The following is a 533,130-nucleotide window of genomic DNA, read 5'->3' as shown; positions in this document are numbered from 1 at the left end:
TTTTTTTCTTTCAGTGATTAAAGTTTCTGCCTGGAAAAAAAAGATCCAAATCTAAAGCTAATGAAATAAAAAAAAAGAAAAACAAACAAAAACAGCATTTGCAACATAGGAGTCTTCCAACGAATACAATAGAAGCTCATTTAAAGACTTTTCAAAGCTTTTTTTGATGTGGATATCGGAGCAGGATCTGAACACAGATTTAGTTGCATAACTTTTTTGCATTTAAACCAGATCTGCCAACTTTTTGAAAAGCGGTGTAAAAAAATAAATGTGGTGTAAATGACAAATGTCGGTGGTCCATTAAGAAGCGGACGCCTCTTTATGACGGTCACATCTTGTTACAGCACAGTCAGTGGATTGCTAATAAAAACAAATGGTTAAAATAGGAGAAAATGTATATTAGCCTAAATGTATACGTTAGAGAAGGCAAAACATAGCAAGTTCCCAATTGGAACCATTAAAAAAAATGCTATGGTGTTTAGGTTCTTTGGTTGCTTCGATACCACACAAAATGCTTTACAAGCGATCAAAATGTAATATCTATCCCAAATGATATCAATAAAAACGTTGTCTCGCCCCGCCAAAATATAAGAGATCACACAGCTCCATCGACCAAGAAATTAAAAAGATACAGGTCTCAGAAAATGGCAACACATCCCTCCAAAAATTTTGTTTTCAAAAGTCTAAAAAAACAAAAAACAAAACTGGATTTGTTTGGTATCGCTGTAATCGTACTGATAAGGAGAATTATATCACGAGGTCATTTTTATCACAAAATGTACGACATAAAAACAATTCCCAAAAATCATTGTAAGAATTGCAGTTTTGGTGGGGTGGGGGGTATCCACAATTCCACCACACTTAAAACTTTTTACCCATTTTCCAGTAAACTATGTGATAAAATTAATGGTGCCATTCAAAAGTACAACATGTCTCGCGAAACAAGAAGCCCTCAAACATCTATTTGGACGGAAAAAAAAAAGTTATGGCTCTGGGAAAAAGGAAAGGAAAAAAATAAACCGCAAAAACGAAAACTGTCTGCATCGGGAAGGGGTTAATATAATTAATAAAGTATTGGACTTCTAAAAGATGGCGACACCTACTACGTTATACAAATTTAATACCTTCCTGGATAATATTGTACATTTGTGTCGGCCCCTTTTTAGGGTTTTTTTTTTAGAGAATGGGAGGTTTTTTTAGTCTAGCCCCTATGAAAACGGACACTTTGTTGGAGGATGTAAATGAGGTTTTCTCTGCCCATGAATTTTCCCCATCGCATACTACTATACGTACACTTAAAAGATAGATTTAAAGATCGGTATATGTGCTATAGAGATTATCTAAAATCTTGGTGGGAAATACAGACATTAAAAAATTATATTAAAACAAAATATTTCCCCAAAGGGATTACGAATCGATATTCACATCGCTACTCAAGCACTTGCACTTTGAATGATCTATGCCAGATACTTATTTTAGGATTCCATTTGTAGGTACAGCTTGTGTTGCTTTGTATCTTTGCACATTGGATAGTTTACACATTTATCCACCACACACAATAGGACCCTTTCCCTCCTTGTACTATGCACGACCTTTAAAGTTTTTAAATGTTTTATAGTCTTGTTACAAAATAAATAAATAAAATGTGCGATTTGATTATACTTTGGATTAGTCTCTTCTTCTTATGGGATTATATACATGGGTATTTTGGAGTTACTATCATTACAGGAATTCTCTCTTTAATTGTGGGTTGAATAAACATTACAAAAGGTCTATTCCAACAATAGTGGCCATTACATGGTGCCGGTGCCGCTTACATACCACAGCACATAGGAAGGCCGGATAGATCTGGATAGACAGGGGGTGAAAAGTGACCTGGTGTAACCCAATTAGTGATTGCGTAAATCTCCAGGAGTGATGTATTGTCTTGTATTTGTTTATTTTTGCACCTTCCCTTCCATATGAAGGCCAGAAGATCCCTATAACTACTTTATTTGGACTCTAAACACTAAGCTCATGACCAATTACAAAGGAAAAGAGAAGCTTATGGGGGCTTACATATGAACACCATGCACTTAGCAGTAAGGGCAATACAGGTAGAAGGCTTATCTACATTTTCAATGAAGACCCTCATACATTTAAGTGGCCATTGAAATGTCAGCATTTTTAGAAGAGATGAGCCACATACAGATATGTGGCAGCAGCTGTTGCCCAATGGACCAAGCGCTCCTGCGTATGGAGGAGTCTGGAGAGACGGCGCTCAGTCAAACCAATGTCCGTCCGACAGTTATCGAACATATACAGGCAACACACGTGGCCCTGTTTAAGCCCAGTATTCAGGAGCAAAGCCAATCGATTTCAGCCCCATAAGCATAGATTGTTCTTGTTCCAGATCATCTTTAAATGTAAAATGTATCTCCCGTGGCAAAATGAAGAAAAAAAAACAAGTTTTATTTAAATCCCATGTCCCATCCTACACAATGTATAAAGCCAGCAGCACAGACACGCCAGGCGTTGGGGGCACAACACAGCCAGCACTCGGCTTTTATCAGCAACGATCACGGCTGTTTATTCCCTTCTGAACTCAAACGTGTTCTTCACATACACTTGTCATCCGTGCTGCCGGAAAAGAAAAAAATAAATGTATGTTTTGCACTGATACTAGGTTTCTGAAAAACAGACACGTGAACAGCACCATAGATTATAATGGTTGTGTGTTGTATTTGTGAAAAACAACACCAAAAAATATCGGACACGTAGGTGGAACATGCGTGTCTGAATGAGGCCTAAATCTATGACAGCCTTGTTCTGGCTCCTGGTCCCACCCTACCAGCACATTTATGGTCATATATTAGCATTACCTCCTTTTTTAGGAATTATTCAAGTCCAGTTCCTATGATTATACATATTTTTCATACGTTCTTCTTTTTTCATAGTCACAACCTGCAGAAGACAACTGGAGCGGCGTCAATAAGAAGTATAAGACTAGAGGAAAGGAGCTTACATTTGTGGCACTGTTCTTGCCGTAAAATAAAAACCACACAGGAGAGGTGCTTTAGATTATTCCATGACATGTGTGCTGACTGGTTACCGGTCCAGCTGAGGGGCCTAAACAAGTCACCGCTTACCGAAATCTTTGTACTCCCATGAAGCACAACTTGTGGTTAGAAGAGTTATTTTCCTTATTATGCTATATTTTTCAATATTTTATATAAGTGATTAAACAAAAACAAGTCCAAGTGCCCCAAGGACACATATGTCAAACTCTGGCCCCCAGGGAGAGTATGTTCGGCCCGAGATGCCGGACGAGTCCTCTGCATGAATCACACTTTTAACTATATCAGCATCCAAGATGCCGGTACAGTCGAAAACAATGATGGAGGAGGGAGCGTCCCATCATTCCCCCTCTGAGTCTGAGGTCTCAGCACAGCGGGCGCGATGATGTAATTATAACGCACCCGCCGTACCAAGATGCGCAGAGAATCTGAAGAGACCGGAGCAGCAGGGGAACGGGCAGAGGAGTGTATTTATTTATTTTTTTTAAATGCAAGGCCATTATACTGTATGGAGCACTATGTGGGGCCATTATTCTGTATGGAGCACTATGTGGGGCCATTATTCTGTATGGAGCACTATGTGGGACCATTATTCTTTATTCTGTATGGAGGACTATGTGGGGCCATTATACTGTATGGAGGACCATGTGGGGCCCATTATACCTTATGGAGGACCATGTGGGGCCCATTATACCTTATGGAGGACCATGTGGGGCCCATTATACCTTATGGAGGACCATGTGGGGCCCATTATACCTTATGGAGGACCATGTGGGGCCCATTATACCTTATGGAGGACCATGTGGGGCCCATTATACCTTATGGAGGACCATGTGGGGCCCATTATACCTTATGGAGGACCATGTGGGGCCCATTATACCTTATGGAGGACCATGTGGGGCCCATTATACCTTATGGAGGACCATGTGGGGCCCATTATACCTTATGGAGGACCATGTGGGGCCCATTATACCTTATGGAGGACCATGTGGGGCCCATTATACCTTATGGAGGACCATGTGGGGCCCATTATACCTTATGGAGGACCATGTGGGGCCCATTATACCTTATGGAGGACCATGTGGGGCCCATTATACCTTATGGAGGACCATGTGGGGCCCATTATTCCGTATGGAGGACCATGTGGGGCCTATTATTCCGTATGGAGGACCATGTGGGGCCCATTATTCCGTATGGAGGACCATGTCGGGCCATTATTCTGTATGGAGGACTATGTGGGGCCACTATATCTTGTATCGAGCACCTTGGGGTGCACTTTGTTAGCGTCATACTTTATTGTCTGTATTATTCAAGGTTTTTTAGCCTTTGTTATTACATATATAAATTAGTCCATTTGGGTCATATGATTTTTACTGCTCCTACATAAAATAAAATATTGGATTATAGGTTAAGATCTATTAATTAAAATATATTTTGTTTGTGGGACAACCCCTTTAAGTTTGTTTCCATATGAAAAAGTTAGTTCTATTTGGTGATAAGGAAAAACTTCCTCAATCGAAAATGGATATATTTTTTTTAAATAAATATCAAGCTTTGCCTGAGACGTTGTCCAAGCTTTCAATTTTGTCCCTGTGTATATTAGAGTTTGACATCCCTGCCCTAGGGGGAAGAAAAAAAAAAAAAAATATATATATATATATATATATATATATATATATATATATATATATATATATATATATATATATATATATATATATATATATATATATATATAATTTTTTTTTTTTACAGCGTTCCTGAGGATTTAAAAAAGGTGGACTTTTTATTAGCCCATATACAAGTCCGTAGGGTGTATTAGCTTGATTGACAATACATTGCCACATGGGCTAACAACCAGTCTTCAGTTTGTATATTATCAGGAGTGCTGCTTATTTTTCTATTTATATTGTATTGGACTTAAAGAGTAAATGTCCAGAAGAACATTGCACCCGGACTATAGTATTTCTGCAGCTATAGATCAGAAGAAGCGAATGGCAGCAGAGCTTCCAAGGAACAGCCCAACCTGAGCAATTAGGACTTTAACAGCCCATTTTCTGTCTTATAATTTGCACCATTTCTCTATATATGTTAATCATCCCCCTCTGCTCATCTCACATTTAAAAAAGTGAAAAAAATTTTTTTAATATATTTAAGAACGAAGTAAAAAAAAAAAAAAATTTTTTAAAAAAGCTACAGGTCTCAAAACAGCATTTTTTTTTTTTTTGGGGGGGGGGGGGGTGGTTAAACTTTTCTTTGGTTAAAGTTTTCATTTTTAACTACTAGTATACAACATGAGACGTTTGGTGCAGCTGCGATCGGAGCGACATGGAAAATAATCAACACAATGAACATCAGGAGGACAAAACCCCAAAATTACGGCAGGACGGGGTTTTTTTCCCCCTATTTGTTAGTACATTGTACAGTAAACTCCAACTCATCCCACAAAAAAATAAATAAAAAAAAACCCTCATATGGGAAAGTATCCAGAAAAAAAAAAAGTTCTGACTCTGGGGAAAGAAGGAGGAAAAAACGCGACCCATGTAGGACCCTGTGAGCAGAGATCACTCCGCCGCCGTTGTTGTTGTCATAGCACCGGGACCTCCGGGAGGTGCCGCCGTCCCTGAACAGGGGCATCCGAGGACACACAGTCGCCCCGTCACCTGTGACACACCGACATCCGCCCCCTCAGCAGTGACACAGTGGCCGCACGCCCGCCCGGCCGGCGCCGTCTACTTCCACCAATTACCTCATCACACCCCCGAAACAATGGCGGCTGCGGCCGGAAATCTTTTCTTATGTAAATGCTGAGGTGTAACTCCTCCCCCGATGGGCGTGTCCACCCCCTGTTGCTAGAGAGCGTTGCTATGTATCCTGCCAGTCAGGCCGAGCCGCACTCGCACTCACACTCAGGCGCAGACAGCAGAGCAGAGCAGACGTCCGGGTCACGTGAGGAGAAGCGGTTCCGGCTCAGGCGGACGTCAGTTCCGGTGATTGTGACGCACTGGGGTTCGGCGGCAGACGGTGATGGCGGACTGCCGAGAGCCGAATCCTTGCTGGTTCTTCACCCGGGAGCAGCTGGAGAGCAGCCCGTCCAGGCGCAGCGGGGTGGAGGCCGATAAGGAGCTGTCGTACCGGCAACAAGCTGCCAATCTCATCCAGGACATGGGGCAGCGGCTCAACGTGTATCCTTCCTGTCAGTCACCTGCGGCCTAGTGCCGGCCGGGAAGCCTGCCATGCTGAGTGCTGAGGCGGCGGGGGCAGGGCCGCGGTGTGCCGGCTCCGGGCGGCGGCTGCTTGTGTTCCCGGCCTGCTGAGGCTTCCGCGGGCGGCGCTGCTCCCCTGCCGCTGGGAGCCGGGCTGAGCGCGCCGGCAGATGCGGCCTCCGACCGGTCCTCGCAGCCTGCGCCACGTCCTGCCGTAAAGCGCGCAGATCGTCACTTCACGGCATTGCTGCTCTTATTTCTTTGTCAATTGTAATTAATTTGTTTTATTTAGTTTTGTTTTTTAGCTTAGTATTTTCCTCTGTGATTGTACGATCCTGTATATAGGGGGGACTGCACTGATTAGAGGGGGCACAGTAGCTTCCTCCCCCCATGATTTTGTGTGGACCCCTCACTTTTTATTGTAGTGCAAAGTGTTTGGGGGTCTTGGAGTCTCCCCAGTGACTAATTTCAGCCCTGGCTGCTGATGGGGTTGTGGCCCTTCATGGTCTCACGTTGCAGATTAGTTTTCTCTTTCTGTGTTCGGACGTCGTACGTGACGATCGTCTCGCAGATCTGGTATTTCTATTTTTTTTTGCCCCTTTTGCTGCTGTCTCGTCTTCCTGTTTGGCCTACGGATAACATTTAAAGGGGTCTCCCGCTGTCCCTCACTTGCACACCAGATGTGTTGCTGATGTTTTGTCATGTGGCGCTGTGTAGCCCTAGACTAAATGATGTTATGTTCTATGTATCCATCCGTCCCACATGGAGAATAGAGGTAAAGAAAAAATAGCAGAAAAACTTGGCACTCTTATTTGAGTAAAAGTGATTTAGATTCATTGGCAATCCATATAGTATAATGTTTGAGTCATCACAGACACAGAGCACATCCTGACAACTAAAAGTTCAAGATTCTCCCCAGACGGCAATCAGTTCTGATGAAGGTCTAAGATGACCAAAATGTTACACTATATGGATTGCCAATAAACTTATTTCACTTTTACTCAAATCTGAATGGCAAGTTTTTCTTCTACTATTTAATTACGGGTTGGAACCCTACTTGGGCACCTTATTCACTTTGTGCACACAGAGGGTTTTTTGGGTGGCCAAAACTTTGAAGAAATTACTTCACTGGGGAGTTTTTTATTGGCATTTTTTATTTCCTGAAGCAGCATAGAAGAGTTAGTTTTTCATGCTTTTTTTGCGTGTGTTTTTTTTTTTTTTAAGCGCTCAAAAATCCCGACTATCAAACCGAAAAGTAGTTTTATGATAGAAATGATTAGCAAAAGTCTTTCAAGTGTGTGTGTGGTTTTTTTTTTTTAATCTATTTTGTTTGGAGCAAACCTGCTCCAAAAACTCTAAATCTGTGGGCATGTGCCCTAATAATCTTCTGCTGCTGTATTTTATGTATGAGGGTAGATGAAAGCTTCTTTCCATAAATGCTGCCTGTCTTGTTCAGTCTGTGAATAATATTTAGATTTGAGAGTCCTCCGTGGTTGATACCTTTTAATGGCTAACTGAAAAGATGGTAACAAGTTGCAAGCTTTCGAGACCACTCACGTCTCTTCATCAGACCTGAGTAGTCTCGAAAGCTTGCAATTTGTTACCATCTTTTCAGTTAGCCATTAAAAGGTATCAACCACTGAGGACTCTCAAATATAATTTTTTTTCTATCTAGTGGCTGTACAAAAATATATATTTTCCCTGTAGTCTGTGAACAGTATTGCAAGTCAGTATGGCCCATGGACAGGAGTACTGCTGTTTTTGTAAAAGTTTTTTTTTCTCTTGGTAAATCCTTAAGGGTTATTTCTTGTGTCTCAAAATTAATCCTATAAAAATATTTAGTACAGTCTGTTGGTAGAAATAAGAGGCTGGTTCTTGGATTTTTGCTGCTGGTATGTAATGTAAAGGGCAACAGGTTCCTGCTAGAAATAATCTATAAGTTGGTGGTTGCTATCTTATGGCTCCTTAGATGTTGCACAAGTGAATTGCCAGGGCATGCTGGTATTAGCATGGGGTCCAATAATAGTTGGAGATACCCAAAGTGCTGTGCTTTTCTGTACATTTTAATGACCTGTATGCTGACTTATATAGGCCAGACTGAGGACCATGGGGCTGGTTTCCTGTGAGAACACTATAAAATTTCCCAGTACATTCTTTTCACTCACTGACTTAACATAGTGTGTCCTGTATAATTAATATATATATATTATATGAGTGCGTGCTTGTGTGTGTGATATATATGCATACATACATATCTGTATATGTATGTATATTTGGGGGCGGTGTCTATGTGTATATATATATATATATATATATATATATATATATATATATATATATATATATATATATATATATATATATATATATATATATATATATATGTGTGTGTATATATATATATATATATATATATATATATATATATATATATATATATATATATATATATATATGTATATGTGTGTAAATAGTGATGTCTGGTTGCATTGAATTCCCCCTGATTGTCTCATGCACCCTGCAGAGCGTTGTTTGTGCCCTTCTTTTATTATTCACTTATTCTTTCCAAGTTGCTGTTGATTTCCTTAATCAGATTTCACAGATCCCAGCTCACCATCAACACTGCCATTGTTTACATGCACCGCTTCTATATGCATCATTCTTTTACCAAATACCACAGAAATGTAAGTACTCCTGGACCGTCTGCCCGCCTTTGTGTTGATGTAAATGTTAGTTTGTTTTGATTTTACAGTGCTAACAGGGTTATCTGGGGGAAGCATCAAGTGTCAGATGTGTGATCAGTAGGGGGCTGCTGCTTGTACTGACATCATACCTGGGTTATCTTGTCCTACAAATGTTCCACTAGATTTACATTAATAAATTGCCCTCCCTTGAAAAACTGAAAACTCACAGGAACCCTGATGGAGCCATTCAGTATAATGAAGCCAACAAAGTCACTTTTGTCATTGTCTGGACTCAGTCCTGGCAGGATCTGTCTTTTTCACATATGTACAAAAAAGTGCCCGGCGAAGAGCACTGTATTAAGGCAAACTTTTCATAACATATGTTTTCATAAAATAGTGGAGGGTGAGATGACGTGATGTCCTCTAAGTTTACAATGGCCCTAGACCAAGTGCCCTTAATTTACCAGTGTTTACCTGGACAAATAGGATCAGCCTCCCCACCTGCATTTCTCTAGGCTTTGTTAGGCGTTTATATAGACAATGTATGTAAATGTCCAGCACTTTTCTTTCAGCTGCAGTGGGGCTCTACAATAGGGGTTTTCTGCCAAAAGGTGGAGGGCTGACTGTTTACCCACCAAAATAGACAGCTGCAATAAGAAGAGCACCTTGGGTGTGATCGAATAATGCAACTCTTGCACAAACTTTTTATTTATATACATATATATATCGCGTGCGTATATATTTTTATATTACATATACAGGCAATAAATATATATTAATTGTGTGTGTATATGTAATATATTTGCCTTTAACAATTAATCAGTTGTTTCTTTTCATTTGCCATCCTGGAAAAATAAAAGCTCATTGCATCTTAAAACAAAAAAAAAACATCACCCATTTTAGATTTGGTGTGCAAGGCCATTTTTACATGGCCACATTTCATAGTCTGTGTCTCTCCTGACCTAAACGAAAAGCCTCATAAAGTTAGTTTGGGTTAGGAGAACCGCAGCCAGTCTGGAAATCCACACGTCCATGAGACAAATGGACCGATGGTTTCTCAGGTGTCCTAGTTGCTTCCTTTTTTTGCCCCTGAAACAGATAAAATGTCTGGATGGAACACGGAACTGCAGTCTGTCTTCTGCGTTCTGTCTCTTTTACACGCAACTCCATGGTCTTTACAGGGATTATCAAGTTTAAAAGTCGTCCCCTATTCCCAGGCTAAGGGATAACTTTCCGATCGCTGGGTGTCTAACCGCGATGGTCCTCACTGATCCTGAGAACATAGGCTCTTTGCCATTTCCCAGACACACGGTGGGACACAGTGCACAATATTCATTGTTATGATTTCCTCTTAGTTTTGTGTCCTTTGTATGTATGAATGACATAAGTGATCACTTTGTATATCTTCTGATTTGCTTATTTGTATATCATTTGATTTCTTTTTTTTTTCTTTTTAGATAATATCTCCTACTGCATTGTTCCTGGCTGCTAAAGTGGAGGAACAGCCACGAAAACTTGAACATGTCATTAAAGTATGTCATGCTTGTCTTAATCCAAACGATCCACAGCTGGATACAAAAAGTGATGTAAGTGCAGACCCTCTATACGATTATTTGTGGTGTTAATCTCTGCGATGGAAAGCCCACCTCAAGGGGTGTGCCTTCATGAAACTGAAGTCATGGGTAAATTGGCAGCTTCTTATTTTTTTAAATTGCGGAAGCGCAATCTTCTATTTGCCTAGATGCAATAATAGTCGCTCAATTCCCTCTCAATGGGTCATCCTTTGAGGGACCTCCCTCCCCCTATGCAAATGGTGTAGTAAGATCGGTTGTGTACTGTAGGTGAGATGCCTTCATGAGCTGGGCTGTCAGCTGAGCTGCTGGTTTTTATCCACTGCTTGGGTGACGTCCCGGACTCTAGACACCCGGTTATGTCCCCCTTCTAGTTTCCTTATACTTAATGCAGTTACACACTAAGCTACTTTTTCTATATATCTTAAAAAAAATTAAGACATTTTGAAATTAGTAGAAAACGACTCAAGGTTAGATGGCAGCACATACTCCTGGGACTTGTTCTGGCTGGTGGGTTGTAGTTAGTGGATACTGAGGGTAAGCAGCTTTTTTTCTGCAGACCTGATTAGCACAGGGCTGGTAATGCTCACTGACCTCTCAGGAATGCCCAGGAGCGCTTGCCAAAAGTCAGCCGAGGGACCCTTTACCGCTCGTAGGAGACGGCCACTGTCTGAGGGATTTCCCAACCTCACACTCTGCTGCAACACACAATTAGTGGGAAAAAGTCACCTGTGAGGGGGAAGTTGCTAACGGCTTGTGTAGCAAAGTCACCGTTGCAAGACCCTTAAAGGGGGGGACTAGAAAGTAAACCTCCCCTGCAGCCATTTAGTCCATTCTTGACGATCCTCCTGAAGGCAAGTCCTTATTCTCCATCAGGCTTATATGGAAAGCATCCAAGGAGTCGGGAGTCTCATGTCCTGACTCATGAGGTTATTTAGGAGTGAGGATACAGCAAAAAAAAAAGTTAAGTAGAAAAATAAATGAGTTCATGGTCCACGGAGGTATCCCTTAAGGAGTAGTTAGAAATTTTAGGCTCCAGCTTTGACTTTTAACTTGATTTTATAGGGAATACATCCCATATCCATGGTCCCTTCCCAGCCTATTAATATCGGCCCGCAGCTGTCTGTTTAGCTTTTTGCTGGTTATTAACCCCTTCACCCCCTGGCCATTTTCCCATTTTTGTGCTTTAGTTTTTTGCCCCCCTTCTTCCCAGAGCCATACATTTTTTATATTTCGATCAATATGGCCATGTTAGGGCTTATTTTTTTAGCAGGACAAGTTGTACTTTTGAACAACACCATTGGTTTAACCACATAGTGTACTGGAAAACAGGAAAAAAATTCCAAGTGCGGTGAAATTGCAAAAAAAATTCTACATTTGTATTTTTTACCATATTCACTAAATGCTAAAACTAACCTGCCATTATGATTCTCCAGTTCAGTACGAGTTCGCAGATACCAAACATGTATAGGTTCTTTTTTATTTAAACGGTGAAAAAAAAATCCAAAGTCTGTTAAAAAAAAAAAAAAAAAGCCCTCACCCGGACCCACATCCTGAATAATGGAGACACTATGGGTCTCGGAAAACGGCGACTTTTTTTTTTTTTTTTTTTTAACAAAGTCGCCGTTTTCCGAGACCCATAGTGTCTCCATTATTCAGGATGTGGGTCCGGGTGAGGGCTTTTTTTTTTTTTTTTTGGTCTGCTAAGCTGACTTTTTTTATTGATACCATTTTGGTGTAGTTCGATGTTTTGATCGCCCAATTTTTGATTTTATTGCAATGTTGCGGCGACCAGAAAACCGCAATTCTGGCGTTTTTTGATTTTCTCATTACACCGTTTACCGATCGGATTAATTCTTTTCCTATATTGATAGCTCAGGCATTTCTGAACACATCCATACCAAATTTCTTTATTTTTAAAAACTTTTTTCTTTTACTTGCTTCAATAGTCTCCATGGGAGATTAGAAGCTGCGATGTTCTGATCGCCAGTGTTACCCACATGCGATGATCAGGTCGCCTGCGTGTAGCAGAATTGCTCACTTGCTATGAGTGCCGACCGCTAGGCGGCGCTCATAACATCCTGGCAATGACAACCTCAGGGGTCTCATGCAGACGCTGGATCCATCGGCAACCCACGGTCATGTGACATGGGCACCGATGTGCTGGACTTATGACATCCTTCCGCCATGGCCATGTTAAATGCATTTAACATGTTAACAGCCGCGGGTGGATCGCGATTCCACCCGCGGCTGTTAGGGGCACATGACTGCTGTTGTGTCCCTGGAAAAGTGCAGGCTCATCGCCGGAGTCCGCGCTGAAGGGAGAGACACGACATGTGCCGTACATGTACGTGACATGTCGGAAAGAGGTTAGGAATGAGGAGGACCATACATCATTTTTTTTGGGGTCCACCCTTTTTAATAACCAGAAAAGGCTAAGCAAACAGCTGTGAGCTTGTATTAATAGGCCGAGAACCTTCTGGCTATTGGTCCCTTGCCAGAATAATAACACCAGCCCCCAGCTATCTGCTTTCCCTCAGCTGGTTAATAAAATTAAGGGGGATCCTACATCTGTTCCTTTTTTATATATATATATATAATATATATATATATAATATGCACTATTCACAGATGGCGGGTGCTGACTCCAACTCTCATCGGCGTCCAACTTTGGTCAGGATCGCCTGGTTTCGCTGATCGCAGGAAGGCCAGACGACAATGATGAGAGTTGGATTCAGCACCCAGCGACTGTGAACAGTGCTTACTGTACTGCTTTTTCCAGACACCGGAACGTCTCACACTGATGACACACCGATGTCATGCATATGTCATCTGTGTGCTGGACGTATTGCAGACTGCTACTGGGAAAAAACGGACATGTCTACTTGTTTTGCACACTGACACTTGGTTCCTGTGAACACGCTGACCTCTGCTCAGACCCATAGATTTGAATGGGTCTTAGTGTCTCCAGTACGTGTGAAAGGGACTTAAGATGGAGAAAAGCACAATCAGTAATTCAGTGAAGCAGTGTGACCTATTATTGATTAGTTTCCCCATTTCTGCTTTTTGAGTCCTTTTTCCTGCAGTTAATGCTGAATGACGATTGGTAACGTCTGCCTTTTTTTTTCCTAGGCTTATCTACAGCAAGCTCAAGAGCTGGTTATACTTGAAACTGTTCTGCTTCAGACCTTAGGTATTTATCGCCCGGTCCTGATTTATGCGAGACCCATATCTTGTTAATCTGACCATGCACCACCTGAAGCTGCAGGTTTTAGTGAATGATGATTGTGGAGGTGCATTGTGTGTGTATGTAACATGGGCGACATCTCTACATTACAACGTCCTTGTAATTCCCGAGTAATCAACCTCTGGTTATGTTATGGCTTGTCTGTGTCGGTGTTCCTCCTGCTCTTTCCTAAAGTCCACCTTGTGTTGTCTCCTCAGGCTTCGAGATCACTATCGAACATCCGCATACAGATGTTGTTAAATGCACCCAATTAGTGAGAGGTTTGTAATCCTGATTAATTTTGGATCGGGCTGCGCTGGGTTATTTAACCTATCAGATATGTAACTTTTTTTTTTTTTTCTTTTGTTTTTCAGCAAGCAAGGATTTGGCACAGACTTCCTATTTCATGGCTACCAACAGGTGGTTATCCGAACCTTTGTTGCACTGTCATAGCACACTATACCTTTCTTTACTGCAGGGTCCCCTTCCTGTGTCTTACTAGCCTGTGTGCACAGGGGGGTCTAGGCTGCCTCCACGGCCTGGTCTCTTTCCCTGTGTCTTAACGCTCTGTACTGTGTTCGGGCCTTTGACACACAGGGGAGGATTGCACAAGAAGAAAATGTAGTGTTGCTTTCTGATCAGTTTCTTGATTCTGAGTGCATTTACTAAACTGGTAGCCCCGAATAGCATCTAAAGAACTAAACTTACCTTAGATCACCTTGGTAAGTATACACTAAAATTTCTTACCTAAAACCTAGAAAAAAAACAGAAAAACATCACTATAAATTCTCTAAATTTATCCGATAATAGTTTCTCAAGATGCCATATTTCATATAATAATAATCCTCTTTTCAAACCAACTATACAGCAAAGATGAAACTTTTAGAATAGACCTGTTCATCTTTCACATATTTCACATTGTGCTTGAAAAACAAGAGACTCAGAATCCAGATTCGGGAAAAGAAAAATTTGATCCATAAAAAAAAAAAAAATGACAGAATGTTCTCCTCGAGTTTGATTGATAACTCTTCTTTGTGTTTCCAGGAGATTGGCTTTATGTTAAACATCAGCTATTTATTTTTTTTTTATTTGATTTTTAGCGGTGATTTAGTTTTGCCATTGGATGCTATCGCCATTAGCTCACAGAAGAAAATAGTCTCCATCAGTGCTCCTGCACAATGGGCACTTGATCTCATTCACACACCCCAGTGCCCATCCTGCAGTAGTTCGGGCGTGTTTTTTTTTTTAATTATTTGTTTTATAAGTGTAGAGTTAATATTCATTGTCTACTCTTTGTTTACTAAAGCGCCTCATCTGCGTTCTGTTCTCTTGGGGTTTTCTTTTTTCTTTTTTTTTTTTGGAATTGTTTTTATGTGTTTGTGTCCTGAAATATGTTGGCTAATATTTTTGGTTTAGTTGGTTTGAAAGGGTTTAATGTATTATATATACTTTGTACTTTTGTTTCCAGGTGATTTAGCAGGACACTTCAGTCCTAGATTAGTACAGGACCAACCATTATGACTCCCAATGAGTGGTGGGACCCTTGGTCTCCTGTGCACCCACACAGCCCACCACCTCTAGTGCTGAGAGAGTATAGCCAGTATGCTGTTCATTCAAAGTCTATGGGGCTGAGATCTGCTCGCCAGTGCTGTTTCAGCTTTCGGGCCTGGTGGACCCTGATTCTGGCACTCAGTGACAATCCAGCATTTTTCAGCTATCCTCTGAATTAGTGATAAATGCTCCTGGCTGAAAAAAAACCCTTGTCTACTCACAGACCATCCATTAGATAGTTAGGTCCAGAAATATTTGGACAGCGACCCAAACTTTGTGATTTCAGCTCTGCAGGCCAATATTTTTTATTTAAAATGAAACAACTGAGAAGTAATTGAAGGTGGAGACTTTTAGGTTTAATTATAGGGGCTGAACAAAAATATCCTGTGAAACGTTTAGAAATTGCCACCATTTTTCTATAAAGCCTCATTGCTGGGGCTCAAAAGTGATTTGATAAATTAACTTTTATCATAGTTAAAATGTTAATTTTTAATACTTTGTAGAGAATCCTTTGCAGCAATGACTGCCTGAAGTCTGGAGGCCATGGACATCACCAGATACTGAGTTTCCTCCTCTGTGATGCTTTTATCGGTCTTTACTGCAGCTGACTTGAGTTGTTGCTTGTTTGTGGGTCTTTCTGCCTTAAAGGGGCTGTCTGGTCTAAAATTAAAAGTCTGCAGTTACTGTGTGTGACTGCAGACTTATGAATCCCCCACCACATGCACCGTGTGCTGTGAGCATTTGCCAGTTTCTGAGCCAGGAACGGCGGTGATGTACAAAATATTCATACTCCTGGGCAGAAGCCGTCTAATGGGCACGACCTCACTCCACTGGATGATCGCGCCCACTAGATGGCTGTGCCCTCACTCCATACACTTATATGGATGTTGGGGAGGGGCTTTTCTTCACCTTGGAAAGGATTCTGCGATCGTCCACCACTGTTTTCTTCCATTGTTGTCCACGCCGTTTTGAGTTCCCAAGCTCACCAGTGCGCATTGGCCACTCCTAACATTTCTGCTCTCTGATGGATTTTTTTCAGCCTAATGATGGTCTATTTCTCTTCCATTGAGAACTAATTTTATCGCATGTTCACAGCAACAGCTTCCAAATGCAAATGGCACACCTAGAATCAGCTCCAGACCTTTTACCTGCTTAAAGCCTATGCAGCTTTTAAGATCATTGTCTAATTACCTTTGGTCCCTTGAAAAAGAGGCAGCTCCATATTAAAGAGCTGTAATTCCTTTTCCCTTACTCCAATTAGGTTTTGAATCCCCTCAGATTAAAGCTGAGACTCTTAAACCCATATGGATTATATAACTGTATCTTGAATATGTTTTGGTAAACAGCGAAAATGCCAAAACGTGTGTCACCGTCCAAATGTTTCTGGACCTAACTGTATGAGAGCATTGACATTTTTACACAGGCAGCCTGAGCCATTGCTTATCAGCTGCTCGGGCCCGATGGGCCACATGGAAACGGCTCTTTACCCATAACGCATAGTCACACGTGGCAGAGTTTTTGCATTAATTTTTGTGACATTCCCATGTATCTGAATGGTGCCTGCCGAAATTTGTGAGCTTGAAGCAAAAACGAGGGTCTGCGCATGCAAATATATCCCAGTTGTGACGGCACTCGTTATTGCAGGTTTAAGTTGAGGAATATTATTAAGAACGCCATACTTGTCCCTCAAGTGACTTTCTTTTCCATTTAATCCCGATATTAGGGGATGAGCAGTATGAGGATGACTGTTTTCTGGCAGACAACCCGACTTCTGTATTTGCTGTAGTATTTCTCATCACTGTTTTTATGATTTATAGGACCTGGAGACCTCTCCCATCTCTTTATACAAGCTGTTATTTCTCACTGTATGACTGGTCTTTTTTTTATATATATTGCAATGCACTTTTACTTTACTTTGTATTGTTTTATATTTTAAGGGGACACTATCATCAGGTTTAGGTATCGCAGTTGATTTTGACCTTTTTTTTTTTTAAACCAACTTAATCCAGTTTAGTATAATAAGGGTTATAATTGATATCTTCCAAATTACTTTTACCCCTTTTCACCCTGTTCAGTTACCACAAACTGATGTGATAGGACATTACGGTGATGCCTCGGGCACACAAAACTTTATGCATTGTGTAAAAATAACAGTTTATTCTTTCCTACCGTCACCCACGTGCCGGTGAGTTTGTCCTGATGAGGAGTTTATATCTTTTATTCAAGTCTTCTCAACTTTTTATCACGTCTGTGGTCGTAAATCACCTGAGAGTCCTCCGAAAAAGCGCTACAACAAATTCCCCAGCTGATTGAGCTCACTGACAGGTTATCAATTGGCTCATTGCACAGCCAGCAATAGACATCGCAACACAGAGAGTAAAGAAGACGTACGGTGGAAAATTTGTAATGAAACCCAATTGCAAAAAAAAAAAAAGTTTTCTTTTAGCGCAAAATAAATGCACTTGAAAAATGTTCATAGCTTTAAAAAAAAAAGGGACCCTTGACACATGGCCACGAGTCACTAAAGATTTCTCCTGCACCAATGCAGTGGCTCTCCACTTATTTTTATGTGCATGTATAGACATTTTAGGTTCACATTTGGCCTTAAATCCCAGTCTTAAGCCTTTCACCCAGCCACAACAGAACTTGTACTCTGCATTGATGAGGGGCAAATGCCTCAAAACACAGTGTCAGTGTGTGCAAATGGAGATTCTGGTTTGGCTTTTATCCTAAGTCGTATGGCGAGGCTCCTGAAGGGGTCGATATTGACGCTTAGGATCGCTACTTCCAATAGGTGGCGATAGAGTTCTAGTCCTCTTCCTTTGTGAAGAGACAATTTTCCTATTTAATTTCCCAGAGGAGCATTGCATGGCTTATAAGTCTCCTCACTCTGACATGCCAGGCCTGGCTTGTCACTGTCCACAAGAAGAAATGTTACCCCTAAGATCCCAGTCCAAAGCCTCTCAGAAGAGGCTATTTGCATATACAATAATTTCTTGAATGTAATTTTGAGATTTTGCAGCTCGGCCTGATCTCTGATCATTCAGCGGGTTACAGCTGTCTATAATTCACTCCTTGATAACCAATAATTAGCGAATACTTGGAAAAAGAACAGTTATGATGATGTCCCTTTTTAAATATTTAATTTTTTTTTTTTTTTTAATGTATTTGCATTGAAGGATCATGTTAACTAATGTTACCTCTTTTTTTTTTTTCTCTTTTTCTTTCCACCTTTTTTCTGTATTTTTGTTATTTGCAGCCTTCACCTCACAACGTTCTGCCTTCAGCACAAGCCAACAGTAATCGCCTGTGTGTGCATCCATCTGGCCTGCAAGTGGTCAAACTGGGAGATACCCGTATCCACAGACGGGAAGCACTGGTGGGAATATGTGGACCAGACAGTGACCCTGGAATTGTTGGACGGTAAGAATGCAGATAATTAGAAAGATGCTCAATTGACTTGAGAGGGTTTTTTATATAGTGTAGGCGCCCTGTGAATATTAACTTCACGTAAACCTTAAAAGTACAAAGTGTCTTAGCAGCTTTCTCAGATCAGTATACCCAATTTGCTATGGTGCTTTTAAAGAGAATGTGTCCTCGGAAATTGGCCATCATTTAGGTCTGTTTTTATGTTATGCATTTTATTTTATTTTTTTTGTAATTTGCCATATCACTCTCAAAAACCAGTTTCTGGTTACTAAGTTTAATACTAGACTCCTATTTCCTCATGCTATTCCTCCCTATATCCATATGGCGGCTGAAAGATCAGGAAGTTAGAGCCAAATATTAGACCTAGTGGCCAGTGTGAAAACTGCAGGGTTTCTTTTTTTTTTTTTTTTTGATATATATATATATAATCTTGTGATGTGGAAAAAGATCCCTTTTATAGCGTTGAACATAAAAACGGATGTAAATGACAAGTTATTTTCTGATGACCCATTCCCCTTAAAGGGACATCTCCGCTCTCCTGACCTGTCTGTTTTACACTGGCGATAACAAATATTAGATAACTTGCGTTCATCTTTTATTCTTTCTGGAAGTGTATGGGAACATAGACATAAGTTTCCATACCTACTTGTCAAGTCTCTACAGTCCAATACATTTCCAGGAGGGATTGCAAAATGCAGAGTTGCAAGATTCGATGTTCCAGAATTGACATTTTGTAAGGAATACATTAATTTAGTAAACTAGGCAAAAACAGACAAGTCGGGAGGGATGAGAGGTTTTCTGTGACATTACTCGAGCAGCCTGGCAGCACCTTTCATACAAGTGTTTGCTCTTTCCAGAACTGACACATGAATTTCTGCAAATTCTTGAGAAGACACCCAGTCGATTGAAGAGGATTCGAAACTGGAGGGTAAAGATGTTAAATAACGCTGATGAGTGCATCCTCTACAGCAGATATTCCTTCATCTCGGTTATCCCGAGGCTGAAAGATTTCATATATACATTTTGCATGTTTACTTGTCAAACCCTCTTATATCTTACCGCACTGATCTATCAGCCTGATGTCACTAGTTTGACCACGCTAATCTGCCTGGTGTCACTAGTCTGACCGCGCTGATCTGCCTGGTGTCGCTAGTCTGACCGTGCTAATCTGCCTGGTGTCGCTAGTCTGACCGTGCTAATCTGCCTGGTGTCGCTAGTCTGACCGCGCTGATCTGCCTGGTGTCGCTAGTCTGACCGCGCTGATCTGCCTGGTGTCACTAGTTTGACCGCGCTGATCTGCCTGGTGTCACTAGTTTGACCGCGCTGATCTGCCTGGTGTCACTAGTTTGACCGCGCTGATCTGCCTGGTGTCACTAGTTTGACCGCGCTGATCTGCCTGGTGTCACTAGTTTGACCGCGCTGATCTGCCTGGTGTCATACTGTGTATTGGTACTACATTGAAAGTTGATTGTAGCAATGAATTGGCAGGAGCACAGCTCGCCTGGCCCATATGGGCTTTATGCACGGATTTGTGCTGGATATAGCAGCTTGTAAATAGGAGAAGTAGAATCCAGTAAGATAAATCCCATGAAATGCCAATATTCCTTGGCAAATAGTTAAAATCTCAAATAAATGCTGATAAATCATCAGCTAACACGTTTCAGGCCCATATGGTTATGAATGAGGGTCCAGAAATGTGCAAGATCGGGCAGAAAAATATGGACAACCCCTTTCTAAGGGAGTCGGGAGGGTTGTACTCATGTTTGACCATACCATACTGAAATGACATGTGAGCACCAGTTCTGTATAAGTAACGGGGGTATTTTGTCTTTTTAATTAGGCCTCTCAGGCGGCTAGTAGAAAATCCAAGTCTGACGGTCAGCTTGATGGCGCTCTACTGAATTCTTCGCTCGGCCCGAACTCTATTTTGGTGGACCCCGTAGCTGGTATCCCTGGAAGTGCCAGTTTTCCAAAGGCATCGACATCTGCATTTCCTGCACCAGTAGCTCTGAACTCGGGAAGCATGCCAATCCAGGCATCCCACAGCGCAGAGGAGCTGGCCATATTGGCAATGCCTGGTACATCCTACACAATCTCATCTCATCATGAATGGCCTCAACATCCGGAGCAGCCTAGGACAGATCAAGTGTATGGCCAGAAACAGGAGAGCTCCCTCCCATCTGCTCAGTATAACATGACGGCTCTCCAGCTTCACCCCGGCTTACACCATCGGCCCGAAAAGGGTTCAGAGCATTCGCTTAAGCCAGAGCATGCTCATAAGTCATCTAGCGGCAAACACCACGGACAGATCTACGCCCCACCTATGAACATGTCTCACAAAATGTCTTTGGACAAATATCGGGAAAAACGCAAACTTGAAATTGTCGACGTGGATGTTCGAGATCCAATTTCCACAGTCCACGTAGACCATCAGCCGCAGCATAAAAAGCATAGCCAAGCGTCTGGCGGCAGCGTTACGTCTCCTATCAAAATGAAAATTCCGGTTTCCGGCGGCGAAAAGACCGAAAAACATTACTCCGAGAAAAAAGATAAAAGCGGTTCCCTGAAGCTGCGGATACCCATCCCTCCCACGGAGAGACCCTCCAGCAAAGATGACTTGAAAATGAAAATTAAGGTTTCTTCGGCGGACAGACACAGCTCATCCGACGAGGGCAGTGGAAAGAGTAAGCACTCGAGTCCGCACTTGAGCAAAGAACACAAGGACAAGCACAATTCTTCCAATCGACACCACGGTAGCAGCCACAAGCATTCACATTCACACTACAGCAGTGCGAGCAGCAACAACAGCAATAAGCTCTGTATGGACGGACTGCCTATAACTGTTTTACGGAGTCCCATTGGGGTCCCCAACGATGGTGGTCCCCCGAGCGCCAGCTCCTCAAGAAAGAGGCCGCATTCCAATGACTCTTCTTACAACCACCACTCCAAAATGAGCAAAAGTTCCAAAACTTCAGGTACTAGTTCTTCCTCTGTTAAGCAGTATATATCCTCTCACAACACTGTTCTTAACCATCCCTTACTCCCTCCTCCCCCTGTCACATACCAGGTGGGCTACGGGCACCTCAGCACCCTCGTGAAACTGGACAAGAAGCCAGTGGAGAGCAACGGCCCTGATACCAGTCACGAGTACGGTGCAAACAGCCAGCATATGGACTACAAAGATACTTTTGACATGCTCGATTCGCTGTTAAGTGCCCAAGGAATGAACATGTGATTAGCGCTCTTAATTTTATGCCTCCCCCAACCCACACCCTCACACCTTACCCCTCATCTCCCAACCTTTTAACTTGTGTATATATATTATATATATATATTTTTTAATTTAAAACAAGAGAAAAAAAAAGTTAGTATGGAAAAAAGACAAAAAAAAACAACAAACTTCCTTATCTAACCATGGTAACGCCCGTTGCCACAGTTTCAATACATTTATAAGTGCTGCTTTTATCCCTCGCTCTGAAAAAGAAGAGGTTTTTTTTTGTCGTGAAATGTCTCCACATAACGATAGTGTTACGAGAAAAAAAAATACTGTAATCGCATGGAAGGTGCAAAATCTCAGTATTTCGACCATTCTGTGAACATAAAGAAAGGATGTTTTGCTTCGAAACTTCTAGATTTGCTTCGAGCCTCGGAAAGAGAGGTCGTTTGATGATTAGGTTTCCTGACGAGTGTACATTTTTATTTTTTTTTTTATTTCTAAATTTTTTTTTTTGTATATTTAAGCTGTATGTATGATATGCATGTCTCATAGATAAAGGGATGAAAACGGATTCTACAGACAACTGTTTACATGACGGTGGAGAAGAAAATGTACATACATTTTTGTATGTTTAGATATAACCATACAATACTCAGGTTTGGAGCTGCTTGTAAGAATAACAATATACAGATTAACTTTATTTTATCTTCGGCAAAGCCAGTCGATGTACTAAGCGAAAGCAAAGGATGGCTTTGTCCACATCTCCTTTCTGTGCCGCAGCGGCCTGCATGTCGTTTGCTGGGCTTATGTCGCACTAGAATGGTGAAACTGTAGGCCTTAATGGGGGATCAGCTGAAAAACCACTAAAAAAAAAAATTGCAAAGAGGACGTTTTATTGCTGGCAGCGAGGCAGGTAAATTCCCGTACTGGTCGTCCTTAATGGCAATAGAGGGAAGTCTGTGCCTCCGAGTTTTAATTTGGCAACCCGCCTGCCCTCGCAAGTTTTGGTCCTCAGGGTTGCGAAAGGAAATGCGAAAAAGTAGTAGTAAAAAAAAATAAAAAAAAAAATTATAGAAAAAAAACATGAAAAAAAAAATACAAAGTTTACATAATCTTTTTGCTGTGAAGTGCATTTAAGTGTTCATTGGCTTGATGCAGTAATATAGACAGAAAGTTGCTACTTAATAATGGTAAATGTAGATTCATGTAATTTAAAAAATAAAATAAATCAGATTTGTAAAAGGTAAAGTATGAAAAAAACATAAAAAAAAACAAAAAACCTTTTGAGTAGTGAACTTTTTAAGTTTAGTCTAATTTGTATTTTTTTTGTTTTGTTTGAGAACACCAGAAGTTATTTTACTATCTGACGGGGATCACTGTTTCTATTAGTGTCAGAATGTACATGTCTATATGCCAATTTTATTTTTTCCCTTTTTTGCAAATAAATGCAGTCTTCACACGAAGAGAATGAAATGGGCACCCTCTTTATTCCAACAGGGAAAATTAAAAAAATGTCGATATTTTACTAAATGGAGAAAGCGCCCTCCGCTCATGATGTCGCCTGTACCTTGTACGTCGCCTGACACGACTGTAGCATTTTATTTTTTTTGTTTTCTATGAAAATCCTATTGCATCCTGAGCGTTCTCTCATATTCACGGTAACCAGTCCTGTACCTGTACTCCAGAAAATAAAGGGTATATTTTTTATTCATGACTGTATACTGTATGCACTATTGTAAGTCACTTTTTACGGAGCGGGGGAGAAGCTGGAATATTTGGGCTCTGTTTTATGTCCTGGATATGGTCCTGGCCGCTGACCTAGAGTTGAGCAATATCAAAATATTGACTAAGTAAGGTTCTGTTCACATCACATTGATAGCCGGTAGCATCTCCTCCCCCCAATAAATCACTGTACGGTCCCATTCGAGAAGTGGCATACTTCTACTACTCTGCTTTCCTATAATTCTCAGGTTGGTCAAGTCCACAAAAATCTTTGCAGAGAAGGAAAAAAAAAAAATGGTAGTCAGCTCACCTTCCAGGTAGGATCCGTGGTAGACCTTGTTCGGTCAGGGTGTGGTGCAGGGAGTGTGGGATCACACCAGGCTGGTATCCAGGTCAGAAATGGAGGACGGGTCCATGAGGACTGGGCTCCAGCACATAACTTTTACTATACAATAGACTGTACAAGATAAAGATTAAGGATCCATAAACGTGAGCATTTTGGCTCACGGCTATGAATAAGGGTTGCTAACCCGAAACGCGTAAGCTCATGGATCCTTAATCTTTTTTTTTTTTTCTTACCATAATTTTAATTGTACAGTCGGTGATATTTTAACATTTTCTCATTGGTGCTGGAGTCCAGTCCCCATGGACCCTTCTTCTATCAGTAACTTTGCGCCATATGTGGGCTCCAAATGTGACGTGAACAGAGCTCTTCGCTTGGTTTTATACCGGGGGGCGTGGACCATGTGAGTGGCGGGTGACTCGCCCCAATCACAAAAATTTTAACTGCGACCGAATCCTTATGCTTAATGGGGGTTAATACTGCGACCGAGACTCGCAGTGACCTGATTATAGGGCTCAGTATGCTACACTGCCTAACCCTACACCTGCCCAAAATTGGGAATGCCACTTCATGCCAGTTCTCGAGGGCCTGTTTCCCGTGAAGGTATACCAGGCCGTGTCCCTTGTCACCATCTGCTCTGGGAGACTGGGCACGGCGGCCTCCATATTGCTTTCCTGAAAACGCTGCATATTTCAACGTTTTTATATTTAACAGGTTTAATGTTCTCAAAAAGTTCCTGGACTGTAAAAAAAAAATTTTTACTCGGACCTTCTCATGCTCCACTTTAATGCTGTATTCATGGACATTAAATTTTATTATTTGTGACTGTTGAAAAGTTGGAAAAATATATCTATACATAGAAAGGTTTGGCTGCGATTTTTGTTTTTCTATTTAATTCCTGACTTTTTTTTTAGCCGGTGTACAATCACTCTCATCATTTCCCTCTTTTTGGCATTGTAGCTATGAACCAATGACTACTCTCGCCTTACAGTGTATACGTATATTATTCCTATTGTAAGCCACATTGACAAATAAATGCAACATTGCGCGATAACCATGGACCTGCGTTGTGTATGTTGATGGATTAGATAGCGTGTATGAAAATTGTGTTAAAAAAAAAGGGTTGTAAAAAACAAAAAGCTGGGATTTCTGCTGACCTACATATCTTTAATTTTCTCCCTTTTTTTTCCCTTTTAAGCTAATGGAGCAACTTTGCAAGCTGATTAAAAATCTCCTAGCATTTTTTTGTTTGCAGCTCCTCGGCAGATCTGCGTACCTCAATAGTGCCAGCTCCTCTTGTAGTCTGATCCTGCCAGGGTCAGACTCTGTTTTGCATTGAATAGTTTAGAAAGGAAAAGCAGGATCAGACTACACCGGGCTTATTTGTAGTCTGTTACCTTGGAGACGCATAGAAACTGTAGAGACAATTTATATATATATTGTTTTTTTAACTATTTGTTAAGTTGTTACACTTTGTAGTCTGATCCTGCCAGGGTCATGCTCTTTTTTTTTTTTTTTTCTGCATTGAATAGTTTTTAGAAAGAAAAGTGTGCAAATGATAAAGGAAAAGGCGGATCAGACTACACCGGGCTTATTTGTAGTCTGTTACCTTGGAGACTCCTAGAGCTGCATAGAAGCTATAGAGACACTTTTGTATTTATTTATTTTTGTAACCATTTGCAAAGATGCTTAGCTCTTTATTTTCAGATTAATTTCCAGAGAGTCGCCATATTTAGGATACAGTGCCTACTATTAAATTTATACCCAAAAACTTCCATTTTGGCTGCATTTTCGGAGCCAAAAGTCACTTAACACCCCAAAACACCACCTGTAATACAGTTCCCATAGAATTCTATATAAATTAATAATAATAATACAGGACTTGGAGACACAGAGCCTCCTTTCCTATTAGATTCATTATGAATCTGAAAAAAAGTGGCATGTCTTTTATTATCTGCCGTCTTCAGAATAATTCTATATATGGCCTTATAGAGCCACCGAATGCCGCCACACTGATCGTGTACAGTGTGAATTAGGTCCAGATCTGTAAAGAGGTAAAAAAAAAAAAAAAAACATTCAAGTCCTAGAATTAAAAACAAAAATCATATCAAATTCTATGTATTTACTTATTGCTTTGCACTTTTTAGTTTAGTTTTTGCTTAACAGATCATGATGGATACTGGATGGCCGTATTATCTGTTTGAAATACTGTGTAATTATTTGCTCCGTGTAAGTAGGGGTTTTTTTGTGCTTTTCCTTATGTTCAGTCTATAGAAAGTGCTGGTTGTATGTGTGTGTATATGAAGCGACAAATGGTTAATGTGCTTCAGGAAAAAATTCATACAATGCAAAAAAGACCCCTACCCCATACCGGCCCCCTCTACATGCCGTAACCGCGGCCATTCTGGTGCCAAAGTTTGAGACTAGATTACCCCAGTGATGGGTATGGCTGACACAATGGCAGCGGCCCCGTGTAAGCATAGGATGTCAACGTATGTAATTTATTAATTGCAATTGATATATTCATGGCGCCATTGTGTCTTTGGAGTATATTATACCTTAATTTATATCTGATATATGATCCTGATTTTTCTACCCAGTAGTTCTAACAAAAAAAACTAAAGAGTTGTCCTCCTATGTGTTGATAATTGGGACCTCCACCCGTCACAAGAATTAGGGTCCCTAAATGAAGAGCGGGATGCTTTATTCACACTTGCACGCTTGTCCAGTTCAGCTTCATTCACACATGGGACTAGGACCTGATTCACTAGAAATTTGCCCTATGGGATAGGTGAAAAATGTTTATTTTGCAATCCATTTAAAGGGGTTTTCTGTGACTTTAATATTGATGTATTTTTAGATTGTGGGTGTCAAACTGGCAAAGATGCAGTACCCCTCAGTGCCACCATACGATGTATGGCGCTGTGCCATTGCTCCTTGCTACTACGATCAGCTAATCGGTGGAGGCGATGGGAGTTGGACCCCCACTGATCTGAAATTGATCATCGTCAGTTTTAAAGTCCTGGAATATCCCTTTTAGAGATCAGCTGCCTGAATTTAATTGGTAACTTTCACTGTGAAATTTAGCATAGATTCGGGGACTTTCTACCCTTTTGTCAGCAGAAAAAATTCTTGGTAGAATATGTGCAAAAAGATTTTGTTTGTCAAGAATTGGGCTACGTGCAGAAACCAAAAAAGAAAAGATTTAAAAAATAAAGTAAATTTTCCCTATTGATTTAAATTTTATTCTTTTTATTATTATGGTTTACATGTAAAAGAATTTTTTTTTTTTTTTTATTTATTTATTTTTTTTTTATAATAAAGCATTTGCTTATTTTTCCACTTCAGGTTTTGAAAACTCCTAAAAGATGAAGTAAAATTTCCTTATTAATTTCAATGTTCTTTTTTTCTATGTAAAAGGATTTTTTATTTTAATTTTTTTTTTTTAAGCGCTTTTTGCTTATTTTTCCACTTCAAGTTTTGAAAAATGCCTGGGGGGGGGAGATCTCGTCACATTTGTAAAACGGATCTTATCCAAACTAGGCACTGTCCAAGAAGAACTTCTAGAAAAAAAATCTTATAAAATTCTTCAAAACTGCTTCAAGAAAACAAAAACTCCCCCCAAAAAGTAGTTTCCTGAAGCGGTTCAAAGTCACAAAAAAAAGTCTGTCTGCTCAGAGCCATAAAATGTCGATACAAAGGGGGGTGAAATGAGGGACCTCCTTACATGCCATGTGTCTGATGGGTATTTGGGAGGTTGGTTTTGTTTAATACCACACCGTTGTCTGTTTGGGGATTTTTTATTTTGCAATTCAATTTTCAGCTGGTTTTTTTTTGTTTGTTTTTTTGTTTTTTGCAATAAAAAGTTCTATTTTTAAAAAATTACTTGTGAAATTACATTTTTTTTTTTTTTTTATTTACTCATTTTTAAAGTGGTTCTTCGTCTTAATAGATTTTTCTTTATTTTTTTTAAAAGGCACCGTTCTGAGAAATCAAATTCCCACATACATGACAGAGACAACACGCCCGTATAAATATTTAAAGTGAATGTCCACTTTTAAGCAACTTTTATCCAAATAAAGCTAAATTTTTGTTCTTATTTTGGGAATATATATTTATAGTAATTGACGCGTCTCTGCTTATTTTTAATAAAAAAAAGCCCTAAACAGAGATGAAGTTCTAATTACCAGCAATGTAGCCACTAGGGGGCGCTTACACATTGCTCCTTATACATTAAGCTCTATAGGTAAAGGGGTTTGCAACATCCTAATGTTTTTGGTGTATTAGAAATATAACGTAGCAATATGCTGTAGTCAGGCTTTGCCAGATATCGGCGCTGGTCATGACAGATCCACATTCGTCTTGTGTGTCAGGATGTCGTTAGTGCCGTGCGGGACGTGGGCTAGCTTACTGCTAATGCTACAGTCTGCCCTCTTCGCACACAACACGGATGAGGTATGAGAAATAACTACTTCTGGCCATTATGACTTGTAACTTCCAATTTCACCAGTTTTCCCCTGACTCCTCTACTTTTCAGTTGTCTCTGAGCTAGTGTGTGCATACCAGCTGCTATTTCCCATACACAGCCCACAGACATGAGGGATTCCTGCTCCCCTGTCTCTATGTAGCACATGTTCAGAAGCAGCAGCATGGAGGACATTACACAGCAGTACTGAGCAGTGTAGCTGTGAATCCAGCTCTACTGGGAGTTAGGCGATGTTTCAACATTGTTTTTTTTCTGCAGGCAAAACCTGCTCTCTTGGCAATAAAGTAGCTGCTTACAAAAAAGGTTTTGGTTTAGTTTTGCTACAGATTGTGTCATTTGTCTATAGTATATTTTTAATAAAGTTAGTTTTATTCACTAAAAAACGTAGGGTTGCTTTTATTCACCGTTTTTGCACACTCATTGCTTTCTATGGTGAAAAAAATGCTGAAAGAATTGATGTGCTGCAGATTTTAAAAAAGCCAATTTTTCCAATTCAGTCAGGCAAAAAATAAAAACAAGTGCGTGCCTGAGATTTCTGAAATCTCATAGCTTTTGCTAGTACTGTAAAAAGCCGCTTTCAATTTGCATTAAAAAAAAAGCAATGTGTGAACATACTACAAAGCAGCAGCATGGTGGACATTATAAAACAGCAGTGTAGCTGTGAATCCAGCTCAGGGATAAGATAAACCATAAAAGCTGCAGCAGATCTGCCTCGATCACTCCTCTCCGTAGGCCTGAATAGGCAGCTGTAATCTAATATTTTAGTTGTTTCACAGTGAATTGATTACTTCAGAGAGAAGTGACTCCTAAGTGGAGAAAGAAGCAAATTTCTCAGATAACATAGTACAAAATTTCTTATATTTGCTTCTACTACTGATTGATGCAGTTGGTTGAAACATCGCTGTTTAACTGCTTATATATGTTGAGGTGAGTGCACAGATAATGTTGGCTGCGTAACGCTTTTAGCAATTTTTAATAGTATTTTTAGAATTCACTCAAACTCATGGTGGATGATCTGTTACTTTGGGGGGCGTTTTTTCTTTCTTTTTTTAACTGTCCTCTTCAGACTAGTATCTGATGAAAAGCTCATGCAGGGCGCTGTAGCTTTGCTTGAAGGGGATGTTTGATTTTTCGGAGCTTCCTGCTTGCAGGGGGCCTGTGTGCTAATGAATGAGTGACCGTTCGGACCAGCAGCATTGGCTCACATTGGCCCGAACTGTGCACGCTCCGGGGCTACAAAGCACAAGGCAGCTTGGTCTCTTCAGCGATAGAGGAGCCACGGGACTAGATCCACGCTCCTTGCCTAGGAGACCGGCCACCGCTGACTGGCTGCAGCAGTGTCCGGAAAACCTAAGCAATGAGCAATAAACTAAAATGCAAAATTTCTCCATTCTGCAGTCCAGAGAGGATTTTTAATTAATTGCAAAGTTGCTTAATTTTTACAAGCACTTGTCAATTTTACCAATTAAAAAAAAAAAGCTTAAGCTCAAAGAACATAAGTGCATTTTTTTTTCCTTACAAAGTTGTATCAGGTTGTTTGTTCTAGACGGCTTCTTAAGGTGCTCTGCTACATAACGATTATAATGTTCTATGCAATATTCTTGGGCTCTAAGAAAATCACTTCGTTGTGGTTTTTATTGTTTTGTTGTTTTTTTTGTTACATTTGTGTCTCGCTTACAGAAGAGTCCGGCAGCAGCGGCTTCCTCCTCTCTCCATGTTGAAAGCACATGACCAATTGACCAAGCTAAGTGCTAATGTGTATGGCGGGGTCAGGGTAAATGGCCGTCTGCCGAATGAACTTTTGGCTGACTGCAATTTTGTGTAGGATCAGCTTTACTCGCCCTCAGACATGATGTTGAGCAATACCATGAGTAGAACTCTTCCCTGCAGCTTCATGCCCCCACCCTCCCAGCAATCTCCTCTTTCAATCTCCCTGCTTGAGTGGCGCATCTCCGACCCACAACCTGTGGAATAGTCTGTTAATCCAATATTTGATGGTCCGTTGTGCTAATTAGCTGATACTAATGAATGACTTGTGGTCGTCGTTTCCATCCCGTTGCGCTGTCCAAGTAACACTGGTGATAGTGGTTGTTTTAATCTGTGATTCGGGCATATAGGGACAAAGTACAAGCAGGAAACACATTTTGTCAATGTCAGTAAGAATTTTATTATTTTTAATTGAAGTTTTGGTTGTGTTGATTCTCATGGCACAAAAATTATGATGTCCAGCTAACAAACAAATGCTGAAGGAGCTGCTCCGCTGATGGTCGCTTCTCCTGATCCCTGCCAAAAACACAAAAAAACAAATCCTTAGCTTTGGTCTCATCAGAGTATAGTTCCAGTCTACAAGGCGATTTCCCAGGATGACTGCGATGGTCGTGGTCACATCGCTGCACTTCCCCCCACTTTTCATGTGACCCTAAGACCCCAAGTTGCTTTGTAAACTTATAATGAGCATTTACCATCTAGGAGTATGTGTGTGTGCATATATATATATATATATATATATATATATATATATATATATATATATATATATATATATATATATATATATCTCTATATCTCTATATCTATCTATCTATCTAGGAGTATGTGTGTGTGTGTGTGTGTGTGTGTATATATATAATATATTAGTTCATGTCACCTACACCTCAAAAACATCTCAAGAATCAGGACTTTTCTCACCTTTGACTCGGCAAAAACTCTTACTGTCACTCTTATTCATTCTCGTCTGGACTACTGCAACGCTCTACTAATCGGTCTCCCTCTTACTAAACTCTCCCCTCTCCAATCCGTCCTTAACGCAGCAAGCAGGATCATATTCCTCGCCAACCGCTACACCGATGCCTCTTCCCTGTGCCAGTCATTGCATTGGTTACCCATCCAATATAGAGTTCAATATAAACTTATCACGCTTACCCACAAAGCGCTCCATGCTTCAGTACCCCCCTACATCTCCTCCCTTGTCTCAGTCTACCACCCTACACGTGCCCTCCGTTCTGCAAATGACTTAAAACTAAAATCCTCCATAATCCAAACTTCCCTTCCCACTCCCTTCTCAAAAAGGAGTTCTCACGTGCTGCGCCAGTTCTTTGGAATGCACTACCCAGGACAGTTCGATTAATTCCCAATACCCACAGCGAACCCTAAAAACCCATTTCTTTAGACTGGCGTATCGCCTCAACACACTATCTGTCCCAGTTTTCCCCCATATTAAAATCTTCTTCAATTTCAGGTTCATACCAACCATGCACTTAATAGCCTCGGTCAGGACTGCACACATAATATATATACGCGCACACACATATATGTATATAATATATGTGTATATATATTATATACATACATATGTGTATGTATATATTATATATGTGTATAAATATATTTTATTTTTTTTTTAGCTCATACACCATGTAGCCTCATTGTACTATATATTGCACTGATATTGATCGGCGGAGCTGAATGCTTTTTGCCCAAAGCAGCCAAGATGGTCAGGTAAGTGGCTTCTACCAACAAATATAGACAGTGTATTTATTCTGCCAGCTCCTGTATTCATTCACAGGTTTTATTGTTTTAAAGGGAACATCCAGGACTTTTATACTAGCTGTCTATCCTTAGTATCTTACTATCATATCGGTAGGGGTGCGATACCCGGTGGCCCATCCTGAAGTGATGGATTGTGGAGCGGACCTGCAAAGCTCCGTCAACTGCATAGTGGCCGCAGCGAGGTACTGCAGACCCAACCATAGTCTTTCGAATAGAATAGAGCCAGATGTGCAGTACCTGGCTGTGGCCACTAAACAGTTGATGGAGCTTTGCAGTTCCGCTCTGAAACCTATCACTTCCGGATAGAACGAGAACAGCTGATCCGTGGGGATGTCCTGGGTGCTGCGCCCCACCGATCTGATATTGATGACCTATCTTAAGAGTAGACCATCAATACAAAGTCCCTTACGGTCTTGAGTATGCCATAACTTTGGTGGTAGTCCTACTGCCAGGACCTCCACCAATACGTGCTGATCTACCCTGCAGAGCATCGCGCCTGGCCGCCTAGCTGGAGGGTATCTAAGCTAAACCCACATCGGGAGCCCTACATGTTCAGGACCAGTTAAGCTCCTTGAGGGCGGACCCCCATCTATGTTAGGGCAAATCCTAGCGATTAATGATGCAACGACCGCTTAGATCTCTACAGTTTGGGGGGGATATTCGTGTGTCATGCTCCCTAACTTGGTGCATTCTCAGTAATGGCACAAATAAAATTTGCCTGTAGCAAATTTTTCACGTGGGTAATATTAGGTGCTAAAATGAATACGGACTGACCTGGGGCGCAGGCCACGGAAGAGCAAAAAGAACAAAATTACCTTTTTCATTTTCTTTCTAATTGGATATGTTCTGAGCGGCTCATAAATTTTGTAAAACACCAATACATTTTATACCCGTGCATAATGTTAGAAATTCATTAAATTAGCTCATTATTGCGTAAATCTGGCCTTAGATCTGTGGGCAGAACGGCCACCGCAAACGTGTCTGAGGGTGGAGGCGCGTTCTCAGCCTTGGACACAACTTATCCTTATTAAACCAGGACACAATGTAGATTAGAAAGTCACATCCCCCTCCACTTGCAGCGCAATCTATGGGATAGATTTATTGAGATATCTCTCAATAAAAAAAAATAGCAATCTTGCAATTCTCACATCGGCCACTGGGGATTTTTTGGACCTTAACTTCCTATTGTTTCAGGAAGTAGTACATGCACATTAGCCACAATGAACAGACTCTGACCCTAAACTGTGCCACCCATGTCCAAGGAGAGCCTATCCTTAATTATGTGAATGGGGCTAAGTGGCAATAACAGAAAAAGCCCATGGAAAAAAAACTGCTGATTATATGGACCTACATTTTCTGATTCGCCGTGTGTCTTATTGGTAATTACTTTTATCAGTGATTATTCCAAAATCTCAACATTTTTAATAATTTTTTTTAAATGGTGCCGATTTAATAATTGGAAAACAAATTGTAGTTTTCACAGGTATCATTTTTGGGTACATATAACTTCATACAATCTTTTTTTTACCAAGGATGTATTAAAAAAACATTAAATCTGGAATTGTTCTTTATATATTTTTAGTGTTGTCCCTGCAGCATAATGAACATCTTTAGCTTTATTCTGCAGTTCAATACAATTACAGTGATACCCAAATACATAATAAATAAATGAGTTTTAACTTTTTAATTTTTTTTTTTTTTTTTTTGCAGGTTTTGTGTAACGGGCCTTATTTCAATGTTTGATCACTTTTTTTTACTATTTTTTTTTTGTGCAGCAGGATAAACCTAAAAAGCAATTCTTCCATTGCTCTATTTATTCATTTTTGCAGCATTAATTGTCCTAGTAAAATTAGGAACCAGTTTTATAATATGAGTCGTTACGGATGAGGAATAACAATTTTTTTTTTTATTATTATTATTTGGGGCATTTGTTTTTGTTCTCCAAGGAAACAGTTTTCAATTGTTTTTTTAATTTTGATTTTATTTTTTTACTTTACGCTTGATATTTATTTATCTCTTTACCATACTCCGTGAACAAGTGACCCTTAATTTTTTATTGAACAACTTATGTTCAGTAAATTATCCAACCTGTCAGTGCTTCGACTGACCGCTGTCCTACCTGACCCCAGGTCTGATAGGCTGAAGAATACAAAGAGAGAGAGAGCGCAAAGACCAATAGAGTTTCACCTGTAGACATAGGAATGAATAATAAAAAGGTGGTGCTCACCTGGTTTGGTTGTGTAAGGACACAACCACCATAACGAATAAAAAGCAGCTGCAGCGGATCTCCAATGGGTGTCCCACAGGACCAGAATAAATCCAAAGGCGGTGAAAGTAGAGATATACGTCCGCGCCGCTGAAAGATCCTCAAGTCAGGAGCATGTAATAATATCCTTGTTTATTGGTAAATGCCTACACGTTTCTGGGTGTTCCACACCCCTTCATCAGGGCACCAACAGATATATCTGTTGGTGCCCTGATGAAGGGGTGTGGAACACCCAGAAACGTGTAGGCATTTACCAATAAACAAGGATATTATTACATGTTCCTGACTTGAGGATCTTTCAGCGGCGCGGACGTATATCTCTACTTTCACCGCCTTTGGATTTAGGCTGAAGAATACAGCAGACTCGGAGGCGACTGATGGGTCTCCGGCCTTCATGGCATCCAATGTTCTTACGGATGAAATGATCGGACGTGTGCATGGCCCCATAGACTAGCATTGGTCCGAGTGCGATCTGATGTGGATCGTATTTGGACAGATAATATGGTCGTCTGCACCTGCCCTTATCCTCTATTTTTCACTAGTTTTCCCCTCTGCGGGCACTGGTATCTATGATTTTCAGTTGTCTCTGAGCTAGTGGGATGAAACGAGCTGCTATGATTATGATGTCTCCCATACACAGCGCGCACAGACATGAGGGATCTTGCTCACCTGTCTCTCTAGCACATGTTTAGAATAAGTTATCCTGTGTGTATGAGGAATATCCCTATTTCTGGACATTATATGACTTGCATCCTGCATTTTTCACCAGTTTTTGGAGCACAAGTCACTAGAAGCTCCAGCAGCTCCTCCGTGTCTCTCTGCTTCTGTCTCCCTTCAGCTCCTCCCGTCTGTCCTTTGCATAGACCTTAATAGGCATCTACAGTAATCTAATCCCCCTCCCATAAAGGTTTATATGATGAGGTTTTGAGTGAAGGAAAGAAGTGACTGATGAGGGGACAGAAGCGGAGTTCTACTGTGATATTCCAAAGTTTCTGTTAATCACTCAAACTATTGATTTATGGAAAAAAAAAAAAGTTTTTCAAGTTTGTAGTGAATGTTAGTATGAAATACCCCCATCATTTTTGTTATTTTAAGCTCATAATGGTGTGCAGCTCACTCCCTTGCATAATGTGCACAGCCCCAACGCGTTTCCATCACTTTCTCTGGTGGCATAGGAATATGGAAGCTGCGACCTTACGTTGGTGTATACCCTGCCGAGCTAAAAAATAAATGATATATAAGAAGTGACTGTCTAATGCTGCACTTATGTAAGGATAATAACGTCTGGGCTGATTGTATATGTGCTGGCCGTCAAGTCGGCGTCTTGGTGTAAAGTCTCTGCTCTGATCTTTGCTGAAATCACTGTTGTAAACTCTTTGGGGAAGTCGTCCACTGATCGTCTGATCAGCTTTAATAATTCCTGCTCTTTTTTTTCCCCCTTAGATTATCTTGAAGTGTTTGATCCTCTGCCCTCCATGATGCTTCCTCCGCCATTACTCCCGGTAAGTTTGCCCCTCCTATAGGACAAGTAATCATTGCACAAAAGTCGAAGCTTAATGTGAACGCTCATTCTTTTTTTTTTTTTTTTTTTGCTTACATAAATAAATCCAAATCACCCTTACAGAAATCGTGAGACCAAATATAAATAAATTTAGATGTTTTATACTGAAATTAAATGAATTTACTAATATACTGCTGCTTTTGAAAGCCGCACTGATTTCCAGATTTAAATGCTGGTTTTGGTGCCAGTAAGCCTCACTTCTCCTGCTATGCCCTCTCTCTGGTGATGTGGGGGCTTTCTGTGCAGCCCCCTTCTGCTTCTGCTACATGACAAACGCCAAATGGGGCTGATCTAGCTAATGAATGGAGCCAGACAGCCCCCTTCATACACATGAGCGGGGGACGCTTTCTCCTGTATCACGTCTTCAAGCAGAATTGGAGCTGGATAAAATGTGGGAGTTATGCTGGAACTTGGACGTAAAGGCAGATTTAATAAGTAAAGTGTATTAACAAGTTCAAGTAATTTCAGTTTCACACCCAAACCACTTTTCGTTTCGCTGGAAAAACGCCCTTTAGAACAAACACACAAAAGGTTTAGGCTGTGTTCATATCGCGTTTTACCCATGTCGTCGGGGCTTACGACAAAAGCCCCAGAAAAACGGGATTGGAACCTTTTTTCGCTTTTGGGGCCGTTGACTTTAACGATGCAGACGGAGTCATTGTGTGCTCTGTCGGACATCGTTTTCAGCTGTATCCGCCTATTAGAGGCAGGCTCAAAGATGTGGCAGATGCAGCCAAAAATGATGTCCGACAGAGCACACAACGACTCCGTCTACATCATTACAATCAACGGCCCCAAAAGAGCAACCTTCGGATTCCCATTTACCAGGACTTCATACGTAGGCTCCGACGGAACCGCTGATATGAGGGTTAAACACAATATGAACACAGCCTAATTCAACACCACGCAGTGCTGGCATGTCGTCAACTGGCCACTTGCCCGGTATCGTACATGTCCAGTCCACAATGCGGGTGAAGGCGATGAGGCTAACCAGTGCTAGGCTGCCCCTCTCTAATGATATCCATAAGCCGCATTCTCTGCCTCCAAGTCTAATCCTCTTACGTACCTGGTTAAGCACAGATTGACAAACTCTCTTGCTCTCCTAGAGAAGTGATCTGGGAGGGTTGGCATAAGTCCCTTCTCTACACCAATGTAGAACATGGCCGCCATCCTCTCCATGTGAGCCAGGGGTGGTTTTCCAGTCGCCATTTCAAACACTGTGCATCCAATACTCCAAATATCCGACTTCTTCCCGTGTCCAGACTCGCTAATTACTTCTGGTGCCATCCAGTACGGCGTACCATGCATGGACTGGAGCAACTCCCCATGGGTCCCATTTATGCTGAGGCCATTGAGCCGTTTGGCACAACCAAAATCGATGAGTTTTATGACCCCGTTTGGCATCAGCATGACGTTGTTCCCTTTGACGTCTCGGTGCACAACTCTGTTCTTGTGCAAGTAGGCGATGCCTTGCAAGATGTGGTTTGTGTATCTGCTGATCACCGCTTCTTGCAGTGGACCAAAATGACGTAAAATGCTGGAGATAGACCCTCCAGGGACATATTCCATGAAGATCGTCACCACCGTGTCCTCAAAGGATGTTCCCAAGTATCCGACTATATTGATGTGCTTCAGTGTTTTTAGCAAGTCCACCTCCTCCTGCAACTTCTTATATTCCTTTTCGGCCACCGCGGGGTCTGAGCCATGTAACGTCACCTGCTTTGCAGCAATGAGCTCTCCTAGACTTGTAAGACCACGGTAGACCTAGAGTCAAACCATAAAACACTAGTTACACCCACTACCTGGTATTTGGGCCTCTGTCCATGCACCCGTCATCGGCGTAACGACTAGGATAGCAGACAAAGCGGCTGCTGTACGGTCCGCCATTTAAGCGGGACCCATTACCAATGAGAAAATGGTGCAGATATTGATGGATGATGTGAATGGGCTCCATCGTTACCCTGAGGGTGCAATACATTTTGCATTATTCCTGTGCTATGACATTATTTATTGGGAAATTATAACCTTCAGATAAGCCCATGGGGGGACTTCTAAGATTTCTTCCCATACGATATGTCTGGAGCTGAATGTGGCTCTCGGGGTAAGAAAGGTTGGGGGCCCTTGGATTAAAGCAACACTATAATTTCTAATACGATTTTTCTAGTGATGGGAAACTCTCCACGGTCGCATGTCGGACATTACCGTGCCGTACGCCCCTCTCCCCAGCACTTCTCCTTTGATCCAGTGGATCGATCGCTCGTGGTTGAGTCCTGAGTGATTGGCAGCCGGGCAGGAATTGTTGATGTTTGATTTTTGCTCCTTCAAACTTGGATTTGTAATGACCTAAAAGGAGAATTATTATTTTGTCAATCAAAATCCCACATGAAAGCGGAAGAAAAAAAAAAATAGTTTCTCGCCGTTTAATGTACGCTGCTCTTTTCCAGATCTATGTATCTGCATGGCAACAGGCGTAACACATGACTGCAGGATCAGACTTCTGTAGGGTTTGTAGTTTTACTATAGGTCTTCGGACCCTGCAATACTGATATGGGGGTCCTTCAATGATCTTACTCTTCTGGCAGGGAACATCACGTGACTGCGCAGACTTCACACAGCTGCAGCCGATCAGTGTCCTCTGATTGGCTGCATCGGTCACAAGATGTCCCCTGCCGGAAGAGGATGCCAAGAGACCCCCAAGGGACACAGGCAGCAGTGTGGTGGTCTTGTTGATGAGTACATGTTCTTTTTTTGTTAATTCAGAATATAAAAACTAGAAAACTAGTTCGTTGAAGATTTTCAAAAATGTCTTTCATTGATTTTACATTTTTTTTCTTACATATTTGTTTTTTCCTCCCTTTTTAGCTGATTTGCACTGAAAGTTTCGATGGTAGCGAGTTGCTTGCCATCCCAATGGAAGGACACAAACCAAACCTGGAGCACTACCTCACCATGGAAAGCCATAATTACTCCCACCAGCACGGACTACACTGATCAGAGTTTTTGGATTTTTTTTTTAAATATTTTGCTTTTTTTTTTATCCATTTATTAAGTCCAAAGAAAGACATTTGTTCGGCTAATTTATTTTTTATATGCTTTTGACAGTCCTTGAAAGAATTGGAAGAAAAAAAAAAAAATTACCCTTAAGTTACATTGCAGGTCGAACTGGGGGGAAAAAAACAACAAAAAAATGCAAGAAACTGTACGTTGTTTGTCTCAGTTTTTTTGGGAACTGACAACTTAAGGTACATGTATCTCTGTACTGGCGCAACGGCCGGGATACGTGATCTAATATGTAAAATATTGCTGAGAAAATAATAACTAAAAAAGAAAAAAAGAATAAGATTCAGGTTCGGTCATCTTGATTGTATTGGTCTGCTAGTGCACTCCTTGAAATAGCCTTTTTTTTGTGATTATTTTTGTTTGTTAGTTTTTCTATTAACCCTTTAATTCGACCATATCCAATGAATTCCGCTTGGTGACAACTGGATCATTCTTATAATAAAAGATGACAAATTGCAGACCTATTCATTTTTCCCCTCATTTCTTTAAATCATCACTGGCATCCTAATGAGACCTAATGCCGATGGTGTCAGTTCTGTGTGCGCTATCGTAGTCCTCAACGTTGGCTAATAACACGGGGGAAGTAAAATAAAAATAAAAATCACAGCATGCACTGCACCATCGCAATCTGCTGAATTCTGCCAGACTGTGCAAACTCATCTGCTTCCTCTTGACCCTGGACACGTTGGTACAAGCTTAGTGGTGGGTGTAGACCCCAGACTTTGACATTCAGAAATCCTATATTAGAAAAGGTCTCAAATGACCACGCTTTTGCATCCATAGTCGCTCCCCCCACTTCTCCATAGTGGTCCCCCCTTGCCCCACTTCTCCATAGTCGTCCTCCCCCCTCGTGCCACTTCTCCATAGTCGTCCTCCCCCCTCGTGCCACTTCTCCATAGTCGTCCTCCCCCTCGTGCCACTTCTCCATAGGCGTCCCCCCCTCGCGCCACTTCTCCATAGTCGCCCCCCCTCGCGCCTCTTCTCCACAGTCCTCCCCTCCCCTCGCGCCTCTTCTCCACAGTCCTCCCCTCCCCTCGCGCCTCTTCTCCACAGTCCTCCCCTCCCCTCGCGCCTCTTCTCCACAGTCCTCCCCTCCCCTCGCGCCTCTTCTCCACAGTCCTCCCCTCCCCTCGCGCCTCTTCTCCACAGTCCTCCCCTCCCCTCGCGCCTCTTCTCCACAGTCCTCCCCTCCCCTCGCGCCTCTTCTCCACAGTCCTCCCCTCCCCTCGCGCTTCTTCTCCACAGTCCTCCCCTCCCCTCGCGCCTCTTCTCCACAGTCCTCCCCTCCCCTCGCGCCTCTTCTCCACAGTCCTCCCCTCCCCTCGCGCCTCTTCTCCACAGTCCTCCCCTCCCCTCGCGCCTCTTCTCCACAGTCCTCCCCTCCCCTCGCGCCTCTTCTCCACAGTCCTCCCCTCCCCTCGCGCCTCTTCTCCACAGTCCTCCCCTCCCCTCGCGCCTCTTCTCCACAGTCCTCCCCTCCCCTCGCGCCTCTTCTCCACAGTCCTCCCCTCCCCTCGCGCCTCTTCTCCACAGTCCTCCCCTCCCTTCGCGCCTCTTCTCCACAGTCCTCCCCTCCCCTCGCGCCTCTTCTAAACTAGGGTTCGATTAAATTCTACGTTTGGTTAGTCTCACTCTTGCAATGAGCCTATGTGGGGTGCCCATGTAATCCCTGGAGCCACAGGCACTTGGTGTGCCACCATATGGTGCCTTCCTACAATATTGTTTTATGCAGTCTTCCTCTAAAAGAAATCCGGCATCTAATGAAGCTTGCTACAAATAGTTTCTCTGTAGGTTTTTTAAAAAATTTGACAGGGGGTAAAAAAAAATCAGTCATACCGCAGTAGAGTTTGGCCTCGTACATTTTTATGGCTGCTGTATGGTGATATGCACGAGCGACTACTCTGAGGGCCAATGCATTTGAATGTCTTCTGGACCCTTGAGGGCTTTGATGGAAACCTCCCTATACCTTTTAATTGCATACAGAAGTGCCATGGACACGTACTGAGGTATAAGATAATACTGCTTCCATAGGAGAAAAAAAATCCACCAAAATGCCGGTCAGCTCAGTGCACAGGTGCCGCCGCCTGCATTAGCCCTAGTTGTAGAGTAGAAACGCACAATGGGTCACAATTTTCACCCAGTTTTAAGATTGAAGAGTCGCAATTTTTTAGCATAAAACATAGTTGTGCAAAAATGTTGGAATTTAGGTGTTTTTATCTCTGCTATGCCACATTCATCTCTTGAGCAGAACCCATCCAGAAGTATCCAGCAGCCATGCTGACCTGTCAGAGTATCCTGCAGCTAGTCCTGGGCAAATGTGAGATTCTATACCCAAATTTTAAGTCTTTATTCTAAGCCTTTGCTGACTCTATAAACTTTGACACTAACCTGCGATTGATCGGTGTGGTCATCAACAGCTTGGTGCTCACGGAAGGTTGTACTATAGTCACTATCTTTTCTGTCATCCACGACTGAACCAGTGAATTCTTCACCAATCATTAAGTTTTCCAGACAAGAAATAAGTTCAGCAGTTAGATGTTCATTGCCTACAAAACTATGACACTCCTGGGCAGAATATGTAAAATCTGCATTGTTTTTGATCTCCGTTGATGATCCTTTTTGACAACTGTCATCATGGACCCAATCCTCCAAAGCTTCGTCTTTTGAGGTTTTGGATATCTGTACAGCTGGTGGTGAACTTCCAGTTTTCGTATCCTCTCCATGGCAGCTGTTGTCAATGAGACCAATCTCCCTCTGAAGACCTTGATCAACATTTTCAGGGTTATTGGATTCCATATTGCTAGACCTTTTCTCCAGCTCTCTCAACATTTTAAGGTTTTCTTTGATGGTTTCATGAATGGTGATTGAGTTTTCTAAAGTAGCTTCCTTGATTGTGGGTAACTCAAAGCTTGGATGCTTGGACTCCATCATCTCATCTGAAGGAAGCACAACATGGTCTTCCTCTTGTTTTTTGGTCTTAATTTGCCAGTCCACACCAGAAATGATGATGATGTTCTCTGTTTTGCTTTCCACCTTCTCCAGCTTTGATGCTGAATTTCGGCGGCGATGGCTCGCAGCGGATGGACTCTTCTTGCCCTTTGTTTTAGTTCTTTTGGATCTTGCACTGCTGTCTCTTGAGGAACTTGCACGACAACTTATTGAGGAACAACTCCTAGTGGAAGAAGCGGAGTTGGTTTCTCTACTGGAGTTGGAAGCATTGACAAAGACAGTAGGTGGGAACATTTGGTACATGACCGGACCAGCACCTTGTTGTGATGTTGTTATCTCTACAAACATATCGCTATATTTTATATCTTGGAAATCATGGGAAGACTTTGTTCTTGGCAGAATGGAAGTATTACTTGGAGAGTTTATTTTCTTCTGTGAGTAAATCGAAAGTTGGGTTTGAGATCGTTGAATATTTCTGTTTGCACCTCCCTGTGAAGAACAGGCAACTCTTTTGGACACTTTGGAAGATGATGGCGCAGACGAATATACCAGGGTTGGTAAAGGAACGCTCTTCCCATTGCTGCGGTTGCTGTTGGACAGAGGTCTTTTTTGCTTTGTGTTATCGGGAGCGGACATGATTCTGCTTTTTCTACTTTTTTGAGTCTTTTCGTTCTCTTTTTGGGCAAGAATATTAAAACTGTGGTTCACGTTATGAAGTAGAGAGCCAGGCTTTGTTTTTCTTTTTGTAAAAAGAGGTTTGATTGGGGAAGAGTTAATCTCTGTCTCGGGCTCCTGCTCGGAAAATGTGATGTGAACAAAAGGTATGTGACTCGTTCTGGGTGTCCTTGAGAGTTTGATGGTTTTGAGCGCTGATTTCTTCTTGGCGTCATCAGTGGTTGGTGTAGCTGTTACCAAATTCTCTTCAATTGTCTTGTTTGTGCCATGTTTCTCCAGCTCTGTGTCTTCTCTTGTGCATGGCGGATCGTCCATCGCACTCGCTTGGTTTTTCCTGAAGCTTTCATGTAATTGTACTTGCTCGATGTGTAAAGAAGATCCGGCCGCCTCTACGTAGTTACTTGATTGTGCTTTGTCATTAGTATGCAGCAGCGGTTTCGAGCCACGACAGCTTACGTGTCTTCTTGCCGTTTCCCCATTCTCAGTAGTCTCTCCTCTTCCAGATCCAGTCCTGCTTCTATCCTCCTCTGCATTTTTTGATGTGTGATCATCCCTGTAACTGTGCTGATTTTCAGAACTAATGCAACTCTCCAAAGTTATCTGCACCATCTCTCTAGACAAAACTATGTCTTCTGTGTCTTGCATTGATTTCTGAAGCTTATCCTCACAGGGAATCTTTCCACTTCTCCAATCTGCAAGGTTGTCAGAAGATAGAGCTGTGCTTGATCGAGTGGCTTCTTTGTGTCTTGAAATGATCTTTGACAAAGGTCTGAGTTTGGCAGGGATTGGAGATCGAGGGGAATGAGTCAGTGGTGGAAAAGTCTAAAGTAGAAAAAAAATGAACATTTCAAACAGTCCCAGAAAATAATGGAGTCTTAAATTTTAAATGCATCAGAACCTCCTTTCTTCTTGCAGCTCACTGTTTGGCTTTACTGTGTAGAATGAGACAAGGTCAGCAGAGTTCTCTCATTAAAAGCTAGAAACTTAATGACTGCTTAATTCTGCAGCTCTATACGGTAGGATATTAACACAATAACCATAGGCAGGACTTTTACATACAGCTCCTACGTCACTTATTAGTCTCTGTGGAAGGGACTGTGCTCAATGTTCCTTGAGGGTATACAACCCCTGGCAAAAATTATGGAATCACCGGGCTCGGAGGATGTTCATTCAGTTGTTTAATGTTGAAAAAAAGCAGATCACAGACATGGCACAAAACTAAAGTCATTTCAAATGGCAACTTTAGGACTTTAAGAAACACTAAAAGAAATCAATATAAAAAATGTGGTACTCAGTAAGGGTAATTTTTTTCAGACCAAGCAGCGGGAAAAAATTATGGAATCACTCAATTCTGAGGAAAAAATTATGGAATCATGAAAAACAAACAAAAGAACACTCCAATACATCACTAGTATTTTGTTGCACCACCTCTGGCTTTAATAACAGCTTGCAGTCTGAGGCATGGACTTAATGAGTGACAAACAGTACTCTTCATCAATCTGGCTCCAACTTTCTCTGATTGCTGTTGCCAGATCAGCTTTGCAGGTTGAAGCCTTGTCATGGACCATTTTCTTCAACTTCCACCAAAGATTTTCAATTGGATTGAGATCTGGACTATTTGCAGGCCATGACATTGACCTTATGTGTCTTCTTTCAAGGAATGTTTTCACAGTTTATGCTCTGTGGCAGGATGCATTATCATCTGGAAAAATGATGTCATCATCCCCAAACATCCTTTCAATTGATGGGATAAGAAAACTGTCCAAAATATCAATGTAAACTTGGGCATTTATTGAAGATGTAATGACAGCCATCTCCCCAGTGCCTTTACCTGACATGCAGCCCCATATCATCAATGACTGTGGAAATTTGCATGTTCTCTTCATGCAGTCATCTTTATAAATCTCATTGGAACGGCACCAAACAAAAGTTCCAGCATCATCACCTTGCCCAATGCAGATTCGCGATTCATCACTGAATATGACTTTCATCCAGTCATCCACAATCCACGATTGCTTTTCCTTAGCCCATTGTAACCTTGTTTTTTTCTGTTTAGGTGTTAATGATGGCTTATGTTCAGCTTTTCTGTATGTAAATGCCATTTCCTTTAGGCGGTTTCTTGCAGTTCGGTCACAGACATTGACTCCAGTTTGCTTCCATTCGTTCCTCATTTGTTTTGTTGTGCATTTCCTGTTTTGGAGACATATGGCTTTAAGTTTCCGGTCTTGACGCTTTGATGTCTTCCTTGGTCTACCAGTATGTTTGCCTTTAACAACCTTCCCATGTTGTTTGGATTTGGAACAGATTTTAGACACAGCTGACTGTGAACAACCAACATCTTTTGCAACATTGCGTGATGATTTACCTTCTTTTAAGAGTTTGATAATCCTCTCCTTTGTTTCAATTGACATCTCTCCTGTTGGAGCCATGATTCAAGTCAGTCCACTTGGTGCAACAGCTCTCCAAGGTGTGATCACTCCTTTTTAGATGCAGACTAACGAGCAGATCTAATTTGATGCAGGTGTTAGTTTTGGAAATTAAAATTTACAGGGTGATTCCATAATTTTTTCCTCAGCATTGAGTGATTCCATATTTTTTTCCCTCTGCTTGGTCTGAAAAAAAAATACCCTTACTGAGTACCACATTTTTAATCTTGATTTCTTTTAGTGTTTCTTAAAGCCCTAAAGTTGCCTTTTGAAATGACTTTAGTCTTGTTCCATGTCTGTGATCAGCTTTTTTTCAACAACATTAAACAACTGAATGAACATCCTCCGAGCCCGGTGATTCCATAATTTTTGCCAGGGGTTGTATTAATCTGACATTTTCAGCTGCCTTAAACGAGTTGTCCACTACATTTTCATTGATGATCTATCCCGGCACCCCCGCCGATCAGCCATTCTTGGTGTTGGTGGTGGCCACCGGCAGGAACTGCTCGATTGTGGCTCTGCTCCATCTTCTGATAGTGGTGGCAGCAGGGTACTAACCATCCGCCTCCTATTAAAATTAATAGGAGTCGGATGTGAAGTGCCCTACCACCACCACGATCGGGAGACAGAGCAGCTCCAAAATTGAGCAGTACTCTGAGTCGGCCACCAGCTAGAACAGCTGATCGACGGAGGTGCTGAGTGTCGAACCCTGACCGATCAGACACTAATGACCTATCCCAAGGATAAGTCATCAATTAAAAAGTAGTTGACAAACGCTTTAAAACATACATACCATTGTCACTATCTGTGCAGATAAACCAGAAAGGAAGCTTGTTGCCTCCAATATAGTCGCCCTATAAACAAAATCTATAAAGGCAAAAATTGATTCCTCTTGTACAGATTCCAATATAAAGAGTCCTGTTTTCTTTCAGGAAGAAAGAATTGTGTACACTCATCGCCAACGTATCTGACCTGTTTATTACCCAACATCTACTGTTCGGGACGTTGAAGGGGCCCCCCCATACATACAAGGTCCTAGGGAAACTCTCTATGTAATGTGTTTAGTAACTTTACAATGTAAACCTGTACAAACGTGGTACGTGACTAAGATGTGGCGTCCACGGTCAACACACCCCTGTATGTAAGGAAAACTTACCTTGGAATCCCTTGAAGTTTCAGCTGAACCCAACCCTTAAAAACAAAAGAAAAGCATTAAGACTGCAAGTATAACATATAATGTGTGCCAACTACATATAAAGTGAAGGCAGCAATGTGGCTTTCTGTATCACGGGGCAATGGTGTTCTTATTTTATCCTTTTCTGCTTTGAAACTTCTTGGATTTCAAGATGGATGACTCCAACCAATGCCTCTGTATACCGCACATACTGTCGTTTTTTTTCTTTTTCTTTTTTCAACTACATTTCTTTAGACTGCACTATTCTGCATAAGGCAGATATTGTAAGGAAGCTTGTGTGCATTGGGGAAGTAAAGCGCTTTACGGTCTGGAGCTCCTGTCCTGGTTAAGCAGGTTACGTAAGACGTAGAATGTGCACACGTTTGGTTTTTTTGCAGCAGAAAAAACTTATGTTATCCGGAAAAACGCTGCGTAAAATATGTGTGTTGGCTTTCAGACTTTGTGAACAATTCAGCTAAGCTGCATTCACCAGTCCGAGCTGCGCTCTAAAGGAGGAGAGCTGAGGAGCAGTCACCAACGCGCAATTAGTTTGGTGTTAGATGTAGTTTAAATGCAATGTAACAAGGCTTCCCCAGACTAAATATCATCAGAGCCACCAACCAGATGAGGCTTTGCATGTGCACGTTACTAGTGCCGTACTAACATCTATCAAAAGCACTAGAATTTAATACACCCTGTCATCTGCTTACAATTTTCCCAGCTAAATTTTTTTCACTTAATGATTTATATATTCAGATTAGAAATGGTAAAAAAAAAAAAAATCAATAAATAATAATAACCTTGCTGAATGATAAAAATAAAAGCACAGGCACACTCACTGATGCGATCTCACTGCCTACATACACTTATAGGTATTTACTAACATGCAGGCACACATTTGCTAATTAAAATAAATAAAATATGCTCTCATCATGACGCCGCCCACTAAATTTTGCTGCCTTAGGCATGAGCCTAGTGGTAAATGCAGCCCTGACCACACGTCCTCATCAATAAGGATTTTGCTGCCAAGACATCAAAGTGCACAATTTCCCTGCTGCTCCTCCGCAGAAGAATCTCTTCATTGCACAACTGTCATGGAATGTCACGGGTGTGTCAGATGTGACAGACAGTCGCTCTGCATCTGGCTGCAGAAGGTCACTGCATTCGCCATTGCAGACGCCTTCTTAATCCTTCCCAGCGGCAACCTTCCTCCTGCTCTGATTGACACACCTGGTCTGGGTGTTTATAAACTCTCAGTCTGCTTCAGGGAGTCGCCGGTGATATTCACATTTTCCCTTCTGAAGGCTTGGAGCTAGAACAGTCTGCTAGCTTCCTCTCTGGTGCCCTTGGAGGACGTTTGGTGTTATCTCTCTGGTGTCTGCTCAAGCTAAGTTTTCCCCCTTTGTTTGTTTCCCTTGTTGTCTTTAGTTTATAGTGGGGACTAACCAGTGCTCACCCCCCTCCCTATCAAGGGCCTAGCTCTAGGGAAAAACAGGGCTTAGGTTCCTGCTCGGCGGTTGGTGTGGAACCAATATAGGGATGGTAGGGTAGGCAAGGTGTTATTAGATCTGCCTAGGGGTCTCCACCCCCCCTTTCCCTAGTGTCTGTGCTTCCTTCCCCTCATCCCTTCGTGTTGCAATTAGTCTTTCCCACACTGTGCGTGACATTGAATGAGTGGTCTATCTTCTAGAGCTGCCCTCCTCTCCAGCCAAAAGATAGTGACCCTTATCTGCAGATTTCTATCTATTAAACAGGTATTCAGAGAATCAAGAGTTGTCCCTTATCTATAGGATAAGGGATAATTTACTGATTGCTGGTGGTCTGACTGCTGGGACATTCGACAAGTCAGAGAATGGGGCTGTGCCTGTCTTGAAGGGAGAAGACATGCAACCTCCACTCCATTTTTTGGGGAAATAGAGGAGCGCTGTACTCTGTCAATGAAACTGTAGGAGAAAGCAATGAATGGAGCGGAGGTCGAGCATGCTATCTCTGCTCCATTCAAGAAGAGGCAGTGCCGAGCCTGTTTCCCGGATCCTTTTAAAGGTCACAACAATTGGACCCCCAGTGATCAGTGAGCTTCCCCTATCCTATATATACATTTTGATACTGGGAACAGCCGTATACACACGTGGTCAAAATTGTTGGTATCCCTCTTTAATGAAAGAAAAACCCACAATGGTCACAGAAATTACTTAAATCTGACAAAAATAATAATAAATTAAAAATCTATGAAAATGAACAAATGAAAGTCAGACATTGCTTTTCTGCTTCCACAGAATTAAAAAAAAGATTAACCTCATGAAATTGGCCTGGACAGAAATGATGGTTCTTCTTAACTTAATATTTTGTTGAACAACCCTTTCAGGCAATCACTGCAATCAAACGATTCCTGTAACTGTCAATGAGACTTCTGCACCTCTCGTCAGGTATTTTGGCCGACTCCTCATGAGCAAACTGCTCCTGTTGTCTTGTGTTTGAAGGCTGCCTTTTCCAGACGGCATGTGTGACACGTAGAAGTAGTGCTGTTGCTTTAAAAGCATTCAGCAACAATTAGAAGTAACACAAGCACAGGAGACAGGAAGTGTTGTGCTCCAGAAGCATCCAGCGACTAGAGGGGTTAACACAGTCACAGGAGAAGGGGAGTGTTCTAGCAGAGGCCCAGAGGGATTGTGGGGAAGTTGTTTACTGTCTGGCTGGAGCCAAAGAGAAAGGTGGCTTATGATCTGTATCTCACAAGGCAAGGGAACAGAATTCAGGTCAGGAGGGAAGCTAAACAAAGGTCAGTTAGACTCCCTGAGCTATCAGTGTGGAGTATTATAGGCCAGGAAGATAAGGACTAGAAGGAAGCCTGTCATAGGGATCATCTCCCTCATCAAACCCCCCCCCCCCCTCCATCTCCATGCAGGATAAAGAATGCTGTGTACTATTGAGTCCTTGTGAAGGAAAAGCCTGTGGTTGTGTATGCATTAAAACTGTGCTGTGCTGTACTGTGCTACCGGATAATAGACTGTGTACTGCTGTGCTGCAAAGGAGACTGTACTGTTATTACTGGAGTCTGTTGCTCAAAGAGACATTTGCAGTGCTCTGGCCATGCCTCATTAAATGTTATCGTTCTACTGTTTATGAAGACTCTTGTCTGATGTGTCTGGTCAGCAACTGAATCTATCGTGTCCCTGACAGAAGCTGCAGCCTATGGTCGCCCTGAGTAACGGTTCCACCAGGATTCCAACAAATTCATGTAACCGGTCTCGCCCCTATCTGAACTTAGGCGGCGTGCATGTAACACATGTTTCAGCTCTTTCCAAAGATGCTCAATAGGATTTAGGTCAGGGCTTTTAGAAGGCCACTTCAGAATAGTCCAATATTTTCCTCTTAGCCATCCTTGGGTGTTTTTAGCTGTGTGTTTTGGGTTATTATCCTGTTGCAAGACCAATGACCTGCGACTGAGACCAAGCTTTCTGACACTGGGCAGCACATTTCTCTCTAGAATCCCTTGATAGTCTTGAGATTTCATTGTACTCTGCACAGATTCAAGACACACTGTGCCAGATGCAGCAAAGCAGCCCCAGAACATAACAGAGCCTCCACCATGTTTCACAGTAGGGACAGTGTTCCTTTCTTGATATGCTTCATTTTTCCATCTGTGAACATAGAGTTGATGTGCCTTGCCAAAAACTTCCATTTTTGTCTCATTTGTCCATAGGACATTCTCCCAGAAGCTTTGTGGATTGTCAACATGCAGTTTGGAAAATTCCAGTCTGGCTTTTTTTATGATTTTTTTTCAACATTGGTGTTCTCCTTGGTCGTCACCCATGAAGTCCACTTTGGATCAAACAAAGACAGATGGTGCGATCTGACACTGATGTTCCTTGAGCTTGAAGTTCACCTTTAATCTCTTTAGAAGTTATCCTGGGCTCGTTTGTTACCATTCGTATTATCCGTCTCTTTGATTTGTCATCAATTTTCCTCCGGCGGCCACGTCCAGGGAGGCTGGCTGCAGTCCCATGGATCTTACATTTCTGAATAATATGTGCAACTGTAGTCACAGGAACATCAAGCTGCTTGGAGATGGTCTTATAACCTTTACCTTTAACATGCTTGTCTATAATTTTCTTTCTAATCTCCTGAGACAACTTTCCTTTGCTTCCTCTGGTCCATGTTGAGTGTGGTACACACCATGTCACCAAACAGCACAGTGAGTATCTGTAGCCCTATATACAGGCCCACTGACTGATTACAAGATTGTAGACACCTGTGATGCTAGTTAGTGGACATAACTTGATTTAACATGTCCCTTTTGTCACATTATTTTAAGGGGTACCATCATTTCTGTCCAGGCCTATTTCATGAGTTTAATTTTTTTTTTAATTCTGTGGAAGCAGAAAAGCAATGACTGACTTTCATTTGAAAATTTTCATAGATTTTTAATTTATTATTACTTTTGTCATATTCAAGTTATTTCTGTGACCATTGTGGGTTTTTCTTTCATTAAAAGAGGGGTACCAACAATTTTGACCACATGTGTAACTCATAAGTCACTTATGGGGAATTAGAAATTTAAAGAGCTTATCCAGTTTAGAAAACCTATATTCCTAACTCAGCCAAACATTTTATTTGTTTTTTTCTGTCTAGACTATGGAAGGAGAACAGCTCTTGGATGTGATATACGATGAGAAACACTTACTATGCCAAATTTGACCCTTTATGTATTTGATGTCACGGAGAGGGTTTGGATTTTGGTGACACTGTAAGATGTTGGGTTCGGAAGAAGACTCCTGCACCAAGTATCCGAGCCCCAGTCTTTCCAGCTTGCTGACCTCTTCCCCCGTCTTTATGTGCAGCGGTGGAAGGGACGGATGCCTTTTGGTGGTTAATTGCTGGGTCGAGAGATTGGCAGCCGGATCAGTGAGCCATTTTTTGGAGAAGGAAGGTCTTTTCCTGCAACACAAATTAACACTTAAGTTTTATGTTGGCCTCATATTCTTTACTCAGCGGGGTGCGTGGTAATAGTATTGCCCATTCCCTATAGATTTAGGGCAGAGTCTAATTGGATACTTTACACGCCAATCTTCATATTCTTGAGAGTAGATTACAGCGCTCAGCATTACATACTCGACCTCCACAATATCCAGACTAATATCAGGATCGGTGGGGGTCCCAGCATTAAGTCTGTAGGGGATAACTCTCAGTCCCCTTTAACTCAAGGAGCCTTACAGTATTTAGACTGGATACAATTGTATCCACTTCTGAAAGTACATAAGTGTTTTCATTCACTGACAGCACACAGTGATCTTCAAAGGGGTAAGTGATTGAAACAAAGTATAATTATTAAGTTTGTAGTAAAATTTTAATTTCCATAAACCCATAGGCTGAATTTTATTCTCACCGTTCCAGAGTTTCATAAAAGTTTTCCATTTCTTGGAAAGTAACTTCTTCTGCGAGATCTGGAACAAGAAGAAAATAATGGGTGACATTGGTGGTGATGCCCACACAGCCTGCAGTAGATGCCAGCGAGGGCGGGCACAGTCTGGTATAAAAAAAACAAACATGCAAGTAAGGAAAACGGGTTAAGAAAGAAAGGTGCAGATTAACTACTAAAGATACGGGAAGATGTCATGTGAACTGACCAGGAGCCATTATCCTCCACTACTGCCATATTCCAGAACTACAACCTCTCTGGAGGCCAGAAGTACAAGGTGTTCAGTGCTCAGAGACACAGCCGAGGTGAGGAGGCCGAGCCCGACCACCACTGAGCAAGACACAGAAGAGAAACATCAGGACTGGGACAAGAGATATCTGATACAGATTGTTCACAGGTTTTCTGGACTGAAGATATAACAGTGACTCTGGACGGAGCAGATGGACGGGCCGGGGCAGATTAGTAACGGGCACAGACCTCCACTTCTCAGATGCCAGTGAGGTGGAGGTGGGCACTGCCATAGACTGGGATTATTAAAGAGGAGCAAGTTGGACATTTTCAGGTTGAAGATGGATCAAAATCACCTCCCAAACCTCCTGCTGGTGTTTAGAAGATATTTTCTTCAAACAGTGGAGCAGGAAACTACGATATTTCTGCAGGACAATGATCGCAGCAGCATCGAACTCTCCACTGCTCGGGGCCAGGAAAGACCTTAAAGATGGAGAATAATGACCGGCCCCGTCCTTACTGGACCTAAATACTGGTGAGAACTTGTGGCCCTTCTCACACGGGAGATTTATAGTGAAGGAGAACAGTCGCCTCTCTGATCAGTGTCTGGGGCTGTGGTTGGTGCTACCCAAAAAGAAGAAGAACCTGACAGACTCCATGGATGGAGATTATGACTGTGACTGAGAAGAAGGGCGGCCATATTACTATATATAATACTATATCACTACTGAGGAGAAGGGCAGCCATATTACTATATGTATTACTATATCACCACTGAGGAGAAGGGTGGCCATATTACTATATATATTACTATATCACCACTGAGGAGAAGGGTGGCCATATTACTATATGTATTACTATATCACCACTGAGGAGAAGGGCGGCCATATTACTATATGTATTACTATATCACCACTGAGGAGAAGGGCGGCCATATTACTATATGTATTACTATATCACCACTGAGGAGAAGGGCGGCCATATTACTATATATATTACTATATCACCACTGAGGAGAAGGGCGGCCATATTACTATATATATTACTATATCACCACTGAGGAGAAGGGTGGCCATATTACTATAACACCACTGAGAAGAAGGGCGGCCATATTACTATATATATTACTATATCACCACTGAGGAGAAGGGCGGCCATATTACTATATATATTACTATATCACCACTGAGGAGAAGGGTGGCCATATTACTATAACACCACTGAGAAGAAGGGCGGCCATATTACTATATATATTACTATATCACACTGAGGAGATGGGCGGCCATATTACTATATATATTACTATATCACCACTAAGGAGAAGGGCGGCCATATTACTATATATATTACTATATCACCACTGAGGAGAAGGGCGGCCATATTACTATATGTATTACTATATCACCACTGAGGAGAAGGGTGGCCATATTACTATAACACCACTGAGAAGAAGGGCGGCCATATTACTATATATATTACTATATCACCACTGAGGAGAAGGGCGGCCATATTACTATATATATTACTATATCACCACTGAGGAGAAGGGTGGCCATATTACTATAACACCACTGAGAAGAAGGGCGGCCATATTACTATATATATTACTATATCACACTGAGGAGATGGGCGGCCATATTACTATATATATTACTATATCACCACTAAGGAGAAGGGCGGCCATATTACTATATATATTACTATATCACCACTGAGGAGAAGGGCGGCCATATTACTACACTGCTCAAAAAAATAAAGGGAACACTTAAACAGAATATAACTCCAAGTAAATTAAACTTCTGTGAAGTCAAACTATCCACTTAGGAAGCAACACTGATTGACAATCAATTTCACATGCTGTTGTGCAAATGGAATAGACAATAGATGGAAATTATTGGCAATTATCAAGACACCCTCAATAAAGGAGTGGTTCTGCAGGTGGGGACCACAGACCACATCTCAGTACCAATGCTTTCTGGCTGATGTTTTGGTCACTTTTGAATGTTGGTTGTGCTTTCACACTCGTGGTAGCATGAGACGGACTCTACCACCCACAGAAGTTGCTCAGGTAGTGCAGCTCATCAAGGATGGCACATCAATGCGAGCTGTGGTAAGAAGGTTTGCTGTGTCAGTCAGCGTAGTGTCCAGAGGCTGGAGGCGCTACCAGGAGACAGGCCAATACACCAGGAGACATGGAGGGGGCTGTAGGAGAGCAACAACGCAGCAGCTGGACCGCTACCTCCGCCTGTGTGCAAGGAAGAACAGGAGGAGCACTGCCAGAGCCCTGCAAAATGACCTCCAGCAGGCCACAAATGTGCATGTGTCTGCACAAACGGTTAGAAACCGACTCCATGAGGGTGGGATGAGGGCCCGACGTCCACAGATGGGGGTTGTGCTCACAGCCCAACACCGTGCAGGACGCTTGGCATTTGCCACAGAAACCAGGATTGGCAAAGTCGCCACTGGTGCCCTGTGCTCTTCACAGATGAAAGCAGGTTCATACTGAGCACATGTGACAGACATGACAGAGTCTGGAGACGCCGTGGAGAGCGATCTGCTTCCTGCAACATCCTTCAGCATGACTGGTTTGGCAGTGGGTCAGTAATGGCGTGGGGTGGCATTTCTCTGGAGGGCCGCAGAGCCCTCCATGTGCTCGTCAGAGGTAGCCTGACTGCCATTAGGTACCGAGATGAGATCCTCAGACCCCTTGTGAGACCATATGCTGGTGCGGTTGGCCCTGGGTTCCTCCTAATGCAGGACAATGCCAGACCTCATGTGGCTGGAGTGTGTCAGCAGCTCCTGCAAGATGAAGGCATTGAAGCTATGGACTGGCCAGCCCGTTCCCCAGACCTGAATCCGATTGAGCATATCTGGGACATCATGTCTCGCTCCATCCACCAACGTCACGTTGCACCACAGACTGTCCAGGAGTTGGCGGATGCTTTAGTCCAAAGTATTCAATGAGAATATTTAATTCATTCAGATCTAGGATGTGTTATTTGAGTGTTCCCTTTATTTTTTTGAGCAGTGTATAAACAGCCCAGACCCATAGACGTGAATTCTGAGTAACTCCAACAATAATAAGGCAATAGAAAATAAATATGTTCAAAAAAATCCAGTTAATTAGCACCAAATTAGCAAAAAAAAAAATCAGCAAATATACAGTATATAATGTAAAAAATTAAATAGAAAGGTAGCGCATACACGACCATATTGGAAAGATCAGCATGAATGTCACAGCTTCTATAGGGCTACTATTCATTACCTGCTGCAGGATTCAGGGTCTCCTCTAAAATCTCTTGGAAAATGCCGTCACTGCTCAACTGTAATACAAACCAGAATATTAGTAAGGTATAGAAATAAAAATAAATGTCTTATCAATAAAGGTGAGCAAAAAGGTTCATGCTGCCCGGTCCGGTGTCCAGTATCCAGTGCAGTCCTCCATTGCAGCCAGTCTTCAAGTCTGCGGCATCCTCAGCCCAGGCATCCTGGGTTAGTAGACCCCAAAACCGCTCAAGATGCCAGACGCAGAAGTGAAGACTGTCCTAAACCCACCACTTTGGTCATGCAAGCATGGTTTTTCATTGGAGATGAGCACCTGCGGGAAATATTTGGTGCTGCTTATCTTCACGCAAAGGCAGGGATCTAAATCTAGCTTTAGATGTTGGAGAACTGTCGCCACAGTACAGGAGACTTTGTCCTAAACTCATCATTTTTGTAGCATCGGTGTCTCTGCCTCCTGCTGGGCAGAGACGCCGTTCCCCTCACCGCCGCGGTCCCGGTCCAGCGTCTTCCCGCTCCCGTGCTGCTGCTGGTGCGTGCAGCTTTCCGGGCACTATGCTTAGGGCGCGCGCGCTCCTTCCCTCTTAAAGGGGCCGTACGCGCCATCCTAAAGAGTCCCCGGCCAATGGCCTGAGGACCACTCCTATATAAAACACCTCCTCCAAAATGGAGGTGCCTGTGCAAGGTTGTTGTTTGTGTGCTAACACTCTCCTCAGCCCTCAGGTTCCAGTACCTGCCAGCCTGTCTGTTAGCTGTGCCCGCCAGCCTGTCTTTCAGCCGTGCCCGCCAGCCTGTCTATCTGCTTTGCCCACCAGCCTGTCTATCTGCTTTGCACGCCAGCCTGTCTGTCAGCCGTGCCCGCGAGCCTGTCTGTCTGCCGTGTCTGCCTGCCTGTCTACCCGGATCACCTGTCAGGCCACCTGCCGTGTCCGCCGGCTTGCCTACCTGGATTACCTGTCTGGCTACCTGCCGAGCCCACCTGCCTGCCTACCCGTATCACCCGCCAGTCTTCCTGCCGTGCTCATTCGCTGTACCGGTCAGCTTCAGCCATCTGATCCGTGGGAGTCGCCTGCTCTCACACAAGGTCGGTCCCAGACTGGCACCTGGTCCACCTGCCCGGTCCCTCCCTGGTTTACGGAGTCGATTAAGCCGCCATGTGGCCAGGGTCGGTCCGAGTTGGAACTTAGTTACTCCCCTCTGGTCCCTCCTTGCATTTCAGCACAGAGGTTCCACCACCCGGATCCGTAACAATTTTAAGTATTTTTTTTTGTCTTTTTTATGTTGCCGGATTCTGTGCCAAATTCTTCAAACTGGGTTTATGATAGTTGATAAATTGGCTCAAATTCAAAAATGCTTCTTTTTTGTCCATTTTGCACCTTTTAGAGTAAAAGGTCACATGATCCTTTCAATAAGCTTTAAGATGTCATACTAGTCTTGAACTGTGAAAAAAAAAAAAAATTTTGGACTCTACTAGGGTACTGAATTACAATTGCACAAACTTTTGCGATATTACGAAAAGTTGCAAAAGCATCTGGTTAACCAAAACCACAGCCATAGTGGTTTAAAAAAAAATAAGAGGAAACAAAGTAAAGTTACGCTATTAAAAGGCACAAATTCAATAATGAATAAGGCGCAGATAAAAAAAAAAAAAAAGAACACTATGTAAAAAATATTACTCCAGAGAAAGGCACAAAAGCAATGATGATCAGCTCAGTTGACAATAAAGGGATTTGTGGACGATCCCGTGAGATCTGCCATCTCTGCCGTCTCTAGCCGTCGTTACTTTCCAGCATTTCCCAATTCCCCGCCTGCTGCTCTCGTCTTATCGTCTCGTCGTTACACAATTTGCCAGTTTGTCTTTGTAGTGAGAGAAATGTTAGGGACTTGTGCCAACCATCTGGTCACACATGATATGGCTGAATGATTATTACCCAAGAGGCAGGTGGTTCACCGTGACGGTGCTGACCGTGAAATACAAGCCAATGGTGGACAAAGCTGGCGCAATCCTACACCTCATTGCTGCAGGCACAAATAGGGTTCATGTACTAAAACCAATGCAAGAGCCCATGATGCTGGAGCTTATGGTGTCATTAAATATTCTCTATGAATGTCTGGATTCTCTCCGCACGCTTTAGGCTGTAAACTAATGTTTTGCTGACGGACTGAAAGAAAACTAAAGGGATTTTGAAGATCTCTTGAGCAGAATTGTGGTTTTGTCTTAAGCAATACCTGCTAACTGCTGCTTTAAACTTCCATGCTTTACACTACAGCTCTTTTTTTTCTTTCTTTTTTTTTTTTTTTTTTTAAAGACTTTGAACCCGATTCATCATTTGCCTTTTTTTTAAAGTTACTTTTCTCTTTTTTTCCTTGTGGTATTTGTTGATGTTTTTTGCACCAAATTTATTAAAATGGTACATGCAGTTAATGAATTTAGCTCAAAGTCAAAAAAATATATTTTTTTGCTTTTCAACCATTTTTACAATTTTTTTTTTTTTACAATCGAAATGTCAAATGTTTTGCAAAATGTTGTAAAGATTGCTTAATAAAAATCTGGAAAATCTTCCGGAGTGCATTTGCAACAAATTTTGAGATCTCTGAAAATTTCTGTTTTCGAATGCAACGCCCATGGTGGAGAACAAAAAGAAAAAAAAGGTGAACACACAGAATAGACTTCAAGAAAGGCACAAATGGAAAGATAAATTTGACACAAATGACAAAAAAAGGCGTAAAACACCAAAATCTTGACAAAAATAAGACGCAAATACAATAATGAATTGGGCCATTAATGCTTTGTATAGTGGAGCTGCCATCACAGGCAATTTTCAGGTTTGCTATCCATTTTTGCATAAGGGAAAAAAAGGACATTTCCCAAACTTCTCCTACCCATTAAATAACAGACAATTGTCAGGTGACAGATGGGTGGCAAACGCCTGCTGTCGGTTTTTGAACGTCTTGTTCGAAAATTGAATCAAAATAGAAAAATGTCTTCTTTTTTTTTTGAGGACTATCATCAAGTCACATCATGAACACGTAAACATGCCCATAGACTATAATGGGAGCTTGTTCTATCTGTAAAAAACACAAACCGAACATGTATGTGAAAAACAAAGGTCTGAATGAGGCCTTACAGAGATATTGACGTTACTAGTTGTCACTAGGGAGAGTGGACCCATGGAAGTGCAGGTTCGTTGGGTTAGTTCGGTACCAGAACTGTACCCGAACTTGAACGTGAACCCGATACCCATAGAAATCAATGGGGACCCGAAATTGGGAGCTGGAAAATGTATCTCTCTGTATGTCTCTCTCTCTCTTTCGATCTCTCTCACTCTCTCTCGCTCTCTCTCTCGCTCACTCACTCAATCTCTCTCGATCTCTCTCTCGCTTTCTCTAGCTCCCTCGCTCTCTTTTGTTCTCTCTCGATCTCTCTCACTCTTGCTGTCTCTCATTCTCTCGCTCTCTCAAGATCTTTCTCTCTCTTTCAATCTCTCTCGCTCACTCTCTCTATCTTTCTCTCTCACTCGATCTCTCTCTCTCACTCTCTCGGTTTCTCTAGATCTCTCTCTCGTTCTCTCTCGCTCTCTTTCGCTCTCTCTCAATCTCTCTCTCAATCTCTCTCACTCTTGCTCTTTTTCGATCTCTCGCTTTCCTCTCGCTCTCTTGAGATCTCTCGCTCTCTTGAGATCTCTCTCTCTTTCTCTAGCTCTCTCGTTCTCTCTCGCTCTCTTTTGTTCTCTCTCGAGATCTCTCTCTTTCGATCTATCTCGCTCACTCTCTCTCTATCTTTCTCTCTCACTCTCACTCGATCTCTCTCTCACTCTCTCTCGGTTTCTCTAGATCTCTCTCTCGTTCTCTCTCAATCTCTCTCACTCTTGCTCTCTCTCGATCTCTCGTTCCCTCTCGCTCTCTCTCGCTTTCTCTAGATCTCTCTCTTGATCTCTCACTCTCTCTTTCTCTCGCTCTCTCTCTCTCCTCCCCGAACTGTAAACCGGACTTCGCAGAGTAGCCTGTGTTCGGAGTTCAGCACAGGACACTAGGTGTCCGGTATGAACCCTGAGCTTTACAGTTCGGGTTCGCTCCTTTTCATTAGCTTTACAGAAATTAATGGTAAAGCTTTCACTTTGAGAGAAATGACGGTTTTACTATCATCTGGAGAGGAGATAACTTAAGGTGACAACCAATATGGCTGCAGTTCTTGCTGTCACTTTTGAAAAATAAAAAAATGGCTGCTTCACCGAAACAGAAAAATAGGCATATTTTACTAGACATTAGGTATTGCACAAAGTTCACATTTTGGATGCAAATTTTCCTGTAAACTCTTCCAAGCTTCTGGCTGACCATACATTTCAAAACAATGGCCGCCCATGGATACATTGATTGTGTGTCAGAGCAAGGGGTGACATTTCTTGGCTGTTTTCCACTCATAAGGGCAAATTCATCAAGCCTGATGTTTCATACCACAATCTTGATCAAAAGCCTGCTGAAATAAGATTTAATGAATATGGCACATCTTTAAGCCCAGAAACCGAAATCCATGCCAGCTAAGAGATGGGGTAGATTTCTTTTATAATTTTTTTGCCATTTTCTGACATAAAGTATAGTGAATCTGGCGGGATGTAATAGACCAGGCCCACTTTGTAGAAAAACGGAGGCCCCTCCCCAGCGTAAAAACACTGAAGGCGGTAAGCGCCTTGATGGATTGCAGCAATGTAGGGTGGTGTCATGGCGGAGTTTTCTCTAATGAACATATGTCTTTTTTTTTTTTTATTAAAGAAAGCACTTAAAGTAAAAATCTAGTAGGCCTCATTTGTAAAAACTGTCGTTGTCCATAGCAACCAATCAGAGCTCAGCTTTCATTTCTTAAACAGCTTTGATAAAATGAAAGCTGCGATGTGATTGGCTGCTATGGACAACAAAGACAGCTTTCTTTTATCTAGTTTTCATATATTTGCCGCAGTATGGGCTCGATTCATGAGGCAGATTTCACCCGAATTCTAGCGTAAAACTGCTTGAAATGTCGTAATTTTTTTTTTTTGCAACTCGAAGTTATGCAAAAAAGTTGTGACTTTTGCTATTTTTTACGCCAGTGCTGGCCGACTCTGCCCACTTATTTTTATAAAAGTCGGTGGATCCATGGTAGCCCCCAGCTTAGCGTATATTCCTGGAGGTGTCGCACAGCAGTTGAATAATGCACCAAATTCATTAAGAGTCCTCTGTATTTTACTCCATCGCTCCGTTCATTAACACTGGCATTCAAAATGACGCAACCATTTCCTATTCAAAGACACTATGGCCGCTAGCCATCACTTTTTTTTTTTAAAGTCACTTTTCTGTCTTGTATTTCTTTTTACCCTGGTGGATTTTCTACCAAAATCTGTGCATATTCTAACCCTTTTTTTTGTTGTTTTTTTGCACTTTTTTTAGGCTTATAAGTCACGCAGTACCTCTGAATGTTTCACGTTAGTCTTCAAAGACGTGAAAAATAAAAAAAAAATACACCAGGAGTGGTGGAATAGATTTGCTAAAAACAAAAAAAAAATTGCAATTCACCAATTTCACCAATTAGTAGAAAATAACATGAACTGGCTAACCATGCCCATATTGCCGAGCAAAAAAAAAAAAGCGTAAAAAAGCTTAAAAAAAGCTGCAAAACGGATAATAAATTAGGTAACAAAAGTGAAAATCAATCTCAGAAAAAGGTGCAAATTCAATGATGAATTGAGCCATAAATGTACAAGTGGTCATGTTTTAAGGGATTGTCCATGATTAAAAACCAAAAAAAGTGGCTGCTTTTTTTTGTAAACTGCACCACCACTGTCATCGGGTTGTACTTAATATTGCAGTTAAGCTTCACTGCCATTAATTGCTTGAGCTGCAATACCACATACAACCTGGGAATAAATGTGGCGCTGTTTAAGAAACAAAGTAACCATGTTTTCAAACTCCTAAGCGAGTGGTCGGAGTACTACAACTCCCAACCTGATCTAATAGGTTATCAGGATGTTCTGGGGATTGTAGTTTTGAAAAAGCTGGACGGACAGAGCTTAGAAAACTCTGATGTAACCTAAATGAGGCTGAACAGGAGTAATTGTGAAGATAAGAGGTAAAAAGAGGAGACGGCCTGGGGCATCTTACCTCCTCAGTGCTCTGGTCCTGAGTGGCAGCGCTCGGGAGTCGAGTGTCACATAAGGAAGGCTTTGTCCCAGGACACAAGTCACATGAGGCTTCATCATATGTGCCTGCGAAAGGAAAGACAGACTGAATGGTTCAGTCACTCAGGGGTCTTGTCCCTCCTGTCCACACATCACAACACAGGTTTTTACCTGCCTGGGGCCCACACCTCTCCAGGGCGTCTATCAGCTGCTGTCTCAGGGGACTCCTCACTTCTGACACATAGCTGAATGCTGACCGTCCTCCGCTATCCAAGAGCTCAGTGTCACTGCAGAAGAAGACCTATTTAAATTAAAGAGTTCTCTCATAGCACTCACTATTCTGCAGGTGTCACTGTGTACATACATAACTGATCCTCAGTTACATCCTGTATTATACCCCAGAGCTGCACTCACTGTTCTGCTGGTGCAGTCACTGTGTACATACATAACTGATCCTCAGTTACATCCTGTATTATACTCCAGAGCTGCACTCACTATTCTGCTGGTGCAGTCACTGTGTACATACATTACATTACTGATCCTGTACTGATCCTGAGTTACATCCTGTATTATACCCCAGAGCTGCACTCACTATTCTGCTGGTGCAGTCACTGTGTACATACATAACTGATCCTCAGTTACATCCTGTATTATACCCCAGAGCTGCACTCACTATTCTGCTGGTGCAGTCACTGTGTACATACATAACTGATCCTGAGTTACATCCTGTATTATACCCCAGATCTGCACACACTATTATGCTGGTGCAGTCACTGTGTACATACATAACTGATCCTCAGTTACATCCTGTATTATACCCCAGAGCTGCACTCACTATTCTGCTGGTGCAGTCACTGTGTACATACATTACTGATCCTCAGTTACATCCTGTATTATACCCCAGAGCTGCACTCACTATTCTGCTGGTGTCACTGTGTATAAACATTACATTACTGATCCTCAGTTACATCCTGTATTATACCCCAGAGCTGCACTCACTATTCTGCTGGTAGAGTCACTATGTACAGACATTACATTACTGATCCTGAGTTACATCCTGTATTATACTCCAGAGCTGCACTCACTATTCTGCTGGTGCAGTCACTGTGTACATACATTACATTACTGATCCTGAGTTACATCCTGTATTATACTCCAGAGCTGCACTCACTATTCTGCTGGTGCAGTCACTGTGTACATACATTACATTACTGATCCTGTACTGATCCTGAGTTACATCCTGTATTATACTCCAGAGCTGCACTCACTATTCTGCTGGTGCAGTGTGTATTGAACCTGTACCTGGGTGTTCAGTTACCCCATTATGACCCCGCCAGGTTCTGACGTAATCCAGTTCCTATAAACCCTTGCAGAGAACCCTTCTCCCCGCTCTATGCCTGTAGGTCTATGGGGAGTCCTGTGCACTCCGCAGACATGATCACATTTTCCTTTGCTGCGTATTTATAGCTTGGTGAACTCACACGTGGTGTTTGAGCAGTTCTTGCAGCATGGCGTCAGGTCTATAGTCAGATCCCATAGTCAGGCTGTCAAACAGGTCTACGTCCCGCAGCACCAACATGACAGGGGTCAGGCCTTGACCATTCCTGGAGTGCATATAATGAGCATGGCCTGCGGACTGGAAGAGAAAACAGCGATGTAAGAGGAGGAAACAATGCAAATCTCCTGAGCAATGTGCACAGGGCTGTATGGTTAAGATAATGGGAAAAAATCCCAATTCTGGAGCATACGTTGTTTAGTTATACATTTCCAAGAGGAATAACAGAGGAATAGTAATGTGGAGAATAACAGGAAATGATGCTTCAGAATTGTTATTTTATAGAATATACAATTATTAACTAAACTAGACAAAGAAGAGGGGTCCTATCTAAGACAGTGGGTCCCAGCCAGTTGGGAATCCACAACTTCCAGCAAGCCCTAACAGTTAGGACATGTTGGGAGTCATAGCCTGGACACCATGTATGTACAGTAGATCACTGACCAGTAGGTGCTGAATTCTCTCCAGATCGCCTTGCCATGCGGCCTGCATCATTGATAGCTGCGGAAATGCGGTCCGTGTGACTGCGGCCAGCAGCTGCGCCCGGGTGCCAGCCTCAGCCACATGCACTGCCGTCTGGTTTGCAAAGTTGCAGAGGGTGACGTCAGCCCCACGTTCCAGAAGAAGCAAGATCACCTGCAGAAAAGAGCTGATAAATGACAACGTCCCTCAATTCCATGAATGTCACTGTGAAGATACGGGGTCTTCCGTGGGCGTAACGCTACTCAGGCAATGCAAGGTGATGGTAAAACAGTGTGGCAATACTTTATTGAACCACAAAGCAGACAATAAACACACTGAACAGTCCCAGCAAATACCCAAGATGGTACAACATAACACAGTCCTCACCCTTCCTTCTCCGTCCGCCTGGGATAGAATAGCTGCGACTTTAAACACTTCCAGGGCCGACTACCTCAACCAATGGAACCCTGCTTCTGGCAGACCCCCACAGAGAGAAGGTAGCGGCAAGCTTAGGAAGCTGACAGTCCATCGAGGTACAAGACCAGAAGACCCAAGAGTCCCACCCTGGCCTCTCCGAGAGTTTACATGGGGCCAGGCGACCGGTGGGTCCCTCCTGGCAACTCCGAAATAACATATCCATGGGCCCAGGTGACTTCTTCGCCCTCTCCTGGACACCCCAAAATGTATCCATGTCTCTCTGATGGTTAATGGAGCAGATCCGAATCTTTCCAGTCAGGGCCATACCCTTAGACTAGAATCATGTAGAATACAAATCTGTGTCTCTTTGGATGCCATGAAATTCATCTGCTGTCCTGAAGGATGTCTCTCATACTCCTTCTATGGTCTTTCTGATGTTCCTCGATTCTCTGTCCCAAGTCTCATTCTGTCTCCAGCACTACAGACATCCCTGTTTATATTTACATCTGTGTGAGGTCATCAGGCAAAGGTAAGAGGTAAAGGTGCATGGCTCGGCTATTATTGTTTGACCTAATCTATTGACATAGTTTGTATAACAGGGGCTCTTGTAAATACACATCATTGTTTCAGAATCAAAGAGCAGATAACATTCAGAGTTATACAAATAATAGTCTGTGTTAATCAACTAAAGAGGAACACAGATTAAAGAGTCAAGTAAAATATGGTGTATGGCACTCAGGTTAATGGTGCTTGAGCAAGGGTTCCAACCCGTTATTACTATATTCCAAATACTCAGCACTCAATTTCAAGTTGAAAAAAATAGATTCTTTAATTGTAATTTTTATATGCAATCTACAAAAATATGTAACGTTTCGACCAGTATATCAGTCATCATCAAACATGGATTGCTGGAGAAATACTGCCTGTATATCACACTTCAGAAATCATGTATTTCACATTAGCACCATACTAATGTGAAATCCATGACTTCTGAAGTGCGATATACAGGCAGTATTTCTCCAGCAATCCGTGTTTGCTGAAGACCGATATACGGGTCGAAACGTTACATATTTTTGTGAATTGCATATAAAAAGTACATTTAAAGAATCTATTTTTTTAACTTGAAATTGAGTGCTGAGTATTTGGAATACAGATTAAGGAGTCAGCATAAAAATAAAGGTATGCTGCTCTTGCCATCAGAAAGAATGTCAGGCATAATTAACATTTTACTCTGTATCGTCACAGTCACAAATGTATTGATGATGTTACCTGACTGCAGCAGATGATCACTGCCCGCCATGGTGGACAATACCTGCCAACAATGGTCATCAGATGTAGCAGAGCTGAACAGGTCATTTAGCTTTTATGGGATGACCCCTTGAGTCAAGAACTATGCAAAACCACAGATACAGTAATACATGGTAATATATCCATTCTGCTATATATACACTATATGGAGAAAGTATGTGCGCCCCCCCTTCATCCCTTCTCCAGGGGCTCCCACCCTACATCCATAGGCATTTATATGGAGTCGCCCCTCTGCAGATATAACGGCTCTTCTGGGAAGGATTTTGGAGACGTCTGATGGAATTTTTTCCCCTTCTATTTGTGAGGTCAGATGTTGGGAAGAGGTCGGGCTCACAACCTCCATTATAGGTGTTGGATGGGGCTGAGGTCATGTTCTCCCCCCATGTCTGTATGGAGCTTGTGCACTGGACACAATCATGGGGAACAGATAAGGGTCTTCCCCAAACTGTTCCCACAAAGCTGAAGCTACAATGGTCCTCAATGTCTTGTGCTGGAGATTAAGATTTCCCATCACTGGAGCTGAGGGTCCGCAGCCGCCTTCTGATAACAGCCCATAGCATTATTATCCTCCACCATCTGTACAGGGGGCACAATGCAGTCAGGGGGCAAAGTTCTCCTGGAATCACCAAACCCAGATTCCTCCATCAGATGCAGATAGAGAAGTGTGATCCATCACTGCACAGAACACGTCTCCTCCAGAGTCCAGTGGAGGCGGCTTTACACCACTCCATCCGACGCTCAGCATTGTGCTTGGTGATGTACAGCTGCATGCTGCTGCTCGGCCATGAAGCTCCCGGCGGGGGCGCAGTGTTTGTGCTAATACCAGAGGAGGTCTGGACTCTGCAGTTATGGGGTCAGCAGAGCAGTGGTGACCTTTATGCCCTCTGCTCCTCAGCACTCGGCCCCCCGCTATGTAACGTTATGGGGTCTCCACTTCGTGGCTGAGTTGCTTTGGTTCCTTCCACTTCTCAATAATATCACAGGTGATGGGGGAAGATTTAGTAGGAAGAAATGTCATGACCAGAGTTGTTACCCCGGTGGCTCCTATTTCAGGACCGAGCTGGTATTGGTGAGCTCTGCACCACCGGCCGTTCTGGCACATGGTAGTAAAGGCTGATGACATGGCGGGGGGCCGGAGGTTATATACTAGGGTTGTGGGGGCGGATGTTATATACTGGGGGGTGCAGATATTATACACCGGGGGCAATAGGTCTGGATGAGGAGCAGGACTTCACTGATTAAGACGTGTGGCCCAGTACTTTCCTCCATACACTAGTGGTGTATACAGTATATAGACTCACCTCTGCGCGGTTTTCCCCTGCAGCCGCTATTAGCGCCGTGTTCCCAGTCTCTGGATGGTGAGCATTTATAAGTCCGGGTTCAATACTGAGACTTGTGATGATTTCTTGCATGTCGCCCTTTGCCGCAGCCTCCAGAAATAGCAAAATCGATTCTCCATCGTGCGCGTCCTCCTCCTCCATCATCAGTTTCTAGGGAATAATAATACGTGAACCGTTCATTTAGTTTTGGCGCCTTTGGCCGTGAACAGGAAACATAAACTGAGCTTATTGCAGCCGGTGTCTGACACCGAGTTTTCCTTATTTAACACTTTCTGTGCCATGTCGTAAGATTTTGATAATCCGATTTCTAATTATTTTTTTTTAGCTCATCAGGTTTCATTATGACGGATCCTAATCCTCAGCTGGGACGCCCTCAGTGGGTCACCTATGAAACATCTCCAGCCTCTTCATACATATGCCCATTGCCTCCGACATGCCATGCAGACCCACCCATCACCCCTTGCCAAATCATGGGTTTTTGGGTAAAGAACCTTTAATCAAAGTTTTTCACACCTTGCCAGACGACTCTTCAAGAAAATGATAGGGAGGAATTTTGACAACAGCACCAACTGCAGGACTTCTAAGTTAGTGCCAGTCACAGTGCCACCGAACAGCATCAACCTGTTTACCCATGACAGTGCCAATCTCAGTGTTCCTGGTGCCAGTATCTGGCGTTTGCACAGGTCCCAGGACGACCACTTATACACCCCCTCCTGTTAGCTATGCCGCTGAGCCAGTCTAAACTCCAGATTGCTGCCATGATGGCAGCCGTCATTGGCAGCATCCCATTCTGGAAGACCAGGACGGCGTCAGTCCTTCATTCTTATTCTTATGGCTTACAATGCCGTTCCAAAAACTTGCAAATTTATTAAGAGTTTAGATTGTGCGTCCCCCCCGTGTAAGTGCCGGCAATCTGAGTACAGCGCTACAGAATATGTAAGCACCATTTAAATAGAATGAATGACTTGTGACCAACGGACGAGACCTGGAAGCCGTCCTGACCACTTCACACGCCTGATGTAACGTGACCTGACTGTGAAACCCAAGATCAGTGCGAGAGAAGTGAGAGCAATCACCTGCGTGTGATCACAGCGGAGCGGACGTGACCAACCATGTCAGGTGCGAGGGTCTTCTCCAGGTGGCATCTACTCTCGTAACCGGGCGTTAGACGTGGTCCGTGTCCGGTGAAAACCGACAGCAGGAGCCTGCGGCCAGTGAATGGAATCCTTCAGTTTACAGATCGCTGCTAAGACAACCAGCAGTCAGCAGAGTGTTTGGGATTGTCCCCTCTGAGAGGAGGAGGAGGAAGGCCTGTGGCGGTGGAGGAAGGACTGTGACTTCATTGTACACACCATCAGGCACCACGCACTATGTAAACAATCCATGCAAATTTCAGGCATGTTGGGAGTTGGAGTTTCACAGCTGACACTAAAACTTACTAAAAAAAAAAAAGTTATTCTACAACTTTCTACTAGACTTTATTTTTTAGTTGCTCGTCATTTATAAGGTCTCTGTCTCTGCTGGCTCTCAGTGAATGGGTCATACTTCTTGACATCAGGCCCGATCTTGTGCTACTGACACCAGTACACAATGCGTTACTGTGTATCAGAGCACTTTCTTGTAAAAAGAAAAACACCAAAGAACTGAAGCACAGAGAATTTAGGAAGTTGGAGAACTTTATTGAAGGGGGCGCTGCCCGATCTATGAGAAGAGTCGCCAGATGATGAACTGACTACAGGGCGTCCTGGGACCACAGTGATCAGATGTGATCTGATGGGGAACCTGGAAGTGTTCACGTCTCCTACAGCGTCTCCACAGGAGAAATGACGCATTACATGATGTTTATTGGTACCAGTGGGCTATTTGTCTAATATACCAGCATGCCGGGTCCTCCAGAGCCAATGAAGCACTCAGTTTGGCCAGACTGTAATTCAGCTGCCTGATTTCCCCACCCGCCAACATCTGTCTCAGGAGATTCATGAGGTCATCAGACAGTCGGTTAGTTCCCCTAAAATAGGTCAATTATCAGAAATATTCCTGAGAAAGAAACCTACTTACAGAGCAGACATCAGAGGGTTAATGTATAGATTTAATATTTTTACTGCTGGGAGTAAACCAGGAAACATTTGGGTCAGAAATCACAACTCAATTGTCTCAGCTGTCAGTGATAATGTATTAGACACATCGCAATCACTGCCGACATCTCTGGGTTTATTATTGTTTTGTTTCCTGGAAAAGACTCTGAACGTTACTATGAAAAAGGGCAACTCTCCCTACTCAGTGCTGACTGCAGAAAGGATCTTATCATGTATCTCTGTATACAGGGAGCTCCCTCTAGTGATGACTGCAGACAGGATCTTATCATGTATCTCTGTATACAGGGAGCTCCCCCTAGTGGTGGCTGCAGACAGGATCTTATCATGTATCTCTGTATACAGGGAGCTCCCTCTAGTGATGACTGCAGACAGGATCTTATCATGTATCTCTGTATACAGGGAGCTCCCCCTAGTGGTGACTGCAGAAAGGATCTTATCATGTATCTCTGTATACAGTGATCTCCCCCTAGTGGTGACTGCAGAGAGAATCTTATGTATATCTGTATACAGGGAGCTCCCCCTAGTGGTGACTGCAGACAGAATCTTATCATGTATCTCTGTATACAGGGAGACCCCCTAGTGGTGACTGCAGACAGAATCTTATCATGTATCTCTGTATACAGGGAGCTCCCCCTAGTGGTGGCTGCACACAGGATCTTATCATGTATCTCTGTATACAGGGAGCTCCCCCTACTGGTGACTGCAGACAGAATCTTATCATGTATCTCTATATACAGGGAGTTCCCCCTAGTGCTGGCTGCAGACAGAATCTTATCATGTATCTCTGTATACAGGGAGCTCCTCCTAGTGGTGACTTCAGACAGAATCTTATCATGTATCTCTGTATACAGGGAGCTCCCCCTACTGGTGACTGCAGACAGAATCTTATCATGTATCTCTATATACAGGGAGTTCCCCCTAGTGCTGGCTGCAGACAGGAACTTATCATGTATCTTTGCAGACAGGGAGCTCCCCCTAGTGATGACTGCAGAAAGGATCTTATCATGTATCTCTGTATACAGGGATCTCCCCCTAGTGGTGACTGCAGAGAGAATCTTATGTATATCTGTATACAGGGAGCTCCCCCTAGTGGTGACTGCAGACAGAATCTTATCATGTATCTCTGTATACAGGGAGCTCCCCCTAGTGGTGACTGCAGACAGGATCTTATCATGTATCTCTGTATACAGGGAGCTCCCCCTAGTGGTGAATGCAGAGAGAATCTTATCATGTATCTCTGTATACAGGGAGACCCCCTAGTGGTGACTGCAGACAGAATCTTATCATGTATCTCTGTATACAGGGAGATCCCCCTAGTGGTGACTGCAGACAGAATCTTATCATGTATCTCTGTATACAGGGAGTTCCCCCTAGTGCTGGCTGCAGACAGGAACTTATCATGTATCTTTGCAGACAGGGAGCTCCCCCTAGTGATGACTGCAGAAAGGATCCTATCATGTATCTCTGTATACAGAGAGCTCCCCCTTCTGATGATTCCAGAAACAATCTTATCATGTATCTCTGTATACAGGGATCTCCCCCTAGTGATGACTGCAGAAAGGATCTTATCATGTATCTCTGTATACAGGGAGCTCCCCCTAGTGGTGAATGCAGAGAGAATCTTATCATGTATCTCTGTATACAGGGAGCTCCCCCTAGTGGTAAATGCAGAGAGAATCTTATCATGTATCTCTGTATACAGGGAGCTCCCCCTAGTGGTGACTGCAGACAGAATCTTATCATGTATCTCTGTATACAGGGAGCTCCCCCTAGTGGTGACTGCAGACAGAATCTTATTATGTATCTCTGTATACAGGGAGCTCCCCTAGTTGTGACTGCAGACAGGATCTTATCATGTATCTCTGTATATGGAGAGCTCCCCCTAGTGATGACTGCAGACAGGATCTTATCATGTATCTTTGTATACAGGGAGCTCCCCCTAGTTGTGACTGCAGACAGAATCTTATCATGTATCTCTGTATACAGGGAGCTCCCCCTAGTGATGACTGCAGACAGGATCTTATCATGTATCTCTGTATACAAGGAGCTCCCCTAGTGATGACTGCAGACAGGATCTTATCATGTATCTCTGTATACCGGGAGCTCCCCCTAGTGCTGGCTGCAGACAGGAACTTATCATGTATCTCTGTATACAGGGAGCTCCCCCTAGTGGTGGCTGCAGATAGAATCTTATCATGTATCTCTATATACAGGGAGCTCCCCTAGTGATGACTGCAGACAGAATCTTATCATGTACAGTACAGACCAAAAGTCTGGACACACCTTCTCATTTAAAGATTTTTCTGTATTTTCATGACTATGAAAATTGTACATTCACACTGAAGGCATCAAAACTATGAATTAACACATGTGGAATTATATACTTAACAAAAAAGTGTGAAACAACTGAAAATATGTCTTATATTCTAGGTTCTTCAAAGTAGCCACCTTTTGCTTTGATGACTGCTTTGCACACTCTTAGCATTCTCTTGATGAGCTTCAAGAGGTAGTTACCGGAAATGGTTTTCACTTCACAGGTGTGCCCTGTCAGGTTTAATAAGTGGGATTTCTTGCCTTATAAATGGGGTTGGGACCATCAGTTGTGTTGGGGAGAAGTCTGGTGGATACACAGCTGATAGTCCTACTGAATAGACTGTTATAATTTGTATTATGGCAAGAAAAAAGCAGCTAAGTAAAGAAAAACGAGTGGCCATCATTACTTTAAGAAATGAAGGTCAGTCAGTGCGAAAAATTGGAAAAACTTTGAAAGTGTCCCCAAGTGCAGTTGCAAAAACCATCAAGCGCTACAAAGAAACTGGCTCACATGAGGAACGCCCCAGGAAAGGAAGACCAAGAGTCACCTCTGCTTCTGAGGATAAGTTTATCCGAGTCACCAGCCTCAGAAATCGCAGGTTAACAGCAGCTCAGATTAGAGACCAGGTCAATGCCACACAGAGTTCTAGCAGCAGACACATCTCTACAACAACTGTTAAGAGGAGACTTTGTGCAGCAGGCCTTCATGGTAAAATAGCTGCTAGGAAACCACTGCTAAGGACAGGCAGCAAGCAGAAGAGACTTGTTTGGGCTAAAGAACACAAGGAATGGACATTAGACCAGTGGAAATCTGTGCTTTGGTCTGATGAGTCCAAATTTGAGATCTTTGGTTCCAACCACCGTGTCTTTGTGCGACGCAGAAAAGGTGAACGGATGGACTCTACATGCCTGGTTCCCACCGTGAAGCATGGAGGAGGAGGTGTGATGGTGTGGGGGTGCTTTGCTGGTGACACTGTTGGGGATTTATTCAAAATTGAAGGCATACTGAACCAGCATGGCTACCACAGCATCTTGCAGCGGCATGCTATTCCATCCGATTTGCGTTTAGTTGGACGATCATTTATTTTTCAACAGGACAATGACCCCAAACACACCTCCAGGCTGTGTAAGGGCTGTTTGACCAAGAAGGAGAGTGATGGGGGGCTACGCCAGATGACCTGGCCTCCACAGTCACCAGACCTGAACCCAATCAAGATGGTTTGGGGTGAGCTGGAACGCAGAGTGAAGGCAAAAGGGCCAACAAGTGCTAAGCATCTCTGGGAACTCCTTCAAGATTGTTGGAAGACCATTTCCGGTGACTACCTCTTGAAGCTCATCAAGAGAATGCCAAGAGTGTGCAAAGCAGTCATCAAAGCAAAAGGTGGCTACTGTGAAGACCCTAGAATATAAGACATATTTTCAGTTGTTTCACACTTTTTTCTTAAGTATATAATTCCACATGTGTTAATTCATAGTTTTGATGCCTTCAGTGTGAATGTACAATTTTCATAGTCATGAAAATACAGCAAAATCTTTAAATGAGAAGGTGTGTCCAAACTTTTGGTCAGTACTGTATCTCTGTATACAGGGAGCTCCCCCTAGTGGTGGCTGCTGACAGAATCTTATCATGTATCTCTCTATACAGGGAGCTCCCCCTAGTGGTGACTGCAGACAGAATCTTATCATGTATCTCTGTATACAGGGAGCTCCTCCTAGTGGTGGCTGCAGACAGAATCATATCATGTATCTCTGTATACAGGGAGCTCCCCCTAGTGGTGACTGCAGACAGAATCTTATCATGTATCTCTGTATACAGGGAGCTCCCCTAATGGTGACTGCAGAAAAGATCCAATCATGTATATCTGTATACAGGGATCTCCCCCTTGTGATGACTGCAGAAACGATCTTATCATGTATCTCTGTATACAGGGAGCTCCCCCTAGTGATGACTGCAGACAGAAACTTATCATGCATCTCTGTATACAGGGAGCTCCCCTAGTGGTGGCTGCAGATAGAATCTTATCATGTATCTCTGTATACAGGGAGATCACCCTAGTGGTGACTGCAGACAGGATCTTATCATGTATCTATGTATACAGGGAGCTCCTCCTAGTGGTGACTGCAGACAGGATCTTATCATGCGTCTCTGTATACAGGGAGCTCCCCTAGTGGTGGCTGCAGACAGAATCTTATCATGTATCTCTATATACAGGGAGCTACCCCTAATGGTGGCTGCAGACATAATCTCATCATGTATCTCTATATACAGGCAGCTCCCCTTAGTGGTGCCTGCAGACAGAATCTTATCATGTATCTCTGTATACAGGGAGCTCCTCCTAGTGGTCGTTAAAGACAGAATCTTATCATGCATTTCTGTATACAGGGAGCTCCCCCCAGTGGTGGCTGCAGACAGAATCTTATTATGTATCTCTGTATACAGGGAGCTCCCCCTAGAGGTGACAGTAGACAGAATCTTATCATGTATCTCTATATACAAGGAGCTCCCCCTAGTGGTGACAGTAGACAGAATCTTATCATGTATCTCTGTATACAGGGAGCTTCCCCTAGTGGTGGTTGCAGACAGAATCTTATCATGTATCTCTGTATACAGGGAGCCCTCTCTAGTGGTGGCTGCAGACAGAATCTTTTCATGTATCTCTGTATACAGGGAGCTCCCCCTAGTGGAGGCTGCAGACAGAATCTTATCATGTATCTCTGTATACAGGGAGCTCCCCTTAGTGGTGGCTGCTGACAGAATCTTATCATGTATCTCTGTATACACGGAGCTCCTCCTAGTGGTGACTGCAGACAGGATCTTATCATGTATCTTTGTATACAGGGAGCTTCCCCTAGTGGTGGCTGCAGACAGAATCTTATCATGTATCTCTGTATACAGGGAGCTCTCCCTAGTGATGGCTACAGACAGGATCTTATGTATCTCTGTATACAGGGAGCTCCCCCTAGTGGTGGCTGCTGACAGAATCTTATCACGTATCTCTGTATACAGGGAGCCCTCTCTAGTGGTGACTGCAGAAAGGATCTTATCATGTATCTCTGTATACAAGGAGCGCCACCTAGTGGTGACTGCAGACAGAATCTTATCATGTATCTCTGTATACAGGGAGCTCCCCCTAGCGGTGGCTGCAGACAATCTTATCATGTATCTCTGTATCCAGGGAGCTTCCCCTAGTGGTGGCTGTAGAAAGGATCTTATCATGTATCTCTGTATACAGGGAGCTCCCCCTAGTGGTGGCTGCAGAAAAAAATCTTATCATGTATCTCTGCATACAGGGAGATCCCCCTAGTGGTGCCTGCAGACAGGATCTTATCATGTGTCTTTGTATACAAGGAGCTCCCCTAGTGTTGGCTGCAGACAGGATCTTATCATGCATCTGTATATACAGGGAGCTCCCCCTAATGGTGGATGCAGACAGAATCTTATCATGCATTTCTGTATGCAGGGAGCTCCTCCTAGTGGTGGCTGCAGACAGAATCTTATCATGTATCTCTGTATACAGGGAGCTCCCACTAGTGGTGACAATAGACGGAATCTTATCATTTATCTCTGTAAACAGGGAGCTCCCCCTAGTGGTGGCTGCTGACAGAATCTTATCATGTATCTCTGTATACAGGGAGCTCCCCCTATTGGTGACTGTAGACAGAATCTTATCATGTATCTCTGTATGCAGGGAGCTCCCCCTAGTGGTGACTGTAGACAGAATCTTATCTTGTATCTCTGTATACAGGGAGCTTCCCCTAGTGATCCCTGCAGACAGAATCTTATCATGTATCTCTGTATACAGGGAGCTCCCTCTAGTGGTGGCTGCAGACAGGATCTTATCATGTATCTCTGTATACAGGGAGCTCCCCCTAGAGGTGGCTGTAGAGAGAATCTTATCATGAATCTCTGTATACAGGGTGCTCCCCCTAGTGGTGACTGCAGACAGAATGTTATCATGTATCTCTGTATACAGGGAGCTCCCCTATTGGAGACTGGAGACAGGATCTTATCATGTATATTTGAATACAGGGAGCTCACCCTAGTGATGACTGCAGAAAGGATCCTATCATGTATCTCTGTATACAGAGAGCTCCCCCTTGTGATGACTGCAGAAACAATCTTAACATGTATCTCTGTATACAGGGAACTCCCTTAGTGGTGATTGCAGACAGGATCTTATCATGTATATCTGTATGCAGGGAGCTCCCCCTAGTGGTGCCTGCAGACAGAATCTTATCATGTATCTCTGTATACAGAGAGCTCCCCCTTGTGATGACTGCAGAAACAATCTTAACATGTATCTCTGTATACAGGGAGCTCCCTCTAGTGATGACTGCAGACAGAATCTTATCATGTATATCTGTATGCAGGGAGCTCCCCCTAGTGGTGCCTGCAGACAGAATCTTATCATGTATCTCTGTATACAGGGAGCTCCCCCTAGTAGTGGCTGCTGACAAAATCTTATCATGTATCTCTCTGTGATGGGAGCTAGTTACCCCATCCGCAGATGTCCAATCTTCTTCTGCAGACCCCTGACATGGAAAGGCTTTTCTTACACTGGGATATATAAAATATGACTATCGCACAGTGTCTCCAAGATGAACTTAACTTTTATTCTCACAAGCAGGTTTTATAGAGAATCACAAAGGCTATTTTTAGCACCCATTGTTCTCACCAGATAATCCCCACAGTAGGCTCCCAGACAGCAGTTATGCAACAACCCATTAATCAGCACATTGTCTGTTTGCCACTGCTAAGTGAGCACAGGAAGGTGGGGGCCAAGAGTGCTTCGGTCACATCACAGAATGTCCAACAATATGCAATCCACAATATTCACCCCACTTTATAACATTATGTCCCATTAGTTGCATAGGCGCTACGACAACCCCCATGTGGCAAAATCTTGGAGTACGAGTTTGATCCATCACACTCTCTATACAGGGAGCTCCCCCTAGTGGTGACTGCAGACAAGATCTTATCATGTATCTCTGTATAAAGGGAGCTCACCCTAATGGTGGCTGCAGACAGAATCTCATAATGTATCTCTATATATAGGCAGCTCCCCCTAGTGGTGGCTGCAGACAGAATCTTATCATGTATCTCTGTATACACGGAGCTCCCCCTAGTGGTGACAGTAGACAGAATCTTATCATGTATCTCTTCATACAGGGATCTCCCCCTAGTGGTGACTGCAGACAGGATCTTATTATGTATCTCTGTATACAGGGAGCTCCCCTAGTGGTGGGTGCAGACAGGATCTTATCATGTATCTCTCTATACAGGGAGCTCCCCCTAGTGGTGGCTGCTGACAGATTCTTATCATGTATCTCTGTATACAGGGAGCTCCACCTAGTGGTGATAGTAGACAGAATCTTATCATGCATCTCTGTATACAGGGAGCTCCCCCTAGTGGTGACAGTAGACAGAATCTTATCATGTATCTCTGTATACAGGGAGCTCCCCCTAGTGGTGACAGTAGACAGAATCTTATCATGTATCTCTTTATACAGGGAGCTCCCCCTAGTGGTGACTGCAGACAGGATCTTATCATGTATCTCTGTATGCAGGGAGCTACCCCTAGTGGTGGCTGCTGACAGATTCTTATCATGTATCTCTGTATGCAGGGAGCTCCATCTAGTGGTGGCTGCTGACAGAATCTTATCATGTATCTCTGTATAGAGGGAGCTCCTCCTAGTGGTGGCTGCAGACAGAATCTTATCATGTATCTCTGTATAGAGGGAGCTCCTCCTAGTGGTGGCTGCAGACAGAATCTTATCACGTATCTCTGTTTGCAGGGAGCTCCCCCTAGAGGAGACAGTAGACAGAATCTTATAATGTATCTCTTTATACAGGGATCCCCCCCTAGTGGTGACTGCAGACAGGATCTTATTATGTATCTCTGTATACAGGGAGCTCCCCTAGTGGTGGCTGCAGACAGGATCTTATCGTGTATCTCTTTATACAGGGAGGTCCCCCCAGTGGTGACTGCAGACATAATCTTATCATGTATCTCTATATACAGGGAGCTCCCCCTAGTCGTGGCTGCAGACAGAATCTTATCATGTATCTCTGTATAGAGGGAGCTCCCCCTAGTGGTGACTGCAGACGGAATCTTATCATGTATCTCTGTATACAGGGAGCTCCCCCTAGTGGTGACTGCAGACGGAATCTTATCATGTATCTCTGTATACAGGGAGCTCCCCTAGTGGTGACTGCAGACAGGATCTTATCATGTATCTCTGTATACAAGGAGCTCCCACTAGTGATAACTGCAGAAACGATCCTATAATGTATCTCTGTATACAGGGAGCTCCCCCTTGTGATGACTGCAGAAACGATCTTATCATGTATCTCTGTATACAGGGAGCTCCCCCTAGTGATGACTGCAGGAACAATCTTATCATGTATCTCAGTATACAGGGATCTCCCCCTAGTGATGACTGCAGACAGAATCTTATCATGCATCTCTGTATACAGGGAGCTCCCCCTAGTGGTGGCTGCAGACGGAATCTTATCATGTATCTCAGTATGCACGGAGATCCCCCTAGTGGTGCCTGAAGACAGAATCTTATCATGTATCTCTGTATACAGGGAGCTCCCCCTAGTGGTGACTGCAGACAGGATCTTATCATGTGTCTCTGTATACAGGGAGCTCCCCTAGTGGTGGCTGCAGACAGGATCTTATCATGTATCTCTATATACAGGGAGCTCCCCCTAGTGGTGGCTGCAGACAGAATCTCATCATGTATCTCTATATACAGGCAGCTCCCCCTAGTGGTGGCTGCAGACAGAATCTTATCATGTATCTCTGTATACAGGGAGCTCCCCTAGTGGTCGTTGCAGACAGAATCTTATCATGCATTTCTGTATACAGGGAGCTCCCACCAGTGGTGGCTGCAGGCAGTATCTTATCATGTATCTCTGTATACAGGGAGCTCCCCCTAGTGGTGACAGTAGACAGAATCTTATCATTTATCTCTGTATAAAGGGAGCTGCCCCTAGTGGTGACAGTAGACAGAATCTTATCATGTATCTCTTTATACAGGGAGCTCCCTCTAGTGGTGGCTGCAGACTGAATCTTATCATGTATCTCTGTATACAGGGAGCTCCCCCTAGTGATGGCTGCTGACAGAATCTTATCATGTATCTCTGTATACAGGGCGCTCTCACTAGTGTTGGCTACAGACAGGATCTTATCATGTATCTCTGTATAAAGGGAGCTCCCCCTAGTGGTGACTGCAGACAGGATCTTATCATGTATCTCTGTATACAGGGAGCTCTCCCTAGTGATGGCTACAGACAGGATCTTATCATATATCTCTGTATACAGAGAGCTCCCCCTAGTGGTGACTGCAGACAGGATCTTATCATGTATCTCTGTATGCAGGGAGCTCCCCTAGTGGTGGCTGCAGACAGGATCTTATCATGTATCTCTATATACAGGGAGCTCCCCCTCGTGATGGCTGCAGACAGAATCTCATCATGTATCTCTATATACAGGCAGCTCCCCCTAGTGGTGGCTGCAGACGAAATCTTACCATGTATCTCTCTATACAGGGAGCTCCCCCTAGTGGTCGTTGCAGACAGAATCTTATCATGCATTTCTGTATACAGGGAGCTCCCACCAGTGGTGGCTGCAGACAGAATCTTATCATGTATCTCTGTATACAGGGAGCTCCCCCTAGTGGTGACAGTAGACAGAATCTTATCATTTATCTCTGTATACAGTAAGCTGCCCCTAGTGGTGACAGTAGACAGAATCTTATCATGTATCTCTTTATACAGGGAGCTCCCTCTAGTGGTGGCTGCAGACAGAATCTTATCATGTATCTCTGTATACAGGGAGCTTCCCCTAGTGGTGGCTGCTGACAGAATCTTATCATGTATCTCTGTATTCAGGGAGCTGTCCCTAGTGATGACTGCTGAAAGGATCTTATCATGTATGTCTGTATAAAGGGAGCTCCCCTAGTGGTGGCTACAGACAGGATCTTATTATACATCTCTGTATATAGAGAGCTCCCCCTAGTGGTGACTGTAGAAAGGATCTTATCATGTATCTCTGTATGCAGGGAGGTCCCCTAGTGGTGGCTGCAGACAGAATCTTATCATGTATCTCTATATACAGGGAGCTCCCCCTAGTGGTGGCTGCTGACAGAATCTCATCATGTATATCTGTATACAGGGAGCTCCCCCTAGTGGTGGCTGCAGACAGAATCTTATCATATATCTCTGTATACAGGGAGCTCACCCTACTGGTGACTGCAGACAGAATCTTATCATGTATCTCTATATACAGGGAGCTCCCCCTAGTGGTGGCTGGTGACAGAATCTTATCATGTATCTCTTTATACAGTGAGCTCCCTCGAGTGGTGGCTGCAGACAGCATCTTATCATGTATCTCTGCAAACAGGGAGCTCCCCCTAGTAGTAACTGCAGACAGAATCTTATCATATATCTCTGTATACAAGGAGCTTCACCTAGTGGTGGCTGCAGACAATTTTATCATGTATCTCTGTATATAGGGAGCTCCCCCTAGTGGTGGCTGTAGACAAAATCTTATGTATCTCAGTATACAGGGAGATCCCCCTAGTGGTGCCTCCTGACAGGATCTGATCATGTGTCTCTGTATACAAGGAGCTCCCCTAGTGTTGGCTACAGAGAGGATCTTATCATGTATCTCTGTATACAGGGAGCTCCCCCTAATGGTGGATGCAGACAGAATCTCGTCATGTATCTCTATATACAGGCAGCTCCCACTAGAGGTGGCTGCAGACAGAATCTTATCATGTATCTCTGTATACAGGGAGCTCCCCCTAGTGGTGGTTGGAGGCTAAATCTTATCATGCATTTCTGTATACAGGGAGCTACCCCTAGTGGTGGCTGCTGACAGAATCTTATCATGTATCTCTGTATACAGGGAGCTCTCCCTAGTGGTGACAGTAGACAGAATCTTATCATGTATCTCTGTATACAGGGAGCTCCCCCTAGTGGTGGCTGCTGACAAAATCTTATCATATATCTCTGTATACAGGGAGCTCCCCCTAGTGGTAACTGCAGACAGGATCTTATCATTGTTATGCACACGCCCGGACTGACTGGCGTGTGCGGGAGAAGTGGTTCCACTGGACCATGAACCGGAGAGTGCCTGGAGGGGCGTGACTAAGTATCTGGCCGATCCGACCAAGGTGGCACGACGGCATACGACGCCAGTGCACCAGGGAGAAACCGGGCAGAGGGACCAGGTGCTACTCCAGGTCAAACTCCGGACACGGGGGTTGACCCACACAGGGATTACTGGAACAGGCAGGTTAGGCTGGCTCAGACTGGTGGATATAAGCGAACACGGCAGGTATGCAGACGGGTGGATACAGGCGAGTATGCAGGCAGGGAGGTACTGGCAGAAAGGACGGGCTGGAGCACAGAGAGGACAAGACCCAGTACAGACTGGGTCACAGAAACAGAACCGCAGATGCGGTAGCCAAACACAGCAGAGAGGGAACGCCCGAAGCAGTGGGCAAGAGCAGAGCAGGACAGGACTGCCGGAGCAGCGAGCAGATGCAGAACAGGACGGGACTGCCGGAGCAGCGAGCAGAAGCAGAGCAGGACAGGACTGCCGGAGCAGCGAGCAGATGCAGAGCAGAAACCGCAGGAGCGGCAAGCAAGGCAAGAGCAGAGTGGAAACCGCACGAGCGGTAAACAAGGCAGGAGCAGAGCGGAAACCGCAGAGCGGCTAAGAAGGCCGCAGCAGAGCGGAAACCGCAGAGCGGCAAACAAGGCAGGAGCAGAGCGGAAACCACAGAGCGGTAAACAAGGCAGGAGCAGAGCGGAAACCGCAGAGCGGTAAACAAGGCAGGAGCAGAGCGGAAACCGCAGAGCGGTAAACAAGGCAGGAGCAGAGCGGAAACCGCAGGAGCGGCAAGCAAGGCAAGAGCAGAGCAGAAACCGCAAGAGCGGCAAGCTAAGCAGGAGCAGAGCGGAAACCGCAGAGCGGCTAAGAATGCAGAAGCAGAACGGAAACCGCAGAGCGGCAAACAAGGCATGAGCAGAGCGGAAACCGCAGAGCGGCAAACAAGGCAGGAGCAGAGCGGCAGACAAGGCAGGAGCAGAGCGGAAACCGCAGAGCGGCAAACAAGGCAGGAGCAGAGCGGAAACCGCAGAGCGGCAAACAAGGCAGGAGCAGAGCGGAAACCGCAGAGCGGCAAACAAGGCAGGAGCAGAGCCGAAACCGCAGAGCGGCAAACAAGGCAGGAGCAGAGCGGAAACCGCAGAGCGGCAGACAAGGCAGGGGGATAGGACTCTGTTCACAAAGAACAGACGGAGAAGGAAAGGCAGAACCAGAAGCACACACAGTACTTACAAAGAAGTAGCGAGCGTACACTAAATTCACAACAGAGGTACAGAGACGACGAGAAGGAATTTAGGAGCAAGTTCAGACTCTGCAGAAAGACGCAGAAAACAGACAAAGAGGGAAAAGGGAGAAAAGGCAAAAGTAGAAACGAGGCACAGACAACTAGGAACCGAGGAACGGGAACAAATAAAGCAAGGCTGGGACACAAACAGGACTCTGTTCAGACGGGAACAGATACCGCAAGGCACAGACAACTGGAAACAGAGAAACGGGAACAAATACAGCAAGGCTGGGACACAAACAGGACTCTGTTCAGACGGGAACAGATACCGCAAGGCACAGACAGGCAGATCTAGGAATACAGCCCCTAGAAGGCGAAAGAACAGGCTAGAAGCGTGTTCACAAGAACAGACCACAGTTCAGACACAGAACTGGAGAACAGGCAGGAAAACAGGATAGGACCTGGCACGTCAGAGACATACAGCCGACTGACAGTACACAATGCTCAGGCGCCATCTTGAGGAAGAAGGTGGTATAAATACCCAAAGATGGACAGCAATAGGCTGAAGGTGCAACAGGGGCGTGTCCGCAGCAGGTACAAGAAACAGGAAGTTCAGCGGGCGTCGCCCTATGCAGCCAAAACAGACAAACAGACAGCAAGGAGGGAAGCCAGAGAGACATTCTGGACTGGAGATCAAGTGCGCGCTCTTGCACAGTGGGAGATGGACCACCATGCAAGGACGCCGCCAGGTATGTTACAGTACCCCCCCCCCTTACGCCCCCTCTTCTTCAGGCCTGCCAGGATCTTCCGCAGGGAATTCGAGGACCAGTCGTTCACTTCAAGGAGATCACTTTCACTGTCCACAGGAAAAATTGATCTCATCTGGTTAGCTAGGATGCTACCTCCTATCCAGCCATCCTTAGCAACAGACGAAACGGGTGGAGTACCAGGAACAGCACACAAGGAAGTCTCACTCCACATATTTTCAGGTGGCACCCCAGAGGGTACAGGAGACAACTGGAAGTCCTTCACCGGGTTGGAGGGGGACAGAGACTTGGGGGTAATCTCTGCTTCGAGGTACATCTTGTCAAGCTCACAGGAAGAAATAGACGGGTTATCAGGTACATAATGAGGAAAAGTCACTGTCTCTTTGTTATCTGGTGGTACCCCGGAGAATTCAGGAAACAACTGGAGGTCCTCCGCCGGGTCAGAAGAGTGCAGAGGCTCAGAGAAAACATCTGCTTCAGAGTACACTAGGTCGGACTCACTGGAGGAAGCAGGCGAGGTATCGGGTACCGAGTATAGGAAAGTCTCTGTCCATTCACCACCAGGTGGCACCCCGAAGGGTTCTGGAGACAACTGGAGGTCCTCCGCCTGGTCAGAGGGGTGTAGAGACTCAGGAGTAACCTCTGCTTCGGAGTACACTAGGTTGGACTCACTGGACGAAGCGAGCGAGGTATCAGGTACAGAGTATAGGAGAGTCTCTGTCCTTTCGCTACCAGGTAGCACCCCGTAGGGTTCTGGAGACAACTGCAGGTCCTCCGCCTGGTCGGAGGGGTGTAGAGACTCGGGAGTAACCTCTGCTTCGGAGTACACTAGGTTGGACTCACTGGACGAAGCGAGCGAGGTATCAGGTACAGAGTATAGGAGAGTCTCTGTCCTTTCGCTACCAGGTAGCACCCCGAAGGGTTCTGGAGACAACTGGAGGTCCTCCGCCTGGTCGGAGGGGTGTAGAGACTCGGGGGTAACTACCACTTTGGGGTACCCATTGTCAGGCTCACAGGACGAAGCGGACAAAGTATCGAGTACCGAGTGTAGAGAAGTCTCTCTCCATTTGTCATCGAGTGGTATCCCGGAGGATTCAGGAGGCAACAGGGGGTCCTCCGCCAGGTAGTAGAGGTGCACAGACTCAGAGGTAACCACAGCTTTGGAGCATCCTTGGACATGCACACCGGTTAAAGTGGGTGAAGCATCTGATGCCGGGTGCAGGAAGTTCTCCTGTGTGGAGTCTGGATGGGCAGAAGTCTCTTCGGGCAGGAGAACCGGAGCACTACCCACGCACATTACCCGTTGGGGCTTCTCCGGGATACAGGGAGATGAAGCTTCAGTAGGGACTTCAAGGTTGGGGTCAGGAGGTCTCAGGGAGGACAGACCCTGGCGTGACGGCTTGCCTCTACGTCTAGCACGTCTGGACTGCCTCTTGAGGTTGGGAGAAGTATTCCGGAAAGCGTAGTCACCCTGTGAGGATTCTGGGTGGGCAGTAGTCTCATTGGGCTGGAGGACTATTGCGCTACCCACACACATTACCCATCGGGGCTGCTCCCGGATATTGGGAGGTGAAGCTTCAGCAGGAGCCTCCGGGTTAGGATCATCGAAGACCATTAGAAAGGCCACCAGGAAGGCCATTAGGTCCAGGAGGATCGGATCCTGTGTTTCATATAGGGGGTTGATCCATTCCAAGCCATCACCCGCCAGGTAAGACATAATGAATGCCACCTTAACCCGATCGGTGGGAAAACATAGAGGGTAGAACTTGAAGTGTAGCATGCATTGCTCCACAAATGCACGACTTTGTCTTGGATCCCCATAGTAACGTGGCGGATCCGCAGGAACGAGAGCAGATAGATCCATCTGGACGGGTGCGTAATTCGCCTGGAACTCAGCTGAGAAAAAAACCAATTATTTATTTATTTTTAATGCATGTATTCGCTGGAAAACTTCTCAGAGAGCGAAGGCCGTGGGGCTCAACGGGAACCATGGCCTGAGCATGCTGTTATGCACACGCCCGGACTGACTGGCGTGTGCGGGAGAAGTGGTTCCACTGGACCATGAACCGGAGAGTGCCTGGAGGGGCGTGACTAAGTATCTGGCCGATCCGACCAAGGTGGCACGACGGCATACGACGCCAGTGCAAAGATGGACAGCAATAGGCTGAAGGTGCAACAGGGGCGTGTCCGCAGCAGGTACAAGAAACAGGAAGTTCAGCGGGCGTCGCCCTATGCAGCCAAAACAGACAAACAGACAGCAAGGAGGGAAGCCAGAGAGACATTCTGGACTGGAGATCAAGTGCGCGCTCTTGCACAGTGGGAGATGGACCACCATGCAAGGACGCCGCCAGGTATGTTACAGTACCCCCCCCCTTACGCCCCCTCTTCTTCAGGCCTGCCAGAATCTTCCGCAGGGAATTCGAGGACCAGTCGTTCACTTCAAGGAGATCACTTTCACTGTCCACAGGAAAAATTGATCTCATCTGGTTAGCTAGGATGCTACCTCCTATCCAGCCATCCTTAGCAACAGACGAAACGGGTGGAGTACCAGGAACAGCACACAAGGAAGTCTCACTCCACATATTTTCAGGTGGCACCCCAGAGGGTACAGGAGACAACTGGAAGTCCTTCACCGGGTTGGAGGGGGACAGAGACTTGGGGGTAATCTCTGCTTCGAGGTACATCTTGTCAAGCTCACAGGAAGAAATAGACGGGTTATCAGGTACATAATGAGGAAAAGTCACTGTCTCTTTGTTACCCCGGAGAATTCAGGAAACAACTGGAGGTCCTCCGCCGGGTCAGAAGAGTGCAGAGGCTCAGAGAAAACATCTGCTTCAGAGTACACTAGGTCGGACTCACTGGAGGAAGCAGGCGAGGTATCGGGTACCGAGTATAGGAAAGTCTCTGTCCATTCACCACCAGGTGGCACCCCGAAGGGTTCTGAAGACAACTGGAGGTCCTCCGCCTGGTCAGAGGGGTGTAGAGACTCAGGAGTAACCTCTGCTTCGGAGTACACTAGGTTGGACTCACTGGACGAAGCGAGCGAGGTATCAGGTACAGAGTATAGGAGAGTCTCTGTCCTTTCGCTACCAGGTAGCACCCCGTAGGGTTCTGGAGACAACTGGAGGTCCTCCGCCTGGTCGGAGGGGTGTAGAGACTCGGGAGTAACCTCTGCTTCGGAGTACACTAGGTTGGACTCACTGGACGAAGCGAGCGAGGTATCAGGTACAGAGTATAGGAGAGTCTCTGTCCTTTCGCTACCAGGTAGCACCCCGAAGGGTTCTGGAGACAACTGGAGGTCCTCCGCCTGGTCGGAGGGGTGTAGAGACTCGGGGGTAACTACCACTTTGGGGTACCCATTGTCAGGCTCACAGGACGAAGCGGACAAAGTATCGAGTACCGAGTGTAGAGAAGTCTCTCTCCATTTGTCATCGAGTGGTATCCCGGAGGATTCAGGAGGCAACAGGGGGTCCTCCGCCAGGTAGTAGAGGTGCACAGACTCAGAGGTAACCACAGCTTTGGAGCATCCTTGGACATGCACACCGGTTAAAGTGGGTGAAGCATCTGATGCCGGGTGCAGGAAGTTCTCCTGTGTGGAGTCTGGATGGGCAGAAGTCTCTTCGGGCAGGAGAACCGGAGCACTACCCACGCACATTACCCGTTGGGGCTTCTCTGGGATACAGGTAGATGAAGCTTCAGTAGGGACTTCAAGGTTGGGGTCAGGAGGTCTCAGAGAGGACAGACCCTGGCGTGACGGGTTGCCTCTACGTCTAGCACGTCTGGACTGCCTCTTGAGGTTGGGAGAAGTATTCCGGAAAGCGTAGTCACCCTGTGAGGATTCTGGGTGGGCAGTAGTCTCATTGGGCTGGAGGACTATTGCGCTACCCACACACATTACCCATCGGGGCTGCTCCCGGATATTGGGAGGTGAAGCTTCAGCAGGAGCCTCCGGGTTAGGATCATCGAAGACCATTAGAAAGGCCACCAGGAAGGCCATTAGGTCCAGGAGGATCGGATCCTGTGTTTCATATAGGGGGTTGATCCATTCCAAGCCATCACCCGCCAGGTAAGACATAATGAATGCCACCTTAACCCGATCGGTGGGAAAACATAGAGGGTAGAACTTGAAGTGTAGCATGCATTGCTCCACAAATGCACGACTTTGTCTCGGATCCCCATAGTAACGTGGCGGATCCGCAGGAACGAGAGCAGATAGATCCATCTGGACGGGTGCGTAATTCGCCTGGAACTCAGCTGAGAAAAAAAAAAATTATTTATTTATTTTTAATGCATGTATTCGCTGGAAAACTTCTCAGAGAGCGAAGGCCGTGGGGCTCAACGGGAACCATGGCCTGAGCATGCTGTTATGCACACGCCCGGACTGACTGGCGTGTGCGGGAGAAGTGGTTCCACTGGACCATGAACCGGAGAGTGCCTGGAGGGGCGTGACTAAGTATCTGGCCGATCCGACCAAGGTGGCACGACGGCATACGACGCCAGTGCACCAGGGAGAAACCGGGCAGAGGGACCAGGTGCTACTCCAGGTCAAACTCCGGACACGGGGGTTGACCCACACATGGATTACTGGAACAGGCAGGTTAGGCTGGCTCAGACTGGTGGATATAAGCGAACACGGCAGGCATGCAGACGGGTGGATACAGGCGAGTATGCAGGCAGGGTGGTACTGGCAGAAAGGACGGGCTGGATCACAGAGAGGACAAGACCCAGTACAGACTGGGTCACAGAAACAGAACCGTAGATGCGGTAGCCAAACACAGCAGAGAGGGAACGCCCGAAGCGGTGGGCAAGAGCAGAGCAGGACAGGACTGCCGGAGCAGCGAGCAGATGCAGAACAGGACGGGACTGCCGGAGCAGCGAGCAGAAGCAGAGCAGGACAGGACTGCCGGAGCAGCGAGCAGATGCAGAGCAGAAACCGCAGGAGCGGCAAGCAAGGCAAGAGCAGAGTGGAAACCGCACGAGCGGTAAACAAGGCAGGAGCAGAGCGGAAACCGCAGAGCGGCTAAGAAGGCCGCAGCAGAGTGGAAACCGCAGAGCGGCAAACAAGGCCGCAGCAGAGCGGAAACCGCAGAGCGGCAAACAAGGCCGCAGCAGAGCGGAAACCGCAGAGCGGCAAACAAGGCCGCAGCAGAGCGGAAACCGCAGAGCGGCAAACAAGGCCGCAGCAGAGCGGAAACCGCAGAGCGGTAAACAAGGCAGGAGCAGAGCGGAAACCGCAGAGTGGTAAACAAGGCAGCAGCAGAGCGGAAACCGCAGAGCGGTAAACAAGGCAGGAGCAGAGCGGAAACCGCAGAGCGGTAAACAAGGCAGGAGCAGAGCGGAAACCGCAGGAGCGGCAAGCAAGGCAAGAGCAGAGCAGAAACCGCAAGAGCGGCAAGCTAAGCAGGAGCAGAGCGGAAACCGCAGAGCGGCTAAGAAGGCAGGAGCAGAGCGGAAACCGCAGAGCGGCAAACAAGGCAGGAGCAGAGCGGAAACCGCAGAGCGGCAAACAAGGCAGGAGCAGAGCGGAAACCGCAGAGCGGCAAACAAGGCAGGAGCAGAGCGGAAACCGCAGAGCGGCAAACAAGGCAGGAGCAGAGCGGAAACCGCAGAGCAGCAGACAAGGCAGGAGCAGAGCGGAAACCGCAGAGCGGCAGACAAGGCAGGGGGATAGGACTCTGTTCACAAAGAACAGACAGAGAAGGAAAGGCAGAACCAGAAGCACACACAGTACTTACAAAAAAGTAGCGAGCGTACACTAAATTCACAACAGAGGTACAGAGACGACGAGAAGGAATTTAGGAGCAAGTTCAGACTCTGCAGAAAGACGCAGAAAACAGACAAAGAGGGAAAAGGGAGAAAAGGCAAAAGTAGAAACGAGGCACAGACAACTAGGAACCGAGGAACGGGAACAAATACAGCAAGGCTGGGACACAAACAGGACTCTGTTCAGACGGGAACAGATACCGCAAGGCACAGACAACTGGAAACAGAGAAACGGGAACAAATAGAGCAAGGCTGGGACACAAACAGGACTCTGTTCAGACGGGAACAGATACCGCAAGGCACAGACAACTGGAAACAGAGAAACGGGAACAAATACAGCAAGGCTGGGACACAAACAGGACTCTGTTCAGACGGGAACAGATACCGCAAGGCACAGACAGGCAGATCTAGGAATACAGCCCCTAGAAGGCGAAAGAACAGGCTAGAAGCGTGTTCACAAGAACAGACCACAGTTCAGACACAGAACTGGAGAATAGGCAGGAAAACAGGATAGGACCTGGCACGTCAGAGACAAACAGCCGACTGACAGGACACAATGCTCAGGCGCCATCTTGAGGAAGAAGGTGGTATAAATACCCAAAGATGGACAGCAATAGGCTGAAGGTGCAACAGGGGCGTGTCCGCAGCAGGTACAAGAAACAGGAAGTTCAGCGGGCGTTGCCCTATGCAGCCAAAACAGACAAACAGACAGCAAGGAGGGAAGCCAGAGAGACATTCTGGACTGGAGATCAAGTGCGCGCTCTTGCACAGTGGGAGATGGACCACCATGCAAGGACGCCGCCAGGTATGTTACAATCATGTATCTCTGTATACAGGGAGTTCCCCCTAGTGATGACTGCTGAAAGGATCTTATCATGTATCTCTGTATACAAGGAGCTCCACCTAGAGGTGACTGCAGACAGAATCTTATCATGTATCTCTGTATACAGGGAGCTCCCCTAGTGGTGGCTGCAGACAATCTTATCATATACAGTACAGACCAAAAGTTTGGACACACCTTCTCATTTAAAGATTTTTCTGTATTTTCATGACAATGAAAATTGTACATTCACACTGAAGGCATCAAAACTATGAATTAACACATGTGGAATTATATACTTAACAAAAAAGTGTGAAACAACTGAAAATTTGTCTTATATTCTAGGTTCTTGAAAGTAGTCACCTTTTGCTTTGATGACTGCTTTGCACACTCTTGGCATTCTGTTGATGAGCTTCAAGAGGTAGTCACCGGAAATGGTCTTCCAACAATCTTGAAGGACTTCCCAGAGATGCTTAGCACTTGTTGGACCTTTTGCCTTCACTCTGTGGTCCAGCTCACCCCAAACCATCTCGATTGGGTTCAGGTCTGGTGACTGTGGAGGCTAGGTCATCTGGCGTAGCACCCCATCACTCTCATACTTAGTCAAATAGCCCTTACACAGCCTGGAGGTGTGTTTGGGGTCAGCGTCCTGTTGAAAAATAAATGATGGTCCAACTAAACGCAAACGGATGGAATAGCATGCCGCTGCAAGATGCTGTGGTAGCCATGCTGGTTCAGTATGCCTTCAGTTTGAATAAATCCCCAACAGTGTCACCAGCAAAGCACCCCCACACCATCACACCTCCTCCTCCATGCTTCACGGTGGGAACCAGGCATGTAGAGTCCATCTGTTCACCTTTTCTGCATCGCACAAAGACTCGGTGGTTGGAACCAAAGATCTCAGATTTGGACTCATCAGACCAAAGCTCAGATTTCCACTGGTCTAATGTTCATTCCTTCTGTTCTTTAGCCCAAACCAGTCTCTTCTGCTTGTTGCCTGTCCTTAGCAGTGGTTTCCTAGCAGCTATTTTACCATGAAGGCCTGCTGCACAAAGTCTCCTCTTAACAGTTGTTGTAGAGATATGTCTGCTGCTAGAATTCTGTGTGGCATTGACCTGGTCTATAATCTGAGCTGCTGTTAACCTGCGATTTCTGAGGCTGGTGACTCGGATTAACTTATCCTCAGAAGCAGAGGTGACTCTTGGTCTTCCTTTCCTGGGGCGGTCCTCATGTGAGCCAGTTTCTTTGTAGCGTTTGATGGTTTTTGCAACTGCACTTGGGGACACTTTCAAAATTTGCCCATTTTTTCGGACTGACTGACCTTCATTTCTTAAAGTAATTATGGGCACTCGTTTTTCTTTACTTAGCTGCTTTTTTCTTGCCATAATACAAATTCTAACAGTCTATTCAGTAGGACTATCAGCTGTGTATCCACCTGACTCCTGCACAACACAACTGATGGTCCCAACCCCATTTATAAGGCAAGAAATCCCACTTATTAAACCTGACAGGGCACACCTGTGAAGTGAAGACCATTTCCGGTGACTACCTCTTGAAGCTCATCAAGAGAATGCCAAGAGTGTGCAAATCAGTCATCAAAGCAAAAGGTGGCTACTTTGAAGAACCTAGAATATAAGACATATTTTCAGTTGTTTCACACTTTTTTTGTTAAGTATATAACTCCACATGTGTTAATTCATAGTTTTGATGCCTTCAGTGTGAATGTACAATTTTCATAGTCATGAAAATACAGCAAAATCTTTAAATGAGAAGGTGTGTCCAAACTTTTGGTCTGTACTGTATGTCTGTATACAGGGAGCTCCCCCTAGTGGTCGCTGTAGAAAGGATCTTATCATGTATCTCTGTATACAGGGAGCTCCCCCTAGTGGTGGCTGCAGACAAAATCTTATCATGTATCTCTGTATACAGGGAAATCCCCCTAGTGGTGCCTGCAGACAGGATCTTATCATGTGTATCTGCATACAAGGAGCTCCCCTAGTGTTGGCTGCAGACAGGATCTTATCATGTATCTGTATATACAAGGATCTCCCTCTAATGGTGGATGCAGACAGAATCTCATCTTGTATCTCTGTATACAGGGAGATCCCCTAGTGCTGGCTGCAGACAGAATCTTGTCATGTATCTCTGTATACAGGGAGCTCCCACTAGTGGTGGCTGCAGACAGAATCTTATCATGCATTTCTGTATACAGGGAGCTTCCCCTAGTGGTGGCTGCTTTCAGAATCTTATCATGTATCTCTGTATACAGGGAGCTCCCCCTAGTGGTGACAGTAGACAGAATCTTATCATGTATCTCTGTATACAGGGAGCTCCCCGTAGTAGTGGCTGTTGACAGAATCTTATCATGTATCTCTGTATACAAGTAGCTCCCCCTAGTGGTGGCTGCAGACAGGATATTATGATGTATCTCATATACAGGGAGCTCCCCCTAGTGGTGACTGCATACAGGATCTTATTATGTATCTCTGTATACAGGGAGCTCCCCTAGTGGTTGCTGCAGACAGGATCTCATTATGTATCTCTATATACAGGGAGCTCCCCTAGTGGTGGCTGCAGACAGAATCTTATCATGTATCTCTTTATACAGGGAGCTCCCCCCAGTGGTGACTGCAGACATAATCTTATCATGTATCTCGTATACATGGAGCTCCCCCTAGTGGTGACTGCAGACAGGATCTTATTATGTATCTCTGTATACAGGGAGCTCCCCTAGTGGTGTCTCCAGACAGGATCTTATCATGTATCTCTATATACAGGGAGCTCCCCCTAGTGTTGACTGCAGACAGAATCTTATCATGTATCTCTGTATACTGGGCCCTCTAGTAGTGACTGCAGACATAATCTTATCATGTATCTCTGTATACAGGGAGCTCCCCCTAGTGGTGGCTGCAGACAGGATGTTATCATGTATCTCTGTATACAGGGAGCTCCTTCTTGTGGTGGCTGCAGATAGAATCTTTTCTTGTATCTCTGTATACAGGGAGCTCCTTCTTGTGGTGGCTGCAGACAGAATCTTATCATGTATCTCTGTATACAGGGAGCTCCCCCTAGTGGTGGCTGCAGACAGGATGTTATCATGTATCTCTGTATACAGGGAGCTCCTTCTTGTGGCTGCAGACAGAATCTTATCATGTATCTCTGTATACAGGGAGCTCCCCCTAGTGGTGGCTGCAGACAGAATCTTATCATGTATCTCTGTATACAGGGAGCTCCCCCTAGTGGTGGCTGCAGACAGGATGTTATCATGTATCTCTGTATACAGGGAGCTCCTTCTTGTGGTGGCTGCAGATAGAATCTTTTCATGTATCTCTGTATACAGGGAGCTCCTTCTTGTGGTGGCTGCAAACAGAATCTTATCATGTATCTCTGTATACAGGGAGCTCCCCCTAGTGGTGGCTGCAGACAGGATGTTATCATGTATCTCTGTATACAGGGAGCTCCTTCTTGTGGTGGCTGCAGACAGAATCTTATCATGTATCTCTGTATACAGGGAGCTCCCCCTAATGGTGGCTGCAGACAGGATCTTATCATGTATCTCTGTATACAGTGAGCTGGCCCTAGTGGTGGCTACAGACCGAATCTTATCATGTATCCCTGTGTACAGGGAGCTCCCCCTAGTGGTGGCTGCTGACAGAATCTTATCATGTATCTCTGTATACAGGGAGCTCCTCGTAGTGGTGGCTGCTGACAGAATCTTATCAAATATCTCTGTATACAGGGAGCTCCCCCTTGTGGTAACTGCAGACAGAATCTTATCATGTATCTCTGTATACAGAGATCTCCCTCTAGTGGTGGCTACAGACAGGATCTTATCATGTATCTCTGTATACAGGGAGCTCCCCCTAGTGGTGGCTGCAGATAGAATCATATCATGTATCTCTATACACAGAGAGCTCCCCTTAGTGGTGGCTGCAGACAGAATCATATCATGTATCTCTGTATACGGGGAGCTCCCCCTAGTGGTGGCTGCAGACAGAATCTTATCAAGAATCTTTGTATACAGTGAGCTTCCCCTAGTGGTGGCTGCAGACCGAATCTTATCATGTATGTCTGTGTACAGGGAGCTCCCCCTAGTGTTGGCTGCAGATATAATCTTATCTTGTATCTCTGTATACAGGGGTCTCCCCCTACTGGTGGCTGCAGACAGAATCTTATCATGTTTCTCTATATACAGGGAGCTCCCCCTAGTGTTGGCTGCAGACAGAATCTTATCATGTATCTCTGTATACAGGGAGCTCACCCTAGTGATGACTGCAGAAAGGATCTTATCATGTATCTCTGTATACAGGGAGCTCCCCCTAGTGGTAACTGCAGAAAGAATCTTATCATGTATCTCTGTATACAAGGAGCTCCCTCTAGTGGTGGATGCAGGTAGAATCTTATCATGTATCTCTGTATACAGGGAGCTCCCCCTAGTGATGACTGCTGATAGAATCTTATCATGTATCTCTGTATACAGGGAGCTCCCCCTAGTGGTGGCTGCTGACAGAATCTTGCCATGTATCTCTGTATATAGAGAGCTCCCTCTAGTGGTGGCTGCAGACAAGATCGTTTCATGTATCTCTGTATACAGGGAGTTCCCCCTAGTGGTGGCTGCAGATAGAATCATATCATGCATATCTGTATACGGGGAGCTCCCCCTAGTGGTGGCTGCAGACAGGATCTTATCATGTATCTCTCTATATAGTGAGCTGTCCCTAGTGGTGGCTGTATACAGAATCTTATCATGTAGCTCTATGTACAGGGAGCTCCCCTTAGTGTTGGCAGCAGACAGAATCTTATCATGTATCTCTGTGTGCAGGGAGCTCCCCCTAGTGTTGGCTGCAGAAAGAATCTTATCATGTATCTCTGTATACAGGGAGCTCCCCCTACTGGTGGCTGCAGACAGAATCTTATCATGTATCTCTGTATACAGGGAGCTCTCCATAGTGTTGGCTGCAGACAGAATGTTATCTTGTATCTCTGTATAAAGGGAGCTCCCTCTAGTGGTGACTGCATACAGGATGTTAGCATGTATCTCTGTATACAGGGAGCTCCCCCTAGTGGCGCCTGTAGACAGGAACTTATCATGTATCTCTATATACAGGAAGCTCCCCCTAGTGGTGCCTGCAGACAGAATCTTATCATGTATCTCTGTATACATGGAGCTCCCCCTAGTGGTGCCTGCAGACAGAATCTTATCATGTATCTCTGTATACATGGAGCTCCCCCTAGTGGTGACTGCGGACAGAATCTTATCATGTATCTCTGTATACATGGAGCTCCCCCTAGTGGTGGCTGCAGACAGAATCTCATCATGTATTTCTATATACAGGGAGCTCACCCTAGTGGTGGCTGCAGACAGAATCTTATCATGTATCTCTGTATACAGGGAGCTCCTTCTTGTGGTGGCTGCAGACAGGATCTTATCATGTATCTCTGTATACATGGAGCTCCCCCTAGTTGTGGCTGCAGACAGAATCTTATCATTTATCTCTGTATACAGGGAGCTCCCCCTAGTGGTGGCTGCAGACAGAATCTTATCATGTATCTCTGTATACAGGGAGCTCCTTCTTGTGGTGGCTGCAGACAGGATCTTATCATGTATCTCTGTATACAGGGAGCTCCTTCTTGTGGTGGCTGCAGACAGAATCTTTTCATGTATCTCTGTATACAGGGAGCTCCCCCTAGTGGTGCCTGCAGACAGAATCTTATCATGTATCTCTGTATACATGGAGCTCCCCCTAGTGGTGGCTGCAGACAGAATCTTATCATGTATCTCTGTATACAGGGAGCTCCTTCTTGTGGTGGCTGCAGACAGGATCTTATCATGTATCTCTGTATACAGGGAGCTCCTTCTTGTGGTGGCTGCAGACAGAATCTTTTCATGTATCTCTGTATACAGGGAGCTCCTTCTTTTGGTGGCTGCAGACAGAATCTTATCATGTATCTCTGTATACAGGGAGCTCCTTCTTTTGGTGGCTGCAGACAGAATCTTATCTTGTGTCTCTGTATAAAGGGAGCTCCCTCTAGTGGTGACTGCATACAGGATGTTAGCATGTATCTCTGTATACAGGGAGCTCCCCCTTGTGGTGCCTGTAGACAGGAACTTATCATGTATCTCTCTATACAGGGAGCTCCCCCTAGTGGTGCCTGCAGACAGAATCTTATCATGTATCTCTGTATACAGGGAGCTCCCCCTAGTGGTGGCTGCAGACAGAATCTTATCATGTATCTCTGTATACAGGGAGCTCCTTCTTGTGGTGGCTGCAGATAGAATCTTTTCATGTATCTCTGTATACAGGGAGCTCCCCCTAGTGGTGCCTGTAGACAGGAACTTCTCATGTATCTCTGTATACAGGGAGCTCCCCCTAGTGGTGCCTGCAGACAGAATCTTATCATGTATCTCTGTATACAGGGAGCTCCCCCTAGTGGTGGCTGCAGACAGAATCTTATCATGTATCTCTGTATACAGGGAGCTCCTTCTTGTGGTGGCTGCAGATAGAATCTTTTCATGTATCTCTGTATACAGGGAGCTCCTTCTTGTGGTGGCTGCAGACAGAATCTTATCATGTATCTCTGTATACAGGGACCTCCCCCTAGTGGTGTCTGCAGACAGAATCTTATCATGTATGTCTGTATACAGGGAGCTCCCCCTAGTGGTGGCTGCAGACAGGATGTTATCATGTATCTCTGTATACAGGGACCTCCCCCTAGTGGTGGCTGTAGACAAAATCTTATAATGTATCTCTGTATGCAGGCAGGGCCGGCGTCAGCACCCGGGCAAGTGTCGGTGCCCTGAGCAGGCGTGGGAGGCCGACTCACCGTCGGGCACCCCGGCATGCTATGTGACCCCGTGAGCGGTGCTGGTGTCAGTGCCCGCTCCCCCCCGCTTGCTCAGGGCTCCGGCTCAGGGCTACCTCTTCTCGTGCCTCCGCAGCAGCTCCGGTGTCTTCCGCAACTGATGCACTGTGACGTCTCAGGTCAGAGGGCGCGGTGATGTCTTTCCACCGCACTCTCTCCAGAGCCGTCACAGGCAGCACAGGGCGGGAAGACGTCGGTGCGGGTGAGGGGTCTGAAGCAGCGGCAGCAGGTGACAAGTGAGGTATTTGATTTTTTTTAATATGTATGGAGGCATGGAGCATTATATGGTGGGGGGGGACAAGTGATATCCTGCATGGGGCATTATATGGGGTGGAGAGGTGACATCCTACATGGGGCATTATATGGGGTGGAGAGGTTACATCCTACATGGGGCATTATATGGGGTGGAGAGGCGACATCCTACATGGGGCATTATATGGGGGGAGAGGTGACATCCTGCATGGGGCATTATAAGGGGGGAGAGGTGACATTTTGTATGGGGCATTATATGGGGGGAGAGGTGACATCCTGCATGGGGCATTATATGGGGGGGTGGAGAGGTGACATCCTGCATGGTGCATTATATGGGGGGGGTGACATCCTGCATGGGGCATTATATGGGGGGGGAGAGGTGACATCCTGCTTGGGAAATGATATGGGGGGGAGGTGACATCCTGCATGGGGCATTATATGGGGGGGGGGGGAGTGACATCCTACATGGGGCATTATAAGGGGGGGGGTGACATCCTACATGGGGTATTATATGGGGGCCAGTATTCTGTATGGAGCGTTATAAGGGGGCCAATATCCTGTATGGAGCGTTATATGGGGACCAGTATCCTGTATGGAGCGTTATATGGGGACCAGTATCCTGTATGGAGCGTTATATGGGGACCAGTATCCTGTATGGAGCGTTATATGGGGACCAGTATCCTGTATGGAGCGTTATATGGGGACCAGTATCCTGTATGGAGCGTTATATGGGGACCAGTATCCTGTATGGAGCGTTATATGGGGGCCAGTATTCTGCATGGAGCAATATATGGGCCCATAATACTGTATGCAGGACTATACTGTCCGGTCTGCGCTGTGCGTTGAGAGAATTTGCCGGTTTCTGAGCTATTGTAGAACTTACGATATAGCTCATGTAATGTAAGAAGTGAAATCTTCAGCATTGTACCATATATATATTTCTCTGCGGTATCTGTGCATCATGTATCGTGGTATGTGTTAAAGGGGCCCACTGAGACTCTTTCGCCCAGGGCCCACAAAAACCTGGAGCTGGCCCTGTATACAGGGCGCTCCCCCTAGTGGTAACTTCAGACAGGATCTTATCATGTATCTCTGTATACATGGAGCTCCCCATAGTGGTGGCTGCAGACAGTATCTTATCATGTATCTCTGTATACAGGGAGCTCCCCCTAGTGGTGGCTGCAGACAATCTTATCATGTATCTCTGTATACAGGGAGCTCCCCCTAGTGGTGGCTGTAGACAATCTTATCATGTATCTCTGTATACAGGGAGCTCCCCCTAGTGGTGGCTGCAGACAGAATCTTATGTATCTCTGTATACAGGGAGCTCCCCCTAGTGGTGGCTGCAGACAATCTTATCATGTATTGCTTATTAACAAACAACGCAGCACACTGTAACGCTAAGTATGCGAACATGAAATATATGAAATTTGAATAGCATTACTGCTGTAGAAAAATAGAAATAAATGAGAAATCTTAGCGCATAAATTGGCCAATTCATGTGTACCTGGTAGCCACGGTAAGGCGTTTCTCAAAAATACCAGGAACCTATCAATGTGAACTCTCTAAGTGACTATGTCTGCTTGTGTGTGGGATAATAGAATCCTGCTGTAATTAAAATCGCCTGTGGCATAGAGGCGGAGTGCTCAGTCAAAGCTTATACATAGAAACAGAAAAAACTGGCTGGCACTTCCAAAACAAGAAATAGGTGTGAACAGGTGCTTACTAGGAGCAGCTCCCTCCATATACAACTAACAAACAAAGTAGCACACTGTAACGCTAAGTATGCGAACATGAAATATATGAATAGCATTACTGCTGTAGAAAATAGAAATAAATGAGAAATCTTAGCGCATAAATTGGCCAATTCATGTATACCTGGTAGCCACGGTAAGGCCTCTATGCCACAGGCGATTTTAATGACAGCAGAATTCTATTATCCCACACACAAGCAGTCACTTAGAAAGGAGTTCACATTGATAGGGTCCTGGTATTTTTGAAAAACGCCTTACCGTGGCTACCAGGTACACATGAATCGACCAATTTATTTGCTAAGATTTCTCATTTATTTCTATTTTTCTACAGCAGTAATGCTATTCAGATTTCATATATTTCATGTTCGCATACTTAGCGTTACAGTGTGCTGCTTTGTTTGTTAATTGTATATGGAGGGAGCTGCTCCCAGTAAGCACCTGTTCACACCTATTTCTTGTTTTGGAAGTGCCGGTCAGTTTTTTCTGTTATCATGTATTGCACTACATTTGTGGGGGGCACTGTGGGAATGTGTGAGTGTGAGGGGTGTCTGTGGCACTGTGACCTCTAGCTGCGCCCCTGAACCTCCTCCCTGCGTCATCCTTATTGTTTACACAAGGCAGTAGTGACCGCTCCCCCGCAGTGTGAAGGGTTAATACTTTTCATGTCATCGATCACTGTCGTGTGCTGTGTAAGAGTTAGCCGGTTATAACCGATCATTACAGAGACCTAATGACGGGGTGTTAGCTGCTCTGCACCCACAGCCCGGGCCGTAGTCTACCCGGTGGCCGCTCCCGGAGCTGCAGATGTTTTACTCCACTTCCGGCTTCCCGGCATGCACCGCTGACGTCACCAGTTTCCACGATGGCGGCGGACAGTGATGTGAGTACAGCGGCTCCTGTCAGCTGTCACTGCCGGGACATGTATGTGTGTATATATATATATATACTGCGCGAGTGCGGCCCTGGATCCACTACGTGTGTATAGTGTACACCTTGTTTGTATGTGCTGTACACCCTGTGTATATATATATATATATATATATATATATATATATATATATATATATATATATACACCGTACACCCTGTATATACTGTACACCCTATATATATATATATATATATATACCTTATACCCTGTATATACCGTACACCCTGTGTATACTTTACACCCTGTGTATGTATGTATATATATATATATATATACACACCGTACACCCTGTATATACTGTACACCCTATATATATATACCTTATACCCTGTATATATATATATATATATTATACCTTATACTCTGTATATACCGTACACCCTGTGTATACTTTACACCCTGTGTATGTATATATATATATACACACCGTACACCCTGTATATACTGTACACCCTATATATATATATACCTTATACCCTGTATATATATATATATATATATATATATACCTTATACTCTGTATATACCGTACACCCTGTGTATACTTTACACCCTGTGTATATATATACAGTCATATGAAAAAGTTTGGGCACCCCTATTAATCTTAAGCTTAATGTTTTATAAAAATTGGTGTTTTTGCAACAGCTATTTCAGTTTGATATATGTAATAACTGTTGGACACAGTAATGTTTCTGCCTTGAAATGAGGTTTATTGTACTAACAGAAAATGTGCAATCTGCATTCAAACAAAATTTGACAGGTGCATAAGTATGGGCACCTCACCAGAAAAGTGACATTAATATTTAGTAGATCCTCCTTTTGCAAAAATAACAGCCTCTAGTCGCTTCCTGTAGCTTTTAATGAGTTCCTGGATCCTGGATGAAGGTATTTTTGACCATTCCTCTTTACAAAACAATTCCAGTTCAGTAAAGTTTGATGGTCGCCGAGCATGGACAGCCCTCTTCAAATGATCCCACAGATGTTCAATGATATTCAGGTCTGGGGACTGGGATGGCCATTCCAGAACATTGTAATTGTTCCTCTGCATGAATGCCTGAGTAGATTTGGAGCGGTGTTTTGGATCATTGTCTTGCTGAAAGATCCATCCCCTGCGTAACTTCAACTTTATCACTGATTCTTGAACATTATTGTCAAGAATCTGCTGATACTGAGTGGAATCCATGCGTCCCTCAACTTTAACAAGATTCCCAGTGCCGGCATTGGCCACACAGCCCCAAAGCATGATGGAACCTCCACCAAATTTTACTGTGGGTAGCAAGTGTTTTTCTTGGAATGCTGTGTTTTTTTGCCACCATGCATAACGCCTTTTTGTATGACCAAACAACTCAATCTTGGTTTCATCAGTCCACAGGACCTTCTTCCAAAGAGAAATTGGCTTCTCCAAATGTGCTTTTGCATATCTCAGCCAACTCTGTTTGTGGCGTGCTTGCAGAAACGGCTTCTTTCGCATCACTCTCCCATACAGCTTCTCCTTGTGCAAAGTGCGTTGTATAGTTGACCGATGCACAGTGACATCATCTGCAGCAAGTTGATGCTGCAGCTGTCTGGAGGTGGTCTGAGGATTGTCCTTGACTGATCTCACCATTCTTCTTCTCTGCCTTTCTGATGTTTTTCTTGGCCTGCCACTTCTGGCCTTAACAAGAACTGTCCATGTGTTCTTCCATTTCCTTACTATGTTCCTCACAGTGGAAACTGACAGGTTAAATCTCTGAGACAGCTTTTTGTATCCTTCCCCTGAACAACTATGTTGAATAATCTTTGTTTTCAGATCATTTGACAGTTGTTTTGAGGAGCCCATGATGCCACTCTTCAGAGGAGATTCAAACAGGAGAACAACTTGCAAGTGGCCACTTTAAGTAGCTTTTCTCATGATTGCATACACCTGGCTATGAAGTTCAAAGCTCAATGAGGTTACAAAACCAAAAAAAGTGCTTTAGTAAGTCAGTAAAAAGTAGGTAGGAGTATTTAAAACAGGAAAATGATAAGGGTGCCCATACTTATGCACCTGTCAAATTTTGTTTGAATGCAGATTGCACATTTTCTATTAATACAATAAACCTCATTTCAAGGCAGAAACATTACTGTGTCCAACAGTTATTACATATATCAAACTGAAATATCTGTTGCAAAAGCACAAATTTTTATAAAACATTAAGCTTAAGATTAATAGGGGTGCCCAAACTTTTTCATATGACTGTATATGTATATATATATATATATATTTATATATATATATATATATATATATATATATATATATATATATATACCGTACACCCTGTGTGTGTGTGTGTGTGTGTGTGTGTGTGTGTATATATATATATACAGTACAGACCAAAAGTTTGGACACACCTTCTCATTTAAAGATTTTTCTGTATTTTCTTGACTATGAAAATTGTACATTCACACTGAAGGCATCAAAACTATGAATTAACACATGTGGAATTATATGCTTAACAAAAAAGTGTGAAACAACTGAAAATATGTCTTATATTCTAGGTTCTTCAAAGTAGCCACCTTTTGCTTTGATGACTGCTTTGCACACTCTTGGCATTCTCTTGATGAGCTTCAAGAGGTAGTCACCGGAAATGGTCTTCACTTCACAGGTGTGCCCTGTCAGGTTTAATAAGTGGGATTTCTTGCCTTATAAATGGGGTTGGGACCATCAGTTTTGTTGTGCAGAAGTCCGGTGGATACACAGCTGATAGTCCTACTGAATAGACTGTTAGAATTTGTATTATGGCAAGAAAAAAGCAGCTAAGTTAAGAAAAACGAGTGGCCATCATTACTTTAAGAAATGAAGGTCAGTCAGTCCAAAAACTTGGGAAAACTTTGAAAGTGTCCACAAGTGCAGTTGCAAAAACCATCAAGCGCTACAAAGAAACTGGCTCACATGAGGACCGCTCCAGGAAAGGAAGACCAAGAATCACCTCTGCTTCTGAGGATAAGTTTATCCGAGTCACCAGCCTCAGAAATCGCAGGTTAACAGCAGCTCAGATTAGAGACCAGGTCAATGCCACACAGAGTTCTAGCAGCAGACACATCTCTACAACTGTTAAGAGAAGACTTTGTGCAGCAGGCCTTCATGGTAAAATAGCTGCTAGGAAACCACTGCTAAGGACAGGCAACAAGCAGAAGAGACTTGTGTGGGCTAAAGAACACAAGGAATGGACATTAGACCAGTGGAAATCTGTGCTTTGGTCTGATGAGTCCAAATTTGAGATCTTTGGTTCCAACCACCGTGTCTTTGTGCGACGCAGAAAAGGTGAACGGATGGACTCTACATGTCTGGTTCCCACCGTGAAGCATGGAGGAGGAGGTGTGATGGTGTGGGGGGGCTTTGCTGGTGACACTGTTGGGGATTTATTCAAAATTGAAGGCATACTGAACCAGCATGGCTACCACAGCATCTTGCAGCGGCATGCTATTCCATCCGGTTTGCGTTTAGTTGGACCATCATTTATTTTTCAACAGGACAATGACCCCAAACACCTCCAGGCTGTGTAAGGGCTATTTGACCAAGAAGGAGAGTAATGGGATGGGATGACCTGGCCTCCACAGTCACCAGACCTGAACCCAATCGAGATGGTTTGGGGCGAGCTGGACCGCAGAGTGAAGGCAAAAGGGCCAACAAGTGCTAAGCATCTCTGGGAACTCCTTCAAGATTGTTGGAAGACCATTTCCGGTGACTACCTCTTGAAGCTCATCAAGAGAATGCCAAGAGTGTGCAAAGCAGTCATCAAAGCAAAAGGTGGCTACTTTGAAGAACCTAGAATATAAGATATATTTTCAGTTGTTTCACACTTTTTTGTTAAGTATATAATTCCACATGTGGTAATTCATAGTTTTGATGCCTTCAGTGTGAATGTACAATTATCATAGTCATGAAAATACAGAAAAATCTTTAAATGAGAAGGTGTGTCCAAACTTTTGGTCTGTACTGTATATATATATATATATATATATATATATATATATATATCATGCATCCTTTATATATACACTGTACACCGTACACCCATTATGTATACACACCTTGAAAATACTGTACACCCTGTGCGTATATACCAGACTTGGGCAAAGTGCGGCCCGCGGGCCACATTCGGCCCTCTGGCTGTTCCAGTCCGGCCCGTGGACCAAGACTGCCAAGGGGCTGATAACAGTGGCCCACGGGCCGCACTATGCCCTTCCCAGCTCACACACATGCCGTCACTGCCCGCCGTCACTGCCCGCCCACACGCCGTCACCGCTGTCTCAATCCGCGGTCTCAATCCGCTGTGAATGCATTGGTGGAGGAGGGGCCGCTACCTCGCTCTTCCATCAATCAGCATTAGAAACAGCTGACGCGATGGCGTCAGCCTGTGCACTGCGGAGAGTCAGTGCTTCTCAGACAGGAGCGCCAGGGGAACAGGGAGTGAGGTAAGTATATGCTGGACATAGGGGGGGCTTTAATGATGGACACAGGGGGGGCACTCTCATGCTGGACGAAGGGGGGGCTTTAATGCTGGACACAGGGGGGGTACTCTCAGGCTGAACACAGGGGGGCTCTCATGCTGGACACAGGGGGGGCTCTCATGCTGGACACAGAGGGGCTCTCTCATGCTGGACACAGAGGGGCTCTCTCATGCTGGACACAGGAGGGGCTCTCATGCTGGACACAGGAGGGGCTGTCATGCTGGACACAGGGGGGGCTTTCATGCTGGACACTGGGGAGGGCTGTCAGGCTGGACACTGGGGAGGGCTGTCATGCTGGAGACACTGGGGGGCTCTCATGCTGGACAATAAGGAGGGCTGTCATGCTGGACACAGGGGTGCTCTCATACTGGAAACTGGGGGGCTTTAATGCTGGGCACTGGGAGGCTTTAATGCTGGACACTAAGGAGGGCTGTCATACTGGAAACTAGGGAGGGCTGTCATGCTGGACACTGGGGAGGCTCTTGGGCTCTCATACTGGACATGAGGGGGCTGTGTGAGGCTCATGCTGGACATGAGGGGGCTGTGTGGGGCTCATGCTGGACACGGGAGGGATGTGTGGGGCTCATGATGGCCACGGGGGGGCTGTGTGGGGCTCATGCTGGACACGGGAGGGATGTGTGGGGCTCATGATGGCCACGGGGGGGCTGTGTGGGGCTCATGCTGGACACGGGAGGGATGTGTGGGGCTCATGATGGCCACGGGGGGGCTGTGTGGGGCTCATGCTGAACATGGGGGGGCTGTGTGGGGCTCATGCTGGCCTTGTGGGGCTGTGTGGGACTCATAATGGACATGGGGGGCTGTATATAGAGAGGCTGTGTGGGGGCTCAAGCTGTATATAGGGGGATGTCAGCACACTTAATTCTGCTCAATATTAAGTTACACAATTCATATTTATGTAATCATTAATAATAATAATTAGAATTAATATGTCAATATTAATATTGAGCAGAATTAATTTCAGCCTATTGGTTCGGCCCTCCCCAACAGTCACAGTCTCTCATGTGGCCCCTCGGGAAAATTAATTGCCCACCCCTGGTATATACCATGCACCCTGTGAGTGTGTGTGTGTGTGTGTGTGTGTGTGTATGTATATATATATATATATATATATATTATTATTTACACCCTGTACATACTGTATCTCTGTATATTTCGTACACACCGAACACTCTGTATATACTGTAACCCCGTATATACAGTGGTGTGAAAAAGTGTTTACCCCCTTCCTGATTTCTTATTCTTTTGCAGGTTTGTCACTTAAATGTTTCAGATCACAAAACAAATGTAAATATTAGACAAAGATAACACAAGTAACCACAAAATGTAGTTTTTAAATGAAGGTCTTTATTATTAAGGGAAAAAGAAATCCAAACCTACAGGGCCCTGTGTGAAAAAGTGATTGCCCCCTAAACCAAATAACTGGTTGAGCAATTAGCAGCAATAACTGCAATCCAGCGTTTTCGATAACTGGCAATGAGTCTTTTACAACGCTCTGAAGGAATTTTAGCCGCTTATCTTTGCAGAATTGTTTTAATTCAGCCACATTGGAGGGTTAATTTTGTTTTTCTTAAGCCATTCAGAGGTGGACTTGCTTGTGTGTTTTGGATCATTGTCTTGCTGCATAACCCCAGTGCACTTCAGCTTGAGGTCACGAACTGATGGCCAGCCATTCTCCTTCAGGATTTTTTGGTAGACAGCAGAATTCATGACTTCATTAACCACAGCAAGTCTTCCAGGTCCTGAAGCAGCAAAACAGCCCCAGACCATCACACTACCACCACTATATTTTACTGTTGGTATGATGTTTCTCTTTTGAAATGCTGTGTTACGTCTACGCCAGATGTAATGGGACTTACACCTTCCAAAAAGTTAAACTCTTGTCTCGTCAGTCCACAGAGTTTTCTCCCAACAGTCTTGGCGATCATCAAGATGTTTTCTGGCAAAACTGAGACGAGCCTTTGTTCTTTTTGCTCAGCAGTGATTTTCGTCTTGGAACTCTGCCAATCATGCTATTTTTGCCCAGCCTATTTCTTAGGTCACGGCCCCACTATCAGTATTTTTTCTCAGGAGTGGGAGCCAAAACCAGGAGTGGGTGATAAATGCAGAATTGGTGACTTGTTTCTATTATACCTTTTTCTCTGATTGTTCCTCACCTGGTTTTGGCTCCCACTCCTGAGAAAAAATACTGACCGAATACTGATAGTGGGGCTATGGCCTTATGGTGGAGTCATGAACACTGATCTTAACTGAAGCAAGTGAGGCCTGCAGTTCTTTGGATGTTGTTGTGGGGTGTTTTGAGACCTCTTGGATTAGTTGGCTCTGCGCTCTTGGGGTAATTTTGGTCGTTCGGCCACTCCTGGGAAGGTTCACCACTGTTCCATGTTTTCACCCTTTGTGGATAATGGCTCTCACTGTGGTTCCCTGGAGTCCCAAAGCTTTAGAAATGGCTTTATAACCTTTTCCAGACTGATAGATCTCAGTTACTTTGTTTCTCATTTGTTCCTGAATTTCTTTGAATCGCAGCATGATGTCTAGCTTTTGAGGATCTTTTGGTCTCCTTCACTTTGTCAGGCAGGTCCTATTTAAGTGAGTTCTTGATTGAGAACAGGTGTGGCAGTAATCAGGCTTGTGTGTGGCTAGGGAAATTGAACTCAGCTTCTCAAAGATGAGATAATCCACAATTTATGTTTTAACCCCTTTCCAATGTGGTACGTAATAGTATGCACCATGTCGGAACACCCGATTCAGCTTCGCCGCTGAGCCCACACTGAACCGGGCACATGTCAGCTGATTTATACAGCTGACATGTGCCCGCAACAGCCGCGGGTGGAATCGCGATCCACCCGTGGCTATTAACTAGTTAAATGCCGCTGTCAATCTCTGCGCGCCAGAAGTGCGTCACTAACTCAGCCCATCGGTGACCCCGTCACGTGATCGTGGGTTACCGATGGGTTGGCATGATAACCCGGGGTCTCCAGCAGACCCTTGTGGTTGTCATGTCCTCATAGTAAGTGAGCACATCTGCTGCATACAGGCGATCTGCTCATCCCCTGTAAGCAGCAGAGCCGATGAGACTATAGAAGCAAGCAAAAAGGAAAAAAAAAAAAAGTTTAAAAAAATAAATAAATATATATATATATATATATATATATATATATATATATATATATATATATATATATATATATATAAAAAAAAGTTCAAATCACCCCTTTTTCGCACCATTCAAAATAAAACAATAAAAAAAACCTCCCACATAGACATATTTGGTATCTCTGCATTCAGAGTCGCCCGATCTATCAATATAAAAAAGAATTAATCCGATCGGTAAACGGCATAACGAGAAAAAAAATTCTAAAGCCAGAATTACTTTTCTTTGGTCGCCGCAACATAGCAATAAAATGCAATAACGGGCGATGAAAACATCAGATCTACCCCAAAATGGTATCCATAAAAATGTCAACTCGGCGCGCAAAAAATAAGCTCTCACCCGGCCCCAGAGCCCCAAAAATGGAGACGCTACAGGTCTCGGAAAATGGAAAGAAAACCTATACATGTTTGGTATCTACAAACTCGTAATGACCTGGAGAATAATAATGGCAGGTCAGTTTTATCATTCAGTGAACGTGGTAAAAAAAAAACAACCCAAAAAACAACTGTGGAATTGCACTTTTTTTTTCCAGTTTTCCAGAACACGATATGGTAAAACCAGTGATGCTGTTCAAAAGTACAACTTGTCTCGCAAAAAAATAAGCCCTAACATGGCCATATTGATCGAAATATAAAAAATGTATGGCTCTGGGAAGAAGGGGGGCAAAAAAACGGAAAATGCTCCGGTCATGAAGGGGTTAAGGTGGGGGGCAATCACTTTTTCACACAGGACCCTGTAGGTTTGGATTTCTTTTTCCCTTAATAATAAAGACCCTCATTTAAAAACTGCATTTTGTGGTTACTTGTGTTATCTTTGTCTAAAATTTAAATTGGTTTTGTGATCTGAAACATTTAAGTGTGACAAACATACAAAAGAATAAGAAATCAGGAAGGGGCAAACACTTTTTCACACCGCTGTATATGATGCAGCCCTTATCTGTGCAGTATATACCATACATCCTGTATATACTGTATCCCTGTATGTATGTGGTGCAGCCATTATCTGTGCAGTATATACCCTGTATACTTATGCTGTACACTTTTCTATTCTCCCGTCTCTGTTTCCTGCCTCTGTTCCCCATATAACACTATAGTCTCTTTCTTTTACAGCCCGAGTCCGAGGTCTTTGAGATCACCGACTTCACGACGGCCTCTGAGTGGGAGAGGTGAGTCCTCGCTGCAGACATCTGCCCTTGTACGTCGTAGAAGTTTATCTGCGTACAAAGATATGGGGACACTACAACTCCCAGCATGGCCTGATGTAATGAAATTGACATCTCCAGTATTCCAGTATATTTTGTGGTTCCGATTCTCTCTAATTCCAGGATCTCTGCTTGTTGTATTTCTTACAGCTAATGATTTGTTACAATTTCATCAGCAGCACAAGCTTCACTCTGGTTTTCATAGTTTGTTACAATGTATCAGTGCAGTTAGAATCTTTCTGCCTGGAGTCCAGACTATAGGACGTGGTCGAGACTGGATACAACTGAAGCAAACCCTCAGCTGTAGACAATGTCAGCCACTCAGTCTCCTATTGTGCACTGATGAGGGGCAGGAACCCCCAAAACAGCTGTCTGCAAGTGGAGAATAAGATTTGGCTGTATATCCTTAGTGACTTGATATGACCCTTTAACACTTTAAGAGCTGGGCCAGTTTTCACTTTTGTGACTCCATTTTTCTCTCATCGTCTTCTGAGACCCATGACTTTATTTTTCCGTCGCTGGTTCTGTTAGGGCTTCTTCTCTGCGTTGTAAGCTAACCTTTTTAATTACAAAACTTACAACCCCTATGGCGCACATACAGCATTTTGATTGCTTTTTATTGAGATTTTTTTTTTATTGTTGGGGGAAGTGTTGCAATAAAATAAAACAGCAATTTTGGCCGTTCAATTTTTTTTTTTTTTTTGCTTAATTGCATTTACCTGTATGTGTTAGATAATTTTTAGATTTTTAAAATATATTTATTTATTTTTTTTTTAATGGGGGGTAATTTTAATTTTTATTTATTTTTTTTTTAAATATATTTTTTAAAACTTATGAAATTAAAAATACATTTTTTTTTTTTTTTAAGAGACTTGACTCTTCAATCGTTTGATCACAGTATTGCAGTATATAGTCTCCTATGAAGCTCATCCTGTGACTGTAAATTACTAAAATACGAATAATAGCCAAGGGCGCCTTCAGCAGGCTCCTTGCTGCAATAGCAACGCGCGACACAGCTAGGGCCGGTGCTCGTCCCAACAGACGCCCCATCCTTCTCGCCCCACTTCAATGCCGCATCCGGCCAGTGACATTTGAGGGGTTAACAGCAGCGATTGGGGCTCGCTTCAGTTTCTGCTTTTAGAGGTAGGTGCTGGCTGTATAACACAGCCGGTACCTGCCCAGTGTGAGGCTGCTTCAGTTCCTGAGCCCGCTCTATACACTCACACCTATCCCATGATCGTGGATCGGCTTTTAGGATTGTGATTTTTTAATAGGTGGCACCATTCTCTTCCTCTTTGAAGAGGGAGTCTGTATTGTTACACTACTGGTGTGGTCAGCGCAGCATGGTTTTGCTGACGGCTTCCTTTTAACCCCTAAGCGACATCCATCGTACATCTATGGCGAATGTTCACACTCGCAGCGCAGCTTTTGGGTTGTGTTATTCAGTCAACACCCAAAAGTAACGGCGGTGATTGGAGCACAACAAGAACAAAAAAACATGTCGGAATTGCTGTATTTTCATCAGTTTCACCCCACCTGGACTTTTTCATCCGTTTTTTTTTTGCATAATACATGTGAAGTTAATGGTGCTCATCCCGCACAAAAAAAAAAAAGTCCTAACTCCTATGACAATGTTAATGGAATAATAATAAGTAAAATAGTAATGGCTCTTGGTAGACAAGGAGGAAGGGACAAAAGCGTAGAAAGGAAGATTGATCGTGTCTCCAAGAGAGGTAAATAGTAATTCTTTATTATAAGGTGTGTGTTCTCAGTATCTGCGTCAATAATCCAAATAAATAAAAGTTTAGGTTCTCCTAAATTAAGCTGAATAAACCTCGCACAACATTTCATATTTGTGAAGACTTGGGGTCTTCCGTGGGCATAATACCACTCAGACAACACAGGGTGAGGGTAAAACAGTGTGGCAATACTTTATTGAACCACCAAACAGACAATAAACACATAGAACAGGTCCAGCAAATACACGAGATGGTACAACATTACATAGTCTCACCCTTCTGATGGCCCACCGAGAATAGAGCAACTGCGACTTTGGGACTTCCAGGGCCAACTACCTCAACCAGTGGCCCCCCGCTTTTGGCGGCCCCCACAGAGAGGAGGTAGCGGCAAGCTTAGGAAGCTGACAGCCCATAGAGGTACAAGGCCAGGAGACCCGAGGGCCCACCCTGCCCTCTCCGAGAGTTTCCATGGAGCCAGATGACCGGATGTCTCAATCTGGTTTTTCCGAATGTCTCCATGGGTTCTCTGATGGTCAGTGGAGCAGATCTGTATATTTCCAGTCAGGGCCGTGTACCCTTAGGCCGGAATCATGTAGAATCCAAATCTGTGTCTCTCTGGATCGAGCCATGCTACCAAGCTGATGGTAGGAAGAGTGTCTGATCTTTGATTGTCCTTGTAAAGTCTGCTTGCTAAAGAGGCATTGTTCCTTAAATAGTTACTACTGTCCTTTCAAGTACTCATCCACAGGTCAAGGGTTAGGGAGGGTATTTTTCCACAGGGCTCAGGTCTCATTGTTTGAGCATTTAATCAATTTACATAGTTGGTATAGCAGGGGGCTCTTGTAAATCAACATCTAGCTGTCTTTAGTATAATATGCAATTAGCATATTAACAAACATCATTGTCCCAAAACACTGAGTCACTGTCCTTCTTGACCAGCCAAAGAAAAACACATACATTCACAAGTCAACGCAAACACAATAGTGTGTTCCTCTTGGCTTGACAAATCTAGACGTCTGGCTGATTAAGATAAGAAGCTGTTTCATCATAATGTTCATCTGAGTGCTTTTCCCCCCTTATTTCAGCCATTATTGGGGGTCTCGGCTCTCAGACCCTAAACTTGGATCTAAACTTCCGAAAGTTTAAAAGTTTTCTGAACCTATAGGTGCGCTTTATTTTGTCTTAACTTTCTTTGTAATCTCAGGTTTATTTCCAAAGTCGAAGAAGTTCTGAATGACTGGAAGCTGATAGGAGTGTCAACCAAAAAGACTCCGGAGAAGGTGAGTCTGAGCTCCATGGCACGAAATATGACGGAAGCATACAGGAGAAAACTGGTGCATGTGGTCAGAGGGCAAGTGTGGAGAGTGCGCAGGAGCCAAGCTCCCTTCACATACGATACACACGCAGTGCATGTTACATAGCCAGCATCTATGTCTAACAGCAGCGGCGGGAGCTGAGCTCTGAACGCTGCGGTTAACTATTTAGATGCTATGATCGATCGCTAAGCTGCAACAGCTCCCATCACCTTCCTCCCACCATGCGATCCCAGGGATGGGATGCATATCCACATGTGAGAACAACTGTGAATGAGCAGGGGCACGCAGTACCGGAGCAATAATAATATACATGCATAAATCAGTTAAATCAATCATGTATGCTAATGAAGCAAGTATACAGCAAGTATGCGGGTCATATCATATACATAATCCTGCTGCTGTACCAGTAAATGAATATATCAAGGTATATACAATGAATTATCATATTGCAACTGTCAATATGCCCAGCTTAGAACATAGAGAAATACCTTTGATACCAAATGCAGGAGCTCCTATGTATCCCATGTCTGCCCTGATACTCGTTTCAGACCAGCCTTTGTCAGGGGCCACAGCCTTCGTCACCCCCCCCCTTCCCGGCCCTGTATATGTCATTTATTCCTCAATAAAATTTTCCAATTTTGTACATCCACATTATTATTTTTTATGAGCATTCCGGACTATCTCTCGTCGGTTTGTTTGGTTGAGTCCTTTTAGCCCGACATGTTTTACTGGGTTACTATATAGCTCTTGACTTATTTGTATTATTTCAATATGTTGAAGTTTTCCATGAGTTATAATTATTATTATTAAAGGGGTTGTCCCATATCGGAAAAGTTTTTTTCCCACAAGCTCTATTAGTAAAAAAAAAAAAAGCAATTTGTTCTTTTCTCTCTCCCTAGGTCCAGCACATAATCTCCTCTGCTCTCCCGGTGTATGCTGTTGTCTGCAGCGCTGACGTTACGTCGACAGCGCAGCAGTCAATCAGTCGCTCAGTGGCTCAAGCTGTAATCTCTGGTGGATCTGCTGAGCTCAGTTATTGGCGGCAGCGCTGTTAACACGTCATTAACACTGCAGACAATAACAGACACCAGGAGCAGCGGTGGCGACTCATAAACAATTTCAGAATTGCTTTTTTGAAACAGAAACAAGTGTTTAGGAGGCTTAAAGCTGGGTAAGGAGCAACCAAACTCTGCCACAAAGGTGAGGTTGTGGAAAACGGTTTCATGTCACAGGTCATACACTATGGCGACTCTGAGCATAGCAACAAGACACAAGGTAGTTATACTGCATCAGCAAGGTCTGTCCCGGGGAAATGATTCACCACAGACTGGGGTTTCATGATGTGATGATCAAGCTCTTTTGAAGAGGCACCAAGAAATGGGCAATGTTATGGACGGTGGAGGTAGTGGTCGGCCGTAGAAACTTAGTGCAGCAGATGAAAGACATGTCATGATTACTTCCCTTTTAATTCAGAAGATGTCCAGCAGTGCCATCAGCTCAGAACTGGCGTCAATCAGTGGGACCCAGATACATTCATCTAGTGTACCGAGAAGTCTGGCCAGAACTAATTTTTGTGGACTAGGTGCAACCAAAAGCCAGATCTTCCCCATGGAATCAAGCTCAAGTGACCCAACTCTGCAGAATAATGTCAGCAGGTCTCTGGAGTGAGGAGTCACAATGTGATGTTCCTGGAGATCTGGAGAGAGGCACAATGATGAGGGTCTGCAGGAGCAGTTACGCTCGGTGGAGGGTCCGGCAAGATTGTGGCTGCATTTTCAGCAAATGGAGTTGTGGATTTGAGCAGGATTAATGGAGTCCTCAATGCTGAGAAATCCAAGAGATACTTTTCCATCATGCAAACTATTAACACTTCTATTTATGAAAGCATTCTTACATTGCAGCTTTTTTTCACTCCTGCCTAACACTTTAGCACAGTACTGTATACTAAGATATAAACAGCCCAAAAATAAATCCCAGTGTATCATAAAAAAAATATATATATATATATATATATATATATATATATATATATATATATTGTGCTCTGTCTTCCAGGGAGAGTACACAAGCGGCGTATGGGAAGAGAAGGGCGATGAAGTTTTATTTGCCGACTTCAAGTTCTGCATAAAACATCATTATTTTGTGCAAGACTCCAGCGAAAGAGAAGAGAAGGACGATGAAGTGGAAGGTATGGTATACAATTTATCTATGTACATATACTGACCTATGAAAGAAGTCATGAATCTGAGAGCTATATATATATATATATATATATGTGTATATAAATATGTACATATATATATATAATTATATTTATATACAGTACAGACCAAAAGTTTGGACACACCTTCTCATTTAAAGATTTTTCTGTATTTTCATGACTGAAAATTGTACATTCACACTGAAGGCATCAAAACTATGAATTAACACATGTGGAATTATATACTTAACAAAAAAGTGTGAAACAACTGAAAATATGTCTTATATTCTAGGTTCTTCAAAGTATCCACCTTTTGCTTTGATGACTGCTTTGCACACTCTTGGCATTCTCTTGATGAGCTTCAAGAGGTAGTCACCGGAAATGGTTTTCACTTCACAGGTTTGCCCTGTCAGGTTTAATAAGTGGGATTTCTTGCCTTATAAATGGGGTTGGGACCATCAGTTGTGTTGTGCAGAAGTCAGGTGGATACACAGCTGATAGTCCTACTGAATAGACTGTTAGAATTTGTATTATGGCAAGAAAAAAGCAGCTAAATAAAGAAAAACGAGTGGTCATCATTACTTTAAGAAATGAAGGTCAGTCAGTGCGAAAAAATTGGGAAAACTTTGAAAGTGTCCCAAGTGCAGTTGCAAAAACCATCAAGCGCTACAAAGAAACTGGCTCACATGAGGACCGCCCCAGGAAAGGAAGACCAAGAGTCACCTCTGCTTCTGAGGATAAGTTTATCCGAGTCACCAGCCTCAGAAATCGCAGGTTAACAGCAGCTCAGATTAGAGACCAGGTCAATGCCACACAGAGTTCTAGCAGCAGACACATCTCTACAACAACTGTTAAGAGGAGACTTTGTGCAGCAGGCCTTCATGGTAAAATAGCTGCTAGGAAACCACTGCTAAGGACAGGCAACAAGCAGAGGAGACTTGTTTGGGCTAAAGAACACAAGGAATGGACATTAGACCAGTGGAAATCTGTGCTTTGGTCTGATGAGTCCAAATTTGAGATCTTTGGTTCCAACCAGCGTGTCTTTGTGCGACGCAGAAAAGGTGAACGGATGGACTCTACATGCCTGGTTCCCACCATGAAGCATGGAGGAGGAGGTGTGATGGTGTGGGGGTGCTTTGCTGGTGACACTGTTCGGGATTTATTCAAAATTGAAGGCATACTGAACCAGCATGGCTACCACAGCATCTTGCAGCGGCATGCAGTTGTTTCACACTTTTTTGTTAAGTATATAATTCCACATGTGTTAATTCATAGTTTTGATGCCTTCAGTGTGAATGTACAATTTTCATAGTCATGAAAATACAGAAAAATCTTTAAATGAGGTGTGTCCAAACTTTTGGTCTGTACTGTATAAAAAGAAAGCGCAGCCGCACTCCATTATGGCCAAAATACATAAAGACAATAAAAACGTTTGATTTAAACTGTGTTATTACTCAATGAACTTTACTTACAAAAACGGAGGTTCTTAGAGCATAAATTGGCCAATTCATGTATGCCCATCAACCGCTGCATCTGATGGGTACTACTTTGCCTACATGCCTCTCTTGGGCTACAAGCCTATAACTCTGGACAGAACATGTCACTTCTGGGCTGAAACACCTACAATTTAAATGGGCTGGTAGAGTAGAATATACATCACCTGCTGGTTAAATGGGGGGAGTGCAAGGTCAAACAGGAATATTAGTGACAGAGTCACTGGTAGGATCTATTAGGGGAGGTATGTGTCACACACGTTGTTAGCCTGTGTGAACTGAAACCAATAAACTTTCTGCCAGCATGTTATATGCTGGAGGGTTAACTCATTTAAAGGGTGTGGTTTTATGGGAATGACATAGAGATGGGAGGGAAGTCATTCCCCATACCTCACCTGAGGGTGTGGCTGAGCAAGGTTTAAATGGTAAATCAGCTTTATTTCTGTGGAGTGTGTGTGGTCTGGAGAGTGAAGTCTCCAGGCTGTGTTTGGGTGAAACCAGAGAGCAACATCGAAGGACTAGTGTTGCTGAAGACTTCACTGTGCTACCTGGAGTAGCAGAGCCTCACTCAGTATTGGACCCTTATCTTTTGTTTTCCCATCAACCCCAAGAGGGACTGTTTATTTTTTTTATGGGGTGCTGCTGGAGTTTATGCTGCACAATAAACCCGCAGACAGTTTACTCAAACCGTGTGTCCTGTGTCTGCCTCCGGAGAGCCGAGTAAGTCGTCTTGCCACAGTTGGTGTGAGAGTGCATGCAAGGTTCCAGGAACACGTGTACCTGCCACAGAGACCGGTGGATGTCCTGGGTGAAGACCGTCAGCCAGCCAAAGATGTCCACCAACATGGAAGAGCTTATTAAGCATTTAGTCCAGAGCCAGCAGCAACACCTGCAACAATTACAGCTGCAGCAGATCCTGCAGCAGCAGCAAGCTCAACAGGAGACGACCAATCTGTTGCTTCAGAAGATCCAGTTGCAGCAATAGGCTAAGCAGCAACACCAGCAGGAGGCACAACAGCAGATACAGCTTCTGGCGGACGCCATCCAAGGCAGGACGACCGCCCCACCTCCAGGGCCGACTGATGATCCCCACGTAAGGAAGACGGTAGGACAGGCCATGCCGAAAATGACCCCCGGGGATGATGTAGAAGCATTTTTAACTGTCCTTAACCGTTGGCTGATCGGTAGAGACTTCCACCAGGACAGTGGGCAGAGGTTCTGGCGCCATATTTGAACCCCAAAAGACATATTATGACTTGACACTGCAGGATGCCAAGGAATACGCCAAGCTAAAGACAGAGATCTTAGCTCGCCTAGGAGTGAATATGGCGGTGAGAGCCCAATGAGTCCATCACTGGGCGTATGCCAGCGACAAACCCCCTCGCTCGTAGATGTTTGACCTACTGCATCTCATTCAGAAGTGATTGCAGAGTACTCCTCCAGCCCAGATGGTTGAGAGGGTGGTGATTGACCGATTCATGCATTCCCTTCCCAAGCCAGTACAGACCTGGGTTGCCCAGGGTGATCCCCAGAACGCTGATGTCTTCATCGGCTTGGTAGAGAGGTATCAGGTGGTTGAGAAATCCCTCGGGAAGCCGGATATAGTCACTTCTCCGCACTGGGATACGCAAAAGGGGGCGGGTTCACCACGGAAGGGGTCTAGAGCCACCACTGGGGGGCGTCCCACTCTCACTGAAGGTGCCACAAGGACTAGGATTAAGGATATAGTCTGTTGGCGGTGTGACAACCCTGGGCACGTAGCCGCCACGTGTCATATGTCCCCTGGGCCCATGGATTGCAGCCTGGGTAGACGGGTCTCCTATTATACTTACCCAGCCTGCATTGTGGACTGTCAACCCGGCGAGGGGCCGCAGGCATGTGCCGTATCCAGTAATGGAGTTAAAGTGCTTGGACTGTTAGACTCTGGGAGTCTGGTGACCTTAATCAGAGCTACCCTTCCCCACCAATTGATCCCTTCCAAAACTGTGGGCGTTCGGTGCATCCATGGTGACGCCAAGGACTATCCCGTGGCCACAGTGACAGTGGGAACAGACTGTGGTGCCCAATCCCACGAGGTCGGGGTGGTTAAGGATCTGATACAGCCCGTCATACTGGGCCGTGATTTTTCTTTATTTTGGGACTTGTGGGGGGGAAGGGAACTGGACTAAGTAGAGTGGGCAAAAGCCAGGTCCCTGGAGAAGAACCCCCGACGAATTCTTAGGTGGATGAGCTCCCACTGTGCGTCCTTGCCGGCGACAAGGGCGAGACTGTGACCAAGGAGGCCGACCTCCCTGAGTTAGATGTGTCCGGAGAGAACTTTGGGACTGCTCAAGTTCGAGACCTGACCTTAAAAGGGGCGTTTGACCAGGTTACTGTATGTAATGGGGTTGCCCAAGGGCAGGAGGCCGACACCAGGTTCCCCCACTTTGCAGTGCAGGGAGAGTTGCTATAGCGGGTGGCCAAAGTAAGGGGCGGTGAGATAGTGGAACTGCTGTTAGTGTCTCGGCCATACAGACAGAGGGTACTAGATATGGCCCATTCACATGTTCTGGGGGGACACCTAGGGGTTGAGAAAACTCAGGAGAGGATACTGAGGAGGTTTTACTGGCCAGGGTGTTACCGAGAAATTCAGAACTATTGTAGATCCTACCCCACCTGCCAAATAACCGCTCCCTCCTCCCACTTCCGTAGCCCCTTAGTTCCACTACCAGTGATAGAGGTTCCCTTTGAGAGGATTTCCATGGACCTCGTGAGTACCTTAGTTAAATCATCTTGGGGCCACCAATATATCCTTGTGGTCATGGACTATGCGACTCGGTACCCCTAAGGAACTCGTCCAGTAAAAGTATAGCCCGAGAGCTAGTCCATATTTTTGCTCGGACAGGTCTGCCAAAAGAGATTCTGACAGACCAAGGAACCCCCTTCATGAGCAAGGTGATGAAGGAGTTTTGCAGAGTCCTTCAGATAGCTCAGATTCGGACCTCAGTTTATCATCCGCAGACGGACGGCCTAGTGGAACGCTTCAACAAGACCTTAAAGGCGATGCACAGGAAGGTCGTTGAAAAGGATGGGCAAGACTAGGACTACCTGCTCCCATTTCTGCTTTTCTCGGTCAGAGAAGTTCCTCAAGCCTCCACTGGTTTTTCTTCGTTTGAACTCTTAATATGGGCGGCATCCAAGAGGTCTCCTAGACATCGCCAAGGAAACCTGGGAAGCCGAGGTCACGCCACACCGGAGTATCATCGAACATGTCGCCCAGTTACAGGAGAGAATGTCGAAGGTGATGCCCATCGTGAAGGAACATCTCCTCCAGGCGCAGGAAGCCCAGGCGAGGGTCTATAACCGGTCGGTGAGACTAAGACAGTTCCAGCCCGGGGACCGTGTTTTGGTGCTAATCCCTACCGTCGAGAGCAAGTTCCTGGCCAAATGGCAAGGTCCATACGAGGTTGTGGAGAAAGTCAGCGAGGTTAATTATAAAGTCCACCAGCCTGGCCGAAGAAAGCCACACCAAATATACCCTGTGAACTTGCTCAAGCCGTGGCGGGACTGAGAACCTGTGGAAACTCCTTGCCTGGAAGCCGCACCTGTAGGCAAGGTGGAGGAGGTCACTATTGCTGAAACTATCGCCGGCCCAAAAGCAACAGTGTCAATAACTAGTACAGCGAAATCAGGAGCTGTTCTCAGAGTTACCGGGGCATACTCAGGTGGTAGAGCATGACGTGCTAACAGAACCACACGTAAGAGTGAATTTGAAGCCGTACCTGTTAGAACCTTGCTGTTAGTTTTTTTTTCCTTTGCTGGTCACATGACCTTGTTGGCCTATTTAATCCTGCTCCGCCCTTCTGGCTTTGCTGGACTTCATTGTATATCTACTTTCTAGCTAGCCTGTGGTCTGTGTCTTGCTCTGTTAGTTTGCTTGGTTTACTGACCTCTATGTTCTTTATATTTTGTTTGTTCGTCTGTCTGCTACTATTTCAGTTAGGAGGTGTCCCATTTTCCTCCCAGTCCTTAGTACTTGTAGGGATTCCTCCCCCACATCTATAGGTCTTCGTACAGACTAGCTTAGGACTTTAGCAGGTCTGATCGCAGGATCAGGTTCCCTGTTACATCGTAGGGATTCAGCTGAGTTCTATCGTAGGGACAGATCTCCTCTCTTTCCTTAGCTCTGGTAGCAGAACATAACAGTAAGTCCAGCCAGCAAATTCTCTAAGGAAAGATTTTTCTGTTCCATCATGGTGTCGGTTCAGGATTTGGCTCATCGCCTGCAGGGATTCTCTCTGGAAGTGACCGAGCTCCGTCAGCACGTGAGTAACTGTCCTGGAGCACATTTCTTGGAGCCTAAGGTATGTTTGCCGGATTTATTTTTTGGTGAACATCGAGAATTTTTTTCATTTAAAAATGCTTGCTTATTGTATTTTCGTTTGAGACCCAAGTCCTCTGGGGATGAATCCCAGCGCGTAGGGTTCATAATGTCACTTTTGCGCAAAGAGCCTCAGGAGTGGGCCTTTTCTTTGCAACCTAGTGATACATGCTTCAGATCAGTGGATAGTTTTTTTTCTGCTTTAGGACTATTATATGATGATCCTGACCGTGTCGCATCAGCTGAGACTGAGTTGAGACGTTTAAAACAAGGATCAGGTAATGTCGAAAAATATTGTACACATTTTCGTCGTTGGTCCACTCAAACAGGGTGGAACGATTCTGCTCTGAAAAGTCTATTTCTTGCTGGGCTCAGTGAAAGGGTTAAAGACCTGCTAATTGCTTATCCTACACCTGAAGATTTGCAACAGGCTATGCAATTAGCTATACGGGTGGATAGAAGACTGCGTGCTAGGGTTAATGAGAGCAAATCCTCTGCTATGTCAGTTTCTGGTTATGATAATGTGTGTACTAACAGTGGTGAACCGATGGAGATTGGATCGGTGGCACCTCGCTCTCAAGAAAAAGACCGTCGTTTTTCGAAAGGCTTGTGTTTCTATTGCGGAAAATCTGGTCATTTGATTAAAGGCTGTGAGCTTCCTATGAAGAAAGAAAAAAAAATGGTCAGTCACGCCCGTATTGCCTGTTTAAATTCCAAGGGTATATTTTTAGCTGCTTCCACGATTGCTCAGGAAAAATTAATGGAATTTCGGGTGTTTGTTGATTGCGGGTCTACACTGAATGTAATTGATGGGGGATTCGTGGAAAAACTCAATTTAAAACCTGAACCTTTGTCATCCCCCATTGCTGTGGTTTCTGTGGATGGCTCCCCTTTGAAGAATATTACTCTCAAGGTCTGTGAATTTCCTCTCACTATTAATGGTGTTCACCATGACAAATTGGATTTGGTAGTGTTGAATAACTTGCCTTCTCCAGTAATATTGGGTTTGCCCTGGTTAAAATGTCACAATCCTGTACTGGATTGGTCTACCAGTGAAATTAAATCCTGGAGCCATAAATGTTATGACAAGTGTTGTAACGGGCGTATTGCAGCTTTGGATAGGGGAGAATTGCCTGTTCCTATTCAGGATTTTTGGAGAGTTTTTTCTGAGAAGGAATCGCAGGTTTTGCCTCCCCATAGAGACTATGATTGTTCTATTGAATTTGTCCCTGGAGCGACTCTTCCTAAAAGTCGTTTATTTAACCTTACTATTCCTGAGAGGAAGGCTTTGGAGGAATACATACAGACAAGCTTGGCCGCCGGTCACATTAGGCCCTCTAAGTCTCCTGTGGCGGTTGGATTTTTTTTTGTAAAAAAAAAGGACGGCGGTTTACGTCCTTGTCTGGATTTTCGTGAGATTAACAAAATTACGGTACGCAATCCTTACCCACTGCCATTGATTCCTGATCTGTTTAACCAGTTATTGGGGGCCAAGTGGTTCTCTAAAATTGACCTTAAGGGGGCATACAATCTGTTGCGCATGAAGGAGGGTGATGAATGGAAGACTGCTTTTAACACTCCTGTGGGTCATTTTGAGAATCTGGTTATGCCTTTTGGTCTTACTAATGCTCCTGCATTTTTTCAGAATCTTATTAATGACATCCTTAGACCTTTGATCGGTAAAAATGTGGTTGTGTATTTGGATGACATTTTGATTTATTCGCCAGATCTGGAGTCTCATTGGCGGAGCGTGCGTGAGGTATTACAGTTATTAATGGACAATTCGCTTTTTGCTAAGCTGGAGAAATGTGAGTTCGCTGTACAGAGAATTAGTTTTTTGGGCTACATTATCTCCAGCAAAGGTTTTGAGATGGATCCGGTTAAGGTTCAGGCTGTGCAGGAATGGCCTAGGCCTATTGGTTTGAAATCGATACAGAGGTTTTTGGGTTTCGCCAATTACTATAGAAAATTCATAAAAAATTTTTCTAGTATTGTCAAACCTCTGACTGATCTCACCAGGAAAGGTGCTGATGCGGTTCAGTGGTCTTCTGAGGCCATTGAAGCTTTTGTGTATCTCAAGGAGAGGTTCACCTCTGCTCCCATCCTTATGCAGCCTGATGTTACTAGGCCGTTTTTGGTTGAGGTTGATGCTTCCTCTGTGGGGGTTGGCGCAGTATTGTCTCAGGATAACGGGGATGGATTACATCCCTGTGCCTTTTTTTCAAAAAAATTTTCGGAGACTGAATTGAATTACGATATTGGTAATCGGGAATTATTGGCTATTAAACTCGCATTTGAACACTGGCGCCACTTCTTGGAAGGTGCGGAATTTCCCGTTCAGGTTCTTACGGATCATAAAAATCTGATATATCTTGATGCTGCCAAGCGCCTGAATGCCCGTCAGGCTAGGTGGGCACTGTTTTTCTCGCGGTTTAATTTCTCCGTTACTTACATCCCTGGTACTAAGAATGTTAAGGCGGATGCCTTGTCTCGCAGTTTTTCTCCCATAGTCGGTGCTGAGAAAGAGGAAAACATTTTACAAGAAGGTGTTGTGATAGCTGCTTTAGACTCCGTTTTGGAAGATGAGATTCTTAAAGCTCAGGAGAATGCCCCATCTAACACTCCTCATGGGAGGTTGTTTGTGCCTGGGACCTTTAGGAGAGATTTGTTTGTTGAGTGTCACGAATCTCGGTTGGCAGGTCATCCCGGAATCTCTGAGACCAAGAGACTGGTGGGTCGCAGTTTTTGGTGGCCTGGATGGCAGAAGGAAGTCATTAAGTGGGTACGCCAATGTACTGTATGTGCTAGATCTAAGTCCTCACATACTCCTGCTGCGGGGTTGCTTTGTCCTTTGGAGGTCCCCAGTGCTCCTTGGACACATTTGGCTATGGATTTTATAACTGACCTTACCCCCTCTGAGGGTTTTACTGTCATCTGGGTGGTCGTGGACCGTTTTAGTAAGATGTGTCACTTGGTTCCCTTCATCAAACTGCCCTGCGCTAAAACTCTCGCTAAGGCCTTTGTCAAGGAAATTGTCAGACTTCATGGCGTTCCTACTGACATTGTTTCTGATAGGGGTCCTCAGTTCGTGGCTCGTTTTTGGCGTGCCTTTTGTGACAGGTTGGGAATTCATTTGTCGTTTTCGTCCGGATATCATCCTGAATCTAATGGCCAGACAGAAAGGAAAAACCAGGATGTTGAGCAGTTCTTGCGTTGTTTTGTGGCAGACAATCAAGAGGGGTGGTCTGAGTTTCTGCCACTTGCCGAATTTGCTCTGAACAATCATACATCTTCTTCTGCTGGTTGTTCGCCTTTTTTTTGTTGTTCTGGGAGACATCCGTCGTTTGGGTCGTTCTCCAAGTTGGGATCTGCCGTGCCTGAGGAGGAGAATTTTTCCGGTGATTTGGAAAGAGTTTGGACGGATGTGCGTGGTAATCTTCAGGAGGCCAACAGAAAATCTAAAGACTACTTTGATAGGAAACGACAGGAGGTTTTGTTCGCTGTTGGTGACATGGTTTGGTTGTCCTCTAGGAATCTGCGGTTGAGGATTCCTTCTAAGAAATTGGGTCCCAAGTTTGTAGGGCCCTTTAAGGTGCTTCAGGTTGTCAACCAATCTGCTGTTAGGTTGGAGGTTCCTACCTCCTGGAGAATTAATCCGGTCTTTCATGTCTCTCTGTTAAAAAAAGCTGTTGTGTCGGATGGTGACGCCTCTGCCTCTGTTCCTCCGGTGGTGGAGGACGGGGAATATGAAATTTCTCGCATCCTTGACTCTAGACGGTATAGAGGTAGTTTGCAGTATCTTGTGGCCTGGAAAGGTTTCGGACCCGAGGATAACTCTTGGGTGAGGTCAGATGATGTTTCCGCGTCCAGACTTATCAGAGCGTTTCACAGGAGATTTCCTGATAAGCCTGGTCCTAGGGGATCCGGAGGATCCTCTTAGAAGGGGGGGTACTGTTAGAACCTTGCTGTTAGGTTTTTTTTCCTTTGCTGGTCACATGACCTTGTTGGCCTATTTAATCCTGCTCCGCCCTTCTGGCTTTGCTGGACTTCATTGTATATCTACTTTCTAGCTAGCCTGTGCTCTGTGTCTTGCTCTGTTAGTTTGCTTGGTTTACTGACCTCTATGTTCTTTATATTTTGTTTGTTCGTCTGTCTGCTAGTATTTCAGTTAGGAGGTGTCCCATTTTCCTCCCAGTCCTTAGTACTTGTAGGGATTCCTCCCCCACATCTATAGGTCTTCGTACAGACTAGCTTAGGACTTTAGCAGGTCTGATCGCAGGATCAGGTTCCCTGTTACATCGTAGGGATTCAGCTGAGTTCTATCGTAGGGACAGATCTCCTCTCTTTCCTTAGCTCTGGTAGCAGAACATAACAGTACCGGATTCCGGAAGCACGCCCGGAGGTGATCTTGGCTGAGGTGAAGAGGATGTTAGACTTCGGGGTGATAGAGGAGTCAAAGAGTGGGTGGTTGAGCCCAATCGTCCTTGTGTCAAAACCCAATGGAGAATGGGGGTTTTGTAATGACTACCGCCGGCTGAATGAGGTGTCCAAGTGTGAAGCGTACCCGATGCCCTGCGTCAACGAACTCATCGAGAGGCTTGGACCGGCGAGGTGCATCACCACTCTTAATCTGACGAAAGGCTACTGGCAGATCCCCATGTCCCAGAGAGCCAAGGAGAAGACTGCTTTTTCAACACGTGATGGGTGTTTTCAATACTCTCGGTTGCCATTCGGACTACAGGGGGCCCCATCCACCTTCCAGAGAGCTATGGATCGGATCCTAGCCCCACATAAGAAGTATGCCGCAGCCTACCTTGACGACAATTCAGTCTTTCGTCCAGACTGGGCTAGTCATCTACCTAAACTACAGGCAAATTCTGGATTCTCTGAGAAAGGCGGGATTTACTATAAATCCTAAAAAATGTGCCGTTGGAATAGAAGAGGCCAAGTACTTGGGCTATGTCGTCGGGAGAGGCGAAATAAAGCCGCAAGTCAAGAAAGTGGAGGCAATCCAGACCTGGCCGCAACCACTCTCCAAGAAGCAAGTAAGAGCGTTCTTGGGAATGGTGGGATATTACCGGCGGTTTATCCCGAATTTCGCCATGATGGCCGCACCACTGACGGATCTTCTAAAAGGCACCAAATCAACCATGGTGAAATGGACGGAAGAAACAGAGACCACCTTTCAACAGTTGAAGCTAGCACTGTGTAAGCAGCCAGTCCTGGTCGCACCTGTCTTTAAGGTAGAATTTGTGGTCCAGACGGATGCTTCAGAGGTTGCTCTAGGGACTGTACTTTCTCAAGAGATAAATGAGGAAGAGCATCCCATTCTGTATCTGAGCCGGAAACTTTCATCTTGCGAGAAGAACTACTCCATAGTAGAGAGAGTGTTTAGCCATAAAGTGGTCCGGGGATACCTAAAATATTACCTACTAGGCCGGAAGTTTAAATTAGTATCTGACCATGCCCCATTGAGATGGTTGAGGGAGAAGAGGGGGAAAAAACGCCAGGGTAACTAGATGGTTCCTAGGGCTTCAAGATTTTAACTTTCACATGGAGCATAGTCCCGGGAAGTTACATGGGAACGTGGATGCCCTCTCTAGGATTCCCTGCCTGGTGTCAGAAGGTGCCCAAACCCCCGGCTTTGGGCAGAGGGGGGGGATATGTGACAGAGTCACTGCTAGGATCTATGAGGGGGTGTATGTGTCACACAGGTTGCTAGCCTGTGTGAACTGAAACCAATAAACTTTCTGCCAGCATGTTATATACTGGAGGGTTAACTCATTTAAAGGGTGTGGTTTTAGGGGAATGACATAGAGATGGGAGGGAAGTCATTCGCCCTACCTCCACTGAGGGTGTGGCTAAGCAACGTTTAAATGCTCAGTCAGCTTTGTTTCTGTGGACTGTGTGTGGTCTGGAGAGTGAAGTCTCCAGGCTGTGTTTGGGTGAAACCAGAGAGCAACATCGGAGGACTAGTGTTGCTGAAGATTTCACTGTGCTACCTGGAGCGGCAGAGCCTCACTCAGTATTGGACCCTTATCTTTTGTTTTCCCGTCAACCCCAAGAGGGACTGTTTATTTTTTATGGGTCGCTGCTGGAGTTTATGCCGCGCAATAAACCCGCAGACAGTTTACCCAAACATATATATACATATAGTGTGTGTATATATGTGCCGGCTCATTTACCCTGAATGTAGGCCCTCTGGTACCGTACGTCTCATCAGTGCTGGGTGCCATCTGCTGGTTTTTGCAGGGATAGCACGCAGTCGATGTAACCTTTGGGTTGAGCTGCACTAAATTAATTAATCCGGTAGGGAGCACCCTGTAATGATAGAGATTTCACCCGGACGTCATTATCTTCTGCCGCTCCTGGCACCAGAAATGAACAGATTGTGCACCATATGAAATTCCAATATAGGTAGTGATATACAATACCGGAGAGCCTGTGGCTGTGCTCCTGCTATTACACCTGCTGTAGATATTAAGATGGTCTTCCTTTTTGCACCTATTCCCTATCCTTCAACTACCCACTTTGCATTATGCCCATATCAAGACTCCACTTTGGTTTGTCCCACTCCACTTTGGTTTAGTCCCACTTTCATTCCCTCTGTAGTGCTGTGTGTAATGTTCCCTCTTTCAGTCGATCTACTTAGATGTTGATCGATCCTATTCTTGTGTATTTTCTCTTCTTGATCTTCTGTTTTTTTTTTTCTCCCAGATTCACTCCCTGTCTGCATGCAAGATTTACTGTGTACCAACAATGACTTCCCTCCAATCGCCCACTGCCTCGTCCGATGGTAAGTGCCACATAGATATATTTATGTATATATACATACACACCTGCTATAAGGACTGGACTTTTAATAGAAAGCATTCTGTAATAACAGATTAGAGAAGCCTCTGATCTCTACATTTAAGCCCCTTAAATGCCACGAATAGGCTATGTGTGCATGTTCAGTATTTGATTTCTGAAATTTCTGCAAGGTTTTTGCATCTCTTGGCAGCTAATATGTTTGTTTTGCCGTGATTTTGGTGCGTTTTTGATGTGTTTTTGTACAGCAATGAATGCTTTTTGGAGCTAAATAAAGATATTTGAAAAAAGAAACATGGAACCTCGCTTTAACCCTTGGTTTACTGTCAGACCTGGGGTGAGTGTATTGGTTAATTTAAATGATTAAAGAATGTGTCGGTTTTATTTCAAATAAAGTGTTTTATTCTCAATGTGTGTGTATATTTAACTCTTTACATAGTAATGAGGGTATCTGACTGACACGGAAGAAAAGAGACGGAGTCCAGCTTCTGGTGAAATCCATAAAAATCCTCTTTAATTCAAGATATTAAAATGGCTAACATCTTTTCATTACTAAAGTGAGGGTTAGGTGTCAGCGACACCTAATCCCATTACTCCTAATGCTACACTTGTGTTGTCAGTACATGCAGATCCACCGCATGTAATGACATTTCAATCTGTTAAAATGTTCAGCTCCGCTACAAAAATTGACATATTGCGGGTGCGTTTGGGTACGTGCCCATGATCCGTAAATGCTGCGGGTTTGACGCTGCATATTTATGCAGCGTCAAGCCCGCAGCAGCCAGATGTTACAGCTTAGTGGAAGGGATTTCTAGAAATTCCATGTCCACTATGCATGCATCTGAAGCTGCAGATCACCCGCGGACACTGACATGCGTCTTTCAGGACCGCAGCACGTCAATTTCTCTTGCGGAGTCGCTAGTCTCCGCAACAGAAATTTGACCACTAGAATGTATTGAATGCGGTAAATCTGCATGGTTCAGTGAACACATGCTGATTTACCTGCGTTCAATAGAATGCAGCGTTTTGGACACAGCAAAAATATGCTGCGTCCAAAGCGCTGCTACGTCCGGATCGTGGGCACATACCCTTAAATTAAAAAAATGGTGTGGGCTCCCACGTCATTTTCATAACCAGCAGAGGGAAAGCCAACCACGGGGGGCTGATATTACTAGCTGGGGAAGAGGCCAGAATGTTCCCTGGCTATTAATAACAGCCCACAGCTGTTTGCTTAGCCTTTACTGGTTTGATTACAGGGTGGACCCCAGAAAAAAATTGACGTAAGGTCCCCCTATAAAATCTAACCAGCAAAGGCTAGGCAGACAGCTGAGGGCTGATATTTATAGCCAGGAAAGGGGCCATCGATTGTGGTCCCCTCTAAGGCTAATAATATCAGCTTTCAGCCGCCCTAGAAATTGTGCATCCATTAGATGCGCCAAATCTGGCGCTTAGCCTTGACTCTTCCCACTTGCCCTGGTGCGGTGGCAAATGGGCTAATAGGGTTGGGGTTCATGTCAGCTTTGTATTGGTAGCTGACATGAAGCCCAGGTTAGTAATGGATGGCGTTTGTAAGATGCCCCCATTGCTAACCCGTTAGTAAAGTTTTTGAAATAAAGACAAAGCCAGAATATAGACTTTTTATTTTAAATAAAATTCCATACGGTTTTAATAATTTATTTAAAAAAACAAACAAAACACTTTTATACTCACCAAATGCCTAATCTGCTGAAACCATTGTCACCTGTAAAAAAAACAACCATATCCTTCACCTGTCCGCCGTGATGACATAATCTAGTGTCCCACGACGATCTGGGTCAATTCTAGAGCAGTCACATCAGCAATCATTGGTGTGACTGTTGTAGAGGACATCATTCCATACTCCTGTCAGTGTATAGCGCTGAGCTGCCGGGAGTGAGCTCACTGAAGGTCAATCAGCTGATGATCATCTGAGAGCTCCGGTGACCTCACTTACTGCATCCAGTGACTTCACTCCCGACAGCTCAGCGCTATACACTGCTCCCGTCCGTGTGTAGAGTGCTGCCAGGTGATCGGATCGCCGTGGGACATCGTAATGATGGCGGTGATTATAAAGTGTTTTTTATTTTAATATCGATTTATTTTAACTTTCCTTTTTTTTTTACACTGAGCACAGGGCTGGCTGAGACTACTTCTCTCCTCATCCGCGGCAGCTCCCGCTATTATCAGCGGGAGCGGCCTTAGGATGATGGTAGGTGTAGTCTCCTGCGGGCAACTCTTTGTGTGTTTTTGCCGCATTTTTGACTCATTGACTTGAATTGAGTCAGTCAAATATGCAGCAAAAATCCACAAACATTTTTATACCTGCGTTTTTGCTGCAGATTTGACTGACTCCGTTGAAGTCAATTCGTGAAAAATGCTGCAAAAAACGCACAAAGAATTGAGATGCTGCAGATTTAAACACAACGACAATCCTGAGAGGAAAATTACTGATCAGCTGGCACGCGGATTACCATTTCCGCTCGGAAAAAACACACAGTGCGCACATAGCCTTACAACTAATTGAGGGATATAAGGGGGAAAGCACAGTTGGATATTTTATTTTTAAATAACATTTTTGAAAAATAAAAATAACTGTTAAATAGTTGAAGGAGTTGGTCACTTTTTTGGTAAAATTGTGTTGCATGCTATGATACTGTGTGCCACGTCAGTGCCGCCCATGTATGCTTAGGATGCAGAATGCAGATAGCGGCAGCCGCGTGATATCACCGCTTTCCAGGCCATTTCCTCAATCTCACCCCCATTTAGCTCATGAACAGACATAGGCAGCAACATCTCTCGTATCTGCGCCTGTTAAGACGTGAACCTAGTCGGGGTAAAGCTTGTTAAGTGGATATATGACGTGACTGCCGCCATCTTTGGTGAGTTTCCCACTTTAGAGCTGTCTTTGGAGACGACCTGAACTTTTTTGTAGTCGGGAGTTTTGTGTTTCTGATACAGAACGCCAAATTTAAAGACACAGCTTTTAACTTAAAGGGAAACTGTCACCAGGATTTTGACACCTAATCTGAGAGCCTCATAATTTAGACACAGAGACCCTGATTCCAGCGATGTGTCACTTATTAGGCCGCTTGCTGTATCAGCCGGAGATTATCTCTAGAGGACTAGTAACCCTGCTCTGTATTACCCCCTCCCCCACTGATTGGCTGATTTCTCTGTACACTGTGCATAGGCAGAAAGCAGCCAATCAGTGGTGTGGGCGGGGTTATACACAGATAGCAACCAATAAGTGGTGTGGGCAGGGTTGTACACAGAAAGCAGCTAATCAGTGGTGTGGGTGGGGTTATACACAGAAAGCAGCCAATCAGTGGTGTGGGCAGGATTATATACAGAAAGCAGCTAATCAGTGGTGTGGGCGGGGTTATACGCAGAAAGCAGCTAATTAGTGGGGTGGGCGGGGTTATACACAGAAAGCAGCTAATTAGTGGGGTGGGCGGGGTTATACACAGAAAGCAGCTAATCAGTGGTGTGGGCGGGGTTATACACAGAAAGCAGCTAATCAGTGGTGTGGGCGGGGTTATACACAGAAAGCAGCTAATCAGTGGTGTGGGCGGGGTTATACACAGAAAGCAGCTAATCAGTGGTGTGGGCGGGGTTATACACAGAAAGCAGCTAATCAGTGGTGTGGGCGGGGTTATACACAGAAAGCAGCTAATCAGTGGTATGGGCGGGGTTATACACAGAAAGCAGCTAATCAGTGGTGTGGGCGGGGTTATACAGGGCTCAGACAACTGGTAAATCTGCAGCTGATAAAACGGATTTTATCAGAAGTGCAGCAAGCAGCCCAGTAAGTGACACATCCCTGGAATCAAGGTCTCTGTCCCTACATCAGGCTGCTCTCAGATGGGGAAACAAAAACCCGGTGACAGATTCCTTTGAAAAAAAAAATTCTGACTGATAGGGGGAAAGCTTAGGAGCTGCATATTGTTTATATACTGAATTTAAAGGAGATGGACACTTACATTTATATTTAACTAAAAAAATTAATCTTTGGAGATTATTTATATATATATATATATATATATATTACACATATACAGTACAGACCAAAAGTTTGGACACACCTTCTCATTTAAAGATTTTTCTGTATTTTCATGACTTTGAAAATTGTACATTCGCACTGAAGGCATCAAAACTATGAATTAACACAAGTGGAATTATATACTTAACAAAAAAGTGTGAAACAACTGAAAATATGTCTCATATTCTAGGTTCTTCAAAGTAGCCACCTTTTGCTTTGATGACTGCTTTGCACACTCTTGGCATTCTCTTGATGAGCTTCAAGAGGTAGTCACCGGAAATGGTCTTCCAACAATCTTGAAGGAGTTCCCAGAGATGCTTAGCACTTGTTGGCCCTTTTGCCTTCTCTCTGCGGTCCAGCTCACCACAAACCATCTCGATTGGGTTCAGGTCTGGTGACTGTGGAGGCCAGGTCATCTGGCGTAGCACCCCATCACTCTCCCTCTTGGTCAAATAGCCCTTACACAGCCTGGAGGTGTTTGGGGTCATTGTCCTGTTGAAAAATAAATGATGGTCCAACTAAACGCAAACCGGATGGAATAGCATGCCGCTGCAAGATGCTGTGGTAGCCATGCTGGTTCAGTATGCCTTCAATTTTGAATAAATCCCCAACAGTGTCACCAGCAAAGCACCCCCACACCATCACACCTCCTCCTCCATGCTTCACGGTGGGAACCAGGCATGTAGAGTCCATCCGTTCACCTTTTCTGCGTCGCACAAAGACACGGTGGTTGGAACCAAAGATCTCAAATTTGGACTCATCAGACCAAAGCACAGATTTCCACTGGTCTAATGTCCATTCCTTGTGTTCTTTAGCCCAAACAAGTCTCTTCTGCTTGTTGCCTGTCCTTAGAAGTGGTTTCCTAGCAGATATTTTACCATGAAGGCCTGCTGCACAAAGTCTCCTCTTAACAGTTGTTGAAGAGATGTGTCTGCTGCTAGAACTCTGTGTGGCATTGACCCGGTCTCTAATCTGATCTGCTGTTAACCTGCGATTTCTGAGGCTGGTGACTCGGATAAACTTATCCTCAGAAGCAGAGGTGACTCTTGGTCTTCCTTTCCTGGGGCGGTCCTCATGTGAGCCAGTTTCTTTGTAGCGATTGATGGTTTTTGGAACTGCACTTGGGGACACTTTCAAAGTTTTCCCAATTTTTCGCACTGACTGACCTTCATTTCTTAAAGTAATGATGGCCACTCGTTTTTCTTTACTTAGCTGCTTTTTTCTTGCCATAATACAAATTCTAACAGTCTATTCAGTAGGACTATCAGCTGTGTATCCACGAGACTTCTGCACAACACAACTGATGGTCCCAACCCCATTTATAAGGCAAGAAATCCCACTCATTAAACCTGACAGGGCACACCTGTGAAGTGAAAACCATTTCCGGTGACTACCTCTTGAAGCTCATCAAGAGAATGCCAAGAGTGTGCAAAGCAGTCATCAAAGCAAAAGGTGGCTACTTTGAAGAACCTAGAATATAAGTCATATTTTCAGTTGTTTCACACTTTTTTGTTAAGTATATAATTCCACATGTGTTAATTCATAGTTTTGATGCCTTCAGTGTGAATGTACAGTTTTCATAGTCATGAAAATACAGAAAAATCTTTAAATGAGAAGGTGTGTCCAAACTTTTGGTCTGTACTGTATATATAATATTTTTTTTTAATCAAAAACGGTTTTATTGAGGTTTAAACATAACAATATAGTAATGTAGTGGAGGGGAAACTCCAATATCTCCCACACACCCTGAAACACAAGATTTGGCATTCAGAGGCAGCTGAATATTTTATACCTCTCTGACCGGCCGACCCACGTTGTCCCATAGTTCTCCAAGTCTGGGACACGACCAGAACATATGGACAGAATCTGCCCCCTCTTCCCTACATCTTGGACATTGATCATTAAATCGGAGGTTCATTTTCAGCATTTTTTTTTGAGCTGTATGAATAAGAATTAATTGGGGTCTTCTCTGCTCCACATTGATAGATACCTTTCCCAGAGATTCCAAAATACCTTCCAATTCCTCCGGGGAAATGTGCCCTATATCCCTTTCCCATCTAGACATGATCAGAACCATAGGATCCCCTAAAATATAGGATAGGAAAGATGTGTACAGTGACTTGCGAAAGTATTTGCCGCCCTGATCCTTGGGCAACTGTAACTTTTCCAGCTTTATTTTACGGACGCTATTTTTACAGACCAGATTTCGGATGATATTCTGCATTTTTTTTTTAAACCAGCGCTTTGGCATCCAAAAGGGAGAATTGTGAAGAGAACAGACGGCATGAGGCACATTTTAATGAGGTTTGTTCTGCCAAGGGCGGAGACTCGGAGAGGGGTAATTTCCCTCCACCTCCAACTTTATTTCTTGACTTAACTACCAGAGGATTCAGGTTTAGATGGATGTACTCAGTAACCTCTCTGGTAACATACATGTCCAAGTATTTGAACTTTTGCATCGGGATTGCCGACTTCAACCAATTAATATTTAGTCCAGAATAGGCCCCAAATTTAGAAATGGCATCCAATGGGAGAGAGATATTCAAGTTATCAATAAATAACTACAAATCATCCGCGTACAGGGCGATCCATTCCTCTTTGCCACCATATTTAAAGCCCCTAATACCGGGATGTTTTCTAATGATACATACTAATGGCTCTATTGTAAAGATCAAAACACTCTGACGTATCCCCTTTAGCTCCTATTCTAGCTGTCGGGGTCTTGTACAGTAGCATTACACATTTGATAATTTTAGGCTCAGATCCCATTCCCCTTAGCACTGCCCACATCTTGGCATCAGACATTAGTAGCGAAATGGACCTGTACTATTCTGGTAATTCCTTATCTTTTCCTTCCTTGGGCAAGGTGTCTATTATAGCCTCATATAGTGATCTTGGCATTCGTCCCCTCGGACATTGCGTCATTAACCATTTCCAAATAGTGCGGTAAAAGCTCCTCCTTAAATATGTTATAAATCTCTACTGGGGGGCCGTCAGACAAGGGTCTTTACCATTTGGCATTTCTCCAACCGCTCGTTGAATCTCCTCCAGGGAAATCAGCAATTCTAAAAAAAAAATTATCACCTTCGCCCAAAGTTGAATGTTTAATCCTAGTTAGGTAATCTGCTAGTTCGTCTCCTGAGAACTTCGCCCCAGACGAATGTAACTTGGAAAGCTTTCTATCCGCTGGGTTATTATTCTGGGTAAACAATGTTTCGGATTCTTGAACCTTACTTTCCAATTCAACTCCTCTTTTTCCAGGAATTATCTTTTACCAGTTTAACCCCCTTAGTGACAGGACCAATTTTTTAAAATCTGACCAGTGTCACTTTATGTAGTAATAACTCTGGAATACTTCGACATATCCCATTGATTTTGAAATTGTTTTTTTTTTGTGATACATGATACTTTATAATAATGGTACATTTAGGTTGATTTGTTTTGTGTTTATTTATGAAAATATCTGCAATTTGACAAAAATGTTTTAAAAATTGCAAGTTTCAAGCTTTCAGTGACTATCTCTTTAATTCCGATTGTCATACCACACAAAAACATTAATAAATAACATTCCCCTCATGTCTGCTTTACATCAGTTCCATTTGTAAAGTGTTGTTTTATTTTGTTAGCATTTTAGAAGGTTTAAAGATGTAGCAGTCATTTTTCATTTTTTTAAGGAAACTTACAAAATTTATTTTTATAGGGACCTGTTCGGTTTTGAAGTGACTTTGGGGGTCCTATATGTTGGAAACCACACAAAAGTCATACCATTTTAAAAACCGCACCCCTCATCGTATTTAAAATTGCTTTCAGGTAGTTCATTAACCCTTCAGGTCCTTTTCAGGAAGTAATGGAAAGTGGCGTGCCAAGAGTGAAAAAGTTTATTTTTACCACCTAAATTTTGATAACTTCTGAACAGGCCGCTATAGCCGGCAGACTCTAAGGCCGTTATTTGGCCATGAACTGCCATGGCAAACATCAGGACCACGCGATCAAGATATCAGGGTGCCGATGAGGTTAAAGAGGGAGCCCCCACACTCTGTTAACTATTTAGATTCTGTAGTCACTTTTGAATGCATAATCTAAGGGGTTAAATGTCCATAGTCGGTGCCAACACTGATTGTGGCTGATACATCAAGTTGTCAGCTGTAGTGTACTGGTGACAGCTACAGGATTGTCACCGGTCAGTGAACGCTAGTCTCTTATATCGCAAGTCAGTAAAGAGACGTCTATTGGCCACTAAGGGGTTGACCTCTCTGATCGCTACCAGCCTTAACCCCTTTCCGACCTCGTCAGCAATAGTACGCAACTGCGCGCTGGGCCTATTGGACCAGCTATGTACTATTACGCGCGCTGCGATCGCGCCCGCACACAAACGGCGCGGGCCGATCGCCGCCGGGTGTCAGCTGATTGTCACAGCTAACACCCGGTGCTATGTGCCGGTGCTATGTGCCAGGAATAAAACGCGATCAAAAAGACTAATGGAAATAAAAAATGGTACCGCTGAAAACATCATCTTGTCCCGCAGAAAACAAGCTGCCATACAGCTCAAACGACCGAAAAATAAAAAAGTTATAGCTCTCAGAATAAAGTGATGCAAAAACAATTCTTTTTTCTATAAAATAGTTTTTATTGTGTAAAAGCGGCAAAATATAAAACCACTATATAAATGTGGTACCGCTGTAAACGTACTGACCCGAAGAATAAAGCTGCCTTATCAATTTTACCACAAGTGGAACAACATTAAAAAAAACAACCCGGAATTGTTGGTTTTTGTTTATTCTGCCTCCCACAAATCGGAATAGAAAGCGATCAAAAAATGTCACGTGGCCGAAAATGGTACCAATAGAAGCGTCAACTTGTCCCGCAAAAAACAAGCCAGCACATGACTCTGTCGGCTGATATGTGGAAAAATTATAGCTCTCAAAATATGGCAATGCAAAAACTAGTCTTTGCAAAAAAAAAGCGTCTTTTAGTGTGTGACAGCTGTCAGTCATAAAAAACCAATATGAATCCGGTATCGCTGTAATCGCACCGACATGAAGAATAAAGTCATCTAATCACTTATACCGCATGAGGAACGGAGTAAATAATAAACACTAGGGTTAGGGTTGTGCTAGGGTTAGGCTTGGGCTAGGGTTAGGGTTGTGTTAGGGTTAGGGTTGTGTTAGGGTTAGGGTTGTGCTAGGGTTAGGGTTGTGCTAGGGTTAGGGTTGGGCTAGGGTTAGGGTTGGGCTAGGGTTAGGGTTGGGCTAGGGTTAGGGTTAGGGTTGGGCTAGGGTTAGGGTTGGGCTAGGGTTAGGGTTGGGCTAGGGTTAGGGTTGGGCTAGGGTTAGGGTTGGGCTAGGGTTAGGGTTGGGCTAGGGTTAGGGTTGGGCTAGGGTTAGGGTTGGGCTAGGGTTGTGATTGGGCTAGGGTTAGGGTTGGGGTTGTATTAGGATTGGGGTTAGGGTTGTGTTGGGATTGGGATTTTTACAAAAGTAAAGAAAAAAAATGATGACAATATGGCGAATAGTGTTGAGCGCAAGTGCTCGCTACTTTAGTTTGCATCAGGTGCTCGAGTATGCACCGAGTATCGCGGGTGCTTGACATGCTTGAGTCTCCTCCCCATATGTTTTGCACCTGTTAAACAGCCAAAAAAACCTTGCAGGGATTGCCTGCCATGCACGAGCGATCCCTGCATGTTTTTTTTTTTTGGGTGTCTAATAACCGTGAAACATGCAGGGCAGAGACTCGAGCATGTCACTCGAGCACCCGCGATACATGGTGCATACCCGAGGACCCGATGCAAACTCAAGTAGTGAGCACTTGCACTCAAGACTAATGACTTATTCAATATGATGACCTAATGTTATCAAATTCTGTGTCGTACCTCAGAGTTCAAAATGTTCACTATACCCCTTGATAAAATCCTCGAGGGGTCTAGTTTCCAAAATGGTGTCACTTGTGGGGGGTTTCCACTATTTAGGCACATCAGGGGCTCTCCAAACGCGACTTGGAGTCCTCTCTCGATTCTTGACAATTTTGTGTTCAAAAAGTCACACGGTGCTCCTTCCCTTCTGAACCCTGCCGTGCAAACAGTGTATTTTCCTCACATATGGGGTATCGTCGTACTCAGGAGAAATTGCACAAAACTTTTTGGGGTCCATTTTCTCCTTTATGAAAATAAAAAAATTGGGGCTAAAACATTAATTTTCGTGGAAAAAGTTAGATTTTTTTATTTTTACGGCGCCATGTTAGAAACTTTTGTGAAGCACCTGGGAGTTCAGGGTGCTCACCATTCATCTAGATAAGCTTCCTGAGAAGTCTAGTTTCCAAAATGGTGTCACTTGTGGGGGTTTCCACTGTTTAGGCACATCAGGGGCTCTCCAAACGCAACATGGCGTCCGCTAATTATTTAAGCAAATTTTACATTCAAAAAGTCAAATGGCGCTCCTTCCCTTCCGAACCCTGCCATTCGCCCAAACAGTGGTTTTCCCCCACATATGGGGTATCGGCGTGCTCAGGAGGAATTGCGCACAACAAATTTTGGGGTCCATTTTTTAATGATACCCTTGCGAAAATAAAAAAATTGGGGTCTAAAATAAAAAATTTTATGAAAAAAAAAAAAGTTAATTTTTTTCTTCCACATTCCAAAAATTTCCGTGAAGCACCTGAAGGGTTAATAAACTTCTTGAATGTGGTTTATAGCACCTTGAGGGGTGCAGTTTTTAGAATGGTGTCACTTTTGGGTATTTTCTGTCATAACGACCCCTCAAAGTCACTTCAAATGTGATGTGGTCCCTAAAAAAATTGATTTGTAAATTTTGTTGTAAAAATGAGAAATCGCTGGTCAACTTTTAACCCTTATAACTTCCTAACAAAAAAAATTTGGGTTCCAAAATTGTGCTGATGTAAAGTAGACATGTGGGAAATGTTATTTATTAACTATTTTGTGTGACATATCTCTCCGATTTAAGGGCATGAAAATTCAAAGTTTGAAAATTGCGAAATTTTCAACATTTTCGCCAAATTTCCCTTTTTTTTTTTTTCAAATAAACGCAAGTCATATTGAATAAATTTTACCACTATCATGAAGTACAATGTGTCACGAAAAAACATTCTCAATCAGCGGGATCCGTTGAAGCGTTCCAGAGTAATTACCCCATAAAGTGACCGTGGTCAGAATTGTAAAAATTGGCCTGGTCATTAACGTGCAAACCACCTTGGGTTGTAAAGGGGTTAAAAAGAGCTTTATAGCGTCCAAACCACATTATTAGGGGATGAACCACAATTGATATAAAAGAATTCCCTAAGTTTTTCCCTAGTAGTGGTGCAATTAATAATTTTTAAGCCAGAATGCACCTGTAACCAGATGGGAGAGGGGTCCGATAGAGATCTAGGGAGATATTCAACTTTAGAAATTAATGGAGTCATTTGAGAATTACACTACCGTTCAAAAGTTTGGGTTCACCCAGACAATTTTGTGTTTTCCATGAAAACTCATACTTTTATTTATCAAATGAGTTGCAAAATGATTAGAAAATAAAATATTGTCCAGACATTGAGAAGGTTAGAAATAATGATTTTTATTAGAAAGAATAATTTTCTCCTTCACACTTTGCTTTCGTCACAGAATGCTCCTTTGCAGCAATTCCAGCATTGCAGACCTTTGGCATTCTAGCTGTTAATTTGCTGAGGTAATCTTGAGAAATTTCCCCCCATGCTTCCTGAAGCCCCTCCACAAGTTGGATTGGCTTGATGGGCACTTTTTGCACCATACGGTCAAGCTGCTCCCACAGCAGCTCAATGGGGTTGAGATCTGGTGACTGCGCTGGCCACTCCACTACAGATAGAATATCAGCTGCCTGCTTCTTCCCTAAATAGTTCATGCATAATTTGGAGGTGTGCTTTGGGTCATTGTCCTGTTGTAGGATGAAATTGGCTCCAATCAAGCGCTGTCCACAGGGAATGGCATGGCGTTGCAAAATGGAGTGATAGCCTTCCTTATTCAAAATCCCATTTACCTTGTACAAATCTCCCACTTTACCAGCACCAAAGCAACCCCAGACCATCACATTACCTCCACCATGCTTGACAGATGGCATCAGGCACTCTTCCAGCATCTTTTCAGTTGTTCTGCGTCTCACAAATGTTCTTCTGTGTGATCCAAACACCTCAAACTTTGATTCGTCTGTCTATAAAACTTTTTTCCCATCTTCCTCTGTCCAATGTCTGTGTTCTTTTGCCCAAATTAATCTTTTCCTTTTATTAGCCAGTCTCAGATATGGCTTTTTCTTTGCCACTTTGCCCTGAAGGCCAGCATCCCGGAGTCGCCTCTTCATTGTAGACGTTGACACTGGCGTTTTGCGTGTACTATTTAATGAAGCTGCCAGTTGAGGAGCTGTGAGGCGTCGATTTCTCAAACTAGAGACTCTAATGTCCTTGTCTTGTTGCTCAGTTGTGCAGCGCGGCCTCCCACTTCTCTTTCTACTCTGGTTAGAGCCTGTTTGTGCTCTCCTCTGAAGGGTGTAGTACACACCAGTGTAGGAAATCTTCAGTTTCTTGTCAACTTCTCGCATGGAATAGCCTTAATTTCTAAGAACAAGAATAGACTGTCGAGTTTCACATGAAAGTTCTCTTTTTCTGGCCATTTTGAGAGTTTCATAAAACAAACAAATGTAATGCTCCAGATTCTCAACTAGCTCAAAGGAAGGTCAATTTTATAGCTTCTCAAATCAGCCAAACCGTTTTCAGTTGGGCTAACATACTTGTGCAAGGGTTTTCTAGGGTTTTCTAACCATCCATTAGCCTTCTTACACAGTTAGCAAACACAATGTACCATTAAAACACTGGAGTGGTGGTTGTTGGAAATGGGCCTCTATACACCTATGTAGATATTGCAATAAAAACAAGACGTTTGCAGCTAGAATAGTCATTTACCACATTAACAATGTATAGAGTGTATTTCTGATTCATTTAATGTTAGCTTCATTGAAAAAAAATGTGATTTTCTTTCAAAAATAATGAAATTTCTAAATGACCCCAAACTTTTGAACGGTAGTGTATATAAGGCTGGATCAATCGTTAATGGAGATTGTGGAGTCGTGGAGTCGGAAGTCAGGGAAATTAAGGAGTCGGAGTTGGTAGTTCGGCTTACCGACTCCACAGCCCTGATTGCAGCTTCAAGTCTCCTATTAACTAAAGTTAAAAAAAAAAACAATAAAAAAAAAATACACATATTTTGCATCGACGCGTTCAGACATGTTCAATCTGATCGGTAAAGAGAAAAAAAATGAAAACGTCAGAATTATGGTTTTTTGGTCGCCGCAACATTGCAATAAAAGGCGATCAAAGCATCATAACAATGAAAATGTTACGGGTCTTGGAAAATGTCGACAAAAGCAAGATTTTTTTTGGGACACATTTCTGAATTTGTTTTCGCCAGCTAAATAAAAAACAAAACAAAATGATACATGTTTGGTATCTGCGTACTCGCATTGACCTGTGCGATCATATTGCCTGGTCAGTTTTACCATATGTTGAACATGGTAAATAAGAAACCCCAAAAATGTGTAAATGGGATACCTTTAAATACAGTTAGACTAACCCCCCCCCCCACGCCCTCCTTGAGTAATTATAATGAAGTGAATCTAAGGAAAACCCCATCCAGGGCCTGTGTATCTGATTGACGGGATCCTGGCGGAGGAAGTTAAAGTAAGTAGCGGAGAGGTTCGGACCATAAATACCAGCAACAATAGTACTGGTGTCACATCGTAACATTAAGTGAGGCTTCGTCCTGCAACGGAGAGAATAACAGGTAGTGAGCAGAAGGGTCTTTCAGAGTCAGCGATCGTTACGGCTGTCTCATGCCCTTCCGGCCCCTCCATCCTCCAGCCGATTTGTTGCTCGGGGCTGTCCAACCACCTGAGTGCGTCTTTTGAGGACTCAATGTGGTAGTGGCTGGAGCGACCACCCTGAGCTTGGCAGGGTAGATCATCATGTATTGCAGCCCCTAACCCTCATCCTCCTCTTTTTCTCCCATGAGGAGTTACCCCCCCCGCTCAGGTGTCTATCTCCTCCTCCTCCAATGCAATAAATCGGGACCCTTCACCAGGTGTTCCCCTCATCCCGTGTGTGGCAATGGGGTACTGCAGGATGAAGGCCTGTGGGCAAACTGCTTCAGCCGCCACAACTCTTGTCACTTCCCTCTTCCTCCGCCCGCCAGCAGTGAGTGCGCCATCTTGGATTTTGGCCGGTGCCGCGTCTTCATCTGTCCCCTGCTTCTTGGAGCACGTCACAGCACGAAGATCCCCAGAAAAAAAAAAACTGCCCCCCGAGGTGTGTATATATGTTAGTAATTAAAGTGTATTCAGTGCACTCCCCCCCCCCCCCCCCCCCCGATGGTATTGTCCATCTCTTAAATTAAGTGATGACACATCTCTAAGAGGGGCCATTTATTTATGGTCTGTAGGGGTCGGGCATCTGAAACCCTCAACGACCTGATAAGGAGCATATGCATTTTGGGCCGGGAAGACGGCTGAAGAAAACACAGCAGTGAGCCCCCATCTATCTGCGGAGCATTGGGGGATGCAGTGGGTGGACCCCAAAGCTTGTCACTTTCTAGCGCCCTAGTTACTGGTTCCAGCGGTGAGTAGTTAAACTGCGCTGCCACATTCGGATTTTACTCCACAAACCTGGCGTCCTCACCGAATCCTACAGAGATGAGTCAGTGAAAGTGTTCCATATGCCTGGTGTCTATCCCTAAAAGGAACATCTTGACATCTCACCCCTAAGTACAGAAGTACCTGAGGCGATCGGTTACCAGCGCCTGCAGCGGTGCGGAATAATGAGTCTGGATGGAAGCGCAGTTCTGCACCGGGTCATTTGGTAAATTACGTCTCATCAATGCTGCAGTTGACAGTCGTTGGCTCGTCTCCTCGTTACTCTGCGGCCGGAATAGGAAAAGCATCCTCATCTTTTTTTTCTTCTTTGCATTCTGAGACAGACCTGCTTTTTGCTCCCCATCAATGCCACAATTAATGTACCGGGCATTCTGGCAGGGGCCGGCTGAGCCCCTCGTGCCATGTGCCGCCACCTCTTGCCCTACACCGTGCAGATTGTGGTGCAAGGCACAAGGGATTCGGCACTAATATATGCAGCATACACCACTCCGGGCAATATGAGGTGGCAGAGGGCACAAATGGAGCCGTTCCCGGCCTAGTGGGACAGTGAATTTAACCCCTTAATGTCCTGAACGTGTTGGTTCTAAGACTCTTTTTTTCACACATGAGCCCAAATTCATCCAGACCTGTGTGTTGCACGCCCACCTTGACCAAGATTGCGTCAGAGCAAGATGCACCAAATCCATTAAGAAGCATTTGTCCTCTTTAGAATTTGGTGCATTCTCCTGTCGCCGTTCACCACCGCAATAAATCCAGTCGAGACAGGGGCTGGCGTACTCTGATGGACTAAATTATAATGATTTTGTCACAACAAGATCTGCCCACTTTTCCCATAAAGTTGGCGGAATTGGCCAGGACTGGCGTAAAAATGCCGCTGAAGTTTTGCTCAACTTTTGAGTTGCATAAAAATTTGGAAAGATTTCAATAATTTTTGCTCCAGAATTCTGTCTCAGACTGTTTGATGAACGGAAGCTATGGAATTTATATGGCCTTAACTTTTTAGATCTTGGGCCACCAAGACAATTTTTCCTCTTTTCTTTCCTGTCAGGTTTTTTAAATATTTTTATATATATATATATATATATATATATATGTATATATATATATATGTATATATATATATATATATATATATATATATATATATATATACATACATACAGTCATATGAAAAAGTTTGGGCACCCCTATTAATCTTAAGCTTAATGTTTTATAAAAATTGGTGTTTTTGCAACAGCTATTTCAGTTTGATATATGTAATAACTGTTGGATACAGTAATGTTTCTGCCTTGAAATGAGGTTTATTGTACTAACAGAAAATGTGCAATCTGCATTCAAACAAAATTTGACAGGTGCATAAGTATGGGCACCTCACCAGAAAAGTGACATTAATATTTAGTAGATCCTCCTTTTGCAAAAATAACAGCCTCTAGTCGCTTCCTGTAGCTTTTAATGAGTTCCTGGATCCTGGATGAAGGTATTTTTGACCATTCCTCTTTACAAAACAATTCCAGTTCAGTTAAGTTTGATGGTCGCCGAGCATGGACAGCCCTCTTCAAATGATCCCACAGATGTTCAATGATATTCAGGTCTGGGGACTGGGATGGCCATTCCAGAACATTGTAATTGTTCCTCTGCATGAATGCCTGAGTAGATTTGGAGCGGTGTTTTGGATCATTGTCTTGCTGAAAGATCCATCCACTGTGTAACTTCAACTTTATCACTGATTCTTGAACACTATTGCCAAGAATCTGCTGATACTGAGTGGAATCCATGCGTCCCTCAACTTTAACAAGATTCCCAGTGCCGGCATTGACCACACAGCCCCAAAGCATGATGCAACCTCCACCAAATTTTACTGTGGGTAGCAAGTGTTTTTCTTGGAATGCTGTGTTTTTTTTGCCACCATGCATAACGCCTTTTTGTATGACCAAACAACTCAATCTTGGTTTCATCAGTCCACAGGACCTTCTTCCAAAAAGAAATAGGCTTCTTCAAATGTGCTTTTGCATACCTCAGCCGACTCTATTTGTGCGTACTTGCAGAAACGGCTTCTTTCGAATCACTCTCCCATACAGCTTCTCCTTGTGCAAAGTGCGTTGTATAGTTGACCGATGCACAGTGACACCATCTGCAGCAAGTTGATGCTGCAGCTCTCTGGAGGTGGTCTGAGGATTGTCCTTGACTGATCTCACCATTCTTCTTCTCTGCCTTTCTGATGTTTTTCTTGTCCTGACACTTCTGGCCTTAACAAGAACTGTCCCTATGTTCTTCCATTTCCTTACTATGTTCCTCACAGTGGAAACTGACAGGTTAAATCTCTGAGACAGCTTTTTGTATCCTTCCCCTGAACAACTATGTTGAATAATCTTTGTTTTCAGATCATTTGACAGTTGTTTTGAGGAGCCCATGATGCCACTCTTCAGAGGAGATTCAAACAGGAGAACAACTTGCAAGTGGCCACTTTAAGTAGCTTTTCTCATGATTGCATACACCTGGCTATGAAGTTCAAAGCTCAATGAGGTTACAAAACCAAAAAAAGTGCTTTAGTAAGTCAGTAAAAAGTAGGTAGGAGTATTTAAAACAAGAAAATGATAAGGGTGCCCATACTTATGCACCGGTCAAATTTTGTTTGAATGCAGATTGCACATTTTCTGTTAGCACAATAAACCTCATTTCAAGGCAGAAACATTACTGTGTCCAACAGTTATTACATATATCAAACTGAAATAGCTGTTGCAAAAACACCAATTTTTATAAAACATTAAGCTTAAGATTAATAGGGGTGCCCAAACTTTTTCATATGACTGTATGTATATATATATATATATATATATATATATATATATATATATATATATATATATATATATATATATATTTTTTAAAAGTGCACAAAAAGTAAAATAGAGAAGAAAAAAAAGTCATTATAGTTCTCATAGAAATGTATTTACAAATTCACACAAAAATATAGTGTTAGAATAGTAGTATATGTATAGTCTTGGGTAAATGTAGCATGTGTGTGTGTGTATGTATGTGTGTGTATATATATATATATATATATATATATATATATATATATATATATATATTACTTATACATGAGTTATTTGTTTATTTTACATACGGTAATTTTCTTCCATGAGGTCATAAAACATCTCTAGGGACATTCACTCTTCAAAAGGACTATAATCTGACCACTGGCACCCGTCCACTCTTGCTGGATTGGAGGAGCCTTAAAGGGAATGTGTCATCAGAAAAATTACCTATTTAAATTAGGTTTTTGTGTTTACTTGCATTTTTTAAAAAAATTGGGACTTTTTTTTTCATACCAAATATTTTTATTAAAATACAAAATCCGTAATCTTTCCATTTTTACTCTGACCACCGGGGTTACTTTAGACTCAGACTTCCTGTCCTTTCAGGAAGGGTTTTCAACAGTTTCCTTATCATCAGAGACAAGATTATAATACATAGTAACATAGTTTTTAAGGTTGAAGGAAGACTAAGTCCATCTAGTCCACCCCATAGCCTAACATGTTGATCCAGAGGAAGGCAAAAAAATCCCATGTGGCAAACACTAAGGTTCACATTGGGGAAAAAAATTCCTTCCCGACTCCATACGACAATCAGACTAGTTCCCTGGATCAACGCCCTATCAAGGAATCTAGTATATATAACCTGTAATATTATACTTTTCAAGAAAGGCATCCATGCCCTTCTTAAATGTTAGTAGTGAATCACTCATTACAACATCATGCGGCAGAGAGTTCCATAGTCTCACTGCTCTTACAGTAAAGAATCCGCGTCTGTGATTATGATTAAACCTTCTTTCCTCCAGACGTAGAAGATGCCCCCTTGTCCTCGTCTCAGGCCTCAGAGTAAAAAGATCAGTAGAAAGGTCTTTGTACTATCCTCTCATATACTTGTACATAGTAATAAGATCACCCCTAAGCCTTCGTTTTTCCACAGTAAATAACCCCAAGTGTAATAACCTGTCTTGGTATTGCAGACCCCCAGTCCTCTAATAACCTTAGTCGCTCTTCTCTGCACCCGCTGTAGTTCAGCTATGTCTTTCTTATACACCGGAGACCAGAACTGTACACAGTATTCTAAGTGTGGTCGCACTAATGACTTGTATAGAGGTAAAATTATCTTCTCCTCATGAGCATCTATGCCTCTTTTAATGCATCCCATTATTTTATTTGCCTTTGCAGCAGCTGCCTGACACTGGCCACTAAACGTGAGCTTGTCGTCCACCAATACACCCAGGTCTTTTTCAGTGACAGTTTTGCCCAGTGTTTAACAATTAAGCATATAATTATGCAATGCCCGGTAACACCTGTATACACAGCTAACCCAGGATCCACCATTCACAATAGGTGATGTCACAGCTCACCTCCTCCCCCTCCTGTACAATAACGGATAACACCTCTATTTGCAGTAGATAACACAGGATACACCATTCACAATAGGTGATGTCACAGCTCACCTCCTCCTCCTATACAATGACTGATAACACCTCTATATACAGTAGATGACACAGAATCCACCATTCACAATAGGTGATGTCACAGCTCACCTCCTCCTCCTATACAATGACTGATAACACCTCTATATACAGTAGATGACACAGAATCCACCATTCACAATAGATGATATCACAGCTCACCTCCTCCTCCTTTCACAATGAGTTTTGCACACGCTCATTAGAATCTTCAACACAAATAATGGGGTCAACAAAAAAGTTTTTGAGTTAGCAAAAAATATATCTTTTTCATATTGCAAGTTTTTGTTATATTTTTGCCTACCCCGTCGTCCCCTTTCCTTGCATTGACCTCGCTGTGAAATATATTGGTGTTGGGCGCGGTCTCTACATTGAAATTCAGTCATCCACAAGTCGCCAAAATAGCTATTGTGACTCTGTCGCCTGCATCTTTGTCTCTTCAAAGGAACATTTTGAGGTTGCGACGATACCACAATTTTGATGCAAATTATGGACGACCCAATATTACCGTGGAGCCCTAATCTGCGGAGCCAGGTGCTGTACACTCCACTGGCCTGCAGGGGGCAGTGTTTAATATATAATTTTTATTTCTTCTGTCCATTTTAATGGCCAGGATTATCCGCAACCGCTGGGACACTTTATGACAACTCATTGATCTTTTTTTTTACATAATGCTTCCGCCATTATTACCGCGGTTGTAAGTGGTTACAGGTGAAGCGTATAACATGTATGTGATTGTCAAAAGCCTATAATTTCCGCATGAGATCACAAGCCAGAGCAGGGAAACGGGGAGAGGAAAAAAAAATCACTATTCATGAAATCCAATGCCGTAATGATCTAATCACTCGACATTTTACTGGAGAGAAAAAAAACAAAAAAAAAACTGGGCCAGTATGATTAATGAGCCCGATGCCGCGGAGCAGCCTCTGAGGCATAAGAATGACACGGATCCTGCCGTTAATTAGTATTATGCATCTTTTCCAGGTACGGGCTGCGCGAGTTTGTAGTCATTTCTCCAGCTGCTAATGATGCCGTTATCAGTGAATCCAAGTGCAATCTGCTCCTCAGCTCCTTGTCTATCGCTCTCGGAAATACCGGCTGGTAAGTACTAATACAAGCCACATTAATAAGCCGCCATTCACACATTGACTTTTCTTAGTCGTACGTGACTGGTCGGCGGCTTTGAGTTATATAGGTCTGCATAAGATCCATTCTCATACTATAAGGATGCAAGCTTAGGAGTTACGTGCAAAACATGATCCTCAACTGAAAAAAAACAAGGGGGAAAGCTAAAGCGGAGCTCCAGACTCCCACATTGCGACTTTTTAAGAAGCACCCCAAACTGCTAAAACGTGTGGGGGCTCCTCATATAGCTCCACAGAGATGTTTTTTAATGCGTCTGTATGTGCAGAAGAGGGGAGCTTCCTATGGAGAAGGCAGAGATGATTTCAGACCGCTCCTGCTGTTCCCTTATGGGACCTACCAGGAAAACATGTCGCCTTCACTGGCTCCATTTCTCCGCTATGAAAGTTAAGGGTCCCAGACTTTGTGGAGACACGCCGCCTTCTTGGAATTTCTTCCCAGCCACTTTTTAACCGGCTTTCGCTCCTCCACCTTGAAAGTTACGGGTCTTCCATCTTTCCTGATCACTGTATACATGCCCCTAAGTCAAGTGGCTGCGCCACTTTTCTTGTTCATGTGATTGCTGGGATGTCGCAGACACAGATCAGGGAACATCAGTAATACAAAAATTATTGCAATATTAAAAATGTTTTTTTTTTATGTTGTTATGACTAACTAAACGGGTACTATGTATGTATATAAAAAATACCACCAGCACAAACTCGACCTATAGTCTCTCCATGATGACCAAAAGTGATACATAGCTCCAAATCCCCTTCATAGACTATGAGTTAAATTCTAAAATTCACTCTACCTGCAGCCACCAGTAGAGGGAGCATTGAGCTCCATATGAAAACAGTATGCAGTGAGCTCCCTCTAGTGGTGGCTGCAGGCAGCCAGAATATTATCACTTAACGCATTGTTCACATGTCCTTTTGTAACGGATCCAGTAGAAAAAAAAAATAGTAATAAACTGTTATGGGAAATCTAAGGTAAAACCCATGTCAGGAAGAGCACTGGGGGCATGTCAGACTGCTGCTTCCACACCCACAGTACACTCCTAGCCTTATTTGCATACAGATTTCTTATGACTGACACATTACACCTTTTTTGTCGAGATTCAATTTTAATTGGGGGGACAAGCGCCTGTACATCCATCACCTCTCCATATGCAAAAACCTGCTAATATGATATAATGATAAAAGTAGAGATCCCCTTTAAAATACAACCGAAGAAAGGCTGTAGTTTGTGATAACTACAACCCCCAGTATTGCTTCCCAGGACTACAGTCCAAGCGTACATCACCGCTATAGGGCTCCCCGTTCCTCGTTGTCGGGGGGCGAGTGCCTGATCTTTATGTATAGCATTTAGCTTCCCGCAGGTTCCACCTGCCCGGATGGGCGTCCGCTTGCTGGTACGACATAAGCGCAGCGGAGCCTGATAGTGATTTGTGGATGAACTAAATACCGTACCGCAGGTCCCGGGGACTATAAATAACCCGGATACATTATTCTTTGAAAACCCCCGGGAGCTGTGCGGATGGCTGTCGCCCGGGGGCTGCTCCGTGTCCCAGTTAAATATGCACATATATTATGGTGTGAAAAGTTCCAGTATAGCGATGTCACTGGCAATTGTCACACAATGCATCACTTTACTTCCCTTAGTTTCTGCAGCTCCCAAATTTACCGCAGCCTCACACCACATTTATTAACCCTCCGAACGATTTGTGAATTTTAATTCTGAAGGGAACATAAGTGGTTAACATGTTTTATTTTCTTTTTTAATAGTTTCTAATTCAGAGCTTTAACCCCTTCCCAAATTTTTTTGTACATGTTCGCAATATGTGGGGTGAGGGTGTGAAAAACAGGGGCTCAGGAGATGAGCACACTCCATTCATGGCTGGTGTTGGCTGCAGCATACAGCAGAAGGAACATAAGTGGTTAACCTGTTTTCTTTTTAATAGTTTCCAATTTAAAGCTTTAACCCCTTCCCAAAATTTACAGTAAATGTTCCAAGATGTGGGGTGAGGGTATAAAAAACAGGGTCTCAGGAGATGAGCACACTCCATTCATGGCTGGTGTTGGCTGCGGCATACAGCCTGCAGAAGGAACATAAGTGGTTAACCTGTTTTCTTTTTAATAGTTTCCAATTCAAAGCTTTAACCCCTTCCCAAAATGTGCTGTACATATTTGCAAAATGTGGGGTGAGGGTGTAAAGAATGGGGTGCTCAGGAGGCAGTTGTTGGCGGCAGTATACAGCAGCTCCTATCGCTGCCGCTTAATTCTCTGACAGCTAGATTTGAGGAAATGTTTATCAGAAAGGGTTCTTATTGTTTAATTTGGGGTTTTAATGTTTAAATAGGATTTTTTAACAGTTTTTTTTTCTTTTACTGGATCACAATCTTAATTAAAAATAAGAAATCTTGCAATTTTTCACACCGGCCAAAAAAATATTTTAGACTTCTAACTTCCTGCAATTTCAGGAAATGCACATGTATATTAGCAGCAATGTCAGCTCCCGACCCTATATTTTGCACCGAAACATCTGAGCATGTGCAAAAGTCGTTGCGAAGGGAGGGAGAGCTGGTGAGCTGTGACATCATCTATTGTGATTGGTGGATCCGGTGTATGGAGGTGCTACCTGTCATTGTAGTCCTGCCTCTAATGATAAGGAAACTGCTTAAAACTCTACCTGAAAGTAAGAGTCTAAAATTGCCCCAGTGGCCACTGTGAAAACTGCAAGATTATTAATTTTATTTTTTTTAAGTAAAGGTAAAAAAAAAAAAAAGGAAACTACATTTAAACAGTAGGTCATTCTCTTATGACACATTCCCTTCAAGGCTCCCGTTGCTGACATGCACTCAGTATGGAAGAAAACATTACAACTGTTCATCCTGAGCCTGCTGGTTCATGATTAGACTCCCAGAAACGTAGGTAGAGAAATAGGACAAAAGTAACTGTGGGAGGTGAGAAAACCTACAAACTTTGTGACAAACCCCTGCGGGAACTAATGGTTGTCAGCCGGAGGTTTCTCCTTGCACTGAAGAGACTTTCATAGCTTAAACACAAATGATCGGGATAAGGAGAGATTCGGGTTATTTTGAAGACTTTTATTTCCAGATAATTTGTATATTTTTAGGGTAAATTGCTCTTTAATCTCTAAAATATTATCCTTTCACAAAGCGGAATGATTATCTCCTGTGGAAAGTGATGTAAAGTGTTCGGGCTGCGGTGAAGTCTCGCCGCCGCTGTCATGCTCTATTCTTTAAAGACCGGGGGTTTTAGGAGCCAGCAGAGCATGGGAATCTGCCTGACAATGAAATTACAGCGTGCCGATCGCTCCTGCTCAGCTTCAAATGAGGCAACATTTCCACTTAAACTTTACATTACAATGTTCAAAACTCTGGAGATTTACATTTTACCCCCTAAAAAGTGACGACGAATCTGCTAAAACGTCTCATAATTAATAATTAAAGGGATTTTCATTCAATAGGATGTGATGATTTAATTTTCGGTTTGCTGTCACTTCGTAATTGGTGGGATTCCTATTACCGAAACTGTTGCTGATGTTCAGACTGAAGGGGACCCAGTGCTATATACAGGGGTTTGACAACCCCTTTAACTATGCCATATTAGGGTAAGGGTAAAAGAAGATCTTAAAGGGGAGCACCTTTTCCCCACCATCTCGTTTTTTAACTGAGCATGAGACCCACATAGAAACTGAGAGACAGATTCTGCTTCAGCTTCCCTCCCTCCTTTACTCACAGCATAAGTCTCATAGAAACTGAGGAAGAGATTCTGCTGCATCTTCCCTCATTTCCTTCTCACAGCATAAGCCTCATAGAACTTTAGGAAGAGTTTCGGCTGCATCTTCCCTCCTTTCCTTCTCACAGCATAAGTCTCATAGAACTTTAGGAAGAGATTCGGCTGCATCTTCCCTCCTTTCCTTCTCACAGCATAAGTCTCATAGAACTTGAGGAAGACATTCTGCTGCAGCTTCTCTCCCTCTTTTACTCACAGGATGAGTCTCACAGAAATTGAGGCAGAGATCCTGCTTCCAGGGCTGTGGATTCGGTGTCCATTTTGGTGTAGTCAAGAGTCGGTATAAAATGGACCGACTCCAACTCTTAAAATATATAATAAATTGGGTACAGTAGTTCAGTGCACTTTGTGGGGAATATTTTTTTATAAGAATTTGGGAAAGTTATGAAATGTCCTATAAATGTCTGTCCTATTCCTGATCTAAGGGTCTAGACTTTTAGCTGAGATGAATCTGTGCTACAGTAAATTTATCACTTAAACATGAGCCGTGTATGAGGGAGTCGGTGTCATGGAAATCGAGGAGTCGGAGGTTTGGCTTACTGACTCCACAGCCCTGGTGCTGCAACTTCCCTACTTCTCTTGCAGCACGAGTCTCACAGAAATTGAGGGAGAGATTTTCCTGCAGCTTCCCTCCACTGGCAACATGAGTCTCACAGAAACTGAGGAAAAGATTCTGCTGCAGCTTCCCTCCCTCTTGTCACAGCATGAGTCTCATAGAAACTGATAAAGAGATTCTGCTGCAGCTTCCCTCCCTCTTGTCACAGCATGAGTCTCATAGAAACTAAGGAAGAGATTCTGCTGCAGCTTCCCGCCCTCTTGTCACAGCATGAGTCTCATAGAAACTGAGGAAGAGATTTTGCTGCAGCTTCCCTCCCTCTTCTCACAGCATGAGTCTCATAGAAACTAAGGAAGAGATTCTGCTGCAGCTTTCCTTTCCTCTCCTTCTCACAGCATAAGTCTCATAGAACCTAAGGAAGACATTCTTCTGCAGCTTCCCTCCTTCTTCCTCTCGATTTAGGAGTCTCACAGAAACTGAGGGAGAGATCCTGCTGCAGTTTCCCCTCTTCCCTTGTGTCTCACAACACGACCCTCACACAGAAGGAAGAGATTCTGCTACAGCTTCCCTCCCTCCTCTTCTCACAGCTTGAGTCTCATAGAAACTGAGGAACCTTCAGCTTTTCCTTCTCTCTCTCTCACAGTATAAGTCTCATAAAAACTGAGGAAGAGATTCTGCTGCAGCTTCCCTCCCTCTTGTCACAGCATGAGTCTCATAGAAACTGAGGAAGAGATTCTGCTGCAGCTTCCCTCCCTCTTGTCACAGCATGAGTCTCATAGAAACTGAGGAAGAGATTCTGCTGCAGCTTCCCTCCCTCTTGTCACAGCATGAGTCTCATGGAAACTGAGGAAGAGATTCTGCTTCAGTTTTTCCTTCTTTCCCTCTCACAGTATAAGTCTCATAGAAACTGAGGAAGACATTCTGCTGCAGCTTCCCTCCCTCTTCCTATCGAGGCATGAGTCTCATGGAAACTGAAGGAAAGATCCTGCTGCAGGTTCTCCCCCTTTCTGTCTCACAACACGAATCTTACACAGAAGGAAGAGATTCTGCTGTAGCCTCTCCCTGCTTTCCCTCTCACAGCATGAGTCTCATAGAAACAGAGGAAGAGATTTTACTGATGCTTCCTCTCCTCACCTTCCCACTTCATGAGTCTCATAGAAACAGAGGAAAAGATTATGGTGCAGCTTCCCTCCCACTTCTTCTCACAGCAAGAGTCTCAAAGAAACAGAGGGAGAGATCCTGCTGCAGCTTTCCTCCTCTCCCTCTCACAGCATAAGTCTCATAGAACTGAGGAAGATATTCTGCTGCAGCTTCTCTTTTCTCCCTCTCACAGCATGAGTTTCACACAGAAGGAAGAGATTCTGCTGCAAATGTAACTACTCAAAAATTAGTATTTTCTTGCGGCATTTTGCTTTTTCATGTGAATTGCTCTTTCCTTTGCTAACCGCTCTTTCCTTATGCTGCGGTTGTTTGGCAGTGAGATTTCTAGACACCTGAATATTACCTCTTTCTTGCAAGCTAAGGAGCTGCCCTTTCTCCCAGGTACCACATTGCCCTACTATAATATTTGCAGAATAAGCTTCTAGTTATTTTTTCCTTGCCCGCTGGGCTCTTCTGCTGCTATATTCTGCTTCATTCCCAACACATGTGAGATCGTAGTACCTGGTGCTTCCACCTCGTATTGAGAAATCAAGAAAACTGCCGAGGGGACCTGGGGGACATGGCTGATAGAAGTGACAGTAGTGGGCTGTCATTGCAATACTGTGATGAGAGGTAGCTGCAAGCGACCCACCTACTGAAAATAGCAGCACGGCCCCGGGGGGGAGTTACCCGTATTTATTATATCCTGCAAAACTTCCTGGTGGAGAATGCAGAATAATTAGAGCGATGTTGTTTTTTTTACAGCCAGGTCCCACTCTTTGTGCAAATTCATCAGAAATGGAGGAAACTTTACGTGGGTGAGTGCCAAGGACCGAGCGTACGCACCGACTTTGAGATGGTGCATCTGCGGAAAGTGCCGAATCAGTACACCCATCTATCAGGACTTCTGGACATCTTCAAATCCAAAATTGTATGTATGTAAGGGGGTGATCCCTCTCATATGAAATAAAAGGAATAAAGCGTCACCTTGTACTCTGAACCTTTGCACATTATTTCACTTACTAGAGCAGCAGTTTGTGCTCCAGAGCTGCTCTTCACACAGCAAATAAGGACCAGAAGGTGCAGCTATTATCGGCCATTTGGTCACCCGGTCACAGGCTTCATTGCAGTTTACACACACCTGTGCATGACCACTTGGATTAATACATAAGGGAAAGACACCCCCCTACTCTGAAAGAGGCATTTGTCCAGGGTCCTCTGCAGAACAGTTATAAAGAGCGTCCCTCGCTCCGGAGGACTCAACCTGTCCTGTATTTCACAGAATAGCCCATTAATTTGAATGGGTCATGTGTAATTCTTAATTTTCCCTGTGGTGGCGCTGCATGGAGATTGAACACTTTTTGTTAAGCTTCCCCCACAGATTGCAGCTGATTGCTGGGGGTCCCAGTAGGGAGACACTTTGGGATCTGCATTTTGTCAAGGGATTTTTCTAATAATTATGGAGTAGACAACTACTTTATAGATGTTTTCTGAGTAGACTACACATTGCTAGTTATGTGTTGGGGGATGACTTCTGGCACCATCACTGCTATCTTACAAAAGGGGATACTGCTGAGCCTTTTGAGACAATAGGTGACCCTCCGAGTAACAACCACGACTACAGAAAATAACACAGGATTGATATGTTAACTCATCGCCATTTTATTAAATTGTTATCACATGTTCTTCCTTCAAAGGGGACCCATGATCAGTTAAAAAGTGGCCAGATTTTGCTCTTATTTTATTCCCACTGTTCCTCTTAGTGATCCATTCTTTGTTTTTTTTGTAAATCCGCCATATGGTTCCCGAGATATGGGCAGTTTGATTTGGTGCTCATTTTACTGGTCTCTGCTGACAGAGTCCTCTGGGGCGTTGCACACAGACTCCTCTGGGGCGTGTCTTTAGGCTAATTTACATAATTACTCAGTGAGACACGCCCTCTTGGTAGAAACCAGGAAAATTTAGCGCTAAATAAAAAGGCCCATATATCTGGAACCGTATGGAGGATTTACAAAAAACAAAGAACGGAATACTCAGGGGAACAATGGGAATAAAATAAGAGTAAAACCCAGCCACTTTTGACCTGGGAACAGGTCCTTTTTTTAAGTTATGATTGACTTATATGTGATCAGTATATTAACTTCTTCAAAGGGAATTCCACGTCTGTCTCTTCTATTTGTAGGGATGTCCACTCACGGCATTGCCGCCCGTAAACATCGCCATCCGCTTCACATACGTGCTGCAGGACTGGCAGCAGTATTTCTGGCCCCAGCAGCCCCCAGGTAAGAACCTCCATCTAAGATGTATATGCCCTTGGCTTCTCCGCCTGTGAGAAGAGCAGAGGTCCCACTGCCACCGACCTATCTGCTATAAGATACTTAAATTCCAAAGTTTTTAGAAATCTACTTGTTTGAGCTCGTTAGTGAAGTAAGAATAGACTGGACCTTTACTCCCTCATTTTCTCTTACTACTCAATGTTCTTTTCTTCTTCTCTTTTTTCTTTGTCTGATCTGAGTAGACATTTTCCATATGCAAAGATGGAAAAAAAAAACAACAAAGAAACTGATTAGCAACATTAATAAACTCGATGGCTGTCAGGTTGTGTGAATTTTGTTAAGTGGGTTGTCAGGTTTCCGGCTGCCTATCTTAATTGTTAGTGGGTTTTTTTTGCGATAATTAGTTGTGTGTTTATAAACTGAATCTTTGTTATATTACTTTTAGAGGTAAGTGTCATTTTCCTCATTTACCAGCAGCCTGCAGCGCTTTCCCTGTCTGCACACACCTCTATAGTCAAGAAAAAAAGTTAATACTACATGTTTTGGATGAGGTATGCAGCTGCAGCAGTATCTCTTCTTCCTCAGTGTCTGTTGTAAGAAAGCTGGGGGAGGAGGGATATGCAACTGCAGCAGTATCTCTTCTTCAGTATCTCTTGTAAGAAAACTGAGCAGGAATGGGATGCAACTGCAACAGTATCTCTTGCTCTGTGTTTCTCTGGTGTAAGAAAGCTGGCGGTGGACGGGGATGCAGCTGCTCAGTATCTCTTCCTCAGTGTGTGTGTGTTGTAAGAAAGCTGGCGGTGGACGGGGATGCAGCTGCTCAGTATCTCTTCCTCAGTGTGTGTGTGTTGTAAGAAAGCTGGCGGTAGACGGGGATGCAGCTGCTCAGTATCTCTTCCTCAGTGTGTGTGTGTTGTAAGAAAGCTGGCGGTGGACGGGGATGCAGCTGCTCAGTATCTCTTCCTCAGTGTGTGTGTGTTGTAAGAAAGCTGGCGGTAGACGGGGATGCAGCTGCTCAGTATCTCTTCCTCAGTGTGTGTGTGTTGTAAGAAAGCTGGCGGTAGACGGGGATGCAGCTGCTCAGTATCTCTTCCTCAGTGTGTGTGTGTTGTAAGAAAGCTGGCAGTGGACGGGGATGCAGCTGCTCAGTATCTCTTCCTCAGTGTGTGTGTGTTGTAAGAAAGCTGGCCGTGGACGGGGATGCAGCTGCTCAGTATCTCTTCCTCAGTGTGTGTGTGTTGTAAGAAAGCTGGCCGTGGACGGGGATGCAGCTGCTCAGTATCTCTTCCTCAGTGTGTGTGTGTGTGTGTCGTAAGAAAGCTGGCGGTGGACGGGGATGCAGCTGCTCAGTATCTCTTCCTCAGTGTGTGTGTGTTGTAAGAAAGCTGGGGGAGGAAGGGGATGCAGCTGCGGCAGTATCTCTCCCTCGGTGTCTTTGTGGTGTAAGAAAGCTGGCGGTGGACGGGGATGCAGCTGCGGCAGTATCTCTCCCTCGGTGTCTTTGTGGTGTAAGAATGCAGAGGGAGGAGGGGGATGTAGCTGCAGCAGTATCTCTTTTTCAGTGTCTGCTGTAAGAAAGCTGGGAGAAAAGGGAGCTGCAGCCGTATCTCCCCTTAGTGTCAGAACAGTTTAAGAAAGCTGGGTAAGGAGGGGGAGGCAGCTGCATCTTTCCCTCAGTGTCTATATGCTGTAAGGAAGATTGACTTGGTGAAAGACCCTCTTCATTGCTTTGCGTCCCTGCAGTTTAACCTCCATGATAAATGTGCCTCCTTTGTGCTGCTGCTAATCTTGGTGCTGGGGGCAGAGTCTGGACAGAATCATTCTCCTTCTCCCTCTGGCATCCAACAGTATAGTCCCTCACATTGGCCTCTCTTGGAAGTTAGTAGGTGCTACCTGTGATAAAGCCACCCAGCGGGACATAGCATTGACTGTCTTGTCGCCGAGCTTCCTTCAGTATGAATCCAGATGCTTTTTGCTGCTGGATCAGTATTGTAAATGGAAATACAATAGCGCTGTAGTGGATTTCTGCGTAGTTATTTTGCAGCTTTTACCTTTTAACTTTTTTTTCTGGACTTGTAGCTGATTCAACACATTACAGAATTTTTCATGCATTTCACAAAAAATACATTAACGAGACGCGAGTTTGCCAAGGTCTCACTTTTCTGCAGTGTAGGTGACAGCTTGGAGCAGAGGTGATGTCTGGTTTTATCAGCTTGCTGGAATTGTATTTTTATGGTAACTGCACAAAAAAAAAAAAAATATATATATATATATATATATATATATATATATATAGTACAGACCAAAAGTTTGGACACACCTTCTCATTTAAAGATTTTTCTGTATTTTCATGACTTTGAAAATTGTACATTCACACTGAAGGCATCAAAACTATGAATTAACACATGTGGAATTATATACTTAACAAAAAAGTGTGAAACAACTGAAAATACGTCTTATATTCTAGGTTCTTCAAAGTAGCCACCTTTTGCTTTGATGACTGCTTTGCACACTCTTGGCATTCTCTTGATGAGCTTCAAGAGGTAGTCACCGGAAATGGTTTTCACTTCACAGGTGTGCCCTGTCAGGTTTAATAAGTGGGATTTCTTGCCTTATAAATGGGGTTGGGACCATCAGTTGTGTTGTGCAGAAGTCTGGTGGATACACAGCTGATAGTCCTACTGAATAGACTGTTAGCTGCTTTTTTCTTGCCATAATACAAATTCTAAGTAAAGAAAAACGAGTGGCCATCATTACTTTAAGAAATGAAGGTCAGTCAGTCCGAAAAATTGGGAAAACTTTGAAAGTGTCCCCAAGTGCAGTTGCAAAAACCATCAAGCGCTACAAAGAAACTGGCTCACATGAGGACCGCCCCAGGAAAGGAAGACCAAGAGTCACCTCTGCTTCTGAGGATAAGTTTATCCGAGTCACCAGCCTCAGAAATCGCAGGTTAACAGCAGCTCAGATTAGAGACCAGGTCAATGCCACACAGAGTTCTAGCAGCAGACACATCTCTACAACAACTGTTAAGAGGAGACTTTGTGCAGCAGGCCTTCATGGTAAAATAGCTGCTAGGAAACCACTGCTAAGGACAGGCAACAAGCAGAAGAGACTTGTTTGGGCTAAAGAACACAAGGAATGGACATTAGACCAGTGGAAATCTATGCTTTGGTCTGATGAGTCCAAATTTGAGATCTTTGGTTCCAACCACCGTGTCTTTGTGCGACGCAGAAAAGGTGAACGGATGGACTCTACATGCCTGGTTCCCACCGTGAAGCATGGAGGAGGAGGTGTGATGGTGTGGGGGTGCTTTGCTGGTGACACTGTTGGGGATTTATTCAAAATTGAAGGCATACTGAACCAGCATGGCTACCACAGCATGTTGCAGCGGCATGCTATTCCATCTGGTTTGCGTTTAGTTGGACCATCATTTATTTTTCAATAGGACAGTGACCCCAAACACACCTCCAGGCTGTGTAAGGGCTATTTGACCAAGAAGGAGAGTGATGGGGTGCTACGCCAGATGACCTGGCCTCCACAGTCACCAGACCTGAACCCAATCGAGATGGTTTGGGGTGAGCTGGACCGCAGAGTGAAGGCAAAAGGGCCAACAAGTGCTAAGCATCTCTGGGAACTCCTTCAAGATTGTTGGAAGACCATTTCCGGTGACTACCTCTTGAAGCTCATCAAGAGAGTGCCAAGAGTGTGCAAAGCAGTCATCAAAGCAAAAGGTGGCTACTGTGAAGACCCTAGAATATAAGACATATTTTCAGTTGTTTCACACTTTTTTGTTAAGTATATAATTCCACATGTGTTAATTCATAGTTTTGATGCCTTCAGTGTGAATGTACAATTTTCAAAGTCATGAAAATACAGAAAAATATTTAAATGAGAAGGTGTGTCCAAACTTTTGGTCTGTACTGTGTGTGTGTGTACAGTGGGCACGGAAAGTATTCAGACTGCTTTAAATCTTTCACTCTTTGTTTCTTTGCAGCCATTTGGTAAATTCTAAAAAGTTCATTTTTTTCTCATTAAAGTACACTCTGCACCCCATCGTGACTGATAAAACACAGAAATGTAGACATTTTTGCAAATTTATTAAAAAAGAAAAACTGAAATATCACATGTTCATAAGTATTCAGACCCTTTGCTCGGACACTTATATTTAAGTCACATGCTGTCCATTTCCATGTGATCCTCCTTGAGATGGTTCTACTCCTTCATATGTATTGTAAAAAAAAATAATAATAATTTTTACATACAACATAAAACAATGTATAAATATAAAGTTATAAAATTACAATCAATTTCTATCATTATAATTAGGGAAAAGTAGACGAAGAAAGGAAAGAGGGAAAAAAAAATTTTTTTTTTTTCTTCTTTCCCTCTTTCCTTTCTTCGTCTACTTTTCCCTAATTATAATGATAGAAACTGATTGTAATTTGATAACTTTATATTTATACATTGTTTTATGTTGTATGTAAAAATTATTATTATTTTTTTTTTACAATATAAAATATAGGGTGGTAGATAACAATATATCCTATTAAGTATTATGATTATAGGATTCACAAGTTTTTATACAGCGAATCCTTTTTATAAGAACCCTATATGCTTCATTAGGTATTAATTTATAACAATCCTTTTTACTCTATTGAGCATATATGAACTCAAGGGGTTAATATAGAGGTATTACTCTGTATCTGGCCCCGCCCCTTTTAAGTAATTGTATACCTAGTCAAATGTATCTAAGGATCAATTGTTTGCTGCTTGTCACACCTGATGAAGGTGGCTGTGTCCACCGAAACGCGTTGTGTGTATTAATAAATCAGTCCTTTTAATATTTTTCCCCTGTTATTGGCACTCTGGTACCGCTATTCATATTCACCGATTGTCCCTTTGCACACTCTTGGCATTCTCTTGATGACCTTCATGAGGTAGTCACCGGAAATGGTCTTCCAACAATCTTGAAGGAGTTCCCAGAGATGCTTAGCACTTGTTGGCCCTTTTGCCTTCACTCTGCGGTCCAGCTCACCCCAAACCATCTGGATTGGGTTCAGGTCTGGTGACTGTCGAGGCCAGGTCATCTGGCGTAGCACCCCATCACTCTCCCGCTTGGTCAAATAGCCCTTACACAGCCTGGAGGTGTGTTTGGGGTCATTGTCCTGTTGAAAAATAAATGATGGTCCAACTAAACGCAAACCAGATGGAATAGCATGCCGCTGCAAGATGCTGTGGTAGCCATGCTGGTTCAGTATGCTTTCAATTTTGAATAAATCCCCAACAGTGTCACCAGCAAAGCACCCCCACACCATCACACCTCCTCTTCCATTCTTCACGGTGGGAACCAGGCATGTAGAGTCCATCCGTTCACCTTTTCTGCGTCGCACAAAGACACGGTGGTTGGAACCAAAGATCTCAAATTTGGACTCATCAGACCAAAGCACAGATTTCCACTGGTCTAATGTCCATTCCTTGTGTTCTTTAGTCCAAATGTGGCACCCCAGGGGTCTGGTTTCCACAGTAACGGCAATGTTATGTCTGAGAGCAGGTGGGAGGTCTCTTGGTCAGGGATCCTGTGCATGCCACACCTCCTGCCCAGTCCTGGGAGGGGAAGAACTTCCCCTATATAAACCTAGGGCTGAGGCAGGGTTAGTGAGTAGAGAAGAAGTAGAGACAGAGAAGAGAAGCAGATATAGGAAAGAACATCAGGAGCTCTGTGGGAGCAGTGCTATAAGGAGTCAGGGGCTGGCAGCTGCAGAGCTCGCCCTGACTGAGAAGTTATCACCGGACCCGGAGTCCGAGGCTGTGGGGACTAACTCCTATCCAGGAGCAGAAACCGACCGGCAGGGGATTGCAGGTCCTCTGGCCCAGAAACCCGAAGGCACGGTCACATGCGTGGGACCAGCACCGCCGTCGTGGAGCGGAAGCTACTAGAAGGCCCCGAGTCACCGGCCATACGGGTGAGCACCACACGGTACACTCAGGGACGTGGGCTACTTATACCCGCTTCTAGCAAGGTAGCCAGAAGAGTATCGTTAGTTTGGGAGGCCTACAACTCCGCCTGGCCAGGGGAGATCCCATCTGCTCAAGGACTGACCAGGCCCCAATCGCTAGCCAGTACTCCGGGAGGGTCTATCGTTGTCACCAGTAAAGACCCTGAACTACACCGTACCGTCTCTGAGTGGTTCCTGCTACCCCCATCATCCACGTCGGCTGCCCTGAGGTCATACCCCTCCCGTTGGGGGTTATACTATCACGCTGCACAATCCTACCACCGGCCTCAGCGGTCTGCCCTGCAGCAGCAGCTCCTTAGCTGTACTCAACGGGTGGCGTAGTCGTCCAACATCTACCGCTAATACAGCGCCACTTAGTCTGACTCCCTGGGCACGGACCGGATCACCGCCACGAGACTACAACCCTCAAGAGATCCGGCTCCGGGTAAGCTCCCGCATGCGCAACGCAGCGCGACACAGGCCCAGGGGCGCGTCAACTTTTGGCGTAGTCGGCAGGATTTCGTGCCCGCAACCACCGGGTACTGCGTGCCCGAAAAAGACTGTTCAAACTTACCTGTGGTGAAGATTCCCGCCATCCGGCGCCATCTTCCGCTTCCTTCCCGCCTTCGGTGGAGTTTTCCCGCCATCCGGCGCCATCTTCGGCCTTCTTCCCGCCATACGTGGAGTTTTCCCGCCATTGGACGCCATCTTGAGGACGCCGCGCGGGAAGAAGAGGGGCGTGGACTCCGAAAGCGCGCGAGAACTGAAGCCCCGCCTCACGTCCGGACGTTGCGTAAGGTCCTGGAAGGAGCCCAGCAGACGCCGACGTCACAGGAGCGCGACGGAAGGTCCTCAACCCTGACGATCCACTGCGGAGCCGCGGCCTACGGAAGAGGATCATCGCAAGGTAGGCCACGGTCCACTAGGGGGGAGAAGGATGTCGGATACGGAGGAGAGCTTCACCGCTTCAACCCCCGCCAGCGCCACCGCTGTTGCGGTCATGCCTTTCACCATGCCCTATATCCCGGGGGCAGCCTGGCTACCCCAGTACTCAGGGGAGTCACATACCCTGCATGACTTTAGAGAAAAGCTGGATAGCCTCTTCCAGGTGTACCCCCTCACAGAGGAGCAAAAAGTGAGCATCCTGGTGGCCCAATTAACCGGAGCAGCCCAAAGGGAGGTAAAGTCCTGGCCACCTGGGGGGAGGACTGTCGCAGGGATACTAACCCGGCTGAGGGACACCTTTGATACCCGCACCTCAGCCGAGATCAAGCTTAGATTCTACGGGTGCAAACAGCGGGCACATGAGAGTATAAGGGACTATGCCCTGAACCTACAAGAGGCCCTGAGAGCCATTAAGCAGACCGACCCTGACGGCGTGGGAGACGAGGACAGGCTGTTGACTGAACAATTTATAGAGGGTTTATATTGCAATGCCCACCGAACCCAGTTGCGGGCAATGGCCTTACAGGACCCTCATCTGGGATTTGCACAGTTCAAGGACAGAGCCATCCGGGTGCTTCGAGAACCGGCACCAGGTGACGTTGTGACCCCCAGACGCCCCACTACCACTTACCACCAGGAGGCGGCGCCCTTGTCGGCAGGGCCTGTGGGAGCTGATGCGCAGGCTTTGAACAATGACCCGGCTCCAGACCTGCACCATCAGGTCCAAGAGCTAGCTAAAAGCGTTGCTGCGCTAACCCGAACTGTGCAGTCTTTACAGGTTTCCACTCCAGGGAAGATCCAGCTGGCATCCGGACCGGAGGACATCCCGTGGCGTCGACCAAGGAGGACCCCACCGGCCAGAGGAAGACCCAGCGACCGATACAACGAGGGCGGACGACCCATCTGCCGCCGCTGCAATCAACCCGGACATATGGCAAGGTACTGTCCTTTAAACTGGCACAACCTGGGGTAGAGGGCCAACCCCCAGGAAAAAGATCACCAAGCCCATCGAACTGGCGCGACAAATATGTGGGAGGACGTCCAGTCTTACCCGTGGTACTGGATGGCATTCCTATGAGTGCCCTACTGGACACCGGGTCACAGGTCACCACCATCCCGTACGTGCTCTTCAAGCAGTACTGGAATGACTCGGATATCACCCGCTACCCTGACGACGACTTGAGTATCATCGCCAGCAATGGTCAGCCCGTGCCACAGATTGGATTTAAAGAGGTGACCATTAAAATCGGTAGAGTCGAACTGGCAGCACAGGGACTGATCATTGTAGACATTGACAAACACGAGAGTCACCCAAAGATAACTCTAGGAACTAATGTAATTGAAAATTGTCTTGCAGAGGTGATTTTCCTTTTACAGCAGGTTGCCAAGAACGCCAGCTCCGGCGAGCAGCGAGTGCTCCAGAAAGAGATCCGGGCACTGATGCGACGGCAACAGCTAGAACTCTCCGGTGGTGAGATTGGTAGCGTGCGAATGTGTGACCCTTTCCCTATTGCCATGCCCCCGAAAAGAGAAATGATGATTTGGTGCCGGGCAGCTATTGGTCTGAGAGGTAGAGATTACCAGGCAATGGTAGAACCAGTTTACTCAGACAGTAGGCCCACCATTTTGACAGCACGGGGGGTGGTCAATGTACGCCATGGGAGGGTGCCCGTTCGCATAATAATTATCGGGAAGAGGGAAGTGTACCTGCCCCGGTATGCCACGCTAGCCAAATTGTATACCATCAATCAAGATTCCATACAGTCCGTAGAACCCTTGCCTCCATCTTCCCCGGAGGAAGGTAACGGCTCTCAGAAAACAATGGAGGACTGGTGTCAGCAACTACATTTGGGTACTGACTCCACTCCCTCACACCAGAAACAGGGAGTCTATCGGGTGGTGCAAGAGTACGAGAGAGTGTTTAGTAAATACCCGTTAGACTTCGGGCGAGTCAAGGGGGTAGAACACCACATCCCCACGGGAGACCATCCTCCCATAAAAGAGAGGTATCGACCCGTACCCCCTGCACACTACCAACACGCCAAGGGGATGCTTAGAGACATGAAGGAGGCTGGGGTGATCAGGGATAGCTGTAGCCCCTGGGCAGCTCCACTAGTCTTAGTCAAAAAGAAAGACAACACCATGAGGATGTGTGTAGATTACCGGAAAATCAACCGTATCACACACAAGGATGCGTACCCCTTACCAAGGATAGAGGAGTCTTTGGCTGCTTTAAGATCTGCTAACTTCTTCTCTACCTTGGATCTCACTAGTGGGTACTGGCAGGTTCCTGTAGCAGAGGCGGACCGGGAGAAGACCGCATTCACCACCCCGATGGGACTTAGCGAGTTTACCTGCATGCCGTTCGGACTCTGCAATGCACCAGGAACCTTCCAACGATTAATGGAGTGTTGTCTGGGCCACAGAAACTTTTAGACGGTCCTGTTGTACCTGGACGATGTCATCGTATATTCCAAGACGTATGAGGACCACCTGAAACACCTGGCGGAAGTGTTCGAAGCTCTGGCAAGCTACGGCCTAAAGGTGAAACCCTCCAAGTGTCACCTCCTGAAACCAAAGGTGCAGTACCTGGGACACGTGGTGAGCGCTGATGGAGTGGCTCCCGACCCTGATAAGATCACCGCAATTAAGGAATGGCCAAGTCCCTCCAGTGTAAAGGAAGTGCGGCAGTTCCTCGGGTTGGTAGGCTATTACCGCAGATTCATCCCCGGTTTCACCAAAAAGGCAGCTCCTATGCAGGACCTCCTGATAGGCCAGTCCCGGAAGGCCAAGAACCAGAAGCCACCCTTCAGATGGGAGAAGTTAGAAGAAGAGTCCTTCCGCCAGCTGAAGATGGCCCTCACGGGGGATGAAATCCTGGCGTACCCTGATTACAGCCAGCCCTTTATCCTCTACACCGACGCAAGTAACATCGGGCTAGGAGCCGTGCTGTCCCAGATCCAGCAGGGGAAAGAACGAGTAATCGCTTACGCCAGCCGAAAACTGCGACCCACCGAAAGAAACCCTGAGAATTATAGCTCATTTAAGCTAGAGTTCCTGGCAGTGGTGTGGGCAGTCACCGAACGCTTTAAGCACTACCTCGCTTCTTCCCGGTTCACCGTGTACACGGATAACAACCCGTTGACACACCTGGACACTGCAAGACTCGGTGCCCTAGAGCAGAGATGGATGGCCCGTCTGTCCAACTACGAGTTCACAATCAAATACCGGGCAGGACGCTCCAATACCAACGCGGACGCCCTGTCCAGGATGCCAAACCTACCGGACGTAGGAGAAGATCCAGAGGGACTGGAAGAAGTCGAACTCCCCGCGTTCCACCGTCATGGGACTATCCAGTATTCCCATCGGGTAAGGAGTAAGCAAGCCGCTACGTTTAACCCCTTGCCTCACTACAACTGGGAGGAAACGCAAGACAGTGACCCTGCCGTCCGGCTGGTGAAGGAGATGCTGACTCGGCCAGAGGCTCGCCTTGACTCAGACGCTCCGGAGGAAGCCAAGCAACTGTGGGCTGAGAAGAGTCGACTGTTCCTTTACAAGGGGAAGTTGTGCCGCAGAATGGTTAACTCCCGGACGCATGAACTAATCTGGCAAGTAGTGGTGCCACGGAGAGACGCAGCCATGGTGATGGAAGCATACCACGACGGGGCTGGACACTTCGGATGGAAGAAGCTGGAGTTCCTGCTGCGTGGGCGGTTCCACTGGGTAGGCATGAGGGGAACCATCGAGAGGTGGTGCAGAGACTGTGGCCCGTGCAACCTAAGAAGGAAGGACCGTGCCAGCCAGAAGACTCCCCTGCAGTCCATCGTCACCCGGCAGCCGTTGGAACTGGTAGCCTTGGATCATGTAAAACTGACCCCAAGCAGAAGTGGCTACGTCTACGCGTTAACCATTGTGGATCATTACTCCCGGTTCTTGGTTGTCGTCCCCGTTAAGGACTTAATGGCTCAAACAGCAGCTAGAGCCTTCCAGCAGCACTTCTGCCGTCCACACGGGTACCCGGACCAAGTGCTGACGGACCAGGGACCTGCCTTTGAAGCGGAGGTCTTCCGGGAATTCTGCAATCTGTATGGCTGCCGGAAGATAAGGACGACACCCTATCATCCGCAAACTAATGGACTTTGTGAGAAAATGAACCAGGTGGTAATGGATCTCCTGAAAACGTTGCCCCTGGAAGAACGCAGTCTGTGGCCTGAGAAGCTGCCCGATCTAGTGGACCTATACAACCACATCCCGGTAGGTTCCACCAACTGTACCCCGGCTTACCTAATGAGGGCGAGACCTGGTAAGTTACCTGTTGACCTGGAAATGGGAGTCCTGACACCCGAGGACACTTCACCAGAAGCAGACTGGGACACAGAGAGGCAGCAGCAGTACCGGAAAGTACAGGAGAGCGTGGAGCGAAGTCTCTGTCAGGCTAGGGAAAGACAAGAGAAAACTTACAACCAGTATGCTCCCGCTGTTCCCCTGGTACCCGGAGAGCAGGTCTTGAAGAGGAAAAGACGGCTCCACAAGTTGGACGACCAGTGGGAGAAGGACCCGTACACCGTACTGCCCTCAAGCCACGAGAACCCGAAGGTCTGTACCATCAGTAAAGACGGAGGGGAGACCATAGCCATTGTATCCCGGGATCACCTGAAGAAGTGTCCTGAACAGCTACGGAACCCTGAAGAGGAACAAGAAGACCATCGACCCGTAGAGGAAAGGGAAGATATGGTTAGTACTGTGCTCGGAGACTTCCCTCGGTCCTGGACTCAAGTCAATGGTGCAGTTGTGGTACCCGTCCTCACGTTCCTCCAACCAGCATCCCAAGTGCCTACGGAGCAACAGGAAGAGCTGGAAGAGCAGCCGGTCCAGGAGGCAGAAGACTCCACACAAGCAGAACAGGAGGATCAACCCTCTGCTTATAGTGAGCCTGCCGTACCCCTAGTGAGTCAAAGAGCCGGTAGACAGCTGCCCAGTTTACCCTTGACAGCTCCTACACCCTGTAGTTCAGGGCTAGACAGTCAGCTCCGTAGGTCCACTAGGGCCACTAGAGGCCAGTTACCCGCACGTTGGAGGATTTGAAGTGTATAAATTGTTTTATTTGTGGTTACCTGTTTTTCTTGTTGCTTGTGTATAATTATGTGTTTCTAGTTATTTATAGGAGTCCTTGGTGGATTTACCGGGAATCCTTTGTGTATAGTTGGAGCGTAACCCAGGACGGACTAAAGACTGTTAAGGACTCGGGGCAGGACAGACCCCTACCTGGTTACGTCTCCCTGTTTTGGTGAAATGGACACCTTGCTTTTCTTCAAAGACTGCACCCGGTTGCGGACACGCCGTAACCATCTTTATGTGTTTTTCTTATTGTATTATTATTGTTTATACCTTATGTTTTTCTAAAAATATGTTTAGTCCCGGAGTACTAAATTTCACTAGGGGGGAATGTGGCACCCCAGGGGTCTGGTTTCCACAGTAACGGCAATGTTATGTCTGAGAGCAGGTGGGAGGTCTCTTGGTCAGGGATCCTGTGCATGCCACACCTCCTGCCCAGTCCTGGGAGGGGAAGAACTTCCCCTATATAAACCTAGGGCTGAGGCAGGGTTAGTGAGTAGAGAAGAAGTAGAGACAGAGAAGAGAAGCAGATATAGGAAAGAACATCAGGAGCTCTGTGGGAGCAGTGCTACAAGGAGTCAGGGGCTGGCAGCTGCAGAGCTCGCCCTGACTGAGAAGTTATCACCGGACCCGGAGTCCGAGGCTGTGGGGACTAACTCCTATCCAGCAGCAGAAACCGACCGGCAGGGGATTGCAGGTCCTCTGGCCCAGAAACCCGAAGGCACGGTCACATGCGTGGGACCAGCACCGCCGTCGTGGAGCGGAAGCTACTAGAAGGCCCCGAGTCACCGGCCATACGGGTGAGCACCACACGGTACACTCAGGGACGTGGGCTACTTATACCCGCTTCTAGCAAGGTAGCCAGAAGAGTATCGTTAGTTTGGGAGGCCTACAACTCCGCCTGGCCAGGGGAGATCCCATCTGCTCAAGGACTGACCAGGCCCCAATCGCTAGCCAGTACTCCGGGAGGGTCTATCGTTGTCACCAGTAAAGACCCTGAACTACACCGTACCGTCTCTGAGTGGTTCCTGCTACCCCCATCATCCACGTCGGCTGCCCTGAGGCCATACCCCTCCCGTTGGGGGTTATACTATCACGCTGCACAATCCTACCACCGGCCTCAGCGGTCTGCCCTGCAGCAGCAGCTCCTTAGCTGTACTCAACGGGTGGCGTAGTCGTCCAACATCTACCGCTAATACAGCGCCACTTAGTCTGACTCCCTGGGCACGGACCGGATCACCGCCACGAGACTACAACCCTCAAGAGATCCGGCTCCGGGTAAGCTCCCGCATGCGCAACGCAGCGCGACACAGGCCCAGGGGCGCGTCACAAACAAGTCTCTTCTGCTTGTTGCCTGTCCTTAGAAGTGGTTTCCTAGCAGCTATTTTACCATGAAGGCCTGCTGCACAAAGTCTCCTCTTAACAGTTGTTGAAGAGATGTGTCTGCTGCTAGAACTCTGTGTGGCATTGACCTGGTCTCTAGTCTGAGCTGCTGTTAACCTGCGATTTCTGAGGCTGGTGACTCGGATAAACTTATCCTCAGAAGCAAAGGTGACTCTTGGTCTTCCTTTCCTGGGGCGGTCCTCATGTGAGCCAGTTTCTTTGTAGCGCTTGATGGTTTTTGCAACTGCACTTGGGGACACTTTCAAAGTTTTCCCAATTTTTCGCACTGACTGACCTTCATTTCTTAAAGTAATGATGGCCGCTCGTTTTTCTTTACTTAGCTGCTTTTTTCTTGCCATAATACAAATTCTAACAGTCTATTCAGTAGGACTATCAGCTGTGTATCCACCAGACTTCTGCACAACACAACTGATGGTCCCAACCCCATTTATAAGACAAGAAATCCCACTTATTAAACCTGACAGGGCACACCTGTGAAGTGAAAACCATTTCCGGTGACTACCTCTTGAAGCTCAACAAGAGAATGCCAAGAGTGTGCAAAGCAGTCATCAAAGCAAAAGGTGGCTACTTTGAAGAACCTAGAATATAAGACATATTTTCAGTTGTTTCACACTTTTTTGTTAAGTATATAATTCCACATGTGGTAATTCATAGTTTTGATGCCTTCAGTGTGAATGTACAATTTTCAGGCTGCGTGCCCACGTTGCGTATTACAAGCGTATATGCTGCGGAATTTCTGCAGCGTAAACGCTTGTAAAACGCATGTATATCCGCACCCCATGGTCCCCAATGGCATTCCGCAATGTCAATGCCCATGCTGCGGATCTTTCCGCAGCGTATATGCTGCGGTCAAAAATCCGTAGCATGTTCATTAATTTTGCGGAAGCGCAGTGGAATCAATAAAGTTTATACTTATCTTCTGATGTCTTCCCGCTTTCGCGCTGTTGTCTGAAGGACCTGCCACGTCATTGAGTCATGTGACCCATCACATGACTCAATGATGTCACCGCAGGTCCTGCACACAACAGCGTGAGCCGCTCAAGACTCCGGACGGGGCAGAGAATGCATCGGTAGGTGAGTATAAACTTTATTTTTTTATTTTTTACCATTCTGATTCTTTTTTTTTAACTATTACTTGGTCACACTATATAAATCCATGCCGGTTGCATGGATTTATATAGTGTGAACAAGTTGTCAAGCACTTTTCCAAGTGATGCTTAAATCACTTGGAGAAGTGCTTGATAACCCGCATGCGGAAATGCATGCAAAGACGCTGCAAAGACGCCTCACAAACGCTCCTACCTGGCGGGAAAACCGCATGTAAAATCCGCATGCAATTTTCCCGCCAGGGAGAAGCGTAAAAATATGCTTCAGTTCCGCAACGTGGGCACTTAGCTTCATAGTCATGAAAATACAGAAAAATCTTTAAATGAGAAGGTGTGTCCAAACTTTTGGTCTGTCCTGTGTGTGTGTGTGTGTGTGTGTGTGTGTGTGTGTGTGTATATATATATATATATATATTATAGTACAGACCAACTCTGGAGAAGGAGGGGCAATCTCCACTCTGTGGGAGGGGCAATCTCCACTCTGTGGGAGGGGCAATCTCCACTCTGTGGGAGGGGCGATCTCCACTCTGGGGGAGTGCACCTGCCCAGAGTGGTAAGCGCCCTACCCTATACATTGGATATTTTTCCCCTCCGCTCCCCTCTCACCCCATAGGTTGGAGATCACAGCTCCTAGTTTAGAACCCGCAGCCCCTAGATTGCAGATCACCGCCCCTCCAGCAGCTGTGACAGTGTATGGCTTTTCAGCTATGGCAAAACTACAATCCCCAACATGCTGCAAGTTGTAGTTTAGCTACAGCTGAAGGGCCACGGGTTTGGAGACCACTGGGATAGTGCACAGATTTATTTGACATAAAGAGCCACTAATATTGGGGATCATTGGAGTCTTTTATGCTGTTAAGCGAGAAAAGTAAATTCTAAAAAAAAAAAAGATACAATTGGAAATTAAAATAAAATAATGCAATATTAATTGGATGAGAAGAATGTGAGAACTAGATTTTCATTTTTATTACCGCAGCAGTGAACTTGTGCGTCCTGTTAATCAGCCAATATCAGACTGTAATTATATTCTACATAGATTTAATAAAATCCTATTGCAAAGTGCAAATATACTTATTGGAATTGGGCACTACCTTTACTGTATATAGGCATGGTGGGAGTTGTAGTTTCTCAACAGCTGGGGATCTGCAGTGTTCAGAGCACCGCGGTAATGTAGCCAAGGGGGGGGGACACTCCTGCACCTTAAATAATAAAAATACCAATGTTTTTCCTAACCTGTAAACAAAACCGTGCTAAATCTGTAAAAAATAATACGCAGAGCAGGCTGTGGCTTTGAGATTTGCTGGTCAAGGAAGCACCAAGAAATGGGCAACGTTGAAGACAATAGACGCAGAGGTCGTCCAAGGAAACTTAGTGCAGCAGATGAAAGACACATCATAGTTACTCATTATTGAAATTGGCAGATGTCCAGCAGTGCCATCAGCACAGAACTGGCAGCAACCAGTGGGACCCAGCTGCACCCATCTACCGATCGGAGAAAACTGGCCAAAACTCGTCTTCATGGAAGAATTATGGCCAGAAAACAATACTTTCCACAAGGAAACAAGGCCAAGTGACTCGACTGTGCACAAAAACACAGCAACTGGCAGGTGCTCTGGACTGAGGAGTCACAATGTGAAATATTTGGATGTAACAGAAGCAGATTGTTCCTGAAATTCTGCAGAGGGGCACATGAGGGTCTGCAAGAGCGGTGGAACGTGATGGAGGGTCCAGCAAGTCTGGGGCTGCATTTCATTAATAGAAGATTGGGATTTGGTCAGGATTAATGGTGTCCTTAATGCTGAGAAATCCAGGCAGATCCTTACCCATCATGTAATATCATCAGGAAGCATCTAATGTCATTAATAACAAGGAGTCCTGGAGGTGATGATCCGGCCCCACAGATTCAGTCACCAGATACTGATGATAGAGGCGACGGGCGGTCACCAGATACTGATGATGGAGGTGACGGGCGGTCACCAGATACTGATGATGGAGGTGACGGGCGGTCACCAGATACTGATGATGGAGGTGAAGGGCGGTCACCAGATACTGATGATGGAGGTGACGGGCGGTCACCAGATACTGATGATGGAGGTGACGGGCGGTCACCAGATACTGATGATGGAGGTGACGGGCGGTCACCAGATACTGATGATGGAGGTGACGGGCGGTCACCAGATACTGATGATGGAGGTGACGGGCGGTCGCCAGATACTGATGATTGAGGCGACGGGCGGACGCCAGATACTGACGATGGAGGCGACGGACGATCACCAGATACTGACGATGGAGGCGACGGGCGATCACCAGATACTGACGATGGAGGCGACGGGCGATCACCAGATACTGATGATGCATCAGGAGGAAATGAACACTTGTGTTACCTGCAAGATTTCAGTTTTCTTTTCTTCTGGCTGCTTCTATCATTCATTTCTAGGTCAACGTTTACTTTTAAGACGAGTCGGCTCCATTTTCCTGTATAGTTGAGACGTGTGATGATCTTTCATGCATCAAATGTTGTTGTTATTGTCTTTTTATTTTTCTTATAGACATCGATGCTGTGGTGGGAGGAGAAGTTGGGGGTCTGGAGTTTGGAAAACTCCCATTTGGCGCCTGTGAAGATCCAATAAGGTCAGAACCTGAATCACGTATTGTTCCAATAGAGAATCTTATTTGTGTTATATGGGATGGGATAAAATAATCTTTCTTCTACTCTTCTCACCCCAAGTGAGTGCAGCTCTGGAGTATAATACAGGATATAACTCAGGAACAGTAATGTAATGTATGTACAGAGTGACTGCACCAGCAGAATAGTGAGTGCGGCTCTGGAGTATAATACAGGATGTAACTCAGGATCAGTAATGTAATGTATGTACACAGTGACTGCACCAGCAGAATAGTGAGTGCAGCTCTGGAGGATAATACAGGAGGTAACTCAGGATCAGTACAGGATCAGTAATGTAATCTATATACACAGTGACTGCACCAGCAGAATAGTGAGTGCAGCTCTGGAGTATAATACAGGATGTAACTCAGGATCAGTAATGTAATGCATGTACACAGTGACTGCACCAGCAGAATAGTGAGTGCAGCTCTGGAGGATAATACAGGAGGTAACTCAGGATCAGTACAGGATCAGTAATGTAATCTATATACACAGTGACTGCACCAGCAGAATAGTGAGTGCAGCTCTGGAGTATAATACAGGATGTAACTCAGGATCAGTAATGTAATGCATGTACACAGTGACTGCACCAGCAGAATAGTGAGTGCAGCTCTGGAGGATAATACAGGAGGTAACTCAGGATCAGTACAGGATCAGTAATGTAATCTATATACACAGTGACTGCACCAGCAGAATAGTGAGTGCAGCTCTGGAGTATAATACAGGATGTAACTCAGGATCAGTAATGTTATGTATGTACACAGTGACTGCACCAGCAGAATAGTGAGTGCAGCTTTGGAGTATAATACAGGATGTAACTCAGGATCAGTACAGGATTAGTATTGTAATGTATGTACACAGTGACTGCACCAGCAGAATAGTGAGTGCAGCTCTGGAGTATAATACAGGATGTAACTCAGGATCAGTAATGTATGTACACAGTGACTGCACCAGCAGAATAGTGAGTGCAGCTTTGGAGTATAATACAGGATGTAACTCAGGATCAGTACAGGATTAGTATTGTAATGTATGTACACAGTGACTGCACCAGCAGAATAGTGAGTGCAGCTCTGGAGTATAATAGAGGATGTAACTCAGGATCAGTACAGGATTAGTATTGTAATGTATGTACACAGTGACTGCACCAGCAGAATAGTGAGTGCAGCTCTGGAGTATAATAGAGGATGTAACTCAGGATCAGTAATATAATGTATGTACACAGTGACTCCACCAGCAGAATAGTGAGTGCAGCTCTGGAGTAACACAGGATGTAGCTCAGGATCAGTAATGTAATGTATGTACACAGTGACTGCACCAGCAGAATAGTGAGTGCAGCTCTGGAGTATAATACAGGAGGTAACTCAGGATCAGTACAGGATCAGTAATGTAATGTATGTACACAGTGACTGCACCAGCAGAATAGTGAGTGCAGCTCTGGAGTATAATACAGGATCTTGCTCCAGATTGTATGTAAAAATTCATCATCTGACATGTAGAAAGTCGGAAACTTTTAATATGTATAAAGCGTTGTGTTGGTGATCTCCATGCTGTCACTTCTATCTCGCTTGTTATTTATCTTACAAGGAATCTCTCAGTAACATTTGCTCTAGGCAAACTGAATTACTGCAGTAAAGGGCAGTATAAATCATTTCCATAAATGCCTGTTTCGCTGTTCTCCCTTTCTCTGAAATCCGTCTTTCCTTCTTATGGAGATAAGCTTCCCGGGTAGTGGGCGTATCGGTGCACTTGCGGTCCTCCGCTCCCCTTCACTTCTCCCCGCCAGCGCCACCTTCCACTTGTTGATTGACAGCGGAGACAGAGGCTCTTCTGCATAGCGTCTCCTCTGCTGTCCGCTGTCAATCAAGAAGTGAGGAAATGAGGAAGAGCCGAGGAACCTGGAAGATATGAAGATGTGTTGTGTGTCTTGGCGCGGTGCTGCTCTCTGCTGGCAGGTGCAGGTATACTGGATAGATATCTGATAGATGCAATGCACATGACAGAGGGGTTAATATCAGAATGAGGCATAGGTGTGGAGGAGGGGTGTAGATATGAGATAGACCCCTCTATGTATATCACATCAGATATTGCAATTTAATGGCTTTTATTCTGAAACTGTTAAACGTTCGTTGAGGAAATGGCTCGGTTGCGCTCGCCGGGGGTAATCATGCAGTATAAGTGCACAATTTGTCCATTTTCATAGAACACTGACCTTTTTTACTGCTTAAATTGCTCATTTCTGCTCACGAGATGAAATGACACGGTGTACGCAGTAAATTGTGCAATCTACAGGTGAGCCTCCAGCGCTGGATGACAGGGCAGGCTCCCGAATGAGAAGATTGAGGCTCCGGAAAAAGCAGAAATGACTGCGCTGTACAAGAATCTCCGGCCGCCGCGGCTTTATCCGAACCTTTATGGATCCACGGAGTAATAGTCAAAGCGGATCGAGATTCGGGTATTGTCTCTATGACAATACTTGTTGTCTCCTAGGACGTGACCGGAAGTGTTGTCATGGGGGCAAAGCAATAAGATCATGGGGTAAAAAAAAGTGTTTCTTTTCTTTTAAGGGTTTTTACAAGTACGGTACGAGTTTTTTTCCCTTTTTTTTCAAAATGAATTGTGGTTTTGAATGACGTCTTTCATTTTACCATAGAATGTACTGAAAGACGGGGGGAAAAAAGGATGGTGAAAAAAAAAACGCAATTTCGCTATTATTTTTTGTATTTCGCTCCTACAGCGTTCATTGTTCTGCAAAAATGACCTGGTTAAATAAAAAATAAAAAAAATAAAATAAAGAAATGACCTGGTAAAAGGATTATCCAGGTCAGTACGATTCCAACGCTACCAAACTTATACAGTTTTGTTTTGTTTTTTTACTTTGTGGTGAAAAAAAATTAAATTTGTAAAAATAAATTTGATTTGTTTCATTATTTTCTGAGACCTGTAACGTTTTATATTTCCATCGATGGAGCTGTGCGTGCGCTTGTACTTTGTGCTCGGTGAGTCGTAGTTATTATTATTATTATTTATTATTATAGCGCCATTTATTCCATGGCGCTTTACATGTGAAAAAGGGGGTATAATACAAGAACAATTACAATATTCTCGAGCACAATGTGACAGCGACTGGTACAGGAGGAGCGAGGACCCTGCCCGCGAGGGCTCACAGTCTACACGGGATGGGTGAGGATACAGTAGTTCTTTCTGATACAATGTTGGGGAAAGTATGGAATTTTTATTAGTTTTATTGAATTTTTTTTAGGGAGGTACAGTGACGAAAAAAGAGCAAATTCGACATTTTGATTTATTTTTTTCTCTTTATGGCAGTCACTTAGCGAGTTAATTCATTTTATTTTTCGATACATAGGCCCTTTACGGATGAGCTTTATTTTTAAGAAGGAGTAGGGGTGATTCAAATTTTTTTTTTTTTTTTAAATATTAATATTTTTTAATTTTGTTATTTTTTTTTTTAGCCTATTTGCTGCCTTGCTCTTCCGGATAGTTTCAACTTTTGTTGTATAAACTGCGATACCACTAAGCCACAGGCTTTTATAGAAAGACTGAAATGGCTGCCACGGAGGCCATGACAACCCATCCGTTGCCCACTATCGCATCTTTGGAGGGGGAGGCTATAAGACTCGGTGCACTGTCATACCAGCGATTGGTCTGTTTAACCCCTTCACGACCGATGACGTATATTTACGTCTTCGGCCATATCCCCGCCTTTGATGCGGGCTCTGGCCCTGAGCTAGCATCTTTCCCCGCACTTGATGGCTGATTTAATCAGCCATTGAGTGCCTCCAACAGCCGCGGGTGGATTCGAGGTCCATCCGCGGCTGCTAATCAGTTAAATGCCGCTGTCAATCACTGACAGCAGCATGCAGGAAGTGCGTCATTGATTCCGCCCATTGGCGCTCCCGTTACATGATTGCGGGGTGCCGATGGGTTGTGAGGACAGGGGGAGGTCTGCTGAAGACCTCCATGCCTGTCATTATGATGTCTTATAGTCGCTGCAACATTGTAATAAAATGCAACAAAAGGCGATCAAAACATTGTATCTTCCACAAAATTATATCAGTAAAAACATCAGCTCAGGGCACAAAAAATAAACCCTCACCCAGCCCCAGTTCCCGAAAAATGAGACTGTCACGGGTCTCGGACAATGGCGACAAAAACGAAAAATTTTTGGGGACAAATTTCTGAATTATTTTCACCACTTAAAATAAAAACCTATACATGCTTGTTACCTGCGTACTCGTACTGACCTGGGGAATCATATTGCCTGGTAATGGTAATTAAAAAAACAATAAAAAAAAACATTGTGGAATTGCACTTTTTTTTCACCTCATTTGGATTTTATTTCCTGTTTTCCAGCACACTATGTGGCAGAATGAATGGTGTCATTCAAAAGTACAACTCATCCCGCAAAAAAACAAGCCCTCATAAAGCTATATGGCTGGGAAAAAAAAAAAAAAAAGTTATGGCTCGGGGAGGAAAAAACAAAAACAGAAAATGATTGACAGCGGCATCTTGATGGTTAAACAGCAGCGATCTGAGCGATGCTGGCAATGTATCACAACCCTTGAGGATGTACTATTATGTCCTATGCTGGGAAAGGGTTAATATCAATTTTGGGAATTCTCTTCATGCGTTCTGACGCTTTCCCCACTTTTATATTCTTTTGCTCGCTCTCCCGGTAATTCTCATGTTTCCACATTGTCATTCTCTGCTCCGCTAACTGCATCCTGAATTGCCTCCTAGTGAGTTGCACTTGGCCACCACTTGGCCCTGCCTGACCGAAGGCATCATCGTGGACAATGACGTGTACTCGTAAGTAACATCCACAGGGTGGGTTATAACTGATCCAGATTATCACTGAAACTAAATAATGCAAGTTTCTATTCAGCGCCTGCAAGCAGAGATCTTGAAAATGTGCAGAATTAATGCAAAAAGTCTAATTCTCACTTTGCAATCTCCCCTTCCTGACATCCTAATTTGACCCTTACTTATCTGGTCAATGGCTCTCACCCACAGGCTTGGCAGATTTGACTCCCATTATTCCAAAATTGTCGTTCCTAATGGATATGAACACCTTCGTTGGCATTTGTTTTTCCTTAAATGCTTGTATTTCAGGCTATAAGTAATTTTTGCAATTTGGCTTCTTTCAAAATGTTGCACCGTTTGCTTTCTGTAGCCTCCGTGTTGCTGGCTGTAGGATAAGTTAACTGAGAATTGGTCAGTGAGCTCATTCTTATGGAGAGTTTGTAACTGTTTTATTTGTCTCTTCTTATCTGATTTATGACCACAGATCAGTTGAGATGATCTTTCACGTGGTCATACATTAGTGAGAGGAGTTCAGAAAGAGGCAAATAAAAAGAGCTGCAAACTCACAGACAGACCGAACTCACTGACTGATTCTCATTCTGCAGCCACCAAGTCATACACAGGGGGGAAAAAAAAACAAGCAGGTAGAAGCCAAATAGTGCAAATTGTTTAATGAAACCCAGTTCAAAAATACAAGAATTTATGTAAAAAAATAAAAAGTTCCCTAAAGTTTCCTTATTTTTTATGGGGTCTTCTAATACCCGCTTTTTACCATCGTACATGTAGTTGGGTACTTTTTCCATTTATGGTGAGAAAGTTGAGTTTTTGCTTTGATTTTCAGGGATTTGGATCCACTACAAGCTCCGCAGTGGTCGGTCCGGGTGAGAAAAGCAGATAACCCTCAGTGTATGTTAGGTAAGCCCTCGTACGCTGCGTGAAAACTTTCCGTAAAGTTTCTTTCCTAAGTGACACAGGGACTAGTTCATTTCTTAAGTTTCTCCAAATGCATCTAAAGTAGTAAAATAAGAAAACTTTTTATAAACTCTTGACCGTTTTGTGTATACATCTCCAATGCAAACCTATATGTCTCCATGGCAACAGACTACAATAAAACCTGTGTGTAGTCTGATCCTATAGTCATACTTGTCCTCTCACGTCGGTTGTTTCTTAGGAGGCAGCTGGGAGTTTGACTGCAGGTTTGTTTGTACGCTGTAACCATGGAGACGCATAGTTCCGTATAGGAGCTGTGAACACTAAACCATTGAAGGTGTTTTAAAATCAGCTCTGTTTCTAAAGCTTCAGTCTTGTAGGAGAGCACTGCCTTCCGATCCTTTGCTTTCTGGGGGTGTCTCAGCACCTGGACCCCTATCATTCACTTTCTGTATCAGCGAGGGGGCCCAATGTTCTCTGACCGCCGCTGATCATGAAGTGATGGCGTATCCCAGCAGTCCCTCATACGTCTATAAAGTGTTTTTCTGGACATGCTTTCATGCTTCACTCAATATTTTGTAAAGGCCATTTCCTACGTAAACTATAGGGGGCGCCAAACGTAATAGTTTGTTTTTACTATTTGCAGCTTGTTTTCTGCAGACATTATCCTGGGAAACCAGGGCGTCCTGATACTTTACACCTAATGCATTATTATCTCTTTTTTTTTTATTTAGGGGATTTTATTTCAGAGTTTTTTAGACTTTGTCGCCGTAAAGAATCCACCGACGAACTTCTCGGCAAATCTGCCTTCGATGAGAATGGAAAAGGTAATTGTGGGCAAATTAATGGGCGCTCAGCGAGTCCGGTGCCACATGGGCAGTTTTCCTTCAGATGAGTTTCAGCGTGATAAATGGGTAAAATTGCAACTTTGCAATTGACCTTTTATTACATTTTTTATTCTATAATTTCCTGCTTGTTGCTTAGGTTACCGGTCCCCCTCTGCAGTCTATCAGTGGTGGCTGGTCTCCTAGGTAATAAGAACATCACTGGCAGGATCGCTGGATCCTCCGAGGCGGCAGAGGTGAAGCTGTAACCATCGCCTCGTCGGAGAGCGCACAGTTTCATTCCGGGTGCTCAAAGCTGTTTATCTTCAGGAGCACATCGCCCCCCGGAAAGCAGGAAGCTGGGAGGAAGAGGAGCAGTGCGCTCCTGAAGAAAGATCCTGAGATAACCCCTTTAAAAAAGTTCCCTATAATAGGCCGAGTGACCATTAGCCATAAGTTGGCAAAAAAAAATTATTTTCTAGTTAAATGCATGTATTTGGGGCAAAAAATAATTTTTGCAATTGGGTTTCAGCAAAAGCATTGCACCGTTTGGCTTTTACAGGCTACACGTTTAGCTTTGATGTGGTCATAAATCAACTGAGAGGAGCTCCGAAAAGACAGATAAAAGCGCGACAAACTTTCCTATTGGACCCCCAGAATGAGCTCACTTACAGATTCTCCGTTAATTCATTCTGCAGCCATTAATATACAGTGTAACACACAACGAGGCTGTAAAAGGCAAACGGTGCAACATTTTTAATGACCCACAATTACAAAAATTATTTTTTTTTTCCCAAACAAATGCATTTAAGTAAGAAAAGAAAAATTGTTCCTAAAGGTGGACAACCCCTTTAAGGCTTGTATACTATTGAAAGGCAATAATGAGGACATTGCGAGTACCCCCTGACATACGTGTACTGCAGGTTAAGAACTTAGGCTTTAAATGATGTCCCGTAACCTCTAGCTGGGCTTCCTGATGAACATGGACTCAACGACCAGCCGAGTGGGCATGGTTTTTCAGTAGGCAAGAGACAAGCGGATGCCGGTCACTTCTGGCAGCATTTTATATACTGGGGGGTAAAGTACTGCTTGGGAGGCGCCAATCACTGATTAGCTGCAATCTGTGGGATAAACCTGGCACAAAGTGTTCAGATTGCCTGCAGTGCCTCCGCAGGGGGGAAGTGCTATTACAATTCTTATTGATATCAATGGACTGACCATTGGGGCATTCCTCCTTGCTCTTGTTAATAGATGAGGAGGTGGGTTTTCTAGGCTGCCCACTTTTCCGACCAGCCTATATATGTATATTTTTTTACCCCTGGTCACTAGAGGAATTTAATTAAATGTGATAAAAAAAAAAATGTCATTTTTTTTTTATTAGTGAGATGTCAGGATTTGCAGTCAGGTAGAATAATCGGGTGCTAAACACTTCTCCGCACTCAGCGTCTTCTGTGTCTCTCCTCTCAGACGCCGCTGACATTGGCCAGGCTCTCTCCAAGCTCACCGAGCCGGCACCGGTCCCCATACACAAGCTGTCTGTCACCGGCATGGTCAGCAGTGCCAGGAAGAAGATCCGCAAGCACCGAGGGGCAGACGAGACCCCTCTAAGCAACGATGTCCTGAACGCTATATTATTTGTAGGTTCCGCACTGAACGTTCATAGATTTAATTTTTATTTTTAGATTTATTTATTTATTTTTTTATATTTCTCCACTTTACTCAACGTGACCCTAATTTACCAGATCCATCTTCACAGCTAATACACGTGTTAATTAGGAGGTGCTGTAGTGTTGCTTGAGCGAGAATTAATCATATCTGTTGTTTACCTTGTTAACGGCTCTGCCTCCCGAATATATCGGGACTGTGATGGCGCGAGAAACGTTTCTCTCTGCTCCCGAAATCTGACAAATGCGTAAGAGAGTTATTTATACCCCGCGTGTATCTGTCCCCGCAATATCAGCGAGAAGGCGGAGAGCTACAGGGCTATCTATTATCTATCATCTAACTATAGTATCTATCTATGTATTATCTATCTATAGTATCTATCTATCTATCATCTATCTATAGTATCTATCTATTATCTATCATCTATCTATAGTATCTATCTATCTATTATCTATCTATAGTATCTATCTATATATTATCTATCATCTAACTATAGTATCTATCTATCTATCATCTATCTATAGTATCTATCTATTATCTATCATCTATCTATAGTATCTATCTATCTATTATCTATCTATATATTATCTATCATCTATCTATAGTATCTATCTATCTATTATCTATCATCTAACTATAGTATCTATCTATATATTATCTATCATCTATCTATAGTATCTATCATCTATCTATAGTATCTATCTATTATCTATCATCTAACTATAGTATCTATATATTATCTATCATCTATCTATAGTATCTATCTATATATTATCTATCATCTATCTATAGTATCTATCTATCTATTATCTATCATCTAACTATAGTATCTATCTATATATTATCTATCATCTATCTATAGTATCTATCTATCTATCATCTATCTATAGTATCTATCTATCTATTATCTATCATCTAACTATAGTATCTATATATTATCTATCATCTATCTATAGTATCTATCTATCTATATATTATCTATCATCTATCTATAGTATCTATCTATATATTATCTATCATCTATCTATAGTATCTATCTATATATTATCTATCATCTAACTATAGTATCTATCTATATATTATCTATCATCTATCTATAGTATCTATCTATCTATCATCTATCTATAGTATCTATCTATCTATTATCTATCATCTATCTATAGTATCTATATATTATCTATCATCTATCTATAGTATCTATCTATCTATATATTATCTATCATCTATCTATAGTATCCATCTATATATCTATCTATTATCTATCATCTATCTATAGTATCTATCTATTATCTATCATCTATCTATAGTATCTATCTATATATTATCTATCATCTATCTATAGTATCTATCTATATATTATCTATCTATAGTATCTATCTATATATTATCTATAGTATCCATCTATATATTTATATATTATCTATCCTCTATCTATAGTATCTATCTATCTATCATCTATCTATAGTATCTATCTATTATCTATCATCTATCTATAGTATCTATCTATCTATCTATCATCTATCTATAGTATCCATCTATATATCTATATATTATCTATCATCTATCTATAGTATCTATCTATCTATCTATATATTATCTATCATCTATCTATAGTATCTATCTATCTATTATCTATCATCTATCTATAGTATCTATCTATTTATATATTATCTATCATCTATCTATCTATTATCTATCATCTATCTATAGTATCTATCTATCTTTATATTATCTATCATCTATCTATAGTATCTATCTATTATCTATCATCTATCTATAGTATCCATCTATATATCTATATATTTATCATCTATCTATAGTATCTATCTATTATCTATCATCTATCTATAGTATCTATCTATCTATCTATTATCTATCATCTATCTATAGTATCTATCTATCTATCATCTATCTATAGTATCCATCTATATATCTATATATTATCTATCATCTATCTATAGTATCTATCTATCTATATATTATCTATCATCTATCTATAGTATCTATCTATTATCTATCATCTATCTATAGTATCTATCTATTTATATATTATCTATCATCTATCTATCTATTATCTATCATCTATCTATAGTATCTATCTATCTTTATATTATCTATCATCTATCTATAGTATCTATCTATTATCTATCATCTATCTATAGTATCCATCTATATATCTATATATTTATCATCTATCTATAGTATCTATCTATTATCTATCATCTATCTATAGTATCCATCTATATATCTATCTATTATCTATCATCTATCTATAGTATCTATCTATTATCTATCATCAATCTATAGTATCTATCTACCTATATATTATCTATCATCTATCTATAGTATCTATTATCTATCATCTATCTATAGTATCTATCTATCTATTATCTATCATCTAACTATAGTATCTATCTATCTATTATCTATCATCTATCTATAGTATCTATCTATTATCTATCGTCCATCTATAGTATCTATCTATCTATATATTATCTATCATCTATCTATAGTATCTATCTATCTATTATCTATCATCTATCTATAGTACCTATCTATTTATATATTATCTATCCTCTATCTATCTATTATCTATCATCTATCTATAGTATCTATCTATCTTTATATTATCTATCATCTATCTATAGTATCTATCTATTATCTATCATCTATCTATAGTATCTATCTATCTATCTATTATCTATCATCTATCTATAGTATCCATCTATATATCTATCTATTATCTATCATCTATCTATAGTATCTATCTATTATCTATCATCAATCTATAGTATCTATTATCTATCATCAATCTATAGTATCTATCTATCTATATATTATCTATCATCTATCTATAGTATCTATCTATTATCTATCGTCTATCTATAGTATCTATCTATCTATTATCTATCATCTATCTATAGTATCTATTATCTATCATCTATCTATAGTATCCATCTATATATCTATATATTATCTATCATCTATATATAGTATCTATCTATTATCTATCATCTATCTATAGTATCCATCTATATATCTATATATTTATCATCTATCTATAGTATCTATCTATTATCTATCATCTATCTATAGTATCTATCTATCTATTATCTATCATCTATCTATAGTATCCATCTATATATCTATCTATTATCTATCATCTATCTATAGTATCTATCTATTATCTATCATCAATCTATAGTATATATCTACCTATATATTATCTATCATCTATCTATAGTATCTATTATCTATCATCAATCTATAGTATCTATCTATCTATATATTATCTATCATCTATCTATAGTATCTATCTATTATCTATCATCTAACTATAGTATCTATATATCTATTATCTATCATCTATCTATAGTATCTATCTATTATCTATCGTCTATCTATAGTATCTATCTATTATCTATCATCTATCTATAGTATCTATCTATCTATTATCTATCATCTATCTATAGTATCTATTATCTATCATCTATCTATAGTATCCATCTATATATCTATCTATTATCTATCATCTATCTATAGTATCTATCTATTATCTATCATCAATCTATAGTATCCATATATTATCTATCATCTATCTATAGTATCTATCTATATATTATCTATCATCAATCTATAGTATCTATCTATATATATTATCTATCATCTATCTATAGTATCTATCTATTATCTATCATCTATCTATAGTATCTATCTATCTATCATCTATCTATCATCTATCTATAGTATCTATATATTATCTATCATCTATCTATAGTATCTATCTATTATCTATCATCTATCTATAGTATCTATCTATCTATTATCTATCATCTATCTATAGTATCTATTATCTATCATCTATCTATAGTATCCATCTATATATTATCTATCATCTATATATAGTATCTATCTATTATCTATCATCTATCTATAGTATCTATCTATCTATTATCTATCATCTATCTATAGTATCCATCTATATATCTATTATCTATCATCTATCTATAGTATCTATCTATTATCTATCATCAATCTATAGTATCTATATATTATCTATCATCTATCTATAGTATCTATCTATATATTATCTATCATCTATCTATAGTATCTATTATCTATCATCAATCTGTAGTATCTATCTATATATATTATCTATCATCTATCTATAGTATCTATCTATCTATTATCTATCATCTATCTATAGTATCTATCTATATATTATCTATCATCTAACTATAGTATCTATCTATCTATCATCTATCTATAGTATCTATCTATCTATTATCTATCATCTATCTATTATCTATCATCTATCTATAGTATCTATCTATATAGTATCTATCTATTATCTATCATCTATCTATTATCTATCATCTATCTATTGTATCTATATATTATCTATCTATCATCTATCTATTATCTATCATCTATCTATAGTATCTATCTATCTATTATCTATCTATAGTATCTATCTATCTATTATCTATCTATAGTATCTATCTATTATCTATCTATCTATTATCTATCATCTATCTATAGTATCTATCTATTATCTATCATCTATCTATAGTATCTATCTATCTATCATCTATCTATCTATCATCTATCTATAGTATCTATATATTATCTATCATCTATCTATAGTATCTATCTATCTATCATCTATCTATCTATCATCTATCTATAGTATCTATATATTATCTATCATCTATCTATAGTATCTATCTATCATCTATCTATAGTATCTATATATTATCTATCATCTATCTATAGTATCTATCTATCTATCATCTATCATCTATCTATTATCTATCATCTATCTATAGTATCTATCTATCTATCATCTATCTATTATCTATCATCTATCTATAGTATCTATATATTATCTATCATCTATCTATAGTATCTATCTTTATATTATCTATCATCTATCTATAGTATCTATCTATATATTATCTATCATCTATCTATAGTATCTATCTATCTATCTATCATCTATTATCTATCATCTATCTATAGTATCTATATATTATCTATCATCTATCTATAGTATCTATCTTTATATTATCTATCATCTATCTATAGTATCTATCTATATATTATCTATCATCTATCTATAGTATCTATCTTTATATTATCTATCATCTATCTATAGTATCTATCTATCATCTATCTATAGTATCTATCTTTATATTATCTATCATCTATCTATAGTATCTATCTATATATTATCTATCATCTATCTATAGTATCTATCTTTATATTATCTATCATCTATCTATAGTATCTATCTATCTATCTATTATCTATCTATAGTATCTATCTATCTATCTATTATCTATCTATCTATCTATCTATTATCTATCATCTATCTATTATCTATCATCTATCTATAGTATCTATCTATCTATCTATTATCTATCTATCTATCTATCTATTATCTATCATCTATCTATTATCTATCATCTATCTATAGTATCTATCTGTCATCTATCTATTATCTATCATCTATCTATAGTATCTATCTATCTATTATCTATAGTATCTATCTATTATCTATCATCTATCTATAGTATCTATCTATCATCTATCTATAGTATCTATATATCATCTATCTATATTATCTATATATTATCTATCATCTATCTATAGTATCTATCTATCTATTATCTATCTATAGTATCTATCATCTATCATCTATCTATATATTATCTATCATCTATCTATAGTATCTATCTATTATCTATCATCTATCTATAGTATCTATCTATCTATTATCTATCATCTATCTATAGTATCTATCTATTATCTATCATCTATCTATAGTATCTATGTATCTATTATCTATCATCTATCTATAGTATCTATCTATCTATCTTCTATCTATAGTATCTATCTATATATTATCTATCATCTATCTATAGTATCTATCTATCTATCATCTATCTATAGTATCTATATATTATCTATCATCTATCTATAGTATCTATCTATCTATCTATCATCTATCATCTATCTATTATCTATCATCTATCTATCATCTATCTATCATCTATCTATAGTATCTATCTATTATCTATCATCTATCTATAGTATCCATCTATCTATTATCTATCATCTATCTATAGTATCTATCTACAGTACAGACCAAAAGTTTGGACACACCTTCTCATTTATAGATTTTTCTGTATTTTCATGACTTTGAAAATTGTACATTCACACTGAAGGCATCAAAACTATGAATTAACACATGTGGAATTATATACTTATCAAAAAAGTGTGAAACAACTGAAAATATGTCTTATATTCTAGGTTCTTCAAAGTAGCCACCTTTTGCTTTGATGACTGCTTTGCACACTCTTGGCATTCTCTTGATGAGCTTCAAGAGGTAGTCACCGGAAATGGTCTTCCAACAATCTTGAAGGAGTTCCCAGAGATGCTTAGCACTTGTTTGCCCTTTTGCCTTCACTCTGCGGTCCAGCTCACCCCAAACCATCTCGATTGGGTTCAGGTCTGGTGACTGTGGAGGCCAGGTCATCTGGCGTAGCACCCCATCACTCTCCTTCTTAGTCAAATAGCCCTTACACAGCCTGGAGGTGTGTTTGGGGTCATTGTCCTGTTGAAAAATAAATGATGGTCCAACTAAACGCAAACCGGATGGAATAGCATGCCGCTGCAAGATGCTGTGGTAGCCATGCTGGTTCAGTATGCCTTCAATTTTGAATAAATCCCCAACAGTGTCACCAGCAAAGCCCCCCCACACCATCACACCTCCTCCTCCATGCTTCACGGTGGGAACCAGGCATGTAGAGTCCATCCGTTCACCTTTTCTGCGTCGCACAAAGACACGGTGGTTGGAACCAAAGATCTCAAATTTGGACTCATCAGACCAAAGCACAGATTTCCACTGGTCTAATGTCCATTCCTTGTGTTCTTTAGCCCAAACAAGTCTCTTCTGCTTGTTGCCTGTCCTTAGCAGTGGTTTCCTAGCAGCTATTTTACCATGAAGGCCTGCTGCACAAAGTCTCCTCTTAACAGTTGTTGTAGAGATGTGTCTGCTGCTAGAACTCTGTGTCGCATTGACCTGGTCTCTAATCTGAGCTGCTGTTAACCTGCGATTTCTGAGGCTGGTGACTCGGATAAACTTATCCTCAGAAGCAGAGGTGACTCTTGGTCTTCCTTTCCTGGGGCGGTCCTCATGAGAGCCAGTTTCTTTGTAGCTCTTCATAGTTTTTGCAACTGCACTTGGGGACGCTTTCAAAGTTTGCCCAATTTTTCGGACTGACTGACCTTCATTTCTTAAAGTAATGATGGCCACTCGTTTTTCTTTACTTAGCTACTTTTTTCTTGCCATAATACAAATTCTAACAGTCTATTCAGTAGGACTATCAGCTGTGTATCCACCAGACTTCTGCACAACACAACTGATGGTCCCAACCCCATTTATAAGGCAAGAAATCCCACTTATTAAACCTGACAGGGCACACCTGTGGAGTGAAAACCATTTCCGGTGACTACCTCTTGAAGCTCATCAAGAGAATGCCAAGAGTGTGCAAAGCAGTCATCAAAGCAAAAGGTGGCTACTTTGAAGAACCTAGAATATAAGACATATTTTCAGTTGTTTCACACTTTTTTGTTAAGTATATAATTCCACATGTGTTAATTCATAGTTTTGATGCCTTCAGTGTGAATGTACAATTTTCAAAGTCATGAAAATACAGAAAAATCTTTAAATGAGAAGCTGTGTCCAAACTTTTGGTCTGTACTGTATATATTATCTATCATCTATCTATAGCATCTATCTATCATCTATCTATAGCATCTATCTATCTATTTATCTATCTATCATCTATCTATAGTATCTATCAATATATTATCTATTTATCTATATATTATCTATAGTATCTATCTATATATTATCTATCTATAGTATCTGTCTCTCATATCTATCTATATATTATCTATTTATCTATCTTCTATCTATAGGATCTATCTATCTATTATCTATCTATTATCTATCCATCCATTATGCATCTCTATTTTATCTATCTATGTCATATCTCTCTCTCTCTCTCTCTCTCTACTGTGTGCACAATTTTTACTTTTTTTTTTCATGATTTATTTTATTATTGAACAACTCCAGTGCTGTCAGTTAACCCAAAAGGTTTAAGGGATTGTCCACTACTCGGACAACCTCTTGTTAATCCCGGTGTTTCCCCATTGTAGAATAATAACACCCATACTCACCTCCGGTGCAGGAGCCGTTCCAGTGGTGTCGGCACTGACTCTCCCCGGTGATTGTGTGACATTATTATGTCACGCAATCCCTGTGGCCAATCTGTGCTGGCTTCACTCTCCTCTCCTTCAGACAATCAGATATCTGGAGGAAGTGGGAGCAGCTGCAGCTCAGATTTCCTCCAGATATATGTGATTTGCCCGAAGGAGAGGAGAGTGAAGCCAGCTCTGATTGGCCACAGGGATCGCGTGACATAATAATGTCACGCAATCACCGGGGAGAGTCAGTGCCGACACCACTGGAACGGCGTCGGCACCGGAGGCGGGTATAGGTTTTATTATTCTACAAGAGGAAAATATAGGGATTGAAAAGGGGTTATTAGAATATAGGACTACCCCTTTAATAACACCTGAATATGTAAGAAAGTAAAAGTGCATTTTTATCTTTCTTAAGAGAATATCTCTGCGTGCAGAATTATTATGTACCTAAATGAAAAACGTAAATTTTCCATCTCAATTGTTAAATTTTCATCTGTTAAAGTGAGAATAAGAACCAAATGGACATCAGGGGGCCATGAAACGTAGCATTGGGGGATTCATGGTTGCTTATGTCTGTGCACAACAGTAATCTGGAATATAGAAACACTGGAAGCTGAAGACATAAAAGCTTCTGTAAGACAATGGCAAAACTTAAAGGGAAACTATCATCGGAAAATGACCTATTGTTTAAATAAGAATCTTATGTTGCATGTGTTTTGAAAAAAAATTGGCAATGTGTTTTTTTTTGTTTTGTTTTTTTTTTTTTTTTTAAATATCATGATCTTTATTAAAAAAAAATCTAATTAATAATTGTGCAAATTTTCACTCTGGCCACTGGGGCTTTTTTCTTTACTTTAACTGCCAGACTTTGCAGGAACTTTTTATCAGTAGAGGCAGAATTACAATGACTGATAACACCTATATACACAGCTGAAAACACAGGATCCACCATTCATAATAGGTGAAGTCACAGCTCACCTCCTCCTCCTCCTGTACAATGACTGATAACACCTCTATATACAGTAGCAGTAGATAACACAGGATCCACCATTCACAATAGGTGATGTCACAGCTCACCTCCTCCTCCTCCTGTACAATGACTGATAACACCTCTATATACAGTAGATAACACAGGATCCACCAATCACAATAGGTGATGTCACAGCTCACCTCCTCCTCCTCATGTACAATGTCTGATAACACCTCTATGTACAGTAGTTAACACAGGATCCACCAATCACAATAGGTGATATCACAGCTCACCTCCCCCCTCCTGTACACTGACTGATGACTCCTCTATATACAGTAGATAACACAGGATACGCCATTCACAATAGGTGATGTCACAGCTTACCTCCTCCTCCTCCTGTACAATGACTGATAACACCTCTATATACAGCTGATAACACAGGATCCACCATTCATAATAGGTGAAGTCACAGCTCACCTCCTCCTCCTCCTGTACAATGACTGATAACACCTCTATATACAGTAGCAGTAGATAACACAGGATCCACCACTCACAATAGGTGATGTCACAGCTCACCTCCTCTTCCTCCTGTACAATGACTGATAACACCTCTATATACAGTAGATAACACAGGATCCACCAATCACAATAGGTGATGTCACAGCTCACCTCCTCCTCCTCATGTACAATGTCTGATAACACCTCTATGTACAGTAGTTAACACAGGATCCACCAATCACAATAGGTGATATCACAGCTCACCTCCCCCCTCCTGTACACTGACTGATAACACCTCTATATACAGTAGATAACACAGGATACACCATTCTCAATAGGTGATGTCACAGCTCACCTCCTCCTCCTCCTGTACAATGACTGATAACACCTCTATATGCAGCAGATAACACAGAATCCACCATTCACAATAGCATTTGACATAAAAATCAGATTTAATCAGTAGGTGATTTTCTGATGATCGGTTCCTCTTCAGTGCATGTTTCTAGTTCTTCTCCAGTTTTCATACTGTTGCATATCACAAATCTCAAAATAAAGAAATTGTAACTGTGAGAAAACAGACAGAACTGCACGTTCTCGTAGATACTGAAATATTTGCTTTTTCCTGCAGTTTCTGTTTCCCGATGCAAAATCCCTTGATGGAGCAGAGTCCAGGACCAATGGCTCCAATAGTGATACTGCAGCACAGGCAGAGAGCGAGGACTATGTAAGTCATTTCCTAGGGAAGTGTCACCATTACATGTGTCATATGGAAAGGAAGTAGATAACGTACTGTATGCTTTCGGGACAAAAATATATACATTCTTTAATTCTCCGTTAAGGCTAGATAGGTAGCAATTTTCCAAATTATGAACATTAGGTATTCTGTCCTAATCCTGAGTTACATCCTGTATTATACTCCAGAGCTGCACTCTGTACACAGTGACTGCACCAGCAGAATAGTGAGTGCAGCTCTAGAGTATAATACAGGATGTAACTCAGGATCAGTAATGTAATGTATGTACACAGTGACTGCACCAGCAGAATAGTGAGTGCAGCTCTGGAGTATAATACAGGAGGTAACTCAGGATCAGTAATGTAATGTATGTGCACAGTGACTCCACCAGCAGAATAGTGAGTGCAGCTCTGGGGTATAATACAGGATGTAACTCAGGATCAGTGCAGGATAAGTAATGTAATGTATGTACACAGTGACTCCACCAGCAGAATAGTGAGTGCAGCTCTGGAGTATATTACAGGATGTAACTCAGGATCAGTAATGTAATGTATGTACACAGTGACTGCACCAGCAGAATAGTGAGTACAGCTCTGGAGTATAATACAGGATGTAACTCAGGATCAGTAATGTAATGTATATACACAGTGACTGCACCAGCAGAATAGTGAGTGCAGCTCTGGAGTATAATACAGGATGTAACTCAGGATCAGTACAGGATCAGTAATGTAATGTATGTACACAGTGACTGCACCAGCAGAATAGTGAGTGCAGCTCTGGAGTATAATACAGGATGTAACTCAGGATCAGTACAGGATCAGTAATGTAATGTATGTACACAGTGACTGCACCAGCAGAATAGTGAGTGCAGCTCTGGAGTATAATACAGGATGTAACTCAGGATCAGTAAAGGATAAGTAATGTAATCTATATACACAGTGAATCCACCAGCAGAATAGTGAGTGCAGCTCTGGAGTATAATACAGGATGTAACTCAGGATCAGTAATGTAATGTATGTACACAGTGACTGTACCAGCAGAATAGTGAGTGCAGCTCTGGAGTATAATACAGGATGTGACTCCGGATCAGTACAGGATAAGTAATGTAATCTATATGCACAGTGAATCCACCAGCAGAATAGTGAGTGCAGCTCTGGAGTATAATACAGGATGTAACTCAGGATCAGTACAGGATAAGTAATGTAATCTATATGCACAGTGAATCCACCAGCAGAATAGTGAGTGCAGCTCTGGAGTATAATACAGGATGTAACTCAGGATCAGTAATGTAATGTATGTACACAGTGACTGCACCAGCAGAATAGTGAGTGCAGCTCTGGAGTATAATACAGGATGTAACTCAGGATTAGTAATGTAATGTATGTACAGAGTGACTGCACCAGCAGAATAGTGAGTGCAGCTCTGGAGTTTTCGATATTGCTGAGGAAGTTGCAAAAAGTGTGTAAAACCCAGAATAAGTTTGTCGCTCCCCACATTCACAGTTGTTCGTCCCCATGATGTCCTCACTTATCTGGTATTTAGATGAGATGTTTATCTCCCTACTGTCGCTATAAATGAGATGCGGATCTTATTTTGCCGGCGCTTGGTTCTGATGTTCGGCATATTCCCGGCCATCTGTCCTCGGCTATCAGACGGACTCATTTGTAATGCAACAATGCTGGAATGATTGTGAAGTGGCTGAATTATGTATGTCTGGTGTAATCGCTCCTCTGTGCGCAGACCCTGTACAGCCAGCTGAAGTCCGCGCCATCCGACAGCCTAACGTACAAGCTGGCGCTGTGTCTCTGTATGGTCAACTTCTACCATGGAGGGGTCCGGGGGGTGGCGCACCTGTGGCAAGAGTTTGTGCTGGAGATGCGCTATCGGTGGGAGAACAATCACCTGGTCCCAGGGTGCGTATATTAATCACCGCCTCGGCGTCTGCTTTGTGCAGAGGAGTTGTGTCGCTGTGAATAGTCCCGGCACGTCACGGTTCTGTAGGTTATACATATGCAACGCCAGTCTGAGAAAAGTGCAGCAGCGTTAGAAGAGCAGCTGCTAAAATCGCCCACACAAGTGTATGCTGATGGTCCTGGAGATATGTGAGCGAGCAGCCATCCTTTCTTAAAGGGGTATTACTGCCTCGAAAAGGGATGTCTAGAGCCGTCACCTAATGATCGGTGGGGATCCCCTTCCTTAGACCTCCGCTCATCATGTAATGAGAGACCTTGCACAAAAAACTTGGAAGAGCATCCTTTGCTAAATCAGAGCAGTGTCCCCTTGGGCTCCCGGACCTTACGGGCTCCTGAAGATCAGACCTTCGCCGATCATAAAGTGATGGCTCATCCTCGCCACCTGGCCATTTTTTTTAAATTTGCACTTTCGTTAATTTTTCACCCTTAGCTATAACTTTTTTATTTTTCCGTACGAGGCTCAAAATTTTCCTATAGTTTTGTTTATACAGCTCCTATTCAAACCTATATGTCTCCATGGTAACAGACCACAAACAAAGCCTGCGTAGTCTGATTCCAGAGTTATAGTTTCCTTCATCTGTCCTCTACTTCTTGGTAACTTGTTGAGCGCCTGACAGCATAAAGTTGGGAGCAGATGAAAGAAAATACGTCGGCAGGATTAGACTACACATGGTTGGTTCCAGTTGAAACGCATAGGTATGCAATGGAGCTGCATACACAAAACGACGTGATGTTTTTAATTGAGTTACTTTATTATTGATTTTTAGATACGCTGCAGAATATATCAGTAATGTCAGAGATTCCACATGAGGCTTAACGGGACTGTTCATGTTCTGTAGGTTAACTAGCGGACCCCCAGATCTGAAGTGCTGCCTGCTCCACCAGAAGCTCCAGGTAAGCACTTTCCGTTTCCCACCTAGTAACAGATGTTTTTGGGCCTTGTACGTGAAAATCTGTCTCCCTGCTCTTCAGATGCTGAACTGCTGTATCGAGAGGAAGAAGGCGAGAGACGACGTCAAAAAGGGGAGCGCTCCCCCCGACTCCTCGAATTCGGCCACGCATCGGCCGGCAAGCGATTCCATAAACTCCGCAGCAGAGGCGGAGAAAAATAAGTACGAGGTGGGCAAATCCTGGGACTCCTGGAGCGACAGCGAGGACGAGTTTTTTGAGTGTCACAGTGACACGGAGGAAATGAAGGAAAGCGGCCAAGAGGAGGCAAAGAAGAAGTCCAGAGAGGAGGCGAAGGAGGTGCTGAAACCAGACGGCCGCCTTCACCAGTCCGGAAACCTGACCCTACTGCTCTCCGGAGAGCCGCTCTACGTCCCCATCACACAGGTAACACCCTACTCCTTGCTTCTTTGTGCTTTTACCCTTCCTGTGGGACCGAATGGTCATTCAGGGGTTGTAAGCCCACCCTAGTTACATCCTACCTGTCTCATTACAAGAGGTCGTGCTGTTACATTGCACCAAGCCCTGCAGCTGCGGGTACAGGACACGATCAGGACAGATTTTCAGCCTAAGGATTTAATCAATGTTTTCATTCACTGGCAGCCAGCAGAGATGTGGAAATGGTGAGAAAATGGAGCACAAAGTATATTAGAAAGTTGTGCGCATCATTGCAGATGCAGAATCAGCCAGTACATAACTGCATAAGTGATATCCGAAGTTCTGTCACTTTTAACTCTTCAACAGCCTCCATGGGGGAAATCAACTGATCACGGGGGTGGCAATCGCAGCCTGAGTTAGGGAAACTACCTTAAAGATTTTTCCCCCGCTAAATACATTGATTACTTATTCACTGAATCAGGTGTGATTCCTGGGGGTCTCCACTGCTTCTGGGGACCCAAAGTCCCCAGTGGGAATAAAGAGCTCCTCTATATGTGCAATCAGCTCTGCATTCTCTTCTATGGGTGGTCAGCTCTGCATTCACTTCTATGGGTGGTCAGTTCTGCATTTGCTTCTATGGGTGGTCAGCTCTGCATTCGCTTGTATGGGTGGTCAGCTCTGCATTCGCTTGTATGGGTGGTCAGCTCTGCATTCGCTTGTATGGGTGGTCAGCTCTGCATTCGCTTGTATGGGTGGTCAGCTCTGCATTCGCTTGTATGGGTGGTCAGCTCTGCATTCGCTTGTATGGGTGGTCAGCTCTGCATTCGCTTGTATGGGTGGTCAGCTCTGCATTCACTTCTATGGGTGGTCAGTTCTGCATTTGCTTCTATGGGTGGTCAGCTCTGCATTCGCTTGTATGGGTGGTCAGCTCTGCATTCGCTTGTATGGGTGGTCAGCTCTGCATTCGCTTGTATGGGTGGTCAGCTCTGCATTCGCTTGTATGGGTGGTCAGCTCTGCATTCGCTTGTATGGGTGGTCAGCTCTGCATTCGCTTGTATGGGTGGTCAGCTCTGCATTCGCTTGTATGGGTGGTCAGCTCTGCATTCGCTTGTATGGGTGGTCAGCTTTGCATTCGCTTGTATGGGTGGTCAGCTCTGCATTCGCTTGTATGGGTGGTCAGCTCTGCATTCGCTTGTATGGGTGGTCAGCTCTGCATTCGCTTGTATGGGTGGTCAGCTCTGCATTCGCTTCTGTGGGTGGTCAGCTCTGCATTCGCTTCTATGGGTGGTCAGTTCTGCATTCGCTTCTATGGGTGGTCAGCTCTGCATTCGCTTGTATGGGTGGTCAGCTCTGCATTCGCTTCTATGGGTGGTCAGCTCTGCATTCGCTTCTATGGGTGGTCAGCTCTGCATTCGCTTCTATGGGTGGTCAGCTCTGCATTCGCTTCTATGGGTGGTCAGCTCTGCATTCGCTTTTATGGGTGGTGAGCTCTGCATTCGCTTGTATGGGTGGTGAGCTCTGCATTCGCTTGTATGGGTGGTCAGCTCTGCATTCGCTTGTATGGGTGGTCAGCTCTGCATTCGCTTGTATGGGTGGTCAGCTCTGCATTCGCTTGTATGGGTGGTCAGCTCTGCATTCGCTTGTATGGGTGGTCAGCTCTGTATTCGCTTGTATGGGTGGTCAGCTCTGCATTCGCTTGTATGGGTGGTCAGCTCTGCATTCGCTTGTATGGGTGGTCAGCTCTGCATTCGCTTGTATGGGTGGTCAGCTCTGCATTCGCTTCTATGGGTGGTCAGCTCTGCATTCGCTTGTATGGGTGGTCAGCTCTGCATTCGCTTGTATGGGTGGTCAGCTCTGCATTCGCTTGTATGGGTGGTCAGCTCTGCATTCGCTTGTATGGGTGGTCAGCTCTGCATTCGCTTGTATGGGTGGTCAGCTCTGCATTCGCTTGTATGGGTGGTCAGCTCTGCATTCGCTTGTATGGGTGGTCAGCTCTGCATTCGCTTGTATGGGTGGTCAGCTCTGCATTCGCTTGTATGGGTGGTCAGCTCTGCATTCGCTTCTGTGGGTGGTCAGCTCTGCATTCGCTTCTGTGGGTGGTCAGCTCTGCATTCGCTTCTGTGGGTGGTCAGCTCTGCATTCGCTTCTGTGGGTGGTCAGCTCTGCATTCGCTTCTGTGGGTGGTCAGCTCTGCATTCGCTTCTGTGGGTGGTCAGCTCTGCATTCGCTTCTGTGGGTGGTCAGCTCTGCATTCGCTTCTGTGGGTGGTCAGCTCTGCATTCGCTTCTGTGGGTGGTCAGCTCTGCATTCGCTTCTATGGGAGATAGCAGGTTCACAGAAGGAAATAAAGTGGTGATCAAGCCTGGGAAACGTTACTGCGTTCAGACAGGGAACTTTGACACCCCCTTCTCAAGATTTTTGGGGCTCCCATATGTCGGAGCCCGAGTATTAACTATCCAGTGGCTAGAGAATAAATGTATTTAGTGGGTAAATCCCTTTAAGAGAAGGTGTCATTCCAATGGGACAAATACTATAGCGACCCCAGCGCCAAATGTTGGATCCTTAAAGGGTATTCTCAGATCTAAACTCTATCCCCTCTCCATAGGCCGCGGCCTGACTTCTATCATAGTGAGGATGGGGCTTTACCGAACCAGATGCTCCGCTGCGGTAATGATGGAGATATCAGTATTCGGCTTCCTCCGTCAGTCCCGTAGACAATGAATGGAGCAGACGTACCCCTGCTTCATTCCCTATTCTTGGGATCGCTGAGCGTCCCAGTGGTCGGACCTCTGAGATTTCTCCGATCCTGTGGACAGGGGATGACTTTCGATTCTGCGAATTCCCCTTTAAGGGTAGAGATCTGCCCTTTTTGGTCCACAGTGGAGCCCCGCACACAGCGGATCAGTCATTGGGTCATCTGAAGTTCCCCTTTAAGACTTTGCATCTTGCCTTGTAGAACATTTTCTACCTTGAGGCGATAAATAATATATTTCCGTAGACTCGCAGTCTCTCCTAATGAACCTCTGATAATCTCGTCTCGTATTTTTTTTTTTGTGTGCAGACAGAATAGTTTTTTACTGAAATTTCTGATCTATAAATCCATTATTCTCTCTGAACGGCAGAAGACCAATGTTGGTAATTATTAATAAAGCAGATTTATTTTCTGTACTTTATTGAAGCCGAGCGTCAGTGCGCAGTATATTATCCTCCCTTCTTTCAGAGTTTTCATTATGTGGCTGGAAACCCGGAGAAGACGCGGCGGCTCCTGCACTGATGTGACGCCGCAGACGTCTTCTGTATTGTGCTGCCGTACACTCACCAGACAATGGGAACGTTTCTCAAAGAGCCGTCACCCACATACTGACGCCTCAACAAACAATCACCGAGGAATCTGCTATTTGTGTCATGGACGGCAGAATCCTAAACGTAAGAAGTGATTGTAATCCTTGTGACAGAGGAAGAGGCCGGTGCCAACTATTACCATCGTGTCCTTACCAAACATTATGTCAGTATACCCCAGTGTACGCCGCTCATACACACCTGGTCAAAATTGTTGGTACCCCTCGTTTAATGAAAGAAAAACCCACAATGGTCACAGAAATAACTTGAATCTGACAAAAGTAATAATAAAATACAAAATCTATGAAAATGAACAAATGGAAGTCAGACATTGCTTTTCTGCTTCCACAGGATTTTTAAAAAATGAAACTCATGAAATAGGCCTGGACAGAAATGACGGTACCCCTGAAAATAATGTGACAAAAGGGACATGTGAAATCAAGTTGTGTCCACTAATTAGCATCACAGGTGTCTACAATCTTGTAATCAGTCAGTGGGCCTGTATATAGGGCTACAGATACTCACTGTGCTGTTTGGTGACATGGTGTGTACCCCACTCAACATGGACCAGAGGAAGCAAAGGAAAGAGTTGTCTCAGGAGATTAGAAAGAAAATTATAGACAAGCATGTTAAAGGTAAAGGTTATAAGACCATCTCCAAGCAGCTTGATGTTCCTGTAACTACAGTTGCACATATTATTCAGAAATGTAAGATCCATGGGACTGTAGCCAGCCTCCCTGGACGTGGCCGCCGGAGGAAAATTGATGACAAATCAAAGAGACGGATAATACGAATGGTAACAAAAGAGCCCAGGATAACTTCTAAAGAGATTAAAGGTGAACTTCAAGCTCAAGGAACATCAGTGTCAGATCACACGATCCGTTGTTGTTTGATCCAAAGTGGACTTCATTGGAGACGACCAAGGAGAACACCATTGGTGAAAAAAAATCATAAAAAAGCCAGACTGGAATTTGCCAAACTACATTTTGACAAGACACAAAGCTTCTGGGAGAATGTCCTATGGACAGATGAGACAAAAATGGAAGTTTTGGGCAAGGCACATCAGCTCTATGTTCACAGATGGAAAAGTGAAGCATATCAAGAAAAGAACACTGTCCCTACTGTGAAACATGGAGGAGGCTTTGTTATGTTCTGGGGCTGCTTTGCTGCATCTGGCACAGGGTGTCTTGAAACTATGCAGAGTACAATGAAATCTCAAGACTAATCAAGGGATTCTAGAGAGAAATGTGCTGCCCAGTGTCAGAAAGCTTGGTCTCAGTCGCAGGTCATGAGTCTTGCAACAGGATAATGACCATAAACACAAGTAATGTAATGTATGTACACAGTGACTGCACCAGCAGAATAGTGAGTGCAGCTCTGGGGTATAATACAGGATGTAACTCAGGATCAGTAATGTAATGTATGTACACAGTGACTGCACCAGCAGAATAGTGAGTGCAGCTCTGGGGTATAATACAGGTAACACTTATTAGGGGCAGTAGTGATCATGGCTCCCAGTACAGTACTTGATAGATCACTGATGTGATCAGTCGCCCTGTAGACTGTGCTGTGCTCGGACGATAGTTATGACACTTTTCACCTTCTGCCTCCAGATTTATTAACAGCGGGGGGACAAAGTGCAGATTTTCGGAGAAGTTGTTGTCAACACTGTTGACTCGTGTTTGTACGACGGCGTTGGATAATCTCGTCCATTTTCAGCTTCGTCGCTCCTAATTGGTTTCAGCCTTTATGTAAAATCATTTCTTTGATCGCTTCGTTTTAATGTGACAGCGACATCTCGTTTAAGTGCTGGAATTAAAGGGCGATGATTTCATGTTACTGCGGCGCCGCATGGGAACTGTTTAATGTAAAGATTTCCAAACAAGAGGAATAAAACTGCAGATTTTCCGAGGTGGCTTGAAATGCATTAGTGAATTTAAAGAAAATTATCAGCTGTGTGACGCTAATAACTCCTCTATGAAACAAAAGATCCTCGGCGTAGACCGGCGTCAACCGAGCGCAGCCAAGTGTGCTAGAGTGTCGTACAAAGTGAAATCTGCGATCTCTGGTCATGCTTCATCACAAACCTGTTAACGGGGCCATCCACATTATAGGAAAAGTTTTTTGTTTTTTTTTACTTGATCATGAAGAACAAAAAAAGTTTTGAAAAACTTTGAGAAAACTTGACTTTTTTTTTTTTTTTTTTTTTTAATTTTGCACCAGCGGAGGTAATGCAGGGGGGCATTTAAACCCCCTACTTGACATATTTAGTAAAATTTGTGCCAGAATTTGGTGTAAATAATAGCAGAAATCTGGTTTTAGTTTGTGGCTCACGGAACAGCCTGTTTTATTTTCCGTATCCATTTCAGCTTGCTGATTTCCAGCGGTTTCTCGGAGAACCACTTTAAGTCATCGGTGCATCCAAGTGGAGGCCAAATATTTATCTTATCGACATCATCCGTTTGGCCGGTACAGAAAAACTCTTTTGGCCTGTGGGTAACAGATGACGCTAGGTGGCATGCGTCAGGAGCCTTTGCAATGTTGAGATGTGAACAGGAGCCATGATCAGGCCCTATCCTCCGATTACCGCCGTCTCTATTGTCCAGTTTCAAGTGATCTCATTCAGTTCTTTGCCCACTTACTATTTGGTAGGGCGATTTTTGTTGCTAAACTGGATAAACCATCATTTGCTTCTCCCCTGGTAAATGTAGTAATGGCACCGCTGGATGTAATCAGCCCTTATTTAAAACTCACTCCGAAACTACAAACTTTTCCTCCTGCATTACCGGAGCCCCGTGGAGCGTAATCCTTGATTTGCGGCATCCGCAGATCCGTTCTTTGGGAGCGATTCTCCACCTCTCGTTCAGCGGCGGTGGCACACAATCCTCTGATTCTTAACCTAATCTCTCCTGGTCTATGAACACACTCACCCTACGTTACGTCCCCGGGGGTCTCGCCGTCACTTCGCGGGGCGTGCCCGTAGTCTATATCTTGATTATTTTCTCCTAAATTGAACAGTTTTTTTTTATTTTGAAGTCTCCGGAGTCGAATAATTCCCACCTCAAGTCACAGAAACATTAAAAAATAAGTGTGGGGTGGGGGAAGTTTCATAAAACTAAATCAGTCCATGTTAACCCCTTAGCAAACAGGCTTATTTGGCACTTAAAGGGGGTACTTCTCAGATTTTGATGACTTGTCCTGATGATAGATTATCAATATCCGATCCGTTCCTTTGGAAGTTGCGATCGCTGGGACACTTTGGGCTCGCATTGCATTTCCCTGGTGCCGGGCCGCTCTCTTTTATGGTCTATGTCTGATATACACCTGATGGATGCAATACCCGGCCCGGCCTGTAGATAAGAGTGGTGCTGTGCCTCGAAATATAAAAAAAATACTACTTTTTTTTTTCATTTTTTGTTTTTAATCATTCATGATTTTTAGTGATATTCATAAAGCCATAGTTTTCGTCACATTTTAATAACCTTCATCCCGGCAGAGAAAGACGAGCCGAGATGCCTGGATCTTTGTGCCATATTCAGAGCTTATAAAACCAAATATATGCTTATTACAAGCCGGTGTTTCTATTCCTGCATCATTGACTTCCACTTGGAATAAAAATGTATTTTCTGGATCGTCGTCGTACTCCGGCGCTGAATATTAATCTGTCGTGATGTCTGCAGCGGGCCCAGTGGTGGCCACTACACAAGCCGCCTTCCCCAGCGCCGTGGTGTAATACCATGCTGTTTGCAGCCTGTGTAGCCCCCTCCGTGCCCCATCCATGGGTCATTTCTCACTCCGGGTACAGCAATTATAACTCCATACATGTCACAGCCCTGCGGACCACCGGAGAGGAGGATGCATGTGTGTTTTGTTATAGGTGACATTGCTCGGGCTGTCACACGTGGGCACAGTAGTCATTTTGCCATCTCCAACCCTATAATTAAATTGACCGTGTAGGAATGACATTAAAGGTGCATTCAGACGATCGTATAAATCGGACTGCAATGCACGGAGTGGCCGTTGGGTCTCCCGACACGAGCGAAATATAAAATATAGAATCATATGAAGCTGTCAGCTCAGTTCGGGAGACCTGCGGCCAGTCCATGCATTGCGGTCCGATTTATAAGGTCGTCTTATTGCACCGTTAAAGGGTCATACAGAACCAGGGTATATAACCAGACATTATTCCGAGCCGCTCGGCGCAAGAAGAGGGAAATATGAGGTTGTACGATCAATGATCTATCTGTATCGGCACAGAAAAAAAGCGACGCAACGTGTCAGGGATAAATCTCCTACTCTTGAAGAACTGCAAGTTCCAGCACGGCCGAAATGCTAAGAAATATCATGACCGGAAAAAAAGTCTAGTACTTTCATATAGGTCATGAAACATCACTACAGTGCCTCCATAACAGTGCCAGCCAGTTCCCCTATAACAGTGCTAGCCAGTGCCCCCATAGCAATGTAAAGGACATATTAATATTCATGCTATCCAAGTGTAAAGGACATATTGATACTCATGCTATAGCAACTCCATTTTGTCTGCTTGCTTCAAAATCATGTTATTATACTTCTTGCATAACATGCATTCTTTCCTTCTCTTCTCATGCTTCACATGCATCTTTCCCACACTAACCTTTTCTCACAAGAACATTCTGTGAGACACCCTGCTCCCGTTATCTAACTAGTCTGAGCCGGGATGGGTAACCTTGTAACTTTCCATCATGCGCCGAACTAACGATGATATATGACCATATGTGTGTTTCCGTAATAATTGTACTAACATTGGTTCAAGCCTGTAGTATGGCTGTAGGTGATTGGCCATTGATAAACTCAAAACAATATAAAATGCTAAGTAGAAATAAGCTTGGTTAGAGATTCTCTGAATCCTCCCATACAGAGCACTGTCTCCGTTTTGGTTTTCTGTGGATTGCTATCAACCTTATAACATAATAATTTGATACTCACTTGGTCAACCGTGAAGGGCCATTGCCCTCCCTCAACAGCAATACCCCCATAACAGTGCCAGCCAGTACCCCTATAGCAGTGCCCCTATAGCAGTGCCAGCCAGTTTCCTTATAGCAGTGCCCCTATAGCAGTGCCAGCCAGTACCCCTATAGCAGTGCCCCTATAGCAGTGCCAGCCAGTTTCCTTATAGCAGTGCCCCTATAGCAGTGCCAGCCAGTACCCCTATAGCAGTGCCAGCCAATTTCCTTATAGCAGTGCCAGCCAGTGCCCCTATAGCAGTGCCAGCCAGTGCCCCTGTAGCAGTGCCAGCCAGTGCCCCTATAGCAGTGCCAGCCAGTGCCCCTATAGCAGTGCCAGCCAGTTCCCCTGTAGCAGTGCCAGCCAGTGCCCCTATAGGAGTGCCAGCCAGTTCCCCTGTCTGGCATAAATGATAGTGTCCTACTATGCCTGTGTGTGCCCCGGCAAGCGTCCCATCCTTTTGAAAATTGATGAGAGGGGTAAAAAGTTGCAATTAAAAACAATATATACTAAAATTTGTGCCTTTTTTTTGCCATAAAAGTGGCGTAAAGTTCAGACGTCCAGCGGAGATCAGTAATATTTTCTACTGTTCTTCCCATGTAATATAATCTATAAATTTGTAATTATCTCAGATCCTTACACCTCAAGTCTTCAGACTCCTTCCTAAAACGTCTTCCACAGTAAAATCATTATCTTCACAGCCCGTCAGGATTTTACCTTGGGGAGAGCAATAAGCTGCAGGTAATAGAGAGAGTCAATACCGCTTCCCCCGCTCCGTCCCAGAGTGGGACCCACTATAAATGCTTATTGCGCCCCGTCTTCAGCTCCGTCCCTCCGGCTCCTCATGCGCTGTAAATGTCAGCGTGTTTCCAGGCTCTAATGATTCCTGCTGGAGAGAAGCCTTGAAATCCATGCACATTGTGTTTGTCTTTTATCCTATTAATCTGCAGTAATAGTTGACCCACGTCTGTCCTCCCTCCAAGGGCCAATCAATACCTCTATTTAGAATCCTGACCCCTTCCTGCACATAACAGTCCTGCAGCCAGAGGGCCCTATATACAGTCTCCTGCATCTCATGGGGCGAATATCACCTTCATCAGCTACCCAAACCTTTCTCTTCCCCTTTGTTATGCCTGGGACACCTACACCGAACACACATCTGTCTTACGTTACAATCTCATCTGCTCCTTGTAGAATTCAGATTCTTTTGTATATCAGCAGTAGCTACTATAATACTGCCCCTACGTACAAGAATATAGCTACTATAATACTGCCCCTATGTACAAGAATATAACTACTATAATACTGCCCCTATGTACAAGAATATAACTACTATAATACTGCTCCCTATGTACAAGAATATAACTACTATAATACTGCTCCTATGTACAAGAATATAACTACTATAATACTGCCCCTATGTACAAGAATATAGCTACTATAATACTGCCCCTATGTACAAGAATATAACTACTATAATACTGCTCCTATGTACAAGAATATAACTACTATAATACTGCTCCTATGTACAAGAATATAACTACTATAATACTGCCCCTATGTACAAGAATATAACTACTAGAATACTGCCCCCTATGTACAAGAATATAACTACTATAATACTGCCCCTATGTACAAGAATATAGCTACTATAATACTGCCCCTATGTACAAGAATATAACTACTATAATACTGCTCCTATGTACAAGAATATAACTACTATAATACTGCTCCTATGTACAAGAATATAACTACTATAATACTGCTCCTATGTACAAGAATATAACTACTATAATACTGCTCCTACGTACAAGAATATAACTACTATAATACTGCCCCTATGTACAAGAATATAACTACTATAATACTGCCCTCTAAATACAAGAATATAACTACTATAATACTGCCCCTATGTACAAGAATATAACTACTATAATACTGCTCCTATGTACAATAATATAACTACTATAATACTGCCCCATATGTACAGGAATATAACTACTATAATACTGCCCCTATGTATAAGAATATAACTACTATAATACTGCTCCTATGTACTAGAATATAACTACTATAATACTGCCCCTATGTACAAGAATATAACTACTATAATACTGCTCCTATGTACAAGAATATAACTAATATAATACTGCTCCTATGTACAAGAATATAACTACTATAATACTGCTCCTATGTACAAGAATATAACTGCTATAATACTGCCCCCTATGTACAAGAATATAACTACTATAATACTGCCCCCTATGTACAAGAATATAACTACTATAATACTGCTCCTATGTACAAGAATATAACTACTATAATACTGCCCCTATATACAAGAATATAACTACTATAATACTGCCCCCTATGTACAAGAATATGACTACTATAATACTGCCCCTATGTACAAGAATATAACTACTATAATACTGCCCCTATGTACAAGAATATAACTACTATAATACTGCCCCCTATGTACAAGAATATGACTACTATAATACTGCCCCTATGTACAAGAATATAACTACTATAATACTGCTCCTATGTACAAGAATATAACTACTATAATACTGCTCCTATGTACTAGAATATAACTACTATAATACTGCTCCTATGTACTAGAATATAACTGCTATAATACTGCTCCTATGTACAAGAATATAACTACTATAATACTGCTCCTATGTACAAGAATATAATATAATACTGCTCCTATGTATAAGAATATAACTACTATAATACTGCTCCTATGTATAAGAATATAACTGCTATAATACTGCCCCTATGTACAAGAATATAACTACTATAATACTGCGTCCTATGTACAAGAATACAACTACTTTAATACTGCTCCTATATACAAGAATATAACTATAATACTGCCCCCTATGTACAAGAATATAACTACTATAATACTGCCCCTATGTACAAGAATATAACTGCTATAATACTGCTCATATGTACAAGAATATAACTGCTATAGTACTGCTCGTATGTACAAGAATATAACTACTATAATACTGCTCCTATATACAAGAATATAACTACTATAATACTGCCCCTATGTACAAGAATATAACTACTATAATACTGCTTCTATGTACAAGAATATAACTACTATAATACTGCTCCTATGTACAAGAATATAACTACTATAATACTGCTCCTATGTACAAGAATATAACTACTATAATACTGCCCCCATGTACAAGAATATAACTACTATAATACTGCCCCCATGTACAAGAATATAACTACTATAATACTGCCCATGTACAAGAATATAACTACTATAATACTGCCCCTATGTACAAGAATATAACTACTATAATACTGCCCCTATGTACAAGAATATAACTACTATAATACTGCCCCCTATGTACAAGAATATAACTACTATAATACTGCCCCCTATGTACAAGAATATGACTACTATAATACTGCCCCTATGTACAGGAATATAACTACTATAATACTGCCCCTATGTACAAGAATATAACTACTATAATACTGCCCCTATGTACAAGAATATAACTACTATAATACTGCTCGTATGTACAAGAATATAACTACTATAATACTGCTCGTATGTACAAGAATATAACTACTATAATACTGCTCGTATGTACAAGAATATAACTACTATAATACTGCCCGTATGTACAAGAATATAACTACTATAATACTGCTCCTATGTACAAGAATATAACTACTATAATACTGCTCCTATGTACAAGAATATAACTACTATAATACTGCTCCTATGTACAAGAATATAACTACTATAATACTGCTCCTATGTACAAGAATATAACTACTATAATACTGCCCGTATGTACAAGAATATAACTACTATAATACTGCTCCTATGTACAACAATATAACTACTATAATACTGCCCCTATGTACAACAATATAACTACTATAATACTGCCCCTATGTACAAGAATATAACTACTATAATACTGCCCCTATGTACAAGAATATAACTACTATAATACTGCCCCTATGTACAAGAATATAACTACTATAATACTGCCCCTATGTACAAGAATATAACTACTATAATACTGCCCCCTATGTACAAGAATATAACTACTATAATACTGCCCCCTATGTACAAGAATATGACTACTATAATACTGCCCCTATGTACAAGAATATAACTACTATAATACTGCCCCTATGTACAAGAATATAACTACTATAATACTGCTCGTATGTACAAGAATGTAACTGCTATAATACTGCTCGTATGTACAAGAATATAACTACTATAATACTGCCCGTATGTACAAGAATATAACTACTATAATACTGCTCCTATATACAAGAATATAACTACTATAATACTGCTCCTATATACAAGAATATAACTACTATAATACTGCCCCCTATGTACAAGAATATAACTACTATAATACTGCTCCTATGTACAAGAATATAACTACTATAATACTGCTCCTATGTACAAGAATATAACTACTATAATACTGCTCCTATGTACAAGAATATAACTACTATAATACTGCTCCTATGTACAAGAATATAACTACTATAATACTGCTCCTATGTACAAGAATATAACTACTATAATACTGCTCCTATGTACAAGAATATAACTACTATAATACTGCTCCTATATACAAGAATATAACTACTATAATACTGCTCCTATATACAAGAATATAACTACTATAATACTGCCCCCTATGTACAAGAATATAACTACTATAATACTGCTCCTATGTACAAGAATATAACTACTATAATACTGCTCCTATGTACAAGAATATAACTACTATAATACTGCTCCTATGTACAAGAATATAACTACTATAATACTGCTCCTATGTACAAGAATATAACTACTATAATACTGCCTCCTATGTACAAGAATATAACTACTATAATACTGCTCCTATGTACAAGATGGTTCTTTTCCCAACCAATTGATCAGTATGGTGTGGAAGGAAGAATCGATGTGTTTCCTATTCCAGCTGTAATAAATGAAGATCCGTCTCTTAAGGGCATTTAGACCTCAGACCTTGAGTTCAGCAAAACGATTTGCAGGACCCTGAACCAGTGGCCACAATGGTGGTCCGTTATCACTGGACTGGATATAACTACTATAATACTGTCCCTACGGATAAGAATATAACTACTATAATACTGTCCCTACGGATAAGAATATAACTACTATTTTAGTATATGGGTGGGAGCTACAGCACGCGGACCCCCTCCGGCGAGCAGTTACCTGATACCTATGAAGCCGCAGTGAATGTTACAATGTAACAAGATTCTACATCTGTCCTGGAGCTGGCCCTCTCTCCGCGCGGACGGAGCTGGCCCTCTCTCCGCGCGGACGGTCTATGTGTAGGTTTGGGAGGTCACACAGCTTATCCCGGAGTCTTTTACTTTCTAACCCTCAGCAGATAAGTTCCCTGAATGGGGCGCGCTGTCATTACGCTGTCGAGTGAGGTGGAAGTAATGCAGCAGCTCGGACCCTCTGTTTACAACCTATAGATTTTTTTTCCTCCTTTTTAGCTGTATCGAGCACTTAATCAGAGAAGCTTCCTGCGCCCCCCGGCCCCTGTCAACGCCTCAGCTCTACTCCCCTCCACCGGAGTGTGTCATTGTGACCCATGTTCCAGGAGGTTAGGCGTGCAATTACGGATCAATAACTGGATTTTTCCTGTTGCGCTGTATTATATTATCATCGCCTCTTTCCTCGCCAGCGGGAAGTCCTCCCTCTAAGCTGTGATCTGTCGCCGGCTCACTAAACCCAAGACGTCCTAAAAAGACTTTGCTTAATTTGTCACTTCCATCTCATGTTAAGGAATTTATCGTATGTCGGATCCCGTCTTTTTATTCTGTGCTGTAGAACATAAGCTGATTTTCTCTGTTATCAGCCATTTCAGGGTAAGGAGAGAAGATGCAATAAAATCCCTTCCCTCCGTGATCACTACTGTATCTCCGCTACGAAGGACCCCCAATGAAGGAGAATATTACCATTTTATCCTATGCCCGCTCCATCTCAAAAAGTGGTGGCTCATCACTAGGAGACGTCATAATTTTATGATCAATGGTGATCGGCACCGTTTCGGAGAAAAAGAGTCCTCAGGGGATTCCTCTGCTCATCGCGCTCCACCCACCTGCTGTCCCGGGGAATCACAGCCACAGTGAAGCGAATGGCTGCAGCTCCATCCACAACCAGGTAGCTGGAAGCAACGCTATGCTACTGGAAAAAACTGCTTAAGGCGACCTTTCTCCAAAATTAATAAGTTTACCTGGCCACATCATGGAATAGTGACTTCAGAGCTCAGTAATACGTCTTTTTTATTTTTTTAATTTCTCCTCTTCATTACAGAGATATTTGCTTGTAAGGTTGTAATTTGTGCTAAACCCAACTGGGCGTTACCAGATTTTCTTCTTTTTGTGGGCGTATATTTCACCCAATGCATGACACTGACCAATCATAAGCAGGAGGCATCATGCAGGTGAAAAAAAGAACACGCCCCTAGATAAGCTTAGAGTCAGCTTTCTCTGTGTGAGACATGTAATGACACACAGCCCTGCTCTCCTCACTGATCTCTGCACCTACTATGTAGAATAAAGCAGAGCTGAGTTTCATCACAAACGCCTCCATCTTTCATCTCACGGAAGTCAGTGGTGGTAGGGACTGGGGGAGTACTGACTGCTATGAGCGGAAAGCTGGAAGTGTTGATAATCACTCAACTCTGGTGTATCGCTCACATGCTTCAGCCACACTGACTGTCATGAGAGGAGATCTGGAGGTGTTTGTACTCGCACTTGGCTCTGCTCTTTACTACAAAGTTGGTGCAGAGGCCAGGATTGTCTGTCATTACATATCTCACAGAAAGAGCAATCTTCTTCTGACCTTCTGGGGGCGTGTTCTTTTAGCCCCTGCATGACGGATCCTGCTTATGATTGGTCAATGTCATGCAGGGGAAGAAGTACACGCCCCCCAGAGACAAATCTTTGGAAATTCCCCCGTTGGACTTATCATAAATTATAACCTAAACTTTACAAGCTGATATCTCCCCAAGAAGAGGAAAAAATTAAAAATAAAAACTGCATTTAACTCAGCTCTGCAGCTATTTTTCCTGTGACGTGGCCAGTATAACATGCTCTGTCTGGTGAATGGCTTCCACGTTTGGATCAGCATTCAAACAACTTTCATTCATAGCGTTCCTAGGAGTCGGACCCCTACTGATCATAAAGTGATGGCATACCGTAGGGATAGCAATATCCCTTTAAGAAGGAGGAGCTTAGTATAGACCCAATATACTTACTAATATAGCCAAAAATGTGGAAACAATTACATAAATTTGATCTTCATCCAAAATAATTACCCTCTTTATCAGTGTGTATATATGTGTGTGTGTGTGTGTGTGTGTGTGTGTGTGTGTGTGTGTAAGTTCTTGGCTTGTTTTTGGAAACACTGGGATATTATGGATATCCCCTTTAATCTACTGATGATTATAGCCCGTCAGACGGGGAGACAGTTGAGCTAAGGCATCATAGTGTAGGCTATTGGGATTTATAGGGATTGGACAGGCGTAGACATTCATGGCTGCTTTCTTTCAAAAACAGCGCCACCTCTGTCCATGGGTTGTGTCTGGTATTGCAGCTCATTTCCTTTCTTTTTAAAGGGCACCTACACTTTATTTTCTAAATATTTGACTGGACATCGGTGGGGGTTCGGGCCCTGAGACCCCTCACCGATTGCTGGTCCCCACACGGTCCTGTCCAGAGTCCAGGTATATATTATATCTCCGACTTTTTTGCGTTTCCTGACGTGGCTGGCTGTATGCTTATTTGGCAGTAAATAGTTAATGCATTGCTAGCCATAGTGGATAATCATATTTCCTGGACATATATAATATAACCTTGATGAGACTTTACTTGTGACAATGTGAGGTATTTAAGATGTATCTATGGGCCATAGTGCCATACTATCTCTCACAGTATGAACCCCGTTGGTCCTTCATTATGATGGATTTTTTACAATGTATGTGTTTTGCACCGCCTTTGTCAGATATTTTCCTGATCTTTTATCCTATTATATTTAATAAAAGTTAATTTTTATACTAATTAACTATTTCTTGGGTCTTCCTGATCGCGTGTTTTTCCTCTATTTATTTTGTTGTCAGTGAGTAGAAATATTTTTATTTACACCCAGAGGCTGAAAATCTATGCAGCTCACACAGGGGCCCGGGCTATCTGAGAGGTCTGACCATACGACACATCTATACGCAGACTTTATGTCCTCCCCCAATGTATGGGTCATCTGGAATAAGAAAAACACGGCTGCTTTCACCTGAGAACAGCGCCCCCCTGTCCATGGACGGGGTCTGGTATTGGAGCTCAGTTCTATTGAAGTGAATGGGGCAAAACTGCAGTACCACAAACAACCTGTAGACCGAGGGGGGGGGGGGGGGCACTTGCTATGGTTTTCTAATTGTGGAAAACCCCTTTAAATGTCCTTTCTGCATGACTGACATATACACGTGTGTGTGTGTGTATGTATGTATATATATATATATATACATACAGTACAGACCAAAAGTTTGGACACACCTTCTCATTTAAAGATTTTTCTGTATTTTCATGACTATGAAAATTGTACATTCACACTGAAGGCATCAAAACTATGAATTAACACATGTGGAATTATATACTTAACAAAAAAGTGTGAAACAACTGAAAATATCTCTTATATTCTAGGTTCTTCAAAGTAGCCACCTTTTGCTTTGATGACTGCTTTGCACACTCTTGGCATTCTCTTGATGAGCTTCAAGAGGTAGTCACCGGAAATGGTTTTCACTTCACAGGTGTGCCCTGTCAGGTTTAATAAGTGGGATTTCTTGCCTTATAAATGGGGTTGGGACTATCAGTTGTGTCGTGCAGAAGTCTGGTGGATACACAGCTGATAGTCCTACTGAATAGACTGTTAGAATTTGTATTATGGCAAGAAAATAGCAGCTAAGTAAAGAAAAATGAGTGGCCATCATTACTTTAAGAAATGAAGGTTAGTCAGTCCGAAAAATTGGGCAAACTTTGAAAGTGTCCCCAAGTGCAGTTGCAAAAACCATCAAGCGCTACAAAGAAACTGTCTCACATGAGGACTGCCCCAGGAAAGGAAGACCAAGAGTCACCTCTGCTTCTGAGGATAAGTTTATCCGAGTCACCAGCCTCAGAATCGCAGGTTAACAGCAGCTCAGATTAGAGACCAGGTCAATGCCACACAGAGTTCTAGCAGCAGACACATCTCTACAACAACTGTTAAGAGGAGGCTTTGTGCAGCAGGCCTTCATGGTAAAATAGCTGCTAGGAAACCACTGCTAAGGACAGGCAACAAGCAGAAGAGACTTGTTTGGGCTAAAGAACACAAGGAATGGACATTAGACCAGTGGAAATCTGTGCTTTGGTCTGATGAGTCCAAATTTGAGATCTTTGGTTCCAACCACTGTGTCTTTGTGCGACGCAGAAAAGGTGAACGGATGGACTCTACATGCCTGGTTCCCACCGTGAAGCATGGAGGAGGAGGTGTGATGGTGTGGGGGTGCTTTGCTGGTGACACTGTTGGGGATTTCTTCAAAATTGAAGGCATACTGAACCAGCATGGCTACCACAGCATCTTGCAGCGGCATGCTATTCCATCCGGTTTGCGTTTAGTTGGACCATCATTTATTTTTCAACAGGACAATGACCCCAAACACCTCCAGGCTGTGTAAGGGCTATTTGACCAAGAAGGAGAGTGATGGGGTGCTACGCCAGATGACCTGGCCTCCACAGTCACCAGACCTGAACCCAATCGAGATGGTTTGGGGTGAGCTGGACCGCAGAGTGAAGGCAAAAGGGCCAACAAGTGCTAAGCATCTCTGGGAACTCCTTCAAGATTGTTGGAAGACCATTTCTGGTGACTACCTCTTGAAGCTCATCAAGAGAATGCCAAGAGTGTGCAAAGCAGTCATCAAAGCAAAAGGTGGCTACTTTGAAGAACCTAGAATATAAGACATATTTTCAGTTGTTTCACACTTTTTTGTTAACTATATAATTCCACATGTGTTAATTCATAGTTTTGATGCCTTCAGTGTGAATGTACAATTTTCATAGTCATGAAAATATAGAAAAATCTTTAAATGAGGTGTGTCCAAACTTTTGGTCTGTACTGTATACATTGCTCAAAAAAAATAAAGGGAACACTGAAATAACACATCCTAGATCTGAATGAATGAAATATTCTCATTGAATATTTTGTTCTGTACAAAGTTGAATGTGCTGACAACAAAATCACACAAAATCATCAATGGAAATCAAATTTATTAACCAATGGAGGCCTGGATTTGCAGTCACCCCCAAAATTAAAGTGGAAAAACACACTACAGGCTGATCCAACTTTGATGTAATGTCCTTAAAACAAGTAAAAATGAGTCTCAGTGTTGTGTGTGGCCTCCACATGCCTGTATGACCTCCCTACAACGCCTGGGCATGCTCCTGATGAGGCTGAGTATTGTGTGTGGCCTCCACGTGCCTGTATGACCTCCCTACAACGCCTGGGCATGCTCCTGATGAGGCTCAGTATTGTGTGTGGCCTCCACGTGCCTGTATGACCTCCCTACAACGCCTGGGCATGCTCCTGATGAGGTTGGGGATGGTCTCCTGTGGGATCTCCTCCCAGACCTGGACTAAAGCATCCGCCAACTCCTGAACAGTCTGTGGTGCAACGTGACGTTGGTGGATGGAGCGAGACATGATGTCCCAGATGTACTCAATCGGATTCAGGTCTGGGGAACGGGCGGGCCAGTCCATAGCTTCAATGCCTTCATCTTGCAGGAACTGCTGACACACTCCAGCCACATGAGGTCTGGCATTGTCCTGCATTAGGAGGAACCCAAGGCCAACCGCACCAGCATATGGTCTCACAAGGGGTCTGAGGATCTCATCTCGGTACCTAATGGCAGTCAGGCTACCTCTGGTGAGCACATGGAGGGCTGTGCGGCCCTCCAAAGAAATGCCACCCCACACCATTACTGACCCACTGCCAAACCGGTCATGCTGAAGGATGTTGCAGGCAGCAGATCGCTCTCCACGGCGTCTCCAGACTCTGTCACGTCTGTCACATGTGCTCAGTGTGAACCTGCTTTCATCTGTGAAGAGCACAGGGCGCCAGTGGCGACTTTGCCAATCCTGGTGTTCTGTGGCAAATGCCAAGCGTCCTGCACGGTGTTGGGCTGTGAGCACAACCCCCATCTGTGCACGTCGTGCCCTCATACCACCGTCATGGAGTCGGTTTCTAACCGTTTATGCAGACACATGCACATTTGTGGCCTGCTGGAGGTCATTTTGCAGGGCTCTGGCAGTGCTCCTCCTGTTCCTCCTTGCACAAAGGTGGAGGTAGCGGTCCTGCTGCTGGGTTGTTGCCCTCCTACGGCCCCCTCCATGTCTCCAGGTGTACTGGCCTGTCTCCTGATAGCGCCTCCATCCTCTGGACACTACGCTGACAGACACAGCAAACCTTCTTGCCACAGCTCGCATTGATGTGCCATCCTGGATGAGCTGCACTACCTGAGCAACTTCTGTGGGTTGTAGAGTCCGTCTCATGCTACCACGAGTGTGAAAGCATAACCAACATTCAAAAGTGACCAAAACATCAGCCAGAAAGCATTGGTACAGAGATGTGGTCTGTGGTCCCCACCTGCAGAACCACTCCTTTATTGAGGGTGTCATGATAATTGCTAATAATTTCCATCTTTTGTCCATTCCATTTGCACAACAGCATGTGAAATTGATTGTCAATCAGTGTTACTTCCTAAGTGGACAGTTTGATTTCACAGAAGTTTGATCTACTTGGAGTTATATTCTGTTGTTTAAGTGTTCCCTTTATTTTTTGAGCAGTGTGTGTATGTGTATGTGTGTCTGTGTGTGTGTATATGTGTATATATATATATATATATATATATATATACACACAGTACAGACCAAAAGTTTGGACACACCTTCTCATTTAAAGATTTTTCTGTATTTTCATGACTATGAAAATTGTACATTCACACTGAAGGCATCAAAACTATGAATTAACACATGTGGAATTATATACTTAACAAAAAAGTGTGAAACAACTGAAAATATGTCTTATATTCTAGGTTCTTCAAAGTAGCCACCTTTTGCTTTGATGACTGCTTTGCACACTCTTGGCAGTCTCTTGATGAGCTTCAAGAGGTAGTCACCGGAAATGGTCTTCCAACAATCTTGAAGGAGTTCCCAGAGATGCTTAGCACTTGTTGGCCCTTTTGCCTTCACTCTGCGGTCCAGCTCACCCCAAACCATCTCGATTGGGTTCAGGTCTGGTGACTGTGGAGGCCAGGTCATCTGGCGTAGCACCCCATCACTCTCCTTCTTGGTCAAATAGCCCTTACACAGCCTGGAGGTGTGTTTGGGGTCATTGTCCTGTTGAAAAATAAATGATGGTCCAACTAAACGCAAACCGGATGGAATAGCATGCCGCTGCAAGATGCTGTGGTAGCCATGCTGGTTCAGTATGCCTTCAATTTTGAATAAATCCCCAACAGTGTCACCAGCAAAGCACCCCCACACCATCACACCTCCTCCTCCATGCTTCATGGTGGGAACCAGGCATGTAGAGTCCATTCGTTCACCTTTTCTGCGTCACACAAAGACACGGTGGTTGGAACCAAAGATCTCAAATTTGGACTCATCTGACCAAAGCACAGATTTCCACTGGTCTAATGTCCATTCCTTGTGTTCTTTAGCCCAAACAAGTCTCTTCTGCTTGTTGCCTGTCCTTAGCAGTGGTTTCCTAGCAGCTATTTTACCATGAAGGCCTGCTGCACAAAATCTCCTCTTAACAGTTGTTGTAGAGATGTGTCTGCTGCTAGAACTCTGTGTGGCATTGACCTGGTCTCTAATCTGAGTTGCTGTTAACCTGCAATTTCTGAGGCTGGTGACTCAGATAAACTTATCCTCAGAAGCAGAGGTGACTCTTGGTCTTCCTTTCCTGGGGCGGTCCTCATGTGAGACAGTTTCTTTGTAGCGTTTGACGGTTTTTGCAATTGCACTTGGGGACACTTTCAAAGTTTGCCCAATTTTTCGGACTGACTGACCTTCATTTCTTAAAGTAATGATGGCCACTCGTTTTTCTTTACTCAGCTGCTTTTTTCTTGCCATAATACAAATTCTAACAGTCTGTTCAGGAGGACTATCAGCTGTGTATCCACCTGACTTCTGCACAACACAACTGATGGTCCCAACCCCATTTATAAGGCAAGAAATCCCACTTATTAAACCTGACAGGGCACACCTGTGAAGTGAAAACCATTTCCGGTGACTACTACCTCTTGAAGCTCATCAAGAGAATGCCAAGAGTGTGCAAAGCAGTCATCAAAGCAAAAGGTGGCTACTTTGAAGAACCTAGAATATAAGACATATTTTCAGTTGTTTCACACTTTTTTGTTAAGTATATAATTCCACATGTGTTAATTCATAGTTTTGATGCCTTCAGTGTGAATGTACAATTTTCATAGTCATGAAAATACAGAAAAATCTTTAAATGAGAAGGTGTGTCCAAACTTTTGGTCTATACTATATATATATATATGTATGTATGTATGTATATGTATATGTTCGCTCTCTGTAAACCAGATCTGATTTGCATTTCTTCCTCCAGAATTTTCCGCTGCTGTGGAAACACGAGACATTGTCAGTTTCTATGGTAAAATTAGACGTCTTGGAGACATGTGCTTTTCTTCCCTTTACTCCTGCTTAATATAGTGTCTAGGTCTCGCCCCCCACCATCCAGTGCGTAGACCTCCCACCCACCGGGTACTGCCAGTAGTGGTAGATGCTTTTAAAGGGGGATTTCATGTCCACTATATATCACATATATAGTCCTGAGCGAAGGACCCATCATTGTGCCCCAAAAGTGTGTTTAGTTATTACCCCGGAGGTCCCATGTGGCCCCATTATGACCATAGTCTGCACCGTGCTATACTGGATATGCTATAGACTAAAGCTTTCCAGTCTGTGACTCTGTGGCTGTCAGGACATTCTGGGAGTTGTAGTTTTGCACCAGATGGGGATTACCACTTTTAGAAGATTTTATAATCTGGGGTCGCACAGGATTTATCTGTATTATCCTGGATGTCTTTGACCACCCTACTTATATTACAGCATGGTGGAGTCACAGACTGCGGCACTTTTTGGAAAGACTCGGTGCCCTCGCACTCCTCCATTACTCACAATAGCGAGCCTTTTGTTAGCGCTTCCCGAGCCGCCTAATTTGAGATTTTCCAATGCCTCAGGTTACCAGGCGTAAAAAATCCTCCGGGAGCGCAGGTCGCAGAAAATGCTGCCGCAGCAAGTGCTCAGTTCTGCTTATTTCGGCTGTTTCAGGAGCCAGCGCCTATGACAGAAGACCTGCTCGAGGAACAGTCTGAGGTCTTGGCTAAACTGGGGACCTCGGCGGAAGGGGCGCACCTCCGCGCTCGGATGCAGAGCGCCTGCTTGCTGTCAGACATGGAATCGTTTAAGGTATTTTGGATGTGGCCGGTGTAGAATATAATGTAATGTGTCAGTATATGGGACCCTATGTGTCAGCACAGCATAAAGACCTGCACATCTTTCCTCAGATGCCCTGTGGTGGAGATTTATGGGGTTCTCATTCTTGGTCACTGGGCGCGCTGTTTAATTGGAGTTCATGGATGTGGTTTTGCCTTTAACGCCTGATGATTGTCAGTGTGACCCTAAACACAGATAACACCCTGCCCCGGAGCCCACTGCGGATAACACCCTGCCCCCGATCCCCCTGCGAATGTCACCCTGCCCAGGAGCCCCCTGCGAATGTCACCCTTCCCATGGAGCCCCCTGCAGGTGTCACCCTTCCCACGGAGCCCCCTGCGGATGTCACCCTGCCCCCGAGCCCCCTGCGGATGTCACCCTGCCCCCGAGCCCCCTGCGGATGTCACCCTGCCCCCGAGCCCCCTGCGGATGTCACCCTGCCCCCGAGCCCCCTGCGGATGTCACCCTGCCCCCGAGCCCCCTGCAGACGTGCTGACATTTTCCTCCCCAGTGACTTGTGTGACTGCTCTCCGTAGGCTGCCAACCCTGGCTGCTGCTTGGAGGACTTCGTCAGGTGGTACTCCCCGCGGGACTACGTCGAGGAGGAAGCGGAGGACGAAAGTGGCAACAAAGTCATCAAAGGAGAACTGAGCGCCAGGATGAAAATCCCCAATAACATGTGGGTGGAAGCCTGGGAGACTGCCCGACCAACGCCCGCACGCCGGCAGCGCAGGTTATTCGATGACACTAAGGAGGCAGAAAAGGTGAGAAATCGAAGGTCTGATTCTTGTTAAAGGGACGTTACTTAAAGCCAGATTTAAAGGGGTTGTCCACGATTTAACTATAGACGAACTGTGCTTAGGATAGGTAATCGGCATCAGATCAGTGGGGTCCAACACCCGGCCCCCCAACAATGAGCTGTTTACAGATCCGGCAGCCACAGGAACAACAAACAGCTGGTCAGTGTGTCAGACCCCCACCAATCTGAGATTGATGACCTATCCTACAGGTATAATGTTATGGATCACCCCTTTAAGAATAGTGAACGGCCTTTAATTTGTAACTCCGTGCCTTGCTATTACGTGGACAGACCTCGCTGCACGTAGAGTTGGTGATTCGGGGTCCGCGGTGTCGGGGGGCGACGTCTGTGTATAAGGAGATGGCGGAAGTTTCCCAGTAAGGACTGATGTGGCCGCTGGTTCCATCACATTGATTTCTGCCGCCGGAGTCTTCTGTGAGGCTGTCAGTAACACGGTGACGACTCCTCTCCTGCGATAACCATGGCTGACCTTTATCTGCTTATTTGGTTTTCACAGACCTCCTCTCCCCCAAGTCGGATCGGTAATTAATTATCAGGATGTCGCCTGATTTCTCCATTTTTCATCTCAGAGATTTATAGCACTGGAAGGAAGTGAACATCACAAGTAATGTCGGCCACAGCCATTACCCCGTCCATGTGTTCTCATAGAGGAAGAGCAATAAGCTGCAGCAGAATAGTGAGTGCAGCTCTGGAGTATAATACAAGATGTAACTCAGGATCAGTAATGTAATGTATGTACACAGTGACTGCACCAGCAGAATAGTGAGCGCAGCTCTGGAGTATAATACAGGATGTAACTCAGGATCAGTAATGTAATGTATGTACACAGTGACTGCACCAGCAGAATAGTGAGTGCAGCTCTGGAGTATAATACAGGATGTAACTCAGGATCAGTAATGTAATGTATGTACACAGTGACTGCACCAGTAGAATAGTGAGTGCAGCTCTGGAGTATAACACAGGATGTAACTCAGGATCAGTAATGTAATGTCTGTACGCAGTGACTGCACCAGCAGAATAGTGAGTGCAGCTCTGGAGTATAACACAGGATGTAACTCAGGATCAGTAATGTAATGTATGTACACAGTGACTGCACCAGCAGAATAGTGAGTGCAGCTCTGGAGTATAATACAGGATGTAACTCAGGATCAGTAATGTAATGTATGTACGCAGTGACTGCACCAGCAGAATAGTGAGTGCAGCTCTGGAGTATAATACAGGATGTAACGTGGTCGGCTTCTTCTCTAGTACACTCCTGGTCAGTGCCCTGTCGCTGCCGGTTCTGGTTTCTTCTTCTGATCTAGTTCAGTGAATTTCCCATTCTAGCTCTCCCCGGTTTATCGCTGGGTGTAGACTCGGGTATTTCTGCCGCTTCGTCTCTATTTCCTTTACTTATAGTTTGTTTTTATAAAGCAATAAATAAAAATGTACTTAAGAAAATGCGGCCGTCCGCTCTGGTTTCCATGACAGCGACTTGAGGAGAATTGAGCCTCATTGTTCAGGCGCTTATTCTGCAGCGTCGCGTCGACATAAGCCGCATCTCGTCAGCTGCAGATTGTACAGGCGGCCACTTAGTCCTGTCTGTGCAGAGCGGTAACACAAAGAGCGGAGGCTGCGCACCGAGGCCTCCGACCTCTCACCGCCGGGCACCGAGGCCTCCGACCTCTCACCGCCGGGCACCGAGGCCTCCGACCTCTCACCGCCGGGCACCGAGGCCTCCGACCTCTCACCGCCGGGCACCGAGGCCTCCGACCTCTCACCGCCGGGCACCGAGGCCTCCGACCTCTCACCGCCGGGCACCGAGGCCTCCGACCTCTCACCGCCGGGCACCGAGGCCTCCGACCTCTCACCGCCGGGCACCGAGGCCTCCGACCTCTCACCGCCGGGCACCGAGGCCTTCGACCTCTCACCGCCGGGCACCGAGGCCTTCGACCTCTCACCGCCGGGCACCGAGGCCTCTGACCTCTCACCGCCGGGCACCGAGGCCTCTGACCTCTCACCGTCGCGCACTGAGGGGGCTTTCCAGCCTCAACCTGAATAGACCAGAGGTGTACGTGCTCGATCTCCACTCCATTCATTGTCTATGGGACATAACGCAGGAGTCCCATCACGCAGCAGTCCCATCAGGCGGCATTTCCATAGACAGTGAATGGAGCGGAGGCCGAGCATGGGTCTCTGCTCCATCGTGCAGGTTGGGGCAGCTTTGCCCTTCTCATGGGTTTCCAGAGCTGCAATCTCGGGTTCAAATCGAACCCCCGGTGATCAGCAACATCCTAAGAGTTGAGGATGTCTTTATTTTTTAGGAATAACCCTTTAATATCCTGCCCCGTATGTTGGAGATGACTTGTGGGTCTATGGCCGTCTTTAGGGACATGAGATGACTTGTGGGTCTATGGCCATTTTTAAGGACATGAGATGACTTGTGTGTCTATGGCCGTTTTTAGGGACATGAGATGACTTGTGGGTCTATGGCCGTCTTTAGGGACATGAGATGACTTGTGGGTCTATGGCTGTCTTTAGGGACATGAGATGATTTGAGGGTCTATGGCCGTTTTTAGGGACATGAGATGACTTGTGGGTCTATGGCCGTTTTTAGGGACATGAGATGACTTGTGGGTCTATGGCCGTCTTTAGGGACATGAGATGTCTTGAGGGTCTATGGCTGTTTTTAAGGACATGAGATGACTTGTGGGTCTATGGCCGTCTTTAGGGACATGAGATGTCTTGAGGGTCTATGGCTGTTTTTAAGGACATGAGATGACTTGTGGGTCTATGGCCGTCTTTAGGGACATGAGATGTCTTGAGGGTCTATGGCTGTTTTTAAGGACATGAGATGACTTGTGGGTCTATGGCCGTCTTTAGGGACATGAGATGTCTTGAGGGTCTATGGCTGTTTTTAAGGACATGAGATGACTTGTGGGTCTATGGCCATCTTTAGGGACATGAGATGACCCTCTCACCCTCTACACTTTAGGTTCTCCATTACTTGGCCGTCCAGAAACCCGCAGACCTGACCCGCCATCTCCTCCCGTGCGTCATCCATGCTGCTCTTCTCAAGATCAAAGAAGAAGGTGACTGCCATCCTCACCCCATATTACACAATAACGTACCTTCCCTATAGATGATGGCGGTTGTATTCATGTCTTCTGATCTTTCTACAGAAATAGTGGAAGATATTCCTTCTGTGAAGTCATCAATAAAGCGCATCATCTCTCATTCCAGTAAAGTTCTGCGCTTCCCCGGCCCCGAAGACAAGAAGTTGGAGGTGAGTGACCAGGTGTCCATGAAGGGGTGGCCGAGTCTCAGCAGATTTTGTCAGGTTCATGTGTTCCCTCTCTTTTTCTTTCCCAGGATATAATCAACCAGATCATTAATGTGGAGGCCACCATCGCCAGAGCTCGGTCGCTGAAGGCCAAGTTCGGGACGGACCGATGTGACAACGCAGAGGAAAAGGAAGATCTAGAGAAGTATTTATGATGCAGAGCGCCATCTGCAGTCATGGACGAGGCAGTACAGACCCTTGATGCTGGTCACAGACATAGCATAAAATGGTCCATCCTAAATGAAGAACTGCCAGAACGATTTGCAGGATCCTGGTCCGGTGGTCACGTTGGTAGCCCAGAGCCCTGCAAAGCTCCTTCTACCCGCCGGCATCCTGGGCGCCTCTAGTGATTCTAGACCCTGCGACGAAGCGTGACCTACGTCATAACATCGTGGGGGCCTACAAATCAGGATGCCGGCCGGTAGGAGTGTAATAGGGCTCCAGTCCAGTGATAACGGACCACCATTGTGGCCACTGGTTCAGGGTCCTGCAAATCGTTTTGCTGAACTCAAGGTCTGAGGTCTAAATGCCCTTAAGAGACGGATCTTCATTTATTACAGCTGGAATAGGAAACACATCGATTCTTCCTTCCACACCATACTGATCAATTGGTTGGGAAAAGAACCAACTTGCAATACCACATGCAAACTGTGCACACGGATGGCGCTGTTTTAAAGGGAAATAATAAAGCAGCCATGTTTTTCTAATCCTGGATCACACCTTTTTAAAATTGACTTTGGCCTGGCTGTAGGTTCTCTCTGTTTCTGGGAAAGCTGGGTCGCTACCAGTACAGCCACCGTTACACAGGGATGTAAACACACAGGTTTTTTACATGAAAAAGCTGCATCAAAAGCCCAAGATTTTTTTGGTGCTGATTTTTACACATTTCTTTGTGTGTGTAGCATTTTTTTTTCCAAGCAGAAACCAAGCTTCAACTATAGACATGTTGCTTTGCTACAGGCATTAAAAACAGCACGGTGTGCACTGTGGCGAGTTTTCCTAATGAAATTGATAGTTTACAGAGGATTTAAGGCAATTTTTCTTGTGTATTTTGCAGGAGATTCTGCTTCAAAATCCACGTCAAAAACTCATGTGTGAACATTCCCCAACTCCCACATTATGCCGGAGATCTGAATACATAACTGTTTGTCATTCAGGAGTGTAGGAAAGCTGTGGAGGACACCTGGCAGCTATATTAGGGCTCATCCAGCTTTCCCAGGAACAGATTGGGGGGGTGGTGGGGTCTGTGTTGCCCATCTCTGGGCCGTATGTACACTTGCAGGATGATGATGATGATGATGATCTCCCGTCCTGTCAGCCTCCTCTCTGCTGTCATGGCTGATGTGCTGATCTCTTCTCGCTGACAGGTTTGTGAGTTGTCTCCTGGAGCAGCCTGAGGTGCCAATCATCGGAGCGTGCAGGGGTCCGGCCGGAAGCATCATCCACAAGATGTTTGTCAGCGCTCAGCGGGTGAGTCCGGGCTGTAATAACGGAGAACATGGGAGGAATGAAACGCGCGTGTAATGAACGCGGCTCGCCGCCGTGCCGTACATGCTCCTCCGAGGTGACGGCAGACCAGGACACCTTGTTTTCTGTGCTTGATTAATGTCCTCTCATTATCTCGCCCTGCGGGGCCGGCGCAGACATCCCCCCTCTTATCGGAGACACAATAAACAGGCAGCGGCTTTTGTCTCCATCCCGCATTCAGGACAAACAAGCGGCCGCCATCGGTGTAAGTCAGAGTGCGATCACCTGCTGTACAGATAGTCGGGTCTCATAGACGAGCCTCTGAGTGACCCCCCCCAATGTGTGCTCAGGGGGGTCTGACCTGTAGGATCGTCACCGATCAGTGCCGTGGTCCCAAAGCCCCTCACTGAGCTGAGCATCTATAAATGCACCTGTGACCAGCACTGCAGCTCGGCCGCATGTAAGACCCCCGGCAGGGGTGCGAGTGTGAGACCCCCAATGATCGCACACTGAGGGTCTATTCTAAGAATCAGTAATCAATTTATATTCCTGGAAATTGAGCGCAGTAGAAGTGATGACATCACAGGATGACATCACATCAGCTTTGCAAATATCCGATGGTTGGGCGGACAGGTGGCGTCACCGGGGAAGGGGCTTCTTGCAATGAACCCCCTCGATAGGTCTTGTAGTTCCTGCCACGACACGGGTATCATGAGACGGTTGACGCAGAGCCCCTCTATGAATGTCCATCCCCCTCCCCCATCATCATGGCGTCCATACCTGTGCGTAATGTCGTGCTGCATGTACTAATCTGTCTGTCTAACCTCTCATAGCCGTCCTCGGCTTGACTGTGTCTCTATCTCTCACCCCGGTTTCCTTTCTCCAGCTGACTGAATCTTCTGATGAGGTAACATCCACAATTTCTACCTCATTTCCTCACCCCATGTCTTTAATGAGCGGAGGACCCCCCGGCCCCCCGGAGCGTCACCTAACACTTACTAACCCGCTCCATCCTGACACATAGATACAATGTTACCGCCAGCGTACGAGGCGAAAGCTGCGCTACCGCACAAAGCGCCACATCCCGCGACCTCGAGCCGGCAGACCCCGCCTAGCGGACCACTGTCCGCCCCCATTTTATCACTCTGGTAGCCAGGACTAAATTTCCAGGTTTCTATGACGAGATTCAGCTAAAAATACCCTACACATCTCTCGGGATGAGGCAGAAACGTTTGATCAGAGGGGTCCTGATTCTTGGGACCCTCCATAATTAGCAGAATGAAAGGGTCACAGTTCAGTGAGAGACGCGTCCACTTCACTGTTTACACAGGACATGAATATTCCCGTCCCAGAAAATCCCTTTAAAATAAGAAGCTGCAATACCAGATCCGGCCTGAAGATTAAGGGTGGCGTTCTGGGTATAAATGATGCAGCTTTTCATCCCAGTACATTGAGCCCAATGTGTGACCCCAAAAAATCCATAGAAAATCTAAAGGCACACAGAAAAGGGTGGAGGAAATGCCCCAGACCCCCGATGTCACACCTGTACCCCTCTTGTGTCCCTCGTTGTGAGCATAGACCGGCCATGATGCCCAAGTCCCCGCCGTTGCAATGCTTGTGATGAATATTGTCTTGACATTTCAGGTGGCAATGATGGCCCCGATGGACGAAGAGCCCAAGAGGTCAAGTGCGTCCGATGACAAGAAGCTGCTGTCTGGAACAGACTTCCCCTCCCCCGCTGGCCGAGAAGTCATCCTGCGGACCACCGTGCCCAGACCGGCCCCCTATTCCAAGGCCCTGCCCCAGCGCATGTACAGCGTCCTCACCAAGGACGACTTCAGACTCGCCGGAGCCTTCTCCTCGGACACGTCCTTCTTCTAATGTCCTCCCGTGAGTCCGGGCGTAGTCAGGTGACGGCTGACGTAGCCCCTCGTCACAGGGCGACTCCTCCGCTTGTTAGTGTGATCGCTGTAGTCCATTTCATCCGAGTATCTTCAGGGCACTGAGCAGTCGGTGCTGGGGACTCTATTTAAGATGATCCTGTCCCGGTTCACTGTGAAGGAATCGTGGATTGTCCTTCACCCAAATGTAGAGATGTCTCCATCATGCTGGGAATAGGGGCGCAATGCTCTGCAGAGGTCACTGATGTCCCTGCGCCCGTCCACCTTCGGTTATTGTGTTCACTCTCCCTAGAGATCAGCGATCGTTATGTGAGTATTCGCTCCCCTCCGTGTCCTCTGCTAAAGTAATGGATCCCCCGCGATGATGGTGTTTGGTTTTTCCAGTATTTGGTTCCTTTAAATTTTATTAAAAGTATTTGATCGGTATCTCATGCCCCTTTAATATCCCCCAGAGTTGTCCGCTCAGGTTTATGTATTGTCCCTCATGTCCCTGTGTTTTTATAATGGAGGACTGAAATTATGGTATAAGCCCCCGGCCCCCCAGGAAACTGATAGATTCTTAGTGCATGCGGTCAGGTCAGGTCCTGCAGTGAGGGCAGGTCCTGGGGTTACGTCTCTGTAGAGACCAAGCGTGATGGTTGACATAGGGTACCGAGCTCAGGTCCCGGTAGGGGGTGCAGCGTCCCGGTACCGAGCTCAGGTCCCGGTAGGGGGTGCAGCGTCCCGGTACCGAGCTCAGGTCCCGGTACGGGGTGCAGCGTCCCGGTACCGAGCTCAGGTCCCGGTACGGGGTGCAGCGTCCCGGTACCGAGCTCAGGTCCCGGTACGGGGTGCAGCGTCCCGGTACAGAGCTCAGGTCTGGGTACGGGGTGCAGCGTCCCGGTACCGAGCTCAGGTCCCGGTATGGGGCGCAGATCTTGGGCCCCGGTGTCTGTACGAAGCTCTGGTCTTTTCCCGCGGTGTCTGTACGGAGCTCTGGTCTTTTTCTGCAGTGTCTGTACGGAGCTCTGGTCTTTTTCTGCGGTGTCTGTACGGAGCTCTGGTCCTTTCCCGCGGTGTCTGTACGGAGCTCTGGTCTTTTCCCGCGGTGTCTGGACGGAGCTCTGGTCTTTTTCCGTGGTGTCTGGACGGAGCTCTGGTCTTTTCCCGCGGTGTCTGGACGGAGCTCTGGTCTTTTCCCGCGGTGTCTGGACGGAGCTCTGGTCTTTTTCCGCGGTGTCTGGACGGAGCTCTGGTCTTTTTTCGCGGTGTCTGGACGGAGCTCTGGTCTTTTTTCGCGGTGTCTGGACGGAGCTCTGGTCTTTTTCCGCGGTGTCTGGACGGAGCTCTGGTCCTTTCCCGCGGTGTCTGTACGGAGCTCTGGTCTTTTCCCGCGGTGTCTGGACGGAGCTCTGGTCTTTTTCCGCGGTGTCTGGACGGAGCTCTGGTCTTTTTCCGCGGTGTCTGGACGGAGCTCTGGTCTTTTCCCGCGGTGTCTGGACGGAGCTCTGGTCTTTTCCCGCGGTGTCTGGACGGAGCTCTGGTCTTTTTCCGCGGTGTCTGGACGGAGCTCTGGTCTTTTTCTGCGGTGTCTGTACGGAGCTCTGGTCTTTTTCTGCGGTGTCTGTACGGAGCTCTGGTCTTTTTCTGCGGTGTCTGGACGGAGCTCTGGTCTTTTTCCGCGGTGTCTGGACGGAGCTCTGGTCTTTTTCCGCGGTGTCTGGACGGAGCTCTGGTCTTTTTCTGCGGTGTCTGTACGGAGCTCTGGTCCTTTCCCGCGGTGTCTATACGGAGCTCTGGTCTTTTCCCGCGGTGTCTGGACGGAGCTCTGGTCTTCTCCCGCGGTGACTGGACGGAGCTCTGGTCTTTTTCTGTGGTGTCTGGACGGAGCTCTGGTCTTTTTCTGCGGTGTCTGTACGGAGCTCTGGTCTTTTTCCGCGGTGTCTGTACGGAGCTCGGGTCTTTTTTCGCGGTGTCTGTACGGAGCTCTGGTCCTTTCCCGCGGTGTCTGGACGGAGCTCTGGTCTTTTTCTGCGGTGTCTGGACGGAGCTCTGGTCTTTTTCCGCGGTGTCTGGACGGAGCTCTGGTCTTTTTCCGCGGTGTCTGGACGGAGCTCTGGTCTTTTTCCGCGGTGTCTGGACGGAGCTCTGGTCTTTTTCTGCGGTGTCTGGACGGAGCTCTGGTCTTTTTCCGCGGTGTCTGGACGGAGCTCTGGTCTTTTTCTGCGGTGTCTGGACGGAGCTCTGGTCTTCTCCCGCGGTGACTGGACGGAGCTCTGGTCTTTTTCTGCGGTGTCTGGACGGAGCTCTGGTCTTTTTCTGCGGTGTCTGTACGGAGCTCTGGTCTTTTTCCGCGGTGTCTGTACGGAGCTCGGGTCTTTTTTCGCGGTGTCTGTACGGAGCTCTGGTCCTTTCCCGCGGTGTCTGGACGGAGCTCTGGTCTTTTTCTGCGGTGTCTGTACGGAGCTCTGGTCTTTTTCCGCGGTGTCTGTACGGAGCTCGGGTCTTTTTTCGCGGTGTCTGTACGGAGCTCTGGTCTTTTTCCGCGGTGTCTGTACGGAGCTCGGGTCTTTTTTCGCGGTGTCTGTACGGAGCTCTGGTCCTTTCCCGCGGTGTCTGGACGGAGCTCTGGTCTTTTTCTGCGGTGTCTGTACGGAGCTCTGGTCTTTTTTCGCGGTGTCTGTAAGGAGCTCTGGTCCTTTCCCGCGGTGTCTGGACGGAGCTCTGGTCCTTTCCCGCGGTGTCTGGACGGAGCTCTGGTCCTTTCCCGCGGTGTCTGGACGGAGCTCTGGTCCTTTCCCGCGGTGTCTGGACGGAGCTCTGGTCCTTTCCCGCGGTGTCTGGACGGAGCTCAGGTCCCGGGGCGCAGTGTTATTGTGTTGTTGCGCTCAGGTCTTGGGCCACAGTGTCTTGTCATGATCAGTTCCTGTGTCCCGTATATTCATCACTTTCCTTCTTTATTATGTTGAACATTTATTACTTTCAGATTTTCTGCAAAATAAACCCTTCTGTGCGACGTCTGCTCCAGTGTCCATTATCCAGGCGGCACGAGGCCTCCATCTTTGTGATATTTTGTACAGTGCAGAGCGTTGCGTCTCCGGCCGGAGCCTCCTGGGAGCAGAATATAACAATGCAGTGTAACCTGCCCTTCTGGATCTGTAGAAAGCCGGGGAAAAACTGCAGCTGGTGACCGCGTGTCCCATGTAGAATATGAATCAGAGAGCGCTGCAGGATAATGAGAGGATGGATATTAGGGGCTTAGATCTCTGGGTCATTTTCTGCTGGTGTTGATGCTCTGCAGCGGGTGAGATACGCTGCAGGGATGATTGCTGCAGCTTTTATCTGTGTTTTCTTCGTTATCTCTGTCTCATTGCAGCTTCCGTCGATAGTTTATATTACAGGAGCCGCTCCGTGCAGGATATCGATCGCAGCCTGATCCCCAGGTCTATAGCGGCTGTCAAGATTGTGTCTCTGGGCTACAGAACGAATGTGAAGATGGAAAGGCCGACGAGAGCCGCCGTCACCTGTACACCGGCATGCAGAATTATACGAGCACGGAGCTGGTCACACTAGTCACTGCTTTGGTTTATAGCGGAGCTGTGACACCCCAGAGGCCATGACGGGCCACCATGACACTGATACGGCCCCTCGTAGGTTCTGGCGTTTTCTGGATGTCAAAAGAATCAGGAACCTGCACTGTGAATGTGAACAGTGCCCGACTGATCCCTAAGGTCTGTGTGTGACCTGGTTGCTAAAGACAGGGGCGCACAAAGGCTGAAGTCTTTCCTTAAAAGTAATATTCTGTGGGGTGCAGCTTGCAGTAATAGTGCCCCTAATTGAAGCCGTAATCCCACCCACTACAGTACCCTGGGATTTCACGCAATTTACTGCTTATTAAACGTTTTCAGTCCTTCTTGAGATAAACACTTGTTTACAGCTCGTTGCCTTGGAGACCGACCACCGCTGCTAGACAGCAGAACACGAGCAGTGCTTACAAGCTGTTCTCTGTTGAGCTTGTAAGCATTGCTATGAAGCGATACCGCAGATACCTTCTAATCCGAGCCGACGTCAGCATAGTGCCTGTAATCTGGACAGCAGCGGTGGTCGGTCTCCTAGGCAACAAGCTGTAAACTAAAGAAAAGTGTTAATATCTCAAGAACAGCTGCAAATTTTAATGAGCAGTAAATTGCAAAAGTGATTGTAGATGCAAACAGTGTCCGACGATATCATCTATGAAGGTGGGAATTTCAGCGATTTTCTTGAGAGATGGCCTGCCATACGTCCGACATGTGACCACTGCAGCCAATCACGGGCTTCAGCAGTCTTGTGCTGTATATTCTGTGGGACAATATTTAAATGGGTCCATTATATACTCCATTTCTTCTTTTCTGTATATTTGAGCCTCATTTCATCTTGTGCAGTTGTACTCCCGTTACCCAAATGGAGTACGTGTCCTTTTTTTTTTTTTTTGCAAAGTTGAAGAAATTTTAAGTGATCATGCGACGCATGAAAGGCACAAAAAGGTGAAACGAAAAAAAAGAGCATCTTTGATTTTGTGCAGAATTCATCAACTCGAGTTTTAGACGAAAAAAAGGCGATGAACACCACGAGAAAAAACAAAGAAAAGTCACTTAAAATAAAACTCAAAATGATGAATCAGTTATAAAAATAAATTTTTATCATCTGTTTGCTTAGGCACGAACCCAATTATTTGAGGCGTAAATGGCAGAACCGTTCATTTTCTCAGGGGTAGAAAGATTCACCTGCGTGTCAGAGATGCACCAAAAGGTAAAACTTGGTGCAAAACTATTGAGTAGCAAAAATTTTGCCAAGAATTTTAAAGAAGGCTTCCTCCCCGAGATATGAACTCTTTATTATGTTGGCATTTTTACGGGTCTCCTGCGTATCACGGTCGCGGCAATAAAGGTTGCATCATTTTTTATATTTTTTTTTTGCATCTCACGGATGTCGCTGGATTCCATCTTCTGTCTATGGAGCAGCAACAATGTAACAATTCTGTATATGTTGTAACTTCTGATAATAGAGAGGTGAACGGCTGAGGTCGGAGGGTCCTATACAATTATCAGCTCCGGGGCCAATATCTTACAAATCCCTCAATTAAAAGGACCGATCCCATCCCCCCGGCCGGCGAGATCTTCCCATCCCCGCTTATGGCTATTGATAGATTTAACTGTACGGCGTACGCTGCCATGGAAACAAGTGGAAATATCTATTTTAAGGCTAGAATTGGCGCTGGGCGTCACACAGCTGAAATAATTTACTCTTTAACCCCTTCTTCCACACGGACCGGCAGCGTTGCCATCTGCTTAAGCCTTTTTTTTTTTTTTGTACGTGTAAGAATATAAGTCATGATGCTGTCAGCGGGGCGTTAATGAACTTATAACGGCAGATGAAGGTGTCGTTAACATAAAATAAAAGTGGAAAATATATCAAGAGAAGTGATGAAAGGAACGACGCCAGGTTCCAGTTCAGGAACCTTAACTCCCTGCGCAAGGAATCGGAAAGCTGAAGAACAAGAGGGAAAGACAGAAATAGAGGAGCGCGGTCCGGGGCGTGAAGCGCGGCGCACAATTTATACAGTGTCAGATTTAATTGGCCGCTCTGCACAAACGCCATTCACTTCATTATCCTGCGCGCGCCATCTCTGGGGGGGCACTTTCTTTACATGCCCGCATTTGTGATCTGCGCTCACATCCGGATTTTCTTTTTTTTTTCTAGAGTTTTTCCAAGCTTCATTTTTTAGGGGGAACGAAGAATGACAGACAGGATGTCAAGTACAAGAGTCAAAAATAAAAACATTTTTTTCCAGCCTCAAATTGCATCCAAATAACCACAAAGATCGGCCATCATAGGGGTGAAATATTAAAGGGGTTCTCCACCTTTGCCTGGACACATTTACCACCTGAATCTGCAGATCTTTGAGGCTGATTAGTAGTTGGAGCTCCATCGCAGAGATTGTCAGCAGATTCCGGTCGTATGGCTTAAGTTTTTTTTTGATTTTGCGCGCTGCTTCCCCGTCAAGTTTAATATAGCAGAGACCCGCTTTAGAAGAGATGTAGCAGAACAGTGGAATTTGTGAGACTGGCGCTCTCATAAGGAGAACCAGTACTTGCTTCACGTTACCTTTTCCATTGCAAAGGGTGAAAATGCATGACGACAGCGGCAGGATGGACGTGCGCCGAATTTACACTGCGGATATTTCTTTTTTTGCAGCGTGTGCAGGAATCTTCCTAAACTCTCATGCACAAAGTTGGTCCAAAGTTTAGCCGCTGCAATTACGATATGAGGGAACATTTCAGAGTACGGAGCTTTTGCCAGAGTCTCTGGCTTTTCACCTATTTGGTCAAGGTCAGGGAAAAAAAAAACCATTGCGGCTGCAGGAGATGATTTTTGCAGGAAGGGGAAGGATAGAATGGAGGCTTCATCCGGGGGCCAAAATGCTGGTGTGTATTTACAGGGACCATGCGATGGTGCAAATGCATATAAACACCGCACACGCAGTATATTCTAATCACACACACGTCAGCTGCTTTGCTATGAATCCCCCTGCTTTTTGGATGTGATAATTGGCGCTGTTCTCGCCCTCCCCGTGAGCCGAGCGTCACCTCGGATATTCGGAGCATAGTAACAATAATTCTCTGCCGGTGATGAGGAATCTTCTCGTCGGGGCGTTTCTATTATTATCTCGTCTTTTCATCATTAGGGTTTTTTCTTCATTAATTATTTAGAGCATTTTATTAACTGAACATTTTTTATTGCCGACGATTTTCTTTTCCGTCGTAAAGAGCGAGTGACGACGATTGTGGGTTATAGGTAATGGGGATCATATATTACAGGTTTTTAATATGATCCTTAAAGGAACAGATCCTCTTGTCTCAGAATGCATCAGCTCCTCTGATATCAGTCACATATGTTTATGCGTCTATGGAGAGGAGGAAACCTAATGGCTGCCGATCTCTCCCTTTGTGGGTCCAGGACGTCATTGGTACAAACATTCCTCTACCGACTATCTCTCGACTCCACGGTCATTAATTAGGGGATTGTGCTGGGATTCCTGCTGGGAGAGGGGAAGGGAGAGCTGCTAGCATCAGGGCATGGACACAGAACATTGCCCAGGTTGTGTTAGTTTTTCTTATGAAAATCACTTTAATAAAACAAATCTCCTTTATTTTATCTATAATTCAGAGGGTGAGAAATCAAGAATAAGACTGATACATCACAACAAGGGGACAGGTTAGGCTTTGGTAAAGAATTTGGTGATATCCGATCCATACTTGGAGGCCATGGAAAGTTTCTTGGATCGACTCCTCTCTTTTGCTTGTTGAGCTGTTCTCTGCAAAGACAGAAAAGATCTGATTGTTATAGACTGGAGCTGAGGATTATTAATTACTTCAGCGAAGATTGATAGAACACAAATATTGTTTGTTTGTTTTTTCCTCGGATGAACAGTGCCACTCTTATCTATGGCTGTGTCTGGTATTGCACCTTCACTAGAATCAGGCTCGGCTGCAAAACCTATTCCTAGAAAACTAAAGAAAATTTTCCCTGATCCTGCACAATCCCATCAGATTATCCATGTTGGTGCCTATAAATTACACCCGGTGCCAGGTGACCGTGTATTGAAGCCCCTTGATCCCAACATTTGCACCTCTCCTCGCACCCTGGGGCGCCTCGTCGCCTCGCCCGCCAGCTCACACACACTTTTTACAGTTTGTCTTTAAGGAAACGAGAAGAAGCTTCAAAGCGAAACGATTCTAATGAGATAAACTAAAGATAAATGTGTCGGACCCAAACCTGCCCCAAATATCACATCCCCTCCAGTCCGGATATCGGCACGGGAGTTTTTGTGGCCATAAAATGTGAACGACCAGACACCATGACCTAGGGGACAATCTGTGCACTGCGCCATGGACTACGTCAGTGCTATAGACATAAGGCAATATGAAGAGACGGAGGAGAAGCCACAAGCGAGAGGTTTAATGGAGGACGCTGCACTGTTGAGCATTGCCGGTGAGACTCAAGGAGAACCCGTTATACCGGCAGCGGAGGATCCATACAATGCACTGACTACGAGAGTCCGCGGGATCCTGTAATGACTGTGAAGTAGGATGAGCCGGCAGCTTTTGGCAGCGGCGCCCATCGAGTGCCTCATCAGCGGCTCCTCGGGAGCTTCTGAGGTTGTCATCAGGCAGTTATCTCGGCGGACAGTCTGCTGCCGCTCACCCAAATTGCCTCATTAGTGATTGAGAATATCCAGAAATTAGAAAAAGGCAGATAATGAGGCAGCAGAAGAGCGGCCAGAAAAATATTAATAAAACACCCCAATTAGAGAGCGGACATATCACTCCAGCAGGGAATCCGAGGAGAGAAGGACAGCCTCCACTTCTGGGGTGTAAATTGGTGGATAGCACATAAAAGACCCTAGGGACAATGATGGTGGTAGTAGTGATAGTGGTTGCTGAGTGAGCGCTGTGCACACGTCATCACCGGATCGCAGCGCTGTCACTGGAATGGACACGGGTGCAGAGCCATCTGCAATTCTGCTGCCGTTTTAACCACGATATTGGCCATGACGCGCGTCGCTTGTATATGGAGCAAGGTAGAAGTGACTAGTGATCCCCGCCCGGCCGACATGGACGGGGAATCCATATCACAGTAAATGAGAAAACCCCTTTAATTCAGTTTTAAAGGAACTCTCCGATTTTTAGATATGGACACGGCTGCAGGACTCGTTCCAGGCGGCTGCATTAGTGCGTTATGTAGCAAGACAAACGTCGATGGACCAGATTCATCATTTGCAAGGTCTTTTTATAAGACACTTTTCTTTTTGGTCTTGTATTAGTTGCCTTTTTTAGTGTCAAATCCTTAAAAGTGGCGCAGGCAGTTCAAAAATTTTGTGCAAAATAATAAAAAAAAAAAACCTCTTTATGGCTCTTACCATTTTTGCATCTTCATAGAGCAAAAAACCCCACACAGCTGACATTCGTGCGCAAATTACTGGTGTACGAAAAAATCACTCCAGGGGTCGACTGGAAAACATTTGCAGAAAAATGTTGCGTCTTTTTCAAAGTTCACAAATAATGAATCGTCTGCCCGAACAGAGGACGACAGCAAGCAGAGGTCTTAAACAGCGAGCAGTGGGTACACCAAGTCCGCCGACAACTGCCCTTTATGTGCGGACTCTATAACACTCCCTGGAAATGATCAGACGGAGCCGAGCAGCCGGCTGACAGCAGACCATCATTTCCCATTACAGGAGCTGCTCCGTCTCTTCTACATCTTCCCGGCTGGGGGCTGTGTATGGAAAGCGATATGGGGGTCACAGGACAACACTGACCCCGGGAAGCTCAGATTTCTTGACGGATAAATCAGAAATTCAATTTCAGTAGTTAATTAATTTCTATCATCCTGCAGATTACCCCCCGACGGCGGGTCGCGGGGGTCAGTGACTAATGACATTTCTAAAATGTCGGAGAAGTGGTCCTATGTTTTATACATCAGGAGAGAAAATACCGACAATTTAAGGTAGAAAACCGTCTATCCAGTTATACATATTGTTCTTCCATTTGGTGACAGTGATTTAGCAGAGCTGAGTTTGTCATTGGGAGCTGCATTGTTCTTACCGCTCAGAATTATAGGGGTACTCCTATCTGGAGAAATTTGGACCTCATAACTCTTGACAGCGAGGTCCCGTCTTGCGCCCTTGTGAATGGAGACCTGGCTGGACAAGCGCTGCCATCTTTTATGTACCTTTACCTGCAGTCCTATGTAAAGCCTCCGATTATGTGTTGCGATGATATAATGACTTATGTTGGCTCTGCTACATCTCTCCATACGTTACACGCAGCGCAGGGCCTTACCTCTCGGTGACACACGGTGCACAGGGTCTGCAGGTTATCCAGCGCACACTGTCCTCCCCCGCCGTACACGGGTCTGATGTGGTCCACTTGCCAGAACTGCCCCTCTGTGGGGGTCCGGATCAGCTCATTTAACTGCGAGGAAAGATCAAGCGGTTACAGGGCGAAATCTGGACGACTCGCGGTCATGTATCTATCTATCTATCTATATATATATACACAGTACACACCAAAAGTTTGGACACACCTTCTCATTTAAAGATTTTTCTGTATTTTCATGACTATGAAAATTGTACATTCACACTGAATGCATCAAAACTATGAATTAACACATGTGGAATTATATACTTAACAAAAAAGTGTGAAACAACTAAAAATATGTCTTATATTCTAGGTTCTTCAAAGTAGCCACCTTTTGCTTTGATGACTGCTTTGCACACTCTTGGCATTCTCTTGATGAGCTTCAAGAGGTAGTCACCGGAAATGGTCTTCCATCAATCTTGAAGGAGTTCCCAGAGATGCTTAGCACTTGTTGGCCCTTTTGCCTTCACTCTGCGGTCCAGCTCACCCCAAACCATCTCGATTGGGTTCAGGTCTGGTGACTGTGGAGGCCAGGTCATCTGGTGTAGCCCCCCATCACTCTCCTTCTTGGTCAAATAGCCCTTACACAGCCTGGAGGTGTGTTTGGGGTCATTGTCCTGTTGAAAAATAAATGATGGTCCAACTAAACGCAAACCGGATGGAATAGCATGCCGCTGCAAGATGCTGTGGTAGCCATGCTGGTTCAGTATGCCTTCAATTTTGAATAAATCCCCAACAGTGTCACCAGCAAAGCACCCCCACACCATCACACCTCCTCCTCCATGCTTCACGGTGGGAACCAGGCATGTAGAGTCCATCCGTTCACCTTTTCTGCGTCGCACAAAGACACGGTGGTTGGAACCAAAGATCTCAAATTTGGACTCATCAGACCAAAGCACAGATTTCCACTGGTCTAATGTCCATTCCTTGTGTTCTTTAGCCCAAACAAGTCTCTTCTGCATGTTGTCTGTCCTTAGCAGTGGTTTCCTAGCAGCTATTTTACCATGAAGGCCTGCTGCACAAAGTCTCCTCTTAACAGTTGTTGTAGAGATGTGTCTGCTGCTAGAACTCTGTGTGGCATTGACCTGGTCTCTAATCTGAGCTGCTGTTAACCTGCGATTTCTGAGGCTGGTGACTCGGATAAACTTATCCTCAGAAGCAGAGGTGACTCTTGGTCTTCCTTTTATGGGGCGGTCCTCATGTGAGCCAGTTTCTTTGTAGCGCTTGATGGTTTTAGCAACTGCACTTGGGGGCACTATCAAAGTTTTCCCAATTTTTTGGACTGACTGACCTTCATTTCTTAAAGTAATGATGGCCACTCGTTTTTCTTTACTTAGAATTTGTATTATGGCAAGAAAAAAGCAGCTAACAGTCTATTCAGTAGGACTATCAGCTGTGTATCCACCTGAATTCTGCACAACACAACTGATGGTCCCAACCCCATTTATAAGGCAAGAAATCCCACTTATTAAACCTGACAGGGCACACCTGTGAAGTGAAAACCATTTCCGGTAACTACCTCTTGAAGCTCATCAAGAGAATGCCAAGAGTGTGCAAAGCAGTCATCAAAGCAAAAGGTGGCTACTTTGAAGAACCTAGAATATAAGACATATTTTTAGTTGTTTCACACTTTTTTGTTAAGTATATAATTCCACATGTGTTAATTCATAGTTTTGATGCCTTCAGTGTGAATGTACAATTTTCATAGTCATGAAAATATAGAAAAATCTTTAAATGAGAAGGTGTGTCTAAACTTTTGGTCTGTACTGTATATATATATATATATATATATATATAGATATATATAGATATAGATATATATCTATATATATAGATATATATATAGATAGATGTACAGTGGACACCATTAACACCACCGTCTGACGGCCGTTGCAATGCAAACATAAACATCGCTGAACAAGGCGGAGGTAGCGCAGCCATCAGAGAAGAAGCCGAAACAAAGAATCAGGCAACGTCTAATGATGATTATCTGTCACTTTCCCACAGAGGCTGAAGTTTTCAGTTTATTCTTTTGCATTGAGTTACAGTGTGGCCACTAGAGTTATAACAACGCCCCCCCCACCTCCCCCACCTACAAACCCCCAACCTACCTCCCCAGAATAAAAAAGGGAAACCATGTAATAATGGGCTAATTATTGGAATGACATCATTGGTGCTAATTTTGTGTGTCAAAACAGGGGGCTCTCCGAGTAGTAGCAAATCTACGACTCCCACCATTCCTGGACAGTGGCCGCCTGGGAGTGGTAGTTTTGCTGTAGATTTGTTGGCTTCTTGCCATTTACCATTCTGTCGGTTGCTCTTTAGCACTAGTCTCTGAGCGGTCACCTTGCCGTCATTCATGTGCCTAATCTGCTGCTGAGGAGCAACCGGCAGAATTCAGAGTGACCCTGCAGCGGGGATCCGATGAGCCGCTTGTGACCACTGATCGCCCCGGCGAGTTCTCGACGGCTTTACCTGATCTATTGGAAGTTGTGCCATCCACGTGCTCTCCAGCAGTCCCTTCCTCTGACTCGGGGGGGCGTCCCGTACGCTCAGGAACAGCTCGTGCGCGCTCAGGCAGCACTGCTGGCACACCCCGTGCTCCGTCTCGAACACTTTGGCCCTCATGTAGCTCTGGCTGGAGCGGGTCAGGAACTCGTCCTGACACTTGCGGCTGCAGAATCGATTGTCCCAGGCCACTGACGCATTTCCGGCCGGTGACTGGGGACAGGGCTCCTGGCAATAAACGCACAGAGGGACTCCAGCGCTGTCCACCGCTTGCAGGTAGCCTTTACCTTCGGCGTCCGCCGGGGGCCCAGCGTCCTTTATATCTCCACTCCTAATATTGGAAACATGATGGTAAGAGGACGAGGCGGCGGCAGAATAATCACCGTCTTATTACCACTTCACGCTGAGAAACTAATAAGAGGCAGAGAGTCGCTCAGGAAGTCGGAGCAGAAAGAAACTGTTCATTTTCCGATATTGTGCATGTCGCCCATTGAGCGCCCTCCATTAAAGTCGCCATCCATTTGGCTCTAACCGCAGTCTGACTGCGAGGCCCCCTCCCCCGCAGATATCCCACCGCTCGTCAGCTATATTTACCCTCGTAAAACCAGAATGCGGATGAATTATTTATTCACACCTTGTAAACAGTGAAAGAAGAGATGGACGGGGGGCGAAGATTTCATTTACGCGGCTCCTGGGTATATGGTGATATATATCGGGGCGGGTGGGATATTCTGTAGAGACACCACACCCTGTAAACCAGAGGGCACCGTCCCCATACCTCCAGCTCAGGACCCCCTGAACCATAAAATAGACCGCACTAAGTGGGGCGTCCCGATCTGGTGGTCCCACCCGGCCCCATTTATTACATATCAATCATACATCTCATATTGGCCTTTTAATCCAGATCAAAGATCCTCCGATCACCTGAAAAAATGCCATGAAGATAAATCTGCGCTGACACACTGTAACGAGCTCTGCACCAGTGTCGTCCAGGCTGAATATGGACCAATGCTTGTATTCACTGGCAGCAAGTGGAGATCTTGTAGAGAGACACAGATACAGCAAAGGCCGGATTCATCATTTGCGATTCCGCTGACGTTTGCTGCAATTCATTTTTTTTTTATTATTATTATTCTAATTTTTTTATCTACTTAGTTTTTGATTATTTTTACTTGTGTTTCTCTTTTATCTTATTTTTAATAAACATAATAAAAAAAAGTGGAAAGAAGAAAAAAAAAAAAAAAGATAAAATAATACATTTTTTTTTGCCTTTTTGTTATTTTAATTTATTTAATCCTTTTATGTTTTGCTCATCTTTTCTTTTTTCGGTTACTATGTCGCTGCAGAATACGCCGCCATAAAAGCACGTACGGGCAGTGATTAAGGGATTAAATTCCCATCAGCCGGAAGCAGCAGGGGACTCGGCTCTACGACATCCATCATCCTCGTGGGACATCCCCTTTAAGGGGTCACATGTGAGGACGACTCGGGGTCACTTTAGGGGGCCGCGCTCGATGATCGCATCCTCTCCCTGCTGGGAATCATTTCTCTGGCAGCCATTGATTTTGTCTCAGTTTCTCGCCTTCATTACTTGGTCCAGAACAGGAAATTAAGCCGAACTTTCCGCGCGGTTTCAGGTCGCCCGTCTGCCCGGCCGCTTGTTAATAATATGAAAAGCAAACTTCATTACACGGAGGACTGAGCAATTAAAACGATACCTGCGCGCCCGCAGCCGGCGCTCGCCACACTCATAGCAACACTAAATAGATCTGCTGTCTCCAGAGACACGAACATAACAAGTTCATCCGCAGTAATGTATGCAAGTGGCGGAGCGCTGATCCCGCTGCTTCCCTCCGCCGGCGTCTCCGCACTCCCCCCCCTAACTCACTGCTTCAACCCAGGAACAGCCAAAAAGTTTTATTAGCTGCCCCCCCCCCCCCACTACAAAAAAAGCAGGTCAAATAAATGGTTAATATTGAAAAAACTTTTTGAAGCTTTTCTATCAACTTTGGGTTTACAAATCTTTAATTATTTTTTTTTGTATCTACTAGGGGTCAGTGAATAAGAATTTATTTTTTAGATCCAGAGACTGTAAACCTGTACAGATGTGATGGTTCTCACCAGAGAAGGCTTGTAGACCATCTCCACCTCCTAACAGTGTCATGCTTAAGATGCGTAATGTGTCTTTATAGTGGTTGGAGCACAATTCCTTATAGAGCGCTCCAAATCCCTTGCACAGAGATAAAACATATTATGTCTGCAGTCACCACTAGGGGGAGCTCCCTGTATATAGAGATACATGATAAGATTATGTATGCAGCCACCACTAGGGGGAGATCCCTGTATACAGAGATACATGATAAGATTCTGTCAGCAGCCACCACTAGGGGGAGCTCCCTGTATACAGAGATGCATGATAAGATTCTGTCTGCAGTCACCACTAGGGGGAGCTCCCTGTATACAGAGATACATGATAAGATTCTGTCTGCAGCTTTCAGTGATATACATGTATACGTTTGTTGTATGCCGTATGTTCAGCCAAAATGTTATTTAATGAGAAGCCCTCACGTCTGTTTTAGTAAATACTTGAAAAAATCATTGTGCTCTACCTCTGTTATCCCTCCTGGAAATATATGAATAAACCCCGGGATGTTCTCATTTCCTTATTTAAAAGGGGTTGCCCAAAGAAAGGCATGTGTAATAAAAAATAAATAAAATAAAATAGAAAACCAGCCTGCCGGCACCCACTGGCATCCAGTGCAGGCTGTTCAGTGTTCTGCGCAGAGACAGGAAGACGTGATGTCACCGCTCCTTCAGTCATCGGACCGCTGCGACCTGCGATTGGCTGCAGCACTCAGATGACCTTGAGCAATGCATTATAATAAAACATCAGATGGTGTGCTGTTCAAGTCATATGACTGCTGCAGTCAATCACAGGTTGCAGCGGTCCAGTGGCTGGTGGAGTAGTGACATCACCATTTTCTGTCTCTATGCTGACCACGGAACAGCCTGCACCAGATCCCGGCAGCTGCCAGCAGGCGAGTTTGTTATTCTTGAACATACCCGTCCCTTGGGCAATGTTTTATTTAGCCTGGATGACCTCTTTAATAGAATGTGTTCCTGCACGGTCCAACACTAGTAGCACTGACTGGACGTGTGCGCTTAAATGCGAGCACCCGGCGGCCACTTTTTGCAGACATTTCCAGGAGGAGCAATAGAGGGATCATACAATCCAGTGCTCCATGAATTGCTATATTATGGGGAAGACAACTATTTACTAGAGCAGCCGCGTCAGGGGGGCCCCGAGAGGTCGCGTCAAGGGAGCCCCGAGAGGCCGCGTCAGGGGGGCCCCCCCAGAGGTCGCGTCAGGGGGGCCCCCCCGTGAGGTCGCGTCAGGGGGGCCCAGAGAGGTCGCGTCAAGGGGGGCTCAGAGAGGTCGCGTCAAGGGGGGCTCAGAGAGGTCATCTTCATATCGTATCAGGGGATGTGTAATGAAAAGATATATTAACATATAATCATCTGCCGCTAAATGGCTCCGGCCGTCCCTCTTGGCCGGTTAGTGAGTGTGACACGCTGCTTCGTTTTCTAGGGTTATCCCCCCTTTCATTGGGACAGGGGTCTTTTTATTGCCCCGTCTATAAATCCCTCACATGTAGATTCCGTGCTTCCTATTTTGCTTTATTTGCACGCGGGCAGCAGCGGATGCAATCAGCGCAGGCGGCACAAGTTCAGTGCGGCAGAAAACAAGCATCTTGGTTTTTATTTAAAAAAAAAATAAAAATTTATATATTTTTTTCTTCTGCTTTCCAAAAAAAAACGACAAAACGTGAAGCTTTATAAAGTCGATGTCGTAAAAAGGAAAAAAAAGGGAAAAGTCAGAGGAATGATGAGAGCGGCGCAGAGGTTGGGGTTGATGGCTGCATCTGTCAGCGCGCGCTGCACTTACCGCGTGGGGGGTCCCGCAGCTGCACCCGGAGACACCTTTTCTTTGACGGACGACGTGCGCTCCCTGCTGACAAGCCTCACACTTCCCCCGCTGCTCTGAACTTTGCTTAATGAGGCGGCAGCGACATCTTCTTTGGTCAGGTACCTGCGGATCAAACAACAGCCGCATGTGTCACCCCATTACACTGAGCGATGTGGTGTGTGTGATGCCGCGCCGGCACTCTATCATCGCTGCTGTACTGCGGCCGCTCGCTCGCCTCTGCCGCATATTCCTCTATTTAAATATTGATTTTTTTTTTTCTGGTTTGCAAAATGTCACCTTCAATTTTTAACTAAGGGGAGAAAATAGCGAGGAGCGGACTCTGCTAATTGGGACGAGAAGACGCGGACATTAGCGCCGGGAGGACGGTGCGCTATCTGCAGAGCGGCGCGGCGGGCGGTGAGAGCGCGACCACCACATGCTGGGAGCGGCGGGTCTGCAGAGCGGAAACGCACGAAACATACATCAGCTCCGAGTGTCTGACATGACGTGTGCGCGCCGAGGCTCAGACGTAGCTGAGCCCACATTGTCATCCATTTCATTAGTGATTTTTACATAGGACTGCAAGATCTAGGTAAGGCGAGGTAGTCCTGGTTCAAACGTGATGGCACCGGTCATCGCCAGATATCACGCAGGATCGGGTCTACTCGGCACTACTGGGTCCGGTACAGAGTTGTGACTTCTGCTGGGAAATGACGCATAGGTCTGGCTGATAACAGGGAGTAGTAGCTTGTATGTTAGATATGATCCCTTTAGGACTTGCCTGTATGATTCGTGGCCGTATCAGGTGATGTTCCTGTATGTACATTTATGCTTATGGGTTTGGGGTTATGTGTTTTTCATGATTTTTCATAGATTTTTTTTTTTTTTACATTTTATTTCTTATTTTTAGCCCTTTTCTTCTTCACCGCCACAAGTCTTGTGTTGCTTGGCAACCAGAAGATTTAATCAAAGCGTAAAAAAAAGAAAAAAAAGTGCGACACCCCGGACAGGAAAGCGACACCTGCAGCAGCGATGAGACACGTACCGGAGAAGTAATAAAGTCTAAATAAAGATATTATTCAGTGAGACGGCTGATCTGTCTGCGTGACGTAATATTCCTAATAAAATCACAATTTAAGAGCCCTAAGCATCACTGTCCCTCTGTTCCTCCTCCGGGAAAAGCATGAATAGTGGGTGTTACCAGTCAGAGGGGCGTGTCCTTCTAAACTATGACTCCATCCAATCAGGGCTGACAGTGTCAGACTGGGCGGGGACAAGCATTTGACAGGATGATTGGTGACGCCCAATTGTCAGTTTATAGTTTTACAGGAGGAATTACAGAGGGGCAGCAAAATGTACAGTTCTAAGAAAAAGACTTTATGGGGAATGCAGCGTTTATATAAAACAGGTCAGGAAAGAGTTTTGTGTCAGTCTCATGCGGGTGTCCGCGGACGGCCGAGCTCCTGCTCTAACGCTGGGATCGTTTGTCCTTCAGTTCCAGGGTCAAGGGAGACGGCAACATGTTCAAAGGGGGCCACCCCTCTCTAACGGGTCCTGGGGACATAATTGGTGACCCCCGTAGCTTCAGGCCTGGGGAACCTAGCAAGGATCTCATTGCTGTCGGTTACACATTGTACAGGAAGTGTTGTCATAGGGACACATCATAATGAAATGCAGGCATTAAAAAAAAAAAGATAGTAAATGTAAAAAAAAAAATAAAATCCTAGTCCTTTAAGATTAAAATAAAAAAAGTATAAGATAATAACCTGAAAAATTAATTTAAAGGGATTGTCTAAGCAGTCATGTGACACATCAATCTGGTCAACTGACTGCTGCAGCCAATCACGAGCCTTGGTGTCAGGTGACTGAAGAAAGGGGCGGCATCACTGGGGCGGTTTAGTATCCATTTTTCTTAGCCACCCTTTGCTTATATAAATTTTAAAGTTGGGCTACCGCCCCTTTAATGGTAGTCGCCAAGTGATATATGAGCGGTAAAATAAATAATATGGCTGACATAACCCCGCGTGCGCTGCAGCTTTCTCCTGTGATCTCAGTACGCCCTGCGAGGCTCTGGCCTCCATGACCCCGGTGAAGCCTCTTACCTCTTGGTGCTGCTGCTCGCTGACTGTTGCCTAGACAGCTCTCCTGCGGCCAGCACGGGGCTGCTGAAGATCAGGCCGCTCTTACGGATCATCCGCTGCTTCATGGCGGTCAGGCTGCTCCATTCTCTGACGAACCTGAGGATCTGCAGCAGAAAAGCCGCAGAGTCAGTGCAGGAAATCCGCGTCCGGCATCTGGACTCGCTCGGCTCGTAGCCCCCCCCCCTAGCCATAGACAGACGATGACGCGGCTGCAGCTTTTTCTATGGAGATAAGCGTTTGCCTGATGCCGCTCATCTCTGCACAGGTAAGGTAGGATAATCGGTCAAACTCCGCTCCCTTTACAAAAGAAAAATTCAGCTCTGCTACACAAACACAAATGTGGAAAAATTAGGGGCGACCTGTCATTTACTATAAATATATATTTTATTACCCGGTGTAAACGCTGCTGTTCTCCTGAATCAGACGACGTTTTTCTCTTCTTCCTGCGCCTCTCCGTTCCGGAGATATCTCCCCTTTATATAAAATCTAGTCATTAGCCAAGTGGGCGTGGTCCTCAACTCTTCTCTATGGGTGTCTTCATGTGGATCACGCCCAGTTGGCTGAAATGACTGGATTTGTATATAGGGAAGAAAGGGCCGTATCTCCGGAACAGAGAGGAGCAGGGACAAAAGAAAAACATCGCCGGATTCAGGAGAACAGCGGCGTTTACACCGGGTAATAAAATGACAGATTTATGACAAGTGATGGATTCGGCTACACTGGACAATCTCAACCATGGTAATTAAAAAAAAATGCATCTAAGGACATATTAAGCGCAAGACTCGCGCTGAGCTCTGCTACGCTGCACAATCCTGGCTCTGCATCTGTGCAACTCGCAGACAAACTCATCTCTCCTACATATCAAATTCAGCGAGGCAACATCTCCGGTTTCTGATAGAGAAACTGGCAATCTCAGCTCTGCTAGACCTGTGCCAACAATTGTAATCTGCACTGTAAATGGAGCTGCAGTCCTATGTAAATCCACATTTTACCTCCCCCCATGATCTTACAAGGACACTAAATTGCAAAATCTGCTCCAATGCGAGACGTTCTCGGCTCTGCTACATCTGAAGGACGGGGTGAATCGGGTAACAGAACTTTCTAAACTGTGTATTTATCGCCGGGAGAGAAGGTGTTAACCAGGAGGCCATGAATATTGATGAATTATCACAGTTGGTAATTCTGCAAATGAGAAGGAGAAAAGAGAAAAAAAAATACTTCTTGGCGTTTGCATCCGCAGAAACGTGTAGGTGTGAGATTTTGCAAAAGGAGCAGAACCCGGGATTATTTTCGGCCTCAGCAGACGTTACCAGCGCTTGTCTGAATCTGCTGCACAACCAGAAAAACACTTCTCTATATATAGGAGCCTTAAAGGGACCCCCGCAATGTGCGGGGGGAGGGGGCTCCGCATCTATTGTGCTGCTCTCGTTAGGCAATTAATTGTTCCCGGCACAGACGCCGGATCACTGGCGGCCATTGCTCACGGCCGGGTCTGCTGGGACTGGCGACATTTATAATGGGATTGGTTTGGACGTGGCCTTTTGCTGGTGGGAAATATGAAATGTTATACACGATTAATAATGCATCTGGGTGAAATCAATGCTTCGCACACCCCCGACCAGGATACGTGATACCACACCGAGGGGTCCGTGCTATCGGCTGGACGATCATGTGTAATACCACATTTCACCACTAGTGGCTGCTGCAGACAAAATGAGCAACCAATGTCAACTTCCGATTCCTCCCCCAATTAGTATGAGACCCCCTGGAGAAAAGAAACAAAACAAAACTGATTTGTAATGAAACTCATCTGAACTACAATGTAAACACAGAATCGCTTAAAGAGAATCCAGCTGCAATACCGGACACAACCTGTGCACAGAAGTGGCGCTGTTTTGTTTTTGTTTTTTGTCGAATTCTTAGACCCCTTTAAAGTGAACAAACACAATATGTCGTGTGACACGATTGCAGGTAACGTCATGTGTGAGGACCTCTTTTGTTCCTCTTGTCAATCAAGTGACATTTTTCCAGTCGCAGTGACCCCCGAAGTCTTGACTTCTGTCAGACTGGACGGTCGTGGTCACAGACGATAATCCTCGGGGATGTGGGAGAGAACAGCGGAGAAGGCGACAGTCATGGAGAAGATATGGAAGTTGGACCTCGATCCTGACCCGGGGTGGGATGTGAAGATCTAGATGGAGGCTTAATAAAACTTTAGGGATGAGTGACGCCTTCCTCCCCTCCCGGACACCTTTAGTACAACAGTAACTGCTGGATGGGGGAGGAGGGGGGTGGAGCCGCAGTTTCGCCCTCTTTCAGTGGCACAGGCGGAGGCTTCCATACATTTTCTAATAATAGTTTGTTTTTCCCCCGGGGGGAATCGCAGGAGGCGTGGCTTCTGAAGTGTGAAAGGGGAGTGGCTTATTAATCGCAACTTATTTACAAAAGTATCTGGTAAGATACAGGACAAGGGTCACACGTTAGATCAAGTATTTAGGGACATTTATCAGGAACTCCGAGACTTTTTTGCGAGAGACTTTGTTCAAATTAGTGCCATCTTTTGGCACCTTGTCCGGGTGACACCACCAACACAAGTACAGTATATACTGGAGCTCGATCCATTGTAATAAACGGATGAGAAACAAATGTGTTGGATCAGATGACACAAAATATCCCAAAAAGTGGAAACCCCCTTTAATTCTTGCTGCTCCACGTGCTGAGGCTTCCTGTAGAAAGCAGCTGCACCGTCTGCGGCCCGGGGGATAATGGAAATAAAGTGGTAGCAAAAATGCACGGGATTTTCTATAAAAAGGAAAAAGTCAAATCACCTGTTGGAGAGTTACCTTATACAGTAAAGTCTTCCTTCTTTCCTATAAAGTAAAACGTCCGGCCCTTTAAGAGCCACATGACTTACGGTATTTGGCCAAACCAGAGTCTTCTCCAAAAGACAGACTGGGTGTCTTTCTTTTTTTGGAGCAGTTTCCGATTTATGAGTTGTCCCAACTTGCCGGTCATCATCTATTTATATAGGATAGGAGATAAGTTGCTCATTACTGTGGGGTCCAATAGCTGGGATCCCTAGAGATCCTAAGAACGAAGCTCTGAAATGCCTCGTTAGAATGTAGCAATTACTACGCCTGAGCGATACGGCTCTATTCATTCTGTACGGGGCCCCCAGGATGGTCGGGGGTCCCAGCAGTCGGGCCCCTAATGCTGCAAGACTCAATAAAGAGCCGATCGCTGACCTGTAGGGCGGACACCTCCAATAGTTTCCACAAGAGAAAGGCGTTTCTTCCTTCTAGGGGAGAACTAATCCGAAGTCCTTTTTATCTTCCCCAGGGGGCATTGCCTTGTCTGTAAGATGTCCTACACCAGGCGGGGGTCTCCAAAATGAGAAGAATCGCCCCTTAAATCTAGGTAAACCTTGATGAGTATCCCGGTGTTTGGCGCAAGCTCTTGGTGACGTCTATAAGACAATCTGATCAGGGTGCAGGCTTGGGGGCTCTCAGACATCCATATTGGCAGAGAACCCCTTTAAGGCGACGCTGATTGAGCACCTTCGTGGTAGACCTCCCCCATGTGGCACCTAATATTGAGTTATTATCATACTTGTGCGTATTGATGGCGCAGGATGGGGGCGGTGCACCGGGAGGACGGGAGCGCAACCACGACGGCGGATCTATAGATTATAGATGGTGAATGGGCTCCAGCCGTCTCTTAGATACATAGATGGAGAGAATATACTCTCCATAGACAGCCGCAATATATAGTTACCATGGAAACTGAATACGGGCTGCACGGGAGATCAGTGGGCTCATTCACTCTGCAGATCTCCATCATCGCCCTAATCTGCATCCATCTCTAGTGGTCGGAGGTGCGCGGCCGGTCCTGGGAAACAGCCCGGACTCCGATACGTATAAAACACCTGACTGCACAAGCAGGGTGCTCCAGTGAGAGAGTAACTTCCTGGGTAATAGGTCTGTAAAGACTTACCTATGTTACTTGTGATATCACCGCTGCTGTCAAAACACCTGAGCAGTGGAGGAGCCGGCACTGGACCGGGGGAGGGTGAATATTTCTGCTTTATTTTCAGCATCATGCAGTCAGTGCAACCATGAGATCAGCTTCTGAGATTAGAGGAAACTCCCATCCCGACAATTCATCCCCATAAATAAGACCCCAGCATCCAGAGTGTCCGACAGAGGGACAGGCTTATTGTTACCCCATATCCTGCCCATGTGATTGCAGGGTCCCAGATGGGCTGTTATAGCAATCGGGAGAGGGGGGGGTAAAGGAAATGTATTATCAAAAAAATACCTGTTGTTTAAATCAGGGTCTTATGTTAAATGCTTTTTTTTTATTTGAACAATGAAATATAATATTATACATATACATATATATATATATATATATATATATATATATATACACATACACACACACATACATACATATATATATCTCAGATTCATATACTTCCTGTCCTTTCGGGAAGAGTTTTCAGAAACCTCATCATCATTGGAGACAGCATTACAATGACTGATAACACCTCTATATACATCTGATAACACAGGATCCACCATTCACAATGGATGATATCACAGCTCACCTCCTCTTCCTCCTGTACAATGACTGATAACACCTCTATATACATCTGATAACACAGGATCCACCTTTCACAATAGGTGATGTCACAGCTCACCTCCTCCCCCTCCAGTACAATGACTGATAACACCTCTATACACAGCAGATAACACAGGATCCACCATTCAAAATAGGTGATGTCACAGCTCACCTCCTCCCCCTCCAGTATAATGACTGATAACACCTCTATACACAGCAGATAACACAGGATCCACCATTCACAATAGGTGATGTCACAGCTCACCTCCTCCTCCTGTACAATATCTGATAACACCTCTATATACAGTAGATAACACAGGGTTCACCATTCACAATAGGGGATGTCACAGCTCACCTCCTCCTGCACAATGACCTTTTGCACACACTCATTAGATGCTTCAATGGAAAATATAGGGCCAGAGTTTGTTCATTGCTGTTGATGTTCATGTGAATATATACATATACATCTGATAACACAGGATCCACCTTTCACAATAGGTGATGTCACAGCTCACCTCCTCCCCCTCCAGTACAATGACTGATAACACCTCTATACACAGCAGATAACACAGGATCCACCATTCAAAATAGGTGATGTCACAGCTCACCTCCTCCCCCTCCAGTATAATGACTGATAACACCTCTATACACAGCAGATAACACAGGATCCACCATTCACAATAGGTGATGTCACAGCTCACCTCCTCCTCCTGTACAATATCTGATAACACCTCTATATACAGTAGATAACACAGGGTTCACCATTCACAATAGGGGATGTCACAGCTCACCTCCTCCTGCACAATGACCTTTTGCACACACTCATTAGATGCTTCAATGGAAAATATAGGGCCAGAGTTTGTTCATTGCTGTTGATGTTCATGTGAATTTAGTTACAAAACAGAAAGTTATTGTCTAAAAAAAATGTAAAAAAACAACCTAGTGGCTGGTGTGAGTATTACGTTTCTACTTTTCATTTTTAAAAGCCAAAAAATAGTATCGAACATAAAAAAAAAAAAAATCAGTAGGTCATTCGAGTTCCTGTTAAAGGTGTAGTCCAGGATTAGTTCTCTGACAATTGCTGGGGGATCTCGGCAGTCAGATCCTCTCCAATCTATTAAGTGACTGGGTGATCGTGTCTGGTTACCGGGGTCCCCCTTTGGATAGAGCCATCAGCTATGCAAGCTCAAATATTAAGGATTGGCGCTCCTGTGCCTTAATATTCCTGCTCTCACTAATGAGCACCCGTAGAGTAAGGACGTAGCACATCGCACCGCTCAGCACCCACAGACCGCTCAGCACCCACAGATCGCTCAGCACCCACAGACCGCTCAGCACCCACAGACCGCTCAGCACCCACAGACCGCTCAGCACCCACAGACCGTGTGCGCTATGCAGAGATACTTATATAGCTCAGAGATCAGTCGCAGCAGTGAAAAGTTTAATAAAGCTTAACTTAGTTGCAGGGAACTTCCTACAGAGCCGAGGACTCGTCCGTCTCCCGAGTGCGACTTAATTACCCCACTTTACCCAGGATTTCTCTTACCAGGGATCGGTTCGGCTTCTGCTGCAGGGCTCCAGGTAAATCATCCCAGTTTTCCAATTTAATATCCAAAGGAATGAAATTGCAGACGAGCGGCTCTGCGTCCTGATGAGACAAACACGGGTTCAGGGCTGTAATGAGGCCGTTCTCAGATTTGCCGCCACTTCTCCAGAGCGCAGTCCCTTCTGCACGGTGTCTAATGCTAATAACCAGAACGCCGGCCGGCAGACATGACATTTGTGGTATCAGAACAAGGAAATAACGGGAAAAAAACATCCAGAACACGGAGTGAAGCCTCATTCATACGTCCGTCATACACGGCGCGATGCACGGACCGGCCGCGGGAACGTCACAGACTCCGCCTATGAATCCATCATACACGGCGCGATGCACGGACCGGCCGCGGGAACGTCACAGACTCCGCCTATGAATCCATCATACACGGCGCGATGCACGGACCGGCCGCGGGAACGTCACAGACTCCGCCTATGAATCCGTCATACATGGCGCGATGCACGGACCGGCCGCGGGAACGTCACAGACTCTGCCTATGAATAAGTCATACACGGTGCGATGCACGGACCGGCCGCGGGAACGTCACAGACTCCGCCTATGAATCCATCATACATGGCGCGATGCACGGACCGGCCGCGGGAACGTCACAGACTCCGCCTATGAATCCGTCATACATGGCGCGATGCACGGACCGGCCGCGGGAACGTCACAGACTCCGCCTATGAATCCATCATACACGGCGCGATGCACGGACCGGCCGCGGGAACGTCAGAGACTCCGCCTATGAATCCATCATACACGGCGCGATGCACGGACCGGCCGCGGGAACGTCACAGACTCCGCCTATGAATCCGTCATACATGGCGCGATGCACGGACCGGCCGCGGGAACGTCACAGACTCCGCCTATGAATCCGTCATTCACGGTGCGATGCACGGACCGGCCGCAGGAACGTCACAGACTCCGCCTATGAATCCATCATACACGGCGCGATGCACGGACCGGCCGCGGGAACGTCACAGACTCCGCCTATGAATCCGTCATACACGGCGCGATGCACTGACCGGCCGCGGGAACGTCACAGACTCCGCCTATGAATCCGTCATACACGGCGCGATGCACGGACCGGCCGCGGGAACGTCACAGACTCCGCCTATGAATCCGTCATTCAAGGTGCGATGCACGGACCGGCCGCGGGAACGTCACAGACTCCGCCTATGAATCCGTCATTCACGGCGCGATGCACGGACCGGCCGCGGGAACGTCACAGACTCCGCCTATGAATCCGTCATACATGGCGCGATGCACGGACCGGCCGCGGGAACGTCACAGACTCCGCCTATGAATCCGTCATTCACGGTGCGATGCACGGACCGGCCGCGGGAACGTCACAGACTCCGCCTATGAATCCGTCATACACGGCGCGATGTACGGACCGGCCGCGGGAACGTCACAGACTCCGCCTATGAATCCGTCATACACGGCGCGATGCACGGACCGGCCGCGGGAACGTCACAGACTCCGCCTATGAATCCATCATACACGGCGCGATGCACGGACCGGCCGCGGGAACGTCACAGACTCCGCCTATGAATCCATCATACACGGCGCGATGCACGGACCGGCCGCGGGAACGTCACAGACTCCACCTATGAATCCATCATACATGGCGCGATGCACGGACCGGCCGCGGGAACGTCACAGACTCCGCCTATGAATAAGTCATAGACGGCGCGATGCACGGACCGACCGCGGGAACGTCACAGACTCCGCCTATGAATCCATCATACACGGCGCGATGCACGGACCGGCCGCGGGAACGTCACAGACTCCGCCTATGAATCCATCATACACGGCGCGATGCACGGACCGGCCGCGGGAACGTCACAGACTCCGCCTATGAATCCGTCATACATGGCGCGATGCACGGACCGGCCGCGGGAACGTCACAGACTCCGCCTATGAATCCATCATACACGGCGCGATGCACGGACCGGCCGCGGGAACGTCACAGACTCCGCCTATGAATCCGTCATTCACGGTGCGATGCACGGACCGGCCGCGGGAACGTCACAGACTCCGCCTATGAATCCATCATACACGGCGCGATGCACGGACCGGCCGCGGGAACGTCACAGACTCCGCCTATGAATCCATCATACACGGCGCGATGCACGGACCGGCCGCGGGAACGTCACAGACTCCACCTATGAATCCGTCATACATGGCGCGATGCACGGACCGGCCGCGGGAACGTCACAGACTCCGCCTATGAATAAGTCATAGACGGCGCGATGCACGGACCGGCCGCGGGAACGTCACAGACTCCGCCTATGAATCCATCATACACGGCGCGATGCACGGACCGGCCGCGGGAACGTCACAGACTCCGCCTATGAATCCATCATACACGGCGCGATGCACGGACCGGCCGCGGGAACGTCACAGACTCCGCCTATGAATCCGTCATACACGGCGCGATGCACGGACCGGCCGCGGGAACGTCACAGACTCCGCCTATGAATCCATCATACACGGCGCGATGCACGGACCGGCCGCGGGAACGTCACAGACTCGGCCTATGAATCCGTCATACATGGCGCGATGCACGGACCGGCCGCGGGAACGTCACAGACTCCGCCTATGAATCCGTCATTCACGGTGCGATGCACGGACCGGCCGCGGGAACGTCACAGACTCCGCCTATGAATCCGTCATACACGGCGCGATGCATGGACCGGCCGCGGGAACGTCACAGACTCCGCCTATGAATCCATCATACACGGCGCGATGCATGGACCGGCCGCGGGAACGTCACAGACTCCGCCTATGAATCCATCATACACGGCGCGATGCACGGACCGGCCGCGGGAACGTCACAGACTCCGCCTATGAATCCGTCATTCACGGTGCGATGCACGGACCGGCCGCGGGAACGTCACAGACTCCGCCTATGAATCCGTCATACACGGCGCGATGCACGGACCGGCCGCAGGAAAATCACAGACTCCGCCTATGAAGCGGTCACGTTCAGGTTAGGAGAGCGGCGGCCCGTCCGTGCATCGCCCCATATCTGCGCCGCGTATAATGGACATCTGAATGAGGCTTTAGAGAGTATTACAGACTGTTCCAAGTCACCACATAGATGTCAAGGTCTTTTCCTCCAGCAATTACCGCTGATTGTGCAGGAGGGAGCAGAAGCAACGTCATGAGCGATGCTCCGGATGTGATACTAAGCAGCTCCAGAGAATCATATTAAGGCCACATACACCATATTGGATTAAAGTCGGCTGAACCCACCAATATCAGACTGAAAAATCTCCTCCGGCATCGGCTTATCTCCTCGGCCAAATAAAAGGTCGGTTGTTCAAATTCCAAAGAGCCGATCCTTTTCTTCATGGACATCATGTGTCAGGGGAGAATCTGGAGACTCCCATACACATCTGTGTGGGGGTTCAGCCGACTTTTAACTAAGGTACATGGAGGCTTTATGATCTGGGAATGTCCTACCTGACGAGAGCCATTAGGGCGGAGTTCTACATTTCTGATATTCCTTTTACTTGTTGGTTCGCTGGATGATTAATCTATATCTCTCGTCAGAGTAAACCATGTGGAATATACAGTTTATACATTGCGTTACTCTAGACCAGGGGGTCACCCCTGTGCGGCACACAAGCTGTCCTGAAACTACAAATCCCAGCATGCTCTGACAGTTGCCGACTTCAGGGCGAATGCAGGGAGCTGTACCTTCACAGTACCTAGTGTGCTGGAGGGTGCTGACTCCTGCTCTAAGCCGAGCTTTCTCTTGTGCTCTTTATCGCCCCCTGCAGAGTTGTGTAACATGAATGGGGGAGGGAAGGTGACAACTGCTCCGACAACCATTTTAATGCCCTTGGGTTTGATAAAGAGTCTAATGAAATGATAGGACACGAGGTACAATCACTGCGTCCCAATGCAAAATCTGTAATAGGACCCCCCACCTACCCTGAGCCACATAACTTTATATGTGGCAGATGGACCTTTGGGCCCCTTAGACATGAGGCGTGGATGCCATTTGTGAATCCCCAATAGCTGCGCCTCTTGGTAAAACAATTTCTGGCAAAAGGCCGACCAAGAAGAAGCTAGAAATATTTCCAAAGCCCCAAAGTAAGACGAGCCAGTGTGTTATTAAAGGGGTTGTCTACTTCTTAGGTCATCAATATCTTGGGGTTCCTCACCAATAGGCTATGTACAGTGCGTAATTGCCGCTTTTGGGTAATTCAGCTCCGCTGCTACTCAGTTCAATAGGAGCTGCAGTACCTGATAACAGCCACTAGGCAGAGTACGGAGCCAGATTTGAACATCCGGCCACAATGTCTGAGGTTCGGCTGATCGGTGCGGTCCCACAATCAGCCGAATGTACAGTATCGAGGCAGTTTTCTGGTTCGGCAGCTCCTAGTGAAGTGAATAGTGTCTGAGCTGCAGCACCGGAGATCGACCTCAATGCACAGGATTCTGGCCGCCCATTTTGTGATCCTCGCACTTCAGCCCCTCGCTCGCACGGTGCAGGGATTCCTTCGGACGGCCTTGCAGTTTTTGGGCAGAATCGTTTACTCGGTGTTGTGAAGAGATGGCGGATAGATTCCCGCAGATCACCATTAATCTCTTCTCTGGCGGAGGAGACAATACGGCTTTTTAATTCAATAAAGCGCAATCCCAGCTGGCACCGGAGGAGGGGAAATATCAGGCAGACAATAAGCAGCTCTCCGCTGCACGTCTTATTTTATTTCCTTGCAATCTGACGGCCTCGTGCACCCGGGCCGAGTACATACCTTACTATATAAATAGATGCGGTCCGTGTGCCTGCTGGCACAGAACATTAATCCATCATACACCGGGAAACAAGTGGAGCTGTGACAATGATCTGCAATGAAGCACAATATGTAGGGCAGTGAGGAGATGCAGGAGCCGTATACAGAGCCCGATGTCACCAGGGAAAACACTTTACTGGGAGAGGCCAGAGTGGCAAGCGGGGGAGGTGAAGGAGCTCATGAAGATGTAAGAGCAGGGAGAAAAGGAGACAAAATTAAAGTGTGAGCACAAATGGGGGGAGCAGAGTAAGAGAGCAGAGACCACAATAAGAGAAAGGGAGGACAAGTAAGGAGCAATGCAAGGAGAAGTGCGGGCAACGACGCCATCAGAGGAAAAGGAAGAAAGCAGACCGCAATAAGAGAAAGTGAGGACAAGTAAGGAGCAATGCAAGGAGAAGTGGGGGCAACAACCGAGGAGAGGGACAACGAGATCAGAGGAAAAGGAAGAGAGCAGAGACAACAATAAGAGAAAGGGAGGACAAGTAAGGAGCAATGCAAGGAGAAGTGCGGGAAACAACCGAGGAGAGGAAAAAACGCGATCAGAGGAAAAGGAAGAGAGCAGAGATAACAATAAGAGAAAGGGAGGACAAGTAAGGAGCAATGCAAGGAGAAGTGCGGGCAACAACTGAAAGAGGGACAACGCGATCAGAGGAAAAGGAAGAGAGCAGAGACAACAATAAGAGAAAGGGAGGACAAGTAAGGAACAATGCAAGAAGTGCGGGCAACAACGCCATCAGAGGAAAAGGAAGAAAGCAGACAGCAATAAGAGAAAGTGAGGACAAGTAAGGAACAATGCAAGGAAAAGTGCGGGCAACAACCGAGGAAAGGAAAAAACGCGATCAGAGGAAAAGGAAGAAAGCAGAGACAACAATAAGAGAAAGGGAGGACAAGTAAGGAACAATGCAAGGAAAAGTGCGGGCAACAAGATCAGAGGAAAAGGAAGAGAGCAGAGACAACAATAAGAGAAAGGGAGGACAAGTAAGGAGCAATGCAAGGAGAAGTGCGGGCAACGACGCCATCAGAGGAAAAGGAAGAAAGCAGACCGCAATAAGAGAAAGTGAGGACAAGTAAGGAGCAATGCAAGGAGAAGTGGGGGCAACAACCGAGGAGAGGGACAACGAGATCAGAGGAAAAGGAAGAGAGCAGAGACAACAATAAGAGAAAGGGAGCACAAGTAAGGAGCAATGCAAGGAGAAGTGCAGGAAACAACCGAGGAGAGGGACAACGAGATCAGAGGAAAAGGAAGAGAGCAGAGATAACAATAAGAGAAAGGGAGGACAAGTAAGGAGCAATGCAAGGAGAAGTGCGGGAAACAACCGAGGAGAGGAAAAAACGCGATCAGAGGAAAAGGAAGAGAGCAGAGATAACAATAAGAGAAAGGGAGGACAAGTAAGGAGCAATGCAAGGAGAAGTGCGGGAAACAACCGAGGAGAGGAAAAAACGCGATCAGAGGAAAAGGAAGAGAGCAGAGATAACAATAAGAGAAAGGGAGGACAAGTAAGGAGCAATGCAAGGAGAAGTGCGGGAAACAACCGAGGAGAGGAAAAAACGCGATTAGAGGAAAAGGAAGAGAGCAGAGATAACAATAAGAGAAAGGGAGGACAAGTAAGGAGCAATGCAAGGAGAAGTGCGGGAAACAACCGAGGAGAGGAAAAAACGCGATCAGAGGAAAAGGAAGAGAGCAGAGATAACAATAAGAGAAAGGGAGGACAAGTAAGGAGCAATGCAAGGAGAAGTGCAGGAAACAACCGAGGAGAGGAAAAAACGCGATCAGAGGAAAAGGAAGAGAGCAGAGATAACAATAAGAGAAAGGGAGGACAAGTAAGGAACAATGTAAGAAGAAGTGCGGGCAACAACCGAGGAGAGGAAAAAACGCGATCAGAGGAAAAGGAAGAGAGCAGAGACAACAATAAGACAAAGTGAGGACAAGTAAGGAACAATGCAAGGAGAAGTGCGGGCAACAACTGAAAGAGGGACAACGCGATCAGAGGAAAAGGAAGAGAGCAGAGACAACAATAAGAGAAAGGGAGGACAAGTAAGGAACAATGCAAGAAGTGCGGGCAACAACGCCATCAGAGGAAAAGGAAGAAAGCAGACAGCAATAAGAGAAAGTGAGGACAAGTAAGGAACAATGCAAGGAAAAGTGCGGGCAACAACCGAGGAAAGGAAAAAACGCGATCAGAGGAAAAGGAAGAAAACAGAGACAACAATAAGAGAAAGGGAGGACAAGTAAGGAACAATGCAAGGAAAAGTGCGGGCAACAAGATCAGAGGAAAAGGAAGAGAGCAGAGACAACAATAAGAGAAAGGGAGGACAAGTAAGGAGCAATGCAAGGAGAAGTGCGGGCAACAACTGAGGAGAGGGACGAGATCAGAGGAAAAGGAAGAGAGCAGAGACAGCAATAAGAGAAAGGGAGGACAAGTAAGGAACAATGTAAGAAGAAGTGCGGGCAACAACCGAGGAGAGGGACAACACGATCAGAGGAAAAGGAAGAGAGCAGAGACAACAATAAGAGAAAGGGAGGACAAGTAAGGAGCAATGCAAGGAGAAGTGCGGGCAACAACTGAGTGTTATGCACACGTCCGGGCTGAGCGGCGTGTGCGTGTGATTGTAGTGATTCCACTGGACCATGAACCGGAGAGTGCCTGGAGGGGCGTGACTAAGTATCTGGCCGATCCGACCAAGATGGCACGACGGCATACGACGCCAGTGCACCAGGGAGAAACCGGGCAGAGGGACCAGGTGCTACTCCAGGTCAAACTCCGGACACGGGGGTTGACCCACACAGGGATTACTGGATCAGGCTGGTTAGGCTGGCGCACAGACTGGAGGGTATAGGCAGGCACGACTGGTATGCAGGCAGGCGGGTAAAGGCAAGCGCAGCTAGAGTGCAGACAGGGAGGCACAAGCAGGTAGGAACACAGGCGGGATAGGACCCAGTACACACTGGGACTCAGGAACAATACAGGTAGAGGGGTACAGGCAAGCACAGCTAGAGTGCAGACAGGGAGGCACTAGCAGGTAGGAACACAGGCGGGATAGGACCCAGTACACACTGGGACTCAGGAACAGGCAGGTTAGGCTGGCACAGACTGGTGGATATAAGCAAACACGGCAGGTATGCAGATGGGTGGATACAGGCGAGTATGCAGGCAGGGAGGTACTGGCCGAAAGGACGGGCTGGAGCACAGAAAGGTTAAGACCCAGTACAGACTGGGTCACAGAACCGCAGATGCGGTAGACAACCACAGCAGAGAGGGAACGCCCGAAGCGGTGGGCAAGAACAGAGCAGGACGGGGCTGCAGGAGCAGCGAGCACAAGCAGGGCAGGACAGGACTGCCGGAGCAGCGGGCAGAAGCAGGGCAGGACAGGACTGCCGGAGCAGCGGGCAGAAGCAGGGCAGGACAGGACTGCCGGAGCAGCGGGCAGAAGCAGGGCAGGACAGGACTGCCGGAGCAGCGGGCAGAAGCAGGGCAGGACAGGACAGGACTGCCGGAGCAGCGGGCAGAAGCAGGGCAGGACAGGACTGCCGGAGCAGCGGGCAGAAGCAGGGCAGGACAGGACTGCCGGAGCAGCGGGCAGAAGCAGGGCAGGACAGGACTGCCGGAGCAGTGGGCAGAAGCAGGGCAGGACAGGACTGCCGGAGCAGTGAGCAAAAGGGACAGAGCGGAGCAAGGCTGCGGAGCAGTGAGCAAGGAGTCAGAGCAGGCTAGAACCGCCGGAGCGGTAAGCAAAGGAGTCAGAGCAGACTAGAACCGCCGGAGCGGTGAGCAAAGGAGTCAGAGCAGGCTAGAACCACCGGAGCGGTGAGCAAAGGAGTCAGAGCAGGCTAGGCTGAGTAGGGGGGACAGGGCTCTGTTCACACGGAACAGACAGGAAGGGAAAGGCAGAGCCAGACACCCACAGGGTACTAGCAGAGAAGTAGCGAGTGGACCACAAACTCACAAACGGGAGTACAGAGACAACAAGCAGGAGTTAGGTACGAGTACAGACTCTGCAGAAAAAGGAAGGGAACGGACATAGAGGCAAAACAGGTAAAGGATAGGAGAGAGTTCAGACTGGAACTGAGTGTACGGAGGAGACCGACACTGCAGCGGAATACAGGAGCGGGTCTGGGAATACGGCCCCCAGAGAGGCAGGACGAACAGGCAAGGTGCGTGTTCAGACAGGACAGACAAGATACAGGAGCAGGTCTAGGTAATCGGCCCCTAGAAGGCAGGAGGAACAGGCTAGGAGCGTGTTCAGACAGGTCAGACAAGATACAGGAACGGGTCTAGGTAATCGGCCCCTAGAAGGCAGGAGGAACAGGCTAGGAGCGTGTTCAGACAGGCCTGGAAATACAGCCTCCAGGATAGGCAGACAAGAGAACACAGAACGGGACCTGGCACCTTCAGAGTGCAAGCACACACTGAATGAAACACTATGCTCAGGCAGGGATAGATGGGAGCAGCTGAGCTATATACCAGGTGACAGACAGCAATAGGCTGAGGACGCACAAGGGGTGTGACCCACAGCAGGTACAAAAAGCAGGAAGTGATCGGGCGCCGCCCTTAAGCAGCAGAAACAGACACAAACAGACAGCATGGAGGGAAGCCAGAGAGACATTCTGGACAGGAGATCAAGTGCGCGCTCTTGCACAGTGGGATATGGACCACTATGCAAGGACGCCGCCAGGTATGTTACACTGAGGAGAGGGACGAGATCAGAGGAAAAGGAAGAGAGCAGAGACAGCAATAAGAGAAAGGGAGGACAAGTAAGGAACAATGTAAGAAGAAGTGCGGGCAACAACCGAGGAGAGGGACAGCACGATCAGAGGAAAAGGAAGAGAGCAGAGACAACAATAAGAGAAAGGGAGGACAAGTAAGGAGCAATGCAAGGAGAAGTGCGGGCAACAACTGAGGAGAGGGACGAGATCAGAGGAAAAGGAAGAGAGCAGAGACAGCAATAAGAGAAAGGGAGGACAAGTAAGGAACAATGTAAGAAGAAGTGCGGGCAACAACCGAGGAGAGGGACAGCACGATCAGAGGAAAAGGAAGAGAGCAGAGACAACAATAAGAGAAAGGGAGGACAAGTAAGGAGCAATGCAAGGAGAAGTGCAGTCAACAACTGAGGAGAGGGACGAGATCAGAGGAAAAGGAAGAGAGCAGAGACAGCAATAAGAGAAAGAGAGGACAAGTAAGGAGCAATGCAAGCAGAAGTGCAGTCAACAACTGAGGAGAGGGACGAGATCAGAGGAAAAGGAAGAGAGCAGAGACAGCAATAAGAGAAAGGGAGGAAAAGTAAGGAACAATGCAAGCAGAAGTGCAGGCAACAACCGAGGAGAGGGACAACAAGATCAGAGCAAAAGTAAGAGAGCAGAGACAGCAATAAGAGAAAGGGAGGACAAGTAAGGAGCAATGCAAGGAGAAGTGCGGGCAACAACTGAAAGAGGGACAACGCGATCAGAGGAAAAGGAAGAGAGCAGAGACAGCAATAAGAGAAAGGGAGCACAAGTAAGGAACAATGCAAGCAGAAGTGCAGGCAACAACCAAGGAGAGGGACAACAAGATCAGAGCAAAAGTAAGAGAGCAGAGACAGCAATAAGAGAAAGGGAGGACAAGTAAGGAGCAATGCAAGGAGAAGTGCGGGCAACAACTGAAAGAGGGACAACGAGATCAGAGGAAAAGGAAGAGAGCAGAGACAGCAATAAGAGAAAGTGAGGACAAGTAAGGAACAATGCAAGGAAAAGTGCGGGCAACAACCGAGGAAAGGAAAAAACGCGATCAGAGGAAAAGGAAGAAAGCAGAGACAACAATAAGAGAAAGGGAGGACAAGTAAGGAACAATGCAAGGAGTAGTGGGGGCAACAACCGAGGAGATGGACAACGAGATCAGAGGAAAAGGAAGAGAGCAGAGACAACAATAAGAGAAAGGGAGGACAAGTAAGGAGCAATGCAAGGAGTAGTGGGGGCAACAACCGAGGAGAGGGACAACGAGATCAGAGGAAAAGGAAGAGAGCAGAGACAGCAATAAGAGAAAGCGAGGACAAGTAAGGAACAATGCAAGGAGTAGTGGGGGCAACAACCGAGGAGAGGGACAACGAGATCAGAGGAAAAGGAAGAGAGCAGAGACAACAATAAGAGAAAGGGAGGACAAGTAAGGAACAATGCAAGGAGAAGTGGGGGCAACAACCGAGGAGAGGGACAACACGATCAGAGGAAAAGGAAGAGAGCAGAGACAGCAATAAGAGAAAGGGAGGACAAGTAAGGAGCAATGCAAGGAGTAGTGGGGGCAACAACCGAGGAGAGGGACAACGAGATCAGAGGAAAAGGAAGAGAGCAGAGACAGCAATAAGAGAAAGAGAGGACAAGTAAGGAGCAATGCAAGCAGAAGTGGGGGCAACAACCGAGGAGAGGGACAACGAGATCAGAGGAAAAGGAAGAGAGCAGAGACAACAATAAGAGAAAGGGAGGACAAGTAAGGAACAATGCAAGGAGAAGTGGGGGCAACAACCGAGGAGAGGGACAACGAGATCAGAGGAAAAGGAAGAGAGCAGAGACAGCAATAAGAGAAAGAGAGGACAAGTAAGGAGCAATGCAAGGAGAAGTGGGGGCAACAACCGAGGAGAGGGACAACGAGATCAGAGGAAAAGGAAGAGAGCAGAGACAACAATAAGAGAAAGGGAGGACAAGTATGGAACAATGCAAGGAGAAGTGGGGGCAACAACCGAGGAGAGGGACAACACGATCAGAGGAAAAGGAAGAGAGCAGAGACAGCAATAAGAGAAAGGGAGGACAAGTAAGGAGCAATGCAAGGAGTAGTGGGGGCAACAACCGAGGAGAGGGACAACGAGATCAGAGGAAAAGGAAGAGAGCAGAGACAACAATAAGATAAAGGGAGGACAAGTAAGGAGCAATGTAAGAAGAAGTGCGAGCAACAACTGAGGAGAGGGACAACGAGATCAGAGGAAAAGGAAGAGAGCAGAGACAACAATAAGAGAAAGGGAGGACAAGTAAGGAACAATGCAAGGAGAAGTGGGGGCAACAACCGAGGAGAGGGACAACACGATCAGAGGAAAAGGAAGAGAGCAGAGACAGCAATAAGAGAAAGGGAGGACAAGTAAGGAGCAATGCAAGGAGTAGTGGGGGCAACAACCGAGGAGAGGGACAACGAGATCAGAGGAAAAGGAAGAGAGCAGAGACAACAATAAGAGAAAGGGAGGACAAGTAAGGAGCAATGTAAGAAGAAGTGCGGGCAACAACCGAGGAGAGGGACAACGAGATCAGAGGAAAAGGAAGAGAGCAGAGACAACAATAAGAGAAAGGGAGGACAAGTAAGGAACAATGCAAGGAGAAGTGGGGGCAACAACCGAGGAGAGGGACAACACGATCAGAGGAAAAGGAAGAGAGCAGAGACAGCAATAAGAGAAAGGGAGGACAAGTAAGGAGCAATGCAAGGAGTAGTGGGGGCAACAACCGAGGAGAGGGACAACGAGATCAGAGGAAAAGAAAGAGAGCAGAGACAACAATAATAGAAAGGGAGGACAAGTAAGGAACAATGTAAGAAGAAGTGCGGGCAACAACCGAGGAGAGGAAAAAACGCGATCAGAGGAAAAGGAAGAGAGCAGAGACAACAATAAGACAAAGTGAGGACAAGTAAGGAACAATGCAAGGAGAAGTGCGGGCAACAACTGAAAGAGGGACAACGCGATCAGAGGAAAAGGAAGAGAGCAGAGACAACAATAAGAGAAAGGGAGGACAAGTAAGGAACAATGCAAGAAGTGCGGGCAACAACGCCATCAGAGGAAAAGGAAGAAAGCAGACAGCAATAAGAGAAAGTGAGGACAAGTAAGGAACAATGCAAGGAAAAGTGCGGGCAACAACCGAGGAAAGGAAAAAACGCGATCAGAGGAAAAGGAAGAAAGCAGAGACAACAATAAGAGAAAGGGAGGACAAGTAAGGAACAATGCAAGGAAAAGTGCGGGCAACAAGATCAGAGGAAAAGGAAGAGAGCAGAGACAACAATAAGAGAAAGGGAGGACAAGTAAGGAGCAATGCAAGGAGAAGTGCGGGCAACAACTGAGGAGAGGGACGAGATCAGAGGAAAAGGAAGAGAGCAGAGACAGCAATAAGAGAAAGGGAGGACAAGTAAGGAACAATGTAAGAAGAAGTGCGGGCAACAACCGAGGAGAGGGACAGCACGATCAGAGGAAAAGGAAGAGAGCAGAGACAACAATAAGAGAAAGGGAGGACAAGTAAGGAGCAATGCAAGGAGAAGTGCGGGCAACAACTGAGGAGAGGGACGAGATCAGAGGAAAAGGAAGAGAGCAGAGACAGCAATAAGAGAAAGGGAGGACAAGTAAGGAACAATGTAAGAAGAAGTGCGGGCAACAACCGAGGAGAGGGACAGCACGATCAGAGGAAAAGGAAGAGAGCAGAGACAACAATAAGAGAAAGGGAGGACAAGTAAGGAGCAATGCAAGGAGAAGTGCAGTCAACAACTGAGGAGAGGGACGAGATCAGAGGAAAAGGAAGAGAGCAGAGACAGCAATAAGAGAAAGGGAGGAAAAGTAAGGAACAATGCAAGCAGAAGTGCAGGCAACAACCGAGGAGAGGGACAACAAGATCAGAGCAAAAGTAAGAGAGCAGAGACAGCAATAAGAGAAAGGGAGGACAAGTAAGGAACAATGCAAGAAGTGCGGGCAACAACGCCATCAGAGGAAAAGGAAGAAAGCAGACAGCAATAAGAGAAAGTGAGGACAAGTAAGGAACAATGCAAGGAAAAGTGCGGGCAACAACCGAGGAAAGGAAAAAACGCGATCAGAGGAAAAGGAAGAAAGCAGAGACAACAATAAGAGAAAGGGAGGACAAGTAAGGAACAATGCAAGGAGTAGTGGGGGCAACAACCGAGGAGATGGACAACGAGATCAGAGGAAAAGGAAGAGAGCAGAGACAACAATAAGAGAAAGGGAGGACAAGTAAGGAGCAATGCAAGGAGTAGTGGGGGCAACAACCGAGGAGAGGGACAACGAGATCAGAGGAAAAGGAAGAGAGCAGAGACAACAATAAGAGAAAGGGAGCACAAGTAAGGAGCAATGCAAGGAGTAGTGGGGGCAACAACCGAGGAGAGGGACAACGAGATCAGAGGAAAAGGAAGAGAGCAGAGACAGCAATAAGAGAAAGAGAGGACAAGTAAGGAGCAATGCAAGGAGAAGTGGGGGCAACAACCGAGGAGAGGGACAACGAGATCAGAGGAAAAGGAAGAGAGCAGAGACAACAATAAGAGAAAGGGAGGACAAGTAAGGAACAATGCAAGGAGAAGTGGGGGCAACAACCGAGGAGAGGGACAACGAGATCAGAGGAAAAGGAAGAGAGCAGAGACAGCAATAAGAGAAAGAGAGGACAAGTAAGGAGCAATGCAAGGAGAAGTGGGGGCAACAACCGAGGAGAGGGACAACGAGATCAGAGGAAAAGGAAGAGAGCAGAGACAACAATAAGAGAAAGGGAGGACAAGTATGGAACAATGCAAGGAGAAGTGGGGGCAACAACCGAGGAGAGGGACAACACGATCAGAGGAAAAGGAAGAGAGCAGAGACAGCAATAAGAGAAAGGGAGGACAAGTAAGGAGCAATGCAAGGAGTAGTGGGGGCAACAACCGAGGAGAGGGACAACGAGATCAGAGGAAAAGGAAGAGAGCAGAGACAACAATAAGATAAAGGGAGGACAAGTAAGGAGCAATGTAAGAAGAAGTGCGAGCAACAACTGAGGAGAGGGACAACGAGATCAGAGGAAAAGGAAGAGAGCAGAGACAACAATAAGAGAAAGGGAGGACAAGTAAGGAACAATGCAAGGAGAAGTGGGGGCAACAACCGAGGAGAGGGACAACACGATCAGAGGAAAAGGAAGAGAGCAGAGACAGCAATAAGAGAAAGGGAGGACAAGTAAGGAGCAATGCAAGGAGTAGTGGGGGCAACAACCGAGGAGAGGGACAACGAGATCAGAGGAAAAGGAAGAGAGCAGAGACAACAATAAGAGAAAGGGAGGACAAGTAAGGAGCAATGTAAGAAGAAGTGCGGGCAACAACCGAGGAGAGGGACAACGAGATCAGAGGAAAAGGAAGAGAGCAGAGACAACAATAAGAGAAAGGGAGGACAAGTAAGGAACAATGCAAGGAGAAGTGGGGGCAACAACCGAGGAGAGGGACAACACGATCAGAGGAAAAGGAAGAGAGCAGAGACAGCAATAAGAGAAAGGGAGGACAAGTAAGGAGCAATGCAAGGAGTAGTGGGGGCAACAACCGAGGAGAGGGACAACGAGATCAGAGGAAAAGAAAGAGAGCAGAGACAACAATAATAGAAAGGGAGGACAAGTAAGGAACAATGTAAGAAGAAGTGCGGGCAACAACCGAGGAGAGGAAAAAACGCGATCAGAGGAAAAGGAAGAGAGCAGAGACAACAATAAGACAAAGTGAGGACAAGTAAGGAACAATGCAAGGAGAAGTGCGGGCAACAACTGAAAGAGGGACAACGCGATCAGAGGAAAAGGAAGAGAGCAGAGACAACAATAAGAGAAAGGGAGGACAAGTAAGGAACAATGCAAGAAGTGCGGGCAACAACGCCATCAGAGGAAAAGGAAGAAAGCAGACAGCAATAAGAGAAAGTGAGGACAAGTAAGGAACAATGCAAGGAAAAGTGCGGGCAACAACCGAGGAAAGGAAAAAACGCGATCAGAGGAAAAGGAAGAAAGCAGAGACAACAATAAGAGAAAGGGAGGACAAGTAAGGAACAATGCAAGGAAAAGTGCGGGCAACAAGATCAGAGGAAAAGGAAGAGAGCAGAGACAACAATAAGAGAAAGGGAGGACAAGTAAGGAGCAATGCAAGGAGAAGTGCGGGCAACAACTGAGGAGAGGGACGAGATCAGAGGAAAAGGAAGAGAGCAGAGACAGCAATAAGAGAAAGGGAGGACAAGTAAGGAACAATGTAAGAAGAAGTGCGGGCAACAACCGAGGAGAGGGACAGCACGATCAGAGGAAAAGGAAGAGAGCAGAGACAACAATAAGAGAAAGGGAGGACAAGTAAGGAGCAATGCAAGGAGAAGTGCGGGCAACAACTGAGGAGAGGGACGAGATCAGAGGAAAAGGAAGAGAGCAGAGACAGCAATAAGAGAAAGGGAGGACAAGTAAGGAACAATGTAAGAAGAAGTGCGGGCAACAACCGAGGAGAGGGACAGCACGATCAGAGGAAAAGGAAGAGAGCAGAGACAACAATAAGAGAAAGGGAGGACAAGTAAGGAGCAATGCAAGGAGAAGTGCAGTCAACAACTGAGGAGAGGGACGAGATCAGAGGAAAAGGAAGAGAGCAGAGACAGCAATAAGAGAAAGGGAGGAAAAGTAAGGAACAATGCAAGCAGAAGTGCAGGCAACAACCGAGGAGAGGGACAACAAGATCAGAGCAAAAGTAAGAGAGCAGAGACAGCAATAAGAGAAAGGGAGGACAAGTAAGGAGCAATGCAAGGAGAAGTGCGGGCAACAACTGAAAGAGGGACAACGCGATCAGAGGAAAAGGAAGAGAGCAGAGACAGCAATAAGAGAAAGGGAGCACAAGTAAGGAACAATGCAAGCAGAAGTGCAGGCAACAACCGAGGAGAGGGACAACAAGATCAGAGCAAAAGTAAGAGAGCAGAGACAGCAATAAGAGAAAGGGAGGACAAGTAAGGAGCAATGCAAGGAGAAGTGCGGGCAACAACTGAAAGAGGGACAACGAGATCAGAGGAAAAGGAAGAGAGCAGAGACAGCAATAAGAGAAAGTGAGGACAAGTAAGGAACAATGCAAGAAGTGCGGGCAACAACGCCATCAGAGGAAAAGGAAGAAAGCAGACAGCAATAAGAGAAAGTGAGGACAAGTAAGGAACAATGCAAGGAAAAGTGCGGGCAACAACCGAGGAGAGGGACAACAAGATCAGAGCAAAAGTAAGAGAGCAGAGACAGCAATAAGAGAAAGGGAGGACAAGTAAGGAACAATGCAAGAAGTGCGGGCAACAACGCCATCAGAGGAAAAGGAAGAAAGCAGACAGCAATAAGAGAAAGTGAGGACAAGTAAGGAACAATGCAAGGAAAAGTGCGGGCAACAACCGAGGAAAGGAAAAAACGCGATCAGAGGAAAAGGAAGAAAGCAGAGACAACAATAAGAGAAAGGGAGGACAAGTAAGGAACAATGCAAGGAGTAGTGGGGGCAACAACCGAGGAGAGGGACAACGAGATCAGAGGAAAAGGAAGAGAGCAGAGACAACAATAAGAGAAAGGGAGGACAAGTAAGGAGCAATGCAAGGAGTAGTGGGGGCAACAACCGAGGAGAGGGACAACGAGATCAGAGGAAAAGGAAGAGAGCAGAGACAGCAATAAGAGAAAGGGAGGACAAGTAAGGAACAATGCAAGGAGTAGTGGGGGCAACAACCGAGGAGAGGGACAACGAGATCAGAGGAAAAGGAAGAGAGCAGAGACAACAATAAGAGAAAGGGAGGACAAGTAAGGAACAATGCAAGGAGAAGTGGGGGCAACAACCGAGGAGAGGGACAACACGATCAGAGGAAAAGGAAGAGAGCAGAGACAGCAATAAGAGAAAGGGAGGACAAGTAAGGAGCAATGCAAGGAGTAGTGGGGGCAACAACCGAGGAGAGGGACAACGAGATCAGAGGAAAAGGAAGAGAGCAGAGACAGCAATAAGAGAAAGAGAGGACAAGTAAGGAGCAATGCAAGCAGAAGTGGGGGCAACAACCGAGGAGAGGGACAACGAGATCAGAGGAAAAGGAAGAGAGCAGAGACAACAATAAGAGAAAGGGAGGACAAGTAAGGAACAATGCAAGGAGAAGTGGGGGCAACAACCGAGGAGAGGGACAACGAGATCAGAGGAAAAGGAAGAGAGCAGAGACAGCAATAAGAGAAAGAGAGGACAAGTAAGGAGCAATGCAAGGAGAAGTGGGGGCAACAACCGAGGAGAGGGACAACGAGATCAGAGGAAAAGGAAGAGAGCAGAGACAACAATAAGAGAAAGGGAGGACAAGTAAGGAACAATGCAAGGAGAAGTGGGGGCAACAACCGAGGAGAGGGACAACACGATCAGAGGAAAAGGAAGAGAGCAGAGACAGCAATAAGAGAAAGGGAGGACAAGTAAGGAGCAATGCAAGGAGTAGTGGGGGCAACAACCGAGGAGAGGGACAACGAGATCAGAGGAAAAGGAAGAGAGCAGAGACAACAATAAGAGAAAGGGAGGACAAGTAAGGAACAATGTAAGAAGAAGTGCGGGCAACAACCGAGGAGAGGAAAAAACGCGATCAGAGGAAAAGGAAGAGAGCAGAGACAACAATAAGACAAAGTGAGGACAAGTAAGGAACAATGCAAGGAGAAGTGCGGGCAACAACTGAAAGAGGGACAACGCGATCAGAGGAAAAGGAAGAGAGCAGAGACAGCAATAAGAGAAAGGGAGGACAAGTAAGGAACAATGCAAGAAGTGCGGGCAACAACGCCATCAGAGGAAAAGGAAGAAAGCAGACAGCAATAAGAGAAAGTGAGGACAAGTAAGGAACAATGCAAGGAGAAGTGCGGGCAACAACTGCGGAGAGGGACAACGAGATCAGAGGAAAAGGAAGAGAGCAGAGACAGCAATAAGAGAAAGGGAGGACAAGTAAGGAGCAATGCAAGGAGAAGTGCGGGAAACAACAGAGGAGAGGGACAACGAGATCAGAGGAAAAGGAAGAGAGCAGAGACAGCAATAAGAGAAAGGGAGGACAAGTAAGGAGCAATGCAAGGAGAAGTGCGGGCAACAACCGAGGAGAGGGACAACACGATCAGAGGAAAAGGAAGAGAGCAGAGACAACAATAAGAGAAAGGGAGGACAAGTAAGGAGCAATGCAAGGAGTAGTGGGGGCAGCAACCGAGGAGGGGGACAACGAGATCAGAGGAAAAGGAAGAGAGCAGAGACAGCAATAAGAGAAAGGGAGGACAAGTAAGGAACAATGCAAGGAGTAGTGGGGGCAACAACCGAGGAGAGGGACAACGAGATCAGAGGAAAAGGAAGAGAGCAGAGACAACAATAAGAGAAAGGGAGGACAAGTAAGGAACAATGCAAGGAGAAGTGGGGGCAACAACCGAGGAGAGGGACAACACGATCAGAGGAAAAGGAAGAGAGCAGAGACAACAATAAGAGAAAGGGAGGACAAGTAAGGAGCAATGCAAGGAGTAGTGGGGGCAACAACCGAGGAGAGGGACAACGAGATCAGAGGAAAAGGAAGAGAGCAGGGACAGCAATAAGAGAAAGTGAGGACAAGTAAGGAACAATGTAAGAAGAAGTGCGGGCAACAACCGAGGAGAGGAAAAAATGCGATCAGAGGAAAAGGAAGAGAGCAGAGACAATAATAAGACAAAGTGAGGACAAGTAAGGAACAATGCAAGGAGAAGTGCGGGCAACAACTGAAAGAGGGACAACGCGATCAGAGGAAAAGGAAGAGAGCAGAGACAGCAATAAGAGAAAGGGAGGACAAGTAAGGAACAATGCAAGAAGTGCGGGCAACAACGCCATCAGAGGAAAAGGAAGAAAGCAGACAGCAATAAGAGAAAGTGAGGACAAGTAAGGAACAATGCAAGGAAAAGTGCGGGCAACAACCGAGGAAAGGAAAAAACGCGATCAGAGGAAAAGGAAGAAAGCAGAGACAACAATAAGAGAAAGGGAGGACAAGTAAGGAACAATGCAAGGAAATGTGCGGGCAACAAGATCAGAGGAAAAGGAAGAGAGCAGAGACAACAATAAGAGAAAGGGAGGACAAGTAAGGAGCAATGCAAGGAGAAGTGCGAGCAACAACTGAGGAGAGGGACGAGATCAGAGGAAAAGGAAGAGAGCAGAGACAGCAATAAGAGAAAGGGAGGACAAGTAAGGAACAATGTAAGAAGAAGTGCGGGCAACAACCGAGGAGAGTGACAGCACGATCAGAGGAAAAGGAAGAGAGCAGAGACAACAATAAGAGAAAGGGAGGACAAGTAAGGAGCAATGCAAGGAGAAGTGCAGGCAACAACTGAGGAGAGGGACGAGATCAGAGGAAAAGGAAGAGAGCAGAGACAGCAATAAGAGAAAGGGAGGACAAGTAAGGAACAATGCAAGCAGAAGTGCAGGCAACAACCGAGGAGAGGGACAACAAGATCAGAGCAAAAGTAAGAGAGCAGAGACAGCAATAAGAGAAAGGGAGGACAAGTAAGGAGCAATGCAAGGAGAAGTGCGGGCAACAACTGAAAGAGGGACAACGCGATCAGAGGAAAAGGAAGAGAGCAGAGACAGCAATAAGAGAAAGGGAGGACAAGTAAGGAACAATGCAAGAAGTGCGGGCAACAATTGAAAGAGGGACAACGCGATCAGAGGAAAAGGAAGAGAGCAGAGACAGCAATAAGAGAAAGGGAGCACAAGTAAGGAACAATGCAAGGAGAAGTGCGGGCAACAACTGAAAGAGGGACAACGAGATCAGAGGAAAAGGAAGAGAGCAGAGACAGCAATAAGAGAAAGGGAGGACAAGTAAGGAACAATGCAAGAAGTGCGGGCAACAACCGAGGAGAGGGACAACAAGATCAGAGCAAAAGTAAGAGAGCAGAGACAGCAATAAGAGAAAGGGAGGACAAGTAAGGAACAATGCAAGGAGAAGTGCGGGCAACAACTGAAAGAGGGACAACGCGATCAGAGGAAAAGGAAGAGAGCAGAGACAGCAATAAGAGAAAGGGAGGACAAGTAAGGAACAATGCAAGAAGTGCGGGCAACAACGCCATCAGAGGAAAAGGAAGAAAGCAGACAGCAATAAGAGAAAGTGAGGACAAGTAAGGAACAATGCAAGGAAAAGTGCGGGCAACAACTGAGGAGAGGGACAACGAGATCAGAGGAAAAGGAAGAAAGCAGAGACAGCAATAAGAGAAAGGGTGGACAAGTAAGGAGCAATGCAAGGAGAAGTGCGGGCAACAAACGAGGAGAGGGACAACGAGATCAGAGGAAAAGGAAGAGAGCAGAGACAGCAATAAGAGAAAGAGAGGACAAGTAAGGAGCAATGCAAGGAGTAGTGGGGGCAACAACCGGGGTGAGAACAAAAGGAAGAGCAGCAAAAGTGAGCAGCCGAAGGAGAAAGTCTAATAAGAGAGCAGGTGAAAAAGACCACATAATGAGAGAGCAGCCGAATGAGAAAGTCCGAAAAGAGAGGCCAAAAGAGAGAGCACAATGAGAGCAGCTGAAGGGGAGAGCCCAAAAAGACATCAGAAAGAGCACCTAAAGGAGAGAGTCTGATAAAAGAGCAGGTGAAGAGAAGAGCATAATGAGAGAGCGGCCGAAGAAGAGAGACAAAAATAGAGCAGCCGAAGAGGACAGCATAATGAGAGAACAGCCAAATGAGAGAATCCAAAAAGAGAGGTCAAAGGAGAGAGACGAAAAGGAGAGCAGCGAAGGAGAGCCCAGTAATAGAGCAGCCAAAGGAGAGAGCCCAGTAATAGAGCAGCCAAAGGAGAGAGCCCAGTAATAGAGCAGCCAAAAAAGAGAGCAGCAGTAGGAGAGAGCCCAGTAAGAGAGCAGAAGGAGAGATCCCAGTAAGAGAGCAGAAGGAGAGAGCCCAGTAAGAGAGCAGCAGAAGGAGAGAGCCCAGTAAGAGAGCAGCAGAAGGAGAGAGCCCAGTAAGAGAGCAGCAGAAGGAGAGAGCCCAGTAAGAGAGCAGCAGAAGGAGAGAGCCCAGTAAGAGAGCAGCAGAAGGAGAGAGCCCAGTAAGAGAGCAGCAGAAGGAGAGAGCCCAGTAAGAGAGCAGCAGGAGAGAGCCCAGTAAGAGAGCAGCAGCATGAGAGCCCAATAAGAAAGCAGCAGAAAGAGAGCCCAGTAAGAGAGCAGCAGAGCGAGCCCAGTAAGAAAGCAGCAGAAAGAGAGAGACCAATATGAAAGCAGCAGAGCGAGCCCAGTAAGAAAACAGCAGAAAGAGAGAGCCCAATATGAAAGCAGCAGAAGGAGAGAGCCCAGCAATACAGCTGCAGAAGGAGAGAGCCCAGCAATACAGCTGCAGAAGGAGAGAGCCCAGCAATACAGCTGCAGAAGGAGAGAGCCCAGTAATACAGCTGCAGGAGGAGAGAGCCCAGTAATACAGCTGCAGGAGGAGAGAGCCCAGTAATACAGCTGCAGAAGGAGAGCGCCCAGTAATACAGCTGCAGAAGGAGAGAGCCCAGTAATACAGCTGCAGAAGGAGAGAGCCCAGTAATACAGCTGCAGAAGGAGAGAGCCCAGTAATACAGCTGCAGAAGGAGAGAGCCCAGTAATACAGCTGCAGAAGGAGAGAGCCCAGTAATACAGCTGCAGAAGGAGAGAGCCCAGTAATACAGCTGCAGAAGGAGAGAGCCCAGTAATACAGCTGCAGAAGGAGAGAGCCCAGTAATACAGCTGCAGAAGGAGAGAGCCCAGTAATACAGCTGCAGAAGGAGAGAGCCCAGTAATACAGCTGCAGAAGGAGAGAGCCCAGTAATACAGCTGCAGAAGGAGAGAGCCCAGTAATACAGCTGCAGAAGGAGAGAGCCCAGTAATACAGCTGCAGAAGGAGAGAGCCCAGTAATACAGCTGCAGAAGGAGAGAGCCCAGTAATACCGCTGCAGAAGGAGAGAGCCCAGTAATACCGCTGCAGAAGGAGAGAGCCCAGTAATACAGCTGCAGAAGGAGAGAGCCCAGTAATACAGCTGCAGAAGGAGAGAGCCCAGTAATACAGCTGCAGAAGGAGAGAGCCCAGTAATACAGCTGCAGAAGGAGAGAGCCCAGTAATACAGCTGCAGAAGGAGAGAGCCCAGTAATACAGCTGCAGAAGGAGAGAGCCCAGTAATACAGCTGCAGAAGGAGAGAGCCCAGTAATACAGCTGCAGAAGGAGAGAGCCCAGTAATACAGCTGCAGAAGGAGAGAGCCCAGTAATACAGCTGCAGAAAGAGAGAGCCCAGTAATACAGCTGCAGAAGGAGAGAGCCCAGTAATACAGCTGCAGAAGGAGAGAGCCCAGTAATACAGCTGCAGAAGGAGAGAGCCCAGTAATACAGCTGCAGAAGGAGAGAGCCCAGTAATACAGCTGCAGAAGGAGAGAGCCCAGTAATACAGCTGCAGAAGGAGAGAGCCCAGTAATACAGCTGCAGAAGGAGAGAGCCCAGTAATACAGCTGCAGAAGGAGAGAGCCCAGTAATACAGCTGCAGAAGGAGAGAGCCCAGTAATACAGCTGCAGAAGGAGAGAGCCCAGTTATACAGCTGCAGAAGGAGAGAGCCCAGTTATACAGCTGCAGAAGGAGAGAGCCCAGTAATACCGCTGCAGAAGGAGAGAGCCCAGTAATACCGCTGCAGAAGGAGAGAGCCCAGTAATACAGCTGCAGGAGAGAGCCCAGTAATACAGCTGCAGAAGAAGAGAGCCCAGTAACACAGCAACCGAAAGAGAGAGCCCGGTAATACAGCAGCTGAAGTAGAAAGCCCTGAAAGAGGGCAACTGAAGGACCGAGCCAATTAAAGAATAGATGAAGGAGACAGCCTAGTAGGTGAGCAGGCGAAAGAAAGAGAGAGAGCTCAACAAGAATGCAAGCAAAGGAGAAAGTGAAAAACATGGTAATAGAGAAAACTCATATTATATACACTGTGTGCAGAATTATTAGGCAAGTTGTATTTTAGAGGATTATTTTTATTATTGATCAACAACTATGTTCTCAATCAACCCAAATATCCAAACTTAATATTTTTGGAAGTTGGAGTGTTTTTTTTTTAGATTTGGCTATCTTATGAGGATATCTGTTTGTGCAGGTAACTATTACTGTGCAGAATTATTAGGCAACTTAATAAAAACCAAATATAATCCCATCTCACTTGTTTATTTTCACCAGGTAAACCAATATCAGTGAACAAAATTTAGAAATAAACATTTCTGACATGCAAAGTCAAAAAACAAAAAATTAGTGATCAGTATAGCCACCTTTCTTTAAGATGACACTCAGCAGCCTCCATCCATAGATTCTGTCAGTTGCTTGATCTGTTTTCGATCAACATTGCGTGCAGCAGCCACCACAGCCTCCCAGACACTGTTCCCAGAGGTGTACTGTTTTCCCTCCCTGTAGATCTCACATTTTATGATGGACCACAGGTTCTCTATGGGGTTCAGATCAGGTGAACAAGGGGACCATGTCATTATTTTTTCTTCTTTTAGACCTTTACTGGCCAGCCACACTGTGGAGTAGTTGATGCATGTGATGGAGCATTGTCCTGCATGAAAATCATGTTTTTCTTGAACGATACCGACTTCTTACTGTACCACTGCTTGAAGAAGTTGTCTTCCAGAAACTGGCAGTGGGTCTGGGAGTTGAGCTTCACTCCATCCTCAACCAGAAAAGGTCCCACAAGTTCATCTTTCATGATACCAGCCCATACCAGTACCCCACCTCCACCTTGCTGGCGTCTGAGTCGGAGTGGAGCTCTCTGCCCTTTACAGATCCAGCCTCTGGCCCATCCATCTGGCCCATCAAGAGTCACTCTCATTTCATCAGTCCATAAAACCTTTGAAAAATCAGTCTTAAGATATTTCTTGGCCCATTCTTGACGTTTTATCTTATGCTTCTTGTTCATAGGTGGTGGTTTTTCAGCCTTCCTTACCTTGGCCATGTCCCTGAGTATTGCACACCTTGTGCTTTTTGATACTCCAGTAACGTTGCAGCTCTGAAATATGGCAAAACTGGTGGTGAATGGCATCTTGGCCGTTTCACGCTTGATTTTCCTCAATTCATGGGCAGTTATTTTGCGCCTTTTTTGGCCAACACGCTTCTTGCGACCCTGTTGGGTATTTGCCATGAAACGCTTGATTGTTCGGTGATCACGCTTCAAAAGTTTGGAAATTTCAAGACTGCTGCATCCCTCTGCAAGACATCTCACAATTTTGTACTTTTCAGAGCCCATCAAATCTCTCTTCTGACCCATTTTGCCAAAGGAAAAGAAGTTGCCTAATAATTAAGCGCACCTTATATAGGGTGTTGATGTCATTAGTCAACACCCCTCCTCATTACAGAGATGCACATCACCAGATTTACTTAATTGGTAGTTGGCTCTCAAGCCTATGCAGCTTGGAGTAGGACGACCTGTATAAAAAGTATCATGTGAGCAAAATACTCATTTGCCTAATAATTCTGCACAAAGTGGAGAGTCATTACAAACAGAGTGATCTATTTCAAGTGTTTATTTCTGTTAATGCTGATGATTATGGCTTACAGCCAATGAAAACACAAAAGTCATTATCACAGTAAATTATAATAATTAAAAAATACACCTGCAAAGGCTTCCTAAGTGTTTAAAAAGGTCCCTTAGTCTGTTTCAGTAGGCTTCATAATCATGGGGAAGACTGCTGACTTGACAGATGTCCAGAAGGCAGTCATTGACACACTCCACAAGGTCCCAGAGTCTGGAGGAAGAGTGGAGAGGCCACAATCCAAGCTGCTGGAGGTCTAGTGTGAAGTCTCCACAATCAGTGATGGTTTGGGGGGCCATGTCATCTGCTGGTGTAGGTCCACTGTGTTTTATCAAAGTCAGTGCAGCCGTCTACCAGGACATTTTAGAGCCCTTCATGCTTCCCTCTGCCGACAAGCTTTTCGGAGATGGAAATGTCATTCTCCAGCAGGACTTGGCCCCTGTCCACACTGCCAAAAGTACCAATACCTGGTTTACACACAACAGTATCACTGTGCTTGATTGGCAGCAAACTCGCCTGACCTTAACCCCATAGAGAATCTATTATAGAGAATCTATGGGGTATTGTCAAGAGGAAGATGAGAGACCCCAGAGCCAACAATGCAGACGAGCTGAAGGCGGTTATCAAAGCCACCTGGGCTTCCATAACACCTCAGCAGCCACAGGCTGATCGCCTCCATGCCACATTGCCGCATTGATGCAGTAATTGATGCAAAAGGAGCCAGACCAAGTATTGAGGGCATTTACTGAACAGACATTTCAGTAGGACATTTCGGATTTTAAAAACATTTTTCAAGCTGTTGTTATAAAGTATTCTAATTTACTGAGATAATGACTTTTGTGTTTTCATTGGCTGTAAGCCATAATCATCAACATTAACAGAAATAAACACTTAAAATAGATCCCTCTGTGTGTAATGACTCTATATAATAGATCCCTCTGTGTGTAATGACTCTATATAATAGATCCCTCTGCGTGTAATGACTCTATATAATAGATCACTCTGTGTGTAATGACTCTATATAATAGATCCCTCTGTGTGTAATGACTCTATATAATAGATCCCTCTGCGTGTAATGACTCTATATAATAGATCCCTCTGCGTGTAATGACTCTATATAATAGATCACTCTGCGTGTAATGACTCTATATAATAGATCCCTCTGCGTGTAATGACTCTATATAATAGATCCCTCTGCGTGTAATGACTCTATATAATAGATCCCTGTGTGTAATGACTCTATATAATAGATCCCTCTGTGTGTAATGACTCTATATAATAGATCCCTCTGTGTGTAATGACTCTATATAATAGATCCCTCTGTGTGTAATGACTCTATATAATAGATCCCTCTGGGTGTAATGACTCTATATAATAGATCCCTCTGCGTGTAATGACTCTATATAATAGATCCCTCTGTGTGTAATGACTCTATATAATAGATCCCTCTGTGTGTAATGACTCTATATAATAGATCCCTCTGCGTGTAATGACTCTATATAATAGATCCCTCTGCGTGTAATGACTCTATATAATAGATCCCTCTGCGTGTAATGACTCTATATAATAGATCACTCTGCGTGTAATGACTCTATATAATAGATCCCTCTGCGTGTAATGACTCTATATAATAGATCCCTGTGTGTAATGACTCTATATAATAGATCCCTCTGAGTAAAATGACTCTATATAATAGATCCCTCTGAGTAAAATGACTCTATATAATAGATCCCTGTGTGTAATGACTCTATATAATAGATCCCTCTGTGTGTAATGACTCTATATAATAGATCCCTCTGTGTGTAATGACTCTATATAATAGATCCCTCTGTGTGTAATGACTCTATATAATAGATCCCTCTGCGTGTAATGACTCTATATAATAGATCCCTCTGTGTGTAATGACTCTATATAATAGATCCCTCTGAGTAAAATGACTCTATATAATAGATCCCTGTGTGTAATGACTCTATATAATAGATCCCTCTGTGTGTAATGACTCTATATAATAGATCCCTCTGTGTGTAATGACTCTATATAATAGATCCCTCTGTGTGTAATGACTCTATATAATAGATCCCTCTGTGTGTGATGACTCTATATAATAGATCCCTCTGTGTGTAATGACTCTATATAATAGATCCCTCTGTGTGTAATGACTCTATATAATAGATCACTCTGTGTGTAATGACTCTATATAATAGATCCCTCTGTGTGTAATGACTCTATATAATAGATCCCTCTGTGTGTAATGACTCTATATAATAGATCCCTCTGTGTGTAATGACTCTATATAATAGATCACTCTGTGTGTAATGACTCTATATAATATATCCCTGTGTGTAATGACTCTATATAATAGATCCCTCTGTGTGTAATGACTCTATATAATAGATCCCTCTGTGTGTAATGACTCTATATAATAGATCCCTCTGTGTGTAATGACTCTATATAATAGAGCCCTCTGTGTGTAATGACTCTATATAATAGATCCCTCTGCGTGTAATGACTCTATATAATAGATCCCTCTGTGTGTAATGACTCTATAATAGATCCCTCTGTGTGTAATGACTCTATATAATAGATCCCTCTGTGTGTAATGACTCTATATAATAGATCCCTCTGTGTGTAATGACTCTATATAATAGATCCCTCTGTGTGTAATGACTCTATATAATAGATCCCTCTGTGTGTAATGACTCTATATAATATATGAGTTTCACTTTTTGTATTGAAGAAATGAAATAAATTAACTTTTTGATGATATTCTAATTTTGTGAGATGCACTTGTACATAGTACAATAGACTGTTAAACACCTAGGAGTCCCACTAGAGGCCACTGACTATATAAGCGGACTTTTTGATGGCCTCTCTGTATTGTTGTTAGGGGTCTTCTGTGTTGTCTTGTGTAGATCGTTCATGTGCTATTGATTACCCTAGGGGTTATAGTGTAATATTACGTATTGATGAATTGTTAATAACTATTTTTTAAAATCCTTCGTGCAATTAAATTCTCTTAGCTGACTTTTAGGTTTATAAATCTGATTTTGTACGCTAGTTTTATTAGAGACAGCTTTTATGGTGGATTTTAGGCTATTCAAGCCAAAGAAAAGAGCCTGATAATTCAGGTCCGTCGTGATGATTGTGGAGTAACATCTCCCAGATAAAAGGCCCCTCAGAATGGCGGCCAGGACGACCGTAAGAATGAAGAGATCGCTTCAAAAGAAACAATAAAGAATGAAAATAAAAACGGAAGAAAATAAGCAGCAAGATGATAGACAGCCAAAAAAGCCAATTTAATGAGGCAGCGAAGAAAGGGAGAACAAAGCAAATAAAATAAGGAGAAGAAAAAGAGTTTACACAGGAAAAATATGGAGAGAAAGACAAAAGAGCAAAGAGGAGAACCAGAGAGAAGAAGTATCGAGACAATGCATGAGGCAAAAGAGCAACAAAAAAAGCAAGATTCCTGCACCAAAGCTACAAGTGTCTACAAACGTCACAGTAATCATTGCACGGACATCAAAGGGTTCATAGGTACACAGTGACTGCACCAGCAGAATAGTGAGTGCAGCTCTGGAGTATAATACAGAATGTAACTCAGGATCAGTAATGTAATGTATGTACACAGTGACTGCACCAGCAGAATAGTGAGTGCAGCTCTGGAGTATAATACAGAATGTAACTCAGGATCAGTAATGTAATGTATGTACACAGTGACTGCACCAGCAGAATAGTGAGTGCAGCTCTGGGGTATAATACAGGATGTAACTCAGGATCAGTACAGGATCAGTAATGTAATGTATGTACACAGTGACTGCACCAGCAGAATAGTGAGTGCAGCTCTGGAGTATAATACAGGATGTAACTCAGGATCAGTAATGTATGTACACAGTGACTGCACCAGCAGAATAGTGAGTGCAGCTCTGGAGTATAATACAGGATGTAACTCAGGATCAGTAATGTAATGTATGTGCACAGTGACTGCACCAGCAGAATAGTGAGTGCAGCTCTGGAGTATAATACAGGAGGTAACTCAGGATCAGTAATGTAATGTATGTATACAGTGACTGCACCAGCAGAATAGTGAGTGCAGCTCTGGAGTATAATACAGGATGCAACTCAGGATCAGTAATGTAATGTATGTACACAGTGACTGCACCGGCAGAATAGTGAGTGCAGCTCTGGAGTATAATACAGGATGTAACTCAGGATCAGTAATGTAATGTATGTACAGAGTGACTGCACCAGCAGAATAGCGAGTGCAGCTCTAGAGTATAATACAGGATGTAACTAAGGATCAGTAATGTACACAGTGACTGCACCGGCAGAATAGTGAGTGCAGCTCTGGAGTATAATACAGGATGTAACTTAGGATCAGTAAAGTACACAGTGACTGCACCGGCAGAATAGTGAGTGCAGCTCTGGAGTATAATACAGGATGTATCTCAGGATCAGTAATGTAATGTATGTACACAGTGACTGCACCGGCAGAATAGTGAGTGCAGATCTGGAGTATAATACAGGATGCAACTCAGGATCAGTAATGTACACAGTGACTGCACCGGCAGAATAGTGAGTGCAGCTCTGGAGTATAATACAGGATGTAACTCAGGATCAGTAATGTAATGTATGTACACAGTGACTGCACCAGCAGAATAGTGAGTGCAGCTCTGGAGTATAATACAGGATGTAACTCAGGATCAGTAATGTAATGTATGTACACAGTGACTGCACCGGCAGAATAGTGAGTGCAGCTCTGGAGTATAATACAGGATGTAACTCAGGATCAGTACAGGATCAGTAATGTAATGTATGTACACAGTGACTTCACCAGCAAAATAGTGAGTGCAGCTCTGGGGTATAATACAGGATGTTACTCAGGATCAGTACAGGATCAGTAATGTAATGTATGTACACAGTGACTGCACCAGCAGAATAGTGAGTGCAGCTCTGGAGTATAATACAGGATGTTACTCAGGATCAGTACAGGATCAGTAATGTAATGTATGTACACAGTGACTGCACCAGCAGAATAGTGAGTGCAGCTCTGGAGTATAATACAGGATGTTACTCAGGATCAGAACAGGACCAGTAATGTATGTACACAGTGACTGCACCGCCAGAATAGTGAGTGCAGCTCTGGAGTATAATACAGGATGTAACTCAGGATCAGTAATGTATGTACGCAGTGACTGCACCAGCAGAATAGTGAGTGCAGCTCTGGATTATAATACAGGATGTAACTGAGGATCAGTACAGGATCAGTAATGTAATGCATGTACACAGTGACTGTACCAGCAGAATAGTGAGTGCAGCTCTGGAGTATAATACAGGATGTAACTCAGGATCAGTAATGTAATGTATGTACACAATGACTGCACCAGCAGAATAGTGAGTGCAGCTCTGGAGTATAATACAGGATGTAGCTCAGGATCAGTACAGGATCAGTAATGTTATGTATGTACACAGTGACTGCACCAGCAGAATAGTGAGTGCAGCTCTGGAGTATAATACAGGATGCAACTCAGGATCAGTAATGTAATGTATGTACACAGTGACTGCACCGGCAGAATAGTGAGTGCAGCTCTGGAGTATAATACAGGATGTAACTCAGGATCAGTAATGTAATGTATGTACACAGTGACTGTACCAGCAGAATAGTGAGTGCAGCTCTGGAGTATAATACAGGATGTAACTCAGGATCAGTAATGTAATGTATGTACACAATGACTGCACCAGCAGAATAGTGAGTGCAGCTCTGGAGTATAATACAGGATGTAGCTCAGGATCAGTACAGGATCAGAAATGTAATGTATGTACACAGTGACTGCACCAGCAGAATAGTGAGTGCAGCTCTGGAGTATAATACAGGATGTAACTCAGGATCAGTAATGTAATGTATGTACACAGTGACTGCACCGGCAGAATAGTGAGTGCAGCTCTGGAGTATAATACAGGATGTAACTCAGGATCAGTACAGGACCAGTAATGTAATGTATGTACACAGTGACTGCACAGGCAGAATAGTGAGTGCAGCTCTGGAGTATAATACAGGATGTAACTCAGGATCAGTAATGTAATGTACACAGTGACTGCACCTGCAGAATAGTGAGTGCAGCTCTGGAGTATAATACAGGATGTAACTCAGGATCAGTAATGTAATGTATGTACACAGTGACTGCACCAGCAGAATAGTGAGTGCAGCTCTGGAGTAGAATACAGGATTTAACTCAGGATCAGTACAGGATCAGTAATGTAATGTATGTACACAGTGACTGCACCAGCAGAATAGTGAGCACAGCTCTGGAGTATAATACAGGATGTAACTCAGGATCAGTACAGGATCAGTAATGTAATGTATGTATACAGTGACAGCACAAGCAAAATAGTGAGTGCAGCTCTGGAGTATAATACAGGATGTAACTCAGGATCAGTAATGTAATGTATGTACACAATGACTGCACCAGCAGAATAGTGAGTGCAGCTCTGGAGTATAATACAGGATGTAGCTCAGGATCAGTACAGGATCAGAAATGTAATGTATGTACACAGTGACTGCACCAGCAGAATAGTGAGTGCAGCTCTGGAGTATAATACAGGATGTAACTCAGGATCAGTAATGTAATGTATGTACACAGTGACTGCACCGGCAGAATAGTGAGTGCAGCTCTGGAGTATAATACAGGATGTAACTCAGGATCAGTACAGGACCAGTAATGTAATGTATGTACACAGTGACTGCACAGGCAGAATAGTGAGTGCAGCTCTGGAGTATAATACAGGATGTAACTCAGGATCAGTAATGTAATGTACACAGTGACTGCACCTGCAGAATAGTGAGTGCAGCTCTGGAGTATAATACAGGATGTAACTCAGGATCAGTAATGTAATGTATGTACACAGTGACTGCACCAGCAGAATAGTGAGTGCAGCTCTGGAGTAGAATACAGGATTTAACTCAGGATCAGTACAGGATCAGTAATGTAATGTATGTACACAGTGACTGCACCAGCAGAATAGTGAGCACAGCTCTGGAGTATAATACAGGATGTAACTCAGGATCAGTACAGGATCAGTAATGTAATGTATGTATACAGTGACAGCACAAGCAAAATAGTGAGTGCAGCTCTGGAGTATAATACAGGATGTAACTCAGGATCAGTAATGTAATGTATGTACACAGTGACTGTACCAGCAGAATAGTGAGTGCAGCTCTGGAGTATAATACAGGATGTAACTCAGGATCAGTAATGTAATGTATGTACACAATGACTGCACCAGCAGAAGAGTGAGTGCAGCTCTGGAGTATAATACAGGATGTAGCTCAGGATCAGTAATGTAATGTATGTACACAGTGACTGCACCAGCAGAATATTGAGTGCAGCTCTGGAGTATAATACAGGATGTAACTCGGGATCAGTAATGTAATGTATGTACACAGTGACTGCACCGGCAGAATAGTGAGTGCAGCTCTGGAGTATAATGCAGGATGTAACTCAGGATCAGTACAGGATCAGTAATGTAATGTATGTACACAGTGACTGCACCAGCAGAATAGTGAGTGCAGCTCTGGAGTATAATACAGGATGTAACTCAGGATCAGTACAGGATCAGTAATGTAATGTATGTACACAGTGACTGCACCAGCAGAATAGTGAGTGCAGCTCTGGAGTATAATACAGGATGTAACTCAGGATCAGTAATGTAATGTACACAGTGACTGCACCTGCAGAATAGTGAGTGCAGCTCTGGAGTATAATACAGGATGTAACTCAGGATCAGTAATGTAATGTATGTACACACTGACTCCACCAGCAGAATAGTGAGTGCAGCTCTGGAGTATAATACAGGATGTAACTCAGGATCAGTACAGGATCAGTACTGTAATGTATGTATACAGTGACTGCACCAGCAGAATAGTGAGTGCAGCTCTGGAGTATAATACAGGATGTAACTCAGGATCAGTAATGTAATGTATGTACACAGTGACTGCACCAGCAGAATAGTGAGTGCAGCTCTGGAGTATAATACAGGATGTAACTCAGGATCAGTAATGTAATGTATGTACACAGTGACTGCACCAGCAGAATAGTGAGATATGTGCAAACAAGTTAAAGTGAGTGTTAAAATAAAGACAGAACAAAAAAAAAAAAAGGGGAAATACATATGGGATGGTGTTAGGTTTATGGTTTACCGTTGCAGCGCCATACAGTGCTTTAGTAAAATAGCCACATCATGACAGCGCCCAAAGAACAAAGCCAGACAGTTGCCTAAAAATCATTGCCCAAACAAACTAGGGAAAGTCTGCAGCTGGTTTGGGCACTTAAGTGTGGTAACAGGTACACGACAAGAGCCACAAGCGCCATCTACAGCAATGACAAGTGATGTGCGGCTTGTGACTACACACCTAGAATAAAAGTAGACAAAAACAGAATGTAGGGGGGAGAGGACGTGAAAAACAAGGAGGAGCACTGCACAGGAAAGGAAGCTCGGGACTTTGGGCAACAAGAGGAAAAATCCCAGTGCAGAGAAAAAAAATTCTGTGCAGAAGTTGCAGGTGAAGGACCCCACAATGGGGACTAACAGGGTCAATGAGAAATGTCCCTGGTAGGACAGAGCCGAGGTGGTGAGCGACAGCTTAGACCTCCGGATACCACAATAGCGCCAATGTCAGGGTACTGCTATCAGTTACCTGTAGGGAAGCCAAGCCTGGATGACAAAAACACATTACAAAAAGGTTAATTAAACAGACAGAAGAACATTGCGAGCAATTCCCCAGCCCTAAAAAGAAGGCAGCGCGCCATCCAATCGTGCAGCTCTGCCGATTAAACAGTTTGTGGCAGTGGCCATGGAGGAAGTGTTCATTGCACATTACCTGGTTCAGTGGCTGCTGATTCCTCCCCCGGGGGGTCTTCCAAGTTGTTGTTTTGGATGCTTAGTAAATGATCCCCCTGTAAGTCTCTTTGTGGAGTGGGGGGCGCCTCCTGCGGAGAGCAGGCGACAGGCTCATTATCCCCATCATACTGACTTTGATTTTCTTTCTCCTCTTGAATGCAGGATCGGCTCGCTGCCTGACTGTTCTTCTCACTACCTGTCCTCACAAAAGAGAGAAAGATAAGACTACAGCCTCAAGTGAAGAAATAATACCAAAAACCAACTTATTATTAATGGTGACAACTTATAATAGTTTATACAGGATAGAAGAGTTTATACAAATAACTTCCATAAAATTGGGGCAGATAACATTATATTAGAAGTAACATTCCTGTACATAAGAGCAGTATTATAGTAGTTATATTCTTGTACATAGGGGCAGTATTATAGTAGTTATATTCTTGTACATAGGGGCAGTATTATAGTAGTTATATTCTTGTACATAGGGGCAGTATTATAGTAGTTATATTCTTGTACATAGGGGGCAGTATTATAGTAGTTATATTCTTGTACATAGGGACAGTATTATAGTAGTTATATTCTTGTACATAGGGAGCAGTATTATAGTAGTTATATTCTTGTACATAGGGGCAGTATTAGAGTAGTTATATTCTTGTACATAAGAGCAGTATTATAGTAGTTATATTCTTGTACATAGGGGGCAGTATTATAGTAGTTATATTCTTGCACATAGGGGGCAGTATTATAGTACTTATATTCTTGTACATAGGGGCAGTATTATAGTAGTTACATTCTTGTACATAGGAGCAGTATTATAGTAGTAATATTCCTGTACATAGGGGCAGTATTACAGTAGTTATATTCTTGTACATAGTGGCAGTATTATAGTAGTAATATTCTTGTACATAGGGGCAGTATTATAGTAGTTATATTCTTGTACATAGGGGCAGTATTATAGTAGTTATATTCTTGTACATAGGAGCAGTATTATAGTAGTTATATCCTTGTATATAGGGGGCAGTATTATAGTAGTTACATTCCTGTACATAAGAGCAGTATTATAGTAGTTATATTCTTGTACATAGGGGGCAGTATTATAGTAGTTACATTCTTGTACACAGGGGGCAGTATTATAGTAGTTATATTCTTGCACATGGGGGCGGTATTATAGTAGCTATATTCTTGTACATAGGGAGCAGTATTATAGTAGTTATATTCCTGTACATAGGAACAGTATTATAGTAGTTATATTCTTGTACATAGGAGCAGTATTATAGTAGTTATATTCTTGTACATAGGGAGCAGTATTATAGTAGTTATATTTCTGTACATAGCGGCAGTATTACAGTAGTTATATTCTTGTACATAGTGGCAGTATTATAGTAGTTATATTCTTGTACATAGTGGCAGTATTATAGTAGTTATATTTTTGTATATAGGAGCAGTATTATAGTAGTTATATTCTTGTATATAGGAGCAGTATTATAGTAGTTATATTCTTGTATATAGGGGGCAGTATTATAGTAGTTACATTCCTGTACATAAGAGCAGTATTATAGTAGTTATATTCCTGTACATAAGAGCAGTATCATAGTAGTTATATTCTTGTACATAGGGGGCAGTATTATAGTAGTTACATTCTTGTACACAGGGGGCAGTATTATAGTAGTTATATTCTTGTACATAGGGGGCGGTATTATAGTAGCTATATTCTTGTACATAGGGAGCGGTATTATAGTAGTTATATTCCTGTACATAGGAGCAGTATTACAGTAGTTATATTCTTGTACATAGGGGCAGTATTATAGTACTTATATTCTTGTACATAGGGGGTAGTATTATAGTAGTTATATTCTTGTACATAGGGGCAGTATTATAGTAGTTATATTCTTGTACATAGGGGCAGTATTATAGTAGTTATATTCTTGTACATAGGGGGCAGCATTATAGTACTTATATTCTTGCACATAGGGGGCAGTATTATAGTAGTTATATTCTTGTACATAGGGGCAGTATTATAGTAGTTATATTCTTGTACATAGCAGCAGTATTGTAGTAGTAATATTCCTGTACATAGGGGCAGTATTACAGTAGTTATATTCTTGTACATAGGGGGCAATATTATAGTAGTTATATTCTTGTACATAGGAGCAGTATTATAGTAGTTATATTCTTGTACATAGGGAGCAGTATTATAGTAGTTATATTCTTGTACATAAGGGCAGTATTATAGTAGTAATATTCTTGTACATAGGGGGCAATATTATAGTAGTTATATTCTTGTACATAGGAGCAGTATTATAGTAGTTATATTCTTGTACATAGGGAGCAGTATTATAGTAGTTATATTCCTGTACATAGGGGCAGTATTACAGTAGTTATATTCTTGTACATAGTGGCAGTATTATAGTAGTTATATTCTTGTACATAGTGGCAGTATTATAGTAGTTATATTCTTGTATATAGGAGCAGTATTATAGTAGTTATATTCTTGTATATAGGAGCAGTATTATAGTAGTTATATTCTTGTATATAGGGGGCAGTATTATAGTAGTTACATTCCTGTACATAAGAGCAGTATTATAGTAGTTATATTCCTGTACATAAGAGCAGTATTATAGTAGTTATATTCTTGTACATAGGGGGCAGTATTATAGTAGTTACATTCTTGTACACAGGGGGCAGTATTATAGTAGTTATATTCTTGTACATAGGGGGCGGTATTATAGTAGCTATATTCTTGTACATAGGGAGCAGTATTATAGTAGTTATATTCCTGTACATAGGAGCAGTATTACAGTAGTTATATTCTTGTACATAGGGGCAGTATTATAGTACTTATATTCTTGTACATAGGGGGTAGTATTATAGTAGTTATATTCTTGTACATAGGGGCAGTATTATAGTAGTTATATTCTTGTACATAGGGGCAGTATTATAGTAGTTATATTCTTGTACATAGGGGCAGTATTATAGTAGTTATATTCTTGTACATAGGGGCAGTATTATAGTAGTTATATTCTTGTACATAGGGGGCAGTATTATAGTACTTATATTCTTGCACATAGGGGGCAGTATTATAGTAGTTATATTCTTGTACATAGGGGTAGTATTATAGTAGTTATATTCTTGTACATAGTGGGCAGTATTATAGTACTTATATTCTTGCACATAGGGGGCAGTATTATAGTAGTTATATTCTTGTACATAGGGGCAGTATTATAGTAGTTATATTCTTGTACATAGGAGCAGTATTGTAGTAGTAATATTCCTGTACATAGGGGCAGTATTACAGTAGTTATATTCTTGTACATAGTGGCAGTATTATAGTAGTTATATTCTGGTACATAGGGGCAGTATTATAGTAGTTATATTCTTGTACATAGGAGCAGTATTATAGTAGTTATATTCTTGTACATAGGGGGCAATATTATAGTAGTTATATTCTTGTACATAGGAGCAGTATTATAGTAGTTATATTCTTGTACATAGGGAGCAGTATTATAGTAGTTATATTCTTGTACATAGGGGCAGTATTATAGTAGTAATATTCTTGTACATAGGGGCAATATTATAGTAGTTATATTCTTGTACATAGGAGCAGTATTATAGTAGTTATATTCTTGTACATAGGGAGCAGTATTATAGTAGTTATATTCCTGTACATAGGGGCAGTATTACAGTAGTTATATTCTTGTACACAGTGGCAGTATTATAGTAGTTATATTCTTGTACATAGTGGCAGTATTATAGTAGTTATATTCTTGTATATAGGAGCAGTATTATAGTAGTTATATTCTTGTACATAGGGGGCAGTATTATAGTAGTTATATTCCTGTACATAAGAGCAGTATTATAGTAGTTATATTCTTTTACATAGGAGCAGTATTATAGTAGTTATATTCTTTTACATAGGAGCAGTATTATAGTAGTTATATTCTTGTACATAGGCGGCAGTATTATAGTAGTTATATTCTTGTACATAGAGGGCAGTATTATAGTAGTTATATTCTTGTACATAGGGGGCAGTATTATAGTAGTTATATTCTTGTATATAAGAGCAGTATTATAGTAGTTATATCCTTGTACATAGGGGGCAGTATTATAGTAGTTATATTCTTGTATATTGGAGCAGTATTATAGTAGTTATATCCTTGTACATAGGGGGCAGTATTATAGTAGTTATATTCTTGTATATTGGAGCAGTATTATAGTAGTTATATTCTTGTACAGAGGGGCAGTATTATAGTTGCTATATTCTTGTATATAGGAGCAGTATTATAGTAGTTATATTCTTGTACATAGGAGCAGTATTATAGTAGTTATATTCTTGTACAGAGGGGCAGTATTATAGTAGTTATATTCTTGTACATAGAGGGCAGTATTATAGTAGTTATATTCTTGTAAATAGAGGGCAGTATTATAGTAGTTATATTCTTGTATATAAGAGCAGTATTATAGTAGTTATATTCTTGTACATAGGAGCAGTATTATAGTAGTTATATTCTTGTATATAGGAGCAGTATTATAGTAGTAATATTCCTGTACATAGGGGCAGTATTACAGTAGTTATATTCTTGTACATAGTGGCAGTATTATAGTAGTTATATTCTTGTACATAGGGGGCAGTATTATAGTAGTTATATTCTTGTACATAGTAGCAGTATTATAGTAGTTATATTCTTGTATATAGGAGCAGTATTATAGTAGTCATATTCTTGTATATAGGAGCAGTATTATAGTAGTCATATTCTTGTACATAGCAGTATTATAGTAGTTATATTCCTGTACATAAGAGCAGTATTATAGTAGTTATATTCTTTTACATAGGAGCAGTATTATAGTAGTTATATTCTTGTACATAGGAGCAGTATTATTGTAGTTATATTCTTGTACATAAGAGCAGTATTATAGTAGTTATATTCTTGTACATAGGAGCAGTATTATAGTAGTTATATTCTTGTACATAGGAGCAGTATTATAGTAGTTATATTCTTGTATATAAGAGCAGTATTATAGTAGTTATATTCTTGTACATAGGAGCAGTATTATAGTAGTTATATTCTTGTATATAAGAGCATTATTATAGTAGTTATATTCTTGTACATAGGAGCAGTATTATAGTACTTATATTCTTGTACATAGGCGGCAGTATTATAGTAGTTATATTCTTGTACATAGAGGGCAGTATTATAGTAGTTATATTCTTGTACATAGGGGGCAGTATTATAGTAGTTATATTCTTGTATATAAGAGCAGTATTATAGTAGTTATATCCTTGTACATAGGGGGCAGTATTATAGTAGTTATATTCTTGTATATTGGAGCAGTATTATAGTAGTTATATTCTTGTACAGAGGGGCAGTATTATAGTTGCTATATTCTTGTATATAGGAGCAGTATTATAGTAGTTATATCCTTGTACATAGGGGGCAGTATTATAGTAGTTATATTCTTGTATATAGGAGCAGTATTATAGTAGTTATATTCTTGTATATAGGAGCAGTGTTATAGTAGTTATATTCTTGTACATAGGAGCAGTATTATAGTAGTTATATTCTTGTACATAGGAGCAGTATTATAGTAGTTATATTCTTGTACAGAGGGGCAGTATTATAGTAGTTATATTCTTGTAAATAGAGGGCAGTATTATAGTAGTTATATTCTTGTATATAAGAGCAGTATTATAGTAGTTATATCCTTGTACATAGGGGGCAGTATTATAGTAGTTATATTCTTGTATATAGGAGCAGTATTATAGTAGTTATATTCTTGTACAGAGGGGCAGTATTATAGTTGTTATATTCTTGTACAGAGGGACAGTATTATAGTTGTTATATTCTTGTACATAGGGGGCAGTATTATAGTAGTTATATTCTTGTACATAGGGGGCAGTATTATAGTAGTTATATTCTTGTACATAGGAGCACTATTATAGTAGTTATATTCTTGTATATAGGGGCAGTATTATAGTAGTTATATTCTTGTATATAGGGGCAGTATTATAGTAGTTATATTCTTGTACATAGGAGCAGTATTATAGTAGCTATATTCTTGTACATAGGTGGCAGTATTATAGTAGTTATATTCTTGTACATAGGAGTAGTATTATAGTAGCTATATTCTTGTACATAGGAGCAGTATTATAGTAGTTATATTCTTGTACATAGGAGCAGTATTATAGTAGCTATAGTCTTGTACATAGGGGGCAGTATTATAGTAGTTATAGTCTTGTACATAGGGGCAGTATTATAGTAGTTATATTCTTGTATATAGGGGCAGCATTATAATAGATATATTCTTGCACATAGGGGCAGTATTATAGTAGTTATATTCTTGTACAGAGGGGCAGTATTATAGTTGTTATATTCTTGTACAGAGGGGCAGTATTATAGTAGTTATATTCTTGTACATAGGAGCAGTATTATAGTAGTTATATTCTTGTACATAGGGGGCAGTATTATAGTAGTTATATTCATGTACATAGGAGCAGTATTATAGTAGTTATATTATTATACATATGAGCAGTATTATAGTAGTTATATTCTTGTACATAGGGGGCAGTATTATAGTAGTTATATTCTTGTACATAGGAGCAGTCTTATAGTAGTTATATTCATGTACATAGGAGCAGTATTATAGTGGTTATATTCTTGTACATAGGAGCAGTATTATAGTAGTTATATTCTTGTACATAGGGGCAGTATTATAGTAGTTATATTCTTGTACATAGGGGGCAGTATTATAGTAGTTATATTCTTGTACATAGGGGGCAGTATTATAGTAGTTATATTCTTGTACATAGGGGGCAGTATTATAGTAGTTATATTCTTGTACATAGGAGCAGTATTATAGTAGTTATATTCTTGTACATAGGGGGCAGTATTATAGTAGTTATATTCTTGTACATAGGAGCAGTATTATAGTAGTTATATTCTTGTACATAGGAGCAGTATTTTAGTAGTTATATTCTTGTACATAGGGGCAGTATTATAGTAGTTATATTCTTGTACATAGGGGGCAGTATTATAGTAGTTATATTCTTGTACATAGGAGCAGTATTATAGTACTTATATTCTTGTACATAGGGGCAGTATTATAGTAGTTATATTCTTGTACATAGGAGCAGTATTTTAGTAGTTATATTCTTGTACATAGGGGGCAGTATTATAGTAGTTATATTCTTGTACATAGGAGCAGTATTATAGTAGTTATATTCTTGTACATAGGGGGCAGTATTATAGTAGTTATATTCTTGTACATAGGGGGCAGTATTATAGTAGTTATATTCTTGTACATAGGGGCAGTATTATAGTAGTTATATTCTTGTACATAGGAGCAGTATTATAGTAGTTATATTCTTGTACATACGGGGAAGGACTTTGAGCAGTTGTCATGTTGTTTCCGTCCTTTCAGCTCATATAAAATACATAACTCGGCAGGGGGTGAGAAGTACAGAAGAAAGATACTAAAATATATATAAATTTGTGCTTTCCAACCTTCTTTGGTTCCTGAGAATTTCAGTTTGGTTTCTCACATTAATTTTCATGTCTGTCCTCAGCTATGAATGTATCAATCTTCCAAATACCAACTTGTCGTTACTAAATGTAAAGCACCAGATGGGGAGCAGTGCTTCAAAGCTCACGTGAAAGGTAACACTTGTAGCATTGAATCTTGGATTCCTAAACCAATCTGCTGGAATGATTAAACTATGTTCTCGCAGTGAAATATATGCACTGATGTAGACAGACTGGCAGAACGCGATTATTATTGCACTTTTGTAAACCAAGAGAAAAGAATCATTTTGCATAAGTCTTAAAGGCAAAAAAAAAAAATGCCATCTATGATTAAAAAATGAATCAGTTTTCCTAACAGACTTGTTTAAAAATCCATTGTTTTGAATATATAGTTCCTATGCAGATTTATGTGTTGCCATGGTTACAGACTACAAACAAATTTTGTGTAGTCTGATCCTGCAGTCATGTGTTACTCCATTCTCTCAGGTTCACTGAGTGGAAGTGATGTGCTGCAGGGGCTGACAGGAGGAGGCAATGTATAGAAAAGACTGAAAGGAGTGATGAACTGCAGGAGGCTGTATAGAGGGAGGCCAAGACAAGTTGTGTTCTGCAGGAGAAGGCTGTATATAGTATCTAGGTGGGCTGAGAGGAGTGATGTATTGCAGGATGGGGCTGTATATTGAGAGGACTGAGAGGAGCAATGAACTACAGGATGGGGATTTATATTGGGAGGGCTGAGAGGAGTGATGTACTGCAGAAAGGGGCATTATATTGAGAAGGCTGTTGGGTGTAATGTATTGCAGAATGGGGCAGTATATTGAGATGGATGAGAGGAGTGATGTGCTTTAGGATGGGGTTGCATATACAGGGGACGAGAAAAATTATGTACTGCAGGAGGAGGGTGGTAATAGAGGGGCTAAGAGAAACCATGTTCTGCAGGGGAGGGCTGTATATAGATGGACTGAGAGCAGTGATCTACTGCAGTTATCAGACTTTTTATCGATCTGGATAAGAGGAATGATGTGCTGCAGGATGGGGCTGTATACCGGGGTTGACAGGAATTATGTACAGCATAATGGGGCTTTATAATGTGGGAGCTGAGATGAGCAATGCACTGCAGGATGGGGCTGTATAATGAGGGGCTAAAAGAAATCATGTTTGGCAGGGGAGGGCTGTATATAGATGGGTTGAGAGCAGTGATCTACTGCAGTTATCAGGCTGTTTATCGATCTGGATAAGAGGAATGATGTGCTGCAGGATGGGACTGCATACCGGGGTTGACAGGAATTATGTACAACATAATGGGGCTTTATAATAAGGGAGCTGAGATGAGCAATGCACTGCAGGATGGGGCTGTATAATGAGGGGCTAATAGGAGCAATGTACTGCATGATGGGGCTTTAAATTGAGAGGGCTGAGAGGAGTGATGTACTACAGGATGGGGTTTTATATCGATATGGCTGAAAAGAGCGTTGTACTGCAAGCTGGGGCTGTATATTGAGATGGCTGAGAGGAGTGATATGGTGAAGATGGGGTTGTATATATAGGGGCCGAGAAGAATGATGTAGTGCAGGAGGAGGCTGTATATGGAGGGGCTAAGAGAAACTATGTTCTGCAGGAGAAGGCTTTATATAATATATAGATGGGCTTCGAGGAGTGATGCACTGCAGAATGGTGCTTTATATCGAGAAGGCTAAGAAGAGCAATGCAATCCAGGATGGAGCTGTATACTGTATATCGAGGGGGCTGAGAGCAGTGATGTGCTGCAGGATGGGGTTATATAATGAAGGAGCTGAGAGCAGCGATGAACTGCGGGATGAGTCTAACTTCCAAAGGCGGAGAGAAGAGGCAAGCTACAGGTAACTGAGCAGGTGCAATTACGGATGTATTGGAACCACAATATCACATATCAGCAGAAAGTTGCAGATCGTTACAGACTATGCTTAAGCGAGGAGAATATAGAGGGGCAAAAAGAAGTTATTTTCTCCAGGAGAAAGCCATGTATAGTGTATAGATGGGCTGAGAGGAGTGATGTAAAGTAGGATGGAGCTGTATATTGAAAATACAAAAGGAGCAATGTACTGCAGGTTGGGGCTTTATTGACTTGATGAGAGGAGCGATGTACTACAGGATGGAGTTGTATATACAGGGGCTGAGAAGAGTGATGTACTGCAGGAGGCTGTGTATAGAGGGGTTAAGAGAAGTTATGCTCTGCAGCAGAAGGTTGCATGTAGTATATAGATGGGCAAAGAGAAGTGATGTACTGCAATACTGGGTTGTATATTGACAAGACTGAGGCACTGCAGGTAAAAATTTATAATTGCTGCTCACATCTTACACCAATCACAATTGATGGCTGATATTGCACATGCCCCAATAAGAATATTTGAACAAGAAGCCATAGTCACCTCCTGACGCACAACTTGGTGGTGCTGAACGACCCCCTTAAAAAATAAATTCTTAAGGGCTGTAGAAACGGTGCTTAAAGTTATAATTTTCACACAAGGAAGGCTTTTTAATACCAGAAAAATGATGCGGCATCTTTTAGAAATGTTTTCCACATGTTTTTTTTTTACATTTTTTAATTTTCGTCTTCTCAGGGGATTAAGAGTAATGATGGAGTTGCAGGTAAACTACTATAATCGAAGAGAACAGACTGTATAACAATATAAAGTGCAGGAGATTATCACAGTGTTATCCTCTATTCTGCATTGCACCCCTATTACTTACAGCACGGGGGGGGGATGATCCCTTGTAATGTACAGGCCGATCATCAGAAGTGTCTAATTATCATCATATGATCACCAATCCGTGTCATTGTCCTGATATCGGCACTCACAGCTGCTAACGAGTGTGATTATTACTACCGCCTGCTAATTGTACTGCACACCGCCGCAGGTAGAAAGATATCGCCATGACCATTTCTATGTATGAGAACGGGATACCTGCGATCTATATACATAACTCATGAAGAAAAGGTCACACTCGTCATCTGCAGCTTTCAGCATCAGAATTTACCTGGTGGGCTGACTACTTGTTAAAGGGGTTGTTCAGAATTAGGAAAAAATGGCTGCCCCTCCTTCCAAAATAGCACCAAATATGCCTATAGACTATCTACTACTGCAAATTATTACTATTTAAAGGGGTAGCCCTCTGCAAAACCCATGTGCACACGAGGAATAACTATTTCTGACCAGCATATGACTTGCATCCTATATTTTTCACCAGTTTTCCCCTCTACAGAATCTATCAATTTTCAGTTGTCTCTGAGTTGGTGGGTGTAGACTAGCAGCTATGATGTTTCCCATATACAGCACACACAGACAAGAGGGATCCTGCTCTCTTTTCTCTATGTGTCCTTTGTTTACTTTTTTTCCCCTCTGCAGGATCTATCTATAATTTTCAGTTGATTCTGAGCTGGTGGAGGGAGACTAGCTGCTATGTTGTCGCCCATACACAGCGCACACAGACATGAGGGATTCCTGTCCTCTTTTCTCTATGTAGCACATGTTCACCAGCTTTCCCCTCTGCAGGATTTATCTATAATTTTCAGTTGTCTCTGAGCTACTGGGTGGAGACTAGCTGCTATGATGTCTCCCATGCACCGCACACACAGAAATGAGGGATTCCAGCTCTCTTTTCTCTATGTAGCACTTGTTCACCAGTTTTCCCCTCTGCAGGCTCTAATTTTCAGTTGTCTCTGAGCTTGTGACTGTAGACTAGGTGCTGTAATAGCTCCTATACAATGCACACAAAGACATGAGAGTTCTGCTTTCCTTTTTCCATGTAGCCTATGATCAGAAGCAGCATTGAGGAAATTACACAGCTGTACTGAGCAGTGTGACTGTGAATCCAGCTCTGAGGTCTTACTAGAAAGCACCAGCACATTTCCAACTGCGTCTGTGTTGGCGCCCCTTCTCTCACTTTGTTTCTCCCTCCTCTTCCTTTCTCCACAGACCTTAGCTGTAATCTGATCTCTCAGTACATCTGGAGTCAGACAGATTTTAGCAGCATTTCAGTTTGAATGGTGACTTCACAAGGCAGAGGGATGAGAAAAAGTGGCTCATAAGTGGAAAAAGATGCATATTTATCTGATCAGATATATTTCAAAGTTTCTTATGTTTACTTGTACGTTTGATTTATGCAAAGCTTGCCGAAACTCGCACTGGACCATTCAGCCCTTTCTTGAGACGTCTATGAATATGGCAGCTCTACATTGAAGTGCTCGTTTTAAATAATATAGCTAGGCACATTTTTAATATTATGGGGCTTTTTTCCTTGGAATATGCAGATTTTGTATGAAATCTAAGTGCTGGAATATAATTATCCCCTCGGTATCTCTGATTCTTAATTAACCCGAGTTCTCCGGAGACTAATGCGCTGTCCAGAATGCCGAAGTCCGCGAGTTCCGCGCCAATATCGCGTCGGGGATCCAAAAATAAGCAAATTACAACCTGTTCCTTTTTTTTTGCAAATTAAGGAAGGTATCTCCAGACTCCGGAGTTCTAGAACAATGCAAACTTTAGCAGAATGCAGGAAAGTTTGCGGCACGGTCCCGGGCACGCGGCGGATAGTTAGAATGAAATGCAAACGCAGCATCATTAGTCTGTGAAAGAACTAAAAATCTATAATTTCATTGCCCTTTTGATCATAAATCTCCAGACGGGGAAAGAAAACAGCAGGGCGATGAATGTTAGGCTTATTTGCTGCCATGGAAACGGGACCTCCGCTCCTGCCCATTGAATTCGTGTCCCGCTGACATTAATCAGAAATGTCCATTTGTGCCAAGCTTAATGCCATGCCATAGCAGATCTCAACATACGTTCTTGACAGAAATTGGCACCTTTCACTTTCCGAGGAGACACATTCACAGATTGATGCTCAGGTAGGATTTTTGTCCTCTGTGCAGACGTCTGAAATATGCATAACCTCGTTTGCCTCCTCAAGATTCAGCTTCTTAAAGGTGAATTTGCCATTGAGCTTATTATTGCATTTATAATGCTGCTATTATATAAGGGAACGGATGATTATTCTCCTATAACAGCTGCTTAAAGGGATATTCCCACAATCGTCTTTCAGCATCTTTCCTATTTCCTCTCACTGTGCAGCCGCAGAGAAAAGGAGTTTGGATCAGTGCTCAAAGAAGCGAGGTGCTGACGAAGATCTCCAAGCGCTCAACAACCCCCGTCACAGAGGAAACTAAATGTACAAAATAATAGAAGAGATGATTATGGAAGAAGAAAGGAGGAGCACAACGGAGGCGGTAGAGGAGGAGCACAACGGAGGCGGTAGAGGAGGAGCACAACGGAGGCGGTAGAGGAGGAGCACAACGGAGGCGGTAGAGGAGGAGCACAAAGGAGGCGGTAGAGGAGGAGCACAACGGAGGCGGTAGAGGAGGAGCACAACGGAGGCGGTAGAGGAGGAGCACAACGGAGGCGGAAGAAAGAGGAGGAGGAGCACAACGGAGGCGGAAGAAAGAGGAGGAGGAGCACAACGGAGGCGGAAGAAAGAGGAGGAGGAGGAGCACAACGGAGGCGGAAGAAAGAGGAGGAGGAGGAGCACAACGGAGGCGGAAGAAAGAGGAGGAGGAGGAGCACAACGGAGGCGGAAGAAAGAGGAGGAGGAGGAGGAGCACAAAGGAGGCGGAAGAAAGAGGAGGAGGAGGAGGAGCACAAGGGAGGCGGGAGAAGGAGGAGCACAAGGGAGGCGGGAGAAGGAGGACCACAACGGAGGCAGAAGAAAGAGGAGGAGGAGCACAAGGGAGGCGGGAGAAGGAGGAGCACAAGGGAGGCGGGAGAAGGAGGAGCACAAGGGAGGCGGGAGAAGGAGGAGCACAAGGGAGGCGGGAGGAGGAGGAGCACAAGGGAGGCGGGAGGAGGAGGAGCACAAGGGAGGCGGGAGGAGGAGGAGCACAAGGGAGGCGGGAGGAGGAGGAGCACAAGGGAGGCGGGAGGAGGAGGAGCACAAGGGAGGCGGGAGAAGGAGGAGCACAAGGGAGGCGGGAGAAGGAGGAGCACAAGGGAGGCGGGAGGAGGAGGAGCACAAGGGAGGCGGGAGAAGGAGGAGCACAAGGGAGGCGGGAGAAGGAGGAGCACAAGGGAGGCGGGAGGAGGAGGAGCACAAGGGAGGCGGGAGGAGGAGCACAAGGGAGGCGGGAGGAGGAGGAGCACAAGGGAGGCGGGAGGAGGAGGAGCACAAGGGAGGCGGGAGAAGGAGGAGCACAAGGGAGGCGGGAGAAGGAGGAGCACAAGGGAGGCGGGAGAAGGAGGAGCACAAGGGAGGGGGGAGAAGGAGGAGCACAAGGGAGGCGGGAGAAGGAGGAGCACAAGGGAGGCGGGAGAAGGAGGAGCACAAGGGAGGCGGGAGAAGGAGGAGCACAAGGGAGGCGGGAGAAGGAGGAGCACAAGGGAGGCGGGAGAAGGAGGAGCACAAGGGAGGCGGGAGAAGGAGGAGCACAAGGGAGGCGGGAGAAGGAGGAGCACAAGGGAGGCGGGAGAAGGAGGAGCACAAGGGAGGCGGGAGAAGGAGGAGCACAAGGGAGGCGGGAGAAGGAGGAGCACAAGGGAGGCGGGAGAAGGAGGAGCACAAGGGAGGCGGGAGAAGGAGGAGCACAAGGGAGGCGGGAGAAGGAGGAGCACAAGGGAGGCGGAAGAAGGAGGAGCACAAGGGAGGCGGAAGGAGCAGGAGCACAATGGAGGCGGAAGAAGGAGGAGGAGCACAAAGAAGGCAGAAGAAGTAGGAGGAGGAAAAAAAATATAGAAAAAGGAGGAAGGAAGAAAGAAAAAGAAAAATGAAAAAAATGAAAAAGGTATAAGTTAGGAAAAAGGAGAAAGAAGGAAGAAGGAAAAAATGAAGAGGATGAAGGAAAAATTAAAAAGTAAAAAGGAAGTAAGAAACTAGGAAGAAAGAAAACAGGAAGAGAAAGCAGGAAGAGGAAGAAGGAAGAAAAAAGCAAAAGAAGGAAAGAGAAAAGATAAAAGGAAAAAGAATGAAGAAAAAGGACAAGGAAAGAGGATGAAAAAATAAGAAAGAAGAAGGAAGAAAAGGGGAAAAGGAAGAAAGAAGCAGAAAGAGGAAGAAGAAAGAATCAAAAAGAGGAAGAAGGAAAAAAAGGAGGAAGAGAGAAAGAAAGAGAAAGAAAGCAAGAGGAAGAAGAAAAAAGGAAAAAGAATGAAGAAGTGAAAAAGAGGAAGGAAAAGGATGAAGGAAAGGAGGAAGAAAGGAAGGAAGAAAAACGGAAAATGGAAGGAAGATACAATGAAGAAAGAAGAAGGAAGCAGGTAGAGAAAGAAGGACAAAGAAGAAAGGAAGAATCAAGAAAGAAAGAGGAAGAAGAGGATGGGAGAAGGTAATGAAAAAATAAGATATAGAAATAAATATTAATAGTATTAATAAAATTAAAAGTTATCTAAAATATAATAAAACATAAAATATAAAAGGGCCTCAATGATCTTTTTAAATCATTACATCAAAAAAATTACTCTAACAAATAATAATAATAAAAAAATATTGCAGACCCAACAAACGCGAATGCTAAGCGACAAACACTGATAAGAAAATGTATTTTTGAGTAACACTATATAATGACATAAAAAAAATCAGAAACTCTACAGTGGATTGAACTCTACTTTTAGGATACACAGCACCAAATCTCCAGCAAATGAATAGAGTGTAATTACAAATTCTGTCTGCCTTCTGCCACCATTGGGGGGCGCTTATGAGCTTACTGTATACTGATTTTGTAAAAATGGTGACAGAAGGTGGACAACCGCGCTATCACTATAAGGACTTTTCGTTTCTTAATCTTACACCTACCTTTTCTGTTCCTAGGACTTTCACATATCTCACAATACGGCAGTAAGGAGTTATTGGTGTATGTACAGGCCGGGCAGTTCCACTGCTTCTGCGAGAGGGCAGGTCTTGGAGGGGTATGTAAAGCCCCTTCAGAAAGTCCCCGCGTCTTAGGTGAAGAAAACAAGGAATTAGGTTTGCCACTCCAAGACTTTCTCTTTCCACAGTTGACACTTTTAGGGGTGGATTTGGGGGTCTGGCTGCCCGATGGTCGGAAACGCTTAGCTTGATGTTCAAACTCTTCGTCGGGAAAGAGGGCGTCAACATCAACCACTTCACTGTCATCTGATGGAGCTTTGGTGGCAAACACTTCTTCTACAGCTTTGTCATCCATCTCCCCAGCGACTTCTTCACCTTCTTCTTCTCCAGAAATTTTCTTGCGTTTTTTCTCGACTTCCGGCCTGGGTGAGAAGAAAGAGCGGATGTCGTGCTGCTTCTCTTTTTCGAACTGAGAAGAGATAGAATGAACATGTAAAAGAATTTCATTCACTTTAATAGAGCTGAACTGCAATACCTCACACAACCAGGTGTGGCGCTATGTCTAGACATGTTTGTTTTTTTTAAATGAGCAGTACTTCCTAGGGGTCAAAAATAACATGTTCAGGTTTAGCTGTGACTTGGTGACCACAAGCCTTCATAATGGCCGACTATGGCAGCTGGACTGGAAACTGAATTTCTGATGCATACGACCAAAGTTAGGAATAAAATTGACCAAAAAATGAATATTGGGGCATCTGACCATTTAGGACGCAGCTTTGAAGAGTGCTTCTGATAAAAGGTAAAATAGTGTCATGACAAACGCTTTGATCAGTGTAAGTGCGGTCACTAAAAACCCCACACAGCGGACCGTCGAGAGGAAGCGGCATGGTGTACGGGCCTGGAAGAAGTACCAGTCTGAACACCACTCTGCTCAAATCTACGCTACGGTCCTCAGCCGAGACCTCCTGCAGCGATTGGTGGAGATCTCAGGACTATACTTATAATCCGCATTACTGTCATATAGACTGTACTTATATACCGCTTACTGCTATATACAGTGCCATGAAAAAGTATTCACATCACGTGAACTTTTCTAAATATTTTCATGTTACACCCACACTCGCTCAGTGAGATTGGATGGAGACATCTGTGATCAGCAATTTTCACGTCTTGTCACAGATTGTCACTGGGATTTGGGTCTGGGCTGTGACTGGGCCGTTCACACACATGAATATGCCTTGATCTAAACCCTCCATTGTAACTCTGGCAGGATGTTTAGAGTCGGGGTCCTTCTGGAAGATGAACCTACACCCCAGTCCCAAGTCTTTTGTAGTCTCGAACAGGTTTTCCTCGAGGATTGCCCTGTATTTAGCTCCATCCATCCTCCAATCACCTCAGACCAGCTTCCTTGCCCCTGCTGATGAAAATCCTCCCCACAGCATGATGAAGCCACCACTATGTGGGATGGTGGGGATGGTGTTTTCAGAGTGGTGTGCAGTGTTCGTTTTTTGCCACACATGGCGCTTTGCATTTAGCCCAAAAAGTTCTCCTTTGGTCTCACCTGACTAGAGCAGCTTCTTCCACATACTCGCTGTTTGCCCCTACATGAATTTTTGCAAAGGGGACTCACCTGGTTTTGTCTCCCACTCCTGTGAAAAAATACTGACCAAATACTGATAGTGGGGCCGTGGCCTAATAGCTGTCCTGTGGGCAGATTCTCCCACCCGAGCTGTGGATCTCTGCAGCTCCTCCAGAGTGACCCTGGGCCTCTTGGCTGCTTCTCTAATTAGGGTTCTCCTTGCTTGGGATGTCAGGTTAGATGGGCGGCCATGTCTTGGTAGGTTTGCTGTTGGTGCCATACTCATTCCATTTTTGGATCATGGATTGATCACTGCTCCGTGAGATGTTCAGAGCTTGGGCTATCTTTTGTGACCTATCTGGTATGTTCCTTAGTTTTCATCATACTGTTTGATCCCTAATGTTCTCAAACCTCTGAGGTCTTCACAGAACAGCTGTAGTTATACGGAGAAGAAATTACATCCAGGTGGACCCAATGTACTAATTATGTGACTCCTGGAGATGATTGGTCACAAAAGATTTTACTTAGGGGTATCAGACTACAGGGGGCTGAATACAAATGCACCTCACAATTTTCAGATTTATATTTTTAAAATAATTAGAAACAGTGTATAGCACATAAAATCCCCCCCAAAAAACATTTAAGCTTGAGGGTGTAACGTGAAAAACTATGGAAAAGTTCACGCAGTATAAATAATTTTTCAAGGCATTGTATATACTGCATTACTGCCATATAGGCTATACCTGTAAAACTGATTTACTTTGCGCACAAATTGACCAATTTGTGTGTGCCCCTTGCACCTGTTCACACTTGCTTCATTCTATTAGAAGCTGTGGGTTAGATTTCTTTTTTGTTGCATACATTTGGCGGCGGTGACTGCCTCCTTCTCCGTAGACGGCGGTGGTCGCACAGGCAGCTGTCATTCCCCAGCAGAGAGCCGCCGTCTCGAGCAATGCAAAGTTAATAACAGTTTGTGATGACCTTTGCAGAGTTAATTTCTCAGGATGGTGCACAATAGTTTTGCAATTAACATATACACAATAAACTGAAAATAGAATGTATTTATTACAGATCCAGGGCCCCCAGATGTGCGGGGGAGGGGGCCGCAGTAATTTATAAAAGTTGCTAGGATGCCTTCGCTCCTCGCAGTAACCACTTGTTATTAATAAGGGAGAAGGAGCGCTTTCTCCAGAGTTCTCATTCGGAGCAGTCACCGATCAGTGTCATCGTGCCTCAGATCAGACGGAGATTCACTTGCACATAGTAATTAAACCTCCGCGGCTCCTGATCGAACTGTCTAAAATCCAAAAATCCCTGGTAAATACAACAAAAGCTCAATGGCACCTCCACAACTCTGCAAAGTCATGTAAGTAAGTAAGGGGCGCAGAGCTGATCTGGAAGTATCTCACTATACTATCCACAGAAGTAGATCACGTAGTGATCCGATAGTGAGCTGTGTGATCCAACCAAAGATCAGTCCTGTCACCCGCCCCAACATGGCCGCCATCCTATATCTGCCTGCAAACATATAATTTATGGGAGCGCTGCCTTTTAGGGGGTATGTGCTTGGTGATGTTTTGGCCGAGGATCCTGAGGCTTGTACCCAGGATGGTGTTTTGTGTTATTGCCATTTATTTTTAAATGATATTTATTATTGCTACTTTATGTTTGACTTTTTATCTATCTAATATCTATCCATCTTCTATGCATTCACCACATTATCTATTTTATATCTATTTCTCTCCTTGCATGCATCTCATCCATTTGTCATATATCTAGTTCATATCTAAAGACTATATGAATGGAGGCAGCACACATATAGAGTGAAAAAATTAATGTTATTTAATAGCCTACGTACTGTAGCAACGTTTAGGTCCAGTATTGTGGACCTTTCTCAAGGTCTAAAACTTTTACAATGAATTATGCTTATCTCAAACATATAGTAAAAAAAAAAAAAAAGTTACGGCTTTCGAATTGCAGATAAAAAAAAAAAAAAAGTTACAAAAATAAACAAAAAGCGTTCCCGAACGTTACACGCCGCGTCATTACAGGGTTAATACGGTCCCATCACCAGCCGATCCGCTGTTCTGAGCTGAACTCTGTCCTTTTCCCGTCGCCTGCTTTATTTGCCGCTAGATAAGCAGTTTTCCATCTTTATGTTCCCGCAGCGGTAGATTTACACGCCGGCACATACGGACGGCTTCATAGCATGTATCTGCAGCGGCGGATGATCTGCCATAACACTTGGCACCAGCAGCTGCTGCGTTTGTTCTTTTAGCCCGTTAACATCACCCGGGATATAATATGTCGCTTGCTTTTTCTTAATTACCAGTGAGCCGGCTATTAAAGAGCACGGCAGGGGGGCGCCAGGGGCGTTTGCTGGCTTAGCTCTTTTTCTCGCTTCCTCTCTTTACTGTGCTTTCTGCTATGGGTCTTGGCTACAGGACCATGGACAGCAAATCACACTCAACAGTGCCAGGCAGCGCCTGCAGAGGACGGCAGGGCCGAGGGGACGCCGCCACCGCCAGAGGTTTCCAGACTTGTCATGCGCCCCCACTGGAGAGATACTGTCAGTGCTGCACGGTGCTGAGTCTTCTCTCTTGGCCGGGGATGTGCTCTTTAAATATTGCGCTCGCCGGTACAGAAATAGCCAGCTGATATAATTGGGTCTTGTAGAGAGCCTTTCACACCCGGCGTAGCCCGGGGCACGTCAGCTGAGCCACTAATGAGCGCCAGCTATCATACAATGCCCTGCTAACACTGGGGGGTCAGCCACCGATGCAAGGACTGAGCGGAGAGGTAGGGACGGGAAAGAGCTGCAAGTGCGGCGGCAGCAGCGTGCTCTTTATCCCCACAGATAAGCAGATGCTCATCTTACGTTGCAATATCCAGAATAAAAAATGATGCAGTGAGATAGGGAAGGGGGGCAGGTATAAAATGCTCCCTTGCATCTGTTCCCAGTATTTAAGAAAGTGTTGGGATTTCCACAGTTTACAGCAGTTTGCATCCGTGTCTCCTCTATGGCCGCTGCTAACACGGGGAGGGATGGACTATGTAAAGGAGATATTTGGTAACCTGTGCAATCTGATGGGACATGAAAATCTGATATTTCAAGGAAACAAGCAGCAGCGCGTATGAGGGCAGCAGCGCGTATGAGGGCAGCAGCGCGTATGAGGGCAGCGGCGCGTATGAGGGCAGCGGCGCGTATGAGGGCAGCGGCGCGTATGAGGGCAGCGGAGCGTGAGAGGGCAGCGGAGCGTGAGAGGGCAGCGGAGCGTGAGAGGGCAGCGGAGCGTGAGAGGGCAGCGGAGAGTGAGAGGGCAGCGGAGAGTGAGGGCAGCGGCGCGCGAGAGGGCAGCGGCGCGCGAGAGGGCAGCGGCGCGCGAGAGGGCAGCGGCGCGTAAATGGGCAGCGGCGCGCGTGAGGGCAGAGGCGCGTAAATGGGCAGCGGCGCGCGAGAGGGCAGCGGCGCGCGAGAGGGCAGCGGAGCGCATATGGGCAGCGGCGCGCGAGAGGGCAGCGGCGCGCATATGGGCAGCGGAGCGTGAGAGGGCACGTAAATGGGCAGCCTCAGATAACTCAGTTGCACATCCCACATTTAGGAGGCCCCTAGAAGGACCGGCTGCAGTTCCCAGGACTTGATTAGTTAAAAAAAACGTGCAGAATAAAGACACTGCGACTCTGCACTTGACTAGAGCGGTGGCTCCTTCCTTCTAGATACAGTAAGTCCTGGTGCAATCCCATTATTTGCAGCGCTGGAACATCCCCTTTAGGATCCTGGAGTGATACTACATTCACATAGATAAAATGCAAAAAGCGAAACCCAGAAATCACGAGCGATGGCAGTACCCGCTCTCTGCAGTCTTACGTAAGCTCTTTCTGCCATCTCAGCACACCGGTCACATAGGAGCGCTAGATTTAGTAAGAACTTGTTCCTCTCCGTGACTCAGGAGCCCCTGCAGCGAGCGCAGCGCCGGGTCTGAGTACACATGACATAGAAGAGAAGGACGGAGGAATTTTAATTGACAGGAAAAATGAACTGCAGCAACTAGTGTCAGTCAGCTGCTGCCAAGGCGAATAAGATCATGGGGTGCGTCAGAAGTGGCATCGCTGCAGATAACGAGAACAGATCACTAGTCAGAGCGCAATGTACATATGGTGCGCAGTTCTGCTCATAGGAAACTACAGGGGTGGTGTTATTCCATGTGGAGACCACCAAGCTGACACATTGAGACTTAGAGGTCAAGTTTTGCTCCCCAGAAAAAAAAAGACATGCAAATTAGCACTTCTCCAAGAGGAAGAAAGCTAGCTATCCAGTGCTACCTATTATATAAGTCAATGTCAGCTCCTTAAAGGAAACCTGCAAGCAGAATAAGTGCAGAATAAGGCAGCGTGCAGCCGCTGCAACAACACAATTTAGGTGTGATCCGAGGTGATCGTCTTTTTATCAATATGCAACTGAGACTGCAAGTGCACGTATCGGCGCACTTACAGTCCATGATGCCTCTTCACTTTTCACCGGCGTCTGCAGCCTGATTGGCAGAGGAGACAGAGTTTCTGCTGTGTGACGTTATCTCTGCTCCCTGCTGAAGTCTCGCACGTGCGCCGCTCTTCCTTTGGCGAGCGCATGCGCAGTACAAGACTGAGGGTTTGGGTAATGAACAGTTACACTCTGCACATGCGCCCGACGGCCAGGAAAACAGCGACACGTGCAAGAATTTGGCTACGAAGAGAGGTGACGTCACGCAACAGAGACTGTCTCTGTTATCAATCAAGCAGCAGGGAACAGGAGCCATGGACTCAAGAGTGCTCTGGTACACCCCGCAGAGCACTTGCAGTCTAATTTGCATATGGATAAAAAAAAAGGCTTATTTCATCACAACAGATTGCAATGAAATAGGTTTTGTTGCAATTATTGCACACTGCCCTATAGTGCACCAACCCTGGTTCCCTGGTGAAAATATTACAGGTTCTCTTTAAAGGGCTGTTCTCATGATTGGTCTTCAGGAACACACCCGGGAGCAGAGCGTTCCTGCTGATTAACAGTGCTGACCGGCAGCGTGACAAGGCCCAAGGAGAGGCGTGGGGGAGAGGCGTGGGGGAGAGGCGTGGGGGAGAGGCGTGGGGGAGAGGGGTGGGGGAGAGGGGTGGGGGAGAGGGGGGACGGGGAACGGAGGGATGGGTGGAGGTTGGCAAGGAATGGATGGGGGTAGGATGGGAGGGATAAGTCATATACTCCCAGACCTGAATTAGCCAGTTTTCTATATGTCACAATCAGCAGACATTTGTTATTTATTCTCACATCGTGAAAGCGACACATCAAATTATTTTTCAGGAAACGGAAATGCCAAATTGGAAAGTTCCTCTTAAACCAGTTGATTTCCCGATATTCTCTGTTCAGCGATTCTGACGCTATCAGTAACTGGCGCGGCAGGACACACCGCTGGCTGCGGGATTTGCAGGTGTACTATGAAAATCTGCCATCAAATTGTCAAATCCAGATAAGTAATGGATGTCAAATTAGGATTAAGTAAATACAAAGCAAAGATGGGGGTGATGGGATAAACTATGAAGGGTCCTGACTGCGGCCTCATCTTCCAGGTGTCAAAACTGATGGGCTCTGCTACGGACTGGATAACAAGCGAACCGTCAACTATAAATAATTCTAATCAGATGCAAAACATTAAAAAAAAAAAAATTGTGCTGCATAGGAAAGCGGATCATCAGAAGTGTCTTCATCCAGCACTTACATGAGAGGAAAGAATGAATGAATCAGCGCCGAGTGCCGGGGAAGAAAAATGACCTTCAAAAACAAAGGCACTTTCCTGCGGTTGACAGAGTGAGGTCTGGCTTCAAAAAGCCCAGAACAGATGATTACGAGGGATTTCATCCTCACAATGCTGTATTTTCCACAGGCCAGAAAGCGAGTGTTGCCTCAGAAAGGCAGAGGCGCATTACACCAGAGTTCACCAAATGGCTTTGTTCAGAATTGGAAGCAGAAACAAAGCAAAAATGAGAGTTCAGCCCTTGATGTGTGCGTACAATTGTGGGCTCCTCTCTAGCGCTGGCAGACTCTAAGCCGGAAGAGGTTTGGCACGGGCCGGACAGAGGTGAGGAGCTGGAGTCTTCTGGTTAAATTCTAGATGTCCTTTCACACAAAACCTATAAGAAACATGGTCTTGCTGCGCTTAGTTTCATGCAATAAAATAAAACTGTTTTTTGCGGCAGACTAGATTCTACGGAATTCTGCCAGCACTGCAGGTGCTGGAAACTTCCTTCCTCACTTTCCAGTATGCATTGCTCCTGCCTTTGTCCAATAGTTGCATGCACTGAAATGAAGCCAGCCTCTCCATTATGTCTGTATGAAGTCTGACAGACAGAAAAGTTAAGCAAAAAAATACACCTACACCTTACTGACGAGACAAAGAACCGCCCCACTTCCTGTAGAAAAAGCGTATCATTATCTGTAAATATACCCTAACTTCCTGTAGAAAGACATCACAACTTTCTGTAGTTAAAATACTCCTTACTTCCTGTAGAGAAAGACAAAAAACAGCTCCCACTTCCTGTAGAAGTAAAGGACCACTGCCTGCTGTAGCAGGACAACGACCCATCACATGTGTGGAGACAAAGACCCGCCCCCACTTCCTATTAAGACAAAGACCCGCCCCCACTTCCTATAAAGACAAAGACCCGCCCCCACTTCCTATAAAGACAAAGACCCGCCCCCACTTCCTATAAAGACAAAGACCCGCCCCCACTTCCTATAAAGACAAAGACCCACCCCCATTTCCTGTAGAGTGACAAAGAACCACCCTACTTTCTGTAGAGAGACAAAGATCCGCCTCCACTTCCTATAAAAACATATACTCACCCCCAATTCCTGTAGAGTGACAAAGAACCACTTTACTTCCTGTAGAAATACAAAGAACTGTTAAAACACCCTCACTTCTTGTAGAAAGACCAGCCCCCTACTTCCTGTAGAAAGAAGACTACCAGTGACAACTTTCTGTAGACAAAAAGACCTGCATCCTACTTCCTTCATCCTACTTCCTTCATCCTACTTCCTGTAGACAAAAAACAACCATTTTCTGTAGAGAGACAAAGAGAAAGACATGGCCCATTTCATGTAGAGATAAGGACCCTCCCCTACTTCCTGTAAGGAGACAAAGACCTGCGCCCACTTCCTGTAGAAAGACAAAGATCCGCCCCCACTTATTGTAAAGAGACAAAGCCCAGCTCCCACTTCCTATAAAGACAAAGATCAGCCCCCACATCCTGTAGAGCTGCAAGGACCTGCCCCCAATTCCTGTAGAGCGACAAAGAACCACCCTACTCCCTGTAGAAGACAAAGACCTGTTAAAACACTCTCACTTCCTGTTGAAAGAAGACAACCAGTGACAACTTTCTGTAGAGAAAAAGACCTGCATCCTACTTCCTGTAGACAAAAACCAACCATTTCCTGTACCAGTCATATTCCCAGGTCACGATGCCCATAATGGTCACTGTTTAGTGGCAGCAGTGTAGTCAGGATCAGGGCTACCACCAGCAGAGCACTCTGTACGCTGAAGACGCGTCCTCCAGTCTGTTAAATACAGAGACAAAAGTTCAAAAAGGAGATCAGGAGAACAATCCTGATGCAAAATTGTTATACAGGAACAAGGTGGAGGTCAGGGCCCATCAGGAATTAGGATGCAAGGTGCAAGGTACGAGAACCAGAAGTGAACCACAGTCAGCAGGCCAAAAACACTTTGAGGCTATGTGCACGCATAGGGGTTTTTTTTAAGAAGGTTTTGGAGCAGAAACCAAAAATCAACTTTGCAAATCCTCCTCAAAAATTCATAACTCCTTAGAAACATAGAGGTTCAGCTCAGTTTCTTCTCCGAAAACTCTTTAAAAAGACTCTACGTGTGCACATAGCCTAATGCAGGTCGCCAGGCCTGAAGTCAACCGGTCAGTTATCCAAGTGGCGAAGAGGACAAAAGCAGCAGGATCCAACCCACTGCCATCCAACTTCTCCTTTATCCCTGTCCCAACAAGTAAAACATAGCCACAGATTGGAAACATCTCCCTCCTGGTGCCGGCCTCATAGAAGTGAAGAAGCGAGTCTACAGGGAGCGATATCAGGGAAGACATCTGCTCGTCAGACCACCACAACCGTATGAGGTCTATGGCCATCTTTTCTTTTCTAGCTGACCTCGCCTGCAAGTTATCACGTATGTACGACACCCCCCAGATGTCACTACAGCAATATCCACCTAAAAGTTGTGACAACCATTTCTTTACTAACGAGGTTGTCCCAACACTGCCTCTTTTAGTGACATCCCTGGGAAGCAAAATCCTTCTCAAGGAATCATTTGTAATAAAATAGAGTTCAATCAACTCAACCTGTACCCCAACACACCACGCTAGATCAACCCAACATGTACCCCAACACACCACGCTAGATCAACCCAACCCGTACCCCAACACACCACGCTAGATCAACCCAACCCGTACCCCAACACACCACGCTAGATCAACCCAACCCGTACCCCAACACACCACGCTAGATCAACCCAACCCGTACCCCAACACACCACGCTAGATCAACCCAACCCATACCCCAACACACCACGCTAGATCAACCCAACCCATACCCCAACACACCACGCTAGATCAACCCAACCCGTACCCCAACACACCACGCTAGATCAACCCAACCCATACCCCAACACACCACGCTAGATCAACCCAACCCGTACCCCAACACACCACGCTAGATCAACCCAACCCGTACCCCAACACACCACGCTAGATCAACCCAACCCGTACCCCAACACACCACGCTAGATCAACCCAACCCGTACCCCAACACACCACGCTAGATCAACCCAACCCATACCCCAACACACCACGCTAGATCAACCCAACCCATACCCCAACACACCACGCTAGATCAACCCAACCCGTACCCCAACACACCAAGCTAGCACCTTCCACTGTTCATTTACCTCTAAAAAAACAGAAGGGGTACGAGTTGAACGAAAGAAGGGGAAGGCTTTCTAAAAATTTATAAACTTTCTTTGCAACTGAAAATCCATCTACTGTAGTGGGAAGTTAAAGAGGGATGCGGCCGCAGGTTCACTGTGTCTGCGAGACTGCATGACTTAAAGGGGAAGCAGCATGTGGGTCATATCCAAAAGGAAATTAAAAATAAAACATACATAAGGGCATACGTTTCATTAATCTCAACACAATATAACTAAGGACAAAAAACACAGCCCGACATCCGTTTTTTCATTTCCCCAGTCTTCACACTCTTGTTAATTAGAAAAACAAGAAAAATTGTTGCCTCGAGGGGCACGATAGCATCCCCCAAAAAATTGTGCCTGCTTTACGTATCGTTGCCTTCTTAGAAAGCAAAAGTGTGAACTAAAACAGAATTTGCGTTTCTTACATGAGTGAAGAGCTGGTCTTTCATGTCATCCAGTTCTTCGCTAGGAGTCCATGATTTGGCAAAGCTCAAGAAGTCCCATTTTTCCTTGTCGTCCACTTCGGCCTGAATCTTTTCCTTCTTGCCGTTTAGCGTGCTGCCGGTGACTTTTGCCTGGAGAAAAAGAAAAAAAAAAATAAGGAATACAAGTCGTATGTCTTCCGACCAGTAGCATCCAACTCTACTTAGGGAACGGACGCCATAATGGTTGATGAGCTGCAGGTATGCTCCGATCACAAGGATACGCGGACACTCCTCACTTGCAGCAGAGCTTCTGTTTTTTGCAATAATGGGTGGGCAAAGGCAACTGCTGGACCCTTTATTCATTCTCTATGGGAAGCCGCCGCAAATAAAAGCCCGCGCTATATGACATGAGCTAACATACGAGGCCGCTGCCGAGCGATGTAAATCTGTTTGTGCATATTGACCCGTGGAAACACAACGCGCGTCGGGCAGACGGCAACGGAGTCTGGGGCATCTTGTATGACGACCAACATCCAATTAAACCCTGCGACGAAAGAAATTTACTGCAGCATTTTACTCATAGGGTGAAATTACAATGAAAATAAATGCCGCTTCGCGCACGCCAACGTGGGGCTCAGGGTTTTGGATGTTGGAGGCACTTCAGTTGCCAATGCAGATAATGAAAACTAATCTATTAAATAAAAAAGGGATGTCTTTTTGGGTTGACCATCCTTTGAGAAGGGTGAACAACAATGACAGTAATTTGTCAGCTAAAATGCCAATCAAGGTTTGACGATACATAGGCCCCGCCCCTTGGACTCCTAAGAACCAGGATTGCAGGTCTGCGTCATGTGACCTCTCTTCTATCTTCTTGAATCATATTTTTTTCCCCTTTACAGTGGGATCATCACTGTAGTGGCAGATGGACCATAATATGCAGGGCTCTGTCCTGATGTGTGGATCCCTTTAAATAATGCTTTAATAAATATAGAGTTGTTGTATGTGGTATGTACAGATTCTATTAAAGGACTATGCCCAGGATTGAAAATTAACTATAAGATAGGGGATAATTTATTGTTAGTTGGGGGTCTGACAACTGGGATACCCATCAATACTGAAAAGGGGCTACACAGAGCCCTTTCTTGAATGAAGCAGAGGTGTGCATGCTCACCCTCCCCTACCGTTCATTCTCTATGTCACTGCGGTATACAGGAGAGAGCTGTACTCTGCTTTCTCCGGCAGTCCCATAGGGGTGGAGGTTGGGAAGGCGCAATTATGCTTTACTCGAGATCTGCAAAGTACCATTCTTAGTATCCATAGCCCCATTTTCAGGATCTCTGGGGGGCCCTTTGGTCGTATTCCCAGTGATCCGATCCTATTAGAAGACCTACTGATCACTGGGGGTACGACTGATGGGTCTTGCAGTGATCCCAAGAACGGGAGCTAGATCCTGGGAACCAGGCTCTGCAAAATGGAATGGAGGGGCACGTGCACAACCTCCACTCCTATGATGCAGAGTACAAGCCAAGTGCATGGTTCTACTATAGCCAGCAGTCCCATAGACAATGAATGGAGGGGCATGTGTGACCTCCGTTCCTATGGGACCACCGAGTACAAGCCAAGTGCATCGCTCTTCTATATCCGGCAGTCCCATAGACAATTAATGGAGGGGCATGTGTGACCTCCATTCCTATGAGATCACCAAGTACAAGCCAAGGGTATCGCTCTACTATATCCAGTAGTTCCATAGACAATGAATGGAGGGGCACGTGCGTGACCTCAGCTCCTATGGGACCGTCAAGTGCAACCAAGTGCATGGCTCTACTATATCCAGCAGTCCCATACACAATGAATGGAGGGGTATGTGTGACCTCCGTTCCTATGGGACCACAGAGTACAAGCCAAGTGCATCGCTCTACTATATCCGGCAGTCCGATAGACAATGAATGGAGGAGTACGTGCGCGACCTCGGCTCCTATGGGAGTGCATCGATCTACTATATCCGGCAGTCCGATAGACAATGAATGGAGGAGCACGTGCGTAACGTCCGTTTCTATGGGAGTGCATCGATCTACTATATCCAGCAGTCCCATAGACTATGAATGGAGGGGCATGTGCACAACCTCCTTCCTAAGGGAGTGCATCGCTGTACTATATCTGTCAGTCCCATAGACTATGAATGGAGGGGCACGTGCGCGACCTCTGCTCCTATGGGAGTGCATCGATCTACTATATCCGGCAGTCCCAATGACAATGAATGGAGGAGCACGTGCGCGACCTCTGCTCCTACAGTGGTGGCCAAAAGTATTGGCACCCCTGCAATTCTGTCAGATAATACTCAGGTTCTTCCTGAAAATTATTGGCACAATTTGAAAAATCATGTGATGCTTCTCTAATTCGTGTAATTAACAGCACCTGTAACTTACCTGTGGCACCTAACAGGTGTTGGCAATAACTAAATCACACTTGCAGCCAGTTAACATGGATTAAAGTTGACTCAACCTCTGTCCTGTGTCCTTGTGTGTACCACATTGAGCATGGAGAAAAGATAGAAGACCAAAGAACTGTCTGAGGACTTGAGAAACCAAATTGTGAGGAAGCATGAGAAATCTCAAGGCTACAAGTCCATCTCCAAAGACCTGAATGTTCCTGTGTCTTCCGTGCGCAGTGTCATCAAGAAGTGTAAAGCCCATGGCACTGTGGCTAACCTCCCTAGATGTGGACGGAAAAGAAAAATTGACGAGAGATTTCAACGCAAGATTGTGCGGATGGTGGATAAAGAACCTCGACTAACATCCAAACAAGTTCAAGCTGCCCTGCAGTCCGAGGGTACAACAGTGTCAACCTGTACTATCTGTCGGCGTCTAAATGAAAAGGGACTGTATGGTAGGATACCCAGGAAGACCCCACTTCTTACCCCGAGACATAAAAAAGCCAGGCTGGAGTTTGCCAAAACTTACCTGAGAAAGCCAAAACGTTTTGGAAGAATGTTCTCTGGTCAGATGAGACAAAAGTAGAGCTTTTTGGGAAAAGCATCAACATAGAGTGTACAGGAAAAAAAAAGAGGCATTCAAAGAAAAGAACACGGTCCCTACAGTCAAACATGACGGAAGTTCCCCGATGTTTTGGGGTTGCTTTGCTGCCTCTGGCACTGGACTGCTTGACCGTGTGCATGGCATTATGAAGTCTGAAGACTACCAACAAATTTTGCAGCATAATGTAGGGCCCAGTGTGAGAAAGCTGGGTCTCCCTCAGAGGTCATTGGTCTTCCAGCAGGACAATGACCCAAAACACACTTCCAAAAGCACTATAAAATGGTTTGAGAGAAAGTACTGGAGACTTCTAAGGTGGCCAGCAATGAGTCCAGACCTGAATCCCATAGAACACCTGTGGAGAGATCTCAAAATGGCAGTTTGGAGAAGGCACCCTTCAAATATCAGGGACCTGGAGCAGTTTGCCAAAGAAGAATGGTCTACAATTCCAGCAGAGCATTGTAAGAAACTCATTGATGGTTACCGGAAGCGGTTGTTCGCAGTTATTTTGGCTAAAGGTTGTGCAACCAAGTATTAGGCTGAGGGTGCCAATACTTTTGTCCGGCCCATTTTTGGAGTTTTGTGTGAAATGATCAATGATTTGATTTTTGCTTCATTCTCTTTTGTGTTTTTTCCTTGCAAGCAAATTAAATGAATATAATAATACCAAAGAATTTGTGATTGCAATCATTTTCAGGAAGAAACTGAGTTTTATCTGACAGAATTGCAGGGGTGCCAATACTTTGGGCCACCACTGTATGGGAGTGCATCGATCTACTATATCCCGCAGTCCCATAGACAATGAATGGAGGGGCACATCCACGACCTCTGCTCCTATGGGAGTGCATTGCTATACTATATCCGGCAGTCCCATAGACAGTGAATGGAGGGGCATGTGTGACCTCTGCTCTTATGGGATCACCAAGTACAAGCCAAGTGCATCGCAATAATATATCCGGCAGTCCCATAGACAATGAATGGAGCGCCACATGTGCGACCTCCGCTCCTATGGGAGTGCATCGCTCTACTATATCCGGCAGTCCCATAGACACTGAATGGAGGGGACCTTGTGCACGCTCCTCTGCTCCAAGCATTTGCAATCCCAGAATACCTCTTTAATGAATACTTCTATTATCTAGATCTATAATATAAAAGTAAATGATAAATATATATCATATAACCACAGATATTAATAAATAAGGATAACACCTAGTGAGGTCAGAATATAATGAGCAGGAGGTTTCTTCGTTTCACCATCCTTTATTCTCGCCCTTCTTTCCGGAATAACGCAGGGCTGAGACACGCATCATACGCCGGCATTGTATGGATGTGAGCGGAGCACAGAGAACATGACGACGTGCCGCCTGTATGAGGCGCGGACCCAGTTAGCGCTGCATTCATGTCACTTCATGCGGGAATTCGAGCTGCCAAGATCAGTAATACTGAAAAAGCATATATATAATAAAATACAAAAAACACCTGACATCTGCTACAGCACTTTTTTATTTTTTTAACATGTGCAAGAATGCGACTCTCATTCTCGGGGTCCTTCCTTTTCTTCCTTCCTCTCTTGCTTGCGCCCGCTCCCCCCGCCTCACTGTCTTCTCTTTGCTGAATGACAGTGCTATCGAATTAATTGAAGCGGGCGATAGGAGCTGGAGTGGGCGTGAAACTATGAAAAGATGACATGTTGTGTGTGACTCACTCTTCATTAAATCTGAGGGCTTCTCAGCCGAGATATTATATTTTTTTATTTTTAAGATTAGTCAATCTGAGGGGAGTGAAGACGTTGCATGCCGATACATAAATAGTACTTTTCGCGGCGCTGCGGCGGTTTTCTGCGGCGGTTTTCTGCGGTGCTGCGGCACATCCCCTTACCTTCCTGTTCAGCATCCCCCACATCAGCGTGTCCAGGGTCCCTTTGGCGATCAGATAATGGATGTGCACGGAGCTGCTCTGGCCGATGCGGTGGGCTCTGTCCTCGGCTTGTTTGATGTGACCTGGATCCCAGTAAAGCTCAGCGAACACCACGTGGGTGGCCGCCGTGAACGTCAGCCCCTGGTCCGAGAAAAGAAACACAAGTGTAAAAAAAGAACGTGAAAGCAAAGGAAGATATTCGTCATCTATATCAATATGACCGACGCGATGAAGCGGAGACGAGGATGAGCAGCTGAGGTGCTGCCTACGTCTACAGGACTGCCTACGTCCAACTACAGGACTGTGGGCGACAACTGCAAACACTGCATGCAGGACCAGCTCTCCAACTATGGGACTGTGGGCAATAACTGCATACACTGCATGCAGGACCACCACCCCAACTATGGGACTGTGGGCAATAACTGCATACACTGCATGCAGGACCACCACCCCAACTATGGGACTGTGGGCAATAACTGCATACACTGCATGTAGGACCACCACCCCAACTATGGGACTGTGGGCAATAACTGCATACACTGCACGCAGGACCACCACCCCAACTATGGGACTGTGGGCAATAACTGCATACACTGCATATAGGACGACCACCCCAACTATGGGACTGTGGGCAATAACTGCATACACTGCATGCAGGACCACCACCCCAACTACAGAACTGTGGGCGATAACAGCATACACTGCATGCAGGACCACCGCTCCAACTACGGGACTATGGGCGATAACTGCATACAGTGCATACAGTGCATGCAGGACCAGCTCTCCAATTACAGGACTGTGGGCGATAACTGCATACAGGACCACCACTCTACTTACGGGACTACGGGCGATAACTGCACACACTGCATGCAGGACCACCGCTCCAACTACGGGACTATGGGCGATAACTGCATACAGTGCATGCGGGACCACCGCTCCAACTACAGGACTGTGGGCGATAACTGGATAACTGCATACAGTGCATATAGGACCACCGCCCCAACTACAGGACTGTGGGCGATAACTGAGTATAATACATGCACGTCACCCGTCTCTCCAATCTATTGGGCATTTCAGAGCCTCGTTTTTGGGATCAGTGAGGGTCCCAATGCTCGGCCCTCCAGTGATCAGTAGGTTATCACTTATACTTTGGGTCTTTTAACATTTTTAACTTTTTTTTTGGTCTAAAAGAACAAAATGTTCAGCAAAACTGAATTGTGAAGAAAGAATTATAATCATTTGCTTCTCACCTGTCCGGCGGCTTGGATGCTGAGAATAGCCACACGGGTATCCGGGTCATTCTGGAACTGATGCACCAGGTGAATTCTCTCTGCAGATGGCACGCTCCCGTCAATGCGGATGTACCGGGCCTGAAAGCAGATTGTGAGCGAACAACGTTTATTTAGTAGCAGGTCTTCTCACGTCTGAGAGGACCACATCTGGCGGGTCACAGAGCGCGGCCAAAGGCGCTGATCGCTCTGTCAGACGAATATCTACAATATTTAGTTTATGTAACATTGCACTTCTGCTGCAGAGGCAAAATCAGCAGCCAAACCATTAGATCGACGGGACCATGCGGTGGTCACTGGATCACTGTGAGAACCGCGTCCAAGATCCCCGGATAACAAGGGAAAGCTTCAATCGGCTACTCAAGAGAGTACACCAGAAGGAGAGCCGTCACCACCTCAGCTAGCCCAAAAAAAAAAAAAAGAGTACACCCCCTCTATGATGTCCAACGGGAGGGACATATGGGCAATGGCTTACTGGTAAGAAAATCCCTTACGACCTGATTCACATTTCTCCTCTACATTTAGTGTCAGTCCGGGGAAAACCTCGGACTCGGCATAAGCAAAAAGCATTTCATTTTCGCAGATAGCAAAGTAAAAAAGTTCCAATATGCAGCAAACCAATAAATAAATATATATATATATATATGGATATAAGGATTATTTATTAATATTATATACTCAAACAACCAGTTTAAGTCTTCTGCTTCCCTCGGAGGGGTAGAACTGAAGTATTTTTTGATGTCTGGTTCAGGTTAGGAACACGGCGGACCACGTCGATCATTGACTACCATTTTAAATTAAAAAAATAAAATATAAAAATATACAATTATACGTATTTATTTATTTTTTGAAATTTAAAATGGAAGTCAATGATCGACGTGGTCCGCCGTGTTCCTACCCTGAACCAGACATCAGAAAATACTTGTGATCTACACCTCTGAGGGAAGCAGAAGACTTAAAGCGGTTGTTTGGGTATATAATAATAATGAGTAATCCTTAAAAAGGGTCATCGATGTCAGATCGGTGGGGGTCCGACACCTGGCAACCCCACTAATCAGCTGTGACTACCTCAGCAAATGTAAAACTTGAAAGGCGTTGCACTGCACAGATCCATCCAATGTGCAGTGGACGCTGCCGGGAGATAACTGCTGATTAGTGGAGGTCCCGGATGTCGGACGCCCACCTATATGATACTAATGACGGATCATAGGGATAGGTTATCAATAACGTGCCCGAACAAGCCCTTTAAGGCCAATTTATACGGTATGATTTGAAGTCATTGATGAGCCCAGATCTATCGGCACATGATGGTTGTATACATGATCTATCGGCACATGATGGTTCACATGTCCTGACGTGAATTAATGGGGATCATCAGGTAGTTCTGTCCCCACATCAGTTGTCTAAAGGGGGCGATGTGCTGCCACAGCCAGAATAAACCATCCTATCTGCCAACCAACAAGAGTCCTGCTCGTACGTCAGGTCACCTCCATGGCGTATGGACAGCGGCTGCTAAATCCAACTCCACAATATTTTCTATCTGGTAATGGAAATTACTGGAAATATTATTTTTTTATAACTTGATATTTGTCTAATTAGTTATATAAATGATGGCACAAGATGAGTGAAATGGTCAAATAATGAAGGCGTGCACAGGGACAGAATAAGAGCGTTACAGTAAATGATCGCGCCGCTTTCTACAGTACCCGGCGCCGTACACAGATTTTTTGCAGAGGCAACAGATCGATACCTATAATGAGGTTAAACACAAAGGAAGTTCCAGATTGAAGATGCGTTCAGAAGAAATGGCGAGGTCCTGCCACGCGGAGCTTACATTTTAAGGTGGTTATTAATTAAACTGTCACTAGCGCTTTATTGACTGTCGTTCTCTGACACCGCGCATCGTCGAGCCATTAATGGGCTGAAATCACCTCCAATTAAGACTTCACCATCTCCCCTGGGGCGCTTGCTCACAGTTTTTCTTAGTAAATATGAACATAAGAAAAGCTGCCTTGCATAATTAAAGAGCCCCTACGTACGCTCAAGGCCGCCATCTTGCTCGCTGGGGATGCATCAGTGACAATACATGGTCAGCTCACCTGGTCTGGGCTATAGATGGCGGTATAAAGGGACGGTCACCAGCACCGAAGAGGGAACCTCCAACCATATGTGCATTTATGTGGACCTTGTATCCGGCCCGGCCCAGGCCGAGCCTCGGGTCCCCACGTCCCCACGCTGCGGAGGCTTCGCTTACCTTGCTCTCTATAGCGGCCTCTGTGCAGGCCTGGAGCATCGAGAGGTGGTGCCCGAACACCAAGAACTTCAGCTTCTCATTTTCCAACATCATTTTAATGTAATCTTTCACGGCTCCAGCCTGAAAAACACAATAATCTATCATCCTGACACTGCAAATTGAGACTGAGAGAAAGAGACTGGAAGAAACTCATTCAAGACTACAAGTCATTGCGGGTAGTTAGGAAATGCAGAATCCGAAACATCTAATAGTGATGGCGGCAATCACGTCCGAGAGCAGCAATCTATAGAGCAGCTGTCCAGACACCAACACATCCAGTCACATATAGAATAGATCAGGAGCCTCTGTATGTCCTGTATTAAACTCCAGAGCTGCACTCACTATTCTGCTGGTGCAGTCACTGTGTACATACATTACATTACTGATCCTGAGTTACATCCTGTATTATACTTCAGAGCTGCACTCACTATTCTGCTGGTGCAGTCACTGTGTACATACATTACATTACTGATCCTGAGTTACATCCTGTATTATACTCCAGAGCTGCACTCACTATTCTGCTGGTGCAGTCACTGTGTACATACATTACATTACAGATCCTGTACTGATCCTGAGTTACATCCTGTATTATACTCCAGAGCTGCACTCACTATTCTGCTGGTGCAGTCACTGTGTACATACATTACATTACTGATCCGGAGTTACATCCTGTATTATACTCCAGAGCTGCACTCACTATTCTGCTGCTGCAGTCACTGTGTACATACATAACATTACTGATCCTGAGTTACATCCTGTATTATACTCCAGAGCTGCACTCACTATTCTGCTGGTGGAGTCACTGTGTACATACATTACATTACTGATCCTGAGTTACCTCCTGTATTATACTCCAGAGCTGCACTCACTATTCTGCTGGTGGAGTGACTGTGTACATACATTACATTACTGATCCTGAGTTACCTCCTGTATTATACTCCAGAGCTGCACTCACTATTCTGCTGGTGGAGTCACTGTGTACATACATTACTGATCCTGAGTTACCTCCTGTATTATACTCCAGAGCTGCACTCACTATTCTGCTGGTGCAGTCACTGCGTACATACATTACATTACTGATCCTGAGTTACATCCTGTATTATACCCCAGAGCTGCACTCACTGTTCTGCTGGTGTCACTGTGTACATACATTACATTACTGATCCTGAGGTACCTCCTGTATTATACTCCAGAGCTGCACTCACTATTCTGCTGGTGCAGTCACTGCGTACATACATAACTGATCCTGAGTTATATCCTGTATTATACTCCAGAGCTGCACTCACTATTCTGCTGGTGCAGTCACTGCGTACATACATTACATTACTGATCCGGAGCTACCTCCTGTATCATACCCCAGAACTGCACTCACTATTCTGCTGGTGCAGTCACTGTGTACACAGTAACTAAGCATCACTACAGGATCAGTAATGTAATGTATGTACACAGTGACTGCACCAGCAGAATAGTGAGTGCAGCTCTGGAGTATAATACAGGATGTAACTCAGGATCAGTAATGTAATGTATGTACACAGTGACTGCACCAGCAGAATAGTGAGTGCGGCTCTGGAGTATAATACAGGATGTAACTCAGGATCAGTAATGTAATGTATGCACACAGTGACTGCACCAGCAGAATAGTGAGTGCAGCTCTGAAGTATAATACAGGATGTAACTCCGTATCAGTACAGGATCAGTAATGTAATGTATGTACACAGTGACTGCACCAGCAGAATAGTGAGTGCATCTCTGGAGTATAATACAGGATGTAACTCAGGATCAGTAATGTAATGTATGCACACAGTGACTGCACCAGCAGAATAGTGAGTGCAGCTCTGGAGTATAATACAGGATGTAACTCAGGATCAGTAATGTAATGTATGTACACAGTGACTGCACCAGCAGAATAGTGAGTGCAGCTGTGGAGGATAATACAGGATGTAACTCAGGATCATACTTTGTGTGGAGAATATATATTTATTACCATTCTTGTTCTGGACTGCATCCACCTCTCAGTGTATGGCTCGTACATGAATGCACCAGATTTACTCCTTATACCTCATCAGTTTTCTTCTTCTGCACTGTTGCTGGATAGTGGAGTAACTAAGGCTGAATGCACACTGCGTTTGGGCACTTTTATTATGCAGGGTCTGTGTTGATGCATTTGCTCCATTTTCACCAGTGATCACTGTCCTGACACCATCAATACTCGGTCCTTGGTGTGACTGGAGCGCTTCTCTACTTGTAAGGACATTCATAGAGATAAACAGTGCGAGGCAGTAATGCTGCAGAAGAGAAGAGGTCGGGGCAGGTGCTGTCATTCTAAAGCATAGAACTGAATGGAATAAATTCCGGGGTCTATACGTCCTCGTATCAGCCGGAGTAATACAGGTATCAATGGTGTCATGGATTTTAATTAGTAATGAATAATTTACTGCTTACCACTGTAACCCACGCAGCCCCCGAGACGGCTCCAGCTCTAAATTGACGGGATAAGCTATTAACACGCATTAACCCTTTTTGAGCCCAGTGGTCTATACATATGCACAGCTGTGCACCGGATACTGTGCGAGCCCCCTGGCAGTCTCAAGAAGGAGATGAACGAATGCACTAATAAAATATTCAGTATAATGCGCTCATTAAACCGCGCGCCTGAAATATACCGGAGCCTCGGCGGCCCCCGTCCCTTCTCTGACTCCGCCACCCCCTGAAGAGAATGTACCAATGTGCCACAAAAAATACACAAAAATGTAAAGGGGGAAACATTAATTATTCACGGCCACAAGACGAGCATTTGATGTGATCAAATAAACGTTTAGGGAGATTTTTGGATTGAACTCGGCGGTCGCGTTGGGGGGGGGATTGTGGGCGCCGGGGAGGAGACGCGAAAACCTCATGTTTAGGTAACGCTCTCATTTACATAACTTTACAGGAATAATTTCCGGGAAGCTTTAATGCGGTAACGCGGTGTGGAAGTTTTCACTTTTTGCTCTAAGAAAGTGGAGATTTCTGAAATTAAATCCAAATTATTATTTTTTGGGGTTTTTTTATTTTTAGGGATCTGTATCCTTTCCTGATACAAAGTCCTTATCCAACCACAAACACTGATCAGTCAAAACATCGAAACCAGCGTCCTAATACTGTGCAGGTGCCCTCATTCTGCCCCAATGATCTGATGGGACCTGTAGTATCTGACGTTAAGACGTTAGTAGCATTTCTCTCTGTCCGGTATGTTATGCAGCGCAGCCGCCATGGATCGCACCCGCTATTCCAGCACGTCCCATAGATGATACATCAGACTGGGATATGGGGAACTGGAGACAAGTCACCTCCATGATCTCTCTGTTATGATTCTCGGACCATTCCTGACCGGCCATTATCTGCTGGAAGAGGCACACCCAATAGAGAATCCCGCAGCCATAAACGAGGTAGAAGGTCAGTACAGTGTTAGGTAGGTGGTACATGTCCACATGATGCCTGGACACAAAGTTACCAACAGAACATCGCCCTATCCCTCTGCTTCCTCCATCTCATCTGCTTCCCATACAGCATCCTGCAGTTATCTCTTCTCCAGCTAAGTGACACACTGGCCGTCCACATGATGGATAACGTCATTCATCAAACCAGGCGTCTTCTTCAATCGCTCCTTGGTCCAGTTCTGATGCTCATGTGCCATTATAGGCTCTTTTCTATCATAGCTACGATGCTCTGCATATCACCACACCTTGCCATCATAGCTATGATGATCGGCATGTCCTCACACCTTTCTATCAAAGCTGCGATGACTTGTGTTCTGACACCTATCAAAGCTGAGATGCTCTGTGTTGACTCCTTTCTATCATAGCTGCGATGCTCTGTGTGTCCTGACACCTTTCTATCAAAGCTGAGATGCTCTGTGTGACATGACATCTTTCTATCATAGCTGCGATGCTCTGCTTATCCTGACTCCTTTCTATCATAGCTGTGATGCAGTGTGTCCTAACACCTTTCTATGATAGCTGAGATGCTCTGCATGTCCTGACACCTTTCTATCATAGTTGCAATGCTCTGCATGTCTTCACTTCTTTCTATCAAAGCTGCGATGCAGTGTGTCCTGACACCTTTCTATCATAGCCGAGATGCTCTGCGTGTCCTGACACCTTTCTATCATAGCTGAGATGCTCTGAATGTCCTGACACCTTTCTATCTGCACCTTTCTATCTTTTTATACAGAGCTGCACTGCTCTGTATGTCCTGACTCCTTTCTATCATAGCTGCAATGCTCTGTATGTCCTGACTCCTTTCTATCATAGCTGCAATGCTCTGTATGTCCTGACTCCTTTCTATCATAGCTGCACTGCTCTGTATGTCCTGACTCTTTTCTATCATAGCTGCACTGCTCTGTATGTCCTGACTCCTTTCTATCATAGCTGCGATGTTCTGTATGTCCTGACTCCTTTCTATCATAGCTGCAATGCTCTGTATGTCCTGACTCCTTTCTATCATAGCTGCAATGCTCTGTATGTCCTGACTCCTTTCTATCATAGCTGCAATGCTCTGTATGTCCTGACTCCTTTCTATCATAGCTGCGATGCTCTGTATGTCCTGACTCCTTTCTATCATAGCTGCAATGCTCTGTATGTCCTGACTCCTTTCTATCATAGCTGCAATGCTCTGTACAGTCATGGCCAAAAGTATTGAGAATGAGACAAATAGTAATTTTTCCAAAGTTTACTGCTTCATTTTTTGTAATGGCAATTTGCATATACTCCTGAATGTCAAAGAGTGATCAGCTTAACAGCAATTACTGTACTTGCAAAGTCAATATTTGCCCAGAAAATGAACTTTAACCCCCAAAACACATTTCAACATCATTGCAGTCCTGCCTTAAAAGGAGCAGCTAACATTGTTTTAGTGATTGATCCATTAACACAGGTGTGGGTGTTGATGAGGACAGGGCTGGCGATCAATCAGTCATGATTAAGTAAGAATGACATCACTGGACACTTTAAAAGGAGGCTGGTTCTTGGTATCATTGTTTCTCTTCAGTTAACCATGGTTATCTCTAAAGAAACACGTGCAGCCATCATTGCACTGCACAAAAATGGCCTAACAGGGAAGAGTATCGCAGCTACAAAGATTGCACCTCAGTCAACAATCTATCGCATCGTCAAGAACTTCAAGGAGAGAGCTTCCATTGTTGTCAAAAAGGCTCCAGGGCACCCAAGAAAGACCAGCAAGCGCCAGGACCGTATCTTAAAACTGTTTCAGCTGCGGGATCGGACTACCAGCAGTGCCGAGCTTGCTCAGGAATGGCAGCAGGCTGGTGTGAGTGCTTCTGCACGCACTGTGAGGCGGAGACTCTTTGAGCAAGGGCTGGTTTCAAGGAGGGCAGCAAAGAAGCCACTTCTCTCCAGAAAAAACATCAGGGACCGACTGATATTCTGCAAAAGGTACAGGGAGTGGACTGCTGAGGACTGGGGCAAAGTCATTTTCTCTGATGAATCCCCTTTTCGATTGTTTGGGACATCTGGAAAACAGCTTATTCGGAGAAGAAGAGGTGAGCGCTACCACCAGTCTTGTCTCATGCCAACTGTAAAGCATCCTGAAACCATTCATGTGTGGGGTTGCTTCTCAGCCAAGGGAATCGGCTCACTCACAGTCTTGCCTAAAAACACAGCCATGAATAAAGAATGGTACCAGAATGTCCTCCAAGAGCAACTTCTCCCAACCGTCCAAGAGCAGTTTGGCGCCCAACAATGCCTTTTCCAGCATGATGGAGCACCTTGCCATAAAGCAAAGGTGATAACTAAATGGCTCATGGAACAAAACATAGAGATTTTGGGTCCATGGCCTGGAAACTCCCCAGATCTTAATCCCATTGAGAACTTGTGGTCAATCATCAAGAGACGGGTGGACAAACAAAAACCAACAAATTCTGGCAAAATGCAAGCATTGATTATGCAAGAATGGACTGCTATCAGTCAGGATTTGGTCCAAAAGTTGATTGAGAGCATGCCAGGGAGAATTACAGAGGTCTTGAAGAAGAAGGGGCAACACTGCAAATATTGACTTGCTGCATTAACTCATTCTAACTGTCAATATAACCTATTGGTCCTCATAATATGATTGCAATTATATTTCTGTATGTGATATAAACATCAGACAAACACTAATAAAAACCAGAGGCCAGCAGATCATGTGAAAATATAATTTTGGTGTCATTCTCAAAACTTTTGGCCATGACTGTATGTCCTGACTCCTTTCTATCATAGCTGTGATGCAGTGTGTCCTGACACCTTTCAAGTATGGCTGCGATGCTCTATTTTAATTTAAGTAATTCATTTTTTGGATCTATGGGTCTACACCACAGCCTCACAAAAATTTTTCGTCTGCCGTACCACGGATTCGCACATCTCGGCACTTCTCCTGAGCAGTAATCCGCTCGTTTTCTTGAGCCTCAGGCGACATTATTGTTACAAAAACACAATTTCTTACAGATCTGTACTCTGGGTCAGCGCTAACAATAAATGACGCCGCTGATGTATTTAGGCGATGATGGTCCCATTTCAAGTTACGAAAAGTGGTTTAAGAAAAATAAAAAGTTCATTTTCTCTTTATGGCAGAAGCCGCTCCAGAGACGATGCAGGAGACGAGAAATAACGGACGGGCGTCGGCGATATGTCACCTAAATTGCACAATTTTCATACACAGTGTGTGAGTGAAGTCACATTAACGTTGGCTGCCAATAATACCGCGGCTTCAGATACCGATATAATCAATTTACACTTCTGAGCTCCGGTGCTAAGTGTATTAATAGTAAATGTGATCGTTAGGAATGATTTGTCTGCAGGTAATGTGGAGAGGTAACTCCCTGTGGTGCCGGCGCGGTGACATCTTCTCATAGAGATACATTGTTGTCTGCTAATCTGAAACGCGCCGTTATTAGAAGCAGCACAGTTTCCATGGCAACCCAGAGTCATAAACCTTTGGTGGGTGTTCGGGTCTTTTTGCCTCAAGAAATAGCATCTGGCTTGGCAAAAAGCTGTTGTTTTGAGGGAGAAGGAAAAGATAAAAAAAAAACAGAAGCAAGTGAAGAACATATGCAACGCGCTATGGATTTTGTCTTTATAGGAGAAATAATTTTATTTTTCCAAAAGTTTTTTAATGGGTAAAAGTAGTCTCAACATAATGCAAGACGGAACCCTGGCCCGACGGAACCCTGGCCCGACGGAACCCTGGCCCGACGGAACCCTGGCCCGACGGAACTCAGGCCAACCATTTTGCAGACATTTCTCATTTTTGTACTTTAATTCTTTCCTCCTCACCTTCTCCTAGGGGCCATCATTTTTATATTGCCCTTTGATTTTAGAATGACAACCCTCATTTTACCATACAATGTACTGAAAATTGGGAAAAAAAAAATCCAAGTGTTATAAAATGGTTAAAAATAACAAAATTACGACAATTTTTTAGTCTTCATGGCGTTCACTGTGTGGTATAAAAAGAGCAGGTAACACGTTTCTCCAGGTCAGGTCTTTTGGTGTGATCAGGGTATTTGGGTATACGTATACAATTGTGACTTATTTTATGGCAGATAAATAACTCGGAAGAATCTGCAACAGATTGAAGAAGCAGTCGCTACACCGAAACAAAAAAAGAAATAACTGAATTCTGCGTGAATACAACATACCTTAGCCAGTGCCGTCTGCTTGTACATGCGGGTGATCATGCCCATGACCTGGATAAAGGGGTTACTGGAATCTGATGACGCCGATTCTGGACATCTCATCAGCCTTTCCCACTCTTCAATACCGGCATTCATTTCCTGTGCAGGAAAAAAAAAGAAAAGAAAAAGGAAATGATATGCTAAAAATTACTATTTATTATGAATTATTTTACCCTCTAAGGGCACAGCCAGTTTTCATTTTCTTTGTCCCCTTCTGCAAACAGCTATTCTTTTTTATACTTTTCTGTAGACCTAGTCGTACAAAGGCTTATGTTTTTATGCTTTTCAGGGTTAATTAGGCCATAAAAATTACATAGAAATATGATTCTCTGGGTTCGTTCCTTTACGGCAATAGCAAACGTGCATAGTTGTTTGTTTTTTTTACTGTTTCAGTGGCTTTAAAAAACTATTAACTGTAAAATAAAAGAATTAAAAACTTTTTTACATTCCCGTTTTCCAAGACCCATAACTTTTCTTAATTTTCTGTCAATGGGGCTATATGAGGGCCTTTTATTTCAAGCAGCAAGCGACAGTTCTTATTGGTACCATTTGGGGCTATATTTTATATTTTTTCTGAATAGTGCTGTGAACAAATGAATGTCAATTTGTTCACCTTCTCCATCATTACGGAAGATCAACTTTCCTCTTTACTCTCCAAATCAAACTTCACCACCTGTAAACTTGACCAAAATCTAGTCCCAACTCATCCCAAACCTTACCACTATCTTCATCCCAACCCTAACCCGCCATTTCAACCTGTCACTAACAACTGGCATCTTCCCCTCATGCTTCCAACATGCCTCAATCACACCCATCCTCCGTGTCTAGCTATCACCCAATATCACTTCTCCCCTTCGCCTCAAAACTACTGGAACACCACGTCCATTCTGAACTGTCTTCCCACCTCTCCTCCTGTTCCCTCTTCGACAGCATCACTCCACTGAAACGGCACTGACTAAAGTCACCAACGACCTACTAACTGCCAAATCCAAGCAACACTACTCTGTCCTCCTCCTCCTGGACATGTCACCTGCCTTCGACACAGTGGACCATTCCCTCTTACTACAGACTCTCTCATCTATCGGCATCACAGACCTAGCTCTTTTGGATCTCTTCATACCTAACAGACCGGACATTCAGTGTCTCCCACTCACACACCACCTCCTCATCTCACCCCCTATCTGTCGGTGTCCCCCAAGGTTCAGTTCTAGGACCCCTGCTCTTCTCTATCTATACCTTCAGCCTGGGACAACTCAGAGTCTCACGGCTTTCATTATCACCTCTATGCTGATGACAAACAGATCTACCTCTCTGGACCGGATATCTCCTCCCTACTAACCAAAATCCCACAATGTCTGTCCACTATTTCATCCTTCTCGGCTACCTTTCTGAAACTTAACATGAATAAAACTGAATTCATCATCTTTCCACCGTCTCGTTCAACTCCCCCCCCAACTGACCTATCCATCATAGTCAATGACTGTCCACTCTCCCCAGTCCCTCAAGCTCGCTGCCTTGGGGTAATCCTGAACTCTAATCTCTCCTTCAAACCACATATCCAAGCCCTTTCCACTTCCTGCCAACTGCAACTCAAAAACATCTCCCGGATCCGTGCATTCCTCAATCATGAATCTGCAAAAACACTAGTGCACGCCCTCATCTTCTCCCGCCTCGACTACTGCAACCTCCTGCTCTGTGGCCTCCCCTCTAACACTCTCGCACCCCTCCAATCTATCCTAAACTCTGCTACCCGACTAATCCACCTGTCCCCCCCGCTATTCCCCAGCCTCTCCGCTCTTTCAATCCATTCACTGGTTCCCCATTACTCAGAGACTCCAGTTCAAGAGCCTAAACTTGGCATACAAAGCCATCCACAACCTGTCTCCTCCATACATCTGTGACCTAGTCTCCCGGTACTTACCTGCACACAACCTCCGATCCTCACAAGATCTCCTGCCCTACTCCCGTCTTATCTCCTCTTCCCACAATCACATACAAGATATCTCCCGTGTATCCCCCCTACTCTGGAACTCTCTACCCCAACACATCAGAATCTTGCCGACCATGGAAAGCTTCAAAGGGAACCTGAAGACCCACCTCTTCCGACAAGTCTACAATCTGCTGTAACCCTCGCTCCACCATACCGCTGCACGACCAGCTGTACCCTCAACCATCCCTTGTAGACCGTGAGCCCTCATGGGCAGGGTCCTCGCTACTACTGTACCAGTCGCCATCAAGTTTTGTTCAAGATTATTTTAATTGTTTTCACTATGTATATCCCTTTCTCACATGCAAAGCGCCATGGAATAAATGGCGCTATAATAATAAATAATAACAACAATTTAGGCGTTTCCATTCTTTTTTCCACGTGACATTTTATGTACAGGTTACAAAATTTTATAGTTTGCTGGATCAGATTTTTACACGGAACTTTTTTCTTTTCTTTTTTTTTTATCAATTTCTTTTTTTTTTATTTAATTGGAAAATTGGGGTGATGCAAAATTTTATGTGCAGTTTAGATTCTGCTGTCAGTGATTGACAGTGGCATTCAATGGGTTAATTTCAATGGGTAGAGCTAGCTCTGGTCACTGCAGTTAAGAGGCACGTGATTGGCTGTGTAACATCAGCTATGAACTGGGGTAAAAAAAAAAAAAAAAATTACCGAAAAACAGTAGTCTACAATTATTTGCCCTCATAAATAAATAGTACAGGTGAAAATAAGAAACTCTGTAATATATCGTATTAGAGAAATCTGCTTCTAAATTAAAAAGATTATTAGTCTTTAAGGCAGTGGACATGGAAACAATGATTTTACATATCTGATCGCAATTCTCATTCATTCATTCATTTTTAGACCCGTTGATATGCAGATTTCTGCCTCATTCAAGTTTCAGATTTTTCTGTATTGGCAGTGTCCCTCCCAGTGATACAGGCTTAATTTGATGTATGTCTCTACCAGCAACTTAGGCTGGATGAGAGATCTGTGTGTCTCTCCCAGTAGTACAGGCTGGATATGAGGTCTGTGTGTCTCTCTCAGTAATATAGGCTGGATGTGAGGTCTATGTATCTCTGCCAGTAATATAGGCTGGATGTGAGGTCTGTGTGTCTCTCCCAGTAATATAGGCTGGATGTGAGGTCTGTGTGTCTCTCCCAGTAATATAGGCTGGATGTGAGGTCTGTGTCTCTCTCCTAGTAATATAGGCTGGATGTAAGGTCTGCGTTTCTCTCCCAGTAATATAGGCTGGATGTGAGGTCTGTGTCTCTCTCCTAGTAATATAGGCTGGATGTAAGGTCTGCGTTTCTCTCCCAGTAATATAGGCTGCATGTGAGGTGTGTGTGTCTCTCCCAGTAATATAGGCTGGATGTGAGGTCTGTGTGTCTCTCCTAGTAATATAGGCTGGATGTGAGGTATTTGTGTCTCTTCCAGTATTATAGGCTGGATGTGAGGTCTGTGTGTCTCTCCCAGTAATATAGGCTGGATGTAAGGTCTGTGTCTCTCTCCTAGTAATATAGGCTGGATGTGAGGTCTGTGTCTCTCTCCTAGTAATATAGGCTGGATGTAAGGTCTGCGTTTCTCTCCCAGTAATATAGGCTGGATGTGAGGTCTGTGTCTCTCTCCTAGTAATATAGGCTGGATGTAAGGTCTGCGTTTCTCTCCCAGTAATATAGGCTGCATGGGAGGTGTGTGTGTCTCTCCCAGTAATATAGGCTGCATGTGAGGTCTGTGTGTCTCTCCCAGTAATATAGGTTGGATGTGAGGTCTGTGTGTCTCTCGCAGTAATATAGGCTGCATGTGAGGTGTGTGTGTCTCTCCCAGTAATATAGGCTGGATGTGAGGTATTTGTGTCTCTTCCAGTATTATAGGCTGGATGTGAGGTCTGTGTGTCTCTCCCAGTAATATAGACTGGATGTGAGATTTGTGAGTCTCTCTCAGTAATGTAGGCTGGATATGAGGTGTGTGTGTCCCTCCTAGTAATATAGGCAGGATGTGAGGTCTGTGTCTCTCTCCTAGTAATTATAGGCTGGATGTGAGGTCTGTGTGTCTCTCTCAGTAATATAGGCTGGATGTGAGGTATGTGTGTCTCTTCTAGTAATATAGGCTGGATGTGAGGTCTGTGTGTCTCTCTCAGTAATATAGGCTGGATGTGAGGTCTGTGTGTCTCTCTCAGTAATATAGGCTGGATGTGAGGTATGCGTGTCTCTCCTAGTAATATAGGTTGGATGTGAGGTCTGTGTGTCTCTCTCAGTAATATAGGCTGGATGTGAGGTATGTGTGTCTCTCCCAGTAATACAGGCTGGATGTGAGGTCTGTGTGTCTATCCTAATAATATAGGCAAAATGTGATGTCTAGATAAAGAAAGGAGAACATGTGAGTATTGCGGCAGTAAAAACATTATTTTATTAAGTACAAATTTCATGATAAGACATATCAGAAAACTTCATATAAATAGGATGGGAGGCATAAAGTGCAGGATGCCTAGCGGACCAGGGACACAACATAAACTATGGTTTCAGAGATGTATGGCAATGTTTATAAGTCAGTGAGGGTGGTGTTAGTGCAGTATCGGTAACAGGAAAGTTCCCTGTGGCTGGGAAGGTCCAAATGGGCCAGGGCATGTGGACAAATCACTTCCCTATTATGCCGCTCCCAGCGCTGCCACTCACCAAAGTGATTGAAGATGTAGAGCCCTCTGATCCAAAGAAATCCCTGGTGTGCAAGTGGTGATGAAACAGACGCGCCTCGACGCGCGTTTCGTCTGCCTTCTTCAGGAGACGCGTGTGCTAGGATGCCACCAGGACCTTCTTAATATACGCCCCTAAATAAGCATGTGACCGCAATAATGAATACCTATTGGAGGTTTAGCGGCGCGTGCGTCCGGAGCCACGTCCCCCGCCACGCGAGCCCCGGCCGTCAAGCCCACCGCGAGCGCGCCGGCGAATACGTCAGTGACTTATCACAGGAGCGCGCCGGCAGCATGGAGATAGCCGGGCCCGGGCACGAGGAGACGGAGGACCACGACGCACGCGCACACCCCCTTCTGGATGAGTGACTATGGCAATGAAAACGCACTGCCCCGAGTCACATGCAGTGGAGGAGGTAACTACTCCGAAGGGGAGGGGGAGCGAAAGGAGGAAAGGACCTACCTATATATGGGGGACGCACCAACCAAGTGAATATGCAGAAGAAAATATATATATATATATATACATACAGTAGTATAAACATATGCATTGTACAAATGTGTCCCAAGAAAAACAGGTGGGTCCCTTCAATCACGGTCGCCTAAATCTACGAGATTCCCTCCCTTGTCACTGAGTCCAGCGGTGGAGATTTTTGTGCATTTGGTCACGGAAGAACTTAAGAAACTCTCCACGCGGAGAAGCTTCGACAATTTGACGCACGCACAACGCATCGCGTTACATCAACTACAGTCCCTCCGCGATACTGTTATAAAACCAGCTGACAAGGGAGGGAACATCGTTTTGTGGCCTCATCAGAAGTACGAGAAAGAGGCCTTAAGTCAACTTAAAGAAAGAGACACGTACTCTAAATTATCCTATAACCCGACAGCCTCCTTCTCTGCTGCCCTTCAGGGAATTCTGGCACGTGCCTGCGAGCGGGGTACGATAGACAGGTGGACTGTTGAGGCCTTCACTGTGCGCTTCCCCAAGACAGCAACGTTCTATTTGCTTCCAAAGATCCACAAGGACACTGTCAAACCACCTGGACGTCCGATCGTGTCTGGTCTGGGTCGTTTATGTGGCCCCATTTGCCAATATATTGATAGCCACCTGAGACCCTTGGTGGAGACACTTCCATCATATACAAAAGACACGACGGACGTCCTGACTAGGGTTGACGGTGTCCTTCTGGAGGCTGGCACTATCATGGTCACGGCCGATGTGGAAAACCTCTATACGTGCATCAGTCATGATCTGGGCATGGAGTCGGTTCGCCTGTTCTTGGGGACCTCCGACCTGGACGGCCCATCGCGTGAGTTATCCTTGAGCTCCTCCACTTTGTCCTCTGTCACAATTACTTTTTATTTAAAGACACAATGCATCTGCAGCGGCGTGCCACGGCCATGCGGGCGGCCTGCGCGCCCTCGTATGCCAACCTCTTCCTGCGGGCGTGGGAGAGGGACTTGTTTGGCGATGAGGGCGTGCGTGGCGCCGACCGGGTCGTGACATGGCTCAGATACATTGATGATATTTTGTTTTTCTGGCGGGGGACAGTGGAGGAACTCTATGATTTTATGAGGCAGCTTAATATGAACACTTGGGGTATTAAATTAACATACTCCCACCACCACCAACGCATGGACTTTCAGGACGTCACCCTGGAGGTTGATTCAGGCGGACGTCTACAGAAAACCCACTGCAGTCAATTCATTGGTTCATGCTGCCTCAGCACACAACTCATCAACGATTAGTGCCGTCCCGGTCGGACAGTTCCTGAGAGTGAGGAGTATATGCTCCACCGATTCCAAGCTTGAAAAACAGGCCACTGATCTGATTGATCGCTTTAGACAGAGGGGATACAGCAATAGGTGCATCGGCCATGCTTATGATAGGGCGCGCAGGACACCCCGTAGTCTTTTGCTGTACCCCGCTCGCGGGCAGCGACCAGATTCCTGAGAGGACCCGCTTCATCTCCACTTTTAACCATGAGTGGGGTACTATGTGAAGGATCCTCTCACGACACTGGAATATTCTCAGCACGGAGCCTTCCCTAAGGGATTACGTTGGTGATTATCCACTTATGACAGCAAGACGTGCGGATAACCTAAAGGATCTTCTCGTTTCTAGCCATTACGTCCCTCCACCATCCAACCCATTTAGCTGACGCGGCCCCAGGGTGGGCTCCTTCTCCTGTGGATACTGCCTGGCTTGCGCCAATGTCCTTCGCTGCACTTCCTTTATTTCATCGGATGGTTCCCGCACCTTTAACCACTTCGCACCAGAGCCTGTTTTTGCCTTCGTGACCGGGCCAATTTTTCAATTCTGACCACTGTCACTTTATGAAGTAATTACTCTGGAACGCTTCAACGGATCCCCCTGATTCTGAGACTGTTTTTTCATGACATATTGTACTTCATGATAGTGGTAAAATTTATTCGATATCACTTGCCTTTATTTGTGAAAAAATCGGAAATTTGGTGAAAATTTTGAAAATTTTACAATTTTCAAACTTTGAATTTTCATGCCCTTAAATCAGAGAGATATGTCACACAAAATACTTCATAAACAACATTTCCCACATGTCTACTTTACATGAGCACAATTTTGGAACCAAAATTTTGTTTTGTTAAGGAGCTATAAGGGTTAAAAGCTGACCAGCGATTTCTCATTTTTCCAACAAAATTTCCAAAAACATTTTTTTAGGGACCACATTATATTTGAAGTCACTTTGAGAGGTCTTTATGACAGAAAATACCCAAAAGTGACACCATTCTAAAAACTGCACCCCTCAAGGTGCTCAAAACCACATTCAAAAACTTTATTAACCCTTCAGGTGCTTCACAGGAATTTTTGGAATGTGGAAGAAAAAAATTAACATTTAACTTTTTTCACAAAATGTTACTTTAGACCCAATTTTTTTTATTTTCACAGGGGTAACAGGAAAAAATGGACCCCAAAATTTTTTGTGCAATTTCTCTTGAGCGCGCTGATACCCCATATGTGAGGGAAAACCACTGTTTGGGCGCACTGCAGGGTTCGGAAGGGAAGGAGCGCCATTAGACTTATTGAATGTAAAATTTGTCTGAATAATTAGCAGACGCCACGTTGCGTTTGAAGAGCCCCTGATGTTCCTAAACAGTGGAAACCCCCCATAAGTGACACCATTTTGGAAACTAGACCCCTTAGGGAACTTATCTAGATGTGTGGTGAGCACCTTGAACCCCAAGGTGCTTCACAGAAGTTTATAATATTGAGCTGTAAAAATAAAATTTTCTCATTATTTCCACAAAAACGTTTTTCATCCCTTAATTTTGCATTATCATAAGGGTAATAGGAAAAATTGCACCATGAAATTTGTTGTGCAATTTCTCCTGAACACGCTGATACCCCATATGTGGAGGCAAACCACTGTTTGGGCGCACGGCAGGGTTTGGAAGGGAAGGAGTGCCATTTGACTTTTTGAATGTAAAATTTGTTTGAATAATTAGCGGATGCCATGTTGTATTTGGGGAGCCCCTGATGTGCCTAAACAGTGGAAACCCCCCACAAGTGACACCATTTTGGAAACTAGACCCAGATGTGTGGTGAGCACCTTGCACCCCCTGCTGCTTCACAGAAGTTTATAATATTGAGCCGTAAAAATAAAATTTTCACATTTTTCCCACAAAAAAGGATTTTCATTCCCTAATTTTGCATTATCATAAGGGTAATAGGAAAAATTGCACCATGAAATTTGTTGTACAATTTCTCCTGAGTACGCCGATACCCCATATGTGGGGGAAAACCACTACTTTGGTGTACGGCAGGGTTCGGAAGAGAAAGGAGCGCTATGTTGGCTGGGATAGGCAGCAGACACCATGTCACATTTGAAGAGTCGCTGACATGCCGAAACAGCAGAAACCCCCACAAGTGACCCCATTTTGTAAACTACACCTCTCAAGGAATTCATCTTAGGAAGTAGTGAGTACTTTTTAATTTTTAAATTTATACCATTGGGCAGTGAAGAAAACATAATTATATTTTTACCACAAAAAAATGTTTTACCCTCAGATTTTACATTTTCACACAGGGCAATGGGTAAAAATGGTGCCGAAATGTGTCACATAATTTCTTCTAAAAGTGGCAATACCGCATATGTAGCTGTATCGTACCGCTCAGCCATACGGCGAGATCTGGGGGGGACGGAGCGCTATTTGTCAATTGGAGAACAAATTATTGTAGAATAGGCATTTGGATTTGGGAGCACAAAATTTTCTGAATTTCTTTTAAGGGGCAAGGGCCATTTCGCTTTTCCAGAGCCTTTCTGCTACCAGTAACTTGGAAGTCCCTTATATTTTTAACAGATGACGGACCTGAGAGGGGACTAGCTTTTTTTGAGGACTGAGTTGAAGCTTTTATTGGGAACATTTTACGTAACATTTATCCGGCGCTCTAGGCTGAGCACTTACATCGGGGTTTCCATCTAAATTTCCAAGTGATGTAATTCAGATGAAACCCCTGCAGGATCCATTCACTGTAATGAGACAGCAGAGTTACTCTGGACTCCGTCTGGCCTCTGTTTAGTGGTGTCCTTTTTTTCAGAAGTGCACAAAACTGTGGCCAACTGCACTTTTATGCACGCCTAAAACAAATGACACCGTGGGATCCCAGGCTAGACGGCGTCCAGTGGCCTATATCTGCCTCATTACAGGGAATCTTCCGTCATGGGTTCTGGCTGAATCACGTATTTCAGAGATTTACACGGAAACTCTGGTGTAAGCGCTTAGCGCAGAGCGCAGGATAAATGTGAGCAGAGTCTTACTGCAATCTTTGGGAGACATAATAAACTAATCAGTAGCAGGTGATGAATTGGTTTTATTTATTTTTTACGCCGTTCCTAGTGTGATATAACTGATTAGATTACTTTATTCTTCGGGTCGGTGCGATTACAGAGATACCAGATTCATATCGGCTTTTTATGACTGACAGCTGTCACACACTAAGACGCTTTTTTTTGCAAAATCTAGTTTTTGCATCGCCATATTTTGAGAGCTATAATTTTTCCAGATTTTGGCCGACAGAGTCATGTGATGGCTTGTTTTTTGCGGGACGAGTTGACATTTTTATTGGTACCATTTTTGGGTACGTGACATTTTTTGATCGCTTTCTATTCCGTTTTTTGGGATGTAAAATTAACAAAAAACAACAATTCAGGAACTGTTTTTTGAGGGTTTTTTTTATGCCGTTCTGCGTGTGGTAAAAGTGATCAGGCAGCGTTATTCTTCGGGTCAGTACGTTTATACCGATACTACACTTACTGTATATTTTTTTATGTTTTGGCGCTTTTACACAATAAAACCATTTTATAGAAAAAAAATTTTTTCTGCATCGCTTTATTCTGAGAGGTATAACTTTTTTATTTTTCGGCTGATGGAGCGGTATGGCGGCTTGTTTTTTGCGGAACAAGATGACGTTTCAGCGGTACCATTTTTATTTCCATTTTGCTTTTTGATCGCTTTTTTTCCACTTTTTGTTTGGCGATATGAGGAAAAAGCATAGTTTTTTGCTCCGTTTTTTATTTATTTTTATTACGGTGTGCACAGAAGGAGTTAATTAGTGTGACAGTTTTATAGCTCGGGTTGTTTCGGACACAGTGATACCAAATATGTGTACTTTTTTTATTTTTGCATAAATATACGGATTTATCGGTTTAATATTTTATTTATTTATTTTTATTTATTTTGTTTTGTTTTTTTTAACAGTTTAAAAACATTTTTTTTTTACTTTTTTTTTACATTTTTACTTAGTCCCTGTATGGGATATTAATTTTTATTTTTCTGATCACTGATCTCATGTAATGTAATAGACATGTATTACATTACATGAGATCTTCCCTGACTGTTTCACAGTCAGTCTTCCGCCTGGCTTCAGCTGCAGGCTGAGCCAGGCAGGACACCATATATGGCAGATCTGGAGGCGGTCATGTGACCTCCAGCTGCCATAGCAACGTCAGGTCCTGGAAGGTATAAGGGGGCCGTCGGAAAGGTAAGTGGACGACCCCCTCTCCTCCTGCTGTCTTCTATATGCCGCGATCACTATAGATCGCGGCATATAGAAGACAGCAAAGGGTTAACATCACTGGTACCTGATCCAATCAGGTCCCGATGATGTTCCCTGTCAGAGCTATCGCTCTGCACCGCTCCCGCAGCGCTTGCAAGACCCTGGGGGTCCTGAGCCCTGCGGGACCACCCACCGTTTTTAAACGTCCGCGCTGCACAGAGCCCAGGCAGAGCGGACGTTTATCTACAGTGGGCGGTCGGGAAGCGGTTAAGATCTCTAAATTTATCTCGTGCAGCTCCACCCATGTGGTATATTATGCCACATGTGGTTGTCCAAAGATTTATGTTGGACTCACTACGAGGGAGTTGAGAGTTAGAGTGCGGGAACATGTACGGGACATTGGTGCGGCCAGGTCAGTGACAGATCCCCGGGAGCTCAAAACATTACCACGTCACTTCCGTGAGGTACACAATTGTGTTCCGCGCACTTTAAAAATACGTGGTATAGACGTGGTGCATTTGGGTTCCCGGGGAGGAAATGCCAAGCAACTCTTGGCTCACAAGGAGGCTAGATGGATTACCATCCTTGATACCATGGCCCCGCGTGACCTAAATGAGAATCTGGGATTCTCATCTTTCCTATAGGGGTGAGTTGTTACTTTGCTGCTCTCCTGCTCTTCCCTGCCCGAACTTGGCCCTTACGTGGTGTGATTTTGTCAGCTTGTTGTTTTTATCTTGGTTTTTAATTTTTATTTCTGTTCATTCACATTTCTTAATCAGTGCCAACCTTTTGACAAGCTCGTTAGTGCCTGACCGAAGCCCGGAGTTGTACTATGGGATTCTCCCTGACTACCTCGGAGGACGTTGGAGTGATGCCTCCCTTCCTCTATTCTTCGGACTTGTCCAAGTCGAATTGGACATCACTTATTCTCTAGTTTATTGGAATAACAGTATTGCAATATTTATTTATATGTATTTTTCTTGTCCAATATGCATATGTATTTTTTGAGGATGTGGGGGTCCCTTATTACATGTTTTTCTTGGGACACATTTGTACAATGCATATGTTTATACTACTGTATGTATATATATATATATATTTTCTACTGCATATTCACTTGGTTGGTGCGTCCCCCATATATAGGTAGGTCCTTTCCTCCTTTCGCTCCCCCTCCCCTTCGGAGTAGTTACCTCCTCCTCTGCATGTGACTCGGGACAGCGCGTTTTCGTTGCCATAGTCACTCATCCAGAAGGGGGTGTGCGCGTGCGTCGCGGTCCTCCGTCTCCTCGTGCCCAGGCCCGGCTATCTCCATGCTGCCGGCGTGCTCCTGCGATGTGTCACTGACGTATTCGCCGGAGCGCTCGCGGTGGGCTTGACGGCCGGGGCTCGCGTGGCGGGGGGCGTGGCTCCGGACGCACGCGCCGCTAAACCTCTAATAGGTTTTCATTATTGCGGTCACATGCTTATTTAGGGGCGTATATTAAGAAGGTCCTGGTGGCACCCTAGCACACGCGTCTCCTGAAGAAGGCAGATGAAACGCGCGTCGAGGCGCGTCTGTTTCAGCACCACTTGCACACCAGGGATTTCTTTGGATCAGAGGGCTCTACATCTTCAATCACTTTGGTGAGTGGCAGCGCTGGGAGCGGCATAATAGGGAAGTGATTTGTCCACATGCCCTGGCCCATTTGGACCTTCCCAGCTATAGGGAACTTTCCTGTTACCGATACTGCACTAACACCACCCTCACTGACTTATAAACATTGCCATACATCTCTGAAACCATAGTTTATGTTGTGTCCCTGGTCCGCTAGGCATCCTGCACTTTATGCCTCCCATCCTATTTATATGAAGTTTTCAGATATGTCTTATCATGAAATTTGTACTTAATAAAATAATGTTTTTACTGCCGCAATACTCACATGTTCTCCTTTCTTTATCTATACAATGTTTGAGAAGGCTACAACCGATCCATGTCCTGGCATCCCTAACCAGGTATCATGGTTCGTCTGGTAGTTTGAGGTGGGCCCTTTTTAGTTCATGGATGTGATGTCTGTGTGTCTCTCCCAGGAATAGAAGCTGGATGTGAGGTCTGTGTGTATCTCCTTGTAATATAGGCTGTATGTGAGGTCTGTGCGTCTCTCTCAGTAATATAGGCTGGATGTGAGGCCTGTATATCTCACCCAGTAATATAGAATGTGTTAAGCTCACGCTCGGACTAACTGGCGTGAGCGTGGTTAGTGATCCCACTGGACCATGAAACGAGGAGTGCCTGGAGGGACGTGACTAAGTATCAACTCAGTCCGACCAAGATCGCACGGCGGCTCGGTCGACTCCGTGAACCAGGGAGGAACCGAGCAAAGAGGGACCAGGTGCTACTCCAGGTTAGACCCCGGTCTCAGCTGTTGACCCACACAGGGGAATGCAGGAACGGGCAGGCACAGCTGGTATGCAGACAGGTGGGTACTGGCAGGCACGGCTGGTATGCAGACAGGCGGGTACTGGCACGCACGGCTGGTATGCAGACAGGCGGGTACTGGCACGCACGGCTGGTATGCAGACAGGCGGGTACTAGCACGCACGGATGGTATGCAGACAGGCGGGTACTGGCACGCACGGCTGGTATGCAGACAGGTGGGTACTGGCACGCACGGCTGGTATGCAGACAGGCGGGTACTGGCACGCACGGCTGGTATGCAGACAGGCGGGTACTGGCACGCACGGCTGGTATGCAGAAAGGCGGGTACTGGCAGGCACGGCTGGTATGCAGACAGGCGGGTACTGGCAGGCACGGCTGGTATGCAGACAGGCGGGTACTGGCAGGCACGGCTGGTATGCAGACAGGCGGGTACTGGCAGGTATGAACGCAGGCTGGATAGGGACCAGTACAGAGTGGGATACAGGAACTGAGCTGCGGGTACGGTGGACTAGTAAAGCAGAACCGCAGGCGCGGAGGACAAGCGGGGCAGAGAAGAGCGAAACCACAGGTGCGGTGGACAAGCAGAGCAGAGAGAAACCGCAGGTGCGGTGGACAAGCACAGCGAAGCGAAACCGCAGGTGCGGTGGACAAGCACAGCGAAGTGAAACCGCAGGTGCGGTGGACAAGCAGAGCGAAGCGAAACCGCAGGTGCGGTGGACAAGCAGAGCGAAGCGAAACCGCAGGTGCGGTGGACAAGCAGAGCAGAGAGAAACCGCAGGTGCGGTGGACAAGCACAGCGAAGCGAAACCGCAGGTGCGGTGGACAAGCACAGCGAAGTGAAACCGCAGGTGCGGTGGACAAGCAGAGCGAAGCGAAACCGCAGGTGCGGTGGACAAGCAGAGCGAAGCGAAACCGCAGGTGCGGTGGACAAGCAGAGCGAAGCGAAACCGCAGGTGCGGTGGACAAGCAGAGCGAAGCGAAACCGCAGGTGCGGTGGACAAGCAGAGCGAAGCGAAACCGCAGGTGCGGTGGACAAGCAGAGCGAAGCGAAACCGCAGGTGCGGTGGACAAGCAGAGCGAAGCGAAACCGCAGGTGCGGTGGACAAGCAGAGCGAAGCGAAACCGCAGGTGCGGTGGACAAGCAGAGCGAAGCGAAACCGCAGGTGCGGTGGACAAGCAGAGCGAAGAAAACCGCAGGTGCGGTGGACAAGCAGAGCGAAGCGAAACCGCAGGTGCGGTGGACAAGCAGAGCGAAGCGAAACCGCAGGTGCGGTGGACAAGCAGAGCGAAGCGAAACCGCAGGTGCGGTGGACAAGCAGAGCGAAGCGAACAGAGCAGAAGGTGCAGGCAGACAGGACAGGGCTCTGTTCACATGGAACAGACTGGAAAATACAGGAAGATAGTTAGAACACAGGAGGTAGATAAGGAGGCAGGTAAACGGGACAAACAGAACCAGACACACACAAGGTACTTACTATGAAGTAGAGAGTGGACACAAAACTCACAAACAGAAGTACAGAGACAACGAGTTGGAGTTAGGTGCAGGTTCAGACACTGCAGGAAAAGGGAAGGTTCGGACATAGAGACAAACAGGTAATAGGCTAGGACACGTGTCCAAAAGGAAGTAGGAATTGAAAATTAGGCCTTGAGGTGAGCATGAAAAAGGTGAAAAAAGCAAGATTTATATTTTTTTAGTATAGTGTCATCAAAAAAATAAAAGTATAAAAAATTGTTTTAAAAAATACATTTCAACATAAAAATTTGATCTTGCCAAGAGCTTTTTGGGAGCAGTGCGATGACTTCAGCAATAACACGAAGCTGATTCAGGGAATCCTACCAGCCGGACAACACCATGGTCGATAGCCGGGACCCCCGTGATTGACTGCAGGACAATATGTATTAGAAGAAAAAAACAGGAGGAGGAGGAGGAGGAGGATCTCATGACTGAACCAGATACAGACATCTGACAATAGGGAATAGAGGAGAAAAAAAAATAAATAAACTGCGTCTCTGCCAACCTAATAAATCAATAGGGAGAAAAAGAGTCTCAGTGCAAATCTTATTACTTAAAGGGATTATCCGGCATCGAGTGCGCAGAAAACAGCCTCATTTTTACACGTCGGCACAGGGTTTTCTGGGAATTTTAATTCAATCTAAATAAGGATACAAGCTGTGATTCTCTATTTAACTTGCTCAGTACCCAAGGGGTAAAGAGCTGCTAAAACGACACCCATGTATCATCCTGACAGGCGTTTTATCATTTCTGCAATATTTCTTCTTTTTTTTTGTTAAATATGTTTTGAAAGTGTGAATAAAACTTAAAATTCTGCACTGAAAAGGAGATCAGATGAGAGTCTACATTTAATCTTGGTGGTCCTTACCCTAGTAAAACCTTTTAATTCCATATGTGGAAACATTTATTAAAAGGAGGATTGTTTATTTTTTTTTTTTTTTGTTATTTTCCATGAATGGCCCATAAATTGGGGAGGTCTAAACCCAACTGATCGGCAGTGATATCCCAGCCTATTTCCATGCACACCAATTCCTTTACACCTTATATATTAATTTGTTCCTCCCCCTGGAAATATACAAATAAATTGACAACTGGGTGGGAATGAATCCACTGGTTAAAGGGATATACCCCCATCTTCATAAATTAATATTGTTGGATAGAGCTGCTAAATACAAGAAATTTTGTAATTAACTGCGTATTAAAATTTGCAATCGTTCTTGAGATATTGACACTTTTCTTTTATTAACAGTTTGTTGTTTTGGAGAACAACCACCACTGCTAGACAGAAGAACATGCCCAGTGCTTACAAGCTCTTATCTATTGATCTTCCAAACACTATTGTGAAGTTGGCCAAGATCACTGGAGCACGCTGTTATCTGCTAATCTCGGCCAGCTTCAGCACAATGTTTATAAACTAGACAGCAAAGGCGGTCGGTCTCCTAGGCAACAAGAAGAAAATTGTTACTATTTCAAGAACGAAAGAAAACTTTAATAAACAGTAAATTGCGAATTTGATTGTTTTTACAAGCTCTAATACCCATTTATGTTAAAAAAAAAAAAATTAACCCCTTAAGCACATCTTAAACCCTTGAAATCCTGATAATCCAGCACCAATCTATGAAATCTATGCTGCTCTAAGAATTGATAATGCCCGAGACATCATCCATGTGACTACTGCAGCCAATCGCTGGCCTCATTTGTCACAGATGAGTCAGGGGCCCCGATATACAATAAACAGCCATTGGGTTTCACCAACTTTAGTCTTATGCAAGTGGGATGGGGGGTAGAGCGTTAGTCCTGACCCGCCCCATTAACGCCTCTATCCATTTGCACAGTACTACTGCTAACGGGGCTGGAGAAAACAGCCATGGGGTATAAAATTTCCATTCAGATATACCCAAGTCTGCTTGTACAAGGAAGCAAAATGGTCCCCTGCTACATATGTGCAGAATAAAAGAGATTCATCAGACGACTTCAGGTAAAAGATTTCTAGCATATTTTTCATAAATATTAGTAAGAATAAAAATATATTGTGATATATAAATATATTATACACTGCGAAAAAAATAAAGGGAACACTCAAATAACACATCCTAGATCTGAATAAATGAAATATTCTCAGTGAATACTTTGTTCTGCAAGTTGAATGTGCTGACAACAAAATCACACAAAAATCATCAATGGAAATCACATTTATTAACCAATGGAGGCCTGGATTTGGAGTCACCCCCAAAATTAAAGTGGAAAAACACACTACAGACTGATCCAACTTTGATGTAATGTCCTTAAAACAAGTCACAATGAGTCTCAGTATTGTGTGTGGCCTCCACGTGCCTGTATGACCTCCCTACAACGCCTGGGCATGCTCCTGATGAGGCTGAGTATTGTGTGCGGCCTCCACGTGCCTGTATGACCTCCCTACAACACCTGGGCATGCTCCTGATGAGGCTGAGTATTGTGTGTGGCCTCCACGTGCCTGTATGACCTCCCTACAACGCCTGGCATGCTCCTGATGAGGCTGAGTATTGTGTGTGGCCTCCACGTGCCTGTATGACCTCCCTACAACGCCTGGGCATGCTCCTGATGAGGCTGAGTATTGTGTGTGGCCTCCACGTGCCTGTATGACCTCCCTACAACGCCTGGGCATGCTCCTGATGAGGCTGAGTATTGTGAGTGGCCTCCACGTGCCTGTATGACCTCCCTACAACGCCTGGGCATGCTCCTGATGAGGCTCAGTATTGTGTGTGGCCTCCACGTGCCTGTATGACCTCCCTACAACGCCTGGGCATGCTCCTGATGAGGCTGAGTATTGTGTGTGGCCTCCACGTGCCTGTATGAGCTCCCTACAACGCCTGGGCATGCTCCTGATGAGGCTGAGTATTGTGTGTGGCCTCCACGTGCCTGTATGACCTCCCTACAACGCCTGGGCATGCTCCTGATGAGGCTCAGTATTGTGTGTGGCCTCCACGTGCCTGTATGACCTCCCTACAACGCCTGGGCATGCTCCTGATGAGGTTGTGGATGGTCTCCTGTGTGATCTCCTCCCAGACCTGGACTAAAGCATCCGCCAACTCCTGGACAGTCTGTGGTGCAACGTGACGTTGGTGGATGGAGCGAGACATGATGTCCCAGATGTGCTCAATCGGATTCAGGTCTGGGGAACGGGCGGCCAGTCCATAGCTTCAATGCCTTCATCTTGCAGGAACTGCTGACACACTCCAGCCACATGAGGTCTGGCATTGTCCTGCATTAGGAGGAACCCAGGGCCAACCGCACCAGCATATGGTCTCACAAGGGGTCTGAGGATCTCATCTCGGTACCTAATGGCAGTCAGGCTACCTCTGGCGAGCACATGGAGGGCTGTGCAGCCCTCCAAAGAAATGCCACCCCACACCATTACTGACCCACTGCCAAACCGGTCATGCTGAAGGATGTTGCAGGCAGCAGATCGCTCTCCACGGCGTCTCCAGACTCTGTCACGTCTGTCACATGTGCTCAGTGTGAACCTGCTTTCATCTGTGAAGAGCACAGGGCGCCAGTGGAAACTTTACCAATTGTGGTGTTCTGTGGCAAATGCCAAGCGTCCTGCACGGTGTTGGGCTGTGAGCGCAACCCCCATCTATGGACGTAGGGCCCTCACACCCTCATGGAGTCGGTTTCTAACCGTTTGTGCAGATGACACATGCACATTTGTGGCCTGCTGGAGGTCATTTTGCAGGGCTCTGGCAGTGCTCCACCTGTTCCTCCTTGCACAAAGTCGGAGGTAGCGGTCCTGCTGCTGGGTTGTTGCCCTCCTACGGCCCCCTCCACGTCTCCTGGTGTACTGGCCTGTCTCCTGGTAGCGCCTCCAGCCTCTGGACACTACGCTAACAGACACAGCAAACCTTCTTGCCACAGCTCGCATTGATGTGCCATCCTGGATGAGCTGCACTACCTGAGCAACTTCTGTGGGTTGTAGAGTCTGTCTCATGCTACCACGAGTGTGAAAGCACAACAAGCAATCAAAAGTGACCAAAACATCAGCCAGAAAGCATTGGTACTGAGAGGTGGTCTGTGGTCCCCACCTGCAGAACCACTCCTTTATTGAGGGTGTCTTGATCATTGCCAATAATTTCCATCTATTGTCTATTCCATTTGCACAACAGCATGTGAAATTGATTGTCAATCAGTGTTGCTTCCTAAGTGGACAGTTTGATTTCACAGAAGTTTGACTTACTTGGAGTTATATTCTGTTGTTTAAGTGTTGCCTTTATTTTTTTGAGCGGTGTATATACAGTGAAGGAAATAAGTATTTGATCCCTTGCTGGTTTTGTAAGTTTGCCCACTGACAAAGACATGAACAGTCTATAATTTTAAGGGTAGGTTAATTTTAACACGGAGAGATCGAATTTCCAAAAACAAAAAATCAAAAAAAATAATCACATTGTATAAATTAGATACATTTTTTTTGCATTTTGCAGTGAGAAATAAGTATTTGATCCCTCTGGCAAACAACACTTAATACTTAGAGGCAAAACCCTTGTTGGCAAGCACAGCAGTCAGACGTTGTTTGTAGTTGATGATGAGGGTTGTGCACATGTCAGGAGGAGTTTTGGTCCACTCCTCTTTGCAGATCATCTCTAAATAATTCAGATTTTGAGGCTGTCGCTTGGCAACTCAGAGCTTCAACTCCCTCCATAAGTTTTCTATGGGATTAAGGTCTGGAGACTGGCTAGGCCACTCCATTACCTTACTGTGCTTTTTCTTGAGCCGCTCCTTTGTTGCCTTGGCTGTATGCTTTGGGTCATTGTCTTGTTAGAAGACCCAGCCATGACCCATTTATAATGTCCTGGTGGAGGGAAGGAGGTTGTCACTCAGGATTTTATGGTACATGGCTTGGCTCCATCCATTCTCCCATTGATGTGGTGAAGTAGTCTTGTGCCCTTAGCAGAGAAACACCCCCAAAACATAATGTTTCCACCTCCATGCTTGACAGTGGGGATGGTGTTCTTTAGGTCATAGGCAGCATTTCTCTTAATCCAAACACGGTGAGGTGAGTTAAAGCCAAAGAGCTCAATATTTGTCTCATCTGACCACAGCACCTTCTCCCAATAACTCACAGAATCATCCAGGTGTTCATTGGTAAACTTCAGACGGGCCTGCACATGTGCCTTCTTGAGCAGGGGGACCTTGCGGGCAGTGCAGGATTTTAAACCTTTATGGCGTAATGTGTTACCAATGGTTTTCTTGGTGACTGTGGTCCCAGCTGCCATGAGATCATTAACAAGTTCTCCCCGTGTAGTTTTAGGCTGATCGCTCACCTTCCTCATGATCAAGGATGCCCCATGAGGTGAGCTTTTGCATGGTGCCCCAGATCGATGTCGATTGACAGTCATTTTGTATTTCTTCCATTTTCTTACTATTGCACCAACAGTTGTCTCCTTCTCACCCAGCGTCTTACTTATGGTTTTGTAGCCCATTCCAGCTTTGTGCAGGTCTATGATCTTGTCCCTGACATTCTTAGAAAGCTCTTTGGTCTTGCCCATGTTGTAGAGGTTAGAGTCTGACTGATTAATTGAGTCTGTGGACAGGAGTCTTTTATACAGGTGACTATGTAAGACATCTGTCTTTAATGCAGGCAAGTAGTTGATTAGGAGCATCTAACTGGTCTGTAGGAGCCAGAACTCATAATGGTTTGTAGGGGATCAAATACTTATTTCTCACTGCAAAATGCAAATAAATATATCTAATTTATACAATGTGATTTTCTTGATTTTTTGGGGGGATATTCTATCTCTCAATGTTAAAATTAACCTACCCTTAAAATTATAGACTGTTCATGTCTTTGTCAGTGGGCAAACTTACAAAAACAGCAAGGGATCAAATAATTATTTCCTTCACTGTATATACATTCATTTGTTTCCTGCAGGCGATTTGCATGGAGCGAATGCTGAGATTTATCTTACACCTGGACCTCATGCATGGTCAGTCTCGCGCTCTTGTGTTTATTCACCAGCAGCACGGCCAGACACATAACCCAGCCTTGACACAGCAGATGTATGCACGGCCAGACACAATCTGTACCCATGAAACAGTGATACCTACAATGCACACACTCCGACACTTATTTACTGAAGGAAACCATAGTCACACACATCGCTGGACACAATAAGGAGTAAAAAGCCGCCATACGGTCACTGACAGAACCAGAGGCTGCAGAAATTCTAAGAGCAGTTATTTCTCCAGAAAACCTTCACATAAATCTATTCATAGGGGGCAGTATTATAGTAGTTATATTCTTGTACATAGGGGGCAGTATTATAGTAGTTATATTCTTGTACATAGGAGCAGTATTATAGTAGTTATATTCTTGTACATAGGAGCAGTATTATAGTAGTTATATTCTTGTACATAGGAGCAGTATTATAGTAGTTATATTCTTGTACATAGGAGCAGTATTATAGTAGTTATATTCTTGTACATAGGAGCAGTATTATAGTAGTTATATTCTTGTACATAGGGGCAGTATTATAGTAGTTATATTCTTGTACATAGGGACAATATTATAGTAGTTATATTCTTGTACATAGGGGGCAGTATTATAATAGTTATATTCTTGTACATAGGGGCAGTATTATAGTAGTTATATTCTTGTACATAGGGAGCAGTATTATAGTAGTTATATTCTTGTACATAGGGGCAGTATTATAGTAGTTATATTCTTGTACATAGGAGCAGTATTATAGTAGTTATATTCTTGTACATAGCGGGCAGTATTATAATAGTTATATTCTTGTACATAGGGGCAGTATTATAGTAGTTATATTCTTGTACATAGGGAGCAGTATTATAGTAGTTATATTCTTGTACATAGGAGCAGTATTATAGTAGTTATATTCTTGTACATAGGGGCAGTATTATAGTAGTTATATTCTTGTACATAGGGACAATATTATAGTAGTTATATTCTTGTACATAGGGGGCAGTATTATAATAGTTATATTCTTGTACATAGGGGCAGTATTATAGTAGTTATATTCTTGTACATAGGGAGCAGTATTATAGTAGTTATATTCTTGTACATAGGGACAATATTATAGTAGTTATATTCTTGTACATAGGAGCAGTATTGTAGTAGTTATATTCTTGTACATAGGGACAGTATTATAGTAGTTATATTCTTGTACATAGGAGCAGCATTATAGTAGTTATATTCTTGTACATAGGGGCAGTATTATAGTAGTTATATTCTTGTACATAGGGACAATATTATAGTAGTTATATTCTTGTACATAGGAGCAGTATTGTAGTAGTTATATTCTTGTACATAGGGACAGTATTATAGTAGTTATATTCTTGTACATAGGAGCAGCATTATAGTAGTTATATTCTTGTACATAGGGGCAGTATTATAGTAGTTATATTCTTGTACATAGGAGTAGTATTATAGTAGTTATATTCTTGAACATAGGGGGCAGTATTATAATAGTTATATTCTTGTACATAGGGGGCAGTATTATAGTGGTTATATTCTTATACATAGGGGCAGTATTATAGTAGTTATATTCTTATACAAAGGGGCAGTATTATAGTGGTTATATTCTTGTACATAGGGGGCAGTATTATAGTAGTTATATTCTTGTACATAGGGGGCAGTATTATAGTGGTTATATTCTTGTACATAGGAGCAGTATTATAGTAGTTATATTCTTGTACATAGGAGCAGTATTATAGTAGTTATATTCTTGTACATAGGGGGCAGTATTATAGTGGTTATATTCTTGTACATAGGAGCAGTATTATAGTAGTTATATCCTTATACATAGGGGCAGTATTATAGTAGTTATATTCTTGTACATGGGGGCAGTATTATCTTTTCATATGGAAATTCTAACACACGATTTATTAATCATCTAATTATTCCTATGAATTGCATGTACACGTTATAGTACATTAATGCGGTGTTATGCGAGTCATTTTAAACTATGCACACAGGGAACATTGTACGGGGCACCCCACCTTGGCCACATCTTTCGGCAGATCGAAGGGGATGCGCTGTCTTATTTTGGGTGGGAGCTGAGTCAAGACCTCGTTCTTCAATCGTCTGATCATGATGCTGCTTAATCGCTGGTGTAAGTCATCTAAATTGGAGGCTCCTCTGTAATCCCACTGAGTCCTATTGCCGAAGTACCTTGGGGAAAAATATGAAAACATTTGAATTCGGCGTCTCGCTCAAAAAAGCGTGTTAAACACTCTGCCGGCTGCGGGGGTCGGGAGATGTACGAGAGAGCAATTGATAGCGGTTCTCATTGACATAGGGGGACTTGGCGGCATTAATGATCTCGGAGAGCTGGGGCACCTGTTATTATCATACATTGCATAAACACCAGCCATATCTTTGTTGTTGAGCAGACGATCGGGTTCCCAGAGGCCGCTTTGATCTCTTGCCGTGGAGCTCGTGGTAGACCGGTATCAGCAGCCGCTGGTGCAATTCAATTACATTTTTATAGCATTTTTTAGCTACGTTGGTAAGAGCCGGTGTCTTGAATGCTCCGCGCGAGGCATTAACTCCTATTTAATGCGGAGCCCCAGTTACATACATTAATAGGACGTGCAGAGCTCTGTCCCCGGGCAGTGTTTTACATTGTTTTACATAAGGCAAAGAATCCTTACAATGGAGGTGAACGATAAAAAAGTAGGAGCTCAACCGCTCTATAAGTCACGCTGGCAAAAAAAAATAAAAATTAGGAGTATCGGATACTTACTTTGGGAGCTCGTCCTTAAAGGGGTATTCCCGTCTCCAAGATTCTATCCAAACATGTAGAAGGAGTATTAATAATACTAGCAAATACCTCCAATTAAAAATGTAGTATAGTTCTTCTGATTAGCTATGTTGCTTACCCCATCTACAGGGCATTGCAGTAGCTTTGGTTTCCATGGTTACAACCACTAACAACCGACTGTCACTATATGAGTGGTCGTAAACATGGATCCCTAAGCTACTGCAATGCCCTGCACATGTGGTAAGCGACAAAGCTAATCAGAAGAACTATACTATATTTCTAATTGGAGGTATTTGCTAATATTTTTCTTATTACATCTACTACATATTGGGATAGGATACCCTTTTAAAAATCTATTTCCTGCACAAAAAAAGAGAAAGTCCAGCTGAAATAATATTTTCTTTGAACTGGGTGTTGTTCCTCTGTTACTCCACCAGTAAAAAAAATAACGTGAAGAAACAGACTATTGGCCTTTATCAATCCTCTTGTCAAAAGCGTGAGACCTCACGCGAGTATTTACAGTATTGCTATCATTGAGTTGTACATTTTCAAGCGGAACAACAGAGGAAGAGCACAATGCAGACTTCTAAGGAAAGATAATCAGAAATCAAGTATCAGATTGGAACGAAGTCTAAAGCTCTAAAAGTTTTTAAATAGCGTTTTTTTTTCTCTCGCTCTCTTGCCGGCTGCAAAATGAGTTAACTGAGAACCGGTCAGTGAGCTGGTTCTTAATGGAAAGCTCTAACCTCTTATTTTCTTCCTGCTGATCTACACTCAGCTAATTTAGGTCCACAAAAGTATTGCTAAAACTGGTCAAAACGAGCTCACTGACAGATTCTCAGTTAACTTATTTTGCTATATTACTCCATTTTTTAATATTGGATTTAAAGTGACCTAACCCTTTAAAGTGACAGTCAACATCCTGCTCTGGAGTCCAGAGGAGCGAATGCTTCTAGTTGTGCAGCAATAACCGAATGTATCAGTTAACGCTTCCCATGGACACTCTGTTAAACGTAGACCCAGTTTAATAGGATTTGATGCTTTACATGAGCGGTGTAATAGACGAACAGCCCCTCCCCCTTGCCAAATTCAATAACAAAGTATGTTGGCGATTAGCAGAATTAACGGCACTGGATACCTGATGTGCGCGTCACAGTATTTCTTGGCATATTCCGTCCACGTTCCGAACCGTCTGGGGAACAGGCCATCGATCTGCATATAAAGCTGAAAGAAGGAGGAAACCTCGGAAATATTCACTTGCAAGAAATGAGCTTTATTTTTAAAATATTTACTTTTTTTTTGGAAAAGATTTTAAGAACTTTGTGTTACAAGTGTCATTACCTCCTCGGGTCGTCCCAGAGCCGGCGTCCCGGTGAGGAGAAGGGCTCGTGACGCTTTCTGAACCATCGGCAGCAGGAGTTTGCTCCGAGACGCGTTTCTTGATTTCATGTAGTGAGACTCGTCCACCAGAACAACTTTAAAGTGCTGCTTATAAAGGGCGTCGATCAGGGTCTTGGCGTCGGCGGTTAATAGGCCGTACCCCAAAACGGTCACTTTACAAGTTGATATTCTCCTGTGGAAGGCAGGGAATCCATTTCTAGATGTTAATCTGCATTCGTTCTTTTCAGGTGACTGTTCAGAACAAGCCGTCCCGCGTGTACATGAGGACCAACAATATTTATCCCTACACAAACTATCTGACAGGTCTAATACTCCGCAATACACAAGTAAAGGATATTAAATCAACGATCAGGCAGGTAAAAGTTCAAGTCCTATAAAAAGATACAAATAATAATAATAAGTATGAAAAAATAAAGAAAAAATATTTTGTCACTAATAACACTGTTTTAAGTAAAAATGAGAGTTAACAAAAACTTATACATTTAGTATCACCATGTCTGGAACGACCCGAGCTATAAAATAAAGCGTAACATAACCTGCACGATGAATAAAAAAAAAAAAGTAAAATACGCCAAAAATGTAGTTTTATATTGACACACAAAACATGGAATAAAAAGCGATCAAAAAGTTGTGCAAAAATAAAAAACCGGTATCACTTGAAAGGTCATCTCGTCCAACAAAGAATGCGATCCATTTATCTGGCCCCAAAACTACAGCTTGTGCTCTCGAAAAAGCTGAAACAGTATTGGGCAGTCACTGACAAATGTTATAAAAAAATATATAGCGAATACTAACTGGAAACTACCAAGATGATGTAAAAGTACAGAAATGTGAGAAAGCGCAGGGAATATGGAAATCCAAGGTGCAACATTGCATCATACGGGAGATTAGAAGCCAAAACTGACGGAAAATGCAACCCAGAGGCTACAACACACAGATCCCTGCAAAACCTGAAAAGCATGAGAGGGGCATATATAGCACATATAGCAGTGTTCAATAAGTAATTTATATTTGGGTCTATGTAGCCATACGAGGGCGTGTTTTTTGGGGGGATGAGTTGTGGTTGTGAATAACAGCATTGGTTTTACCACAGGATGTACTGAAAAAAAAAAATGGGAAAAAAAATTCCAAGAAGGGAGAAATGCTGAAAATAAAAACCCAAAAATCTGAAATTCACAATTGTTTTTTTTTTTTGTTACGTTTTTACATTGTTCAGTGTACAGTAAAAGTTACCTGGTTATGCGACTCATCAGATCCGTACGATTAAGGGGTTCTTAAAAATAATGTATTTTTATTTTCACATTTTAGTAGTAAACAAAAAATAATAATATTATAAATAATTATAAATATAGAATATTATAAATAAATATTATAAATACAGATTATAAATATATTATAAATATAGATTATAAATATAGAATATTATAAATATATTCTGAGACCCATAACTTTAATTTTAAGATTGATGGAACAGTGTGGGCTTTTTATTTTATTTGTTAGGTACCGAGCTGCAATTATTAATTGATACCATTTTGGACTATAGAAGATATTTTGACAGCTTTTTATTGCATTTTGGAGAGAGGTGAAGAGACCGAAATCCGGCAACCCTGGCGTTTTGATTTCTTGCTTTAAACCGTTTTACGGTATGGGTTAAATAATGTTATATTTACACAATTCAACCTCTACAGATGTAATTGTACAAAATATATTGTTATTTATATTTATTTTTAGATTAGTAAAAGGTGGGGGGGGGGCGCACTGGATTTAAGCATTTTTTTGTTATGCAGCATTTAAAAAAAATGTTTGTTTTTTCCAATTTTGTGTTCTAGTCGCATGCAGGACTTTTGCACTATTTACTGCACCATTTCAGCATTGTAATATATAGTAAAAATCACTATCTCATGAAAAAAAAGAATAAAGATGGTGTAAACAGGGGTGGAAGGGGGGGCTTCCTTACGATATCATCTGCCATAGCATCCATCAGCACCCAGAAATCGCATTATGGATGAGCAATGGAAGTAGACCCCCACAATCACCACTTATAAGTGGTCGAACTGCAGTGATCAGAGCTGGCTCCGATCGCTGCTGTTGGAGGCAGATGCAGGCTGTGTAACACAGCCAGCACCTGCTTGAAACACAGTGGACTCTGGCTCCTGAGCCCGCTCCATACCCCAGCACCTGACATAGGAAGTTTTACGCCAAGATAGGGTAAAAAAAAAATTCCAAAATAACAGGACCAAGTCAATCAATTGTTACAAATTTAATGGTGATTAGAAATATAAATAGTCACCTAACATCTGTTTTGTTCTCTATGACGGTTATGTCCTCTGGTCCCAGCTCCGGGATCCACTTCTCCATCTCCTCAATCCATGGATACTTCAAGGAAGAAGGAACAACAATGAGAAGCGGCCATTCTTCCCGGTAACAATAAGCCACAGCAATAGCCTGTAGAGTTTTCCCGAGGCCCATCTGGAAAAAAAAAACAAAAAAAAAAAACCAATATTTACTTTTAATCTCTTAGCGAATGGGGACTCTACTCCGTCCACCGTCTAATTCTTATAGGATTCCCTATTTTCATCCTTCCTGAATTTTCTACCCGTCACATGCATCAAAGTCAAAAGAGTAAATGATTTTATCACGATTTAGGAACTGGAGGAGAGGACAGAGCAAAGAGCAGGAGTGAGATGCTAGATACCCTGAAGAGGTACTCCGCCCAAAATTAGAACTTTTCAGTTCTGGATAAAGTTTAACTTTATCACCCTAACTTTGTTTCAGGACAACTTGCATCTCCCATCAGTAATGTGAAAGTCTGTCTTCACTGAATACAGATTTTACCCTTGAATTGAGTGAAGGAACAGTCCAGGAGGAGGAGAAGCAGATTTTCTGGATAAAATAGATTAAAAAATTGCTTATTTTCACATGTATTATTAATTTACTTAATAAAATTAAACCGACGGTTACTCTTTAAACTTTATTTATTTGTGGTCCATGATGATAAGGAATCAATTATACCATTATCCCAGCACCAAAATTAGGGATTCATTGAGGAACAGCATTCACAGTTTTGCCGACTTCAGAGCTGAAACCTCCCAGCATTTCCTGCTAGGGCAGTTTCATACTCTGACGAAGTACAGCAAGAACTTCACAATAAACCAAAACCTAAAACAAACTGTACCACTATATTATAATAGATATAAGCTGATAGGGATATCTATGGTCACAAACTTGTTGGAGGTTTCAAATAACTAGCAGAATTATGATCGCAGCTCTTTAATACAGACTAACTCAGGATAAATATTTTATGTGCACAGTGACTGCACCAGCAGAATAGTGAGTGCAGCTCTGGAGTATAATACAGGATGTAACTCAGGATCAGTAATGTAATGTATGTACACAGTGACTGCACCAGCAGAATAGTGAGTGCAGCTCTGGAGTATAATACAGGATGTAACTCAGGATCAGTAATGTAATGTATGTACACAGTGACTGCACCAGCAGAATAGTGAGTGCAGCTCTGGAGTATAATACAGGATGTAACTCAGGATCAGTAATGTAATGTATGTACACAGTGACTGCACTAGCAGAATAGTGAGTGCAGCTCTGGAGGATAATACAGGATGTAACTCAGGATCAGTAATGTATGTACACAGTGACTGCACCAGCAGAATAGTGAGTGCAGCTCTGGAGTATAATACAGGATGTAACTCAGGATCAGTAATGTAATGTATGTACACAGTGACTGCACCAGCAGAATAGTGAGTGCAGCTCTGGAGTATAATACAGGATGTAACTCAGGATCAGTACAGGATCAGTAATGTAATGTATGTACACAGTGACTGCACCAGCAGAATAGTGAGTGCAGCTCTGGAGTATAATACAGGATGTAACGCAGGATCAGTACAGGATCAGTAATGTAATGTATGTACACAGTGACTGCACCAGCAGAATAGTGAGTGCAGCTCTGGAGGATAATACAGGATGCAACTCAGGATCAGTAATGTATGTACACAGTGACTGCACCAGCAGAATAGTGAGTGCAGCTCTGGAGTATAATACAGGATGTAACTCCGGATCAGTAATGTAATGTATGTACACAGTGAATCCACCAGCAGAATAGTGAGTGCAGCTCTGGAGTATAATACAGAATGTAACTTAGGATCAGTACAGGATCAGAAATATAATGTATGTACACAGTGACTGCACCAGCAGAATAGTGAGTGCAGCTCTGGAGTATAATACAGGATGTAGCTCAGGATCAGTACAGGATCAGTAATGTAATGTATGTACACAGTGACTGCACCAGCAGAATAGTGAGTGCAGCTCTGGAGTATAATACAGGATGTAACTCAGGATCAGTAATGTATGCACACAGTGACTGCACCAGCAGAATAGTGAGTGCAGCTCTGGAGTATAAATACAGGATGTAACTCAGGATCAGTAATGTAATGTATGTACACAGTGACTCCACCAGCAGAATAGTGAGTGCAGCTCTGGAGGATAATACAGGATGTAACTCAGGATCAGTAATGTAATGTATGTACACAGTGACTGTACCAGCAGAATAGTGAGTGCAGCTCTGGAGTATAATACAGGATGTAACTCAGGATCAGTAATGTAATGTATGTACACAGTGACTGCACCAGCAGAATAGTGAGTGCAGCTCTAGAGTATAATACAGGATGTAGCTCAGGATCAGTACAGGATCAGAAATATAATGTATGTACACAGTGACTGCACCAGCAGAATAGTGAGTGCAGCTCTGGAGTATAATACAGGATGTAACTCAGGATCAGTAATGTAATGTATGCACACAGTGACTCCACCAGCAGCATACTGGGTGCAGCTCTGATCAGCTGCTAGTCAGTGTGGTGATTACGGGTGTGGTGGCTGCAGATCCTGCTGTGAGCTCCTGATCTCTGAGAACCAACACCTCTCCACCTGGGGACCTGCTTTCTCTCTTTCCCGGAGGGAGAGCTGGTTTCTGGGATGAGTGAAGGAGCCAAGCCCCAGGCTTCTGCTTCCCGAACCAGGCCGGCGGGGGGCAGAAGAAACCAGCAACCGGCCTGCACATCAGAGGACTCGGGGGTGAGACGCTGCACCAGGAGTCGCAGCAATGTGGCTCCTACTCCTCCCGGGATTGTGGAGACCCCTAGAAGCCGCAAGGCTTCCAGCATGGAGGTAAAGCCTGACAGCGGCGTGCATGATGGTGCTCCTTCCGGAGGAAAGCGGAGTGCTCACGGAGGTGAGGCCGACCTCCCTGAGGGGGGTTGGGGGCTGCAGGGACCCCGGGAGTCTGTGTCCACCTATGCCTCCCGGGTCATGATCCGCCTCCGTGAGTATGAAGATGCCAGTAAGCTCATCAGGAGGCTCCGGGAGGAGCTGCGCTGCACAAGCGCCAAAGCTGCGGGGGCCTCCAAACAGAGCAAGGCTAAACTCCAGGCCGAGGTAAAGCGACTGACCAGCGAGATTCACCTGCTGGAACTGAGGAAAGCTGACATCAGGGAGCAGAGTGGTCATTTCAAAGAAAAACTAATAAATGAAGACCGCTTTAGAGAAATGGCTGATACCAGAGAGCAAAGGCAGATGGGGCTGCAGCCTGAGAGCCAGGTGGATGATGAGAGTGATGATGACCAGCAGGAAGCCCCACCTGGCAGCCTGCAAAGTCACCCGCAGGCCACGTGCAGCGAGCTCCCTGCAGGACAGGCGACAGTGACATCCGGTCGCAGTTCTGCCGGCTCTGGGGAGGACAGTGACAGCAGCGGCCAGGGAGGGGCGCTAATGGCAGAGATTAAGCTCCTGGAGTCCCCAGTGTGCCTCCAAAACTTCCATCTTGGTGACGATCTACCAGAAGAGGCACCTGGGGGCCATAAAAAGGCAAAGAAGACCAAGCCAGAGCTGCAGGAGGCGGTAAGATACGTATATGCCCCCCTCCCTGTACCCCTTGAGTCGGCGGCAGGCTCAGCTCGCTGTATAAGCCCCGTTGCCCAGCCCAGCCCGGGTTCTGCTGTGGATCCGGTGCAAAGGCGCGGGGAGATTACAGAGCGCGGTAGTGAGGCGCAGAGCTCCGTCTCTGCTTGTAGTAGCGGGACGCAGCAGGAGGTGCATCAGCCGAGAGGCTGGACAGTGAGGGCGGCCCGGCGGCAGGCGTTCCATCAGGCCACGATGCTGTGGTGCGCTCCTCAGTGGGAGGGGGGAGCAGCCCGGTGTCGGGGGCAGCTCCGGTAGCCTCGGCACCTCTGAATGCTGTTGCCGCTGATCACTTAGTTGAGAAGCGACGGCAGTGTGAGGGGGCTGTCGGGGCTGAGCGTTCCGGTCCTCCCACGAAAGTGCTATTTTGTGTTGGCGTCGCTGGTCCGGAAGATCCTGATGCTAAAGATCAGCGGCGCCTAACAGCATCTAAAGATCAGCGGCACATTATTCCGAATGCCAAACAGCGGAAATTACCGACCGATGATGTGGAGGGCACACATAAGACCGGGGGTGAGGTCGCCTCCAGTTCTATGGAGGTGACTGAGCCCCTTGTGCCTGATGCGGAGGTCAAAATGTCATCCGCCATTGTTACTGGTCCAGCAGGAATGAATGTGGTGGTGGGGGTGAATGAGGCTAATTCATTATCTAGTGGTGTGGTTGCTGGTTTGGTGGAGGGTGAGATGGAGGTGGGTAATGGTGTTGCTGTTCGGGCTGATGTGGTCACTGGTCCGGTTGCCCCCCCGGGGGTGGCAACACCTGTCCCGAGTTATGCCAGTGTCACCTCCGGGGCAAATAGGGCATCCTCCTTCTCTCCGGGCTCTGGGGACGGCATGTTGCAACGGCGCCTTCTGGAGGCTCTAAAGAAGGGGGAGAGATCACTAATGGTAGAGGGTCGAGAGGTTGATCTATCCTTCTGGATAGAGAGGCATGGCCTCGGGGCCTTCCGAGAGCAAAAAGGGGGGGATACAGTGTGGTCCCTCCCAACAGCCGGGCCAGGCAGTGTGCGTAGGAATGTGGTCCGTCTTCGGTGGAGGGGCAGTGATGCATGTCCTCCAAGGTCTAAAGTTGTGGAGCTCCTGCTGAGGATGGGCTTCAAGGCGATTGACATCTACGCCTTGATACATCCCTATTCCACGCCTGAGTTTGATATCAGCTTTGTTCGGCCGGAGGGGCTTGAGCTCTTCTGGGCGAATTATGAGCTGGCAAAAAATGAGCCCGGCTGGCGAGACTTTGCCGTTCAGGCAGTGTCTCGCCAAAACCAGATCAAGAAAGTGACCGTGATGACTCATAACGAGTCGCTTTCTTGCTATGACATCATGACGTGGCTTGGTCGGTATGGAGAGGTGGTGGAGATGCCAAAGAAAAACCGCGACGAGTTTGGTATCTGGTCAGGGGCCTGGACGTTTATGGTAAAACTTAAGCGTTCAGGTGGTACGGTTGCCCATATTCCATCGTCTGCCTTCCTGGGTAGGGATCGTATCCTGGTCTTCTACCAGGGGCAACCGAAGCTCTGTCACAGGTGCGGCGACCCCACACACTTCAGTGCAAACTGCACCGTGCAGAAATGCGCGTTGTGTGGGGGTGTCGGCCATCTTGCCGCCTCTTGTGTGGAGATTAGGTGCCACCTGTGTGGTGAGTTAGGTCACCCATTCAGCCGTTGTCCTCGCTCCTTCGCTAATGCAGTCGAGACCCCGGTGGGAGAAAGCCGTGAGGCCGATTCTGCTGGGGAGGGGACTAGCAGGGGTGGGGGAGCCGAGGGGCCAGGGAAGAAAAGCAATAAAAAGACGCCTGCCGAGCTGAGGCGTCTAGACAAGCGCAGACAGGAGAGGGAGCAGGATGAGCCCCAGACTACCGGGGCAGCCCCTGTCCTGGATGCCAGTCTTGCTGCTGAGGCCCCGAGGGATGATGAGTTGGATGAGGAGGTCAGGAGGATCCACAGGGAGGAAACTGCCTCTGCCTCAGAATCCTCCCATTATGAAAGTATGGATGAGGATAATAAGCGGTGGCTAGAGAACAAGCGTAAGCTCGTCACCAAAAAGAAGAAAAAGAAGGGAGAAAAAACATCTTCTCCCGCTCTGACCAAGGTACCTAAGGAAGGTAAAACTGACTCCCCTCTGGTTGGTCTTTCTAACCGGTTCCAAGCCCTTGATAACATCTCTTCCTCTGAGGAGGAGGCAGAGGGTGAGGTTCCGGCTTCAGCGGAGCTTACAGGGGGTGCCGAGTCTCCTTCTCCTGGGGATGCAGGGTCCTTGGGGGAAGGGACTTGCCCAGAGTCCGGAGACGAGGACGAGAAAAGAAGGAAAAATGTGGGAATGGACACCTCTGTGTCATTAAAGAGGGGGAAGGATTCCTCCTCTGAGGCAGAGGGTAAGGGGAGTGGGAAGAAGAAAGCCATCTAACTCAATCACCAATGATGGCGGTACCCACTCCGTTGACGCTGGCTTCCATTAATGTCGCCAGCATTAAGTCAAATATGGCTAGATTTGCGGCCTTTGATTTTCTCAGCCGGGTTGAAGCTGACATTTTCTTTTTGCAAGAGACCAGGCTGCCAAATATGGCAGAGGTGTTTATAGCTAAGAGGGAGTGGAGACTCGGGCCCTCCTATTGGTCTCTTGCGGCCGAGCCGTATAGCGGAGTGGCGGTCCTTTTTACCGCACCAGTAGAATGCCGACGGGTTATTGAGTTAGAAATGGGGAGGTGCCTGATATTAGATGTCCTCATGAAGGGACAGGAGCTTCGGCTCATTAACATTTATGGTCCCCAATCTAAGTGGGACCGGAAGTGTCTCTTTACGAGGATCAAGCCCTACCTTTTTACGAGTCGGCAGGTTGTCTTTGGAGGGGACTTCAACACTGTCACGAGGCCCCGGGATAGAGGAGGTTCCAGAGACAAGCTGACTTATGATAGCGTCGCCCTTAATAGTATAGCTAGTGAGGCTCGCCTGGTGGATGTCCACATCCGGCACACCGCAGGCCACGAGGGGTTCACCTATCATAGAGGTAATTGTAGGTCCAGGATAGACAGGTTTTATTTAAAGGAGGAAGCCGTCTCTTCAGCAGTATCTGTTGTTGAGGTGGAGTTCTCCGATCACTGTATGATTTTGTTTTCCCTGAATGTTACAGAGACCCCCCGGATGGGAAGAGGCTTTTGGAGGCTCAATTCGTCTCTCTTGGAAGAAGCGGAGATAAGACAGTCCTTTGAGGATTTTCTTCAGAGCCAGGTACCCTTACTGGATCTTTGTAGTAGTAAGTCAGAGTGGTGGGAGATGTTCAAGAAAAGGGTGGCGAGATTCTTCCGCCAGCTCTCGAGCCTCAGGAGCCTGGACAGGTATCGCCTGTATCAGGGCCTGAGGAGGAAACTCGAGCATCTTGTCTCAACTGGAGGTAGCCGCGAGGAGATCTCCAGAGTGAAATCTTTGCTAATGAGGTGTCAGTATGATAGACACGCATCTTTGGTTTTTGAGAGGGATTACGGGAAGTACCGCTCGCCCGACCCTTACAGAAACTGCAAGATGTCAGTGAATAGTAAAGTTGTTACAGGACTGGTTGACACTGCGGGGTCCCTGAAAAGATCCAGATCGGGGATCCTGGAGGTCGTCAGATCCTTCTACTCGTACCTCTTGGGGAAGAGGGATCTGGATTGGGATGAGATGTCGGCTTTTCTGGCTGAAGCCGTCCCCGAACCAGGGGTAGACCCCTCTCTTGGCGTTTTGACAGAGATGATCAGGGAAGAGGAAGTTAAGTTGGCGATTGAAGGGCTTGCCCTGAAGAAATCTCCCGGTTCGGATGGCTTAACATCTGAATTCTATAAGACCTTTAAGGACGCCTTGGTTCCCCTCTTGACTGAGGTATTCAATGAGTGTCTTTCCTCGGGCACTCTGCCAAAGTCAATGAGGAGGTCTGCCCTGATCATCTTGTCAAAAGGTAAGGACCCATCTTGCATTGAGAATTGGCGTCCCATAGCGCTTCTCAATGCAGACAGGAAGGTTTTGGCAAAGGTGCTGTTTAATCGGCTGGTGAAATTTGCACCCCAGCTCCTTTCGGGGGCCCAGCATTGCTCTGTTCCGGGCCGCAGTACAATTAGTGCTGTACTCTGTGTCCGAGAGGCGGTGGAGCAGGGTAGGGCTGGCCACTGGAAGGGGTACATGCTGTCATTGGACCAGGCAAAAGCGTTTGATCGGGTTAATCATGAGTACCTCTGGTCTGTCCTTCTGAGGTATGGCCTGCCGGGGGGGTTCGTTGATTGGCTTAAGACCTTGTACGCTGGGGCAGAGAGTTTCCCGCTTGGTTGGATTGGCAGCTCTTTTGAGGTTGGGTGTGGTGTTCGCCAGGGTTGTCCCTTGAGCCCGCTACTGTACGCGTTTTCGATTGACCCACTTCTTAGGAGGGTGGAGCGTGGACCGTTAGCTGGGATCGGGATGGACCGGGCAGCACCGGAAGCCACTCTGAGAGTGGTGGCGTATGCCGATGACGTCACCGTTTTTGTTTCCTCTGATGGGGAGGCAGAATGGCTGATGTCAGAGGTAAATCGCTACTCGGAGGCATCCGGGTCTAAGATCAACCGGGATAAGTGTGAGAGTCTCTGGCTGGGAGGAGGAGATCCTGGTTTTGATCTCCCGGACACCCTTCCAGAACCCAAAGTCTCTGCAAAAGTTCTTGGCATCAAATTTGGCCAGGGGGATTACCCCAAACAAAATTGGGACAGCAGGCTAGAGATCGCCACTCAGAAGGTGAACCAATGGAAGGGTTGGTCTTTGACCCTAAGGGAAAGGGTAAACCTGATCAAAACTTACCTGCTCCCTTTGCTGATCTATCTGGGCAGTGTGTGCATCTTGCCAGAGCCTCTCTGGACTCGGGTCTACAGTTTGTTCTTTCAACTGTTATGGGGGAATAGACTGAACCTGGTCAAGAGGGAGGTTACTTACCGTACGAGGAGACTAGGAGGGTTGGGTATGGTCAACCCTGTGGTATTCCTTGTGAATACCTTCATTACGATCAATATTGCAAACCTCTGGAATGAGAGGGCTCCTCCGTGGGTATTCTCCTGTAAGGGATGGTTTCAGCCTTTCTTCCAGGAATGGGAGACAGGAGGTCAAGTGAAGGATCTCCGCACACCGCATGGACATCTCCCGGCTTACGCTACCGTGGTTCTGAAGGTAATTCGCCGGTGGGGTCTGGGAATGTGGGAGGTCAGGACTCTGCCAAGGAAGCTCCTTGACAAAAGGGTTCTGTTGACCCATTTTCAGAGGCCTCTGGCGCTCAGGGATTGCCCAAGTCGGGATCTTGGGGTGGGTCTGCATCTTTTGAATTTTATCAGTATCCCCTCGAAGGTTTGGGACTTGGCTTGGCGCTGCTTCCATGGGAAACTGTGTGTGAGGGACAATCTGACGTGTAGGAGCTCTGAGGACAGGAACTGTCCTCGGGAGCATTGTGGTACCATGCTTGAAAGCATGGACCACTTCCTGCTTCGTTGTCCCTTTAACACAGAGGTGTACAACAGGGTGGGCGCCTCCATTGGCTGGCCCCGGCTGGCCAGTCTCTCTTATGCGGAATGGGCCTATGGAGCATTCGGGGACCTGGGTGGTCGGGACCGCTGCACCTTATTTCTAGTTAGCGCAGTGGTTAGGTATCACACGTGGAACGCATGGTGCTTAGTATCGACGCAGCGGAAAATCCTCCCAGTGGACGATGTGTTTAGGACCATACTCGGTGACCTGGTGAAGGTGCGTTCTCTGGAGTATGAGAGACTGGGTACACGGAGGGCCGCTCTCCTCTGGAGGGGCTTTTCTTTTAGTGTGCCCTAGTCTGGTCGTCTCCTCTCCTGGTGGTGGGCTGCTGCTGACACCATAGATTTTTGTTTTATTGATCAGTAGACAGTGATGTAGGGCTGCAGGCGCCGAACTTGGGCTTTGTCAGTTGTGGTTATTGTATTGTTTGTTTCTGTATATATTGTATATATGGGTTTGGGTGTAGGTGTTAGGTTGGGTGGAGGGAAAAGGGGGGAGGTGGGTTAATCTTGTGGGACACTGGTTATTTGGGTGAAAAACTGGCACTGCCTGATCTGGCCTATGGACGTTGGACATGGACTGAGGCATGAGACGCAGGACCAGCTCTCAGGTCAGTGCCGGGGAGGGACTGGTGGGCTCGAGTGTGGGGGATTTTGTTTTGTCTTGTATATATTTGTATAGTTAGCATTTATTTTATTTAAAAAAAAAAAAAAAAAATGTATATATTAGTATGTATATAATTTGTCGGTTATTGTTTATTATATTGTTATTTTTTTTTGTTTGGTAACCGGACCAGATGTCATGGTGTAGGTAGTTATTATTGTGTATATATGTATAATATGTGTGTGAGGAGAGAGAGAGCGGCTGGACCAGTTCATTACATTGTTTATTTTCTGGTTATTAATTTTGTTATGTTTCTGTTATTATTATTGTTATGTTTTTCATTTTTATAATAAAAGATCTACAGGATGTAACTCAGGATCAGTAATGTAATGTATGTACACAGTGACTGCACCAGCAGAATAGTGAGTGCAGCTCTGGAGTATAATATAGGATGTAACTCAGGATCAGTACAGGATCAGTAATGTAATGTATGTACACAGTGACTGTACCAGCAGAATAGTGAGTGCAGCTCTGGAGGATAATACAGGATGTAACTCCGGATCAGTAATGTAATGTATGTACACAGTGACTGCACCAGCAGAATATTGAGTGCAGCTCTGGAGTATAATACAGGATGTAACTCGGGATCAGTAATGTAATGTATGTACACAGTGACTCCACCAGCAGAATAGTGAGTGCAGCTCTGGAGGATAATACGGGATGTAACTCAGGATCAGTACAGGATCAGTAATGTAATGTATGTACACAGTGACTCCACCAGCAGAATAGTGAGTGCAGCTCTGGAGGATAATACAGGATGTAACTTAGGATCAGTACAGGATCAGTAATGTAATGTATGTACACAGTGACTGCACCAGCAGAATAGTGAGTGCAGCTCTGGAGTATAATACAGGATGTAACTCAGGATCAGTACAGGATCAGTAATGTAATGTATGTACACAGTGACTCCACCAGCAGAATATTGAGAGCAGCTCTGGAGGATAATACAGGATGTAACTCAGGATCAGTACAGGATCAGTAATGTAATGTATGTACACAGTGACTGCACCAGCAGAATAGTGAGTGCAGCTCTGGAGTATAATACAGGATGTAACTCAGGATCAGTAATGTAATGTATGTACACAGTGACTGCACCAGCAGAATAGTGAGTGCAGCTGTGGAGTAGAATATTCCACACATACAGGTAAGTAATAATTATTTATCTGGACCACATGGGTGGTCCAGGCTTATAAAAAAAAAAAGGTTTTGGATCAGTGCCACATTTGTAGTCTTCATCTGTTACTGCAGCTATTTCTTATTTTATGGGGCTCTGCTGTAATATCTGAACATGGACCACGGCCAGGTGAGGTTTCCATGCCATCAACATAAGCTTTTGTCCAGCTCATGTGTGGTTATCCCTCCTCCTGGGTTACACCAGCCTCTCCCCAAAGATAGAGGATAACAAGAGACTGTAATAATCTGCAAAGCAGAGAGACACAGTCGGACATAATTTATGTTCACGATCTCTTTAAATAGCAACATGGTGCATTGGGAAAAGGAATCCTTGGTGGAATTTTCTGATTATCGTCCATTTAAGGCAAAGCAGGAAATTAAATGAATAGAAGACAAGAAGCAATAGATTTTCAGAAAGCAGAAGCGACATTATTCTCCCTCCTCCACAAACTATAAATATTTGGAATAAATAATTCATCCAGTAAATGATGCAACGCGTCTAATGAAATAGAGAGAAATGATTAGACCCCTCCGCCGATCTCTGCTGTGATCAATACAGTGATGTGCCGCTCAATGGATAAAGTCATTGACGCGCCCCCTGGGCCTGTGCTGTGCTGCACTGCTGCTGTGCAGGGGGAATACCCGGAGCCGGATCGCTGGGGGTTGTAGTTCTCCGTGGCAGTGACCCGGTCCGTGCCCAGGGTGGTCAAACCAGTGGCAGTCTATTTGTATTGTAATAAGTGTCCGACTACGCCACCCGTGGATTGCGGTCAGTGGGGACCGCCGCTGCACTGCAGACCGCTGAGGCTGATGTTGTTCGTGCAGCTGAGTATGGGATGACTCCCCACGGGAGGAGTATTGCCTCAGGGCAGCTAATGTGGAGAGATGATGGGAGTGATGGTGCGAGTATCCCAGTACTGATGGTGCTGGTGCGGCGATGAAACACAGAGACTTGTGGTGCAGTTTCCAAAGCTTTACTCACTGTTGTTGTTTAGGTCACTTCGGCCAGGAGTGACCGCCCGAGCCGTGCTGCGTCCACCAGGTGAGGGACTCGGTCAACTCCCAGGCAATTCCAGAGTGCGGTTCAGAGCTCCCTTCTCTTCCTTTCTACTGGCCGTCCCCACCAGTGACCCACCTTTGTCCAGCTTCCTCGGGCCTTCTGTTGGCGAAACCTCTCTCCGGTTTCCCTGACCCTGTGTGGTATGCCTTTCTGGTGGATGTAGTGAGGGGTCGCACCAAGATGTGGTCACGACCTCCGGTTTTGGCTGAGGATTAGTCACCTCCACCAATTTGGGTTCTGGTACCCTGCTCTGCCAACCCTTCACCCAGTATCTCCTCTGGGAATATGGGGTTCCTTCGGCCTTCGTGTCTCTGGGCCTTTCTCTGTGTTCCTTGCTTCCTTTCCCCTCTGCTTCAGTTCCTTTCTTACTCTCCTTGCTGTTCCTTCTCCTCTCTCTTTCTCTCTCTGCCTCAGGCCTCCACTCCAGGCCTGGCTCTGGAGCTGGGCCCAGACTGAGCCACAGCTCCCTGTCAGCCCTCTCTGGCTGAACTCCCCTGTGAACTGACCACTGTCCTAAGATGGTGCCCACCTTATATACCTCCTTCTGACACCCGAGCCCAGGTGACTAGCAACCAATGGGCTCCTACCTATGCCCAGAAACCCACCCCTATCTGCTCCTACACCACTGGGTTTTCCACCCCCTCCCCACTCCAGCCAGGAACAGAAGCTGTCGTGACTGCACTCTGTCTAGTGGGAGCACAGTTGGTCTGTTCCTCGGAAATGGGGTGTGTGTGGTGCATGCAGCCTACTGAGCCCCGGTCCACACTCCATCCTTACCCGGGAGTGGAATATCACACCTCTGGTTCGAGGTGCAATACCCCTGTAGCAGCCGAGTCCTCCGGGTGCTACATTTCCCCCTGGTAAATCACAGCACGTCCTCGGGCTGGAATAGAATAAAAACATTTTAAACATACAAAATTTTAGAATGCATTCATATATAAGACAATAACTTTTCACTCATCCCTTTATGGGAGGTACTCTTCTCCTTTTAACGTTACTGGTACTCCTTTTCATAAAACATCTTGCTAATGCCACTGGAACTCTTTTAGCATATAAAACATCACATAAAACATTTGTATTATTATTCTAGCAGCATATAAAACATTTTCAAGTAGAACATTCTTGAGCTCTGGCCGCTGTGCAACTTGCGACCAGGTAAAGGTGCAACAGTCCATTTAATCCTGAGGTAGACGTTGCGGTTTTTGTATAAAACCAGTAGGGGGCGCTTTAAGAAGCGCAACTATTTACAAGGGATTGGCCGCTCTCAGTCCTCGGCCAGTGGGGATAAGGGAGTGGCTGCTCACAGTCCTCAGCCTGGTAAAGGATATTGGGGTAACACGCACACAGGAAACTTTTTATCAAGAAACAGTTCCACACTAGTCCCAACGGGGACCACACTTCAATTCGCAACAGTTCTTGTACCCTGACGGGTAACTATATACAGTTCCATTTTACCGCTTACTGGTAACGGTGTCCTTCTCGCTCTTCCGGGTAATCTTCTGGTCCGTCCGGATCCTCAGTGTATTCCGTGTCTGGGCGGTACTGCAGTTCCTCCTCTGTGAGCCGGTGAACGTGGAGGGCATACAGTCCCTTTGCGCCCTTGTGCCGGGTGTAGGTGACCACGTCGCCGGGGTACAGGTCACGTCCGTGATGTCCCTCTGGCAGGTGGCTTTCAACGTCCCTTCTAGTGACGAAGACGTCGGTGTCAGCCTCCGGGTCTCTGACGAAGCCCCAGCCATGCTCCAGCTGGAACTTGACTACGGTCCCGGTGGCTCTGGGTCCGCGGATGGCGTGGGTGTCTTGTCGGGCCCTCCTCTTTTGCTCCGCGCTCCTGGCCTGGAGTCGCTGCTCCCTGATGCGCCTCTGCCGCCGCTCTCTTTCATAGGTGGCTAGCTGCTGACGGCAGCACTCCAGGCGCTGGGCTTCTTCCGCCCGGGTCTCCTGGGTGAAGCCCATGAGGTTCTCGCCAGTGGGGTCCCATGCAAACTGGGCATCCTCCGGCAGGGGTGGAGCGATGTTGGCGGGCTCCGGGGCCGGGATCAAAGGCTCACTCAGGGGTCGCTCTTTCCGGAGACGGGGGTTGGCGAACTCCGGCGGCCATTCAAAGGGTAGCCCTTCCGGGCTGGTATATTGGGCATACAGGTCCGCGCCCAAGGGTGGCACTGTGGGCTTCGGACGGGTGGCAGCTCCCTGGGGCACTCGGCCTTGCGACCAGGCCGGTGGTCGCTTGTTGGTCGCGCCCGGGGGTGGCACCGCCAAGGTAGGGGGCGCTGGTGAGGCAGCGGCGCCCGGGTGTGCTAGGTCTTGCGTCCTGGCCCATGACGTCTCACGCTGTACGGCGCCAGGGTTCAGAGGGCACAGCGCGGGGCGGGGCGTGACGACGGTGCTTGCTGCCTGAGGCCTAGCTGGTGGCGGTGGAGGCGTGGTGTCAGGTACGGTCCCCGGGGCTTCGGGTCCCGCAACGGAGGGTGAGGGCAGGCTGGTGTTCCCCGGGCTTGGGGTGGTGGCGTCCCCATTACCTGCCTCGGTCTCCGTGGCCTCCTCCGCGGCGTCATCTGCAGCTGCCGGTCCCTCTTCTCCGCGCCCAGTGGTAAGCGCGCTGCCCGGTTCCAGCGGGGTCCTCTGCTGGTCACCTCCGTGCTGCCGGGCCATCTCCTCTCTCCACCCGGCAAACACATCCCGCTGCGCCCGGACCATTCTTCTATTCAGATCTTCCAGCGCTGCGCGCGCACGGTCCGGGTCTCTAGGCAGTTGGGCCAGCAGTTCTGTCAGGCTGCAGGGTGGCTCCGCTTGCAGCAGGCTGCGGGCCAGGGTGCTGGTGGAGTTTTCTGTTCCCTCCATCTCCGGGTGCAGCAGGTCCAGACTGATCCAGGCCGCACCCAGCCACTCAGTTCTCTTTCCTATCCGCCCCCATGGGGGTTGATCTTGGGGGCATCTGCTGACAATCACCTTCAGGGGCAGCACCCCCACGTTGATGGACATCTCCATTGCTGCATTCATGGCTGGTGGGGGCGGGCTCCTTCTTTGGCGCCACTCTGGGACCTGGCCCACGATGGGAGGTGGCTTCCTGCTGTCCTTTGGTGCGCACATAATGGCGTCCGCTCTGCCAGGGCGGGAAAAACTGATGAAGATGGCGGGAAACGGTCCAAAATGGCGTCTGATGGCGGGAATCAGCTCCGGATGGCGGGAAACGACTCCGGACGGCGGGAAACTTCTGGAAATGGCGGGAGACTTCTTTTTAAGGTACATGTGCAGTTTTCTTCAGGCACGCAATACCCGCTTGTGGTGGGTTGGTAATGATCCTGCCGACTACGCCAAAGTTGACGCGCCCCCTGGGCCTGTGCTGTGCTGCACTGCTGCTGTGCAGGGGGAATACCCGGAGCCGGATCGCTGGGGGTTGTAGTTCTCCGTGGCGGTGACCCGGTCCGTGCCCAGGGTGGTCAAACCAGTGGCATTCTATTTGTATTGAAATAAGTGTCCGACTACGCCACCCGTGGATTGCGGTCAGTGGGGACCGCCGCTGCACTGCAGACCGCTGAGGCTGATGTTGTTCGTGCAGCTGAGTATGGGATGACTCCCCACGGGAGGAGTATTGCCTCAGGGCAGCTAATGTGGAGAGATGATGGGAGTGATGGTGCGAGTGTCCCAGTACTGATGGTGCTGGTGCGGCGATGAAACACAGAGACTTGTGGTGCAGTTTCCAAAGCTTTACTCACTGTTGTTGTTCAGGTCACTTCGGCCAGGAGTGACCGCCCGAGCCGTGCTGCGTCCACCAGGTGAGGGACTCGGTCAACTCCCAGGCAATTCCAGAGTGCGGTTCAGAGCTCCCTTCTCTTCCTTTCTACTGGCCGTCCCCACCAGTGACCCACCTTTGTCCAGCTTCCTCGGGCCTTCTGTTGGCGAAACCTCTCTCCGGTTTCCCTGACCCTGTGTGGTATGCCTTTCTGGTGGATGTAGTGAGGGGTCGCACCAAGATGTGGTCACGACCTCCGGTTTTGGCTGAGGATTAGTCACCTCCACCAATTTGGGTTCCGGTACCCTGCTCTGCCAACCCTTCACCCAGTATCTCCTCCTGGAATATGGGGTTCCTTCTGCCTTCGTGTCTCTGGGCCTTTCTCTTTGTTCTTTGCTTCCTTTCCCCTCTGCTTCAGTTCCTTTCTTACTCTCCTTGCTGTTCCTTCTCCTCTCTCTGCCTCAGGCCTCCACTCCAGGCCTGGCTCTGGAGCTGGGCCCAGACTGAGCCACAGCTCCCTGTCAGCCCTCTCTGGCTGAACTCCCCTGTGAACTGACCACTGTCCTAAGATGGTGCCCACCTTATATACCTCCTTCTGACACCCGAGCCCAGGTGACTAGCAACCAATGGGCTCCTACCTATGCCCAGAAACCCACCCCTATCTGCTCCTACACCACTGGGTTTTCCACCCCCTCCCCACTCCAGCCAGGAACAGAAGCTGTCGTGCCTGCACTCTGTCTAGTGGGAGCACCGTTGGTCTGTTCCTCGGAAATGGGGTGTGAGTGGTGCATGCAGCCTACTGAGCCCCGGTCCACACTCCATCCTTACCCGGGAGTGGAATATCACACCTCTGGTTCAAGGTGCAATACCCCTGTAGCAGCCGAGTCCTCGGGGTGCTACATCATTAGCTATGAAACAAAATAAAATCTAATATTCGCTGCAGACTCCAGCAGATTAACGCTGGCGTGTATTGTGTGCAGCCACTCATCGCTCATCATATCGCTGCTTACCTTCACTTAACATGTGTGATTACATTACCAGATATGACACTTGTATAGAGAATTCCTAAAAAGTAGTTAACATCTATTGGTCTCTTCATATATTTCCAAAATGTTATACTACTTAACGGAAAGCTTCACCCCAGGTTACACCAGTGTTTAAAAGGAGCTTATGTCAGTTAACAGGGGAGTCGCTTTCCAGGCTGGGCCGCCCCTTAGGGAGCACGGCCCAGGTCGCGCCCATCCTCAGGGAGCACGGCCCAGGTCGCGCCCATCCTCAGGGAGCACGGCCCAGGTCGCGCCCATCCTCAGGGAGCACGGCCCAGGTCGCGCCCATCCTCAGGGAGCACGGCCCAGGTCGCGCCCATCCTCAGGAAGCACGGCCCAGGTCGCGCCCATCCTCAGGAAGCACGGCCCAGGTCGCGCCCATCCTCAGGGAGCACCGCCCAGGTCGCGCCCATCCTCAGGGAGCACCGCCCAGGTCGCGCCGATCCTCAGAGAGCACCGCCCAGGTCGCGCCCATCCTCAGGGAGCACCGCCCAGGTCGCGCCCATCCTCAGGGAGCACCGCCCAGGTCGCGCTCATCCTCAGGGAGTACCGCCCAGGTCGCGCCCATCCTCAGGGAGCACCGCCTAGGTTTCACCTTTTCATAGGGAAAATCTTCCCGGTTGTGCAGCTCCTCAGGGAGCATTTTCCAGGTTTTGTTTATGCAGCATCTCCTAGCTTTTATCAGAAAAGAAAATTCAACACAATGACTTAATGATGCAAATACAGTCCACAACTTTATTACACCAGATTATATCTGCAGGGACGAGTGAAACAGCTACAAGCCATCAGCTTGTTATCAGTCAGCAGTATACGATCCCCGTCCCTGCAGAGGTGTATCCTTGTCAACAAAAGCTATGGATTAGATTTGCAACGTTCTAGATTACATTTTATATTGCTGGACGGAGCGCCACCTGTGTGCAGGAATGGTCAAATCTCATCTTTGCTTTTGCTGGACAATAAAGATTAAGTTGTGCAGATTACTTTTTTTTATTTTGATCTCCCAGACTCCATTAGCACAAAAAGATAATTTCCTAAATTATGCAGGTTCACTGATTCACAAAGAGCTCTTATTAGGAACTGGTTCACAGGGAGCTTCTCCTAGGTGGCACTGGTTCAGAAAGAGCTTCTCCTAGGTGGCACTCATTCAGAGAGCCTCTCCTAGGTGACAATTTTTTTTTATTATTTTATTTATGTTGTTTTTTTTTACACAGAGCCTCACATGTAGGTGGCACTGGCTCGCAGGGAAGCCTCTCCTAGGTGGCACTGGCTCGCAGGGAAGCCTCTCCCAGGTGGCACTGGCTCGCAGGGAAGCCTCTCCCAGGTGGCAATGGCTCGCAGGGAAGCCTCTCCCAGGTGGCACTGGCTCGCAGGGAAGCCTCTCCCAGGTGGCACTGGCTCGCAGGGAAGCCTCTCCCAGGTGGCACTGGCTCGCAGGGAAGCCTCTCCCAGGTGGCACTGGCTCGCAGGGAAGCCTCTCCCAGGTGGCACTGGCTCGCAGGAAAGCCTCTCCCAGGTGGCACTGGCTCGCAGGAAAGCCTCTCCCAGGTGGCACTGGCTCGCAGGGAAGCCTCTCCCAGGTGGCACTGGCTCGCAGGGAAGCCTCTCCCAGGTGGCACTGGCTCGCAGGGAAGCCTCTCCCAGGTGGCACTGGCTCGCAGGGAAGCCTCTCCCAGGTGGCACTGGCTCGCAGGGAAGCCTCTCCCAGGTGGCACTGGCTCGCAGGGAAGCCTCTCCCAGGTGGCACTGGCTCGCAGGGAAGCCTCTCCCAGGTGGCACTGGCTCGCTGGGAAGCCTCTCCCAGGTGGCACTGGCTCGCTGGGAAGCCTCTCCCAGGTGGCACTGGCTCGCAGGGAAGCCTCTCCCAGGTGGCACTGGCTCGCAGGGAAGCCTCTCCCAGGTGGCACTGGCTCGCAGGGAAGCCTCTCCCAGGTGGCACTGGCTCGCAGGGAAGCCTCTCCCAGGTGGCACTGGCTCGCAGGGAAGCCTCTCCCAGGTGGCACTGGCTCGCAGGGAAGCCTCTCCCAGGTGGCACTGGCTCGCAGGGAAGCCTCTCCCAGGTGGCACTGGCTCGCAGGGAAGCCTCTCCCAGGTGGCACTGGCTCGCAGGGAAGCCTCTCCCAGGTGGCACTGGCTCGCAGGGAAGCCTCTCCCAGGTGGCACTGGCTCGCAGGGAAGCCTCTCCCAGGTGGCACTGGCTCGCAGGGAAGCCTCTCCCAGGTGGCACTGGCTCACAGGGAAGCCTCTCCCAGGTGGCACTGGCTCGCAGGGAAGCCTCTCCCAGGTGGCACTGGCTCGCAGGGAAGCCTCTCCCAGGTGGCACTGGCTCGCAGGGAAGCCTCTCCCAGGTGGCACTGGCTCGCAGGGAAGCCTCTCCCAGGTGGCACTGGCTCGCAGGGAAGCCTCTCCCAGGTGGCACTGGCTCGCAGGGAAGCCTCTCCCAGGTGGCACTGGCTCGCAGGGAAGCCTCTCCCAGGTGGCACTGGCTCGCAGGGAAGCCTCTCCCAGGTGGCACTGGCTCGCAGGGAAGCCTCTCCCAGGTGGCACTGGCTCGCAGGGAAGCCTCTCCCAGGTGGCACTGGCTCGCAGGGAAGCCTCTCCCAGGTGGCACTGGCTCGCAGGGAAGCCTCTCCCAGGTGGCACTGGCTCGCAGGGAAGCCTCTCCCAGGTGGCACTGGCTCGCAGGGAAGCCTCTCCCAGGTGGCACTGGCTCGCAGGGAAGCCTCTCCCAGGTGGCACTGGCTCGCAGGGAAGCCTCTCCCAGGTGGCACTGGCTCGCAGGGAAGCCTCTCCCAGGTGGCACTGGCTCGCAGGGAAGCCTCTCCCAGGTGGCACTGGCTCGCAGGGAAGCCTCTCCCAGGTGGCACTGGCTCGCAGGAAAGCCTCTCCCAGGTGGCACTGGCTCGCAGGGAAGCCTCTCCCAGGTGGCACTGGCTCGCAGGGAAGCCTCTCCCAGGTGGCACTGGCTCGCAGGGAAGCCTCTCCCAGGTGGCACTGGCTCGCAGGGAAGCCTCTCCCAGGTGGCACTGGCTCGCAGGGAAGCCTCTCCCAGGTGGCACTGGCTCGCAGGGAAGCCTCTCCCAGGTGGCACTGGCTCGCAGGGAAGCCTCTCCCAGGTGGCACTGGCTCGCAGGGAAGCCTCTCCCAGGTGGCACTGGCTCGCAGGGAAGCCTCTCCCAGGTGGCACTGGCTCGCAGGGAAGCCTCTCCCAGGTGGCACTGGCTCGCAGGGAAGCCTCTCCCAGGTGGCACTGGCTCGCAGGGAAGCCTCTCCCAGGTGGCACTGGCTCGCAGGGAAGCCTCTCCCAGGTGGCACTGGCTCGCAGGGAAGCCTCTCCCAGGTGGCACTGGCTCGCAGGGAAGCCTCTCCCAGGTGGCACTGGCTCGCAGGGAAGCCTCTCCTAGGTGGCACTAGCTCGCAGGGAAGCCTCTCCCAGGTGGCACTGGTTCGCAAAGAGCCTCTCCTAGGTGGCACTGGTTCGCAAAGAGCCTCTCCTAGGTGGCACTGGTTCGCAAAGAGCCTCTCCTAGGTGGCACTGGTTCGCAGGGAGCCTCTCCTAGGTGGCACTGGTTCACAAGGAGCCTCTCCTAGGTTATGATTGTCATCAGGAACCTTCAACCAGGTTACACCTCTTCTAAATAGTTTTTTTTCTGGCCATGTATAGTCTTAGGAAGCTACTAACATGTTACATAGTTTCTTAGAAAGATTCTTACAAGTTACAAAAGGTTCTTTGAAAGCTACATAGGTTCACAAACTGCTTATACCAGATTTATTAGCCAACTAGGAGCCTGGAGAAGCTTAGAAACAACTGAAATGATTCCAATTGCTCTCGGCCACTGTCCCATCTGTTCACTGCAGGTATTGCTTCTCTAAACTTTGGTTATGAACAGTTATCAAGGAGAGAATGTTGTAGGCAGCAGCAAAGTGACTTCAGGGAAAAGCAGTAATATTTGTCCCCATTGATTACTCAGTCTCCCTAGAACGGACAATCCCAGTTAGAGATGACATAGCGGCCATACTGATTTTCACTTAACTTTTTTTTATTATTATTACATTTTTGGAACAGAAATAAACTTGGGAAAATAACTCTTGACAACTTCAGGGAAAAGAAGACTCAGGCTCTAGTATTTGTTGCAGGTAGATATATTAGATCTTTAAAGAGAAGAGTTGTACAATTAGAGAAATACGTCCCATCCGAGCTCTGCCTCGTGGAATTGCTGAGACATCCAACGATATCAAGACATCGCCCGAAGGTCAAACAGCCCAGAAGGCCTTGTTCTATCGAAATGTCACCTGCTAATCTGCTGAAGGTTAAACTGACAGATTATTTTTCCATTCAAACTTTTGCTTTAGTGAATTTATATTTAACATTTATGTCTCCAAACCTGCAATGTGCAAATGTTATTTAAGTGAAGGTGTCTGGCATCATTGCTCTCGGACGTCACATAAAATCAGAAAATGACGACTTCTGCACAAATACTTCTCTGGCTAATAGGAAGAAAAAGTATCAGAGGCACCAAATCCTGAGTCACAGGTTACCTTATGGTGCCTCACGTGAGTTGTGGAAACAAGAGAAGGCTTTTTAAAGCTCGCCACATGGGTTTTCGGGGGCATCTACAGTTCATGCAGAACTTCACTGAGGGTACTCAATGTCACAGGTTACTTCAGAGAAGGATGGATTGCAGAAGCAGTCGTCAAGATATGGCAGATCATAGGAAGCTTTCCTCAGGGTACGCCAGTTCTCCAATGGTTTCTCTAGTGTTTTAAGAAGGGAGCTTCTTCCATGTTATGCCATTCCTCGCCATAGCAGCACCTGGGTTACGCCGCTCCTCAGGGGGCCTCTCCTGGGTTACGCAGCTCCTCAGGGGGCCTCTCCTGGGTGACGCCGCTCCTCAGGGGGCCTCTCCTGGGTGACGCCGCTCCTCAGGGGGCCTCTCCTGGGTTATGCCGCTCCTCATTGGGCCTCTCCTGGGTTACGCCGTTCCTCAGGGGGCTTCTCCTGAGTTACGCCGCTCCTCATTGGGCCTCTCCTGGGTTATGCTGCTGTTCTCAAGGGGCCTTTTCAGGGTTATGATGCTCCTTAAGGGGCCTCTCTCCAGAAGCTATGCTGATCTCCTCAAGGAGCCTTTCCAAGAGTTCCACCACTCCTCTGGGAGGAACTCCTGGGTTTCGCCGCTTCTCAGAGAGGATCTTCAGGCTTACAAAGTGGTGGCGAGAAAACACAATTCTAGCATTCAGATGTTTTCTCTCTTTATGACATTTACGATATGAGTTAATTTTATATTTTAATTTTCATCCACTGGACTTTTTCGGATGCAACAATGTCAAATATCTTTACTTTTTTTGTTTCTTCACTTTTAACCAGAGTGAAGATGATAAAAAAAAAATAGTTTTAAATAAAAAGTAACTTTATACTCCCCCTTTAGGGGACTTGAACCTCTGATCACTTATCCTATATACTGCAGTATAATGGTAAAATCAAGCCCGAGGCTGAGTTTCACCGGAGGGCCCAAATGGCAGGGACAGGGGCTTTCAGCAGGCCCCCAGCTGCCACAGCAATTCATCAGCACCCCACAATTGTTGTGGGAGGTCGACAGGAGTCAGGGTGCTCGCATTGACGACCGCTCAGTTAAATGCTGTTGTCAAAAATTAACAGCCACATCTAAATGGTTAAAAGCAGCACTTGGAGGACCGCTCCGGCTGCTGTTGTTAGAGACAGATGCCGGCTGTGTGACACAGCAGCATCCACATTGTGTGGAGCAGGCTCAGCTCCTGAGTCCGCTCTGCAGCATTACCGAGGCCCAGATCTTAAAGGAGCATGTCAGTGGAGTGTCATTTTGCCGCTCCCTCATAGGCTGTGTAACATAGCGGCATTATCCACCTTGTGTGGAGCAGGCTCAGCTCCTGAGTCCGCTCTGCAGAATTACCGAGGCCCAGATCTTAAACGAGCATCTCAGTGGGGTGTCATTTCGCTGCCCCCTAATAGGCACCTCCGACTGCTGCCTGAGGCAACATTCTCGACTTATGGAAGAAGTGTCTCTGACCACTGGAGCCGACATTTATCGAAAATGTAAAAAAGTTTTTGCACAAACCAAACTGCAATAATGAAACACAGATGACAATAAATGTGCCAAAATGTGAGTGTTAATTATTGAGGAGTGTTCACACCGAGATGAGTCACCCCCTGCTCTGTGACGGTAATCATCCCCTGTGGCCGCGGGCTTGAGTTACGAGAAGCAGGTATCCATTGCACAGTGTGACAATACACAGTAATACCTGATGACCAGGCGGACCGGTGAAGTGATGATTCACAATGCTCCCGCTATGGAGTAATCTTACGCTAATGAACTCGCATGTGGGAGTCAAAGCTCCAATTTCTGCTCTTACAAATTTCTTCTCCGAACAGATAATTAAAGGTGAACAATCTGCCTGCGGGATTTTTCCAGGGATACATGCCAGCACAAACTTCTGCCGCAGTCCCTGCTGCACACATCATTGATACACAGTCATACATGAGCACGTTAGTAACGAGATACGCTCAGGCGCTGTTCACACATTTCTACACAGCAAAACTATATGCAATCATCACTGGATCTAATCCTCCCATTTAATATACACATCCAAAATCAATTTCATAGGACATTATAGGACTATTAAAGGTCTTGCTCTTGCAGTAATCCGACCACCGGTAAGGAAAGTCATAATGGTCTTCAATTTCTTTTGTTTCTCCACGATCTGCCTGACTGTGGACTGGTGGAGTCCAAACTCTTTGGAGATGGTTTTGTTATGTTCAGCCTGCCGATCATCAAAATATTCAGAAATTTCCTTTGCACCATTCCTCAAAAGAGTCTTGCGAAGATCAGGAATTTAACAGATCCCTGCTCTTAAATTAAACAGGTCGCCCACTCACCCCTGATCGTTATGCCATTGATTGAAAACACCAGACTCAGATTTCATCTTCAAATTATCTGCTAATGCCAAAAGGTTCACATACTTTTACCTCAGACGTTGGATAGTGGGGTTTTTTTGGCGGGTGTAGGGGGGGGGTTACACAACTGTCCCAAATATCCTGGGCTCTGCTCCCTTCACCTCGATCTGCTGCCATCGTTGTGCTCCACGTTAGGTTTTGCTGGTTGCCTGGCGTGGCTCAGTCACTTCATTCCCCTAGTCCTGCTTAAAGGTACCCGGTCACGTGAAAAATTGCCATTAACCTGCAGATATGGGGTTAATTTGAAGGCCAATAGCGTTCTGAACCTGCCCGATGCCCGTACTTAGATTCCCTCAGCCAGGAGAAAATTAACTTCATTTTCCCCAGCAGCATTTGGGTTTCAGTCACGGGGACGGCGCGGGTTCAGTCACCACTCTGTGTAACTGCGCCCCAGGCACTGACTGACAGCAGGATGCACTGAAGGTGCAGTTACAGCCGCTGCTCTCTATGCATAGAGCGGTGACTGAACCCTCGTCCACGCCACCCCCTGTGATTGAAACCTGAACCCTGCCAGGTGGAATAAAGTTCATTTTCTCCCAGCAGAAGGGCTCAAAGTGCAGGCGCCGGGCAGGTTCAGAACGCTATTAACCTGCAGATTAACCCCATATCTGCAGGTTAATAGCGTTTTTCAAATGACAATTTCTCTCTAAGGTCACTGAGCCACAATGGACAACCAGCAAAATCCAAAGTGGAGCACAACAGAGGGCAGAGGACTGAGGTGAAGAGAGCAGAACCCTGAGATAGTTGTGTAACATTTTTATAGCAGAAAATCAACCAAGTCTAATATTTTTTACTCATTTGCTCTTTTTTTTTAAATTTCTTTTATCTAGTTTTAGATAAATCAGATGATGTATTTTAAGATCAGATAAAAGCAAAGAATCTCAAGGGTTCAAATTTCAAGCACCACTGTATGGTATGTATGTGTGTATAATATATATATATATATATATATATATATATATATATATATACCGTATATATAGTACAGACCAAAAGTTTGGACACACCTTCTCATTTAAAGATTTTTCTGTATTTTCATGACTTTGAAAATTGTACATTCACACTGAAGGCATCAAAACTATGAATTAACACATGTGGAATTATATACTTAACAAAAAAGTGTGAAACAACTGAAAATATGTCTTATATTCTAGGTTCTTCAAAGTAGCCACCTTTTGCTTTGATGACTGCTTTGCACACTCTTTGCATTCTCTTGATGAGCTTCAAGAGGTAGTCACCGGAAATGGTTTTCACTTCACAGGTGTGCCCTGTCAGGTTTAATAAGTGGGATTTCTTGCCTTATAAATGGGGTTGGGACCATCAGTTGTGTTATGCAGAAGTCTGGTGGATACACAGCTGATAGTCCTCCTGAATAGACTGTTAGAGTTTGTATTATGGCAAGAAAAAAGCAGCTAAGTAAAGAAAAACGAGTGGCCATCATTACTTTAAGAAATGAAGGTCACTCAGTGCGAAAAATTGGGCAAACTTTGAAAGTGTCCCCAAGTGCAGTTGCAAAAACCATAAATCGCTACAAAGAAACTGGCTCACATGAGGACCGCCCCAGGAAAAGAGGACCAAGAGTCACCTCTGCTTCTGAGGATAAGTTTATCCGAGTCACCAGCCTCAGAAATCGCAGGTTAACAGCAGCTCAGATTAGAGACCAGGTCAATGCCACACAGAGTTCTAGCAGCAGACACATCTCTTCAACAACTGTTAAGAGGAGATTTTGTGCAGCAGGCCTTCATGGTAAAATAGCTGCTAGGAAACCACTGCTAAGGACAGGCAACAAGCAGAAGAGACTTGTTTGGGCTAAAGAACACAAGGAATGGACATTAGACCAGTGGAAATCTGTGCTTTGGTCTGATGAGTCCAAATTTGAGATCTTTGGTTTCAACCACCATGTCTTTGCGCGACGCAGAAAAAGTGAACGGATGGACTCTACATGCCTGGTTCCCACCGTGAAGCATGGAGGAGGAGGTGTGATGGTGTGGGGGTGCTTTGCTGGTGACACTGTTGGGGATTTATTCAAAATTTAAGGCATACTGAACCAGCATGGCTACCACAGCATCTTGCAGCGGCATGCTATTCCATCCGGTTTGCATTTAGTTGGACCATCATTTATTTTTCAACAGGACAATGACCCCAAACACACCTCCAGGCTGTGTAAGGGCTATTTGACCAAGAAGGAGAGTGATGGGGTGCTACGCCAAATGACCTGGCCTCCACAGTCACCAGACCTGAACCCAATTGAGATGGTTTGGGGTGAGCTGGACCTCAGAGTGAAGGCAAAAGGGCCAACAAGTGCTAAGCATCTCTGGGAACGCCTTCAAGATTGTTGGAAGACCATTTCCGGTGACTACCTCTTGAAGCTCATCAAGAGAATGCCAAGAGTGTGCAAAGCAGTCATCAAAGCAAAAGGTGGCTACTGTGAAGAACCTAGAATATAAGACATATTTTCATTTGTTTCACATTTTTTTGTTAAGTATATAATTCCACATGTGTTAATTCATAGTTTTGATGCCTTCAGTGTGAATGTACAATTTTCATAGTCATGAAAATACAGAAAAATCTTTAAATGAGAAGGTGTGTCCAAACTTTTAGTCTGTACTGTATATATATATATATATATATATATATATATATATATATATATATATGCGGCAAAAATGTACTGCCAAAATTAGACCGCTGAACAGTTTTCTGTTGGAAAGCATGGCAAGACGCATGACAGCTGTGATTAAAAATCATGGTTCTGCCACCAAATATTGATTTCTGAACTCTTCCTGAGTTAAAACATGAGTAATTTGAGGTCTGAATGCACGGTTTCTTTTTTTTTTTTAGTATTTTGACGCTTTATCATTTGCTGCAAATAAATACAACATTTTTAGCTTTGAATTTCGGAGACGTCAGTAGTTTATATAATAAAACAACAATGTACATTTTACTCAAAAATATACCTAGAAAGAGAAAAATCAGAGAAAACAAAAATTTTGCAGTGGTCTCTTAATTATACAGCTCTGGCAAAAATGAATAGAAAAATTGTCAAAAAGAGTCGTCAGGTTTGGAAATAAAGTAATTAAGTAGCAAGAAGTTACTTCCTTCACTGAACAAACATAATATAGCCCAGCCGGGGTCGCGGTATAACATTTGTTTAGCTGATGCTGCGCCTTAATATCGGCTGCAGAAAAAGTCTCTTGCCGCATATATATATATTTAATCTGTCAATATCATTGCGTGCCGGAGAGGAAGCTTATTATAGAGCGAGCTGCAACTCAGAACGTGTGAATCGTAAAAAAAACACATGCTTCAAATATATTCCGCTATTTAGCATAATTCAGCTAAATTATACTTCTACGATCTCAGTGCCAAGTGGATACTTCTTTTTTTTTTCCTACCTCTGAGAAACTGCACTGAAAACCTCCTTATGTCACTCAAACACCTACATTTAGCACCTAAACCTGGCGGAAATTGTGTCAGCAACAACTGGATGCCAATAATTATCTTTTCCATCTGAAGTGGCAGGATGAACCCAAATATAGCCGATGCGGCAGAAAATATCCCAGCGAGCCGGCCAATCGGGTGCGCTTCCCGATAATTCCATATTCATGACTGGGGGGGGGGGGGCTCGAACCGACAGAGTATTCAGGGGAGGGTGGGATGTGATTGGAAAGCTTCAATCTGATAACCCCAATTAATTGAAATGAAACCTGCAGCCGCTAGAAATGTAAATTGGCAATTTCATTGCTGCAATTTCCTTCTGAAAAAGTTAAACACGAAGTGCTTCTCTATGAGAACAAGAAAGGGTCGTAGAATTTATAACGTGTAGGATAGATCATAACTATCAGATCGTGGGGGTTGGACATCTCCACCAATCAGCTGATTGAAAGGGCTATGACGCTCGGGAAATGGCACAGCTCACTACACTGCATAGTGGCTGAAAGTGATACTGCGGCTCTCTTTCACCAAAGTCTCCAACAACCTACGCTTGAAACATCAATCTCGGTTTGAGTTCGAAGTAAGTGTCCAAAGTAACGATACTACAAATACGGTGTAAACTAATCTCGCAATCACATTACTCCCTTCAAAATGTTCCCCAGTTCTTCCAAACTTAAATATAGTAAGTGAAGTAAAACTGGAAGGAGTGTGTTAAATTAAATCCCTGAAACGGACAGGGATAAATGAAAATAACTATCATACAAAATACACTCACCAAACAACAGAGTGGAACACAGGGGAGTTAAAAGGACGGAGAAACCAAAAAGGAGAGGATGAGGATGTGCACACAAACAAAACTCCAAGCAACAATCTCCTGAACAAAGCTACAAATGCCACCTCCAACCACAAACTACACCTCCAACTCCTAACCAGGCAGTAAGAACTAACACTGGCAATCCCTAAGTGCCAGAGGCGAGTATATATAGCAGAGGGGAATGGCCAACACTGAACAGCTGAGACAACCGGCTAGGAAAGCTCCAGGAGCTAAAACTGTACAATTTAACCCTTGCACTGCCAGCAAGGAAAAAAGCTGCAGATGGTAATAAGATGGTGAAGTACTTCTAACCAGTGCAGGAGTTTGTGAAACCAGACACCCTGATCTTCCAGCCCATCTATGTTGCGGTATCCCCGTGACAATATAAAAAGGGTTCTCAAAACAATAAAACCACATAAGAAAATAATTTTTGCACCACTTAAGAAGCAAACTCCCGCATGCCAAAAAAAAAAAAAAAACTTTGTAATCTCATTTTTTTACAAGACATTTATGAAGTGCTACAAACTGGATTTCACCCCGGGCTTCCAATAATCTGTCACAACGTGGGTAGCCCATGTAACGACGGCATTAGCGCCTGTTGCCTGCAGCTAATACTTCACAACACAAGATATTTCGAGCCGGGTCTGCTGAAAAAAAAAAAAAAAAAAAGCCGGAGAGCAAAATGCTTCAATCCAGAAAGTGGAAAGAAGTGGAGCTCTCCCAGTAGAGAATGATATACGAGCTTTCTGCAGTCTCTCCGGCACAAGGAAAAAAAATAAAAAATAGAAAACAGAAAATGTCAATTTACGTTTGCAATTGGCATTTGCGTTCCTTTTTCGTTTTTTTTTTTTCTAACAAAGCATAAATGTGGGCTGCCTTTGGTAAAGTCACCGCTTAATGGGGCAATTAGCGCTCTGCTTTATGTCGCTTTCCCAGTATAAATCTATTTTCCTAGGTATTGCGCCGCAGACCCAGCTGTTATTTTCTGACCTTACATCAACTCGGGAAAAAGGGCACCAAATGTGCAGGAGACCTCAGAGAGCACATAACTTACCACTCAGGCATCTTGTGCAAAACTAGGAGCCAATTAGTTGTTTAACCCCTTATAGGGCTCAGACCTATTATAGGGAACAGGATTCTGTGATACCGACTAATTATCTTTATACTGCATGTGAACGACCTTGTAATGGACCGCAATACAACGGGGAGGGTTGTATGTACAGTGCAGCGGCAAACTACATCTAATCTTTGTGAACCCTTAGAGTCCGGTTCATTATTGTATTTGCATTTTTTTTTTGTTTAATTTTTGGTGTTTTTCATTTGCGCCTCATTCTTTTAATTTGCACCTATCTTAAAATCTATTTTATATGTATTCGCCTTTTTTTTTTTCTTTGTTCGTCATTGTTTCGGCTGATTCATCAATTGCAACGTTTAAAAAGGTCACAAAATTTTGGAAGAAATGTACTCTAGTCCCATCCCTAACCACAAAAGTAATTTTTTCTTATACGCCTGTGGGGTTTTTTCATTCAAATTTGGCATCATTTTAGTGGATCAAGCGACTTATTTATTTCACTCATTTATATAGCGCCATTAACCCCACAGCGCTTTACAGACATTATCGGCACTGACCCCATTGGGGCTCGCAATCTAGATTCCCTATCAGTATGTCTTTGGAGTGTGGGAAGAAACCGGAGAACCCGGAGGAAACCCACACAAACACGGGGAGAACGTACAAACTCCTTGCAGATGTTGTCCTTATTGCTCCAAAAAGTCACATAATTGGTCAAAACAAAAGTAAACTAGTAAAAAAAAAAAGCCAGAACTTTGTCCTGTCTTGAGAAAACTCTGTGTTTATTGTAACTTTGTTCCATAAGCACAAAAAAAAACACTGAACGCAGGTCATCAAATACTGACACATTTCGAAAGTAAACGCTTTTATTCAAAAATAAACAGAATTTTGGGGGGTTCTGAGCAAAATTTGTGAACCACAAGATTTCTCCCGTGCATCCCCCCTATTCTGGTACTCTCTACCCCAACATATCAGACTCTCGCCTACCGTGGAAACTTTCAAAAGGAACCTGAAGACCCACCTCTTCCCACAAGCCTACAATCTGCAGTAACCACCGCCCCACCATACCGCTGCATGACCAGCTCTACCCTCACCTACTGTATCCTCACCCATCCCTTGTAGATTGTGAGCCCTCACGGGCAGGGTCCTCGCTCCTCCTGTACCAGTCAATGATTTGTATTGTTTAAGATTATTGTACTTGTTTTCTGCTATGTATACCCCATTTTTCACATGTAAAGCGCCAAGGAATAAATGGCGCTATAATAATAAATAATAATAACCATGTGCGCCAGTTTGAAAATATATAGTGGAAAAAAATGTGAACAAATGAAACAAGGAAAAAAAAAAAAATTATAAATAGATAATGAAAATATTTTTGTGAGGCTCATAAAAAATGCCCAAATGTTCATTTTGGAGTAACATAACATCCATTACAACTGGCGCCTGATTGTGTACAGCCCCCCCTTGAATTCGCAAGGAAAATGGTCAAAACCAGAGGTAAATTAGAAAAAAACATTTCCAGGAAGAATAACCAAAGAACAAAGAAGAAGTTGATCAATCACTTTTAAATGTATTTGAGCATCTTCGGAGGAGTTTTATTTTTTTTCGGGGAGGGATGGAGGGAAAGAAATTAATTTTGGGGTCTTATTATACATTTGGCATCGTTTGGCTTTTACAGGCTTTTTGCTTGCCGGCAGGCTGCAGAACGAGTTAATTGGGAATCCATCGGTGAGCTCGTTCAGAAAGTGAGTTTGTAAGATTATGTGCTGTTCCCCTCCCCCATCCCGTTTGCGTTGAAGGACATTGTCTTCTAGGAAAAATCACTTTCAGCAAAGTCTAGATCTTTCGGTGACATGACAGTGGTACCACAAATCCCAGCAGAGTGTGCATATATACCAGCCTACCCTAAAGTGCTGCCTTATGTACGCGACTGGCAGCCCAGAGGTTAATCTTTAAAGAAAAAACAAAAATGAAGGTGAACAGGTAGAGTCCTGCAGGTAATGATTATTGATCTGTTTAAGGGCAGGTGCAGGAACCGGTGCCAAAAAAAGGTTAAAACAATTAAAAAAGGAAATGAAGCAATTTTCTATTTATCAATCAATTTGTTTTTAGTAACGACGCTCTTTTCTTGGGTATCGGGATCGAGGCACCGCGTGCATTTCAAATAGTGAAGAACCCCCCCGGGGACCGCGATCAATTGAGCAGCACAGCTGTAGAGAACGGCTCTTAAAGTAACAACAGTCATAACCCTAATGTATTCTCGCAGTTCACATAAATTGCCGCTGCGTGCCGGATTAATCTAATAACTCGCTCTAAAACAAGCTTAACCCCCTCAGTAGCGAGAATGCTAGCAATATGGAGCTATATAGAAAAATAAAAAATTATCAGTACCAGGCTAGTGAAGTATCAGGAACATGGCAGAGACATGTGCATGGAGGCAGCACAGCGGCGAATGGTGGCACAGCGGCTCTGTAGGCACCCTGTGCCATTAGGTAGTCTCTCTGTACGGCTAAGGATTAATTGGAAATACCTTGATAGAAGCAATGCCCCCTCAACATTGGGGGAAACATAACATTTTCTTCTTTTCATCCAGCGACTGACATCCAGACTCTCCCCGTCCGCCTCTCCGGCAGCGGGAGCCTCTCCCCGTCCGCCTCTCCGGCAGCGGGAGCCTCTCCCCGTCCGTCTACCCGCAGCGGGAGCCTCTCCCCATAAGTCTACCCGCAGCGGGAGCCTCTCCCCATAAGTCTACCCGCAGCGGGAGCCTCTCCCCATAAGTCTATCCGCAGCGGGAGCCTCTCCCCTCTACCCAGAGATAGAACTGATTAGCTTTAGATTCAACACTGTGTTCTCTGCAGGATTTCTAAAAGTCTGACTGCTTCAAGATCAGAAAAAAAAGGCAGTGGACTAAAAGAAAAAAAAAATTGATTTCTTGCTTAGTTTACACATTAATTTCCAGGTTTAGTTTTACATTAAGTGAAAGGGCTAAAATAGTATATTCACACACGGATTCGTCAGTGTTATTCATCTGACTGAAACTTGCAGAATCCAATGCACCATTTGCATTAACAACCCCATTCACAGGTACAGAATGAATAGTTCAGACATTTTTGCAGCGAACATGCCAGGTGTGAACACACCGGATCGTTGCAAGTGCAGCAGATAAAGATTACGACAAGATTGCATGCTCCAGATCCGGAGAGCGCAACCTGTTTGGCTCTGATGGCCACAAAGTTAAACTGCACCACTACGAAGGGACACAAACCGCAAAGGGGGTTACTGGAGAATATAAGCAGTAGCCATATATACTCCTCTTTGGGATCCAGGTCTGCCTCCAAAGGTTCCCTCTCCTTGTGCTTCCTATCCTTGACATACCGGATTTGGCAAATAAGTCAACCACTACCTAAGGAAGGGTATCAATGTGACCAGTGACTGGCTGAGGGGTAGAGATGACCAAAGAGATGTGCAGAAGCTTGGTTACGGGGCCAGATTGCAGGACCAGTGCCCTTCGAACTTCCTCCTGTCTGCCGGATTCCCCAGAGCCTCTTCTGATTAAAAGGTTCATGGCACGGTCGTGCTCCAACAAGGACTCGCACCACGGTTACTTATCAGAAGACCACGAGCCCCTTCCTCAAGCACATTACGTTTAACGACCGTGCTGACGGTCTTCCTCCGATTATACTTAAAAGAAGAGGCGCAGGAGGTGGTTTGCCGGGCTCTGATCTTGGCAGTCATGGACTACTGACATGGCAGCTCGACTTTCGAACCTTTATGATCGTCTCAAGAGTTTGGACATTTGTGGACATTTTCAAAGAATCAAGGAGGGACCAAAAAGCATAATTTTTACAAGTCAAAAAGTCATAAGTTACTTACCGGTAACAGGATTTTTTGGAGACCATGACAGCACCACGAGAGAGGGGATCCGCCCACCAAGGACAGGAAACCTACAGGCTTAAAAGGGGGCGGCCCTCTCTCTCACCTCAGTTTGGATTACAGGGCATTGAGAGGACCACCAGGTTAGTAGACATAGCAAACAATCATAAAAATAATATTTTTATACAACACCACTAAGTGACAAAATTGTAATTAATAGATGAGGATTGCTCCCATAAAGTGAAGAGAGGGAATATAAGGGTGCTGTCATGGTCTCCGAAAAATCCTGTTACCGGTAAGTAACTTATGACTTTATCAGTCGACCATGAGAGCACGACGAGAGAATTGCAGAGATGAAAAAGTCTAGGGAGGGACCACAGCCTGGAGCACCCTTCTCCCAAATGTGAGGTCAGATGAAACACCCAAATCCAGTCTATAGTGCCTACAGAAGGTAGATGGAGAAGAACAGGTAGCAGCCTTACACATGTCTTCCATCGAGAAACCCGTCTTCTCCGCCCATGAGGTTACCACTGCTCAGGTAGAGTGAGCCTTCAACCCCTGTGGCGCTTCCTCACCGCTGGAGACATAGGCTAGGGTAGTAGCCTCCCTCATCCACCTAGCTATGGTGGACTTAGCAACCTTAAGCCCCTTCCTCAGCCCTTGGAAGGAGATAAACAAGGAACTATCTTTCCTGAAAGCCTTGGTCACCGAAAGGTACCTAATCACACATCTTCTTACATCTAAGGTATGGAATTCTGCCTCTTTTTGGTTACTTGGATTAAGATAGAACGAGGGTAGTATTACTTCTTGGAGTCTATGGAAACTGGAAACTACTTTAGGGAGATATGCTGGGTCAGTTCTAAGAATTATTCTATCGTCCAAGATCTGAGTGAAAGGTAGGGCTGAAGACAGAGCCTGGATGTCACTAACCCTTCTAGCTGATGTTAGAGCTATTAGAAGCGCTGTTTTAAGGGAGATGGACTTAAAGGATGCGGAATCTATTGGTTGTTCAAAAGGTGAACCAGTTAATGCTTTTAGAACTAAATTTAGATCCCAGGGTACTAAATTGCTTTTGATAACAGGCCTGGATCTAAACAAAGCTTTCATAAAGCGAGAAATCCAATAATTTCCAGCAAGGTCACAGTTATAGAGGGCACCTAAGGCGGAGACTTGGAATTTAAGGGTACTTGTTGCCAACCCCAACTCAAGGCCCTTCTGTAAAAATTCTAAAATTTTACCAATTGGCGTCCCCTCACCAACTGTAGAACCCAAGAAAGATAAAAAAAAAATTCCAAGTTCTGGCATAAATCCTGGTAGTGACAGGTTTTCTACTACGCATTAGTGTAGTCACTAGATCTCGGGAGAATCCTTTGCGTTCTAACAGAGACCTCTCAAGTTCCACACCGTCAAGTGGAGGCCAGGAGCTTGAGGATGGACTATTGGACCCTGGCTGAGGAGATCCGGAATATCGGGCAGGACCCAAGGATCAGAGATGGACATGTTCCTCAGGCATGAGAACCAGGGCCTCCTGGGCCAAAAGGGGGCGACCAGAAGTACCCTTGCCTTGTCCTCTCTGATCTTTCTTAGGACCATGGGAAGGAGATTCAATGGGGGGGAAAGGCATAGGCCAGACTGAAATCCCAAGTTATTTGGAGAGCGTCCACTGCCAGGGGGTTTTCTCTGGGATTTAGGGAGCAAAAGAGCTCTGTCTTTCGATTTAGCCTTGTGGCAAAGAGATCTACCACCGGAAGTCCCCATTTTCGGACTATTTGGGAAAAAATGTCCTGCTTTAGCCCTGCTTCAGAGAGAAACGGCTTAAGTAGTCTGCCTTTATGTTTTCTTTTCCTTTGATGTGGAGGGCCGTTAAGGAAAGGAGATGGCATTCCGAAATCAGATCAAGGATCCAGTTACTAGAAGAAATTTTTGTCCAGGCAGGTAAGAAGCCCAACAGCATCCCCCCTAACTGGGCTGCGAGTCATTGACTCGGTTTCCGGGGCCCTCGGTTAGAAGGAGTAGAGCAGAATAGGAGCTCTCTACCTTTCGGTCTGCGGTCTTCCCATTTCTCCTGACCCTTCTGCTGTCTTTTTCGTAGAAACCTTCTCCTATGGAAAGGACGTTTATAAGCGGGGATAGACAAGCTAGGGAAACCTTTCTTTTTGTCACTAGCTTTATCCAGAAGCTCGTCCAGAACAGGCCCAAAAAGATGCTCTCCTTCACATGGAATAGTAGAGTCTCGTTCTTGTCTGAATATCACCTGGCCAACATTTAAGCTACAAGGCTCTACAGGCTGAGTTGGACATGGCGGCTGACATCGCTGCCAATCTGACTGAATCCGCAGAGGCATCCACCAGGAAGGAAGCTGCCCCCTGTAGGAGTGACATATCTGATAAAATCTCCTTCCTGGGGGTGTTATTTCTCAGATGGGATTCAAGTTGGTCCAACCATATCATTAGGGACCTGGCGGTACAAGTAGCGGCAACAGCTGGTTTTAAGGCCCCCGCAGACGTTTCCCAGGTCCCTTTGAGAAAGGTGTCAGCTTTCCTATCCAAAGGGTCCTTAAGAGCCCCCATATCGTCAAAGGGGAGAGAGGATCGCTTAGCTATAGCCACATCTATTCTTGGGGCTTTCTCCCAGAAGGAAGAAGCTGAGTCTTCAAAGGGGTATTTTCTTTTAAAAAACGGAGGGAGAATACCCTTTCTCTCTGGCCTTTTCCATTCTCTATGTATCAAGTCCTGAAGTTTATCGTTAAAGGGAAAACTTCTTCTTTTCCTTTGCCCCAGCCCCCTGAACATTACGTCCTGGACTGATTTTTCCGGTCTGGCCTCTGTAATACCCATGGTTGACCGAATCGCTTTAATCAAACTATTAATTTCATTAAGTGGGAAACAATGCTGACCCTCACACCACTGTCTGAGGAAGTGGATGATGAAGAGGCTGAGTTGTCCAAGTCCAACTCATAAGGCAACGACAAGGAGTCATCAGGGGCTGGGGAGATCTCACGGTCTGTATCCACCTTTCCTTTAGTCTTTTTAGAGAGGATTTTACTAATTTCAGACTTGACCAAGGTTTTCAATCCTGAGGTAAAACTAGGGGTCTCCTCTGCTAGCGTCTCATTTATACAGGACTGACACAATTTTTTGGAATATGAGTCGGGAAGGACGGTGTTACACAATGCACATTGAAAATGCTTGGTCTTGGAGGTACACTTCTTCCCCTATTAAAAAAAGAAGGGATACTCCATTACCGAGTGAACTTTCTCAAAGATTACTTTCCCAGGTGGCTCAAAACGGCTGGTACCGATTTGGAGGAAGGACCCTTCTCAACTGGGGGATATTCCCTGGAGGCTGCAGATTAGTCCATCCTGCTGGAGCCGTGATGACTGGACTTAGACGCCGAACCTCGTTTTCCTGAGGACCGGGCATTACCAGTAACGCGAAGGCAATACACTTTTTGGAGCTCCCCAAACAGCCGCTGAGATGGTGGCGATGGCGGCTGCTGAACTTGCTGCTGCTGACTATCAGACTCCATGATAGGGAGAATGAAGCTGGGAAGCCCTGAACAGCGGTGCCTGGGCCAGTTAAATAGCACCTGTTCCACCCTTCAGCCACCTGACTTTAATCAAATATATCTCCCCTTTTTTTATTTTATTTTTTTAACTTTCCTACAGGGACGCCGCCACGGTTAATACCGCGCTTACACTTACAGTGCTGGCCACAAGTATTGGCACCCCTGCAATTCTGTCAGATAATACTCAGTGTCTTCCTGAAAATGATTGCAATCACAAATTCTTTGGTATTATTATCTTCATTTAATTTGCTTGCAAGGAAAAAACACAAAAGAGAATGAAGAAAAAATCAAATCATTGATCATTTCACACAAAACTCCAAAAATGGGACAGACAAAAATATTGGCACCCTCAGTCTAATACTTGGTTGCACAACCTTTAGCCAAAATAACTGCGAACAACCGCTTCTGGTAACCATCAATGAGTTTCTTGCAATGCTCTGCTGGAATTGTAGACCATTCTTCTTTGGCAAACGGCTCCAGGTCCCTGATATTTGAAGGGTGCCTTCTCCAAACTGCCATTTTGAGATCTCTCCACAGGTGTTCTATGGGATTTAGGTCTGGACTCATTGCTGGCCACCTTAGAAGTCTCCAGTGCTTTCTCTAAAACCATTTTATAGTGCTCTTGGAAGTGTGTTTTGGGTCATTGTCCTGCTGGAAGACCCATGACCTCTGAGGTAGACCCAGCTTTCTCACACTGGGCCCTACATTATGCTGCAAAATTTGTTGGTAGTCTTCAGACTTCATAATGCCATGCACACGGTCAAGCAGTCCAGTGCCAGAGGCAGCAAAGCAACCCCAAAATATCAGGGAACCTCCGCCATGTTTGACCATAGGGACCGTGTTCTTTTCTTTGAATGCCTTTTTTTTTTCCTGTACACTCTATGTTGATGCTTTTTCCCAAAAAGCTCTACTTTTGTCTCATCTGACCAGAGAACATTCTTCCAAAACATTTTAGGCTTTCTCAGGTACGTTTTGGCAAACTCCAGCCTGGCTTTTTCATTCTCGGGGTAAGAAGTGGGGTCTTCCTGGGTATCCTACCATACAGTCCCTTTTCATTCAGACGTCGACGGATAGTACGGGTTGACACTGTTGTACTCTCGGACTGCAGGGCAGCTTGAACTTGTTTGGATGTTAGTCGAGGTTCTTTATCCACCATCCGCACAATCTTGCATTGAAATCTCTCATCAATTTTTATTTTCCGTCCACATCTAGGGAGGTTAGCCACAGTGCCATGGGCTTTACACTTCTTGATGACACTGCGCACGGAAGACACAGGAACATTCAGGTCTTTGGAGATGGACTTGTAGCCTTGAGATTGCTCATGCTTCCTCACAAGTTGGTTTCTCAAGTCCTCAGACAGTTCTTTGGTCTTCTTTCTTTTCTCCATGCTCAATGTGGTACACACAAGGACACAGGACAGAGGTTGAGTCAACTTTAATCCATGTTAACTGGCTGCAAGTGTGATTTAGTTATTGCCAACACCTGTTAGGTGCCACAGGTAAGTTACAGGTGCTGTTAATTACACGAATTAGAGAAGCCTCACATGATTTTTCAAAGGGTGTCAATACTTTTGTCCACCCCCTTTTTTAGGTTTGGTGTGGAATTATATCCAATTTGGCTGTAGGCCAATTTTTTTTGTGTTTTTTTCATTGAAGACAAATTAAATGAAGAGAACAATACCAAAGAATTTGTGATTGCAATCATTTTCAGGAAGAAACTGAGTATTATCTGACAGAATTGCAGGGGTGCCAATACTTTTGGCCAGCACTGTAGATGCACGTGACCGGACTTCCGGGTCCCGGTCACGTGACCGCCCCAAGGCGCAGTGAGGTCATCGCACTACGACTTACAGGAGGAGGCCGGAAGTGCGCGCCCGCACGAGCCTCGCGCCGGGAAGTTCCAGTCGCCGCCACTCCAGGTAGGCTCTGCGAAGAGCTGTGCCTTTCCCAGATAGGGGTGCACCCGCATAGCAGACGCTGGAGCTGCCGATCCCAGATAGGGGCGCTGCTCAACAGCTGTCGCCATCCAGTTCTTCCACGAGCCTGCAATAGGTTCCCTCCATCAAGGACAGGAAACAAAACTGAGGCGAGAGAGAGGGCCGCCCCTTTTAAGCCTGTAGGTTTCCTGTCCTTGGTGGGCGGATCCCCTCTCTCGTGGTGCTGTCATTGTCGACCGGTAAAAATCATGAGGCCAATTACCACTTTGTAAAACTGCAATGTGTGCACTTGCCCTAAATGTCCTATAGGTGGGGGTAGGGAAGAGTCCCACATATGGGGGTGTCAGAACGACATCGTACCCTCTTTGGTCAATGGTTGCGTACATCTGCTTTAGACCCCAACAAGAATATTTCCATTTACTGACTGCAAACGGAGTTCATGAAAATGTTGAGGAATGAGTGTTAGAAACTTGAAGAGCTTCTTGTGATACAATGAGTAACTTTACAGATGGCTACAAAATTTCTTTAACAAGAATTGAAAATGACATCTACAGAATGGGAGGAATAGAACAAAGCAACAGGACGTGTGAAAAAGACTTGGGTATACTAATAGATCACAGACTGCACATGAGTCAACAGTGTGATGCAGCAGCAAAAAAGGCAAACAATTCTGGGTTGCATTAAAAGAAGCATAGTCTTCATCATGTGAAGTAATTATCCCCCTCCACTCCTCTTTGGTCAGACCTCATCTGGACACCGTGTCCAGTTCTGGGCGCCACATTTTAAAAAGGACATCGAAAAACTAGAGCAAGTTTAGAGAAGAGCTACCAGGATGGTGAGGAGTCTGCAAACTATGTCCTACGAGGAAAGTTTAAAGGAACTGGGAATGTTTAGCTTGTAAAAAAGAAGACTGAGAGGAGATTTAATAGCTGTCTACAAATATCTGAAGGGCTGTCACACTGTAGAGGGATCAGCTTTATTCTCATTTGCACATGGAAACACGAGAAGCAATGGAATGAAACTGAAAGGGAGAAGATACAGATTAGATATTAGAAAAAACTTTTTGACAGTGAGGGTGATCAATGAGTGGAACAGGCTGCCACGAGAGGTGGTGAGTTCTCCTTCAATGCTTCAATGGAAGTCTTCAAACAGAGGCTGGACAGACATCTGTCCAAGATGGTTTAGTGAATCCTGCATTGAGCAGGGGGTTGGACACTTTGACCCTGGAGGTCCCCTCCAACTCTAACAGTCTATAATTCTATGAATTGCCATGTTTGCTTCCACAACGTATAGTTGCCCATAGGTACATATAAGGCTCCATGGTACAGCCTCAGAGGAAATTAAAAATCTGCAAGCGTCGGGGACTCTGTATATCAGATGAGATTCAGGAGGATGAGAGGTGGAGAAGAAACTGCACTTTATCACCCCAAGTGGCACAATAATAAGCACCCGATTTACAACGCTGTATTAAGTTTCAGGCTCGCACATTGGGATCTGCAATATCCAACTCTTCTTACTAAATTAATCTTTGCACTTCAACAAATCACTATAATCCATCCTGAGTGCGCTGCCATCAAGCGACAGCTCACAGCAGAAGACGGGAAACAAAAAGTGGCGTTCAACCCCCAGAGACGACCTGGCCGATCTGTATGTGCCGGAGACAAAGGGATGGGACAGATGTGCGCTCAATGCCCCAATTCCTGCACCCAAAATAGCCAACATCTGCACATCCCAAGCTGCCATCCCATTACACAGACATATCAAGCCTTAAAGGGAATGTGTCAGCAGAAAATGACCTATTGTTTAAATTACATTTATATGTTTTTTTGTTTGTTTTTTTTTGTTTGTTTGTTTTAATTTTGCCGATTTTTTCTTCCGCATATCACGATCAGTATTAAAAATAGAAAGTTCAGGCTTTGCAATTTTCTCACCGACCGCTGGGGCTATTTTAGTCTCCTACTTCCAGTTGTTTCAGGAAATTAACAAGCACATTAGCAGCAATGATCAGACTCCAACCCGATCTTTTGTATTAAAGCATCAAATGAGCGTGTGCAAAGGTGATTGAGAAGGGACGGAGAGGAGGCTCAGCTGCACAGAGGTATTACCAGTCAGGGCCGGCTCCAGGTTTTTCTGGGCCCCGGGCGAAAGAGTCTCAGTGGGCCCCTTTAACACATACCACGATTCATGATGCAGAGATACCGCAGAGAAATATATATATATAGTACAAATCAAAGATTTCACTTACTACATTACATGAGCGATATCTATTGTAAATTCTACAATAGCTCAGAAACCGGCGAATCCTCATAGCGCACAGTGCAGACCGGACAGTATAGTCCTCCATACAGTATTATGGGCCCCATATATTGCTCCATGCAGAATACTGGCCCCCATATAACGCTCCATACAGGATACTGGCCCCCATATAACGCTCCATACAGGATACTGGCCCCTATATAACGCTCCATACAGGATACTGGTCCCCATATAACGCTCCATACAGGATACTGGTCCCCATACAACGCTCCATACAGAATACTGGCCCCCACATAATGCCCCATGCAGGATGTCACCTCTCCCCCCATATAATACCCCATGCAGGATGTCACCTCTCCCCCCCCATATAATGCCCCATGCAGGATGTCACCTTCCACCCCCCATATAATGCCCCATGCAGGATGTTACCTCCTCCCCATTTAATGCCCCATGAAGGATGTCACCCCCCCCCCATATAATGCCCCCCACACCCTCCCACCATATAATGCCCCATGCAGGATGTCACTTGTTCTCCCCCCCCCCGGGGCGCCCCATGTAATACCCCATGCAGGATGTCACTTGTCCCCCCCATGTAATACCCCATACAGGATGTCACTTGTTCCCCCGCCCCCACATATAATGCCCCATGCCTCCGTACATATAAAAAAAAAAAAAAAAAAAAAAATCGAATACTCACCTCACTTCTCACCTGCTGCTCCGGACCCCACACCCGCGCCGGCGTCTTCACGCCCAACGCTGCCTGTGACGGCTCAGGAGAGAGCGCGGTGTAAAGACGTCACCGCAAACCTCTGACCTAAGACCTCACAGTGCATCAGCCGCGGATGAGACCAGAGGTGCTGCGGAGGCACGGGGAGATGTAAGTATTGTGCGGGGCCCTGAGCAAGCGGGGGGAGCGGACTTTGACACAGGCACAGCACCGCTCATAGAGGTCCCATAGAGCGCCGGGGTGCCCGACGGTGAGTGGGCCCCCCCGCCTGCTTAGGGCCCCGGCACTTGCCCGGGTGCTGACACCTAGCCCTGTTACCAATCATTGTAATTCTGCCTCTGAGGATAAGGAAACTGCTGAAAACTCTTCCTGAAATGAGAGGTAGTACGAGTCTAACATTGGTCTCACGGACAGTATGAAAAATGCTATATATATATATATATATATATATATATATATATTTTTATTTTTTTTTTTTTTTTTTTTTTTTTTAAAGAACATGATATGTGCAAGAAAAAATCATCATTGCCAAAAATTAATAAATACACAAAAATAATATATTGAGAGTAAAAAGTTGGTTAAAAACAGAAACTGTTGATAAAGATCCAAATGATTTCATGGTTCTTGGCTGTAGCACTGTACATTTTAGAAGGGTGTATTCGTGTCACGTGTAGGACATCTTTTTTGGCTGCAGTTTTGGCACAAAATCTGAAAATTGTTTGAAAAAAAATTGTAACAAACAGCAATATGACCACGACTTGTCAATAATTTCTAATCTGCTTCTTCGAGGCGTTGTCCAGCCGAGTTAATGTTTCACCAAATACTTAGACTGGTGCAATACAAAGTGACTAATAACTATCATAGCACCTCCGCTCCTCAGACAGTCATTGTATCTTGGCTTCCACTGATTACATTTAGACAAGGACTTGTGACAGCGATTGCCTGCAGCCGTGACACCACTAGACCTATCGGACTCAAAAAAAAAAAAATGTGAAAACCAGTTTAAGTCACCAACAGACGGTGCAAAAAGTTGGACTTTTTCCTACAAGAAAAATTGGGAATTGAATGGGGTGCCATATTTTACAGGAAAAAAAAAATTCCCAAACTGGCAGCAAAACCAATTTGGTTCGTATTTGAGCTTACAGCCGTCAAGACGTCTCCTTTCTAAATGCTGCACTGAGGTAAATCACGGCCGCTCAACTTGATCTTCCAAAAATGAAGAGCCACCACCAGAAGTGTCCGACAGCGGCCCCTTCCTCTCTCCATGTACCGAGCACATGCTGACTCGGTTGTTCTGAGCATGTAATTGTATGGGGAGGTCAGATGAGATACATGTTGACTAAATGCTCGTCTGGCCAACAGCTATCTAATGTGTATTGACCCCTTAGAAGGTTATTCCTGTGTATAGAAGTTATCCCCTATCCGTAGGATGATATCTTGCCAACTGGCAGGGGTTCAACTGTTTGGATCCCGTGATCATGAGAACGGTGTCCCGTCAGAATGGAGCAGTGGCAGAGAATGGCACCAACGTTCTGCATGGGACTGCCTGAAAAAGCAAAGCGCGTTAACCATCTCTGGCCTTCTCATAGAGAATAATTGGAACGGTTGCTGCATTTATCCGGCAACGCTCCATCCAGGTGGCGCCATTCTTGGGATCAGTGGGAATCCCAGCAGTTGTGTTTGGGCTCCCCTGGTAAGGAGGGCAAGCCTCAGGTCTAGGTGGGCATACGGACCCCAGGCGTTGGTGCAGCAAGCAGGAAGGCACGTGAGAAGCAAGGACTTGACACACTCAGGAATCTTGGGAGCAGGACAGATGCAGTGGAATTCAGGAGGGATGGAAATTAAAGTATGGGGTGCACAGAAGGTGGAGTACCCCAGACAGAGGTCTAGAGACTCAATCCTAAAACACAAGTGGCTGTCCTAATGGGCCTTCAATAGAATTAGTGATATAACGTCACTGAGCCACGCCGGGCAACCTACAAACCCGACGTGGAGCACAACAGAGAGCAGTGGATCAAGGTAAGGGAAGCAAAGCCCAGGATAGATGTGTAACAAGTCGAAACCCCACTGATCAGCGAGATATTACCTAGCCTACAATAGGTATTAACATCTATACATGGGAGTAACCCTTGGAAAGCCAAGAAAGAAAGCCACAGAAAAACTATGTATCACGCGTCAAAGAAATTGCTTCCCTCAGCTCGTCAAAAAGAAGTACAATTAACAACCGGACGGTCCAATCATCTCTAGGCTATCATCCTTATTAACTACAGTCTGTATTACTTTGGTACATGCTGGATTTCCAAAAAAAAAAAAACAAAAACCAGAGCTTGCAAGAGTGGTCATCCATTTTGCCCACATACCGGGAATATTTTGAACTTTTCGTATTGCTATTTTTCCCTGTAGCTCTGGGACCACAAAAGTCAGGATTTAGTGCAATAAGTCTTAACCAGCTCCCACAATGGTTGAAGGCAATGCGTGGATTTATTGCATTTTTTTTTTTTTAATATGCAAGCAATGCTGCATCCATGGCTGCCGATTTGCTGCCTCTCGCCTGTCTACATCAGTGTGAGAATCCCCCCTCTTTTTCACAATTTCTTGCAGTCTTTTATCACGCAGGTTATGATACCAGTGCCGGAGGTGTGATTTCTCTAAATCCGCTTTTATTGCTTCTCCTCCGGCCTTGACCTTCATTTCGGATGCACACGAGGAGCTTGTGTTTCAGTGATTATCTGCAGTGTAAGGCGAGACTACAGAGGTGCCATCTTCAGCTTGCGATACGACTTGAAAGAGACCCCAAGGGGGTATAAATGGGTCACTGCAGCCGCACTCGACGTTAGTCTGGGACACAAACACATTCAAGAACAGTGTGAGAGCGATGCGGCACAGGGAGGGAGCGATAAACAGGAAAAGCGGCCAAACGCGCAGCGGCACGCCATCCCTCCCCACTCCACCACCTCATTGATTTCATCGGAGAGGGATTACTATGACTTAACCTATATTTTGGCTTAAAGACTTCTCCCCCCTTTGCATTGGTGAACCACGTGCCGGATCCTGATGACGAGAGGGGGATTTAACGGCGAGGATTTTACGCTTTTGCAGACAGTGAACGTTTGTGGCCACTTAAATCTTATTCTTTTTCCTTAATGCCTGTGCCTCGAAGACACTTATACAGTGACAATCTGAGGTTTACCGAGAGCCGAGGGAGGACGCACCTGCTCAAACTGTTTTCTACAACCACAAGCAGCGCCGAGTCTGTTTTATGTGCGCGCAGCTGACGAGGAGTCACACTGAGAACATTCTGAGCGGAAGAATCTGGAGCACCGGCGGCCCGATTCTGGAAATGTCATCCTTAATACTGCGCAGCTTCTTCACTTTTATGTAAATAAAGTTTACACATTTATGTTCTGCAACTTTCCGATGTGCTCGCTGCATCAGCTCCAGACCTCATCTAAACTCTCTGCTTGCTGTCAGCAGGTGGAACACACCCAGAAGATGCATGCCTTCGACATATGTCTCCGGATAGACATACGGCGCTTTGCATTGCCCAAAACTATCCGTGTATATAAAAAAATAATAGTCGGTGATCTAGTTTTCTTATTATATCTAGGGATCCCTCTGTCCGACCGGGGCTGTTTGGACACTTTCGGCCACTGTTGGAAAATGCGGGCCTTTGGAAAAGTTTGACTTATGTTCCAGGAGTGGGGATGAGCGGACCTGTGCAAGTTGGGGTTCTGGTACCTGACCTTTATGCCAAAGTTTGGTTACCAGAACTGTACCCGAACCCCATTGAAAAGAATGGAAACCCGAACTTTTGATCTGGAAAATATATATTACACACACAGTACAGACCAAAAGTTTGGACACACCTTCTCATTTACAGATTTTTCTGTATTTTCATGACTGTGAAAATTGTATATTCACACTGAAGGCATCAAAACTATGAATTACCACATGTGGAATTATATACTGAACAAAAAAGTGTGAAACAACTGAAAATATGTCTTATAGTCTAGGTTCTTCAAAGTAGTAGTTTAAATCTTTAAATAAGAAGATGTGTCCAAACTTTTGGTCTGTACTGAGTAATATATATATATATATATATATATATTTATTTATTTTTTATTTTTTTAATTTTTCCTCATCTTTACTTATCCAAATGTTTTAGACGGATTCATGAAATGTGACTTATTAGAATGTCGCCTTTTTGGGGAGAGTGGGGGGTGACAGATCTCACTCCATTCTCCCCCTGAAGTATGGTGTCATAAGTAGTTTTCAATATGGCACATTTTTGAGACCTTTTTAAAGGATTTGTGACTTTGGTGGCAAAAAAAGTTGCACAAACTGGTCAAAGGCAAAACTAAAAACAATTTGGTGAAAAAAAAACACAGAAGCAAATACTACAAAAAAAAAAAAAAGAATTGACTTAAATAAAATCACAAATGATGATTCCGACCATCTGTGTGGACTTTTTAGAACATTACACATTCATCATAGTCTATGGCGCATAGATCCCCAGTAGTGTTGAGCGAGCGTGCTCATTTAACCCTTTAAACGAGCACGCTCAGGGACTCGCCAAGTACTTTCAGCGTGCTCGGCATTTCCTTAACAGCCGCCGCGGCTGCATCTGTTAGACAGCTGTGACACATGCAGGGATAGCCTGCCGCAACACGCTCGCTCAACACTAATCCCGAGTAATAAACCCTTTCTGCACCGCGATCGACGTAGACAAAGGTGTCACCCAAGAGCCGGCACTGGCACTGGCACTGCCACTGGCTGTCCGCCTGAAGACCAAAACAAATGCTCTCCATAGACATAGAGCCATATGACACATTAGCAGATGGTAGAGAATAAAACACATTTTATGCAATAGTATGTGACACAAACTGGTTTTAAAACAAAAAAGTTGTAAAAAAAAAAAAAAAAAAAAAGGTAAAAAAATAAAGAATTAACTATGCAAGAATAAAGTACATACCGGGTGTCCTGTATCTGAATGTGGCGGCCGTAGTCTAGGCGGGTGGATATTCACCAGCACCAATAAGGGACTCAGTAAATCTTTGTGGGTGGAAAAAAGTATTATACAGCCACTCGGATATTGATTTTCACAGCAAGTACACTAGTCTCATTCGGTCTAATAGATTTAGTACATACAGACTATTGTTAAATCAAGTGACAGGGCTCCTTTAAGGTGTAAGATCATTATTTTTACTTTTCTTTCCCAGTTATTAGCCATCTGAAGAGCTGAACTAATGCGGTAAATAAAAAAAAAATCATTGGGATTACAAGGCAGAAACAATATCTGTAGCGCTACCTTTCTTAGAAATCAGCGGATTTATTGCTCTCGATAAGACACTTGTGCGAGCCGTATTCTGCCCTTCGCACATAAGCCGGGGTGTACTTATAATAGGGCCTCTGATTATGTAATGTCATCGTACATAGACGGGGAAGAAGAAAAAAAAAAGTACATAAGTGAAAGAAAATGAGTGCAACAAACTCCGAAAATACCAGCCGTCTGCGGAGGAGACTTGGGGCTCTGCCAGAAATCTAATTGGCTAAATATTCCCGTTACCGGAGAGCGGCTCGTATCTCGGTGATTAGATCAACATCATCTACGGCGGCACGCTGATTCTTATATTGATGGAGACAGATATTTTATCAGAACTTCTTTCCTACAACAGCTGTTAATGACACAGACTGATCGAACAGACAGAAAGTGGAGCGGAAGAACTGAGCAGTCGGCCATCGACAAGAGCGGGGAGACGAGAAGCAGCAGAGCGGGTGTAAGAATGCAGAACTAAGACTGTAAGGGGCTCCCACACCTCTAATGGCGCCCCCTATAGTGCATGCTGGGTCCTGTGTTATCTACTGTATATAGAGGGGTTATCAGTCATTGTACAGGAGGAGGAGGAGGTGAGCTGTGACATCATCTATTGTGAATGGTGGATCCTGTGTTACCTGCTGTATATAGAGGGGTTATCAGTCATTGTACAGGAGGAGGAGGTGGTGAGCTGTGACATCATCTATTGTGAATGGTGGATCCTGTGTTATCTACTGTATATAGAGGGGTTATCAGTCATTGTACAGGAGGAGGAGGAGGTGAGCTGTGACATCATCTATTGTGAATGGTGGATCCTGTGTTACCTGCTGTATATAGAGGTGTTATCAGTCATTGTACAGGAGGAGGAGGTGGTGAGCTGTGACATCATCTATTGTGAATGGTGGATCCTGTGTTATCTACAGTATATAGAGGGGTTATCAGTCATTGTACAGGAGGAGGAGGGGGTGAGCTGACACATCTATTGTGAATGGTGGATCCTGTGTTATCTACTGTATATAGAGGGGTTATCAGTCATTGTACAGGAGGAGGAGGTGAGCTGTGACATCACCTATCTGCCTTGTTGAGATACATTAGATCAATGTCTGTAGTGGGTTATTGTACTATATGATTTTCTTCCTGTTGCTTTTCTTTAATTTTTGTCAAAACATGAAATTCAACTAAATATTGCTTAAAAAAAACACAACTAAGAAATCTACTGTTGTCTGTGGTCGATATTGAGTGCGCTGTACCTACAGCGATGTGACCAGGCAGGAGCGGCTCAGATCAGAGGCAATAAAATGTCTAAATCTGGCTTCAGACGTCGCCGTCTTCTCCAGTGTCAATAAACCACATCACACTTTTAATAAATGGAATCAATGAATGCGTCGAAGAAACAAAATTATTACTTCAGCAACTTGATATTTAACTTTCACTGGAAACAAGGCAGCCATCGCTGAATCTTTTTTAAATCAATCGCAAGAAAGGTCTTCAGCTTCTGCAGCAGCGATGTCTAGATAGATGTCATTTATAATCTGACCGCAACACCTGACAATCCATAATCCAAGATGAACGGACAGAACAGGTGAAGAGGTCAAGGTGGAAGAGCCAGCAAGAAATGATGAAGCTTGGAAACTTAACGGGCGGCTTATGCCCAGTGTTAGCTCATATTGCTAATATTTCAATTAAATGAGTTCTCCACTATTGATGAATCTGAATAGAGTTCACTGCGGCAATGAGAACGTTTGTGACATCTCACTTAACTACACATATGAAAGCACCAAGGATAGAACACCATTTTAAGAACCCTTAAGACACTCTCCCTCCCTCCCCGCACGTCGGGATCGACCCTCTCCCTCCCTCCCCGTCGGCATCGACCCTCTCCCTCCCTCCCCGCCCGTCGGCATCGACCCTCTCCCTCCCTCCCCGCCCGTCGGCATCGACCCTCTCCCTCCCTCCCCGCCCGTCGGCATCGACCCTCTCCCTCCCTCCCCGCCCGTCGGCATCGACCCTCTCCCTCCCTCCCCGCCCGTCGGCATCGACCCTCTCCCTCCCTCCCCGCCCGTCGGCATCGACCCTCTCCCTCCCTCCCCGCCCGTCGGCATCGACCCTCTCCCTCCCTCCCCGCCCGTCGGCATCGACCCTCTACCTCCCTCCCCGCCCGTCGGCATCGACCCTCTCCCTCCCTCCCCGCCCGTCGGCATCGACCCTCTCCCTCCTTCCCCGCCCGTCGGCATCGACCCTCTCCCTCCCTCCCCGCCCGTCGGCATCGACCCTCTCCCTCCCTCCCCGTCGGCATCGACCCTCTCCCTCCCTCCCCGCCCGTCGGCATCGACCCTCTCCCTCCCTCCCCGCCCGCTGGGATCGACCCTCTCCCTCCCTCCCCGCCCGCTGGGATCGACCCTCTCCCTCCCTCCCCGCCCGCCGGGATCGACACTCTCCCTCCCTCCCCGCCGGGATCGACACTCTCCCCACCCTGCCCGCCGGGATCGACCCTCTCCCTCCCTCCCCGACGGGATCGATACTCTCTCCACCCCGCCCGCCGGGATCGACCCTCTCCCTCCCTCCCCGCCCGCTGGGATCGACCCTCTCCCTCCCTCCCCGCCCGCCGGGATCGACACTCTCCCTCCCTCCCCGCCGGAATCGACACTCTCCCCACCCTGCCCGCCGGGATCGACCCTCTCCCTCCCTCCCCGACGGGATCGATACGCTCTCCACCCCGCCCGCCGGGATCGACCCTCTCCCTCCCTCCCCGCCGGGATCGATACTCTCCCTACCCGGCCAGCCGGGATCAACACTGCTAGAGGCCACTGGGATTTTATAAGGCACTAGATTCCAGACTAGGGCACTAGGATGTTCTGGTTCTCAAAATCATTGTCTCCAACCATTCTCCCACTGGTTGTCACCTTCATTTTACACCAAGCAAAGGTCATTTTAGTTTGAGAAGTTTTGGCTTCAAAGGAGAGATTGATGCCCATACACAAGCATCACATCCAACACTGTTCAGTCAGAGCCCAAGCCTTATTTGTTAACTTGAGAATCACAATATAAAATATAAAGTGGGCTCCATACTGATGACTTTGATCAATATTACATATTAAATAGGTATTTTAGTACAAAAAAATGCAGAACTGGAAATACTAATTATCTAGATCGCTGGGGGTTCCAGCAGTCACATGCCCATCAATCAGACATTTATAGCGTATCAAATTGATATGCAATGCTATAGGTCGGGAAAACCCCTTTAATTACGCTCATGATATTAGTTTTTCATTTTCCATTTTATTATTTTTCATCCTTCAAATGTAATTCTTCATAACTAAATCGCATTTTGCAGCACAAAAATATATAAATCATCGTAATTATATGTAATGATGATCATCAACTTCAAAAGAAGCTGGCAAAAAATAAAATAATGAAAATTTGCCAGAATTAGATTTCACTATTAGCTTCCAACTAATATGCAAAACTGTTCGCTCTATTTTGCTCAATTACTTCATGTAAATATCTGCAATGTAAAAGACACGATTTGTTCTAGACTGGAGATGTTAGATGCGCTTAATCCAAACCAACATTTATCCCCTTTCCCAATAGAGGGACGCTCTTTTGGTCTATGGGGTGACCATAACCCTATGGATCAGTTTCACCTATCTGCCGGGCAAGAGGAGTGCTGAAATGCAATGCAAAATCCGACTTTAGCACAACTTCCAGCGATGGCAGAATATTTGCAATCCAATACATAGAGGAGACCAAAGCCATTGAACAAATGGATTTCCCTACTCACCTCTATTTTTGGGGTTGTGTGCATTTAAATACCCTATTAGTAGGGATAAGCGTTCCTGTGGAGGTTTGGGTTCTGGTAACCGACCCGAACTTTACTCCAAAGTTTGGTTCAGGTACCAGAACTGTACCCGAATTATAACCTGAACCCGAACCCCATTCAACACAATGGGGACCCAAACTTTGGAGCAGGAAATCTCTCTCTCTTCCCCCAGAACTCCGGACATTAAAATGGACTTCCGGGAGAAGTCCATGTTCGGAGTTTAGCACCGGAAACTAAGTACGAACTCCGAACTATTAACTGTGTATTCGCTCAGTTCTAGCTATTAGGAAAAAGTGGGGTCTAAACTTTGGCCCCTCATCCCTCATAGTCTGGCCCCAAACATCCATCCATAGACAAGCAGTCCTGGGCGGCAGGGTGGCTCAATGCTTAGCTGTGTTGCATTACAGCACTGGTGTGCGGGGACCTGAAGCCCACCCATGGGCGTCATCTTTATGGAGACTGTATTCTTTCCCCTCTGGAAATGCAGATATCTTCCCACTCTGTGTACAGAACTGCAGAATAATTTGGCGCTATATAAATTAGTAGAAAAAATAACTATGTAATGCTTCATTTCCCCTGTGGGGGTGCTGCAGAGGAACTGCACACTAGTTGACAGGTTCCATCATCATTTAAGCTGATCATTTGGAGCAGCAATCACTGATCAGCTAATCATCAAAGAACCCATAAGGAAACGAGGATAAACTCTTATGTCAAGCAATTTACACTAATGGTCCAGCCTCTGTACTGGAATTTATCTTACTAAATGGACTGTGCAGGACCACACTGATAGGGGTCCGACTTCCGACACCCCCAGTAATCCAGCTTCCAGATGTACATAATGTACAGCCTGGACACCACGGCTTCATTCAGTCTGTAGTAGTCCATCTCCGCTCCTGCAGCTCAGCTCCTATTAATGCGAATAGAAGAGCCACAACACAGTGAACAGAGCCGTAGTGTTTGGCTCCATACACTGTTTATGTCTGGAGGCCACAAGCTAAGTGGTGGCGGTGCCCGAGGTCGGACCTCCACCGGTTTGATAATGTATCCTAAGAAAAGGTGATCAAAATCTTAAATCTGGAAAAATCCCTTTGAAGTGTTGTTCTCATGATCTCCCTGCAGGAGCACGCCGCTCCTCTGCCTTCCAGCTTCCTGCTTCCTGGAGGACTGTTGTGCTCCTGATGATTGACAGTTTGGACCAGCGGCATTGTCACACAGAATGGTCCAATCTGTGCACTTTCCATTGCTGCCTGCAAACAGTTTTTCCTCTTATGCAACAGAGGACTGAAGAGATCCGGCTGGCTCCAGAAAAGCGCTTACAAGCTCTATATTTCGCTCCTTGCCTAGAACACCAGCCATCTTTGATAGCCTGCATCGGTGGCCGGTAACCTAGGCAGTAAACACAAACTCCCTACAATCTTGAGAACGGAGACGATTTTTAATAAAAGGTAAATTGTAAAGTTGATTGTTTTTACAAGCACTTTGCAATTTTTCTCAATTACGATTATGAGAAAACCCTTTTGAAGTGTAAATACAGAAAATCCCAAATCTTTAACCACAGTAAATCATTTAATGCAGGAGTGTTTTCCATTCTCTACCCAGTAGGAGCGTTTCTTCCTTCTCTGCTCACTAATCTCTTCTGCTCGCTGACAAGCAAAAGCAGAGGAAGACAAGTAGGGGATGTAGCGATTCTTACATGGTGGAGCGTAGGCCAGTAAATAACTCCAGAAAGCAGTATTTATGATCATGAGGCGTGCCCCGAGACTTCTGATACACATATAGATTACCCCTTAAATTATAACCTGGGAAAAGGGTTACTATAAAGCAAACCACTGGTGCGATGGCCGAACATTCAATCTGCAGACTTAAAGGGGACCCGTCGGCTCGGCTAACATTTGTGTTCCTCTGTGATTCCTTGTAGAACATTTTTATCAATAAACAACTGGGAGTTGCCATTCTCCTTGTCAAAGGGGCAAGTCTTTGCAGTCTGCACAGACTGGACAGTTATAGAAAGTGGGCGGACACGGCCGCAACTAATAGTAATAACAACAATCAGTATTCAATTTATTTAAAAATTCGTACTAGGAACAGCAGGAGCCATTTAATAAGGAGGCAAGTAGAATAGAAAAAAAGACAATGACACTGGCATCATACTGTGTGGAGAGGCCATTGGGGAGTGCTATACTGTATGCGAGGGGCTTTTGTGTGACCTGCTGGGGGCATCATAATGTGAGTGGGGATATTATACTGCATATGGGTAAAGTTCTGTGGGGTCATCATACTGTCGGATAGTGGCACTGTAGGGGCATCTTACCGTATGTTTGGAACATTATACTGCATGTGGGTAATGTTCTGTGGGGTCGTCACGCTGCGCGCCACAAGCGTCACACTGCACGGACATATTGTGCTCTCCTGAGAAAATTATGTTATGTATATAACTTGCAAAAACAGATTTATCCATCTTGAGACTGCATAGGAGTCTCTAGATGATGCTTTCTAGGTGGAGTGGGACACTCTTGGAAAATATAGTCTAGAGGGAGAACTGAAAGGAAATTTGGTTATAAAGAAGTTTAAACGATTTTTCAGAAGAGAGATAAGAGTTACAGACCCTGATGTCAAAATGCGCTCACTGGCGCCTTTCTGAAGTCCACTATGCACTGTGATACACAGAGGCTGTAGAAACCAAAAAGATCCAATTATTTTAGTAAAGTCATATGGCAAAAATTATTTTTAGCGAAAAAATACATGCATTTAAGGAAAAAAACAAAAACTTACAAGGTTAAACTACGGTTTAAAGACGTTATCCCTTTTCAAAAATTATTGTTCCAAAGGCTCAGAGGAAAAAAAGAACAAACTGGGCTATCACTCCCCATCCTGAGGTCCAACGCGGTGTCTCTGCTGCTGCTCCGATACTTGTGTACAATCTGCAGTAGCGACGTCACATTGATAGCTCTGCAGCCAATTACTGAGCTTAGAGATAGGCTACAGTGCTGCTGATGTGATATCAGTCACCACTGCAGACAATCACCTAAGCAGGCATTGTTGGACCCCAGGAGGGTGAGCAACAGCTCAGTTTGGAGACCTAGGGAAATCATTTTTGAAAAAGAAGACAACCCCTTTGAAAGCAGCACAAGGCATAAAGTAAAATTGTAGAGCTAATATTTCTTTTTAATATTAGAATATTTTTACAAGTTTATCCTGACATTAGCTTCACTCCATAAAGAAGTTATTTATGAGCGCCAGAAATTATTCAGCCAAGAGAAAACAAAAAAAACTCCTTCTTATCAAAGCAACTCTGTAAAGAACTGATGAAAGAAACATCTAAACTGCATTCTAGCATAGGCTATAAAAAAGTAAAAATGTTCTGTACGAGGCGACCTGTTACATCCCCTCTAAACATTCCACCTCTTTACTAAATTTAACTACCGTATGTTTCTCATGCTGTAAGAAATGTATAAATGGCTTCTTTGATTTTCATAGCTACCTTGTTTCTTGGCAACAAAGTGTTTCGGTCGGTCATCCCAACTTGTTCTTCCATCTACGTTTATTGTATATTACTGTCATGATTACATTAATATCTGAACTATTAACTGAACGGTTCCCAATGTGCCGCCGGGAACAAGAGGTGCTGTGATAGATTTTGTTAAGTATCTGCAGGTACAGTAGGTCTCGAGACTCGTTTGTTTAATGAGCACAGAATCTTACGAAAAATGTTTTTATATGTATACAGTTGAAACCAAAACTTTACATACATTATATAAATAGACAAAAATGCATGTTTTCCTCAATCTCAATGAGAGAGAGAGACAGAGACAGAGAGAGAGAGAGAGAGAGAGAGAGTGTGAGTGTGAGTGTGAGTGAGAATGTTTTCAGGCATTTTTATTTCTAACTGCAAAGTCAAAAGTTTCCATACATTTCATTAGTATTTGGTACCATTACCCTTAAACTGAATGACTTGGGTCAGACGTTTGGGATCTCCTTCCACAGCTTCTCACAATAGTTGGTCGGAATTTGGGTCGATTCCTCCCGACAAAACTCGTGTAACTGATCCAGGTTTGTAGGTCACCTTGCTCGCAGCCTTTTCAGCTTTGTCCATAAATTTTCAATAGGATTGAGATCAGGGATTTGTGATGGCCACTCCAAAACATGGACTTTGTTATCCTTAAGCTACTTTGTTATCATTCTGGCAGTATGCTCCGGGTCATTGTCCATTTGGAAGATCCATTTCCACCCAAGCTTTAACTTCCTGGCTGATGTCTTGAGATGTTGCTTCAGTATTGCCGCATAATCTTCTTTTCTCATGATGCCAAATATGTTGTGAATTGCAAAACAACCCCAGAACATGATGCTGCCACCCCGTGTTTCACAGTTGGGATGGTGTTCTTAGGCTTCAAAGCTTCTCTTTTTCCTCCAAACGTAACGATGGTCATTATGCCCAAAAAGTTCAATTTTAGTTTCATCAGACCAAACGACAGGTCTCCAAAGATAAAAGTCTTTGTTCCTGTGTGCATTTGAAAACATTAATCTGGCTTTTTTATGTTTCTTTTGGAGTAATGGCTTTTTCCTGGCAGAATTGCCTTTCAGCCCATGTTGATACAGTACTCATTTCACTGTAGATATTGACACAATCTTGCCAGCTTCCGCCATCATCTTTACAAGGTCTTTTGCTTTTGTTCTTGGGTTGATATGCCGACCAAAGCAAATTCATCTCTGGGACACAGAATCAGTCTCCTTCCTGAGCGGTATGATGGCTGGACATTCCCATCTAGTTTGTACTTGCGTATAATTGTTTATACAGATGAACGAGGCAACTTCAGGTATCTTGAAATTGTACCCAAGGATGAGCCAGACTTGTGCAAGTCCACAACTCTCTTCCTGATATCTTGGCTGATTTCTTTAGACTTTCCCATGATAATACACAAAATAGCAGTGTGTTTCAGGTGTGCATTAAAATACATCCACAGACGGGTCTCTAACTCAGATATTGTCAAAAAACATGCATATGGTTTCTTTTTATAGTGTATATAAACTTCTCGTTTTGAATGAATGAATGAATGAATGTATATACACTGCTCAAAAAAATAAAGGGAACACTCAAATAACACATCCTAGATCTGAATGAATGAAATATTCTCACTGAATACTTTGTTCTGTACAAAGTTGAATGTGCTGACAACAAAATCACACAAAAATCATCAATGAAAATCACATTTATTAACCTATGGAGACCTGGATTTGGAGTCACCACCAAAACTAAAGTGGAAAAACACACTACAGGCTGATCCAACTTTGATGTAATGTCCTTAAAACAAGTCAAAATGAGGCTCAGTATTGTGTGTGGCCCCCACGTGCCTGTATGACCTCCCTACAATGCCTGGGCATGCTCCTGATGAGGCTGAGTATTGTGTGTGGCCTCCACGTGCCTGTATGACCTCCCTACAACGCCTGGGCATGCTCCTGATGAGGCTGAGTATTGTGTGTGGCCTCCACGTGCCTGTATGACCTCCCTACAATGCCTGGGCATGCTCCTGATGAGGCTGAGTATTGTGTGTGGCCTCCACGTGCCTGTATGACCTCCCCACAACGCCTGGGCATGCTCCTGATGAGGCTGAGTATTGTGTGTGGCCTCCACGTGCCTGTATAACCTCCCCACAATGCCTGGGCATGCTCCTGATGAGGCTGAGTATTGTGTGTGGCCTCCACGTGCCTGTATGACCTCCCTACAGCGCCTGGACATGTTCCTGATGAGGCTGAGTATTGTGTGTGGCCTCCACGTGCCTGTATGACCTCCCTACAACGCCTGGGCATGCTCCTGATGAGGCTGAGTATTGTGTGTGGCCTCCACGTGCCTGTATGACCTCCCTACAACGCCTGGGCATGCTCCTGATGAGGCTCAGTATTGTGTGTGGCCTCCACGTGCCTGTATGACCTCCCTACAACACCTGGGCATGCTCCTGATGAGGTTGCGGATGGTCTCCTGTGGGATCTCCTCCCAGACCTGGACTAAAGCATCCGCCAACTCCTGGACAGTCTGTGGTGCAACGTGACGCTGGTGGATGGAGTGAGACATTAGGTCCCAGATGTGCTCAATCGGATTCAGGTCTGGGGAACGGGCGGCCAGTCCATAGCTTCAATGCCTTCATCTTGCAGGAACTGCTGACACACTCTAGCCACATGAGGTCTAGCATTGTCCGGCATTAGGAGGAACCCAGGGCCAACCGCACCAGCATATGGTCTCACAAGGGGTCTGAGGATCTCATCTCGGTACCTAATGGCAGTCAGGCTACCTCTGGCGAGCACATGGAGGGCTGTGCGGCCCTCCGAAGAAATGCCACCCCACACCATTACTGACCCACTGCCAAACCGGTCATGCTGAAGGATGTTGCAGGCAGCAGATCGCTCTCCACGGCGTCTCCAGACTCTGTCACGTCTGTCACATGTGCTCAGTGTGAACCTGCTTTCATCTGTGAAGAGCACAGGGCGCCAGTGGCGACTTTGCCAATTCTGGCATTTGGGGCAAATGCCAAGCGTCCTGCACGGTGTTGGGCTGTGAGCACAACCCCCATCTGTGGACGTCGGGCCCTCATACCACCCTCTTGGAGTCGGTTTCGAACCGTTTGTGCAGACACATGCACATTTGTGGCCTGCTGGAGGTCAATTTGCAGGGCTCTGTCACTGCTCCTCCTGTTCCGCCTTGCACAAAGGAGGAGGTAGCGGTCCTGCTGCTGGGTTGTTGCCCTCCTATTGCTCCCTCCACATCTCCTGCTATCTGCTCCATGCTCTGGACACTGTGCTGACAGACCGCTACCCTTCCTGCCACAGCTCGCACGGATGTGCCATGCTGAATGAAGTGCACTACCTGAGCAACTTCTGTGGGTTGTACTGTAGACACCGCCTCATGCTACTGTACCTCTAGGGGTGAGCGCAATGGCAAAATGAAAAAGTGACCAAAACAACAGCCAAAAAGGATGAGAACATAGAAATGGCTTGGGGACATCACCTGCAGAACCCCTCCTTTATAGGGGGTATCTTGCTAATTGCCTATCATATGTGTATACAGTACAGACCAAAAGTTTGGACACACCTCATTTAAAGATTTTTCTGTATTTTCATGACTATGAAAATTGTACATTCACACTGAAGGCATCAAAACTATGAATTAACACATGTGGAATTATATACTTAACAAAAAAGTGTGAAACAACTGAAAATATGTCTTATATTCTAGGTTCTTCAAAGTAGCCACCTTTTGCTTTGATGACTGCTTTGCACACTCTTGGCATTCTCTTGATGAGCTTCAAGAGGTAGTCACCAGAAATGGTCTTCCAACAATCTTGAAGGAGTTCCCAGAGATGCTTAGCACTTGTTGGCCCTTTTGCCTTCTCTCTGCGGTCTAGCTCACCCCAGACCATCTCGATTGGGTTCAGGTCTGGTGACTGTGGAGGCCAGGTCATCTGGCGAAGCACCCCATCACTCTCCTTCTTGGTCAAATCGCCCTTACACAGCCTGGAGGTGTGTTTGGGGTCATTGTCCTGTCGAAAAATAAATGATGGTCCAACTAAACGCAAACCGGATGGAATAGCATGCCGCTGCAAGATGCTGTGGTAGCCATGCTGGTTCAGTATGCCTTCAATTTTGAATAAATCCCCAACAGTGTCACCAGCAAAGCCCCCCCACACCATCACACCTCCTCCTCCATGCTTCACGGTGGGAACCAGGCATGTAGAGTCCATCCGTTCACCTTTTCTGCGTCGCACAAAGACACGGTGGTTGGAAGCAAAGATCTCAAATTTGGACTCATCAGACCAAAGCACAGATTTCCACTGGTCTAATGTCCATTCCTTGTGTTCTTTAGCCCAAACAAGTCTCTTCTGCTTGTTGCCTGTCCTTAGCAGTTGTTTCCTAGCAGCTATTTTACCATGAAGGCCTGCTGCACAAAGTCTCCTCTTAACAGTTGTTGTAGAGATGTGTCTGCTGCTAGAACTCTGTGTGGCATTGACCTGGTCTCTAATCTGAGCTGCTGTTAACCTGCGATTTCTGAGGCTGGTGACTCGGATAAACTTATCCTCAGAAGCAGAGGTGACTCTTGGTCTTCCTTTCCTGGGGCGGTCCTCATGTGAGCCAGTCTCTTCGTAGCGCTTAATGGTTTTTGCAACAGCACTTGGGGACACTTTCAAAGTTTTCCCAATTTTTCGCACTGACTGACCTTCATTTCTTAAAGTAATGATGGCCGCTCGTTTTTCTTTACTTAGCTGCTTTTTTCTTGCCATAATACAAATTCTAAAAGCCTATTCAGTAGGACTATCAGCTGTGTATCCACCAGACTTCTGCACAGCACAACTGATGGTCCCAACCCCATTTATAAGGCAAGAAATCCCACTTATTAAACCTGACAGGGCACACCTGTGAAGTGAAGACCAATTCCGGTGACTACCTCTTGAAGCTCATCAAGAGAATGCCAAGAGTGTGCAAAGCAGTCATCAAAGCAAAAGGTGGCTACTTTGAAGAACCTAGAATATAAGACATATTTTCAGTTGTTTCACACTTTTTTTGTTAAGTATATAATTCCACATGTGTTAATTCATAGTTTTGATGCCTTCAGTGTGAATGTACAATTTTCAAAGTCATGAAAATACAGAAAAATCTTTAAATGAGAAGGTGTGTCCCAACTTTTGGTCTGTACTGTATATATATACACACACACACACACACACACACACATATACATACATATACACAAACACACACGATTCATGACAATTACAATTGTAAAAACAAGAAAAAATATTAGTTATTGATACGAAATACATATGTTGCTTTAAAGAAAAACATTAAAGGAAACCTGACACCTCGGGAAAACGCAACTTTCCTGCGAATTAAGGGTTAATCTGCAGGTAAATAGTGTTCGAATGCTGCCGGGCTGCTAACTGGAGAAAATTAACTTAATTTCTCATGAGAGCTGCCGGCTTTCAGTCATGGGGGATGCACGGAACGGCTACAGTAACGGGTCAGTACACAGTGAGCAGCGACTGTAAGTACGCCCAGACACTTTGATTGACAACTGAGACTGCAGCACATATATGTAGAGCAACCAAAGTGCCAGGGCGTGCTTATAGCCGACACACACAGTATAGTGAGCAGTGAATGTAGCCGGCGCATGAATGCTCTTACGACTGAAAGCCGGCAGCTCTCAGAAGGAAGTAAGATTTCTCTCTCCTGGTAGGCGCTATTTAACTGCTGATTGATCCAATACATCAGCAGGTGAATAGTGTTTCCCAAAGTGACAGGATCCCTTTAAAAGGCCATGGATTCATCATAATTGCTTTTAAAGTTATTTACTGGTCTTGCTCTTCTGGATTTTGCTGGTTGACTTTGCGCAAAAATCTTCAAAGTGCTATAGAATGTCTGATGCATATTAAAAGATGCACTTTTTAAAAGTTTACTCTGTCATTTTTTAATGTCACATAATATTGTCAATAAACCATCAAAAATTGCAAATTAGTCTTTAGCTGTGCAAAAAAAAAAAAAAATTGGACAAACTGCATTCCACTAGAATACTGGAGTGCTGCTGCTCAAAAAAAGTGCAATAATGAAAGCCACCGTTTTCAAGCAAAGCAAAAAAATTACAACGACTAAACAAAAGTAAGAATGGTGGAAAACACATAATGAATTTGTGTAAAAATGAAAAAAAAAAAAAAATTTTGGCTTTTTAACCACAAAAAAAGATGTAATAAATCAGGGGGCCGACATTGTTTTTGCATTCGATTGATTTTCTTTAGTTGACCCAAATTTAACAAAACAAATAATCTTTTTGCTTATTTATTCCATTTTGAAGCTCGCTGATAATATTAGTGTTTTGGGTTGTTTTTTTTTTCAGGTTTTGTTTGGGATCATCATGAATTGGGATCATCATCAATTGGCATTAAAGGGATCTTCACATAAAAAAAAATGTCATCACTTATTCACATGTACCAAAGATAGCTCCAAATAGGGGAGCGGCGTGCATTGCTTCTCAAACTGCAAGGAGCCCCCTATTTGTTGATGAGGCCCGGGTTTGGCGGAGGGTCCCAGAGGTGGCGCCCCCAACAAATACACATCAATGTTGCCTTTCCTGGCGAAAACCCCATTAAGCTTAGTATTTAGATGTGCAGAACAGTGATTTGCTTCCTAAATATTCAAAAAATAAGAATTGCGGGCCTGCAAAGATTTTCTAGCTTATGTGAACTGAATAGATTTGTAAATTTATAAATTGTATCTTTGGAAAGAAAATGTTAAATTTCAAGTAAAAAAAAAACAAAAACAAACTTTAAAATCAGCACAACTTCATTTCTGAATGGATTTCTCCATCACCTGATGGGTCCCTTGTGCTGACAGATACTGAGGGCTATCTAATCAAACCTGCCGCCTTGCAGTCAGCCTTAAGTGCTCTCCTCACTCACAGCTTGCAAGATTCATTCCCTCCACATCTATAGACTGATAATTACAGCTTGCCTGTGATCTGCCCTCCCTCAAGACATGGATGCTTTCCCCCTCTAAACACACTTATCTGCTGTGTATAACATCTTAAACACTAAGCTACCTGGACAGCCAGCTATGTACAGGAGTTACACAGAATCTACTGCAAGAAAATGTTACTTCATACTTGTTTCAGTACCATATTTAGGAAATAATTTAGATATTCCTAGTAAAATAATAATAATGTAACTATTCATAAATTAATAAACATTGCCTCTTTCTTCTCAAAACAGAAATCCTCAAATCGCATAAGTCAAATTTGCAATTTGTGCTTAAAACTTAAGAGCTTAAAGTTATCAAAATCTTCTTTAAACCCGTTCAATACCTACCGTAATTTACTATATTCTAATAATTATAATTAAAAGCAAAGTTTAAAAGAAAAAAATAATAATTATAAATTATTTTCTTCACTTTTTCCCCAACCAATTTATAATTTTATTTTTTTTTTACATTTCTTGCTAGAAGCCAAATCCGTCAAGGGAACAAACATTTACAAACTAAGTGGTTTTATTACCAATAAGCGCTGAGCCGTCACGTTGCTCGTCTGCTCGTGGGAGAGATGGATATTTACTACACTGAAGAACGAGAAAACGTCGTCTGATATCATCGCTGCAGAACTAATTCACACTGTACAAATTGCACAATTACAGCAACAATTACGCACTTCTTGTAACAAAATGCCCCTTATTACGAATTACAAGCCAATTATTCTCTTCAATTAGGAGAAGAAAAAAAATGGGACTTCTGCCATCTTCTCACAGATGCCCAAATATGAGAAAATGACTCAGGCTGCAAGTGAAAAAGATCCGTATCACTGGCTGCCATGGCTGACAAGCTGATGAAATGTGCGAGTATTTATACTACATGAGGGTGAGGCAGTGAAGCATTAAAGAAAATGTGTCATCAGAAAGTGACTTACTCTTTAAATCAGACTTTTACGTTGAATGTATTTTTAAAGATATTTTAGCAGGAAGAGGTGAGCTGTGACATCACCTATCATGAATGGTGGATCCTGTGTTATCTACTGTATATAGAGGTGTTATCAGTTATTGTACAGGAGGAGGAGGTGAGCTGTGACATCACTTATTGTGAATGTTATCTACTGTATATAGAGAGGTTATCAGTCATTGAACAGGAGAAGGAGGAGGTGAGCTGTGACATCACCTATTTCGAATGGTGGATCCTGTGTCATCTACTGTACATAGATGTTATCAATCATTGTACAGGAGGAGGAGGTGGTGAGCTGTGAGATCACCTATTGTGAATGGTGGATCCTGCGTCATCTACTGTATATAGAGGTGTTATCAGTCATTGTACAGGAGGAGGAGGAGGTGGTGAGCTGTGACATCACCTATCGTGAATGGTAGATCCTGTGTTATCTACTGTATACAGAGGTTTTACCTTTTATGTACCGTATATTCCGGCGTATAAGACGACCTGGTGTATAAGACGACCCCCCTACTTTCCTGTTAAAATATAGAGTTTAGGATATATTCACCGTATAAGACTACCCCTTTTCCAACGCATACCAAACACCGGTAAAAATTAAAAAAAAACAGATTTGAATTTAACATGGTCCTTTTTTAATTTAAATTCTTATGACATGCAGGTATATAGCAGGAAAACTGTCACTCATAAACATATTAAAATAGGGGGGACCCCACGTCATTTTTTGGGGGGGTCCCCCATTCTAATAGCTAGTAAAGGCTAGGTATTCAGCTGGGGGCTGATATTAGTAGCCTGGGAAGCTCCGTGGGTATTACCCCCTTCCCAGACTTCAAACATCTGCCCCAGCCGTCTGCTTAACCTCCGCTAGAGACTATAATGATGGTGGATCCCACGCCAATTTTCTTTTTAAAAAATCCTTTATTTTAACACTAAATGACAATTGAGGGGTTAATAAAGATGCAGTCCCTAAATTATTATTAATTTTGTAATTAATTTTTCCCAAAAATGTTGACGTGGGCTTCGCCATATTTTTGTGTCCAGTCAGGTACAGCAGGCAGGAACGGGCTGCCCCCAACCACCAGCTGCCTATTTGTACCTGGCCGGACACAACAATATAGGGAAGCCCTTTTTTTCTTAATTATTCCATGAATTTCATGAAATAATTTAAAAAAAAAAAGACGTGGGGCTTCGCCCTATTTTTGTGTCCAGCCAGGTACAACTAGGCAGCTGGGGGCTGGAATCTGCAGCGCAGGGAGGCCCAAGCTTTCTGCCCCCCCCGCTGCAAATTGCAGTCCGCAGCCACCCCGGAAAATGGCACGTTCATAGAAGCGCCATCTTCTGGCGCTGTACCCAACTCATCCAGGGCCCTGGTGCGGTGGCTCACTGGGTAATAAAGGGGTTAGGGCCAGCTTGGCATTATCAGCTGGCCCTAAGCCCGAAATTCATGGGGTCACGCCAATATTAGACATGACCACCATGAATTTCTAGTAAAGTAATTAAAAAAAACACAAACACCCAGAATAAAGTCCTTTAATTGAAATAAAGACACAATTTTTTAATGTTCTAAATTAAACCATACTTACCATCACGCCCATTCCAGCTGAAGCCAACGATCTCCTGTAATAAAAGTAAAATAATAAAGCAACCTCATCCTTACCTTTCCATGGTTCCCAGGACAGCTCCAGCTCTGCTACATTCACATGACAGGCTGCACCGCAGCAGAACGCTGCCATCCAGCCTGTCATCCCGCAGACACTGAGAAGCGCAGGCATGCTTGTGCTCCTCAGTGTCTGACTGTGACGGCATCCAGATGAGCCGAGATCATGTCCAATGAACTCAGCTCACCTCATGCACGTCACTGACAGCGTGGGAAAATTCTCCTGCTCCCCGCATGCGCAGTAGAAGTTTCCCACGCTGTCAGTGACGGACGTCCAGGAGGTGAGCTGAGTTCATTGTCGGCTCATCTGGATGCCGTCACAGTCAGACACTGAGGAGCGCAAGCATGCCTGCGCTTCTCAGTGTCTGCGGGATGACAGGCTGGATGGCGGCGTTCTGCTGCGGTCCAGCCTGTCATCTCGATGTAGCAGAGCTGAAGCTGTCCTGGGAGCCATGGAAAGGTAAGGATGAGGTTGCTTTATTATTTTTCTTTTATTGCAGGAGATCGTTGGCTTCAGCTGGAATGGGCGTGATGGTAAGTATGGTTTAATTTAGAACAATAAAGGATTGTGTCTTTATTTCAATTAAAGGACTTTATTCTGGGTGTTTGTGTTTTTTTTAACTTTGACTATGGGGTTAGTAATGGGGGTGTCTTATAGACGCCTCTCCATTACTAACCTGGGCTTGATGTCAGCTGGCATTATAAGCTGACATCAACCCCAACCCTATTACCCCCTGCCACCGCACCAGGGCAGCGTGGAAGAGCGAGGCTAAGTGCCAGAATTGGCGCATCCTATGGATGCGCCATTTCTGGGGCGGCTGACGGCTGGTGTTTCTAGCCTGGGAGGGGGCCAATATTCATGGCTCCCTTCCTGGGCTATTAATATCAGCCCCCAGCTGTCTGCCTAGCCTTTGCTAGCTATTAAATTAGGGGGGACCCCACGTCATTTTTTTTGGGGGGTCCCCCATTTTAATAGCTAGTAAAGGCTAGGTATTCAGCTGGGGGCTGATATTAGTAGCCTGGGAAGCTCCGTGGGTATTACCCCCTTCCCAGGCTTCAAACATCTGCCCCAGCCGTCTGCTTAACCTCCGCTAGAGACTAAAATTAAGGGGATCCCCACGCCAATTTTTTTTTAAATAAATCCGTTATTTTAACACTAAATGACAAGTACAGTAACCGACACTGTCACTGTACTTCATATATATGTGACTGACATGTTTCTATCTATCTAATCTATGTGTGAAGCTCTATTCTGTCTGTTATAAATTGTCGGGTACAGATGCTGAATTGCCGGCCGGCTTTTTTAAAGAGACGGTGCATGAAAACACTATTATTTGTTTTAATAAATCCTTTACACTAAATGACAAGTACAGTAAGCAACACTGTCACTGTACTTCATATATATGTGACTGACATGTTTCTATCTATCTAATCTATGTGTGAAGCTCTATTCTTTCTATTCTAAATTGTCGGGTGCCGGCTTATGCCGCTGCTGAATTGCCGGCTTTTCATATATTGTCACAGAAGCGATGCGAACTTCCCTGCTCCGGACACAGCGCAGCGCTTCTGTGACAAGTGAAAGCTGTCGGCACAGAAGCCCTGCGCTGTGTCCGGAGCTGGGAATACGCAGCGATGTGTCCGTTTCAGCACAGAAGCGCTGACTGTCTGGACCTACCGCCGCCGTATTTTAACTCCCTCCACCTTATATTAACTCCGATATGGCAGGGATACGGCCACGGCAGCTTATTAACACCCCCAGAGTATCCCCGCATGTCAATTTCTGAAAGTTCAAAAGCATTACCGGCGTATAAGACGACCCCAGACTAGACAGAAGATTTTTCAGTCTTCAAAAGTCGTCTTATACGCCGGAATATACGGTAATTGTGTCTGTGATAATGAGAAGAGTGAAAAGTCTTCTGTACAGTACAGGAAGTCGGAGTACAATTTAGGCCTAGTGGTTAAAAACACACAGCGGCTAACAAAATGTATTCACCCCCTTGGCTTTTTACCTATTTTGTTACACTACAACCTGTGTTTAAATATTTGTGTCATCAGATTTGTGTGCGATGCATCAGCAATAAATAGTCTAAGTTGGTGAAATTAAATGAGAAAAATATAGGCAGAAATTAAATGTATGGGATTAAATAGCTAAAAATTGGTATGTACATATATATTTACCCCTTTTGCTATGAAGCCCCTAAAAATTTCTTCTGGTGGAAGCAATTCCCTTCGTAAGTCCCATGCTTAGTGACAGGACGTCCTCCTGTGTGCAATCTAAGTGTCACATGTCAATCAGTATATACACTTTACCTCTTCAGAAAGGTCACAGAGGCTGCAACACCATTAAGCAAGAAGCACCGCTAACCAAACACCAGGAAGACCAAGGAGATCTCCAAACAGCACCATGAAGACCAAGCAGATCTCCAAACAAGTCAGGGACATAGTTGTTGAGAAGTACAAGTCAGGGTTGGGTTACAAAAATATATCTAATCTCTGATGATCCCTCGGAGCACTATCAAATCCAGTATCATCAAATGGAAAGAACAAGGTACTACAACAAACTTGCCAAGAGAGGGCAACCATCAAAACTCTCAGCTCGGGCAAGGAGGGCATTAATCAGAGAGGCAGCACAGAGACCAAAAGATAACCCTGAAGGAGCTGCAGAGTTCCTAAGCAGAGACTGGAATATCTCCAAACACAACTCATCACCCCAAAAACACCACCCCAGAGTGAAACATGGTGGTGGCAGCATCATGCTGTGGAGATGTTTCTCGGCACCAGGGACAGGAAAAATAGTCCGAGTTGAGGGAAAGATGGATGGCACGAAATACAGGGATACCTCTTGAAGCTCATCAAGAGAATGCCAAGAGTGTGCAAAGCAGTCATCAAAGCAAAAGGTGGATACTGTGAAGAACCTAGAATATAAGACATATTTTCAGCTGTTTCACACTTTTTTGTTAAGTATATAATTCCACATGTGTTAATTCATAGTTTTGATGCCTTCAGTGTGAATGTACAATTTTCATAGTCATGAAAACACAGAAAAATCATTAAATGAGAAGGTGTGTCCAAACTTTTGGTCTGTACTGTATATATATATATACTGTATATATATATATATATACTGTATATATCTCCATATATATATATATATATGGAGATATATATAGAGAGAGATATATAGAGAGATATATATAGAGAGATATATATAGAGAGATATATATATATAGATAGATATACCCTACCGTTCAAAAGTTTGGGGTCACCTAGACAATTTTGTGTTTTCCATGAAAACTCATACTTTTATTTATCAAATGAGTTGCAAAATGAATAGAAAATATTGTCCAGACATTGACAAGGTTAGAAATAATGATTTTTATTTGAAAGAATAATTTCTCCATCACACTTTGCTTAGGTCACAGAATGCTCCTTTGCAGCAATTCCAGCATTGCAGACCTTTGGCATTCTAGCTGTTAATTTGCTGAGGTAATCTTGAGACGTTTCCCCCCATGCTTCCTGAAGCCCCTCCACAAGTTGGATTGGCTTGATAGGCACTTTTTGCACCATACGGTCAAGCTGCTCCCACAGCAGCTCAATGGGGTTGAGATCTGGTGACTGCGCTGGCCACTCCATTACAGATAGAATACCAGCTGCCTGCTTCTTTCTTAAATAGTTCATGCATAATTTGGAGGTGTGCTTTGGGTCATTGTCCTGTTGTAGGATGAAATTGGCTCCAATCAAGCGCTGTCCACAGGTTATGGTATGGCGTTGCAAAATAGAGTGATAGCCTTCCTTATTCAAAATCCCATTTACCTTGTACAAATCTCCCACTTTACCAGCACCAAAGCAACCCCAGACCATCACATTACCTCCACCATGCTTGACAGATGGCGTCAGGCACTCTTCCAGCATCTTTTCAGTTGTTCTGCATCTCACAAATGTTCTTCTGTGTGATCCAAACACCTCAAACTTTGATGCGTCTGTCCATAAAACTTTTTTCCAATCTTCCTCTGTCCAATGTCTGTGTTCTTTTGCCCATATTAATCTTTTCCTTTTATTAGCCAGTCTCAGATATGGCTTTTTCTTTGCCACTTTGCCCTGAAGGCCAGCATCCCGGAGACTCCTCTTCACTGTAGACGTTGACACTGGCGTTTTGCGTGTACTATTTAATGAAGCTGCCAGTTGAGGAGCTGTGAGGCGTCGATTTCTCACACTAGAGACTCTAATGTCCTTGTCTTGTTGCTCAGTTGTGCAGCGTGGCCTCCCACTTCTCTTTCTACTCTGGTTAGAGCCTGTTTGTGCTCTCCTCTGAAGTGAGTAGTACACACCGCTGTAGGAAATCTTCAGTTTTTTGGCAACTTCTCGCATGGAATAGCCTTCATTTCTAAGAACAAGAATAGACTGTCGAATTTCACATGAAAGTTCTCTTTTTCTGGCCATTTTGAGCGTTTCATAGAACAAACAAATGCAATGCTCCAGATTCTCAACTAGCTCAAAGGAAGGTCAATTTTATAGCTTCTCAAATCAGCCAAACCGTTTTCAGCTGGGCTAACATATTTGTGCAAGGGTTTTCTAGGGTTTTCTAAACATCCATTAGCCTTCTTACACAGTTAGCAAACGCAATGTACCATTAAAACTCTGGAGTGGTGGTTGTTGGAAATGGGCCTCTATACACCATGTAGATATTGCAATAAAAACAAGACGTTTGCAGCTAGAATAGTCATTTACCACATTAACAATGTACAGAGTGTATTTCTGATTCATTTAATGTTAGAATCATTGAAAAAAAATGTGCTTTTCTTTCAAAAATAATGAAATTTCTAAATGACCCAAAACTTTTGAACGGTAGTATATATATATATATAATATATTTATTATATTATAATTATTTTTTTTTTTTTTTCATTTAATATGAAACCAGTGCTGTCAAAGAAGAGCGGGCGTGGAAATTGAAGGAGAATTTTTTTTCCTTTCAGTGCCACACCTGACTGTGGGTTGTCTTTGGTATTGAAGCTTTGCCTCATTAAAGGTGTTCTCCAGGGTATAAAAGATTAGTCTAATCGTAGGGAATAGGTAAAAGAAAAAAATAAGAGATCCACTGATTTAGGTGGTCCCCCGCTGGTCTTTGTTTACTCAGCTGAACCAAAGCAATGATATCATGTACATCTATGGGAATGCTGCAGCCAATCACAAGTCTCAGAGGTGATGATGGCATGTACAGCACAAAACAGCTAACTGACTGACTGACTGACTGCAGCGGTCATGTGGGTGTAAGGAGCAGTGATTGATGAAGCAAAGTAATCAAAGACCGGTGAAGAATACTGGAATGATAGCACCAGATAGCAGACAGTGCAGAGTCTGTAGTGACCCAGATGGGGGATCAGCGTATATGGCTGAAACATCCAAATTTCTTGGCAAGAGTTAATGCAATGCCATGCAGAGACTCGGGACAGCAAGAAAGATGCCGCCTCTCTCCCCATCACCTCGAGGACGGGCCGCTCGTTATGTCGGCCTTGGAATAACACAAGTGAATTAGTGACGGCCTAATACAAGCAACATCTTTTCTTCATCCTCATTATAAAGCACCTGCGTTCCCCAGAATGCTGCCGGTGCTGCTGGAAAATAATGAAACCGTTTAGGCAGCAAGATTGCAAAACCCACGCATCAGCACAATTGTCATTATTCCAAATTAACTTTTAATTAAATTTATATAATATGTGAAAAAGTAAAAAAAAAAAAAAAAATGAAAAAAAAAAAAAATAATAATGCATTAAATTGCTAAAAGGGGCATTACACAATTCCTGCAGCAATCTCCTCTTATTAATTCTCGTTTCAATAATATCAGAAAAGGAGACGGAGCAGTATGTGGGCATTCGATGGGCCACATGCCAAATCAGAACCATCCCAACAGCGCCAAGGTGTCACCTACCTGACAAGCTGCAGACACTGTGTAAGGCCAATAATACTAGGACAATCCCTTCTACTATACAATAGTGCCCCATAGAGAAAGAAAAAAAAATTATACAGTATATGTGTATATATATATATATATATATATATATATATATATATATATATATATATATATATATATATATATACACACACATATATATATTATATTAAATATACATATATATATACACACACACACACACATATATATATATTATATATACAGCACTGGCAAAAATTAAGAGAGCACTGCCCAGTTTTCTCTCCATGTCTTCAGCCTTTCCATTCCAGTGTCAGTTGAATTCCAACCACCGTCCACCTCATTCTACTTCATGTGCTTCTGATTAGGTGATCACCTGAACCAAATCTTATGTAACCAGGGAAAGTATAAAAAACACTGCTGTGCTCTTCACAATCCTCTTGCAATAGGACAAGCTGGAAGGCAAAACAAGTGCTAGGAATAGCCCAAAAGTAATTTGAATGAAAAAATAACTTGTAACCATTGTAGCGCCGGCGTCCCTGCCCTCTGTTAGGCAGGGACGCTGTTCCCCTCACCCCTCTGCTCCGAGCCCGGCGTCCTCCTCCCGCTCTGCTGGCAGCGCGCGCTCCTTCCCGGCCACTGTGCTTAGGGCGCGCGCGCTCCCTCCCTCTTAACGGGGCCGCGCGCGCGCCGTCCTAAGGAGTCCCCGGCCAATGGCCGGAGGACTTCACCATATATAAGGCACCTCCTCCAAAATGGAGGTGCCCGAGCAATGTTGTTGCACTGTTCACTACTCTGCTTCAGCCCTCAGGTCCCGTTGCCAGTTACCTGCCAGATTCCTGCCAGTTTGCTGTCTGATTCCTGCCTGATATTCTGCTTACCTGCCTGCTAGCCTGAGGTCCGACGGTCTGCCTACCGACTCCTGTCAGTCTGTCTAAGGACCAGCTTGCCAGCTCACCTGGGAGCGCTCCTCTGCTACCTGCCTGCTAGCCTGAGGTCCGACGGTCTGCCCTCCAACTCCTGTCAGTCTGTCTATGGACCGGCTTGCCCGCTCACCTGGGAGCGCACATCTGCTACCTGCCTGCTAGCCTACCTGGAGGCTCCGCCGTCACATGCTGTGACCACCTGCCATTCCAGAGACTCCTGCCCGCTCACCTGGGAGCGCACACCTGCTACCTGCCTGCTAGCCTACCTGGAGGCTCCGCCGTCACGTGCTGTGACCACCTGCCATTCCAGAGACTCTCGCTTGCTCACCTGGGAGCACACATCTACCATCTGCCTGCTAGCCTACCTGGAGGCTCTGCCATCACAGGTCGTACCTACCCTTAACCCAGAGACTGCCCCGGTCACTTGCCGTGACCTCCTGCCCGTTCATCCAGACACTGCCCGGTCACTTGCCGTGACCTCCTGCCCGTTCATCCAGAGACTGCCCCGGTCACTTGCCGTGACCTCCTGCCCGTTCATCCAGAGACTGCCCCGGTCACTTGCCGTGACCTCCAGCCCATTCACTCAGACTGTCCCGGTCACCTGCTGTGACTGCCTGCCCGTCTTCCCTGGTCGCCACCCGCTCCCTTACAAGGATCGCCCCCTTGTATAGTAGCTCAGAGGTTCCGTCTCCCAGACCCGTTACAACCATGCCAAAGGAGTTGAGAAGAAAAGTCTTGAGTGAGTTAAAGAAGGGCTCAATTCTGGCTTTACTAGCAGAGGGATACAGTGAGCGTCATGTCGCCTCCATCCTTAAAATTTCGAAGATGGCAGTCCATTACAACAAGGTCAAGCAGCAGACATTGGGGACAACAAAGCTACAGACCGGCAGAGGGGGAAAGTGACTCTCCACTGACCGGGATGACCGTCATCTTATTCCAATGTCACTCAGCAACTGCAGGATGACATCAAGTGACCTACAGAAGGAATGGCAAATGGCAACTGGGGTGAAGAGCACGGCAAGAACAGTTGGTAACAGGCTCCTAGAGGCCTCAAGTCATGTAAAGCCAGAAAAAAGCCTTTCATCAATGAGAAGCAAAGAAGAGCCAGGCTGAAGATGGCCAAAGACCATAAGGATTGGACCATAGAGGACTGGAGTAAGGTCATCTTCTCTGATGAGTCTAAATTTTCAGCTTTGCCCAACACCTGGTCGTCTAATGGTGTTGGGCAACGGAGACCTGGAGAGGCATACAAGCCACAGTGTCTGCATCCACTGTGAAATTTGGTGGAGGATCGGTGATGATCTGGGGATGCTTCAGCAAGGCTGGAATTGGGCAGGTTAATCTTTGCGAAGGACGTATGAGTCAAGCCGCACACAAGGTTATCCTGGAAAAACACTGGCTTCCTTCTGCTCAGGCAATGTTCCCCAACTCTGAGGACAATGCCCCACGCCACACAGCTAGGTCAATCAATGTGTGGATGAAGGAGCACCACATCAAGACCCTGTCATGGCCGCCCAATCTCCAGACCTGAACCCCATTGAAAACCTCCGGAATGTAATCAAGAGGAAGATGGATATCACAAGCCAGGAGTGGCATAAGGTCACCCAAAAGCAGTGTGAAAGACTGTGGAAAGTATGCCAAGACGCATGAAAGCTGGGATAAAAATCATGGTTCTTCCACCAAATATTGATCTCTGAACTCTTCCTGAGTTATTATATGAGTATCGTTGTTTCTAAATGAATAAGAACTTGTTTTCTTTGCATTGAGGTCTGAAAGCACTGCTTCTCGGCTTCTCTGCTTCTTTTTTATTATTTTGACGATTTCTCTATTTGCTGCAAATAAATACAAAATTTTTAGCTTTGAATTTCAGAGACGTTGTCAGTAGTTTATACACTGCTCAAAAAAAGAAAGGGAAGACTTAAACAACACAATGTAACTCCAAGTCAATCACACTTCTGTGACATCATCCTGTCCAGTTATGAAGCAACACTGATTGTGAATTCATTCCTCCTGCTGTAGTGCAAATGGAACAGACAACTGGTAGAAATGATCGGCAATTAGCAAGATGCCCCCTATAAAGGAGGGGTTCTGCAGGTGGGGACCACAGACCATTTCTCTGTTCTAATCGCTTTTGGCTGTTGTTTTGGTCACTTTTTCATTTTGCCATTGCGCTCACCCCTAGAGGTACAGTAGCATGAGGCGGTGTCTACAGTACAGCCCACAGAAGTTGCTCAGGTAGTGCAGTTCATCCAGGATGGCACATCAGTGTGAGCTGTGGCAAGAAGGGTAGCGGTGTCTGTCAGCACAGTGTCCAGAGCATGGAGCAGATACCAGGAGATGTGGAGGGGGCCATAGGAGGGCAACAACCGCTACCTCCTCCTTTGTGCAAGGAGGAACAGGAGGAGCACTGCCAGAGCCCTGCAAAATGACCTCCAGCAGGCCACAAATGTGCATGTGTCTGCACAAATGGTTAGAAACCGACTCCATGGGGTTGGTATGAGGGCCAGACATTGTAGGGAGGTCATACAGGCACGTGGAGGCCACACACAATACTCAGCCTCATCAGGAGCATGCCCAGGCGTTGTACGGAGGTCATACAGGCTTGTGGAGGCCACACACAATACTCAGTCTCATCAGGAGCATGCCCAGGCGTTGTAGGGAGGTCATACAGGCACGTGGAGGCCACACACAATACTCAGCCTCATCAGGAGCATGCCCAGGCGTTGTAGGGTGGTCATACAGGCACGTGGAGGCCACACACAATACTGAGCCTCATCAGGAGCATGCCCAAGCGTTGTAGGGAGGTTATACAGGCACGTGGAGGCCACACACAATACTCAGCCTCATCAGGAGCATGCCCAGGCGTTGTAGAGAGGTCATACAGGCACGTGGAGGCCACACACAATACTCAGCCTCATCAGGAGCATGCCCAGGCGTTGTAGGGAGGTCATACAGGCACGTGGAGGCCACACACAATACTCAGCCTCATCAGGAGCATGCCCAGGCGTTGTAGGGAGGTCATACAGGCAAGTGGAGGCCACACACAATACTCAGCCTCATCAGGAGCATGCCCAGGCGTTGTAGGGAGGTTATACAGGCACGTGGAGGCCACACACAATACTGAGCCTCATCAGGAGCATGCCCAGGCGTTGTAGGGAGGTCATACAGGCACGTAGAGGCCACACACAATGCTGAGCCTCATCAAGAGCATGCCCAGGCGTTGTAGGGAGGTCATACAGGCACGTGGAGGCCACACACAATACTCAGCCTCATCAGGAGCATGCCCAGGCGTTGTAGGGAGGTCATACAGGCACGTGGAGGCCACACACAATACTCAGCCTCATCAGGAGCATGCCCAGGCGTTGTACGGAGGTCATACAGGCTTGTGGAGGCCACACACAATACTCAGCCTCATCAGGAGCATGCCCAGGCGTTGTAGGGAGGTCATACAGGCACGTGGAGGCCACACACAATACTGAGCCTCATCAGGAGCATGCCCAGGCGTTGTAGAGAGGTCATACAGGCACGTGGAGGCCACACACAATACTCAGCCTCATCAGGAGCATGCCCAGGCGTTGTAGGGAGGTCATACAGGCACGTGGAGGCCACACACAATACTCAGCCTCATCAGGAGCATGCCCAGGCGTTGTAGGGAGGTCATACAGGCAAGTGGAGGCCACACACAATACTCAGCCTCATCAGGAGCATGCCCAGGCGTTGCAGGGAGGTTATACAGGCACGTGGAGGCCACACACCATACTGAGCCTCATCAGGAGCATGCCCAGGCGTTGTAGGGAGGTCATACAGGCACGTAGAGGCCACACACAATGCTGAGCCTCATCAAGAGCATGCCCAGGCGTTGTAGGGAGGTCATACAGGCACGTGGAGGCCACACACAATACTCAGCCTCATCAGGAGCATGCCCAGGCGTTGTAGGGAGGTCATACAGGCACGTGGAGGCCGCACACAATACTCAGCCTCATCAGGAGCATGCCCAGGTGTTGTAGGGAGGTCATACAGGCACGTGGAGGCCACACACAATACTCAGCCTCATCAGGAGCATGCCCAGGCGTTGTAGGGAGGTCATACAGGCATGTGGAGGCCACACACAATACTGAGCCTCATCAGGAGCATGCCCAGGTGTTGTAGGGAGGTCATACAGGCACGTGGAGGCCACACACAATACTCAGCCTCATCAGGAGCATGCCCAGGCGTTGTAGGGAGGTCATACAGGCACGTGGAGGCCACACACAATACTGAGCCTCATCAGGAGCATGCCCAGGCGTTGTAGGGAGGTCATACAGGCACGTGGAGGCCACACACAATACTCAGCCTCATCAGGAGCATGCCCAGGCGTTGTAGGGAGGTCATACAGGCACGTGGAGGCCACACACAATACTCAGCCTTATCAGGAGCATGCCCAGGCGTTGTAGGGAGGTCATACAGGCACTTGGAGGCCACACACAATACTCAGCCTCATCAGGAGCATGCCCAGGCGTTGTAGGGAGGTCATACAGGCACGTGGAGGCCACACACAATACTCAGCTTCATCAGGAGCATGCCCAGGCGTTGTAGGGAGGTCATACAGGCACGTGGAGGCCACACACAATACTCAGCCTTATCAGGAGCATGCCCAGGCGTTGTAGGGAGGTCATACAGGCACTTGGAGGCCACACACAATACTCAGCCTCATCAGGAGCATGCCCAGGCGTTGTAGGGAGGTCATACAGGCACGTGGAGGCCACACACAATACTCAGCTTCATCAGGAGCATGCCCAGGCGTTGTAGGGAGGTCATACAGGCACGTGGAGGCCACACACAATACTCAGCCTCATCAGGAGCATGCCCAGGCGTTGTAGGGAGGTCATACAGGCTCGTGGAGGCCACACACAATACTCAGCCTCATTTTGACTTGTTTTAAGGACATTACATCAAAGTTGGATCAGCCTGTAGTGTTTTTCCACTTTAATTTTGGGGGCGACTCCAAATCCAGGCCTCCATTGGTTAATAAATGTGATTTCCATTGATGATTTTTGTGTGATTTTGTTGTCAGCACATTCAACTTTGTGCAGAACGAAGTATTCAATGAGAATATTTCATTCATTCAGGTCTAGGATGGGTTATTTGAGCAGTGTGTGTATATATATGTATATATATATATATATATATATATTATATATATATATATATATATATATATATATCCATCTTCTGAACCATCGCTATTCCAGCAAAGAGGGTGTTGGATCCGTGGTATTGCATTGTTATGCCACATAAACGCTGTAGCCAAATCAGTGGCGGCTGATGGGTTGCAGCGCTCATACTTCCCTCGGACGTCAGATAGAAGTCTAAGTGGTACCATCCAAAATAATCCTCAATGCACACGTGGCAAAACAATTGTCAAGTGCTGCCGTAACATCGCTGAGGGGGCGACGATGAGGGAGGTGAGACTACGGGTTTTCTATTTTCTATTGAGCACTACTGTACTTAAAGGGATTGTCTGGCTTTAGGGTCACTGTAACTGCAGACTTGAGAATCCTCATAGAGAGCACAATGCGCGCCGAGAAAATTCTCGGGGTCAAGGAGCGGGCAGCCATGTGATCGCAAATATGCGATTTGCATACTTCCGATAAAATTGAGACTAGAAATGCACAACCTCGCTCAATACACTTGTATTCACAGCGCAGTGTGCACGATGTAGGGATTCAAAAGTCTGCAGTCATACAGTGCGTCTGCAGACTTCTAGCCTAAGGCCAGATAACCTCTTTAATAATGGGTTGTCCATCTAGTAGACTGTGTACAGACATTACATTACTGATCCTGAGTTACATCCTGTATTATACTCCAGAGCTGCACTCACTATTCTGCTGGTGCAGTCACTGTGTACATACATTACATTACTGATCCTGTACTAATCTTGAGTTACATCCTGTATTATACTCCAGAGCTGCACTCACTATTCTGCTGGTGCAGTCACTGTGTACGTACATTACAATACTGATCCTGTACTGATCCTGAGTTACATCCTGTATTATACTCCAGAGCTGCACTCACTATTCTGCTGGTGCAGTCACTGTGTACAGACATTACATTACTGATCCTGAGTTACATCCTGTATTATACTCCAGAGCCGCACTCACTATTCTGCTGGTGCAGTCACTGTGTACATACATTACATTACTGATCCTGAGTTACATCCTGTATTAAACTCCAGAGCTGCACTCACTATTCTGCTGGTGCAGTCACTGTGTACTTACATTACATTACTGATCCTGAGTTACATCCTGCATTATACTCCAGAGCTGCACTCACTATTCTGCTGGTGCAGTCACTGTGTACAGACATTACATTACTGATCCTGAGTTACATCCTGTATTATACTCCAGAGCTGCACTCACTATTCTGCTGGTGCAGTCACTGTGTACATACATTACATTACTGATCCTGTACTAATCTTGAGTTACATCCTGTATTATACTCCAGAGCTGCACTCACTATTCTGCTGGTGCAATCACTGTGTACGTACATTACAATACTGATCCTGTACTGATCCTGAGTTACATCCTGTATTATACTCCAGAGCTGCACTCACTATTCTGCTGGTGCAGTCACTGTGTACAGACATTACATTACTGATCCTGAGTTACATCCTGTATTATACTCCAGAGCCGCACTCACTATTCTGCTGGTGCAGTCACTGTGTACATACATTACATTACTGATCCTGAGTTACATCCTGTATTAAACTCCAGAGCTGCACTCACTATTCTGCTGGTGCAGTCACTGTGTACTTACATTACATTACTGATCCTGAGTTACATCCTGCATTATACTCCAGAGCTGCACTCACTATTCTGCTGGTGCAGTCACTGTGTACAGACATTACATTACTGATCCTGAGTTACATCCTGTATTATACTCCAGAGCTGCACTCACTATTCTGCTGGTGCAGTCACTGTGTACATACATTACATTACTGATCCTGAGTTACATCCTGTATTATACTCCAGAGCTGCACTCACTATTCTGCTGGTGCAGTCACTGTGTATATTCATTACATTACTGATCCGGAGTTACATCCTGTATTATACCCCAGAGCTGCACTCACTATTCTGCTGGTGCAGTCACTGTGTACATACATTACATTACTGATCCTGAGTTACATCCTGTATTATACTCCAGAGCTGCACTCACTATTCTGCTGGTGCAGTCACTGTGTATATTCATTACATTACTGATCCTGAGTTACATCCTGTATTATACTCCAGAGCTGCACTCACTATTCTGCTGGTGCAGTCACTGTGTACATACATTACATTACTGATCCTGAGTTACATCCTGTATTATACTCCAGAGCTGCACTCATGACTTTGATGGCTTCTTCCACAGGAATAGAAGTTTATTGTTGTGTAGGTGACCTAGTGTAGTGACCCCCCCCCCCCCCGACATATCAGAATAAAAAGAGTGTAAAAGCCATCTCTACCAGTAGAGTACTTGATAACTGCACCATTATAATGGTATAACATAAATAAAAGGGTGGCCCAGTACATGGCATTAAAATTTGCCTGGCGGTGAGGCCAAGTGACATGAAAAAGTTCTTACAAAACCAGCTACATAGTGACGACATGGTGCAACATATATGAAACATTCGGCCGAGCAAAGAAGATAATAAACTTAGAATTAAAAAAAATTACAAGATAATAAAAAGATTTTCAATGAAAAGTTCATTAAGAAGCAACAAAACGGAGCATAAAGTAGAAGTAGAAAGAAAGGAACAGAGAATTACTTGCCTCATCCGCAATCATGCACCTACGGGGGGAGAGAGACAAAAAATGATATGTTAATACAAACCGCGCGGAGTCTTCTATTCCCACATGAAAAACAATATGTTAATTAGCAGATCTGCTCGAACACATGTTACACGGCCGCTACCGCGAGGAGAAGAAAAATCTATATATAAATAAAGCAAATGAGGTCTTCAGTGCAAAGCAATGCATCCAATTTGTGCAATTACTGGATTTGATTTCAGTTAATGTAACTCGTTTAAAGACGGGAAGAATCGGGAGCCGTCCTCTGCCGCAGGACTCGTTCACACCGCTGCAGTGGACTCGCGTTTAACCCCTTCTCGTTACAGCGCTTTTGTATTTTCAGACCAGCACCTTTTTAATTAATTAATTTTTTTAAAATGCTGCGGTCAAAATAACGGACGGATTGTAGTTTTTAATTTGATACGATTCATTTTTCAACATAATGTATTTATAAAAATAAGAAGAAAAAAAAAGACAATTATGGTGAGGTAGTATTGCAGCAAAGTGTACGGTAGTCTGACCCCTCTAATCTTGTGAGTGCCTGCGTGGCCTAAATGGTTTTATTTATACAATTTTTGGAAAAAAATATATGATGTTTTGATGCCTTTTTATTGCATTATTCGGGGGGCGATGTGGAGACAGAAAAACAGAGTTTTGATTTATTTTCTCTTTACGACGTTTACTCTATGGGTTAATTTAATGATATATTTTTTATAGATTAGGCTTTTACGGAAGCGGTGATATCAAATACGTTTTTCCTTTTTTTTTTTTTTTTTTTTTTGCATTGAAAAATGAAGAAGAAAAAAAAATGTATGACATTTTTTCTTTAAAAGTTTCCCTAGAGGAATTGAACCCGTGATCACTTGATTGCACGTACCATACGCTGCAATACTACAGTATGGCGCCGACTGTCATTACGACCCATCGACAACTCGGAGGGTGTGGAAGCAGCAGCATCACGCGATCGAGTATTTTATATGCGGTTGTCTTAAGTCTTACAGCAACACTGAAGGGGTCAAACGGCAAACTCCAATGCTGCTGTTAGTGCAACCTGCTCTGTAGAGAGAGTTCAGCTCCGGAGCACGCTCTATACACCCATATTGTGTGATTATAGATTTCCAGATCCTGTTTTCTACACATTTTCGGGTCCAGTCGTTCTGTCTGAGCAGTATTCAGAGATTTGCTTTACAGCAGCCACGTTGAGAAAAAAATTGGAAATGTTAATCAACTTTTCTGGGAAAGTTGTGGGCATGCTCTGACCTGTGCAGAGAGGAGGAAGAGGTGAGCTGTGACACTCCCTAAATGTGAATGGCGGGACATGTGCTGTGTGTGTGTGTGTGTGTGTGTGTGATGACTGCTGAAAAGTACAGTTGGCATGACCCTGTCCATCAATTCTGACCGTAACAAGAAGCGTTAAACCATATGGCCATTAATGGGTGTCTGACTAAACAACGCATAGGCACTTGGTGCACCCTTGGTCCGGCCGTGCAGTTCAGTGCACCTCTTGACCAACTTACATAGGAGGGAGGAGATGGATGGGAAACAAGTAGGTGGGAAGGTGCACTGAACTGCCTGTGCATTCCAAGGGTGCATCAAGTGCCTGTGCTTGGTTTGAACAGTCATTTTGTGCTGACAGACACCCATTAAGAGTATGACGGTTGCAAACAAGTGGAGTTACACCATATGACCCTTAATAGGTGTCTGTCAGCACAAAATGACTGTAGAAACCAAGCAGAAGCACTTGGTGCACCATTCGCATGGCCAGGCAGTTCAGGGCACCTTTCCACCTACTTGTTTCCTATTCATCTCCTCCCTCTTATCTAAGATGATCAAAAGGTGCACTGAACTATATGGCTGCACCAAGTGCCTGTGCATGGTTTGTACAGTCATTATGTGCTGACAGACACCAATTAAGAGTCATATGGTTTGACACTACTTTGAAACCGTCCGTCCGATCACCGACCACTCTGTGCGACCCTCCATTGACAGTCCGCCAATGAACAGACAGCTGCGCAGCTTGTGCCATTACACTTTCCACTTGTCACGAGCAGCTGTGAATGCATTACATGACCAGGGCAGAATTTCATACTGTGAAAATTAAAGGGGTATTCCCATCTCCAAGATCCTATCCCAAATTGACGTAGGTGTAATAATAATATTAGCAAATACCTCCAATTAGAAATGTAGCATAGTTCTTCTGATTTGCCATGTCTCTTACCCCATGTGCAGGGCATTGCAGGACCTTTGGTATTCATGGTTACGGCCACTAACAACTAACTGTCACTATATCAGTGGTCATAACCATGGATACCTAATGTCCTGCAATGCCCTGCACATGAGGAAAGAGACATAATCGATCAGAAAAACTATACTACATTTCTAATTGATGGTATTTGCTAATATTATTATATTATTATTATTATTATTATTATTATTATTATTAAACCTACTATATATTGGGATAGGATCTTGGAGATGAAAATACCCCTTTAACAGCAAGCGGAGATCTTAAAAACCATGATAAATTATTAAACAGAGTTTAAACCTTTATTACATAAAAATAAACAAATACATTTTACAACCTGTTTAAATACTCTGTGCTGCTGAAAGACCTTCTTTTGCTATGTTCTGCTCCACCACCCATTCTCCTTTGCAATTTTCAAATGATATGCCCATGTGTAAACAGCCACTACTCCCTCCCTCCAAAACCCAATTCCTGAAATCCTCTGCGCTGCTATGTTCATTAGCTGCTCTTTCCACAATGGCTTTGAGAATGAAGCTAAATGTGGAAATGCTCAGACACCGCTGGTCAATTACGCGGCTCTGGCTTTTTCTCAGCGCAGATTACAAAAATAACAAAAACTTCTTTTTTTTTTTTGCAAATGTGGTAAAGTCTATAAATAATGCATGAAAAATGCGAATATCTGAGTGCTGCTATATTCCTATTTGCATGAGGAAAGGCACCAGGAGGATACACTAAAATGACCCTTTCCCAGAAATAAAGCATACGGGAAGTAGTATACCGCCCCCTCAGCTGCCAGAGGCAGTGACAGCCATTAGCATTAATAGTAACGAATGAGAAATCCTGGAATACACGGAGTACACATGGCGGCCACAAACCAGACACCCGAGAGGAGACGCGGACAGCGCCTCATCCTAAGTCACATACCAGAGCGGAGCGTGACACCGGTCTGCACCCGTCATACCGCGGATTACTGCCCGCTACGCTTCTGAGAAAATAAATAGCATCCAAATCCATTTTAAAGGAACAGATGACAAGGAGATTACACATATTTAAAGGGATATAAAGACCAACGTGGGAAATTAATATCAACGACTGAGTCATAAGTCACAGTTTACACCTAGAGGACAAAGACATTAAAACAAGAACAAGAATTTACGTACATCACACTGAGAGTTGTAGTTCTGCTGGAGAAGAGAATGAAGACCCCCCCGATATAAAGCCCCAGGGTGCAGCACAGATTTTATATTATTTCTGTCCTGGAAAAATCTTTCACATTGTTGGCACCACACTTTGTATGAGCAGCCAAGATGAATGACAACTGCTCAGAGCAAACGTCTGACGAAGACCTGAGGAACAGATACTAAAGGAGTCTTTACAATATAATAACTACTATAATAGTGCCCCTATGTACAAGAATATAACTACTATAATACTGCTCCTATGTACAAGAATATAGCTACTATAATACTGCTCCTATGTACAAGAATATAACTACTATAATACTGCTCCTATGTACAAGAATATAACTACTATAATACTGCTCCCTATGTACAAGAATATAACTACTATAATACTGCTCCCTATGACAAGAATATAACTACTATAATACTGCTCCCTATGTACAAGAATATAACTACTATAATACTGCTCCTATGTACAAGAATATAACTACTATAATACTGCTCCCTATGTACAAAAATATAACTACTATAATACTGCTGCTATGTACAGGAATATAACTACTATAATACTGCCCCCTATGTACAAGAATATAACTACTATAATACTGCCCCTATGTACAATAATATAACTACTATAATACTGCTCCTATGTACAAGAATATAACTACTATAATACTGCCCCTATGTACAAGAATATAACTACTATAATACTGCTCCTATGTACAAGAATATAACGACTATAATACTGCCCCTATGTACAAGAATATAACTACTATAATACTGCTCCTATGTACAAGAATATAACTACTATAATACTGCTCCCTATGTACAAGAATATAACTACTATAATACTGCCCCTATGTACAAGAATATAACTGCTATAATACTGCTCCTATGTACAAGAATATAACTACTATAATACTGCCCCTATGTACAAGAATATAACTACTATAATACTGCTCCTATGTACAAGAATATAACTACTATAATACTGCTCCTATGTACAAGAATATAACTACTATAATACTGCTCCTATGTACAAGAATATAACTACTATAATACTGCTCCTATGTACAAGAATATAACTGCTATAATACTGCTCCTATGTACAAGAATATAACTACTATAATACTGCCCCTATGTACAATATAACGACTATAATACTGCCCCTATGTACAAGAAAATAACTGCTATAATACTGCTCCTATGTACAAGAATTTAACTACTATAATACTGCCCCCTATGTACAAGAATATAACTACTATAATACTGCCCCTATGTACAAGAATATAACTACTATAATACTGCTCCCTATGTACAAGAATATAACTACTATAATACTGCCCCTATGTACAAGAATATAACTACTATAATACTGCTCCTATGTGCAAGAATATAACTACAATAATACTGTCCCTATGTACAAGAATATAACTACTATAATACTGCCCCTATGTACAAGAATATAACTACTATAATGCTGCCCCTATATACAAAAATATAACTACTATAATACTGCACCTATGTACAAGAATATAACTACTATAATACTGCCCCTATATACAAGAATATAACTACTATAATACTGCCCCTATGTACAACAATATAACTACTATAATACTGCTCCTATGTACAAGAATATAACTACTATAATACTGTTCCCTATGTACAAGAATATAACTACTATAATACTGCTCCTATGTACAAAAATATAACTACTATAATACTGCCTTCTATGTACAAGAATATAACTACTATAATACTGCCCCCTATGTACAAGAATATAACTACTATAATACTGCCCCTATGTACAAGAATATAACTACTATAATACTGCTTTAATGTACAAGAATATAACTATTATAATACTGCTCCTATGTACAAGAATATAGCTACTATAATACTGCCTTCTATGTACAAGAATATAACTACTATAATACTGCTCCTATGTACAAGGATATAACTACTATAATACTGCCCCATGTGCAAGAATATAACTACTATAATACTACTCCTATGTACAAGAATATAACTACTATAATACTGCCCCCTATGTACAAGAATATAACTACTATAATACTGCCCCCTATGTACAAGAATATAACTACTATAATACTGCTCCTATGTACAAGAATATAACTACTATAATACTGCTCCTATGTACAAGAATATAACTACTATAATACTGCTCCTATGTACAAAAATATAACTACTATAATACTGCCCCCTATGTACAAGAATATTACTACTATAATACTGCCCCTATATACAAGAATACAACTACTATAATACTGCCCCTATGTACAAGAAAATAACTACTATAATACTGCCCCCTATGTACAAGAATATAACTACTATAATACTGCTCCTATGTACAAGAATATAACTACTATAATACTGCTCCTATGTACAAGAATATAACTACTATAATACTGCCCCTATGTACAAGAATATAACTACGATAATACTGCCCCCTATGTACAAGAATATAACTACTATAATACTGCTCCTATGTACAAGAATATAACTACTATAATACTGCTCCTATGTACAAGAATATAACTACTATAATACTGCTCCTATGTACAAAAATATAACTACTATAATACTGCCCCCTATGTACAAAAATATAACTACTATAATACTGCTCCTATGTACAAGAATATAACTACTATAATACTGCCCCTATGTACAAGAATATAACTACTATAATACTGCCCCCTATGTACAAAAATATAACTACTATAATACTGCTCCTATGTACAAAAATATAACTACTATAATACTGCCCCCTATGTACAAAAATATAACTACTATAATACTGCCCCTATGTACAAGAATATAACTACTATAATACTGCTCCTATATACAAAAATATAACTACTATAATACTGCTCCTATGTACAAGAATATAACTACTATAATACTGCCCCTATGTACAAGAATATTACTACTATAATACAGCCCCTATGTACAAGAATATAACTACTATAATACTGCCCCCTATGTACAAGAATATAACTACTATAATACAGCCCCCTATGTACAAGAATATAACTACTATAATACTGATCGTATGTACAAGAATATAACTACTATAATACTGCCCCCTATGTACAAGAATATAACTACTATAATACTGCTCCTATGTACAAAAATATAACTACTATAATACTGCCCATATGTACAAGAATATTACTACTATAATACTGCCCCCTCTGTACAAGAATATAACTACTATAATACTGCTCCTATGTACAAAAATATAACTACTATAATACTGCTCCCTATGCACAAGAATATAACTACTATAATACTGCTCCTATGTACAAGAATATAACTACTATAATACTGCCCCTATGTACAAGAATATAACTACTATAATACTGCCCCCTATGTACAAGAATATAACTACTATAATACTGCCCCTATGTACAAGAATATAACTACTATAATACTGCTCCTATGTACAAGAATATAACTACTATAATACTGCCTGTATGTACAATATAACTACTATAATACTGCTCCCTATGTACAAGAATATAACTTCTATAATACTGCTCCCTATGTACAAGAATATAACTACTATAATACTGCCCCCTATGTACAAGAATATAACTACTATAATACTGCCCCCTATGTACAAGAATATAACTACTATAATACTGCCCCCTATGTACAAGAATACATAAGTTCTGACTCTCTGCTCCGCCGCTCTGTACTTTTGGTAGTCGTGGTGTCCTTCGAGTTAATGGGATTGAGCTGCTCTACGCTATAATACTTATTATGGCCTCTACCAAAAAGACAGAGTTGCGCCTGTTAAACAATAAAGAGAATTAGCAGATCGATGGGGGTAACAATATCTTGACTCCCAAATAATCTGATATTGTTGGCCTATCCTATGTTGTTGGGGGTTGGACACGATGACCCCGGAGGACCCTTCAAACTCTACCTTTCTATGTCTCATAGCTCTTAATTGAACCTTGCTACTACTGAGATTTGGATAGAACAATTATTAATCAGCTTGATACTACTCTTCTTAAATAAGTTTGGCCAAAAGTAAAAATTAGTTAAAAGGGTTATCAGACAATGAAAAAACAATGTTCTAGATATAGATGTTTTTAAAACCATAAAATCGGAGGTATAGTCATGTTCCAGCTCCCTGGTGGACTCAGTACATGCCTCCCTGGAGGTCTTTTTTATTTGTCAGTCAACAGGCTACAGACTGCGATTGGCAGCAGCGGTCAGATGTCTATAAAAGTGCTGATTGCCGGTGGACCTGACGCGCCCCCTGGGCCTGTGCTGTGCAGCGGATACCTGGAGCCGGGACTCTGGCGGGATGTAGTCTTCCGTGGCTGTGACCCGGTCCGTGCCCAGGGCGGTCAAACCAGTGGCAGTCTATTTGTGTTGTAATTGTCCGACTACGCCACCCGTGGATTGCGGTCAGTGGGGAAGAAATTTTAGAACCACTCTCCATAATCTTTGAAAATTCTTGGAGAACAGGAGAAGTCCCAGAAGACTGGAGAAGAGCAAATGTTGTTCCTATCTTCAAAAAGGGGAAGAAGGTGGACCCAGGGAACTATAGGCCGGTGAGTCTGACTTCTATACCAGGAAAGATCTTTGAACAAATTATTAAACAACATGTATGTAAGTACCTGGATAAGAATGAAGTGATTAACCAGAGTCAGCATGGGTTTATAACTAACAAGTCATGTCAGACTAACTTAATTTCCTTCTATGACAGAATCACTGACTGGGTGGATCAGGGAAATGCTGTAGATATAGTATATCTTGACTTCAGCAAAGCATTTGACAAAGTATCTCACACCATCCTTATTGAAAAAATGACCAAGTATGCAATGGACCAGGCAACTGTTAGGTGGATTCATAACTGGCTTAGTGATCGGACTCAAAGGGTGATTGTAAATGGCTTCACATCCAGCTGGATGAATGTCTCAAGTGGGGTACCACAGGGCTCCGTCCTGGGACCTGTATTGTTCAACATCTTTATCAATGATTTAGATGAAGGAATTGAGGGTAAACTGATTAAATTTGCTGATGACACAAAGCTAGGAGGGATAGCTAATACTAGAGAAGAGAGAGAGAGGATTCAAAAAGACCTAAATAAACTGGAGCAGTGGGCAGCAACCAACAGAATGGTTTTTAACAGGGAAAAATGCAAAGTACTACATCTGGGCAATAAAAATGAAAAAAGCATATACAGAATGGGAGGAATAGAGCTAAGCAACAGTACATGTGAAAAAGATTTAGGTATACTAATAGATCATAGACTGAACATGAGTCAACAGTGTGATGCAGCAGCAAAAAAGGCAAATACAATTCTGGGATGTATTAACAGAAGCATACAGTCTAGATCACGTGAAGTCATTATTGGTCTTTACTCATCTTTGGTCAGACCTCATCTGGAATACTGTGTACAGTTTTGGGCACCACATTTTAAAAAACACATAGACAAACTGGAGCAAGTTCAGAGAAGAGCGACCAGAATGGTGACTGGTCTGCAAACCATGTCCTATGAGGAACGGTTGCAGGATTTGGGAATGTTTAGCTTGCAAAAAAGAAGACTGAGAGGAGACTTAATAGCTGTCTACAAATATGTCAAGGGCTGTCACATTGTAGAAGGATCATCTTTATTCTCATTTGCACAAGGAAAGACTAGAAGCAATGGGATGAAACTAAATGGGAGGAGACACAGATTAGATATTAGAAAAAACTTTTTGACAGTTAGGGTGAATAATGAGTGGAACAGGCTGCCACGAGAGGTGGTGAGTTCCCCTTCAATGGACGTCTTCAAACAGAGGCTGGACAGACATCTGTCTGAGATGATTTAGTGAATCCTGCTTTGAGCAGGGGGTTGGACCAGATGACCCAGGAGGTCCCTTCCAACTCTACCATTCTATGATTCTATGATTCTATGACCACCGCTGAGGCTGATGTTGTATGCGCAGCCAAGTATGGGATAACTCCCCACGGGAGAAGTATTGCCTCAGGGCAGCTAATGTGGATGATGGGAGTGATGGTGTGAGCGTCCCAGTACTAATGGTGCAGCGATGAAACACAGACTTGTAATTGCAGTTTCCAATGCTTTACTCACAGTTGTTATTCGTGTCAATCCTGCAGGCGATGACGGCCCAAGCCGTGCTGCGTCCACCAGGCAAGGGACTCAACCAACTCCCAGGCAATTCCAGAGCGTGGCACAGGGCTCCCTTCTCTACCTTTCTCTGGCCGTCCTCACCAGTGACCCACCTTTGTCCAGCTTCCTCGGGTCTTCTCTTGGCGACACCTATCTCCGGTTTCCCTGACCCTATGTGGTATGCTTTCCTGGTGGATGTAGTGAGGGGTGGCGCCAAGATGTGGTCACAACCTCCAGTCTTTGGCTGAGGAATCTGTTGCCTCCACCAATTTGGGTTCCGGTACCCTGCTCTGCCAACCAGTCACCCGCAATCTCCTGGGCCTTTGGGGTTCCTTCTGCCTTCGTGTCTCTGGGCCTTTCTCTGTGTTCCAGTTCCCTTCTTACTTTCCTTTCCGTTCCTTCTTCTCTCTCTCTCTCTCAGGCCCCGGCCTCCTGACAAGGCCTGCAAGTGGAGCAGAGCCCAAGCAGCAGCTCTGCTCCCTGTCACTTCTCCTCAGACTGCACTCCTCTCTGAACTGACTGAACCCTGTTCTAAGATGGTGCCCACCTTTTATACCTCCCTCTATGTGTGAGCCCAGGTGACTAGCAACCAATGGGCTCCTACCTATGCCCAGAGACCCACCCCTATCTGCTCCTACACCACTGGGTTTTCCTCCCCCTCCCCACTCCAGCCAGGGACAGATGCTGTCGTGCCTGCACTTCTGTCTAGTGGGAGCACCGTTGACCTGTCCCTCGGAAATGGGGTGTGTGTGGTGCATGCAGCTAAACGAGTCCTGGTCCACACTCCATCCTTACCCGGGAGTGGAATATCACACCTCTGGCAGAGGTGCAATACCCCTGTAGCAGCCGAGCCCTTGGGGAGCTACAGACCAGCCACTAGAGGCCTTCTAAGTTCCAAGAATGAGCAGATATTGACCACCAGTGTGGCTCTGGCTTGTAACTACGATTATCCTCCATTGAACTGTCTTGCTCAAAGGTCTCCATTGAAGGGCAGGTCCGCATAATGTCTAAGGAGCAGAAGACAAGCACGGCCAAGAAATATTGTGTTCTCTCCAATGGTGTGGCTCAAATTTTTAAAAACATTGCCTTGTCTTCTCGTGAAGTTATTGCCACAATAGTGATGTACTCCAATAGTAATACCGCTATTATACTGCACAGGTTCTTCTGCTCTCTTTTTAGTAACGATGGACGCATAGCCAGTGCTTTTGTACTGAAGCAGGATATGAGGATGCTGGGTCTTATTCACGGGATTTCATTGATCTCACTCTGACAGGTGCCAGACGGCATCTCCTGCTCAGGCGCATTCACAGTTCGGCCCCTTCTGGTGAAGATGCTCGGATCCCCTTATGTCAGCTTATTTTTCTACTTAATTAGAAACAAAATGCCATCAAGAAAAGAGCACAATTTTACTTTGTTTTTTGTTTTTTTACGAATTTGAAGTATTTTACTTAAAGAGTAATAAAAGGGGAAGTCAATAGTTAGACACCAGGTTCGATTGAAAGGGGAAATGAAAAAGGGTATACGTGAGCAGTATATATATATTTATCAGGAGTATTGGAGAGAGGAGTGCGGTGGATCGCAGGCGCTGCGCTGACATACGTTAATCCAGGCAGTAAATATAAAAAACTTCCAGTTTATTGAAACGCGTTTCGGAGTAGAGCCTACGCCTTCTTCAGGAGCAGGAAGTAATAGGTTCTACTCCGAAACGCGTTTCAATAAATTGGAAGCTTTTATACCTGGAATTACCTTTATCAGCGTCAGCGCCCGAGGTCCACCGCACTCTTCTCTCTATTCGGTGAGTGCAGCAGCCACGATTGGATTCTACAACACTCTTCACGTAGATGTGCCGCGCACAACCTGTTCAGGGGCACAACCAACCCTCCATCCCACCCTGACCTGCTCCTACCAGTGTTATACAGGGAGTCCCTCTTGTTTTTTATCTCTTAATGTATGGGGGAACCTCCGACCTAAGCAACTGTCATACGGCTGCACATGAAGCCCTCTGAATATCAGCACACACTACACCGATCGAGACAAAAAGGACATTGTTTTGGTCTCCATTGAATGAGCGGAATAGCGCAAGTTTTCCAGGAACCAACAAAAGGTTGTGTCATTTTTTAAACCGCATATGATTTCAAAAAATGTGCAAAATTTAATAAAATGTCTCATGCTGCTTACTTTGCACCAAAATTTTGACGCAATGTGAAACAGTCAACTGTTTGAAGCCACACCCTTTCATGCTAAGTCACGCCCAATTGTCAAGCAATCTACAAAAAGTATCTAAAACACATTAAATCCTATGCAAGGCATGCACAAGAGTTTTATGTTGCAAGTTGCTTCAGAATTTGACACGTAACTTGGTAAATTTCGTCACAGGCGATCAAGACCTAGAGGTTAGATTCCTCCTCCTTGCTCCGCAATGCCATGAGACCTGATTTTGAGAGACGAAATATCATTCAAAACATCTTCAAATGTTGGCCGAGCGTTCTGAAAATCAATTCCCTTTACTTTTCTTCTCTTGCCCTCCGCTCTTGTCAGATGCTTAGCACGGTAGAATGGAAAATTTCTCACTTTTTGCGACAGGCACAAATAAGCAGATTGTCATTTTTTTGTGTTTTTTTGCTTTTTTTTTTTTTTTGCGTAATGTGAAGCTCGCTCATAAAAAGGACAGGTGTAAGATAAAAAAAAAACAACCTGCAATAAGGAGAACAATCCAGAGGGTCTCTAGGTGGCCGTCTTCTAAATACAGCATTTATGTAATTATGCAGATCTGGTATAATTAGGCTCTGAATGAGCTGCCATTTTTAAAACTAAAAAAAAAAGAGAAGAAAGCGAAGTCTGATGGGCTAAATGAAGAACATCATAATAAGTACCATATATGTATATAATGCCATCTCTTAATGAGGCGCAAGCAGCCTGTGCTATTGTCTGGGTCCAGAAAGAAGTGTTGAGAAACACAACTAGTAGAATAAAACCCTCTGTTTAAATCATTGCATTTTTCGAGGGACAATGAAACCCAAGTGTGCACAGAATTTATTTTCCTGGGCGCCCAATATGTAATAAAAGGTCTCTGTCCAAAAAAAAAAAATTGTAACTTAACATGGCTGACACGCGTACAGTGGGAGAGAGGACCCCGTCCGTCAGGGCTTGTAATCTACAATTTATTAGATCTTGTAAGCTGCACAAAATAAGGACCAAGGGTTTTATTTGGCAGATATGTTTTGTATTTCAATGATAAACTGTGAGCAAAAAAGAAAAATAAAACTGTAAAAAAAGTATTAAAAAAAAAAAAAAAGCAAAGTCGAATTTCTGTAATGCTCAGTGAGACTTCGGCCCCGTCCACAGGTCTTCTGGCCGCTTCTCGTTGGCCAAATGTCTCAAGAGTGGAGGCGTCTTCTCCTGAGTGCAGGTCAGGTCCGTCCACTGATATTCTGTAGGATTTAGATCGGGGCTCACAGAAGCATCTTCAGAAGAGTCCAGTGTTTTGCTCTCAGCCATTCTTGGATGTTTTTGCTGTGTTCCTGTTGGATGACCCATGACCTGGGACTCAGACAGAGCTTTCTGACACCAGGCAGCACATTTGGCTCCAGAATGTCTTGATAGTTTTGACATTTTATTGTATCCTGCACAGATTCAAGACCCTCTGTGCCAGATGCAGCATAATAGCCCCATAACAAAACCAAGCCTCCTCCATGTCTCACAGTAGGTACAATGTTCTTTTCTTTCTTTGCATCTGTGAACAAAGAGCTGATGTGACACTAAAAAACTCCAGTATTGTCTCCTCCGTCCACAGGATTTTCTCCCAGAAGCTTTGTGGCTTGTCAATATGCATTTTGGCAAATTCCAATCTGGCTTTTTTATGATTTGCTTTAACCAGTGGTTTCGTCTTCCACGAAGTCCACTTTGGCCAAGAAGAGCACCAGATGGTGTAATCTGACGCTGATGGACCTTGACCTCGGACTTCACCTCTTATGCCTTTTGAAATTGTTCTGGGCTCTTTGGTTCCCATTCATATTATTCAACTTTTCAATTTGTCGTCCATTTTCCTCTTGTGGCCACATCCAGGGCGGTTGGCTACAGTCCTATAGACCCCAAACCTCTGAGTAATATGTGCAGCTGTAGTAACAAGAACATCAAGGTGTTTGGAGTCGTCTTATAACCTTTACCTTTAACATGTTTGGCTGTGAGATTTTCTTTCTTATCTCCGCAGACAACTCGCTCCTTCGCTTTCTTTGCTCCATGTTCAGTGTAGCACACACCATGATTCCAAACAGCACAATGACTACTTTTCACCCACTGAATAGGCAGACTGACTTATTACAAGCTTGTAGACACCTGTGATGCAATTTACAGGACACATCGTAGTTTAACCTGTCCCTAGGGTTAAATTATTTTCAATCTTTTCTAGGGGAAACCATAATTTTTGTCCAGTACATTATCATTTTTGTTTGTTTGTTTTTTTACAATTTTTCTGTTGAACCAAAATTTCCAAGCAAAAATCTGATTATCATTAGCTAATATTCAGTATATTTAAATTGAAAATTACTTTGAATCCAGTGGTGGTAACGTGCGCCCCGGTGCTCCAGTCACGCTGGGGATTTTGCGATCCCAGTCTCGGGATTGCTGGGGATCGCGGTAGTCGGACTCAAACAGATGATTTTTCTGGAGTTGAAGCCTCAGCCGCCCATGCATATTCCCCGCAGGGAAATGTAGTACTACATGGCAGCCATTCAGCTGAAGAGCTTTTTATATGAACACAAGGATGGCTTGAGCACTCTAGAAACCTGTTTCCCAGCTTGTAACGAGGGGGGTCCTAATTGGACATATGGACAGGGGAATGCTACCCTTTAATGAGAATTCCGGTTTTGTGCGATTCCAATCATCCATCAAAAAGTGACAACCTGTCTGACGTGACATGCTGTACTTACTTACCGTCAGCAGGTGAGCAGACTTAGGTGCCGCTTCAGCCCCCCTCATTACCCTTGGCTCATCCTATTCACCGGAGAACCCCTTTAAAACAATGCCATGATTTTTCAATTTGCTGAAACGCTTATTTTCTACTTCCACTTGCTGGTTCCTTGCAGATTCCTGCGCTTGGGCAGAAGCCGCTACCGACACCTCTCTCTCTCTGATGACTCCATGACAGATCACTGAAGGCCAATTCCTCCTGGAATTAATTATACACAGCCGAGAATAATGAAAGAGGTAAGACGGTGCAACCTCACTGCTATTTTAAGACATGACAGCGCGGCGTATTTCTGACTGCAGCAGCTTTAAGCTACTGGATAATGACTGTTAAACACCGGTGACAGATGTATTATGTATAAAAATCGCCTGTGCGGATGTGTACAATGTATCTGCAGTCACCGACGCAAGAGGCCACAGGTCAGCCGCCTCCGGGAGAGGAACGACGCGTCTCGCGCTCTTTAAATTAAACATAAAAAAAATTGCATTATATCTTTTATTACAGGTTTTAATTGGACTGGAGTAGCGCTCGCCGTCAGGGGCTGTGTTCACGTTTCGCCCGTTTCTGCCCGCTCCGTTGCTATTATGTGGTCAGTGAATAGGAACCATGCTTACCTTCCAGGGATGAAAACCTGTCCCAAGTCACCCGGCCACAGAAGACGTCACATTACCAAAGCGCTCTCTTTTTATATCAGGGTTTGAAGCCTGCGCAGTACAACAGACTGGAAGAATCGTGTGGCCAATATCTATCTTTTAGAAAATCCCGTGTGGCCATAGTTTAGGATACATGCAGTTTGCGCAGGGTGGTATCCCAGGGATAACAAATCTTGATTTCAAATATTCATGCTTTTTTTGATTACTGAAAACCTTCCCTGATCGTGCCCAGCACGGCGGTTTAACAGCAGCATCCGATTCGGTTACTCACTCATGGCGCCTCCAGAGTTGGGGGCTTCGTTTACCTCTTGCTGCGGCCAACTGCGAGCATATCAGATGTCCTCCACTAATGTCATTCAGGCCAGCTCAGGCGATGCCGCCTGAGTATTCAGGTAGTTAGTGTCCTGGCTGCACTCCACCATGTGCAAAAGTAATGTGTACAGACTAATCCAGCTCCGCTACAATCACCAAGTGAATCGCCTGACAGACCCAGCTCCGCTACAATCACCAAGTGAATCGCCTGACAGACCCAGCTCCGCTACAATCACCAAGTGAATCGCCTGACAGACCCAGCTCCGCTACAATCACCAAGTGAATCGCCTGACAGACCCAGCTCCGCTACAATCACCAAGTGAATCGCCTGACAGACCCAGCTCCGCTACAATCACCAAGTGAATCGCCTGACAGACCCAGCTCCGCTACAATCACCAAGTGAATCGCCTGACAGACCCAGCTCCGCTACAATCACCAAGAGAATCGCCTGACAGACCCAGCTCCGCTACAATCACCAAGTGAATCGCCTGACAGACCCAGCTCCGCTACAATCACCAAGTGAATCGCCTGACAGACCCAGCTCCGCTACAATCACCAAGTGAATCGCCTGACAGACCCAGCTCCGCTACAATCACCAAGAGAATCGCCTGACAGACCCAGCTCCGCTACAATCACCAAGTGAATCGCCTGACAGACCCAGCTCCGCTACAATCACCAAGTGAATCGCCTGACAGACCCAGCTCCGCTACAATCACCAAGTGAATCGCCTGACAGACCCAGCTCCGCTACAATCACCAAGTGAATCGCCTGACAGACCCAGCTCTGCTACAATCACCAAGTGAATCGCCTGACAGACCCAGCTCCGCTACAATCACCAAGTGAATCGCCTGACAGACCCAGCTCCGCTACAATCACCAAGTGAATCGCCTGACAGACCCAGCTCCGCTACAATCACCAAGTGAATCGCCTGACAGACCCAGCTCGGCTACAATCACCAAGTGAATCGCCTGACAGACCCAGCTCCGCTACAATCACCAAGTGAATCGCCTGACAGACCCAGCTCTGCTGTTCCCAAGCTCAGCAGCTGCACTCTGCTCCACCTTAACTGGGAGTTGTCTTCTCCGCTCTGCTTCATCAATGAGACCACTATATACTGAGCTGTTACCCCCAACGCTGCTTCATTGGTCTTCATATGCTGAGTCTCCAGCTGCCATCCCACCTTTACAGCCTCTGATCTTCAAACTGCCATCTATCCCCTACAGCCTCCATTCCTCCAGCTGCCAGCCTGCCTCTAAAGCCTCCATTCCTCCAGCTGCCAGCCTGCCTCTAAAGCCTCCATTCCTCCAGCTGCCAGCCTGCCTCTAAAGCCTCCGTTCCCTCAGCCTTTATAGCCTCCATTCCTCCAGCTGCCAGCCTGCCTCTAAAGCCTCCGTTCCCTCAGCCTTTATAGCCTCCATTCCTCCAGCTGCCAGCCTGCCTCTAAAGCCTCAGTTCCCTCAGCCTTTATAGCCTCCATTCCTTTAAAGCCTCCGTTCCCTCAGTCTTTTGAGCCTATGTTGCTCTAGCTGCCATCCTGGCTTTAAAGCCTCCGTTCCCTGAGCCTTTATAGCCTCCATTCCTCCAGCTGCCAGCCTGCCTCTAAAGCCTCCGTTCCCTCAGCCTTTATAGCCTCCATTCGTCCAGCTGCCAGCCTGCCTCTAAAGCCTCCGTTCCCTCAGCCTTTATAGCCTCCATTCCCTCAGCCTTTTGAGCCTATGTTGCTCCAGCTGCCACCCTGGCTTTAAAGCCTCCGTTCTATCAGCCTTTATAGCCTCCATTCCTCCAGCTGCCAGCCTGCCTCTAAAGCCTCCATTCCTCTAAAGCCTCCGTTCCCCCAGCCTTTAAATCCTATGTTGCTCTAGCTGCGATCCTGGCTTTAAAGCCTCCGTTCTATCAGCCTTTATAGCCTCCATTCCTTCAGCCTTTATAGTCTCTGTTCTTCCAGCTGCTATCCTGCCTCTAAAGCCTCCATTCCCCCAGCCTTTATAGCCTCCGTTCCTCCAGCTGCCATCCTGCCTCTAAAGCCTCCATTCCCCCAGACTTTATAGCCTCCATTCCTCCAGCTGCTATCCTGCCTCTAAAGCCTCCATTCCCCCAGACTTTATAGCCTCCCCATTCCTCCAGCTGCCATTCAGCCTCTACAGCTTGAGCTCCCGTCAACTGCTATCTAGCCGCCCCTACATCCTCCCTTATTTCAGCCGGTTCACCTCCCTTCATCAGCGTCATCTGTCCGTGCTACGTTCAGTCTGCTCATATGGACCAAGGGCTTCGAGGATCCACCTCACCGTGTGAGACATGACCGATTCCCTGTAACTCGGTGAAGAGGGCAGATTATTACCCTCTGGACAGAGACAAGAATCCTTCCATTCACAGACAGCATGCAGAGATCTAAAAGTACCATTTTGAGTGCAAAATTCCAAAGCATACGGTCATAGGAGCAGCTTATGTGGTCTCTAAACTCCTGATTTGGCTCCTGAGACCCCCAGAGATGACTCAAACCAAGAGGCAGAGGTGTGAGCTTATTCTCATAGCGTGAGCACAGCGCTGTATTAACTTTTAGACTTTCTATTGAGTCTGGAGTACGGACCCTTTAAGCCTCCCATACACAATAGATGAAGGTTGGCCGAACTAGCTGATCTTGACGGGATCAGCCGACCATCTTAGGAGTATGGGGACCTCCCGACTATCCGCTGACAGATGAAGTCTGGGAGAGAAGCATTGGACTGGTGGAAATGTCATCAACTGATGCTTTTGTTTTCAGGGGTGATAAGTTGAGCTGAGCTTTCCTGCGTAGTGGAGAAGTCGGAAAAGACAGAGGGACTCTCTAATGTTTATGGGGATCTTATACTTTCTATTGAGCCCAAAGTTTGGTTTCATAGACAATAGAACCAGATGATTTAATCAAGTCCAATCCAATGTGTATTGGGGTCTCTAGACGACCGTTTATAGACTCGATCATATTAAGCATCTGATAATCCAGTTCCATAGCCATTCAAGGATGCCAGATTACCAGAACATAGCCAACAGGGAGCACAACAGGCCCATACGACGCTGGTCAGCGCCTGCATCTCTAGTACTTTGCTTTCTTTTGCACACTTTGCATACATTACTTTTTGGAAAACTGCTCCCTTTCTCATGTGACAGTCCCATGATTAATGTCTTCCATGTCTCAGACTGTTAATTATTGGAGGTGGAAGTAGCCACTTTGGCTACAAGCAGCAGACGTTCTTGGCTCGGTTACAGCGAGGGGCTTTTGCACATTAATCATCTCTTTCTTACGCTCTCGCTGGCTGACTTGCCGCTTTTGTCGTGTGCATTGTCCGCTCTTTTGAAGGCGATTGAGTGCTGGACAATATTTTTTTTTCTGTGTAAATTCTGCAGGCGGCTCCAACAAATGCGATAGGGGAAGCCGAGGAAATTAGCGCTGTCACAGCCCATTACTAAAACTCTGCAGCGTGAGCGCTTTACCACTGTGGTGGCGTTGGCAGCGGAGGGGCGGCGGTGGCAACCTCCAGAAAGGGACATGGGCAGAAGAAGAAGAATTCTTTTCCCTGTTCAGACAGATTTGAATCACGATTACCTCTTGCAGAAACCTCCTGAATGTAGATGCTGAGCAAGGTCTTGGCGCGAGACCCTGACTTAATTAAGAGCAGGGACAGTGCAGAAGAAAAAGCCGAGCTGGGGCTACAAAAATTACTTTTTATTATTAACCCAATGACAACCAAGCACCATGAATGAAGAGCTCCGAATGGCATAGGTTTAAAGCTCCTGGAATCTAGAACCCTGAAGAGAAGGCGGAGACGGTTTATAATCACCTCTGTCTTCTATTATCAGGATACTTAACATTCAGTGGGTGGAGAAAAGGGCCATCACCAATTCCGCCTCTTTTTGATCCAACAATCACATGATCGCAGTGTGCAACCAGGCAAGCATGGCAGAGATTCTGTGCCTCAGCTATGTCAATGGGGGACACCATTTTCCCTAGTGACTCCTATGTATGATTGCATAATAAAAAAGTAAAGGACTCTCACAGGTCAGATCGCATGGGGTATATGTATTAAGAAATATATACAAAAAAAATAAAGAAAAATAGGGGGAGACTGTCTAGAAAAAATGACCCCCATGACTGCCCTCTTCGTTCTCCAATTAGAACCAGTCAGAGACTGGGTCTAATGCTGACGGGCACGATACACCACAATACAGAAGTATTGCAGTGTATTATATGAGCGAGCAAAACTAAAATAAAAAACGATTAAAAAGCAATTAAAAAAAGTCTGACTACGGAAAAGTAAAAATGTAATAGCCATCGGAATAAGGTCACAAAAAATGTTTCTTTATATATGGATTTTATTGCACCAAAGTAAGAAAAACTTTTAAAAAAAAGTTTCTTTGTAGAATAAAGTTAATGTCAATTTTACTGCACAGTGAAAACTGATTTTAAATTTTTGTTTGTTTTTTCTATTCCCCTACCCACAAAAATAAAAAATAATAAAACCAGTACCATGAAAAAGTAAAACTTTATGCAAAAAAATCCAACCCCCTAACCAATAGGAAAATGAAAAATATAGTTGAAAAATTAATACCATCCATGGAGAAAAAAGAGGCAGCCCGTAAGCGGAGCGAGCATGCCAACTATTTTTTCCCTTAGATTACAAATTTTGGGGTATTTGTCTTGGAACTTGCACCCACTTTAACAATTTTTATTTTAGTACAAATAATTTAAAGAAAGAAAGAAATATAAATATTTTTGTACAAGACTAATGATACAAAAAAAAAAAAAAAATATGCGGTATGCGGTACTCCAAAAAAATAATTTGGAAACTTGAGAGATAGAGAGATTATATATATATATATATATATATATATATATATATATATATATATATATACACACACATACATATAGATTATTGCAATTAGTTATTGACTTATTGTTGGTTAATAAGTCAATAAATCTAAAGATGCACCATGCAAGCCGATGGACCAGGAGCACGAGACATTTTGCCTGTTTTTTCCATCTCTGGTCCCGAGAGATACAATAAGATGGTGTGAAAAATGTCCCTCATCTCCACGCAACTGGGGCAGCTAAAACGAATGAGTGTTTTTCGGTGACCCACCTGCTTTCACCCTGGCACATCAGTCATCATAGAATAAGTTGGGGGTATGAGCTAGATAAGTCAAAGAGGGCTCCGCGCTGCCAGGACCTACTTGTGATGACCTGGAACCACACTAAGAGTCAACCTACTTTTCTGCATCATATATTTTCTAAGTAGGTTGACATTAACTTAGTGAGAAATCAATAGGAGATAAAAAAAAATGGATGCAAACTTGGATGTAACTTTTCGATATTAAGAGAAAGGGGTTCAGATTGTTAAGGATGGATAACATCCACTTTGCAGATGCCAGAGGAATGGCAGGGGGATACAGGGTACATCAGTGTACCCCATTTTGTTGGGGCATTCATATAATAAATAGGCATATTTTAAAGAAAATCCAATTAAATTATATCAGTTTTGGATCATCCATCTTTAGAATTCTGTTCCTCTATAAATCCTCCAGGAAACATAGAAAAAAAAGAAAGAAAACTGGGTATTAAACCATCATTCCCACAATCACATTACATGCATACTTATTGTTAATATACAGACTAAGCCCAACATAACGTCTTGGACATTTCCTAACAGCAGCCTACTTCACATCAGTGCTGCAGAGCCCTCTCTCCCTCTGCAATTTATCATGAAGCTGATCATAGTGTAGATTTCCCCATATGCTTCTTTGCACCCTCTGCTTCTGTACAGTACCCTGCCTGATGGATTTTATCCTCTGCCATCTACATCAGTCTAGCTGTAGTGGTTTAACATTAGCTCATTCAAACAGAGGTAAACTCTCCTGCACTCCTCCACAATGGCAGTGCAGACATGTGTTTGCTGCCTGCTGCTGAGACACCAGTGATGTGAAACTGCAAATGCTGCTCTATTGATGCATATGTCAGTCGATAATTGTCTATCATATGCATCAATAGAGCGACATCTTCACATCGTTGGTCTCGCAGAAGCAGGCAAAAAACACAGCTCAACTAATCTCAGCCCTATCCTGCAGTACATTACTCCTCCTCTGCCTCCTGTATACAAACCCATCCTATAGTACATCACTCCTCTCAGCTCGATGTACACAACCCATGAAGAAGTACATATCTCCTTTCAGACACCTCTACAGCCCTATCCTGCAATACATCCCTCCTCCTCAGACCCCTGTATAAGGCCCCATCCTGCAGTACATCGCTCTCCTTAGCCCCATGTAAGCAGTACTAGCCTGCAGTACATCATTCCTCTCAGCCCCCTCTATACAGCCCCATCCTGCAGTACATCATTCCTCTCAGCCCCCTGTATACAGCCCCATCCTGCAGTACATCACTCATCTCAGCCTACTGAATACAGTCCCATCATGGAGTACATCACTTCTATTACTCCAGCGTATACATACTCATCCTGCAGTTCATCACTCTTTACAGCTTTTTCACAGCCCCATCCTGCAATATCTCTCCTCTCAGCCACCTGCAGTATACCGCTCCTCTTTATCTTTATTAGCAGCACACAGCTGTATCCTAGTATGAGCTCCCATAGTGTAATAAGGTAGGCTCCGCACCTTTCAGTGACATCACTGCAAACAGTAAAACCTCTAGATACATCCCAGAGCAGAGTAGTGCTGGCATGAAGCAGCCGAGAGACTGTACTGTGCAGGATCGACCAGAAGCTGGAGGATGGATCCAATGGCAACTGGAGGCTAAATAGACCCATGAGGGTACTGCTTAGGGGGTGGTATATGCAAAATAGAGCAATTGAAAAATATATGTGTACATTATTGTAAGGCCGCATTGTGATTTTGGAAATTACCCAATAGCATTACGACATGGTCCAAAAAGTGTTGTCAGGCCGCGACATGTGGCAGGACATTGCGGAAGCTTGGCTCTCACAGGAGCTTTCTGGCAATTCTGAATATGCTTTTACACCTGCCGACTGCGGCCTTTAAATGTCTTTTGATCGGTGGTCGATCAATGACCTGTTTAGGAAAGTAGACAGTAATTCTATAAGCACAGAACAATCATTAAAGGGTTATTCCGAAGAAGAAAAAAAAAAAATCAAGTTATCCCCCATCATTAAGATAGGGGATAACTTGCTCATCGCTAGGGATAAGATGGCTGGGAACACCAGTGATCCTTAAATCTGGGCTGAAGTAAGCAGAGGTGCACATGCGCAGCATTCATCGTCTATGGGATGGCAGAGTGCAGAGTTCGGCCTTATCCTGCAGTCCTGTAGACAATGAACGAAGCAGAGACCGAGCATATAAATAATAATACATTTTATTTATAAAGAGCCAACTAGATTGTAAACTTGCGTTTACAATCTACATTGAAATGGGGGGACACAATAGGTAGAGCATGGTCGTCAGCCAGTATCTAAATGCAGTTACCGTGTGTTATTTGGTGCATGGAGGATGTGGTGACAGATGAATACGCAGGGGCAGATTAAGATTAACATTTAGGAGGGAACAGGGGAGAGTTAGGTTAGGGCAGTGAGGTGATAGGCTTGTCTAAACAGATGGTTTTTAAAGCACGTTTGAAGACATGGGGGCTAGATATTAATCAGATCGTTTGGGGTAGTGCATTCCAGAAAACTGGTGCGGCACGAGAGAAGTCTTGGAGACGGAGTTCGGATTAAGGAGGATGTTAGTCTTAGATCAACTGCAGAACGAAGAGCACAGGTAGGGTGATAGACAGAAGTGAGAAATGAGATATAGGGCGGTGAAGAACTGAGGAGCGCTTTGTGGGTGAGAGAGTTGAGTTTGTATTGTATTCTGTGGTGAATCGGTAACCATTGTAATGACTGGCACAGGGTAGAGGCGTCGGTGAAGCGGCTGGACAGAAATACGACCCTGGCTGCTGCATTCAGAATGGACTGGAGAGGGGAGAGTTTGTTTAGAGAGAGACCGATCAGAAAAGAGTTGCAGTAGTCCAGACGAGAGTGAATAAGAGCGACAGTAAGAGTTTTTGCAGTATCAAACAGAGCTGTGGAGTTGGAATCGGTATAAAATGGACCAACTCCGACTCATAAAATATATAATAAATTGCGTACAGTAGTTCAATGCAGTTTGTGGGGAATATTTTTTCATAAGAATTTGGGAAAGTTATGAAATGTCTTATAAATGTCTGTCCTATTCCTGATCTAAGGGTCTAGACTTTTAGCTGAGATGAATCTGTGCTACAGTAAACTTATCACTTAAACATGAGCCGTGTATGAGGGAGTCTGAGTCGGTGTCATGGAAATTGAGGAGAACCCTTTTGTTGGCTCTTCTTCCTCTAATCTTCCCCTTACATGTTCCCCTCCTAATCCTGGTCCTCCTACTCATTCTCGCTTTCCAAATGGCCATCCAAGCTGAACAGACGGTATGAATGTTGTGTGGGTTGTAGAGTCTGTAGCACAGGAAACCCGCTCCCGTTCCTCCTCCTTCTCATCACCCAATCCAAATTGGGATGAAATGAGGCTGGGCTGTGTGTAATCACCCTGTATGGTTCCTTCCTCCATCTCATCGTGCCCCGCCTGCAATGCCTCCTCTTTAATTGTGAGCGAGTGTTTCAGTAGACAGTGAAGGGGGATGGTGACGCTAATTATGGCGTCATCGCCGCTCACCATCTTGGAGGAGTCCTCAAAATTTTGGAGTATGTCACAGATGTCAGACATCTATGCCCACTCATCAGCTCTTATGTACCGAAGCTGACCTGAATACAGACAGACGTTTTGAAGCTGGTACTCAACAACTGCCCTCTGCTGCTCACAAATCCTTCCCAACATCTGCAACGTTGCGTTCCAACGCGTGGTAACATTGCACACTGGTTGGTGAGCTGGAAGCTGCAAACGCTGCTGAAGCAACGCAAGGGAGGCAGAAGCTGTAGATGACTTTCTGAAATGGACACTCAAGCGGCGTACTTTCACAAGCAGCTCAGGCAGATCCGGTTAGGTTTTGAGAAATCACTGAACCACTAGGGTGAGCATATGGGCCAGGCACGGTACGTGTATGAGGTTACCTAGCTTCAGAGCCGCTACCAGGTTGCGGCCACTGTCGCACATGACCATGCCTGGCTGTAGGTTCAGTGGTGACAGCCACAGATCTGTCTGTTCTGTTACAGCTTTCAACAACTCTGCAGCGGTGTGCGGTTTGTCACCTAAGCATATAAGCTTCACCACATTCTGTTGCCGCTTGGCCGAGGCAGTGCTGCAGTGCTTCCAGCTTCCGACTGATGTGGTCATTTCGGAGATGGAGGCTGAACAAGAGAAGGAGGTGCAGGAGCTGTAGAATGTGGGGGCAACCCGGATTGAATCAGGGCCCGCAATCCTCGGCTTCAGGAGGATGTGTTATGTCCCAGGGTCCAACTGGGTCCCAGCTTCTACAATATTAACCCAGTGTGCTGTCAATGAGATGTAGCGTCCCTGGCCACAAGCACTTGTCCACGTGTCCGTGGTTAGGTGGACCTTCCCAGTAACTGCGGTGTTGAGGGCACAGGTAATATTCTGGGACACGTGCTCGTGTAATGCGGGGTCGGCACATCGGGAGAAATAGTGGCGGCTGGGGACCGAGTACCAAGGGATGGCAGTCGCCATCAGGTTGGGGAAAGCTTCCGTCTCCACAAGCCTAAAAGGAAACATTTCCAGTGCAAGCAATGAAATGTGCCAGTTTAGTGCTGTGGACTGTGGGTGGTTGGATTCATATTTGCGCTTGCGACAGTGATGAGGACTGGGGTAGGGACAACGGAATGCTGCGCTGGGACAAGGACCTGATTGCTGATGGTGATGGTTGCATGTGTGCAATGACAGGTGCAGGGTGGGAGGCTTCTTCATCTGCATCATGTACGGAGGCTTAGCGTGCATGCACAACATGGGAAGAGGCAGTGTTGTCACCCGCAGACACTGTTCCTGGACCCTGGGGTTTTGGCCCAGCTAGTCAGGTGCTTTGCTGTCATGTGCCTGATCATGCTGGTGGTGGTCAGGCTGCTACTTTTGCTACCCCTGCTGATGCTGGCCTGGCAGGTGTTGCAGATGGCCTTTTTTGGGTTAACTGTATTTAAAAAAGAGCCAGACTCTGGAAGACCTAAGGCTATGTGCCCACGATGCAGAAATGCTCAGGATTTTTTCCTGAGCGTTTCTGCATCTCCCTGGCAGAAAAAAACGCATGCGGATTGTGCATGCGGATTATACATGCGGATTGTACATGATTTTCCTGCCAGGGACATGCGGAAGTGAAGCGTTCTTCACATGCATTTCCGCATGCGGGTTGACAAGCGCTTTCCAAGCGATTTTAGCATCACTTGGAAAGTGCTTGACAACTTGGTCACACTATATAAATTCATGCAAACAGCATGGATTTATATACTGTGACCGAGAGAATGTCAAAAAATAAAAAAATAAATCTATACTTACCCTCCGATGGCCCGCGTTGTCTTGCTTCACCGTCCCGGCTGCCGGCAGCGGTGAATTGAAGGACCTGCCGACATCAGCGTTGCGTGACCGGTCACATGACTCTGACGTCAGCGCAGGTCCTTCATTCCATCGCAAAGTGCCGGGAAGCAAGGAGGAGCGCACCGCGGGCCGCCAGAAGGTAAGTATATATTTTTTATTTTATTCTTTTTTTACAGCTTTTTTTAACGGTACCTGGGTGTGGAGGAGAGTCTCCTCTCCTCTACACCCAGGTACCGTCCACACATTAGAATGCGACAATTACGCAAGTACAGATGCAGTCTTGTAGAATTGGCGTGTTCTCATGCAAGTCAATGGCAGCGAAAACGCAGCACTTCCGCAAAATAATTGGTAGGGCTGTGTTTTTTTCCGCAATGATAATCCGCAGTGGAAATTTCCGCAGCATGTGCACAACACATGCGGATCATCATTGGGGGCAGACCTTGTACCATGCGTTTTTTAAGCGTTTCTGCAGCGTTTTGCCGCTGCAGAAACGCTTAAAAAAACGCATCGTGGGCACACAGCCTTACAGTTGGACTGGCAAGTTTCCTCGTATTGTTGTTTTGGAGAACAGTTGCCCGGCTTGTGTCTGCAGCTATCCCACTGCCTCTTCCTGCCTGTTGTGCTGCTACGCCTCCCTCCCCCTGTGTGCTGCTGTACTCAATATACATGTCACCTTGCCAGGTTGGGTCAGTGACTTCATCGTCCACCACCTCATCTTCCACATTCGAACCCTGGGCCTCCTCCTGACTTTCTGGCAATTGTGTCTCATCATCATCCACTTCTGGCAACAATAATTGCACTTTCCCACAGTCGCCTTCGTGTGACCGTGGCTGCTCTACTATTTGGGCATCGCTACATGCGATCTCGTCTTGCCCTGCTTGCAACGGGCCGGGAGAGAGGCCCTAATCTATAAATGGAAAAGTGAACAGCTCTTCGGAGTGTCCAAGTGTGGGATCAGTTGTCTCAGAACACTCGGCATGGTGGGAGGAAGGAGGATCAGGGTGAGGAATATGCGGTGCAGACTCATGGCTACTGAGACTGGATCGTGTGGAAGACAGGGTGGTGGTGGCAAAGTGACTGGAAGCATTATCTGCTATCCAACCAACAAGCTTTTCACACTGCGCTGGCTTCAAGAGTGTTGTTTGTTGTGCTCCCTCAGCAGGCACAGTTTCATTTTGCCCACGGCCTCGGCCTCTGCGTGCACCATCACCATCATGTCCAGTTACCCGTCCCTTGCCCATTTTAAATGGACTAATATTTTGCAGCTTGCAAAAAAAAAAATGTCAGGATTAATACTGCAGTAATGTTTGACCACCTGAGACGATGGCCAAGTTTCTCTGCTTCCACAATACAGCAATGCTATTCAAATCAGCAAATGGAGAAGTAAAAATGGTGTATTATATTGCTTATCACCAAAATGAGCAGGATTAAGAACAAAAAGAATATTATTAGCCGTGATATCTAGGGCTATGGATAGGAGTTCCAGCAGCAGAAGAAACAGGCAATGCACCCTATTCTGTACTATACTAGGTCTCCACAAACTCTGCCTAACTACTGCTATCAGCAGGATTAATATTTTCTTCAGAATTAGTCCTTACAAGGACTGTTAGACTATTTCTGATAGTGGTGTGGAATCTCTGTTTGAAATAACCGCCAATTCTCTCCCTCCTCTGCCGGATTCTAGAGTGACTGTGACGAGCATGGCGGCGCCAGGTCTTATATAGACAGGATGACGCTGTGCGGCCAGCCAATCACTGTAATGCCACAACCAACATGGCTACGGCATTACAGTGACTGTCATGCAACCCCTGCATAGTCATTGGCTGCCTAAAATGCACCCAACATGCAATGCGGGGAAGAAAGCTCCCGCCCGAGCATTTCATAATAAATCGCGGAGTACCGAGTATCTCAAGGACTGTGATGCTCGGGCGAGTAATGAATAGTGGCGAGCGCGCTCGCTCATCACTAGTGCTATAGACATGAATATCTGCAGCATGCACCAACATCCACATAAAATTATTTTTTCAACCACCTTCAGTGGAATTTTTCAGGAAATTCACTAGACTTTATGTATTGCCTATGTGGCGCCCTGCTGCGCATTGGTGCCACAGATCCCAGAGAGGTGCATGGACGGATTCCTCCACAAGAGGCCCTCATAGCATTCACACACCTCCACCTTCCACCTCAGACCAGAGGGAGCCCGTTAGGGATATAAAAAGGGAAGGTGGAGCTAGGCAGTCAGTCAGTCTGCTGCAGCCAGAGAGGTTGTCAGGTCAGTACGGACTCAGTGAGCTCAGTTAGTGGGCCTAGGGCGTGCAGACGCCAAAATATTGGTGTAGAGTAGCGAGGCCTACTGCCCGTGTGAAGCCTAGCGAGGGCCCCAAGCTTGGCCGAAGGCAAGTGGAGTAAGCGAGCTACATAGGGGGCAGAGGAGCTTAGCCAGCTCACCCCAAGACCATATACCGGACACTGGGTCCGTGTCTGCAGGGATCTCTACGACCAGCAGAAACAACCGGAACCCCTGGCTAACTATATGTCCCAGGAACACCAAAAGCTGACTGTCATACCAGGGTCAGGAGTCACTGAGGCCCAAGAGACCAGGGAGTGTGATCTCCACCAGGTCAGCCGATGCAAGACAGAGACAAAGTTAGGCCCATCTCCAGGCAGGTCATAAACTTATCAGGAAAAGGCAAGAAACAGGAGGCCCCACACCCGCACACTGGGGAGAGTCCCGATATGCACCCTTCAACCTACAGTGCTCTGGATCATGCCTGAAACATCACCAGTAAAAGGTACTGAAGTGAACTGTTGTGAGTGTGCCTATTCTTCCTCTGACCCGGCTGGGTCCCCTCTGTCCTGCATCCCTTCTCCTACGCTGCCCTGAGGCCCCGCTCCACCTGTGGGGAGCCGCAACAACTAAGTTGCCTGAACACCGGCCTCAGAGGACTGTCGCAGCGCTGGTGATCCTCACCAGACACCACAGGTGGAGTCACAAACTTTCCCCTTTCCCATACACCTTTCCCCCAATTCCTTGCTTTTAAGAGTGACCCCAGGATACGGGCCCGGAAGCCGGCCACTGCGGCATCCCCAAAACCAACAACAAGGCCCGGGCGCCGAGTCGTTTCCCCATCCACTGGGCGCGTCATCTCTTCCTGGCGTCACGAACAGGATTCCGTGCCCGCTGCAACGACAGAGTGTTGTGCCCGTTGCCACCGGGTACTGTGCGCCTTTAATCAGAACGGTGCATTTAACTGTGGCGAAGATCACCGCCATTGTTGTGCCGCCGAGCGGGAAGAAGGGCATAACAGCGGGAAACTGAGAGTCGTACCTGCTAAATCGCGCGAAGCCTCAGACACGCCCCGACGTCAAACCAGGAAGCGCCAGGTCCGGGAAGGAGCCCCGGTGAGCGCTCTGACGTAGGACGCAAGCGACACAAGGCCCTGAAGGAAGACCGTCACATGCGGAGCTGCGGCCTGCCGGAAGAAAAGAAAAGAAGGTAGGCCACGGTTCGCTAGGGGGGCGCCAGAATGTCCGAAGAACAGCACAACGCCGGAGTACCGGTTAACCGCCCTGATGTTCAACCCGCGCTGGGAGCAGAGGAGGCCGGAGCAGCCGCTCCACCAGCAGGGCTTGTAACCCCTATCATACCCATGGCCCTACCGTACATCCCTGGAGCGAAGTGGCTCCCCCAGTACAGCGGCAAACCAGATACCCTGTCTGGATTCAAAAGGAAAATATGCGGTATACTGGACATGTACTCTATGACAGGCAAGCAAAGAGCCGCTGTTGTATTGGGACAATTGACTGGTGCTGCGGAGCGAGAAGTAGAAACCTGGTCGGCCGCAGACCAGGAGTCAGTGTCCGCAATCTTTAAAAAGTTACAGACTGTCTTTGAGAATCGTACTGAGGCGGACCTCCGGATGAGGTTCTACAACTGCTCTCAGCAACCGGAGCACAGTGTTCGGGGCTATGCCTGGCGTTTACAAGGGGCCCTGCGAGCTCTGAAACAGGTTAGTCCAACCAGCATCAATAATGAAAATAAAATGCTGAAGGAACAGTTTATCCGAGGACTGAGGTCTCAAGAGGAGAGCAGGACTGTGAGTTAGTGGTCCCTGGATCATCCAGATGCCACCTTTGACACCCTTAAGGACATGGCTATAAAAGGACTGCAGCCCCTGGAAACAACTGCCATGCAATGTTACCAGGGTGGGGCCACCCCAGTGCCTGCTACACCCACCTTTTCCCCGGTGGCTGCTGAAGCCAAGGTTCCAGCAACGTCCCCTAGTGAGCTGGACAGCCTGCGCTCTGAAGTGCGTCAGTTGAGCAAAACCCTGACCACTGTGCTGAGTGCCCTGCAGCTGCGGACGGAGCCCGAGGACGGAGGGAAAATCCTGTTAGCCGATAGCCCTGAGGATGTCCCCTGGATGAGAAGGAGGAGGACGACAATGCCACCCCCTGGGAGGACAAGTGACCAATGCCGCCCAGCAAAGGACCCTGTCTGCCACCGCTGCCACAAGACAGGCCACACCATCCAGAGCTGTCCTTTAAAACAAGAAAACCCTGGGGCCGAGGGCCGACACCCAGGAGTAGACCCCTCAGGCCCATCAAACTGGTACCGCAGGCTCGTGGGAGGAAGACCTTTCCTGTCCATCGTGCTGGACGGCATCCCGACACCCGCTCTGCTGGACACAGGATCTCAGGTAACCATCATGTCTGATGTCCTCTACAAAAGGTTCTGGTCCATAGACGAACTTCACCCACCAGATCCAAACCTTTCCGTCTACGCCTCAAACGGCCTCTCCCTTAACCTAGTCGGGGTTAAGGATGTGGCAGTAAAGGTGGGAAGAGTGGAACTGAAGGACCAGGGATTAATTGTAGTAGAGACTAATCCTGATGATACAGACTTGTATATGGTACTTGGCACAAATATTGTTAGTAACTGTTTGGGAGAAGTTGTTCTTGCTCCAACAGATAGCTGACAGTGCCAGACCAGGGCAGAGAAGGGTGCTGCAGAAAGAAATCCGAGCCCTTATGTACCAGCAACAGGTAAAGCTAACAGGCGGTGAAATTGGTAATGTACGGGTGACAGACCAGATACCCATTGTGATTCCCCCGATGAGTGAAATGCTGATTTGGTGTAGAGCAGCAATAGGTCTCAAAGGACAGAGCTACCAGGCGGTAGTAGAGCCCCTAAGCTCGGAGCATAGACCTACACTCTTAACTGCCAGAGGGGTAGTGGATGTATGTAATGGGAGGGTGCCCGTAAGCCTCCTAAACTATGGGGAGGGCGAGGTTAGATTACAACGCTACGCCACTGTTGCCAAACTGTACACAGTAAATAACTCCATACACACGGCGGAGTCCTTAACCTCACCAGACGAAGTGGAGGATAATAACCTGGCAACCCAGGTGGAGGATTGGTGTCAACAGCTCCATGTTGGGACAGACACCACTCCTGCCCATCAAAAACAGGGTGTACACCGGGTGGTTCAGGAATACGCGCAGGTATTCAGTAAGCACCCACTTGACTTTGGGAGGATTAAGGGGGTACAACATCATATCCCCACAGGTGACCATCCACCCATCAAGGAACGGTACAGGCCTATACCTCCAGCACACTACCAGAAGGCGAAGGAGATGTTGCACGACATGAAGAAGGCAGGGGTAGTAAGGGATAGTTGTAGTCCCTGGGCAGCTCCCCTAGTTCTAGTCAGGAAAAATGATGGAAGCATGAGAATGTGTGTAGATTACAGACAAGTAAATCGCATAACACACAAAGATGCATACCCTTTACCACGTATTGAGGAATCCCTGGCTGCCTTAAAGTCTGCAAATTACTTCTCCACCCTTGACCTCACTAGTGGGAACTGGCAAGTAGCTGTGGCTGAGGAGGATCGGGAGAAGACAGCCTTCACCACCCCGATGGGACTCTGCGAGTTCAATAGTATGCAGTTTGGACTCTGCAACGCCCCCGGAACGTTCCAGAGATTGATGGAGTGCTGCCTGGGACACCGCAACTTCGAGACTGTACTACTATACCTGGACGACGTGATAGTGTACTCCAAAACGTATGAGGACCACTTGAAGCACCTGGCAGAGGTATTCGAGTCACTGTCCCAGTATGGGATGAAGCTGAAGCCCTCAAAGTGCCACCTGCTCAAGCGAAAGGTACAGTACCTGGGGCACATCGTTAGTCCAGAGGGAGTAGCACCAGACCCGGAGAACGTCACTGCCATCCAGAAATGGCCGGAGCCGAAGAGCCTCAAGGAGGTACGTCAGTTCCTGGGACTAGTCGGGTATTACCAGAGGTTTTTGAAGGACTATACCAAGAAAGTGGCGCCTTTGCAAGATCTCTTGGTAGGACAGTCCGGGAGAGGCAGAAACCCCCGATTCCAGTGGGGTAAGGAGCAAGCTGAATCCTTTGAGGAGATGAAGGGGATCCTGACCGGCGAAGAGATCCTAGCCTACCCTGACTACAGCCAACCGTTCCTGCTGTACACTGATGCCAGCAAAGAGGGATTAGGAGCTGTGTTAAGTCAGAAGCAGAATGGCCGAGAGAATGTGATCGCCTATGCTAGCAGGGAGCTCCGCCCGACCGAGAGGAACCCAGAGAACGATAGCAGCTTCAAGTTGGAGTTCCTGGCCCTGGTCTGGGCCATCACCGAGCGGTTCTAGCACTACCTAGCCTCCAGTAAGTTCACTGCCTTCACTGATAACAACCCCTTGACTCATCTAGAAACAGCCAAGTTAGGAGCCATGGAACAACGATGGATGGCTCGGCTGTCAAACTACCAATTCACTATTAAGTACCGGGCGGGCCGCAAGAACGCCAACGCCGATGCCCTGTCCAGGATGTCTCACCAGTCGGACACTGAAGAAGAAGTGGATGACCAGGAGGAGATTGAACTACCTGCCTTTCATCGGAATGGAGTGGTCCACGAGCAACGAGCCTCCAGGAGACATCGCGGTAAGACGTTAAACCCCTTGCCTCACCACAGCTGGAAGGAGACCCAGGAGAGCGACCCGGTTGTCAGCCGTATCAAAGAACTGATAACCCAGGAAGGTTCCTCCCTGGAGAAGCATGCTTCTCCACAAGCCAAGCAACTGTGGAATGAGAAGAGCAAGTTGTTCATCTATAGAGAGAAACTGTGCCGGAGGTATGTCAACCCCAAAACCCATGAGATGGTATGGCAGATAGTGGTGCCAAAGACTGACATCCAGATGGTGTTGGAAGCCTACCACGATCAGGCGGGGCACTTTGGCTGGAAGAAGCTAGAAACCCTGCTGAAGTGTCGGTTTAATTGGGTAGGAATGCGTAGTTCCATTGAGAGGTGGTGCCGGAATTGTGGACCCTGTAGCCTCAGAAGAAAAGACTACAGCAGCCAGAAGGCACCCCTGCAACCCATCAAGACGACTCGTCCCTTGGAGATCGTGGCCCTGGATCATGTCAAGCTGTCACCCAGCAGGTCAGTCTACTCCTATGCCCTGACCATGGTGGATCACTACTCCCGGTTCCTGGTGGTTGCCCCCGTCAAGGATCTGACGGCAGAAACTGCAGCGAAGACGTTCCAGGCGTACTTCTGCAGGCCCCATGGATACCCGGAGCAGGTGCTGAAAGATCAAGGCTCAGCCTTTGAAGCCGAACTGTTCAAGGAGTTCTGCCATCTGTACGGGTGTAAAAAGATCTGGACCACACCGTACCACCCCCAAACCAACGGACTTTGTGAAAAGATGAATAACATCGTCATCGACCTGCTGAAGACCTTACCACTAGAGGAGAGAAATCAGTGGCCAGACCTACTACCTGACCTGGTAGATCTGTACAACCACATACCTGTGAGTTCCACCAATTGTACTCCAGCATATCTCATTCGAGCCAGACCCGGGAAGTTGCCCATGGACCTGGAACTTGGTGTAGTAGAACCAGAAGCGGATATGTCCACTGAGGACTGGGACACGACCAGACAGGAGCAGTACAGAAGAGTACAGGCCTGTGTCGAAGACAGTCTCACTCGGGTAAGGGACAAGCAGGAAGCCCACTACAATAAAAGTGCGCTCGCAGAACCCTTCACACCTGGTGAAGTAGTGTTAAAGAGGAAAAGGAGAAACCACAAACTTGATGACCAGTGGGAGAGAGAACCCTACACTGTGTTAAATTCAAGATTTGATAACAGGAAGACCTGTTTGATTAGCAAAGATGGAGCAATAACGACTGGAACGGTATCTAGAGACCATCTGAAGTTGTGTCCAGACCTGCTAAAGATCCAAGAAGAAGTGCCTCTCACCGTACCGGAGGAGCCTAAAGAAGCAGTACTCCATACTGACTTAGGAGATTTCCCGGCAGATTGGCCTCAACTAGGAGGAGCAGTAATAATACCTGTAATCCACTTCTTTCAACAGCCAGAAGACCCTCCACAGCAAGTAGAACCTGTAAGTGCTTCAGAAGAGCCTGCTCAAGAAGAATCCCCGGAAGAAGGATTCCCGGTTGGAGCAGAGCAAGAAGGCCCAGCCAATGGTATACTTGCCAGTCCCGTAGAGAGGTTAAGGCAACCCTGCAGTCCCCCAACACTTAGAACTGACAGAATGGGAGGTAGTGCAAATACTAGTGCCTCACGCATCCCAGTACCACGTAGGTCGACACGTAGCACGCGAGGTCAGACCCCTGTAAGATACAGAGAATAAAGAAGGAAACTCTGACAGTGTAGATAGTTGCCCTTGGGGTATTATATTGTGTATTTTCCTGTGTATGTATTTATTACTTTGTGTTATGCTTGCCATGGACAATCTAAGTGATATGGACACTTCCCTTGTTGCCTCTAGTTACCCGTAAGGGTACATAAAGAACTTTGTGGCTGAGGACAATGGGCAGCCCAAAAACTATTTGCTGAAAATAATTGCACTCCCTGGAGTGCCCCATTAGGTGACCTCAGAACAAAAACCTGTCTGCGTGGCACAAGTGGAGGTCCAACTCAGGATCGCCATGCCCTGCAGCCACCCCAGGGCCTACGTGGAGGGTTTGCTTTGGACAGTTCCCTCATGCTGCTGAACTTGCACTTGTATAGTATTTTCTACTGATATATATATATTTATTATATATACACACTATGTTTTGTATTTAACATATATAACCTGCAACGTTAAAACAAATTGCCTCCCATAAAGGGAAGATTGTTATTGTTTGAAAAATAATTTTGAATGTCTAAAATGTACCGTGTCTTTGCTCTGTTGCAGCCCGCGGACGTGCTGTGTTTCACCAGGGGGGAATGTGGCGCCCCTGAGGGTTCAGTCGCCACAGGGGAACTGCACCTCAGAATAAGGTGTGGTATCTCCTCTCCAAGGTAAGGATGGAGCACCACACAGGACCCCCTACCACACCCTCAACACTACACCACTCCAGTTCTGTAGGGGGCCTAAAGCACCATAGTGCTGCCCCGGGCCGGAATAGAGGAGTTGGGGGGAACCAAAGTTAGGGGGAACCATGTACAGTTATATGAAAAAGTTTGGGCACCCCTATTACTCTTAAGCTTAATGTTTTCTTAAAATTGGTGTTTTTGCAACAGCTATTTCAGTTTGATATATGTAATAACTGTTAGACAAAGTAATGTTTCTGCCTTGAAATGAGGTTTATTGTACTAACAGAAAATGTGCAATCTGCATTCAAAGTGACATTAATATTTAGTAGATCCTCCTTTTGCAAAAATAACAGCCTCTAGTCGCTTCCTGTAGCTTTTAATGAGTTCCTGGATCTTGGAGGAAGGTATTTTTGACCATTCCTCTTTACAAAACAATTCCAGTTCAGTTAAGTTTGATGGTCGCCGAGCATGGACAGCCCTCTTCAAATGATCCCACAGATGTTCAATGATATTCAGGTCTGGGGACTGGGATGGCCATTCCAGAACATTGTAATTGTTCCTCTGCATGAATGCCTGAGTAGATTTGGAGCGGTGTTTTGGATCATTGTCTTGCTGGAAGATCAATCGCCTGCGTAACTTCAACTTTGTCACTGATTCTTGAACATTATTGTCAAGAATCTGCTGATACTGAGTGGAATCCATGCGTCCCTCAACTTTAACAAGATTCCCGGTGCCAGCATTGGCCACACAGCCCCAAAGCATGATGGAACCTCCACCAAATTTTATTGTGGGTAGCAAGTGTTTTTCTTGGAATGCTGTGTTTTTTTGCCGCCATGCATAACGCCTTTTTGTATGACCAAACAACTCAATCTTGGTTTCATCAGTCCACAGGACCTTCTTCCAAAAAGAAATTGGCTTCTCCAAATGTGCTTTTGCATACCTCAGCCGACTCTGTTTGTGGCGTGCTTGCAGAAACGGCTTCTTTCGCATCACTCTCCCATACAGCTTCTCCTTGTGCAAAGTGCGTTGTATAGTTGACCGATGCACAGTGACACCCTCTGCAGCAAGTTGATGCTGCAGCTCTCAGGAGGTGGTCTGAGGATTGTCCTTGACTGATCTCACCATTCTTCTTCTCGGCCTTTCTGATGTTTTTCTTGGCCTGCCACTTCTGGCCTTAACAAGAACTGTTCCTGTGTTCTTCCATTTCCTTACTATGTTCCTCACAGTGGAAACTGACAGGTTAAATCTCTGAGACAGCTTTTTGTATCCTTCCCCTGAACAACTATGTTGAATAATCTTTGTTTTCAGATCATTTGACAGTTGTTTTGAGGAGCCCATGAAGCCACTCTTCAGAGGAGATTCAAACAGGAGAACAACTTGCAAGTGGCCACTTTAAGTAGCTTTTCTCATGATTGCATACACCTGGCTATGAAGTTCAAAGCTCAATGAGGTTACAAAACAAAAAAAAGTGCTTTAGTAAGTCAGTAAAAAGTAGGTAGGAGTATTTAAAACAAGAAAATGATAAGGGTGCCCATACTCATGCACCTGTCAAATTTTTTTGAATGCAGATTGCACATTTTCTGTTAGTACAATAAACCTCATTTCAAGGCAGAAACATTACTGTGTCCAACAGTTATTACATATATCAAACTGAAATAGCTGTTGCAAAAACACCAATTTTTATAAAACATTAAGCTTAAGATTAATAGGGGTGCCCAAACTTTTTCATATAACTGTAGTGAGTGAGGGTGGAGGAAGCACTTACTTTAGCACTTAATAGAATCATATATAACTGGAGGCCATTTTTAAGAACCGGGTCTTCAGTCGTGGGTCTTTGTGATGGCAGGTCAGCACAAGGCTGCCGTCGCCTCAGGGTCCACGGTTCCCGGTCTCAGGCCTTGAGACGGGGGACTGGGGCAGAGTTAAAACCGGCTCTGTCCCCGGTCAGAGTCCAACCAAGAAGGCCCAGGAGGGGAGCAGAGGAGATAGGCTCCACAGGCGAAAGGATCTCTGGGGGTGCGGACGGAGCGGAGTCGCCACCTGCATACCTTATTCTGGCCCAGCCAGAGAGACCCTGCCGCAAGAGGGGGTACAGGTCCCCGATTATCTGACTTTGCACTTTACGTCTCTGTCGGACAAGTCCGGAGGCTTATGTGGATCCCAGGGGGATAAGGACGGAGCGGAGTCACCACCTGTATTCCCTAATCTGAGTTCATCCAGAGGGACCCGGCCTTACGCCACGTTCTCACCACTAGTAACCAAGAAGGGCACCCAGTCGGTCCGGGAGCTACACGCTACCCATCAAGGACATCGCAGTACCTGTACGGGACACAAGGCGGGAGAAGTTCACCAGGAGAGGAAGACTTTAGAGCGGGGGTCCTGCCAAGCGCTCCTGAACAACCTGGAGTGTGCTGAACCCCACCCTGGCGGCCGCAGCTCGCCGTGTGACAGCAGAGAGAAGCTCTGAGCTGAGAAAGCACTACTGTGAGTAAAGACTTGGATGACTTCAAATACTGCCTCTGTCTGTTCATTCCTCTGCGGCTCTGCACCCGCCAACGCTCTATCCTGCATCCCTTCTCCGGAGCTGCCCTGGGGCCCCGCTCCACCTGTGGGGAGCCGCACCAACTAAGCTGCCTGAACACCGGCCTCAGAGGACTGTCGCAGCGCTGGTGATCCTCACCAGACACCACGGGTGGCGTCACGAACATTCCCCTTTCCCATACACCTTTTCCCCCTTTTCCTTTGCTTTTAAGAGTGACCCCAGGGTACGGGCCCGGGAGCCGGCCACCACGGCATCCCCAAAACCAACAAGGCCCTGGCGCCGAGTCGTCCCCATCCCCTGGGAGAGTCATCTACACAAAACATTTAATTAATTTTGATATATTAAATTAATTATCGAATGTAAAAAAAAAAAAAAAAAAAAAAAAAAAAAAAAAAAAAAAACACAAGTAAAGAGAAAACACGAGGTGAAAAAATAAAAACATAAAAAAAAAAAAAACACAAAAATGATCGGTGTCTCCACTGTTATTAATTATAAAAATATAAAAAGGAGCATTAATTATCTAAATCATTAAGGAGATATTCTGCAGGAAAACAATAATATTTGCATAATAAAAGAGAAAAAAAAAAAAGAATAAAAGGAGGCAGACGGCGGTAACGCAAATGTAGTCACACAAAGATAAAAACAGAAAACACAACAAAAAAAACTAAACAGGAAATGTGCGAATCTGTCAAAAGAAAATCTCCTTGTAAAGAAAATCTACAAATGAGGCCGGGTTTGTTCCGGGAGCAGAGATACGAGAGTATCTACCGGGAAAGCTGAAAATATCAACAATGGGCCGTTCTTAGAAAGCCGGCGCAATGAATAAAGATGGAGAGAGCAGCGGAGGGGAACCATACAGGGCCGTGGCTGTCAGCTTCGCCTCCCGGATTTTTAGGAGTTCCAACAATCAGATCAACCGAGGCGAAAAGTGCAAATATATGTGAAGTAATAACAAGCGTTCTCACAATACCTTAAAGAGACGGTTTAGAGGGGTCCAAAACTTTCTATACATAAAGCTAAATTTAAAAGACGCCTCTAAGTTTACAATCCTTCCATCCCTTCAGATTGCCGTGGTTATGTCCAGAGTTGTGCATCTGTAGATCTGCAAGTTTAACCCCCTTGAGAACTGGACCTAGGTTCATTTATTTTATTCTTTTCACCTTTCACCTTTGCATTGCAATTAATGCACTTTTTTTTTTTTCACTTTATTCTTTAGTCCCCCAGAGGGGACTTGAGTGATCATTTGATTGCACTCTATACAGCAATACTTCAGTATAGTAAAAAGCACAGACAACTGCCTCTGCCCGGGCTTCACAGGGGCACCAAGATGACGTCAGCTGGGGCCTTCGGCAAGACCCTCACTGTCATTGCAAATCTTCGGCATCCTGTGTGGCAGAGGGACGGGGGGCGATGGATGGCCGAACGGTCACCTTGCCAGGATTGCGCAACTTGGACGCCAAAGTCAGAGACTGACAGCAGCATTTAAGTGGTTAATAAGCAGCGATCGGTGCTCGCTCTGGTCGATGCCAGCTGTATAACAGCTCCATACACTCGCGCCCTCCCAATGGCATACTGTTATTTCCTGGGCAGGAAATGTCTAAACCCTAAGGCTGAATATCACATTGCTGCTGCCTGCCCTCAGTCACAAATGGGCGCACAAGTCTGCAGCAATACTGAGCTGTCACCCGCAGAGTCGTGCGCTTATTCGCCCCTGCGGACGGGTTGTGGCTGTGTCACTCTGCGCGAGCGACCGTAACCCAAGCAGTCTGATCTTGCAGTCATATTACCTTCCATCTGTCCTCTACTTCTTGTTAACACACACAAATTATTTTAGGAGATATGTATTAAAAAAAAAGAAGAAAAAAAGAAAGCAAAAAGCAGGCTAACAGTGCAGTGCTGATTTATGAGCACAGACCAAATCAAAGTTGAGCTGAACTTTCAGTTGGTTATAAAGCAGCTGACGGGAGCAATAAAAATAAAAAAAGCAAAGTGCTTCAAGCTCCTCATCCGAAAGAGCTCACCGACAGATTCTCAGTTAACTCATTCTGCAGTCAACAACAAGAAGGCTTTCAACAAAAAAAAAAAAAAGGACAAACAGTACAAAATGTTTAATGAAACCCAATTCCAAAAACAATTTTTTGCTTAAAGTACATGCATTTAAGGAAAATAATCGATCCAAAGCTATCCATATCCTTAAAGGGAGTTGACCAGGGCATATGTAAAATTTACTAATATACTTTAATTATGATTTCAGACAACCTTGTCTTGGTCCCATAACCTCCACTACCACTTTCCATCTAAAACACAGAGGCATAAAGTTCCTCCTACCCTCTGTGTGTGTGTGAAGGGGGCTGGTTGTCAAACTCAGCCCCCATTAGATAATCCATCCCCCTTCTGAATAAAAGCAGATACAGAGAGAGCTACTGAGCCTGACAGACAGCCCCCTCCACCACCTGCAGAGCCACATTAAAATGAACTGTGATCTACCGCGGTCACGTGTGTGACGTCAGCGACCACTGCAGCCAATCACAGGTCAAGTGATTCACCTACATAAAGGCCCTTTAATAAAATTTGCTTATTGTCTAGTACGACTTCGATTTAACCTGTTAACATTTTCAAGATCTCGGTTTGCCGTCACTGAAGAAACACATTGATTGGCTGAAAACCCTGATCGTGTCCAACGTGAGCCCCAGAAAACGAGCACCATCATTGTCATCGCTAAAGCAGCACGATCCGCGGGAAGTTTGCATGGTGTGAACGAGCCCTAAATGTCACAAGTAAACAGGGTGACGATCGTCTTACCTTCCTTGTCTCTGCAGAGCGAACACCACTCCTTCCCTCTGAAACGGGAGCAGCCGCTCTCGGAGCTTTTCAGGAAGGTTTGATAATTTGTCAGCCGCATCCTCAAGGGGATTTTTTTGTTTTATCCTTGACTTTGACATTTTTCACCTAAAATAAATTACAAACCAACTTAAATAAATAAAAAAAAAAAGAATAGTAAAATATTTTCAGTTTCATGGAAATGAAGCTAAAAGAGGTTGTTTCGAGTTGTCTCCCCCTAAATCTCGGCTTCTGCTTGCCGGGGGGGGGAGGTGCACTCCTGATGATTGACAGTTCGGGCCGGCAGCATGACTGAAGCGCACGCCCAACCTAAGGCCACGTTCACACATTCAGTATTTCACATCAGGATTTGTAAGCCAAAACCAGGAGTGGGTGATAAATGGATAAATACTGAAGTGGTGACATGTTTCTATTATACTTTTCCTCTGTTCCTCTCCTGATTTTGACTTAAATACTGATGTAAAATACTGACCAAATACTGAATGTGACCAAACACTGATGAAATACTGATCAAAAATACTGAACGTGTGAACATGGCCTAAGTATTATAGAGGTCAATTAGCAGAGGCAGAGATCCAGCCAGCTTCAGGGCAGACATTATTATTATTAATTTATATAGCGCCATAAGAAGGGGTTACATACCAAATACAGATATCACTTACAGTGAACAAACTAACAATGATAGACTGATACAGAGGGAAGAGGACCCGGCCCTTGCGGGCTTACATTCTACCGGAACGGGCAAGGAGACAGTAGGTTGGGGGGTTGCTGTAGCTCCGGTGTTGTTGAGGAGGCAGCGGGGTCATGGCAGGCTGTAGCTTGTTTGAAGAGATGAGTTTTCAGGTTCCGTCTGAAGGATCCAAGTGTGGCGGATAATCGGACAAGTTGAGGCACAGAATTGCATAGGATGGGGGATATTCGGGAGGAATTTTGGAGGCGATTGCGTGAGGAATGAATAAGTGTGGAGGAGAGATGGAGGTCTTGGGAGGAACGGAGGTTACGTGAGGGAATATATCGGGAGATTAGTTCAGAGATGTATGGAGGAGAGAGGTTATGGATGGCTTTGTAGGTCAGTGTTAGTAGTTTGAACTGGATACCCTGGGGAAATGGGAGCCAGTGAAGGGATTTGCAAAGGGGGGTAGTAGAGGAGTAGCGAGGAGAGAGATGGATCAGTCATGCAGCAGAGTTAAGGATGGACTGGAGGGGTGCGAGAGTGTTAGCAGGAAGGCCACAGAGGAGGATGTTGCATTAGTCGAGGCGGGAGATGATGAGGGCATGCACAAGCAGTTTAGTAGATTGAGGGTTGAGGAAAGGACGGATTCTGGAAATATTTTTGAGCTGGAGGCGACAGGAGGTGGCGAGAGCTTGGATGTGGGGTTTGTAGGACAGGGCAGAGTCAAGGGTTACTCCGAGGCAGCGGATTGCCGGTACAGGGGATACAGTGATGTCATTTATTTATTGTGATAGAAAGATCAGGTGGGGAAGATATGCAAGATGGTGTAAAGATGATGAGTTCAGTTTTGTCCACATTGAGCTTGAGGAGGATATGGCTGCTAGACATGCTGGGATTCTGGACAGCAGAGAGGTGACGTCTGGGCCAGAGAGGTAGATCTGGGTGTCATCAGCGTACAGATGGTACTGGAAGCCATGGGATTTTATGAGCTGTCCCAGGCCAAGGGTATAAATTGAGAAGAGTAGGGGACCTAGGAAAGAGCCTTGAGGGACTCCAACAGAGAGGGGGCGCGATGAGGAGGTAGTGTGGGAGTGGGAGATGCTAAATGTGCGGTGGGAAAGTTATGAGGAGATCCAGGATAGGGCAAGGTCTTTGACGTCAAAGGAAGAGAGGATCTGTAGTAGGAGGCAGTGGTCAACTGTATCGAAAGTAGAGGACAGGTCAAGAAGGAGGAGTATAGAGAATTGTCTGTTAGCTTTGGCTGTAAGTAAGTCATTGGTGATTTTGGTAAGGGCAGTTTCGGTGGAATGCTGGGGGCGGAAACCGTGTTGTCGATTGTCGAAGAGAGAGTTAGCTGAGAAGTGCGAGGAAAGTTCAGCGTGAAGGTGTTACTCAAGGAGTTTGGAGGCAAATGGGAGCAACGATATGGGGCGGTAGCTGGACAAGGCGGTTGGGTCGAGGGATGGCTTTTTGAGGATGGGAGTGATTGTGGCATGTGTGAAGGCAGGGGGGAAGGTACCAGAAGTTAGTGATAGGTTGAAGAGATGGGTTAGGGATGGGATGAGAGTGGGGGTGAAGTTGGGGAGGAGGTGGGATGGGATGGGGTCGAGTGCACATGTGGTGAGGTGTGATTTAGAGAGGAGACGAGTAAGGTCTCTTCCCGTGATGTTGGGAAGGGAGGTTATGAAGGAAGGGCAATGGTGTGGAAAACAAAGGGGTTGTGGTGGTCGGACAGGAAAGACTTGCCGTGTTTGGTCAATCTCGTTTTGGAAGTGTGTGGCAAAGTCCTCAGCAGAGATGATGTAGCAAAGAGCTTGTAAGCGCTGCACTTCCACTCTGGGAAGCCAGCCACCACTGATGGACTGCAGAGGTAGCTAGTAACTAGGCAACGAGCAGAACACAAAATTATAAAACAAAAAAAAACAGGGTTTTTCTTTTAAGCAAATTGCAAAGCTGCTTAGCATTATGAAGAAGTTGACACGATATAATCGACATATTGAAAAGTTCTGAAAAAAGTTTTGTTTTCAAGATCTCCGCTTGCTGACAAGGAATCAATCAGGATTTACCCCTGCAGTGCAATGAACACGGCTGCAGGAGTCTCCTGGCGATCGCTCCTCGAGTGCCGCATCTCATCTGTGATTATCAGCACATGTAAGCAGCAATAATTATCTTCTCACGGCCACCGTCCTCCAGGTCCTGGCTCATTAGTAAATCGGCTCACGCCCGGTTCACTTGGATTAGATCAGTGTAAAATCAATGTCACAGCGAGAAATAACCAGATATACATAAAACAGTATAAACAGAAAAGAAAAGCTGCCTGCGACTAATAGAGGTCAATGCCGAGCGTTCTCCAATGTGATGACTGCACACGTACAGACAGCCATCCCGGGAGAAAAACAACATTGCAATTCAAAAACTGAAAAAAAAATAATACAATAAAAATAAATTATATATTAAATAATTGCAATTCATAATAATTAAAAAAATAAACAAATACTAATACATACATATAGAATATATATATATATACACACACACACACACAATAAAGGGAGCACTCAAATAACACATCCTAGATCTGAATGAATGAAATATTCTCATTGAATACTTTGTTCTGTACAAAGTTGAATGTGCTGACAACAAAATCACACAAAAATCATCAATAGAAATCACATTTATTAACCAAAATTAAAGTGGAAAAACACACTACAGGCTGATCCTTAAAACAAGTCAAAATGAGTCTCAGTATTGTGAGTGGCCTCCACGTGCCTGTATGACCTCCCTACAACGCCTGGGCATGCTCCTGATGAGGCTCAGTATTGTGTGTGGCCTCCACGTGCCTGTATGACCTCCCTACAACGCCTGGGCATGCTCCTGATGAGGCTGAGTATTGTGTGTGGCCTCCACGTGCCTGTATGACCTCCCTACAACGCCTGGACATGCTCCTGATGAGGCTCAGTATTGTGTGTGGCCTCCACGTGCCTGTATGACCTCCCTACAACGCCTGGGCATGCTCCTGATGAGGCTGAGTATTGTGTGTGGCCTCCACGTGCCTGTATGACCTCCCTACAACGCCTGGGCATGCTCCTGATGAGGCTGAGTATTGTGTGTGGCCTCCACGTGCCTGTATGACCTCCCTACAACACCTGGGCATGCTCCTGATGAGGCTGAGTATTGTGTGTGGCCTCCACGTGCCTGTATGACCTCCCTACAACGCCTGGGCATGCTCCTGATGAGGCTCAGTATTGTGTGTGGCCTCCACGTGCCTGTATGACCTCCCTACAACGCCTGGGCATGCTCCTGATGAGGCTGAGTATTGTGTGCGGCCTCCACGTGCCTGTATGACCTCCCTACAACGCCTGGACATGCTCCTGATGAGGCTCAGTATTGTGTGAGGCCTCCACGTGCCGGTATGACCTCCCTACAACGCCTGGGCATGCTCCTGATGAGGCTGAGTATTGTGTGTGGCCTCCACGTGCCTGTATGACCTCCCTACAACGCCTGGGCATGCTCCTGATGAGGCTCAGTATTGTGTGTGGCCTCCACGTGCCTGTATGACCTCCCTACAACGCCTGGGCATGCTCCTGATGAGTCTCAGTATTGTGTGTGGCCTCCACGTGCCTGTATGACCTCCCTACAACGCATGGGCATGCTCCTGATGAGGCTCAGTACTGTGTGTGGCCTCCACGTGCCTGTATGACCTCCCTACAACGCCTGGGCATGCTCCTGATGATGTTGTGGATGGTCTCCAGTGGGATCTCCTCCCAGACCTGGACTAAAGCGTCCGCCAACTCCTGGACAGTCTGTGGTACAACGTGACGTTGGTAGATGGAGCGAGACATGATGTCCCAGATGTGCTCAATCGGATTCAGGTCTGGGGAACGGGCGGGCAGTCCATAGCTTCAATGCCTTCATCTTGCAGGAACTGCTGACACACTCCAGCCACATGAGGTCTGGCATTGTCCTGCATTAGGAGGAACCCAGGGCCAACCGCACCAGCATATGGTCTCACAAGGGGTCTGAGGATCTCATCTCGGTACTTAATGGCAGTCAGGCTACCTCTGGCGAGCACATGGAGGGCTGTGCAGCCCTCCAAAGAAATGCCACCCCACACCATTACTGACCCACTGCCATACCGGTCATGCTGAAGGATGTTGCAGGCAGCAGATCGCTCTCCACGGCATCTCCAGACTCTGTCACGTCTGTCACATGTGCTCAGTGTGAACCTGCTTTCATCTGTGAAGAGCACAGGGCGCCAGTGGTGACTTTGCCAATCCTGGTGTTCTGTGGCAAATGCCAGGCGTCCTGCACGGTGTTGAGCTGTGAGCACAACCCCCATCTGTGGACGTCGGGCCCTCATACCACCCTCATGGAGTCGGTTTCTAACGGCTTGTGCAGACACATGCACATTTGTGGCCTGCTGGAGGTCATTTTGCAGGGCTCTGGCAGTGCTCCTCCTGTACCTCCTTGCACAAAGGCGGAGGTAGCGGTCCTGCTGCTGGGTTGTTGCTCTCCTACGGCCCCCTCCACGTCTCCTGGCGTACTAGCCTGTCTCCTGGTAGCGCCTCTGGACACTTTACTGACAGACACAGCAAACCTTGTCACAGCTCGCATTGATGTGCCATCCTGGATGAGCTGCACTACCTGAGCAACTTCTGTGGGTTGTAGAGTCCGTCTCATGCTACCACAAGTGTGAAAGCACAACCAACATTCAAAAGTGACCAAAACATCAGCCAGAAAGCATTGGTACTGAGATGTGGTCTGTGGTCCCCACCTGCAGAACCACTCCTTTATTGAGGGTGTCTTGATAATTGCTAATAATTTCCATCTATTGTCTATTCCATTTGCACAACAGCATGTGAAATTGATTGTCAATCAGTGTTGCTTCCTATATTTATCTACACACACATATACACTATACACACTAATATATATGTATATATATTTATTTTATTTTATTTTCACATACTCACACACATATACATGTATATATAATGTGAGTGTGCGTGGTCACAGTGCAGGAGAGCATAAATTGGCCAATTCATGTGTATCCAGAGGCGACAATAAGACGATTCTCGTTGCTGGGAACCTATCTAACTATAGCAAGATTCTACCTTCCCATTTAGATGTAGGCTTTCGTCTAAGAGAAGATTCCCAGCAACAAGAATCACCTTATCGTGGCTACCAGGTACACATGAATTGGCCAATTCATGCACTAAGTATTCTCAATTTTTCCTATTTTCTAGAGCAGTAATGTTTGCATACTATAGCGCTACAGAGTGCAACTTTATATTTTAGTTATATGTGGAGTTGGACACTCTTAGTAAGCACCTGTACACACGTTTTCTGTTTGAAAGTGAAGGTCAGTCTTTAGATATTAGATTTCTATGTGAGCTGAGCACCCGGCTATCCAGCGCACAGGAGGTTAAATCCATGCAATAAGGCACATGGTCCTAAACAATAAGAAAATTTAAAAAATATATCAAACACCCAAATCTTAAAAGAAGAACCGATCCAGAACTCTCATATGTTACAAGTATTCTTCTTTTTCTATAGCTTGTTTTCTCTGCCTTTTCTGAGACTGTACATGCTTTCTCTCCTGTCCATGCGGTTCCAATTCGTTTCCTTCCATCTCCCAGCAGCTATCCTTAATGTTACACAAGTGTATAAAAAAAGTCATCGGATTTTTATCTGTAATCTATTCTCCAAGTAAAAAAAAAAAAATTGCAACTTGTTCATAAAAATCGGCTGTTATAGGGATAATTTGTATGGGATCTGATTTTTTTTGCGCACCTATAGAGCTGTGTTGGGCTGTAGGCGAATCGAATCTCATCCAAAATACGGAACAAACTAATGCACGCTGCGATTTTTTTCACGGTCTGACTGCCATCCGTTTTTTCACAGCTGTCGCCTGAGGACCAAACTGTCAGAATTAATTCTGGGGGTCACAATAAAGCTTAAAGGGGTATTACCGTCTGCGGCATAAGGGACCGGCGGCAGCAGCACATGACAAACCAGGGCCCTCTGCACCTGGGGGGGGGCCACATTTCCTTTGGCCACGTGTGAGCTGTTGTACAGCCGGCACGCAACTGCTGCGATCTGCGCTAGCTCCAATTGCGGCAGCTTAACCCCTAAGATACTGCTGTCAATTGTGATAGCGGCATCCTAGCGGTTGGAAATAGGTTGCTGATGGCATTGTCCAGGCAAAACGACACAACAAGCCGTGATTGAAAAATTAAAAAAAGTTAGGGTTCTTGGAAGAAGAGGAAAAATCAAAAGCAAAAGAGGGTCCCACCAAGACCCATATAAACCTGGGGCCAAATATGACTTACGGAAAGTATATACTAGAAATGCATAAGTGTCTGCGCCACTTCCAGGATTCCCACCTATTGGGAGCACGTTGTCACAAATTACCACAAATGGGCCAGACGGAGGCTAAAAGGACGCTCTTATTTAATAGAAACGTGATGTGAACAGGCCCCGAGACCCCCTGCTCCGACAGGTGTGGGGGGACTTCTACATTAGCAATTTCCATTGGCGTCTCCTCTCCTGTGCAAATCCATTCAAAAATAGCTGCGTTCACGCCGCTCTCTATTCACAACATTACCAGCGAATATATTTCCGCTTGAGGAAAATAAATTGGCCTCTTGAGGGATTGTTTTCTGAGAGATGAATCCATCTTTTCACGTTTCTCTCCCCAAACGAAAGTCAAGGAGGAATTGGAAGATGAATTCTAAAGAGGACATTATAATCAGGCGCCGCTCATTATCATAGGTAGAGACGTTTAATAGCTGCTAACCCCGTGGAGTAACGGGGACCCGTCCTCCCGCGATGACGGCTGCTAAAAATACTTCATTAAACCTCGGCGCCGAACCCGCGAGAATCTATTCCCGTTACATCTCGCAGAAAGATGATGACGAGAAAATGACATTTAAGTTAGTGATTGCATTAACCTCTGCGGTGCTGGAGCAGCCCACAAAGGCGAGGGAAGGTGCAGAACACAGGCGCTGCCACCACAGGGATCATGTCACCACCTGCAGAGGGGGGGCAATATGTCTGCACCTGTATGTCGGAGAGGTTCCAGGGAAACTACACAATGTGGGGGTGCGGAGAGCCGGACCCCACTAATCTGATAGCAATGACCTATCTCACTGATAAGTCTGAGTTACATCCTGTATTATCCTCCAGAGCTGCACTCACTATTCTGCTGGTGCTGTCACTGTGTACATACATTACATTACTGATCCTGAGTTACATCCTGTATTATACTCCAGAGCTGCACTCACTATTCTGCTGGTGCTGTCACTGTGTACATACATTACATTACTGATCCTGTACTGATCCTGAGTTACATCCTGTATTATACTCCAGAGCTGCACTCACTATTCTGCTGGTGCAGTCACTGTGTACATACATTACATTACTGATCCTGAGTTACATCCTGTATTATACTCCAGAGCTGCACTCACTATTCTGCTGGTGCAGTCACTGTGTACAGACATTACATTACTGATCCTGTACTGATCCTTGGTTACATCCTGTATTATACTCCAGAGCTGCACTCACTATTCTGCTGGTGCAGTCACTGTGTACATACATTACTGATCCTGTACTGATCCTGAGTTACATCCTGTATTATACTCCAGAGCTGCACTCACTATTCTGCTGGTGCAGTCACTGTGTACATACATTACATTACTGATCCTGAGTTACATCCTGTATTATCCTCCAGAGCTGCACTCACTATTCTACTGGTGAAGTCACTGTGTACATACATTACTGATCCTGAGTTACATCTTGTATTATACTCCAGAGATGCACTCACTATTCTGCTGGTGCAGTCACTGTGTACATACATTACATTACTGATCCTGTACTGATCCTTTGTTACATACTGTATTATACTCCAGAGCTGCACTCACTATTCGGCTGGTGCAGTCACTGTGTACATACATTACATTACTGATCCTGTACTGAACCTGAGTTACCTCCTGTATTATCCTCCAGAGCTGCACTCACTATTCTGCTGGTGCAGATGTAATTCAGGATCAGTACAGGATAAGTAATGTAATGTATGTACACAGTGACTGCACCAGCAGAATAGTGAGTGCAGCCCTGGAGTAGAATACAGGATGTAACTCAGGATCAGTAATGTAATGTATGTACACAGTGACTGCACCAGCAGAATAGTGAGTGCAGCTCTGGGGTATAATACAGGATGTAACTCAGGATCAGTAATGTAATGTATGTACACAGTGACTGCACCAGCAGAATAGTGAGTGCAGCTCTGGAGTATAATACAGGATGTACTGTAACTCAGGATCAGTAATGTATGTACACAGTGACTGCACCAGCCGAATAGTGAGTGCAGCTCTGGAGTATAATACAGTATGTAATTCAGGATCAGTAATGTAATGTATGTACACAGTGACTGCACCAGCAGAATAGTGAGTGCAGCTCTGGAGGATAATACAGGATGTAACTCAGGATCAGTAATGTAATGTATGTACACAGTGACTGCACCAGCAGAATAGTGAGTGCAGCTCTGGAGTATAATACAGGATGTAATTCAGGATCAGTACAGCATAAGTAATGTGGCCAGCCTTTATCTAATTTATGTAAACTGTAAGATATTTCCAGTATTTCAGTATTTTGCTCTTTTATTGCAGTTTTTAATGACAATTATGACGATATCGACAGCATATGGAGGAGACAATATATTTAAACTAGAAAGCTGCTCCTGCACATAAAGCTGCGCTTCCGCCTACGGCTGTCAGAGAGCTGGATGACGAGCCAAGTGAGAAGGTAACATATCCAACCGGTGATCAGATGATGGATAACAGCCAGAGATACAACGTAACAACACAAGCTGCTACACAACATCAAGCCCCCAACTCCAGGACAGTAGGGGGCTGCCCTGCATGAGCACTAATAAAAGGAGGAGCCCCCCTCTTGTAAATCCCCCATAATATCCACATGACATTATACATCACATGCACCTTTTGTTTCCATTCTTCATCAGTTGTCTGTCAGTGAATGGAAACATTTCACTTCGCATCTAAGACTGAGCAGAATTGTAGACCAGTTTCCACCCAACCGAGAAATACTCCGCGCCCTCCTGCCCAGTTAGGGTACGTGCTTAAGTCTTTTCCAGGCGGGCGATACCTGCCAAGTTTTTAAAAAGGAAGACGCTTCAGGAAACTGTACTGACGTTGTAAGACAGCAAGATTTTCACCCCTTCAATGTCTCCAGTGTCGGAAACCCCCGAAACCTAACGGACCATGGGGTAGCGGCAGTCATCCAAGAGAAAGGCGTTATTACACTCACAAAATCCAAGATACAGCCGTTATAAACACGCAGCACGCCAGTCCCGGCCCCAACCCTGGGTTTTGCCCAGCGGCTTCTTCATGGGGCTGCCCTATGTCTGATATGTTTTCAGAGCAATCACATCGGAAACGTTTTATCATTTTCACACCGACACTGCAAGTCTGGTGAGAACGGAGCATCCAGGAGGATGTCTGAACGACCCTAAATAAAATTGAGGATGCGGTAAAATGCATTTTATTCATGTTGTCACCCACAGTGTGTAAGAAAGATCAATTCACTGACAGCCAGCAGAGATCCTGGAATGTAACACACAGAATGCAAGCAGCAAAGCAACAGTGTGATCCGGGAGCCGGAAGTAACAAAACAACAAAGGTAAAAATCTGTGCCACCCAGTCTCCCGACAGCACCCCCGTCTCCGCGCCCCGTCCGCTGACAGATCCCCCCGTCCTCCGACAGCCCCCCGTCTCCGCGCCCCATCAACCGACAACGCACCAACTCCTAACGGGCTGTGGAGTCGGTAAGCCCAACCTCCGACTCCACGACTCCCTCAGACATGGCATAAATTTACTGTAGCACAGATTCATCTCAGCTAAAAGTCTAGACCCTTAGATCAGGAATAGGACAAACATTTCTAAGACATTTCATAACTTTCCCAAATTCTTATGAAAAATTTTTCCCCACAAACTACTTTGTTTGCATTTTGGTTTGTATTGAACTACTGCATCCAATTTATTATACACTGCTCAAAAAACTAAAGGGAACCCTTAAACAACAGAATATAACTCCAAGTAAATCAAACTTCTGTGAAATCAAACTGTCCACTTAGGAAGCAACACTGATTGACAATCAATTTCACATGCTGTTGTGCAAACGGAATAGACAATAGATGGAAATTACTGGCAATTATCAAGACACCCTCAATAAAGGAGTGGTTCTGCAGGTGGGGACCACAGACCACATCTCAGTACCAATGCTTTCTGGATGATGTTTTGGTCACTTTTGAATGTTGGATGTGCTTTCACACTCGTGGTAGCATGAGACGGACTCTACAACCCACAGAAGTTGCTCAGGTAGTGCAGCTCATCCAGGATGGCACATAAATGCGAGCTGTGGCAAGAAGGTTTGCTGTGGCAAGAAGGTTTGCTGTGTCTGTCAGTGTAGTGTCCAGAGGCTGGAGGCGCTATCAGGAGACAGGCCAGTACACCTGGAGACATGGAGGGGGCCGTAGGAGGGCAACAACCCAGCAGCAGGACCGCTACCTTCGCCTTTGTGCAAGGAGGAACAGGAGGAGCACCGCCAGAGCCCTGCAAAAAGACCTCCAGAAGGCCACAAATGTGCATGTGTCTGCACAAACTGTTAAAAGCCGACTCCATGAGGGTGGTATGAGGGCCCGACATCCACAGATGGGGGTTGTGCTCACAGCCCAACACCGTGCAGGACGCTTGGCATTTGCCACAGAACACCAGGATTGGCAAAGTCACCACTGGCGCCCTGTGCTCTTCACAGATGAAAGCAGGTTCACACTGAGCACATGTGACAGACGTGACTGAGTCTGGAGACACCGTGGAGAGCGATCTGCTGCCTGCAACATCCTTCAGCATGACCGGTTTGGCAGTGGGTCAGTAATGGTGTGGGGTGGCATTTCTTTGGAGGGCCGCACAGCCCTCCATGTGCTCGCCAGAGGTAGCCTGACTGCCATTAGGTACCGAGATGAGATCCTCAGACCCTTTGTGAGACCATATGCTGGTGCGGTTGGCCCTGGGTTCCTCCTAATGCAGGACAATGCCAGACCTCATGTGGCTGGAGTGTGTCAGCAGTTCCTGCAAGATGAAGGCATTGAAGCTATGGACTGCCCGCCCGTTCCCCAGACCTGAATCCGATTGAGCACATCTGGGACATCATGTCTCGCTCCATCCACCACCGTCACGTTGCACCACAGACTGTCCAGGAGTTGGCGGATGCTTTAGTCCAGGTCTGGGAGGAGATCCCACAGGAGACCACCCGCAACCTCATCAGGAGCATGCCCAGGCGTTGTAGGGAGGTCATACAGGCACGTGGAGGCCACACACAATACTCAGCCTCATCAGGAGCATGCTCAGGCGTTGTAGGGAGGTCATACAGGCACGTGGAGGCCACACACAATACTCAGCCTCATCAGGAGCATGCTCAGGCGTTGTAGGGAGGTCATACAGGCACGTGGAGGCCACACACAATACTCAGCCTCATCAGGAGCATGCTCAGGCGTTGTAGGGAGGTCATACAGGCACGTGGAGGCCACACACAATACTCAACCTCATCAGGAGCATGCCCAGGCGTTGTAGGGAGGTCATACAGGCACGTGGAGGCCACACACAATACTGAACCTCATCAGGAGCATGCCCAGGCATTGTAGGGAGGTCATACAGGCACGTGGAGGCCACACACAATACTCAGCCTCATCAGGAGCATGCCCAGGCGTTGTAGGGAGGTCGTACAGGCACGTGGAGGCCACACACAATACTGAGCCTCATCAGGAGCATGCCCAGGCATTGTAGGGAGGTCATACAGGCACGTGGAGGCCACACACAATACTCAGCCTCATCAGGAGCATGCCCAGGCGTTGTAGGGAGGTCATACAGGCACGTGGAGGCCACACACAATACTGAGCCTCATCAGGAGCATGCCCAGGCGTTGTAGGGAGGTCATACAGGCACGTGGAGGCCACACACAATACTCAACCTCATCAGGAGCATGCCCAGGCGTTGTAGGGAGGTCATACAGGCACGTGGAGGCCACACACAATACTGAGCCTCATCAGGAGCATGCCCAGGCATTGTAGGGAGGTCATACAGGCACGTGGAGGCCACACACAATACTCAGCCTCATCAGGAGCATGCCCAGGCGTTGTAGGGAGGTCATACAGGCACGTGGAGGCCACACACAATACTCAGCCTCATCAGGAGCATGCCCAGGTGTTGTAGGGAGGTCATACAGGCACGTGGAGGCCACACACAATACTCAGCCTCATCAGGAGCATGCCCAGGCGTTGTAGGGAGGTCATACAGGCACGTGGAGGCCACACACAATACTCAGCCTCATCAGGAGCATGCCCAGGCATTGTAGGGAGGTCATACAGGCACGTGGAGGCCACACACAATACTGAGCCTCATTTTGACTTGTTTTAAGGACATTACATCAAAGTTGGATCAGCCTGTAGTGTGTTTTCCACTTTAATTTTGGGGGCAACTCCAAATCCAGGCCTCCATTGGTTAATAAATGTGATTTCCATTGATGATTTTTGTGTGATTTTGTTGTCAGCACATTCAACTTCGCACAGAACAAAGTATTCAATGAGAAGATTTCATCATTCAGATCTAGGATGTGTTATTTCAGTGTTCCCTTTATTTTTTTGAGCAGTGTATATTTTAGGAGTTGGTCCATTTTATATAGATTCTGACTCCACAGACCTGGTCTCCCGACAAACCCCCTACCCCCGTCTCCGCTCTCGTCTCCAAACAACCCCAACTCCTATCCTGACAACCCTAACAATGAATGCGCCCTGTCTCCTCACACCCCAGTCCCTGCGCCCCCATTTCCCTAGCTGTACTGGTTATGTACAGCTCCTGCCTCTTCAGTTATCAGAGAACTACAACCAGCAGCAGAGTGGCGATGCTGGGAGTTATATTTCAGAACAAGACACAAGCGGAGGCTCCAGGAAGCCAGGCAGGTGTCGCGCTGACGTCACACTCACACTGTCTGATCTCTCCGGTGACAGGATCCTTCTCAGCAGCGACTGCGTCAAAGATTCAGCAAAATGACGTCATTCAAACTTCGCGCGCCACGGACGGAAGTGACGACATAAAGAGGCGGCGCATGCTAAGGTTTGAGATTATTGAAAGAAAAATACAACTCCCATCATGCCACGGGCGTTGCGGGGGGCGGTTCCTGTAGGAATTCTCGGCGATGCTTGTCGGGAAATGTAGTTTCGCACAGTGATTAGACAGCTGACCAGCGTAGTCAGCAAACAGTCGTCTCAGTCACTAGACTGGTGGCGTCACTGCCATTTTTTTTCTTTTGAAGTCCTTTTAAAGTGGTTTTTCTTTTATGAAACGTTTAAAAGGTTTATCAACGAAATAAATAAAGTTTATAATATTATAAGAAGTTTAGCTCCAATCCTGTAACATTGGTCACCATGGTAACAGTGATTAGTGCTATACTGCTTGCTGACAGGCTCCCATCTATACACATTTGCATTTTCCCAGGTGGCTGTCTGTACCCTGAGTCCGGTGGGTCCCGGGGTCTCCACAGGTTTTGTGGTACTGACGTCACCATTGATACCACAATGTCGGTGTTTTACTTCAAGAATATTTCTATGATGGTGATTCTCACATCAGTTTCTTCCGTCCATAAAGAATAAAAATCACCGGAAACAGAAAGGCTGCGAAGCGGAGCATACAGTGTATGACAAAGTCACACGCTGCTCTGGGAAATAGATGGCAAAATCTGCAAACAAATGTATATTTATATATACAGGGTGGTCCAAAAGTAGGTGGACAGAAAGTGTAATAAGGTTATGAAGGGGGAGATTTATCAAACATGGTGTAAAGTGAAACTGGCTCAGTTGCCCTTAGCAACCAATCAGATTCCACTTTTCATTCCTCACAGACTCTTTGGAAAATGAATGGTGGAATCTGATTGGTTGCTAAGGGTAACTGAGCCAGTTTCACAGATCTAGTTTTCACAGATACATCTCCTCCAAATCTGTTTTCTTTTCAGATAATTCAGATAACACATAATGGCAAATAATTTAAATACAGGTCAAAGAAAATGGATTTTAACAGAGTATTGGAAATCTCAAAATGCTGAAACCGTTAGAGCAAACTGGGTTGAAAAATTTGGTACTCAAGCCCCAAAGAGACAAACCATTTACCGCATTCGTGACAAATTCAATGCCACTGGCTCAATCCTTAATGCTCCAAAAACTGCTCGACCCAAAACAGTCTGTACAGAAGATAATAAACTACTTGTTGCTGAAACATTTGTTCAGAGTCCAAAAAAGTCCACGAGAAGAGCCTCTGTGGAATTAGGAATTTCACAAGCTTCTATCATGCGAATCCTGAAATCTATTGGGTGGAAGCTGATCGTCCACGTCTAATTCATGGTTTGTTGGAGGATGATCCAGACAGGCGGCTGCAATTTAGTGTTTGATAAATCTACCCCTTCATAACCTTATTACACTTTCTGTCCACCTACTTTTGGACCACCCTGTATATATATATACATATGAGATCTGTGGACTTATGAGTTATGTGGGTGGTCCTAATCAGTGATTGACAGCTTAGCTGCAAACTGACTAGGACCACCCATGGGCCCCTAAATCCTCCTATGTCCAGAATGAGCAGAAATTATAACATTCTGCCCCTATACCATATATATATGTATATACCCTAAGGCCACGTGTACACGTTCAGTATTTAACCAGTATTTTACATAAGTATTTGTAAGCCAAAATTAGAAGTGGATGAAAAATGTTGAAGTAGTGACATGTTTCTATTATACTTTCCTCTGATTGTTCCTCTCCTGATTTTCTTAGAAATACTGATGTAAAATACTGACCAAATACTGAACATGTGAATGTGACCTTAAGGGCATTTCCACCTTAAAGGGAACCTGTGCAGTGAACATACAGTCTGATTTGTGGGCGGTAGGTTATAAGTTCTGCTCATTCTGAGTTTAGGGGTCCTGTGGGCGGTCTCACGCATTAATTATAGCGTTCTCTTTCAGCAGACACACAAGAAAGGCTGTCAGTCACTGATTAGGTCCGCCCACTGGACTCCTAAGCCCACAATCGGCAGAAAATTCATTTTCTAAAATCCAAATTGTGCTGAATCTTTTCCCATACACCAATATATCATTCTGCTCGGCTCCTCCTGCTCTATGTCTTACAGATCTGGCACCTTGTTGAATGTGATAGAATCCCTTTAAAAAAAAATGGCTGAGAATCCTCTTGGCAAATATTACACCTTTTGCAGACTTTGTCACCCACCAGGGGCGACCCCAGAGGATTTCCCATCCTAAGCATGGATGAAGGAGAATGTTACCCGAGTCTTCCATCAACCGCTTTCGGCTGACATACTCTTCTGTTGTCCGCCATGATAAAGACCAGAGTGCTGTGCCAACCCCTTTAACTGGTAAGTCATGGAGGCTAAATACAGGGAGGGGAGCGCAGGGGTATGCATTCCTAAAAAGTCTGGGGGTCTCTGAAACTAAACGCAATAGCTGCTAGAAAAGGCTGATCCCTGCTAGAAGAGGAGGTCGGGGGCGTAATTGGCTGACAACAGATGAAAATAGAACAAGTACTGGAGAAGAGACATTTGATTTAGGAGAAGAGCCGTTCATGCATTTACAACGTAAAAGCTTCAAAAGAAGCCATTCTGTGTGCGGCTTTGATGGAGGCTTCCTAGAAGAGACAGTCAGGACCTTGTCTTTGATTATACTGGGCGCCATGTCGAGACCGCGTCCAGCGCGCTGTTATACCTCTATAATAAAAGCGTTAACCCCAAAATGACTAATGATGTAATATTTGCCACCATGCTCGCGACTGAAGATATTTGCACAAATGAATATAATGTTTAATTGAAAAATCCTATAAAAAAGTTTCTTATCAATCACATCCCTTATGTATCAATTTTTATTGGTCAGAATAGATTGTTATCACTTAAAGGGGTATCCCCAATATTGAAAGTTATCCCATATACAGTTGTGCTCAAAAGTTTACACAGTCCGGCAGAATTTTTACTTTCTTGGCCTTGTTTCAGAGAATATGAATGATAAAAAAACTTTTCCTCTTCTCATGGTTATTGGTTGGGTGAAGCCATTTATTGTCAAACTCCTGTGTTTTCTCTTTTTAAATCTTAATGACAACCAAAAACATCCAAATGAACCTGATCAAAAGTTCACATACCCCAGTTCTTAATACCGTGTGTTGCCCCCTTTAACATCAATGACAGCTTGAAGTCTTTTGTGCTAGTTGTGGATGAGGTTCTTTATTTTCTCAGATGGTAAAGCTGCCCATTCTTCTTGGCAAAAAGCCTCCAGTTCCTGTAAATTCCTGGGCTGTCTAGCATGAACTGCGCGCTTGAGATCTCCCCAGAGTGGCTCAATGATATTGAGGTCAGGAGACTGAGATGGTCACTCCAGAACCTTCACTTTGTTCTGCTGTAGCCAATGACAGGTCGACTTGGCCTTGTGTTTTGGATCGTTGTCATGTTGGAACGTCCAAGTACGTCCCATGCGCAGCTTCCGGGCTGATGAGTGCAAATTTGCCTCCAGTATTTGCTGATAACGTGCAGAATTCATCTTTCCTTCAACATTTACCAAGTTTCCTGTGCCTTTGTAACTCACACATCTACAAAACATCAGCTATCCACCTCCGTGCTTTACTGTAGGAATGGTGTTCCTCTCATCATAGGCCTTGTTGAGCTCTCTCCAAATGTAACGTTTATGGTTGTGGCCAAAAAGTCCAATTTTGCCTCATCACTCCAAATTACCTTGTACCAGAAGTTTTGAGGCTTGTCTCTGTGCTGTTTGGCGTATTGTAGGCGAGATACTTTGTGGCATTTGCGCAGTAATGGCTTTCTTCTGGCGACTCGACCATGTAGCCCATTTTTCTTCAAGTGCCTCCTTATTGTGCATTTTGAAACAGCCACACCACTAGTTTTCAGAGAGTCCTGAATTTCAGCTGATGTTATTTGTTGGTTTTTCTTTGCATCCCAAACAATTTTCCTGGCAGTTGTGGCCGAAATTTTTGTTGGTCTACCTGACCGTGGTTTCGTTTTTACAGAGCCCCTGATTTTCCATTTGTTAATCACAGGTTGAACGCTGCTGACTGGCATTATCAATTCCTTGGATATCTTTTTTGTATCCCTTTCCTGTGTTATACAGTTCTACTACATTTTCCCGTAGTTCCGTTCACAATTCTTTTGCTTTCCCTTTGACTCACATTCCAGAAACATCAGTGGCTGGATGAAAGATGCAATAGTCTCTCTGGATCCCAGAAACTCACTCAGCTGTTATGCACACACACTGATTACAAGCAAACAGGTCACAGGCGAGGATGTTACCTTTAGTAGCCATTCAAACCCATTTGTGGCAAATTCTGTACATGTTATCAGGCCAAAGTCACCAGGGTATTTGAACTTTTGATCAGGGTCATTTGGATGTTTTTGGTTGTCGTTAAGATTTAAACAGAGAAAACACAGTAGTTTGATAATAAATGGCTTCACCCAACCAATAACCATGAGTGGAGAAAATTTTTTTTTGTTATCATTCATATTCCCTGAAACAAGGCCAAGAAAGGAAAAATTCTGCCGGGATAAGTAAACTTTTGAGCACAACTGTACATATGGATAGGGCATAACTCACTTTTTGATGAGTATCTGACTGCTCTGACCACCAGGGTTTGAACAAGGCTCTACAGTGCCACATCTTTAATGGAGCACAGGTGCACATGCTTGGCCAGTCCTATAGACAATGAATGGAGCCGAGATGCACATGCTTAGCCAGTCCTATAGACAATGAATGGAGCGGAGGTGCACATGCTTAGCCAGTCCTATAGACAATGAATGGAGCGGAGGTGCACATGCTTAGCGAGTCCTATAAACAATGAAAGGAGCGGAGGTGCACGTGCTTGGCCAGTTTCATAGACAATGAATGAAGTGGAGGTGCACATGCTTGGCCATTGGCATAACTTGTGTGACAGTCGTGGTAACTTCTGATCACCACTATACTCAAAGTGTTTGAAGGGCCTTTACCTTAAAGGGTTTTCTTCACAGTATATTCAACAAGATAGGATATAATTGTATGATACTTGAGGATCCAACAGCAGGGACCCCCACCGATAGCCAGATTAGGGGGAACCAAAGTCCCTGATTTGAGTGGAGCGTGACCACCCCTCCAATCAATTTTATCTTTATCAGTCTCTTAGAAATAATTGAAGCAGTGGTCACTCCGTTCACACAGTGGGCTCCCCATTCTTGGGATTGATGATGGACCCGGCGGTCATACATTTGTCATCTATCCTATTGATAGATGATAAATGTATTTTGTGTAATAATATCTTTAATGTTACATCCAGAATTAGGCTGTAATAAATTCATGTGATGCACAGCATGTCCCCTGAAGAAGATGGAGGAGGCAAAACATGGAGTTTTTGGGTGCCAATGCAGAATCTGTACCAGAGCCCCCTCACCTACCATCTGCCATTTATATATAAAAAAAGGCATTTTATTGTGTAAAGGGGTTGCCTTTTGCCCCCCCCCCCCCCCCCCCACCTCAGACACCAGGATCTGGTTGCAACTGCCACCTCTGCACCCCAAATAGTTACAGCTCTGGAAGATAACTTAAAAGCAAACTTTGCAGCCGGAGTTGTATGCTCGTTATTACCGCCACAATACTTCTCCAGTAATCATAGCGGGTGAAGCTGAAGTGTCTAAGTAACAGCAAATGTGCAAAGCTGACAAGTCGCAATTTAAATATAGATGCAGAGAAAAGCGTTCTGTGGAAGGTGATAACAAGCGTCTTCAAAGCTCAACAGGAAAATGCCAAAGGAGATCTGCACATAACTGCAATTTGTTTTCTTTCTTTGCTTGTCAGAACCTCAAAAACACAAATGTATATTCCACATCGACGAGTAATGTCCTCACCCGCAGTGCAAAGCAGAGTTTTTCTGGCATTTCTGGTAAAATCCTTAAAAAGGTAATATTACCGCCAGACCGTGGGGTAACTTGAATACTATGGGCTATAGAGCAAACTTTTCAACTTTTGACTCTGGTTCCTCTTCCACTCATTACTCCGCAGCACCAGGACTTTCCTCACTTCTTCCTGCGGGACCATAATTAAAGGCGTTGTCTTCCTTTGGTTACAATTTATTTTTATTTTATTTTTTTTACATAAATGCATGTATTTGGGGATAAACATCATTTTTGCAGATTAGTTTCATTTAAAATTTTGCACTTTTTTTATGTTCAGCTTTGGTGTGGTCTGTACCCATAAATCAGCTGAACGGAGCTCAGAAAAAGACAGATAAAAGAGTTACAAACTCTCCCTCTGGACCTTCAGTATAAGTTCACTGACCAATCCTTAGTTAATTTATTCTGCAGCCAGCAATAGATGATGCAATACAGAGGCTAAGGAAGGCAAACAGTACAAAATTTGTAAAGATTTTTATCCAAAAAATAGATGCATTAAAGTAAAAGAAAATTTGTACCCAAAGGTGGACAATCCCTTTAAAGAGAAATTAACTTTTGACAATTTTTTTTTTACATTTTTTTAGGTATTTTATATCCCTGCAGTTCGCTAATGGGCCAGGTACTGAGATGCACACCGATCTCTCAAAAGACTTCTGAGGAGTACAGCTCAAGAGGGAGAAGTGCACAGCTCCTTCCTAACTCTGATCACATAGCAGAGTACGGATCCATTAGTGCAAAGCTCCTGCCTGACTCTGATCACATAGCGGAGTACGGATCCATTAGTGCAAAGCTCCTGCCTGACTCTGATCACATAGCGGAGTATGGACCCATTAGTTCACAGCTCCTGCCTAACTCTGATCACATAGCGGAGTATGGTTCCATTAGTGCACAGCTCCTGCCTGACTCTGATCTCATAGCGGAGTACAGATCTATTAATGCACAGCTCCTACCTAATTTTAATCACATAGCGCAGTACGGATCCATTAGTGCACAGCTCCTGCCTGACTCTGATCACATAGTGGAGTACGGATCCATTAGTCCACAGCTCCTGCCTGACCCTGATCACATAGCGGAGTACGGATCCATTAGTGCACAGCTCCTGCCTGACCCTGATCATATAGCGGAGTACGGATCCAGTAGTGTACAGCTCCTGCCTGACTCTGATCACATAGCGGAGTATGGACCCATTAGTTCACAGCTCCTGCCTAACTCTGATCACATAGCGGAGTATGGTTCCATTAGTGCACAGCTCCTGCCTGACTCTGATCTCATAGCGGAGTACAGATCTATTAATGCACAGCTCCTACCTAATTTTAATCACATAGCGCAGTACGGATCCATTAGTGCACAGCTCCTGCCTGACTCTGATCACATAGTGGAGTACGGATCCATTAGTCCACAGCTCCTGCCTGACCCTGATCACATAGCGGAGTACGGATCCATTAGTGCACAGCTCCTGCCTGACCCTGATCATATAGCGGAGTACGGATCCAGTAGTGTACAGCTCCTGCCTGACTCTGATCACATAGTGGAGTACGGATCCATTAGTCCACAGCTCCTGCCTGACCCTGATCACATAGCGGAGTACGGATCCATTAGTGCACAGCTCCTGCCTGACCCTGATCATATAGCGGAGTACGGATCCAGTAGTGTACAGCTCCTGCCTGACTCTGATCACATAGCGGAGTACGGATCCATTAGTGCACAGCTCCTGCTGTCTGACTGTGATCACATAGCGGAGTACGGATCCATTAATGCACAGCTCCTGCCTAAGTGCGTGTACAGAGTGGAGTACAAATCCAATAGAAAGTCTATAATTTTTTACTAGATCTCTACTCCAGTCTCTACACGCAGCAGGCAGGTGCTGTGCATTATTGGATCCGTTCTGCGCCCTGTACGAGCGCTCAGGCAGGAGCTTATGCTATTGGATTTGTTCAGCGCTTTATATGCACGCTCAGGCAGGTGCTGCACGTTATTGGATCCGTTCTCCGTCCTGTACGAGCGCTCAGGCAGGTGCTGCATGTTATTGGATCCGTTCTCCGTCCTGTACGAGCGCTCAGGCAGGTGCTGTGCGCTATTGGATCCGTTCCCCATCCTGTACGAGCGCTCAGGCAGGTGCTGAGCGCTATTGGATCTGTTCTCCGTCTTGTACGAGCGCTCAGGCAGATGCTGTGCGCTATTGGATCCATTCTGCGCTCTATACGCACTCTCAGGCAGGTGCTGCACGTTATTGGATCTGTTCTCTGTCCTGTATGAGCGCTCAGGCAGGTGCTGTGCGCTATTGGATCCGTTCTCCTTCCTGTACGAGCGCTCAGGCAGGTTCTGTGCGCTATTGGATCCGTTCTCCGTCCTGTACGAGCACTCAGGTAGGTGCTGTGCGCTATTGGATCCGTTCTCCGTCCTGTACGAGCGCTCAGGCAGGTGCTGCACGTTATTGGATCCGTTCTCCGTCCTGTACGAGTGCTCAGGCAGGAGCTGCATGTTATTGGATCCGTTCTCCGTCCTATACGAGCGCTCAGGCAGGCGCTGTGCGCTATTGGATCCGTTCTCCGTCCTGTACGAGCACTCAGGTAGGTGCTGTGCGCTATTGGATCCGTTCTCCGTCCTGTACGAGCGCTCAGGCAGGTGCTGCACATTATTGGATCCGTTCTCCGTCCTGTACGAGCGCTCAGGCAGGTGCTGCACGTTATTGGATCCGTTCTCCGTCCTGTACGAGCGCTCAGGCAGGTGCTGCACGTTATTGCATCTGTTCTCTGTCCCGTACGAGCGCTCAGGCAGGTGCTGCACGTTATTGGATCCGTTCTCCGTCGTGTACGAGCACTCAGGCAGGTGCTGTGCACTATTGGATCCATTCTCCGTCGTGTACGAGCGCTCAGGCAGGTGCTGCACGTTATTGGATCCATTCTCCGTCGTGTACGAGCACTCAGGCAGGTGCTGTGCACTATTGGATCCGTTCTCCGTCCTGTACGAGCGCTCAGGCAGGTGCTGCACGTTATTGGATCCGTTCTCCGTCCTGTACGAGCACTCAGGTAGGTGCTGTGCACTATTGGATCCGTTCTCCGTCCTGTACGAGCGCTCAGGCAGGTGCTGCACGTTATTGGATCCGTTCTCGGTCGTGTACCAGCACTTAGGCAGGTGCTGTGCACTATTGGATCCGTTCTCCTTCCTGTACGATCGCTCAGGCAGGTGCTGCACGTTATTGGATCCGTTCTCCGTCGTGTACGAGCACTCAGGCAGGTGCTGTGCACTATTGGATCCGTTCTCCGTCCTGTACGAGCGCTCAGGCAGGTGCTGCACGTTATTGGATCCATTCTCCGTCCTGTACGAGCGCTCAGGCAGGTGCTGTGCACTATTGGATCCGTTCTCTGTCCTGTACGAGCGCTCAGGCAGGTGCTGCACGTTATTGGATCCGTTCTCGGTCGTGTACCAGCACTCAGGCAGGTGCTGTGCACTATTGGATCCGTTCTCCTTCCTGTACGATCGCTCAGGCAGGTGCTGCACGTTATTGGATCCGTTCTCCGTCGTGTACGAGCACTCAGGCAGGTGCTGTGCACTATTGGATCCGTTCTCCGTCCTGTACGAGCGCTCAGGCAGGTGCTGCACGTTATTGGATCCATTCTCCGTCCTGTACGAGCGCTCAGGCAGGTGCTGTGCACTATTGGATCAGTTCTCTGTCCTGTACGAGCGCTCAGGCAGGTGCTGCACGTTATTGGATCCGTTCTCCGTCCTGTACGAGCGCTCAGGCAGGAGCTGTGCGCTTTTGGATCCGTTCTCTGTCCTGTACAAGCGCTCAGGCAGGTGCTGCACGTTATTGGATCCGTTCTCCGTCCTGTACGAGCGCTCAGGCAGGTGCTGTGCACTATTGGATCCGTTCTCCGTCCTGTACGAGCGCTCAGGCAGGTGCTGTGCATTATTGGATCCGTTCTCCGTCCTGTACGAGCACTCAGGCAGGAGCTGTGCGCTATTGGATCCGTTCTCTGTCCTGTACGAGCGCTCAGGCAGGTGCTGCACGTTATTGGATCCATTCTCCGTCCTGTACGAGCGCTTAGGCAGGTGCTGTGCACTATTGGATCAGTTCTCTGTCCTGTACGAGCGCTCAGGCAGGTGCTGCACGTTATTGGATCCGTTCTCCGTCCTGTACGAGCGCTCAGGCAGGAGCTGTGCGCTTTTGGATCCGTTCTCTGTCCTGTACAAGCGCTCAGGCAGGTGCTGCACGTTATTGGATCCGTTCTCCGTCCTGTACAAGCGCTCAGGCAGGTGCTGCAAGTTATTGGATCCGTTCTCCGTCCTGTACGAGCGATCAGGCAGGTGCTGTGCGCTATTGGATCCGTTCTCCGTCCTGTGCGAGCGCTCAGGCAGGTGCTGTCCGCTATTGGATCCGTTCTCCGTCCTGTGCGAGCGCTCAGGCAGGTGCTGTGCGCTATTGGATCCGTTCTCCGTCCTGTACGAGCACTCAGGCAGGTGCTGTGCACTATTGGATCCGTTCTCCGTCCTGTACGAGCGCTCAGGCAGGTGCTGCACGTTATTGGATCCGTTCTGCGTCCTGTACGAGCGCTCAGGCAGGTGCTGTGCACTATTGGATCCGTTCTCTGTCCGCTACGAGCGATCAGGCAGGTGCTGTGCGTTATTGGATCCGTTCTCCGTCCTGTACGAGCGCTCAGGCAGGAGCTGTGCGCTATTGGATCCGTTCTACGTCCTGTACGAGCGCTCAGGCAGGTGCTGTGCGCTATTGGATCCGTTCTGCGTCCTGTACGAGCGCTCAGGCAGGTGCTGTGCACTATTGGATCCGTTCTCTGTCCGCTACGAGCGCTCAGGCAGGTGCTGTGCATTATTGGATCTGTTCTCCGTCCTGTACGAGCGCTCAGGCAGGAGCTGTGCGCTATTGGATCCGTTCTACGTCCTGTACGAGCGCTCAGGCAGGTGCTGTGCGCTATTGGATCCGTTCTGCGTCCTGTACGAGCGCTCAGGCAGGTGCTGTGCACTATTGGATCCATTCTCTGTCCGCTACGAGCGCTCAGGCAGGTGCTGTGCATTATTGGATCTGTTCTCCGTCCTGTACGAGCGCTCAGGCAGGAGCTGTGCGCTATTGGATCCGTTCTACGTCCTGTACGAGCGCTCAGGCAGGTGCTGTGCGCTATTGCTTCTGCCTCCTGAGCTGCGCACTTCTCAGCAGTCTTTTGAGCAATCTGTGGGAATATTAGGACTGGGACTCACACCAATCTGAAGGGAATTAAAGGAGTTAAAAATATTTTTAAAGATAATTGTCAAAAGTTTAGCTTCTCTTGATTTGCCAGCCGCAACCATCTACATACCAGGCTATTACCCCACCTGCAAACTTACATTTGCTCCACATTGGCACCCCCCCCCCTTCCCCGCAGCTCTTACGTCTTACTACCATTTTCCTATACAGTGAACTTTTTTTTTTACAATAGTATGGTATACCTGGTATACAGGTGCACGTCGGTGGGCACATATGTTGGACGTTTTTTCTATACATGCGCCAAATTTGAAGCCAAAACCCAACGTAAACAATCTTATATTTGGGAAGCAGGATGATAACCCCCTATTGGAGTGGTCATAGGCATCAGGTCTCAGAATGACAACACAGATTACCCATCTGTGACGACACAGCTCCTAATCTTAATTAGCCAGATGTCTAGATTTTGTAAGGCGGCGGTGTTCACACCGTGCAGTAACTGAGGCTGTGACCCAAGCAAGTCCAACATAAACAGCTTAATTCAGCAACTCATGGGTAAACAGAAAGTCCTCCAGTTCGCAGCCGGGTTAACATAAGTCGATAGATAACGGTTGCTGAGGGCAACGGCCGCGCCGGGCCGCTCAGAGCCTGACGGGTGCAGAGCCTTCCCAGGCGTGCGTTCAGCTATACACAGTCCTGCCGAGTTTTCCTGCTATGCTCCTAGCAGGTCCCAACACTGAACAACACTAATCCTTAGTGCAGGGATTTTAAAGGACCTGTGGCAAGAGCCAATGGAAAACCCGGGTTGGAGGGAGGAGGCCGCCCCACTGCCTTCCTGTAGCCTCCTCCAAAAATGAAGGCCCTGCCGGGTTTTACTAATCTGCCTTAGCCAGATAGCCTGACTAGGTCCACGCTCACCTTCATTCCTGCATTGCAGCCGCAGCTGTGTCTGTGACTGCAATGCACTCCAGTGGGTTTAATAGGTCTCTGTACACATTCTGGGGGATATATACCGTCCCTCGTATACGATCCCGGTCACTGCCTCACAATTTGTTAATCCAGGAGAAATACACTATTGTGTTTGTGTTCACTTTTGAATTTATTTGATTTTCTCTAGTGGGTCAAGAAGGACAGACTAGTATTTGTATAACACAACCAAAAAAGACGTATTGGAGAAGGAAGTTATACGTCAAAAAGAGAGAGCCTCTAAATATTAAGTGATAAATTCCTCAATATACATGTAAGTTATCTCCAAAACAACACCAAACGGGATTTGATCATATAAATATACTTTATTGAAAAAATTATTATACACGAAAATTACTCAAATGTAAATATAGGGGGAGGAACAGCTAAATGAAGAAAAGACAGGGTAAGGTAGAAAAACCCTGCAAAGAGACTTACATGCCCTATATGACACTCAGTGGGTAATGAGTGTTAACATATTCTACCAGCCAAATAATATAACAAGAATAAAGAAAGACCGAGATTGCATATATGTATATCTCATGACTTATTATGCAAATATCCAGACACAAACCCGGCCAAGGAGCACTCAATCAATGGACCATAGAAGAATATTCCATCAGTGGGCCATAGAGAAAATATTTCATATGATAGCTCTTCATATGAGGGATATATAGCCTGGTAGTAGAAGTTCAACTGTAATAGACTATTGTCTGAATAATTACACTATAGAAATTGATCAGTTAGACTATAGGTTATTGGTGCGGTGGGGGCACATATTCACCGCACTGTCAGTTCAAAGCTAATAATATTAAATCTCCATTACCTTAAGTCATGCTGGAAAGATATATGGCAGCGTGGAAAGAAATGCTGGGGATGTGTAGCAGCCTCGACGCGCGTTTCGGGCTCTATAATGACTACTTTATCTCATGAGCTTCAGCAGCTCCCCTCTTATTGCGGCTGCACTTTTATAAGCTGTTGTCTTTAGGATCACCGCTTCCTTAAAAGTTGACTTTAGAATCTTCATTTTCAAGGCCGTCCAAAAGGGACGTATAAAACCCCAGACAGATTTCGGGTTAAGGCTGTTTTCTTTCCTTAATCAAAACATAGATCTTTTCTTTAAATTATCCCGGTAGAGAAGGATAAGCCGGCCATGACTTTCTACACTGTACCGGCGACATCTCTGCGTGACAAGCAAGACCCCGCTGACACTTTAAGCGTGTCAAGTGCGTTTCCTGCAGTACAGACACTGACTATCCGTTGTCACGTTGTTTTAATAAGTTGCAGCACAGAGAGGGTCCTGGCTTGGCCTGACCCCGATGGCTGAACAGCAGATGCCCCTGATCTGATATCATTGTAATTATTGCGATCGCTTGTCAATCAGGAAGGTCGGTGAAATAAAACATGACTGGTCGGAAACCTCCTGGGAAGTGAAGACGTCAATCATTCCCCGGCTTCATAAAGTTGCTTGATATCTTGTTGAGACCCAATGATTCAGGGCGGTTAGTGCATCATTGTTATATAGAAAACGAGATATAATGCAGCAATTCTGTGATCAATTGAATATTGCAGAAACACTACGCAACAATATAAGAAGGTACAATAATACAAAACAATGTAATATAACAACCCATGTGACAATAATAGGATACAACAATGCAATACAGTACAATAATACAACACGATAAAATATAATACAATAACGAAAGCCCAAAAAATACAACACTAAAATAATATAACAGAAATACAAAACAATAATGTAACAATACATCATAAAGCACAACAATACAATACAGTGCATTACAACAACAAAATAAAAAACAGCAGCAATACCAGTGACGTAACTCTTGTCCGATGGGCCTCAGTGCAAAATCTGGACGTGGGTCCCCCTCTCGCATGTTGGTCAGATGTATGGGCCCTTGTAGCGTTCTAAATCTTATAAGGATATCCCCCATTGTGTAGCAATGTCCCCTATCCTTGCCCATCCTGTTATATATGTCGCTCATCCTGTTATATATGTCCCCCATCCTGGTATATATATCCCCCATCCTGGGCCCCTTCCTGGGATATATGTCCCCTATCCTGGTATATATGACCACCATCCTGGGCCCCTTTCTGGGATATATGTCCCCTATCGTGATATATATGTCCCCAATCCTGGTATACATATCCCCCATCCTGGGCCCCTTTCTGGTATAGATGTCACCCATCCTGGGCTCATTCTGGTATATATCTCACCCATTCTGGTATACATGTCCACTATCCTAGGCCCTTTCCTGGGATATATGTCCCCCATCCTATTATACATGCCCACCATCCTGTGCCCCTTCCTGTTATATATGCCCCCAATCCTGGTATACATGTCTCCCATCCTGGGCCCCTTTTTGGTATAGATATCCACCATCCTAGGCCCCTTCCTGAGATTTATGTCCCCCATCCTGGGCGCATCCTGGTATATATGTTCCCCATCCTGGTATATACAGTGTGTACGGAAAGTATTCAGAACCCTTTAAATTTTTCCCTCTTTGTTTCAAAGAGAAATTAACCTCTTAGAATTTACCAAATGTCTGCACATTTGGTAAATTCTAAGAGGTTAATTTTTTTTCTCATTAAAGTGCACTCTGCACCCCATCTTGACTGAAAAAAAACAGAAATGTAGAAATTTTTGCAAATTTATTAAAAAAGAAAAACTGAAATATCACATGGTCATAAGTATTCAGACCCTTTGCTCAGTATTGAGTAGAAGCCCCCTTTTGAGCTAGTACAGCCATGAGTCTTCTTGGGAATGATGCAACAAGTTTTTCACACCTGGATTTGGGGATCCTCTGCCATTATTCCTTGCAGATCCTCTCCAGTTCTGTGAGGTTGGATGGTGAACGTTGGTGGACAGCCATTTTCAGGTCTCTCCAGAGATGCTCAATTGGGTTTAGGTCAGGGCTCTGGCTGGGCCAGTCAAGAATGGTCACAGAGTTGTTCTGAAGCCATTCCTTTGTTATTTTAGCTGTCTGCTTAGGGTCATTGTCTTGTTGAATGGTGAACCTTCAGCCAAGTCTGAGGTCCAGAACACTCTGGAAGAGGTTTTCATCCAGGATATCTCTGTACTTGGCTGCATTCATGTTTTCTTCAATTGCAACCAGTCGTCCAGTCCCTGCAGCTGAAAAACACCCCCATAGCATGATCCTGCCACCATCATGTTTCACTGTTGGGATTGTATTGGGCAGGTGATGAGCAGTGCCTGTTTTTCTCCACACATACCGCTTAGAATTATCACCAAAAAGTTCTATCTCCGCCTCATCAGACCAGAGAATCTTATTTCTCATAGTCTGGGAGTCCTTCATGTGTTTTTGAGCAAACTCTATGCAGGCCTTCATATGTCTTGCACTGAGGAGAGGCTTCCGTCGGGCCACTCTGTCATAAAGGCCTGACTGGTGGAGGGCTGTAGTGATAGTTGACTTTGTGGAACTTTCTCCCATCTCCCTACTGCATCTCTGGAGCTCAGCCACAGTGATCTTGGGGTTCTTCTTTACCTCTCTCACCAAGGCTCTTCTCCCACGATTGCTCAGTTTGGCTGGTTGGCCAGGTCTAGGAAGACTTCTGGTGGTCCCAAACTTCTTCCATTAAGGAGGCCATTGTGCTCTTAGGAACCTTGAGTAATGCAGAAATTATTTTGCAACCTTGGCCAGATCTGTGCCTTGCCACAATTCTGTCTCTGAGCTCCTTGGGCAGTTCCTTTGAGCTCATGATTCTCATTTGGTCTGACATGCACTGTGAGCTGTGAGGTCTTATATAGACAGGTGTGTGCCTTTCCAAATCAAGTCCTATCAGTTTAATTAAACACAGTTGGACTCCAATGAAGGAGTAGAACCATCTCAAGGAGGATCACAAGGAAATGGACAGCATGTGACTTAAATATGAGTGTCTGAGCAAAGGGTCTGAATACTTATGACCATGTGATATTTCACTTTTTCTATTTTAATAAATTTGCAAAAATGTCTACATTTCTGTGTTTTTTTTTTCAGTCAAGATGGGGTGCAGAGTGTACTTTAATGAGAAAAAAATTAACTTTTTAGAATTTACCAAATGGGTGCAATGAAACAAACAGTGAAAAATTTAAAGGGGTCTGAATACTTTCCGTACCCACTGTAGGAGAGTGAATACTTCGGTCCAGTGGCTCAACCGCGCTGCCGGCCTGAACTGTCAATCTTCAGGATCACATTGCTCCCTGGCAAGCAAGAAGCCTGGAGGCAAAGGAGCATAGCACTCCTGAAGATTAATCTTGTGAACAACCCTTTAATATTGCAATAAACATACAGAAAGTTCTATCTGTGCTGTATACTATATAACCTTTCTATGTTCCACAGACTTGGAGAAGTTTTGCAAGGGAGGCAAATTCAATCTTCGAAACCAAGAACATTGGAGACACCCTTTAAATACTCTTATTATACTGAAATTTAACCCATTCACAAATGGAAACAGAGAAGCTGTGAAACTTGCAAATCCAATGCTAATGTACAGGCAGGTGAAGAGTTTGCACTGTTGAAGGGGTTTTCCATCTACCAAAAATTGGAAGTACAAAAAAATCATTATGGTCAACTCAGTTGCTGTCCTAAAAACAGTAATTCCCCAAAAAAACACCAAATGCAAAAGGTAATCCCCTGCAGGGAGGGTAGGCTGTACCTGTTCTGATTTAAGAGCTGTGCAGAGGCCTTTGAGCCAATCAGATGTCTCATTTTCTCCTTCTGTGTGAGAAGCTGCAGCTGCATCCCCCTCCTCGCACCTTACCACACCTTCTATTTACTATATATACAATCAGTGCACAATTAAAACTTTCTAATAATATTTTCATGAAACAAATAATGAATAATTTAAACCTGAGTGTAATGAGATGCATTTTCTGACTCAGATGTGCTACGTCTGTCATATGCATTTCATGGAGAAATTAATTTGCAGCTGCTAAATAAAAAAAAAGTCTTAATGGGAATGTATCACATTTTAATAAATAATTATTAATTATATTAACATTAAAAATAAATAAAATGAACTGTATTAACATTTTTTGACATTACTTTTGTACTCAGTCGCTGGGGGATGCCTTTATTTAATGGCTCGTGTGTTAATGTCAGAGTACGACAATTGCACACCACAAATACGACAGCCCCAGGCCAGAGGAGACTGCGGCCAAGTTCTGACCCTATCTCCTATGCTGTGCTCGCATAAGTTGTGCATGCCCCATGGGATGTCCATTTTACTGCTGCGGGGGAGCCAGACGCCATGTCATTGTAGCCAGTGCTGTGCTAGGAGCTACAATCTCCCCCTGTCACTACTCACTGGCACTTGCAGTGCTCATTGGAGAGCGGTGACAGGAGGTCCAGGCAAGGCACCAGGGCAGTGACAGTAATAACAGGTCTTGCAGCCTGATATTGTACTACCAATGCCAGGCTACCAAATTGCTCTCACCGCAGGAAGAAGATACCTTTGCAAACCTGATCTAAGCGGTGAGAGCCGGACTGCAGCGGTGACTTCTTACAGCAGTGAGAACAGTTTGGTAGCCTGGCATTGGTAGTACAATACCAGGCTCTTGACGTGTTCTCACCACCGATATCACGGCTAATGTTCAGAGCATAGTAGTGAAATCACCATGCTACTGTGCTCTGCACACTGACGCAGCTCTGCTATGTCAGTGTAAAGCCTCATTCAGACGTCCATAATGCGTGGCTGTCTGAACTAGGCTTTATACTGACAAAGCAGAGCTCTGTCAGTATGCAGAGGTTGCATTAGGTCAGGAAAGAAAGAAAGAATGAAAGAAAGAAAAGAATGAAAGAAAGAAAGAGAACATAATCAGTACAGAAATATGTCTCCAGAACCGCCAACAATACAGCAATATATCACAAGAACTACTGACAGAACAGAAATGCATTACCACAAACACCATCAGTGCAGAAATATATCATCAGAACCATCAATAGTATAGAAATATATCACCAAAACCACCAACAATAAAGGAACATATCACCAGAACTATTGTCAGTACAGAAATATGTGACCACAACTACGAACAGTACAGAAATACATGACCAAAACTACTGACAAAACAGAAATACATTACCACAAACACCATCAGTACAGAAATACATCACCAGAACCATCAATAGTATAGAAATACAGTACAGACCAAAAGTTTGGACACACCTTCTCATTTAAAGATTTTTCTGTATTTTCTTGACTATGGAAATTGTACATTCACACTGAAGGCATCAAAACTATGAATTAACACGTGGAATTATATAGTTAACAAAAAAGTGTGAAACAACTGAAAATATGTCTTATATTCTAGGTTCTTCAAAGTAGCCACCTTTTGGTTTGATGACTGCTTTGCACACTCTTGGCATTTTCTGGATGAGCTTCAAGAGGTAGTCACCGGAAATGGTTTTCACTTCACAGGTGTGCCCTGTCAGGTTTAATAAGTGGGATTTCTTGCCTTATAAATGGGGTTGGGACCATCAGTTGTGTTGTGCAGAAGTCTGGTGGATACACAGCTGATAGTCCTACTGAATAGACTGTTAGAATTTGTATTATGGCAAGAAAAAAGCAGCTAAGTAAAGAAAAACGAGTGGCCATCATTACTTTAAGAAATGAAGGTCAGTCAGTGCGAAAAATTTGGAAAACTTTGAAAGTGTCCCCAAGTGCAGATGACCTGGCCTCCACAGTCACCAGACCTGAACCCAATCAAGATGGTTTGGGGTGAGCTGGACCGCAGAGTGAAGGCAAAAGGGCCAAGTGCTAAGCATCTCTGGGAACTCCTTCAAGATTGTTGGAAGACCATTTCCGGTGGCTACCTCTTGAAGCTCATCAAGAGAATACCAAGAGTGTGCAAAGTAGTCATCAAAGCAAAAGGTGGCTACTTTGAAGAACTTAGAATATAAGACATATTTTCAGTTGTTTCACACTTTTTTGTTAAGTATATAATTCCACATGTGTTAATTCATAGTTTTGATGCCTTCAGTGTGAATGTACAATTTCCATAGTCAAGAAAATACAGAAAAATCTTTAAATGAGGTGTGTCCAAACTTTTGGTCTGTACTGTATATCACCAGTACCACCAATAGTATATGAATTCATCACCAGAGCCACCATCAGTACAGAAAAACATCACCAGAACCACCACTAATAAGGAAATATATCACCAGAACCATCATCAGTACAGAAATACATCACCAGAACCATCATCAGTATAGAAATAAATAACCAGAACCACGAACAGTACAGGAATACATCACCGGAGCCACCAACAGTACAAAAATAAATCACCAGATACACCATCAGTACAGAAATTCATCACCAGAACCACCAACAGTACAAAAATACATCACCAAAACCATAAACAGTAAATGAATACATCGCTAGAACCACTATCAGTACAGAAACACATCACCAGAACCACCATAGGTACAGGAATACATCACCAGAACCACTATCAATACATGAATACAGCACCGGAACCATAATCAGTACATAAATACAGCACCAAGTTTAATGCAGCGATGAATTGTAATGTCAGGTCAGCCCCATAAAAAATTGTATTACATGAACCTTCAACTCCCAGTATGTCCTTAACAATGAAGAGGAGATACTGGGAGTTGCTGTTGTCAGCCATCATCAGATTGTGGACCATACAGCTACTAAAATACTGATGAGACACTGACTGTATCACAAATAAACATTTACTGTACATCCAAGTACCTTATAAGTGACATCTTCTCTGATTGGAGTCGTTCTCTTTTTCTTCAAAGCGCGTCTCTACAGACCATGTGCCATTTATAATACTGGTGTTATATGTGGCAGTGGGCCTTTGAGTGTGATTGCCAGCTCCGTCAGCCTTTAGAGAGTTTTGGAGGTCAGAACTTCTGTTTCCTTCATTTGAAAACGGAGTTACCCTTTAAATCTGACTTGTTTTACAATTCCCAATTCTGGCTTCATTGGACGTCCATTATGACAAGTGGATAGATAAAGGATTTTTTTTATTTTTTTTTGTGGCTCTCACCCAAAAAAACATCTTAGCAAATTTCATCAAGCCATCTATAGGACATAATATTTAATCATCTACTTATAATGTATATACAGCTCTGTCTTCATAAATGTCCTGAATCGCTCTGTTCTAAATGACTGGGGCCATAAGGTTTATGTCATCCATTATGACGAATTGTAATATCTGGATTGTTGATTAGGTTTATGCCTGCTGCTCGCGCTAACAGACGGCCAGTATGATAATGAATCCTGACAAGCACCAGAGACTTGTTACCATTTACTGCTTCTGAAATACGACTCAGGAAGATGAGGAACATCGGAGCCATTCCAGAAGAAACAATGTTACTGACTTACAGGTGAGAAATTCTGATCACAACCAATAAATAGCTTCACGACTACAAGAAATATCCCTAAATTATATGGGAAAAACAAATAGAAAAAATATCAAAATGTTTGCCAAAATTCCCTTTTGTTACTTTGAATGCTTCTTTCATGCTTAAAATTCCATTATAATGCTTCCCTCTATGTGTAAGAATATAGCTACTATAATACTGCCCCCTATGTACAAGAATATAACTATTATAATACAGCCCCTATGTATAAGAATATAACTACTATAATACTGCCCCCTATGTACAAGAATATAACTACTATAATACTGCTCCTATGTACAAGAATATAACTACTATAATACTGCTCCTATGTACAAGAATATAACTAATGTAATACTGCTCCTATGTACAAGAATATAACTACTATAATACTGCTCCTATGTACAAGAATATAACTACTATAATACTGCTCCTATGTACAGGAATATAACTACTATAATACTGCCCCTATGTACAAGAATATAACTACTATAATACTGCTCCTATGTACAAGAATATAACTAATGTAATACTGCTCCTATGTACAAGAATATAACTACTATAATACTGCTCCTATGTACAAGAATATAACTACTATAATACTGCTCCTATGTACAAGAATATAACTACTATAATACTGCTCCTATGTACAAGAATATAACTACTATAATACTGCTCCTATGTACAAAAATATAACTACTATAATACTGCCCCTATGTACAAGAATATAACTACTATAATACTGCCCCTATGTACAAGAATATAAGTACTATAATACTGCCCCTATGTACAAGAATATATCTACTATAATACTGCTCCCTATGTACAAGAATATAACTACTATAATACTGCTCCTATGTACAGGAATATAACTACTATAATACTGCCCCTATGTACAAGAATATAACTACTATAATACTGCTTCTATGTACAAGAATATAACTAATGTAATACTGCTCCTATGTACAAGAATATAACTACTATAATACTGGCCCCTATGTACAAGAATATAACTACTATAATACTGCTCCTATGTACAAGAATATAACTACTATAATACTGCTCCTATGTACAAGAATATAACTACTATAATACTGCTCCTATGTACAAGAATATATCTACTATAATACTGCTCCCTATGTACAAGAATATAACTACTATAATACTGCTCCTATGTACAAGAATATAACTACTATAATATTGCCCCCTATGTACAAGAATATAACTGCTATAATACTGCCCCTATGTACAAGAATATAACTACTATAAAACTGCCCCCTATGTACAAGAATATAACTACTATAATACTGCTCCCTATGTACAAGAATATTACTACTATAATACTGCCCCCTATGTGCAAGAATATAACTACTATAATACTGCCCCTATGTACAAGAATATAACTACTATAATACTGCTCCTATGTACAAGAATATAACTACTATAATATTGCCCCCTATGTACAAGAATATAACTGCTATAATACTGCCCCTATGTACAAGAATATAACTACTATAAAACTGCCCCCTATGTACAAGAATATAACTACTATAATACTGCTCCCTATGTACAAGAATATAACTACTATAATACTGCCCCCTATGTGCAAGAATATAACTACTATAATACTGCCCCTATGTACAAGAATATAACTACTATAATACTGCCCCTATGTACAAGAATATAACTAATGTAATACTGTCCCCTATGTACAAGAATATAACAAGTATAATACTGCCTCTATGTACAAGAATATAACTACAATAATACTGTCCCCTATGTACAAGAATATAACTACTATAATACTGCCCCTATCTACAAGAATATAGCTGCTATAATACTGCTCCTATGGACAAGAATATAACTGCTATAATACTGCCCCTATATACAAGAATATAACTAATGTAATACTGCTCCTATGTACAAGAATATAACTACTATAATACTGCCCCTATGTACAAGAATATAACTACTATAATACTGCCCCCTATGTATAAGAATATAACTACTATAATACTGCTCCTATGTACAAGAATATAACTACTATAATACTGCCTCCTATGTACAAGAATATAACTTCTATAATACTGCCCCTATGTACAAGAATATAACTACTATAATACTGCTCCTATCTACAAGAATATAACTACTATAATACTGCCCCTATGTACAAGAATATAACTACTATAATACTGCCCCCTATGTACAAGAATATAACTGCTATAATACTGCCCCTATGAACAACAATATAACTACTATAATACTGCCCCTATGTACAAGAATATAACTACTATAATACTGCCCCTATGTACAAGAATATAACTACTATAATACTGCTCCTATGTACAAGAATATAACTACTATAATACTGCCCCCTATGTATAAGAATATAACTACTATAATACTGCTCCTATGTAGAAGAATATAACTACTATAATACTGCCTCCTATGTACAAGAATATAACTTCTATAATACTGCCCCTATGTACAAGAATATAACTACTATAATACTGCTCCTATCTACAAGAATATAACTACTATAATACTGCCCCTATGTACAAGAATATAACTACTATACTACTGCCCCTATGTACAAGAATATAACTACTATAATACTGCCCCTATGTACAAGAATATAACTACTATAATACTGCTCCCTATGTACAAGAATATAGCTACTATAATACTGCCCCCTATGTACAAGAATATAGCTACTATAATACTGCTCCCTATGTACAAGAATATAGCTACTATAATACTGCTCCCTATGTACAAGAATATAGCTACTATAATACTGCCCCCTATGTACAAGAATATAACTACTATAATACTGCCCCCTATGTACAAGAATATAACTGTTATAATACTGCTCCTATGTACAAGAATATAACTAATGTAATACTGCAGTATATTAATGATAATAATGGACTCAGGCATGTGTAGACTTTTTATATGTGACAGCATTTGCTGCTTATTAGACCCGGACACAGTGGCTGCACCTCTAGTCAGCTATATAGAAACTAAACCTCAGATGAACATGCAATAATATGACGTGCAGATTTCTAGCTGAGTAGTCCCAAAAATATGCCAAGCACTTGTGCCACTTTGAGTGTTGTCTGTCTGTTTCAGTGATCCTTTCCCCCGCAGGACTACATTATGAACAGGTGCTACAATAAACACGGCGGGCACCTGTTCTCCAGTGTAAAGTATTACTGTAGGATGAAGCGGGACTTATTTTGGGGGCTGGTGCAGTTTCTAATTAAACTGCCACTGTTTGTTGGTCGCCTAGGAAGAATGTGGACGGAGAGCTAGAAAAGAGACAAGAATAATAGTAAGTTACCGGGTATTTTCATATAAATGAATGGGACTGAGGTGAAGACATAATGAATCATATCTGGTGGCAAAACATCCCCTCTATAAGGGCGGTATACAGTCAGGATGTGTTATGTGGCATCTGTCTGCATGAATCTGTCCTACCTAGTATAAAAGCAAGATATCTATCTATGTATTATATATCTGTAAACTATCTATCCCATATCTATTTATTATTATCTATCTATCTATCTATCTGGTTCTGCCGGCCGACATACCATATTAACTATTATTAGTTTGGCAATCTGGTAAGGATCTTTCTAGAGAGCCATGAATGAGGTGGTCTATAGTTAGCACTCCACTGTCATTAAATTAGTACTTGGAGAATAAGGGGCCCCTATACCTCTCATACACAGGGCCCCTCAGTGTTGTTCGCCCTTTCATGCAAATCCTTATTTTGTGCATTGATGGAGAAGAACACTAGTGGAATGTATCAAACTAATAACAAAGTTTTGCAATCTCATCTGTTTTGATCCCAGATGCACGGTGACGTTATGCCCCACAGGGGTTGTCACTTTCTCGTCACCCAAAGACGAGGAGGGAATTGATCGGTAGAGTACACTTCCAATAAGGCAGATGTCTAAGGCCAGGTTCACACGGGGTCCTTGCTCACAGCTTTGAGCCCTGCGTGTAGGGGAGACAATGGAAACTGTCTGACATGTCTAGTGAGCTGCACCTAATTTATAATTCATTGTATTTATATCAAGCACTTTACACTTCTGCACCGAGTAACACTCCACCAGTCCTGCACGGCGGCCGCTGTTATATCTCTTGCTTATGATATAAATTATATGCTCCGGGAAGCAGATGTTTATTTCTGCAGAATCAGCCTGATGTCTCCCTTGTTAATATGTGGTTGTTTCTAACGCTACAGTGGTTATGCCATAAAAATGTCTCCATGCCAAAGAAGTTTAAGAGGGTTTTTCCAAGTTACTTATACTTTTCACACAGCTGACAATCGTTCTGCTTTAGCACATTAATATTTAAATTGTGAATGTAAGTTCAACGAACTTTACATTTATCAATAGCAGAAGCAAATATAAGAAACTTTGTAATGTATCTAAGAGAAATCTGCTTCTTGTTCCATTTATGAGCCACTTATTTTTTCCCACCTCGTGAACATTTAAAAACAGAGGTAGATTAACAGCCACGCTGCTCAGTAATGCAGTGTAATGTCTTCCATACTGTTTCTTTCTACTAAGTGCTTTATCTTATCCTGGTGCTGGATTTAAAGCGACCCTGCTCAGTACTGCTCAGGGGCGGAACTACCGCCCGTGCAGCCGGTTCATTGAACGGGGGCCCCGAGGGAGAGGGGGCCCCTCCAGCCTCCAGCAGGGCCGCCATCAGGGCATGACTGCCCTGACTCCAGTATGGGGCCCGGCCGGTAGGGGCCCCCTCGGGGGCCCCCCTCTTGTGCGTCTCTCTCCGGGGCCCCATGCTATGCGCCGGGTCCGGGACATTTCAGCGCTGAGCTGCGCTGTTGCAGCAGCGCCTTGATGATTCCCCTGACTTCCGGTCATGTGACGGTGCCGTCACATGGCCGGAAGTCAGGAGAACCTGCTGTCAGCGATTTGGACGAGCGCCAGGATTCTGCAGGGATCGCATGGGGGTAAGTATAACAAGTTTTATTTTTTTTTAAAATACAATTAACTAGGAGTGGAGAGATGGGAGAAGCACATGTGTGTGTGTGTGTATGTGTGTGTGGGGGGGGAGATGGGAGATGCACATGTGTGTGTGTGTGTGGGGGGGGGAGATGGGAGATGCACATGTGTGTGTGTGTGTGTGGGGGGGGGAGATGGGAGATGCACATGTGTGTGTGTGGGGGGGGGGAGATGGGAGATGCACATGTGTGTGTGTGTGTGGGGGGGGAGATGGGAGATGCACATGTGTGTGTGTGGGGGGGAGATGGGAGATGCACATGTGTGTGTGTGGGGGGGAGATGGGAGATGCACATGTGTGTGTGTGGGGGGGAGATGGGAGATGCACATGTGTGTGTGTGGGGGGGAGATGGGAGATGCACATGTGTGTGGGGGGGGAGATGGGAGATGCACGTGTGTGTGTGGGGGGGGGAGATGGGAGATGCACATGTGTGTGGGGGGGGAGATGGGAGATGCACATGTGTGTGGGGGGGGGAGATGGGAGATGCACATGTGTGTGGGGGGGAGATGGGAGATGCACATGTGTGTGGTGGGGGGGGAGATGGGAGATGCACATGTGTGTGGTGGGGGGGAGATGGGAGATGCACATGTGTGTGGTGGGGGGGAGATGGGAGATGCACATGTGTGTGGTGGGGGGGAGATGGGAGATGCACATGTGTGTGGTGGGGGGGAGATGGGAGATGCACATGTGTGTGGGGGGGGGAGATGGGAGATGCACGTGTGTGGGGGGGGGGAGATGGGAGATGCACATGTGTGTGGGGGGGGGAGATGGGAGATGCACATGTGTGTGGGGGGGGGAGATGCACATGTGTGTGGGGGGGGAGATGCACATGTGTGTGGGGGGGGGGAGATGGGAGATGCACATGTGTGGGGGGAGATGGGAGATGCACATGTGTGGGGGGAGATGGGAGATGCACATGTGTGGGGGGAGATGGGAGATGCACATGTGGTGGAGGGGGATGAGAGAGGGGCACATGTGGGGGAGGGGGATGAGAGAGGGGCACATGTGGGGGAGGGGGATGAGAGAGGGGCACATGTGGGGGAGGGGGATGAGAGAGGGGCACATGTGGGGGGGAGGGGGATGAGAGAGGGGCACATGTGGGGGGGAGGGGGATGAGAGAGGGGCACATGTGGGGGGGAGGGGGATGAGAGAGGGGCACATGTGGGGGGGAGGGGGATGAGAGAGGGGCACATGGAGGGGGGAGGGGGATGAGAGAGGGGCACATGGAGGGGGATGAGAGCTGCACATGGGGGAATTGGGAGTAGGGGGATAATGAGCTGCACATAACGAATGTGGGGTGGGGGAGAGTAAATGATAAATGATGATGGGGTGGGGAGAGCACGGACATGATATAATGAATTGGGGCAGGGGGTGCATGTAAATATTGAATGCGGGGAGCAGGAAGTATAGAGTAGGGGGCGTTGCGGATGCAGGAGTGTGACTGGTAACAAATTGGCGGAAAGAGTAGAGGTTCTAATTAAATTATATATTAAGTGCCTATTTACAGTTAATGGGGGCACAGTGGTGGATTACAATTTATATTTGGAATGGTAGGTTGCCTAATAACTAACCATATATTGATGGTGGATGCACGTCTGTATTCAGCTGCGTAATGTAGAAGTTGGGGAATGTGCTCTAGATAACTGTGTTATTTTATGCAGAGACGAGTGATGGCGGTCTGTGCTGGATGAAGGAGAAAAGCGAAGATGAAGGACTTCACCTAGAGACGTCACCGGTGAGTCAGTCTATTACATGTACACTGTGTATAATGTCACTGGTGATCACTGTATTACCTGTACACTGACACTATATACAGAGCTCCTGTGTATAATGTCACTGGTGATCACTGTATTACCTGTACACTGACACTATATACAGAGCTCCTGTGTATAATTTCACTGGTGATCACTGTATTACCTGTACACTGACACTATATACAGAGCTCCTGTGTATAATGTCACTGGTGATCCCTGTATTACCTGTACACTGACACTATATACAGAGCTCCTGTGTATAATGTCACTGATGATCACTGTATTACCTGTACACTATATACAGAGCTCCTGTGTATAATGTCACTGTATTACCTGTACACTGACACTATATACAGAGCTCCTGTGTATAATTTCACTGGTGATCACTAGATTACCTGGACACTTACGTTATACATACCATGTATAGAGCTCCCGTGTATAATGACACTTATGGTAATATTAGTAATGTGGTGGTAATATTAGTAATGTAGTGGTAATATGTGGTCTGGTCATGGTGTGGCAGTTTTTCTCCCTTCTGTGTGGTATTATTCGGTCACTATGTTGTGGTAATATGTGGTCTGGTCATGGTGTGGCGGTATTCCCTGTATGTGGTATTATTGGTCATTTAAAAAAAAAATGTATATGACACATTCCCTTAAAGAAAACTAAATAAAAATATATCTAAAAAGAGTATTGGATATTTTAAGAAAATTTTAATAGGTTAGAGTAGGGCCCGCCCAGAAGAGTCTACCTTATCGTGGTGGCGGCTTTAAAAATCTTTTGGCCAAAACAAAAGCTGATGGCTATGTATGTGGCGCCGTCACATGGCCGAACGTCAGGAGAACCTGGTGGCAGCGACGTGGACGAGCGCCAGGATTCTGCAGGGATTGCATGGGGGTAAGTATAACAAGTTTTATTTTTTTTAAATACAATTAATTAACTAGGAGTGGGGGGAATCAGAGATGCACATGGGGGGGATGAGAGATGCACATGGGGGGGGATGAGAGATGCACATGGGGGGGGGATGAGAGATGCACATGGGGGGGGATGAGAGATGCACATGGGGGGGGATGAGAGATGCACATGGGGGGGGATGAGAGATGCACATGAGGGGGATGAGAGATGCACATGGGGGGGATGAGAGATGCACATGGGGGGGATGAGAGATGCACATGGGGGGGATGAGAGATGCACGGGGGGTGAGAGCTGCACATGGGTGGGATGAGAGCTGCACATGGGGGGGTGAGAGATGCACATGGGGGGTTATGTTTACATAACTTTGTTGCCTTATGAAGGGCAGGGGGGGCCCCCCAAAATTTCTTGCACAGGGGCCCACTACAGTCTGTGTCCGCCCCTGGTACTGCTGTATAATGTCATCCGTGCAGATTCTTTCTAGTAAGCGTGTTATCAAATCTCAATATTGGATTCACAGCTGCCCTTCTCAGTTTTGCTGTATAATATCATTTATGCTTTTTTTCTAGTAGGTGTTGTAACATACCTGGCGGCGTCCTTGCATAGTGGTCCATCTCTCACTGTGCAAGAGCGCGCACTTGATCTCCAGTCCAGTCTGCTAGCCTGGCTTCCCTCCATGCTGTCTGCTTGCCTCTGTTTCTGCTGCTTAAGGGCGGCGCCCGATCACTTCCTGCTTCTTGTACCTGCTGCGGGCACACCCCTTGTGCGTCCTCAGCCTATTGCTGTCCGTCACCTGGTATTTCACCTAGCCCCTCCCTGGAATCCCTGCCTGAGCATTGTGTTTCATTCAGTGTGCTCTTTCACTCTGAATGTGCCAGGTCCCTTTCTGTGTTTGCTTGCCTGCCTTTCCTGGAGGCTGTATTTCCAGGCCTGTCTGAACTCGCTCCTTGCCTGTTCGTTCCGCCTTCTAGGGGCCACATACCTAGATCCGCTCCTGTATCTTGTCTGTCCTGTCTGAACACGCTCCTAGCCTGTTCCTTCCGCCTTCTAGGGGCTGCATACCTAGACCCGCTCCTGTATCTTGCTACTGTGTCTGTTCTTGTCTGAATACTCTTCTAGCCTGTGTCCTGCTTTTCTCTATGTCCGTACCTTTCCTTTTTCTGCAGAGTCTGAACTCGCACCTAACTCCTGTTCGTTGTCACTGTACTTCAGTTTGTGAGTTTGTGGTCCACTCGCTACTTCACTGCAAGTACCCTGTGGGTATCTGGTTCTGCCTTTCCCTTCCTGTCTGTTCCGTGTGAACAGAGCCCTGTCCACTCGGCTCTGACCCTTTGCTCGCTGCTCCGGCAGTCTCGCTCTGCTCCGACCCTTTGCTCGCTGCTCCGGCAGTCTCGCTCTGCTCCGACCCTTTGCTCGCTGCTCCGGCAGTCTCGCTCTGCTCCGACCCTTTGCTCGCCGCTCCAGGCGGCCTCGTCCTGCTCTACTCTCGCTCGCCGCTCCAGGCGGCCTCGTCCTGCTCTACTCTCGCTCGCCGCTCCAGGCGGCCTCGTCCTGCTCTACTCTCGCTCGCCGCTCCAGGCGGCCTCGTCCTGCTCTACTCTCGCTCGCCGCTCCAGGCGGCCTCGTCCTGCTCTACTCTCGCTCGCCGCTCCAGGCGGCCTCGTCCTGCTCTACTCTCGCTCGCCGCTCCAGGCGGCCTCGTCCTGCTCTACTCTCGCTCGCCGCTCCAGGCGGCCTCGTCCTGCTCTACTCTCGCTCGCCGCTCCAGGCGGCCTCGTCCTGCTCTACTCTCGCTCGCCGCTCCAGGCGGCCTCGTCCTGCTCTACTCTCGCTCGCCGCTCCAGGCGGCCTCGTCCTGCTCTACTCTCGCTCGCCGCTCCAGGCGGCCTCGTCCTGCTCTACTCTCGCTCGCCGCTCCAGGCGGCCTCGTCCTGCTCTACTCTCGCTCGCCGCTCCAGGCGGCCTCGTCCTGCTCTACTCTCGCTCGCCGCTCCAGGCGGCCTCGTCCTGCTCTACTCTCGCTCGCCGCTCCAGGCGGCCTCGTCCTGCTCTACTCTCGCTCGCCGCTCCAGGCGGCCTCGTCCTGCTCTACTCTCGCTCGCCGCTCCAGGCGGCCTCGTCCTGCTCTACTCTCGCTCGCCGCTCCAGGCGGCCTCGTCCTGCTCTACTCTCGCTCGCCGCTCCAGGCGGCCTCGTCCTGCTCTACTCTCGCTCGCCGCTCCAGGCGGCCTCGTCCTGCTCTACTCTCGCTCGCCGCTCCAGGCGGCCTCGTCCTGCTCTACTCTCGCTCGCCGCTCCAGGCGGCCTCGTCCTGCTCTACTCTCGCTCGCCGCTCCAGGCGGCCTCGTCCTGCTCTACTCTCGCTCGCCGCTCCAGGCGGCCTCGTCCTGCTCTACTCTCGCTCGCCGCTCCAGGCGGCCTCGTCCTGCTCTACTCTCGCTCGCCGCTCCAGGCGGCCTCGTCCTGCTCTACTCTCGCTCGCCGCTCCAGGCGGCCTCGTCCTGCTCTACTCTCGCTCGCCGCTCCAGGCGGCCTCGTCCTGCTCTACTCTCGCTCGCCGCTCCAGGCGGCCTCGTCCTGCTCTACTCTCGCTCGCCGCTCCAGGCGGCCTCGTCCTGCTCTACTCTCGCTCGCCGCTCCAGGCGGCCTCGTCCTGCTCTACTCTCGCTCGCCGCTCCAGGCGGCCTCGTCCTGCTCTACTCTCGCTCGCCGCTCCAGGCGGCCTCGTCCTGCTCTACTCTCGCTCGCCGCTCCAGGCGGCCTCGTCCTGCTCTACTCTCGCTCGCCGCTCCAGGCGGCCTCGTCCTGCTCTACTCTCGCTCGCCGCTCCAGGCGGCCTCGTCCTGCTCTACTCTCGCTCGCCGCTCCAGGCGGCCTCGTCCTGCTCTACTCTCGCTCGCCGCTCCAGGCGGCCTCGTCCTGCTCTACTCTCGCTCGCCGCTCCAGGCGGCCTCGTCCTGCTCTACTCTCGCTCGCCGCTCCAGGCGGCCTCGTCCTGCTCTACTCTCGCTCGCCGCTCCAGGCGGCCTCGTCCTGCTCTACTCTCGCTCGCCGCTCCAGGCGGCCTCGTCCTGCTCTACTCTCGCTCGCCGCTCCAGGCGGCCTCGTCCTGCTCTACTCTCGCTCGCCGCTCCAGGCGGCCTCGTCCTGCTCTACTCTCGCTCGCCGCTCCAGGCGGCCTCGTCCTGCTCTACTCTCGCTCGCCGCTCCAGGCGGCCTCGTCCTGCTCTACTCTCGCTCGCCGCTCCAGGCGGCCTCGTCCTGCTCTACTCTCGCTCGCCGCTCCAGGCGGCCTCGTCCTGCTCTACTCTCGCTCACCGCTCCAGGCGGCCTCGTCCTGCTCTACTCTCGCTCACCGCTCCAGGCGGCCTCGTCCTGCTCTACTCTCGCTCACCGCTCCAGGCGGCCTCGTCCTGCTCTACTCTCGCTCACCGCTCCAGGCGGCCTCGTCCTGCTCTACTCTCGCTCACCGCTCCAGGCGGCCTCGTCCTGCTCTACTCTCGCTCACCGCTCCAGGCGGCCTCGTCCTGCTCTACTCTCGCTCACCGCTCCAGGCGGCCTCGTCCTGCTCTACTCTCGCTCACCGCTCCAGGCGGCCTCGTCCTGCTCTACTCTCGCTCACCGCTCCAGGCGGCCTCGTCCTGCTCTACTCTCGCTCACCGCTCCAGGCGGCCTCGTCCTGCTCTACTCTCGCTCACCGCTCCAGGCGGCCTCGTCCTGCTCTACTCTCGCTCACCGCTCCAGGCGGCCTCGTCCTGCTCTACTCTCGCTCACCGCTCCAGGCGGCCTCGTCCTGCTCTACTCTCGCTCACCGCTCCAGGCGGCCTCGTCCTGCTCTACTCTCGCTCACCGCTCCAGGCGGCCTCGTCCTGCTCTACTCTCGCTCACCGCTCCAGGCGGCCTCGTCCTGCTCTACTCTCGCTCACCGCTCCAGGCGGCCTCGTCCTGCTCTACTCTCGCTCACCGCTCCAGGCGGCCTCGTCCTGCTCTACTCTCGCTCACCGCTCCAGGCGGCCTCGTCCTGCTCTACTCTCGCTCACCGCTCCAGGCGGCCTCGTCCTGCTCTACTCTCGCTCACCGCTCCAGGCGGCCTCGTCCTGCTCTACTCTCGCTCACCGCTCCAGGCGGCCTCGTCCTGCTCTACTCTCGCTCACCGCTCCAGGCGGCCTCGTCCTGCTCTACTCTCGCTCACCGCTCCAGGCGGCCTCGTCCTGCTCTACTCTCGCTCACCGCTCCAGGCGGCCTCGTCCTGCTCTACTCTCGCTCACCGCTCCAGGCGGCCTCGTCCTGCTCTACTCTCGCTCACCGCTCCAGGCGGCCTCGTCCTGCTCTACTCTCGCTCACCGCTCCAGGCGGCCTCGTCCTGCTCTACTCTCGCTCACCGCTCCAGGCGGCCTCGTCCTGCTCTACTCTCGCTCACCGCTCCAGGCGGCCTCGTCCTGCTCTACTCTCGCTCACCGCTCCAGGCGGCCTCGTCCTGCTCTACTCTCGCTCACCGCTCCAGGCGGCCTCGTCCTGCTCTACTCTCGCTCACCGCTCCAGGCGGCCTCGTCCTGCTCTACTCTCGCTCACCGCTCCAGGCGGCCTCGTCCTGCTCTACTCTCGCTCACCGCTCCAGGCGGCCTCGTCCTGCTCTACTCTCGCTCACCGCTCCAGGCGGCCTCGTCCTGCTCTACTCTCGCTCACCGCTCCAGGCGGCCTCGTCCTGCTCTACTCTCGCTCACCGCTCCAGGCGGCCTCGTCCTGCTCTACTCTCGCTCACCGCTCCAGGCGGCCTCGTCCTGCTCTACTCTCGCTCACCGCTCCAGGCGGACTCGTCCTGCTCTTCTCTCGCTCACCGCTCTAGGCGGTCTCGTCTTGCCCTGCTCTCGCTTACCACTCTGGGCGGCCTCACTCTGCTGTGTTTGTCCGCCACATCTGTGGTTCTGTTCCTGAGTCCCAGTGTGTACTGGGTCCTATCCCGCCTGTGTTCCAACTTGCTAGTGCCTCCCTGTCTGCACTCCAGCCGTGCTTGCCTGTACCCCCCTGCCTGCATACCCGCCTGCCTGCATACCAGTCATGCATGTCTATACCCACCAGTCTGTGTGCCAGCCTAACCTGTCTGTTCCTGTATTCCCCTGTGTGGGTCAACAGCCGTGTCCGGGGTCTGTCCTGGAGTAGCACCTGGTCCCTCCGCTCGGTTCCTCCTTGGTGCACTGGCGTCGTATGCCGTCGTGCGACCCTGGTCGGATCGGGTGAATACCTAGCTACGCCCCTCCAGGCATTCACTCTCCGGCACGGTCCAGTGGAATCACACGCACACGCCGCTCAGCCCGGGCGTGTGCATTACAGGTGTATTATCGAATCTCAATACTGGATTCGCAGCTACACTGCTCAGTACTGCTGTATAATGTCATCTATGCAGTTTCTTTCTAGTAAGTGTGTTATCGAATCTCAATACTGGATTCACAGCTACACAGCTCAGTTCTGTTGTATGAGGTCTTCCTTGCTGCTGCTTATGAACATGTTCTACATAAAGATAGGAGAGCAGTACTCCCTCATGTCTGTGTGTGTTGTGTATGGGAGACATGATAGCGGCTAGGTTACACCCACTAGCTCAGAGACAATCAGTTGATTGCCACAGTGACATCAACTATTCTGAAATTTAATCCCTTCCACTGATATTCTGCCTGTGATGATAATGAGATGACTGTGACTTCTATAGAACAGGATATATCAACCTATTATGAGGCTTATTGGCCTGAGTAAAAAAGCCACATGGACACAGGCAGCAATAAACTGGCTCTGACATTGACTTGTATAGGAAAGTTTTCTGAGTGTGATCTGCTCTGGGTAAAGCCCATTGTGCTAAGAGAGGTTGGAGGTGAGCTGTGACATCACTACTGTGATTGTGTGTGATCTACTGTGTATAGAAAAGTGTTATCTTTCATTGAAAAGGAGGGGGGAGGAGGTGATCTGTGACATCACCTAATGTAATTGGTGGATCCTGTGTTATCTACTGTATATAGAGGTGCTATATACCATTGTGCAAGAGGAGGAGGAGGTGAACTGTGACATCACCTAATGTAATTGGTGGATCCTGTGTTATCAGTTGTACATAGAGGTGTTATCAGTCATTGTACAGGAGGATGAGGTGAGCTGTGACATCACCTATTGTGAATATTGGATCCTGTGTTATGTACTGTATATAGCAGTGTTATCAGTCATTGTACAGGAGCGGGAGGAGGTGAGCTGTGATATCACCTATTGTGAATGGTGGATCCTGTGTTATCTACTGTATATAGAGGTGTTATACACCATAGTGCAAGAGGAGGAGGAGGTGAGCTGTCACATCACCTATTATTAATGGTGGATTCTGTGTTATCTACTGTATATAGAGGTGTTATCAGTTATGGTACAGGAGGAGGAGGTGAACTGTGATATCACCTATTATGAATGGAGGATTCTGGGTTATATACTGTATAGAGGTGTTATCAGTTATTGTACAGGAGAGGGAGGAGGTGAGCTGTGATATCTCCTATTATGAATGGTGGATCCTGTGTTATCTACTGTATATAGAGGTGTTATCAGTCATTGTACAGGAGGAGGAGGTGGGTGAGCTGTGACATCACCTATTGTGAAGGGTGGATCCTGTGTTAGCTACTGTGCATAGACGTGCTATTAGTCATTAAACAGGAGGAAGCAGGGGTGAGCTGAGCCCACTCCACGCAGGGTAGGTGGCGGCTGTGTTTTATAGCTGGCACCTGCCTCTAACAGCAGAATGGAGAATGGTGGATACTGTGTTATCTTCTATATAGAAAGTTGTTACTCTTCATTGTAATCCTGTCTGTGATGGTAATGAGACTGCTGAAAAGTCACCTGTACTGAGCAAAATTTTAGGACCAGAGGCCATTGTAAAAATTGAGAATTTGTTTGTAATGTATGTAGTGATGTGGAAAATTGAAAAAATAATTAAATAAAAACATTTAGCACAATAACCTGACATAAACATTCCCTTTCGGTGGATCATGTGGGTGGATTCCAGACTGTGGCCATTTTTTTAGTCTACCCTGGTAGAGCCGCTGCGGTCTACAATTAACACCGGATTGTCCCATCTTCTTTGTAGCATAAATGGATGTCAAGTGTGTAGCGCCGGTTTGGCCCTCCGCCTGCACGGCTTCCCCAATCCCGGCTTCACTAAAGAGGTTACGCTTTTGTAATTTATTTTTTATCTAATAAAAGCAGAGATGTGACCCGCTATATTGTATTATTCAGCAGCCACATCATCTGTAATCTGTAAGGCTGGAAGATTTCTGTCTGTTTTGACAGATCTGGAGACTACATGATGGATAGAGAAAATCACCGTAAGGGTGTTAAGGACTGGAAATTGCTCCGGTCTAATGGGGATACGTATTGTGCGAGATTACAAGAAACAAAACGGCGGCCAAAATAAGACACGGGTGACAGATCAGCATTAGGGTCCACGAGAATCATTGTATCTTCCTCCGATAAAATACTCAAAAGCTGCTGATTCCATACAGGAAAAACTCGGATCTGACGCGGTTATTATACACTGCCAGTGATGTCATCCCATTGACGGACTGTCGAGGAAGCCAGTCTTGGATGCTCTATGATCCGATAGTGAAGTATTTGGGTATCTTATCAGTCTACAGTGACAAATGAAGTGGGAAAATGAAGGTAACTCATTCACTAAACTGCCCTAGCCCACCAGGGATATTACTGATATCCTTGGTGGGCTAGGGTAGTATAGGGGTTGTTACCATCAACCTCTTCACTGCCCTAGCCCACCAGGTATATTACCATTAGCTCCTATACTGCCCTACCCCACCAGGGATATTACTGATAACCCTTATACTGCCCTAGCCCACCAAGGATGTTACAATCACTGGTTTAGCCCACCAGGTATATTACTATTAACCCATATACTGCCCTATCTCAACAGGGATGTTACCATTAACCTCTTCAGTGCCTTAGTCAACCAGGTATATTACTATTAACCCCTATACTGCCCTAACCCACTAGGTATATTACTATTAAGGTCATGGCCCCACTATCAGTATTCAGTCAGTATTTTTTCTCAGGAGTGGGAGACAAAACCAGGAGTGGGTGATAAATGCAGAATTGGTGACTTGTTTCTATTATACCTTTTCCCTGATTGTTCCTCACCTGGTTTTGGCTTCCACTCCTGAGAAAAAATATTGATCGAATACTGACCAAATACTGATAGTGGGGCCGTGGCCTATACCCCTCGTACTTCCCTAGCCCACTAGGTATATTACTATTTACCCATATACTGCCTTAGCCCACTAGGTATATTACTATTAACTAGTGTTGAGCGAGCATGCTTGACACTGCTCGGTACTCGCCCGAGCATCTCACTACTCGGGATGTTCGGCGAGCACCGAGCATTTCCGGGTTACTCGGGCGGGAGCTCGGGTCTCCGCCCTGCATGTTTGGCGCTCTTTACAGAGCCAATGAACATGCAGGGATTGCCAGCCAGTCACTGTAATGCCGCAGCAATGTTGTTTGTGGGCATTACAGTGATTGGCTGGCCGCACAGCGTCACCTCAAGTATTTAAAACCGGGCGCCGCCATCTTGGACACAGTCGTTCCAGATCAGACAGTGTAGGGAGAGTGCTGCTGAGCTAGGGAGAGATTTATACTGCGAAATAGGTAGTGTAGGGTCTCTAAAACCTGCAAAATCAAACAAACAGTCCTTCTGAGGACTAATATCCATTCCAGATATCAGGCGGGCAGGCAGGCTGTATAGGAGACGCAGTGGTTATACCAGCAAATGCTGCATTACAGTCCTGTGTGCTGCTGCTGCCCAAATTGCTGGACTTAGCCCCAGGTCTCAGGGGCCAGGAAAAATCCTTTTTTTTTTCATCTAAATGCTCTTTTTTTTTTTCCCTCAGTCAGACTGTACAAATACCCGTCTTATTAACCTTTTGGTATTTCCCCCCCCCCCAAAAAAAAAGAAACTTGAGTGTCTCGCTGACTGTTCAGACACAAATATATATGTTTAAAAGAGTCTGGTTTCGGCCAGATAACTAGAACTGTGGTTTTGCAGTTCCACGGTTCAAATATCCGTATTATCCACTTTTTTGCCTTTTTTTACATAAAAAAAAAACAGTTTGAGTGTCTCGCTGACTGACGTTCTGGTGATGGTGCGTGCAGAGGACGGGGCCGTGGCCAAGGTGAAAATGTGCCACAACCAACAGCCACATCTTCTCGCTTCCAGTTCTTGACCGAATTACTAGGGAAGCATACAACAACAACACTATTGCCAACTGATCAGTGTGAACAGGTTATTAATTGGATAGCAGATAATACTTCCAGTCACCTGGGCACCACCACCTCCGGTCTGTCTTTCACACGGTCAAGTCTTAGTAGCCGTGAGTCTCGACCGCATACTCCTCCTCACCCTGATGCTCCTTCCTCCCACCATGCCGAGTGTCGTCAGACCGCAACTGATCCCACAGTTGGACACTCTGAAGAACTGTTCACTGGTCCATTTCCATATTTGGGCCCCTCGCCTGATACGCTTGAAGTGGTGGAAGAGGAGATCCCATGTAGCGATGGGCAAATATTTGAACAGCCACGGCCACAGGAAGGCGACGCTGGCAATTTGTCACAAGAGGTGGACGATGATGAGACACAATTGCCATGAAGTGAGGAGGAGGACTGTGGTGCGGAAGTGGAAGAGGAGGTGGTGGATGATCTAGTAACTGACCCAATGTGGCAGCAGGACACGCAGAGTGAGGCCAGCAGCACACAGGGGGAGGGAGGCAGAGTACCCCAACAGGCATGAAGAAGCAGTGTGGTGGCCGCAGACAGAAGGCGGGCAACCGTTCCCCGTAACACCAACATGAGGGACGTTGCCAGTACAACTGGTAGGTCTTCCAGAGTCTGAAATTATTTTAAAGACTCTGCTGATAACCCCAAAAAGGCCATTTGTACCACCTGCCAGGCCAGCATCTGCAGGGGTGACAAAACTACCAGCCTGACCACCACCAGCATGATCAGGCACATGTCAGCAAAGCACCCGACTTTGTGGGGCGAATCCCAGGGTCCACGACCAGTGTCAGCGGGTGTCACCACTGCTTCTTCCACTGTTGTGCGTGCAATAGAACCCCCTGTTGTGCGTGCAAGGCAATCCCCTGTCCATACTGCATGCAAAGATGCCCCCTCCTCTCAGTCTTCACTTGTTATGGCAGTTTCTCAAGAAACAGCATCAACGTCCATGTCCCACCGCAGCGTTCAATTGTCCATATCCCAGACCTTTGAACGAAAGCACAAATTCGCAGCCAACGCCCCACAGGCCACAGTCCTAAATTCGCACATTTCACGACTGCTTGCGTTGGAAATGCTGCCTTTTAGGCTGGTGGAGACGGAATCCTTCCGCAATCTTATGGCGGTGGCCGTCCCTCGATACTTGGTCCCCAGCCGACGCTATTTTGCCCGGTGTGCCATCCCCGCACTACACAAGCACGTGTCCCAAAAGATCTGCAGTGCTCTCAACAACGCAGTTACTGGGAGAGTCCACCTGACAATGGACACGTGGACAAGTGCTTGTGGCCAGGGACGGTACATCTCCCTGACGGCACACTGGGTAAACATAGTGGAAGCCGGGACCCAGTCGGACCTTGGGACCGAACACATCCTCCCCACACCGAGGATTGCGGGCCCTATGTCAGTCAGAGTTGCCCCCACAGTGTACAGCTCCTGCGCATCATCCTCCTCCTCCTCCTCATGTTCAGCCTCCATCTCAGATATCACCACATCAGTTACAAGCTAGAAGCACTGCAGTACTGCCTCCGCCAAGCGGCAACAGGCTGTGCTGAAACTCCTAAGCTTAGGTGAGAAACCTCACACTGCTTGCGAGTTGTGGACAGCTGTGAAAGAGCAGGCAGATCTGTGGCTGAGACCGCTGAACCTACATCCAGGCATGGTCGTGTGTGACAATGGCCGTAACCTGGTGGCGGCTCTGAGGCGAGGCGAGATCACACACGTACCATGCCTGGCTCATGTGCTTAACCTCGTGGTTCAGCGGTTTCATGTCAATGTAGCAGAGCTGAAGCCGTCCTGGGAACCATGGAAAGGTAAGGATGAGGTTGGTTGATTATTTTACTTTTATTGCAGAAGACATTGGCTTCAGCTGGAATGGGCGTGATGGTAAGTATGGTTTAATTTAGAACATTAAAGAATTGTGTCTTTATTTCAATTAAAGGACTTTATTCTGGGTGTTTGTGTTTTTTTTTTAACTTTCACTATGGGGTTAGTAATGGGGGTGTCTTATAGACGCCTCTCCATTACTAACCCGGGCTTGATGTCAGCTGGCATTATAAGCTGACATCAACCCCAACCCTATTACCCCACTGCCACCACTACAGGGCAGTGGGAAGAGCGAGGCTAAGTGCCAGAATTGGCGCATCCTGTGCATGCGCCATTTCTGGGGCAGCTGACAGCTGGTGTTTCTAGCCTGGGAGGGGGCCAATATTCATGGCACCCTTCCTGGGCTATTAATATCAGCCCCCAGCTGTCTGCCTAGCCTTTGCTAGCTATTAAAATAGGGGGGACCCCACGTCATTTTTTTTTTGGGTCCCCCATTTTAATAGCTAGCAAAGGCTAGGTATTCAGCTGGGGGCTGATATTAGTAACCTGGGAAGCTCCGTGGGTATTACCCCCTTCCCAGGCTTCAAACATCTGCCCCAGCCGTCTGCTTAACCTCCGCTAGAGACTAAAATTACGGGGAACCCCACGCCAATTTTTTTTTTAATAAATCCTTTATTTTAACACTAAATGACAAGTACAGTAACCAACACTGTCACTGTACTTATTATATATGTGACTGACATGTTTCTATCAGTGTTGAGCGAGCATGCTCAACACTGCTCGGTACTCGGGCAGGAGCTCGGGTCTCTGCCCTGCATGTTTGGCGCTCTTTACAGAGCCAATGAACATGCAGGGATTGCCAGCCAGTCACTGTAATGCCGCAGCCATGTTGGTTGTGGGCATTACAGTGAATGGCTGGCCACACAGCGTCACCTCGGTGAATGCATTTGTCACAGTTGAAAGCAATACAAAAGTGCAAAAACGCATAAAAAATGCTACTTGTGAACATAGCCCAAGGGGTGGAGAAGTATTTTTGTCTTTGGTTATTTAGGCTATGTGCCCACGATGCAGAAATGCTCCGGATTTTTTCCTGAGCGTTTCTGCATCTCCCCTGGCAGAAAAAAACGAATGCGGATTGTACATGCGGATTGTACATGCGTTTTTCCTGCCAGGGACAAGCGGATGTGAAGCGTTCTTCACTTGCATTTCCGCATGCAGGTGTCAAGCGCTTTCCAAGCGATTTTAGCATCACTTGGAAAGTGCTTGTCAACTTGGTCACACTATATAAATCCCTGCAACCGGCATGGATTTATATACAGTGGCCGAAAGAATGGTTAAAAAAAAAAAAAAAAAAATCTATACTTACCTTCCGATGGCCCCTGCAGTCTTGCTTCGCTGCGTCCTGGCTGCGGGCAGATCGCGGTACACTGAAGGACCTGCCAACGTCAGCCTCGCGTGACCCGTCACATGACTATGACGTCAGCGCAGGTCCTCCAGTCCATCGCGATCTGCCGGCATGGGAGGACGAGCGCACAGGGGGCCATCAGAAGGTAAGTATAACATTTTTTTTTTATTTTATTCTTTTTTTCACAGGTTCTATGGTATCTGGGTCTGGAGGAGAGTCTCCTCTTCTCTAGACCTGGGTACCATCCGCACATTGGAACGCATGGAATGCGCATCTACACATACAGTGATGCGGAATCCATACGTTCCAATGTAAGTCAATGGCGGCGAAAACGCAGCGCTTCCGCAAAATAATTGGTAGTGCTGTGTTTTTTTCCCGCAATGATAATCCGCAGCGGAAATTTCCGCAGCATGTGCACAGCACATGCAGATTATCATTGGGGAACATGGCAGGCCTTCTACCATACGTTTTTTAAGCCTTTCTGCAGCGTTTTTGCCGCTGCGGAAACGCTTAAAAAACGCATCGTGGGCACACAGCCTTATTTTACCTTATACACAAGTCTTTACCCTGGAAAGGATGTTCCTTAACATATTTCACAGGAAAACAGTTTCACTTTCGTTTTCAAACGTTTTATTCTGAGCCTGTAATAGTGGCTTAATACCTCTGACCACGTTGTTGACAGCAGTGACCTGGGGTTCAGAAATGCTTCCTGGGGCGATCTCCATGCTGTCCCCATGTCATTTGAGCACTGTCACTATCGTTTTGGGAACTTTTTAGGCTTTCTACAGACTGCCGGGGGTGCCGCCGCAAAAATGTTCGGGTCTCCCATAGACTAACATTGGGCTCGTTGCTCGGGTCGAGCACTCGAGTATCACAGTGAGCTCGGCCCAAGCTTCGAGCACCCGAGCATTTTAGTGCTAACTCAACACTACTATTAACCCATATATCGCCCTGGCCTATCAAGGATGTTACCATCACTGCCCTAGCCCACCAGGTATATTACTATTAACCCATATAATGCCCTAGCGCACCAAGGATGGTGTCATCACTGCCCTAGTCCACCAGGTATATTACCATTAGCCCCTATACTGCCCTAGCCCACTAGGGATATTACCAGCAATTATTTTACTTCCCTAGGACATTAATAATTTTACCATTACTTTCTTTCCTGTCCCTGAATCATCAGGGTAGTTGCCATTAGACCCATTGTACCATAACCCACATGAAATGATAAAATTACTCCTTCACTGCCCTAAGACAGTCAAGGTTGTCACCAGTAAAAGCTGTCTTAGACCACCATACATGTCACCATTAACCCTTTCACTGCACAAGACCACCAGGGATATTATCATTAATCTCTTCACTGCCCTAGCCAACCAAGCAGATTACCACTATCTTCTTTATTGAACTGGAGCACAAGTGATGGTACCATTACCTCCTTCACTGCCCTAGGACCCTCCAGGGATTTTACCATAAACTTCTTCCCTGCTCCAGGATCTCCTAGGTAGTTACTATTAACCAATTAACTCCCTGGACAATGAAGAGATGTTACCACTAACCCTTCACTACCCTAGACCACCAGGGATGTTACAATTAACTCTTCACTCCCCTAGAAAACCAGAGATGTCACCACCAGGAATGGTACCGTTAATTTCCTCCTAGACCACCAGGGATATTACTATTATCTTTTCACATTCCATGTCCACCAGGAAAGTTATTAACCCTTCACTGCCCTAGACCATCAGTGATGTTAATATTAACCCTTGACGGTTCTATACAATCAAGTATGTTGAGCACATCACTGTCTTAGACTACCAGGGATGTCAGCCATATTTGGTTACAAATAACGTTAAAAATATATTTACATTACATAAATCTAAGAAGGTCTAAGTTATGGGTAGAGAGGAAAGGCGCTGTGCAGGGAGGGGGTACACACTAGAATGTCTAGGATCCCTCTAAAAACAAGGGACGTCCTCTCGTGCCCTCAGTGGGGTTCAAGAGGTCTTGGCAAGAGCAATTTGTCACTGACCACACACAAAAAGTTAACAGTCGTGGACAGGTGGTGGAGGACAAATTCCAGTAACATACAAAGAGCTGACGAAGGATTTAGACTGACACCCACCTCCCTTAGATGTCACTCTGGGGTTACACTTGCCTTTAGAGCCTTTTGCAAAAAGTCAGCTTGCATGCAGCGCTATGTAAGTCAGTGGGGTTATTCAGGGACTGGTGAGGTCCATAGTCTGTAATATCTGCACTGCATCATGGCTTCCTTTCAGATGCCCCATAAATGCCTTAGATTCCTGCATTCATGTCCCAGATGCCCATATACCCCTACATGATCATGTCACCTCTTTATCTAGGAGGTTGTGGACATCTCTATAGGAAGTGTCGACACTGAGCACCACATGTCAGATGGATCAAAGGGCAACAAATGGATCAGCAGGCAGGTCTGGAGAGCTCAGCTGGGGCAGCTTGTCTTAATTTTCTTCAAACTAGTATATTTAATAGAATTCAAATAAAACATAAAAAGTTACACCAAAAATGTTTACAAAATGGACCAGACTTTAACTGGATAATGTTATTGACAAAATGTATATGCAAAGAAGTAGAAGCTCTAGAGGCAACAGCACAACCACCATGTAAAAAAAAAGGACTGCAGAATAGCTCCTATTCTTTTTAATAGGAGATGATCTGCAGTACCCGGCAGTGACTGCTACACATTAAATAGAGTTGTGCTTTGCAGCTACATTCAATGTACTTACATGGGGCGGGCACCAGAGCAAATAATAGCTCATTGGGGGGAATACAGGGTGTCAGAGTCCAATCGATCTGATATAGATGACATAGGTGATCAATATGTGTTGCCCAGACAACCCCTGTAAGGGTCTGTTCATATTTGTGTTGCGACTTCTGATTATAACAAATGTAAATGAGTATGCGGGTACAATGCAAAAGAGGTCATATGAAAAAATATATAAATATATATTTATATAAGATTTATGAAGACCAGAAGACCCAGGTAAGGCAGAAAAGACCCAAAAAGATACCTTGCTCTCCTGGTTCTCCCCACACTTACATAAGTATCTTTTGCATTGTGACCTGATGTTCATGTACAGCCAATATTTCAATATTACATTGAGGTGCAATGTATCCCAATGTATCAATTTAAATATTGGTTGTACATGAGCATCAGGGCACAATGCAAAAGATACTTATGTAACCAGCTGAATTGTTTCTTTTTTGCATGTATATTTATTCACTCTTTCAATTGTTTTGCATATTTGTGTTGGTTTTCTCTTTGCTAGCACTTTATAGTAGTGCTGGACCAGAAACGTTTGTTTCATCTCATAATTTGCAAAACTCTACATAAGAGACGCCATTGACTCTCACCTTTTATCTTTGGGGAGTGTGGATACTGGACGCCATTACTTATTTACACTAATGGTGTAGTATCTAAATTTTTTGATGTCTTTAATCCTTGTGTTTGTCTTAGTATTTGAAATAATTTTAAAGGGAACTTATCAGAAACTTCAACCTCCCCCCTCACTTACACACAACAAACCATTAATTTGATTGTGTAGCCAGTTGATCCCCTTATGACCCCCAAAGCACTGGTCCAACAGCAAGAAATCCTGTTTTGAAGTTGTGTCTGCAAGTGCATTGGGACGTGACGATGCACTTACAGCTTCTCAGCCTCACGCTGTATTTCCTATATGACAGCACCCTCTCCTGGCTGATTAACTGGTCAGTGGCTGTCTATTAGAGCAAATTACCTGTCAATCTGACAGGGGAGGGTACAGCTATTTTGGGAAAGGCGTGGAGACTAAGAAGCTGTAAGTGCATCATCATGCCCCAATGCACTTCTAGTCACAACTTCAAAATGCGATTTGTCGCTACTGGAGCAGCACTTTGGGGGGTCATAAACGGATCGACTGGCTTTTCTTTTAAAGTACTACACAATGAAATAATGTTTGTTTCGGGGGGGGGGGGGATTCTGACAGATTCCCTTTAAATAAAGATGATATATTATATTATGTGTATACCTGTTTTTTTGGTGCTGCATTTGTCGTGTGAAGGAAACCACTGACCACTGGTGAGACCCAGCGACTTAGAATAAGGGTCTTATTCTAAGACTCTTATTCCTTGAGGTTCCTTCAAGGTTTCTCTTGCTTTCATGGGAAGAATAGTGCTGCATAATGTGTTTTCCGTCACATCAGACAGAATTTCCTTTGCATCCTCCTGTTCTCTGGTCCAAATGCAAGAGGAAACCATAAAAATGGAGCACACAGCTCTAAATAATACCAGTATTATCTGAAAATTGCATGCAAGAGGTAAGTATAGAGGGACGTCTGAGAGGTACAGCTTCGGCCAACCAAAGTGATGTCAGTCACATTGAGCCTGGTTATAGCAACCTCAGCTGCACAGTCCAGAAATGTGCATCAGTGGTTGTTATTTGTGGTATCAAAGAGCAATTTAAAAAGTTGCACTTGGGGGTGAGAGATAAAGAATTATTGCACTTGGTATGTTATCTCACCTAGAAGCGATTTTTAGGCAATAGTCTCCTTTTTGAAGGGGGCACTTTAAAAAAAAAAGTAAAATTCCTACAGATTATCACTTTGATGTCTATATGTAAATTAATAAAAGAGTGCACCCACCCCAGTAGCGCTGTGAGCACAGTTGTGGAATAATTCACATCTTTATCTTAATTTATATTAATATTTTATTGGAATAAATATTTGAGCAATTGCAGAGAACATCTGCTGGACTCCACATAGAATAACTCCTCCACCTGCCGCCCTGGAATCCCTGGGTTGAACTAGCACCATATGTGATGGATTGTATCGTACTGACTTTTGAAATTTTTTTTTTGTTGTTGACCACTAATTAAACACACAATGTTGTGTAATAATAAATGACGGCCACGTTACATAATTATTCCAGTTGTCGTAAAAGTTTTATGGTCGGAAAAGCAGAAGAGAAGAAAAATGTCTTCAATTATCATGAGATGCAGAATATTCTGCAAAAAGCTTGGGTGCTGGCGCTGCACATTTCACTTCGGGGTGTCTGTGGGGTGCTGGGAGATATAAAGAACGTTATAATGAATTGTGTATTCAGACAATATTTTTATTGCCCGAGTATAATTATCTGACGCTGCGAGTAGTTTGTTCTAAAGCTTTAGGCGGCAAAAGAAGAAGCACATTATTCATTCAATGTTCCTTAAAATCTTGACTTGAGATGAAGCGGCATGCTGTAAAGTGTAGACCTGGCTTTAGAGCTATAGTATATTACTTATATTCTTGTACATAGGGGCAGTATTATAGTAGTTATATTCTTGTACATAGGAGGCAGTATTATAGTAGTTATATTCTTGTACATAGGAGGCAGTATTATAGTAGCTATATTCTTGTACATAGGGAGCAGTATTATAGTAGTTATATTCTTGTACATAGGAGGCAGTATTATAGTAGTTATATTCTTGTACATAGGGGCAGTATTATAGTAGTTATTTTCTTGTACATAGGGGGCAGTATTATAGTAGTTATATTCTTGCACATAGGGGCAGTATTATAGTAGTTACATTCTTGTACATAGGGGCAGTATTATAGTAGTTATATTCTTGTACATAGGAGCAGTATTATAGTAGTTACATTCTTGTACATAGGGGCAGTATTATAGTAGTTATATTCTTGTACATAGGAGCAGTATTATAGTAGTTATATTCTTGTATATAGGAGCAGTATTATAGTAGTTATATTCTTGTATATAGGAGCAGTATTATAGTAGTTATATTCTTGTACATAGGAGCAGTATTATAGTAGTTATATTCTTGTACATAGGAGCAGTATTATAGTAGTTATATTCTTGTATATAGGAGCTGTATTATAGTAGTTATATTCTTGTACATAGGGGCAGTATTATAGTAGTTATATTCTTGTACATAGGGGCAGTATTATAGTAGTTATATTCTTGCATATAGGAGCAGTATTATAGTAGTTATATTCTTGTATATAGGAGCAGTATTATAGTAGTTATATTCTTGTATATAGGAGCAGTATTATAGTAGTTATATTCTTGTACATAGGAGCAGTATTATAGTAGTTATATTCTTGTATATAGGAGCAGTATTATAGTAGTTATATTCTTGTACATAGGGGGCAGTATTATAGTAGTTATATTCTTGTACATAAGGAGCAGTATTATAGTAGTTATATTCTTGTACATAGGAGGCAGTATTATAGTAGTTATATTCTTGTACATAGGAGGCAGTATTATAGTAGTTATATTCTTGTACATAGGAGCAGTATTATAGTAGTTATATTCTTGTACATAGGAGGCAGTATTATAGTAGTTATATTCTTGTACATAGGAGCAGTATTATAGTAGTTATATTCTTGTACATAGGAGCTGTATTATAGTAGTTATATTCTTGTACATAGGGGCAGTATTATAGTAGTTATATTCTTGTACATAGGAGCAGTATTATAGTAGTTATATTCTTGTATATAGGAGCAGTATTATAGTAGTTATATTCTTGTACATAGGAGCTGTATTATAGTAGTTATATTCTTGTACATAGGGGCAGTATTATAGTAGTTATATTCTTGTATATAGGAGCAGTATTATAGTAGTTATATTCTTGTATATAGGAGCAGTATTATAGTAGTTATATTCTTGTATATAGGAGCAGTATTATAGTAGCTATATTCTTGTACATAGGAGCAGTATTATAGTAGTTATATTCTTGTATATAGGAGCAGTATTATAGTAGTTATATTCTTGTACATAGGAGGCAGTATTATAGTAGTTATATTCTTGTACATAGGAGGCAGTATTATAGTAGTTATATTCTTGTACATAGGAGCAGTATTATAGTAGTTATATTCTTGTACATAGGGAGCAGTATTATAGTAGTTATATTCTTGTACATAGGAGCAGTATTATAGTAGTTATATTCTTGTACATAGGAGGCAGTATTATGGTAGTTATATTCTTGTACATATGAACAGTATTATAGTAGTTATATTCTTGTACATAGGAGCAGTATTATAGTAGTTATATTCTTGTACATAGGGGGCAGTATTATAGTAGTTATATTCCTGTACATAGGGGGCAGTATTATAGTAGTTATATTCTTCTACATAGGGGGCAGTATTATAGTAGTTATATTCTTCTACATAGGGGGGCAGTATTATAGTAACATTCTTGTGCATGGGTATCGGTGTTATAGTGGTTATATTCTGCATATCACTGTCAGGCAGGTGCAGGATGAATTGAGTTACTTGTCATGCCATTATGGGTTTGCTTCTGGAAGCCAGTGAATCCTGAATTGATGATTGAACCTTGGCTTGTCAGCTCACGTTTTCAGCTTTATTAAAGGTTTCCTTCCTCCTCGCTGACATTGATGCATTGTACACTGTGTTTGTTGATTTCTCCGATTGTGCAGGAGTTTTTGCTTTTTGATGAATACTAGATGCTGGATGAGATTTATTTGGCGATGTGTAGAAGTGAGAATCTGTCTGTATAGATATAATAGAAATCCTTGTGTGGAGGAGGGGGGTTCGGGGCTTTTTATAGAGTATTGTAGCCCCTTTGTTCTTTATACTGGTAGGGGTCCAAGCTGAAGATAACCATCAACGTGATAGTGGCAGGATTTCCTTTCAGACCTGTCATGGGGGCATTGTCCTATCAGCCCCTTCGTTCATTATCGGTGAGTTGCACCCTGCATTTGACCATTATAAAATCTTTGATTTTTCCTAATGTCACACCTAGCTTGTCCAGCACTCTCCATGTTGTGCATGTGATTTGCTGGAGTCTGTAAGCGAAAGTGTTAAGGACATTCTGTGAGACAACTCCAAAAATAGCAAGAACATGTGTCTCTGGGTGGGCTGCAAATCTACTGACAGCTTGCCGCAGTGCAAGAGGATTGCACTCCCCTCATAGGATGCAGCCTGGGAACCCTGCTGCGCGTGCCCTCGTCTCTATACGAGCCTCCATCTCTTGCGAAAGGCAGTGACGCCTCCAAAAATGCTGGAGTTTATCGTGGATTTATTATTGTTGTTTATTATTATTAATAATTAATTATTAATATGATTTTATGTATTCTCCTTCATTCACATAGTAACTGATGCACTTTTTATTTCACTTTGGGGCGTAAAGATTCTGCAAAATCTGAATGAGGGCTATCCCCTTTCCAA

The 533,130-nt window shown here is 45.1% G+C and overlaps 5 protein-coding genes and 1 long non-coding RNA gene across 12 annotated transcripts in view; 4 read left to right on the top strand and 2 right to left on the bottom strand.

The window, feature by feature from the left end:
- The first annotated feature begins 5,965 nt into the window (after positions 1–5,965).
- Positions 5,966–39,134, top strand: CCNT2 (cyclin T2). 3 transcript variants are annotated; one of them, XM_073647285.1, is made up of 11 exons: positions 5,966–6,241; positions 8,865–8,946; positions 10,404–10,532; positions 13,650–13,710; positions 13,962–14,024; positions 14,118–14,163; positions 18,554–18,717; positions 19,581–19,651; positions 20,564–21,698; positions 35,750–35,808; positions 38,730–39,134. In XM_073647285.1, exons 1-11 carry the CDS (start codon positions 6,084–6,086, stop codon positions 38,856–38,858), a joined length of 2,097 nt encoding a protein of 698 aa, XP_073503386.1. In that variant the 5' UTR covers positions 5,966–6,083; the 3' UTR covers positions 38,859–39,134. The 3 variants fall into 3 exon arrangements, with proteins under 3 accessions (XP_073503386.1, XP_073503385.1, XP_073503387.1); XM_073647286.1 differs by lacking the exons at positions 35,750–35,808; positions 38,730–39,134 and adding an exon at positions 21,791–23,651 and having other exon boundaries at positions 5,969–6,241; XM_073647284.1 differs by lacking the exons at positions 35,750–35,808; positions 38,730–39,134 and having other exon boundaries at positions 20,564–23,651.
- MAP3K19 (mitogen-activated protein kinase kinase kinase 19) lies at positions 30,624–67,647 on the bottom strand. Its single transcript, XM_073647283.1, has 14 exons — positions 67,388–67,647; positions 66,273–66,461; positions 63,229–63,420; positions 62,711–62,865; positions 61,401–61,516; positions 61,213–61,316; positions 55,064–55,121; positions 51,538–51,595; positions 50,836–51,089; positions 46,134–46,168; positions 41,316–43,373; positions 38,070–38,210; positions 36,934–37,631; positions 30,624–30,774 (listed from the first exon to the last, which is right to left on the bottom strand). The coding sequence occupies exons 2-14, from the start codon at positions 66,453–66,455 to the stop codon at positions 30,708–30,710; spliced, it is 4,119 nt and encodes a 1,372-aa protein (XP_073503384.1). The 5' UTR covers positions 66,456–66,461; positions 67,388–67,647; the 3' UTR covers positions 30,624–30,707.
- Positions 67,648–88,264: 20,617 nt separating this feature from the next.
- RAB3GAP1 (RAB3 GTPase activating protein catalytic subunit 1) lies at positions 88,265–240,282 on the top strand. Of its 5 annotated transcripts, XM_073647279.1 has the most exons (26): positions 88,265–88,405; positions 106,979–107,034; positions 110,014–110,089; positions 112,181–112,313; positions 124,896–124,974; positions 145,198–145,314; positions 151,618–151,783; positions 153,035–153,134; positions 170,244–170,325; positions 175,118–175,186; positions 176,022–176,095; positions 176,845–176,937; positions 178,402–178,571; positions 188,973–189,068; positions 190,818–190,990; positions 191,890–191,944; positions 192,023–192,385; positions 215,141–215,278; positions 215,842–216,069; positions 219,100–219,196; positions 219,287–219,390; positions 219,477–219,592; positions 220,815–220,917; positions 221,801–221,821; positions 222,559–222,804; positions 240,139–240,282. In XM_073647279.1, exons 1-25 carry the CDS (start codon positions 88,286–88,288, stop codon positions 222,793–222,795), a joined length of 3,066 nt encoding a protein of 1,021 aa, XP_073503380.1. In that variant the 5' UTR covers positions 88,265–88,285; the 3' UTR covers positions 222,796–222,804; positions 240,139–240,282. The 5 variants fall into 5 exon arrangements, with proteins under 5 accessions (XP_073503380.1, XP_073503379.1, XP_073503381.1 ...); XM_073647278.1 differs by lacking the exon at positions 240,139–240,282 and having other exon boundaries at positions 222,559–223,241; XM_073647281.1 differs by lacking the exons at positions 88,265–88,405; positions 240,139–240,282 and adding an exon at positions 98,072–98,170 and having other exon boundaries at positions 222,559–223,241.
- On the bottom strand, positions 229,982–484,278 carry ZRANB3 (zinc finger RANBP2-type containing 3). The gene is made up of 21 exons (XM_073647276.1): positions 484,162–484,278; positions 470,393–470,539; positions 429,653–429,671; positions 351,228–351,406; positions 348,878–349,109; positions 348,675–348,760; positions 346,773–346,944; positions 324,088–324,222; positions 316,377–316,496; positions 314,084–314,203; positions 312,795–312,974; positions 307,885–308,034; positions 296,852–297,335; positions 281,500–281,715; positions 252,362–252,453; positions 247,539–247,640; positions 241,331–241,473; positions 239,208–239,351; positions 235,229–235,592; positions 232,676–232,807; positions 229,982–230,148 (listed from the first exon to the last, which is right to left on the bottom strand). The coding sequence occupies exons 2-21, from the start codon at positions 470,530–470,532 to the stop codon at positions 230,050–230,052; spliced, it is 3,309 nt and encodes a 1,102-aa protein (XP_073503377.1). The 5' UTR covers positions 470,533–470,539; positions 484,162–484,278; the 3' UTR covers positions 229,982–230,049.
- LOC141161838 (uncharacterized) lies at positions 293,804–294,583 on the top strand. The gene is made up of 2 exons (XR_012250697.1): positions 293,804–293,921; positions 294,145–294,583. It is a non-coding gene; the product is annotated as an uncharacterized lncRNA (long non-coding RNA).
- A 25,377-nt stretch (positions 484,279–509,655) lies between the features above and the next one.
- Positions 509,656–533,130, top strand: part of R3HDM1 (R3H domain containing 1) — a 183,303-nt gene continuing 159,828 nt past the window's right edge. The window contains exons 1-2 of the mRNA XM_073647268.1: positions 509,656–509,699; positions 511,411–511,484. The gene's annotated coding sequence lies outside the window, so the exon portion shown is untranslated. The remainder of the gene's footprint in view (positions 509,700–511,410; positions 511,485–533,130) is intronic.

The sequence above is a fragment of the Phyllobates terribilis genome, unplaced genomic scaffold (assembly GCF_046119375.1).
Source record: "Phyllobates terribilis strain yellow unplaced genomic scaffold, ASM4611937v1 Scaffold_9__5_contigs__length_417890890, whole genome shotgun sequence".
Classification (NCBI taxonomy): Eukaryota; Metazoa; Chordata; class Amphibia; order Anura; family Dendrobatidae; genus Phyllobates; species Phyllobates terribilis.
This window is presented reverse-complemented; position numbering and strand designations above follow the sequence as displayed.

Bases quoted from the DNA above. Each gene is read 5' to 3' on its own strand.
- RAB3GAP1 (XM_073647279.1), top strand. From the start codon at position 88,286: ATGCAGCCAAAACAGACAAACAGACAGCAAGGAGGGAAGCCAGAGAGA. The intron at 153,135-170,243 runs GTAAGAACCTCC...TTTTTCTTATAG, and splicing joins CTGGCCCCAGCAGCCCCCAG to ACATCGATGCTGTGGTGGGA. The intron at 175,187-176,021 runs GTAAGTAACATC...TTTGATTTTCAG, and splicing joins GTGGACAATGACGTGTACTC to GGATTTGGATCCACTACAAG.
- ZRANB3 (XM_073647276.1), bottom strand. From the start codon at position 470,532: ATGTCAAAGTCAAGGATAAAACAAAAAAATCCCCTTGAGGATGCGGCT. The intron at 348,761-348,877 runs GTAATGACACTT...TCCTTCTTTCAG, and splicing joins CTCTGGGACGACCCGAGGAG to CTTTATATGCAGATCGATGG. The intron at 314,204-316,376 runs GTAAGCGAAGCC...ATCTGCTTTCAG, and splicing joins AGGCCGCTATAGAGAGCAAG to GCCCGGTACATCCGCATTGA.
- CCNT2 (XM_073647284.1), top strand. From the start codon at position 6,084: ATGGCGGACTGCCGAGAGCCGAATCCTTGCTGGTTCTTCACCCGGGAG. The intron at 6,242-8,864 runs GTATCCTTCCTG...CAGATTTCACAG, and splicing joins ATGGGGCAGCGGCTCAACGT to ATCCCAGCTCACCATCAACA. The intron at 19,652-20,563 runs GTAAAGATGTTA...CTTTTTAATTAG, and splicing joins AGAGGATTCGAAACTGGAGG to GCCTCTCAGGCGGCTAGTAG.
- MAP3K19 (XM_073647283.1), bottom strand. From the start codon at position 66,455: ATGATGGAGGAGGAGGACGCGCACGATGGAGAATCGATTTTGCTATTT. The intron at 51,090-51,537 runs GTGAGAATAAAA...TTTGTGTTGCAG, and splicing joins TTTTATGAAACTCTGGAACG to GAAAAGACCTTCCTTCTCCA. The intron at 46,169-50,835 runs GTAAGTGTTTCT...TTTGTTTTTAAG, and splicing joins AAAGGGTCAAATTTGGCATA to GGTTGGGTTCAGCTGAAACT.